Source organism: Carcharhinus amblyrhynchos, chromosome 11 (assembly GCF_965287045.1).
Source record: "Carcharhinus amblyrhynchos chromosome 11, sCarAmb.v2.hapA, whole genome shotgun sequence".
NCBI classification, from domain to species: domain Eukaryota; kingdom Metazoa; phylum Chordata; class Chondrichthyes; order Carcharhiniformes; family Carcharhinidae; genus Carcharhinus; species Carcharhinus amblyrhynchos.
In genome coordinates this window covers 79,394,549-79,926,245 of record NC_137334.1, presented here as the reverse complement: position 1 = coordinate 79,926,245, position 531,697 = coordinate 79,394,549, and the positions used below count along the sequence as shown (strand labels likewise).

Here is a 531,697-nt window from a genome sequence, read left to right as displayed (position 1 = left end):
ATAAAACAAGTGGCCTGCCCACTGTCTTCCCACCTACCCCCGATCTGTGTCCCATTTTTACAGTGCGTGGCTCAGACAGCAGTGAACTTGTCTATCCTTGGGTATAATGAGGCCCTTAAGTGGCCAATTAATGGTCAGTTAAGGGCCTCATTCCACCTTTATCACTATAATACCTACAGTGGGGATGGTAAAAGCAAGTAAAAAGTCTGACAACACCAGGTTTTAGTCCAACCGATTTATTTGATAATAGACTCACAAGCTTTCGAGGTTAGCCCCTTCGTCAGGTGAACGGAGAGTTCTGGCCTCAGACAGAGCATATAAAGCACAGACAGTTTAGAGATTACTGATTAGAATGCGAATCCTTACATCTAACCTGCTGTTCAAGACCTGAAGTGGCTGACAATGTGAGTGGAAGGAGCACTGATCACAGGTTACAGAGATGTGTATTGTCTCCAGACAGTACAGTAAGTGAGGTTTTGCAAACCCAGGCAAGTCACGGGGGTTACAGATAGTGCGACATGAACCCAAGATCCCTGTTGAGACCGTCCTCATGTGTGCGGAACTTGGCTATCAGTCTCTGTTCAGCGACTGCGCTGTCGTGTGTCGTGAAGGCCGCCTTGGAGAATGCTTACCCGAAGGTCAGAGGCTGAATGCCCATGACCACTGAAGTGTTCGCCAACAGGAAGGGAACAGTCTTGCCTGGTGATTGTCGAGCGATGTTCATTCATCCGTTGTCGTAGCGTCTGCATGGTCTCCCCAGTGTACCATGCTTCGGGACATCCTTTCTTGCAACGTATCAGGTAGACAATGTTGGCCGAGTTGCAAGAGTATTTACCATGTACCTGGTGGATGGTATTCTCACGTGTGATGATGGTATCCATGCCGATGATCCGGCATGTCTTGCAGAGGTTGCTGTGGCAGGGTTGTGTGGTATTGTGGTCACTGTTCTCCTGAAGGCTGGGTAGTTTGCTGCGAACAATGGTCTGTTTGAGGTTGTGTGGTTGTCTGAAGGCAACTCGCACTATCTGTAACCCCCGTGACTTGCCTGGGTTTGCAAAACCTCACTTACTGTACTGTCTGGAGACAATACACATCTCTGTAACCTGTGATCAGTGCTCCTCCCACTCACATTGTCAGCCACTTCAGGTCTTGAACAGGAGGTTAGATGTAAGGATTCGCATTCTAATCAGTAATCTCTAAACTGTCTGTGCTTTATATGCTCTGTCTGAGACCAGAACTCTGCATTCACCTGATGAAGGGGCTAACCCCAAAAGCTTGTGAGTCTATTATCAAATAAATCGGTTGGACTAAAACCTGGTGTTGTCAGACTTTTTACTGTGTTTACGCCAGTCCAACGCCGGCATTCCCACATCATGGTAAAAGAAAGACAGGTGTCCTCGGAAGATTTCATTTTTCATGCCGTGATGGGCAGGAGGAAAGGGGATATGCCATTTTGGAGTATCCCCTTTGTGTATTGGAGAAATTTCCCCAAGATCATATACTCCACTTTAAGCCTCTCCCTTTACACTCCACCGCTCTCTGACCCCACTTGTTCATCCAGCAGAAGGTACTCTTCAGTGGGAATGAAACGAAACAAAACTCACTACAACAGATAAATCAAAGAAAAAGGTCAGCTGACCCAGTAAATAAAGAAATTTCATTACTCCAACACTTGAGGCCTCACCCTTGCCATTCCAAGCTCCCCACAATTCCCAACAGCTTCTTATTTTGTCATTGGTGACATATTTTACTGGGTCAGCTGACCCTTACAACTTGTTGCCATTAGTCACACTAACAACAGATCCAATGTTATCATTGGTTACATTCTAACACCCTTCCCTCAAGATTTCTAGAACATGGACCCACCCTCCTGCCACCTCACTGGGGTCTGCCAGGCAGACCCCTTACAAAGTCTAGGTTCAATGACACTTCTCTGGGGACCACTTGTGGTCCCAACAATGGCCAATACTTGACCCTCATGCCGCCAGGGCAACAGAGCTGCCAGCAATTAGATTGGCTGGAAATTCTCTGGGTTAGGACCTTCCTCCAGGTGGGAGTAGAAGTCCCACTTTGGCTGCAGCCCCAGTGTATGGGCCGGCAGCCAAAGTGTATGCTGGGCAGCCAGGTTTTAGATGGGTGGACTGACCATGCACATGCAGTTGGGAAGGTGGATGGTGGGAGGTGATGGTCTAAGCTATTAGGCCATCACGAGACTATTAATCCAGAAACTCAGCAAATGTTCCGAGGACTTGGGTTCAAATCCCATCACGGCAGATGGTGGAATTTGAATTCAATAAAAAATATCTGGAATTAAGAATCTGCTGATGATCATGAAACCATTGTCAATTGTCAGAAAAACCCATCTGGTTCACGAATGACCTTCAGGGAAGGAAATCTGCCATCCTTACCCCTGGTCTGGCCTACATGTGACTCCAGAGCCACAGCAATGTGGTTGACTCTCAACTGCCTTCTGAAATGGCCTGGCAAGCCATTCAGTTCAAGGGCAACGAGGGATGGGTGATACATGCTGGTCAGCCAGTGGCACCCATGTCCCATGAATAAATTTTAAAAAATGACAGGGACTATGTTCCCACACTCTCACCCCATTAAATCCAACCCAGAATTAGTCATTGCAAACCCAGACAGACACTGCCATTATCTCCAAGAGACATTCTTTCTTTTTGGTAAAATAATCCAAACTCTCCTTCGATCTCTAACAAGCAAACCATCCAGGCTTATTGTCAGGTCGATTGCAGAGCAGATCACATGACCCCCTTTATTTACTCAAAATTTAAAGCTACATTCTCAAAACATAATAATCTTATAAGCCTCATGATTAAAACAGCTCGCTCCTAAAGTATGACAAATCATTACCCAGCGCAATGAGAGCGTTTTCCTAAATGTGACAACTTGTAACATTCTGTAGATTTTAACAACTAACTTATAGTTAATTTACTACAGGTAGTACAAATGACATTCTATGCCTATGCTGTCACATGATCCAGTAAACAGCTCAGCTTGGCAGTATCACAATGTTTTAACCTCTTTCAATTAAATACATGCAACAGTTAAGATTTAACATTTTTCTTGGGGGCGATTTTTAGGGTAGGATTTTCCAGCCCTTCCTGTCTGGTGGGATCTTCCAGTCCTGCCAAAGGCAAGACCCCTGCGGTGGGCTGAGCCACTCTAAAGGCTGCAGGCATCGATAGGACTGGAAGAGCCTGCTGGTGGCCAATGACCAGCTGTGTGTGCCAATGGGGTGGAGCGGTAGCACAGTGCTTAGCACTGCTGCCTCACAGCACCAGGAACACGGGTTCAATTCCAGCCTCAGGTCACTGTCTGTGTGGAGTTTGCACATTCTCCCTGTGTCTGTGTGGTTTTCCTCTGGGTGGTCCAGTTTCCTCTCACAGTCCAAAAATGTGCAGGTTAGATTGATGGGCCATGCTAAAATTGACCATACTGTGAGGGGGATTAGCAAGGTAAATATGTGGGGTTACTGGGATAGGGACTGGGTGGGATTGTGTTGGGTCAAACCCGATGGGTCAAATGGCCTCCTTCTGCTCTGTAGGGATTCTATGATTCTAAAATGAGCTGTTGGGGCGGGGGATGGAGGGTGGGGGGGGTGGAAACTGCATTCTCAAAATCCTTCCTCTCAAATGACAAATAAATGGTCTCGTTGCTAGTCTTACTACAATTTAAGTTCATTTTATTTCTATACTTTTGATTAAAGATGGCACAGTTGATTTAGCTTGGGAAACTTTATTAGGAACAATATTGCCCTGGTCTCTCAGGTTATTGAATACCATCAGATATAAATTGTAGACTTGGAAAAAAAAACTCTGTTTTTTACCTTCGTGATTCAGTATTTCCTCTTGTTTCTTCTCGAAAAGGTGGTGGGAGCGGAATCTTTGAATATTTTTAATGCAGAGGTGAACAGATTGTTGGTAAGCAAGGGGGTGATACGTAATAGGACACAGGCAGGATGCATGTTACTATCTGATCAGCCATGATATTAAATGACAAAGCAGGCTTGAAAGACTGAATGGCCTTCTCCTACTCCTTGTTCGTATGTTTGTATGTTCATGCGTCCCTTTGGAATCAGTCTGTGAACCACTGGGCCCAAGTTTTAACATTTGATCTCCATTTTCTTTCGTGGCTGCCAGTGTTTTAATGTCTAAATCTGTAAAATATATTTCAGCTAGGCAACCAATTGAATGTCTGCTATTTAAATGCAGGATCCTTGTTGCTTTCAGAATCAGGTTGCTTTTTTTTTGTTTGCGATAAAAGTTCTTGGTATTCGTTTGAGATTAGCTGTTGCAGATCTTTGGACTGTGGGAGGAAACCGGAGCACCCGGAGGAAACCTAGCAGAAATGGGGAGAATGTGCAAACTCCACACAGACACCCGAGGCCAGAATTGAAGCGCGTTGTGAGGCAACAGTGCTAACTACTGTGCCACTCTGCCTCTCCCATCGTTTTTCTCTTCCATATTATCTCTTTTACGCTGAGAAATATCTGTCCTTTCAATTTTGCTATCTCCCTCATAGTAGTGAGAGTTCTGTTTGCTATCAACTCGTTCACTTTTCAAGCTTCTGTGGGGTTGCAAACAAAGGCTTGCTGCCATCTATGTCTGGGATGGTTCGTAACTGATGTGGAGATGCCGGCGTTGGACTGGGGTAAACACCGTAAGAAGTCTCACAACACCAGGTTAAAGTCCAGCAGGTTTATTTGGTAGTAAACTCATAAGCTTTCGGTGTTTGCCCCTTTGCCAGGTGAATGGAGAGTTCTGGCCTCAGACAGAGCATATAAAGCACAGACAGTTTACAGATTACTGATAAGAATGCGAGTCTTTACAACTAACCTGCTGTTCAAGTCTTAAAGATGCAGACTATGTGAGTGGAAAGAGCTTTAGGCATAGGTTAAAGAGATGTGTATTGTTTCCAGACAGTACAGTAAGTGACGTTTTGCAAACCCAGGCAAGTCACAGGGGTTACAGATAGTGCGACATGAACCCAGGATCCTGGTTGAGACCGTCCTCATGTGTGCGGAACTTGGCCATCAGTCTCTGCTCAGCGACTCGGCGCTGTCGTGTGTCGTGAAGGCCGCCTTGGAGACCGCTTACCCGAAGGTCAGAGGCTGAATGCCCGTGACCGCTGAAGTGTTCGCCAACAGGAAGGGAACAGTCTTGCCTGGTGATTGTCGAGCGATGTTCATTCACCCACTGTCGTTGCGTCTGCATGGCAAAACCTCACTTAATGCTCTTTCCACTCACATTGTCTGCATCTTTAAGACTTGAATAGCAGGTTAGTTGTAAAGACTCACATTCTAATCAGTAATCTGTTAACTGTGTGTGCTGTTAATATGCTCTGTCTGAGGCCAGAACTCTCCAGTCACCTGACGAAGGGGCAAACCCCGAAAGCTTGTGAGTTTGCTAGCAAATAAATTGGTTGGACTTTAACCTGGTGTTGTCAGACTTCTTATATGGTTTGTAACGGTCAGCCAAAAGAAACTTTACCCTTATCGTAGAAACTTTACGGTCTTCTAAGTGGGACTTAAATCCTCCGGGACAGCTCTCACTCCAATGTGTTCAAAAACATGTTCCACATCAACCTATACCATCAATCAAAAACCAGTTCTTATTCTCTGCCAAATTCCACAAAATTTTGATTTTATCTGTTTGTCAGATTTCACATTTTTTCGTCTATAAGCTTCCAGAACTATCTCATTTGCATTCAGCACAACAGTCTTAACTTTCATAGTCTGCACACTATTCATCTGAGATATTGGGAAAACATCTGTTTTTCCCACCAAAACATTTTGTAATAAGATTGCCCAAGTTTACTGCGGCCACTCTAACTTTGTAGCAATTTTCTCAAATGAGACAAGATATATTTTAACTCACTCCTCACTGAATTTAGGTGCTAGGTGAATACTCATGACCAAATCAAAACCAGGAGATATATCTATCCCTTTTTCAAACCCATCTATTAAGTTTAATTTTATTTAAAGTTTAGTTATTTATTGTCACAAATAGGCTTACATTAGTACTGCAACGAAGTTACTGTGAAAATCCCTTAGTCACCACACTCCAGTGTCTGCTCAGGTACACTGAGGGCAAATTTAGCCAGACAATGCACCTAATTAGTAAATTTTTTTGGACTTTGGGAGGAAACTTGCACATCTGGAGGAAACCCATGCATACATGGGGAGAACGTGCAGACGTCGCACAGACAGTGACCCAAGTGGGAATTGAACTTGGGTCCCTGGCACTGTGAGGCAGCAGTGCTAATCACTAACCAGTGCTCACCTGCTACTCCCTATTTATAAGAACATAAGAATTAGGAGCAGAAGTAAGCAAATTTAGCCCTTCGTGGTTGCTCCGCCATTCAATCAGATCATGACTGATCTCTCCCTGCTCTCAAATCCACTGCCCACTTGTTCCCCATTTCCCTTTATCCCTTTTTTATTAGAAATATATCCATCGCCTTCTTGAAACCATTCAGCGATTCAGACTCCACCACGCTATGGGACAGTGATTTGCACAAATTCACCATCTTCTGCGAGAGGTAGTTCCTCCTCAACTCAGTTTTAAATCTACGGCCTCGCAACCTACACCTGTGACCTCTTGTTTGTGGTTGCCCCACAAGGGAAAACATTCAGTCTACATTTACTTTATCAATCCCTTTTAAAATGTTATATACCTCAATCAGATCCACTCACATCCTTCTAAACTCCAGCAAGTTCAAGTCCAAAGTGTTTAATCTCTCCTCATACGTCAACCCTTTCATCTCCAGAATCATTCTGGTGAATCTCCTTCAAACTGCCTCCAATGTCACCACATCCTTCCGCAATAAGGAGACCAATACTGGACACAATACTCCAGATGTGGTCTCACCAACACCCTGTACAATTACAACACTTCTCTACTTTTGTACTCGTTTAGTCAAAGTATTTCTTCATCCAGTTTAAATTTCCTGGTTTTGCTTTCTTGTTCCAATTCAACCCTTTAACTTTTCCTTTACATATTTTCCTTTCTTATTCTCTTTATTCTCTTCTCTTTTGAGTTTGTTTTCATTCTTTTTGATTTTTCTTTTTCCTCCCTTTCGAGTTCAAGATGCTTTCTTTTGTAATGGAATCCTAGCCAACTTAATCTGTGTTTGAAAATCCACAGTTGCTCCCAGCTTCCAATAGATTCCTGTATTCCTGTTGAGTAGCAGCTACAAGTGTTCATCTTCAAGTGCTTTCCTCAGTTTTTGGAGAGTTTCGTAAATCAAACACCAGCAGTAAAGCCTGTTCTGATCATCCTCTTTCTCCTGACCATGCCAGGATGAACCTCTGAGAATCCTTAGGTGTCCACATGATGTATGTCTTTGAATAGAAACAATCCCTTTCAAGCTTCAGCCTTTGTAACAAGCAAAGCAAAGCAGCCTCTTCTGTCTGGTGACCACACAAAACTGATGTGTCTGAGATAGTCATTTATTTGTAGGGAAGTCGGTAACCTGATCTTATCAATCACTTCCTTTGCTTTTCCCCCATGGCAACATGAGGCACATTCATTTTGCGCTCAGATAGAAATGTTAATTAGCTATTCTTGACCCCAAATCCCTTTCACCTTAAAAGTAAGTGGAGTTTTAAAATTAAGTTTGCAGCACAACTGATTATAACCTGACACCTATAATACCTTTCTGGGACTTTGTGAGACTCATAGTCTACTCATGGCGAATTCAGAGATAGCAGTCATAGTCTCCAAGAGTAAAATCCTTGCATCCTCTTCTCAGTAAAATAATCTAGATCTAGATCCCTAATAATCAAACCACACAGGGTTACTGTCAGACAAACTTCAGAACAGGCCATGTGATCTCATACTAAATTTAAAACTCCAGCTCAGAATATAATAATCTTATAAAACTCACACTTGTAACAACTGTTAGTTCTCTGTAATACATGACAGCAAAACAAACTGGTGCTGTGCAAAACCTAACAAACCAGCTAAGCTTGCCAGTGTGAATGGAAGAGGTCAATCACCATTGCAGGGAGACGAATGCTGCTGTATGGGACCAGAAAGAAGCAGAGCACTCAGAGTATTGATCAATGTAGTTTGGAGGCTCCCAATTTTCCATTAATTGCTTCTACCAAATATGGAAGGACACAACTATGGCAAACAAATGAAGTTTCACTGTAATTTTTTTAAGAAACTACTTGTGTTGGGTAAAACAAAACTGCACACATTTACATAAGGCCACATAATTTCTTGTACCGTGTATCAATAAATTTATTCCATAAGGTATTATTTTTCTAATTTATATTCTAATGCATAATTTGTACAAAAGTAATTGCCCTTCGATCAATTTTCTCATTTAAATCTATATTTTGGTCCAGTTAAGGTATATCACATTGGATTTACAAATTGTGTGAGAAAATTAAGTAAATTAATTATGTTTATACATTGGACACCGTGTCAAACTAGTGATGCTTGAGCACGAACTTACTACGCATTCACACCTCGCTCCTGCTGTACTGAAGATGGGGCAGCACAGTGCTTAATACTGCTGCTTCACAACGCCAGGGACCCGGGTTCGATTCCTGGCCTGGGTCACTGTCTGTGTGAAGCTTGCACATTCCCTCCATGTCTACGTGTGTTTCCTCCAGCTGATCTGGTTTCCTTCCATAGTTGAAAGATGTGTGGGTTAGGTGGATTGGCCATGCTAAATTGCCCCTTAGTGTCAGGGGGACTAGATAGGGTAAATGCTTGGAATTATGGGAATAGAGCCCGGACGGGATTGTGGTTGGTGCAGATTCGATGGGCCGAATGGTCTCCTTCTGCACTGTAAGCCTTCTATGACTCTATGGAAAATTTGGTGACAAGCCAAATAGCCATTCACTGAGGCGGGATGGGAAAATCCTGCTTGCATGAATAGTCGGAAAATTCCAGCCGTTGTAGTTAAGTTTGTGCATATCAGATTTTTGGTATCAGGCAAGGTAACTGGCAGCCAAATAATATTTTTAATTTGTGTGTGTGTAATTTCTGGGGTGAGCTATTTGACTAAGATATGAGTTCCTTTGATGCTGAAGGGGGCTGTGTTTCCTGTTGCATCAGTGATGATCTATCTAAATTCATAAGATATAGGAGCAGAACTAGGCCCATTGGCGCCGTTCTGCCATTCGATCATGGCTGATATGCTCCTTATCCCCATTTTCCTGCTTTCCCCCCAGAACCTTTCAACTCCTTACCAATTAAAAATCTGTCTAACTCCTCCTTAAATTTATTCATCCGTTTTCTTGTTCAACTAAGAAAACTTCCTTTATGAGTTGCAATATGTTCTTCAAAATGTCGCTCCCTGACTTCCCTCCCACGTCCAGGGTCAGCGCATGTTTCCTGAACTTGCAATTGGAAAAGGATATGCGGAATTGAGAGCGAGGTAACTTCAAACCTGAGGTGCAGATTAATCAAAATCTTTATCTTCTGCTCCTTTACTTTATTCTCTCCCCCGTAGTTCATTTCCTTAAATATACTTGTTACTTGTGTGATTTTAGAATGAAGTACAGATGTAGGATAAGTTTTTAATTTAGGGTCTATTATACTCGAATTAGTTCGCTCAAACATAGGCCACAATATTATGCTGGGAGGCACACATTGGGAACGTCAAGAATTTTATGAACAGGAGACATGGAACTCTGGTTGTGTTTTAACAAATTCCAGATGACAATGTCTAAGTGCTTGGATCCAGAATGTGCATCTTTTGGCAAAAGGTAGTCTAAATATAGCTTTTCAATCATTTGACTGCCACTTAGGAATGCAGTGACATGGACTGAAAATAGGCCATTTAAATCATCCAGATCACTTTGCTTGTTCAAGATGCCAATAGATCATTTTCATCTCCCCATCTTTGTGCCAAGTCTATAGGGCCACATTCTCTACTGCATCATTCATTTCCATGTCTAATTTTCCAATGCTTAAAATGAGTTATCATTTATTGGACCAAATAGAAATCTATCAAATATACTAACAATTTTTAAACATGAGGAGATTGATCCATTGAGCTTCTGCTTTCCTTAGCTGAGAATCATGCTCGAAAGTTTTCCATTCCTATATCCACACAAAAAAATTGAAGTGTCTCTCAATATTATAAAAATGTTGTCTTTATTTTCTTTTAAACTTTTTTTCCACTGAGACCATTTATGCTTAGAGTCATGAAGGTTTACAGCTTGGAAACAGGCCCTTCAGCCCAACTGTCCATGCCGCTCTTTTTTTAACCACTAAGCTAGTCCCAGTTGCCCACTTTTGGCCCGTATCCCTCCATACCCATCTTGCCCACGTAACTGTCTAAATGCTTTTGAAAATACAACATTGTACCCACCTCTACTACTGCCTCTGGCAGCTTGTTCCAGACTCTCACCACCCTCTGTGTGAAAAAATTGTCCCTCTGGACCTTTTTGTATTTCTCACCTCTCACCTTAAACCTATATCCTCCATTTTTAGACTCCCCTACTTTTGGGAAAAGATGTTGACTATCTACCATATCTATGCCCCTCATTATTTTACAGACCTCTGTAAGATCACTCCTAAGTCTCCTATACTCCAAGGAAAGAAAGTCCCAGTCTATCCAACCTCTCCTTATAACTCAAGCCATCAAGTCCTGGTAGTTTGAGCTTCTGCAGTGTCTCTTCACAATTCAGTAATCTAAGTGCCATTATACATTTTCCTGAATGTGGTTCCCAAAACTGGATACAATACTACATGTATACAACACAGCATAGGTATCTCATCGACTGTTGATATTCAAGCTAAATATATCCTAAATAGGACTGCCTGCATGGGCTAACAGTCTATGAACGATGGCGGTCATAATATCGTGTGATAGCATCTTCAATATTCAAACAGTTGTCGCGCTTAAATCTTCTTCCTTTTACATTTTAAAAAGATAGCCTTGCTGCATGCAAGTATAAAATTTCCAGTATGAAATTACATTAACATATTAATTTATTAACTTAAGACTGGTGCTGCAAAGTATAGGAAAGAATTCTTGAACTGATTCCTCAGTCTATTGTGTCCAGTGAAAAAGAAAATGCATTCAAAGAGAATTCAGGTCAGAGATGAGGCTATAACATTGCACTCTCAAACCACAAAATCACATTTCCATGGCTCACAGCCAAGAGAGAAGGCATTTTGAATCTTCTTCTTATTATTTTATGACATCTCGAACAAGTCGTATCGTCACAACAACAGCACCTTGTAATTGCATAGTACCTTCAATATAGAGAAACATCACTAAATGTTTCAGAAACATAAGGAAACCCAAGTGGTAGGCAAAAGGTATCATGAGAGGTTGATCAGATGGCTGGTTTTACGGAAGATATTGGAAAAAAGGAGAGAGAGTATTTAGGGAGGGATTCAATGTGTGGGGCCATGGCAGCTGAGAGCATTGTAAGAAGTCTCACAAATCCAGGTTAAAGTCCAACAAGTTTATTTGATAGTAAACCCACAAGCTTTCAGGGTCTGCCCCTTCGTCAGGTGAATGGAGAGTTCTAGTCTCAAACAGAGCATATAAAGGCACACACAGTTTACAGAATACTAATTAGAATGTGAGTCTTTCTACTTGGTGTTCTGTAAACTGTGTGTGCCTTTATATGCTCCGTTTGAGACCAGAACGCTCCACTCGCCTAACGAAGGGGCAAACCCCAAAAGCTTGTGGGTTTACTATCAAATAAACTTGTTGGACTTTAACCTGGTGTTGTGAGACTTCTTACTGTGTTTAACCCAGTCCAACACCGGCATCTCCACAGCTGAGAGCATACCCAGACCAGAACAAAGCTGTGTGTCTTTCCTCCTTGGCCTCCCCTGTCTTGAGAGACAGTGGGTGCGTTGATGGGTCACTGGAGTGACCTCTGCATGGCAGGCACCTCTATATGTTCTGGGTTGCCAAGCACTAGAATCTCCTCTTGGCCTTGTTGGTGGAGTCCAAAGGATTACAAGGCAGGACATTTGGTACCAGTCTGGCTGAAAGATCTGCTGCTATGTGCTCCATTGCAGACACAAACACACTCACTCAAAGAAACTGAGGGGCAATTTTACCATGGCCAATCCACAAAACCTGCACATCTTGGGACACTAAGAGGCAATTTTACCATGGCCAATCCACCTAACTGCCACAGCTTTGGACTGTAGGGGAAAACTGGAGTACATGGCGAAAATCCACACAGACACAGGGAGAAAGTGCAAACTCCACACAGACTGTCACCCAAAGCCAGAATTGAACCCAGGTCCCTGGAGCTGTGAGGCAGCAGCACTAACCACTGTGCCACCATGCCTTTGACACACCGATGATTTGCTAGGAATTAAAATGGTAAAACTTAATTAGTTACCTGTCTCTGCATCAAAGTCAAGCAAGCACTTCATTTACAATGGCAAGGAGCAATTATAATAGCAAACACACGTGAACTTCTGTAGAGGAAAAGGCCATTCTACCTCTCCATCATTTTGTACCGCACCTCAATTTAGCTTCCATTGTTCCATATCCCTTAAAACTCTTGCCTATCAAAAACAAATTGCTCTCAATTTGGAACGTTTCAGTTGACTCGTTGTTCACTGCCTTTTGGGAAAACAGTTCCAAATTTCAATCCCCTTCGCATGAAAAAAATGCTTCATTATTTCATTCCTAACTGGCTAGATTGTAATTTTAAGATTACAACAACAATTTGCATTTATAAAATTCAAGTTATTAGCAGTCTTTTCAAATGGGAATTATAAGACAAAATATGACACTGGACTACATAAGGAGATACTAGGACATGTGACTAAACATGTGACTATTGAGGTAAGTTTTGAGGAGCGTCTTTAAGGAGAAAAGCAGGGTAGAGAGGCAGTGAGGTTAATGGGATGCATTAGGCATCTAAGAGCATGGTGGCCAGTAATGGCGTGGTTATAATTAAAAGTCAGAACAGGAGGAACTTGCTCTCCCTGGTTGGTATGGGTGGCACGGTGGCACACTGGTTAGCACTGCTGCCTCACAGCTCCATGGACCTGGGTTTGATTCCTGGCTTGGGTCACTGTCTGTGAGGAGTTTGCACGTTCTCCCCATGCCTGCGTGGGTTTCCTCCGGGTGCTCCAGTTTCCTCCCACAGTACAAAGATGTGCTAGTTAGATTGATTGACCGTGCTAAATTGCCACTTAGTGTCCTGGGATGGGTAGGTTAGACGGAGTAGCAGGGTACATGTGTGGGGATAGGGCCTGGGTGGGATTGTTGTTGGAACAGACTTGATGGGCCAAATGACCTCCTTCTGCACTGTAGGGTTTCTATGATTCTACAGTTCTTCATTCCTTCAACAGAGGCAATAGTTTTTCCGTATCTGTCCTTTCTAATCTCCCACTTTGAGTACAACACTTCTCAACCTCCTAAACACGAAGGACACCAAATTTATACAACCTAGCTTCAAAATTTAAGCCTGTCAGTCAGTCTTCCTTCTGGGCAGGCAATCTGTCATGTACAAAAAATGCATGTCGTAAAGTTGAAAATCTGCAGGATGTGGGGAAAACGGAATCTTCAAGATTCCATCTAAAACTCCACCTGCAACGCCCACATAACCTGTTCCTGTTAGTATTGAGGCTAATATCTGCTTTAACTTGTTGCTTGAGGAAAGAAAGTCTGGAGTGAAAGAAGTCTGTGTGGCTTAATGTTAACCCAGTCAGATAGGAGAATGCCAGTTTTGAAGCCTTGTCAATAATGGTGATATTTCTCCCTGCATGCTAATTTTAGTGAAAAAGTAAATGAGAAGGTGAAGCAGGAAAATTTGCATTTACTTTATGTAATAAAAATAGCAAACAGAAGAAAATATACCTCTCTAAGTCTTCCTTTTACATGCCAAGTGATTAGATTTTGTTTGCCCTTGGAAATATACTTTGCACCTCAGTGGAGCCTTTTTTTTAATGTGAACATAATTGACATGTTGTATTTTTTGCAAGTGACTATTTTAATAATGGCTTGTTAAATGCGACACTGCTATTTAAAATTAAACTGCTGCATGATCTAGCATGTCAAACATTGAAAATAAATGCATTACAAGATGACTTGTATACTTGTAAAACTGTTTATCTATTTGAAGTAACCTTCAACGTTACTGAATAGCACCATCAGTCTTAGATTGATAACCAGCTGGGTTCCTGTACTGGGCCTTTTAAGCGTTTCCTTTTTAACATGGAACAAGTTAACTAGTAATCATTAAAAGTTGCGACTGCATGACATGTATGTACATGCTTATCGATCAAATTAAAACAATCTGCCATTATTATAACTACAAAGAAAATCTAAATATTTAGCCCTTAAGTACATCAAGGTAGAAACTTGCAAGGTAGGTCTACATTGCTGGGAGAAAACCATGGGACAAAAACATACCAACTTCATGGGGCTACGTCCTGCAGCCTAAAGATGCCTGAAATGTGTCACACCCCACATTGTTTTGAAAGGTTTTATAGGCATCTCTAGTGGCCTCCTAAAACATCCACTTGACCTTTACCATATGTCGGTCCTTGGATTAGGACCCTTATGCCAAATTCAGCTGCTTTGATTTTCCTGGTGTGGATCCATAACAGTTGCCAGCAGATCAACCAGATCGTCCAAGTGAAGCCCAAGAGCCTATTTCAGGGACCTGGAAATGGGCTGTAATCAATAGTTACTCTCATTTTGTTTCTCTAACAGATATTTGGTGCTAGGTTTAGTGAATTTTCACTGGTGCATCACCAGCCAGTCACTTCAAGATTAAGAGCTCCGAGCAATTGCGAATGGAGTATTTACACAGAGTTTTAGTTCCCTTTTATCTAACAGAGCAGTGCCTCTGGAGGCATCCTGTAAGGTAGATGTCAGAAATGCATCAGAAGTATAAAAGCAAATTACTGCAGATGCTGGAACCTGAAACCAAAAGAGAAAATGTTGGAAAATCTCAGCAGATCTGGCAGCATCTGTAAGGAGAGAAAAGAGCTGATGTTTTGAGTCCTGATGACCCTCTGTCAAAGCTTTGACAAAGAATCATCTGGAGTCGAAACATCAGAAAAATAATGCTGGTGGCCAGTAGGACCATTTCTAAAAAGTTCATAACCAAAATTAGCAGTGAAATGACATGAACTCCATTCAGTGTAGGATAACGGGAAAATTGAATTAGGTACTTCTAACACCTTGTACAGAATGAATGTTTTTTATTGAATAGAAAAAGGTTATATGGCATTTGTACATCTAAGTCTTGTGCGAGCAATTGTTGCAGAAATACTACTTTGAAATGTGTACCATTTCATATCTGTTAGTTTGGGTATTGGTTAAAGCTGTGTGCCTGAAGTAAAACATGTGCGTCCGTGAACAACTTCAATGAAAGCTATGGTGTTCCTTTAATTGGAAGTCTTTACAGTTCAAGTGTGTGCTCCGATTTTAATCTATAACACTCAGCAAGAAGTGGGCAAGTTTGTGTCAGGCGTCGAATTTATCCCACGTTCCTCTTTTGTCTCACTGAAATAGAATTGAACTGAATGTGAATTGGGCATCCGACTAGAACTCACCCAGCTCTCAGCAGGTACATCAGGTTAAAATCAGTGTAGAATATCTTTGAAGAACAGGAGAACGGCAAGATGATCTAGACATCTTGTCCTGAGGAGATACTCCTTAAAATGTATGGTAATCAAGTCATGCACTCCCCCCACCAAAGTTTATATGTCTATAAATTTATAGCAACAGAACAGTTTTTATGAATTAGTTGATCTTGCAATCAATGGAATCCAGTGATTTTTCTTCTATGAGAGTTATTACAGTAATTCACCATCTACTTGCTGTGCTTCTGAATAAATCCTGTATAACAATCATATTGGTTTGTTGATTCGGAGATTTTGCTGATAAGTAGATCAGTGGGAAAGGTATACTGCCACTCTAATTGTGATAAATGCAAAATGTACACATTGAAAAAAAACAAAGCAAAATGTATGAACACATTTACAACTAAATGTGAAAATATTTTAGACACTAAAATAAATATTTGTAGTAATGGTTAAAGGTGTCAGTAGCTCGTCTTCCATTTCTAGTTTTCAAGATACAAAATAAGTCTAGCTGCAAAAACTGCAAGCCCCCACTTGTAGTTGTCTCATAGATTGCGTTGAAAGTTCAGAATAACAAAAGCCTGTCAGAAGAAAATATATCATAGTATTTTAATTAAAAATCTCACCTTTTAGAATTTGGGATTATGAACTTAAAAAAAGTGCTATATAATAGATATTTTTTGTATCAGAATAAATCTTTACAATTGAATTATACAGTAGCACTTTACCTACCTTTAGTACTCTCATTAGCTAATTAAAAAAGATCTAATGCTGTACTACATTTAGAATACCTCAGTGTGATAAGGATATGGAAATTACTATTGTAAAATGACATAAAAATGAATACACATTGTTACTTTTTTATTAACTTTCAGTTCAAATAGTCTTTTTCAATGATGTTTTCAGAAATGTGGAATTGAATTTGCTAAGACTTGGATTGGAAGATGGGCTACAAACAGTTCCTGTGTTTGCTGTTACAGATGTTTTGTCAAATGCCTTGCCTGTCAATTTTTTTTTTGAAAGAGTTATCAAGTAGGGCTATTCCTGCCAAACTATTATAAGGAGGACTTTACTCCACTATGAGGAGACAAGTTTAGCAACATTCCTTCCTTCGACATCTTGATCGCCAGGGCTACTGGACACCCTGAGGACTTAATAGCATGTTAAAAAAAAAGTATAAGACCTTTTTTGCACATTTCTAATAAGAGTTTACAAAAAAAAGTGGAAAAAGCTTGTATATAAATAGTTGCTGCTTTAATTGGTATGAAAATTATTAATAAGAAATATATTTAGCATACTGTACAACAGAGTTACCCTGTGCAGGGCTCTATGAAAGGTATCCTTCTGTGTAAGGTCTATAGCATTGTCCCTTACAGCACACAGTTTATAGTATTTTCAGTATTCTGAAAAGCATGTCGGGTGACTTCCATTTCCTATGCAAATGTGCACAGTGTTGCATGTTATGCTGACTATTCCCTCAGCTTTTCAGTGGCATTTTGTTTTGGAGATTTCAGAGGTTGATTGCTTCGCTATTTTTTTGTGTACAGAGAATTGGAAAATGAAATGTAAATGGCGTGCATGGAATTATAACTTTCTGAAAAATATGGTTTCTGGAAATTAGATGTTAAAATCAGCTGCATTTTCAATATAGATTAGAATTTTTCTAAAGTAATAAAAAAAATGTTTCTTCAAACTGGTGGTTTTGTGTCCAGTTTTCTTCATGTTCCTTATATATACTGTAGAAGAAAGCAGAGTTGAAACATTAATTCTTGGAGCTATAGACCACCCCACAATGCCAAGAATGTTACAAATTACATCAATAAAGAAGATAATCATTGCACAGTTTAAGTTTATTTATTATTGTCATTAACAGTGCAATGAAGTGGCAAGTGTGAGGTGGTCCACTTTGGTAGGAAGAATGGTAGGAAGGACTATTACTTACGTGGCGAAAAACTGCAGCAGGCGACGGTGCAGAGGGACCTCGGGGTCCTTGTGCATGAGTCGCAAAAACCCAGCCTGCAGGTGCAGCAGGTGGTCAGGAAGGCTAATGGGATGCTGGCCTTCATAGCGAGGGGGATTGAATATAAAAGTAGGGAGGTCTTGCTGCAGCTGTATAGGGCATTGGTGAGGCCGCAGCTGGAGTACTGTGTGCAGTTTTGGGCGCCGCACCTGCGCAAGGATATTTTGGCCTTGGAGGGAGTGCAGAGGAGGTTTACTAGGCTGATACCGGAGTTGAGGGGGTTGAGCTATGAGGAGAGGCTGAATAAACTAGGCTTGTACTCGTTAGAGTTTAGAAGAATGAGGGGAGATCTCATTGAGACGTATAAGATGATGAATGGGATGGATAGGATAGAGGTGGAAAGACTCTTCCCGCTCAAAAAAGACAGTAGGACTAGGGGGCACAGCCTCAAGATAAAGGGGGGGCAGTTCAGAACGGAGTTGAGGAGGAACTTCTTCACTCAAAGGGTGGTGAATCTCTGGAATTCTCTGCCCGTTGAAGTGGTGGAGGCTGCCTCGCTAAATATTTTTAAGAAGCGGGTTGATGGGTTTTTGATAAGAGAGGGGATTAAGGGTTATGGGGAGAGGGCGGGAAAGTGGAACTGAGCCACGACAGATCAGCCATGATCTTATTGAATGGCGGGGCAGGCTCGAAGGGCCAGATGGCCTACTCCTGCTCCTATTTCTTATGTTCTTATGTTCTTATGTTCTTATGAAGTTACTGTGAAAATCCCCTAGTCACCACACTCTGGTGCCTGTTTGGGTACACTGAGGGAGAATTTAGCATGGCCAATACACCTAATCAGCATGTCTTTCGAATTGTGGGAGGAAACCGGAGCACCTGGAAGAAACCCACGCAGACACAGGGAGAACATACAGCCTCCACACAGAGAGTGACCCAAACTGGGAATCGTTCCCAGGTGCCTGGCAATGTGAGGCAGCAGTGCTAACCACTGTGCCACCATATTTTAAATGCTAGAATGGTTTAATCCAACATACTTATGCAGTTTTCTGCATTATGGAATGTTTAATGGGTGGCATCTCTGAAAAGGTCCCTGTACACCCGCCCTTTAGACCCTCTTAAAGTGCTGCAGCCTGAACTAAGGTTTACCACTACAAATGGAACTACAAATTAAGCATAATACTGTAATAAGCAGTTAACTTAGGTGACATTTAACTCATTCAATTCATCTGGATTTGGACATGTTATGAAAGCGCAATGGAGCCATTGATTACATTGATCCGCTTAATGTATTCACACTTCCTTATTTTGCTCATGTGTAAAACAAATGTGTTGTGTAAAACATAAAAAAAGGAGCAGGAATAAACAATGCAGCCCCTGAAGTTTGCACTGCCATTCGATAATTTCATGGTTGATGTTCCACGTCATTGTCACTTTGCCCAAAATTCAATGGAATTCAGCTTTGAACATGCTGAACATCTGCAATCCTCTGGCATGGAGAACTCCAAAGATTCACAACTTTCTGTGTGAAGAGATTTCAGCTCCAAATGATCAATTCCTTATCCTGAGATGATGTTCCATAGTTCTCGGCTCTCCAGGAAAAATGGCATAGCCTTTCAGCACCACCTTGTCAAGTCCTCTGAGAATTTACACAGCCCTCAAAGAATTTTGTTGTTGAATAGACCAGCATGTGGCTCAATATAAACTGTGTCCAAACTCTTCTTTCTTACCATGACGCCGGGGGGTGGGGGGTGGCTGGGGAGGGGGGCACACTGGCACAGTGGTTAGTGCTGCTGCCTCACCAGGGATCCGGGTTCGATCCCCAGCTTGGGTCACTGTCTGTGTGGAGTTTGCACGTTCTCCCCTTGTCTGCGTGGGTTTCCTCCGAGGGCTTCGGTTTCCTCCCACAGTCTGAAAGACGCGCTGGTTGGGTGCATTGACCGTGCTAAATTCTCCCTCAGTGTACCCGAACAGGTGTCAATGTGTGGCGATTAGGGATTTTCACAGTAACTTCATTGCAGTGTTAATGTAAGCCTACTTGTAGCATTAAGAAATAAATGTTATGACTGATATCATAAAGCTCTCTACCTCATGACTCAGTTATAAATGGAAATGCAGTTCAAGAGGAGAGTGAAAACCCACTTAGTTCTTTCAGGCAGAGTAGCATTCCTGCTGCCCTGACAAATGTGTTCATTTTGTATTTTGCAACATCACTTCACCATAGGCATGTAGTCAAGCCATTTTTCTCAAGTAGCCTGTTACATCTTTCAGTCCAGCTGATCTGAAAGGGGAAAGAAACCAATTGGACCAATGATGCAATAAATTGAAACTAATGTATTCTCACAGTAAATTCTCTGTTCTTTGTGGAATGTCCCTAAACTAACACAATAACATTGCCTATGATCAGCTATGAGGTTGGTCATAAATGAAGAGCCTGACAACACTCAGTGACCTCCATCGCATGTGAAGAATGGCCATTAGATTTGATTTGATTTATTATTGTCACCTGTATTGGGATACAGTGAAAAGTATTGTTTCTTGAGTGCTATACAGACAAAACATACCATTCGTGGAGTACATAGAGGAGAAGGAAAGGAGAATGTAATGTTATAGTCATAACTAGGTGTAGGGAAAGATCTGCTTAATGTATGGTAGGTTCATTCAAAAGTCTGATGGCAGCAGGGAAGAAGCTGTTCCTGAGAAATTGGTACATGAGTTCAGACTTTTGTATCATTTTCCTGACAGAAGAAGGTGGAAGAGAGTATGATCGGGGTATGTAGGGGCCTTGATAATGCTGGTTGCTTTTCCAAAGCAGCGGGAGAATGGGAGGCCGGTTTGTGTGATTGTCTTGGTCAGAGCAGGAGCCATACTAAGCTGTGATATATTCAGAAAGGATGCTTCTTGGATTGCCAACATCATAGTTTAACATCTTAAGAACATAAGAACATAAGAAATAGGAGCAGGAGTAGGCCAACTAGCCCTTCGAGCCTGCCCCGCCATTCAATATGATCATGGCTGATCTGTCGTGGCTCAGTTCCACTTTCCCGCCCTCTCCCCATAACCCTTAATCCCCTCACTTATCAAAAACCCATCAACCCACGTCTTAAAAATATTTAGCGAGGCAGCCTCCACCACTTCAACAGGCAGAGAATTCCAGAGATTCACCACCCTTTGAGTGAAGAAGTTCCTCCTCAACTCTGTTCTAAACCGCCCCCCCTTTATCTTGAGGCTGTGCCCCCTAGTCCTACTGTCCTTTCTGAGTGGGAAGAGCCTTTCCACCTCTATCCTATCCATCCCATTCATCATCTTATACGTCTCAATGAGATCTCCCCTCATTCTTCTAAACTCTTACAAGTACAAGCCTAATCTATTCAGCCTCTCCTCATAGCTCAACCCCCTCAACTCCGGCATCAGCCTAGTAAACCTCCTCTGCACTCCCTCCAAGGCTAAAATATCCTTGCGTAAGTACGGCGCCCAAAACTGCACACAGTACTCCAGCTCCGGCCTCACCAATGCCCTATACAGCCGCAGCAAGACCTCCCTACTTTTATATTCAATCCCCCTCGCGATGAAGGCCAGCATCCCATTCGCCTTCCTGACCACCTGCTGCACCTGCAAGCTGGGTTTTTGCGACTCATGCACAAGAACCCCGAGGTCCCTCTGCACCGTCGCCTGCTGCAGTTTTTCTCCACGTAAGTAATAATCCTTCCTACCATTCTTGCTACCAAAGTGGACCACCTCGCACTTGCCAACATTAAATTCCATTTGCCATTTCCTGGCCCATTCGCCCAGCCTATCTAGATCCTTCTGTAGACTCTCCCCACCCTCCGCACAATTTGCCTTTCCACCAATTTTGGTGTCATCAGCAAATTTCGACACCCTACACTCGGTTCCCTCCTCCAGATCATCTATATAAATGGTAAATAGCTGAGGCCCCAGCACCGACCCCTGGGGCACTCCACTAGTCACCATCCACCAATCCGAATAGCACCCATTGACCCCCACTCTCTGCCTCCTATTTGACAACCAGTCCTCTATCCACGCTAACACCCTACCCCCAACTCCATGCCCCCTGACCTTCTGTAATAACCTCTTGTGAGGTACTTTGTCAAACGCCTTCTGAAAATCAAGAAAGACCACATCCGCCGGCTCTCCTCTATCCACCGCCCTAGACACATCCTCATTAGAACTCCAGTAAATTTGTCAGACACGACTTCCCTTTAAGGAAACCATGCTGCGTCTGCTCTACCAAGCAGTTCCCCTTAAGATGCCTCGCTATTTCCTCCTTGATGACGGATTCTAACATTTTACCTACAACAGACGTTAAACTAACAGGCCTATAATTCCCCGCCTTTTGCCTGGCACCCTTCTTAAACAACGGCGTAACATTAGCCGTTTTCCAATCTTCCGGCACTTCCCCGGAATCCAGCGACGTCTGGAAAATAACCACCAAGGCATCCACTATCACCTCCGCCGTTTCTTTCAGGACCCTCGGATGCATTCCATCCGGTCCTGGGGACTTGTCCACAATCAGCCCCTCCAGTCTGTCGAGCACCACCTCTCTAGTAACAGTAATGTCATCGAGACCCTCCAGTCCTACCACCTTTCCATCTCTAAAATCTGGCAAATTATTCACGTCCTCCTCCGTGAAGACCGGAACAAAAAAGTTATTCAAGACCTCCGCCATATCCCCATCCCCTACCACTAAGTCCCCCTTCTCGTCCTCTAAGGGACCAACGTTCACCCTAGCCAGCCTCTTCCTTTTTATATATTTATAAAAACTCTTGCTATCCTTTTTTATATTAAGCGCTAGCCCAGCTTCATAGTTTCTCCCACCCTTCTTTATCAACTTCTTTGTCAATCTTTGTTGACATTTAAACCTCTCCCAATCCTCTTCTCGCCCACTACTCTTAGCTACTCTAAACGCCTCTGCTTTTAATTTAACACTTTCCTTCACCTCCTTCGTTATCCACGGCTTATTACCTCTCCTCCTACGGTCCTTTTTAACCATCGGAATAAATTTCTGCTGAGCACCAAGAAAGATCTCCTTAAAGATCCTCCACTGCTCCTCAGCAGACCTACCTTCCAACGCTCTCCCCCAGTCCACATTTGCCAATTCTTCTCTCATCCTACCGTACTCCCCTCTGTTCAAATGGACCCAGCACTGATCCCTTTGTCACATCATTAGTCACAGGTCTCCACTCAAGCAATCCTCCACCACCACTCACTGGCTTCTTCCATTGAAAAAGTCTGACAACACCAGGTTTCAGTCCAACCGATCCACTTGATAGTAAACGCACAAGCTCTCGAGGCCTCCCTCCCCGTCAGGCGAATGGAGAGCTCCGGCCTCAGACAGAGCATACAAAGCACAAACAGTCTAGAGACCACTGACCAGAATGTGAATCCCCACACCCAACCTGCCGTTCAAGTCCCAAAGTGGCCGACAATGTGAGTGGAAGGAGCACCGACCACAGGTCAAAGAGATGTGCACCGCCTCCAGACAGCACAGTGAGCGAGGCCCTGCAAACCCAGGCAAGTCAGAAGGATTAGAAACGTCAGGATTAGAGGTGGGGGTTGAAGAGAGTCCCAAAGCCAAATGCAAAATGCCACCCTCGTGGTTGACAAATTCTGAAATGTGCGCACTGTTGACTTGGCAAGTTGAATAAAACTTATATTTACTGGTCCTGAATGGCAACTTTTGTCCCAAACAACAAAAAAGCAGTTTGCACTTCAATATTTCATTAGCAGCAGCTCAGGTCAAATGAGCTTGTTCGTTTAATAAACCCTATTCTCAATCAACACTGACAATTTCTCCTGACATCTCATTCCTTCTTTGACAGCTGGAACTTTTGGCAAAACTGCACAATCTGCGTTATGAGAGGATATTAGCATATAATTATTACAATCTTAGAATCCAACGTATCTCATTTTGTTAGTAATAACAAGATAATTGCATCCTCAATCTTTCTGAGGCAGGTGTTTGACTGTGCAGACTTCAACAATCTGCAATAATTTATAAATTTCAACTGGGAATTCAATCATAGTTATTCTCAAGTACTTGGGATGAATGGAGTGACTGTCAAGAGATGACTCTGAGAGCTATACAGTGGTTCATAGACATTACAACTGAACCTGATTTGACTTAATATAATTACAAATCTATCTGATGAAGCTCATGGCACACAAATTTCCTTGAATGCAGTGCTGCTCATTTTTGGCAGATGTTTCTTGGCATCTCTTGTCTTAAGAGGAACATTTTGAATTGACAAAAAATTCAGCACGGTGATAAGCTAAGCAAGCTAAATTCAGATGCCATAGTTCTCCCTCTTTCTGTTTAAAGGTCAGGAGTTATAAAAATAAATTTATCGTTCTTTTTTGCTTTTTTTATGTAGATTCTACCCCCACCCCCAGCCCCCGGCACATATTGTGGGCAAGGTGGTACAGTGGGTGGCACTGCTGCCTCACAGCACCAGTGACCTGGGTCTGATTCCCACTGGGTCACTCTGTGCGGAGTCTGCACGTTCTCTCTGTGTCTGCCTGGGTTTCCTCTGGGTGCTCTGTTTTCCTCCCACGGTCCGAAAGACATGCTATTTAGGTGCATTGGCAATGTTAAATTCTTCCTCCGTGTACCCGAACAAGTGCCAGAGTGTGGTGACTAGGGGGATTTTCATTGCAGTGTTAATGTAAGTCTACTAGTGACACTAATAAATAAACTTAAACTTAATATTGCTGATGGCTTCATTGAGAAACTAGCACAGGTCAATCCAATGGATCTAGTTTTAGAAGTCTTAACAATGCACCTAAGAAGCAATTTATTATCAGACAGAGATGATGTATCAAAAGGAAATTGTGTTTGACAAATGGAATAGATTATTTTGCGGTTGTAACTGGTACAGCAAATGAAGGGGTGACAATAGCTACAGTATACTCTGATTTCCATATGGTATTCGATAAGATGTCAACAAAATAAATAAATACACAATAAGGGCAAATGAATTCAGGAGTAGTATATTAGGGGAATACTGTGCACAGTTCTGGTCTCCATATTTAAGGAAGAATTTACATTTATTCATTCACAGGGTGTGGGTGTCACTAGCTAGGCCAGCACTTATTTGCCTTGCAAGTGGGTTAGCGAAGGTTCATAGATTCTTTCCTGGGTTGTCTGATAAAGGTTGTCTTTTGATGAGTGGTTGTGTAAATTGGGCCGATACACTCTGAGTTTATAGATATGAAATGCGAATTAAGTGAAACATACTGTACAAGATTCCGACGGGGTCTGACAAAGTACTTACTTAGCATTCAAAACAAAACAGATGAACCGGTAGGGTGAGTAGAAATTAATAGGTGTGATCTGACAGAGAAATGGCTACAGGATGATATTGAATGGGACCTAAGCATTGAAAAGTATGTAACATTTAGGAAGAATAGGAAGTTAAAAATAGGTGGAGGGATGTCTCTGTTAATTAATAATGGCACTAGTACATTAGTTCAGGCAACCAGGATGTAGAAGCAATTTGAGTTGAGATGAGATATTATAAAGGCAGGAAGTGACTTGTGGAAGTGACTCTTATTGTAACCATACAGCAAGACAGAGCATAAGAGAAGATAATAGAAACTTGTCAGAAAGGTACTACAATAATCATGGGGGATTTTAATCTACATATAGATTGGAAGAACCAGATGGGCCAAGGTAGCATATATGAGGAATTCATAGACCATGTTTGGAATCATTTCTTAGAACAACACGTTCTGGAGGTAACCAGAGAGGAGTTTGGTACCTGGTATTGTGCAATGAGATAGGATTAATTGATAACCTCATTATGAAGCCAACACTAAGTAGCAACAATCATAATATTGAATTTTACATTCAGTTTGAGGGACAGAAGAGTGCATCCAAAACTAGTATTTAAAACTTAAATTAGGGCAATTATGAGGGCATGAAAATGGAACTAGATAAAGTGAACTGGAAATTATGCTTAAGGGATAGATCAATAGATATTTAATGGCAAACATTTAAAGATATATTTCAGAATACACAGAACAGACATCTTCCGATGAGAAAGAAAAAAATCCAAGGGGAGAATCACATCATCTGTGGTTAACTAAAAAATGTTAAAGACAGTATTAAAATTATTGGTGTAAAGACAAATGGCAAGTCTTTTATTGAAAAGAATATAAAGAACGTAAAATAAGATAAAGAACATAAAATAGTGACAAAAATAATGATAAGGAGGTGTTAGGAACCCTATTGATTTTCAATGCGAGGGCACCCTGAATCCCAGAAGGGAAACTTGGTTCTTAACAATTTATTGTTGCAATTTGAAACAGACTGTGAGAACAGGGATGAAATCTGGTGAGGAAAGGGATCAGTCTTGGAAATTATTCAAATAACACAATGATTAATGAACTTTAAAACTCACAAGAAAGGTAACAGTAAAGATCAATATCTACAATTAACTACAATAATCATTATCAAGACAGTATACTTGAATTATTCCACATCTAAAGCTATTTACTTTCTTAAACTCTGGAAAGGCACATTCCCTAAAACAACATCCCATAGGTTTTAATACCATGTGCCAAATTCAGTAAATAATTACCACTTATGACCTGTAGTTTTTTTTCTTGAGAACCTTTCTTCTAGTTTAGAGTACAATTTCTGAGGTTTAGCATAGACAGCTTCTCTGCTTTTGATACAACAGCTTGACTCTCTCTCAGCAAAAAACAAATTCTGTTTACAAACTGAGCATGCTATACGCTAGGCACACTAGACTGCTAGACTCCACTTTACTTAATAAAATATCAGTTTCACCCTGTTGCTAGTCCAAACTGCATTTCAGTACAGCGAACTGTCTATCTTAACAATTCTTTGCTTTTCACTTCATTCCAACTTCCTAACAGAGGGAAAAACTAGAGCACAAGAGAAAGCTAGCTAGTAAAGAAAGACAGTAAGAGTACCTATAGATATTTAAATATAAAAAGATTAGGCACTGGTCCTATAGGAAGTGCATTGGGGGAATTGGTAGTGGAAGGTAGGGCTGTGGACAATTAATTAAACAGTTATTTACCATTTATACAGCTTTTTACCATTTATATAGATGATCTGGAGGAGGGAACCGAGTGTAGGGTGTCGAAATTTGCTGATGACACCAAGATTGGGGGAACGGCAAATTGTGCGGAGGGTGTGGAGAGTCTGCAGAAGGATCTAGATAGGCTGGGCGAATGGGCTAGGAAATGGAAAATGGAATTTAATGTTGGCAAGTGTGAGGTGGTCCACTTTGGTAGGAAGAATGGTAGGAAGGACTATTACTTACGGGGCGAAAAACTGCAGCAGGCGACGGTGCAGAGGGACCTCGGGGTCCTTGTGCATGAGTCGCAAAAACCCAGCTTGCAGGTGCAGCAGGTGGTCAGGAAGACGAATGGGATGCTGGCCTTCATAGCGAAGGGGATTGAATATAAAAGTAGGGAGGTCTTGCTGCAGCTGTATAGGGCATTGGTGAGGCCGCAGCTGGAGTACTGTGTGCAGTTTTGGGCGCCGCACCTGCGCAAAGATATTTTGGCCTTGGAGGGAGTGCAGAGGAGGTTTACTAGGCTGATGCCGGAGTTGAGGGGGTTGAGCTATGAGGAGAGGCTGAATAAACTAGGCTTGTACTCGTTAGAGTTTAGAAGAATGAGGGGAGATCTCATTGAGACGTATAAGATGATGAATGGGATGGATAGGATAGAGGTGGAGAGACTCTTCCCGCTCAAAAAAGACAGTAGGACTAGGGGGCACAGCCTCAAGATAAAAGGGGGCGGTTTAGAACGGAGTTGAGGAGGAACTTCTTCACTCAAAGGGTGGTGAATCTCTGGAATTCTCTGCCCGTTGAAGTGGTGGAGGCTGCCTCGCTAAATATTTTTAAGACGCGGGTTGATGGGTTTTTGATAAGAGAGGGGATTAAGGGTTATGGGGAGAAAGCGGGAAAGTGGAACTGAGCAGCGACAGATCAGCCATGATCTTATTGAATGGCGGGGCAGGCTCGAAGGGCTAGATGGCCTACTCCTGCTCCTATTTCTTATGTTCTTATGTCCTTATTTTGCATCAGTTTTCACTGAAGAGGACAGAAGAAAAATCCCGGAAATAGCTGTAAATTAGGAGGGAGGGAGGACCTCAGGAAAATTAGTCACCAGGGAAGTAGTATTGAGCAAATTGCTGCATCTATGGGGTAACAAATCTCTTAGTCTGGATGGACTTCTCACTAAGGTCTTGAAAAAATTGACTAATGAGATAGTCAATGCATTGGTCTTAATTTTCCAGGACAATTGGCACCCAGGGAAGCCCATATACATATAGATCATCAAGTCAAAATTAGGAACAATTCAGACTGGAAGAGGACCTTAATTTTCCAACTGTTTACTCAAAGGTTCATTTTCCTATATGTTTCAGAGAAGCAGTCGACAAAGACCAGGAGGTAAATTTCTGAGTGAGTGTGCACAAAAGTGTCATCTGCAGATTGGATCTCAATGGGCAATGTTGATGTGATTTGGGATTTTAGGTTCAATGTGGCATAGGTTGAACAGTCCCATAAATTACCCCAATGCTTGTGGGTAGTTTGCTGGAGGTGTGGTGAGGACAATGTGGATTCAATGATACAGCCTTGTTTGATCCAAGCCTTGACTGACAGAGGTGATGATCCACAGTTTGCATGTCATCACGGAGTGGCCGGAGGATGGTGACCAACTTCTGATGACAGCCCAATATTTTTTAATTCATTCGTGGGACATGGGTGTCACTGGCTGGCCAGCATTTATTGCCCATCCCTAGCTGCCCTTAAAGAGCAGATGAAAATCAAATACATTGCTGTGGCTCTGGAGTCACATGTAGGCCAGACCAGGTAAGGTCAGGTGATTTCCTTCCCTAAAGGACATTAGTGAACCAGATGGGTTTTTCCAACAATTGACAGTCTGTTTCATGGTTGTCATTAGATTCTTAATTTTTACTGAATTCAAACTTCACCACCTCCTGTGGCGGGATTTGAACTCGGGTCCCCAGAATAATAGCTGAGTTTCTGGGTTAGCGATAATACCATTAGGCTATCACCTCTCTTGATGGGTATGGACAATGTAATTTTGCTCCTGCCAGATCTGGGAAAGTAAGGAAACCTGCCTGTAACCTCAGAGATGATGTGGAGACGCCGGCGTTGGATTGGGGTAAACAGTCTCACAACACCAGGTTAAAGTCCAACGGTTTTATTTGTAGCAAACGCCACTAGCTTTCGGAACTGGCTGTTCCTTCGCCAGGCTGGTGAAGGAACAGCCAGTTCCGAAAGCTGGTAGCGGGAGACTTCTTACTGTGTAACCTTAAAGCGCAGGCGTAACGTTCGCGACAGAAACGGTTGTGCGCAAGCGTATACACGGAAGGCTCCTGTTTGACGCACAAGCGCATACACGGCAGGCTTCCCTTTGCTGCGCAGGTGCCGTTATCTGCCAGCGGGGTTGGCGCGCAGGCGCGTTGCTCGCTGGGGAGCGGGTTAATGCGCAGGCGCAATTGGTTCCCTCTGGCGGAGCGAATAGGCTGGTGGGCAGTTGTCCATCTTCAGGCTCGTTGTGATGGCGTTTTCCCCGGGTTACATGTTGTTGAACTGCAGTCGCTGTTGAGGAAAGTGCCTCGGGAGAGGGAAGCTTCCTGGACTTTATTGGTTCGCTGCCCTACACCCAGGGAGTGGGGCTGAGGCCAGTATCCGGACCACCCGCCGCCGTCGCCGCTGCTGTACCCGGGTCCCTGGCAGGAGGCCCCGGCCTTGTCGCTGGCGAGACCCTTTGGCACAGGGGCCCAGCGCCTGCCTAGAGAATGGGAATCATCTTCACCAAACTCTGGAGACTCTTCAACCACCAAGGTGGGGCCCTGAGCAGCGGGTGAGGTACCTGAGAGAGAGAGAGGGTGTCTGACTGCTTACTTCAAACCGCCCTCACAACCAGCCAGCCTCGCACTCTGTGTTCACATTCACAGACTCAGCCAGCCTCACGCTCTGTATTTACAATCACAGACTCAACCAGTCCCACACGCTGTATTCACAATCACAGCCTCACAGGCTGTATTCACATTCACAGACTCAGCCAGCCTCGCACTCTGTATTCATATTCACAGTCTCAGCCAGCCTCGCACTCTGTATTTACAATCACAGACTCAGCCAGCCTCACACTCTGTATTCATAATCACAGCCTCACAGGCTGTATTCACATTCACAGACTCAGCCAGCCTCGCACTCTGTATTCATATTCACAGTCTCAGCCAGCCTCGCACTCTGTATTTACAATCACAGACTCAGCCAGCCTCACACTCTGTATTCATAATCACAGCCTCAGCCAGCCTCACACGCTGTATTCACAGTCACAGCCTCAACCAGTCCCACACTCTGTATTTACATTCACATCTCAGCCAGTTCTGCACTTTGTATTTGCAATCACAGCCTCAGTCAGTCCCGCACTGTCTATTTACAGTCACAGCCTCAGCCAGTCCCACACGCAGTATTCACAATCACAGACTCAGCCAGCCTCACTCTCTGTATTTACAATCACAGACTCACTCTCTGTATTTACAATCACAGACTCACTCTCTGTATTTACAATCACAGACTCACTCTCTGTATTTACAATCACAGACTCACTCTCTGTATTTACAATCACAGCCTCACTCAACCGCCCCCTGCTCGTTGTTTTCTTCGATTCATTCAGTGTTGCAGTTTCAGACCCATTTGTTTTCTCTCTATCTCTCTCAGCTTTACCCAATTATTTATTTTGAAAGTCAGTCCCAGTCTTATTGATGGTGTTAGGCACAGCCTGGCTATTTAATCTGTCTCTATTTAATCTGTCTCATCATCACCTGATCAATCAGGTTCAATTCGCTTATAATTTCAGATCCATTGAGCTTCACGTGTCTTATCTACCCAGTTGTGCTCTTATTTGCCCTCCATCTTATTTCAATAACAGGGTAATGGATTTACTCTGCCTAAGAATATGCATTTTCTTTCTGTTTTGGTTTTCATACGCACTTCACTACATTTCGTTGGCAATGTCTGACTCATCCACTCTCACCTGTAACGTTTCGACGTGGCCTGCTTATAATTTTGTTCAGAAAAACAATTTTTAATCATGAACCTCACTGCTGACATTTTCTTGAACCTGTTTTAAATGTTCAGTATTGTGAGTTCAAATACAATCAGAATGACAAATAGATTATTCTGCACCTAACTTGACTGGGTGCTCTACATGTCAGGTTCTTTTTATTTCATAATAAGACATATATTCAACTTGCACAGGAATAAGTTAGTGATATATTTAAAAAAGAGGGTTTGTTTTCTATCTATGTGGGCATCATCTCTGACTAATCAAGATGGATGCTGTCTTTTGGTACCAATTGTACACATCTTGGTTTCTGGTTCCAGTGGCTGTGGAATTTTACGCTTGTTTTATTTCAGTGTACCTGTTTCATGAAGTGTGTTTGAATTTTAGTTTCTCTTTTGCAGACTGAAACTGAAAATCAATGGCAACAGAGTGATAATCATGGAACCTGGTTTCATGGTGTAACTTATTTGTCATAAGTAGTTTGAAAAGAAAGCTATTTGGTCAACATTATTGCATAAATGTACAAGAAGTTAAACTACCCTTCAGAATGTTTCTTCCAGATTTAAAGATTTGGCTTATCGTTTAGCTGCCAAATTGACCCTGTGTGATATCGAAGGTATTCTGGCATTCCTTGAAGTAGACTCTTTATTTTCCTTCCCTTACCATGCAGAACTTAACTGCACATTCTGTTGAAGTTGCAAGTTAAAGTCACTGCTGTTTTCTACCTAAGTAATGTTGATGAGTTCTGTAGAAAAATGGAAAATGACCAGTTGGGAAAATAGAAATGCAGTAGTAAACTTTTTGCCTATGTGGCAAAATAGATAAGAAAAGTTCTGTTTTGCAATACAGTGCTAACGATTGCCCTTTTTAATGCTGTGAAACTTTATTATACACGAGTCACAGCCTTATTGCTGATTGCTTCAAAGTGCAGCTGGTAACACCAGAGAGACTGCAGACTGAGAATTGTATTTAACTTAAATGGAGGAATTGTTTCCCCTGACAGCTACGTTTTTAAATGGCAGAAGCCGGTTGAATTAATTAACATTTTTAAACCCACCTTCACTCATTGCCTCTAGTAATGAAGTTGTATGCCACATTCAGGTGTAATCTCAGAACTCCTCCAGGTAATTATATAACATGTTTGACTTTAGCTCAGCCATGATCAGTCTGAGGGTTAGAGGATTATGTAAAAGATCAGGGCAAGGTTCCTTCAATTTCTCAACTAATTGTAAATGAACTTTCAATTAACATGATGTTGTTTTCTGTTTCTATCAATACATTGTTCCCACAATCAGAATTTCTGAAGAAGCATCACTTTTTAAATGTGATGGGAGTTGTGATGAAAGTACCCTTTCATTCAGTGAGTTCCAGATTGCCATGACCTTCCGGGTGGGGGAAAAAAAACTCCTTCATCCATTTCCCAATTACTTCAAAAAATCCTTCTCCATAACTTTAACACATTTATAGGCCTGTCATAACTGTAGAAAGACAGGTTAATTCTGGGCACTGTTCCTTCAGATCGAAAAATCAATCTTCACTAATATTGAATATGCAAAGAGGAGAAAACAAGTTCAAGGAATTGCAGAAAGGGAGTTCATGAGCTTTATGTTGTGCAAACTGCTTGTTTGGAAAACTGAAAACTGGTCTCTCCTAGCAGACTACTATGTAAAGTTAAAGTGCATGGTATTGTGGGTAGTATCTTGAGATGGATTGAAAGCTGGTTAGCAGATAGGAAACAGAGTTGGCATAAATGGGCATTTTTCTGATTGGCAGGCAGTGACTATTAGGGTACTGCTGGGATCTGTGTCAGGACCCCAACTGTTCACATTATATATTAATCATTTGGAAGAGGGAACTGAGTGTCTTATCTCCACATTTGCAGATGGTACTAAGTTGAGTGGGAGGGTGGGCTCACTGGAGGATGTAGAGATGCTTCAGCTTCATTTTGATAGGCTGAGTGTGTGGGCATATACATGGCAGATGCAGTATAATGTGGATAAATGTAAGGTTATCCACTTCAGTAACACAAATAGGAAGATGTTATTATTTGAATGAATATAAATTGAAAGAGGTGGATACTCAAGAGACCTTGGTGTCCTAATGCAATAGTCGCTAAAAGTAAGAGTGTAGGTACAGCAGGCAGTAAAGAAGGCAAATGATATATTGGCCTTCATAGGAAGAGGATTTCAGTATGGGAATAGAGATGTTTTACCGCAATTGTACAGGATATTTGTGAGGCCACGCCTAGAGTATTGTGTGCAGTTTTGGTGTCCTTATCTGAGGAATGATGCCCTTGCTATTGAGGGAGTGCAGCAAAGGTTTACCAGGCTGATTCCTGGAATGGCAGGTCTGCCAAATGTGGAGAAGCTAAGTTGGTTAGGATTGTATTCATTGGAGAGTGAGAGGGGATCTCATAGAAACTTATAAAACCACAAGTCTGAATCCTTTCATTTTGACAATGATGTGAATTGACAATGTTAAGTGTTAATGTTGTACACAAAAGGGAACAATGGTAAATATTATAAGAGGTATCATTGCTTGGGCAAATCTTGTGACCAATGGTTTATGCTAACTAAACCACTAAGTGGCATCACTAGCATGATTTGTGAAAAATGTAACTAACTGGTTTATTATACACAAACCACGGGTTCAGTATTGTGCAATATGTTTGTTTCAATATCAAGTAAAAACACTAAAGTATTTTTTGTACTGCAAACATGCATTTTCAGTACCTGCAATTTTGGCTGTGGTATTGAATGGGATTAGCTCGCTGTTAATCTGCAACGCCCAAAGTGAATTGTTTCTAACACTAGCCGTTTGTGTTACGTGAGACTGTTGAACCCTGGGCAGTTGTGTGTTTTGGGCTGAAGTGACGTTTGCAGCTGTCAGATGTGCTGACGTTTTGCATTGACTTTAAACTGGAGTTAGAAAGACCGTTTTCACATCTGCTTCATATTTTTTAGGTGATGCACTGATCGAAGTGTTTCATTATGCTCTGGTGTCTGTTAATCCACCAAATCTAGCTAAAAGGAGAAGTAGTCATTTCTTTTAATTATTGTTTTTAACGCTTTTTGGGAATGGGGAGGATGTTAACCACCCTTTATGAAGGGGACTTTTTTTCACCTATAAAGTCTGTTACCACTACACAAATGAAGCTAAGACTCGAAAAATAAGTTTTCTTGAGAAGCAAAAATGGATTAGTAATATTTTAAGCTAAAGTTCAGAGTGCAAATAAACAGTGGCGGACAATCTGGCAAACGTACAATTAGCAAGGTGTGTCTGAAGTAGAATATTGCTGGAAGTCTGCATCACCTAGAATTACAACTCACTTCTGAGTTTTGAAGTCATTGTTGACATCTACTGAGTTTGAACCAGCGAGTCCTAATGGCAGTAACTAAAGTTTTGGTTGTTGAGTAAAAACTTTAGAAACAATAGGAATTGTGCAACTGGCAAGTTTTTGAGTAACATTCAAGCATTTGATTCAATTTCACTTAATCGTTGATGTAGAAATCCAATTCAGGTACATTGCTTGTTCAAAGATTACATATTAATTAATTACAATGACAAGAATGAAAACGATCCTATCTCAAATCTCACTTTAATCAGTATTTATTAAAACTATTCCAATACTATTAAAATAGTTAGATGTAGGGACTCACTTCATGAGAAGTGGCGGACCATCCATTCATTAAACTCCTGTTAAAAGTTCTTATAAGAAAAGGCATAAATGAGTTCAAGAGCCAATTTGACCTGCACATAAAGGATTTTCACCTTTTCTCTGAACACATCAAATAGTAACACTGAGACAAAGGGTGGTTCTGTTTATACATGACACTACTTCTGTTAAAATTCTTTGAGAGCAGATTTGAAAGATATGCTCATCAAATGTTTTTCCTCCCTGGTTCAATAATTTCTGTACTGTTGAAGAGTCTGCTTTCCTAAGACCACTGTACCAGGAGAGACATACAAAAAGAATAGCACCCTCAGTGACAGCTGTATTGAAAAGTTTCATAATAGTGGGATCGACTTGAAAGGATTTTCATTATCTGAGATGGTGTAATCGTGTGTTCTTTAGCTAGCACATCTGTACACTGTCCCCTCCGATTCAATTTACCTAATTTGAAATTGTTACCAGCTACAAGTATCTATATATCAATGTGCACATCATGAATCTTCATGAGCGCAATACAATTAACTGGCTTTTTTCCTAAAGTCTGTAACTAGTTCTTTTGTTTATGTTGAGAATTGGCATTGCACCACTTCACAGACTTCGCCACACGTTCTTATGCTTTACTTCATTATTCCTTAGAAGATCTACAAGTACCGTATCATCAGCGTACTCCAAGATCATTAAGTTGTCTGATCGACAGTCATTTGTATAGAGGATGAAAAGCAAAGTTGAAAGCACACTGCCCAGAAGAGATCCAATGTTCATTAATGTGGGCTGTCAGTAAATCCCAGAAACTAATACCTTTTGGGTTCATTTGTGAAGGAAATCTCTGAACCAAAGTAGGAGAATGGAATTGGCTTTGGGGTTTTTCAGTTTCTCAATGTGCCTGATGGTCGCATGATATTGAAGGGGAAGTGGGATCAGTGAAGGTCACATGCGCATAGTTGCCTTTTCGGTCAAAGTCAAAACAGCATCATCCGTTGATGGGCTGAATAACCTCTTTCTGTGGCATAACCTTTCTATGGTTTCTTTCTATGTTTCCTTAGGTTTCCTGCTGATCTGATCTGACAAGCATGGTTTCTGTGGACTCACTCTATTGATTTGCTTTCCCACCTGCCTTTTGTTGATAATATGAAATCTTTCTAATTCAGGAAGTGAAGCCTGCTGCCAAATTGCATGCTCTTCAAATCCTTCATTTTCAAACTGGCTAAAAAAATCCATTCAATTCTTTGCAATGTTGTGAGGATTGTCTGTGGATAAATTGGGATCAGTTTCACTGAGGGCATGCTACATTGCCAAAAGTACTGTATCACTTGCACAACTGACTTTTAAAAAAAATCCCAGTGGCAGTGTCAGTGGCCTGACAGCTATGGTGTGGAACTGTACCAATTATACAGAGCATAATGAATTGGCACTTGGCAAAATAGAGGTTGATAAATGAAAGCTAACATGGATTTGTTAAAGACAAAGCACATTTGGCTAACTTGATTGAACGCTTTGACACAATGAAGACAGTTGATATGTAGTACGGATTTTTTTTTGTTTTTATTCCAATTCAGTCAAATCAAGTCCAATCCAGAGTCTCAACAAATTGAGACATTCCTGATCCAAATTGTAAGACAGGGCTCTCACCTCCTGTCTTGGGCTTGATCTATATGATCCAAGCTGATTGTAGTAAGCATAGCTCCTCTTCCCAAGGCTTGATCTCATTTGCATCTTAGCCAAAAGGCTGAGATGCTGCTTTTAAAAATTGCTTCAAATGAAGCTAAAATGTAACCTAATGACTTCAACCAACCACAGCATGTCAATACTACACTTGGTCTTGGCCAAAAGGCCTATGTGAAGTTTGAAAATGCTTTTGGTAAAATACCACATAAGAAACATGTTAATTAACATGTAGCAAATGTGATTTAAAGGGACAGTGGCTGCATAGATACAATATTGGCTAAGGATCGCCAGCCACCTAAAGGTCATTGCTGTATGGCAGTGAAAGCTAGGCCAACTTAAACTGACTAAGAACAAAGACTCAATAACTTCTATCTCTAGTGTCGATGACTTAGACAAGGGGATCAAGAGTAGTGCAATGATTGCTGAAGATGGAAACCTAGCAGTAAAGATTCCCTAGTTGATTCCTGAAATTAGAGTGTTGTCCTAGGAGGAAAGGTGTAGGATATTGGACTGAGATGAAGAGAAATTATTCCACTCAAAGGGTTGTGAATCTTTGGAATTACTTATCTCAGAGGCTTCAAGAATGAGGGGAGATCTCATTGAGACGTATAAGATGATGAATGGGATGGATAGGATAGAGGTGGAAAGACTCTTCCCGCTCAAAAAAGACAGTAGGACTAGGGGGCACAGCCTCAAGATAAAGGGGGGGCGGTTCAGAACGGAGTTGAGGAGGAACTTCTTCACTCAAAGGGTGGTGAATCTCTGGAATTCTCTGCCCGTTGAAGTGGTGGAGGCTGCCTCGCTAAATATTTTTAAGAAGCGGGTTGATGGGTTTTTGATAAGAGAAGGGATTAAGGGTTATGGGGAGAGGGCGGGAAAGTGGAACTGAGCCACGACAGATCAGCCATGATCTTATTGAATGGCGGGGCAGGCTCGAAGGGCCAGATGGCCTACTTCTGCTCCTATTTCTTATGTTCTTATGTTCTTATGTTCTTCTGGATGATGCATTATTGAATACATTTAAGATCCCCACTTGGCGTGCTATAGTCTTGGTCTCATCCAACTCTCTGTTGCTGGTCTCCTGTGTTTGATGACTTGGCTTCCAGTCCTGCAATGCTTTGATTTTTAAAATTCACACGCTTGTTTTAAAATCCCACATTGCCTTGTTGTTTACTCTCTCTCAAGTTTCTCAATTTCTGGCTTCTTGTGCATCCTTGATTTTAACTCTACTAAGACATTCCAAAGTTTATATATGGTACGTCTAAATGAGAAATTTCCTTCTATTTTGTGGAATAGCACATTGTAAAAAAAGGTGCCACACAACAACACTTGAAAGTGAAAAGATTCCTAGCGCATTTTGATTGATATTGGTTACCAATGATGGTAATGCCTTCAGCAGTTTCAACCGTTTTAGGGAAAGGTGGTGGCGTAGTGGTAATGTCACTGGACTAGTAATCCAGACATCTAGTCTAATGCTTTAAGGACATAGGTCTAAATCCTATCATAGTAGCTGGTGGAATTTAAATTTCATTAATAAACCTGGAATATAAAGCTGGTCTCAGTAATGATGACCATAAAACTATCATCGGTTATTATAAAGACTCATTTGGTTGTCCATTAAAGGAAGGAAATCTGCATCCTTGGCACTTCTGGGTTACATGTAACTAGACCCACAGCAATGTGGTTGACACTTAGCTATTCTAGCACATTTAGTTCAATTAGTTAGGGCTGGGCAACAAATACTGGTTTTGCCAGTAATCCCTGCATCCCATTGAAAAAAATCCTTTCAAGATGCATCTTAAAACTTGCCTTGGACAAAGCTTTTGGTCACTTCTAATATCGCCTGCATTAGTTGGTGTCAGATTTTATTTGCAAACTCCCCTGTGAAGCACCTTGTGACATTTAGTTCCATTAAAGGTATTAAATACCTAGGTAATAAGCCGTGGATAACAAAGGAGGTGAAGGAAAATGTTAAACTAAAAGCGGAGGCGTTTAGAGTAGCTAAGAGTAGTGGGCGGGAAGAGGATTGGGAGAAGTTTAAATGTCAACAAAGATTGACAAAGAAGTTGATAAAGAAGGGTAGGAGAAACTATGAAGCTGGGCTAGCGCTTAATATAAAAAAGGATAGCAAGAGTTTTTATCAATATATAAAAAGGAAGAGGCTGGCTAGGGTGAACGTTGGACCCTTAGAGGATGAGAAGGGGGACTTGGTAGGGGATGGGGATATGGCTGAGGCCTTGAATAACTTTTTTGTTTCGGTCTTCACGGAGGAGGACGTGAATAATTTGCCGGGTGTTAAGAGGTGGAAAGGTGGTAGGACTGGAGGGTCTCAATGACATTACTGTTACTAGAGAGGCGGTGCTCGACAGACTGGAGGGGCTGATTGTGGACAAGTCCCCAGGACCGGATGGAATGCATCCGAGGGTTCTGAAAGAAATGGCGGAGGTGATAGTGGATGCCTTGGTGGTTATTTTCCAGACGTCACTGGATTCCGGGGAAGTGCCGTAAGATTGGAAAACGGCTAATGTTACGCCGTTGTTTAAGAAGGGTGCCAGGCAAAAGGCAGGGAATTATAGGCCGGTTAGTTTAATGTCTGTTGTAGGTAAAATGTTAGAATCCGTCATCAAGGAGGAAATAGCGAGGCATCTTGAGAGGAATTGCTTGATAGAGCAGACGCAGCACGGTTTCTTTAAGGGGAAGTTGTGTCTGACAAATTTACTGGAGTTCTATAAGAACATAAGAACATAACATAAAAACATAAGAAATAGGAGCAGGAGTAGGCCATCCAGCCCTTCGAGCCTGCCCCGCCATTCAATAAGATCATGGCTGATCTGTCGCTGCTCAGTTCCACTTTCCCGCCCTCTCCCCATAACCCTTAATCCCCTCTCCTATCAAAAACCCATCAACCCGCGTCTTAAAAATATTTAGCGAGGCAGCCTCCACCACTTCAACGGGCAGAGAATTCCAGAGATTCACCACCCTTTGAGTGAAGAAGTTCCTCCTCAACTCCGTTCTAAACCGTCCCCCTTTTATCTTGAGGCTGTGCCCCCTAGTCCTACTGTCTTTTTTGAGCGGGTAGAGTCTTTCCACCTCTATCCTATCCATCCCATTCATCATCTTATACGTCTCAATGAGATCTCCCCTCATTCTTCTAAACTCTAACGAGTACAAGCCTAGTTTATTCAGCCTCTCCTCATAGCTCAACCCCCTCAACTCCGGTATCAGCCTAGTAAACCTCCTCTGCACTCCCTCCAAGGCCAAGATATCTTTGCGCAGGTGCGGCGCCCAAAACTGCACACAGTACTCCAGCTGCGGCCTCACCAATGCCCTATACAGCTGCAGCAAGACCTCCCTACTTTTATATTCAATCCCCTTTGCTATGAAGGCCAGCATCCCATTCGCCTTCCTGACCACCTGCTGCACCTGCAAGCTGGGTTTTTGCGACTCGTGCACAAGGACCCCGAGAAGTGCCGGATGATTGGAAAACGGCTAATGTTACGCCGTTGTTTAAGAAAGGTGCCAGGCAAAAGGCGGGGAATTATAGGCCGGTTAGTTTAACGTCTGTTGTAGGTAAAATGTTAGAATCTGTCATTAAGGAGGAAATTGCGAAGCATCTTGAAGGGAATTGCTTGATAGAACAGTTTCATTAAAGGGAAGTCGTGTCTGACAAATTTACTGGAGTTCTATGAGGATGTGTCTAGGGCGGTGGATAGAGGAGAGCCGGTGGATGTGGTCTTTCTTGATTTTCAGAAGGCGTTTGACAAGGTACCTCACGAGGTTATTGCAGAAGGTCAGGGGACATGGAGTTGGGGGGAGGGTGTTAGCGTGGATAGAGGTTTGGTTGTCAAATAGGAGGCAGAGAGTGGGGGTTAATGGGTGCTATTCGGATTGGCGGTTGGTGACTAGTGGAGTGCCCCAGGGGTCGGTGCTGGGGCCTCAGCTATTTACCATTTATATAGATGAACTGGAGGAGGGAACCGAGTGTAGGGTGTCGACATTTGCTGATGACACCAAGATTGGTGGAACGGCAAATTGTGCGGAGGGTGTGGAGAGTCTGCAGAAGGATCTAGATAGGCTGGGCGAATGGGCCAGGAACTGGCAAATGGAATTTAATGTTGGCAAGTGCGAGGTGGTTCACTTTGGTAGGAATAATGGTAGGAAGGATTATTACTTACGTGGCGAAAAACTGCAGCAGGCGACGGTGCAGAGGGACCTCGGGGTCCTTGTGCATGAGTCGCAAAAACCCAGCTTGCAGGTGCAGCAGGTGGTCAGGAAGGCAAATGGGATGCTGGCCTTCATAGCGAAGGGGATTGAATATAAAAGTAGGGAGGCCTTGCTGCAGCTGTATAGGGCATTGGTGAGGCCGCAGCTGGAGTACTGTGTGCAGTTTTGGGCGCCGTACTTACGCAAAGATATTTTGGCCTTGGAGGGAGTGCAGAGGAGGTTTACTAGGCTGATGCCGGAGTTGAGGGGGTTGAGCTATGAGGAGAGGCTGAATAAACTAGGCTTATACTCGTTAGAGTTTAGAAGAATGAGGGGAGATCTCACTGAGACATATAAGATGATGAATGGGATGGATAGGATAGAGGTGGAAAGACTCTTCCTGCTCAGAGAGGACAGTAGGACTAGGGGGCACAGCCTCAAGATAAAGGGGGGGGGGGTGGTTTAGAACGGAGCTGAGGAAGAACTTCTTCACTCAAAGGGTGGTGAATCTCTGGAATTCTCTGCCCGTTGAAGTGGTGGAGGCTACCTCGCTAAATATTTTTAAGACGCAGGTTGATGGGTTTTTGATAGGAGAGGGGATTAAGGGTTATGGGGAGAGGACGGGAATGTGGAACTGAGCCACGACAGATCAGCCATGATCTTATTGAATGGCGGGGCAGGCTCGAAGGGCTGGATGGCCTACTCCTGCTCCTATTTCTTATGTTCTAAATAAATGTCGATGGACAATACTAAAAATTACAAGGATGGTCATTGTATAAATTGGACATATACTGATGCAGTTGGATGGGATTTGCTTTCCAGGAGTCAGAATGGAGAAAACATAGGCCCTCAGCTGACTTGTTTTTTAAATATACTTTTACCTTGAGCACTGAAGAATCACTACAAATAGCAAACTTAAATGTGTACTATTGGACAGGTGATTAGGGATGTTTACTGCTTTTAGGGGTTATTTAACCTACTGGGAGTGATCTTATCAAAAAATTTCTAAATCCAGGATGGGTGGCAAAACAGGAGTTTCTCACCCATTTTTTGGGTGAGTTCAAATCCAGAATTTTATGCACTTAGTGCATGGAAAAATGGGCTAAACCATTCCTTGCCTGCAGGAGCAGTGGGTGGGCCTTAAATCACCAGCCAGCCATAGCAGCAGAGGACGCAGTTGCGCATGTGCAAAAGACCAGCAGAGGCCTGACAGCTCTGAGAGAAAGATCGGTCAGGCCTCTGGTGCTGCAACTGGCCTCAGTGAACACCCCCCCCCGCGCACACGCGCGCGCGCGCGCCAAGCTGTTGTGGGAGCTCGTGACCGATTATGAGCTCCGCACCATCTGGAAATACCAATGGGCGGGGTGAGCTGGTAAAATCACCCCTTTGGGGTTTTCTTAAGGTACTGACTCTGGCCTTTGCTTTCCATGTAATTTAAAAGAAATAGTCTGTGCTATCTGTTAATCCAAAGCATTCTCTTATTTGAATTGTTATTTTCAAGAGTTTTTTTCACTTTTTCTTTCAATGGATAGTTGTTAAATTCAGCTTCAATATATATTGGGCTTTTGAGGAAATTGTTCTGCCAGTCTTTGCAAAAAATAATGTGGTTGTTTCAGATACGTGGTTGTAATAATATGCTGAAATGAGCACTGTTCCAAATGCTCTGAGAAAGAATTTACTAAACTCTTTTCATATTGAAGTAACAGACAAATTTGAAAGGTGTTACTGAAATGGTGACTTGTTAGTCAGGGTCTCCAAACAAAGGCCTGCAGGCTACATCTGACCCGCAGCGTCCACAACCAGATCGGAGTTTGGAGACTGCTGGTCTAGGGGTATGATTCTTACTTCAGGTAGTGCAAACAAAGATTTTGCGAGAGGACCCGGGTTCAAATCCCTGACGAGCCCACGTTTGGCTGTTGTTTCCTATTAGCCAAGTTGTGAGGTTTTGGGCGACGTGGTACATGGGGTTATGGGGATAGGGCTTGAGTGGGATTGTTGTAGTACAGGCCTGATGGGCAGAATGGCCTCCTTCTGAACTGTAGGGATTTCATGATTCTCTGATATATTTATGTTTAGTGATACATTTCATTAATACAAGTTAGAAGAATAGTGTGATTGTGATGGTGTGCTTTTTAAAAATTTGTTAGTGGGATGTGGGCATCTCTGGCTGGGCTAGTATTTATTGCCCATCTCTGGGGGTATTTAAAAGTCAATCACATTGCTGAATCTGGAGGCATATGTAGGCCAGATCAAAAAAGATGGAAAATTTCCTTTGCTAAAGGACATTAGTAAAGCAGAAGGGTTTCTGTGACAATTGATAATGGTTTCATGGTCACTTTTAGATTTTTAATTTCAGATTTTTATTGAATTCAAGTTTCACCATCTGCTGTTGGTGGGATTCTAACCCAGGTCCTCAAAGCATTACCTTGGACCTCTGGATTACTTGTCCAATAACAGTTCCACTACGCCACTGCCTTCTCTTTATTAAACTGTAGACTCTAAGGCAATAAAAAGATGTGAGTTGTAAGTTTGATTGTGTGCCAGGCTGAGTATGAAATGAGTAATCATTTTAAATTGGCCACACCCCTCTTTTTGTTCAACACTTTATTTTTCTCCTCGGTGGGTAGAGCAATGTTAGGAGTATACTACCCAGCAGCATCATTGACTCATTGAGGTGACTTTCAATGTTACCATAGAACCCTACAGTGCAGAAAGAGGCCCTTCGGCCCATCGAGTCTGCACCGAACACAATCTCACCCAGGCCCTACCCCCATATCCCTACGTATTATACCCACTCATCCCTCTAACCTATGCGTCCCTAGACACTAAAGGGCAATTTCTTAGCATGGCCAATCAACCTAACCCACACATCTTTGGACTGTGGGAGGAAACCGGAGGAAACCCACGCAGACACGAGGAGTATGTGCGAACTCCACACAGACAGTGACCCGAGCCGGGAATCGAACCCAGGACACTGGAGCTGTGAAGCAGCAGTGCTAATCACTGTGCTACCGTGCCGCCATAAGTTGTACAATCATCTGAACTTCAAAGTGCATAACCACTTTAAAATGCATTCCTACCTGTGCTGCATAACGTATGTGAAAGACTGCTGGCAAGTTCCAACAGTGTATGAATAATCAAAATAACATTTTCTTCCTTACATGCTATTGAATCGGCAGTGAATTCCGGCAGTTTTGATTTTTATTTGTGTTCAACACTAAGACATATTTTTGTAATTTGTCTGAAAAATTCTACCACAGTAATGTTCTCTGATCTTTGTTGCAGCAACGGTTTTTGTTCCATAGAAAACTGAAATTTTTAAGTATAATAAAGTAAGGTTTATTTATGAGTCACAAATAATGCTTACATTAACACTTGCAATAAGTTACTGTGAAATTCCACTAGTCACCACAGTCTGGCGCCTGTTCGGGTCAATGCACCTAATCAATTCTTTCAGAATGTGGTGGGAGGAAGCCGGAGCACCCGGAGGAAACCCACGGAGAGAACGTGCAGACTTTGCACAGACAGTGCGAAGCCGGGAATCGAACCCAGGTCCCTGGAGCTGTGAAGCAACAGTGCTACTGTGCTATCGTGCTTATAGTATTATTATAGTTGTACATCCAAGGATCAAAAATGCTGAATTGATCTTTTTCAAAATTAGTTATCCAAACTTCTGAAAACTCATTTGTGTTGTGCCATTTATAACGTCGGGGGCCCTTAAGATGCTTGCTGGCCAATGAAGTACAGCCATTGTAAGGTGGTGGTATAGTGGTAATGTTCCTGAATTGGTAATTTGGGGCCTGAATTAATGTTCTGAAGATGAGCATTCAAATGTCATCATGGTAGTTGGGGAATTTAAATTCATTTAATTAAACAAATATGTCCTAAAAATCTGCTATCAGTAACGGTTACCATTACAGAATTCCTGAATTACTATGGTGCAAATGGACGTCATTTGGCTCACAGTGTGTGTACTGGCTGTCTGAATGAGCAGCTCACCAAGTACCATATCCCCATAACCTTGTACATTTTTACTTTTCAGATGGCAGTTTGAAATTGCCTCCATCACACACTTGGACAGTGCAATCCTAACCACTCACGATGTTAAATAAGTTTTTTCCCTTCTCATTTGTTTCTTTACTAGTTGCTTCAAATCTGTGCCCCCCTTACTCGGCCCTTTCATGGGTGGGAACAGTTGCACGCTATCTGATCTGTCCAGACACCACCCCCCCACCCCAATCCCCATCCCCATGATTTTGCTACATCTCAAAATTTCCTCTCAACCTTATCACTAAGGAAAACAGTCCTTACTTCTGCAGTCTATTTATGTAACTGAAGTTGCTCATCCTTGGAACCATTCTTGTGAGTGTTTTTTTGCACCTTTATGGATGTCTTCACATTCTTGCGGAAATGTGGCACCCAGAACTGGACGTAACGCTCTAAACTACTGCATTGTTGCAAAGTCCTATTTTATTCATGAATCAGCTGTCCTTTGTCTTTTTGGTCTATGTGTGACTCCAGATCCCGTGTGGCTAATTTTACACTACCTGCTGAAATGGCCAGATAGGTCAACCAGTTGTATTCAAGGTGTTGGTTGATCATCACCTTCTCAAGGCCATTTGGGCAGGACAAGGAAACCTGGAAGTGCAGGTGCTGCCCTCATTGTGTGATGGAATTGAAGAGTTTTACAAGACTAGAACTTTAGACACTAATGGGATATTACTGATCCAATGCAATTATTGGTACAGTGACTATGAAATGAAAGGCTATCTTTTTCCTCAGTGGACTTTAACATGTGTATTTGAACAACTAATGGTACTTTGGGCAGAATTGGGTGCAAGAATGTAGGGTTCCCCACGGTGCTGGCTGGAAGATACCCCAAATCCTCTGGCCTGATTTCATTAATTATGTACCCATGTGTTTCACGCTGTATTCAGTGGGGGGTGTTGAAGCATTGATGTTGTGTAGTCTACTGTCGTATCCAGCTGTTATATTGAGAAGGCTTCCAACATCACTGACTGACTGTTGAAGAAAGAAGGTGAACCTCCTGAAAATATATATTTCTGGGAGGAGTCTGAGACCGGAAGATGACTTCCTGAGAATGAAGATTGAGCCTCAGAATGTTCCAGGAGATCTAAGATGGACCCCTCCATGACACCTTACCTGGAAGGTCTACCTGCTGTTGTACCCCAGATCCACTACTGTGGTGGTCCAGGGCTGTGGACGCCCTCCATCCTGAGTTCCAAAGGCTGCCCTAGGCATTGTTCAGATGATTCCCGACATTTGTGTGCTACATGTTTTCAAATGTGTTTCACGCTGGCAAATTATCCTGCTTGTATTGTGGAGAATCTGACATGGAGTTGGGCCTTTATCTGCATCTCATTAGCAAGGTGCAAATGAGGTTCTTTGAGCTTTTGACTTGCCATGGCAGACACCAACGGAAGATTCTACTGTAAATGCACACTGGCGTGAAACCGACTCCTGGGCCTACTGCCATGTGCTTCTGCTGTGTACACCATTGAACACACCAATGGCAGCTTTGAAGAATTCCATTCTTTATATCTGGTTTGCAGGACTGTTTTGAAAGCTGATGGCTGAGGAGGGTGAGTTTCTGCATCATGTATGTATAATTACAATGGGGCAGGTGAAAGAGCCATGTTAACAGAAGCAAAGTTTTTTGCTTGTTGCAAGAATTTTCTTTTAATGGGTGTTGTTGGCGAGGCCAGGATTTATTGCCCTTGAATTAAGTGACTTGTTTGACCATTTCAGACAGCAGTTAAGTCAACTATATTGCTGAAGTCACATGTAGGCTAGAGCAGGTGACGACGGTAGATTTCCTTCCCTAAATGGCATTAATGGATTAGATCGGTTTTTGCAACAATTGATAGCTTCATGGTCACCATTACTGAGACCAGCTTTCAGTTTCAAATTTTATTCATTGTATTCAGATTCCCCCAACTACCTTGGTGGGATTTGAACCCAGACTCCAAGAACACGTAGCCTGATCTTCTGGGTCACTAGTCCAATGACAGTACCCCTATGTCACCATTCTTCCCCATGCTCATTCCTTTCAGCAATGCAGAAATACTTTTTGCTCAAAAAAGCCTTTGTTATAGCTGTAAACACTACTTTTGTTGAGTTAAATTGGGGATTTAAGCATTTTATTGTTCTGGATTATTAGCATTGTGACATGTAATAATTCATGTAATAATAAGTGCTTATTTCCAATAATGCCACAGAAACACATTTGTTATTTTGGGTGTAGCTTTCTTTCTGGCTTTGGTAGTTTCACAAGAAGACTCCTTGGAATTTTGAAGCAACGTATTCGCTGCGCTCCAGCCCCCAACTGCCCTTTTGGCAGAAAAATGCTGAATTCAATCCTTATTAATATCTATTCATTATATTTAAAAAAATCCTCCACAGAAACCTGTGGACAGTGTGTCATATCAAAGCAGCAGTCTGTTATGCACTATAACCCACATCAACCTAGAAGGTTTTCGTCCATGTTGTTACCCATTTACCGTAAATTGGTGAACATGAAAAATTTTTTTTGTTTTGAAAATTTTGATGCTATTAGATGAAGTGCACTAAATAATTCTAGTAACCTATGGACTGAAAATTTGGCTTTTATCCTACTTTTGAAAAATCTCAAAGCTGTCATTCTTTTCCCTTTTACTGTAAGGATCTTCATATCTGACCCAATGATTTTATGCACTGAAAATAGTGCCCTATAAAACTAATCAGTTTATCTGTCTTCATTAGAAAATTTGCTCCCAACAACTTTTTGATGGTTATTTCCAAAAGCTAATATAATTGACTGCTGGAAATTATATAACTTTTGCTCCTTTATTCCGTTTATAAAACAAAATAGTATTTTTTATATTTCCTGAAATTCATTAATCTCACTGATTTGTCTTTCTTTCAGAACATAAAGTAATTATCGTTGGGTTAGACAATGCTGGGAAGACGACAATTCTTTATCAGTTGTAAGTATAATGAAGACCAGAGAACTTTTATCCCTTAGAATTGATGAATTGTGTTTTCAAAAGATACAACTCTTTAGTTTTCAATATAGTTTTGTGGCATTGATTTTTGCTTATACGTTGCTTTATCTGAAATTCTTTCTTATTTTAATGTTGCACAATTGTAATTTTCAGTTAAGCTTTTATCACAAAAAACTTACTACGTAAATTGTGTGTTTTAAGTAAAATGAGCTGCAAATTTAATTCTCAAACCCATTTCGAGGAGAAGTTATTCTCTGGGGTTGCCACTGGTCTAAGCTTTTAGCTTTTGCACGTTGAAATTAAAACATCAAATGTTACTACTGGACAGCCACGTCCTGAATGCAACCCTGGCCTGATAGACCGTAACTTTTTTTTAAATTTAGAGACGTGGATAAACAGAATCACAGGACTGCCAATTAACTTTTTTAACAAAAAGAATAAAATATTTGTTACACGTGAAAAGGTGGACTATAATGCAATACTCCTTCATCCACTTACACAGGTGGCACATTCGTTAGCACTGCTGCCACTCAGCACCATGGACCCAGGTTCAATTCCTGGCTTGGGTCACTGTCTGTGTGGAGTTTGCACATCCTTCTCATGTCTGCATGGATTTCCTCCAGATGTTCTGGTTTCCTCCCGAAGACGTGCTGGTTTGATGCATTGGCCATGCTAAATCCTCTCTGTGTACCCAAACAGACGCCAGAGTTTGGCGACTAGGGGATTTTCACAATAACTTTATTGCAGTGTTAATGTAAGCCTACTTTTAAGACTAATAAAAAAATGTACACAAGTTACAAAATATATCTTGCACTATAATGTTCTTGGTAAATACACAACCCATGTAAACCAACATGCCAACTGTGGTCAGGCACACCACTCTGAAACCAAGTGCCAGATGCCACCAAATACAACTTCTGTGGATTTCTCATCAAACTCCCCCCAGATGGTTACCTCACTGTAAGTCAACTGGTCTCACTGGAATCTTACTTCAACCAGAGTGATTACAAGCTCCACTTTCGAAAAATTAAGCCATGGAATCTTCTCCCAGATAATGCTTTCTCTTGGATGCCTTCACCAAGGATTCATTTTCAGGATTTCAGCCTCTTTTCAGTATTCCACTGCCTTGGATTGCCATGTGCATTCAAGTTTCCACACAACCTCTCGGTAGCCAGCCACACCTACAGAACACCACTGCTTCACAGGATGTATTAAGACGGTCGGATTACTTTAGATATTTGGCTCTCATTAACCAATTTCTCCAGGCATGCACATTTCTACTGTCTTTATCTGGGAACCTCCCTCTACTTTTAACATCAGTAAACAGAACCATGTTCGGATTTCACTTGTTTGTCCCTTTGACTTCACCCTCGTTGGGGCCTCTCCCTGGTTTCTAGAACTATCTGTCCTTTAATTCGTGGGATGTGTTTTCTGCCCCTTAATCCATTGCCTTGCCTCCACTGCTAACTTCTATGGCAGCTGCTTTCTTCTTGGGTACCTGGTTCCAACTGAACTGCGAGTGCTTAATTTTTTTCTTTACCTCTATAATGCATTTATATCGTAAACATTTAATCATAATGCAGGCGCAGTTTGAAATGAAACCAAAACCCATAGATATGCAGGTACCTTTGCTTAATGTGAAACTAAGTTTTAACGCTTTCTTATACAGAAACACAGAATTAAATTTGGAGTTGTACTTTATTTTTGTTAGGGTACTGATCAGAAATCCCAAAGTATGTTATGAAGTCAGACTAGATTCCAACAATTTTCTATTTTGGCATAAGCGTGAAGATAGGATGTTTCACTCCAGGCACAATTCTACTGACAAACAAGAAAGCTTTTATCAAAATCAAGTTTGTTTAACAACACAGTTTAGTTATTACAAATAAATTAGTTTGTCTTTTAACAATTGAACAATACTTAAATATGACAAGATACAATTCTTAACTGTTAATTTAACAGAGTTCCAATCAAGCAGAATTTCCCTTTTAGTCTTAAAGCTGTCTTTATAATTAGCAAAACACAAGCATCCTTGTTTGTGACTTGGGTGAACAGTCCTGGAGCTTTCCGGAGACCTCTGGCAGCCCAGGCAGCACCTACTTGTATTTTAAAAGGCAGCAGAAACTGGCTTTCATGCAAGATTAGTTCCTCCCATTAATCACATTACACTGCTCCTGACAATCAACCTAATCAAAATCTCACAAGAGTCTGCATACCTAGTTTAAAATCCCAGGTGAACCCAAATAAAGGGTCCAGTAACAAAGTAATACATTCGTATCTAAAATCAATTATTAGGCTGCATTCTTAGCACCTGCTGTATGTTCACTAGTCAAATTGACTCTTGTAATAAAACACTGCCTCTTAAAGCAACTCCACCTTGTTCATAAAATATATCAAAATAGCAGATACCCACAAATGCAAATACAGATTACTTAAAACTCCTTCTGTTTCCTGACATGTGCACATTAATTGTAAAGTTTCTATCGAACACCTTTCTTAACTCTAATCTTCAAAAACTGAAATACAATGAATTGAAAATTTAAGTATTTTTAAAACTACAGTTCTGCGTACCCATTTGTGTCTTTATCACACCTTGTTTTCTCATATTCATTTGCCCTTTTAATGTTGCTCCTCCATAAACTAATTCTTTTTTTTTCTTATTTTCTCTATGATTGTTATGCTGCTTTAAAGACCTAGTCTCACCTGAAGCTGACCATGTCCACTCAGATTGAAAAAAAATGGGCATGGCAAGTTTTCACTGATGGAAAGTATTTGGTCATTAAATTGAGCTGGCTTTGGAAAAACAGTGCAATTTCAGGTGTAATTTGTATCCAGTTTCCTGATTGTTTAAAGTGTGTTTTTAGTGAGAAAAACTGATAGCCAAACCTTTTTTGAAAAGTGAAGACAAAAATGTCATAAGTAATCCTGCTTCAGTTTATAATGTGAGGTCTCAAAGACTAATGAATGTGCACGATAGAAAAATGTTTCAGTGATGTACTTATACTACCAGTGCTCAGCTCCACTGTTGGTGTGAATTATATGAATAATTTTGCTGAGTTCTTGAAGTTTAAATGCGTTGGTGAGTGCTTCTGGTTTCCTTTTGCAATGGGATGGGCTAAGGAAGGAAAACTAGAACATGAGATTTTTTTTGCTTAGGGCACTAACTTAATCCAGGAGCAGGTTGATCAATTTTCCATCCAAACACTAAGTAAAAAGTGTCCCTTGAAGGGAATAGTGTAAGGAAAATGTTGTTACAGTGATTGGGGGGGTGGGGGACAGTTGTGGGAAGAGAAGCTAAGCCATGGGCACTTTATTTAAAACAAAAATCCTATTGTATTCATAGAATTGTACCAGTGTTGTTTACTTGGCTGAATAGGATCCACTGTGCTTGCACTGTAGGTTGAGCAGTTAGATTGGATTACATGATTCTTGGCAGGCTCTCTATCATTCCATGACGTTTGAGTACTATTGCCAGCATTCTCTGTGACATGTATAGAGTTGCCTGATTGGGACACTTATCTGGTACTCACCTTTCCTGTTTCTCTTTTGATCTTGAGAGCTTTGTAGTAATACTTGCCTTTCTGCTGAGTTGATTGAAGAATTTTGTATGATTTAAGAGCATGAGAAATGTTTGTCATCTGCAGCTTTCACCCATTTCTGTCTTCCGTTTTATTGTAGTTTCTACCCCAGGGGCAGCGTGGTAGCACAGTCGTTAGCACTGCTGCTTCACAGCTCCAGGGACCTGGGTTCAATTCCCGGCTTGGGTCACTGTCTGTGTGGAGTTTGCACGTTCTCGTATCTGCGTGCGTTTCCTCCGGGTGGTCCGGTTTCCTCCCATATTCCAAAGCTGTGCGTGTTAGGTTGATTGGCCGTGCTAAAAATTGCCTCTTCGTGTTCTGAGATGTGTAGGTTAAAGGGATTAGTGGGTAAATGTGTAGGGCCTGGGTGGGAATGTGGTTGGTGCAGACTCGATGGGCCAAATGGCCTCTTTCTGCACTGTAGGGTTTCTATGATTTCTACTTATGATACCCAGCCCCTAACCAATTGGAAATGTAAATGGCCTGCTGCTTGTGCTGTTCCTCATCTGTGAAAGAGCAACTATTGCATTTACTGTAATGCCTTCCCACTTTCTGTGCTTCCTCTCCCCACCCCAAAGCGCACAGATTGAAGCTGAAGTTGCACGTTTGGTCAGCTAAGCTGTAGGAGAGAAACAGAAAATGGTGGAAGTTGTCTGCAGATCTGACAGTACTGTGGAGATAGAAACATGAAGCAGGAATATGCCACTCAGCCATTCGAGCTTGCGCCACCATTTGTTACAGTAATGGCTGATCATCAAATTCAATAATCTGATCCCCACCCACCCCCCTCCCTCCGCCATCTCAGTTCTAAAAGGTTTATTCCTTATCCTCAAACTGTGACCATCTATGGGATCTCCTCTAAACTTCGATTAAGATAATCCTAACCGATTTAGTCTCTCCTCATATAACAGACCTGCCATCCCAGGAAAAAGCCTGGTAAACCACCCTGTACTCCATCTATAGCAAGACATCCTTCCTCGGATAGCAATAATTAAAATTTTAAGCGATGACTCTGTCACTTTTGATGCAATGCCATATTTGGCTATCTCCATGATGGTGCATCAGTGCAACAAGTGACTACATTGTTTTCTTTGAACGCTTGAAGTGGTGAAAAAAAGTTTTCTCATGAAAATATTGTGCTTGTATACTCTTACATTATGCATGTTTATATAAGCTAAAGCATACTGTACAATAAACATTGGTAGATCTATCTCAAATAATATGCATAAACCAAAACATAATACTCATATTGCTTGCTGACCAAGAGGTGAAGGGTCAACCTGGAATATTGGGACACATGGCCTAATTCTGTATTTTAGCGTCTAATGTGTTTTTAGATTGCTTTAATTCATGTACACAAAATGCTGGGTTTTAATACCTCTGTTTGTAATTGTGAAGTAAAGTTTATGTACATCTAACTCTGTACATTTTTTATATGCCTTAAAAGCATTGGAAACAGTTTTGGGAGTTTTTTTTGTGCAGATAAGAAGTACTACCCAGAGCCCATTATTTTCCTTTGTAGTCGTTCAGTGATGCTTCAAATGTTATAATTAGGAATCTATTCTGCACATTTCCCCTCTTCCGAGGACAGCTTCAAGATTTTTGAATTATGTAAAATTTACAATGAATAGCGCACCAGAATGTAGATGAACATTGGCGTGCCTGGTTTTGAAACTGATGTGATTTCCCTGAAGATATAGTTAGCACTGAGCTGAAGAATTTTGGTAGTATTATTGCTAAATATACAAAAATGTGTTTTCTCTCTAAGTTATTTCTTAAGTATCCACAGTACGTTGCGAGCAAATCCATTGGATCACTGTAGTGCAGAAGGAGGCCATTCAGTCCATCAAATTCACACTGACTCTCCAAAAGAGCATCTTATCCAGGTCCACTGCACCTATCTGATCCTTGTAACCTCGCACAATTACCATGGACGGTCCACTTAAGCTGCCGATCTTTCTATTGTGGGAGCAAACTGGAGGAAATCCATGAAGAGATGGGAAGAATGTGCAAACTTCACACACAGTCACCCAAGACTGGAATCAAACCCGGCTCCCTGGTGCTGTGAGGCAGCAACGTGAACCACTATGCTACTGTGCTGCCCAAATATGGTAGACTCATAAAGAAATTCTCATTATCAATGAATTGAGTAAGGGTTGGCTTTTGCTTGTTTTGATCGTCACTATTATTTAACTCCAAATTGGTGAAGCTGCAATGCAGTTCTCTTTTCCTTGGGTTCGAAGCTTTGAATCTAGTTCAGACAGACCACCTAAAAACTATTTACACTCCTTGTACCAGAGATACTTTAGTTGAGCTGGGAACCTTTTAATCCGGCTGCTGACGGATACAAAAGCACACAAGTTTACCCCTTATTTGGATGCTAGTTGCAGTAACTACAGTAACTTGCGCTTTATGCAATGCATTAACATGATGAATTGCCCCAAGATTTTTTTTGAGGCAAATGGACTGATCAGCAGTTAGAATAATTGCAAAAGGTGACTGAATTAATGGAAAGAATCATTTTGAGGAAACTTTTTAAGGTAGGAAGGCTTGGGGGAAGAGTTCCTGAGGTTATAGCCTGATTTGATAACTCTGGTTGACAGTGAGGATGAGTGTCTTGGGTACAGAAAGATAGATGAGATGGTAAATGGGCCGATAAGTGGCAGATGGACCTTAACCCTGAAAAGTGTGAGGTGATACACTTTGGAAGGAGTAATTTGACAAGGAAGTATACTATGAAAGGTCTGACACTAGGAAATTACGAAGAACAAAGGGAACTTGGCATGTTTGTCCATAGATCTCTGAAGGCGGAAAGGCAGGTTAATAGGGTGGTGAAAAGGGCATATGGCACACTCGCTTTTTTTCAATTGGGGTACAGATTGCCAAGGCAGCGGGAAATGTAGACAGAGTCAATGGGTGGGAGGCTGGTTTGCATGATGGATTGGGCCACATTCACAACCTTTTCTAGTTCCTTGCGGTCTTGGGCAGAGTAGGAGCTGTACCAAGCTGTGATACAACCAGAAAGAATGCTTTCTATGGTGCATCTGTAAAAGTTGGTGAGAGTTGTAGCTGATATGCCAAATTTCCGTAGTCTTCTTAGAAAGTAGAGGCATCTGTAGGCTTTCTTAACTACAGAGCCCACATGTGGTACCAGGGCAGGTGGTTGGTGATCTGGACACTTAAAAACCTGAAGCTCTCAACCCTTTCTATTTCGTCCCTGTTGATGTAGGCAGGGACATGTTCTCCTTTTACACTTCCTGAAGTCGATGACAAGCTCCTTTGTTTTGTCAACATGACAGAGATTGTCATTGCACCAGATCCTTCATCTCATTCCTGTACTGTTCAACTAAGAGGAACAGCTGCTCCCTCTCCATCCTGGCCATGCCCTTGAACACCTCAATCAGGTTGCCTCAGTGTTTTTTCCAGAGAAAACAACTCAAGCTTATCGAACCTCTCTTGATAACTTAAATGTTCCATCCCAGGCAACATCTGGGTGAGTCTCCTCTGCACCCCTTCCAGTGTGTTCATTTCCTTCCTCTAAATATGGTGATCAGCAGCGCATACAGTACATAGTTGTGGTCTCACCAAAGTTCTATACAACTCCACCGTGACCTCGGCAGCCTCGGTAAACTAGCCAGCATAATTAAGGACCCCATGCACCCCAGACATTCTGTCTTCCTCCTCCTTCCTTTGGGAAAAAGGTACAAATGTCTGAAGTCACGTACCAACCGACTCAAGAACAGCTTCTTCGTTATGCTGAATGGACTTACCTTGCATTAAGTTGGTCTTTCTCTATACTCTAGCTATGACTGTAACACTACATTTTGCACTCTCTCATTTCCTTCTCCATGATCAGTATGCTCTGTATAGCATGCAAGAAACAATATTTTCTCTGTTAACTAATACATGTGACAATAAAGCAAATCAAAATGATCAGTTAAGAGGGGACATGAGTTAAAAGTGAGAGATGGGAGGCTTAGGGGAGATTTGAGGAAAATCATTGTTACCCAGAGGGTGGTGATGGCCTGGAATGCACTGCATGGAAGGGTGGTGGAGGCAGGATGTCTCAATCCTTTTAAAAAGTACCTGGATGAGTACTTGGCACACCACAACATTCAAGACGATAGGCCAAGTGCGGGTACATGGGATTAGTTGGGCAGGTGAGGACCTTTTAATGCATCGGTGCGAACTCGATGCGTTGAAGGGCCTCTTCTGCACATAGGGATCTGTGATAGAAATTCTGCAATAAAAATAATTTATTTACATGTCTGCAGCAACAAGGAGATGGAGAAATAAGATGAAATGCAAGTGATGTTATTATAGAGAGGAGCAAGGAGATCTTTTTAAAAAGAAAGCAGATTATGTAGCTTTGAAATACACTGCTGCAGCTGGTGATTGAAACAGACTGTATCAACATTTAAGAATGAGTTAGATGGTTGAAGACGAAGAACAATGTAGAAACAAACTGGCATATGCAATTAGAACTTGTTGAATGGCCTTTTCCATGCTGTTCTAGATTTTTCTATTGCAATATTACGAAGGCAATATCTGTCCGATTTACTAATTTGGAATGAATGCCAAGAATTTTAATATTCACAGGCTGGTGTATAACTTTATTGTATGCTTTCTTAAAATCCAAATGAATTATTTGCACAATGTAACATCAGTTGCTAGTTAAGTTACAACCTCATAGTCAGCAGACTGAGCCATAACCTCTTGCTTAACATGGATGAAACTTAAGCTAAATGTGAAAAGCTGGTATAAGAAATAATCTGCAAACCTTTTCAGTACATCAAAACGTTGACTTCTTAGCTGTACAAGTTATTTAAACAAAATGACTCGGATAAACTAGCTTTGCCCACATATATTCTGCTCCCAATATTCTGGCTGCTTTCTCCTAAATCTCCTGAGATCTAGAGCCCCCTGCATCGCAGAGGAAGGAAGATGAGCGAAGGTAGCACAGAAGTATTTGCAAATAAGGATCACTAATTTGCCTGAGTTGAAACCGAAAACTTCAGAAAACTTCAAAATGAGAAAAAAAATTGTTCAATTGGACTGTAAAATTCAGTCTGAAATGGGAATGCTTTGGTAACTTGGAGCAGTAAACTGTGCAAAGGATCTTAACTGATAGAAAGGTGAACTTGCCACTATCAACAAACTCATTCTTACTAATAAGGCTATGATAGAATCTGCTGAAGTATGTTTTGCTGGTAATGACAAGCACAGTGAGCTATGTTCTTAAAAGCTTGTTGGTATAATAACATTTATATTTTACAGTTGTCAATTTTATGCAGTGTTACAGTTTAAAAATGAAAATTGCTCCAGTTCTTTTCAAAATTCTCAAATTAGATAGACTGGTACTTGTAGAAATCTTGTCAAATGTTTGTGATTTTATTTATTTCTCTCCAGCTCCATGAATGAAGTTGTGCACACGTCACCTACAATTGGCAGTAATGTAGAAGAGATAGTGGTGAATAACACACATTTTCTGATGTGGGATATCGGAGGTCAGGAATCACTGCGTTCATCATGGAACACCTACTATACCAATACAGAGGTAAGATTCAACTTGAAGCTCTTTACAACAATATCGCTGTGAAACAAGATGTCCTGATAATCTCCTTTCGTTACACATTCTGTGAATTTTGTTAAATTAATGTGCAAAGATTATCTCAAACCTCTTTTAAGATAACAAATGCATTGATGTTCCAACATACTCTGCTAGAAATATGGAAACTGATTTTTTCAAAATTAAACTTTTCTCTGTCTATGCACCCCAGCTTTTAATAGCTTTAGTTGCTGCATTTTTGGTTTCATTGAACTAAGCATGAAGGCCCCCAGATTGCTCTCTTGTGTTATCTCCTTTACCTAGCTTTATTATCTTGCAGTGGTCCATTTTGAAGGTTTGGTTGATTGGCTATGCTAAATTGTCCCTCAGTGTCAGGGGATTACAGGGATAGGGCCTGGTAGGATTGTTGTCAGCTCGATGGGCCAAATGGCCTCCTGCACTGTAGGGATTCTATATTAGTCACTATTTGCCACAACTTTCCAAACCATTCAGATTTCTTGGTTAATACAAAGCTAGGAGGGGAAAATGCGTCAAGCAAAACTGTCAGCTGCAAACGAATAGAGACAGGTTAAATGAATTGATCTAAAGATGTAAAATGTGGGGAACTTTGAAATCATCCGCTTTGGTAGCAAGCATAGAAGAGCAGGAAATTTTTTAAAAGAACAAAGACCTACACAGCTTGGTAGTTAGACGGACTTAGGTGTTCTTGTCCATTACAGAAATTAACATGCAGGTACAGCAAGCCATTAGAATGACAAATGGTACATTAGCCTTTATTACAAGAGGACTGTAAGAGTAAGGAAATCTTGGTTGAAATAATTAGGGTTTTGTTGAGACCACATCTGGAATATTGTAGACAGTTTTGACCTCCTTACCCAAGGGAAAGTATGTGTGGTTTGGTTTTTCACTCTTTTAAAAGCCTCTAACTAATATTTTCTTTAACCAATCTAATATTTACTTGTTTGCATCAGCATCCATTTTTTCTATGAGGGTCTTGGTTAAGGTTCTGTGCACCAAAGGCATATCAGTACAAGATTGGGTTGCTCATTGTGGGCTGAATTTTGAGGCTGCGCAGCACAAGGACTAATGTGCAGCAGATGGCTTAATAATAACAAGTGCATAAGTAGAAATCACAGGCAAAATGCATGTAATTTCCCCATATTCTGAAGTTCAGTGTTTCTATAGAAAATCCACTTTCATGCTTTTCAATTCTATCAATGTGCCAAAATTCTGAATTTGACTCATATTCCCTTAAAATGTGCCTTTCTAAAATTATATTTATGTTGTATTGATCCATTATTCTATAATGGATGTCACCTTAAACTTGACTGCATTGTTACTATAGTATTTTGATTCTGGCCTTTACATTTTCTGAACTCATTTAATATCAGATCTAATTGCTCATCTTGTCTTATCCACTGACTATCGTTCAGTGCAATAATCCCGAGTTGGATCTGGAATTATGTTTCACATCTGTAGTTAATTTAACTTGTAACAACTGAGTATGATCCTATGCATGCTTCCTTGTATTTGTCTACAAAGTTCTCCTCCTGGCTTTGTAGTCTACAATTAGTGTATGTAGCCATGTTTCTTTTCTGCTCCTTCCTTAGACCTGGACAGAAGGTTTCAACTTTATCTGTATTGGATGCCACATAGGTCCATCTTCATTCTAATCAACTGCTTTTCCACACACAAGTCACCACCAGCTGTCCCTCGCTTTTTTTCCTGTATCTAGTGTGTTGATCCATGTTGTTATTGACCTTAATATCTGCAGTACCAAACATTGCCTGTCCTGTGTTATTTCCAAGATTCCTATAATCTATCATAGAACTAGAGGCATCCGTTTTCCTGGGTGGTTTAATTTATAATTTTTACATACGGTCAAATCTTTATATTCCAACACCTACCAGCCCTGGCCCTGAACCATTGACATCAGCTTTCTGTGCTTCAACTACCTCCAGATTATTTTCCCTCTTCCTCTTTCTGTTCACTTTGAATCTTTCTCTACCTTTTTATGGCTTTAATTCCCTCCAGTTGCCTTATTGACCCTTTTCTGAAAAGACATTTTTTTTGAACTTGGGGTTCCCTGTGCCCCAGATGCTTCTGATCCTGCAGATCAAGAATTAACTGTTTGGTCCGCAATGTCATGCCAGTTACCTCAGAGACAAGCCTTCCCAAGATCTTCACCTTTGAAGAATATGCCATCATCTTTATCAGTAGCTACCTAATTCACATGAAGCTATCCTACCTGGAGAACTGAATCTGTGTCAATATCCCAGCAACCTGAAACTGTTGCTATTAAAGTGTCTTTCTAACCATATAGTGATGTGTCCAGTCTGCTTCTCACCCAAACAGGTGATGTGGGAAATGAACGACTCACATTTCCATTTGTTTAAATTCTCACCTTAGAATGTTAAAAACTGCCATCATATTTCATCCGAAAGGATTGGTGGACATTTTAATTCAGTGGAAAATTGACCAAACATGAGGCTGGATCGAGAAATTTGATTTCCTGTCCAATTGTTAATGGCACGCTTTCCTTTTAACGTATAATGACTGGCTAAGCTCTAGACAGGAACAGGAGGATTGCCCATGTTGTTAATATGTGTGTAAGTGGTGCTAACAGTTCACTCTTCCTATGATAATGGAGGCATGAACTTTAATATAATTTATGCTTCACCTGGATATGGAGTTGCCAGTGTTGGACTGGAGTAGACACAGTAAATAGTCTCACAATGCCAGATTAAAGCCCAATAAGATTTTGACCTGATGTTGTGAGACTACTTAATGATTCACATTGTCAGTTCTGGAGAATTGGCTCACTCACTTGATTTCATAGAATCATTGCAGTGCAGAAGGAGGCCATTCAGCCCATCGAGTCTGCACTGACAACAATCCCACTCGGGCCCTATCCCCTCAACCCCATGTATTTACTCTGCTATTCCTACTGACACTAAGGGACCATTTAGCATGGCCAGTCAACCTAACCTGCACATCTTTGGAGTGTGGGAGGAAACTGAGGCACCTACAGCAAATGCACGCTGACTTGGGGGTAATGTGCCAATTCCATACCACAGTGACTCGAGGAGTGAATTGAACCTGGCCCTGGCTTTGTTAGGCAGCAGTACTAACCACTTTGGGTGATTTTGTAGCTAATTAAAAATTGCACCCATCCGGTCTTAGTCGGTGCTTTGCAGCACAAGAAGCCACTTGCTAGCTTCATATACTTGCAACAGTATGCCATAACTATACAACTATTGGTTATATAAACTAGCTGTAATTATATTGTTAATAAAATCATTACATCTGTTTTGGTTCTTAATGAATGTGTTTTAGTTTGTGATCGTGGTTGTGGACAGCATGGACAGGGAGAGGATAGCTATAACCAGAGATGAGCTCTACAAAATGTTGGCACATGAGGTAAGCGTTTTGATTATTTGTTCAAATTATCCAGGTATTTGATGTTGCTTCTTCTGAATTGTACATTACTTGGAAATGAACAGAATTTAATTGGTAAATAAACCATTACTCCCCTAGTATAGACACTTGCTACATGTTGGTATACATAAAGGAATTTCTTTAGGATTATCATTTCTATGCATCTCTGCCAAAAACAGTCGATACATAATTGAAGATGTTTTAATACCACTAAAGAAAATGGATTTTTTTTAATTAAAGGAATACAAACACTTCATTAAATGTAATTTACATCATTTGATCTCCCTTTTAACTACTGAGTGGTGGATTTATTTTTTTCTGTGAAAGCAGCAAGATGTTTTGGTTTGGAACTATTCTACAGTTTGGCATGAAGGTCATAATTAGAATTGATTGTATAAATATCTCAACTACATGTCAGTAATGCATCTTCAGAAAGAGGTCTAAAGTGACTTTCCTTGAATTAAATTTACATTGACTTAAAATTTAGGTAGGAAATCTAATTTTTTTTCATTCTACCAGAGCATTTTTTCCTGCTCCCTTTTAAAGTTGTCCAATTTTTATAAAGTAGATTTGTCGTCCTCTATCTATAATTCTTTCGCTCAGCAATGCATCCATTCTGTCACATCAGAACATGCCCTCAGTGTCTCACACCGAATGTCATGTGCAAAATCTGAGTGGTTGCAATGAGGCCTTGTCAAATTATGAAATATTTAATTGACCAAGTGTGAATGAATCCAAAGTAAGATTCGATTCATAATTAGCAAGGAGAAATTAATAAGTAGCACAGAACAACAGTGAAATTATTCTGTTTCATTTCCCCCAGAGCTACCGACCATGAACTGACAAGCTGATCAAGTTGTTCCAACTGTTTGGCTTTCATCCCAACTTGTTACAGTTTACAATTTTATTTTCATCCCAAACAGGTCACCTGCCACATTAGATATTCTATGTACATTTACTTAATGTCCTTGGGTTGTCATTTTACTGTTACACGCAAGAGAGAATCTTGGCTAATTTCATGCTCAAAATCCATTTTCAGGGCAGGATTTTCATCCAGTCAAGAGCACAGAGGGGCAGCTCTAAGGAGAGTGGGTAGTTGAGGTGTTCACCATGAGTGTCAGGCATTGAGAAGCAGAAGACTACAAGGAAATTTTAAACTGAGTTTGGGCAGAAAATGGTGGTGAGGATGGATAAGCCGAGCAGTATATGGATGGGGAATGGAGGTGAGGTGGCACTGTGAGAGCTGTCCATAGTCAAGAGATTGTAAAGGTATCATTGTCTCATAATGGAATGAATAAAGCTGCATCTTCATGTAGGGGGAGATGGCAGAAAGAAGTGGTTAGTGTGAAGGGCAGGACAGAATTGTTTTGCGAAGAGAAGGGTGGGGGGGACGGGGCGTTGTAGAGGAGTGTAAGTCAAAATTAAACTTGCCAAAAAGTACAATGTCATTCAGTGTGGAAGCTGAGATTGCATAAAAGGGATACATTTCTGATTATGCTATAGGAAATAGGCTCAGTGTCGGAATGGAAATGATAGCATTAATCATAAGGAGTAGACAAATTTAGAAATGCATTATAGAAAAATGTATATCCCAAATAAGCAATGTATTTTGACCAAACTAGAAGAGCGATTCCTATTGCATTGCAGGACTACATGTCAAAAAAGAATTTATTGGCCATGTTGGGGATGACCTAAAAATTTTGATTTTAAAATAAATAATGCAGCAAATATAGTTGCAGTTTATTTTCCTTTTATTAATTGATTATCCTTCTAATGATTATGAACAGTACAAAAACAAGTTCCTCTTGATTATATTTTACTTTATCTTGTATTACTTCCTCAGGATGTGCCAAGATACTTCATGTACAGTGAGTTATATTGACTGTTTAGTCACCATTATATAGTTAAACACAGTTGTCAATTTTTACAACAAGATTTCACAAAGAGCACTTGAGATGAATGACCAGTTGAGCGAGGAATATTGGCCTGGGTTGTAGGAAAGCTGCCAGTTCCTTGTGGAATTGTGCTATTGGACCTTTTTTTACATTAATCTGAACCATTCTGATTAATTTCTCATTTTGATAGATTGCACTCTCAACAATTCCCTGAGTAATACTTTTAGAGCAACAAAGGTTATGTATGCACAGTGTTCAATTCCTGAAGCTGGATTTGAATCTACAAGTTCTTCACTCCTGTGAATTTTCTGAGTTGGCATGGCTGATTATTTCAAATTATTATTCATTGCTTTAACCGCTAAGTTTATGTGTTTATTAATTCAAATCATTGGATAGTTTTTCTTTTGCTGAGAGGTGGCAGATGGCGTTTAATGCGGAAAAGTGTGAGGTAATTCACTTTGACAGGAATAACAGATGTGTAGAGTACAGGACTAACGGTAGGACTCTGAATAGTGTTGATGAACAGAGGGATCTAGGTGTATGTGTACATAGATCCCTGAAAGTTGGGAATCAAGTAGATAAGATTGTTAGGAAGGCATACGGTGTCTTGGCGTTTGTTGGTAGGGGGATTGAATTTAGGAGCCGCAACGTCATGTTGCAACTGTACAAAACTCTGGTGCGTCCGCACTTGGAGTATTGTGTGCAGTTCTGGTCCCCACATTATAGGAAGGATGTGGAGGCATTGGAGAGGGTGCAGAGGAGGTTTACAAGGATGTTGCCTGGTATGGAGGGAAGATCCTATGAGGAGAGACTGAGGGATTTGAGGTTGTTTTCGTTAGAAAGAAGGCGGCTAAGAGGGGACCTTATTGAAACATACAAGATGATTAGAGGTTTAGATAGGGTGGACAGTGATAGCCTTTTCCCTCGGATGGAGAAAGCTAGCACGAGGGGGCATAGCTTTAAATTAAGGGGTGGTGGTTATAGGATGGATGTCAGAAGTAGGTTCTTTACCCAGAGGGTGGTGAGGGATTGGAATGCCCTGCCTGCTGCAGTTGTAGATGCGCCTAGTTTGGGGGCGTTTAAGAGATCCGTGGATAGGTTTATGGATGGAAAGGGATTGGTTTAGGTTAGAGGGTCATTGCTTTTTAATTGGTTGGCGCAACATCGTGGGCTGAAGGGCCTGTTCTGCGCTGTAATGTTCTATGTTCTATGTTTTAGGAGCAGTTATTACAAAACATCACGACTAATGGATGAAGAGAAATGTTAAATGTTGAAATTATTAATTGTAATTGAAATGTACACAAAAGTATTGCTCTGTAGTGATGTAGATTCTCTGGGTGCTAAAATACACAGTGAGCTCACTCTGGTCCTAAATAGGAGTTGGCATCGAATAAGTCTAATTTTAACATTTATTAAAAACCTAATACTATTTATTACGTTCCCCTGAAGGTTCAAAGTCACAAATAAGGCTTGGTCTGCAGTTTTGTTGTTTTGGGGGAGGGAGAAGGATAAAGAATTCAGGAAGGAAGGATCCAGACACTGTTTTGAGCCTTATTTGTTACCTGTCAAAAGTACTGAGTGCTGAGATACTTGTCTTTGCTGTAAGTTTTTTAAATTATAACATGCACATTCTTAGAGTGAAACAGCACAGAAATGAAATGCCTTTATTAATTTGACTGCTTGCACCTCAGCTCTCTTAGGAATTTAGTCCAGCATTCGTTTGGACCAGGACCAGGAGAAGGAGCAGACGATTCAGCCCCTCAGGCCTCCTCCGCCATTCAATGCAGTTGAGGCTGATCTCATCTCGACCTTCCTGCCTGGTCCCCATAACCCTTCAAATATATATATCTGGTTGAATAAATCCTGAAAATACACTGCCGCTGTAATATAGTAAAAAGTCTGACAACACCAGGTTTTAGTCCAACCTATTTATTTGATAATATACTCACAAGCTTTCGAGGGACACCCTCTTCGTCAGGTGAATGGAGAGTTCTGGCCTCAGACAGAGCATATAAAGCACAGACAGTTTAGAGATTAGAGATTACTCAATTAGAGATTAATCTCTAATCTCTAAACTGTCTGTGCTTTATATGCTCTGTCTGAGGCCAGAACTCTCCATTCACCTGACGAAGAGGGTGTCCCTCGAAAGCTTGTGAGTATATTATCAAATAAATAGGTTGGACTAAAACCTGGTGTTGTCAGACTTTTTACTGTGTTTACGCCAGTCCAACGCCGGCATACCCACATCATGGCTGTAATATAGGCCAGGGGTTTCCTCATCTGCTCCTGTTCTGCCACCATAATTTCACCAGGACTGTGATGGAAATTAATTGACATTTATGTCATCAGAGTTTCTGCTAGACTCGTGAAGTTATAGGGATAGTGGGAGAGTAATTTTGAGAGGATCCCCACTCTTTTAAATTTTGCATGCATAAATAATCCTTAAAATAATTGTACAGAATTAAATCCCGAAAGATCAAAAATGGTCATGTTTTGTTTTGTGAACCACGCGAGAAGTAAGGTATGAGCCTTCTGTAAGCAAGTTTTCTAGGTCAAAAACCTGAATTTTAAAAAAATTCTGTGTTGGTCTGGGTTGTTCAAAATGGGAGAATGTCAATTGTTCCTCATAAACCTACTGCCAAAAGAAATTTGAATTTGCATCAAGAAAGAGAATAAGGCTGACGTTATCTCTGAATTTCAGAAGAATGCCATGAGTTCACTGCTCATTGATCTGATTGTTTTTGGCATCGCTGATTTTTGTTGATTCAGATTTTTGTTGACTCAGTGAAGCCTTATTTTGTTTGGTAGAATTATTTGAAAGTCAAGAATCTTGAACAACTGCCTGCAGCTGTTTTCCTAAGTCATAAAAGCAGCACTCAGACTTTGATGGATTTTACTTCTGTTTGAATTGAGTGCAGTGCTCAAAGGCTATTTGGTGTCAGCTTGGCTGAGTTGACAGCATTCTTACCTCTGAGTCACAAGATTGTGGATTCGAGTATAAGTTAGCTGAGTGCTCATGTGCAATAAGGCGAAGTGCTGCATTTTCAGAGGTTGAGTGTTTTGGATCACAGGCATGAAGCATGGCTGCGTTGTGATTACTGTCCAGGGTTGCTTATAATGTTTGAAAAGCATCAGAGTAACTTCCTGCTGAAACAGTCATCTAGCTCCCCTAATGAAGAGGTTGAACATGAACATTCAGCAGATTGCTCCCTGAAGGATCTTGATACATGGGAAACAATTGTCATTGTCAACCTACCTAGAATTGCCACAGAATCAGATTCTTTGGCCTGAATACCAACATGTTAGTGTCCAACCTTCACATGAGCTGTCACTATCATCCCATGCTCACTCTCTTTATTCCTCTTTGCTTCAACCACCCACCTAATCTATTCCTAAATGTTTCAAGCACTAACTCGGATCATGCATACCACAGTCTAACAATGTCCTGTTTTAAAAAAAAGGTTTCTCTAGCTCTGTCATAAATCACTTTAACAGAAGATTAATGTATGTTTCTTGTTGTAGAACCCTTAGTCATTAGAAAATGTCTATTTCTATCTACTCACTCATTCATTCTTTAATAATTTTATGTTCCTATTATTTCTCCTGTTCTTACAAATTTTCTTTTGTATTTCTGTATACCCAGCAGTATCTAAGCAAACCTGTGGTGTACCCTCACTTTTGCTTCAATGTTCTTCCTGTAGTGCAATGTACAAAACCATCCACCAACTTCCAGCTGTGGTATTAATCTTTCGTCTACATTCACAATACAGCTAACATTTGTATTTTATGCCTCTGAATGACTGACTGCATTTCAAAGCGCTTGAATATTTCTGTCAGAGATAAGGGGCTATGTAAATACAAATCTTGTTGGTTATTTAATCTCGTGAATTGTATTTGACAATAATTTTTACGTGAAGTGGGGCTCTGCATGTGTACTTGGGTGAACATGCAGAAATTGATCTCCCAAGCATGTGTTATAAGTGCAGCATTATTAAAAACATGCTATGTAAAATTTGTAAATTTGTATGATCTTGTGCATATTGTGCCAAAACTGAGCAGTGTTGCAGTTGGAATATTTTAGTATTAGTCAGTGGTTGATATCGTTTACCAGCAAAAACATAAAGCATGATTTCCTTTCAGGCTTTTAAGTTTTTAATGCACCAGACAAAACATTTTGACAATGTTTAGTATGTAATATGATTTAGACCTGATATTGGGGCAGAGGTGTGCGTTTTCAGACTACGACCTTAGTCAACAAACATTTTCTTGCCACCTTATATCTGCAATTTTGCACACATGAACAGGAGTTGTATGATCAATATATAACTGCCTATAGAGAATGAAATGCAACTCTTCCCTCCCTTTCACCGTGCTGGCACCTTGAAACTACTAGCAATGAACCTGTGCTATTCTTCCAAAACTGGTTTTTGTGTGATAAACATTTCTTGTCCCACAGTTTTGAAGAAATTATTTCACAATTTTAAAGTCTGTTCTTAAAAAATTGATTTTAAAATCTCGTCCAATATGAAGACATAAAATGCATAGTGTTTTCCCAGAGTAATAACAATATTCTGTATATTGCAATTCAGGATCTGAAGAAAGCAGGACTGCTGATCTTTGCCAACAAACAAGATGTTAAAGAATGCATGACTGTAGCTGAAATCTCTCAATATCTTAAATTAACCTCTATTAAAGATCATCAGTGGCACATTCAAGCTTGCTGTGCTCTGACGGGAGAAGGGTGAGTGGTTAGAATTTTACTGTTTAGGTTTGTTTTTGGGTATGTATGTAATACAAGGAAAATAAATCTGGCAGCCTGGAGTTGGGCATTTCTTTTAATGAGACTCAGCTGCTCTAAAGTAGCCATTTATCTCATTTCTTTATTGCACTTGTTAAGGAGCTAGATGTTGCAGAAAGTAGCAGATTGTTTTGAAGTACTAATTTGCACCTAGTTTGCCTTTTTGTTCCAAATTGTGTGTGAGATGCTGATCTTTTGCACATTTGCATACAAATAGATTCCATGATGTTGAACTGTATTTGTAGTAAGTGCTCTGTCTGCCTTTGCAGGTTATGTCAGGGATTAGAATGGATGACGTCAAGACTTAAAGTCAGATGACCTCCAAGGATCAGGATGCACGGACCATTAATATCTAAACTATATATCTCTTCCAGTGGTAACAGATCCATGCTTGCTGGATTCATTGGTATTTATTTTTCAGACTGAATAAAGTTTACTACTTTCACACTTGTTTCAAGTACAAGTTTGGAAAGACTTTCCTTAAGGATCAAGATTGAGTTCAAGACTTGGAATTCAATTGATCATTTGTAGCTTTTCTTTTAAAGATGGCTGTGATTAATTGACGTTTTTTTTTGGAACCAGCACATTCTGCTCAGGGTAGAGTTTTATAGTATTTGGTAAGTATTCGGAGGGGGAAGAAGTTGATTTGTATTCCAACATTGTCATATGAATTGCTTGCCACTTTCTATGTTAAATAAAAGAAGCTATGATCTCAATGGAACACTGTTATACTGTTCACAGCTGAAAATTCCAAGTTCTGGTTGAACTATCTGTTGCTGTTATGACCTGGTTTTATCTGACATCGCTGTGCTGTGAAGAAACTTAGATATTATAGCCATTATTCTTTGATTTTAGAGTGAACAACAAAACGTTTTATATAATTTTCTCTAAACTACAAAGGAATGCTTTGGGAATGAGTTGCATGACGCAAGGCAGATTAATATTAACGTCACTGAAAATATTATCAACTTTGTACTGGGAAGTGGGCATACGAGTACTTGTATTTTAAATTCTTTACCTTGACACTATCTGTCCACAAATTGTGTCATGAGTTGTATCATGAGAAAATTAATGGGCAATTTGGAAAGTCCTTAATATAATTGCAGAGTTTCTTCACACTGAATATCAGCAGTTTAGCACAATAAGACTTTGGTCCATCAAAGTTCAAAGACGCGCTGCCGACTTCCTGATCTCATTCTGCTGTACTTTCACCAAAAATGAACCTGTTTTTAGATATATTTTTCTTTTCACCTGATCGGCTTTGAAACTTTGTTAAACATGGGCAAAATTAATTTTCGTGTGTCTTTGTACATCATTTGAATCCCCGACAAAAGTTGTTTCTACTGCAAGTTTAAAACTTTCTTTGCAATATTTTATAGTACCTGGTTAACTGGGATTAATATGGAGATCAATCAAGTCCCAATTATAGTCAAAGACGATGTGGTAAAAATTTTGCAGTGTCGGACTAGTATCGACCAACTGTGTGTTAAATCAAGACTTAAAAGTTCACTGCCTTTAGAGATTGGGATTTGTGGACGATAGGATTTTGCACAGAAGCTTCCTTCAGGCTTTGAACCATACTGAAGCCTGTGATCCTAAATTACAAAATTTTTAATGGGTGGGGTCAGAAAGTGGGAAGAGCAATCCCAATCAACTCAACCCAGAATTTTGACCTTGAGGATACTGTGATGCATAGTTATTGAATAGAAGAACTTGTGTAAAACTTCAAATGAGAAATGTCAATTCTGATGTTATATATAATATATTTGTACGTGGTTGCTCTCCTCATTGATCCAGTAGGTCTATGTTTCTTTCTGTGAAGAACCTCTAGGAAGCTGATCTTCAATGAGCATCCAAGCTGCATTCTTGCATGTTTACTGCATTATTTAAAAAAAAACTTGTGCAAATCTTCAGGTTTCAGCACCAGAAAAAAATGAAAATGGAAGGAGCATCAACCACATTTTAAAGTAAATGGTTGTATTATAGGTGTATTTATTCTTCCTCAAGTGTTCAATGCACATTTCATTAGATGCAAAATGTTCTCAATTGTATGAAGACACTAAATGTAAAATGATCAATTTCTTTGGTACCAGTACATTACTGATTAATGGTTTATGGAATAACTATTCCAATTCAAATTTGCACAGGGTGAAATTGACTTTTTAATTTTTTGCTACAATACAGTTCATGAGATCGATTATGTATATTGTAAATTTGAATTCATGAAAGCAACCTATATCATGAGTAAAATTGGATTTCACTAACCCCAATGTGCTATAATTTGTTTTGTGTAACAGAAAAAAGATAGCACACCAATGACATGAAAAAGCAAGCTAATATTACACACTTGATATCTGTATTTTGGCAACAATTAGAACTAATTCAGTTTACAAAAATGTCAGTACTGCGTTGTACTTTGATTTTTCTTTTATTTTCAAGATGTGGGTGATACAGGGAAATATTTAGTAACCAACACTCTTTTCCCCTTGGACTTGGGCATCAGCCTGAGATGTGTGTAGGCCAGACTGGGTTGGGGTGGTAAGTTCTCTTTTCTAAGGGACATTCTTGAACCAGTTATGACAATTCAGCAGCTTCCATGGTTGTAAGGCTTGCAAGGAGCCACGATCAAATTTTGATGGCCCTTGCACAGATTTGTAAGGCTGAATGTGTTACTGCTTTGAGATGCTGGAACTCTTGTCACAATTCGATTTCAGAAAATGTTCACTATTGCTTGATTCATTTTAAAATTAGACAGGACAGATTCCATGTTGTCTGATCAACTGGACTACAGAATTGCCAACTGATCTTGTACTTCATACTGTCAAGGATGGAGACTTGTTAATATGTTATTCTGTTTTATTTGGAATGCGATCAAAGTATCAAGTTTATTCAGTCTGTCTTCTGTTGGAATCTTGCCAGCCCAATCTGATATGTTCATCATGTTTATCAACACATTGGTCCTTCTTGTTGGAAGATTTGTAGTTTGAAGTTTGACAGTCTGAAACATTTTGATGCGTTCACAGTATAAATACAAATGTTTTAAAATAGATATCAGATTTATTCCACAACATCTTTCTCCAAAACCAAATAAATATTTGAAATATTTACTTCTGAAATATTACTTTTTGAGCAAGATTTATTTAGGCTACTGCCTCCTAGTGAAATGCTCAGTTAAAACCCCAAATGTTTTATTGAATACTTATATTTTTACTTGATAGTTATAGAATCAGAATGGTTCCAGGAAAGGAGGAGGCCATTTGGCACGTCAAGTCAATGCAGGCTCTGTGCGATTCAGTCAGTCCCAGTTCTTTCTCTGTAGTTTTGAGATATTCATTTTCCTCTTCAGGTGCTTAGCCAATTCCCTTGTGAAAGACGCACAGTAGAATCTTCCCCCACCACTGTTCCAGGCAATGCGTTTCAAAAGTTTTAACCACTGGCTGCATTTAAAAAAAAATCTTCCTCTTGTGGCCTTTGACTCTTTTGTCAAACCACTTTAAATTGTAACCCTTCTGCCAAAGAGAGCAGTTTTGCTCTATCTACTCAGCTGGACCCTCATGATTTTGAACATCTTTCAAATTTCGTCTTCTCTAAAGGCGAGCAATCCTAATGTCTTCAATCTAACCACGTAATTGAAGTCCCCCATCCATCGAACCGTTCTTTTAATGTTTTCCGTGCACAACCCAAAGCCTTCATATGCTTTCTAAAGTCTGGTACCCAAAATTCAGACCAATCCAGTATTTTGGTAAAAGTTCATTTATATTTTACTTGTTTTGGTACTCTTTGCCATTTTAATAATGCTTAGGATTTTGTACACTTCTTTAGTCACTTTTGAACTTGTCCTGCTGTCATCAATGATCTGTGCATGTTATTCTTCAGAATTGTATCCTGTGGCTTATGTTGCCTCTCCTTATTATTCCTATCAAAATAAATCACTTTGCACTTCTCTGTGTTAACTTAAAGGGCAGCACGGTAGCACAGTGGTTAGCACTGCTGTCTCAGAGGGCCAAGGACCCAGGTTCGATTCCTAACTTGGATCACTGTCTGGAATTTGCACATTCTCCCCATGGGTGTCCTCTGGGTGCTCTGGCTTCCCCTCTCAGCCCAAAAGACGTGCTGGCTAGGCAATGCTAAATTCTCCCTTGGTGTACCCTAACAGGCTCCAGACTGTGAGGGGCTAGGGGGTTTTTCATTGTACCTTCATTGCTGTGTGAATGTAAGCCTACTTTTGACTAATAAATAAACTTTAACTTTGCACCTGCAACATGTCCACTCATTCCACCTGCGCGCCTGTCTTGAAGTCTATCATTTGCCTCATCACAATTCACTATGCTTTCAAATTTTCTGTCATTGTGAAGTTTTGAAATTGTGCTCTGTTCATCCAAGTTTCATCCATTAGTATGAATCAGAAAAAGCAGTCTTGGTACTAAAAGGAAAGGCTGAAAGGAATATATTTTGTAAGTGTCTTGTCACAGATTCTGAAAATGGTTCAAGTTTACTTATTTTCATAGCAGTGTTACTAACATTGTCAATTTTCACAAGAAATACATTTTAATGGAGTAAGCCCTAACCTTCCAAACTTCTGCACATTGCCAATACGCAGATGATAACATTCACAATCTTTGAATCTGCAGCTGCCTGTAAGAATTACGTTACACACCTTGATGTACTCTATCCCGCGCTCAAATTCATTTTTAAGATGGACGAATCTAAAGTACTCCCCTTTCTCGATGTGCAAGTTGACAAATCCACTAATGCGTTCTCTACAGCTGTCTACCACAAACCTACCTCCACTGCGCACACGTGTGGGTTTTGTATACTATCAGCAAATTTACAAATAGGGTTATAGCCATTTCTTCACAATGCAGCTCGAAATACAGTGCATCAAAGCTGTCTTGCAGGCTAGTCGTTATCCCAATCAGATCATTTCCTGTGTCTGAGGCAAATGAGCCAAACATTTGGCCGTGTACATCACCCTATGTACTTTGAACTATTCTGGAAAGGCAAAGTATCTCAAAAAATTTGAACAGAATAATCAAGCGGCACGACTGATATTTTCAATTAAAAGGATGCTGCAGTCAGTCGAAAGGGACAGTCTGGGCACTGTATATGAATTTCCATGCTGATGCAGAGGCCATACATGCCAGCAAATATCTGATCAAATCAAAGAGCATGTTCCTTCAGCTGTTTGTGACAGGCAGGAAAGCACAGAAAACACTCAATTAGCTCACGATTACTTACCTAAAACCCAAAATGAAATGTGAACTGTTTGCTGCAATTGCTGAACCATCCCGAGTGTGCTGAAGTTGTCATAAACAAATTTAAGATCATTAGTAATGAGCTTGAAATGTGGCTCAGGTATGTTTGTTAGAAGCAACATGTTCAAGTCGCCTTGCTTTTTTTTTGAATCATGGGTGTCCTGTAGTTCTGCATTGTTTTCTCCATGGCAAGGCATTGGCCAAAGTCGACAACCAATCAATACCCTTTTCAGCTGTAGTATAAATTGTGACCATTTCATCCAATTCCTGCAGTGCAGGAGGCGGCCGTTCAGGGAGTGCAGAGGAGGTTTACTAGGCTGATACCGGAGTTGAGGGGATTGAGCTATGAGGAGAGGCTGAATAAACTAGGCTTGTACTCGTTAGAGTTTAGAAGAATGAGGGGAGATCTCATTGAGACGTATAAGATGATGAATGGGATGGATAGGATAGAGGTGGAGAGACTCTTCCCGCTCAAAAAAGACAGTAGGACTAGGGGGCACAGCCTCAAGATAAAGGGGAGGCGGTTTAGAACGGAGTTGAGGAGGAACTTCTTCACTCAAAGGGTGGTGAATCTCTGGAATTCTCTGCCCGTTGAAGTGGTGGAGGCTGCCTCGCTAAATATTTTTAAGAAGCGGGTTGATGGGTTCTTGATAAGAGAGGGGATTAAGGGTTATGGGGAGAGGGCGGGAAAGTGGAACTGAGCCACAACAGATCAGCCATGATCTTATTGAATGGCGGGGCAGGCTCGAAGGGCTAGATGGCCTACTCCTGCTCCTATTTCTTATGTTCTTATGTTCTATTGAGTCTACACCGACCCAAATCCACCCAGGCCATATCCCCACGAACCCACATATTTACTCCTCTAATGCCCCTTGCACGAGCATTAGTTTAGCATGGCCAATCAAGCTAACCCGCACACCTTTGGACAGTGAGAGGAAACCCATGCAGAAACGGGGAGAATGTGCAAATTCCACACAAACTGACCGGAGGCCGGAATTGAACCCAGGTCCCTGGCGCTGTGAGGCAGGAGTGCTAACCACTGTGCCACAATGCTGCCCATGGCAGCCTCAGCAATATTGTAAGTTGTGTACTAACAGTGATGTGTGGAATCGTTACTTGTGTATGAGCCTGTTGGGGCAGCTAAGAAAATCCATTTTGCTGTTGGCCACGATTAACTCTAAAATGACAATTGATGACCAAAATAATTTAAAGTGATCAAGGTTTTTTTGTCTGTCTTCATTTTTCTTGCCCCCACTCTTTCCCCCTATTGTATTCCTCCTTTCCTTACCTTTAATCCCTCTTTGCTTCCCCTTCCCCTGCCCCTCCCCTTTCTCAATTTTGCCCCTCTCCCACGCACCTACCTTCCCTACCCCCACATCATCTGTCACAGCTTCTCTGATTTTAACTTCTCCACCGTTTGACCATTCACACCCTTTATTCTCTCTATGGACTGCCATTTGCAGCCCTTTCTCCTGGTTTCTGTTGTTATGACTCATCTTTCATTTCCTCACCCTTCAGTATAAACATTTCCCACTTTCTATGCCTTTTCAGCTTTGACATAGGGTCATCTGGACGCGTAACATCAGCTCTTTGCTTTCCTTCCAGATGTTGCCAGACCTGCTGAGATTTTCCAGCATTTTGCAACTTGTTACAAATTAGTAATGATCATTAACTGCTATAGTCATCAACAGTCCTTCAGCCAGGTCCCACACATTTGTTGTTGGGTTGTGTTTTTCAGTTGTTCTTTACCACCACATGGTGTTGTAATTTAAAACTAAATTACCTATTGGTCCTTCCATTGCACCAATTGTTTAGTAATAGTCTTGCAATAAATGTTAAACATATTGCAGACTTCATATCTAGAACTGCAAGGAAATAGTTTACCATATTGGATTGTTAGAAACAGGAGTAGGAATATTTTTTGAAGGGGCACATTCTTATTCCAGTGCAGGGAAGAATTTTATTGGTATGCTATTATGCATTTTCCATAATCCATTTTTGACTAAGTATCTTACTTAATACAGAACATTGCCATAGCAAAAGGAGGAATTTCACCTATGAATTTATTGATAGAGTTTGCAAACTCTACACAGTGACCCAAGCCGGGAGTCAGACCCAGGTCCCTGGAGTTGTAGGGCAGCAATGTAACCACTGTGCCACCCCTTCATAGGATATACAGCATAGTAACAAGCCTTCATAGGATACGCACAGTAGCAAGCCTACGTAGGATATACACAGAAACAGTCCTATATAGAATGTACAGCATAGAAACAAGCACCCATAGGATATACAGCACAGGAACAAGCCTACATAGAAACATAGCACAGAAACAAGCCTACATAAGATGTACAGCACAGCAACAAGCTTGCATAGAATATACAGCACAGGAACAAGACTGCACAGGATACACAGCACAGTAACAAGCCTACATTAGATAAAGAGCACAGGAATAAGCGTACATGGCATATACAGACAAGAACAAGCCATTCAGTTCAAAGACTCCATGTTGGCATTTATGTTCCACCTGAACCTCCCCACATCCTTACATGTAAACGTAACAGCATAACTCTCTGCCTCCTTTGCATGCTTATTTAGCCTCCCCTTGATGTCATCCATAGTGTTAACCATTATCTATACTATTCAATCATTCCCATGGTAGAGTTTCACGTCTTTTACTCTGGGAAAAGAATTCTGAATTCTCTACCAACTGAAGGCGGTAAGGGGTCTTCCATCTGGAGGCCGTCATCCTGTTTTTTAAATATTAAGTTAACTACTTGCTAGTCTTGGATTGAGATAATATGTATGAATTTCAAATGATTTAAACTACATAGGAATTTTCTGCCTTTGTGCCATCAAATTATTGTGTATAAAAATTATAGAAGATTTGTTCCCTTAAGTGTATGTATTGTTTTTTGGGAATATTTTCAACAAATGTCAAACACCCCTGTAAAGAGCACAAAGGGCTTTTGAATAATATAGCATTCCCAGAAAGGTGGTTGTATTTCATTGAAATTATTTTCTGCTAAATCAGTTGGAAAGAAATTCCATATGCAAGATTGCAATAAAATGCCTTTGCATTGTGTAAACTATTTAATATCCTAAATCCATCATGCTTTACTAGTATATCTAGTTGACAAAGCAATCAACTAGATTAATGTCAGATCTATGTTAAATGTTGACTTTATTCAGATTTTAATTAAACAAAACACCGTTATTCTTTTGAGTTGCTGGTAACATTTTGTTGCAAGTCTTGATGGCTTATGTTTTTAGCTCAGGTACTTGCAGAGCTTAGAACACAAAGCCTCTAAAAAACCCAGAGCCATCATCCAAAATGCAATATTTTGAGGTGTCATCCAGAACAGATTTAATCAAGCTGTGCAAATTGTCTTTCTTAATATGAGCTAACGAAAAAGATATTGGATTCTTAGATGCTTTACCATCTTTCCTGGCTGTCCCAGTTTGCTTGATTTTCAAAATGTAGTCACCTTCAAAGAGCAGAATTATATACAACAAATGTAATAAATGCTCATTTTTCTTTTGATGGGGGGGGATGAGTGGAGGTGCAGGGCCTGCTTGTGCCATGGGTGGGTATCTGTTCGGGTAGAAATGTTAACCAGGATCTACCTGCAGTTTGTCATTGGAACATCAGAAATGATCCCTAGATTCAGATGTTCCTTAGGTTCAGCTGACCTCAACCACGAAGCACTCAGATGGTTCTCCATTAGATGTGGCCTCAATAGGTATGGGTCCCACAGTGGTCAGCACTGCTGCCTCATAGAGTCAGGGACCCAGTTTCAATCCTTGGCTTGGGTCATTGTGTGGAGTTTGCACGCTCTCTCCATGTCTGTACGAGTTTCCTTCGGGCACTGCGGTTTCCTCCCACAATCCAGAAAAAATGTGCTGGTCAGGTGGATCAGCCATGCTAAATTCTCCCTCAGTGTACCCGAACAGGTGCTGGAATGTGGCAACTAGGGTATTTTCTCAGTAACTTCATTGCATTGTTGATGTAAGCCAACTTGTGACTAATAAATAAAGATTTAACTTTAACTTTTAACTTTGGCTGAAAGATGGCACTTATGACAATGCAGCACTTATTCAGTATTTCACTGAAATGCCCTTGCAAATCCCAGTGAGAATATGGAACCTATTATTGACTCTGTGGCAAGTGTGCTAGTGACTCAGCTAAAGTAGGCATGAAAATGTCTAGAACGTTATAGCATAGACTGGTATGTGACATTTTGATCCTGTTCAATTTTAATATGGTCAAAGCAAAGAGGGTTTTTGCATTGAAATGCACAACTGTCATTTCAGGAGCATAGGCCATTGAATTATGGGCCTATCTGAATGGATAAGCAACTTGGCAGCTACCTCAATGGTTTATTTGGAAGATGTGCACAAGTAGTTGTATTTTTTTTATTAAAATTAATCTGAAAGGAGTTCAGATTGGAATTTGCAAGCAAAATATCTCGATTCATTACTGCGAGATGCAAGGTTTGAGCTTCAACTGTGTTTGCACCTTGCTATTGCACCTGCAATTTTTAGTCCTAAATTGGTTGCATCTCCCTAAGCTTGATATTTTGGCCCATAGAAAAGAGCCGTTCAGCCCATCTTGTCTCTGCCAGCCAAAAAAAGATAAAAAGAAACTAGACGCTCGTATTAATCCCATTTTCATATCCTGGTCTGGAGTGTTGCAGGTTACAGCATTTTCAGATGCAGATCCAGGTACCTTTTAAATGAGTTGAGCTTTTTAGCCTCAACCAGCAACTTGGGGAACTTAAATTGATGAGTTTTGTGCAATTTAAAAAAAAGTCTATATGATATGAATAGATAAGGCATTTCAAAGTGAAATAAGGAGCCAACGTTGCATGTGCTTTAAAACTCTGCAATGATGAGTGCAGATTGTCACAAGAAGTTGGGCCAAGTCATTATCAATCATGTTTTATCTTTATGGTTTTAGCCATCCCGACCACATACATATTCACATTTTAAGAGTAGCTTGTAGAAAACAAAACCTAAATCCAACTTGCAGCTAGGTTAAGCTCTTTCAGTAGTAGCCGTTACTGCAGAAATGGGTATTTAAGACCTGCTTTTATGTGGCAGCACAGATATCGATTCTGAGAGTACATCACTAATCCAAAACATCACTCCTTTCTCTCTGCACAGATACTGCTTGTCCTATTGAGTATTTTCAGCATTGTCTTTTTATTATAGAACTGCAGTTATCTGGACATATATTAGAAAGATGAAAGCCATTTGCTGCCTAGTGTTTCTATAGAACACCTGGGTTACTTATGGTTCTGGGGTCATCCGAATCTGAAGAAATGATGCAGTTTTATATGCCAGTATCACGCTTTTATAAATTCTTTCTGCCCAATGCCTTGCTTGATGAGGTCCACAGAAAAATGTTGTGCAGGTTTGTGAAACCATTATTCAGATGTTTAAACAATTTCCTGTAGATTACAAGAAATGCCCTTCACAAATGGTTTTGTATGCATGTATGATAGAAGCGTTCCATGTGGGTAATCACATGATCAAAAAGCTTTGTCTCTTCCATTTATTTCTCATGCTTTAATAGGGCACGGTGGTTAGCACTGCTGCCTCACAGCACCAGCTGCCCAGGTTCGATTTCAGCCTCAGGTGACTGTGTGCAGTTTGCACATTCTCCCCATGTCTGTGTGGGTTTTCTCTGGGTGCTCCGGTTTTCTCCCACAGTCCATAGATATGCAGGTTGGGTTGATTGGCCACGATAAATTGCCCCTTAGTGTCAGGGAGATTAGCAGGATTAATATGTGTGGTTACTGGGATAGGGCATGGGTGGGATTGTTGTCGGTGCAGGCTCGATGGACCATTTGGCCGCCTTCTGCACTGTAGTGATTCTACGAATACATGTTGGTTATTTTGGGGTATATAAATTGACAGGGACATTTTGTAATGTAGAACTATTTTCCTTAGTGTAACGTGTTTGTCAGCCTTCAAATTTTTCTGGTTATAATGCATCTCTTTTTTGCAAAAACTTAACCCTTCCAAACTGGTGGACTGGGTATTCATTGCCACAGATGGCTGTATATTGTGTGAGTGTGTTCCATTAAAGACACCCCTCATGGGAATTTAAGAAAATAGGGGAGTTAAAACTGCTTCAATGTAATGAGTATTGGAGCACGAGTCCTTACTGTTTCTCATTTCAAATTACCAATTGCACCCCATTTGATTTGTCTGCCTCTCTGCATTCTACAATAAGTATTGAAACTGTAATGTATAAAATTAAATTTAACTTGCAGCACAAATTGCCCTGAGGCAGATGGAAGTATGTATTAGCAATCAAAAATTGTTAACTGCATATTTGAAAATAAAGTGATAAAAGTATTTCAGGATGCAGTAACGGAGTCTAATTTGAACAGGAAAAATGCATCAGATATTGCTTCAGACTCATTTAAATGGAGCCGCATTCTATAGAAATTTATGAAGGGCGTTGGGGGCGGGGTGAGGTTTCGTTATCAAAAAAGCTTTTGATCTAATTGTATTCACTTTCCCTATCCATGAGTTTTTTTTGTGTCTTTTATGGGACATTTCCTAGCCCTTGAATTCCTCCCTGTGGAATATAGCAATGATGTAGTGGCATTAGTGGCAAGAATGCCAGCAATCTTAAGGGCCGGTAGAGGGCATCGTAGCTAAATCCAATTCAGCCATCAGACATGAGCACGCTTTCTAACAGATGTCACCAACTAGCAGTCAAGAAAATGTGTGACTAAAAATAGTTAAGGCCAAAATGGAGGTGGCCCTCTGCTATGTTTTAATGAGGAGCACTAAGTCTGTAATGTGAGCCAGATGGGTTGATCAGCGAGGTAAGCTAAAATTAAGCAGCTTCCTTTTAACTGTAGCTTGAATTGTGTACTCAAAATCCTAGCTGCAAGAGCTCCAGATGATTTGTGGTTAATTGCTCATTAGCAATCCGTACAATCATCCAGTATTGTGCCTTTGATAACACTGCCTGCAAAGACTTTTTCTTATAATTTTTCATTCTCGTGCAAGGGCACTAAATTCTCTGGGTGCTTGTGAGTGCACCATCTTATTTTAAAAGACTGTGACAAAACCAAAACTCATTCAGGAGAATTGTACTGCCAGTGGATGGTATTAAATGGCTTTCTGAACTATTATATTTGTTCTGTAATTATTGTGCTAAGTGTGTTGATGTGCCTTTTTGCTTCTGTATGTTATTTCCTGTCAATAAATCTGACCTGGTATTTTAGTCTTTTTTTCACTTCCTTGACTGGCAAATATGGTTTGCATCCCACATGCGTACCCTTCTGGATATAAGTTCACTACTGTTTCTGGTGCACAGTGAACCGCACTTGTATTAACTTACAATGGTTTATATCTGAGAGTGGCTTGGAGTTGGGTGGCACGGTGGTTAACATTGCTGCCCCTCAGCGCCTGGGACCCAGCTTCGGGTCAGTGTCTGGCTGGAGGTAAGTTCTTCCCCTGTCAGTACGGATTTCCTCTGGGTGCGCTAGTTTCCTCCCTTTGTCCAAAGCTGTGCGAGTTAGGTTGATTGGCCATGCAAAATTGCCCCTTGGTGTCAAGGAACATGTGGATAGGATTGCAGGGGTAGGGCCTGGGTAGGATTGTTGTCGGTATGAGTTCGATAAACCCCTCAGGGCTGCCATAGAATCATTGGTTGGAACTTCCACAAGTTCTTGGAGTGCTTAAGATTTTGGAGAACTTAATGTGGCGTGAAGCCAAAAATCAGTTTTCTCACAGCGGGTTGAAATTTTGAAATTATGGCCAGGATTTTCTGGCTTCACTGAAGGGAGTTAGATTATTTAGAATGCCTACAGTGCGGAAGGAGGCCGTTCGACCGTTCGACCCTTCGAGTCTGCACTGGCCACAATCCCACCCAGGCCCTATTCCCGTTACCTCACTTATTTACTCTGTTAGTCCCCTGACACGGTCAATTTATCATGGCCAATCAACCTACCCCGTGCATCTTTGGGCTGTAGGGGGAAGCCAGAGCATCTGGAGAAAACCCAGGCAGACACGGAGAATGTGCAAACTCCACATACACGGTGACCTGAGGCCGGAATTGAACCCAGGTCCCTGGTGCTATGAGGCAGTAGTGCTAACCACTGTACCATCCTGAGTTTGGAGCTCTTTTTTTCATTGTGACTTATTTTTGCAAAATGCTTAGAATATTCATATCTTTGGACCTTCAGCTGGAGGAAATTTATTTAGCTTTGCCCTTTTGAAATTGGATTTAAAATAACTGAATTTTCAGTGCTGAATATGAAACATGGAGGTTGCAGCAATCTGAAGACCTGTTAACAATTTTATTTGCTATATACAGATAACTTGCCATCAAGGCACGTTCCCTCAGTGTACTCAAACAGGCGCTGGAGTGTAGTGACTAGGGGATTTTCACAGTAACTTCACTGTAGTGTTAATGTAAACCTACTTGTGACACGAGCAACATTTTTATTATTATTTATTAATTTGATGTAAAATTGTAATGCCACTGTAGTTAAATGGTAACTTGAAGTGGCAATATTGCAATCAATAAGAACAATGTGGAATGAATTTAAACTCAGCCAGGTTACACATCTGTGTAATCAATTAAAAACCAAAGTTTGTATCGTGTGTCTCTTTTTTGAGTGAGTATTCTTAAATTGAGAAAGACAAACCAGTTTTCACCTGCTTAGCTTTGGCAAATCAGAAGCACAATGTGGGCAAGTGTGAGGTTTCCCACTTTGGTAGGAGGAGCAGAGTATTTCTTCAATGACGAGCATATGGGAAGTGTTGATGTCTGAAGGGACCTGGGTGTCTTTCCTCAAGTCACTGAAAGGTAACGTGCAGGTGCAGCAAGCAATTAGGAATGTAAATGGTAGGTTTACAATGGTCTAAATGGTAGAGAAAATGCTGGAGAATTTCAGCAGGTCTGGCAGCATCTGTAAGGAGAGAAAAGAGCTGATGTTTCAAGTCCAGACGACCCTTTGTCAAAGCTTTGTCCACAGTAATTTGCTTTTATATTAATGGTATGTTGGCCTCTATCTCAAAGAGGATTTGAGTGCAGGAATAAAGATGTCTTTCTTCAGTTGTATAGAATATTGGTTAAACTGCACCTGGAGTGCTGCACATCATTCCCATCCCCTTCCTTAGGAAGGACATACTTATATAGGATATGAGGTTGACCTATACCATTTCCTGGGATGGTGGGACTATCCCATGAAGAAAGATTGAAGAGACTGGGCCTGTATCCTCTGGAATTTAAAAGAATGAGGGGCAGTCTCATTGAAACTTACAAAATTTTGAGGGACCCTGAAAGGGTAAACGCAGAAAGAATGCTTCCCTGACTGGGGAATGGAGGTTGTCCTATTTTCTATGTTTCAGGAGGAATTTCTTCACTCGGAGGATGGTAAATCTTTGGAATTCTTCACCCTAGAGCGATATGGGGAAAATCCATGATGCGGTTAAATAGCAGAGTAGACCCAAGGGGGCTGAATGATCGATTCCTATGTTCCTGTAAGTCTGTATGACATCTTTCATTTGTGTTGTATTGTGTCTTCCTTCTACCTATCTTCAGTCATCTGTTTTAGTATTTAAACCATTTAGTGTCTCTACCTCCAGGGAATTTTTTTATTCACTCTTAGGACATGGGTGTTGCTGGCTGGCCAGCATTTATTGCTCATTCCTAGTTGCCCTTGAACTCAGCAGTTTGCTAGGCCATTTCAAAGGGCAGTCCAGAGTCAACCACAGTGCTGTGGCTCTGGAGTCGCATATGAGCCAGACCAGGTAAAGATGGCGGATTTCCTTTCCTAAAGGGCACTTGTGAACCAGATGGGTTTTTCTGACAATCGACAATGGTTTCATGGTCGTCGGTGGATTCTTAATTCCAGATTTTTTTTATTGAATTCAACTGCCACCATCTGCAGTGCAGGATTCGAACCCAGGTCCCCAGAAAAATTGCTGAGTTTGTGGATTAATAGTCTAGCAATACCAGTAGGCCATTGTCTCCCCAATTCAGCACAGTGTAGGCAATTTGGCTGAAGGTGAGGTGAAGTAACCTCATGTTGGGATTAGGACAAAGACCTTGCAAAGGCAAGTGCTTGGTTTGGGGATTAACGGAAGGAAAGACAAATTTGTTTAAGAACTAGGAGCAGGAGTAGGCCATCTGATCCCTTGAGCCTGCTCCTCTATTCAATAAGATCATGGCTGACCTTTTTGTGGACTCAGCTCCACTTACCCATCCGCTCATCATAACCCTTAATTCCTTTACTGTTCAATAAGTTATCCTTGTCTTAAAAACATTCAATGAAGTAGTTTCAACTGCTTCACTGGGCAGGGAATTCCACAGATTCACAACCCCTTGAATGAAGAAGTTCCTCCTCAACCCAGTCTTAAATCTCCCCGTTATTTTAAGGCCATGCCCCCTTGTTCTAGTTTCTCCTGCCAGCGGAAACAACTTCCCTGCTTCTATCTTGTAGAAACATATAAGATTATGAAGGGAATAGATAAGATCTCACCTCATTCTTCTGAATTCCAATGAGTATAGCCGCAGTCTAATCAGTCTCTCCTCATAAGCCAAATCTCTCAACTCTGGAATCAACCTCGTGAATTGCCTCTGCACCTCCTCTGTGCCACAGTAAGGAGACCAAAACTGTACACAGTACTCCAGGTGTGGTCTCACCAGCACCTTATACAGCTGCAACATAACCTCGCTGTTTGAAAAGTAAAGGCTGCTACAGAATAAAACCTTGTCTATGAAACAACCAGTATTGTTATGTTTTGTAAGGTCAGCTAGTTGGTCAATACTAAACTGCCACAAAAATGTAGCTTGCAGTGGGCTCTCAAGGAAGCCTCCAGCAAACTAATGAAATATGCTGAGCTCTCCACCAACAAGCTGCTCATAAGCTCTGGATGTCACTGAGGAAATATGATTAATATTTCTAGAAAATATGAGTCAGATCCCAAGTATTGGAAAACGAATTAGAGCACGCGTAAGCCCCTCGAGACTGTCCCGCAATTAATAGATCAAAGAGCCCCCCCTAAGATTGTGGAATGATTTGATGAGGTAGATGTGGAGAAACTAATTCCACTTTTGTCAGAGCCCAAATTAAATCACCAATGAAGCCAAGAGCGAGCTTGGGAGATTTTTACAAATCTATAGTATGGTAAGAATATGGAACTGTCAACCACTGAGAGTCACTGAAATGAACAGCAGAGATGCTTTTTAAGTGGAAGTTAGATAAACACAAAGGAGAAATGAAAAGAATGTTTGGTTAATCTCGTTAAAAGAGAGGTGGGAGAAGATTTGTGCAGTGTAAAAACTTTATGTAGACCAGTTGTGCCATCACTTGTTTTGTGTGATAAATTCTGCGTAATTCTATTTAGTAACTGTACACTAGACCACATATTGACAATGACGTTCTGTTGCTATGGCCAAGTTCCCTAGTGTGCAGTCCTTCCACTTCTGGACAATGAGTCACTGAGAGTGGGGAGGCGGTGGTCTCGTGATATTATCGCTAGACTTTTTAAATCCAGAAACTCAGTTAATGTTCTGGGAACTTGGGTTCGAATCCTGCTGTGGCAGATGGTGGAATTTGAATTCAATAAAAAAAAAATCTAGAATTAAGAATCCATGACGACCATGAAACCATTGTCAATTGTTGGAAAAACCCACCTGGGTCACTAATGTCCTTTAGGGAAGGAAATCTGCCATTCTTACCTGGTCTGGCCTACACGTGACTCCAGAGCCACGCCAATGGGGTTGACTCTCAACTGCCTCTGGGCAATAAATACTGGCCAGTCATCGATGCCTGTGTCCCACAAATGAACAAAAAGACAGTTAGTTGCACGATCCCCGTGGAACCTTTTGTTTGAGCCACTTTGCTTGGATGTCGTGCTAGGAGATCAGAAACTAGAGGGTAGGAACACCCGATCTCTTTGTAGAATAATCTGTAGATTTCCCAGTCGGCATTGCTGCAAAAACATCTACCGTAGCTTTAATCTTAGACTGAAGAGGACAGAAATGACCTTCAGCAGCAGTGGGCGGACTGCAGCCAGCTTTCCATCCTGTGAACATTTGCTTCTTTCAGCTGTCGTTTATTGTCTGGAAATGTTGTGGTTGGACGTCTACACATTCCAATCCCGCTCTTTCTTTTTCTATTTTGAAAAAGCATGATAAATAACAATACTGACATCATGGTTTCATCATGGTGAAAATAGTTTTCACGTCATGTTTATCCAGTTTTCTATGGGAGGAATTATCATGAATATTGGGAGAGATGGTGAATCAAAGCTTCATTTAAAATATGAACCTGCAGTGAATTTGTGGGTCTTAACATTTTTTTTTATGAATGGTGTTTATCTTTAAAATGGTTAATGCCTGTGATATTCTTGCATTCAATCCTACTTAAGACACATGCATCCCTCAAATTTAACATTTTATTGTTGTAAAATCTTTGTGATATCAGGATTGAGTCTGTAACTTTCAGACTGTGCTATTTCTGCATTACCTCAAAATACATGATTTTGGAGTGTAATGTTTTCCAGGGCTCTTTTGGAGTGATTTATCATATGCTTGTCTGATTTAGGAACAAATGACTGAGCCAGACCTGCAGGAGTGTACCAAAGTGTGCATTCACTTGTAGCATTTTTAATTCAGGGCAAGGACTTGCTGTTAGCGAGAGGGCAGGGAAGCCCTATACAATGGGAACATTTGAGGATTATCACTGCTGTATTTTTTTTGAGTGAAACTTAGGCACAGTGGCAGGCTCAAATGTACTTCTGAACAAAATAATGCTGATGCAAAACATAAACTGGAGAAATCTCTGTTCAACTGAGGGATTGCCGTGCTGGAGTAGAAAATAACACAGTAACAGCTAGGTCAATTCTACGGCTACGTAGGGAGAGAAAACGGGTACAAAGACCATGGGAGATAGAAGAGGGAAAAGATGATTCTGCTGGTTGAATCTGCTCTGCTATTCAGTACAATTGTGTTCAGCTTCACTATCAAGCCCACTCCCCATGTCCCTTGATTCTTTGAGGGGTCAAATATTGGTCAATTCTAGCCTCAACAATGGCGCATCCGCAGCCCTGTAGGGTAGAAAATTTCAAATATAACCCTTTGAGCCACGAAATTTCTCCCATGTCAGTCCTATATAATGACCCCTAATCCTGAGACTGTGCCCCATGACCACAATTCTCCAGCCAGCAGTATCAAACTCTGCGTCTGCCCTGTTGAACCGCTTGAGGATCTTGAATATTTCAATGGGATTGCCTCACATTCTTCATACTCCACAGAACGAAGCTGTAATTTATTTGGCTTCTCATCATAGGGCAACCTGCTGATCCCAGGGACCAGCCTAGTGAACCTTTGCAAGGGGGCATGGCTTTAAATTAAGGGGGGGTAGCTACAGGACGGATGTCAGGGGTAGGTTCTTTACCCAGCGGGTGGTGAGGGATTGGAATGCCCTGCCTGCTGCAGTTGTAAATGCGTCTAGTTTGGGGGCGTTTAAGAGATCTCTGGATAGGTTTATGGACGAAAAGGGATTGGTATAGGCTAGTGGGTCATTGTTTTTGTAACTGGTCGGCGCAACATCGTGGGCCGAAGGGCCTGTTCTGCGCTGTTATGTTCTATGTTCTAAAGTTACACATGCTACTCCAGATGTGGATGCATCAATACCCAGTACAATTGTAGCAATACCTATTCCTTGCAATTAAGGCCAATAAGTCATTTGCCTTCCTAATTATCTGCATGCTAACTTTGAATTCCTTGTACAGGCACACTTTACATAAACATATACACGTTGCATCCCTTTTTAAAAATAGTCTGCCTGTTTAATCTTAAGATCAAAGTGAATAACTTTTCACTACCCAATGTTACACTCTGTCTACCACCTTGTTCCCACTCACATAACCTTTTTTTATTCATTCGTGGGATGCCAATATCACTGGCTGGGCCAATTTTTATTGCTCATCCCTAATTGTCCCTGTACTGAGTGGCCTGGTAGGCCATTTAAGAGGGTGTTTAAGAGTCAACCATATTATTGTCTATATCTCTTTTGTAGCCTCTCTCTATCCTCACAGCTCACATTCCTACCTGACTTTGGCTTGTCAGCAAACTTGGATACATTACTTCTGTCTTTTCATCTAAGTCATTAATATAGATATTGAATATCTGATGTTTTAGCACTGATCCTTGTGTAATTCCACTGGCCACACCGTGCCAATTCGAGAATGCCTCATTTATGCCTCTCTGCCTCCTATCTATTAACAATCCCCTATCTACACTGATATATTTCCTTTGGAGTTTCATGAGCCCTTGCCTTACCTTTTAACCTATTGTGTGGAACTTTATCAAGTGCTTTTTGGAAATCCAGGTAATTTTCTTGTTCCCCCTCATCTACCCGACAAAGTACATCCTAAAAAAACTACTAAATTTGTCAAAAACTATTTCAGCTTTGTAAAACCACACTGACTTTAGTCAAATTATATTTTTTTCAACTACATTAAGACCATCTCAATAATAGATTCCAGCACTTTCCCAATGATTAATGTCAAACTAACTGTCCTATAGTTCCTGTTGTATCTCTCCCTTCTTAAAGCAGTTACATTTCTAACTTTGAACCTGCTAGAACTGTTCCAGAATTGAGGGAATTTTGGAAAACCATAGCAGTGCATCCACTATTTCTGTTAGAACCCTCGGATGTATCACGTCCTGGGCATATGTTGGATTTTAGCCCTTTAAGTTTCTCCAATAGTTCTTTTCTGCTGGCATTAATTATTTTATGTTGTTCACTCTTTGGCACATATTCCAGGTGCACAACTTGTGTTTTCTAGTGTGAAGATGGACAAAGTACTTGTTCAATATCTCTGCAATTTCCTCACTCTCCATAATTCCTTCCTGTCTCTGCTTCTAAGGGATCAATGCTTGCTTTAGCTACCATTTTATATATTTATGAAAGCTCTTACAACCCGCTTTTACAGTTTGCTCATATTCTAACATCTTTCACTTTTCACCAATATGTTCGTAGTCCTTTGCGAGTTTCTAAACTATTCCCAGTCCTCAGACTTGCTATTATTCTTTGCAACCTCAAGTCTTTCCTTTTAACTCATTATTATCATTAACTTCCTGAGTAAACCATGGATGGATGTTTCTTACTGAGTTGTTGTTTTACAATGGAATTTATTTTGTTGAACAGTTTGAATTATTTCTGTAAATATTTTCCCCAGTTTCTATATGGCTAAAATTTTAGTCCTTTTGCCCAGTCCCCTCATGCTACCCCCTCCCTCAAATATATAATTGATTTTGTTTAAGTTTCAGATTCTTGTTTGTGAGTACAGTATGTCACTTTTGAATTTAATATGGAATTCAATTGTCCAGTCCTGAGCTGATCTTTTGGTAGGATTACTAATTGACACTGCTTCATAACACAATACTAAATCTAAAAATATCATCCCTAGTTGGTTTCACAATGTATTGCTGTGAATACATTGTGAAATAATGTATTTCACAATGTTTGTGAATACAATATGGAAACATCCTACACAAATACCCTGTCTGGACCACTCTTGCCATTTGAAAGGCCTGGTCTATATGAAGATTAAACTCCCCTCAATTATTTCACTACCTTTGTTCCATACTTCAATCATTTCTTGTTCAATGACCTGTTCAACGGTACAGCTACTGTTACGGGGCCTGTGAATTATGCCCACTAGAGTTTTCTGACTCTTGTGATTTTGAATTCCCACCCATATTGATTCTACTTCAAAGAACAAACAGAAGGACAGCGCAGGAACAGGCCCTTTTGCCCTCCAGGTCTATGCCAACTACGATGCCCTAGAACATAAGAACATAAGAAATAGGAGCAGGAGTAGGCCATCCAGCCCTTCGAGCCTGCCCCGCCATTCAATAAGATCATGGCTGATCTGTCGTGGCTCAGTTCCACTTTCCCGCCCTCTCCCCATAACCCTTAATCCCCTCTCTTATCAAAAACCCATCAACCAGCTTCTTAAAAATATTTAGCGAGGCAGCCTCCACCACTTCAACGGGCAGAGAATTCCAGAGATTCACCACCCTTTGAGTGAAGAAGTTCCTCCTCAACTCCGTTCTAAACCGCCTCCCCTTTATCTTGAGGCTGTGCCCCCTCGTCCTACTGTCTTTTTTGAGCGGGAAGAGTCTCTCCACCTCTATCCTATCCATCCCATTCATCATCTTATACATCTCAATGAGATCTCCCCTCATTCTTCTAAACTCTAACGAGTACAAGCCTAGTTTATTCAGCCTCTCCTCATAACTCAACCCCCTCAACTCTGGTATCAGCCTAGTAAACCTCCTCTGCACTCCCTCCAAGGCCAAAATATCCTTGCGCAGGTGCGGCGCCCAAAACTGCACACAGTACTCCAGCTGCGGCCTCACCAATGCCCTATACAGCTGCAGCAAGACCTCCCTACTTTTATATTCAATCCCCCTTGCTATGAAGGCCAGCATCCCATTCGCCTTCCTGACCACCTGCTGCACCTGCAAGCTGGGTTTTTGCGACTCATGCACAAGGACCCCGAGGTCCCTCTGCACCGTCGCCTAAATAAAAAGAACTCCTCTGCCCTTACTCGTCCGTATCCCTCCATTCCCTCCCTATTTAGGTACTCATTCAGATGCTAATGTTACTGCTTCCACCACCTACTCTGGCATGCATTCCAAGTACCCACTACTCTTTATGTGAAAAACTTGCCCCACAAACTCCCTTAAACTTTCCCCCTCTCACCTTGAACCTATGTCCCTAGTAATTGACACTTCCACCCTAGAAAAAAGCCTCTGACTATCCACCCTGTCTATGCCTCTCATAATTTTGTAGACCTCCATCTGGTCTCCCCTCAGCCCCTGTCTTTCCAATGAAAACAATCCTAGTTTATTCAACCTCTCCCCATAGTCAAAAACCTTGAAACTAGGCAACATCCTGTGCAAAGTATTTGAAATAAAATGAACAAAGGCAATTAGGGATGAGCAATAAATGTTGGCCTAGCCAGAAAAGTCCACATCCTGTAAATGAATTTTAAAAAAGATGAACTATGAATTTGAGATAAATGGTTTAGAATTAATCGCCATTACAGAGACATGGTTACAAGGTGACCAAAGTTAGGAAAGAAATATTCTAGGATAGTAATATTTCAAAAAGACTGATCACATGGCAAAAGAGGAGAGGTGGCCCTGATAGTAAAACATTACTTCGCACTCTCTCCAAAGCTTCCACATCCTTCTGGTCGTGTGCTAACCAAAACTGCACCCAAAACTCCATTTGCGGTCAAACCAAGGTTTTAAATAGCTGCAACGTGATTTCCCAACTCTTGTACAGAATGCCCCAGCTGATGAAGGCAAGCGTGCCATATGCCTTCTTAATCACCTTGGCCATCTGTGCTGCTACTTTTAGGGAACTGTGGACCTGCATGTCTAGATTCCTCTGTATGTTAATGTTCCTAAGAGTTCTGCCATTTACAGTATTTTAGTTCCATTTCAAGAATTGACCTTGAGAACTGTGTTTGATGTAGGGGTAATGCCAGTCATCAGCATCTTTGTATCAATTACAGATTTTCAATGAAGTCTTAATGTACAATGACTGTGTATAGTTGTTGCATCAAAGGGCATTTAACCCATTTTGGTCTGATTCATTTTTTAAAAATTTTTTCTGTCATTGGCATCTGTGATTATCTTTTTAGATAATCAGCTTAATGTATTAGACAGAAGAGTATGGATGTTTCATGTGGTAATCGTTAGCCTTTCGACACATTGCCTGTTGTGACACACCCAATGATGCAGTTTCAGTTCCTATGAGTTCACTTCATTTTTTTTCTTTGCTCATTTGGGCAAAATTTCAAACTTTCAAAATTCTGCTGCATAGAATTCAGTCTCAAAACATCACCTCGTTCTGATCCTAGTTGGTAAAACTGGGCAAGTTAAATGCCAAAGTGAAACCTGGCTTGAAATTTAGTTTATTTTAAGAAAATGTGGAGGTCAGTCACTGAACACCTACTCATGTGCTTTTAATACACACAATAGAAAGTTTATTAAACAAGAAAAATAAACTATATTTATACTAGATGAAAGATTGGAAAGATTTCAATACGAATACCAGAAACTGATTCAAACTTGCACTATTCCTTTCATCCCAGTAATATCGTACAGACACACAACCCAGTGAAGATTTACCACTATCTCAGACTCAAGGCCTCTTGCTTGGGCTGGTGTAGTTGCAAATGGTTTTTTCTTCTGATAGATTTCCAAGCATTCATCAGATGTTTTTTCCTCAGCTGGTATCTCTCCCTGAGACGCCCAAAAACTGTTAATTCAACTTCAGACCACACGTACGAGTTTCCTAAACTCAGCATCCCCTAGCAGCCTTGTAGGATTCTTTACTAGACAATTTGGAACTCCTGCCTTCACAGTGGTATCTGCATACTTTATAAAGAACAAAATCAGCCTGGGAAACAGGCCCTTTGGCCCAACGAGCCCATGCTGCCATCTCAACTCCACCTCTCTACCCATGACCCCTATCTCATGTTTTATGGCCATCCAGATTGAGGGAAAACTAATTTAGGGACAATTTATTCCTGCCAATCAGCCGAACAGCACATCTTTGGGGTGTGGGAGGAAACCGGAGCACCCGGAGAAAACCCACGCAAGCACGGGGAGAATGCGCAAACTCCCACAGACACCGGCCCAAATCCATGTGTCTGCACAGCAATCAGCGATAGTCACTGAGCTGTCGTCTTGCCCAGTATCTTGTCCAGTTTAGGCACACACTAACGACATGAAGCACTACGCCAATCTCGAACAACCAAGAGCAGCCCCAGTACGACCCATCGCGTGTATGCCCCTCGTTGGACACGAGGTGGACCGACTTCAAACCCGTGAGCATCACGCTCATTGAATACGTGCAGGAATCATAAAACCCTTAAGGTGCAGGAGGCAGCCATTCGGCACATCTAACCTACACGATCAAAAATCCCACCAAGACCCCATCCCCGTAACTCTGCATATTTACCCTGATCCCCTGACACTAAGGAACAATTTAGCGTAGCCAATCCACCAAACCCATGCATCAGAGTGTGGAAGGATACTAGAGCACCCAGAGGAAACCCACACAGACACAGGGAGGACGTGTAAACTCCAGAGTCACCCAAGGCCAGAGTTGAGGACTGAACTGTTCTGCTGTCTTTTCTTGCGTGTCCCTGCACCCTAAGAAATCAAAAGCAGAGGAAATAGTCTTCAAGCAGGAAGTGGGCTGCAGTTAACAGACCAGTTGTTGAGGGCTCAGGAGAAACCCTAGCCTTTTCGGAAAGCAGAAGAGGTTTGGTGACTGCGGCCTGTCAGGGAAAGAGTACTTCTTTGGGAACAGCTTTCTGCTAGGAGAGACCAAAGAGCTGAATTGGTGCTTGAGTGCATTATTGGAAATCCCAGGGAACAGAGTCTTGGGAGACAACAGTGGCCCACCTTTCAGGGTTTCAATCTTAAGGCTGCCCAAGTTGGAGCAACACTTGGAGCAAATTCCAAATGAACAAAGCTAGCAGCCATTAGGAAGAAAGAAAGATCAGTTCAAATGTAAGTAATTGGCTATAATCCACACAGGACCATAAGCATTTCTCTCTCTCTCTCTCCATGAGAGAAATATATTTATGGTCCTGCGTGGATTATGGCCAATTACCAATTACAATTGATTTTATATATATAGCTTGAGGAGAAGCACTCTGCAAGAATGTAGTAAAGTCAGAAGGAAGAACTCCATGAATTATCGCAATTGGTAAAAATCACTAATGAATCCATTAGTGGATTATGGAACTCAGGAGAAACCTCTTTACCCAGAGACTGATTGCCATGTGGAACTTACTACCCCAAGGAATCGTTAAGATTGTTATTTTAAAAATAAACTTTGCTGTTTCAATTTTTTTCAGTTGCAAGAAAAAAAGGGGCAGGACCGGGGGTGGTGGTGGTAGGGGAGGGGGGGGGTGGTGGTGGTAGGGGAGGGGGGGGGTGGTGGTGGTAGGGGAGGGGGGGGGTGGTGGTGGTAGGGGAGGGGGGGGGTGGTGGTGGTAGGGGAGGGGGGGGGTGGTGGTGGTAGGGGAGGGGGGGGGTGGTGGTGGTAGGGGAGGGGGGGGGTGGTGGTGGTAGGGGAGGGGGGGGGTGGTGGTGGTAGGGGAGGGGGGGGGTGGCGGCGGGGGAGGGGGTGGGTGGTGGCAGGGGAGTGGGTGGGGGGCGTGCGGGGGGGTAGGGGAGGGGGGCGGTGGGTGGGCAGGAGGGGCGATGTTGGATGGTAAGCTGCCATGTCCCAGCTGAACAGTTCTCATCAGCTCCTCCTCTTTCACAGCCCCTTGTTATAGAGGCCCATTTATTACATGTGATAAGATTATGGTTTGAGCGCTCACCATTCAATGACCTCCATACCTTCTGACTGCTGCTCCAAGTAGTTATTTTTGGGAAATATCATGTAATGCAGTACCCTCCATCCACTCCCCAAGTTCTTCCTCAACATCATGAATGAAGCTCGGTTCATACACAAACCTGCCTCCCATCCATTGACTCTGTCTCCACTGCCTCGGAAAAGCAGCCAGCTTAATCAAAGACCTCATGCATCCTGGACACACTCTCTTCCACCTTCTTCCATCTGGAAAAAGATACAAAAGCCTGCGCTCACGTACCAACCGACTCAAGAATATCTTCTCTGCTGCCACCTGACTTTTGAATGGACCTACTGTGTATTAGGCTGATCTTTCTCTACACCCTAGCTATGTCTGTAACATTACATTCTACACCTTCTCCTTTCGTTCTCCCCATGTACTCAATGAATGGTATGCTTTGTATAGCACGCAAGAAACAATACTTTTTACTGCATCCCAATACGTGTGACAATAATAAATGAAATCGAGTAATTCCCAGACCAATGCTAAAGCACAAGAAATGTGACAGTCTACTGGCTCATTCTGTTCATCACTGCATTTGGAATGTGTCTGGGAGACTTCTCCATTATGTGGAGATGCCAGCATTGGACTGGGGATGACTCACCTGACGAAGGAACTGCGTTCCGAAATCTTGTGGATTTACTATCAAATAAACTCGTTGGACTTTAACCTGGTGTTGTGAGACTTCTTACTGTGGATTCCTTCATTCACAGGAGTGAGAATAAGGCAGTCTACAAGTTGCTTCGTTCAGTATTTTCTCCCAATCTCATCATAGCGAGACCTGAAAATTTCTCGGGAGGATCAACGAGAGGAAGCCAAAGATATTCTGCCGTTTTGTTGCTAATCTGCGTAGCCGTTCCTGTTCCATAATGGAATTTACATAGAGAGAGAGAGAGAGAGAGATGGCTGAAGTTATTTTGAAAGAAACTGAAGACGCTATTATTTGGCGCTGAACATATATCATCAACATTTGTGTCAAATGAACACCCAACCGATATAGTGTTGGAAAGAATTGGTGGGCAGCCCAGATGAAAGGTAATCAAACTGCATACACTGGACCTGGGATTACAAACACCCTTAGTAGTATTTAAGCCACGTTATAAACCATCACAAGGAACAACGGTCACCACTACAATAGCCACTGGTCTGGATCAGATATAAATATAGAATTTAAATGGAGCCTGGATTCTTTGCAATTGTTTGAATGTGTCTATGATAAGGCCTAAATCATCCCTGCGGGAGACATTTACATAATGATAACATCGCTCAACCAGCCATCCAGATCTCAAGCTAATTCTCTGGGGATACATGTTTAAATCCCATTATGGCAGCTGGTGAAATTTGAATTCCATTAATAAAATTTGGAATTGGTAATTGTTTTGGTAATCATAGAATCATTGACTCCCTACAGTGCAGAAGGAGGCCGTTCATCCCATGGAGTCTGCTCCCTGAAAGGGCCCTAGCAAGCTACTTAATTCAAGGGCAATTAAGATGGGCAACAAATACTGGCCTTACAAGCGCCATCCATATCCCATAAAAAGGATTAGATAAGAATATGAATATACAGGGAAGAGAGGGATATGGACAAAGGGCAGGCAGGAGGGATCCTGTTTGGCGCAACCCCATGGGCCGAAGGGCCTGTTCCTCTGCTGTACTGTTCTATGTTCTATGTAAAAATGATACATCCATCTGTGAGATGGACCATTGGGTTTGAGAAAAAAGCTCAGAATGCACATAGCTTTTTCCCTAGAATCCCCTTTGCCCTTAAGTATGTCTAAAATGGATAGCAAAGTGCAGCAGTCATCAGTCGAATGCTAGCTTCCTGGTTAAGATGCAAGAGAATCCACCCGTCTAAAACAAAATATGGCATATAGCCAATGGCTAGGCAAAGGGAATGGAAAGCAACTTGTACTTTTTAACCTATGTGGGGCACCTTGTATCATAATTTAAGATTACCCGACATTTTAATAAAACACGTGGGGAACTTCCATGGTTAATAAGCAAAAGTTGAAGATGGTGCTTCTTCAAGTTTTGAATCTTCCTTGCTTGTCGTTATTTTCATCCTTGACAGTTCTGCTGGCCTATTAACATTGCATTCAGGATATGTACCAGATGGGAGCCAATTTAAAACCATCTATAGCCGAGGTGCCAATGCATCTTTTCTGACAGTGGAAAAATCAGTGCGGCTGCCTCTGTCAATCACCGGAAATGAACACACAAGAGGTCCTTGGGTGGGGTGGGGGTGTGTGCTGAGATAATTGAGGGGGAGCCATCCTGGATTGTTTAGCATTCCAAGTACTCAATAACCTGTCAATTTGGGATCTGACTCCCAGTATTCATCAAGCATATCAAACGTGAGAATTTTTCATTTGAAACTGAGTGCAGACAGCAGGCTCCTGAACTCTTGAGCCCAAACTGAGTTATTTATAAACTTGTGCAGTAAGGAATTGTGTTATTTTTGTGTACAGGAAGGCTTTGAGTGAGCAGATTCTGTATAATTTATTTGACAAGCATCTACGAGGTAACTCTGAGTTCTAACTGGCTAGTCATGCAATGCATTGCTGCAGATTTATTCCACTATTGAGAAGGAAAAGCAACTTGAAGCAATCAATAGAATAATAACAAAAAGCTTCCAAAACCTTAACACAGAAATGTGTTAAAGAAACCAGTCATTTTTAATAATCTTAACATCTCATAGAGGGAATTTCACCATTATAACTCTTTCGCCGCTGATACATGAACATTTCAAATTGAAAATCTCTTTAAATAGTATGATAAACCTCAGGGTTATTCCAAGTCACGGTGCTTTTCAATAATGCTGGTCTCCAGATTCTGATCTTGGAATCCAACTTTAGCTAAGAGTCCAACATTTAATTAATTGTGTAACACTAACAGATCTCTCAGGGTACTGCTGAAAGTGAACTAGGATATTACCCACAATCTGTGATTAGCAAAGTGGTTCTAAATGGTCATATATAACATTTAATATATGGCTAATCAATCTCTTGTGTCATTGCATATAGAGGCATTCAATTTCTTCTAAGTCCACAACCCAGAAATTATTCCAGCGCCCATTCTGCAGGTATTAAGTTGTGCTTAAATTTCCAGCCAGTTCAATTTGAATACTTTCAAATTAAAATGGGTGTCAGTCAATATTTAATTAATGTCACAAGTAGATTAGCACATTAACATTGCAATGAAGTTACTATGAAAACCCCCTAGCCAGTTGCCCCACACTCCGGCACTTGTTTGGGTACACTGAAGGAGAATTTAGTATGGCCAATGCACCAAACACATCGGACTGTGGGAGGAAACCGGAGGAAACCCACGCAGACACGGGGAGAATGTGCAGACTCTGCATAGGCAATGACCCAAGGCGGGAATTGAACCTGGGTCCCTGGCACTGTAAGGCAGCAATGCTAACCATTGTGCCACTAATGTGAACAATTGGAGTCCCAAGTGCACCATATGTGTCTTCAGGCACAAAAGTTAGACAGCGCAGAAATGGATCCTCTGGCCCAAACTGGTCCCTGCCAACATTTTCGCTCCAGTCAATAGGATCATGGCTGCTCCAACGTTCATCATGTCCACTTTCCTGTCCTTCCCCCATCGCCCTTGATTCTGTTACTGATCAACAGTATATTTAACTGGACCTTAAATATACACAAAGGCTTTGACCCCACAGCTCTCTGTGGCAAGGAATTCTAAAGACTCCCAATCTGCTGAGAAAAGAAATTCCTCCTCTTAAATTGGTGCCCCTTTTGTCTGTTGCAATGCCCCCTGGTCCTAGGCTCTCCCATGAGGGGAAGCATCCTCTTTCATCCTGTCAGGCCCCTTAAGATTCTTTTATGTTTCAATGAGATCACCCCCTCATTCTTCTAAATTCAATCAGTATCCAAAACAGTATATCTGTTCTGTAGGGGACTGGCCACAGAGGGTTCTTGCATGCAATGGTGCATACAATAGCAGGAATTTGTCATATAAGAATCTATAAATTGGGGATCGGGCTATTATTATGGACAGTGATGCTAATGAGTAGAATGATCAGTGGATGAATGTCAATAATTGAGGAGATTCAGGAATAATGTTTATGAGATGTTTGAGATGTTTATATCTCAAATCTACCAAAATTCTTTAAATCTTTAAAAATGCACATTTGATTACATTTTGATTAAAAGTATCTCTGGATGCAATACAGGCCGAGGTGTAGGGAAATGCAAAACTGAAGCATGATGTGCTATCATTGGCAGGATGGTATAGCCACAGCGTATACAGATTGCTTCCATGATAACTTCTGGATATCAGAGACTATAATGGGAAATAGAGAAGTGACAGAGACTGTGATAAAGGGAAATAATGTTTCATAGGTGTGGATAGATAGGTAAGAACCTATCTAGTGTATTATGAGTAGTGACAATGAATTGCAATGAAGTCAGTGATTGAACACAGAATTGCATCTTCTTGTGGCTACAAGTGCTCTATCATTCTGTTACAGAGATTACGACTATTCTTTCTTAGAGTAAAGATTATGTTCTTATGTGGTTCAGATGTGCAGAAACAATATGAGAGGAAAATTCTATATATAACTCTTGTCTCGTCCAATGCATTACGTTGCTACATTACCAACAGAACTGAAAACGCCTTTTTTTATAAATAGCAAAATCACTGGGCAAATGAAAATGTAAGGCATTGCGTATTAGCTCTCTGAAGAGTGCCTTGTGCTTAATCCAGGGATAAGATAAAGAATTAAATAAAAAGTGGCAGTTCTCTGTCTCATTAGGACATGAATACTCCCATCTAGAAGTGTTTCACTGAGTTCACCAGGGTAATAACTAGGTTTTGAAGTGGAATGTTTTATTCATTTAACATCAGGTAATTGAATCATTCACCGAGGATCCAACACTGGGATACCTTAGCTGTTGCGTTCCCTGTCTGCAGAATGCTCTGTGGCACGCCACCAACTTCTTTAGCTTGGTCTTCAAAAGCCCTAGAATTTCATCACCTAGAAGGATGAAGGCAGCAAGTGCAGGGAAACAGCTCCCCCCACCCCGCCCCAAGTTCCCCACCAAATCAGGCACCACCCCAACTTGGACATATTTTGCTGTTCCTTCATTGTCTGAACCACAATCCAGAATTTCCTACCTGGGAAAACCTTCATTTTAACTGGGAATAAAACCTGGAGCTATACGAGACCCTTGAGCCGTCATTGAGGAAGTAAAGGAACTGGATTATTCTAACTCTGTGTTAGTGTTTCAGTTCGGGACTGATAAACCACCTTTAAGAATCACATTACTATGACTCTATATGTTGAGTGATAGCTCAGTGGAAGCAAATGATAATTTATGCTGTATTGAAGAGATTAGCAAAATGTGTGTAACACTGTAATCAATAGTATTTGTACTGAATATTGCTTATTGATCTGTTCTGTGTTAAATAAATCATTTGATTACTTCTGAACCTTGACTGAGTTATCCAGGGTAATAGCTAGGTTAAAAGTGTAAATGCAAGCTGCTTAGCAACAATAAGAGCGATCACATGGCAATATGTGGCACATTCCAATAGGTGAGAGTCTGTTTGGGCCTTGAGTCTCTCTTTCATTTACTTAGGCACTGGGTAGACCTAAAGAAGAGGCTCACTCATTTGTATGAGACATGATGTCTGCCTTCAGGAACAGCTGCTAATGTTGAATCGGATCAAATCACCAAACACAGGCCCTATGAGCTAAAATTCCCTCAATAAACCACTCCACCTCTCTATCTCCCTATCTCCCTTTTCTCTTTAAAACCTACTTATTTGATGAGGCTTTTGGACACCTGCCCTAATATCTCTTCATGTCCCTGCCATGGCCAATAGTGCTCCTGTATGAGATGATTTACTACGAAAACTGTTGCTCTTGCATTACACCAGTGCATTGAGGATAGGATAGTCAACTGAAGACTTAGGTCATAGTGTTGGCTAGTTGGTGAACCTAACTTCAATAGGAGAGATTGAGTAGACTGGGCCTGTAGTCATTGGAGTTTAGAAGGCTGAGGGGGGATCTTATAGAAACATTAAGATAATGAAGGGGCTAGAAGGGGAGAAGCAGTGAGGTCATTTCCACTTACAATGGAAACAAGAACTAGGGGGCATTGCCTCAAAATTCGGGGGAGCAAATTTAGAACAGAGTTGAGGAGGAACTTCTTCTCCTAGAGAATAGAGAATCTATGGAATTCTCTGCCCAATGAAGCAGTAGAGGCTACCTCGTTAAATGTATTTAAGTCACAGATAGATTGATTTTTAACCAATAAGGGAATTAAGAGTTATGGGGAGCAAGCGGGTAAGTGGAACTGAACCCAATATCAGATCAGCCACGATCTTATTGAATGACGGAGCAGGCTAGGGGGGGCTAGATGGCCTACTCCTGCTCCTATTTCTTATGTTCTTATGTTCTCAACATAAGAACTCGGAACAGGAGTAGACAATCGAGGCCTCTTCTTGTCAGCAGCATCTCCTCCTCCCCCACCACCTCCCTCCTGCCACACTCCCCATCCCACGCCATGCAGGCATGAGGGTAACGTGACCACCCCACCTCTCAGGTCCTCCCGCTGCTAAGGCAGCCTGTACACAACTGTGGCCTTTGTAAACTGTACCCAAGTGTGGCCTTACTAATGCCTTGTACAATTTCAACAAGACATTCCACCTCCTGTATCCAATGTTCTGACCAATGAAACTCAGCATGCTGAATGCCTTCTTCACCACCCTGTCCACCTGTGACTCCATTTTCAAAGAGCTATGAACCTGTACCCCTAAATCTCTTTGTTCTATAACTCTCCCAATGCTCTATCATTAACTAAGTAGGTCCTGCCCCAATTTGATCTACCAAATGCATCACTTCACATTTATCTAAATTAAACTCCATCTGCAATTCATCAGCCCACTAGCCCAATTGATCAAGATCCCATTGCAACCTTAGATAATCTTCTTCACTGTCCATTATGCCACCAAGTTTAGTGTCAACTGCAAACTTACCAACCATGTCTCCTAAATTCTCATCCAAATCATTATTATAAATGACAAATAACAGTGGACCCAGCACCAATCCCTAAGGCACATCGCTGATCACAGGCCTCTAGTTTAAAAAACAACCCTCCACAACCACCCTTTGTCATCTGTCATTCCCTTGCAAATAAAGGGAATCTTCACAGACACCGGCCTATGAGGACTTATTTTACAGACCTACAACCTTCTGACAAATGTTAACACAACCAGTTTTGGTGTCCTTATCTGTGGAAAGATGTCCTTGCTATAGAGAGAGTACAATGAAGTTTACCAGGCTGACTCCTGGGATGGCAGGTCTGTCATGTGAGGAGAGACTAAATTGATTAGGATTATATTCACTAGAGTTTAGAAGAGTGAGAGGGGATTGCATAGAAACTTATAAAATTCTAACAGGGTCAGACAGGAACAATTCAGAAAGAATGTTCATGATGGTGGGGCAGTCCAGAACTGGGGCTCAGATTTTGAGGATAAGGGGTAAACCTTTTAGAACTGAGGTGAGGAGCATTTTCTGCACCCAGAGAGTAATGAATGTGTGGATTTCACTATCACAGAATGCAGCTGAGGCCAACACATTGTCTGATTTCAAGAAGAGATTAGATCTAGCTCTTGGGGTTAAGTGGATCAAGGGACATGGGGAGAAGGGGGGGAAATCAGGATATTGAATTTGATGATCAGCCATGATCATTTGAAAGATGGAGCAGGCTCAAAGGGCTGAATGGCCTACTCCTGCTTCGAGTTGCTGTAACCAAAGGAAATAAGCAATTGCCGTCACGAAAGTTAACAGAAAACATATCCACAGCTGCTAACTCGAAAAGCAAACAGCTCGGATCGTCTTCTGGTCTGGAAGCTTCAGCTACTGAATTTGCATTGTCTGAGATCATCTAAGCCTTTGGCCAGCATCACTGGTGTCTCTCCTTGGGTTTGCTGAACAGGTGGCTATTAAAGGGCTCACTAGGTATATTTAGCATCTGAAACCCGAGTAACAGCACTTTCTGATTGGTCCGCCGGTTCACATGATTATTTAGACGCTGATGCAGCTTGAGGCTCTTACCCAGCGTTTCTTGGGAGGGGAGCGTTGGGGAGGCTCTAACTGCTGGGGGAAGTTACTTTTAAATATCACGGGTAAGATTTTGTTGTTTCTGTCTGAAATGCTGGCTGTGAGCGTGTTCTTGCAAGGTGGTGCTATCTGTAATATGTGCTTTAGCTCCTTTTTAACATTTCTGGTCAGGATAGATTCGATTGGGTCTTGAACCTTTGCTTAGAGTACAGTCAACCTTCTGAACTATGGATCCTTTGTTTGAGGACATTTCCCACATGGTATATAAATGGTAACAGTCGCTCTGGGTTTGTGTTAAGTTCAGAATCAAGTCCCGGCTATTGGTTATTTTCTCCCAATATTGGAAAAGTCTCACAGCCCGTGTTCCTAAATTTAACTGTGCTGCCGTGGGCTTTGCTTGCCTCAGAAGGAATTGCAACTCAGCTAGCTAAACTAAACCAGCCAATCGCACCGTGGTATTAACTTCTGTGACAAATTTCTCGAGGCATTGGAACAGCTGTTGAAAACCCTGGTTACTTGATCTGGACGCTTCCCTCTCCTGACTATCCCCCCCTCATTTACTGTGCCACCCATTTGCAGGACAAGCAAATCATTCCTCGAAACAAAACTATGCAAAGAAATATCCAGACTTCCATTTTATTTAATTATTTGACATCACCACTTAACCTACTTTCCGCAACCCCCCCCCTTCCCTTCCCCTTTTCTTTACAGCTGTAAGCTAAAGTGTGCAGAAACCGAAGGGAGTACATTCCTCTGGCATTTGGACAGTGCCCATTTCAGTGAGGTCGTCAGTTATACTTTATTGCTGACGTCCGAGAAGTATTTTTGTACACGGTATGTCTGCCTTACATTATATGTCTATCTAGATGTGTATATAGGGCGCCTCAAAGCTCACTCCTTTCCTGATCCCATTACAGAGCCCCTTGAAATAATTTACCTTTACAGATCCACCCCTACTTTCACCCCTTTCTCAGGCTTTTTTATGCATTTTCTTTTTCTATTCGGTCGTATTGGTTTAGATTCTGACCCCGTTGCCTTATTTTAGGACGCTCAGTCACTGAAACACAGTAAACATGGAAGACGACGAGGGGGAATATGAGGAATATGAGGAATATGAAGAGTATGAAGTGGAGGAGACTGTAACGGTAAGAAGTGTAAAACAGTTGTGGAAATTTGGAACCAAATCAGCAAATTTGCTTTCTTACTCCAGTTTTGCCTTCATATACTGAACACTTAAAAATGATTTTCCGATGATATATTCCACCAATAATTGGAGCCATACCTACACTGGTTAAATCTTCGTGATAAAGATTTTTAAATATAAATAATTTATGGATCAAACAAAGTATTATTATATGTAGTCTCTAGCTAAAATTAGAGAGGATGGGCTCATAAGCGAAGATTTTTTCCTATACAGTAGACAAATGTTACTAACAATTAACAAACGGAAATTGTGCTGCGATTTTTACACAGCGTCAACGATTTTCCTTCTTGAAGCAAACCTTTATTTTTCAGCACCTCTTAAAACGAGGTTTGCGTGTTTTATATTAAAACAATTTAATGGGGTTAAGCAGGAAAAAAAACCCCACAAATGATCCTTCAGCCTCCAGAATTTAAAAGAGAGGACACATTTGCCTCATTATGTCCCACTGGCAAATAAAACACAATGTTAACCTTCCCTTATCTTTGGCATCATTGCCCACTGCTATTTCTCCGCTTCGTACAGAAGCCTTTTGCTGTACTGAGATACTTTACCAGTCAGCACTAATAAAAGACATGCTGCGCATGCAGAAGGAATGCAGTATCCACATTCAAACAGGCTGAGCAGTCAGTTCCCAAGCAGTTGGGAGGGCAGAATCTACTCTGACAGATATGTAATAAAATCCAGTGCATTTTATTTGGGCAACTGGCCTTGGACATCTTTTTTATTTCTCTCTTAGAATATTCCTCTATGGCAGTGGTTTCCATTTCAACCAAAATCTGAAAATCAACAAGAATAGCCATTAACATAAAATCTAATTACGGGTATTGATGATTTTACATGAATAAAGCACTCATCTTTGTTGAATAGTTAGCATTCCTAGGAATAGCCCGTCAACTTATTAACTGCAGACATTTCTGATTTGTATTTGCTTTGGAGTTTTCCGAATGTATTTTTCAAAATTTGCTGTGATGACTGAAAGCTTTCTCGACATATTTTAAATCATTATTTACTGTCATTTTTGGGATTTTATTTTGCGCTACCTGTAGATCTCTAATTGACTAATGGTTAAGTAAACCAATGAATACTCATTTGATACGTCCAATCTTTTATCACAGCTGATAATTTTCTAATAATTATAATCCAATAATTATAAGGGCTGCCAATACCTGTTAACAGGAATTCTCTTGGATTACTTCAGAAAGTAGAAACATTAAGGATGAATTAACTCAGTGATGGAATATACATCATTTTTTTGATATAAAGCAAACGTTTGTGGCCATTTGTTCAGTAAAATGGCTCACTTAATTGACTCAATTATTAAGTATCCAGATTAATGTAGGATTGAGCTGTACAGACCCTAAGTGCCTTGAGGTCAATTCTCAGCTTGCGATCGGTTAACTCATCCATGTTGGACCCTAAAATTGACTACAGCAGCCCCGAGTTTAGGAAGGAAAAAGTGAAGGTTCCTTTTGCTCTTAGTCACCAGATAGTGACACCTACTGGAAAGTATACACATGTAGTCAATGTGTTGAGACTGATCAGGGTCTTTGTGATGCCTCCCAGCATTTAAAAAATATATATTTATTAATGCCACAAGTCAGCTTACATTAACACTGCAATGAAGTTACTGTGATAATCCCCTAGTTGCCACACTCTGGTGCTTGTTCGGGTACACTGAGGGAGAATTTAGCATGGCCAATGCACCTAACCACCAGGTCTTTTTGACTGTGAGAGGAAACTGGAGAATCCGAAGGAAATCCGCCCAGGCATAGGGAGAATGCGCAAGTAGGGTCCCGGGAATTGGACCTGGGTCCTTGGTGCTGTGAGGCAGGAGTGCTAACCACTGTGCTATCGTGCCACCATTCAAGTTGTGTGCTGACGTTATTGGTATTCAAGTGGGGAGTTGTGCAAGGTGCAGTTATGCCTGTGTACCTGTTATCTCAGCTTTAGATGAATCATAGAACCACAGAATCCCTACAATGCAGAAGCAGGCCATTTGGCCCACCAAGTCTGCACCGACCCTCCAAACAGAGCATCCCATCCAGATCCAAACCCTGTAACCCCACATATTTACCCTGCTAATTCCCCTAAACCTACACTTCTTGGGACAACAGGGGGCATTTTAGCATGACCAATTAATCTAATCTGAACATCATTGGACTGGAGGACGGGATGTAATTGGGACAGAATCATTAAAAATCCCTCCAGAAAGCAGTGGTTGGTGCTGGAAAACATTAGTGACTCTGGCTATTTATCCACTCAGTCTCCTTCAGGAGCTCTAAGGCAATTGCAAAACCCCAAATATTGTTGTAGGTGAAATTAGAAAGCGTACTCAGAATGGGAATTGGGAACTTGGGCCCTCCGATCCTATGCTATAATTTACAATTAATGATGCTGATGTAATGTGTTTATTCCAGTCACTGTAACTGATAAAAATTTGTTAACTGAAATGCATAAAATTCTAAGAGGGTTGACAGGCAAGAGCCTGTCTTCCCCAAACTGGAGGGTCTGGAACTGGGGATTGTAGTCTTAGGATAATTGGTCTAAAAGTGTGCAGGTTAGGTTGATTGGCCATGGTAAATTGCCCCTTAGTGTTTGGGGGCTACCAGGGTAAATATGTGGGACAATGGGATAGGAGCTGGGTAGGGTTGCGGTCAGTGCAAACTCAGTGGGTGAATGGCCTCCTTCTGCACTGTAGGGATTCTATAATTCTGTGATTCTATGATATAGTACGAGCAGCACAGTGGCACAGTGGTTAACACTGCTGCCTCACAGTGCCAGGGACCTGGGTTCAATTCCGTCCTTGGATGACCGTCTGTGTGGAATCTGCACGTACTCCCTGTGTCTGCGTGGATTTCCTTCGGGTGCTCCAGTTTCCCCCCTGTGTCCAAAGCTGTGCAGGTTAGGTGGATTGGCCATGCTAAATTGCCCCTTAGGTCGGAACTTTACTGGCATGCTGCTGATTTCAGGGGCGGGCAAGGCTCAGAGAATGGTATCTTCTGTTGGCCTTGCGCAGGATCGTATGAACCTTGGGTGGATGTGCCAGTAAAATTTCACCCTTAGTGTCCCAAGGTGTGTAGGTTCTGTGGATTAACCATGGTAAATGCATGGGGTTACGGGAATTGGGGGTGGTGGATCTGGGTAAAGATGCCCTGAGGAGAATCAGTGCAGACTCGTTGGACCTCCTTCTGCAATGTAGAGATTCTATAATATCTATGATATGGGATTGTGATGACTAGAAATATCTTCACTTGGAAATTTGTCCATCTTTGGAATTCTCCTCCCTCTAGGACTTTAAATGCTTGGTTATTATGTATTTTCATGACTGAGATTGATAGATTTTTGAGGACAAAGGATGTGGAATAGAATGATATTGTGGAATTAATGTACAAGTTCAGTCATGACCTCACTGAATCGTATGATGTGCTCCCATCCCTATTTCTTATATTCCTACTATGCTTGACTCTTATTTCTGAAGCGGCCTAGCTCCTTAATTGTATCAAAACACACTCCCCCCCTCATTACAGCAATTAAGGATGGGCACTAAATCCTGAAAATTAATTCTGAAAATGTATCTTAATGTTACTTTTGAGAGCAACTTCACCCACCAAACCATCATGGTATTTGGTTAAAAAAATTATAATTCATCTATTCCATCAAACTTTCTGCTCCCAAGAATTTCACTTGTTGTGCAGTCCTAAAATGTGAGCATATTCAAATATCGGTTATGCAAATGGCTCATGATAGATTAAGTAGTTCTGCTGTTAGTGGATTATAGTGGAGTTTCTACAACACCATGCAGAAGCCTGTCATAGTAAGACCGTTTGTACTACTGAAGGTGCATTGTTGTAAAAAATGACACATAAAATAGTGATTGACAGCCCCTTATAATGTATCTGTTTAAAATCAGAACTGACTGGACTAAATTAATTAAAATAGTGAAGTTGTAAACAAACTTCTGTTAAGTCTTCCCAAGACCAAATATAAAGTTGTGATAAAATACGTTAATAATAGTGGAAATATGTTAATATGATATGAGTTAATTTTTCTGTTGACTGTATTATTGTGCAGAGCAATCTCAACTCATTTCATTGTGCATGCATTGTTTTAGTGATTAAATTAAGGTGTCATAAAGCATGTGCTGTGTCTTTATCATGATATGTGCATTTTCTCCCTGCTCATCCAATGGTTTTCCATATCCAGGTTACTAACCTCCTGTAATCTGCTTTCCCAACTCCATCCTCCATCATCCAGACAATAACCCACAATCATCATTGACTTTTGTTGAATCATTTCACATTGCTTTCAGAGAAAATTGCGTGAAGTGCGTGAAGCGATAAGCATTGTCTTAAGTTCCAAGATTGTTTTCATGCCTTTGCCATGAAGAACGGTTTTCCATCCACAACAAATTTGTTCCATGTTGTCATTGTTTTCTTTACGATGGCCGAGATCCAGCTCTGGAGCGAGTCCATGTAGTCTTGTCCAGTTTTTGAATTGGAAATTGTGGTCAGTCATATTATTTCAGACCTGAAAGCGAGTGGGAGATTCTAGCCCAGTGTCAGAAGACTGTAGGAAATATGAGTCAGTCCTAGGCTGGTTGTAATGAACCAAATCGACTAAAATAGACTTGGACACAGAACTTCAACAGGTTCAAAATGTGTGATGTGAATCAAATAACCTACACTGTGGGGTTTACAAAAGGTCATCTGAACAGTCTTTTCAAGTATCTCAGTTTCGCTACCAACATCATGACAAAGTAATTCACAGAGAAGATGTTTTATGCAGGATTTATAATAAACCAAATGACTAAAAGAAATAGTGCTTCCTGCAGGTAAAACTCTTGTCCACTTGAATTGACTTGAACCCTTTTGTTTTCAGAAATATACCTTCATTTCATGCAAACCCAAAATATTAAATTAAAGTTGTTCAGCATTACCCTATGGGCTTTATTTGGTCACAAACTTCCCCTATTGATTATTTGCCTATAGCTGAGTCATCTCTTTTGACTTTTAATTCTAAGGTTTCCATAACTCCCATAATTTTTTAAAAATCTCTTCTTTAAGTTGTTACAAGTTTCCAACTTCAAGTTCCACCCCAGGGCTTGAGCAGAAAAATCAAGGCGAGGATTTCCTTGCAGTACTGATGGTGTGCTGCACCTTTGGAGGTGCTGTTTTTCAGATCACATGGCACAATTTTGAAGAAGAGCAGGGGAGTTATCACTGGTATTGTGGTCAATATTTGTCCCTCAGTCAACATCATTGCAAAACACTGTTTCTCTGGCCATTGTCATGTTGTTATTTATGGGATTTTGCTGTGTGCCAATTGACCCTGCCCTGGTTCCTACATTGCAATTGTGATGATACTTCAGAATTACTTCATTGGCTGTGAAGCACTTTGAAATGTCCTTTGACCATGAAGAGTATCTCAATTAATAATGGGTGCAGTATAGTAGTCATTCCTTCCACTTAAATACTATTGTTTCATTCTGAATTTTGTTGATATATAACTCACTTCTGGCAAAGCAAAGTGGATTTCCAACCTGTCTCATGTCTCACTGGGGTGCTTTGGGACATCCTGAGGCCGTCCACTGTGCTTACTTATAATTATTATTCACTTTATGAGGGGATTGCTCCTGGTAGTTCTTGGGTTTGAGGGACGTGTGGAGAGACCAGAGAAACTGGCATTGTTCTACTGAGGGCAGAGAAGATTAAGGAGTGACTCAATCAAAGTTGTGAAAATTATGAGGGGAGTTTGATAGAATAAAATAAGGAGAAACTGTTTCTACAAATGTGAAGGTTGGTAACCAGAATATGAGGGGAGGACAGCAGGATTCTAATGCAAGGAGGGTTATAATCCGGGATGTTTGGTCTGAAAAGATAGTGGAAGCACATTCGGTAATCCCAGGAGGAAGTTGCAGTGCTACTGAGCAAGGGCCAAAGATCAGAATTTTACCACCCCCCTGCCCCCCCCTCCCCCCCACCACTCCCCCCTAGCCACAGGAATCAGAGTGGGCAGGGGGAGCGGAGAATGGACATGTCTATTGATGTCAGGCAGGATTTTACAGTTTTGGGACGAGTGAGGCTGTAAAATCCTGCCCAAAGTGTCAGCAAAGGCAGAATGGGCCAAATGGCTCCATTTGGTCCTATAATGTTCTTGCGTCTATGGATTAAGTTTGGCAAAATCATAATCATGCTCTTCAAAAAATGCTTAAAATTTGTTAACCCTAGTCCAGAGAGAAAATCTTCACCCATGAGCATTAAATATAGCCAGCGCCATAACATTGTATTCTACTCTTCTTTTTATTTTGAGGGAACAGCATTCCTTCTGCTCAAAGAATACTCTGGTGGTTGCTTTTGGCTGATAGAGGAAAGATTGCTGTCAATGAGGTTAAATCAGTCCAGCAGTCAAGAGTTATTATTGCACAGAAAGAGCCTATTCAGCTTATATTCTGTGGAGCAACCCAATCAGTCCCATTCCCCTGCTAGTTTATTTCCCTCGAGTGCCCATCCAGTTTCCTTCTGAAATCATTGATTGTCTCCATTTCAGCCACCATTGTAGCTAATTCCAAATCATTACCACTCACTGTGTGAAGAATTCCTTCCTCACATCTGTGTCACTATGTCACTTACCCAAAATCTTTTATCTATGTCCTTTAGCCCTTGTACAGTCAGCTAATGGGACAACTTTTCTTTGTCTACCTTATCTAATTCTTCCACAATCTTGTAAACTTCAATCACATCGCTTTTGCTCCAAGACTGCAGCATCTCCAACCTAATCTTGCAGTTAAAATCCCTCATCCCTGGATCCATTCTGGTAAATCTCCTCTCCACCCTCTCACAGAGCCTCACATCATTCCTATATATGTGGTGACCAGGACTGGATGCCATGCTCTCACTGTGAGCTAACCAGAGTTTTGCAAAGGTTCAGTATAACTTCTCTGCTTTTTTACTCAGTATCTCCATTTACAAAGCCCCAAGTCCCAAGTGCTCTGCCAATTACTCTCACAATGTCTCCTGCAGCCTTCAAAGATCAAAGATCTACTCATATGAACCGTCATGTTCCTCTGTTGCTGTACAGAGATTAGGACTGTGCCATTAAGTCTAAGTTCCCTCGTCCTATCTCTTCCACCAAAATGCCTCATATCACACTTGCTGCATTAAATTCCATCTACCATGTGTCTGTTCATTCTGCTGGTCTACTTATGCCCTGTGGTAGTCAATTAGTACTATCTTCAACATTTGCTATACTTCCAAGTTTGGCACCATCGGCAAACTTTGGCATTTTATGTCATATTCCACTACCAAAAAGTCACAAAGACCGACACTAGTCCATTCATTGCCTACTGGGGAACACCATTGTCTACCATCCTACACAATGAAAAACAATCATTTAACATGGCCCATCTTTTACTGTCCTTAAGCTGGTTTATTATCCAAGTTGACACTGACCCTCCCATTTTTATAAGTCTCAATTTTGTTAACCAGCCTTTATGTGGCACTCAGTCAAATGTTTTCTTAAAATCCAACTTCTGTTGGATTTTGTTGCAACCTTTTGTGTTACTTCACCAAAACATTTAATTAGATCAGTCAAGCATGGTCTTCCTTTTACAAATCCATGCTGTCTCCTTAATTAGGTCAAACCTTTCCAACTATCTGATTTTCCCCTGATTATTGTTACTAAAACCTAACTCAACACTGAGGTGAAGCTAACCAGCCAATTGTTACTGAGAATGTTCTTACATCTCTTCTTGAATAAAGGTATTACATTTGCCACTCACCAAATTCTGAGTTACCTGCACAGTATCCATGAAAGATTGGAAGATTATGACAAGCCGTTTCATTATCTCCATCCCCTACTACATCCATTTAAAAACTTGAATGTATAAAAGAATTATATAAATAAAGATAACAGTAGTTGCAGTTGTATGTGTCCTACACTGTCACATGCAAAAAGATGTTTCAGAAGCTATTTTCTTCCCTTTGTATTACTGTGGATGCTGGAGTGTATTGGAATCCATTCTCTCTCCACAGATACTGTCAGACCTGCTGAGATTCTCCAGTATTTTCTGTTTTTGTTGTGGCAATGTAGTGCTATGTTACAACACTGGTAACTGAGAGATTGACAATGTAAATCACACCACAGAAACTTGTAAACCTAACTTAATAAATCCACTAGCAATAGGAGGGGAATAAGATATCCAGAAAAGCTGCTGGATTGTAAAACATTATTGTAACAAAGAAATCCTGCAGATTAAGCTCCTACACTATATGGGTGTGTTTTATAAGGTTAGTAAGCCACTCTGTTGTAAGCAAGAAAAGAGAGAAGTCGCATTTTTCTCAAAATATTCCAACGCACTTTCAGTTAAAATGTCCTTTTGCAGCGCAGAAACTTTTACAGGGAACAAGGTTGTTAATTTTGCACAGCAAGATCCAACAAACAGCATTAAGAGACATGGCTGGATAATCTATTTTTATCAAGTTGGTTGAGGGATAATGTTGGCCGGGGCACCAGGGATAATTCCACTGTTCAAACAGTGCAGTGAAATCCTTTATATTCACCTGTTGAGCAGATAATGTCTCAGTTTAAAGCCCCCTCCGAGACTACTAACATTCAAATGTCAGCTTAGCTGATCTCCTCAAGCCTTTCTGCTCAAGGAGTTTCTGAAATGGGTTTTGAACTCATAACTTCCTGAGAGAGGTATGATTATTACAACTGAACCAAAACTGACATCTCCTTAACACCACTAAGCAATAGGTAATAAATATGACCTTTAAAGCATAGGTGGCACGATGGCACAGTCGTTAACACTGCTGCTTCACAGTGCCAGGGACCTGGGTTCAATTCCGACCTCGGATCACCCTCTGTGTGAAGTTTGCACATTCTCCCCGTGTCTGCATGGGTTTCCTCTCACAGTCCAAAGATGTGCAGGTTAGGTTCTTTGGCCATGCTAAATTGACTCCTAGTGTTGGGGGATTAGCAGGGTAAATATGTGGAGTTACGGGAATAGGACTGGGTGGGATTATGGCCAGTGCAGACTTGATGGGCCAAATAGCCTCCTTCTGCACTAAAATGATTCTATGAACAACATCCCTGACAAAAATTGAAAACAACAGTTTCTTTTAATGGAAATCAGGAGACCTGAGAATCCATCAGTTGATCGCAGAATCTATTTTCTTGTAGAATTAGATAGAAATTACAAGATGTTTGCCCAAAGATTTATTATTATTCGTGTTTAACCTGCACATGAATATTACCTGTAATCCTGTGTGCTTACCCTACCTAAAATCTATTTAACCCATTTCCTTAAACCAAATATCACGGCCCATTCTAAAAACCCTTTGCTTAAATGCAATCTAAAACTCTCTCCTCTGTAAGCTGGGGAGCCTAGGTTGATTGCAAAATGCAAAACTGAGATGAATAAATTTTTATTCAACAAGGGTATCAATGGATGTGGAACAAAGATGTATAATTGGATTTTAGATATAAAATCACTACAATGCAATTGAATGATGGAACAGAATTGAGGGGTTGAATGGCCTACTCTTGTTCCTATGTTCCTAAATGTAAATCGATACAATACAAGGCAAAGGTTCCTTAGGCAACTCAAAGAATATCAAGATAAAAGCAAAATACTGCGAGTGCTGGAATCTGAAACAAAAACAGAAAATGCTGGGAAAGCTCAGCGGGTCTGACAGCATCTGTGGAGAGAGAATGTTGGTTCGAGTCTGGATGACCCTTGGTCAGAGCTAAGAGTAAAGAAAATCAGAAAAGATTTATACTATGAGGCCAGGAGGGGCTGTAATAAGACAAAGAGAATGTAAATGAGGATGAAGAAGGCTGAGAAAGGAGCTGAAAGTGTCCATTAAGCGATCAGAATGTGTGGATGGCAGAAGAGAGGTACAGGTTAAGGCAGGTGCCCTGATAGGGTGGCGGGAGAGAGTAGGGTGGCAAGAAGGAAAGCAGGAATGGAGAAGTGGAAAAATGGAAGTGAGAAAGGATGATTAAAAATGGATGAATGAGATGAAAAGAAGAAACAGAATAAAATAAACAAAAATGTCAATTATTCTAAATAAATCTCAAAAGTTTTTTGTGGACTCACTCAGAGCTGGAAAATAGTGGGGCAAGATGATAACCTTTTGTTTTTGATTCCCTGTGGGATTTGCCCCATTGTAGTACCATACATATGAAGTTGAGAAGGTGGTAAATGGAAAAGAGATTACAAAGGTTACAGAGGTAAAAGAGGTAATTTGCCTGTACCTTATGTGCTACAGGCGTGCATGGAGCAATTGTTTATGCCTGTTCCTGGCATTAGAAAGTGGCTGATGTGGGTCGCCGGGCTGACAAGCCAAATTTGCATGAGAGTTTGCTGCTAATTGCTTTATTGTCAACCTTTCTTGAGAAACATCAAGCAACACAATTATGCAGCTTGCTATTGATACTTCTAGGATCAAACTGAAATCCTGGTCCCTCTGCAAGATGGTGCTGCATGCTCGGCTGATCTTCAAAACCACCAGAGTGAAACCATAAACCAAATTTTGGCTTTTCTAAATGAATGAATTAGCCACTAAAAAGAACAGTTTGTTTACAGAATTAAGTAAGGCTTCATGTTCAAATGCACTTCCAAGTCACTTACCGATTATTATCCTCATCACATCTCTCCCATGAGGCCCCCACACTAGGACCCAATCTCAGATGAATGGAAAGTTGGCATTTAAACTAATTTTGGATCAAGATTTAGAATCTACTTGAAACAAACTTCACTCCTGTCTCACTCAGCCTCTGAAAGCCATTGCAACAAAAGGTTGAAAGCGCAATAGAAAAAGAGTTAAATCTGAGAACTTGCACAGCATAGCAAACTCTAGAGATCCTGATGCAAACTGATAGATGGCAGTCCACTCAGACATCTCAGGTAGCAAGTTACCACTATCACACACCTTAATAAGGCTTTCATACATCCCTCTTTGGTGCCACACAGTGGCGCTGGTCACACTGGGTAAGTATGATCAAGGCATAATTGATTTATTTAATGTTTTGTCAAAACTTTTTGGATGCGCTGTGTGTTTGGAATCGAAAATGTTTGCAAGCATTGGAGTATGCCTGATGAACAGTATACATGGCTTTGCGGTAAGCAGCATGGAGAGTGTCTGATGGAAAATCTTGCTAAAGTCTAAGATTCCAGGTTAGGTTGCAAATGCTTTTTATCTGAAATCTCTTTTCCTAGATTTGATAAACATGCATTGATGCTTACTTTGGCGTCAGTTTCACTCTCATACATCTGATATGTGCACGTTTGTGATGTTACCAAGTCTTAATTATCAGTTACTCCCGTTATTCAGAATCTGGTTGCGAGCAACTTTCTTCCACCTGAACAAACATTGTAAAACTGTATCAAATAATTAATGGAATCTTTAATATCAAACATTTTTATTGCCTTCTCTTTGCCTGTAAGGCAGTGATGGACAACCTAGGCTGGTGAGTGGACCACGCAAGCCCCTCTCCTTCATCCCAGTGGGCTGCAAGATTAAAATTGAAGATGTTCACTAACCATGACCCTTGGATAAGATTAAATGCATTTAATACATGCCGAATAGTTCATTAGTCATAGAAAATGCATAATCATTTCTACAGTAAGAAGTCTCACAGCACCAGGTTAAAGTCCAACAGGTTTATTTGGTAGCACAAGCTTTCGGAATGCTGCCCCTTCATCAGGGTGAGTGAGCACTCACTTGATGAAGGGGCATGACTGGTGTTGTGAGACTTCTTACTGTGCCCACCCCAGTCCGACGCCGACATCTCCACATCATAGTCATTCCTGTATTAATAGAACTACCATCAACTTCAAATTGTAAAACCAAAAGAAATATTTACTCTTCAGAAGCAGAGGGAGTGCATGGCTCTCACAGTCAATATTGTGTACAATTGTATGCACTTCACTTAACTTGCCCTTAACTGCATATCACTTCAGTCATACTGGTAGGAAAAAAAAACTACATGGACAGGAATCAGCAGAATGTGGACATTCTGTGCATGGGCAAACTGCAAACGGCAAACTGAATGGGTCTCAATGAACAAGACAGAAAATGTAGTAACATTTTATTTATTAGTGTCACATTAACACTGCAATGAAGTTACTGTGAAAATCCCTGAGTCACCACACTCCAGCAACTAGGGAGGGAGAATTTAGCATAGCCAACGCATCTAACCAGCGCGTCTTTCGGACTGTGGGAGGAAACAGGAGCACCCAAAGGAAACTCAAGCAAACACGAGGAGAATGTGCAGACTCCTCACAGCGACCCAAGCTGGGAATTGAATTTGGTCCATGGTGCTGTGAGGCAGCAGTGTTAATCAGTGCACCACTCTGTAGCCCTGGGCCACACCACTGTTGTAAGGTATTGAATTAAGGATTTAAAAAAAAAATCTCCCATCAGTTCTACCACAATTAGTTAGGAAATGGTAGCCACGTCTCAATTGCTAAAGAAAAAATTGATGTGGAAAAATGTATTTTTTAAATCTGATGGACTGCATGCAATGTCAAGAGCAGTTTTCAAAAATGAATCTTAACGCTACAATAAAGACCAGAGAAAAGCAAAAATGTGGGTTGGAAAGACAGAACAGGCCAATCAGCAGTTGAGTCATATAGATAAATTAACATATTACACATGATCTCTTTCACCAGACTTGTGACATTGAGCTTTTTTCAGTTTAACTTTATGGCTTGAAATTGTGCTGCAGGACATTGGTAATGAATACAGGAGAACCAATTTTAACTCACTCAACACCCAATCACAGATGAGGAGTTAAAATAGGATCCCATGCTGGGTTATGAAGTTACACTGGTCTCCAATTTTAACCAAAGTGTTAGCTCATGCATTCCAATCAGGATACATTATCTTCATTAGAGGAATGGACAAAGTACTGACCATTATTGCAGATATTGCACTCTCCAATCTCATCAAATTTGTTTCTCTCGCCCATTTTAATGACACAAAATTCCTTTGGATTTCAAGAGGATTAATAATATGTGAACAAAGTCTCTTGCTGTCTGTCTGGAAATGAATATCACCAAACTGGAGCAGTGAAATGCAATGATTTATTGAATGTTTTGTAACAGGCTTGATATTGCATGGCTACATTTCAGATAGACCAGTTCTGCCAACCAGCGACTGCACTCCATGTAAACTTTGCTGCAGTCAACATAATCTCACTGCTCAATTGACACGTTTCTTTCTTTCTTTCAAGGGTTCAGAACCACACACATTCATTCGAGAAGTGACAACAGTAAGTAATAAGCTTAAACAAATTGTGAAGGTGCATTATTTTAAGATGTGAAATCAATATTGTTTTGCTGCAGTGAATATGACATCTTTTATCCAGCTAATCAATCACATTTCCTTTCTTCAAGGTAACAGGACCACGAACAGTTATTCACGAGGTGAGCACAGTAACAAACCAAATAATTTCCTGCGCTTTGTATCCTGAGGTCAACTTAATAATGTGCACTATCCTAAGTGCGACACCTTTTCATCTTGAGTTCTGTGCCCCTAGTCCCACAGGTCTGCAATCTCTACCATAGGCAGGGCAAGGAGTCCGGGCCCAAATCCAACTCAGCTGGCCCTGGGATCGAACCCCCCATGAAGCTGGCTGCAATCGGAGCCACACTGGCAGTTCAGCCACCTGAGCCAACCAGCTCTCAAGGTGGCTGAGTTGCTGTCGTAACGTACCCTTTTACATACATTTGGTAGCCTGGAGCTACGGATGGTGACGATGGATGTTCCAATTAAATCCCATCACATGGCTGCACCGACTGGTTCTTCACAGTAAGAAGTCTCACAACACCAGGTTAAAGCCCAACAGGTTTATTTGGTGGCCACGCACCTGATGAAGGGGCAAAGCCCCGAAAGCTAGTGGCATTTGCTACCAAATAAACCTGTTGGACTTTAACCTTGTATTGTGAGACTTCTAACTGTGTTTACCCCAGTCCAATGCCGGCATCTCCACATCCCAAGTGGTTCTTGGCATTGAGTGGTCCGGCCTGTGGCCTCACTGCTTCCTGCTCTCACTGCCTGCCATTGGCTTATGTTGGAACGACTTACAAGCTAATAGTCAACCTGTCTGTTTGACCATGTTGTGAACGCACCTTCCTCTCCTGTTGAGTCCTAGAATGGGACACAAACCTAGATCTCCTGACTCAAAGATGAGGGTGCTATGCATTCCACCACAAATCCTCCTTTTATATGGTACTGAATGACTATTGGTCTTTCCCACAAGGTTTCAGAGCCACGCACGATCATTCACGAGGTAAGAAGCCTAAACATATGAAATAATTAACTAACGGCCTGGATTTTGCAGTGGAATTGTCAGCAGTCAACATCATGTGAACCTGACAGTGGTTTCCAAAGTCTGTAGTTAAAGGTGGGATTCCAGAAATTGCTGCCGGTGATACCCTGCTTCTCCACAGGCGCACTGGTTAGATCCCTGCACCTGGACATTTTCCAAAAGCTTGTCATGATCATTATTTCAATTTCCATCTTAAACCATGTGTGATTAACCTAACGTTATTTCGCTGTTTCTAAATGATTAACAAGGTTTACTTATTAGTGTCACAAGTAGACTTACTGCCATTAACGCTGCAATGAAGTTACCCAGTCGCCACACTCCGGCGCCTGTTTGGGTGCGCTGAGGGAGAATTTAGTATGGCCAATGCACCTAACCAGCACGTCTTTCGGACTGTGGGACGGAACCCATACAGACACAGGGAAAACATGCAAACTCCACACAGACAGTGACCCAAGCTGAGAATCGAGCCTGGGCCCCTGGCACTGTGAGGCAGCAGTGTTAACCACTGTGCCACCCCCAGTTGGAAGAATCAATGGTTTTTAACTTCCTGACTTGCTTTCTATGAGAATTCTTCAAATGTGACTGGATGCTTAACCTGCTTGTTAACATCTCAGTCGCCGGACACGGAAGACCTTCACTAGCTGATGACAAAATCAAAGTAACATTGAGAAATGGGGACTCACACCACAGAGATTTCTAGATTTTTTGAGCAAATTTATTCAAGATCACCATCGCTTTGCCACTGAAAGTGAAACTTGGCCAACATTTGGTGATGCATTTGTTGACCGGGACAGAACCAATTCTTGATGCTCTGCAAGAGATGTGAACGAATTTATTTTGTGACTAAATGACCATTTTTCTTTCCCACAGGTAACGGAGCCACACACTGTCCATGAGGTGAGTGTAAGTGATGAGATAATGAACATTTGGTAGTGTGTTTGTTCATGGGGCAGAATTAATATTGCTTTATTCATTATTTAAGGTTCATAAGTCTGCTTCGGGGCTACCTGTCAGAGAAGTGAGAAAAAAGAAGAAGGTTGACAAGTCAAAGTTCATGACTCCTTATCTTGAACACAGTCATAAGATGCAGGATCTGTTCAGTTCGGTACGAAATCTTTATTTCATGCTTTGTGCGTTGATTTGCTGGTTAAGCATTATTTTCCCCACTCTTGGGTACCTTGTTGAAGTGCTCTTCCTCCATATGAGAAGAGGTCTTCACATCTGACACCAAGTGTGTCTTCACTTGATATCCATATGGACTCTGTTTCTGGTGGGTGTTGTCTGGACTTACTATAGCCTGGTTAGACATTATTCCTACTCTGAAACACTGAGTTAATTTGGACCAAACCACACCTCTCCCAACCCAACACAATCCCCAGTGCAGTATCTCAAAGGTCAGCTACTGAAAAGCAGATTAAATTTTGAACTTGAACTTTCCAGTCTGTTACAAGTGCGCAGAATAGTACAAATACTAAATGGACCATGCTATAGTGTGATAATTCACCAGGGTTATCAGAGGATGTATTATCTCATATAATTATGTGATTAAATGTGCCTTCAGCTCCCACTTAGTTGGCACTTGTCTGTTTAAAAATCATAAACTAACTGATGGACAGATTTGTAAGATGTCCAGCAGAAGACCACCGATAGTTTGAGGTGAGAGGTGTTTAATTTGACAATGCAAACTGAGTTAATTTTCAAAGATAACAAACTAGTTGATTTCCCCATGGAGTAATGAGTGACCCATTGCAAGGCTGCACCTCCCCCTACACCCATAGCTTCAGCTGAGTTATGTTTTCCATTGTGCTGCCGCCTCATTCTCACTCAGCGGTGCAGATGAAATTCAGGTCCACTGTGTCAAGGGCTTTGGTTGATTAAAATTGTGAAGGCTGTGGCAGTTTTTATGTTGTTCATGTTTCTCCCCAACCTGCTGGGTAATGTGAACACAATAATTTTCCCTGAAGTGGCATTGTGCCTTTGGGAGAACTGAGCTGACAACGCATCAACGTGAATGATTGGGAAATCCTCAAGTGTATTTTCCCAGCGATTGTCACAGTGCCTAATTTCAGATGACAGAAATGTTTTTTTTTTGTAATTTTGACGCAAAGAAATGTTCTCAATTTTAGAACAAGTACAAGGAAGAATTTGAGAAGGAAAGAGGAAAACCATATGCTATTGTCTCAGACTCGCCAGAGCTGAAGAGAATTCGGAAGGCTCAGGAACAGCTCAGTGAGGTGAGGAACACGGAGACTAAAATTGAAAAGGTTACATCTTCTACTGAGAAACGCAATTATACGAACAACTCCATAAATTGGAAAAATATTGGATCTTAAAGTTTAATTATTGTTGTCACAAGTAGGCTTACATTAACATTGCAATTAAGTTACTGTGAGAATTCCCTAGTCGCCACACTCTGACGCCTGCTCGGGTACACTGAGGCAGAATTTAAGCACGGCCAATGCATCGAACCAGTACTTCTTTTGGACTGTGGGAGGAAACCATGCAGACATGGGGAGAATGTGCAAACTCCACACAGACAGCAACCCAAGCTGGGAATCGAACCTGGGTCCCTGGCACTGTGAGGCAGCAGTGCTAACCACTGTGCCATCATGCCACCCCTTCATCAAACAGTCCGAATTTGTTCCTGTGTTACTCCCTCTCCCAATACCACCCCCACCTCTCCATCTACTGTAAACATCTCTAGTTCATGAGGTACTCACATTAACATCCTTCCTTCCATCTATATAAGAAACGTAGGATTTAAAATTAGGTGTAAGCCATTTGATCCTTCGAGCCTATCCTGCCTTTTAATGAGATCATGGCTGATCTGCTTATGCTCCCAATTCCACTTACCTCTTTGCGCTCCCAAGAGGATGGACATGCAGTAGATCAAATCCATTGGAAATGAGATTGCTTCATACGGTAGACTTTAACTGATGGCTGAAAAGACCAATCCATGGGGGCCAGCCTCTGCGACAAGCACCATGCAAGAAGTAAAAGTTAATGCTGTATTATTGCTGCTAAATTACCATCATCAACTCAGTAATGACAATGGGGCCACATATCAACACAAAAGTAAACCTGAAATTTATTGGAAAGGGCCTCACTTAAACTGATTTTCTTAAAGCTCTCAAGTTTGAGCTTGTAGATGGAAACTCATTCAAGTAAAGGTCACATTGTTAGAATTTCAAACTTCTATTATTGTAGTTACCAGGGTATTAACCTCCCACAACCCCAACCTAAACACCCAAGTTTCCTTGTTTTGTTCTGTGGCAGTGATTACACACTTCACCAGTAATCTAGTAGAGTCTCTGCATGTAGACTGCATGTACACTGCATGTAGCCTTTACTTGCAATGCACCAACTTCAGCCATTAAAGTACACATCTAATTAAAAATCGTGGTTTACCTATGGACTTGAATAAACCTGACCTGTGCTTTTTTGCATCGCCAAAACGCACACCTGACCCATGTATGACATTGTCCAGCTTACATATGTAGTGCAGGTTGCAAGACACAGTGGAATGCATGGGTAGTGTGAGTGCAGAAGCAGGCTGGATAGTAGGCTTATCTCGGTTCTCCAACACAGCAGCCCATTTTCCAACACCATTTAAACACCGCCTTAAACACTTATCACCACCCACCCATCCCCACACCAATTCCCACCTCCCACCATCAGATCACCCTTGCTACCCATACCCCCTCATCTCCACCCACTCTCATGCCATTCTGTGTCCCCCCAGATATGTTAAGCTTCATCCATGTCCTCCATGCATCTTCCATAGCCATGCACCCATAATGTACTATGTAGTGTCCTCAGGAGCCATGCAATAACATTGTTGGAGAAAATAAACCTCTAACAATTTAATCAAACCCTGAATTCAAACACACAGGCTGGGATGTTGCAATGTTGCTCAGGCAAGGCTCATAAAATCCCGCCCACGGCCAACAGAGAATTCTGCTCTGTGATTCCGGTAAAACTCTGGTCACAATCATTGATTCTGGAAAGAAAATGAAAACAAATTCCTTGTAAAAATTATATCATTCTTTCAGTGGCAATTAGATTTGTAAAGAAAGCACAAAGAAAGAATATTCTGTTATTATAGCCTCTTTAAAATTTAATTTGTTCTTGAATCAATAGACCATTTGCTGGTGAAAAATCAATGCTAGCCTTTGAACCCCAGCCAAGCATTCATAATGGCTACCCTGGCAGTGACAGAAAGGAATGATGTCCCATTTCTATTTCAAAGCAGAGTGCCTGTCAATCAATGGAGGGGAGGAGGTGCAAAGATTTTTTTTGGCTGTCAAAAGCAGAAACTTTTAAACAGAAAATACCTTGGGCAATGCAGAATTCCCTCACTCCTGTACTGGAATAATAATGTTGATGTTTGTGCTCGAGGGTGGGATATTGCACTAGGCAGCAGTGGAGTCAGTGTAGGAGCAATATCAAGGGAGCCAAGAACGACAATTTTGCAATGGTTTTACAATGGGAAGGTGTCCCATTGCGATTGTCCCCAGCTCTGTTCACTGGTGTGAAACAGTTCCCATCGAGAAAGATGGGGAGAACCTGTTTGAATGTAAACTCCCCTGACCCTGGAATTGCCACCTCAAGCAGATGGGTTTTTTACAACAGCTTTTTAAAAGCAGGAAGTATGTGACCCCACTTCCAAAGGGGAGTTCAGAGGTAAGCAGCCAGGTAGCTGAGGCAGCGGGTCTGCAGCGAGAACTAATGAGAGCGGGCAGGTACAAATAGGGTGCAAAGGGTGAGATTTAACACAGCGAAAAAGGTGGCTTATTCCTTACCCAATGTTGACTAGCCGCAATTGCCTAGCAACACCCACTTGGTGCAACTAAAAACTTTTCTAAACCAAACTTTACATCTCAGTGTCTGTCCAAGATCCACATCAGAGGTGGAGGCAGGATTCTGTCTGCTGTGTCCTATTTCTGTGATGACTTTGCTGGGTGTCCCCTGGGGCGTTGTGCCCTAGTGGGACCCAACGTGCTTGTGGGCTGCTGCAGGGTGGCAGCATCCCCTCCTCGGTATGTGAGGCTATAGCTGGAACGGCCGGAGAAGAGAGGGAGTCAAATGGACTGGGCACCCGCAGAGAATTCCAGATGGAGACTCCTGGGCTACAAACCAGAATCTCCTCCTCCTTAAGGGTGCTCGAGGGCCCCTGGCTTCCTCTTTGGGGCAGAGGGGCAGCTGGAGTGAGGTGCAAAAAGCCCTGCTGTCATCTAATGCAGAGGCACTCACCGATGCCCACAAGGGCTTGCACCATGGATTTTGCACTGTCCACTATGGAGCTCATGTCCTGCACCAGCACAGGGCAGAGATCCCACAACCGAATCTCCACAGTGTCCGCCACCAGCCTCGCAGTGTTGACCTGGCTGCCTCGGAGTGCCAGCATGATCTCCTCAGACAGAAGGCACTGGGGCTCCTCCAGTTGGCCTTGCAATCAGACAAGTGATGAAATCATCCCTCACTGATCTTCCGTCTGGAGATTCAGCAATTGGGTGAAGGCCAGATCCAGCGGTGCGCAACCTGACTGCTGCCTTCCTGATGGCCATCTCTGCTTTGGAGTTGGAGCAGGCACTGGGGAGGCTTTTAACTGGAGCTCCCTGGTCGTTGAAGCTATCAGCCTGAAGCCGGGCCGGCGAATCAGATTCCAGAGTCTTGAGTGGAGTGTAAATACTGATAAAGATCTGTTGGGTTGAATGCTTTGTTGCTGCTTTGGACGCAATGTGATATTTTGTAAAAGCTAATTCTTTTTTAATTCTAAAGGTCAAGTATCGTTCCGATGGAGACAAATCAAAGACTATGTGCCATGTTGATGGGAAGGCCCGGGATATCGAACACGCTAAAAATGTTTCCCAGTTAGTTAGCAAGGTAACGCTACCTACAGTGCACTGCCGATACTAAGATTGAATGCAGATCACATCTTACATGATCTTCTTGTGTAATACAAATCTACTGCATGTCCCAATCAGTTTAGTGACATGCCTATTGAACTGTCTATTCCAGGTGTTGTATAAACAGAAATGGGAAGACACCAAGGATGTCTACCAGCTTCCACCAGATGCCCCTGAGCTTGTGCGAGCTGTGAAATTTGCTGAAAACTTCAGTCCGGTAAAGAGACTTATTCATCAAGTCAAGTAGCAAACACCAGGGCAATATTATACTTTAGGCATTATTTTTGTCAGAACAGTCGCATTGCTTCGACAATGACACAAAATAAATGATTCAATCGCCATGGCGGCTAAGAGACAGGCTGTACTTGGGGTTCTGTTGGTTGGGGGGGAGGAGAAGGGTGGCGTTGCAATTGGGATTTGGTGGAAGTCTCTCTGGAATGTCCACCAATGAGCTACAGGCACCTCTGAGAACTGATGTGGAGATGCCGGCTTTGGAGTGGGGTGGGCACAGTAAGAAGTCTGTTGGACTCTAACCTGGTGTTGTGAGACTTCTGACTGTACTTCTGAGAAATGCACAAGTTTTTTTTTGTTCATTCATGGGAAGTGGGTGACACTGGCAGGGCTAATATTTATTGCCCTCACCCTTTCGCCCCCAGCCCACCATGGATTTTCCAGGTCAGGTGTTTGTCACTATTTTATGAGCAGTCATTTTGCGAAGATCGAAACGAAGAATAACAGAGTATTGGGCAGTGAAAAACCTCCAGCACAAAAAGTCTGCACAATGGGCAGAATTCTCCCAAACCCCCGGCTGGTGGGTTCAATTGCGGGTTGGGGTGGGGAGTGGCAAAGTTCAAAGGGTGGGATTTTCCGGCTGCCCTCATCCCTACGATTCCTGTGGCAGGCGGGACAGAAAATTGTTTTCTTATCAGGTTACACAGTTCTGTCCTTTGTAGCCCTTTTGCAAAAGTGTACATGGCTAGACCACATCTGGCACCATTGGCTAATCCTGGTGTTCCTCTCTCTCTCTGGGGTTGTCAGGAGGGCCTGGAAAGGTGGGATGCTCTTTTGGAGAGTCAGTGCAGACCTGATGGGCTGAATAGCTTCTTTCTGCACTTTAGGTGCTCTATGGAAGGCTAGAAGATGCATAAGAATGGGATAGAGTAACTCGCTCTGTAGATAGGTCCCTGGTTTCTCTCTGATCTATCCAAATAGTGCAAGTGACATTAGAAATACATGCTGTGAAAAATTATGGGCAAAAATCTCCAGGTTTTACTTCACCATGTAGCGATTAAAGAATCAACACTGTGTCAAAGGACAGCCTTATTGACCAGTACATTCAATTCTTACTGTGTTCAGGGAAGTGTATTTTTACATTTTCAGCATCAACATCTGTTTTGTGAAAAGCAGTTATTTTTAATTGCAAGTTGTATGTCACTAAGAATTATAGGTATGATTCCAAATTGAAGTTGAACTAATGTCGATTGTTTTCCTTCCCTTGAAGAAATTGTACAAAGAAGCCTGGGAGGAAGAGAAGCCCTTCTATTATCCTTACACTGACAGCCCAGAGCTCAGACGAGTTGCCAGTGCTCAGAAAGCTCTGAGTGATGTGAGTGACTTAAACGTTCTAGTCTTTCGGGTGTTGGAGATTTTAACATAATGATTATAAGAATTAAAATTACTTTTTTGGTCATTTGATCAGTTGCCAACAAAGGAGGCAAAGCTTTAATGGGGTGAAAGAGCCATGTGGCACAAGAGGTCATTTGATCCATTGTTCCGGCATTGGTTCTTTGGGAATGAAACCCACCCTCCCAGCTCCTTCCCCCGCCATTTCCTTTTCAAGAAACTCTCCTGTTCCCTATTAAAAAGGATAGCTGAGTCAGCTTCCGCCACCCCTTTCAGGTAGTGCATTTTATCAGTAAAAATGAAGCAGATCAACATCCTTGCTGAGGTGAAGACAGATCAAAGTTTGAAACTCCTACACTCATGTCAGGGTTTCAGTTGTAGATTTGCTTTTTCTGTGCTGTACAAGTCTTCTAAATGTCCAAAGGATCCTCTCTCAATCTCTTTAAAGTTTATTTATTAGGGTCACAAGTAGGCTTTACATTAACACTGCAATGAAGTTACTATGAAAACCCCCTTATTACCACACTCTGGTGCCTGTTCAGGTAGAATGAGGGAGAATTTAGCACGGCCAATGCACCTAACCAGCATGTCTTTCAGACTGTGGGAGGGAACTGGAGAACCCAGGGGAAACCCACGCAGACACGGGAGAATGTGCAGACTCCATACAGACAGTGACCCAAGCTGGGAATCGAACTTGTGTCCCTGGTGCTGTTAGGCAACAGAGCTAACCACTGTGCCACCACTTCCTTGTGAAGCTACGAATATCCAAACTTCTTTCGCCTTTCCTCTTGGCTGGTCAAGTCTTACAGCGACTCTTTGCTTCGTCCATGATCTGGATAGCCCCCTTCTGGCTAAAACTGGTCATCGCACCCTAAGAAATACTGTATTGTTTAGGATGCCTTCCCCTGATTGGCACTGCAGTGTTTGGACAAAATTGGTTATTTAACTGGTATTTTACATTGGCTGACATGTTAATACAACAAATCAAATAACATCCCCACATTTGTTATAAATGCACAATCAGCTACCTCAACATCGTCTATTAAGCACTTATGTTGCCAAGTATTTTTGTCTTGTAGGCAGCAATTAGTTAATATTAAGTATCATTTTATTACTAGAATGATAAATATCAAATCATTACGTATTGGAAAAGGTGAATCGCCCGCAGCACAATAAATAATCTAGAGGACCAAGCTATTTATTTATTTTTTGTTTAACAGACCAATTTCCTCTTTCTACCCAGATTGAATATAAGAAAGGACATAATGAACAAATGTCAAAATACACCTCGCTGGCAGACCCACCAGATGTAGAACTCGCAAAGAAAGTCTTCAACCAGCGCAGTGATGTGAGTACCAGCAGTAACAGTGTCTGGGAGAAGATGCTCCCAGGCACATTTACAAGAGGGTGTAATCAGATAAAAATGCATTTCATGCTCCAAGAAAAGGGAACATTAGGAGGGATGACTAAAGGAGTTCCGAAAGGGATAAAAGCAAATTACTGCGGATGCTGGAATCTGAAACCAAAAGAGAAAATGCTCGGAAATCTCAGCAAGTCTGGCAGCATCCGAAGGAGAAAAAAGAGCTGGTGTTTTGAGCCCAGATGACCCTTTGATCTTCCATCATTGATCTGCTTTCCACATCAGGCACACCCTACCAAAATGCGCACCTCAACAAAACTCACCCCCCGCCCTCAAAATCACGGGGGCAAGTGGTTGATTGCGAGCCTCACACTGCCTGAAATGCTGCCTCTGCCACTGCCCAAAATGATAGTGTCCCCCCACCCCCCACCCCACAATGATCATGTTGCAGAATGGGATCCCCCCCCTCCCACCAAACAGCTGCAGAGTGGCAGTGAGCCCGCTCTCCTTCATCCAATCACAGGCAGAATGTGCAGTCCTCCCCCACTGATCTGATTGCAGATAGAGTGGCAGCGGGCCCTCGTCCCACAGTCAGGCCACCCCTTCAGGCTATACTACCTCATATGACCCAATATTCTTCTCCCCTCATAAGAAATGCCCCGCTTAGCACCACCACCATAGGCCCCATCCCCATAGGTTCCACCCCTGACAATGTCCGGTCAGCAGTGCCAAGATTCCCAGCATCATTACCGAGATGCCAGACTGGCAGTGCCAAGGTGCCAGGTTGGCACTGCCAGGGTGCCACTGCCCAAGCAGCTCCTGCCTTGCCATTGGCCTCCCCGGGAGGCTTCAATGGCCTCCAGTTTTACCAGCAAGACCAACACGACTGAACCCCGTTTGTGGGGAGCAGCGCTCCAAAAGCTCCAAAAACCAAATAAACCTGTTGGACTTTAACCTGCGTTGTGAGACTTCTTACTGTGCCCAGTCCAACGCTGGCATCTCAACATAATATCAAGTGAGTTACTTATTTTGGAAAAGAGTAGATGTGTCTCTGGCAAAACCTGAGTAGGGAAAAATTGCATTGATAAAATTAGCCTCTATATTAATTATGCTGACAATAATCAGGGAGATGGAGCTATCAGATCTGTGCCATTCAGCACTCTTGTTACTTTATCATTTTAAAGTCCAATTATTAGGGACAATTGAGTATCTTAATGATTTTCATAAATATTTGCCTACCACTGCATTTCAAGTGGCAAGTATGAGCCTTATCCATACTTAATCAATTGAACAAGAAACAAACTCGGGCAATATTAATAATTTAGAATTCCATGGTCATTTTTCTGCTCTTCAAGAAATTTATTGTAGCAGAATACCTCTAGAATTGTTTTTGGGATCAGCTAAATCTGGGTTAATTTTCTACTGAGATTTTAATCAGTGTCCTTTAAGGTTTTGCATTTAAACTATAAAAACTTACCAATATCTTGATTTGATTTGTTATTGTCACATGTGTTAGTATACGGTGAAAAGTATTGTTTCTTGCATGCTATACAGCGAAAGCATACCATTCATAGAGAAGGAAAGGAGCGAATGCAGAATATAATGTTACAGTAATAGCTAGGGTTTAGAGAAAGTTCAGCTTAATATAAGATAGGTCCGATCAAAAGGCAACAGGGAAGAAGCTGTTCTTGAGTTGGTTGGTACCTGACTTCAGACTTTTGTTTGATTTGATTTGATTTATTATTGACACATGTAATAGCATACAGTGAAAAGTATTGTTTCTTGTGCGCTACACAGATAAAATATACCATACACAGAGAAGGAAAGGAGAGGATGTAGAATGAAGTGTTACAGTCATAGCTAGGGTGTAGAGAAAGACCAGCTTAATATGAGGTAGGTCCATTCAAAAGTCTGACAGCAGCAGGGAAGAAGCTGTTCTTGAGTCGGCTGGTACATGTCCTTGGACTTTTGTATCTTTTTACCAACGGAAGAAGGTGGAAGAGAGGTGCGTGGGCGTCCTTGATTTTGCTAGCTGCTTTTCCGAGGCAGCGGGAAGTGTGGACAGAACCAATGGATGGGAGGCTGGTTTGTGTGATGGATTGGGCTATGCTCAGAACCCTTTGTAGTTTTTTGCAGTCTTAGACAGACCTCAAGACTGTCTAATTACCCAAATATAATCAAGAATGGAGCTGATGAAAAGAATATGACTGTGAATTTTCTTACAGCTTAAGTACCATGAAGACCACAAGAAGAGAGATGGCAAGTGGAGCCAGGCGCCTTGCTATGAAGTTGCAATTGCCCGCATGAATGCTGACAATCTGAGCAATGTAAGTTTTTTTTTAGAAAACCTGTCCAGTTTCTTATGTTAAGCTGACAAAACAAAGATCAAGGAGTTGGTGCGTACGCTGCCCATAAACCAAACAAATCCCAGAGTCCATCTCCTGTCTTTTTCTGATTCAATTGAGACAAATTGAGTGATGCTGCCATAACTCCCAGCCAGAAAAGGGAAGAGACACGTCAGAGTTTCCATCACAGCCACTGTTGTCGGGTTAGGGGAATGCACGCTTGTAATGTGTAACTCCGTAAATTAATACAAGACTGTGTAAAGGTAGGTTCCAGTTCTATTCATCACCCACTGGCTTTCTGGGGAAGAAAAAGTACATCGTGGTGTCGGAGTGGATGCGAGTGTTTTAGACTGGAAACCGTGAAGGTGAATAAGGTTAAAGTTGGTGGAGGGGGTGGAGGAGAGGTTGGAAATTTGCAGGGTAGAAATCTTACGAGCACAAGTTTGGAAGGGGGTAATCAAATGATTGTGGTAATGATGATAATTGGTTACATCAGTTTATTTTGTGGGTGTGTGTCCAGGAGGAGTGTTCTTGCTGCCCTGGATAACAATCTGTGGAAAGTACTTGGCTCCTGTCTCCATTTACTAGAATCCCACAGTGCAGAAGGAGGCCAATCGGCCCATTGAGTCCACACCGACCACAATCCCACCCAGGCTCTATCCCCGGAACCCCATGCATTTACCTTAGTTAGTCCCCCGACACTAAGGGACAATTTAGCATGACCAATCAACCTAACCCGCACATCTTTGGGCTGAGCGAGAAAACTGAAGCACTCAGAGGAAACCCACGCAGTCATGGGGAGAATGTGCAAACTCCACACAGCCAGTCACCCGAGCTGGGAATCAAACCTGGGTCCCTGGCGCTGTGAGGCAGCAATGCTAACCACTGGGCCACCCCATTTCACTGATAGTTTTTCTTGAGTTCTGGGGAAGCTAGCAGGAGCAGTGAAAGGTAAACCGGACCCCTAACTGCTCTCTGAATTGATCCCTCTCCAAGATGGAACAGGGGTGTACTATGCAATGCAACTGCAGTGAAAATGGCAGCAGATGTGTGTGCTGTGCTTTGTAAGGAGTCATTATCGACCCTACGTGTCCCTAAAATGAACAAAGCCACCTTTAAAGGCTATATGAATAACCTGGGAATAATCTTTGGCCTCTGTCTCTAAGTCTATTCCAAAACCTCTGAATATAATCCACCAGAAGAAGAAACAAAACTATATGCAGCAATCCAAGTGTGATCTAGCCAAGATCTTGCTCAAGGACAGAATGATGGGCTTTGCTTTATCCTGAGGAGTCCTTTTAATAAATCTGATTCCCCTTTGACTATGGCTTCTCAGCATCAACAGACAGGTTCTTGATTAATCGGGGGATCAGGAGAAAAGGCAGGAGAATGTGGATGAGAAAAATATCAGCCATGATTGGATGGCGAAGCAGACTCGATGGGCCGAGTGGCCTAATTCTGTTCCTATGTCTTATGGTCATATGAGATGTGAAGGTTTAAAAGATTATGAATTACCTAAAACAATTGCCTTGTTTGTGCTTTTTCTCCGTTTTAATCAGAAAAAATATACCGAGGACTATGAGGAAATGAAAGACCAAATTTACTTCATGCAGACTGACACTCCTGAATATGCGGCTAATAAGCGGACTAAGGATGCTACAAGTCCGGTAGGTAACTTACAATGACGCGGTTTGCTTTTTATTTAAAACTGGTATTAGCCCTGATGGAATATTGGGCAGTATTTAATGGAGGTGAGGGAGTTTGACCCAGTCACCTTTGAATCTACGGGTGAGAGTCCACATCACCTCTTTTAGGGAAGTTCCACCATATTGAATGCCACTCAGGCACTTGACTAGACGGTGGCAGGCCTTCCTCAGGTTAAAGGACCCCAAGGGTGAGAGTCCTGCCCACGGAGAGCTCCTGGCCAATCAGACGTCACCACCTCTGTTAAACAGCAGCAACACTGGAGAGGTGGTGTCTGCTGCCGGGATGACACTCACCAATTGTCATTGGATCCCAGGCCACAGTGATGGTGGTAGGAGGTCAGAGGGAAGGTGGGGTTGGGAGGGACGTTGGCTGCAAGAGCTGGGGGTGTGGTTCTCACGAGGCTCCCCCACCTCTCCCCCCTGCCCCCTGCCACCCCCACGCCCCTAATCCCCCCGTCCCACCCCATTCTTCGTTCCCAATGCCGGATCCCTCAATCAAGTATCTGACAACAAGGGACCCTCTTCTCCCCACTGATAAACTGGTTAGCAACACCGTGCAAGGTTATGCTGTACTCCCAGCATGACTTGCCCACCACAAGGTTAATACCAGTGGCGGTGGAGTGAAACCTATAAATGGACATTAATTGTCAATTTAAGGTCTCCCCTGGTGGCCAAACATGGGGGTGGAGGCAGAAAGAGGATCCCTAACTGCTTCCCTGGTACCCCCCGCCCCCCCACCTCCCAATTAAATGTTCTCTGGCACCAAACCCACCACGGGGGTGGGGGGGAGGGCATTGAATTCTGCCCAAGGGGAGGAATCTCAGTCAATCACAGGATGCCAATGGGATTGCACATGAGGTAATCCAGGACTGCAGTCTGGAAACATCATTGATCTGAAATAGAAATTGAATCAATATGGTCAGTGTTCTCGCTTCAGAACTGCAGCAAATATGAATGCTGCTGATTATGGGGAAAAATGTTTCTAAACAGGATTAATTTAATGGGCGAGCCCGCTGATAGGTTGACTGTCTTGAGAAGAGTAAATCCTGAACTATTTTGTGATTATTATTCCTGTTTAATACCTTCTGTTTCCAGGACCAGAAGGCCTGACACTGGTTTGAAATTAGTCATTAGGCCGTATATGTGTAAATTGAGTCAATTACGGTCATCTTTTGGGCCACGACATTCAGTTTGTCCATCTCCGAAACCAAATTTTGGGTTTTTGCTGCACTTAAACATATTAGCAGGAGAATTGAAGCTCCGATATTTATTTATATATTTTACTTCTTCAGGTAAAGTACAGAGCAGACTATGAGAAGACCAAAGATAAAACTGATTACAACACCCTACCGGCCACAGAAAATCCTCTGCTTCAACAATTGAAGAATGCAGCTCACATAGCGAGTGACGTAAGTATTTGCAACCACAAGGTGTCTTCACGTGGTGATAAAAAACTGAAACATTTTATAAGTGAGGAAGGAGAAAAATAGCAAGAACAAAAGAGCTAAGTTTTACTGTGAAATAAAAGCAAAAAATGTTGGAAATGCTTTGCAGGACAAGCAATTCTTAGGGAGCGGGGAACACAACTGATGATTCGGGTCGAAGACAACGGGTGCGATCTTACCAGCTGTTCACGCCATGCTCCCACTGCAGCGAGGTTGGAGGATTTGGCACTCAGCAGTGGAAAATCAGATGGAAAATCCCACCGGCGTGAACGGTGGTAATGTTCCAGCCAAACTGTGGCATTGAAGAGAGGAGCGGTGGCTGAAAGATGAATGGGGAGAGATGTGGAGCGGTAGACGAGTTTAGGGAGAGACATTCAGAAAGTGCCAACGCAGGGATTTCTATCCTAATAGTGAGCAGAAGTGATGTTGCAGGAGATGCAGGAAGGCCAGAGTGGGAGGCTAGAAGAAGGTAGGAAGGGGAGACTGCAAACATGGGTTAGGTCAATGTCATGGACTGATTTGAAGGTGAGAATGAGCATTTTGAATTCTACTAGGCAGAAATCCTGTCACTAGTTCCTTTATATTTCTTTTGGCAGAAAAAGTACAAGGAAGACTATGAAAAGGCACGCAAAACAAGCATGAACTACTGCGACACCCCAAAGTTCAAAACTGACCAAGTGCTCGCCCATCTCAGTGATGTAAGTACTACAGTGATCTCATGACCTCGGGGTTAAAGTTCAGCACTTGAACTGAGCTGACATCATTGCTGTGGCTATTGTAGGTCAAATATAAGCAGAACTATGAAGATAGGATCAAGGGCCATTATATTGGCAGCCATGAGGATCCACATATGCTTCACTGCATGAAGGTCGAAGAAATGAAAAGCGATGTAAGTAAGCAAAACTGAGTTTGATAACAACTGGTAAATTTCTTACTGCGAATCTTGCTGTTAAATAATACAATGTTCCCGTCTTCTGTAGAGAAATTACAAGGCAGATTATGAGCAAGATAAAACAAACTGTTACTTCCCGCAAACCGTCACTCCAGAGTATGAAGCTATGAAGAACTCTTACAAGTGTAAAGATGTAAGTATCTCAAAAGTATCTCTTCACAAATGTTCCCATTTGACAAGTTCACTGGGAACTCAACATTGTCCATTCACAAATCTAGGCCAAAACGCTATCCAGTTAGAGATTATTACTATGAGGTGAAGAGGGTTAAAAAAAATCGACTAACCATATGGAGAATTAACAATTGGCCAAAGGCATGTTCAACAGAATCCTGCCACTACAGCAACAACAGGCACCTATAAATATACATAAAATGTAAGAAACGGGGTCAGGAGTAGACTATCTAGCCCCTCAAGCCCGGTCAGACCTCAACTCCACTCTCCTGCCCACTCCTAATTTCCCTTTTTCCCTGAGAGGTTAAGGCTGGAATTCTCGAACAGGCCTGCAGCTGGGATTTTCCGGTCCTGATTCAATGAAGAGAGATTTGGTGGAGCGCCGAGTTCTCTGTTCCCACTGGCAGCTGTGATAGGGCAAATGAGACCAGTGAAAGATCTGACTCCCTTAACTCATCTTGAATATACTCCACAATGGAGCTTGAGGGTAGAGAACTCTAAAGATTTACAACTCTGAGTGACAAAATTTCTCTTCGCCTCAGTCCTACTCAGGGGAGGTGGTGGCCTAGTGATATTATCACCGGGATATTAAACCAGAAACTCAGCCAATGTACTGGGGACCCGGGTTTGAATTTCACCACGGCAGATGGTAAAATGTGAATTCAATAAAAAATATCTAGAATTAAGAACCCACTGATGACCATGAAACCATTGCCAACTGTTGGAAAATCCCATCTTGTTCACTAATGTACATTAGGGAAGGAAATCTGCCATACTTACCAGGTCTGGCCTGCATGTGATTCCAGAGTTAGAACAAATAGGTTGGGTAACTAGGGATGGACAATAAATGCTCATTCCCATAAATTAATTTAAAAAAATATTTATCCCTGATCCTCAGGGTGTGCCCCCACTGACCCTATGTTTTAGATTCCCCAGCCAAAGGAAACAATTGTTCCCTCTAAAGCCCTTTAATCTGAGATCAACTTAATATGAGGTACACCCATTCAAAAGTCTGACAGCAGCAGGGAAGAAACTATTCTTGAGCCGGTTAGTGCGTGTCCTTGGACCTTTGTATCTTTTTTCTGATGGAAGAAGGTGCAAGAGTGAATGTCCGGGGTGCATGTGGTCCTTTATTATGCTGGCTGCTTTTCCCAAGGCAGTGGGAAGTTTAGACAGAGTCATCAAATGGGAGGCTGGTTTGTGTGTTGTACTGGGCTTTGTTCGCTGTCCTTTATTGTCTTTTGCGGTTGTGGACAGAGCAGGAGCCATACCAAGCTGTGATACAACCAGAAAGAATGGTTTCTATGGTTTATGGGTGGTCCATGTTGCTGGCTAGACCGGCATTTATTATAAATCCTTCCTTAGATATTGAGACTAGAACTGGGCACAGATCTCCAGATGTAGTCGCACCAAAGTCCTTTGCAGTTGTAGCAAGACTTCCCTTGCAATACAAGAAAAAATGCCAGTTAAATTCCTAATTGTTTGCTGTACCTGCATGCTGACATTCTGTATTCCATGTATGTGTATACCCAAATTTCTTTTAGAACAAAAGAAACAAATTTCTTTTGTTGCTCACTCACTTAACCTCCATGGCTGGAACTTTCCCCAGGTTGGCTTTCCCCAGGGTGGGATTGGAGTGGCATTGTAGTCTCTCTTCATATCGGCGGGACAGGAAGACCCTGCCAGCGTGAGGGGCTTAAATATTCTGGTCTATATCCCTCGCTGTTTACATTCCCACCTAGCTTTGTATCTTTAGCAAACCTGGATATGTTATTCTCAGTATATAGTATTGTAATGTCCCAAATTATTTCACAGGAGCATTATAGAACAAAATTTGACATGTAAAGAAATAATACAATAGCTGGCCAAAATCTTGGTCAAAGAAGAAGATTTTAAACAGTGTCTTAATGTCACAGAAAGAGGTGGAGAGGTTCAGAGATGTAGTTCCAGATTTAAGCGCTAAGGCAGTTGAAGACATCACTGCCATTGAAATAAAGAAAATAGGAGCAGGAGGAGGCCATTCAGCCCTTCGAGCCTGCTTCACCATTTATTATGATCATGGCTGATCATCCAGCTCAATAGCCTGATCCCACCTTCCTCCTCCCCCCCATATCCTTTGATCTCCTTGTCCCAAGAGCTATATCTAACTCCTTGAAAGTGTTTTGGCTTCGACCACTATGAAAATCGGGGGTCCATTTGCAAGATGCATTGAAAACTGAGAGACATAGAATGGACAATGTGAGATTTGATTGTACTCTTTAAATAAAATGAAACTGTAATAAAGAATATTCAACTGGAGATCATAAGATTAGGAGCAGGAATAGACCAATCAGCCTTCGTGCCTACTCCGCCATTTAGTACGATCATGGCTGATCTTCTGCCACTGCCACATTTCTCTGCACTATGCCCCAATCCCTGGATTCCCTTCATATCCAAAATGCTGATATTCTCCGACTGGAGAGCCCTTTCATTTGCTATGATTTTGTAAATAGAATTGTAAAGAATAATGCCGAGTACCTCCAACCTCACCTGCAGCTGGGATTCTCCAGTGCTGCTGCAGTGAATGGAGTTTTGGTGTTAACAAATTGTCCTTAAATTAGGCGTCCCTCAATCTGATTATAATTCCTTTATTGTGGGGTCCAAAAGGCATAGACAAAGGTAGAAGAGGGCACTCACAATGTTAAAATGGCGGCGTGGGCTTGTTGGGCCGAAGGGCCTGTTTCCTGTGCTGTGTTGTTCTTTGTTCTTTGTTTGTTCTTTGAACACCAGATTTTCCATTCTAGCTGGCAGTGGGTAAGGTGTGGACAAGATTGAAGAATCCTGCCTTGTGTTTATAAATTTGATATGTGCTGTGAGCAAAGTAAATCTCCTCTAATAAAGGGGATAAAATTGGAGAATATCAATTTTTGCCATTTGATGAGGTTCCACAAAAAACAACTTTGACTCATGTCAGATGAAGTTGACACTTAGTTCAGATTTCTGTGCTGGAATAATGCAAAGTGGAGTCAGGTAACAATTCCTATTTTACATGTTTTCAAAATTTATTAAGAGTTGACCTTCTGAGGACAATCCGTCTTCAAACTTTCAAACACCTATTGACGATAAGACAGGAATATAATTTGAGAAGGTGGAAACAAAAATCTAATAATTTATTTACTTGGGTCAGAACATTAGAATTGTTAAGAATTACACCACATGATTATAGCATTTGGAGTATTAGCCCCAACACTCTGAACTTTGTATGGTTTCTCTATCCCAATTGTTACATCATTTTGGACACTCAGACAATAGCTGTGTAACACACAGACTGGAATATTAACACTGTTCACACCAGTGAGATTGTTTCTATCCCGCTGCAGTGAATGGAGATTTGGCTGGGCACCATGTTCTCCGACCTCGCTGCAGTGGGAGCGTGGCATGAATGGCGAGTAAGATCACACCCTTAACATTAGATGTTGTGAAGATCACTTGTATTGGTTAAAGCTATATGATTTATTGTGATGGACTTTTTTAGCTCAATTGGCTGGACTGCTGGTTCATGATGCAGAGCAATGCCAACAGCATGGGTTCAATTCTAGTACCAGTGAGGTTGTTCATGAAGAGCCTGCCTTCTCAACATTGTCCCTAAACTAAGGTGTGGTGACCTTCAGGTTAAATCGCCAGCTGATGGTCATCTGAGACTATGGAGACTTTGACAAATGTTGCTCCTGAAAATAAACGCAGCCCAACATTTTTAAAAAAAAGTGTATTGCTTTCTTTATAATTATTCTTTAAGTCTTGCTGATTATCACAGTTTTGTAATGTATCCAAGATAAAAATCTGTTCAGCATCATGTAGCTTCTCACGTATCCTGAAGGAATTCAATATTGCAATTCTTTTTCTCTGCCACTTCATATCAGGCCATTTATATTGGAGCACAGCACCAATAGAGTGCAGAGTGTAAACTATTCTGAGAGATAACTTCATCTTCCAATATCCAGAGAAGCTTAATTCATATTTTAAAAAATCAACTGGATTGTTTTATCAATTACATTAAAATTTGATGCATATTATTTGATTGAAATGGGGTGAATTTTCCCACTCCACCTGCCACGGGAATTGTAGTGGGCAAGGGACAGACCATGGAAAGATCTGCTGACCATTGGTGGGATTTTCCGGTTTTGGGGGGAGTGCGGGTGGAAGGTCCCACTCCACTATGGTTGGAGAGAAAACTGCTTAAGGTGAAGAATGATTTCCTTAATTAGACACCTTTCACAGTTGTATCATACTTTTATCAGTGGACTTAACAGGGGAAGATAACCCACCAAAGTATTCTCCCTGAAAGGAGTGGCATCATTAACATTAAATGGGAGAGTTGGGAGGACCCAAACTAAATGGCCTGCATTTGCTTTCAACTTTCTCCTCATCTGATCCATTCCCTAGCCAGAATGAGGCAGGAAGCCTCCACCTAGTCCTATTCAAAATAAAAGAGGCTGTAAATTTGCGTATGTATGTACATCAACGCAATGGTGATAATAGTTTGGATGATGCTTGTTCTAAACCACCCTTTAACTCTCTTTGTTTCCTTGTTTAAATTACAGCAAGTTTATAAGTTACATCCGGATAAAATCAAGTTCACTCAAGTCACTGATTCCCCAGTGATGTTGCAAGCTCAGGTCAATGCCAAACAGCTGAGTGATGTGAGTATCTCAGAATGCTTCTGCTTTCTTGCAGTTGTCATTGTTGCTATCCAATGCCCCTGGTTTTGGCCTTGTGATTGTTGCGTATTTCATTTGAAAAGCAATGCCAATACTAACGTCATTTCTGTATGTAGGTACTTGTACAATTTCACATGTAAAAATAATCTCAAAAATGTGCAAACTTATAATGTGTCGATGCTGGTGTTGGATTGGGGTGGGCGCAATTGGAAGTCTTATAACACAAGGCTAAAATCCAATTTTATCTGGAGCATTTGGAGCGCTGCTCCTTCGTCAGGTGAGTGGGAGAATCACTGGAGAATCCCACTCACCCGATGAAGGAGCAGGACTCCGAAAGCTCATGGTTCCAAATAAACCTGTTGGACTTTAGCCTGGTGTTGTGAGATTTCTCACTAAGTTTATAATGATATTCTCTGCTTTACTTTTTTCATTAGTAAGCTGAAAACAGCACATTCCACCATCTCTATTTTAAGTTAAGAAGGAGAGATTTGCATTTATATGGTTGCTTTAAATTTTGTATTATAAATAGAACCTGCAGCATACAGAATAGATTCAGTGCAATTCAACTGATATCAGCCAGCCATATCATATGTGGGTTACATTGTCCCGTCACATAGAACTATGCCTTTGTATTCAATGCTTTTCAAAAGATTTATGTCCTATTATTTGGAGATGTGTGAAGTATTTTTGTAAGTTGCAAGTATTGGTTCAATCTTACTCATTTACCATCATTGACTTCATGTTATTTTTTTTTCCTCAGCTGAACTACAAAGCAAAATATGAAAAGGAAAAGTTCAAATGTACTATCCCCCCTGATGATCCCTTTTTCATCCAGTCAAGGGTGAACGCATACAATCTGAGTGATGTAAGTACTTCATATTCATTCCTTTATACTTCTCTGTAGAAAAAAAATCAGAAACTAAAGGACCATAAGCAGAATTAGGCCACTTGGCCCATCTAGTCTGCCCTGCCATTCAATCATGGCTGATATTTTTCTCATCCCTTTTCTCCTGCTTTTTCCCCATAAACTCCGATCCCCTTATTAACCAAGAACCTGTCTATTTCTGTCTTAAAGACACTCAGTGATCTGGCCTCCACAGCCTTCTGAGGCCAAGTGTTCCACAGATTCACCACTGTCTAGCTGAAGAAATTCCTCCTCATCTTTGGATCATCCCTTTAGTCTGAGGTTGTGCCCTCTGGTTCTAGTTTTTCCTCCTAGTAGAAACTAGTAGGAAAATTCCTCTCCATGTCCACTGTATACAGGCCTTGCAGTATCCTGTAAGTTTCAATAAGATCCCCCTTCTAAACTCCAACGAGTACAGGCCCAGAGGCTTGTGAATCTTCTCTGGACCCTTTCCAAGACCAGCACATCTTACCTTAGATACGGGGCCCAAAACTGTCACAATACTCCAAATGGGGTCTGACCAGATCCTTATACAACCTTAAAAGTACATCCCTGCTCTTGTGTTCTAGCCCTCTCGGCATGAATGCTAACATTGCATTTGCCTTCCTAGCTGCCGACTGAATCTTGAACACGGACTCCCAAGTCCCTTTGTGCTTGTGCTGATTTCCTAAGCATTTCTCCATTTTGAAAATAATCTATGCCTCCATTTCTCCTTCCAAACCACCATGTGTCTCCCTTTGTATGAGTACTCTCTATGAGTATCCTCATAGAGTAAACCGTGCAATGTAAATCTACATTTCGATATTTGAAGCTTGAAGGGAATAAGCACCATTAGATACTTTTGACTGGATTTTTGATTTGTGGTTGGAATCCTGACATCCTGGTCCCAATGCCACACTGAATTGGAAATTGTTCCTGGACATCATTCTCCAAGAAATGGCCAGTTAATGCCTAGTGAGTGCATTCAGCATCTAAGTTAAGGATGGCAGGCAGTCTCCAGAAACTGGAGGGTTAACTGTAGACAGTGACACCATGGAATTTCACAGTCTGCGTGTCGGAGAGAGAGAGAAAGGCCATGTCCACCTAGAGGCGTTCCACAAACACGTTTCAAAAACGTAAACCCACGGAGAAAGGCCTTGGCTTTCAGGCCATCCTCTTAGAGAAGGGAGCATTCTATTGGGTAGCCCGTGACTGCAGCTGTGGCCATCGTGACATGGTGGATGAGGGTGTTAAAAAGCTCGCATCGGTGCTGGCTCCCCCTAGATCACCACTGGGAGGCCTCTTAATGGCTCTGTTTTGGGCATGTCAAGGGACTCATCTGACACCTGGAAAATTCCCATCAGGGTAAGAGAGAGTCTTCAATAAGCCCATCAATGACCTCAGCTGGCTACACGTTGCCTGCAGGTAGGTAGCAGCTACACCCATGACTTGACCTTTGTCAAAATGGCTCAGGGGCTGAATATGGCTGGCAAACCAGCATTAAGATGGCAGGTGGAAAATTCTGGGCCAGCCTACATCCAGTTTCTCCCCCGCCCACCTCTCCGTGTTGGACTACGAAAAGTTGGTCCATTGCATTGCTTGTCAATGTTTACATGCTTCTTTCTTTCTTGCCAGAATTGCTACAACTTTGACTGGAACAGAGATAAGGCCAAACATTGCCACATCAGAGAGGATGCAATCCCTGTAGTCGCAGCAAAGGCGAATAGAGATAATGCAAGTGACGTAAGTAATCTTGAATGATTTCTATCCTCAAGATATGTAGCAAATGAAAAATTCCTAAAAAATCAAACAGGAGCCACTACCACAAGGAGGCCATGAGGTGAAGGGCACAAATACATTTAAAGAGAAACTAGATAAACGCATAAGGAAACAATGGAATACAGGATATATTGGTGAGATGAGGTGCCATTGAATGGGAGAAAACTTGTTCGGAGTATGACCAGTAGCATTGATAAGTGGAATCAAATTACTTTATAAATTCCTTCATGAGGTGTGGGTGTCATCATCTAGGCCAGCATTTATTGCCCATCCCTAATAGTCCTTCAGAAGGTGAACTGCCACTGCAGTCCATGTGGTGTATGTAGGTACGCCAACAGGATGTGCAAACTCTATACAGACAGTGACCCAAGCCTAGGAATCGAACCTGGGTCCCTGGCACTGTAAGGCAGCAGTGCTCACCACTGTGTCACTACGCTGCCCCACTCACTGCTGACTTGTTCTTTGTAGACAGGCTTTGGGGAGTCAGGAGGTGGTTTACTCACTGTATTATTCCTAGCCTCTGACCTGCTGCTGCAGCCACAGTATTAATATGATGTGGAGATGCCAGCATTGGTCTGGGGTGGGCACACTAAGAAGTCTCACGACACTAAGTTAAAGTCCAACAGGTTTATTTGGAATCATGAGCTTTCAGAGCACTGCTCCTTCCTCAGATGAGCTCCAAAAGCTCATGATTCCAAATAAACCTGATGTGGAGTTGCCAGCATTAGACTGGGGTAGGCACAGTAAGTAGTCTCACAACACCAGGTTAAATTCCAACAGGTTTATTTGATAGCACGAGTTTTCAGAACGCTGTCCCTTCCTGATGAAGGGACAATGCTCCGAAAGGGACAACTCACCTGATGAAGGGGCAACGCTCTGAAAACTTCTGCGACCAAACCAGATAAACTTGTTGGACTTTAAGCTTGTGCTGTGAGACTTCTTACTGTAGTATTAATGTGGCTAGTCCAGTTCCTGGTCAATAGTAACCCCCGGGATGTTGGTAATTGTTTGTTTCTGTGCTGCACATTCCTTATAATTCCATGTAAGCTGCCAGAGATGTGCAGCAAGTCCATTAGCATCTGAACGGACAAAAACTGGGTTTATAAGATGGGAATGAAGGTCACTTAAGAATGGGCAACGAATAAAAACCTTACCAGCGATGCTCATACCCCATGAAAGAATTACAAACACAACATTTTGGGTGGATTCTATAATCAGAACTGGAAGCTAGAAGATGAATGAATTCATAGAATCTACAGGGCATAAGTAGGCCATTAGGCCCATCGATCCTGCACCCATAACAATCCCATTCAGGTCCTATCCCCATAACTCCACAAATATATGCTCCTGGTGCTCCTGACATGAAGTGGCAATCTATCCAGGCCAATAAACTTAACTCACACACTTTTGGACTGTGGGACTGGAGCACCTGGAGGAAACCCACACAGACACGGGGAGAATGTGCAAACTCCACACGGAGTCATCTGAGACCAGAACCGAACCTGCATCCTTAGCACTGAGAGGCTGCAGTGCTAACCACTCAGCACCATGCCGTCCCCATTTCCTTTTATGGAGTTGAGTCAAGTTTCAGTTGTGCTGCTCCTATTAGGTTGAGTAGTTTTTGAGCCATTTTGATGTCGGGAAGGAAAATCCATTGGATGATGCACAAACATCATCCCACTAATGCTGTGAAATGACATTAAAAGAACAGAAGAGCGTGTGATTAACAAAGTCAAGTTGTGGAAAATGCAATAAAAAGACCAAGTAGAGATGGATGAGGGGAAAAAAAATCATGAAGAATACTGTGGAGTCAGAAGTACAGACAAGAGATCTACAGAGTTTCCTGAGGTATGGTAGGACGCTGATCTTTTTGGAACAGTGTAGGGGGTCAAAATAAGAATAGAAATTGAGTGAAATTAATTGGCAAATTTCCTACCTAATTTACAATACACCTCATTGTAGAGGAGATCATCCTCTCAGCAGCGATGCAGTGTAATAGATTGAAGAAAGTATGTATAAATTGTTGTTGCAGATCAAAGGAGTGTTTTATGCTAGAACATTTCTGTATTTTTGCCATCACTTTAGTGCCCATTTTCAGTATCATTGTCAGTGTGGTATTAAATAAAGTTTTAATGCTTACCTTTTCTGCAGTAGAAAATGTTATACTATGCCAGTCAGGGATAGCAGCATGACATCACTGGAAGGGAAGTGTATCATGTGATGTACTCTTAGTTACACTTTTGCTTTTGAGCAGAGCACACACAGGCTGCTCTGTGGCTGATATCTTCAAGTTTTCTACCTCTGCATAAATATTCTCAATGTGCCTTAAAGTGAAGCTGAACCAGACAAGAACAGACCAGTCCATTCCAACTCCTCAACCACTGAAGAGATCCATAGATTCAAGGACAAGATCCCAAATGCAACTGTGAACAACTTCTAAGAATGATAATCCCACAGACCACTATGATCAATTAAAGAAACGTCCAGACAAGGTTACCATCATAAGCTCTGGGCATAACAGCAGATTACCTCAAAATTTTAGAGACTCATAGATTCAGCCTTTTTAAACACTTAAGTAATGATAATGAAACATGAATATGCATTGTAAATATTTTTACTTGCTTTGGAAAAAGGAAAGCACCTTTAAAAAGAAAGGGGGATGTTGTAATTTACCTTTAAGAGCTAGCAGCATGACATCACTAGAAAGGATGTGTGTCCTGTGATCTAGTCTTCATTTCACTTTTGCTTTTGAGCAGAGCACACACAGTGCTGCTGATGTCTTCAAGCTTTCTAACTATGTATAAATATTCTCATTAGCTTAGTCTCCATAAATGAACCCACAACGCGTTTACACCATCCTCATGAGCAATTTGTGTTTATGTCATTATAACAATGCAGCATAAAATAGTTCTGGAGCAAATGGAAGCCAGTCAGATGTAACTTTCTTCCATTTTGTTGCTGATGGTCGTGCAAGCAGTGCTTTATACTTTAAAAGATGGGGACTGACTTGGATTCAAACCCAATCCTAAACAATAGGCTGAATGTCTTCTCTGCTGGTTTAATGTGTAATGTTCGGCACTAATTAACCGTCTTATTCAAAGAAATATACAATGAGATTTGTCCCATAAGCCATGGGGTGAATTGTGTGGGGGAAATGGAAGTTAGTAGTAATTAATTTGAAGATAAGGGTATCTTTAAGGCAGAAGAGAAAGAATTTTACTTTGCATCAACTGTGCAGCACTGTCCAAATACTCTGGAGTTTTCATAGAATCCCTACAGTGCAGAAGGAAACTACTTGGCCCATCGAATTTGCATCAGCCTTAATCCCACCCAGGCCCTATACCCATAACCCCACATATTTGCCCTGCTATTCCCCTGACATTAGGGGCAGTTTAGCATGGCCAATCCATCTAACCTGCACATCTTTGGACTGTGGGAGGAAACTGGAGCACCTGGAGGAAACCCAAGCAGACACGGGGAGAATGTGCAAACTCCACACAGACAATGACTGAGGCCGGAATTGAACCCAGGTATCTGGAGCTGTGAGGCAACAGTGCTAACCACTGTGCCACCATGCCGACCGAATACTCTGGGATTCTTGAACCTAATGACTGGGCATGTCAAATGGGAAAATGCTTTTTTTTCATCGACCATCCTCAACTTTTTTTTTATTCATTCGTGGGACATGGGTGTCGCTGGCTGGCCAGCTTTTATTGCCCATCCCTAATTGCCCTTGAGAAGGTGGTGGTGAGTCATGTTCTTGATTGCTGCAGTCCATGTTCTGTGGGTTGACCCACAATGTGATTAGGAAGGGACTTCCACGATTTTGACCCAGCAACTGCGAAGGAATGGCGATATATTTCCAAGTCAGGATAGTGAGCGGCTTTGAAGTGAATTTGCAGCTGGTGGTGTTCCCATGTATCTACTGCCCTCGTTCTTCTAGATGGAAGTGGGTTTGCTGTCTAATGATATTCAAAAAACTGATTGTTGTTGTCTTTTGAATCAGATATGGAAATCAGATTCTCAACGTAATGATGGAAGTCTTTATTCTTCAGGTCAAATATAAACTCAGCTATGAGAAGGCTCGTGGGAAACACGTTGGAGCTCGCTGCATAGAGGACGACCCCAAGATCTTACACTCTGTGCATGTGGCCAAGATGCAGAGTGAGGTGAGCAAAAAGTGACAGAAATTCGGTTGGAGGGATTCAAATATGGCAAGACCGGCATAGGTTCGGGAGGGCTAGAATACAAAAGCAGGGATGTACTGCTTTATGAGGCTCTGGCCAAACCATGTTAGTGAGCAATTTTGGGCCCCGTATCTAAGGAACGGTGTGCTAACTGTGGAGAGGGTCCAAAGGAGCATCGTAGAATGATCCCAGGAAAGAAATGTTTGATTTAAGGGGAGTGTTTGAAGACTCTAGGTCTGTAGTCGCTGGAGTTTGGAAGGATGAGGGGGGATCCCATTGAAATTTACAGAATACTGAAAGGCTTGGGTAGAGTGGACGTGGGGAAATGTTTCCATTCGTAGTAAAGACTAGTATCTGAGGGCCTCAGAATAAAGGGACGACCTTTTGGAACCAAGATGAGGATGAATTTTTTCAGCATAGGATGATGAATCTGTGGAATTCATTGTCACAGAAGGCTGAGGAGGCCAGGTCATTGAGTATATTTAAGACAGAGATAGGTGGGTTCTTGATTGTAAGGAGATGAAGGATATGGGGTAAAGACGGGAGAATGGGATTGAGAAACTTACCAGCCGTGAGTGAATGGCCAAGCACACCCGATGGTCCAAATGGTCTAATTCTGTTCCTATATCTAATGGTCTTAACATGGTCAAGGGAAAGGGAGGTTGGAGATGCTGGGATACTTTGTAAGGACAGTGGGGCCACAAGAAACATGCAAATGTTCAGATCCATTTTCCATGGTCCTGCTTGCTGACTTGTTCAGCTGCATACAGAATTCACTGCTCTGGGTTTGTCTCAACCTTTGTGCCACCATTTGCAAATGCATGCAGGAATGTTATTGACTACCGATGGGTTGCAGATATTGTAGAATCCCTACAGTGCAGAAGGAAGCCATCTGACCCATCGAGTCTGCACCAACCACAATCCCATCCAGACCCTATTTCTGTAACCCCACATATTTACCCTGCTAGTCCCTCTGACACTAAGAGGGAATTTAGCACAGCCAGTCAACCTAAACCACATGCCTTTGGACTGTGGGAGGAAACCGGAGCATCCAGAGGAAATCCACACGGACATGGGGAGAATATGCAAGCTCCACACAGACAGTGACCCGACGCCGGAATTGAACCTGGGTCCCTGGCATTGTGAGGCAGCAGTGTTAACCATTGTGCCACTGTGCTGCTCCAAATGTACCAAATCTGAACTTCAATGTTGAGATCACCATATTATTTGAGCAAGCTTCCCATATTTCAGGTCAATGGAGTTATTTCCCACAGGATAGTAAATTTATTACCAAACATTTAACCTTTATAGGGAGATATTGAATGTGCAGCATATCTGATACTTTAAAGTCACAAGTATGATTACATTAACACTGCAGTGAAGTTAACGTGAAAATCCCCTACTCAACTGGTGAGCGTCTGGAACGAGCTGCCAGAGGTAGTAGTAGAGGCAGGTACAATTTTGTCTTTTAAAAAGCATTTAGACAGTTACAGGGTAAATGGGTATAGAGGGATATGGGCCAAATATGGGCAATTGGGACTTAGCTTAGTGGTTAAAAAAAAACAGCATGGACAAGTTGGGCCGAAGGGCCTGTTACCATGCTGTAAACCTCTGTGACTCTATTTCGAGAGCCTGACTCGATTGCTGATGCAGTCAATTGTGAGTAAAGGGCATCGACCACTCAGTAGGAGATCAACTGGCAGCCACATCACCCTCCTCCAGAAATAGCACCTACCTCGAGACAATATTTATATATTCATCGAATCCCAGCTACCAGAACAAGAAAAATTCCATTGGCGAGCTGCGCTTAATTTAAAATTCACAAAATAGCAGCCCGTGGAAAATTCATGTGAAATTTAAATTGAGATGTTACGGTTTGAAGCTGAATGGGTTCTGCTTCTGCCGAGAAGGTTGCACGCTGCGTAACTCCACGTGGCTGGTTTCAGAGCTGCTTTGGACAGATCAGCCCAGATTTGACAGTTTTAGTCGTACATCCTAACGCACCATAACTTAAACGTGACTGGACATACCAAACTGAGCTCGTCTCAAGGCCAGGCGGTGGGGGTGGCGGTGGCGGGGATGGGGAGGGGGGTGCGGTGGTGGTGGGGAGGTGATGCATTATTCCCAGATCTTACTCACGTCTCTCGCTCACCTTACTGACTTTTGCAATCCAGAATCTGTAGTTTCCGCTGCGATTTGATAATGTAGGTCCCAGGGAAACTCAAAATTGACTCGTGTATTCTTTCCTTCCAGCGTGAGTATAAAAAGGACTATGAAAAGACAAAGACGAAATACCATGTCCCACTCGATATGATCAACGTCTCCCAGGCCAAGAAAGCTCAGGAAATTGCTAGCAACTCAAACTATAAGCAGCCAATAAATCGTTACTATTTGCCCCCTGACAGTGTGTCTCTGGACCTGGCTAAGAAGGCATACAGCCTACAGAGTGATGTGAGTACCTGGTCTAACCTATTAATTTACTTCACGTTATTGTTATGTGGGCACAAGTTGAGTCCTCTCTGACTGATGGGCCACACAGGTTCAACAATGACATAGAATCCCTATAGTGCAGAAGGAGGCCATTCGGCCCATTGAGGCTGCACCAACTCCCCCAACGGAGCATCTTACTCAGGCCCTATCCCTGTAGCACCACATATTTACACAGAAACTAGAAGCAGACGTAAGCCATCTGGCCCTTTCGAGCCTGTTCCGCCATTCATTTTGATCATGGCTGATCATCGAATTCAATATCCTGACCCATCCCTCCCCGCCCATATCTCTTTATCTACCCCACTAATCTCCCTAATGGGCAATTTAACACAGCCAATCCACCAAACCTGCACATCTTTGATATCCAAATCACTGCTGGAGTCTCATTAATCACTTACCTTCCACCAATCGCAGTTTCTTTGTTGATCAATAATGTTCCTTTCTGTGTGTTTTCTTAACAGAATGAATATAAAGCAGATTTTAACAACTGGCAAAAAGGTATTGGCTGGGTTCCTTACGGCTCCCTAGATGTTGAAAAGGCTAAGAAAGCAATGGACATCCTTAACGAGGTAGGTGACCAAAGAGAAACATCTTTGGATTTGACATCAAAAACAGCCATTGAACAAATTTACCGTACAATTATTTAGTTTGCTTGTGGTGTAATCACATATGGTCAGTTTAATATCACATTATTGTCAAAAGATATGCGTCTCAGCAAATATGATTTGATATTATGCATTTGAAGCATTCTATGTTCATGTTTGGCGGGACTTTCTGTGCACCGCGCCACGTGTTTTGCTATGGTGAAGGTGATCCACCATTGGGCGGTGGCAGGAACTTCTGGTCCCTTCCTTGTCAATGGCATTTCCTGCTGGTGTGCCATTGGCAAGACTGGAAGATCCCGCCGGTGTGAATGGCTGGAAAATTCAGGCCATTGTTGTCGTTCCACTTCTTGCATTGAGGTGCACAAGGCAGACATTAGCTGAAATTCCCTGGCTGTTCACGCTCCGTGGCCTCTGCCAGCAAGTTGGAGAACTTGGCGCTCAGCCAAATCTTCATTCACTGCAGCGGAACTGGAGAATCCTAGCTGCGGTCGAGGTGGGAGAATCCAGCCCACTATCTGTTTCCATAGCAATGTTTTTCCAGGAACAAGTCACTACCAAGTCACCAGAGGTTTATAGCTTGAGGGACACCACTATGTTTCAAACATAGCTGACCGGAAGGGTGGGATTTTCTGGCCGAGCTCGCCCCAAAACCAGAAAATCCCTCCTGAGGTCAACAGGCCTTTCCACAGTCTTCCCACTGCCTACTGCGATTCCTCCCGGAGTCTCTCCCACTCTTTCCGCTTACAATCGGAAAGATTTTGCAGATTGGCACTCAACCTGTTGACTAGGTTGAGAACGCACCTTCCTTGGCAATCAAGTCCTGGGTGAGATTTGGACCCGGAGCTTCTGGCTCAGGGGAAGGGATGCTACCACAAAACAAAACAACTTAAAACTAATAAAAAAAAAATTGTTCATGGGGTGTGGGCATTGCTGGCTGGGCCATCATTTATTGCCCATTTCTAAGGGCAGTTAAGAGTCAACCACTTTGCTGTGAGTCTGGACTTCCATGTAAGCCAAGCCAGACAGATTGCCTTCCCTAAAGGGAAATTACTGAACCAGATGATTTTCTTTCTCTCTGGCAATCAACAGCAATATCATGGTCATCTTTAAATTCCAGAGATTTTTAAAAAAATCGAATTCTCATGTCACCATTTGCTGTGGTGAGAATCGAACCCAGATCTCCAGAGCATTATCCTGTTTCTAGATGGCTAGACTAGCAACAATACCACTGCACCATTGCATCCCCTTTGAATAATGGCTTCTTCTTCATTAAACATCTTAATTTCTTTATCACAGAGAAAGTATCGTCAGCCGCCAGCCACCATTAAGTTCACTTCAATAGAAGATGCCCCAGAAACTGTCTTGGCAAAGACTAACCAAGAGCAAAGGAGTGATGTAAGTCAAGTATTTAGATTACTCCCTTACCTCAGTTTATCAGGAGCAATAAGGTTTGAACCTTGTAGAAGCAAACAAGTTTTGCTTCTAATTTTAAAACTTGCTGAATCAAAATACTTGACTATTGGTCATTTATGCTGTATCTGAAAAATATTTGTCTTTCTCCTGATGTAATATGTGTTTAATACTCTTTCCTAGAATTCCCATTTATAGAAGCTCAAGGCTAACAGGTTTAAGTGACTGACACTTTTAAAAATCACATTGATTGGTATTAAATTGTGAAGTCGAGGAATGGATTGGTGAATAAAAGGAAAATTTTGAAATATTTTCTCCTTTATTCTCTTACTTGACTCATGTAGGTTTTGCCATTATTGTTAAACATTATTGTTTAAACCAGGCACGTCCAACATTTTGGTGCAAGGGACCACATTTAAATTTTTTTCTCACTGGGGGCTGATGAGCAAATTTTGAATAGACATAGGGTGGGATTTCCCCCCCTCGGTCAAGAACCACTCTGGCCCTGCCTGGCAACCATTATCCCCCTATTTGGCATTCACTGCATTTACATCTGGCAGCCATTCTGGCCCCACCTGGCAGTTACTTTTCCACCTGCTTGACAGGCATTTCCCCCCCTGCTTGGTAGACATTTCACCCCCCCCCCCCCCCCCCGCAACCAATTTGGCAGCCATTTCCTCCCCGCTGCTTGGCAGCTATTTACTCCTCCTGGCAGCCATTTCCCCCCACTTGGCAGCCATTTTCCCCCTCTGCTTAACAGCCATTCCCCTCCCCTCTTCGCAGCCATTTTCCCCCTGCTTGGCAGCCATTTTTCCCTGTTTGGTAGCCATCCTCCCCCCCCGCACCAAATTTGGCAGCCATTCCCCCCCACGCTTGGTAGCCATTTCCCCCCCGGCAACCATTTTCCCCCCTGCTTGGCAGCCACTTTTCCCTGCTTGGCAGCCATTTCTCCCCTCCCCCCCCCCACCATCCCCAGTAGCCAATTTCCCCCTCTGCTTGGCAGTCATTTTCCCCCCTGCTTTGCAGCCATTTTTCCCTTCTGCTTGACAGCCATTTTTCCCTGTTTGGCAGCCAATTTCCCACCCCCTGCTTGGTAGCCAATTTCCCCTCTACTTGCCAGCCATTCTCCCCAACTTGGCAACCCTTTCCCCCTTGCTTGGCAGGTGCTTTGGCTCTTTTCCCCACCTTGAAAACTTTCCGGTCTCCTCAGCAGACTTGCTGCTGCTATTTTCCGGCCTCAGACTGAGGAAAGTTGCTTCTCCAATTGGAGACTGTAATCCTAGCAACAGCAACTGTGGGAGAAAAATGACCCGGGATTAAAGGAGCAGTTCTCTAAAGAATCTTCAAACTCACTCATTGACATTGTGAGCATGGTATCCGCAGGCTAGATAGAGAGGCCTGGTGACCCATGGACCACATGCCAGATAAGCCTGGTTTAAACCATGAAGATGCAGATGTAAAAGTTTGCATGTTCCTTTCACAGCTGCTCTTGAGAGTTTGCTAGGAAATAGATGAGAATGTCTTACAATTTAACAGCATAAAACCCATCTCAATTCTGCTTTCATTCAGTTCCAAGGAAGAGTCATATTGGATTTGAAACAAACTCTGTTTCTCTCTCCATAGATCAAACTTGATGAGTTTTCCCAGACACTTTTTGCCTTTATTTCACATCTCCAACATGCACAGTATTTTGTTATTATCAATACGTATCTGATATGTCCCCAGTGACTCTTGAACCCCTTGTCTATCAAGAACATGTCTGACTCAATCTTGAATATAGAATCCCTGCAGTGCAGAAGGAGGCCATTCAGCCCATCAAATCTGCATGGACCACTATCCCACCCTGGCCTATTACTGTAACCCCACACATTTATCCTGCTTATCCCCTTACACTAATTTAGCATGGCCAATCCATCTAATCCACACATCTTTGGAATGTGGAAGGAAATTGCAGCACCCGGAGGAAACCCACGCAGACACAGGGAGAATGCGTAAACTCCAGACAGACAGTGACCCAAGGCCAGATTTGAACCTGGGTCCCTGGTACTGTGCGGCAGCAATGCTAACCACTGTGTCACCATGCCACCCAATGATCCAACCTCCACTGATGCTGGGGTAGAGAATTCCAAACACTGATGACCCTTTGAGAGAAGAAATTCCTCCTTAATTCCATATTAAATGGGAAACCCTTTAATTTGGAACAGTGCCCCTGCATTCTAGATTTCCCTCATGAGGTGCTCAGCATTTGCCCTTCAGTTAAAAGTGCTAATAATTTCTCCAATATCACAGTCTCAGACTCTTGTACTTTGTTTTGTGATTTTAGATAAACTACAAAGCTAAAGGAGAGAAGATCATCCACAAGTACACTTATCCTCCAGATTTGCCAGAGTTTATTCAGGCCAGAGTCAACGCTATTAATGCCAGTGATGTAAGTATCTTTGAACTGATCTGTTCAAATGCAGTAGCACCTTTGCTACCACTCAGTTGTATCGAAACCAGGGCAGCTAGAGGAAGCAGACCAGTAGATGTCGGCGTTGCCAGTGACACCCACATTTTTAGAAACACCTTGAATGATAGCCAAAGCAATTTTTTTTTATGTTTATTTATTAGTGTCACAAGTAGGCTTACATTAACACTGCAATGAAGTTACTATGAAAATCCCCTGGTCGCAACAACTCTAGTGTCTGTTCCTGTACACTGAGGGAGAATTTAGCATGATCAATTGCATCTAACCAGCACATCTTTCGGACCGTGGGGGGAAACTCAAAGGAAACCCACGCAGACACGGGGAGAATGTGCAGACTGCACAGACAGTGACCCAAGCCAGGATTCAAACCCGGATTCCTGGCACTGTGAGGCAAGAGTGCTAACCACTGTGCCACCGTGCTGCTCACAGCCATTCTAACAGCAGTCTATGGAGCCATTTCCCCTTGATATAGCAGCACCTAGTGCCACACTTCAACTGTTTTCTATTCCTTTAATATTCGGGGGATATCACTAAAAGAGCTGGACACATAATGAGGTTTGGTGGGGGGGGAGGTGAGTTGGGGATCTGGGGGGAGGGCGGTCTTGGAGGGTGTCTGTGGGGGGTGTTAGCCAGGGTCAGAAATTTCCCATTTCCATGGTACTGGAGGTTGATGAAGGCAGCAGTGCTAACCATCATGCCAATGTGCCATCCTATCCTTCCTACCAGGTGGAACTGCATCCTCCAAAGACATTTGAGGAAAATGTAAAACAACAAAGACATTCTTAAGTTTCAAAATAAATCCCTTTTACTCTTGTTGCAACACCTATTTTACACTCATCTTCACCAGCGATTCCAAATATAAAAATATGTTGCAAAATTACAACTCCCTCAAAACTGGGCAACCTGGGGTTAGTGATTTTGGAAACGGATAGGAAGATCTAAGTGATTTTTTTTTAAATCGTTCATGGAATGTGGGCATCATTGACTGGGCCAGCATTTATTGTCCATCCTTGACGGCAGCTAAGAGTCAACCACAGTGTTGTAGGTCTATAGTCACTTGTAGGCCAGACTAGGTAAGGATGGCAGATTTTCTTCCTTAAAGGACATTAATGTACAGGATGGGTTTTTTTTGCGACACTCAACAATGATTTCATGGTCATTGTTAGACTTTTAATTCCAGAATTTTATTAATTTCCAATTTCACCGTCTGGGATTTGAACCTGGGTCCCTGGAGCATTCCTCTGGGTCTCTGTTGGTGCTTAAATATCCAGTTACTTACTGCGCATGGTAAATTAGGAGATAACATGCGTCAAGTCAGAAAGTATGTTTTCACACAAAGGATAGTAGAAATTTAGAATCTTCTCTTCTGCTGATAACAGGCTAATTGGAGTTTTCAGTCTGAGAATGGCAGATGTTAGTTAGGTTATGGATTTGGAGCAAAGGGAAGGTTGAACTACAGATCCACCATGATCTGTCTGAATATTGGAGCAGGTTCGAGGGGCTTAATGGCCTACTCCTGTTTCTCTGTTCCTTGATCTCTGTAGGTACTGCTCTTGACTTTGACACTAATGGCCAGCTGAAAGTGAATGAAAAGTTTCTCTTCCTTGCTCGTAGGAAACAATTGACTTTCCATTCAGTGTCTCTCAATTGGAAGCCTGAGATGCATCTCGAAGTGGGGCAAAGGCAGGCTGAGGACCATGTCAATAAATCTGTGCAGCAGCAGATCAGTCAGGACACCAGGACAAATGATTTGATATGACAAAATTGGTGACGAATCCCTCAAATTTCTAAATTTATTGCACAAAAGTAGAGGAAATGTGTCTGAAAGAAAGTGGCTTTTGCCATCTGTGTTTGGGTCTGTGATAACCAATAATCTGCTCTACTAGCCAGCAGTGCAGCTGAAAAAGATATGTTTTCAATCAATGTACACACTGCCCACTAGATAATATGCCAGCTCTGTTTAATGGCATTTTATTTTCATATAATTTTGTGTAGTTCTAAATCTTGGCAACAAGGGTGGCATGGTGGTACAGTGGTTAGCACTGCTGCCTCACAGCACCAGGGACTTAGATTCAATTCTAGCCTTGGGTGACTGTCTGTGTGGTGTTTGTGCATTCTCCCCATGTCTGCGTGGGTTTCATCCGGCTGCTCCAATTTCCTCCCACTATCAAAGCTGTGCAAACTAGTAAGATTGGTCTTTGTAAATTTCCCATTAGTGTCCCAAGATGTGTAGGTGGATTAGGCATGGTAAATGTGCAGGGCTATGGGGATAGGGCAGATGGAAGGGCCTGGGTGGGATACTCTTTGGGTGAGCCAGTGTAGAATCTCTTTCTACGCTGTATTTTCTGACTATTTTCGGCATGATTTAATAAAATATTATTTCCATTTGCAGAATTTCTACAAACAAGACTGGAAAAAAGATTTACAAAAGGGTTATAATCTTACTTTTGATGCTATTCCAATTATTGCTGCTAAAGCTGCCCGGCATAACGTCAGTGATGTAAGTATACAATGTTCATACTTTTAATTGTACTTTATTATACGTCTTCCCCCTATCATTTTATTCTGTCAGTGTTTATTTTCCTTGTGTCATGTGGTATGGATAAATTAGAGGCACGATAGCGATAAAGTTGACATTATTAAACTTTGACAATGAGTAGAAGACAGTAGGCCAAGAACATAAAATTCACCAGCCTCATGCAAGGTTAGAGAATAAAACTGAGTAGTGTCCAGAGTATATGATCAATTTTCATTTGACGCTTATATCAAACAGGGCTATACCATAATAGGGCCAATTCTTAATGAAAGACCTGGGTCTGTATTTGTTGTGAAGGGGGATTGAGGATTATAGCAATATTAATACACCAGGTATTGGTCAGCATTGCGCCTCAGGGATTGGTGCAAGGTCCACTGTTTTTTGTCATTCATATTAATGATTTGGATGAGAATTTAGGAGGCATGGTTAATAGGTTTGTAGATGACACTAAGATTGGTGGCACAGTGGATTGTGAAGATTATTATCTAGGATTCCAGTGGGATCTTAATCAACTGGGCCGGTGAGCTGATGAATGGAGATGGAGTTTAATTTAGATAAATGCAAGGTGATTTGGTCGATCAAACCAGGGCAGGACTTACTCAGTTAATGGTGGGGTGTTGGAGAGAGTTATAGAACAAAGAGATCGAGGGATACAGATTAACAGCTCCTTAAAAGTAGAGTCACAAATGGACAGGGTGGTGAAGAAGGCATTTAGCAAGCTTGGTTTCATTGGTCAGAACATTGAATACGGGAGCTGGGACATCTTGTTGAAGCTGTATAAGACATTGGTAAGGCCACTCTTGGAATACTGTTTACAGTTCTATTATAGAAAGAAAATTATTAAACTACAAAGAGCACAGAAAAAATTACTAGGATGCTACCGGGACTTTATGGTTTGAGTTATAAGGAGAGGCTATTTCGATTGGGGCTTTTTTCCCTGGAGTGTAGCAGACTTGGGAGTGATCTTTTGAGATCTATAAGATAATGAGGGGCATAGATCAGTTAGATAGTCAATATCTTTTCCCAAAGATAGGGGAATCCAAAACTAGAAGGCATAGATTTAAAGTGAGAAGGGAGAGATACAAAAGAGTCCAGAGGGGCAATTTTTCACACAGAGTGTGGTGAGTGTCTGGAACAAGCTGCCAGAGATAATAGTAGAGGCGGGTACAATTTTGTCTTTTGAAAAGCATTTAGACAGTTACATGAGTAAGATGGGTATAGAGGGATATGGGCCAAATGTGGGTAATTGGGACTAGCATTGTGGTTTAAAAAAGTAGGATGGCATGGACAAGTTGGGTTGAAGGACCTGTTACCATGCTGTAAACCTCTATGACTAACACAGGGAATAGTGTTAGTGATCCATGAAATACAGGATCAACAGGCAGTCGTGGGAAGAAGCTGTCCAAACAAACGTATGAAATTGGAGCAGAAGTAGGCCACTCGGCCTCTCAAGCCTGTTCTGCCATTCAATAAGATCGTGGCTGATTTGTTTGTGTTTTGAATTCCACATTCCCATCCAATAACCTTTGATTTCCTTTGCCTAATAAGACTCTATCTACCACTGGCTTAAAACAATTTTCAATGAACCTGCTTCCATTGCCTTCTGAGGTAGTGTTCCAAAGTCACGCAGCTTTCTGGAGAAAATAACTTGTCCTAAAAGGGCAACTCCTAATTTTAAAATAATGACCACCCACAAGAAGATAAATGCCCTTCCCATGTCCAGTTTGTCCAGACCATTAGATAGACTGAACAGGTGTGAGCCTAGAATTTCCTTGGGGTTACTTACGATCAGTAGTTGTAACCTTTCCACAGGTGTGGCAAAATCTGAGATTATAAGGCATTTCCACTGTACTGCCGTCAAGAGTTCCAAGGAAATCCTGGGCTATGGTCTCTGGATAGAATGGACTTAATGGGCTAAGCAATCTTTACTTAATGAGTAACCTTTACTCATTCCATATCTTCTGATGTGCCATGCTCCTGATAAAAAAGGGAAAATATCCAGTTCTTTTCTAATAGAGGCACTTTGCTTTCAAATTCCTCTTCCATGTGAAGGTACACGAAGAGTAATTATGTGATCATCCAGAGCAGGGCAAGCCTATGTTGAAAGGAGGGTGATGATGGAAGTGTCCTTTCCCTTCTCCCACTTTCCACCAGAGGCCTGAGTAGGATCACTTTTCAATCTTTTCCTTTGCCCCTGAACTCTTCCCTCCAGGCAGGAAATGGTCATTGAGTGGTCATTAATTGGCCACTTAAGGGCCTCAATTAAGGCAAGGGCTGGTGAGCCAATCTAGGCCTCCCCCGTCCTACCATAAAATTGTGGAGAGTTTTACCAGTGGGAAGGTCATCTTGAGTTTTATGGCCCCACCTCACTTCCAACCAACCATCCCCCAGGCAAGGTAGTGTGAAATTCTGCCCTGTGATTTGATACTATTCCACAGAACCATCAATCCAGTATACCATCGAGGCAAAGGACAAAAGAAACACTGCCTAATATCTGTATTTTTCTGTAGTGGCACTGTTCAAATTGTTCAATAAATTATTTTAATCAAAGTGAAATTTCAAGCTGAAGAAATACCTTGCATATGACACCAGTTTAGTTAAACATTATTTTTTAAAAGGGGATTACAGCTGTAATGAAAATGTTTTATCCTCTATTCTAACTTTATTGCTAATGCTGCTTGAACACTACTGATAAGGATATTCCATATTAGCATCTTAGGCCATTATTTGAAAAGCCACCTTCAATGCAAAAGCCACAGGTGACCAAAAAATTTCTAAGTGCCGAATGATTGTGAAAACGACAGAGAATTGCGTCCATTTTTTCTGCGAGCTTTCAGACATGATCTGATGCCACTTAGTGCAAAAAAGAGGCAAAGTGTGATTCATGCCAGTAAGCAGAGTGGACAGTTGATTCTAGCCTGAAAGCTGGCTGCTCACCACTAGAGGACGCCATTGCTCAAGCACAAGTGTACACAGAACATGAGAGATCCGTCAGATGCCCACCACACCCAGATATTGCCCTGACACACCCCCCACCCCAGATATCGCCTCCGATATCCCCCCCACCCTCCATGGGCGATCACTGGCCTGATACCCCCTCACCCACTCGGCTGATCATGGCCCAATATCCACCTCTCCTCGGCCGATTGACCCTCACTCCTGGCCGATCGCCAACCTGATAACCCTCGCATCCCAGCTGATCACCATCCTGACTGATTCCTGGTTAGAGTGCGCAGCTCCCTCTGACTCTTCTTAGCCTCCGGCCCTTCAGGCCCTACTCCTCCCTTAGACCCCACTTCTTGGCACTGCCTGGTGTCCTGTTGGCAGTGCCAGGGCGCCAGGCTAATGGTAAGCAACCTCCAGAATCGCAAAACATGATGTAGAGTGTGGGGGGCGGGGGGGTGTAAAAACCCACCATTACCAACAATTGCTTACAATGACCCATGGCTCTTGGTACTTTTATCTTTTCATGTACTTATTTTCTATTGGCAGGTTTGCCCAGCTACTGTGTGTTTATGTTTTAACATTGAACAATTATTTTACAGGTGAAATATAAGAAAGCTTACGAAGAAGCAAAGGGCAAACATGTTGGCTTCCAGAGCCTCCAGGATGACCCTAAACTGGTCCATTCCATGCGTGTGGCCAAGATGCAATCTGAACGTGAATACAAAAAAGACTATGAGAAACTCAAGACCAAATATCACACACCACTGGACATGATTAACATCACTGCTGCCAAGAAGTCCCAAGAAGTGGCTAGCAACACCAACTACAGACATCCAATCCACCACTACACATACCTGCCAGACGCTATGAGCTTGGAGCTGTCCAGGAACATGATGAACATACAAAGCGATGTAAGTCATAATACTCATTCTTGTTTTCTCTCTGTGGTGGACATGGCAGGGATCAATCAATAGATGGCCATTCTTCAACACTTCAGCTTGCCTCAGTTGGCAACATGTGTTGGCAGCAGAGGTGGGGGGGGGGGGTGGCGGTTATGGATCAAATAGCAGAGAACTTGAAAACCATAGCTTCTGAAATTGCTTAAAGTTGTGAATGTGTGAAGAGGTGTTTGAGAGAAGGTTTTCTGGATTGATTCCAGGGATGCGGGACTCATTTTATAAAGAGAGGGTGAGCAGTTTAGGCCTATACTCGCTGGAGTTTAGAAGAATGAGAGGAGATCTAATTGAGGTACAGAAGATGCTTAAGGGGATCGAGAGGACAGACTTGTTTTCCCTTGTAGGACATTCTGGAATAAGAGTCCATAGTTTTAGATTAAGTGGGGGACAGATTTAAAACAGAAATGAGGAGGAATTTCTTCACTCAAAGGGTCGTGACGAGGAATTCCCTACCCCAGAGTACAGTGGATGTCAGAACTCTGAACAAAATTAAGGAGGAGATAGATCGGTTTTAATTAGTAGTGGGATGAAGGATTATGGGAAGCAAGCAAGAAGGGGGTTTGATTCTCTACTCCTGCTCCTTGTTCTTATGTTCTCATGAATATTGCTCATGAGAGTCAAATCATAATGAGGGGAATTTGTAGAGATGGGTAAATTAGTTCTTGAATAACTCTGAGCTAATCAAGATGTCAACAAAGTTCAATCGACATTACAATTTCATTTCTACACCACCTGTAGTTAGATAAAGTATCCCAAAGCATTTCATGGAAGCATTAAAAGACAACGGCCATGATTCTCCCATCCCACTGCAGGGGGTGGATCGGGACTGTGGGGGCGATGTGTTACTGTCAGAGGTGGAGGAGGCTGGAGATGGCAGCGGGCCGAGAGGCAGAGAGTTGGGGCTGGGCCTGGGAATGATTTGAGGGCCAGTGATCTGGGCATGAGAGGGGTGGGGGTTAGAGAGCCTGCATTGCAGGGGGGCGCAGGCCTGGCCAGTGATCGAGCTGGCCAGCAATTGGAAGACTGCCAGTGTGGGACCACTGCGCATGTGCTGATCTCAGCACTGACAGATCAGCGCACGCGCAATGGCCCACTCAGCACAATGGTTTCAGCCACTCCAGCAGGAATAGACCCTATCCTCTGAAATTAAATGATATTCATGCTGATGGCCTCTGCAGTGTGCTGAGTGTGGTAGATTCTCTCTGAACTTGAAAAAAAATGTACGAATTACTCCAGTTTTGAGGCAAATTTGACTCACAGAATTTTTTGGGGAGAATTCTACCCTACATTGGATACCAAACCACACATAGAAGATTAGGACGGTGATCAAAAGTTTGACCAGTCAGATAGTTTGTACTCCCTTCAAACCATCTTAAAAGACTTAAAAGGAGAAAGAGAGGTGGACAGTTGGGGAGGTTTCGGAGACAATTCCAGAGCTTAGGGATTGCCCATCTTAAGGCATGACTGAGATGATAGAAATCAGGATGTACTCTGCCAGACCTGGAGAAAGATAGAGCTCTTAGAGGTTGTAGGGCTGCAAGAGATTACAGAGATGAGGATCAAAGACTCTGGGCAGGAATTTCCAGGCTGGCATGCTTCCGGGATTGCCCACTGGGCCACTGAATCCCCCGAGGCAAGTCCCACCATGATGGAACCAGGAAACCTCAGCCACCAGCCCCTGTGGAATTTTCAGATGTTTGTTTGCAGAGTGGTGCAGTGGGTGGGAAAGATCGGAGGGAAACCTTTGGCCTCAAGGGCAGCTTCCTCCATTATATTTTTAGTCGTATAGTGCGAGAAGATATTAAGGTGCGAGTCCGCCAAGGTAACTTTGGCAGGGTGGGCTCTGATTGAGTCTGTTCCACCAACACCTTAGGTTTGCAAAAACATTGGAAGGTGCCTGGATTTAAAACATAAAAATAGGAACAATCCCTACACATGCTAACACCCTCACCCCCTCCCCCCACCCCCCCACCCACCACATGGAAATCACCCCCATCACCCATTCCTCCCAGCATCCCACCAACACCCCCCCTCCCCAACGCTGATGGCAAGCACCCCCTTTCTCCCCAGCACATCCCCCATGAAACTCTGGCACCTAACATGACTATGGAGTACCTCCTCCCCCCACATGGGAATGGAATGTTCCCCCCCCACCCCCATGCAACACCCCACCAGGCACTGGGTCGAAATGCCAGGGGTATTGTCTGACTATGACCCTCTCTCCCCCAGAGGGGCTGTGCTCAGCTGTGCAACTCCGATGGGTTCTGCCCGCAAGGTGCAAGTCGCAGAACACCAGCCGTAGTTCATGTCTGCTTTACCTGTTCCGTTGCCACGGTGAACCCACAGCAGGGGGGCTAGCTTCAGCGGGACTGGAAGATCCCGCTGGCTGGAGGGACGGGCTGGAAAATTCTGTCTGTTGTCAGGAATGGAGGATTCTAGTGATGAGGAATGAGTGGATAGGCTGAGGTTATCTATTTGGACAAAAGGGAGATTTGATCATGCTTTTAAAGTTACAAGGAACCTAGAAAGACCTATTTCCATTAGCAGAGAGGTCACTAATCAGGATGCATAAATTTAAAGTAATTGGTAAAAAATAATTGGGTGGAAATGAGGAGTAATCTTTTCACTCAGAATGGGGTCTGGAACTCACTGTCTGAAAGCAGAGACAGAACCTTCATTGCATTTTAATAATACTTAGATATATTTGAGGTCCTGTCATTCTCAGGGCTATGGACCAAGAGCTGGAAGGCAGGGACAATCTGGATATTCTTTTCTCAGATAGCACAGGCACAATGAACTGTATAGCCTCCTTCTGTGCTGTAAATTGTCATATGTTTCTATTCCACAAAAAACTTTGGCCAATTCTACAACCTAAGATTTTGTCTGGTGAAACTCTTCACTGAATTAGAGTTCGGAAGATTTACCGCATACTGCCGTGAAGAATTCCATAGCATTATAAAATGGTGGCACAGTGGCTGTGAGGCAATGGTAGCACTGTTGCCTCACAGCTCCGGTGACCCAGCTTCGATTCCTGGCTTGGGTCACTGTCTGTCCGGAGTTTGCACGTTCTCCATATGTCTGTGTGGGTTTCCTCTGTTGCCACCGTTTCTTCCCACAGTCCAAAGATGTGCAGGTTAGATGGATTGGCCATGTTAAATTGCCACTTAGTGTCAGGGGGACTAGCTAGGGTAAATGCATAGGGTTATGGGGATAGGGCCTGTGTGGGATTGTGGTTGGTGCTAAGTCAATGGGCTGACACTTCTGCACTGTAGGATTCTATGGTATTGCCTCAAAATCATCATTACTGGGAAAATTGTCACCCAAACTAGGATCTCTTTGTAAAATGCCTGTGTAATATTGTGTACTGTTCACTTGGTAGCAGTGATGGCATGAGTAATAGTTTACATTTACAATTATTTCTCCTTTTCTTTAAAGAACCTGTACAAATCTGATTACAATAACTGGTTTAAAGGCGCTGGCTGGAGTCCGCTTGGTTCTATTGATATGGAGAAAGCGAAGAAAGCTGCACAGGCACTCGATGAACACAATTACAGACAGCATCCAGACAAACTCAAGTTCACCAGTGTGCCTGACTCAGTTGAAATGGTTCTGGCTAAAACCAATGCCCTACAGTTAAATGATGTAAGTAGATTTTCACAGAATATATCAGTGTTTGCATTACGTGTCGCACTTTCCATCCAGTGAATTTGGGCCCTTGTTTATGTTGCTTCAGCTATGGGTGGTTCAGGAGCTCCTGCCCATTGTTTTTGGTACCTGTGCCACTATATGCTCAGTGAGAAGAGGGTTTACTCAGGCAAGGAAAACCTCTGCCAGTTTCTAGCTCTAGTCCTCCATAATCGTTTGATTGTTTGAGTTATAAGGAGAGGCTGGATAGACTGGAACTTTTTTCTCTGGAGCGCAGAGGGTTATAGAATTCTACAAAATAGTAAGGGGCGTAGATCAGCTAGATAGTCAACATCTTTTCCCAAAGGTAGGGAAGTCTAAATCTAGAGGACATAGATTTAAGGTAAGAGGGGAGAGAAACAAAAGGGTCCAGAGGAACAATTTTTTCATATAGAGGGTAGTGAGTGTTTGGAACAAGCTTCCAGAGGTAGTAGTAGAGGCGGGTACAATTTTGTCTTTTAAAAAGCCTTTAGACAATTACATGGGTGAGATGGGTATAGAAGGATATGGGCCAAATGCGGACAATTCAGACTAGTTTCAAGGGTTTAAAAAAAAAGGGCAACATGGACAAGTTGGACTGAAGGGCCTGTTTCCATGCTGTAAACCTCTATGACTCTATGACCCTATGACTAATGCATTGCATTTCTGCAACACATCTTAACTGCGGGAGCTGCGATAGCTGGCGATAGGCGAGTTGGAATATCAACTTGTGCTAGGCCGTGAATCAGCATGAAAGGCCAGTATTTTATCCTGAGTGGAACATATGGGTGATGCTACAGATGGCACCAAATAGATTTCCTACTCAGCGCTAACTGATTTTTACACCTCAGTCACCTACATTTTGTGTCACATGAGGTCTCAATTCAATCTTTGGTGGGAGCGACTTCAGGTACTTTGGGCCCCCCTCTTTGGAGTTCCCTTGTTGAACACGTCTGCCTTATGATGTCAGTGTCTACTTTCAAAACTCTCCTCAAGATATGTCACCTTTGTTCATGGATCTGACCTGGTTTTACTTTACAGAAACTGTACAGGTCAGGAGGAGAGAAGGTCAAGCACAAGTACACTTTGCCATTCGATGTTCCCGAGTTCATTCAAGCTAAATGGAACGCTCACAACTACAGTGAGGTAAGGATCGCATCCACTTACCGACTTGTGTTATCCCTCGGGTGTGTTACAGAATGTCCCATATTCACCTTTTGAGGACTAGGATAGCATTGGTGAATCAGGCTTGTGTTCATTGTCCTTTCGCAATCTCTGTTCCACTTCTGTTCATAGATGGAGCCCGGGGTGGGGAATAATGGATGGAGCATGGATCCTGTTTTTCCCACACTGGGAGTTCCTGCAGCAAAATGCTGTTGGGGAATAAGTCCCTTAGTGGATGCTAACCATTGTGCCACCATGCTGCGCGTGATAATAACATAGAATCGTTCTAGAATTTGGATTCCTTTTCACCCTCTTGGCTGGAGAAAGATGTACAGCCTAGGCTGGGATAACTAAGGAAATTATAAAGCAAAATGAGTTGGTAATGGAGCATTTGAAATCTATGCCTCAAAATATACCTCGTTCATGCAACTGCTGCATTTATTTATGATAGGCCCCATTGCCTATATTAAATCTTCATCACATGGTGCATTTTAATTAAAAGTTCTCTAATCTGTTACAGAACCGCTACAAATATGACTGGAAGAAGTCACTCGCTAAAGGATATCACCTTCAGCCTGATGCCATCCCAATCGTTGCAGCCAAAGCATCACGACGGATTGCTAGTGACGTAAGTGCCAACAACATTTGGTGAAATATGGTTTTTGACATAACTATAAATCCAATGACGACTCATAGAGCTACGATCGCTCACTTAGTGCGCACAGAAGTGATGTGGGGAGGCAGATGTGTTTGAAAAACATGAAACAAGAACAAAATCAAGTTAAAGTTCTCTGGGTGGATGTGTTGCATGAACCACAATACAATAAGGTTTAGCATTTAGCAGGAAATTGAAGAGAAAAATTAAAATGATTGGGTGTATTTCTATTGATGAACGACGCAGAGGAGGGAAGGTGGAAGGAGTAATTGGCACTATAGAACAATAATGGGATTTTATTTTGTTTTAACAAATGTATTACTAAAAGAAAATTGTTATCAGCGAGATGGAATCCCTCGGAGGAGAGACTGTCAATATGCACATGACACTCAAATAATGCAAGAGGTATTTAATAAGTACTGTAGGGTCCATTCATTCCTTTGAATAGGTGAGGACAGTGCTGGTACGGAGTTTAAAATGGATTTCTTTTATTGAACAGAACTTAAAGAAAATTAAATCATTCCAGAAAAGAAAGAGAAAAGTTGGAGAGCTTTTTCTGCCATCTCTGTGCTGATCACACTGAACTAAACTTGAACAAAACTGCAGAAACACACACTGAAACCAAAACATATTTCAACTCTATCTTGTTATTGTTAATGTTTTGTGCAAGCTATTTCTGTTCGGCAAACACAGGTTTTACATCTGTTGTTATCAAAACCTTTTTGCCAAGTATTTTTCAGGAATTTTTAGCTAACCCAGCATGCCTTCTGAGTTTTAAAATGTAGTCAAGTATTAGTTAATTTTTAAGCTTAGCAGAGTTAGTTACATAAACAAAAATATCTTAAAATGAAGTCTTCATAAATCAGGCAAGCAGAGCGAAGCACAGGATCTCTCTTGAGGGGAGGGGTGAAAATTCCAATGGTTGAGAGAGAGATGAGTGATATTTTGGTGGCAAAGAAAGTTCTAGTTAAAATTAACACCAATAAAGGACAAGAAAACACCAAGTTTGACAGATGGAGGTGAAGAAAAAATGGGGGAGAGGCCCCAAATAGAATATAGATCAGGAGAAAACCTTGGCTAGATTTGGAGAGATTCCAGAGGTATCACTGCCAGAGTGGGAACCCATTGCAGACGTTTCCCTGACTCTGACTAGATTAACACAAATGGAATTAGGCGAGGGCAGTGTTACCCAGTTAGGTGGTAAATGAGAGGCATTAGTGGAAGATGGTGTGGTCAAGGTGCCAAAGATTGTAGACAGGCTGAGAAAGAGGAGGAGGGACAATGTATCGCATTCACAGATGCATAGAATGTAATTTATGCCATTGTAAGGACCATTTCAGTACTGTGGCAGAGACAGGAACCCATTTAGAGGGATTCATAGGTGAAGTTGCGGGACAGAGGAGCATGGATTTTTGCAGTGATGAAATCTTCAAGCACTTTGGAGAAGAAACAAGAGATTAGAGATGAAGTGATAGCTCATAAAGATGGAGCGGTCAGGGCTGTGTTTTGGCAAAAGAGAGGTGATGACAGCAGATTTAAAGATACGAGGGGCATAGATAAGATGAACAGTTGGAAGCTTTTTCCCAGGGCAGAAATGACAATCACAAAGGTGCACAAGTTCAAAGTAAAAGGGGAAAGTATTCGGTAGAGATGTGCAGGGGGAATATTTTACACAGAGGGTAGTGGGGGCCTGGAATGCTCTGTCAAGTGAGATGGTTGAGGCAGACACATTAGCAACATTTAAGACTTATCTGGAGAGCCACATGAAAAGGTATAGATGGAAACAGACGGTTGGTTTAGATAGGCTTGGTGGACCAAAGGGTCTGTTCCTGTGCTGCACTGTTCTTTTGTCCTTGTAGTGAAAAAATACCTGTAAACAAAGAACATTTAACACTGTCGACTAACTCTGGGGCCATGAAGGGAAGTTGAGTGGTCTGCAGTTTAGTAGGAAATGTTGCGATGATTGGAGAACCAAAGGTTAGTGAGTGGGAAATTCAAAAATGAAGTTGTAAGAACAGAGGGGAGATCTTTTTCCAGAGGCAGACACAGAAGGAAATACAATTTAGAGGAAGAAGGGGCAAGTGGGAGGAGAGTGAAACAGGGGAGTGATCAATGATGACTTTCTTTGTAATTGAAACCAAGGACAGAGTGAGGCCACATGCAATGACAATTTCCAGGGTGTGACCATGAATAAATATGGGGGTTTACATGAGGGAGCAAAAGATTCAGGCAGTACGGCATAGCAATGGTCTTAGGGAGGGAAGAGAGAGTGAGAAAGAGCATTCTGCGTTGTGAGGCTCAGTGGAATTCCCAAGTTTGGGAAGTTTCCACAGATAAGAAGAGAAGGAATCTCAGTGTGAAATTTGACAAGGTATTTAGGTGGGTGATTAAAAAACTGCACGTTATAAATGAGAAAAAATAGGCTGGAACAAAGGAGGAGAAGGTGCCAAAGGAGGAAAAGGACAGCTAAAATTTGCTGATAAGAGCATACTCTCACCATGGGTGGGGCAAATAGTGCACAGAAGGAAGGTAAAGGCTTTTCAAAAGGGGAGTAAAGTCCAGGGAAGTAGCAGGAGGGTAGGAATGACTGTTAATTCTCTGCCTACCAAATTGGAGGCTTAGGCACCTGGAAAATATACATGACTTCCAAATTCTCAATCTTCATTCATGTTTGCTTGAAATGGGAAGACAGTTATATTTTTGAATAACCATATGGAAGGATGTACTCTTTCTCAGGCCCTTTCCCTTGACAATCGCAGTAACAAATCTCTATCACCAACTCCTCAAAGCGAAATCAACCATCAACTGACATTTTTTAGGATTTTTTAGGATTTTTCAGGATTTTTCAGACAGTTCCATGGGTAAGATGGGTATAGAGGGATATGGATCAAGTGCAGGCATATGGGACTAGCTTAGTGGTTAAAAAAAGGGGTGGCATGGACAAGTTGGGCCGAAGGGCCTGTTTCCATGCGTAAACTGTATGACTCTATCTACAAGGTTTGAGTGTGCATCAAATCAACATGTAAATGAATGGTGAAATATGAATAATTAATGTTATGGATTTTGATAAGGAAACCCCGGTGAATGCTCTGAAAGCTAACGCCTCTTAATCCATACTTATTGGTTCCAGTACAAATACAAAGAGGCTTACGAGAAAGAAAAGGGGAAACATGTTGGATTCCGCAGCCTACGAGATGACCCTAAGCTGGTCCATTCCATGCACGTAGCCAAGCTTCAGTCTGACCGGGAATACAAGAAAGACTACGAGAAGAGCAAGACCAAGTATCATACACCAGCAGACATGTTCCATATTACTGCTGCCAAGAAGTCACAGGATGTGGCCAGTAACACTAACTACCGGCACATGATCCACAACTACACCTATCTGCCAGATGCCATGAATGTGGAACTGTCCAAAAACATGATGAACATACAGAGTGACGTAAGCTACCACGTTAAATGAGAAATAGGGCCAAGACTTTTCAGTTGTGGGTGGGTTGGAAAATTTGACAGACCATTTAAAAGCCTGTTGACCTTGGGAAGAGTTGTGGGGTGGAATTTCTGGTCTTGAGAAAGATGCAATCTTCTTGTTTCCTCTTGGTCATGAACACAGCGTTCTTCCACTTCAAGCCCAAATTGCTGTTAGAACATAGAACATAGTGCTGTTCTTCAGCACTTTTGCCCTGGCTGAATCATATCTCTGGGCAGAAGTTCATGCCAAAGGCTTGAAATCATAACCTGACCCAATATTCCAGCCTGGCGCTTAGCCTCCCTGGTCAGAGCCCTTCCTCTTTCAGATAAGATTTCAAATTAACATCAGTTTGTCTGGGATTTGGATTTGTTTTGGATTTCACAGAATCATAGAATCCCTACAGTGCAGAAGGAGGCCATTGCGCCCATTGAATCTGCACTGACAATCCCATCCAGGCCCTGCTCTACAACCCTACATATTTACTCTGCTAATTCCTCAACCCCACTTATTTACCTCACTAATTCCTCTAACCTATATATCCTGGGACAATAAGTGATAACTTATCATGGCCAATCAATCTAACTTGCACACCTTTTGACCATGGGAGGAAACCGGAGCACCCGGAGGAAACCCACGCAGACACAGGGAGAATGTGCGAACTCCACACAGACAGTGACCCAAGCTGGGAATTGAACCTGGGTCCTTAGTGCTGTGAGGCAGCAGGACTAACCACTGTGCCACTGTGCCGCCCATCCATTTAGATGGATGTTAAAGATCTTCTGACACAATTTTAAAAGAGCAAGGAAGTAATTATTCATAAGTTTTGGACACAAATATTGGCTCACCAATGGCTAAATTTTAATCAGGTCTTTGGAGAAGGGTTGTAGGGTGGAAAGTCTGACAAAATGGCTTGGGAAGCCTGGTACTGACAGGTCGTGGGATGTGCTGACCATTGGAAATATTTCAGACGAATGCCCGCCTGGAGTTCAATTGAGCTACTTTAAGTGGTCAATTAAAGGCCACTTACCACCACAGTGGGCATTTTGTCAATGGTTGTGGGGCCTTCAGCACCATGGGGAGACTGTTCAGTGAAACCTGTGACCACCCAGTGAGCTCAGGTAGGGGCAGGGGCTCCAATTTGGGCACCCTTTAGCACATGGAGGGCCCCTCCAGTAGAAATGGCTACCTCCACGGTAGTGGCACCGAGACCACTCAAATGACATGGCTGATCTGGATTCCAAATGCATTTACCTGCCTTAGCAGTCTATCCCTAGATTCGCTTAACAACCTGTTCTTTGAAGTCTTCAAAGTTCCAACTGTTCCGGCTTTCACAGCCTTTCAGACCATAATTGCTGTACTTGCACCTTGTCTAGTTGATATTGTAAAATATGCTCATATATTTCTGCAAATCTTCATTTTGTCCAGAACCTGTATAAGCAAGACTACAATTGCTGGCAGAAGGGCATTGGCTGGATCCCTATTGGCTCGCTCGATGTGGAAAAGGCCAAGAAAGCAGGAGAAGTCCTGAGTGAACATAGGTACCGTCAGCATCCAGACACAATCAAGTTCACCAGTGTCCCTGACTCTGTTAATATGGTTCTTGCTACGAGTAACACAAAGCAGCTCAGTGATGTAAGTGCTTTAGTTTCACATTGCTCTGTAAACACTGCCTGTGCACTAAGAGTTTCCAATGACGTGGTGTAAAAATGTGGAGATGCTGGCATTGGACTGGGGTGGGCACAGTAAGAAGTCTCACAACACCAGATTAAAGTCCAACAGGTTTATTTGGAATCATGAGCTTTTGGAGTGCTGTTCCTTCATCAGGTGAGTTCACAAACATGGCATATATAGGCAAGACAGAATTGCAAGATAATTATAAATTGGAATTCTGTCCTTGCTTATATATGCCATGTATGTGAACCTACCTCCACTTATCTGATGAAGGAACAGTGCTCTGAAAGCTCATGATTCCAAATAAACCTGTTGTACTTTAACCTGGTGCTGTAAGACTTCTTACAGCGCAAGAAGAGTAAGGATGTTGAAATACAAGTGTAGAATTTCATTTTTGCATGCTCAAGGTTTGAGAATCATTCCACCCTTATAGAGGGAGCTTGCCTGCCCTTGAATTCACTGCCCTGGGCTGTTGGCATAGATAGGCTACATACCAGGATTAAATCTCAACCTGGTTAGACCTAGAGAAAACGGGCGGGTAACAAGAGTAACATAGCATGTCACTCAGACCTTCAATTATGTTCCTAGCCATATGTCTACAGGCCGCTTTGAAGTCTGGGAAAGGGGGTGGAGGGGGGCTTGGGGCAGATGGTGAAAATGCCCCAAATATAGTGGAATGGCACTGTCATCCCATCCTGGAACTATCTCCAACAACCCCCAATGTATGTGAAGCCATTGGCAGTTGTCTTTAGGCCTCCCTCTCATAAGATACCCAGTGGGCAGGTGATAGAGTGAGAAGGAATTGAAAACTCACCCCAATTGAACAACTTTGTTGGCCTCCTTCTACTCCAGAAACATATCCAATACAGCCTATTTGGTGAACCCCAGTTAACATGTTAATGGCGGAGGGTTGATGTAATTGGTCTGCATTTTGATTTCTTCTCTGCTCTTCCAGGAAACTTGGTGTTTCTCATGCCTTGTGGAGGCAGAGATCTCCACTATATTCATAGGGGCCGATAGAGGAAATCTGTGAAAAGAAAGGCCAAAATTCACATTTCAATAACCCATTTATTAGGCATATTAGGAAATTGGTGGTTGTCTTTCCCCTAGTTGGGGTCAGCATTTGAGGTTAAGGACCTTTTAGAACTGAGGTGAGGAGAAATTTCTTTACCCAGAGAGTGACAAATCGGTGGAATTCAGCACCACAGAAAGTAGTTGAGGATAAAACACTGTGATTTCAAGAGGAAATTAGAAATAGCTTTTGAGACTAAAGAGATATGGGAGTGGGTGGGTGGTGGGGGAGTTGGGGTGAGGCGGTGGGGGGGGGATATCAGGATATTGATTTTGATGATCAGTTATGATCAAGATGAACGGCAGAGCAAGCTTGAAGGGCTGAATGGCCTACTCCCACTTCTATTTTCTACATTTTTTTTCTGTTTAAAACGCCTTGTTCACATCACTTGGACACTGCAGTGAATGGAGATTTGCCTGAACGCCAAGTTCTCCATCCTTGCTGACAGCTGTGACAGGAAAGTTCGGGCCCTTTGCCCAGTTTGTGCTCCAACAAGTTTGTGAAAAATCATAAAAAGACTAACTTAAAATGAAGTTGCTCATCTTCTACGATTTGTGAACGAATGTTCAGATTAGCAACCTGACTTTCTAGTAAAAGCTCTCGGACAATATGGTTATTAATGAATGGGGACCACAAGGAGTGTATTTATTGAAAGTTCATCTGATAGCTCTTGTTAATCATGAGGGAGAATTGACAACTGCAGGGATCCCAAGCTACTTGTGGATCCTTTGATTTATTACAGAGGTGCAGCAGGCAACTCAGAAACAATAGTTTGAATTCAGCACTGAGGATTTCTCAGCTTTGATTCAAATACTAAGGATTTTCCCACTTTGCTTTCAGCTGAACTACAAGAAGTCCGGTGAAGATGTGAAACATAAGTATACGCTTCTTTCTGATTATCCACCATTCCTGCAGGCCAAGGCCAATGCTCACAATTTAAGTGAGGTAAGTACCCAGATAAGTAAAGGCTTTACTTACCAAATATAACATTGGGTAACATTGAATGGACAAGTTGGGCCAAACTACATCTGATAACTGTTGCTGATGTAGTTTCAGGAACAAAGCTGAATAAATATGTACCATGGAGTAAAAAATAAATAAAATATTAGTACCTGACAGTGAAAGGGTAAGGTTTACCACCTAATTGGAAGCCTACCTGTGAAATACAGCCTTTCTGTAACTCTGGACATCCATTACGCTCTAAGTATCTTGTCCATTTCCTTTACATGTCAAAATCGTGGCAATAATGAGAAGGCGATGGGCTGGTGGTATTATTGCTAGATCATTAATCCGGAAGCTCAGCTAATGTTATGGGGATCCAGGTCCTAATCTCACCATGGCAGATAATGGAAATTGAATTCAATAAAAAAATCTGGAATTAAGAATCTATTGATAACCATGAACCTGTTGTTGATTGTCACAAAAGCCCATCTGGTTCACTAATATTCTTTAAGGAAGGAAGTCTGTCTTCCTTACCTGGTCCAGCCTACATGTGACTTCAGAGTCACAGCAATTAGGTTGACTCTCAAATTACCTCAGGAAACTAGTGATGGCCAATAAATGCCAGCCAGCCAATGACTCCCATGTCCCACAAATAAATTTTAAGAAGTCCAAATTATAGAGATAGTGTAATTTTCCTTCAGAAATAAATCTCATAGCATGTTGACAATACAAATAAGTGACCAGGTCCATAATGGGGTTGTTAATAAGGAAAAAGTAATTATTAGAATTCATTTTATCAAAAAGTGAACTGGTTAACAATCCTAAAATTGTTGAGATTTTCATGAATTAAACTATTGTAACAAATACCAAACTTTTTAAATTTGAGAAGAAACATACAAAAATGATGGGTAGAGGGAGACCCTGTTGGTTCCTCAGGCAGAGATCATTGCGATAGACTTTGTTTTCGCTGCCTAGATGGCAATGTAGTAGGACGCATATCCACCATTCTAGAAACCACCTGATCTTCAATCCATTGGGATCAATGGTATGGAGATGAGGAAGCTTCTATTACAGGTGGGTGATTCACTCTGTTGGATTAACTGCCCAAGTAGTGAATCAAAAATCTACCCAATTAGGTCCTTTAAGAGAAATGTGGGTAACTATTAGAAAACAGAAAAGAAATAGCAAAAAGTTATATTGTGCCTTCACAATCTCGGGGGTTCTAAAGAGCCTCATAGTCAATTAAGTACCTTTGTTAGGTTATATGAAGAAAACAGAACAATAAGATTTGTTTAGGATTGCTTGAGCAATGCACCAGCACAGACATGATGGACCAAAAGGCTGTAAACCTCTCTGGTTCTCACTGGAGCAATTTGTAAAGGCTCATTACTGATCCATCATTGATGGAGCCTTGTAAGCAGCAGGCAACTTATCAGAAAAAGTGCATGCGAACTTCCATCAGCAATTCAGGATTTTGGAAAGCGCTGCCCACTGATATAGAATCATAGAATCCCTGCAGTGCAGAAGAAGGCCATTCGGCCCATCGAGCCTGCACTGACAACAATCTGACCCAGGCCCTATCCCCATAAACCCATGCATTTATCCTAGGTAGTCCCTCTGACATTAAGGGGCAACTTTGCTCTGCCAATCAACCGAACCTGCACGTCATTGGATTGTGGGGAAGAAACCGAAGCATCCAGAGGAAACCCACACAGACACAGGGAGAACATGCAGACTCCACACAGACAGCGACCTGAAGCCTGAATTGAACACAGCTCCCTGGTGCTGTGAGGCAGCAGTGCTAACCGCTGTACCACCGTGCCACCACTTATAGATTTGTAGATCTCTGTTTTGAGATAATTGAATGGTGCAAAAATATTTCCCTGACTCTTAGTTCTGGACCGTTGGAGAAACACTTGTTTCAGAAGATTCCCATTGTGATGTCGACAGATTTGCCGTTTGCATGTGTCTGGTCTCTCCAGTATCAGCTTATCCAGCTGTCCTCTGGTCTCATCTGCTTTTGACATGAAGATTACAGTACTCAATGCAGCAATTAATTCTTAATGGGGAGATGATGGCATCTTGGTGATGTCACTGGGCAGATAATCCAGAGGCCTAGCTAATACTCTGAGATTCGGGTTCAAATCCCAAAATGGCAGCTAGTGAAATTTAAATTAATAAATCGAGAATATAAAGCTGGGCTTGGGAATGGTGAGCATGACAACTACTGCCAGTTGTAAAAACCCACCTGACTCACTGGTGTTGTAAAAGCCCATCTGGTTCACTAATGAGGGAAATCTGCTGGCCGTACCTGGTCTGGCCTATGCGTAATGCATGTTACACAGCAATGTGGTTGACTCTTAATTGGCCTCTGAAATGGCCTAGCAAGACCCTCAGTACAAGGACAGTTCTGGCTCAGCAACAATTTCTGGCTGAGCTGGTGATGTCCAATTTATTGAAAAACTAGGAAAAAATCTCCATGATGTGCCTCTATTTTGGGTATGCTTTGGTAAGAGTTTTGAGTTCGTGGTTATTAAACTGATAATTTATTGTGCACCGCTGTCGTCCAATGTTGGACCTTGAACTATCTTAAAATTAAATTTCACATTTTTTTTTCAAGCAACGCTATAAGGAAGCCTGGCAAAAGACAATAGCTAAAGGCCATGATATTCGGGCTGATGCCATTCCGATTGTTGCAGCCAAAGCTTCAAGAAACATTGCAAGTGATGTGAGTAAAATCTGTTCATGGTTCTTAGATCTAATTTGTTCAATGGGATGCTTTGCTAGGGTTACTGGCATGGCAGATAGAGAGAATCAATCAGTGTTCGATACTATCCTTGGGGTCACAGATTTAGTATTTTGGGTAAAGGATGCAAGGCTGATGAGAGGAAGAAGTTTTAATGCAGCGAGTGGTAATGAACTGAAACTCGCTGCTCCCTGGGGTGGGGGATGCAAAAGCAATCAATGAGTTCAATAGGAAATATAAGGAGATAAACTTGTGTGAGTTACAGGCTTAGGACAGGAGATTAAGACTGACTGAATGGCTGGACAGATTGCTAGAATAGACTCAATGGGCTGAATGGCTGCCTTCTTTGCCTGAAATAATGCCATGACTCTATGACATTGATTTGCAAGAGGCAACTAAAATCAAGGCACGTTGAATTGAAGGCAAGGCAATGTCACACATAGAAAGTTGGAGGTATGAGGCAGAGACAAATTAAAGGGAAAGTCTTCAATTAGCAAACACTGATAAGGCAGTATTCTGCGCTGACTGGGGCTGGTGAAGTTATCTACAATGTGATTATAGAGGCAACCACACCCAAATTTGTTGATTCTTCATCGTAATGAATTGTGAAGCAACAGAAAATTGAAAAGAACAAAGGAATATTAAAGCAATGGGAGGGTTGATGGCAGATGCAGACTGTACAAATTGAATTGTTACAGTTTTAGATTTAAGAATGACAAATGCGACTGTTGGCATTTATTGTAAGGGGAATGGAATATAAAAGTCTTGAAGTTGTACTGCATCTCTACAGGGCCTAAATGAGACTACACTTGAAATATTGTACACAATTTTGGCCTCCTCGTTTGAAAAAATATATAATTGTGTTCAAAGCAGTTCAGTGAAAGTTTACTCAACTCATTTCCGGGATGAGGAGCTTATCTTTTGAAGAAAGGTTGAATAGGTTAGGCCTATACCTATTGGAGTTCAAATTGTTGAAACATATAAAATCCTCAGTGGATTAGATAGGGTAGATGGCGGGAGGATGTTTCCAATTGTGGGGAGACAGGTTGTCACAAGCGTGGACCTGGTGTATTGGACCCGAGGGTCTAGGGAGTACCACCAACCCTCAGCAATGAGATGAAGTCTCCACCCCCACACACCACACAAGTGTGAGGTTGTCCTAACCTTCCACCAACCCCTTCCCACCAGACCCACACTCAGATGTGCACTCAGTGCCAATACATGCACATGGTTTTGATTTGTAGTTTTGGAGGCTTCCTAGCAAGCTGAAACCTTTGAAACCCTCTCTGCTCCAGTGGAAAGCCTTGATCTATGTCAATTTCAAACTCAATGCTTTGAGAGAGGCCTTCATGGACAGCTGTGTTTATTTTCACTTCCCTTCACACTCGAATGCATCTCATGTACCTTCATTGTTCCTAACCACATTGACAGCCTGTGGTTTCTTCAAAAGGAATAAGTGATTTGCGAGTTCCTCCTGCTTACTTCATCTCACCCTGTCAACATTTCATTCTGTTCCTTGTCTGCAAAACATGCCCCCTTGCTTTTTTTTTCACAAGCTGCGAACCTTTCAAAATGGGACTAGGTGCCCAGGACAATGGGAGAGCCTTCTGTTTAAATTATTTTCCAAGAAATGCAGATAATTTCTCCAAGAAAGTGAAATGTTAAAGGGTATGGGGAGCCAGAAAGAGAGTGTGATTAGTCCAAGGGGCTCATTTGGGGAAAGGTAGCTATTGGATGGTATGCTAGAACACAGCAAAGCTCCTGTTTTGCTGCATGATTTTATGATTCTATATTGATGATACCAGTCCAAGTGAATTATTTACATTTCAGCTGAATTTTTGTTGCAAATGCATGTCACGGTTTATTTTCATAAACAGAACATACACTTTGCCATTTACACAGCGCAGTGTGAGAGTCAGAGAACAATTTTTAACCTAAAAGCTGTTGGAAACACAACCTAAGAATGAAGAAAGAAAGGTGATTCATGTACATTTCTCCAATGAAAAACATACATAATTAAGAAAAGTTTTAATTAACGTAGAGTAAACAATAAGAGCTCATGATTATGTACTAACACTTCTAAAATTGACACAGTTGTACTTTGTGGTAACTTTCTTCATTATCATTACAGTACAGATATAAACAAGCCTATGAGAAGGATCGGGGTAAGCATGTTGGCTTCCGCAACCTCCAAGATGACCCCAAGCTAGTCCATTCCATGCACGTGGCCAAGATTCAGTCTGACCGTGAATACAAGAAAGACTACGAGAAGAGTAAGACCAGATATCACACACCACTGGACATGATAAACATTACGGCTGCCAAGAAGTCCCAGGAAGTAGCTAGCAACATCAACTACAAGAATCTGATCCACAATTACACGTATCTACCTGATGCCATGAGCGTGATGCTGTCCAGGAACATGATGGACATACAGAGCGATGTAAGCATTCTTGTTTCACCACATGATCCATGTTAAATCTGGGAAATTCTTGGCTGTGCCTTTTCTAGGATGAAATAACTACACTATCCCCTTCCTCTCTATTAATTACCGCAACAAGAAGGTCTAGGCCTTGTAGAAAAGTTTTACTCGACTGGTACCAAAGATGAGGAACTTTAATTATATGGAGAGACACAGGAAACCAACATTATTCTGCTTGGAGCAAAAAAGGTGAAGGAGGGTTTCCCAGGGTAGAAATGTCAATTACTAAAAGACACAGGTTTAAGGTAAAAAGAGGGAAAGTTTAAAGGAGATGTAAGAGGCAAGTTTTTTTTTACAGAGAGGGTGGCAGTTTCCTGGAATGTGCTGCAGGGGAGGTGGTAGAAGCAGATGCAATAGCAAAGTTAAGAGGCATCTTGACATGACTAGGTAGGGAATAGAAGGATCTGGGCAACATGGAGGCAAAAGGTCTTTAGTTTAGTCAGCTTACACTGACACATGATGCCTTTCTAAACTAAAGACCTTTTGGTAGGCTTGGTGGGCTAAAGGGCCTGGTTCTGTGCTGTACTGTTCTTTGAGAGACCAAACAGAGACATTCAAAATTCTGAAGGGTTTTAATAGATAAATGCAAAGGGCCAGAGGCCTTTTTACATTTTTATTATCTGGAGTGCACTATCTGATTCTTAAAGTAGATTCAATAGCTCCTTTCAAATATATATTGGATAGAGCTTTGAAAAGGAAAGATTTGCATTCCCAGCGGAATAAATAAGGGAGTAGGTGTAATTAGATAACACTTTCAAAGGGCTAACAAGCCAAATCGCCTCCTTGTGTTTGTATGATTCTATGCTTCGCAAGCCAGTAAATATCAACTCAACATTAACTCAACCCCAAAAACCTTTTGTTTGAAACTTCTGCCTGCAATCCAGAGAAAAAGGGGTGATTAAATGGTGGAATGCATATTGGCTCAAGAAGGGAGTTCTCTACCACCTTCTCAAGGGCAAGTAAGGATGGGCAAAAATACTGGCCAAGCCAGGAATGCCCATGTCCCCTGTGTTTATTAAAAAAAATTACCAAGGTAAGATTGCTGGAATGGAACATCAACGTGTTCATTTCTGACAGTATTTCATTGCCCCTTTTAGCATTTCCTTAAGAACATAAGAAATAGGAGCAGGAGTAGGCCATCTAGCCCTTTGAGCCTGCCCCGCCATTCAATAAGATCATGGCTGATCTGTCGTGGCTCAGTTCCACATTCCCGCCCTCTCCCCATAACCCTTAATCAAAAACTTATCAAAAACCCATCAACCCGCGTCTTAAAAATATTTAGCGAGGCAGCCTCCACCACCTCAACGGGCAGAGAATTCCAGAGATTCACCATCCTTTGAGTGAAGAAGTTCCTCCTCAACTCCGTTCTAAACCGTCCCCCCTTTATCTTGAGGCTGTGCCCCCTAGTCCTACTGTCCTTTCTGAGCGGGAAGAGTCTCTCCACCTCTATCCTATCCATCCCATTCATCATCTTATATGTCTCAATGAGACCTCCCCTCATTCTTCTAAACTCTAACGAGTACAAGCCTAGCTTATTCAGCCTCTCCTCATAGCTCAACCCCCTCAACTCCGGTATCAGCCTAGTAAACCTCCTCTGCACTCCCTCCAAGGCCAAAATATCCTTGTGTAAGTACGGCGCCCAAAACTGCACACACTACTCCAGCTGCGGCCTCACCAATGCCCTATACAGCCGCAGCAAGACCTCCCTACTTTTATATTCAATCCCCTTCGCTATGAAGGCCAGCATCCCATTCGCCTTCCTGACCACCTGCTGCACCTGCAAGCTGGGTTTTTGCGACTCATGCACAAGGACCCCGAGGTCCCTCTGCACCGTCGCCTGCTGCAGTTTTTCGCCACGTAAGTAATAGTCCTTCCTACCATTATTCCTACCAAAGTGGACCACCTCGCACTTGCCAACATTAAATTCCATTTGCCAGTTCCTGGCCCATTCGCCCAGCCTATCTAGACCCTTCTGCAGACTCTCCACACCCTCTGCGCAATTTGCCGTTCCACCAATCTTGATGTCATTAGCAAATTTCGACACCATACACTGGGTTCCCTCCTCCAGATCATCTATATAAATGGTAAATAGCTGAGGCCGCAGCACCGACTCCTGGGGCACTCCTCTAGTCACCAACCGCCAATCCGAATAGCACCCATTAACCCCCACTCTCTGCCTCCTATTTGACAACCAATCCTCTATCCACGCTAACACCCTACCCCCAACTCCATGCCCCCTTACCTTCTGCAATAACCTCTGTGAGGTACCTTTCAAACGCCTTCTGAAAATCAAGAAAGACCACATCCACCGGCTCTCCTCTATCCACCGCCCTAGACACATCCTCATAGAACTCCAATAAATTTGTCAGACACGACTTCCCCTTAACGAAACCGTGCTGCGTCTGCTCTATCAAGCAATTCCCCTCAAGATGCCTCACTATTTCCTCCTTGATGACGGATTCTAACATTTTACCTACAACAGACGTTAAACTAACCGGCCTATAATTCCCTGCCTTTTGCCTGGCACCCTTCTTAAACAACAGTGTAACATTAGCCGCTTTCCAATCTTCCGGCACTTCCCTGGAATCCAGCGATGTTTGGAAAATAACCACCAAGGCATCCACTATCACCTCCGCCATTCCTTTCAGAACCCTCGGATGCATTCCATCCGGTCCTGGGGACTTGTCCACAATCAGCCCCTCCAGTCTGTCGAGCACCGCCTCTCTAGTAACAATAATGTCATTGAGACCCTCCCATCCTACCACCTTTCCATCGCTAACACCCGGCAAATTATTCACGTCTTCCTCCGTGAAGACCGAAACAAAAAAGTTATTCAAGACCTCAGCCATTTCCCCATCCCCTACCACTAGGTCCCCTTTCTCATCCTCTAAGGGTCCAACGTTCACCCTAGCCAGCCTCTTCCTTTTTAAATATTTATAAAAACTCTTGCTATCCTTTTTTATATTAAGCGCTAGCCCAGCTAGCCCAGCTTCCTGGTTTGCCCCAGTATAACATTTCCCTCTGTGTGTTTAGGGGTTTTGAGTATAAAACCTTTTTGCTTAAAACATCGAAGTTCCAATTTGATAATTTCTAACAATAGGGTTGCCAGTTGTACCTGACCCAACAAGCTATGAACAGCTCGTATTCATGAATCAAGTAGAACTGATTAAGCAAGATGTTGCTTATACTCAACCACAAACGGTGAAGACAAGATGGAAGAATCCTTAGCCCTCAGGGCCCAGAGATTGCCTGAGTATTGCCAGCACAGACAATGCCTTTCTTCTTCTGTCAATGAACTGACAATATGTTGAACTGTGTCTGAGAAGATTCATATCACAGAGGCCATGACAAAACTGTGCCAATGAAGAATTGAATTTTCCAACCCTTATTCCTGATTCTCCCTGCTCTTCAACTCTTATTTGGGAATAGTCTAAATTCACCTCTTTCATTAGTTAGGATGAGGGTCCTCTGCTGTCACCCCGTCTCTGTAACTCGAGTCATATAGATTGAAGACAATTATTTCCTGGACCCCCAGCGATACATTTCATTGTGAACATCCTGATAGGTGCAGAGCAGTTGCACAATGTTACGTTCTCATCGATAGTACAACTTATCATAAACATTTACATCAATATACTTACCCAAGCCTCATGGATACCCAGACAATTAAGAATAGTAACTCCTACCATAATGTCAAGAAAGAACTGACTTCCATTTAAAATACAGGTGTTCATAGATTCCCTAAAGTAGAGAAGGGGATGATTTGGCCCATCGAGCCTGCGCCAACAACAATCCCATCCAGGCTCTATCTCCACGTTTTTAGCCTGCTAGCCCCCTGATACTAAGGGGCAATTTAGCATGTCCAAACAACCTAACATGCACATCTTTGGACTATGGGAGGAAACCGGAACACCCGGAAGAAGTCCATGCAGACATAGGGAGAATGTACAAACACCATACAGTCACACGAGGCCAAAATTGAACCCAGTGCCAGCCATGCTGCCACTATAGAGATGGGTAATTCATTAAACCTAATAATACTTAGTTTTGTTCAAGGGTAAGGGCCGGAATTTTCTGGATGTTCACGTCGCCAGGATCTTCAGTGCCAATGGCGCACCCCCAATGGTCTCCAATCTCACCAATGGCGCACCCCCGCCGTGGGTTTCCTGGTGGCGAAAGGTACATTCCGTTGACAACAGTGGGACCAGAAAATCCTGCCGCCATCATGGGCCACCGTGGTGAAACATGTGGTGGATTGCGTGGAAAATCCTGTCCAAGGGGTCGTTCTAAGCTAAAGCTGCTGAGATCAACCCTTTTGTTGATTTTTCTGAAGTTGACAAAGGATCACTCACTTGGGGTAATTAAAACAAATACAATTCCTTGGACCCAGACTTCATGGTACCCTTGAAGTAATCAAGCCACAGACACAAACTCCACACTAACAATCTGTTCCCAACCTGCCTTCATTGTGAATTGCCCCACTGGCAGAAATTTAAACTGAACTGTTTAAAAAGTGGTCAAGATAAAATGTTACTTCAGACCAACATAGAGTTAGTAGTATTATCAAAATCTTACACCTAGAATGGAGTGTGGCAGACACTATTTTAGTCGCCTGTTTTAGTCATCTGAAATAACCAGCTGGTTATATAATGTGGTCAAGTGGATTTCTATCTTCAGGAGAAATAAAACTTCCAAGGTACTTTGTCACTCCGTATTTTGGACTAGACTTTATCAAATCGCCTCATACTTTAAACACTGATGAGAGTCCGGCTAAGTTTCAATTTAGCAAAATGTCTGCTGCGCAGTCAGATTTTGTGCATATTTTGTTTTTGAGTAAGCGGGTATTTCAAATTGCAGATTTGTTTTTATTTATTTGTGGGACATGGGCAAGGCTGGCTGGCCAGCGTTTATTGTCCATCGAAAAGGTGCTGGTGAGCTGCCCTCTTGAATTGCGTGATAGACTCACAAGCTTTCGGGGTTAGCCCCTTCGTCAGGTTCACCTGACGAAGGGGCTAACCCCGAAAGCTTGTGAGTCTATTATCAAATAAATAGGTTGGACTAAAACCTGGTGTTGTCAGACTTTTTACTGTGTTTACGCCAGTCCAACGCCGGCATACCCACCTCTTGAATTGCTGCAGCCCATAGTGCTGTGGGTTGACCCACAATGCTGTTAGGGAGGGAATCCCAGGATTTTGACCCATCAATTGGTCAGGATGGGGAGCGGCTTGGAGGGGAACTTGCAGGTGGCGATGTCCCCAGGTATCTCCTGCAGATCAAAGAACCTGTGTGTCTGTGAGCTTTTGCTATTTAACTCAAAATTATCCTTTTGTATTTCTGCAGAACAATTACAAATCGGATTATAACACTTGGGTCAGAGGTATTGGTTGGATTCCTCTTGGCTCCTTGGATGTGGAGAAGGCGAAGAAAGCAACTGACATAGCGAGTGAGAAGAAATACCGTCAACCTCCTGACCAGTTAACATTCACAAGCGTCCCCGATTCTCTTGAAATCGTTTTGGCCAAGAGTAATGCACAGCTAATGAATAAGGTAAAGGTTATGGGGCAAACATCTTACTGTGCAGACATGAAATTTTAAAGTTTTCGATCCCCAGTTTCAAGCCTACCTTTTTTCTCTGGAAGATATAGCTCCCCAGGTGTGAGTCACAGCTAACCTCTTTGAATTGTTCTCTAATGCTAACCATTGCGTCAAGCTCAGAACTTGCTTGCGGAGCTAACTGTGATGGTGGTGGGGGGGGCGGGGGATGCTGTTATATTGTCATTTTCTGAGTCAGAAGCTGCATCGCTAACTGTTCCATTTGAAGTGTAGAAGCTATCAGGATGAGCACTGTCCTTTCTCAGTCAGACTTTTTTGATATGTCGCTTTTAGCATCGTTCTAATCATTCCTACTTTTTGTTGACAGAAATTATACACTGAAGCATGGGAAAAAGACAAGAACAAGACCAACGTTATGCCAGACACACCAGGAATTGTGTTGGCGAAAATGAACCAATTGAATATGAGCGATGTAAGTAACAAGCGCAATGTGGCAAAAATGAAAATACCAAACGGTCTCTGTTGTAATTGGGGTGGAGCTGTGATTGTTGGTGCATCCTACTGCTGAGGGAATACTTTCCAAATTTGGAAAAGCAAATTAAATCCTTCGCAAACTCCAGTGTTGTAAATTTGAAAATCACGTCTTTGTGTGAAAGGACGCTAACAGCTAAAGATCAATGTGGGGGAGTTTGAAGTCATCTATTCAGATTTGGAAAAGACAAATCAGAAAGTTTTCTTAATGGTGAGAGACTTCTCCAGTTGTGGAGGAGCAATGGGTTTTGGTTTTCATGGACTGAAGCAATCCATGTCCAAATACAACAAGACCTGCACAATATCCAGGCTTGGGTAGACAAGCTATAAAATACATTGGCATCACACAAGGCAATGACCATCTCCAATAAGAGAGAACCTAACTTTCTCCCCTTGACATTCAATGGTATTACCATTTACCATCACTAAATCTCCCACTATCAACATACTAGGAATTACCATTGATCAGAAACTGAACTGGACTAGCCATATAAATACTGTGAGTACAAGAGCAGGTCAGAGGCTAGGAATTCTGTGATGAGTAACTCACCTCCTGATTCCCCAAAGCCTATCTAACATTTACAAGGCACAGGAGTGTGATGAATTATTCCCCACTTGCCTGGATGGATGTAGCTCCAACCACACTCAAGAAGCTCAACACCATCCAGGAAAAGCAGCCCACTTGATTTGGCACCACATCCACAAACATCCATTCCCTCCACCACTGATGTTCAGTAGCAGCGGTGTGTACCATCTATAAGATGCACTGCAGGATCTCACCAAGACTCCTGGGACAGAGTCTGCCAAACCCACAGCCACCACCACCTAGAAGGACAAAGATGTGCAGGTTAGGTGGATTGGCCATGTTAAATTGCCCCTTAGTGTCCAATGATATGTAAGTTACGTGGATTAGCCATGGTAAATGTGCAGGGATAAAGGGATAGGGTAGGGGCTGGGCATGGTTAAGAAGCTGTTTCAGAGTCAGTGCAGACTTGATAGGCCAAATGGCCTCCCTCTACACAGTAGGGATTCAATGGATTCTACGGCAGCAGCGATATGGGTACATAACCACATGGAAATACACTGCCGTTCCTTCACTGTCACTGGGTCAAAATTCTGGAACTGTCTCTCTAACAGCACTGTGGATGTACCTGCACCACATGGATTGTCTGGTTCAAGTAAGGAGTTCACCATCAGCTTCTCAAGGCCAAGTGGGGATGGACAATAAATGCTGCCTAGCCAGCAACACCTATATCCCAAGAATGATATTTTTAAAATACACAAATCACTCAAAATTATTATACAAGTAGAAAAATGATAAAATAGACTAAAGGAGTTTTGGGAGATGGAATTGAAAAATGAGGGAGTGAATTTGGAATTGAGGATTAAATGCCAGGAAGGACACATCGACTTTGGAAGGCAGATTCACTAAAATGCTATCAGGACGTAAAGGGTTAAATTATGAGGGAAGTTTGCATATATATTGCTTGCATCCCCTTGTGGGGAGAACGGTGAGGAGTAATCTTCTCCAATTGTTCTAAGACCAAAGGGGTTTGATAGGATAGAGAAATTCATTACTCCCATGCAAGAATCCAGAACAATCTTAAAATTGTCACCAACCCATTTCGGAGCGAAACGAGGAAGCCCAGAAAAAACTATGGGGGGCCAACGATAAATAAAGGTTTTTTAAAAGAATAATAATGCAGTATATGGAAATCAGCGAATATATTTTCAGATGCAGTTGGATAATGAATGGTGTTGTCAAATTCTTAACTTTCTGCTTTCTTTTAAAGAAATTGTACAGATCCGGCTGGGAGAATTCAAAAAAGAAAGGCTATCACCTGATGCCTGATGCTATTTCAATACAGGCTGCAAAGGCCACAAGGGATATCGCCAGTGATGTAAGTTTTTTTTGGTGTCACAATCTATTACACAATTCCTCCCCAGGAGACCATGATTTTCAGTGTAGTCATGTCAATGTTTAACTGCGACAGATGTTATGATGGTTATTAGGCACAGGAGGATAGATAGTTTGGAACATTGAACTTGCTGCATTAAATTAGCCATCTTTTGAAGTTGTATCATCACTAAGCACAAGCATTGGAAAATATTTTTATTGAATATACTCCTGCCAAAGTGGATCATGTGTAGAAGTTGATCCCTTGATTTCTGACCTTAAAAATAACACAGTTTTTCATATACCTCATTTGAAACCTGACCCTAGTTTTTCAGTGATAGAACATAGAACATAGAACACTACAGCACAAACAGGCCCTTCGGCCCACGAGTTGTGCCGATCACATCAACACCTACCAACCTACAGACCTATCTATAACCCTCAATCTCATTAAACCCCATATACTCATCCTGATCAAAGCCCCAAAGTTTCAGAACCTGAAGCATAATACTGGAGATGGTAATGAGTTGATTTCATTGTGCATAAATACAAATGAGAATGATTATCAGACAAATGAATGCTTACAGCATTTATACATTTAAGCCTGTTCTTATATATTCCATACCAATGAAGTGTTATTGGTTTTCTCTTTATTCCATTGCAATGGCCTTTTTTTCTGCTTAAGTCAAACAAACCCCTTGATGTTGCTACATAAAAGTCAACCCCATGATTTTTGATCTAAAAATTGTTCTCAAAAGCTTGGCTTTTACACAAGCATAGCCTTACAGTAGGTATTGCAATTAATATATTCTTTGCATAAGATCAACTTATAACCTGCAAAATTGGTCTTCGCATTTTTCACCTCCTATTCTGTTTGCTTGAATATTTCTGCTATGTCTCTCTGGTACTACCATTAGAAGTAGCAGGTTTGAAGTTTTGGATACAGAGATGTATCCTTCGCTTGATTAGCCATCATCAAAAAGCTTAGCCATCAACATAAAGCTTAGAGCTCTAATCTAAGCTTGAGCAGATTAGAGCTTTAGTCAACTGTTTTCCAAATTCCCATCACTGTTGGTGGGCTTCACCCTCTCTATCTGCTGCACATAATTGGAAGCCGATATTGAAAATCAGTGTGCAGTATATGATTTACCCTCCGTTCTTTTCAAATATAATGCATGGAAGTTCTGTGGAAGGGTGGCATTATTTCCCAATGCATGCACCAATGCATGAGCAACACTTGAGTCATCTAAAGACACAATCTTAAAATCTCCATCAATCCATTTTGGAGTGAAATTAGGAAGCACAAAAAAGACTGTGGAAGGCCAACAATAAATAAATTAAAGTTTAAAAAAAAATAAAGCAGCAGAAGGATGCCAGTTAATATATTTTCAGATTGTGTCTTAAAATGACTGAAGCGGTGACCACTTATGATTCATAAACCTTTGAAATCAACATTGTCGGTATATCCTATGTGGCTAATTTCACATTAGACCAACAGTATTGGGTTAACATGTGAATAGTAAGAGGCGACACTTACATTGATATGAATTAAATATAAAATTCACATACATTGTGCATGAAATTTAATATAAGAGTTGACTCAAGTACAAAGGACAATACATCACAGGTCCAGGCCCTTCGGCCCACCAAGCTTGTGCTGATACGCAGTTTCTATCCCTTTGTTTGCCTCTGGTCATGTGTCTATCAAGATATACCTTGGATGTTGCTAACATGCTTGCTTCCACCACCTCAACTGACAGTGCGTTCCACCACCTTCTGTGCGAAAAACTTTCCTCACATGTCTCCCTTAAACTTATCACCTCTCACCTTAAACCTGTCCCCTTTGACTCTTACACCCTGGGAAAAAGCTTCTGACTATCCATCCTATCTATGCCTTTCATGATTTTGTAGACTATTATTAGGCCACCCCCTCAGCCACCATCTTTCCAGTGAAAACAATCGGAGTTTATCCAACCTCTCCAGATACCTAATACCAGTTCTGTATTTCATTTCAGTACAAGTACAAATTGGCCTATGAAAAGGAGAAGGGAAAACATATCGGTTTCCGCAGCCTGCAAGATGACCCCAAGCTTGTCCACTTCATGGAAGTTGCTAAGCATCAGTCAGATCGTGAGTACAAGAAAAACTATGAGAAGCTCAAGACAAAGTACAACACACCAATGGACATGGTCAGTATCACAGCTGCTAAACAATCTCAGGAAGCGGCCAGCAACATTAACTACAAGCATCTCATCCATCGCTACATAACCCCTCCTGACGCTATGAGCTTGGAACTGGCCAGGAACATGATGAACATACAGAGCGATGTAAGTCCTTAAGTGAAATGGATCAGTATTTATCAATTACAATAACTGTACATTCTATAACAAGTTTCAAAAAGCGGAAATGTGAATGACTCTTCCACTAAGGCAATGAATGCATGAGCGTACATGTCAGCCTCGTCCAATGATGCAACAAGTCAAAGTAATGAGTAGCCAAATATTAGAGGTCGGGAATGTTCAGGTGTAACAGCTGCTTTAGGATTTCAGCTGGGGGAGGGGGAGGGGGGAGTGGAGGTTGTACTTTTTCCTCTGAGTCAAACCCTGTGGTTTCAAAACATTTTCAGGCCTTGCACACATAATTAAGACCATAAGACATTGGAGCAGAATTAGTCTCTTCAGCCCATTGATTCTGATCTGCCATTGTTACCAACTCGCCTTGACTAAACATTTGTTTTGAGTGTTGTTAGGCCAATCAACATATCAGAGAAAGTTTTGTTCCATCAGCCTGCCTTTACTATAATTTCCATTTTAAAATAGCTTGCTTTTCTTTAACCATACAATCGCCAAAATAAGCTCACAATGACTGGATTTCTTGCTTTTCTTTTAATCATAATTTCCAATTTTGGGAGCCTTTATAGGTATATCTGGCTTCTATAACCGCTGTTGTATTCTGGGTCATGTGGGTGCACAATGCAAGCTGTTTCAGTGATAATGATTGACAGCAGTTTGTGATATAAGAACATAAGAACATAAGAAATAGGAGCAGGAGTAGGCCATCCGGCCCTTCGAGCCTGCCCCGCCATTCAATAAGATCATGGCTGATCTGTCGTGGCTCAGTTCCACTTTCCCGCCCTCTCCCCATAACCCTTAATCCCCTCTCTTATCATCCCCTCTCTTATATGCTCCCTTAGAGGCACAAACATATTGCAAAATGCACTAATGGTTTTTACACAGTAGTTCACCATTTCCGATGTGGTGGTTGTTGTCTCTTACAGATGTAACTTGCCACTATTAACATACATATCTTCATGACCTAGAGGAGATCCCTCATTCACAGTTGATCGTGGAGGATTTTGTTAATGCCGTTAAGTTGGTGCAAACTACTATTATTGTTGCTTTAATGCATTGCAGGAGAAAAGAGTAATTAACTGGAAGCTTTATTAAACACAATGCGTATAATTTAAAAATCATAGAACCAAACAGTGCAGAAAGAGGCCCTTCGGCCCATCGAGTCTGCACTGAACACATTCCCACCCAGGCCCTACCCCCATATCCCTACATATTATACTCACTAATCCCTCTAACCTATGCATCCCTATACACTAAGGGGCAATTTTAGCATGGTCAATCAACCTAATCTGCGCATCTTTGGACTGTGGGAGGAAACCGGAGTACTCGGAGGAAAACCACACAGACATGAGAAGAATGTGCAAACTCCGCACAGACAGTGACCCAAGCTGGGAATCGAACCCAGGACCCTGCAGCTGTGAAGCAGCAGTGCTAACCACTGTGCTATCGTGCCACCCTTTTGATGGTTAAAAGTGTGCAGTAAAATAAACACTGCCATTAGCACAATGGGTGAGATTTTCTGGCCGCTCTTGCTGGTGGGATCTTCCTGTCCCGCCGATGGTGACCAGAGGTTTCCTGGTAGCGGGATGTGTGAACAATGGGAAACCCTGTTGACAGCAGCAGAAGGACTGGAAAATCCAATGGTGGGCTGCCTCCACTGCCGCAAAACATGCCATGGGGTTGGGGGAGGGGTAAATCCTGCCAGATAAATTTGTATCCATGAGAGGACTTCTGCTCTGTGCTGTGTGGTGCAGAGTGCGGGGTGGGGTTCAGATATTCTCCCAGGGAATGAGGGAGAATCAGAGGACAGCTCTCTGGACTGCCCCTACCATTCTCATTCGGAGTGTTATTGGCAGAGCCTCATCTTGCTGGCCTGGGAATTGATTGGAAAGTCTCTCCTGTTGGGAATATTAATTGGAATTGGCTCTGACGACAGTTTTCATTTTAAGGTTTGAAAATGGCGTTCCTATATCAGCATGTCTAACCTCTCTGTCTGTCATTTCAGAATCTTTACAAGTCAGAGTACACTGGTTTTATGAGAGGCATGGGTTGGATCCCCATTGGCTCACTAGAGGATGAAAAGAACAAGCGGGCTTCAAATATCCTTTGTGAGAAAAGGTATCGTCAACACCCGGAGACTTTGAAATACACCATTGACATGGAATCCATGCCGATGGAGTTGGCAAAGGTTAATGCCAAAATCATGGACACGGTAAGAAGATCTTCTCTCAAAAAAACATTGATTGTGGTGGCCCTTCATATCACTGAGCGAACCCAATATTAATCAAAATCTATTCTTTTGCAGCAAAGCTACAAGGAAGCCTGGGAAAAGGACAAGATTCAGGTCCATGTGATGCCAGACACTCCAGAAATTTCTCTTGCTAAAGTGAACCAGTACAACATAAGTGAGGTAAGTAGTGACCTCATTCTTGATGTGTCAATGGTGTAGAGTTATTATCACTGGATTAGTCATCCAGAGACCCAGGCTAATGCTCTGGGTTTGACTCTCACCACGGCAGATGGTGAAATTTGAATCTGGAAAAATCTGGGATTAAAAGTCTCAAGATTGGGTGGCATGGTAGCATAGTGGTTAGCGCTGCTGCTTCACAGCTCCAGGGACCTGAGTTTGATTCCCAGCTTGGGTCACGGTCTGTGTGGAGTTTGCACATTCTCATCGTGTCTCCATGGGTTTCCTCCGGGTGCTCCGGTTTCCTCCCACAGTCCAAAGATGTGCAGGTTAGGTTGATTGGCTATGCTAAAATTGCCCCTTAATGTCCCGAGATGCGAAGGTTAGAGGGATTAGTGGGTAAAATATGTGGGGATATGGGGGGTAGAGCCTGGGTGGGATTGTGGTTGGTGCAGACTCGATGGGCCGAATGGCCTCTTTTTGTACAGTAAGGATTCTATGATTCTATGATGACAATGAAACCATTGTTGATTGCCAAGAAAAACCTCTCTGCCATGCTTACCCAGTGTGGCTTCCCTGGGGCTCGAGACCCACAGTTCTTAAAAGATGCCCTCCGAAATGGCCTAACAAGGGCAATTAGGGAATGCTGGCCTAGCCGGGAATGCCCAGATCGCATGAATGAATTAAAAAAAAAACAATGTTGGCTACATACAACTGACTAGAAATTCTGCTTGTCAAGAATAACGACCGGGATTCTCGCAAAAAAATTCTAAGTCCCCAACAAGTTGGGGAAAATAGGATTAAGTCCCACTGGCTTTTCTCAGAGTGATTTCCAGAATAAATCTCCGACACTGTGTGAATTATAGAGTGCCCTAGTGACTCTCCCTTTGGAAATCTTTGGGTGGGGCCTATTTCCGCCCGAGAGGCCACTAGCATTGTGTTTTGCTGGCCACTGAACATGCCCCAGTCTGGCCCCGCATTGCTAGCTTCCAGATCGCTGGCCTTCTTGATTGCTAGACAGCCCCAGAACCCCCCCACCCCCCACCACCCCAGAGTCCCCCCCTCCATTACTGGCCTTCCTGACACCTCCCCCGCCCTCCCCCGAATGTCGGCCTCTTGGTCCTCCTCGGGTCAGCCCCAATGTCCCCCGCCCCTCCAATCCCCACACTCAGGCCCCCTACCACCTCAATAACAGACCCACCCCCCCAAAACCCCTCACCTGACAGCTCCGGCAACCCCCAGATGGCCATTCCTGATTGCCATCTTCCCTCTCTCTCTCAGTGATCCCCATTGCAGAGTGGCAGCGGGACCCCCCCCTCCACCGATCGTCACTCCCCAATAGGCCCCATCCCTCCATAAGGCCCTATATCTTTGGCCCTTCCCCCTTGGCACTGCCCAATGCTCAGTGGGCAGTGTCAAGATGTGGCACTGCCAGGCTGGCACTGCCCAAGGGACACCCCCCCCTTTACCTCTGACCTCCTTGAGTGGGGTGGGACGGTGTCAATGGCCTCTCCTCCCTTCAGCAGGGTCGGGCCGACTGTTCCACTCCTGGCAGGGTGGGTGAGATGCTAGCAGGCCCAGAGAATTCAACCCTGGGCCCGCAGTCAGGCGCAAATATTAATTTCAATATTGAAAACAGCTCCACCCTGATTTCCGATGCAAAGCTGGTGCTGTTGAAAATTGTAGCGCCGGAGATTTCTGGAGGCCGTGACGCCCAGTGGGTAGCCTGTGAAACGGCCATTGCTCATGTCTCCTGGCAACTCGAGAATTGCCCCCAGTATATCTATCAAGGCACCAGAATCAGTCCTTATTTCTATGATTCAAGGAATAAACTGAAATCAAATAGTGACAGCAGAAAATGTCACACAAAAGCTACCGGGCCAATAATGTGACGTTCTACCAGTCACAGAGTGGTTAAACAACAATCCCAGTGCCTGGATTCAAATTCAAGCAAGGAAGAACATTTTTTACAGGATTACCCCTATCTACTACGGGAAAAAAAGAACATTTTTAAATCAAATGCATGAATAGAATGAGTAAAAATATTGACGTTACAGTCAACTGTTACAAACTGTGAGCCCAGCACGCGGCAATAATTCAACTGAGGTGGGGGGTGCGGGTGTTACTGATAAACTTGATACAGAAGCAAAATAATTTAGTAAGGTTATCAAGGGCCTGAAGTTACATTATTGTATTGTATCTGGCAGGCAGCTTTATGCTATGAATAGTTTGGCTCAAGGCTGGATTTGAGTTATTTGCAGGTCTACAGAAGAAGATCAGTGAAGAGATCTTGATGTCCATATGCACAGAATATTAAAGGTGGCAGGCAGATTCATGAAAGGGTTAAAACACACATGGGCTACTTGAGTTTGTAAATTGAAGCACATAAAACAAAGAGATTGTGTTAAAACTCTATAAATCAAAGGGGAGGTGGTGACGTACTGGTATTGTCACTGGATGAGTAATCCAGAGACCCAGGGTAATGCTCCAGGGAGCCAATCTCACCAATGAAAATCTGGAATTTTAAAAGTCATAGAACACAGCGCAGTACAGGCCCTTCGGCCCTCGGTGTTGCGCCGACCTGTGAAACCAATCTGAAGCCCATCTAACCTACACTACTCCAATATCATCCATATGTTTATCCAATGACCACTTAAATGCCCTTAATGTTGGCGAGTCCAATACTGTTGCGGGCAGGGCGTTCCACGCCCTTACTACTCTCTGAATAAAGAACCTACCTAAAGTCTAATGACCATGAAACCATTGCCAATTGTTGCAAAAACAATTTTGTTCACTAATGCCCTTTGGAGGAGAACGCTGCCAAGCTTACCCGGGCAAGGCTGGATGTGATCCCAGACCCACAGCAATATGGTTGACTTGTAACTGCCCTCTGGAATAGCCTAGCAGGCCACTCAGTTCAGAGGAATTGAGGATGGGCAATAGCTGCTGACTCAGCCAGCGATGCCCACATCCCATGAACGAATAAAAAAAAATTGGTTGGGCCTCAGCTGGATTATTGTGAATGCAGTAAGAAGTCTCACAACACCAGGTTAAAGTTTATTTGGTAGCAAACGCCTGTAGCTTTTAGGGCCTTGCCCCTTCATCAGGTGAGTGGGGAGTTCGAGGGGCAAAGCCCCGAATCCTAATGGTGTTTGCTACCAAATAAACCTGTTGGACTTTAACCTGGTGTTGTGAGACTTCTTACTGTGTTTACCCCAGTCCAACGCTGGCATTTTCATGTCATTATTGTGGATGTACAGGCCGTGAAAAGAATACAGAGAAGGTACGTAAGGCATGAGGGACTTCAATTAGAAAGAGGGATTGCAAAAGTGAGGTCTGTTCTCCTATGATCAAGGGAGGTTATGAAATGTTCAAAATACAAAGAGTTGATAGAGAAGATCTATTCCTCTGATGTGTGGATCAATAGTAAAATTATTGGGATCTAGAGGGGAACTGAAACAATTCTGATAATTTTAAGTTGTCGGGCTCAATCTTATAAGGGCGGGGGAGGTCGAAGCTGATTCCACCAGCAATGACTTCAGAAGAGATTTGGACAAAAACTTCATGGTGAAGAATGGATAGGGTTATGGGCAAAAAGTGGAGGTGTGGGAATACGTTTTTTCAAAGAGGCAGCAGTGATATGATGAGCTAAATGGCCTCATTTGGTGCTGGAAGTTTCCATAAGTTTGCTTTAGTCGGAGTAGAGAAGAAGGTAGAAGGGGGGGTGGGGTAGCATTGCTAGTCAAGGACTGTATCACAGTGTCGGAGAGAAAGTTTGATGAGGACTTGTCAGTTGAGGTAGTATGGGCGGAGATTAGAAATAGGAGAGGAGAGGTCACCCTGTTGGGAGTCTTTTATAGACCTCCTAAAAGTTCTAGAGAGGTTGAGGAAAGGATTGCGGAGACAATCCTGGTTAGGAGTGAAAGTAATAGGGTAATTGTTATGGGGGACTTTAACTTTACGAATATTGATTGGAGTTGCTATAGTTCTAGCTCGCTAGAGGGGTCAGTGTTTGTACAAAGCGTGCAGGAAGGTTTTTTGTCTCAGTATGTAGACAGGCCAACTAGAGGTGAGGCTATATTGGATTTGGTGCTGGGAAATGAGCCAGACCAGGTTCTAGACTTGGAAGTTGGTGTGCATTTTGGTGATAGTGACCACAATTCGGTTACGTTCACCTTAGTGATGGGAAGAGATAGGCATGAACCTCGGGTCAGCAATTTTAGCTGGGGTAAGGGCGATTATGAGGCTATCAGGAGTGAATTAGGAAGCATGGATTGGATTAGGGGATTACAGGGACTGGGAACGTCAGAAATGTGGAGTTTTTTCAAGGAGCAGCTACTGCGAGTCCTTGATAGGTATGTCCCTGTCAGGCATGGTGGATTTGGTAGATCTAGGGAACCGTGGTGCACTAAAAGAGTTGAGTCGATGGTTAAAAAGAAAAAGGAGGCTTATGTTCGGATGAGATTGGAGGGCTCAGATAGTGCACTAGAAAGCTTTAGATTGGCTAGGAGGGAGTTGAAGAGTGAGTTGAGAAGGGCTAAAAGAGGACATGAGAAGACTTTGGCTGATAGGATTAAGGAGAATCCTAAGGCGTTCTATAGGTATGTCAAGAACAGAAGGTTGGTCAGGGCAAGATTAGGGCCAGTTACAGACAGCAGGGGGAAGTTGTGTGTGGAACCGGAGGAGATTGGAGAAGTATTGAACCAATATTTCTCTTCGGTGTTCACGCAGGGGGACATGAATATAGCTGAGGAGGACATTGGGTTGCAGGGGTGTAAAGTAGACAGTATTACGGTTGATAAAGAGGATGTGCTGGAAATTCTTGAGGGGCTGAAAATAGATAAGTCCCCTGGTCCGGATGGGATCTACCCTAGGATTCTCTGGGAGGCTAGAGAGGTGATTGCAGAGCCTCTGGCTCAGATCTTCAGGTCGTCATTGGTCTCTGGTGTAGTCCCGGAGGATTGGAGGATAGCGAATGTTGTCCCATTGTTTAAGAAGGGGAACAGAGACTTTGCCGGGAATTATAGACCGGTGAGTCTTACTTCTGTTGTGGGCAAGGTTTTAGAAAAAATTATTAGGGATAGGATTTATAGTTATTTGGAGTGTAATGAATTGATTAGAAATAGTCAGCATGGTTTTGTAGCGGGTAGGTCGTGCCTTACTAACCTTATTGAGTTTTTTGAGAAGGTGACCAAAGAGGTGGATGGGGGTAAGGCAGTTGACGTGGTATATATGGATTTTAGTAAGGCGTTCGATAAGGTTCACCATGGTAGGCTTCTGCAGAAAATGCAGATGTATGGGATTGTGGGTAATCTAGGAAGTTGGATCAGGAATTGGCTATCAGATAGGAGACAGAGGGTGGTGGTGGATGGTAAATATTCATCATGGAGTGCAGTTACGAGTGGTGTGCCTCAGGGATCTGTTTTGGGGCCACTGTTGTTTGTAATTTTTATTAATGATCTGGATGAGGGTATAGTTGGGTGGATTAGTAAATTTGCTGATGACACCAAAGTTGGAGGTGTGGTAGATTGTGAGGAAGGGTGTCATAGTCTGCAGGGAGACTTAGATAGGTTGCAGAGCTGGGCCGAGAGGTGGCGGATGGAATTTAATGCGGAGAAGTGTGAGGTAATTCACTTTGGTAGGAGCAACAGATGTGTCGAGTATAGGGCTAACGGGAGGACTTTGAATAGTGTGGATGAACAGAGGGATCTAGGTGTGTGTGTACATAGATCCCTGAAAGTTGGGAATCAAGTAGATAAGGTTGTCAAGAAGGCGTACGGTGTCTTGGCGTTTATTGGTAGGGGGATTGAATTTAGGAGTCGCAGTGTAATGTTGCAACTGTACACTACTCTGGTGCGGCCGCACTTGGAGTACTGTGTGCAGTTCTGGTCCCCGCATTACAAGAAGGATGTGGAGGCGTTGGAGAGGGTGCAGAGGAGGTTTACTAGGATGTTGCCTGGTATGGTGGGGAGGTCCTATGAGGAGAGACTGAGGGATCTAGGGTTGTTTTCGTTGGAAAGAAGGCGGCTAAGAGGGGATCTTATTGAAACATATAAGATGATTAGTGGTTTAGATAGGGTGGATAGTGATAGCCTTTTTCCTAGGATGGAGAAAGCTAGCACGAGGGGGCATGGCTTTAAATTAAGGGGGGGTAGCTACAGGACGGATGTCAGGGGTAGGTTCTTTACCCAGCGGGTGGTGAGGGATTGGAATGCCCTGCCTGCTGCAGTTGTAAATGCGTCTAGTTTGGGGGCGTTTAAGAGATCTCTGGATAGGTTTATGGACGAAAAGGGATTGGTATAGGCTAGTGGGTCATTGTTTTTGTAACTGGTCGGCGCAACATCGTGGGCCGAAGGGCCTGTTCTGCGCTGTAATGTTCTATGTTCTATAATTATCTGAAATTGCCCTTGAAGATTTGCAGCAATGCATGATTGGAATTGGAGTCAATGGTCCTATTTGGTAAGGGAATGTAAAAGGAAAAGCAAGTAATGATATGTCACTTGTTGGTACATTTATCTCTGTCTTACCTCTTTTAATTCATATTGTGGGGACAAAATGAAGAATTTTATTTCATATTTACTCTTTTTATAGAAAATGTACAGGCAAAGCATGGAAGAATCGAAGAAGAAAGGATATGATCTCCGCGCTGATGCCATTCCAATCAAAGCTGCCAAAGCTTCAACTCATATTGCCAGTGATGTAAGTGTCGGGAGGTAGCCGCAGCAATCTATTATTTCCCTTTGAATTATTCTGTGCCAAGTTCCCCCTCTCCTGAAAAGGTCTGCCCTCCTCACTCATCATATTGTGAATGTTTTCAGCAGCCTATTTAAAATGTTGCACCTAACCAGCAAAGGGGGATGCTCCAGTCATCAGTGGGTATGACGGACTGAATGGCCTCTGTCTGTGCTGGATCATTCTGTGCTTTAAATCGCAGGAACTTTGATCAAATTTTCCCTCCCAAAATCAGAATTCTGAGGCTAGCTGTAGCCATTACCCTAGTTGAGAGCAAAATCATGAATGATTTGACCTGAATGTTGTTCCTTACAACCTTGAATCAGTTTAAATGGTGGAGGCAATGCTATTATTCCATTTGCACAGTTGTAAGCATTAATTGGAAAGCAGGTTAAGCATCTGCCTGCCTGCCTACCTGCACAAATAAGGGATTAAACATCATGGTGTGTGGATTGTGTGGCTATTTTTAGATTTATCAGAATTCTCCAGTCATTCATATGGAGTTGCAAAGTGGCGTAGTGGTTAGCACTGCTGCCTCATGGATGCATGTCCTCGTGCCCGGGACATGGATCTGCCTCCTGGTTTGGGTCACTGTCTGTACGGAGTCTGCACGTTCTCCCCACGTCTGCATGGATTTCCTCCGGGTACTCTGGTTTCCTCCCACAGGCTGAAAGATCTGCTGGTTAGATGCGTTGGCCATGCTAAATTCTCCCTCAGTGTACCCAAACAGGTGCCAGAGTGTGGTGACTAAAAGATTTTCACAGTAACTTCATTACATAAGAACATAAGAACATAAGAAATAGGAGCAGGAGTAGGCCATCTGGCCCTTCGAGCCTGCCCCGCCATTCAATAAGATCATGGCTGATCTGTCGTGGCTCAGTTCCACTTTCCCGCCCTCTCCCCATAACCCTTAATTCCCTCTCTTATCAAAAACCCATCAACCCGCGTCTTAAAATTATTTAGCAAGGTAGCCTCCACCACTTCAACGGGTAGAGAATTCCAGAGATTCACCACCCTTTGAGTGAAGAAGTTCCTCCTCAACTCCGTTCTAAACTGCCCCCCCTTTATCTTGAGGCTGTGCCCCCTAGTCCTACTGTCCTTTCTGAGCGGGAAGAGTCTCTCCACCTCTATCCTATCCATCCCATTCATCTTATACGTCTCAATGAGATCTCCCCTCATTCTTCTAAACTCTAACGAGTACAAGCCTAGTTTATTCAGCTTCTCCTCATAGCTCAACCCCCTCAACTCCGGCATCAGCCTAGTAAACCTCTTCTGCACTCCCTCCAAGGCCAAAATATCCTTGTGTAAGTACGGCGACCAAAACTGCACACAGTACTCCAGCTGCGGCCTCACCAATGCCCTATATAGCCACAGCAAGACCTCCCTACTTTTATATTCAATCCCCCTCGCTATGAAGGCCAGCATCCCATTCGCCTTCCTGACCACCTGCTGCACCTGCAAGCTGGGTTTTTGCAACTCATGCACAAGGACCCCGAGGTCCCTCTGCACCGTCGCCTGCTGCAGTTTTTCTCCACATAAGTAATAATCCTTCCTACCATTATTCCTACCAAAGTGGACCACCTCGCACTTGCCAACATTAAATTCCATTTACCAGTTCCTGGCCCATTCGCCCAGCCTATCTAGATCCTTCTGCAGACTCTCCACACCCTCTGCGCAATTTGCCGTTCCACCAATCTTGGTGTCATCAGCAAATTTCTACACCATACACTTGGTTCCCTCCTCCAGATCATCTATATAAATGGTAAATAGCTGAGGCCCCAGCACCGACCCCTGAGGCACTCCATTAGTCACCAACCGCCAATCCGAATAGCACCCATTGACCCCCGCTCTCTGCCTCCTATTTGACAACCAGTCCTCTATCCACACTAACACCCTACCCCCAACTCCATGTCCCGTGACCTTCTGCAATAACCTCTTGTGAGGTACCTTGTCAAACGCCTTCTGAAAATCAAGAAAGACCACATCCACCGGCTCTCCTCTATCCACCGCCCTAGACACATCCTCATAGAACTCCAGTAAATTCGTCAGACACGACTTCCCCTTAACGAAACCGTGCTGCGTCTGCTCTATCAAGCAATTCCCCTCAAGATGCCTTGCTATTTCCTCCTTGATGACGGATTCTAACATTTTACCTACAACAGACGTTAAACTAATCGGCCTATAATTCCCCGCCTTTTGCCTGGCACCCTTCTTAAACAACGGCGTAACATTAGCCGCTTTCCAATCTTCCAGCACTTCCCCGGAATCCAGCGATGTCTGGAAAATAACCACCAAGGCATCCACTATCACCTCCGCCATTTCTTTCAGAACCCTCGGATGCATTCCATCCGGTCCTGGGGACTTGTCCACAATCAGCCCCTCCAGTCTGTCAAGCACCGCCTCTCTAGTAACAGTAATGTCATTGAGACCCTCCAGTCCTACCACCTTTCCATCTCTAACACCCGGCAAATTATTCACGTCCTCCTCCGTGAAGACCAAAACAAAAAAGTTATTCAAGACCTCAGCCATTTCCCCATCCCCTACCACTAAGTCCCCCTTCTCATCCTCTAAGGGTCCAACGTTCACCCTAGCCAGCCTCTTCCTTTTTATATACTTATAAAAACTCTTGCTATCCTTTTTTATATTAAGCGCTAGCCCAGCTTCATAGTTTCTCCTACCTTTATCAATTTCTTTGTCAATCTTTGTTGACATTTAAACCTCTCCCAATCCTCTTCTCGCCCACTACTCTTAGCTACTCTAAACGCCTCCGCTTTTAGTTTAACACTTTCCTTCACCTCCTTCGTTATCCACAGCTTATTACCTCTCCTCCTACGGTCCTTTTTGACCATTGGAATAAATTTCTGCTGAGCACCAAGAAAGATCTCCTTAAAAATCCTCCACTGCTCCTCAGCAGACCTACCTTCCAACGCGCCCCCCCAGTCCACATTCGCCAATTCTTCTCTCATCCTACCGTACTCCCCTCTATTCAAACAAAGAACACGTGTCCGGGAACCCACTTTGTCCTCCACCATCTGCACCAGAAACTCCACCATACAATGATCACTCTCCCCAAGAGGATCCTTCACCGCAAGGTCCCTGATTCTACCCGCCTCATTACATAGCACCAGATCCAAGGTAGCTCGCTCCCTCGTCGGCTCCAACACACACTGTTCAAGGAAACTATCCCGGCAGCATTCCAAGAACTCCTCCTCGAGCCCACCGCGTCCAACATGGGTCGACCAATCAATATGCAGATTTAAATCCCCATAACTACGGCCGTCCCATTCCTGCACGCTCATTGTTAACGTAAGCCTACTTATGACACTAATAAATAAACAGTAAAAAAAAAAGTCACATCGCCATTGCCAGTGAAAACAGAGAATTCGGTGCTCAGACAAATCTCCAGTCACTGCAGCGGGACTGGAGAATCCCAACTGTAGGAATCCAGTCCCTTGTGTTTGGAACTCTTCACCACAGAGAGTGGGTGCTCCCTAATTGAGTACATTCAAGATAGAGATCAAAGGATTTTTTGACAGTAAAGGATTTGGCAATAATGTGGGAAAGTGTGGCCAAGGCAGAAGGGTCATCCAGACTGAAAACGTTGGCCCTATTCTCTCTCCACAGCTGCCGTCAGACTTGCTGAGATTTTTCAGCATTTTCTAGTTTTGTTTCAGAAGGCCAGCTATGATCTCCTCGATGGTAGAGCAGGCTTGAGGACATAAGTGGCTTATACTCCCATTTCTGTTCTTTATGATCTTATAGTGCATTTTAGAGGACTATCTTCAATAAAGACTGTAATCTTATTACCACTGTTTGAGCACAGTCTGGATAGGAATCACCCAAGCTGCTTAAAAGTTCGTTCAAATTACATCTTCACCATCTGTGTCATTGCAAAATTCCGCTGTTTTTATTAGTGAAATACGTGAGGACTGTTTTGCACTCAGAGATGGAATGGAATTGTTCCAAAATGCATCTTCCTGCCCTGATTCAGTGTATTGAGATTTGTTATAGTTCAGAAGATTCTTTTTGCATAACCAAAATTGGAGCAATATGGTTCTATTTGGTAACAGAATGTTTGACCTTTCTTTTCTCACAGTACAAATATAAGCATGCTTACGAGAAGGATAGAGGAAGGCACATTGGTTTCCGCAATGTGCACGATGACCCTAAGCTGGTCCATTCCATGCGCGTGGCCAAGATGCAATCCGAACGTGAATATAAAAAGGATTACGAAAAGACCAAGACCCGGTATCACATGCCATTGGACATGCTGAGCATCGTGGCTGCTAAGAAGTCTCAGGAGGTTGCTACCAATGCCAATTACAAACAGGAGTTCCACCACTTCACCTATTTGCCTGATGCCATGAGCCTGGATCTTTCCAGAAAGATGATGGATATACAGAGTGATGTGAGACCACTTCTTTGTTTTGCTATTTTAAAATCCTAAACTGAATTTAATATTTGGCTGACAACTCATTCATGGAAATGGCTATCAGAGTTTGAAACCAAGCTTTTCTCATTGTTATAATTTCTCACTGGTTGCTGAACATAGGATTTACAGAAAGGGAACAAGGTAATGGTCCTTTGGGGCCTGAAGTTCCTATCAATATTATGGCAAGACCTCACTATCAATTTTATTTTCGATTTTCCTACTGACAGCCGGTCTGATTGACGGGCTTACATGAATGAGAGCCAGGAGAATACATCCTCATGGAGAGACAAGAATAGCCCCCAACAATGGGGCGGCATAGTGGTTTGCACTGCTGCCTCACAACACCAATGACCCAGGTTCAATTCCGGCTTTGGGTCATTGTCTATGTGGAGTTTGCACTTTCTCCCTATGTCTGTGTGGGTTTCCTCCTGGTACTCTGGTTTCATCCCACAGTCCTGAGATGTGCGAGTTAGTTTGATTAGCCAGGCTAAATTGATGCTAATATCAGGGGGATTAGCAGGATAAATATGTGGGGTTATGGGAATAGGGTGCGATTGTGCTTGGTGCAGACTGAATGAGCCATATGGCCTCCTCCTGTATAGTAGAGATTCTATAATTCCATGAACCAGGCTGATGGCAGGCCGGGAGTCTTGAGATTGGCAGTTAGATGGATGGGTATCGCAATTATGGAAGTGAGGAGACATTGCTATTGGCAGGTGAGAGGCTGAAGGTTTACTTGAGGGGACATGAGGAAGACTGCCATGTCTCTGATTCACAAGGAGAGGTCCAGGGGCACTTGTAGCTGTTCCTCTTTCTGCTTTGCTGTCAGGTTTGCGGAGCCCTGGGAAGTCTGTGAGGCAATACTGCAATTAAATTAGGCTCCCAGCTCTACTGTATTTCTCCAAGACAGGATATAAGAACATAAGAAATAGGAGCAGGAGTAGGCCATCTAGCCCTTCGAGCCTGCCCCGCCATTCAATAAGATCATGGCTGATCTGTCGTGCACAAATACAAATGAAATGTCATATACAAATGAAATCGTCCTCCTGACTATAAAAATGTAGCAGGCAGATTCATGACAAGTTATGGTCATATCCCCTGATTTTTACTTTTTAACCTAAGTTCCTGCTGCACCTTGTAAATCCACCAAAAATATTTCACTTCACATTGTGACCAATTATTTCCCAATAAATTACATAATTATAATCAAATCCATCTGTATCTGCAATCATCCATAATCAGTTATCACCATTAAATAGGAGCTTGATTTATGTTTGTTTTAGTAACCATAGAATTTCATTTTAACTTATCTCACTTCCTCCAAAGAGAAAGTTGGTTGTGAGTACTTGTATGGGCACTAGTTATATCTGTTTTTTCTGTAGGGTATGTGGAATATTTCTTGCTCTAGTCTCACCCTGATTCTTTCCCACAACTTTTTCTCTCATACTTTATATTGGTGCCATTCCCTGCTCTTGTCTGAAACTGAAACTAATCATCAATTTTGCACCCAATTTCCATCTTTATCTCACTTCACAGGGTCCATCTCCAACACTTCTCTTCCCTTCCTTGAAGTCTCTGTCTCAGTTTCTGACAATAAACTGTCTATCGGTATTCATTACAAACTCGGCAACTCCCACAGCTACTTGGATAACGATTCTTCATACCCTGTTTCTGATAAGGACTCCATTCCATTCTCCCACTTTCCGTATCTCCGTTTCATCTGTTCTGATGATATTATCTTCCACAGTGGTGCTTCCAACATGTAATTTCCTAACCAAGGTTTCCTTCTCAACTGTGACAGACCCATTCCCTGCACTTATCCCTTCCCCTTCCTCCCAGAACCACGGTAGGGTTCTCCTTGTCCTGACATTCACCCCACCAGTATTCAAAGGATCATAGAGTCATAGAATCCCTACAGTGCAGAAGGAGTCTGTTCTGCACCGACAACAAACCCACTCTGGCCCAACCCTTGTAACCCCAGACCTGTTCCCCACAACCCCAACTATTTACCCTGCTAATCCCTCTAACCTACACATCTTGGGGCACTAAGGAGCAATAAAGCAAAGCCAATCCACCTAACCTGAGCATCTTTGGAGTGTGGGAGAAAACTGGAGAACCCAGAGGCAACCCACGCAGACAAGGGAGAATGTGCAAACCCCACACAGACAGTCACCCGAGGCTGGAATTGAACCTTGGTCCTTGGCACTGTCAGGCAGCAGTGCTAACCACTGTGCCACCGTACCGCTCTCTACCACTTCTGCCACCATCAAACACATCTTTCCCTCCTCTCCCCATCAGTATTCAGAAGGGACTGTTCCCTCCGTGACCTCCTGTCCACTCCGCTATGAACCCCCCAGCGCACCATTCCCTTCCCGCAGCACCTTTCACTGCAATCACTGGAGTTGTAACAGCTGGCTCTATGCCATCTTCCTGATCACCGTCCAAAGCCCCAAACACTCTTTCTGGATGAAGCAGCATTTCACTTGCATTTCATTCAATTTAGTCTACTGCATTCATTGCTCACAACATGGCCTCCTCTACACTGAGGAGATCAAATACAGACTGGATGGCTACTTTGCAGAACACTTTTGCTCAGTCCTCAAGCATGACCCCATTTATAATCACCATCTTCACTCAATCCTTGGTCTATTGCAATGTTGTGGAGCCTAACATACACTGGAGTAGCAACACCTCATCTTCAGATTAGACACTTTACATCTTTCTGGACTCAACATTGAGTTAAACAACTTCAGACTGTGAATTCTGTCCTCCTTTTTCATTTCATTTTGACAATTGCCGGTCTGTATCTTGTTTTTGCTTTCAGACTGAGCTGACCTTAATTCTGCTATTAACACCTACATTGGATCTATGTTTCATTTCATTCCTATAAGTATTACTACTCTCTTTGCCTTTCGTTCTATGACATTTTTGGTATTTAATTACCCCCACTCTCTAACCCATCCCCGAGCCTTCTCTTTTGTTCCACTCCACCCTCCCTCCTTTTCAACACATCGTATTTCTCACTCTCTTCAGTTCCAAAGGAGAGTCTCAAAATTTTCCAGAACACCCTCCAACCCCTGCAGCTGGTTTTCCTGCAGCAAGGATGGTTTGATATTGGCTGCCAGTGCTACATTCCAGTCCTACTGGCAATTTGACTGGCTTGCCAGTCCTGCTGCCCTCGACTTCACCTAGAATGGAATATTCCATTGGCAGGAAGGGCTGGAAAATCCTGCCTATTAACTCTGTTCCTCTCACCACAGATGTTGCCAGAATGTTTCCAGCACTGTTGAATATATTTACGTCTACATCAATGTTATTTGTACATTATTTTTCATGTGTATTTGTAAGACATACTAAAAAAAAATGAGTTACAAATGTATTCAACTATATATGGTAATCAAGTCTCCATATAATTGCATATTTATTTTGCATTTGTTGTTAGATTAATTGCTAATCAAAATTGAGAGTTGCATTTCAAAAGATAGAATGAACTCTACAGTGGCATAGGGTCAATATCTATGATGTTATATAATAAATCTCCCTGCATCTCTGTATTATAATTAATGGATAAAATACGTACTAGTTAAACTTGATTATGGCACATACTTTGGCTTGCCAATTCTATGATGTTGTTTCATCTTAGTTTTATGGAACACGTGTAGAATTTGTAATTGTTTAAGTGTTGTTGTTTCTGAATTGCTAGAACAATTATAAGGCAGACCTCCAGTGGCTGAAGGGAATTGGTTGGAGTCCCATTGGATCACTGGATGTTGAAAAAGCTAAGAAAGCAACAGAGATTGCAAGTGACTGGAAGTACCGCCAGCATCCGGAGACCTTAAAATTCAGCAGCTTGTCTGACTCGATGAACATGGTCCTGGCTAAGGCTAATACACAAGCAATGAAAAAGGTAAATATTTGCAGAAGGAATATTTCAAGGCGATAGTGACTATTCCCCCCTTTTCTTGACTTAATATTCTTATAATCAATATTCTTCCCAACTTCCGTGAAGGTGTTCCCTCCTCATTTGTGTATAGTTCCACAAGAACACTTTATGCCCCAAGCAAATGCCTGTCACTTGTGTGACTCTAGTTGGTGAGTCTGAACACACTATTTAATTAAGGGATGGGAGGTGGAGCGAGATCCCATTTGAACCCAACCTTTTGTTCACCTGAAACGTGCTTCCAGTGGGGATTAGTAAATAAGGATCTGGAGTCGAAACTCAGATCTTACCTCCGCTCTCTAAAATGCCCTAAATTGTACCACCCGTAAAACTGCCATCACTAGCTTAACATACTCAGGGAGGTAATGGTGTAGTGATATTATCGCTCGATTATTAATCCTGAAACTTAGCTAATGTTCTGGGGACCTGAGTTCGAATCCCACCAGGCAGGTGCTGGAATTTGAATTCAATAGAAAACATCAGGAATTAAGAATCTACTGATGACCATGAAACTATTGTCCATTGTCGGACAAAGGAGTTTGGTTCATTAATGTTCTTTAGGGAAGGAAATCTGCCATCCATACCTGGTCTGGCCGATGTGACTGCAGCGCCACACAATGTGGTTGACTCACAACTGCCCCTGGGCATTTAGGGAGGGGCAATAAATATTGGCCAGCCAGCAATGTCCTGAACTTCAAATTGGCTGGAAAGCTGACATCTCCTGTTCCAAATGGCTCAGGTATTGTAAGTGTTAGGGGTGGGTGGGCAGCAACAAAGGTTATCCTTATAGCTTTCCAGAAATATAGATTTAATTGTATTTAGTTGCACACTTTGCTTAAAAATAAGTTGCATATTTTAGGTTGGAAACTAAGAACCATAGGGATATCTTTGCAGGACGTTGATAATGGCTGAATCAGTCCTAAAACTTTTTCAGAGTTTTTTCAACATTTTCAAAAGAAACTCAGTTACCCTCTTATTTCACAGCATCTGTATACAGAAGCCTGGGAGAAAGACAAAAACAAGGTCCACGTGACAATAGATCATCCAGATATCGTACAAGCCAAGGTCAACTCTCATATGTTCAGTGAGGTAAGGTATTTATAAATGATTCCCATTTAAAGGAAATGAAGAATTTGGGTTTACGTTTTATTTATTGGTGTCACAAGTAGTTTACCTTAACACTGCAATGAAGTCACTATGAAAAGATTGATGCGCTGAATAAGCGGCAGTAAATATCTTCCCCTCTTTGTAGAACAAGTATAAACTGGACTGGCAACAATCCAAAAAGAAAGGTCACGACCTCAGAGCTGATGCCATACCAATAACGGCTGCTAAAGCTTCCACAAATATTGCGAGTGATGTAAGTAAGAATAGTTTTGTGATTGTTTTGCCACTGTTAAGCCATTCAATAGGATTTGATCTAACTCTAATAATAAGAAATGTATTTTTTTAATGACTTCACTTAATGCCTTTAATGTAAGTAAAATAGTTTTTCAAAACAAGAATGAGCCATTAATTCCAGCATACACAACCCTTTTAAATAGAAATCAGCCGTATCTACTCGTAACCAAATTCTTTGCTCTCTTTTTTCTAACAAAATGCCTCATGAGCTTATCTATGCCCACTTCAACTTTCCCTGATACCTTTTTCTACACATCTATTAAGTTTAAATTTATTTATTAGTCACAAGTAGGCTTATATTCACACTGTAATGAAGTTACTGTGAAAATCTCCCAGTCGCCACATTCCGGTGCCTGTTCGAGTACACTGACAGAGAATTTAGCATGGCCAATGCACCTAACGTGTACATCTTTGGACAGTGGGAGGAAACTGGAGCATCCGGAGGAAACCCACGCAGACACGTGAAGAATGTGCAAATTGCACACAGACAGTGAGCCAAGCCGGGAATCGCACCCTGGTGCTTTGAGGCAGCAGTGCTAACCATTGTGCCACCTGTTATTGACTGACTCTACTTTGCCCAAATGCTCATTCTTAACTTGTGAACTTACATTGAAAGGGGCACAGGGGTCTGTGACCTGGAGTATCCTTGCTGCTTGCTGCTCCCCACACCCCACTCCCACCTCCCATGTGTGTTTTCCCAGCAGATAAATTATTTCTTGTTAATATGATATTCATCCTGCTTTGAAGGATGTGATTTGTTATCTGTTGTTCCTAAGAGGGCTGACACTCGAAGGAAATGCATCTCATGAAATCACAGCAACACAATCCATGGTTATCCCCCCATTCTTATTAGAAGCATTTGCTGTATTCCTGCATTGTCCTGCGATGTGGTCCCTGTGACTACTCTTCCCCATAGGCAGCCCCAGTGGACAGATTCAGACCTTTAATTCCAATCTGTACCAGTTCTATAGATCAACTGTTCACCCTCAACAATATCCATCAGCTCTGTGTCCCTGTGTTGTGCCCTCCCCTCATCTGAGATAGGATTATACCTCAGTCCCTGCAAACCCAACCACACCATTGTTCTCTCTTCTCTGACACTTCCTTCTAAAATCAACACCCTTAGCAATCTCTTTGCCTACTTTCAAAGTCTTTCTTTTGGACTTTGTTTTTATCTCCAGCCTCTGTTCCTTCCTATCACCCACCCAATTTTCTTCCTGCAGTAACCACTTTTCTTGCAAAACACTCTGAGACACTGTCCTTTACATGGAGAACAACACTGATGTTTAAGCCATGTTTTTGCAAATATGCATGCTTATCAAACTATTACTATGGATATAGGAGTAGAATTGGTTCTAATGCAAACTAAGCCATTTTAAATTCCAAAGTTGTTTTTCCTGAACCTTGGAAATTATCGCTAAATATGTGGAACTACTTTACAGTACAAATACAAAACAGCCTACCGTAAGCAGCTCGGTCACCATGTTGGATGCCGCAACATTCAGGATGACCCTAAGATGGTTTGGTCCATGCATGTAGCCAAGATTCAGAGTGACAGGGAGTACAAGAAGGACTTTGAGAAAACTAAGACCAAGTTCAACATGCCAGTCGACATGCTGGACATCCTGTTGGCCAAGAAATGCCAGACCCTGGTCAGCGACATTGACTATAGACATCGCTTGCACCGATGGACCTGTCTGCCAGACCAGACTGATGTGATCCAGGCACAAAAGGCCTATGATCTGCAGAGTGACGTGAGTACTATGCCTACATTTAGACATTCGGTTCTGTTTAAAATTCCCAATAATAGCTACAAACTGAATGTTGATCATCCTAGACAAGGTCCCACATTGTCTAGGATGATCAACTAGGTATACATGGAGAGTAGTAAATTGGATTAGACATTGGCTCAATGGAAGAATCCAGAGAGTGGTAGTGGAGGGTTACTTCTATGAGTGGAAGCCTATGACTAGTGGTGTGCCACAGAGATCAGTGCTGGGTCCATTGTTGTTTGTCATCTATATCAATGATCTGGATGATAATGTGGTAAATTGGATCAGTAAATTTGCTGATGATACAAAGACTGGAGGTGTAGTGGACAATGAGGAAGGTTTTCAAAGCTTGCAGAGGGATTTGAAAGCTAGAAAAATGGGCTGAAAAATGGCAGATGGAGTTTAATGCAGACAAGTGTGAGGTATTGCACTTTGGAAGGACAAACCAATGTAGGACATACAAGGTAAATGGTAGGACAGGGATCTGGGAATACAGATACATAATTCCCTAAAAGTGGTGTCACAAGTTGATAGGGTCGTAAAGAGTGATTTTGGTACATTGACCTTTATAAATCAAAGTATTGAGTATAAGAGTTGGAATGTTATGATGAGGTTGTGTAAGACATTGGTGAGGCCGAATTTAGAGTATTGTGTGCAGTTTTGGTCACCTAATTACAGGAAGGATATTAATAAGGTTGAAAGAATGCAGAGAACGTTTGCAAGGATGTTACTGGGACCTGAGAAACTGAGTTACGGAGAAAGGTTGAATAGGTTAGGACTTTATTCCCTGGAGCATAGAAGAATGAGGGGAGATTTGATAGAGGTGTATAAAATTATGATGGGTATAGATAGAGTGAATGCAAGCAAGCTTTTTCCACTGATGCTATGGGAGAAAAAAAGTAGAGGGTTAAGGGTGAAGGGGGAAAAGTTTAAAGGGAATATTGGAGGGGCTTCTTCACACAGATAGTGGTGGGAGTGTGGAATGAGCTGCCAGATGAAGTGGTAAATGTGGGCTCACTTTTAACATTTAAGAAAAACTTGGACAGGTATATGGATGAGAGGGGTGTGGAGGGATATGGTCCAGCTGCAAGTCAGTGGGACCAGGCAGAAAAATGGTTCGGCACAGCCAAGAAGAGCCAAAAGGCCTGTTTCTGTGCTATAACGTTCTATGGTTCTAGACCATTAACAAAGCTTGCCAAATTTTCAAATATTTTCTATTGCACCAAGTCTTCCTACCTTGATCTAACCAGCTTCTCTTCCACTCTTAAACATTTTTCCTTACTTCTGCTTAGTCAGGTTGGTTTATGAATACAGGGATAAAAAAGCTGAAGGAAGCCATTCAAAACTGCTATTCAATTAGGGTATCCTTGATGCACATTTTAACTCCATCAGCTTTCCTTAGTTCTGTAGCCTTAATAGAACTCAAAATGAAAATTTATCAATCTCAGGTTTGAAATTTCCAACTGATTTAAACTAACAGCTTATCTAGGGCTTGTAGTTCCAGATTTTCATTACTCTTTACTCTATGAAACAAGGTGTTCTGTGATATCACCTAACTCTAATAGACTCCTGTGCCAGAGAAAATACTTCACCTTAGCAAACTCTCAGGTGTTTTAACACCTCCAAAAGGTACTTAACTGACTCAGCCAACAGCCCTTGGATGGGAAACAAGTGAGGAGTTATTCTGCCTTCAAATTAAAATCTTCTGTATTCTAAGTTTGTTCTTTTATTCTTGGGTTTTTGCAAGGCAGTGTACTCTGACTGTTGCCTCAGGAGTTGAGGGGGTTGAGCTATGAGGAGAGGCTGAATAAACTGGGCTTGTACTCGTTAGAGTTTAGAAGAATGAGAGGAGATCTCATTGAGACGTATAAGATGATGAATGGGATGGATAGGATAGAGGTGGAGAGACTCTTCCCGCTCAAAAAAGACAATAGGACTAGGGGGCACAGCCTCAAGATAAAAGGGGGGCGGTTTAGAACGGAGTTGAGGAGGAACTTCTTCACTCAAAGGGTGGTGAATCTCTGGAATTCTCTGCCCGTTGAAGTGGTGGAGGCTGCCTCGCTAAATATTTTTAAGACGCGGGTTGATGGGTTTTTGATAGGAGAGGGGATTAAGGGTTATGGGGAGAGGGCGGGAAAGTGGAACTGAGCAGCGACAGATCAGCCATGATCTTATTGAATGGCGGGGCAGGCTCGAAGGGCTGGATGGCCTACTCCTGCTCCTATTTCTTATGTTCTTATGTTCTTATGTTCTTTGGATGCCAAAAAGATTTCTATTTCTTCTTCTGTCTATTGCATCCAAGGTTTCAACAATGCAAATACTGAAAACACCAGTGGAGGTTATAATTTGTTCCTTCACTAAGCCCAAGCATATCTAGGCATCCATCTGGTATCTCAGTAGAATTAAGACCTTGGAGAGGAAGGTGGAGCGCAAAGGTGTGTCCTCCATCCAACTCCTTCAGAACCAGCAGAAAAGCAGTAGCGAGGAATGGTGGATATTTTAGATCACTATTTTTCTGCTGTTATGGAAACAATAAATGATTTTTATTTTTGCCTTGCAGAATTTGTACAAAGCAGATCTTCAGTGGCTAAAGGGTATTGGATGGTCTCCTTTGGAATCACTGGATGTGGTCAAAGCCAAAAAAGCTGGAGAGATTCTGAGTGAGAGCAGGTACCGACAGCACCCAGCAAAATTCAAGTTCACCAGCTTGTATGACTCCATGGATATGACCCTGGCAAAGAATAATGCGCACTTAATGAACAAGGCAAGGCCACCTTACGAATAGACACTGCAGTCAATATGGCAATCATAGTCCTGTGTAACTGTTACTCTAATTTCCTCTCTCTCATTTATAACAGAAAGTATACACAGAAGCCTGGGAAAAGGACAAGATAAAGATTCACATCATGCCTGACATTCCTGAGATTGAACTTGCCAAAACAAACTCGATTAATCTTAGTGAGGTAACCATCCTTCTGGACCAATATACTTTTAACATTTGATGGGGTTTCAATGCAATTTATTCTCTGTTGTGCAAATTACTTCAGTAAGCCACTCATCACATATAATAAAGGAAACTATCCCAAGGCATTTCCTAGGAGCTTATATTATGCAACATTTGACATAGTCTTTAATAAGAGGAGTTTGACCAGTGACTAAAAGCTTTCTTGAAAAGATGGGTTGTAAGCTGCATTATAGAGGGGGGGAGAAAGATAATGAGATAGGGAGACTTCAACCAGGAGTTCCCAGCTCCACTGTGGCATGTTTTCCTGCAATGGATGTGGTGAGCCATTGGCTGCAGGTGCAATCTTCCAGTCCTGCCAAAGTCTCTTGGGCTTTTGCATACCTCATCTACCCTGCCTATAATGAACCTGCCACGAGATGCCAACTTCAGCAGGACTGGAAGATCCTGCTGGTGGAAGGGGCTGGAAAATCTTGCCCTTACAATGGAAATACCAGAGCTTATGCCCAGATGGCTTATGGCACATATGTTCTTATGAATTAGGAGCAAGAGTAGGCCATTTGGTCCCTCGAGCCTACTCCATAATTCAATAAAATTATGGCTAATCTAACTTTAAGGCCAACTTCACATTCCTCTCTGAGTTTGATAGCCTTCACCCCCTTGCTTATCAAGAATCATATCTATTTAGAATCATAGAATCCTTACAATGCAGAAGAGGTCATTCAGCCCTTTGAGTCTGCACCAACTCCCTGACAAAGCATCTTACCCAGGCCCTCATCGCCACACTATTCCTGTAACCTCACACATAACTAACTCCCCTATGCTGCACATCTTGGGACACCAAGGGACAACTTATCATGACCAATCCAGTTACCTTGGAATCTCTGGGCTGTGGGCAGAAACCGGAGCACATGGAGGAAACCCACACAGACACGGGGAGAATGTGTAAACTCCTCACAGACAGTCACCCAAGACTGGAATTGAACTCCCGTCCCTAAAGCTGTGAGGCAGCAGTGTTAACCATTGTGCCACAATGCCGCCTACTTCTGCCTTGAAGAAATTCAAAAGACTCTACCTTAGCCACCTTTTGAGGAAGAGAATTCCAGTCTTACATCCCTCTGAGGGAAAACATTTTTCCTTATCTCTGCCTTAAAGGGTCAACTTTTTATTTTTAAAGGGTGACTCCTAGTTCTAGATTCTTCCACAAGAAGAAACAACCTTTCCACATCCACCCTGTCAAATCCCCTCAGGATCTTATGTTTATCAATCAAGTTCCCTCCTACTCTTCTGAACTCCAACAGAGATGAGTCTAGCCTGTCTAAACATTTTTTGGAAGACAACCCACCAATTTCAAGTATTGGTCCAGTGAACCTTCTCTGAACTTGTCAAATGCATTTGCACCTTTCTTTAAATGAGGAAAATACTCCAATTTATCAAGGAGACCACACCATCTTATTGAGGTGTGATCAGACTAAATTAGATGCAGAGATAAAGAAGGAGATATGAGGAGGTCAAGGCTCTTGGGAACAGTCTCACTGACATTGCAACAGAAACATTTCTCTAAACCGGGGTTTTGAAAACTTCCGTTTGTCGATAAATCCCATGGAAAGAAGCGTTCTTTTTGCTGTGAATGACAAATAATTATAAATATATCAGCTAGAATTATGCCACCTGCTTCAACTTGTCCATTTATTTCACAGAAAATGTACAAACTCGGATATGAAGAGTTAAAGAAGAAAGGCTATGATCTAAGGAATGATGCCATTTCCATCAAGGCTGCACAGGCCTCCAGAGACATTGCCAGTGACGTATGTAGAATGGAATTTTGCCTATTTTGCTGACTCAATGTTTGTGGAAATGGAAATAACTCTGCAATTTTTTTTAAACACCCCATGCAGTACAAATACAAAACAGCCTACCGCAAGCAGCTCGGCCACCATATTGGATGCCGCAACCTTCAGGATGACCCCAAGATGGTTTGGTCCATGCATGTAGCCAAGATTCAGAGTGACAGGGAGTACAAGAAGGACTTTGAGAAAACAAAGACCAAGTTCAACATGCCAGTCGACATGCTGGACATCCTGTTGGCCAAGAAATGCCAGACCCTGGTCAGCGATATTGACTACAGACATTATCTACACCAGTGGACCTGTCTGCCAGACCAGACTGATGTGATCCAGGCAAGGAAGTCCTATGATCTGCAGAGCGATGTGAGTATCCGAGGCCAGAAGAACTATTTTTCCCATTTTAACCTCCTAGATTCTATTTTAATGTTCAAAAGTTAAAATATGTACTCCATGTAGGTGGTTGCTATTAGCCAACATCTTCGAAACAACCCTGTATTGAAAATGAAGCTTAAGGTCAATCTGTTCCATGGGTCCTCACTTTCAAAGTTAACTGTGCATTGAAAATATGCTTGGAATGTCATTAATTTTAAAATTGGAGCAGTAATTAAGTGACTGCAAGGTTCAACTTTTTCAAAGGTAACTGTTTACAAATTTAAGAATACCCACTGACACCGATATATACACGAGTTATACAGATACTTGGTTAATGTTTGCAGGGCAGAGTTTATTTTCTTCAATTTGTATCGCAATTTGTGACATGTATTGATGCTCTGGTGGTAGTATTGCTTTGCATTGGGTTAGTGTATGGAATTGTTGATGTAAATATCCTGCAAATATAAAAAAGTACTACGGAACATTAAAATGTTGAGTTTTGCTATCCATCTCCATAATTCACTATTCATAGCACAACCTAACCACTTTTTGAGGACATCACTAGACTAGTAACCTCGGCTAATTGGCTTGGAGCATGGGTTCAAATCCCACCATGGCAGCTGGTGGAACTTGAATTAACTTACTTTTTTAATCAATTCATTAATTTAAAAATAATTCTGGAATATAAAGGAAGTGTTGGTAAAGGTAACCATGGAACTATCATTGATTTTTGTAAGAACCCATTTGGTTCACTAATGTCGTTTAGAGAAGGAAATCTGCTGTCCTTACCCAATCTGGCCTACATGTGACTACAATTCCCCAACAATGTGGTTGACTTTTATCTGCCCCTGAAGCACATTTAGTTAAAGAGCAATTAAGAATGGGCAATAAATGCTGGTCCTGACATCAACACCCACATCCCAGAAGAGAATTCTCCTTCTTTAACAGCATACCTCCGCATTGTTTTTATAGATTCCCTACAGTGCTGAAGGAGGCCATTCAGCCCATTAAGTCTGAGCAAATTTTTCGACAGATCATCAAACCCAGGCCCTATCCCCATTGTCCTGTTAATCCTTCTAACCTACACATCTTGGGACACTAAGGGGCAATGTGTGATGGCCAATCCATCTAACCTGCACATATTGGGGATATGGGAAGAAACCAAAGCTCTCACAAAGACACAGGGAGAATTTGCAGACTCCACACAGGCAGTGATCCGAGACCAAGATTGAATTCATTCCCTGGCACTGTGGGGCAGCAGTGTTAACCATTGTGCCACCATGCTGCCCTACTATTGTTGGCTTTATTTGCTGTGCAATGTTGCCAAAACTTGAGCTCAGTAGGACTCCCCCTGGATATGGCCAATATTATTAAAACATCAGGTCACCCTCCAAACAGCCCAAAGTAGTTGACTCATTGCGAATCAGCAGCACACTCTGTTGGAAGCCAGAAACTTTAATGCATCTTGCATCTCACAAATAAAGCATTGCCCAACATTAAATAGTTGGTGAGAAAAGCTTGCAATAAGGTAATAGATCACTGGCCCTTACCTTGATCTGAACAATTAACTTCAGCTAACGATCCAGCACAGCACTGAGCAAGTGTTAAGTTTTTTGATGAGAAGTTAAATCGAGGCTTTTTCTGACAGTTCATTTGGGTATTGATGATCCCATTGTCGTTAGCAAAGACAGCAAGAGAATCTCAAATTGTGCTGGCCAACATTGCTTCTTCAACTAACAGCAATTTGCCTTGTTGTTATTTCTGAAATTTTGCTTTGTGCCACATTATTAATGATCTCAGTTGTACTCATACTGGACGCATGGGAATTACCTTAGAACATCTTCTATATCAAATGGTAAGCGTCACATTAGCACTAAGAACTTTTCATTGTCTTTCAGATTCTATACAAGTCAGACCTTGGGTGGCTAAAGGGTATCGGATGGTCCCCCTTGGATTCACTAGATGTGGTGAAAGCGAAAAAAGCCGGAGAGATCCTGAGTGACAGCAATTACCGTCAGCACCCATCCAAGTTTAAGTTCACCAGGCAGATTGACTCCATGGACATGGCCCTGGCAAAGAATAATGCACATATAATGAACAAGGTTGAACTGCTTTACTCTGTTTATTGCTTTGAAATTACAGATGTTTTCAGTCAGTCTATTTGACCCATTGACATACTAACATGAGTGTACCTATTTTTCAGCATGCATATATTGAAGCCTGGGAAGCAGACAAGACCAAAATCCACGTTTTGCCAGACATGCCAGAGATAATATTGGCAAAACAAAACCAGGTGGCCTGTAGTGATGTAAGTGTGTGAAGCTATTTTGAAGAGATACTTGATTGTAATGTTTTACCACAGAAAGGAAATGGAATTAAAGGACATTCCAGGCTGTCACCACTTTCTGAGGAAAAATCTCTTACCTAGCGGGTGGTGATGATCTGCAATGCACTGCCTGGTAGGGCTGTGGAGATGGGTTGCCTCATATCTTTTAAAAAGTATCTGGATCAGCATTTGGCACATCACAACATTCAAGGCTATAGGCCAAGTGCTGGTAAATGGGACTAGACAGGAGGTCACTTGTTTCTCACATGTCGTGCACACTCAATGGGCCAAAGGGCTTCTTCTGCACCGTCTGATTCTATGACTAGTCACCATACATTGATTTATATATCAGGACAGCTTTCTTCTGTGCATGGTGTTGAAACAGTAACCTGTAAATCGTGAATTCAAGTACCATCGGGTCAGGTTTTCCGACCTCACCCGTAGCTGGCATTCACCAATCCCGCTGCAGGGAAGGGAGATTCGGCTGAGCGCCAAACTCTCCATTCTCGCTGGCAATAGTGGCGAGCCATGATCAGCCGGGGAATTCCAGCCATCATTTCAAACTGCGAAGTAAAATGTCACAATCTGCTCAATAGTGTCGGGAAAATAACCATGAAAACTTTCAGATCGTCATAAAAAACAGAACGTTATATATCGAAGTATACAGAAGCTCCGATTCACAAAACCTGCGTAGAGAAAATGAAAAAAACAAGGGAATTGATGAAAGATTGGCAATTCTGGACTGGAACTGAACATGTTACTATTGTCCCTACAGAAACTGTACAGACTTGGTTTGGAGGAGTCAAAGAAGAAGGGCCATCACTTACATGCTGACGCCATCCCTATCCAGGCAGCTAAAGCATCTCGAGATATTGCCAGTGATGTAAGTGGGTCTGTTCATTTTACTATGGAATGCCAAGTTAGGAATAGCAATACATAGCATTTTCCAAGTATAGTTATATCAAATTAAATTTGATAAATGAGCATAACTTAATTCGTTTGATTCCGGCTTTAGTACAAATATAAAACGGCCTACCGCAAGCAGCTAGGCCACCATATTGGATGCCGCAACCTTCAGGATGACCCCAAGATGGTTTGGTCCATGCATGTAGCCAAGATTCAGAGCGACAGGGAATACAAGAAGGACTTTGAGAAAACAAAGACCAAGTTCAACATGCCAGTCGACATGCTGGACATCCTGTTGGCCAAGAAATGCCAGATCCTGGTCAGCGATATTGACTACAGACATTATCTACACCAATGGACCTGTCTGCCGGACCAGACTGATGTGATCCAGGCAAGGAAGGCCTATGATCTGCAGAGCGATGTGAGTACATGATAATAAATGAAATGTATGGCACTTGCAATGAAATGTCTCCCTGGATAGTGAGCCCATTGTAGCAACTACTCTTCACTTACTTTCTTTCGTTCATTTACGGGACTATTCTCCGGGGGATAGAAAGTAACAGTTACTTATCAGCATCATTTACTGTTTGAATGTACAAATACTAATGTCCTACTTCTAGGCTAAAAATATTCAGTTGGAGGCATTCGCTCTGTAGCCAAGTGCTTAACTGTCTAATTGTCTTTACTCACAAAATAGTCACAAAAACTTGATCGTCTCCTTCCTGCCATGAAACCTTTGTCCAATATTTGTGCAGTCATTAAGATGTGGCACAATGTTGGTCAATGAAAGATTTTTCCAACTTGCTTGAGTTGCCCATGTCAAGCTAACTTGAGTAAAGTTGCACACTGCAATATCATCACTCTCCCACAATCAGTGAGTGCAAGATGTCAGAATTGTGCTAGTGAACCTACTTTTAACTATACAATCCCCATTGCTTACTACATGCATTGTCTTCTCCCACCGCAAGGACATTTTTTAATGGTGGTCTGAAATGAAATTCTTGTTCCTTTGATAATTGGGTATCAGGGTTATCTGTATTTTAGACTTGGCCATTTGTATTCCTGGATTCAGACCTGAGATTCCTTTAACTTGGTCCCTTCAGTCAGTAATGTCCATCAGCTGTTAATTAGCAAAACTACTTTCTCATTTCAACTTTAAAAGTCTGTTACCTAGCTCTTCTGTGTGGAAGAGAATGTTTTTTCCCGTGTTCCATAAATTTAAGAGGGGAATTTTCCTTCCCTATTTTCAGTGGCTGGGAATGCTGGAGGGTGCGGAGAATAAAATGAGAGTCCCCAAACTGGCTTTTATAGTGGCGAGATTTCCCAATGTGGCCCTGATTTTACCAGCACGGCTGCCCAAGGCTCGTAAGATCGCGCCCAAGGCCAAAGAGGAATGCCATTCTGCGAGGCTTGCCCGCCCCAATTTTGGGGTGGTCGTTCTGGTAAAATCAGGGCCGGTGTGTGTCCTCCCCCACCCACCCACCCACCCTCCAGTGACACAATAGGATTCCGCCATGAAAAATTGGGAACCCCATGACCATACATTTTAATGTCATCAGCGGGCTTCTGCACTCTATCATCCCCCCCATGTAGGGAGATCCGTGCACACACAAACATGGAAAATGCTGGGAAATCTCAGCAGGTCTGACAGCACCTGTGGGGAGAGCTACTATTTGAAATTGGAATCGTAGCGGGTGGGACATGGACCATTGCAAAGGTCCGTTGACCTCGGGCAGGATTTTTCAGCTTTGGGGTGAGCCCAAAGAGTCTGGATGACTCTCCATCAAAGCTGGACATCAGAGGGAACAGGGCTAACATTGCTAGTCTGGATGATTCTTCATCAGAGCAAGACATCAGAGCTCTGGCGAAGAGTCATCCAGACTTGAAACGTTAATTCTGTTCTCTCTCCACAGATGCTGTCAGGCCTGCTGAGATTTTCCAGCATTTTCTTTTTTTTTCAGATTCCAGCATCTGTAATAATTTGCTTCTATTTTAGGGAAATCGCCCCCTTAGTTTTTTGTATTATAATTCTTTATGTGAAATGCATGAAACTCCATAGTATACAATTAAGTAGATGGCAAAGAAAAGAATGGCCTATAACTTACAGGCCCTGGGGCATTGTAACTGAGAGATACCCTAAAGATACACGGGATAAGCAACACCACTCCCCTGCCCCGGAGGCCTCCAGGTAAGGATTGCCTGGAAATTAACCAAAACTTCAAACTTCCATCGGGCAATCAGAACCATCCAAAAGTATGATTTAAACTTTGGATTGTTCCGACTGCCTTTGACAAAGCTAGAAAAATTAAATCCAACAGCCATTCCTGGGTAACCACAGAACAGACTGACCCCTTACCTGCACCTCCTCCACAAGATCCCCCTGTGTACCTGAACCCCACCCCCCCCACCATTGAACACCCCACCACTGAACTCCCCACCCTACCTCCCCACTGATAATCCAATAACAATGGATAGGCTTATTTGGACATGGCCTAGTTGAAAGCAGAGGATACATTGCTTTTAGGGCTAAGGCATTTTGTTGGGAAAATAAATGTATTCCATGAATCGACTACTTGTTATGCCTGTTTTTGAACCATTTCATATCGTTGTAGTTGGATACATTTCATAAAGTAAGACCTTCAGAACAGAAACTCATTAAATGAGGACATAGTTCCCATGATTGGCCCAAATATTTTAATCCTATCTGTGCTCCCATGTAGCAGGGATCTGTGCCAAGGGCAGATTTTGCAAAAATGAACCGACAGATATCAAACAAAACACTTAAATGCTCCATAAAATTGTCAAGCTTACTTCAGCTAAAAATTCCTGCCCAATATTGTGGGATTGATATCTTTCTCATACTTCCTCAGAGTTACCAATGAAGTGTTAAATAATACCATTAAATTTTTCAATCGCTTGTTACAGAACAACATGCGGACAATGATTCTGAGAAAAGATACAAATGTATTTGTTTGGAACCTCATCTCTTTCTCACAATGCTACTCAGTAGATTACAAAATCAGTGTCAAATGAAAGCTTCTAATGTTACAAAAATAATCTTGGAATAAATCATATGAGTTACTTCCGTAGACTAGGCAGTAAAACCATCTTAGACCGCAATTATTAATGTCACTAGGAAATGTTTTACAATGCGATCTTAAATGATCTTGTTTGTGTAACACAGCTCCAATACAAGTCTGATCTTCAGTGGCTGAAAGGCATTGGCTGGGCCCCGACTGGATCCCTGGATGTTGAAAAGGCCAAAAAAGCCGGCGAAATCCTAAGCGAGAAAAATTACCGTCAGCCTCCGAGCAATTTCAAGTTCACCAGTTTGGGTGACTCCATACCCCTGGAGCTGGCAAAGCATAATTCAAAAACTCTTAACCAGGTAAAGTGTGCAAATGAACAAGTATGATCTGGATAGTCATTACATAGACATGGCTGCAGGATGGCAAAGATTGGTACCTGAATATTGAAGGATACAAGATATTCAGGAAGTAGGGAAAAGGTGGAGGGGTGGCTCTGTTAATTAATGATGGCATTAGCACATTAGAGAGGAGTGATCTACGTTTAGGAAACCAGGATGTGAAAGCAGTTTGGGTTGATGAGAAATGATAGAGGCAATAAGTCACTTCGGGGAGTGTTGTACAGCCCCTTAAATGTAACTACACAGTACGTCAGAGTATAGAAGAAGAGATAATGGGACCTCTTCAGATAGACAATGCGATAATAATGGGTGGTTTTAATCTGCGTATAGATTGGCTAAATCAGATGGATAAAGGTAAAGTAGACGAGGAGTTCAGGATAGTTTCTGAGTACAGAACGTTTTGAAATGAATTAGAAGGCAGGCTGTACTAGACCTGAAATTGTGCAATGAGATAGGATTAATTGATAACCTCTCCTTGGTAGAAGCAATCATAATATGATTGACTTTTGCATTCAGTTTGAGGGAGCGAAGAGTGCGTCCAAGACTATTTTTTTAACTTATAAGGGCAACCATGAGGGCATGAAAGTGGAGTTAGGTAGAGCGAACTAGAAAATTTGCTTAAGTGATAGATCAACAGATGTCCTGTGGCAGATACTTAAAGGAATAATTCAGAATAGACGCATTGCAGTGAAAAAGAGAAATTGCAAGGAAAGGATGCTTCTTCTGTGGTCACATTAAATTTGAGGAGAAAGCATATATTCGTGCAAAGACAAGTTATAGGTCAGAAGGTTGAAAAATTATAATGAACATCAAAGAATGACAAAAAGATTGATAAGGAAGGAAAAGCTAGAGTACGATAGAAAGAAGATAATAATATAAAAGTGGACAGTAAGAGTTTCTATAGATATTTAAACAAAGTGGAGTTAACAAGGGAGCACTGGTCTTATACAAAGTGTAACTTGGTAACGGAAAGTAGGGCTATGCCAGTTGAATTAAACAGGTATTTTACATCTCATGAGAGAGGACACCAATAACTTGCAAAAATAGCGATAAATCAGGAAATGGAAGGGAGATTACAATTTCCACAGAAGTGGGATTGAGTAAACAGTCGGGTCTGTCTGCTTAATACCTTTTGCTTAACCAAAAATTATCTATCTCAGATTCAAAGATAGCAACTGATCAAGCATCAGCTGCCATTTGTGGAAGAGAGTTCCAAACCTCTACCACCCTTTGTGTGTAGAAGTGCTTCCTGACATCTCTCCTGAAAGGTCCAGTCCTAGTTTTTAGACTAAGCCTGTATGAACGTAACATGTCAGTGGGGTGGCTGGAGTAGGGAGAGATGTGTTCGCCTCCGATTCTTTGTAGAGCTCTCGCCATCCTAAACAATTCAGGCCGTTAAATGTGTGGTGTGCAAAGAGTGTCACGTGAATAAGTTAATTGGCAAGTTATTTATAAATGTTTTCTTGGGATCATTGCATTAAGCCTTTTTCATTAATAAAATCTTTTTGCAGCGATTATACACCGAAGCATGGGAGAAGGACAAGCTGAATATTCACATCATGCCAGACACACCGGAGATTTTGTTAGCAAACCAGAACAAAATAAATTACAGTGACGTAAGTGTGGAAAATTCATTTTTAATGACCCAGCTTTTTAATCGATTCCAATGTAACCCCCGTACTTACTGATAATTGTGACATCTAGAACCAATATCGACATGCGATGGAAGAATCAAAGAAGAAAGGATACGATCTACGCCCTGATGCTATCTCCATTAAAGCTGCTAAAGCCTCAAGAGATATTGCCAGTGATGTAAGTTTTCTTTTGTTATAACTTTATTTTGAATAGATAGGAATAATTTTTGGGATATTAGTGCAGATTTTTCCTTTTCCTGTATTGTAGTAATTTTGAAAGACTTGGGCTTCTCCCATCTTGCCCGTCACTGGAATTTTAGCGGGTGGGTTGCGGACAATGTGAAACCCCCATTAACGGTTGGGCGGGAATTTCCAGCTTTTAGGCCAGTGTGACTAGATAATTCCACCCTTGACGTACAAACTGGTCATGACATTTTTTTCGACAGTACAAATACAAAACAGCCTACCGCAAGCAGCTCGGTCACCATGTTGGATGCCGCAACCTTCAGGATGATCCCAAGATGGTTTGGTCCATGCATGTAGCCAAGATTCAGAGTGACAGGGAGTACAAGAAGGACTTTGAGAAAACAAAGACCAAGTTCAACATGCCAGTTGACATGCTGGACATCCTGTTGGCCAAGAAATGCCAGACCCTGGTCAGTGACATTGACTACAGACATTATCTACACCAGTGGACCTGTCTACCAGACCAGACTGATGTGATCCAGGCAAGGAAGTCCTATGATCTGCAGAGCGATGTGAGTACATGATAATAAATGGTATGCATGGAACTTGCATATTACCGAAAGAAAATTAGTTAGCTTCCTGGGTTGTGACCGCATCACTCTTCACTTGTATTCTTTTTTGTTAACGGGAATATTCGACAAGGGATATTCTACAATGTGATCCTGCCAAAGAAGGATTCTGATTTGCAGAGTAATGGGGTGCCTACCTAAAAATATAAAAATACATTTGAAACTTGCAGTGAAGTTGATCAGAAGATCCTAACATTGGGGAATGCTAGTTTCAATCATGAATTTACAAGGGTGTCCATTTGGTTTGGTTGACCATCGCATCAAATATATAAATGTGCATGGTGAATATTTATTCTAAGTTATGTTTTCGTTGGCTTCCTACTGCTCAAGAAATACCAGACCCTGTTCAGAAAAATAGGCTAGATTTCATTACCCAGACAGTGGCCATGTTTGCCAGACCAAGACAATGTGATCCAGACCACGAGGCCTGTGACTTGCAGAATAATCAGAGAATCTCATCAAAATATGAAATCTTGAGAGATTGGCCAGCAAAGGCGGACAATAGCCCTCCTTCTAATCAAGTTCCATTAGCAAAATGGAAGCACAATGGTTAGCACTGCTGCCTCACAGCACTAGGGACCCAGGTTCGATTCCCAGCTTGGGTCACCGTCTGTGGAGTTTGCACATTCTCCTTGTGTCTGGATGGGTTTCCTCTGGGTGCTCCAGTTTCCTCCCACAGTCCAAAAATGTGTGGGTTAGGTTGAGTGGCCATGATAAATTGCCCCTGAGTGTCGGGGGACCAGCAGGGTAAATACGTGGGGCTACGGAGATTTGGACTGGGTGGAAATGTGGTAGGTGCAGACTCAATGGGCTGAATGGCCTCCTTCTGCACTATAGATATTCTATGACTATCGTAATAAAGATGGATAAACTGAAGTTTTGGCCAAATAGTTTTTTTTAATGGGAGTGAGTTCAACATTCTGCTTCAGTAATCCTGGAACATCACTCAGTTTAATATTAACATATGAATTTACAGACAAAGAAAGCTTATAGTATAACCAAAACCCTACTTAGACTTCTGTCTGCTAAGAACAGAACATTCTTAGAATAAAGTGAAGGAGACATTTTTCAACAATTTCAGAATGGAAGAGATGTAAATTAACCTATTTTAAGCAACAATATGAGGTGGAAGTACCTGGTTGTTGTTGTTTTTTCCCTTCCCACACCTAGTGGTACAGAAGGCAGACTTTCATCTGTTTTCAAAGCTGGGTTTTCCTGGAACAGGTCACTAGTCTGTCACCAGGCGTTAATAGCTTGAGGGGTGCCACCCTACATGGGCGGCACAGTAGCACAGTGGTTAGCACTGCTGCTTCACAGTTCCAGGGTCCTGGATTCGATTCTCAGCTCGGGTCACTGTCTGTGTGGAGTTTGCACATTCTCCTCATGTCTGCATGGGTTTCCTCCGGGTACTCCGGTTTCCTCCCACAATCCAAAGATGTGTGGGTTAGGTTGATTGGCCATGCTAAGAAATTGCCCCTTTGTGTCCAGGATAGCGGACGTTAGAGGGATTAGTGGGTATAATAAGTAGGGATATGGGGGTAGGGCCTGTGTGGGATTGTGTGCGGTGCAGACTCAATGGGCCGAAGGACCTCTTTCTGCACTGTATGGTTCTATGATCTATGATCTACATCAGGCACGGCTGACCCGGAGTCCCTCTGGCTCTTACCACTTGCCACTGGCATGCCCGAGGAGTTTTACTAGTTGATATTCAACTTGTTGACCGTATTTTGAACACACCTTCTTCAGCCATCATGATTTCGGGTGGGTCACAAACTCAGAGTTTGTAGCTCACAGGCAGGGACACTACACACTGCACCACAAGACCTCCTCAAAGTGGTTGGTGCTTTAAGCCTGTTTTCTCAATAGCCTGTGACCAAATCATATTGCATTGCCTTTCTTATTACCAAACTGCGACCATGATCCTAAAACTAGTGCTACAGTATTTCATACTATAGGTACATTTCCCTCTAATCACCAAGAGTAAATGAACAAATTTTTTCCCCCAAATTGGTATTTAATTTTACCTACAAGGAAAGCATCTTCTTTTGAATTTCACTTGAAAATTTTATTTTGTTTGTTTTGGATAAAAAAGATTATTTCTGATTTAAAAAAATAATTTTAAAAGAAAAAGAAAGAGCTAACTCGTGAAAAACACCATGGCTGTGTAAGACATTACAATATTAAAACAAGTTGACTTAGCATCCATAGATTAATGCCCCCTAGGGCTCAGTTACACACTTCTCTCTAAAGCAGAAAATGGTGTTGTTTGAGCAATTTACCATGACCTGAGCGATTAACCTGGGCTCTCAGACCAGTGCAGTACTGAGGAAGAGTCATCTTTCTGATGAGGCATTAAGCCGAGGCTCATTCTGACAGTTTAGCTGACAATCCTATCATTATTGTCAAAGGACAACAGGAAGTTCTCAAATCTGTTCCTCAAACACATTTTAGCTTTCCACTCTTACTGCGCTCTTGCTCTGTCCAAAATTGGCTATCACACTCGCTCACAAAACAATAGTCATCATTTAGCAAAGTATATTCAAAAATGTAATCAGCTGTTATACAAATGCAGCTCTTTCATTGTCATTTCAAAAGGTTTATGATAATTGGTTTTTAATAACATTCTATTCTATGGCCAGATTATCAATCATCTCAGTTGCTCTCATACTGGATGAATGGGAAATACATTGGAGCATCTTCTATATCAATGGTAAACGTCATATTAGCAGTAAGAACTTTTCATTCTCTTCCAGAATCTATACAAATCAGACCTTGGGTGGCTGAAGGGTATTGGATGGTCTCCCTTGGACTCACTAGATGTGTTGAAAGTGAAAAAAGCTGGAGAGATCCTGAGCGACAGCAATTACCGTCAGCACCCATCCAAGTTTAAGTTCACCAGCCAGATTGACTCCATGGATATGGCCCTGGCAAAGAATAACGCACATATAATGAACAAGGTAGGATTGCTTATTTGGTTAATGAGGAGTATTCTTTGAATGTTAACCCATCAAAGCGCTAATCTTTATATCGGTTTTATTTTCCCACTAGCGTGCATACGTCGAAGCTTGGGAAGCAGACAAGACTACAATTCACGTCATGCCAGATACGCCAGAGATAATATTAGCAAAACAGAACCAGATCACCTGCAGTGATGTAAGTATTTGAAGGCATTTTGAAATGGTACGTACTTGCTGTGTGAGGCTTTATTGCACAAACAGGACCAACCCTCTCAATGGAAGCTTGCTGAAAACACAGTAGACAGCCAGGTTGTTGAAGATAAGAATGCCAGAGCCTAGTCTTTAGTCACTTCCATGTTTTGTTGCACAGATTTGCATACCATGCGCCTCTGACAAAGAAGAACCCACTTTTCAACCCACTCTTGTATATATGCATGTGCCATAGGTGACTCTCCAGTTGATGCACACTACCTCTACACAATTAACACTCAATTGGTATATAGTTTACGACAGGAGGACTGAAAGATCTGAAACGTGAAAACTTGTGTTAAAAGTGGAGCACAAGTGCCTTACTTGCTTTGCCTTACTTTGGAACGATCTCTTCTGCTCAGTAACAAAGCTGAACCATCCAAATTTTAGTGCAAGTTCTGTTGCTAGAACAGTGGTGGAGTGGACTTTCTATAAACCTGTCAAATTAATACCGCAGGCTTCAAAAGCCTGTTTAGCAAGTCTCAGTTGCGTTTCTGGTAGTGTTTCTATCTCCGTCAAGAGGCAGTCTTGCTAATGTGTGGTGGGGATGTGGAAATTTTCTCCACGTGGCTTTGGGCATCAGCAACAGTCAGGCATCACACAGGGCTGTATAAATTTAATGAACAGAGGGAACAAATCAATCTATCTCTCTCAATCCTGCTCCATTTAAACTCCTAGATGGTTTACTCCATATCCTTAGACTGTAACCTCTGGTTCTGGACTCCCCTATCACTGGGAACATCCTTCTTGTATCTACCCTGTTTAATCCTATTAGAATTTTATGGGTTTCTGTGAGATTCCTCCTTCATTCTTCTAAACTCCAGTCAGATCTTCAAGTGTTGAGGCTACGTCTCTGCCTGCCATTGTTCTTCCTAGCGATGCTTTGCTAGTTTCTTCTTTTATTTTAGTTGATGATGAGCATGATTGCTGGGGGGAGCAGTCTTTGTTGACTTTGAGTCCGAAGAGCGGGTGAACGCAGGCACCACTGTTCGGGAGCTATTAGTGCTTATTCGAACCATGGCAGTGCCTTGTTACCTGTGATTTAGAATGGGATCCCGAGCTAGAATCACCAGTACGCTTCTGTACCTCACACTTTGCTGAAATGACGAAATCACTGGAAATCCCATTTTGTTTCGAACTTGGTGCTATGAATATTATTTCTTCCCCATAGAAACTGTACAGACTTGGTATGGAAGAGGATAAGAAGAAGGGCTACAACTTACGTCCTGATGCCATCTCAATCAAGGCAGCGAAAGCATCCCGAGATATTGCCAGTGATGTAAGTGGACCTTTTTACCTTATTATATTCACCGTAATATAGAGGATTCTATATTGGCATTTTTGATACCTGTACTCTTAGAATTTAAACTTGACGATAAACGAAGCATAATTTGATCTCTGCTTTAGTACAAATATAAAACGGCCTACCGCAAGCAGCTAGGCCACCACGTTGGATGCCGCAACCTTCAGGATGACCCCAAGATGGTTTGGTCCATGCATGTAGCCAAGATTCAGAGTGACAGGGAATACAAGAAGGACTTTGAGAAAACAAAGACCAAGTTCAACATGCCAGTCGACATGCTGGACATCCTGTTGGCCAAGAAATGCCAGACCCTGGTCAGTGACATTGATTACAGACATTATCTGCACCAATGGACCTGTCTGCCGGACCAGACTGATGTGATCCAGGCAAGGAAGGCCTATGATCTACAGAGCGATGTGAGTACCTTACCAAAAATGTAAAAAAGTACTTCTGAAAATTCTTGAGATGTTTGTCAGAAAATTTGTGGAGTACTATTCTCTTTAACCCTGAACTTAGAAGGATGTGGATTTGGTCAGTCGACCATTGTATCAAAGACATGAATGTGAATGGTGAATATTTCATCTACTTTGTTGGTGGTTTGCTGCTGCCTTCCAACCCTAGGGGCAAGTCTACCTCAGCCAGAGAGGCAATCAAACCATTGTCCACATTTTGGCCACCTAGCAAACTGAGCTAACTCTTTTTGTTATATGTGTTTAAAATACAACAAAATTCCAATTACTAGTGTTATAATATTTCATTCTGCGAGTACGTTACCCTCTGGTCACTATGTAAGTGAAAGAAACATTTACAAAGATGAACCCAGATCCCTTTTTTTATATTCTATACCCAATTTGATATTTCATTTTATTTAAGAGAGAACTTTATACCTTATGAACTTTGTTTGAAAACGTGACCTTGTTTACAGGATGGATAGGATTAGTTATGATTATACACTTTCAATTTTAAGGAAGGGGCTAAATCATGACACGTTCGTGTAGTTGTGCTCTCCACTTGCCTGAATGAGTGTACCTCCAACAACACTGAAGAACTCAGCACCATCCAGGACAAATCAGCCTGTTTGATCCCTTCCGCGTACGTTCAATCTCGCTGCCACTGATGCACAATGGGAGCCATGTGTACCATCTACAATATGCAGTGCAATAACTCATCAAGGTTCTTTAGGCATCACCTTCTAAACCCACGTCTGTTGCCATCTAGAACGACAACCACAGTAGATACCTGGGAAGACCACCACCTGGAGGTTCCCCTCCGTTACACACCATACTGACTTGGAAATGTATTGACATTCCTTCACTGTTGCTGGGTCAAAATCCTGAAACTACCTCCCTAACAACTCTGTGGGTGTACTATGGCAGGTGAAACTAAAACTAGGGGGCATGGCCTCAAAATAAGGGGAAGCAGATTTAGGACTGAGTTGAGGAGGAACTTCTTTACACAAAGGGTTGTGAATCTGTAGAATTCCCTGCCCAGTGAAGCAGTTGAGGCTATCTCATTGAATGTTTTTAAGGCAACAATAGATACATTTTTGAACAGTAAAAGAATTAAGGCTTATGTTGAGCAGTTGGGTAAATGGAAACGAGTCCACAAAAAGATCAGCCATGATCTTTTCATGAGCAGGCTTGAGGGACTGCAACGTTTCAAGAAGGCAGTTCATCACCACCTTCTCAAGAGCAACGAGGGATGGGCAAAAATGCTAGCTGAGCCAGTGACACTTATATCCCCTAAGTGAATAAAAGGTTGTATAAGATGTTACAATGTAAAAAGATTAACATCTGGATCCCCTAACACAGTTGCACCATACTCTCTAAATCAGGAGTTCATTTTGATGAAGAACTTTCTGTGATCTGAGTATCAACTTGGGCTGACAATCCAGCACAGCACTGAGCGAGTATTACGTTTTTTAATGAGAAGTTAAATTGAGGCTTCTTCTGACATAAGATCTTAAGAACTAGGAGCAGAAGTAGGCCATCTGGCTCCTCAAGCCTGCTCCGCCATTCAGTAAGATCATGGCTGATCTTTTCGTGGACTCATTAGACTTTAGGTAGGTTCTCTACTCAGAGAGTAGTAAGAGCATGGGATGCCCTGCCTGCCTGCAACAGAAGGGGATTCACCAACATTAAGGGCATTTAAATGATCAATGGATAAACATATGGATGATATTGGAATAATGTAGGTTAGATGGGCTTTAGATTGGTTTCACAGGTCGGTGCAACATTGAGGACCAAAGGGCCTGTACTGCGCTGTAATGTTCTATGTTCTAAATTAGTCAAACATGACCTTCTCTTCATGAACCCATGCTGCATCTTACTAATGGGACAATTTATATTCAGATGTCTTGCTATTTCTTCTTTAATGATCGATTTAAGCATTTTCCCTACTACACAAGTTAAACTAACCGGCCTATAGTAACCAGCTCTTGGTCAACCTCCTTTTTTAAACAGTAGCATCACATTTGCTGTTTTCTAATCTGCGGGAACCACCCCAGAGTCCAGCGAATTTTGGTAAATTACCACTAGTGCATTTGCTATTTCTCCCGTCATCACTTTTAGTACCCTGGGATGCATTCCATCAGAACCAGGAGACTTGTCTACTTTTAGCCCAGTTCAGATGGTATTGATGATCCTATTGTCATTACCAAAGACAGCAAGAGAATCTCAAATTGTGCTGGCCAACATTGCTTCTTCAACTAACAGCAATTTGTCTTGCTGTTATTTCTGAAATTCTGCTTTATGCCAGATTATTAATCATCTCAGTTGCACTCATACTGGATGAATGGGAAATACATTGGAGCATCTTCTATATCAATGGTAAACGTCATATTAGCAGTAAGAACTTTTCATTCTCTTCCAGAATCTATACAAATCAGACCTTGGGTGGCTGAAGGGTATTGGATGGTCTCCCTTGGACTCACTAGATGTGTTGAAAGTGAAAAAAGCTGGAGAGATCCTGAGTGACAGCAATTACCGTCAGCACCCATCCAAGTTTAAGTTCACCAGCCAGATTGACTCCATGGATATGGCCCTGGCAAAGAATAACGCACATATAATGAACAAGGTAGGATTGCTTATTTGGTTAATGAGAAGTATTCTTTGAATGTTAACCCATCAAAGCGCTAATCTTTATATCGGTTTTATTTTCCCACTAGCGTGCATACGTCGAAGCTTGGGAAGCAGACAAGACTACAATTCACGTCATGCCAGATACGCCAGAGATAATATTAGCAAAACAGAACCAGATCACCTGCAGTGATGTAAGTGTTTGAGGGCATTTTGAAATGGCACATACTTGCTGTGTTAGGTTTTATTGCACTTACAGGACCAATCACAATTCAATGGACAGCCAAGTAGTGAAGGATAGAATTTGCAAAAGGAGGGATAAATGATCTGGAAAAGTCTCAGGCCAAGAATGCAAATGAGGCATGATCAGTGCTTTATGAATTTTAGTCATAACTCCCTAACCCTTGAATTCTATGCCTCTATTTTTAAAATCCAGGGAAACACAAGTGTTAGGAACCAGTTTCTCATCTTGTCTTGCCACATTTAGCAATTTATGTACAAAAGCTCCCAAGTCAACTATTCTTGCACATCCTTTAGTCCGCTCATCCTTTACTCACTCCTTGTACCAAAATGTGTCATGTCTTTCTGACATGTTATGATCCAGGGGTGAGCTTGGTGGAGGAGAGGTGTGTGTGTGTGTGTGCATGTGAGTGCATGTGTGCATGCAGTGGGGGACACCTATGACGAAAGCAGCGTTGGTCATAGGGTGAATCAAGTTGGGGACCCCAGAAGCACCTGAACCATTCTAACTCTTCCTGCCTTTTAACAAGGGATGAGATCGCTACCTTCAGCCATCAGTAAGTTGATGGATCTCTCTCCACCACACTTTGACTAATGATGAAAATAGGAACACATTAGGAATCCATTTTTGTTTTGAACCAGGTGCTATGAATATTGTTCCTTTCCTCATAGAAACTGTACAGACTTGGTATGGAGGAAGATAAGAAGAAGGGCTACAACTTACTTCCTGATGCCATCTCAATTAAGGCAGCGAAAGCATCCCGAGATATTGCCAGTGATGTAAGTGAACCTCTATTTTGAGTTAGAAAATGCCAGATGGCGATGCCTGTACCCATTCTTAAAATTGTCAAAAAGTAATTTCACAAAGTTAAATTGACTCATTGTGACATGATTTGTTCGATCTTGGCTTTAGTACAAATACAAAACAGCCTACCGCAAGCAGCTCGGCCATCATGTTGGATGTCGCAACCTTCAGGATGACCCCAAGATGGTTTGGTCCATGCATGTAGCCAAGATTCAGAGTGACAGGGAATACAAGAAGGACTTTGAGAAAACAAAGACCAAGTTCAACATGCCAGTCGACATGCTGGACATCCTGTTGGCCAAGAAATGCCAGACCCTGGTCAGCGACATTGATTACAGACAATACCTACACCAGTGGACCTGTCTGCCAGACCAGAACGACGTGATCCAGGCAAAGAAGGCCTATGACCTGCAGAGCAATGTGAGTACCTACCTAAAATTTAACTTAGAATTCTTGAGAAGTTGTCAAATTTCATAAATAACCATCATTATAATCAAAGATTTAAAAGTGTGGGAATGTAGTTAAATTGGCCATTGAATGAATAGATCGAATTATAAAGATTTGAGTCAAATTCTAAATTCACGGAACTGATTCCGTAATCAATTTGTATCAATTTGTTTACATTAATTTAGTAAATCATTAAAATACATTGGCCAGAATTTTAACATTCCCACCTGCCGTGGGAATCTGAGTGAGTGAGAGGCGGACAATGAGAATGTCCGTAGGGCGGGATTTTATAGTTTCAGGACGAGTGAGGCTGAAAAATCCTGCCTATGATCTTTTATTCATATCTTTGGGTTGATAAATTTTATCTTTTTTTATTCCTTCACGGGATGTGAGCTTTGCGAGAAAGGCCAGCATTTGTTGCCTGTCCCTCATTCCAAGTTGTGCAATGGCCACAATCCCTTCAAAGTGAGAGCTGGACCTGTTTATGGCAGGGCAGGGATAACCTCCAAAGAAAGTTAGATGCTGCGCAGAATTATCGGGGCAAAGTCACCTCCTGGTGAAGGTTGAAGTTTCGGTGAGCCAACTTCTTAAACTGCTGCAGACCATGAAGTGGAGGCATAGACACAGTGCTGCTAGGAGTGGAGATCCCGGCTTTCAAACCAGTGACAGTGAAGGGATGGTGATGTAGTTCCATGGTGTGCAGTTTGGAATGGAACTTGGCTCCATCAGTATCAACAATAGGAGAGAAGTGGAAGTTACAGTTTTTGTGTTCAAAGACATCTATTCCTTCCTGATCAAGTGTCTGATTACCAGATTGACATCAATCAAGATCAGCATTTATAGCTCATTATTCAAAATTCATGGCACTTTTTGCCATAAGATTTTAAGAAATAGAAGGAAGAGTTGGCCTTTCAGCCTCTTGAGCCAACTCTGCCGTTCAAGATGATCATGGCTGATCTACTTTGATTGACATCCTAGTTTGTTTCATTATCTCAGTTGAAGTTGATTCCTAGCATTTGGTTCAGCACAAAAGAAGCTTCAATCTTCATCAGAAGATCACTCCAAGCCTGATAATTCTATGCAACATCTAACTTACCTTTGAGTTGATCTCAGCCCTTCTGGAAACAGATTCAGTTCTCAATTTGAAGGGATTCCAGTGAGTTGGTGTCCATTGCAGAAGGTGGCACGGTGGTTAGCACTGCTGCCTCATTGCACCAGAGATTTGGGTTCGATTCTAGCCTTGGGTGACTGCGTGGAGTTTGCATGTTCTCCCCCGGTCTGTGTGGGTTTCCTCTGGGTGCTCCAGTTTCCTCCCATCATCTAAAGATGTGCGGGTTAGATGGATTGGCCACGCTAAATTGTCCTTTAGTGTTCCAAAATGTGTAGATTAGGGGGATTGGTGGGATAATTATATGGGGTTGTGGAATGGCCCTCAGTAAGATCCCCTGTCATGGAGTTAGTGCAGATGCAATGGGCCAAATGGCTTCCTACTGCACTGCAGGGATTATATAAAGTTAACAATTTATTCCAGAGTTTTGTTATTCTTTGGGAAAAGATGCAGATTCTGACACCTAACCTGATGCACCAGTGCTGTCACTGCTCAGGTGGGCAGCAGGGTGCTGAGCCAACAATCTGCCAGCAGTGAATGGTTAACAGGCTGCTGCCAGGGCTACTGTCCCACTGTGGATTCTGGCTCACCCCTCCAAACCCCTCCTCCAATAGCAACCAGCCCAATCAGAGGACTAGTAACTCAGCAACACTGCTGTCGCTGGTCAGGCTGCAGTAGTGCAAGAGGATGCCTGAGGCCTCCTCAAAGGCTGGTACATTCCCATGTGGTGTCTGTGGGGCAGGCCTTGGTGATTGGCTGGTGGGGCTGAGGGCACTTATTGTGGCTGCGGTGAGCTAGGTGGAACTGCCACAGCGCCCCTCTGTGAGGAGGACCCCTGGGGACATCTGGTGTTTATTTGGCAGTTTCATTTGGCCCTGCAAATGTGGACAAAATGCCCACAGGGGACTTCAAGTGGGCCTTAATTGAGGTGCTCAGTTGTCCACTCATTGCAGTATGCCATGGTGGTGGGAGGACATTGGGCTCCCCTCTCCATACCATCCACTACAATACAGAATCATAGAATCCTTACAGTGCAGAAGGAGGCCATTCAGCCGATTGAGTCTGCATCGACCACAATCCCACCCAGGCCTAATTCCCATAACCCTCTGTACTTACGCCAACCAGTCCCCCTGACACTAAGGGGCAATTTTACCATGGCCAATCCACCTAACCCGCACATCTTTGGACTTTGGGAGGAAACTGGAGAACCTGGGGGAAACCCACGCAGTCACGAGAAGAAGGTGCAAACTCCACACAGACGGTGACCCAGGCCATGAACCGAACCCAAGTCGCTGGCGCTGTGAGGCAGCAGTGCTAACCACTGTGCCACCGTGCTGCTCTATTACCTGCTGTTTCACCCTCCAGCCCCTATATAAAGGGCAATGAGGTGCAAATTTTGGTTTGCCAGACACAGATTCAAATGGTTTTGTACTCCATTAAAAAAACAATGGACAGAGAAATGGTTACATCTGCTAACACTGCCAGCTGTGATGTTTTAACCTTTTGTGATGTATCAGCGTGAAAATTAAATACAAAAAGTTGCTTGCATAGTTAGGTGCCAAATATGTTACCTGATTGTGGCCAGACTGACACATAACACTTGGTGCAGCTGAGACATCTTTAGACTGAGCACCCAGCATGTGAACCTTGAGCTCCTTCAACTTGAAACTTGTGCGTCGTTCTCCTGCCTGCGTAATGTGCTTCTCCTCATCATCCTAAACAAAACAACTCTTGTGCCCCCAGTTGTTGTACAAATCTGATTTGGAATGGCTTCGTGGCATTGGATGGAGTCCCTCTGGCTCTCTGGATGTTCAGAAGGCTAAGCATGCTGGAGATATCCTGAGTGAAAAAAGTTATCGCCAACACCCAAGCAACTTCAAGTTTAAAAGCATTCTTGATTCCCTTGACCTGGTTTTAGCCAAGAACAATGCTCAAAATCTCAATAAAGTAAGTAACATCAAGATTATTGATAAAAGCAGATCCTTTTATTCCCATTTCAGGGCATGTTGACCTGAAAAAAATCTTTTAGGTAATAATGAAAGAACAAATAGCACTTGAATGTCTTTGGAATTGTGGGATGAATTGTACAAAAGGCTCAATACATTCTTCTGAAATCACATTGCCTGCTGTTTTACTGGAGACATTCGACTTGAGAGATCTTTAAGACATGCCCTATTTTACTATCTGGCAATGTCTTTTCAATGCCAGCAAAATTCCAGGAAATCTAACATCAATATTTCTGGGCAAGAAATGAAGATCGATAGCCCCTCTGGCACATGCTTTGATGAGGTTACAGCAGAATGACTAAACTAGAACCCAGATTTATTTGGTTCCAACTTTCTCATTGAAATGGCAGTGAGATAAAGACGTGAATGTGAGGGCAAAGGACACCGAAGGATTTGCTGACAGCATTAGATGGAATAGGATGGGAGGAAGCTGGCATGGAGAATAAAGGATGTTGCTTTTGTGTCACAAGTTCTGTGTAAATTGATGAAATAGAATAGGCTTTGTACAAGAATCACCCTTTAAATGCCTGTTACAAGGACCGTGCTTCATGAAGGGGTAGAGTCAATGGTTAGAACTTTCAACATAAGAAGGCCCCTTGTTCACAACCTCACAGGCACTCAGTGTATTCTCTGGTATGTAGATATCCCAGCCGGTATTGTACCATCTCGCGCGCCACAGGATTGGAGCAGGCGAGGGCCGGACCATGGAAAGGCCCATTGACCTCGGGAGGGATTTTACGGTTTCGAGATGAGCGAGGCTGTGAAATCCCACTCCCAATGGAAGTTGGCAAACTGCCACAAAGTTGGCAGGGGTGGGAACCCCTTTGGGGGGAGGTCTGGGCTTGAGTTTCTTTTATTGTTAGCCACTCTTTCAGGGGGCCAAAGGGGACTAAGAACAATCATCTTTCAGGTGGCCCTTCCCATATGAGGCAAGCAGTACCGCAATATTTATCTTCCTTAATGGATGAATCCGTGAACTGTGACCAAGTGCCCACCAATTATCTCCCTCGGCCTAACAATAATGAATAGGCTCAGCTGTAAAGGTCTCACTTGGGAGTATCATGATATTTATGCCTCAATGTAAATTCAGTCATGGCTATGTTTAAATTGACAGGCCAGACAACTGATCAGGGATAGCCAAATAATTTGGAGTGGCCACAGTAGCCAAAGAAAGAAAGAAAACAGAGCATCAGGATGGGAGCAGAAGGGGCTTAGAAGAGGTAGGATTTTTTTAAAAAAAGGAAATCCTGACCTAGAATGGAGCTGCAGCTAGGTGAAAGCAACTGATGGGATAGAGCAGGGCTTTAAGACATTTTTCAGAGGCTACACAGAGTGTGAGTCAGGGCACAAAATGGGGGGTTAGCAGAGAAATGGGCCTAAAGGCCCTGGTAATTTTGTTAAACATGGACTAGCCCAAATGTGGCTCAGGGTCCGATTCCTGGCTTCATTCACTGTCTGTGTGCAGTTTGCATGTTCTCCCCGTGTCTGCTTTGGTTTCCTTTGGGTGCTCCGGTTTCCTCCCACAGTCCAAAGATGGGACGGTGAAGTGGATTGGCCGTGCTAAATTGCCCTTAGTGTCAGGGGGACTAGCTTGGGTAAATGCATGGGGTTACGGGGATAGAGCGTGGATGGGATTGTGTTTGGTGCAAACTTGATGGGCCGAATGGCCTCCTTCCGCACTCTAGGATTCTACGAGGGACAAGAAAGTCCAAAAATGTGCAGCTTAAGTGGGTTGGCCAATCTAAATTGCCCCTTAATGTCCAAAGAGGTTTAGGGGGACTAACTGGGTAAATATGTGGGGTTGCAAGAAAAGGGACCTGGGTGGGATTCTCTGTCAGAGTGTGGGTGCAGACTTGATGGGCTGAATGGCCTCCTTCTGTACTGTAGGGATTTATGTTTCTATGAACGCTGCGGGTGGGGAAGAGTGAGACAGGGTTTGAGAGAGAGACAGCATCAGGGGGACCAACAGGCAATAGTAAGTTATAGAGGTTGCAGCAACTAAGGAAGTGGGACTGCCGGGCGGATTGACAAGGCTGAGAAGGAAGAAGGATGTTGAGACTTGTGTTGAGGCCAGGTCAGCGAGATGATGGAAAAGCAAAGTGAAGCAACACCACTTACCTTCGGGAGGCTTGCAATGGCATCCAAGGAGATGAGTATTCCAAAGTAAGTCATTTAGACATTGCTTTGTGTAATTTAGCGTTGGACGGGCATAACAAAATTGTGACTTGGCAAGAGGCTATCACAAGAGGAATTCTTATCGTCCCGTGACTTTTTGTATCTTAAAAATATTTTATGTATTTTAAGAAGGGGGGGGCTTCTTCGCACAGAGAGTGGTGGGAGTGTAGAATGAGCTGCCAAATGAAGTGGTAAACACGGACTCACTTTTAACATTTAAGAAAAACTTGGACAGGTACATGGATGAGAGGGGTGTGGAGGGATTATGGTCCAGGTGCAGGTTAGTGGGACTAGGCAGATAAATGGTTCGGCACAGCCAAGAAGGGCCAAAAGACCTGTTTGTGCTGTAATGTTCTATGGTTCTAAGCACCTCATGTAGATATTGCCCCACATCTCAGCTCAAATCTTTGACTTTTGAACATTTGGCTGCGGATTGCAATTTGGAAGCATATAGGTGAAATTTCTCCCCTGTCAGTCAAAAAGGAGACAGTTTGGCCCTGAATAGTTTGCCAAACATCTGCAGAAACCTCTGATGAAAACTAAAGCTGTTGTACTGATGCTAGGAATATATAATCATCCGTCTCATTCCTTTTTTTTTTAACAGCAATTGTACACTAAAGCTTGGGATAAGGATAAAATCAATATTCACGTCATGCCAGATACTCCCGAAATTATTCTGGCTAAGACCAACTCTGCCAATGTCAGCCAGGTATGAAATCTCTGTGACGGAAATGATTGAGATACGATTTTACTAAGTGGTCAGAAGCAAAGACCGACGTAAACCCACTTTCCTTTGTCCGTTTTAGAAACTGTATCACCAAGATTGGGAGGACTACAAACGAAAAGGTTATGACTTGCGGGCTGATGCTATTCCCATCAAGGCTGCAAAGGCTTCCCGAGACATTGCAAGTATGGTAAGTGAAGTGTATCAGCCAACGTACACATTGTTTATTCTATTTGCAAGCCAGGCATTAAAATAACTGCTGCCAGTTCCACAAAAACTGCTAAAGATAAAATTATCGTCTTTCTTCGCAATCAGTACAAGTACACGGCAGCCTACCGCAAGCAGCTTGGCCACCATATTGGATGCCGCGATGTTCAGGATGACCCCAAGATGGTTTGGTCCATGCATGTAGCCAAGATTCAGAGTGACAGGGAGTACAAGAAGGACTTTGAGAAAACAAAGACCAAGTTCAACATGCCAGTTGACATGCTGGACATCCTGTTGGCCAAGAAATGCCAGACCCTGGTCAGCGATATTGACTACAGACATTATCTGCACCAGTGGACCTGTCTGCCGGACCAGACTGATGTGATCCAGGCAAGGAAGGCCTATGATTTGCAGAGTGACGTGAGTACCTCTCATTCTTTTTTCTTCATTCTATTAAACACTAAATTATACAGTAGTTTTAAAGCATGTAACAAAAAGCATTGCAAATGGAACTAAAAGAAAAGCCAACATTATTACACCTGAATGATACAATAGAATTAAAGAAGCTGACTGAAGAGGCTATTTGGTCCAACCTATCTATCTTTACTAGATCAATCCAAAGAGTCCCATATTCTCTCCCTCTAGCTCTTTCCTCAACTTCAAATATTTACCAAATTGCTTTTAAAAGATCCATTGATCTTCACCCCAACCATTCTATGGGTAGGATGTTACGGCTTCACTCATCCCTAAACCTAAAATCCTGTCCAAGATTGATGGATCTTCCCATTGTCTGCCCCTTGCCCACTCCAATTCCCGTGCTGGGTGGGCCGGCCCTTGTGTCAAAGTGCTCCCCATGCTCAATAACTCGCTTAAGTAATGACATTTCCCTAATCTGTCTCCTCACTTTCTTAGTGGCAATTTTAAATTGACCCATCATCATGGACTCAACACCAGTGGAAATAGTCTACCCTTATTTTCCATATCAAAACCAATATCGCATCCTAGCCTCCTTTTGTTACAATAGAAATAGTCTCAACCTTTTATACTGTCCTTTTAATTGGCATTATCCTGATGAATCTTAATGTATGCTTACATGCATTGTTTCATAGCTGTCTATTAAATTGCACCTGCCATCTCATTGGTCTTCCCATTTATTCCTAAAATTATGTTTGCCAAATCCATTGCAGTTTTATCATGGCACTTTGGCTCTCATGCACCTTATGGCCAAGTCCAAATCATTTATCGATGTGGATTATAAAGATGAGCCCAACACTGACCCCTGTCGAACACGACTTCCAAATTCTTCCCGATCCATTCAACATCCATTTATTTCATTCCATTATGCTATTCAGTTTACAATGTCACTTAAATTTGTCAAATGTTGCTTGCCTTTAATAAACTCATGTCTGTGGCCGACCTGTACATTTCTGAATACTCGTTAATTTTACTACAAATTATTATGGATTCTGAGAGTTTGTCCAATGTTGATATCAGCCTAACTGGTCTTTGGCTCTCTGGTTTAAGCTTCTCTTCCTTTGTGAACAATAGTGTCAAATTAATTATGGTTCAATCCCACAGAACAACTTACATATCTGAAGAGATTTGAAAGATTGGTGACGGAGCTATTATTACTAATTTTGGGTTTGTTACTTTTTCAGAAACAAATCCTTTTCCATAGCTATATTTGACTATTCATCCACACCGTTCTCTGGCACATCTACATTTTTACTTCCATCATTGTTAAAACCAGCGCATTTAGTCTGATTTTAAGGCTGAGCCAGTTTTTGGTCAGGTGGTTTTAAAATTCCAAAAATCAGACCTGTGATATTTTAACTCATGGGCCTGTGTTTTTTAACTCATGGGCCTGTGATATTTTAACTCATGGGCCTGTGTTTTTTAACTCATGGGCCTGTGATATTTTAACTCATGGGCCTGTGGTTTTTTAACTCATGGGCCTGTGATATTTTAACTCATGGGCCTGTGGTTTTTTAACTCATGGGCCTGAGATATTTTAACTCATGGGCCTAAGTTTTTTAACTCATGGGCCTGTGGGTTTTTAACTCATGGGCCTGTGTTTTTTAATTCATGGGCCTGTGGGTTTTTAACTCCCGGGGCTGTGATATTTTAACTCCCGGGGCTGGGGTACTTTAACTCACGGGCCTGTGGTATTTTAACTCACGGGCCTGTGGTATTTTAACTCACGGGCCTGTGGGTTTATAACTAATGGGCCTGTGGGTTTTTAACTCACGGGCCTCTGGTATTTTAACTCGCGGGCCTGTGACATTTTAACTCACGGGTCCGTGTGTTTATAACTCATGGGCCTGTGGTATTTTAACTCATGGTCCTGAAGCAGTGGCATAGTGGTATTGTCACCTGGCTCGTACTCCGAAGACCCAGGGCAAGATCTGGAGCCTGGGTTTAAATCCCACCAAGGCAGGTGGTGAAATTTGAATTTAATAAAAATCTGGATTTAAATGTCTAATGATGACCATTAAACCATTGTCGTTTGTCAGAAAAACCAATCTGGTTCACTAATGCTCTTTAGGGAGGGCAATCTGCCGTCCTTTGCTCAGTCTAGCCTACATGTGACTCCAGACCCATGGCAATGTGGACAATTCTTTAATATTCCCATGAATGGGCAATGAATGCTGGCCCAGCCAGTGAAGTCCACATCCTATAAATGAATAATTAATAATTCTGTGTTTGTCATTTACCATGTTAATAAAGGCAATCCAGCTTGATCAGAATGGACTGTGGTTTGATGGTTTGCTCCTGTCCTTTGCAGTTGCTGTACAAGTCTGATTTGGAATGGATCCGTGGCTGTGGCTGGATGCCCAATGATTCTCTGGATGTTAAGAAAGTGCAGAAAGCCCAGGAGATCCTCAGTGAGCGTCACTACCGTCAGCCACCAGATACGATCAAGTTCACCAGCATTGTCGACCTGCCCGTCCTGGTCCAGGCTAAAATCAACTCCGACCTACTGAGTGATGTAAGCATCACTGTGGATTTGTCTTTCATGTGGGATGACAAAACGGACATAAAACTATAATAACGTTCGAACAAAATGTTATCAATTAAACATCCATTGCTGCTTTGATGCTTAAATATGAATCTTTTCAGGACATTCGTATCCCAATTGTAGAATATTTTACTTTGAGGCAAAGAAATATGTTCTATTGCAAAACTGTTGACAGATTCTTGAAGGGGATCATTCTTATATGATTATCATTGAATCATAGACCCCCAACAGTACAGAAGGAGGCCATTTGGCCCATCGAGCCTTGTCCGACAAGAATCCCATCGTATCCCTGGAACCCTACATATTTACCCTGCTAATCCCCCAAAACTAGGGTAAATTTATCATGGTCAATCAATCTAATCTACACATCTTTGGACTGTAGGAGGAAACTGGAGCACCCGGATAATACCCATGCAGACACGGGGAAAACGTGCAAAATTCCACACAGGCAGTGACCCAAGCCGGGATTCAAACCCGGGTCCCCAGTGCTTTGAGGCAGAATGATTAGAAGACACAAATTGTGCAATCCTAACAATGACTATAATTATTGGATAAATCCTTTGAACGGACATGAGTCAGCTCTCAGATATTAGAGTAATTTTCTTTAGAATTACAGGCACACTCATTTGTATAAATTCCACCAATTTGAGTTTAGGTCCCCAGAATTGCATAGGGAGTTGGTAACACTTTTGCCTTTGAATCTTCCAGGGACTTGAGCACAACAATCTTGGCTGACACTTTAGTCTCAGTACTGAAGTAATCTTTAAGTGCTCTTTCTCAGATGAAATGTTGGACAGAGTCCCCACCCTCTCTCAGTCAGATGTGAAAGTTCACATGGCATTATTTCAAAGGAGAGCAGGGGGAGATTCCCTGGAGCTTTGGGCCAACATTCAACCTTCGGCCAACAGGACAGATTATCTGGTCTATATCACATTACTGTTTGTGTGACCTCACTGTGCGCCAATAGGTTGTCACATTTCCTACATTACAACAGTGATCAATACATCAAAAGTATTCAATAGGTGTTAAGGTTCATGGGGTGTCATGCAGTCATTAAAGATAATGGCCTGAACTTTACCAGCATGTGCACCCCGATTCCGGGGACGGACAAGGCTCAAAGAACAGCATTTTCCGCTGGCCTTGGTCAGGATCATATGAACCTTGGGCGGACATGCCCATTCCACTCATTATCTAAATTCATATGTAGTATATACATTAGGGCATTTAAGGGACTTCTAGATATGCACATGAATATGCAAGGAATAGAGGGATATGGACTGAAGGCAGGCAAAAGGGATTAGTTGAATTTGGCGTCATAATTGGCACAACATCGTGGGCCAAAGGGCCTGTTCCTGTGCTGTACTTTTCTATATGTTCTATTAGATAGACACATTTGATATTATATATGTATAATATAAATATTTAGGAACATAGATCAAAGTATCTTTCTACTCTCCAACACCTTGGTTTACCTTTTCCCTTCCTGTATGGGAAATCCATTCTAAAAGATTGCATTTGGGATAAGGTTAAGACATTGGCAAGCACCATCTTCATGATTTTGCTGCCTCTTCTCTTGCAGCGTCATTCAAAACTGGTTAAAGAGATGAGTACATTTCAGCTGTTCTGTGAAGAGCTAATTTGAAATATTGATAGGATATGAAAGCTATGACATTCACTATAATATTCATTTGGACTTCTTGTTAAATATTCTTTGTTTCCTTTACAATTGCACCTGCCGCATGTTTGATATGGGGTAGTGCTCCAATTGCCTCTCTCTCTAACAGAGAGATTTGCCTATAATCCCTTGTGAATGATGGCACATTACTGATCTGCCTACTTCAATTGGTAAACGGTTAGAAAGAGTGGCTGCAATAATATTGTTTAGGTTGAGGCTGACAGTGATTTTCCATTGGAAATAATGGCGTATAAGAACTTGCTGCATGTGTTAAAACAAGCATTAGATTTTGTCAGCTCATTATTGGAAGAATAAACGTTCTTTCCCCATTCCTCAGCGTCTCTACCATAGCGCCTGGGAGAATGACAAGCTCAACATTCATCTTCCAAATGATACGCCGGAGATGGTGTTGTCCAAACAGAACTCTGCCAACATCAGTTCGGTAAGAAATATACAGTATTCCTTTCTCAGTTAGTGAGTGACGCGCAACGATCGTGGTTTCCATTTTCTTCTTCACTTTTATCTGCGTCTTGATTTGTAACTCAAAGGCTAGACACAGGCTCCTGTGTAACTGTAGAGACTGAGGTCAGAACAGAAATACTTTTTACATCTGGGAGCCTCCTGCGAGGTGTTTTTAATTCATTTGAAGAACAGAGTGGTCAGTGTCCCTTGTTAATTTGTGGACGAGGAAATGTATTTCACCAGTATTTGTCAGTGTTGCTGAGAACGTTACCTAAGAAGTGACACAATCCTCAGTGATGTTATTGGATAGTAATCAAGCAGGAAACACTGGCTTATTTCCCTTCTCTGGATATTTCGAGGCCTTCCTAACAGCTTAGTAAACACCTCTTAAGTAAAGTTTATTTATTAGTCAAATGTAAGGCTTACATTAACACTGCAATGAAGTTACTGTGAAATTCCCCTAGTTGCCACACTCTGGTGCCTGTTCAGGTACACTGAGGGAGAATTTAGCATGGCCAGTGCACCTAATCAACACGTCTTTTGGACAGTGGGACGAAACCCATGCAGGCACAAGGAGAGCATGGAGACTTCGCACAGACAGTGACCCAAGTCAGGAATCGAACTGTGAGGCAGCAGTGCTCACCACTGTGCCACCATACCACCCCTGGGATGGGGTTTCCAAAAGGCATTTCATAGAATCCCTAGAATGCAGAAGTGGCCATTTTTTTTGCTCCAATGTAAATTACAATGAAAAACACAAAACTGGCTTGTTAAACTTAGGCTAAAGTTTGCTTTTTCTAAAGTTTTAGGATGTTTGATCCTCTGGAAATTCAGAAATATGGAAAATAATGTTTTGGTGTCCAAATGGTTAAGTGATATTAAATGGAGGGTCCTGGGGAGTGTTGATTTGATTTGATTTATTATTGTCACATGTACTGGATAGAGTGAAAAGTATTGTTTCTTGCGGACTATACAGGCAAAACATATCATTCATAAAGTACATAGGGGAGAAGGAAAGTATAAGGTGCAGAATATGGCGACAGGGGAGACTATTATCTTGGTGGAAGTGGTGGTGGGATAAATGTTTTTTGAGTTCACAATAGCTTTCTACCTGTGCCTAACTTTTAACCGATGTTTCCTCATTCCTCTTCCATGCTGCATAGAAATTATATAAACTCAACTGGGAAGAGTCTAAGAAAGAAGGATATGATCTAAGGAATGATGCCATCTCAATCAAGGCTGCAAAAGCTTCCAGAGACATCGCTAGTGATGTAAGTGGGCGCTTGCAGTTATCTGATGCAATTAATTTCTGAAAATGTTGCTTAAGTAACTTTTCCATTCATAAATTAAAGGCCAAATCCTACTGTTGCAGAGCATTAGACTGTATACACTGTTAGACTTGCTCCAGATCATTTAGCTCAAAAAATGCCCTTTAGTTTATCAAAGGTGAAAGCTGATATTGGGAGGTTTCCAGTGAAGGGAACAGGACATCTGGTAAGTGAGTGAACAGTGCAAGCAACAGGGTATCTCCCCAACCAATAAGATTTAAGTACTAGGAAATAAACAGAGGAAGGACTGAGAAGGATGGTGAATGAGAGCAGATGGGCGGAATTTTCTCAAAAATTTCTAAGTGTAAAATAAGCAAGAAAACATGAAGTTTTCTCACCTGTTTTCTTCAGCAAGGTAAGTCATGGTAATTTATGACACTCTGAGCAATACAGAGGCCGGAATGTGAATCTCGCCAGTAGGGGGAGTGGGTGGAGCCTCAGCATACCTTGAGACTGGCTGCTGAACTGAGGGTTGCCATTGCACAGGCACAGTGTACATCTGTCACAGGGTGACAGATCACCTAGTGTACTAGGTGATCTGTCACCCTGCCCCCAGATTGCCACCTTGGCCAATTGCCCCCCGATCACCATCCTGGCCAATAGCCCCGCTGGCCGATCACCCCCTCCCTGCTCCAATGCCACCCCTGCTGATCATCCTCCTAATCGCAGCCCCGAACAGAGTCCCCCCTCTCCACTCTACCCCCCGACACGATCATAGCCCCGGCTGATCATGGCCCTGGTCAACCACCCCTTCTTCCCACCCGCCTATGGAGCAGCACCCCCCCCACCCACCCTCCCTGCCACATCACCTCATCATGGCTGGCGTGATAAGCCAGTAAGATCCTGCCCAACATGTTGAATATCAAGTTGGGTACGGAAAGAGAAATAAAGAGAAGGAAATTGAGATTGGATTAAGAGAGACAGAAATGAGGCAGCAAAGGGAATTAAGGAAAAAGAGGTAAGAATTATAATTTTACATTTTGTAAATCTCCCTAGGAGATTCAAAACGGAGACTCTGCTGTTGTAGTCATTTATTTCTGCTGCTGGACAGGTTGCAAACATTCACCTTTATCATGTTATTAAAAAGCCACTTATGCATGTAATGACAAGACTTAAATTTCTGTGGCAAGTTTAATTGTTAATTGAAAATACACCAAGTTCCTGAAGGAAACTGAGAAACCTAAAGGTGAGATGCTGTTTTTGTGAAGGTAATGGCAAAGTCATACAATTCAAGGGCCCTGGATATCTCAGTCAGTAGCACATTAGACTTGCAATGCTGAGAGTTCAGGGTTCAAGTCCTTGCCCTTATGTCACTTCTGGCCAAAGAGTTTGGCTCCCCAAAGAATGCTTCAAGGAAAGTAGGAGCACAGCTCGGATATTCACATTTAACTGTGCATTTTCTCCTGGCCTGGAATTACTGTATTATTTACTATGTCCATGTTATTAGTCTGAATAGCAAATTCTTGCTTAATATTGCATATCCAAGTTACTTACAAATGATAGCTTCAAAAATGATTTATGAATATATATGATTAAAATGAATCGATTAACCAATAAACTAATTGTACATCAGTAGAAGTAAGTCCCATTTAAGAATTGAAGAGTTACAAAGTTGGTTAAACATAAAAACATTTGATTCTGTGTATTGATGATGTTCTTAATACCTAGTGTCAACGAAGATAATGTTAAATGTGTAGCGTCACCAGTGCCTAATTTTAATATCCATGGAATAACATTTGTAATGTACATAAAAATGATTTTTTCCTCTTGTAACCAGTACAAATACAAAGAAGCCTACCGCAAGCAGCTTGGCCACCATATTGGATGCCGTGACGTTCAGGATGACCCCAAGATGGTTTGGTCTATGCATGTAGCCAAGATTCAGAGTGACAGAGAATACAAGAAAGACTTTGAGAAGACAAAGACCAAGTTCAACATGCCAGTCGACATGCTGGACATCCTGTTGGCCAAGAAATGCCAGACCCTGGTCAGCGACATTGACTACAGACATTATCTGCACCAGTGGACTTGTCTACCAGACCAGACTGATGTGATCCAGGCAAGGAAGGCCTATGATCTGCAGAGCGATGTGAGTATTCTTATATTTCCACTTCAGTAAAAAATATTTATGCAGCTAATACTTATTAAAATTCACAGCTTCAAATAGTAAATTCAAGCCAGTCATTGAGATATTAGCAGCATTAAATAATTTGGGTGGAATTGTCCCCAAAAAAATTCAAAGTACTAAATTCATGTAAAAAGTGAGGTAAATCCCACTGCTTTTTTCAGTGGAACTTTCAAACTGAATCTCCCACACTCTGTGCATTGCATAGTGCCCTAGTGTGAATCACGATGTAAAGCTGAGGGGACGGCCTATTCCTGCTGGAGAAGCTGGCAGCATGGTGCTAAGGAGGCCATTGTGCATACGCTAATCTGTCAGTGCTGGGATCGGTGCGTGCGCAATAGCCTTCACTACCAGCCTCCTGATTGCCGGCCAATACAGCAAAATCCATTGCCCCTCCCCCCCCACCAGCAGGCAGACCATCCCCCAATGGCCAGCCCCGATTGCTGTCCACCCTTCCTCTTTGACTAATCCTGAGCGCAGAGTGGCAGCGGAGAACCCCATCCCCCACTGATCACTCCCAAAGATCCCCTCCCAATAGGCTCAGGCTCCAGCCCCCCTTGGCATTGCCTGATGCCTGCTGGGCATTGCTGGGAGGCACACCACCCTTTACTCCTGACCTCCTGGGGGGGCCTCCACGGCCTCCCTTCACTCTAGCAGGTTTTGGGCCACCAGCTCCCGTTAATGGGGAGCTGTTATAAACCCTGCTGGAGTGAAACATTCCTGGTCAGAGGAGTGGGGAAGGGGAGGAGAGGTGTGAGGGGAGAAGGTAGCGAGCCTGGAGACTTCAGTCCTGGGCCTGCTAATAAGATATAAGATTTAAATGCTGATCCCAATATTTCAATCAGCTCCGTGCTGATTTCTGGTGTGGAGTTGACAATGCCAGGAATCCGATGGCCGGGGACATACAGAAGCCATGACACACAGCAGGAAGTCGCTAGACTGCCTCCACTTGTGTCTCCTAGTCCACTGCGCTGCTGGAGCAGTGCAGCCGGCTGGGAGAATCACTCTCCTCTGTCTTTCTGAAGGAAGAAAATTATACCAAGGCATATTAGCACAGAGATGCTTAATGAATTCCCCTCTTGGTGATGTTTTATTAAAGATAGCAACCTGTGAAAGATAAATTAGCTGAATTCTATTGAGGGTTATCTCAGATAAACCATCAAAACAATCTCATGCATTCATAATTTCAGAGCCGTTGAGTTTCTTGAGGCTAGGGCATCAACAGGCAATATTGAGGGTGGCTTGGGAAATGGCTATAATGGACTTAAAATTATGTAAGAAGTCTCACAGCACCAGGTTAAAGTCCAACAGGTTTATTTGTAGCAAACGACACTAGTTTTCAGAATTGGCTGTTCCTTCGTCAGGTGGATGGGAGAGTTCGAAGAATGGAGAGGGCGTAAGGTTGGAGGAGGTCACATTACACGGATGGACACTCATGCACTTTACCGAAAAAGATCCAATTGAGTGCTCTAACTGCGCATATATTCCCACTAACATATATAAGACTGTGACCAATGCTCCTCTGACATTTCCCCCCAGTTGCTGTACAAGTCTGATTTGGAATGGATCCGTGGCTGTGGCTGGATGCCCAATGGTTCTCTGGATGTTAAGAAAGCGCAGAAAGCCCAGGAGATCCTCAGTGAGCGTCACTACCGTCAGCCACCAGACACGATCAAGTTCACCAGCGTTGTCGACCTGCCCGTCCTGGTCCAGGCTAAAATCAACTCCGACCTGCTGAATGATGTAAGGCACTTCAAGATCTCTTCACAGGGCTTGTGCATTCATCTTCACTCATTTTTACATCAATTGTGTGTGATCTTTTTCTTTGCTTGAAATACCACAGAGAAAATACAAAGAAGCTTGGGAGAAAGACAAAGTCCAGATTCACGTCCTTCCTGATACTCCAGAGATTTTGTTAGCTAAATCCAATGCTGCTAATGTTAGTCAGGTGAGTAAGCACAACATGATTTACTGCTGAATTGGCCAGTAGGTGTAACACATTTTAAGCACAATCCATTTAATCACTGTACATGTCATTTTTTAAATCTTAAAGGAGGAATTTGCCTTTGGTTAAATTGTATTAAGGACACAATTTCAAAAATATCGCGACAAAACAATGTGAATATAGCTGTCCAATTCAAATAATAGCATGATATGCTATTACAATCTTAACACAAGTATGAGCTTATTTTTTACGAATGGGTTAAAATTTCAATGTGAATTTAATATGAATAGACTGAATACTCATTAAAGATAAAGTCCCAGATGTCCACTGGCTGCTCTCATAACATAAGAACATAAGAAATAGGAGCAGGAGTAGGCCATCTAGCCCTTCGAGCCTGCCCCGCCATTCAATAAGATCATGGCTGATCTGAAGTGGATCAGTTCCACTTTCCTGCTTTCTCCCCATAACACTTAATTCCCTTGTCTATCAGAAACCTATCTACCCGTGACTTAAATATATTCGGCGAGGTAGCCTCCACCACTTCAACGGGCAGAGAATTCCAGAGACTCACCACCCTTTGAGTGAAGAAGTTCCTCCTCAACTCCGATCTGAACTGTCCCCCCACCCTTATTTTGAAGCTGTGCCCTCTAGTCCTGCTGTCATTTCGAAGTGGGAAGAATCTCTCTACCTCTACCCTATCTAGCCCCTTCATTATCTTATACGTCTCTATAAGATCCCCCCCTCAGCCTTCTAAACTCCAATGAGCACAGACCCAGTCTATTCAATCTCGCCTCATAGTCCAACCCCCTCATCTCCGGTATCAGCCTAGTGAACCTTCTCTGCACTCCCTCCAAGGCCAAAATATCCTTTCGCAAATGCAGCGACCAAAACTGCACACAGTACTCCAGCTGCGGTGTCACCAGTGCCCTGTACAGTTGCAGCAAGACCTCCCTGCTTTTATATTCTATCCCCCTCGCTATGAAGGCCAGCATTCCATTCGCCTTCTTGATCACCTGCTGCACCTGCAGACTGGGTTTTTGCGATTCGTGCTCTCCCCCTTTGAGGGGGGGAGTTGACTGGTAGTGATTTAACCATTCCCCAGGCGAGGGGCAGGATAGAGAAGGTGGAGCCTTCAGGAATAACCTCAGCCAGTATGAGACCTGAACCCGTGCTGTTGGCATCACTCTGCATCACGAACAGGCTGTCCAGCCAACTGAGCCAAACCGACTGAGAGTCATCCTCAATCACCCTATTTGACCCCAAAATTCTGCTGCAGCAGGCATTGGCTGTTAGAAACACCCTTGTGAATTTGTATCTTTATATATTAGACGTAATGGCACGATAATGTTCTGCCGTCACTGCCAGTGAGGACTGAAAATTTGAAGCTCAGCCAAATCTCTGTTCACTGCAGCAGAATGGTTGAAGAATCACACCCATTATCAATTTGGGTGACTCTTAAAATCATGTAGCAGTACTTTGGTGGTAAAAAACATGTTACTGCTCTTTCATTACAGAAACTTTATAAGGAGGACTGGGAAAATGCAAAGAAGTCCATTGACTATCGTGCTGATGCTATTAGTGTCCAAAATGCTAAAGCTTCCAGAAATATCGCAAGTGATGTAAGTATAAACACTTAGACCAAACACTGACATTTTTATCTACGTAACTTCCTAAAGCATCGATGTGAACTGTGCAGTAAACTGCATCATTCTGAGTAGATCTATAAAGAGTTGAAGGTTAAAAAAAAATTGTTATTTTTTTCAGAAATACGTATTATTTAAAGACTCAAATTCTATAGACAAAGTTAATCATTGCAACTTGATGGGAATTAGTTATGCTATTCTATCCATCAGGCTTGACTAAAGTGAACTTTGTACTAAAGCAGACGTTTAGCGAGAGTTTGTTATTACAGTGTTTGACTGTAGTGTTGACAACCTTCAACTGTTATAGTAAATTGAATCTATCTGACTGATGTACATTATCCTTAGACTGGTAAATAAGTTGCAGCTTACTCTGAAGCCTCAATACTCTAATATTATAATTGAGAATTATTAAATTATAACATGGGACAAGTGGAGGAAAATGGGATTAACGTGCTTTTAATGGTAGTTATTGTCAGTGCAGACTCAATGGGCCAAAGGGCCTTTTCTGTACTGTATGCTTCTATGTCTGTATGACTATTTGCTGAAATAGAGGACTGTTACGAACTACTGTACTTGTATGATATATAAATGGAGTTCACTATTAGCCTTTATCTTCATGTTTAATATCATACTATTTTCTGCATCTTACTCTCCTGTAAGACTCCAGATCCACAGCAATGGGATTGACTCTTCAATATCCTTTGAAATGGCCTAGCGAGCTACTCAGTTCAAGGGCAATTAGGAATGGGCAGTGAGGTTTAAAGGTTTATTTATGAGTGTCACAAGTAGGCTTATATTAACACTGCAATGAAGTCACTGTGAAAGTCCCCTAGTCGCCACACTCTGGCATCTGTTTGGGTACACCGAAAGAGAATTTAGCACGGCCAATGCACTTGACCAACATGTCTTTCGAAGGGTGGGAGGAAACTGGAGCACCAGAGGAAACCCATGCAGACGCTGGGAGAACATGCAGACTCCACACAGAAAGTGACCCAAGCCAGGAATCAAACCTGGATCATTGGCACAGCGAGGCAACAGTTCTAACCACTGTACCATCGTGACCCCCAATAATGAATAGAGGACAAAAAAAGCTGAATTCATAGAAGAATATGTTTCTACATTTTGGTGAGGCTACACAATAGGACAGAGTTTAAAAATAAAGGGTTTCCTACTTAAAATTGAGTTGAGAAGAAATTATTTCCCTGAGTCGTGAGTCTGTGGAGTTCTCTTCCTGAGAGAATGATGGAAGTGGAGAGTCACTGAATATTTTTAAGGCTGAACTGGATAAATATTTGACTAACGAGGGAGTCAAAGAGTGTCGTGGGTAAGCAGGAAAGTGGAATTGAGGCCACTGTTGGATTAACCATAATCATATCAACTGATGTAATAGACTTCTATTCCTAATTTGCACTTTCATAAGCACCTTGTGGTCAAGTAAGAGTGCTTCCTCCAGACCCAAGAAACTATCTAGTATACCTCTCCCCACATTCTTCTGCTCCTATTGACTACCATCAGACCTCCTTGTCTGAGCCTCTCAGTTGCTATAGAGTGAAGGAGACATGAGTTATCCTTCTTCATAAAACACCTTTACTTCTTTGAGCGAACGCCACAAACAATCCTCCGCCAACAAATAGTGCCACCTTTATGTATCAGTGACTGCTATTGAATAATTGACATCAAATTAGGACTTAATTGGAGGATCTGTTAACCCATTCCTAACACTCCTAACCATCTTTTGCACCCCCTAACCACAGCTTCTCTACCCTGATCGCCCTCTGACTCCTCCATCAGAATTTTCTCACTCACCCACTCACCACCTCCCTTCCCCTAGTGGTCAGGATTCCCCCACTGGCAATTGAGCCTCAATTCCACATTCCTGCCTGCCATTTTGACTCCCTTTTTAGTACAGACACTACCTACCTCTTTGGACTAATCCTCACACCACAAGCAGGACCCCAGCCTCACTCCCTCCCCATGATCAGCTTCTCTAATGCTCAAACAACCTCTCACTCTCCCCATTCCACCCCATCCAGCACACTTTCCTTTCCTGCTCGGCTGTGGCTTTGTGAAGCTGCTTTCCCAACCGATGTTCTGGCTTTTTGTGGATTACCCTATTTCACTTTGGTGCCGTATAGGATTCATCTCCAGGCCGCAATAACATTTCCATTGTAGTTTAATGCCAATTGAGAATTGATATGTCTGTCCCTTTCTCCCCAGTATCTGTACAAAGAAATCTATCGCAAGCAACTCGGCCATCATATTGGATGCCGTGACATCCATGATGACCCCAAAATGGTTTGGTCTATGCACGTCGCCAAGATTCAGAGTGACAGGGAATACAAGAAAGACTTTGAGAAAACTAAGGCCAAGGTCAAAATTCCAGTCGACATGCTGGACATCCTGTCAGCCAAGAAATGCCAGACCCTGGTCAGCGACATTGACTACAGACACTATCTACACCAGTGGACCTGTCTGCCAGACCAGACTGATGTGATCCAGGCAAGGAAGGCCTATGACCTGCAGAGCGATGTAAGTAAAAATAGGCTGGTTCTTTGCCATGAGATTTTATCTTGAATTACCTCTTTTCTTTCAATTTTTTTTATTGTCACAAGTAGGCTAACATTAATACTGCAGTGAAGTTACTGTGAAAATTCCCCAGTCGCCACACTCCGGCACTTGTTCGGATACCCTGAGGGAGAATTTAGCATGGCCAATGCATCGAACCAGCACGCCTTTTGAACTGTGGACAGAAACCAGATCAACTGGAGGAAACCCATGCAGACAGTGGGAGGATGTGTAGATGCCACGCAGATAGTGACACAGGCAGGGGACTAAACCTGGTCCCTGGTGCTGAGAGGCAGCAGTGCGAACCACTGTGTCACTGTATTGCCTTGTACTGAATCGTACTGCTTGGTACTGAATAGTATTACCTAACTTTAACAAACCTTGCGAGATTATTTAGAATACAACTTTAATTTCCATGCTGAAAAATATTTCAATGTAGCAACAGTCTTTCTTTAGTGTCTATATGGAATGATTATCATACAATTCCTGGTGAATTCTAAAATTGTATCCCCAGTCTGACTTGGGATCTATACATGAGGAATTGTATGAATCGTGCTCAGCCAGTATCTCAGTGTTAATCAGGGGAATGTCAGCTCTGTGCCTGGATCATAAGGTCGTAAGGCACTGGTGTACAATTGGGTCAGTGGACTTCCTGAACATCGCTATCAAGCTGCAGTGAGGGTCAGAAGCTCGCATTGTCTGAGAATCATAGAATCATCATTGAATCCCAACAGTGCAGAAGGAGGCCATTCAGCTGATTGAGCCTACACCAACAACAATCCCACCCATGCGCTATCCCTGTAATTCCCCTGACATTAAGGGGCAAATTAGCATGGCCAATCCACCAAACCTACACATCTTTGGAATGTGAGAGGAGACCAGAGCACCTGGAGGAAACCCACGCAGACACGGGGAGAATGTGTAAACACCACACAGTCACCTGAGACTGGAATTGAACTTGGGTCACTGGCGCTGTGAGGTTTGGCAAAGTACTACACTGGTTTGCCATTCTCTTCTGCAGCATGGCTCACCAGAAAGCTCTCACATTCCTTTTGACATATTGAAAGGACTTACAAGCTGATAATGAACCGGTTTGGCTGTGTTATTAAAGCATCTTCCATGGCTATCAAGTCCCAGAGCAATACTTGAATTGGAACATCTGGCCCAGAGATAGGGACGTTTCCCACTGAGACATGAGACTACCCTACTGAAATGATGTTAATAAATCTCTACTAACACATAACCTGAACTGAGTAATTCAGAACTGGAAAAGATAAGAATGAATAATTTTCCTATTGTTTGATGCAGATTAATTACAAGTCAGATTTGGAATGGTTGCGTGGAATTGGATGGATTCCAACAGATTCTATAGATGTCAAGAAAGTGAAGCATGCCCAGGATATTTTAAGTGAAGTAAGTATGAGAGATCCTTTCCATCACATGATCAGCAATAGTAGCTAATGCACAAAAAAAGGCAGTGTAGCAGTGATCACTTTGTTAAAATGATTACATGCCCATGATTCAAATTGACACATCCATGTACATTTTACATTGATGTTCCATGGATGTCTTCGTATGTGTCTAAAATATACAGACATAATCTTCAGCCCCACCTCTTGGATGGTAGACTGGCAGAGGTTCCTGACCATTATAGATCCCATGGAAATATCATTCTGATTGAGCTCAATGGCAGGGTCTTTATGCTACCCAAACAACAAACATGGAAGTTATACCCCCTTTTGGGAGTTCAATGATACACACTTCATGGACATCAGGGATATTAGAAGTAGGAAGAGAAACAACTGAAAGTGATGCAACAGCTATGGTTTGATAGATAGGCATGGAACCAGGTGAGAGCACTCTGCACAGAGAAGGATGGTGCAGTCAACTATGTTAACTATGGGAATCAAGTAGATAGGGTTGTTAGGAAGGCATACGGTGTCTTGGCGTTTATTGGTAGGGGGATTGAATTTAGGAGCCGCAGCGTCATGTTGCAACTGTACAAAACTCTGGTGCGGCCGCACTTGGAGTATTGTGTGCAGTTCTGGTCCCCACATTATAGGAAGGATGTGGAGGCTTTGGAGAGGGTGCAGAGGAGGTTTACCAGGATGTTGCCTGGTATGGAGGGGAGGTCCTATGAGGAGAGACTGAGGGATTTGAGGTTGTTTTCGTTAGAAAGAAGGTGGCTACGAGGGGACCTTATTGAAACATATAAGATGATTAGAGGTTTAGATAGGGTGGACAGTGATAGCCTTTTTCCTTGGATGGAGAAAGCTAGCACGAGGGGGCATAGCTTTAAATTAAGGGGTGGTAGTTATAGGACGGATGTCAGGGGTAGGTTCTTTACCCAGAGGGTGGTGAGGGATTGGAATGCCCTGCCTGCTGCAGTTGTAAATGCGCCTAGTTTGGGGGCGTTTAAGAGATCCGTGGATAGGTTTATGGATGGTAAGGGTTTGGTTTAGGTTAGAGGGTCATTGTTTTTTAACTGGTCGGCGCAACATCGTGGGCCGAAGGGCCTGTTCTGCGCTGTAATGTTCTATGTTCTATGTTAAAGGCTGTAGAAAGATATAGAAGGATGAGGAGGGATAGTTTACCTAAAGTCATGGTCACATTGGATATAATGTGTGACTTTGATTAGAACATATTAACTAGGAGCAGGAGTAGGCCTTCTGGCCCATCGAGCCTGCTCCTCCATTGAATAAGATCATAGCTGATCTTTTCAATGTCTCAGCTCCACTTACCTGCCCGTTCACCATAATCCTTAATTCCTTTATTGTTCAAAAACTTATCTTTTCTTGCCTTAAAAACATTCAGTGAGGTAGCCTCAACTGCTTCACTGGACAGGGATTTCCATAGATTCACAACCCTTTGTGTGAAGAAGTTCCTCCTCAACTCAGTCCTAAATCTCTCCCCCTTATTTTGAGGATTTGTTCCCTAGTTCTAGTTTCATCAGCAGTGGAAACAATTTCCCTGTTTCTATCTTACCCATTCCTTTCATAATTTTATATGTTTCTACAAGATCCCCCCTCATTCTTCTAAATTCCAATGAATGTAGTCCCAGTCTACTCAGCCTCTCCTCTTAAGCCAACCATCTCAACTCTGAAATCAGCCTAGTGAATCTCCTCTGTATCCCCTCTAGTGCCAGTGCATCTTTTCTCAAGTAAGGAGACCAAAACCGGACCCAGATAAAACTGTTTCATTACTGTGGCAGAAGCAGGAATCTGGTTGGAGGGAGTCAAAAACCTTTATGATGACCAGATAGATGGTGCAGGAAGGATGAGTATGAATTTATACTCAATGTAATGCAACATGCCCTGATGTAGGTGTACACACCTGCAGATGTCAACAAGACGAGCTTCTTTTCTCAGGGAATTGAAGAATTAATGTAGGAATTAATCAAACAAATGCCAAGCATTTACCACAGGGAAGCATAAAGGAGTGGTGGGGGAATTCACATAGGTCATGCTCGCATACCTGCATAATACCATTTAGAGAGATCTAGTAACGGGCCAAGTTCTAAATGAAGAAAGAGGACAATTGAAAAATGTGGTGTAAATAGGTTTTATTATCCAAGTTCATTATCCAAGTAGCTAATTGAAACAAACTGTTTGATGGAAGAACCCTTGACCTTGGGAGTATATTTGAACCTGTTCACCAACATTGGATAAACGGTGCTATGAGTGTACAGATGGTTCAGTCCATTGTGTTTTGCACTAATTTTGTATCAACTGAGGAAAAAAAAATCATGCTCTGTCTTTCAGTTAATAATTTCCATTGTCTTCAACAGAGAAATTACCGCACAAAAGTGGAAAGCCTCCCGTTTACACAGGCGACTGACCGAATTGATTACGTTGCAGCTAAACAGAGTGGAGACATTCTGAATGATGTGAGCACGTGTTCGACTACCTCTGATTATATTACCTTTCTACTATTGTCCACTTTTTGCTGCTGTTTTCTCATCCATACTTCCAATATTTAGATCAAGTACCGTGAAGCATGGCATGCCTGTAAGACAAATTTCACGCTGGTTGACACGCCAACGATGGTTACAGCACGTGATGCAGCTCGAAACCGGAATGAAGTTAGTACCAAATGGAAATGTCAAAATCTTATTTTGGGCCCCAACCCATTGTGTTCATCTATCAAACTGATTAAGACACTTGCTTGGTTTACAGACTTTTTAAAGCCCACATTACTAGCATCCATAAATCCAGATTTCAGAATTCAGTTAAGATTAACATCTTAGTCAAACCCTGTCAGAATTTTTAAAGTTAGAGATGCCTTAAGAAAATTTAAATTTTGATACAAGGTCCACTTGTTGCATAAACCAACAATCAAGGAAATTAGCATTGACTATCAGCTGAGGAAACCTAGAGCTAAATGTTACTTTAAGATGTAACCACCATGTATTTAGCTGTAAAACATGTAAACTAGGTTTCTATCAACAACATGTGTGTGGCATGTGGAATACACTTTAGAAGCGCGAGAGAGAGAGCGACAGGCATAGGAGCAATGCAAAAGGAAATTGAAGTTTACGTGTTGGGGTCTGAACTTTCATCTAAATGACAGGAGAGGTAAAATGAGAGGGCTGCCCATTTTACTTTGTAAATGTTACTTTCCATCAATGTAATTTTGTTACTGGAAATTAATCAAAGTAGCCATTCATAGTCTCTAAGAATTTGCACCAAAAACAGGCCATTTGGCTTAAAGGACCTCTACCAGTATTTATACTCCTCATAAGCCTCCTCCAACCCAACTTCATATAGCCCTATTTGCATGTCCTCAGTGTCTCCTTACTGTAGTTAGTTAGTTTAGTCTTAAATGTATCAATATTAATCACCTCAACTGTTCCTTATGGAAGTAAGAGCCATATTCTAGACATTCTCTGGTAAAAAGGAAACCTCTCCTGATTTCCTTGTTGCATTTGTTCATGACTATCTCTTCATCATCCCTAGTTTTGGTTGTTCCCACACGATGCACCCGAAATAATTTCTAAAAGTTTCTCAAGCCCCAGAGGTCAAAAGTTATTCATCAGTATGTACGTCATCTGCTCAATAGAAATTGACCAAATCCTGTTGCACCCGCTGGTCTTTGTGCATCATGAACAAAAACAAATGACACTGGCCATCCTGCAACATTGATAGAAAATGGGTTTTATTCCTTTCCTTTTAACAAAATTAGGAATCACACACCTCACATCATTGGCTGCAGGATCAAAGACCCCGAGGTAAACCAATTCAGAAATGTTGTAGATATGTTTTCTGCTGTTTAATACTTTATGTCAGGTAACGTGAACATTTCATTTTCATTTGGTCCTAGTGCTTGACGCCTTTTTGTTGACTCCAACATGCTGATAAAAAAAACTGTCCTAATTCATACCCCTTCTGTAGAACACCATTAGACATAGGAACAAAATTTGGCCATTTGGCCCATCAAGTCCACTCTGCCATTCGTTCATGGCTGATATTTTTCTCATCCCCATTCTCCTGCCTTTTCCCCATAACCCTTGATCCCCTTAAGAACACAAATTCTAAGAATAATCCTGACCCACGTATTCAACCTTTGGCATGTTAGTTATGTATTAATCAGTACTCATTTATGTTATTCGAAGGAAAATAAAACACACCGTGTTTCCTCCATTTAGCAATTGTACAAGGATGATTGGGAGAAGACAAAAGCCACTGGTTACAAGATGCCAGTCGATGCAGTATCAATCTGTCATGCCAAGGCATCCCAAGACAAACAAAGTGAGGTGAGTCTTGTTCAGAACAGTAACCACTAACTAATTACCTAACTGTACCAGTACCTCAATGACAAGTTTGATTTGATTTACTATTGTCACATGTATTGGGATGCAGTAAAAAGTATTGTTTTTTGCGTGCTATGCAGACAAAGCATACTGTTCATAGAGTACATAGGGGAGCAGGAAAGGAGAGGGTGCAGAATATAGTGTTGCAGTTATACATAGGGTGAAGAGAAAAAACAGCTGAATATATGATAGGTCCATTCAAAAGGCTGATGGCAGCAGGGAAGAAGCAGTTCTTGAGTTGGTTGGTACATGATCTCAGATTTTTTTCTTGACGGGAGCAGGTGGAAGAGAGTATGCACTGGATGCATGGGGTCCTTGATTATGCTGGCTGCTTTTCCAAGGCAACAGGAAGTGTAGACAGAGTCAATAGATGGGAGGCTGGTTTCCGTGATGGACTGGGCTTCGATCACAACCCTTTGTAGTTTACTGTGGTCTTGGACAGAGCAGGAGCCATCCCAAGCTGTGATACAACTGGAAAGGATGCTTTCTATGGCGCATCTATAAAAATTGGTGTAAGCTGTAGCAGACATGCCGAATTCCCTTAGCCTTCTGAGAAAATAGAGGAGTTGGTGGCTTTCTTCAGTTGTATGATTTCTGTTGAAAAGATGTAATCATGAGAGCGTCAACCTGTACTGTGGAGTGATGGTTTCTGATTAAGGTTACAATCTTGTTCAGATCACTGAGAGCCATGTCCAATAGAATTGGCTCTTTTTGTTATTGTAATCCCCAAGCTGTGACAGTTTATGTATTAATAAGTATTAAATAATGTAAACCTATGAAACCTGCTTTATAAATTATTTGTGATTACTGATTATTCCATTATTGCAGGTTGGTTTCCACTACTTCACTTGTTCTTTTCCTCATCTGATTGCCCTGCAACTATTTGGTTAAACCTCATTGTCCTCTTTTGTTTTGCTAGCTGAAATATAAAGCTGAGCACGTCAAGCAGCGAGGTCATCTCATTGGTTGCAATGATATCAATGACGACCCCAAAATGGTTTGGTGTATGCACGTCGGCAAGATGCAGAGTGACAGGGAATACAAGAAGGAATTTCAGAAAACTAAGGCCAAGGTCAAAATTCCAGTCGACATGCTGGACATCCTGTCAGCCAAGAAATGCCAGACCCTGGTCAGCGACATTGACTACAGACATTACCTACATGAGTGGACCTGTCTACCAGACCAGCATGATGTGATTCAGGCAAGGAAGGCGTATGATTTGCAGAGCGATGTGAGTATTAGTTCTTTCAGTGTTTTACCCTGCCAATTTTAATGATTCATGCTGGACATTAGTATTCCTCAGGGACCTTGCCCATTCACTCTGGGCATCTATGCAATCTGTTATCCTTATCCTGTTGGAATGTTATTTGGGGTAATATAAGGTGACTCTATCTGATACCCCTACATACCTGATACCTAGGATGGCAGGACTGTCGTGTGAAGAGCGATTGAGAAGACTGGGCCTTTATCCACTGGCGTTCTGAAGAATGAGAGGGGATCTCATTGAAGCATTCTGACAGGACTGGACAGACTGGATGCAAGAATGGTTCCCTTGGCTGGGGATTGTAGAACAAGGGGTCACAGTTTCATGATAGGGGAAAGGCCATTTAGAACTGAGATGGGGTGGGACCTTTTCAGCCAAAGGGTGGCAAGCCTGTGGAATTCTCTACAACAGAAGATTGTGGTGGAAAAGTCACTGAATATATTTAGGAAAGAAATAATTAGACACTAAGGGTGTCGGCGGTTTGGGAAGAGGGTGGGAGAATGGTGTTGAAATAAAGGATCAGCCATGATCATATTGAATGGCGGAGCAGACCCGATGGGGTGAATGGCCTCCTCCTGCTGTGGAGAAGTGTGAGGTAATTCATTTCGGTAGGAATAACAGATGTGTTGAGTATAGGGCTAACGGGAGGACTTTGAATAGTGTGGAGGAGCAGAGGGATCTAGGTGTATGTGTACATAGATCCCTGAAAGTTGGGAATCAAGTAGATAAGGTTGTTAAGAAGGCATACGGTGTCTTGGCGTTTATTGGTAGGGGGATTGAATTTAGGAGTCGCAGTGTCATGATGCAACTGTACACAACTCTGGTGCGGCCGCACTTGGAGTATTGTGTGCAGTTCTGGTCCCCACATTACAGGAAGGATGTAGAGGCTTTGGAGAGGGTGCAGAGGAGGTTTACCAGGATGTTGCCTGGTATGGAGGGGAGATCCTATGAGGAGAGACTGAGAGATTTGGGGTTGTTTTCGCTGGAAAGAAGGCGGCTAAGAGGGGACCTTATTGAAACATATAAAATGATTAGAGGTTTAGACAGGGTAGATAGTGATAGCCTTTTTCCTAGGATGGAGAAAGCTAGCACGAGGGGGCACGACTTTAAATTAAGGGGGGGTAGTTATAGGACTGATGTCAGGGGTAGGTTCTTTACCCAGAGGGTGGTGAGGGACTGGAATGCCCTGCCAGCTGCAGTTGTAAATGCGCCTAGTTTGGGGGCGTTTAAGAGATCTGTGGATAGGTTTATGGACGAAATGGGATTGGTTTAGATTAGTGGGTTAGTGTTTTTTTTTAAAAAAGCTGGTCGGCGCAACATCGTGGGCCGAAGGGCCTGTTCTGCGCTGTAATGTTCTATGTTCTATGTTCTATGTTATTTTCTATGTTTCTCTGTCACCATCAATCGATGTACCATTAGTTAGTTTAATAGCCAATCTGAGAACCTGTCGAATAGGGGAATTGGGAAGGTTTCAAAACCAAAAAGTGTCTCACTTCATTTTTGCCATTTTTAACTTTATCACTGTTCTCATATATCATTCTTTTCTTTTCAGTACATATATAAGTCAGATCTCGAATGGGTGCGTGGTTGTGGTTGGATTCCCCTGGATTCAGTTGACCACAGAAAGGTGAAAAATGCACAGGCGATATTAAGTGAGGTCAGTATATTTTACCCTGTACATTTTGGTGGTTCATTCTTTTCTGAATTGTTTTTCAATCATTTCATTGGCATTACATGTTTGGTATCTTCTGCCTTTTTGATCATTTTCAGAAAGCATATAAAGAAAATGCAGTCTCCAACTTTGCAAATTTTACCCCAATCACTGACCCTCCAGAGGTGGTGCAGTCCAAAATAAACACAAACAACTTGAGTGATGTGAGTATTTATTTACATTTTCTAACAAATACAGGATGCATTTTTGAACTGCAGCTCAGAAGAGTGGCCAACATGATAGGAATAGGATTGTCAATGGGGTGATTCTGTGCCCGTGGTAGCCATCAGCATAAACGGCGACATGGGTCCAGTGATGGGAGGGCATTCCCATTATGTGTGGTTTGGAGTGTGTGTATGTGTGTGTGTGTGTGTGTGTGTGTGTGTGTGTGTGGGGGGGGGGGTGCTGGGGGTGGGGGGGTGGGGGTGGCGGGGGGGGGTGGGGTGGGAGGAAGAATGCCAAGTCCTTTGTAGGGGGGGAGGGAGTAGTATGTCGGTGATGGATAATGGACAGTGAGAGGGGCACATGTCAATGAGAGTCCAGAGTGCTGGCAGTACTGTTGCGATGAGAACCTCCGATGATTGCACCATGGGGGATTGGGGGCTGGAGATTACTCCATTGATTTCATGTGGGGGGTGAGGTTGGGGGGATTGTTAGAATTTTAACTCTCTGCTAATCGGGTCACCCCTTGAATCTGGTGCCCCGATCTCTGTGGAGCCGACCTTCCCGGCTTTATCAGGCCGCACATTGCCAGAGTGATGGCCCCCATGACTTTTGTCAGAAAATATGATCTGAAAACTTGGCCAGAGTTGGTTTTCAGTCAGAACCTGACACTGTCAGACAATGAGAAAATTTCACCCGTAGTGTCATATATTTTGACAAAGACTTGAGGAGACAGTTGCAAGCAATGTAGACTACATGCCTCCAGTTCTCCATGGATGCATGGGATTGAGGGTGATTTAGCAATTTGGATCAGGAATTGACTAGCTGATAGAAGACAGAGAGTGGTGATTGATGGGAAATATTCAACCTGGAGTTCAGTTACTAGTGGTGTACCTTCGGGATCTTTTTTGGGGCCACTGCTGTTTGTCATTTTTATAAATGACCTAGATGAGGGTGTAGAAGGATGGGTTAGTAAATTTGCAGACAACACTAAAGTCGGAGGAGTTGTAGATAGTGAGGATGGATGTTACAGTTTGCAGAGGGACATAGATAAGCTGCAGAGCTGGGCTGAGAGGTGGCAAATGGAGTTTAATGCGGAAAAGTGTGAGGTGATTCACTTTGGAAAGAGTAACAGGATTACAGAAAATAGGGCTAATGGTAGGACTCTTGATAGTGTCGATGAGCAGAGAGACCTTGGTGTACATGTGCATAGATCCCTGAAAGTTGGCACCCAGGTTGGTAAGGTTGTTAAGAAGGCGTACAGTGTGTTAGCTTTTATTGGTAGAGGGATTGAATTTCGGAGCCGTGAGACCATGTTGCAACTGTACAAAACTCTGGTGCGGCCGCACTTGGAGTATTGCGTACAGTTCTGGTCGCTGCATTATGAGAAAGATGTGGAAGCATTGGAAAGTTTGCAGAGGAGGTTTACCAGGATGTTGCCTGGTATGGTTTGACTTGTAAATGTACTCTCTCAAGCTGATTTGGAGTCTTGAGCAGTTTGAGGATAGTCTAATGTTGATTAATTACATAGTGAGTTAGTGAAGTGAATGGATGAGTGATGTTGCTGGTACTTCACGGAATCAACTTCATATTCGGAGCTTTGGCTTACATTTTCTACACTGGTGATTTTACTCTGTGCCTCGCCGGGATCTCACGAGATTGTTGCTGGAGCTGTTGTTTTAATGCCTTGATTTTAATAAGGTTGCCGATCTTTATTTTTTTTTAATCAGTTGAAATACAAAGAGACATTTAACCTTGACAAGGGCAAGTACATTGGTTCTGCTGACACGCCCCAGCTGGCTCACTCAAGGGAAATGGCAAAGCATGTCAGCGAGGTGAGTTTTCACACGTTTCATTCTGAAAATAAAGCTCAATTATTGCAAATCTTGTTGCTGTTTGTTAAAAATTCCTTTTGCACGTGAAAGTAGCATTATCAAGGACTAAAGATTTAACTTATTGGAGGAAGCCAAATAAGTTGATATGGTTGTTATCTAACTATATTGTTTGTGACATTGTACCTGACAGAAATTTTATAAGGATAACTGGGAGAGTAGTAAAGCTTTGGGATACAGCTTGCCTCCAGACTACCTGCCTCTGGTCGTTGCTAAGCACGCTGTGAACATAAACAGTAATGTAAGTAGAGATGAAATCTATCTTCCTTAACATTTTTTTCTGACTGTGGCATCCGTTCAGTGGGCATGGTTACTAATTTAAACATCAATTTGATTCCTAGCTGAAGTACAAGGAACTGTATGAAAAACTCAAGGGGCATTACCTGGCAGGAGGTGATATCAAGGACTTCCCTGCAATAATCCAAGCAATGGCAATGGATAAAATGAGGAACATGGTATGTGCCACTTTGACATTGTCACCCTCTTTAATGTTCAAAGACATATTATCATTTGGTTATGTTCTCTTGCCTGGTATTTCACTGTTACAAATCACAAATTCTAACCTTCTTTGCAAGGTTATTATAAACATTAGGGATGGGGTTTTCCATGTATGCACTTCAACACTTTTATAGAATCATAGAGTCATACAGTGCAAAAGAAGCGCTTTGGCCCATTGAGTCTGCACCTCTACGTGAGAAACACCTGAATTCCCATATAATCCCATTTCCCAGTACTTGGCCCATGGCCTTGAATCTTATGATGTGCCAAATGCTCATCCAGGTACTTTCTAAAGGATGTGAAGCAAACTGCCTCTACCACCTTCTCTGGTAGCACATTCCAGACTGACACCACTTGGGCAAGGATTTTCCTAATCTGACCAGCAACGGGCATTGTCACAGGCGGGACTGGCAAATTTGGAACAAGCCAAAAGTCCATTGACTTTGGGTGGGAATTTGGACTGGAAAATCCTATCCTTGATTTTTGCTCAGTCAGGATATTAGAGAACAGGGAACAGGGAATGAATGACTTATGCATCGAAATTGCTAGTCGAGGTAGTTTGACAACAAGCTAACACCAGTGTAACACTACATAGTGGAATGATGTTCACTCCATGGCCACATCTTATTGAGTTTCCAAGTTCAATTACAATGGTACAGGGTGGCCCTGGAATGTACCAGGGAATGGGAAGGTGGTGGCTTCGTGGTATTGTCACCAGAGTAATAATTCCAATGCTCTGGGGACCCAGGTTCAAACAGCAGATGATGGAATTTGAATTCAATAAAAATCTGGAATTAAAACCCTAATGATGCTCATGAAACCATTGTCAGTTGTCATCAAAACACATCTTAGAATCATATAGTGCAAACAGAGGCCATTCGGCCCATCGAGTCTGCACAATCCCACCCAGGCCCTATCCTCATAACTTCATGCATTTACCCTAGCTAGTTTCCCTGACAATAAGGGGCAATTTAGCATGGCCAATCACCTAACGTGTTTATCTTTGGAATCTGGTTCGCTATTAGGGAAAGAAATCTGCCATCCTTACCTGGTCTGGCCTACATGAGACTATGTGTGGGTCAGTGATTCCAGACCCACAGCAATGTACCATTCACTTCAAGGTCAATTAGAGATGGGCAATAAATGCTGGTCACATTCTATGAAAGGTTATGAAGTTTTCATTCAGTACATCCATCCTCATGTAACTGCTGATCAACTTCAGGCTGTCCATCTGTAAGCTCCTAACCCTTCCCTCTTGGTCATGTGTTATGAATGTACGTTCCGAATGTTAACTGGAGCAACATATCACATGTTATGGGTAACAACCATAACTTCACTGCACATGTTCTCCAGGATGGCTTCACACCATCATCGGCTGAATGTGTACTATCAAGATCCTTGAACACTATTAAGCAAAGTGAGCCGATTATATTGTAGGATGGTTAGAAAGACTGCTTGGTCAAAATAACACTTTATACATTTTAGGAAGTCTCCTTTTTCAAATGTTATGGATTTTTAAAAAAATCTCAACATGATGGCTAGCTCTTTTTGGAGCTTAAAGTGTAGCTCCCTTTATAAATCTCAGCCACATATTACTTAGCAATGGAATGCGCAATGTATTAATGTCAGCAGCACAGTCCTTTCATTGAGACTATGATATCTCTAAATGGATTCAGATTTTCAGCTGGATAGGGTCACTCCAGGATTGGTAATATTTTACAAGATGATACTGAGAATAGTGCAAAATGGCAGTCAATGACTCGGCAAGTTTATTTAACTGGCACATACAAATCAGGAATGAGCCAGCCCATGCTGAGTTGGGTGGCGCAGGGGTTATCACTGCTTTCTCATAGTGACAAGAACCCGGATTCAATTGCAGCCTTGGGTGACTGTGTGGAGTTTGCGCATCCTCCCCTACACACACACACCGCGCCCCCCCGCCCCACCCCCCCCAGGGCGCCATGGCTGTGTGGGTTTCCTCCAGGTGCTCCGGTTTCCTCCCACAGTCCAAAGATTCACGGGTTAGATGTTAAATTACCCCTTAGTGTCAAGGGGGACTAGCAGGGTAAATATGTGGGGTTACAGGGATAGGGCCTAGATAGGATTGTTGTCGGTGCAGGCCTGATGGGCTGAATAGCCTCCTTCTGAACTGTAGAGATTCTATGATTATAATTTCCAAGCTCAACCAGACAGTTTGTCTCGGTGCATCCATGATACAGTTGGAGAAATACAATTCATTTTAAGTAAGGGTGATGAAGTGAAATAAGTCTGCGGAGGCATAAGTCCTTTCACCAAAATCCCTTTGTTTATAACTCTAACAGCAGAACACAGAGTGCTAGCAGTTAGCAGTCTACCTCTGGGGGTGTCAGAGGAACTGACACTGCCAATTAAGTACAAGGCAAAGACTCCCTAATTGGCCCATCAATTGGATCGTAAATCAGGAAGTTCATACTCCAATAGACCAAGCTCAATGGCCTGATTGAAGTCATTACATATAGTTTGTATCAATCGTTCTGGTTAGGAAGGAGAAATATAGTCAAGAATCTTGGGGACGAGTCTCCCAAAAGTGCTGAATTGGCAAGAAAACTGGCCTAGATCACAACTGTTTTTTCAGTGCAATTTCATACTTGAATCTCCCCACTCTGTGCAATGCAGAGGTCACAGTCGTGAATATCATTAAAAACCTGGGGTGGGGGGAGCCTATTCACGCCAGAGGCTGAGAGCTCTGGAACTCTGCGAATGTGCAGTGGCCCCAATCTGTCAGTCTCCCTATTTGCTGGCCAGCTCGATCGCAGATTTAAATCACTCACCTGTCTTCCCACCGGTTTCCAGCGCAGACCCAACTGGAACCGTTCTCTGGCTCTGGGAGACACCCACGCATAAGGGACATATGTGTGAATTCTGCAAAATGGCCGGCATGCACATCTCCCAACCCGATCCGCCAGAAAATTTGCAGGCTGCGATGGGAGAATCACCCCTCCTTGTTTCTGACTGGTGTCCAACAGTCTCTGTTAGTAGTATGTGTAAGTAGATATTGGTAGAAAATAGAACTGAGCTTTGTTTTAACATTCACTCTAATCAAATAACTTGCCCTGTCAATGATCACACAAGCATTCAAAGCACGGAAGAATGCTCAACCATGATTGTATTAGAGGAAGGATGTTAGTGATTATTGAGCATTATATTCTGTGTCCATATTTTACATTACTATTGTTTCATTTCTTAGATGGATTACAGGAGGGATTACGAAAATACCAAGTGCGCAGTTCACATCCCTGGTGACATGATTAGCAACGTTGTGGCGAAGAAGTGCCAGCATATCCTCAGCGACATTGAATATCGCAGCTACCTTCATCACTGGACCTGCCTGCCTGATAAGCATGATGTAATTCATGCTAAGAATGCTCAAGAGATCTTAAGTGACGTACGTATGGATTTAGTATGTGGTCTTATCTGTAAATGGTAGGGTACTTAAGGAGAGACATAGCTTACTGTTTACCAGTGGAGGACCTGTGCTGGAGCCTCTGGCTGTCACTAACATTGTAAATATCCACTTTGGGCCAACAGAAATCCTGAGAAGTGATGTGAATAAACATTGGAAGCTAAGCAAAGCTATATTCTATCATAAAAGGGGAGCAGATTAATCACTGTACCTAGATATTTGGCGTTGAGCAATGTGGATTATACACCATGATGAACAATATTACAGCTATTACCTGTGGTGGAATTCAGACAGCCCTTGTGAGAGAGAACTACGTTTTTTCCACGGAACTTTCAAACCCCAGCTGGGTTTTTTTTGCCGTTTGGGAGTCTTGCCCCTGCTGCTTTGCTTATTAGTACCGTTCAATGTTGGGACGTCCAATTAGAATGAAGTAGATTAAAGCTACCTTTGTTAATAGAAACAGGAACTTCCGGATTCATACACAGAATTGAGAAGCTCATGATATCAATACGTTGCTACCATTCACCTTTATCTCTGAGTAACTATGAGAATGCTTGCTACAGTTTGGACGTGGCATTTGCGTTCACGGATATTTCAGAAGAGTTCAACGTCCTTGGAAATTCCCTTTTCAGGATAACTTGTATCTGGCCATGCTCTATGACTCTTTTAATGACTGGTATCAGGACAATTGGAAATAGCTGATAGAAGGAGACTTCAACTAATGCTGACTTGATTTTTCCATGTTACAGTATGTGTACAAGGATGACCTGAACTGGCTGAAGGGCTTGGGCTGTTACGTCTGGGACACTCCAGAAATACTACGAGCCAAACAGTCCTACGATATACAGAGCGAAGTAAGGCATATTTAGCTTCTTAGCAACAATTCTTTCACATTTGATAAAGTGAATGCCAGAATATGGGTTAAATCTGTGGCAGCATAAGTCAAATTCAGTCCAGCCAAATTACAACAAGGAAACTATATACATGTGTGCAGATTAGTCTGTCTGTTATTAAAGAACTTCATGTAGAATGTCATTCTTAATTAGCATTTTATCTTTTTGAATTAGATTTTTGAATTCAGGTTTTAAAGAAGCCTCTTTTCTATTCAGTCACAGGATGTGGGCGTCACTAGCTGGGCCGACTCCTAATTGCCCATTTCTAATTGCCCTTGAACTGATGGCTTGCTCAGGCATTTCAGAATCAACCACACATTTCTTATTCTTTTGTGGGACAAGGGTGTCACTGGCAGGGCCAGCATTAATTGCTCATCTCTGAGGATATTTAGCAGTCAACCACATTACTGTGGCTCTGGAGTCACACGTAGGCCAGACTAGCTAAGGACAGCGGATTTGCTTCCCTAAAGGATGGCACGGTGACACAGTGATTAGCATTGCTGCCTCACACTTCCAGGGACCTGGGTTCGATTCTGGACTTGGGTCACTGTCTGTGTGGAGTTTGCACGCCTTCCCTGTGTCTGCGTGGATTTTCTCTGGGTGCTTCGGTTTCCTCCCACAGTCCAAAGATGTGCGGGTTAAGTTGATTGGCCGTGATAAATTGCCCCTTTGTGTCCCGGGATTTGTAGATTAGAGGGGTAAATATGTGGGGTTACAAGGATAGGGCCTGGGTGGGATTGTTGTCGGTGCAGACTCGATGGGCTGAATGGCTTCCTTCTGCACTATAGGGATTCCATGATTCAATGATATTAGCGAACCAGATGGGCTTTTCCGACAATGGTTTCATGATCATGAGTGGATTCTTAAATCCAGACTTTTTTTGTTAAATTCAAATTCCACCATCTCTCATGGTGGGATTTGAAGCCAGGTCTCCAGAACATTAGCTGAGTTTCTGGATTAATAGTCTAGCGATAATACCATTAGGCCATCGCCTCCCCTAAACAACATTGTTTTGGGTCTGGAGTCACTTGCAGGCAGATTTCCTTCCCCTAGAGAGCATTAATGAACCAGATGGAGTTTTTTTCAACGATGCTTTCATGATCATCCTTAGATTTTCAATTCCTGTTTTTTATTGAATTCTCAGTTTGTTGGAAGTAATGTCCAGGAAGATGTCTGAAATGATATGTTTTGAGATTGCAAATCTGCATTTGGTAACTCTGGACATCTGGATTATTACAGATCAAATACAGAACTGATGGAAAGAAGAATTTTGAGAATTACAGTGTGGTCACAGATACTCCAGTCTACGTCACAGCTGTCCAGAGTGGTCTTCAGTTAAGTGATGTAAGTACTTAACAGCTACCATTCCGAGAACTCAGAATAGCTTTGACTTCAGTTGACCAAATCACAAATATCTGAGAACTCTTTCAATGTGTCCTCCTGTGTGAGCTTTTGATGTCCTTCAGGATAATCAGGACCTAGAACAGTAGTAAGCAACCTCGGCTAGTGAGTGAGCCGCATGAGTGGCCCTCTTTCATCTCAGTGATCGAAACCTTCACTAACCCTGACCGCTCCCCATGAATGAGATTAAATATATGCCGAATACTTCATAACGAGTTATAGAACATGCTTAATCCCTTATATATTAATTGAAATATAATCAACTTCAAATGGTAAAAACAAAAGAAAAATTACACTTTGGACACAGAGGGAGCGCACGGCTCTCACAGTCAATGTTGTGGTCAATCAGTATGACACGGAATCACAGAATACTATGTGCAGAAGATGCCCTTTGGCCCATCGAGTCTGCACCAATGCATGAAAAGCCCTGACTTGCCCACCTAACTCCACTTGCACTTGGCCCATAGCCTTGAATGTTACGGTGTGCCAAGTACTCATAAAGGCATTTTTTAAAGGATGTGGGTCATCCCAGCTCCACCATTCTCCCAGGCATCGCATTCCAGATTGTCACCACTTTCTCCTCAAATCCCCCCTAAACCTCCCAACCCTCACTTTTAACTTATGCCTCTTGTAACTGACCCTTCAACTCAGGAGAACAGCTGTTCCTTATCCACCCTGTCCATGCCCCTCATAATCTTGAACACTTCAATCAGGTCACCCCTCAGTTTTCTCTGCTCCAGACAAAACAACACAAGCCTATCCAATCTCTCTTTACAACTTAAATATTCCATTCCAGGCAACATCCTGGTAAATTCTCTCTGCACCCCTTCCAGTGCATTCACTTCCTTCCTATAATGTGGCGACCAGAACTGCACACAGTACTCCAGCTGTGGCCTCATCAATGTTCTATACAGCTCCATCATGATCTCTCTGCTTTTGTAATCTAATCTCGATTGATAAAGGCTAGTGTGCCATATGCCTTTCTCGCCACCTATTAACATGCCTTTCTACCTGCAGAGATCTATGGACAAACACACCTTGTTCTTCAGAGCTTCCCAGTGTCAGACCTTTCATAGTATACTTCCTTGCTAAATTACTCCTTCCCAAGTGCATCACCTCACACTTTCAATGTTTAAATTCTATCTGGCACTTATCGGCCCATTTGACCATCTTGTCTATATCTTCCTGTAACCCAAGACACTTAGTCTCACTGTTAACCACCCGGCCAATCTTTGCATGCTCCTCTCTTCATTTGCCCTTACTTTATTTGTGTATCACTTCAGACATAGCGGTACAAAAAGAACTATGCGGACGGAAACCAGTGGAATATGGCAACGCAGTGCAGGGGCAACAGTCAACAAAACATCTGTGAGCCACACTCAGAACCCAGAAAGGCCGCATGTGCCCTCCCGCCCCCCCAGGCCTCAGGTTGCCCACCACTCACCGAAACGTAGTGGATAAACATTAAAATTATAGGGTGTTGCTCCTCTTGCTACTTTAGCATGGGTTAAAATGAATCTATTTAACTTAAGCTTTCAGTGCAAGCACGAGATCCTTCCAGTTACCCTGCCATAAAAGTATTGGAACCGAAATTGGCTCTTGTCGTGCTTTTTGTTTGGGTGATAAAGTAGAGTCGGGATCTAATTTTGGTGCACAATCTTTTATGTCTGGAGTCTGCTGGCTTCCGAATTGGAAGTCAGTGATATTCCTCATGTACAGGCTGTTTGATAGAAAGAAGCCTGACAAAGAAACATAGGAAATGAATGGTACAGAAGGAGGCCATTCAGCCTATTAAGTCTGTACCAGCTGAAAAAAAGAGAAATTGAGCCTAATCCCGCTTTCCTTGGTCCATGGCTCTGTAAATTACGACGCTTTAAATGCTTATACAAGTATTTTTAAGTAGGACAAGATAATATTCAGGTGGATGCCTTGTGTATGAAAGTTGGGTTTCTCCCAATTCTACATTAACTAGTCAAGTTTACCCTATACATTGGCTGGTTCAGAATAGCTGTCCTCGAAGGAGCAATTGGTGGTTACTCACGAAAAGGGACATGAACCTTTTTTACAGTACTGGTTCTTTGGAACCAAGAGGAGTTTGCTCCTCCGCCGGCTCAGCTTTCACCTCATCTGCCTCGCCTGTCGGGTAGCAGTTAATGTCCTGCCCTTGCTATTATTTTTTATCCGGCTGGTTTCTGTGGTTCAGCTCACAAGTTACATCATCTTTAATTAACAAAAGGCTGATGGTTCTTCTTCTTACAGGTTAAATACAAAGAAAACTATGAACAAACCAAGGACAAATACACAACTGTTTTGGACACTGTGGATTACAACAGGACCAACGAGCTTAAATCTATCTATAGCAGTGTAAGTTCTTTACACAGGTACTTCCAAGGAAGTATTAAAGGGTTAATGTCACTACAGGGCAAATGCCAACTTTTCATTGACTCCCATGGAGGTGTAATGAATAAATACACTGCATGTATTTAGTATCCGTTGTCCAGACAAATGCATGTAAATGGTTACTTGTTACAATATGGAGACTAGTGCCTGTAAAGCTGTAAACTAACATGAATCGCCATCTCCAGGATAATCATGTCACCCCATGCTTCACATGTGAAGTGATTGGAACAATATAATTGCTGTGTTGGTGCTAGCGTGAGACCAACCATCATATCTCACACTAATAATTACTGCTAACCACATGGATGGATATTAAGACATACCTCTATCTATGGGCACCCCATGTCTTTTATCCCTCATATGTGTTACCATATCATATGTTAACCTACTCAAGTGCCGTAACTGTCAGGTGTTTGTCCTTCCACCACTTCATCTGTCCCAGTTCCATGCCCCCTCTCTCCTCGTCACCCCTCTTCTGCAGCATATCACTGGGATAGTTTACTGAAAGCAATCAGAAGATTAAGCTGCAGGAGTGGTGTCGGAAACCCTTTTAGGGATCATTATTTCATGTATTTTGAGAAACCTGGCGGAAAGGCAAAGCTGATAGGACTGGACACCACGAACTCAAGTAATAAAGGACATACACAGTAAATTAGGCAGCTGCAATCAGATTAATCCACACTGGGAATTGCAAGTTTCATAGAATCATAGAATCCCTCCAGTGCAGAAAGAGGCCATTTGACCCATCAAGTCTGCTGCGACTCTCACAGACCATCTCATTCAGGCCCTATCCTCATAATTACCTCACTAATCACCCAAATCTACACATCTTTAGAAACTAAGGGGCAATTTAGCATGGCCAATCCACCTAACCTGTGCAACTTTGGACTGTGGGAGGAAACTGGATCACCCGCAGGAAACCCACGCAGACAACTGGACAATGTGCAAACTCCACACAGACAGTTACTCAAGACCGGAATCGAACCCGGGTCCCTGGCGCTATGAGGCAGCGGTGCTGACCACTGTGCCACCATGCTGCCCAAGTTTGTAAATTGAAGGAGAAACTGAAAACCCAGGTTGATTAAGAGGGTCTCAATTTGAAGGTCATGGGAAAGAATTAGAGGGGAAAGACTTGAACACAATGAGAGAGTAGGAAGGAGTAGGAGGAATGTGTAAAGATGACAAATTAAATGCAACACCTTTCTGAGTTTGATAAATTATTGTTATGTTTTTATATCTCATGGCATCATCCAAATCTTTTGCATGTGATAAAGACTTAGTTTACCGTAAATTTACTTGCTCCCAGCCTCTCGTTCTTTGTTCAGTGGTGGATTTAGATTTGCATTCTTATGATATCAACACAACTCTCAACATCATGCAACAATATGTAATGTGTATGCTGGCATTTGCCTTGTTGAATTACTTGTTAGATTATCAACATTCAATTTTATGGAAATCATAATCATTTGTACGTTTGCAACTTGGGTTTGAAATAATGCTAATTCATTTCTACATAATCATGCATGTTTTCTTTTCCTAGAATGCTTACAAACTGGCCTGGGATAAGGTGAAGGCCACAAGCTACACGATGCCTGGAGATGCTTTTTCGATAGAGTTGGCCAAGAATCAGAAAGACATTCTTAGCCCAGTAAGTAGAGAATCATAATCGAATGTGGCTAAGGCCAGATAGTTGAAGGTACGCTTCTACTTGCCTGGCACTGGCAGTAATAAGAAAGCATCATGTCTACATTTTCAGCTATTTGTTTTTCTTTTGGCATGAGGAGGTCAAACTGTGAGCATTCAATCTTTCAGATAAAGTACCGCGAAGAATACGAGAAGTTCAAGGCGCTCTACACTGTGCCACGCTCTGTGGAGGATGATCCTTATACTTTGCACTGTCTGAAAACCGGAAAATTAAACCTTGATGTAAGTAGTGTTTGGATTGCACTATAAACCCTGAGTTAGTCAGCCTGAATAATTTACACTCTTCTCCAAGCATTGATTGTAGTTCTTCCTCTGACCAATGTAACCCTGTCTCTGGTCGCGTTATTCGCAAGAGGTTGTCCTTGGCCCTCCCAAGGATTGAGTGCACCTGAGCATCGTTGCCTCAGGTTTTCAAAATAAAATAGGAGAATAGGAGCAGGAGGAGGCCATTTGGTCCTTTGGGCCTGCTCCACTATTCATTATAATCATTGCTGATCATCCATCTCAGTAACCTGATCCCTTCAGCTCCAAGAGCTATAGAGAAGTGAGAAATTTATACAAATGGGATGCCTTGCATCCTTTAAAAAGTACCTGATGAGTACTTGGCACGCCATAACATTCAAGGCTGTGGGCCAAGTACTGGCCAGTGAGATTAGGGAGAAGGTCAGAGCCTTTCATGCGTTAGTGCAGACTCGATGGGCTGAAGAGCCTCTTCTGCACAAGAGTATTCTGTTGGCAGAGGAAGGTTGCCTGGTTTGTAACAGGCTGTGATGTTTGTTTAGTTGGATTGAGAGAATTATCCATTAACCTTTTTGATCTTTTTCATGCATTTTATTTAATTTAATGAGAATCAATTAACGAAATGTCATTTCACTGGTCGTAATCTGTTTGGCTTGTGTTTTATACAGCGTCTGTATCGGGAAGCATATGAACATAACAAAATGAAGGTACACATCATGCCAGACATGTTGGAGGTGGTTGCTGCCAGAGAAACTCAGGACAAGGTCAGCGACATTGACTATCGCAAGTACCTCCACGAATGGACATGTCTGCCAGACCTGCAGATTAACATTCATGCCAGGAAAGTCGGTGAGCAGCTAAGCGATGTAAGTGTTGATTTTCACAGCATGTTTACTTTCACTGAATGGACAGTTATTGTAGTTTTCTGTTACTGAAAGACACACAATGTTATGCAGTTGAATCTTGTGATGCCAAAAAAAAACTTACTGGAATTTTACCAAAAAGGACAGTGGAAGCAAATTTGGCAGCAACTTCCAAAAGGAAATTGGATATATACTTGAAAAGAAAATGACATTGAAAGGCTATGAAGAAAGAGCCTGGGGGTTGGGTGTGGGTGTGGTGGAGGTTGGGTGGGTGTGATGGGGGTTGGGTGGGGGGGAGGGGGCGTTGACCCAATTGAATAGTTCTTTCAAAGTACCGACGCAGGCACAATGGGCCAGGATGCTTACGTCTTTGCAGCTTGATGTATAGTTCAATGGATATAACTAATATGCAGTTGGGTACTGATTCCGTAAAGAAGGTACTAGGTTTGATCCCTGATCTATATTGACTTCAGCCATTCTCGCAAACTTCAAAGCAGTATCGTGGACTATGAAGGGGTTAGCTGCTAGCGATCTGCCCACTGCTCTGCTACAGAGTGTGTGTGTGTGTGTGTTTGTGTATGTTTGCATGTGTTAATGTTTGTATGTGTATGTTGATGTGAGTGTGTGTGTGTTTGTTTTGAGTGTATGTGTTTGCATGTGTGCATGTTTGTGTGTGTCTCTGTGTGCGTGTGTTTATGTGGGCATGTTTGTGTGCATGTGCATGTTTATGTGTGAATGTATTTGTGTGTGTGTGTGTGTGTGTGTGTGTGTGTGTGTTGATGTCCAGTGAGGGCAGGTTTAGGGTGAGATGTGACAACCTATGACTGAATACTGTCACTCACCAGGGTCACACATCACGGGATAAATGGGGCTGAGGAAGCTCATTTACCCACCATCTCCTCCCACTTTCTTATTTAGCCATCCAGAAAGACCTTAGACAAGCCGTTCCAACGCTGTTGCAGCACTTCCCCAGACGATTGCTGATGTTTTAACTCCATTGCTTTATTTTTATCCTGGCACTTTAGTCCCATTTCCTATTCTGTACTCCTCCATAACCTAGCATCCTCTGAAAAAAGTTATCTCATGGAGTACAGAGTCGGAAAGGAAGCCGGAAATCTCTCTATCACCAAATTGCACACATTGCTGCATTTCCATTGGCTCATTCAAGGTCTTCCCAAAAATAGAGCAGACACTTTGCCTCTTTTCGTGTGGATGTCACAGAAAGAGAGGGAGATGGGATTGTTGCAGATGGGATTGTTGCTGCCTACCTGCACCCCCAACTTGGGAGAAAAACCTACCTCTGGAACGATATGCCCTATGGTGAGAAGTGCATGCTAGCAGCAGGGGAGCAGTTTGAGACTGCCCTTTGTTTCTGAGGTTCATGAGCCAATGTACTAAAGTGATTCTCAACTTTTGCTCAGAGCAGGCATTAAGTTGATCAAATGTCTGCATCAACCCACCCAAAGCCAGCATCATGACTATGGGGCATTGTTAGGTGTTGCTCTCATCCGCCTAAACTGACTGTTCCATGAGTGATAAATCATCAAATTGACAAGCAGGGATGAGTCTATAATCCAATGGTACCATTAAGGGCTGAATCAGAAGTTGAGACTGAATGGGGAATAAAACAGAAATTACTGGGAGGAAACTCAGCATCTGTGGTGAGAGAGAAAGAGAGAGAGAGACAGAGTTAATGTTTCGCATCCAATTCTTTGGAACTGAAGTGTTCTGAATTACCAGCAGTCCTGGAGAAGAGCTATACAAGACTCGCAGTGTTGTGTGAGATTCTCTGACCGCTTCTCGGCGTTTTTCTCAGCGGTGAGAGGCGCTGTGCCACTCGCTGACACCGGGATCTTCTGGTCTAGCCGCTGTCAACAGGAATTCCCATTGAAGCCACCACCCCACACCGCCGGGAAACTTGAAACAGGGGGCACGTCCCTGGCGGTCCCAGTGAACCCTGCCGGCATGAATGGCCAGGACATGTTTCTCCCTCTACAGATGCTGCCAGACCTGCTGAGGTTTTCCAGCACTTCCTGTTTTTATTCCAGACCTCCAGCATCTGCAGTATTTTGATTTGATTGCACTAAGTGGGGGAAGGTGACATGTAAAGTAATGGCACCTGCTTAGTTACGACAGAAAGTTGAGCAATTATATTTTGGGGCATTTCTGCTCCTCCTCCGCCCAACAAATTTGTGCAGAGGTCTCCAACAGTTGTTACTCATGCGATGGTTCAAATGTTTGAGTGGTTAGTGCTTAGTTAAGTTCCCCTCTCATGATTTTTCTACTGCCAGTTTCCTATTTTTCAGCCAGAAATGGATTGGTTGGGTGGCAGCTAACAATCCAGTCCAGGTGAGGCTGCAACTGGAGTATAGTACACAGTTTTGGACCCCTTATTTGAGGAAAGATCTAGTGATATTGGAGGCAGTTCAGAGGAAGTTCACTAGATTGATTCCAGAGATGAGGGATTTATTGTATGAAGAGAGATCGAACAGTTTAGGCCTATACTCTCTGGAATTTAGAAGAATGAGGGGAGATGGGGCATTCTAGGATGAGAGGTCATAAGGGTTAGCAAATTTAAAGCAGAGTTGAGGAGAAACTACTTCTCCCAAAGGGTTGTGAATCTGTGGCATTCACTATCGCAAAGTGCAATGGATGCTGGAACAGTGAATAAATTTAAGGAGGAGTTAGACAGATTTTTAATTGGTGATGGTTGAAGGGTTATGGGAAGAAGGCAGGAAAATGGGGAAGAGGAGCATATCAGCCATGATCAAATGGAGGAGTGGACTTGATGGGCTGAATGGCCTAATTCTGTTCCTATTTCTTATGAACTTATGAATCCAGTATTAATTTTTTTTTCTTTATTTCTTTTCAGATTGTGTACAAAGATGACCTCAACTGGCTTAAAGGTATTGGATGCAATGTCTGGGACACTCCACAGATACTTCATGCCAAGAAATCCTACAATCTTCAAAGTGCTGTATGTTGGGAGGATTTGTTCCTTCAATATAATCCAGCAATTGCCCATCTAAGCTTTCCTTCTTGTTACTTCATTTTGAACTGTCACCACTCATTTGATGTATTTCCCACTTCTATTTACTCTGCAGATTCAGTACAAAATGAAGGCTGAAGCAGCAAAGAACGAGTTCTCAGTGGTCTTGGATACCCCACTCTATCGGCAATCTGTTACCAATGCTCACCAACAGAGCGATGTAAGTATTTTGTGAAATGACTTATGAAAGGATGAATATACCCCTATTAGTCTGGATATAGAACACTGCTATCAGCAGCCTGGCACAACATGAAGGGAAAGGAATCAAGGGTTATGGGGATAAGGCAGGGAAAGTGGAGTAAAGTATTATCGCATCAGATCAGTCATGATAAGAACATAAGAAATAGGAGCAGGAGTAGGCCATCTAGCCCTTCGAGCCTGCCCCGCCATTCAATAAGATCATGGCTGATCTGTCGTGTCTCAGTTCCACATTCCCACCCTCTCCCCATAACCCTTAATCCCCTCTCTTATCAAAAACCTATCAACCCGCGTCTTAAATATATTTAACGAGGCAGCCTCCCCCACTTCAACGGGCAGAGAATTCCAGAGATTCACCACCCTTTGAGTGAAGAAGTTCCTCCTCAACTCTGTTCTAAACCGCCCCCCCTTTATCTTGAGGCTGTGTCCTCTAGTCCTACTGTCCTTTCTGAGCAGGAAGAGCCTCTCCACCTCTATCCTATCCATTCCATTCATCATCTTATATGTCTCAATGAGATCTCCCCTCATTCTTCTAAACTCTAACGAGTACAAGCCTAGTTTATTCAGCCTCTCCTCATAGTTTGACCCCCTCAACGCCGGTATCAACCTAGTAAACCTCCTCTGCACTCCCTCCAAGGCCAAAATATCCTTGCGTAAGTGCGGCGACCAAAACTGCACACAGTACTCCAGCTGCGGCCTCACCAGTGCCCTGTACAGTTGCAGCAAGACCTCCCTACTTTTATATTCAATCCCCCTCACTATGAAGGCCAGCATCCCATTCACCTTCCTGACCACCTGCTGCACCTGCAAGCTGGGTTTTGCGACTCATGCACAAGGATCCCGAGGTCCCTCTGCACCGTCGCCTGCTGCAGTTTTTCGCCATGTAAGTAATAGTCCTTCCTACCATTATTCCTACCAAAGTGGACAACTTCACACTTGCCAACATTAAATTCCATTTGCCATTTCCTGGCCCATTCGCCCAGCCTATCTAGATCCTTCTGCAGACTTTCCACACCCTCCGCACAATTTGCCGTTCCACCAATCTTGGTGTCATCAGCAAATTTCGACACCATACACTCGGTTCCCTCCTCCAGATCATCTATATAAATGGTAAATAGCTGAGGCCCCAGCACCGACCCCTGGGGCACTCCTCTAGTCACCAACCGCCAATCCGAATAGCACCCATTGACCCCCACTCTCTACCTCCTATTTGACAGCCAATCCCCTATCCACGCTAACACCCTACCCCCAACTCCATGCCCCCTGACCTTCTGTAATAACCTCTTGTGCAGCACCTTATCAAATGCCTTCTGAAAATCAAGAAACACCACATCCATCGGCTCTCCTCTATCCACCGCCCTAGACACATCCTCATAGAACTCCAATAAATTCGTCAGACACGACTTCCCCTTAACGAAACCATGCTGCGTCTGCTCTATCAAACAATTCTCCTCAAGATGCCTCACTATTTTCTCCTTGATCACGGATTCTAACATTTTACCTACAACAGACGTTAAACTAACCGGCCTATAATTCCCTGCCTTTTGCCTGTCACCCTTCTTAAACAACGGCGTAACATTAGCCGTTATCCAATCTTCTGGCACTTCCTCGGAATCCAGCGAGGTTTGGAAAATAATCACCAAGGCATCCACTATCACCTCCGATCTTATTGAATAGCAGAGCAGATTCAATGGCTGAATGGCCTACTTCTGTTCCTGTCTTATAGTATTATGATATATGATGACACTTCTACATAGAGCATCAATAATTTGATAACAATTTATAGCCCTTCAAAAGACAATGTTGTTGAGAGTAAACTTTCCTATAGTTGAATATTTATATGTATACATTATTCACAAATCTTGTGTATATGTTAAATACATACATTTCATTCCTGTATATTCACATTTGTATCTGGAAATATAGATATTCATATATTCATCAACATAATTATATTTCATGGGAGATATTTGTGTGCACCTCAACCATTTTTGTTTTCAATATTTTGTCAATAATTTGAAAAAGTATGTTCCATTAATTCTCCTCTCTCTGTTTTTCAGATTGTGTATCGCAATGTTTATGAGACAAGTATTAAAGGGACAGTTGCTCCAACGACAAAGACCGTAGAGCTGGATAGAGCTCAAGAAGCCTATAAGTTACAGAGTGAGGTAAGCATGTGTTTCAGTTAAGAATTTTTAATAAATCACGAGAGGTTTCTCCTTTTAATTGTGCTCTGTGACATTCCTTTTGTAGAATCTATATCGTGATGTCGGCCGGAGCCTCCTCCCCACTGGATACACGCTTCCAGCGGATATCCCATCCTTAAAACATGCCAGAAAAGTCGACTATAACCGCAGCGATGTAAGTGTTGCCAAAATGGCACTCACTCTTGTGAACTCCCTGAGCTCCACGTTAGAATCCCTTCAACCAGGCTTCTGTCCTTGTCCAACCAAAACAGATCTTATCAAAATCAGGATTAAATAGAATCCATGCGACAAAGGTTAACTTTCTCTCCTTGTCCTTCTATAGAATCCCTACAGTGCAGAAGGAGGCCATTCAGCCCATTGAGTCTGCACTGACAACAATCCCAACAGGCCCTATCCCACATATTTACCTCGCTAATCCCTCTAACCTACACATCCTGGGACTCTGAGGGACAATTTAGCAATTCTGGACCTGTCTGCAGCCTTTGATATGTTTGATTGGAATCCCTGGTCTGCTGCAGTGAATGGAGTTTTGGCTGAGCGTCGGAATCTCCATTCTCACCGGCAGTAGGGAGCCATGGACGAGCTTGGAGATTCATGCCCATTCTCTGGTGTAGCAAGATTCACATCACTGAATGCTTCACTGCTGATGAAGCACATTTGAAATGTTGTCATTGTTTTAATGCAGAGAATTGCTGTTTGCACTCTTTCTCTAAGGTTTCTACTAATCTGCTGCTGCTGCTAAGACACATGGAAACTGCAGGTGATGATGTTAGAGCCAGAGATCACAATAGCTCAGAAGGATTTCAGCACTATATACAAGCATACAAAATCAAAGAGAATCCATGACTACAAATAATTGTGTTATTGAATTTGCCCTGTTTAAAAGCCTTAAGATTTTGTTCTTAATCTGGGGATCATTGCTAAAAGCATTCCTCATTTTTTTTCTAGCTGAAGTACAAAGAAGCTTATGAACATATGAAAGCTAGAGGTTACAATTTGACCCCAGAAACCATCAGCATCACTGCAGCCAAGAGGGCAGATAATATTTTGAACCAGGTAATGCAAGTGAACACCACTGACAATATCACTGGGAGAAATATGAATGTTTTGATTTGATTTATTATTGTCAGATTTGTTAGTATGCATTGAAAAGTATTGCTTCTTGTGTGCTATACAGACATAGAAAAGAAAAGGAGAGGGTGCAGGCTGTAATGTTACAGTCACAGCTAGGATGTAGAAAAAGATCAACTTAATGCAAGGTAGGTCCATTCCAAAGTCTGATGGCAGCAGGAAAGAAGCTGTAACCAAAAGAGAAAATGCTGGAAAATCTCAGGTCTGGCAGCATCTGTAAGGAGAGAAAAGAGAGATGTTTTGAGTCCAGATGACCCTTTGTCAAGGGAAGAAACTGTTCTTGAGTTGGTTAGTATGTGACCTCAGACTCCTGTATCTTTTTCCTGACAGAAGAAGGTGGAAGAGAGAATGTCCGGGGTGCATGGGGTCCTTAATTATGCTGGCTGCTTTTCCAACGCAGTGGGGAGTGTTAACAGAGTGAATGGACGGGAGTCTGGTTTGTGTAAGGATCGGCCTTTGTAGTTTCTTGTGGTCTTGGACAGAGCAGAAGCCATACCAAACTGTGATACAACCAGAAAGACTGCTTTCAATGGTGTATCTGTAAAAGTTGGTGAGAGTCATAGCGGACATACCAAATTTCCTTAAACTCCTGAAAAAGCAGAGACGTTGGTAGGCTCTCTTAACTATAGTGTCAGTGTGGAGGGACCAGGACAGATTGTTACTGATCTGGACATCTAGAAACTTGTATGATGCAATGTATGACACATTTAACAATTTTCTCTTCTACAGCGACTGTATCGATTGGAGTATGACACCCACAAAGACAAGATTCACCCTGCCCATGACACTCCTGAAATTCGTCAAGTCAAAGCCACGCAGGAGGCAATCAGTGACGTAAGTTTCGATAATGAAAATATTTAAACCAAGCATGTTTTCTTTACCAAAAAAGGATTAAATGATTTGACTTGTTGTTTTCCTTTAGCTATGTTACAAGTCGGACTACTTCAGGTTCAAAGGCCAGAAGATTTCTCTTCCCATCACCCCGGAGCTACTTCATCACCGTTATGTTGGCGAAATCACCAGTGATGTAATTATCAAATCTGCTCTTGCTTATTTGTGCACTTTTGGTTCAATTTTTGCTCCATGTTTTCTGCACAGTGCTAAGTTTGTGACTTTTCCTTATACAGAATAAGTACAAGGAAGATCTTCAGTGGCTGAAAGGCGCTAGCTGCTTCCTGTACGGAACTCCTGAAATGATCCGAGTGCGCGACTTGCACACATTCTGGGTCAGTCTTTCTTTCTTTAACCTGGGGATACCATAGATTCTTACGAAGTGAAAATAAAATGCATTGTCTTGTGATGTTCTAAGTTACTACTGTAACGTATTAATGTAAAAAAGCAGGGGTGGGTCATTGGTACTTGATTATATAGCAACTAATATTTTATTTAATTTATTGTTATCACATGTATTGGGATACAGTGAAAAGTATTGTTTCCTGAGGGCTATACAGACAAAATATACTGTTCACAGAATACGTAGGGGAGAAGTAAAGGAAAGGGTGCAGAATGTAGTCTTACAGTCATAGCTAGTGTGCAGTAGAGAAAGGTCAGCTTAATATATGGTAGGTCCATTCAAAAGTCTGATGGCAGCAGGGAAAAAGCTGTTCTTGAGTAGGTAATAGAATTGTGGACAGTGGAAAGAAGAAGAACCCAAAGTCTGAGCCAGTCTAGCCTTTGTGATATAAACTTTTGCTGTAAAAGTAAGTTTTCAACACTGTGTGACCACCATGACCTGGGACAGGGAGTTCCTGAGACCTGCCAAACTTGGTTGTTCTGAGAGAAGCAAGTTCTGCATGGCAAACAGCAACACTAGACGGGATTTTCTGACCATTCTGGCAGCGGGATCTTCTGGTTCCGCACACAGCGATCCCCTGTCACGGGTTTCCTGGAATGCAGGTTGCAAATAACGGGAAACCCCGTTGACAGCAGTGGGACCGGAAGATCCGCCACCAGCCAAGGACGGGCTTGCTCCATCACCACAGAACACAGCACGGGATTGAGACAGGGGAGAATTTCCATTCACTGTTTCATGGCTTGGCCACTGCATCAGGAACAATAATCCCGTTGCATATTGACAGCCCTTATATTGAAACATAAATAAAAGACACTACGAAGGCTGAAGTACTGAAATGAGAATGGAAAATGTGGTTACTTAGTCTGGCAGCATCTTTAAGTTTAAGTTAGTGTCACAAGTTGGCTTACATTAACACTGCAATGAAGTTACTGTGAAAATCCCCTAGTCGCCACACTCCGGCGCCTGTTGGGTACGCTGAGGGAGAATTTAGCATGGCCAACGCACCTAACCAGCACATCTTTCAGACTGTGGGAGGGAACCCACGCAAACACGGAGAGAATGTGCAGATTCCGCACAGACAGTGACCCAAGCCGGGAATTGAACCCCAGCCTTGGCTCTGTGAAGCAGCAGTGCTAACCACTGTACCACCCATCTGTTGAGCAAGAGAAGTAGAATGAATGTTTCAGGTCGATGGTCTGGTTTGGGGAGGGGGGTAAAGGTTTAACTCCTGAGTGACATTTCTGAAATCATTGTGGCTCTCAATCCAGTAAAGATTTGAAAAGATGTTTTAACATTGCTTTTTATGTGTTCCTTTCAGACTGGCTACGACAAAGCTGCCAAGAAGATTCGTGACAAGCATACATCGGTTCTTGATACTCCTGAATACAGACGTGTGACAGAACTGAAAACTCACTTGAGCAATGTACGTACATAATCACAAATATACCACTTAATGATGTTCAAATGAGAATTCTATCGTAACTTCCCCTTTATCACAAATAGGAAGGTGGCTTTCCTTTGCATGAAGTTGTTAGGTAACATCAGGAAAATGTTTCAAACATTCTTCTGAATTCTAGGGATGAAACAGAAATGTTCCTTCAGGTCAGGACCAAACTTTGATGTGGATTCTTAGCCAAGTGGGAGAGCTCTAGTATAGACCTACCTGCCTCTCAGAGCCCAAGAAGGATGATTTCCCTTATAAAAACACCTTCCTTGACCATCAAGTCCTGGAGCAGGACTTGAACCTGGAGCTCAGAGGCTAGCCACTGCGCCACAGGACTTCCTATGTGCTGTCCCCTAGGCATGGCCTTTAATTCGAAGTTGTAAACCTCACAATGATCAACTAGTGCATGTTCTTTCTGAAGAAGATCACTTATCTCAGGGTTAACTTAGCTCCGATGTGACATGTTTGCTGAAGCAAGATTGGAAACAAGTCACGTTTCTGTCTCGGACTTGACAATCCAGTATGTGAGTCAGAAAACTCCACAGCAATGCCACCTAGCCTTGATGGGTGATCATCTAGCCTTGCTCCCTAATTGACCATGCCGGCACAGACCTGACACTGGGACTGCGATTCTCCCCAATTAGGCTCCAGATAACCCTGAATTGCTCATACACTAATCTGTAGGCTGATCCTAACTGGATAGGCAGTGAGAGTATCTTGCACATGATGGTAAATTGCAATTTTAGCTGGTTAAACTCCAGCACTTAGCACATTTAGAAATTAGGGATCACTATCTTAGAATTGCCCTTATTTGACAGAGGAGTTGTTGTAGTGCAGAGGGTAGTGTCCCAGACTCTGAGCCAGAAGCTCTGGGTTCGAATCCCACCCCAGGACTTGATGGCCAAAGAAGGTGTATTCACAGCCTGGTCAAACATGTTGAGTGTGTCAACCTGCAATTCTTTCCAAACACACTGATGGTAAGAGCAGGAGTAGTTCCTGGTCAGCCTAAGCCTGATGTGGAGTGGTGCCCTCCTCTAGCTATAAGCCCCTGGTAACAGGCTAGTAATCTGTTCCAGGAATTACTAGCTACGGAAATGGACTGAAGTCTGCCTTAGTGCACTATAGGTGCACAAAGAGAATTGGAATTTAGGACAGATATAAGGAGTTTTTTTTCTCTGAGGATAGAGTGAGTTTGGAACTTTACCTCAGAAGGTTATTTCGACAGGGGCATTGAATATTTTTAAGTCTGAGTTTGATAGATTCTGAGGTGGATGGTAATGTGGTACTGAACCACACTTCAGCCATGATCTCAGTGAATAACAGAACAGGCTGGAGGGGCTGAATGATCTACTTCTGCTCCTTTTTCATATGTTTGCATATTCATATATAATTCCTAAAGATTATCTGCAGCCAGCCTGCCCCAGAGCTTCTTGAACTTAAATAAATGGAGTATGTCACTATGACAGTTGTTTTGTGGAGTTGCAGTAGTGCCAGGAACCCGTGTGCCAGGAACTTCATGTACCCGCTTGCCAATGTCATCTTAGACCACTCTACATGAAAGTAGAGGAGGATTTCCTGAGAGTAACATAATAACTGCTGGAAAGCATTTGGCTCCAGCAAGCTACCCTTCCATTTAATTAGATTTTGCCATTTCTACACCTCAGTTCCAGGTACCTCTCTTAACTCCATAGAAACATAAAGCCATTAAATCCCTCCTTCTGCACTGACTGTCCAAAAGAGCATCTTACACAGGCTAGCCATCCCTGCACCCTATCCGTGTGACCCCATGCATTTGCCATGGCTAATCCACTAACATACACATCTCTAGACACTAAGAGATAATTTAACATGGCCAATCCACCTAATCTGCACATTTTTGGACCAGAGCACCTGAAGGAAAGCCACACAGACATGAGGAGAATGTGCAAACTTCACACAAACAGTGACCCAGGGCTGGAATTGAACCCTGGTCCCCTGTGAAGCAGCAGTGCTAACCACTGTGGCACCATGCGCCTCCGCATCCCTTTATTGTGTTCCCAACAAAATTCCACCATTCTCTGTCTTGAAAGGTCCAATCGTCACAACAATGACATAAATTTGACCTTGAGTGTAAATAAACTCTTAAAGGATTATGTTAATCTTGGAGACTCTTGAAGCATAATGATGGGTTTCAGTTCTTAATAGACATTCGGGCCAGCCATATATCTGATCATGGATAAAACATAACCAATGGCACATTTTAGCAAGCTATTTGTGCATTCATTCATTTCTTGTCAATTTTAGCTGGTGTATCGGGCTGATGGGAATGAAGCAAAGACAAAGTACACACCAAGGCTCGACACTGTGGATCTTAACCGAGCCAAACATGGTCAGAAGATACAGAGCCAGGTGAGATCAGATATGTAGTCCAATTCAAATGATGGCTTCTTACTTTAATAATGTTTTAATAATTAGTAATTGTCTCAAAACCTCAAAGGGGAAATTAAATCTACCGCTTATACAACACCAACACAGAGTACTGTGGATGCTAGAAATCAAAATTAAGAAACTGTTAGAAATTCTCAACAGGCCAGGCAGCATCAGCGCAGAGACAAACTCATGTTTCAAGATGATGACCTTATCAATCATCTGATTAGCCAATTTGGAGGAACATTACAGCTGAATAGCTCATCCTGAAATAGGGTGGAATTTAATGCCCTCCCTTGAAGTGAATTTAGAGGTAGGTGGCATTTAATTGTGTGCGAAGATGACAGGTTGGCACAATAGCATCTTCCCGTCTCTGTCCCTTTAAGGCCAGGACAGGAAGACTCATGGTCAATCTTCCTGCCCTGATGTCTACTGGGGCCTTTAGGTGGGCAATTAATCCCTCCGCTGTTGGTATTCAACCTGTATTGGCGGGACAATTGCCACGTGGGGAAGTCAACAAACAAACTCTGTTGTGCTTGCTTGTCAACCCCCTAATCAGGCACTCGGTGTCTATTTGAGGGACACAACCTTGGGAAATTAGGGGGTCTCACTGGGAGACAACCCTTCCCCATGTCTCTGATTCCCGCCCCCACTCCCAACTTTCCTCCTGTCCCATGACTTGCATCCTACCCCAGCCACCTGTGGCCTGGGTCCCTTGTTGATTGGGAGCCTTTGGTAGGTGCATTGACTACAGCTATCACTGCTCCCCCTGGTGGTACTGCGTGCAATCAGAAGCTGCTGACTTCTAACTGGCTGTCAGGCAAGGGAGAGGGGAGGGAACTTCTTATGTCCTTTACTGACACTTCATATGGTGGTCCTTCGCCAGACGTGGCACGTGGGGCTCTGCCAGTAAGTCCTCATTGCTTGGAATAGAGTTCGGGCATCTGATGGCAGAGTCCTGAAGCCCAGAAGGAAAATCCTGCCTTGGATGTTTAATTATCAGTTTTAAGAGATTTGATTTGAGCTTTACTTGTTGCCTGGATGTGCATGTGGTCATCTATTCAAAATATCCAGCTGTGGGAACCAAAGCATACTTTTTGTTTACCAGCCATAGTAGTTTTATTTAAGGAGTTGAAAAATGCACAGTTTTGAAATTTATTACATTCTAACCCTTAAATCTTATAATTCAAGAGTAAGAGAGTTGGCTCCACCAAGTCAAAATAAGAAGCCAAAATGCTTTGTAGAGCTGTTTCTAGTTCACAGATTGAATATCATTGGTTATTTTAGATCTAGTCAGAAATCAATTTAAAAAATTGTCAATTTGAAGAAGTTAGTACATCATTAACAGGGCTGATGGAAAATTCAAGAGCGGCAGTGTTTTTCAACATGGATATGTTTTGCTGTGCTGATTTAATAGTATAGTGAGACCTGTCAAGAACTGTCGATTACCACATTCCTTACTACTCCTGATTTCTTCTTCCTTCCTCAGTACTTGTACGTCGAGTTAGCTACCAAGGATAGACCACATTACATACCTCATGAACATACAACAAGTCTGGATCATGCCAAGCACGTCAAACACTTTGCCAGTGAGGTGAGTGCTCAGGAAGCAGGTAAGCAGTTATCTGGAAAGCTTGTTAGAAAAGTAATATAAAGAGGTATATTGTTATGGCTCTTATTGTTATAGCTGGGGATAGGTTGGGATTGTTGTCAGTGTGGGCTCAATGGGCTGAATGGCCTCCTTCTGCACTGCAGTGATTCTATATTCCATTTTAAGAAAATAAGTTATTTCCATTAGAAAATTGAGTAAATGTGCAGAAGAATTAAAGAAACAAAAAAATTGGGCCTGGATTTTCACTCCCAGAATGAAAGCATGGAGTCAGGACATTTCCCGCAAAACTGACAAAGAAAAAGTGTCCTGGAAGGTCAAATTTTCACTCCAGAGTTCTGGGATCCTTGGGAGTTAAGCTGGATGACTCCAGAATAAGTGTGGGGGATTCCAGGTGTGGAGGTGGGCTAGTTGGAAGGCCTACCTCTGTCAATGCTGTATCAAATAACTTTTTTAAACAAAAATTAGCTCTCCAACCTTCACACCCCCATACATTTCCCATATGCCATCCATGCCAACCCATGTCAACTGATGCCACCTCCCCATGGTGACCCACATCCTCCATGCCAGCCTATGCTCTGCCCGACCCTCTGACCCTTTACAGCCACAATGCCAACTTATGGCAACTCATGCCAACTGATTGTTTCCAAGTATCTATTGCAGGCTTCATTTTTAATAAACACATTCACTCATAAAAGCCCAGTTATTGCATTTGCATTGTTTCAACTATATTATCCTTTATAACTACAAACATTTCAATGGGATTGCCTCATCCCTTATAAAAACAAGCATTGGAATTCATAATCCCACTTCAAAAAGCCCATAGCCACTTGAGACTGTCGATCCAACTGTGAAATGGTAGGCCACCTACTGTGATAATGGACAGTTATGAAATAAGTCATGCAGCATTAAACCCTAAGGCTTATATCACTAGGCAGAGTGAAATAGCAAACAATCTTTTTAACACTCCAATTTTTTTTCGAATAGTTAAAGGGTAGGAGTTTTAAATGACTTAACAGCTTAACATTTCCCTTTGACAGTTCTGCTTGACACTTCTGATAGTTGGTTTTGACAAGTTATCTTGACACATTTGACAATTGTTTGTTACTATTCCTCTTAACACTTCAGACAGTTCCAATGAACTTTGCAATTCCCATGAATTTATGAACTTTTTATGCATGTTCATGCCTAATTTCAGAAATCATAAAGGTCAGCTGTCCTCTTCCAAAGATAACAAACTCTCCCAAATGTGCACCTACCCTCCCCCAGAAGGCACCTGACCTTCCCCAAAAGATTCAGACTTCTCCAACAACCTCTCAGAAATCTCTCATAACAAAATCGTACCTGAGAGGCAGCAGTTGTTGATTTCTGTGGGCAGTTGCTTCTCCTAAATATGCATGCAGTAATCCCAACTGGGCCCATTCCCATCAAACTGTAGGTGGCAGATTCAGGGATAGAATTTCTCACCCTCTGTCGTTGCAAAGATCCAGGCCCCAATGTGTTTGTGTAAAATTCTTTTGTTGCTATTTTAACAGGATTGTTACTGAATTTAAAAAAACAAATTAAGTTGACACTTTCACTAGAACAGCTCACGGAATTTTAATGCTTCACATGCAGTGAATATCACAAATGCAACTTTGTCTTCCAGGGTGCTGGATATTAATTGTATGAATGGTTAGGATTGAAAGACTTACATTATAGAATTCCTTTCATGACTACTGAACACGCCAAAGAGCTTTAATTCTAATGCATCTTTTTCTTTCCTGTGTTAGAAAAAATACAAGGAACAGTATGAAAATATGAAGAGTAAATACACTCCAATCCCAGACACTCCAATGCTGTTGGGGTCTAAGAAAGCTTATATAATCGCCAGTGACGTATGTACTGAATTTTCATTTTTTTTAAGTGTAAAGGGAGTATCATATTCATCTGTTGACTTTTCATATTTTGAATACATCTTTTCTTTTAATAGTTAAGGTATAAGGAAGCCTTTGAACACGCAAAGGGTCACTATCGCACAGTTAAGGATGCCCTGAACATTACCTATCACCGCAAAGTCACAGATGATATCAGTGAGGTATGTAGTACCTACTTTTAAGCGGTTGAATTCTTTTGCACCCTTCAAGGGTTTCCCAATGGATGGGGTCACCTCCATCCATGGGGTCCTGACACGACACGTATAATCTGGAGCACTGCTGATGGAAAATCAGTGACTTAAAGTTTTAAAGTTTAAAGTTAATTTATTAAATTCATAAGTAGGCTTACTTTAAAACTGCAATGACGCTAAAGTGAAAATTCCCTAGTCGCCACACTGCAGTGCCTGTTCAGATGAACTGAGGGGGAATTTAGCACAGCCAATGCACCTAACCCAGACGTCTTTCCGATTGTGGGAAGAACAGCAAGTGCCCAACGTAGTGAAGAGCAAGCTTTTATTTCATTGAGGGTAAGCAATTGCCCATCATTACGTACTTTAACTAATTTTCCATTTTGTTGACATGATTGTAAGAGAGTATTTCTGGCCAATTTTCATTCCCCCATGACAAACATTTGGGCAAAACTGAGACTTATGACCGTTATGAATGAATTTTAATATATTGAAGACAATCAATTTTAAACATTTTCTTTTGTTTCCTTTCACTTTGCCTTCTGTTGATGGCACACACCTTCAGTATCCTGAGCTCAAGTCTCAGGAACTCTGTCTTCTAACATGGCCATTTCTGCCTCTGCTTTTAAAAAGACTACCCTTTGATGAAGATTTCTCCTGGATTTCCACTCCATGGCTTGGAACCTATCCTTTCATTTATTTAATCTATTTTCTGTCTTTCTGGCTTCTATGGGAAAAGCGTTCAGGGTGTTAATAGCTGGCACGCTGTAAAGCTTAAGCAAAGTCTTCATATTGGGACAAATGTTCTTAACCCTTCTCCCCAAATAGCCCTCAAAAAACACTATGGTCAGCATCTGGTGGCCCCATTAGCCATGGGTGGGAATCCCGTAATAGTTGCTATATCTCACGAGTGGCCAAAAAAGGGGATTTGCATAACCAAGATCTCAGTTTGAGATCTTTCCCACCTGCATCAGGGCATGAATCTGATTTCAATATATTATATAAGTTATTATTAAAGGGCATATAACCATGGCATCTGACTACAGCGCATCCTCCGCCACCTCACCCTGCCCTACCCCCCTTCCTCCCTCCCCTCCCACCCCCACCCTGGAGCACAGCCCAGTAGCATGACGTATGCCAGCGCATATCAGTATCAGTTTTCAAAAACAATAACCACTCGTAATGACCACACCAGAGCTGCCAGTAAGCCCCGGAAGTTGAGGGTCAAGGTTGGGTATTGTCTCCTGGCACCCTGAGCTTGGAGGGAGATGAATTAGCAGAGAATGGTTCAGCTTGAGCCATTGCCATTAGAATGACCATTGAAACCCCTTTAGACTGGCAATTTATAATGTATCATTATAAATGACAACTGGCTACATCAGAAAAATGAAGTGGCCATTTTGAACTGAGCGCTATTTTATCTGTTTATAAATTGATACCACGTATGCTACTTCATATTATTCAGGCTGCACCAATACACACTGCTTTCCTGTTGTTACCCAGTCCAAAAATGCCAGGTAATATCTGTGAGAAATTTAATTGGTAAAGTTTTTCTCACCATATCCTGTGATGGGATAGGCTGATTTTGTATCTTGCGATCCACATCATGAGGCACTTTTTTCAGTCCCCACCCGGTTCACCAGTTCAATAAGGTCCTCATCACTATTAATCGTTCATGCAGTTTCTTGTTTCACTTCAATTTCCTGCCATTTTCTTTTTAAAGTTCCCAGCATGTCACATTCCTCTGTGACACATGATGTACCATCCATTAGGTTTAAACCCGTTCACTCAAGGGAGACAGAGAAGACCTTATACTTGTAGCCATCATGCAAGTGACCTGACTGTGCATTTCAGCACAGGAACAGGCCTTCAGCCCTCCAAGCCCATGTTGATCATATCGTCCTATCTAAACCAACTGCTTTAATGTCTCTTTTCCCCATTTGTTCATATGTCTATCAAGATAAGTCTTAAATGTGGCTAACGTACCAGCCTCACTTGGCAGTACATCCCAACACCCTCTGTGTAAAAAAAATTTCTCCCACACATCTCCACTGAACCTTCCCCCCCTTATATTGAACTCGTGCCCCGTTGTAATTGTCATTTCTGCCCTATCTATACCTCACATAATTTTATAAACTTCTATCAGGTTGCCCCTTCTTCTTTCCAGGGAGAACAATTCCAGTTTATTCAATCTCCTTATAGCCAGTACCCTCCGTACCAAGCATCATCTTGGTAAACCTTTTTTTTGCATTCTCTCTAAAGCTCTATGTCCTGCTGCAGTGGCCTTGTGCCTTTTTACTTTGACACAGTAGCCCCCTGTTGCCCATTGCAATTTGTGCACAGATGACAGGCCATCTTATCACAGGTTGCGCAGGAGAAGGGTCACTTGCACTCAGTTTGAATTTCAGCGCTGTATCCAGTTTGATGCGGCTATAGTATCTGTTGAAAGAAATCACATCTTACCAATGGGATCATTAAAGTAGGGTTATTGCTATAATCAAATGCTCATTAGAGTCAAGTTATATTGTCGTTTCCCAAATCTTGCTCCTACGTGTTATTTGTTCTAAACATACTCATGGAGAAATGTTCTCAAAATATTGTGTGGGATTCTTCAGGTGACATAGGCATTCCAGGCATTCATGGACAATGGGAAAGCAGATCAGCTTAGGAGCATTGGAAATTCTTCCCTATCTTGTTTCCTATTAATTTTCTCTTTTCTGGTCAGTAACATTTTCTTGACATTCTGGTCCTAGGTCAAATACAAGAAGAAGTACATCCAACAGTTGGGAATCTGGAGATCAATCCCTGATCCACCTGAGCACATCCACCACCGCATGGTGTCGGATGCTGTCAGCACTGTGAGTTTTCCAGTTTGTCATCTTTCAATTGCGTTTCATCGAAAAATATAATGACTACTGCAATCTTCAACTGGCAGTTACGTAATGGCTGCTTTTCCCAAACATTTCAAGTTATGTTTATTCAACACGCGTTTGAATACAAAGACCGGGATTCTCCGATGTTGCCCCCACTGCCAGGGAGAACAGAGAATTTGGCGTTCAGCCAAATCTCCATTCACAGCAGCGAGACTGGAGAATCCCAGCTGTGAGTGAGGTCAGAGGATCCAGTCCAAAGTGCTTTCAATGACAATCTAAATCTAAAATTGAGCAAGATAATAACTGCAAATTTCATACAATGTCTCTAATTAGGTACTTGTTTAGACTTTCCACCTGATATAACCACAAGGTTGTCAATGGCCTTTAAGTGATTCTTAATGATGGGACAAAATGATTATTTTCTATAAATTGTCAAAAATAGAAATCTTGTGGTTCAATTTTTAACATTTATTGTGTGCAGAATTTCTTCTTTCCCTCTTGTTCTGAAAGATTTCTTGCTGGCGTGTTTTTTTTTGAGTGCCTGGCTAATTTTGGTGTCTCATTCAAGATATATACATCAATGTTCACAGCATATAGGAGCAGAGTGAGGCCATTTGGCCCATTGAGTCCGCTCCAACATTCGATCATGGCTGAGCACCTATGTGTGAGCCTAGGCAGGAAGTGTCTTGATTTTTAACTATCCAGGTCTCTCTCACACACACTTGTATTTGTAGACCAACCCATGCCTGGGAAATAGGTATTATACTGTCAAATTTCTAAGCCTCCCAAGGAAGTTTGAGATCTTTAGGGAACAGCTGTTTGGATGTTGATGATTTTTTTTCCCCCTGGTCTTTTGCAATCCAGTCCCCTTTTTGATCGGTACTTAAGGTACCCAATCTGTCCAAGGTTTTTATTTGCCACTTTCAGAAAATGTGAATGTTTGTTCAGCGTGCCATTTTGGTGGCACCCACAGTAAAAATGGATCTTTCTTAACCAGGTTAAATACAAAGAGGACTTGTCATGGTTGAGAGGAATCGGGTGCTATGCGTGGGACACTCCCGATTTGCAGCTGGCAGGGCAGAACAAGCAACTCTACAGCCAGGTATGACGCAACCCCCTTTTCTGTATTACCCGATTTATTTACATGAACAAGTTAGCAACTTGATGAAGTTGTGATAAAACAGACATCTGTTTATTTTTATTTAGAGTTGTACATTTCAGCATATGCTGCTGTGAACCACAGACACACGGAAAGTATATTTCTCAGCCTTCAGACTTATTGATATTCGGCTTCTGTTTAATGCATAAAAACTTTTTCTTACCTTTCGTTCCATTTTCTCTTCTCTTCCTCTCCTGAAGATGCTGATTTATGTTGATTGTATTTAGTCATACAGATAGCTACCACCCTTCAGTTTCATGCCCATGTTCTTGCATGCTGGAGAATTCCAGCCATTATGTTCTACACGTGGTCTCAGTTCAGGCATTACAGCAAATTAACTATCTGACCAGGAGAACCTAGAGTAACACTAAACACTATAAACCTCTACACATGTGCCAGGTTACACATTTCACTGGACAGGCCCTATTATCTGTTTAATTCATGAGCTGTGATGTAGTGAAGTATTGTTAGTTGTGGTCAATACCAAAGGTAGTATCAGAAATCTAACACATGCTCAAAAGGAGCATACATTCTTTGATGATTCTGGACATACAGTAATTGCTAATTTATGAAATGTAATTAAAAGATAAAATAGATAATTTGTTCTATTATTCAGCTTTTGGGGATGTTTTTATTGTCACTTATCTGTAATTCCTTTCTCTTACAGTACAAGTATCGAGAATCGGTTGCCAAATTGAGAAACAACTTCAAGTACACTGCAGATACTCCGCATATCAGGCATGCTAAGGCAGCAACTGCAATATTGGATGAGGTTTGTACAACTGGGTTACAGCTAATAAGACCATACTTATCTATGCAATGGGTGATCACCACATGACCCTAGGGTCACCTTCAGTCTTCAAACCCTCATGACCCACCCTGGAAACCCAGGCAATTCAGTCCTACTTACATCCCATCTCTTATTTGCTGATGTGTCCTGTTTTGAGTTGTATAACACCTGTTTGGTGGATTAATCCTACAGGTTTAGGTACAATCGCCATAGTCCCAGATGGCTAAAGGTTGCCCTCCCCTTTGTGGCTGGTGATGATTTTAACCTGAGGATCACCACACACCTCCAGCGAGGAGCAAGGGCTGAGAAGGTGGGCCTTCATGAATAAGCTCAGCTAATACGGGAATTGAACCCGTGCTCTCGGCAACGCTCCACAACACAAACCAACCGTCCAGCCAACTGAGCTAAACGATTCCCCAGAGCTAGCCAGTTCCCCATAATGCTATATCAGAAAACCAAAATCTGTTACAAAGAACAAAAAATAGTACAACACAGGAACAGGCCCTTCAGCCCTCCAAGCCTGCACCGATCACATTAACCTATCTAGATCAACCGCTTGTATTCCTCTATTCCCCGTTTGTTCATATGTCAATGAAGATAAGTCTTAAATGTGGCTAATGTAACTGCCTCAAACACCTCACTTGGCAGTGCATTCCATGCCTCCTCCACCATCAGTATAAAAAACTTCCTCCACAAATCTCCACTGAACCTTTTACCCCCTTATCTTGAACTTGTGCCCCTTGTGCACCACCCCCCCCCTTCCCCCTGTTAGTTCAGTAACAACTTGAGACCACGGGTTTAATTTATTATACATAATTTGTGGTTCTCCTACAGCCACGAAAACATAAAACTTGGCCACTCCTGGTCCACACATATGTCCTCAAAATATACAGAAAGTTAACCCGTAATCCGCGTTACATCACTTTGAATTCTCTCATTGAGAAACAAAATGGAAAATGATAACATTAGATTGCGGAAATTCTATCCCAACATTTATTTTCAGTGCTGCTAATAATGTTAGGGTGTGGCGACTGATGTTGGATCAAGATTTTCTTTAATGATGTGGAGCCTGAGCTCTTCTCTGTAGTGTAGCTGCGATTAAAACGCCTTCTGTTTTAGCCTTTCCGGATCAGCTGACTCAAAAACTAGTGGGACGTACCTTTTAGTTTTTAACAATGTTCATGTTTATTTCCGTACTTATCATGTTCTTCTTTCTTTGCGACTTTCTTAAACTGCTACCCAGAGGGCCAAGAGGTTATTGTAAGGTGAAAACTGAGGTAAAAATATTTGGGACTTTTCTTTCGCCACAAATGTGTTTCCTGCACGCAGTTGATTCTTTTTTTTTATTAAGTCACTTGCTCCTGAATTTTGGTGCCCTCTGTGCAAAAATAAACTGAAATAGGCGAGGGGATTGGAGTCTATATGATCTGCAAGGTGGCTGGAATTCTCCGGCCTTTCATGTCAACGGGATTTTCCAGTCCCACTGGTGGAGTATCCCTGCTCGCTGGTTTCCCTCCGACGTGGGAGTGACGTCCCACTGACAGCGGCGGGACCAGGGAATTCTGTCGCTAGAAAACAATGCGCCAAACAACGTGCCACCAAAACACACAGCTAGGAGGCTGGAGAATATCGCCTTTAGCTCTTAGTTCTCCATGCATCCAATGAAATAAGGCAGTTTCAAAATTTATCCGATCAAACAATGCCGGAATCCTTAATTGACAAAAGAATTTTAATATTGATCATTAGCTTTTCCTGACCTACCAGGCAGCTCAATCATTGGTATGATCCTCACTTCCCATATGTTTAAGGCTAAAAATAATTGGAATTCAGAAGTCCGAGGCAACGACAATGTAAAGAAAACATGTTTAGATTTATGGTTAGGAATGCTATCATTAAATTCCATCAGCTGAAGTAATATGTCTTCGATCCCCATCTCTGAATGCTTACAATCATAGACCCTCTACAGTGCAGAAGGAGGCCATTTGGTCCATCAAGTCTGCATCGACCACAATCCTGCCCAGGCCCTATCTCCGTAACCCCACATGCTAACCCCCCCTCACACGAGGGTCAATTTAGCATGGCCAATCCACCTAACCTGCACATCTTTGGGCTTGTGGGAGGAAACCGGAGGACCCGGAGCAAACCCGCACAGACACGAGGAGAATGTGCAAACTCCACATAGTGATCGGAGGCCGGAATTGAAGCAGGGTCCTTGGCGCTGTGGGGCAACAGTGCTAACCACTGTGCCACCATGCCGCTTACTTCTGCTGTGCTATTTAGGGATGGATTTTGCAGCAAAGCCAATGTGGGCAATCAAATTACTGATGGAAGCTCACTTCTGAAGATCCTGCTGCTCAGAATTTCAGGGCTCAGCTGCAGCACTGGTTAAACTGTTGTGCAGTCGGCCAATTGTTGGAAATAGGGTCAACGTTTTGATTCTTTGGCTTTGGGTGACCAAAGTAAGTTTTTCTGGGTTCCTTTTATTTTGCTTCAGTCGTTATGACGGAACAGACAATATTTTGGAAGATTGAGCCTGCCCAGAGTCTCTGAATACACTGACCCTGACACTGAAGGCAGATATTGAAATACTTCAGCCCCACGCACTTTTCCATTCGCCTCCCCCCACCCCACGCCCTTTACTGAAATAAGGCGATCATTGAAAATAATGCACTGTTTTAACTAAAATCTAATGTTCTGAGCAGAGAGCATACAAAGCTTTCTATGAGAAGCAGAAGATCAAGTATACCTCAGTTTTGGATGATCCCAGAAACCTTCTGGCCAAAAGGGCGGGTCAGCTGAGCAGTCAGGTAATTCTGTGGAGCTTGAACTTGAATGCTCGGCCTTGTCTAGGCTGGCCATTTGCAACATCACCAGCAGCATCGATCTTCGTCCTGTTGGCCTGTTTGATGTGGATGTCATCTACCCAAATAAATGCTGCATTGGGTAGGCCTCTTGTTGTAGCCTGTGAGAACACTGTTCACTGATAGAGTGATAGAGTTCTAGGATGATGAACACTGGTGTCTTTATCTGGCTTAAATGAAGTTCCATCATCCTTTGCGTGCATGTGCATCTTTATTGACAGCAATCATATAAGTCTGAAGCCAAGATCAGGTTGAGGCGAGGATGCAATGAAATGCAACGTCCTGATATGCTGACTGCCATTTACAACTCAATCTCAGGGAGCCAGGTAAAATTGCCTCAGTCTTCGAACTATTTTACCTCCTTGTGATTTTTGGTTTGTCTAAAACTGATATATCGAATACCCTCCTTGAAGGTATTAAACATTAATCATTAATTTAGTCACTTAAAAGGTTGTTTGTATTGCTTAATTAATATTTTAGTGGAGCATCTCTCAACTTCAGTTACAAACCAAATCAGCATTAATTTTAAAAGGTCCTCTGCTAATTCGAGCATTGGAAGTCTTGCTGCTGTTAACTGTCCTCTGTCTGTATTTTCTGCATGTGTTTTTTTTTTGTTGGTTTTCTACTGATTTCCTTCACTTCTGTTAACACTGGGCCAGATGTTGGTGAAGTGGGGCATCTCATTTAGCGTTGTTAGATGTACAATGGCAGCTTTAGCTTCTAAAAACTTTTGTCCATAAATTTACTCAAAGTGTGAGTTGGGAATCACCAACGCCACAGGTTGTTTATATCTCTGACCGATGGGATTTGGGGATTGTGAAAGAAACAGAGAAATGGCAACAGAAAGTAGAATCATACAATCCCTACAGTGCAGAAGAAGGCCATTTGGCCCGTCAAACCTGCACCGACGACAATCCCACCCAGGCCTTATCCTCATAACCCCACACATTTATCCTGCCAATTCCCCTGACGCTAGGGTGAATTTAGTGTGACCACTCAACCTAGCCCTGGACTGTGGGAGGAAATAGGAGCACCCGGAGGAAACCCACGCAGACATGGGGGGGGGAAGTGAGATTTTATAGCCTCGCTCGACCCAAGAAAATCCCACCCAAGGTCAACGGATCTTCCCATTGTCCGCCTCTCACCCGCTTCGATTCCCGTGGTAGGCGGGGTGGTAGAATTCCGGCGGGGGAGAATGTGCAATCTCTATGTAGACAGTGACCCGAGGCTGGAATTGAACCCGGGTCCCTGGTACTGTGAGGCAGCAGCGCTAACCAAAGTACCACCGTGCCACTCCGAAAGTAGATCAGAACAAGAGATTGTTGGTGGGGGGGCGGTGGAAAGAAGCAGAATGGAAAAATGAGAATTAAAAAATATACATTTTAAAAATCTGCTAAAGCAACATGCAACCTGAAGAACTGAGACCCACTTTGCTGACTATCTGGACAAGAAAGTTTTTGTAGCACTAATTCCTAGACTGCACTTTGCATGCCAACTTCAATGAGCAGTTAATGTGCAAATACAGTGATTTAGTGGAGACCAAGGAGAGGGTAAGGGTGAAGTGCTGTTTTCGCCAAGCTAATGGCAGAGAATGCAAACCGGCCAGTAAGCTGTGGGGCAGTCTCCAATCCATAGGATATCTCCTTCTCACCAGGAGATGTTGCTGATTTGGCGATTGATAATAGTGTCCAGCAAGATCTGGCCTATTGGCTTGTGATGATTGCTCTAAATTAACTATTCACTTGCTTGTGTACAGTGGAATTACAGGAAGAACTATGAGAAGGTGAAGGACAAATTCACATCCATTTTTGAGACCCCTGAGAACATCCGAACCAAGAAAGTGACGAAGCTCATCAGTGATGTGAGTAACTTTTTAATGCAGTAAAAATGTATTCACACATAAAATTATTCTTGTTCAAATACAGATAGCCTAAAGAGAGAAGTTAGCTATACTTATTATCCATGCATAGAGTTGTTCAGATTGCGGTCCTTTAGTTGAAGGGGAATAAGGACAGCTGTTAGTGTGTACACTCAGTGCGACTCTCATGTGTTCCTACTCTATTCTCTGTATAAATACATTTCATAGAATCATACTGTGCCGAAGAGGACTTTCGCCCCATCGAGACTGCACCGATACGCAGGAAACACCTGACCTCTCACCTAATCCCATCTACCAGCATTTGGCCCATAGCCTTGAATGTTATGACGTGCTAACTTCTCATCTAGGTACTTTTTAAAGGATGTGAGACAACCCACCACTACATCCTCCCAAGGCAGCACATTCCAGGCTGTCGTCACCCTCTGGGCAAAAGGGTTTTTCCTCACATCCTCTACTAAACTTCCTGCCCTTCACCTTGAACCCATGTCCCCTCGTGACCTCGGATGACCCCAGGTGCGGGAGGTGTAACCCGCTGTAGAAATTCGAGCTCTGGGTTTCACAACTTGAGTGGCAGCTGGAGTCACTGTGATGCATCTGCAAGGCTGAGTGGATAGCACACTCAGAAAGGTGGTTACCCCGCAGTTTAGGACCATAGAAGCAGAAAGGGAATATGACCAGCCAGGCAAGAGAACCAGGCAGCTAACTCAGGAGACCCTGAAGTTAATCGTTTATCCATTTTAGATACAAGAGAAGCACCGTCAGAGCCAAGTTAATGGCTCAGCTGTACAGGAATGGAGGAGAAAGAGTTGAAGAGCACTCATGATTGGGATTCATTAGTTAGAGGAACAGATAAGCATTTATGTAGCCGTACTTATGACTCCAGGATAATTTGTTGCTTCCCTGGTCGAGGGGCAGCTGCAGAGCATTCTTCGGGGGGAGGGTGAATAGCCAAAGGTTGTGGCCATGTCAATACCCATGACTTAGGCAGGAAAGTAGAAGAAACATCATTAAAAGATTCAACAAGTTTGTCAAACATAATCTTCCTTTCATAGACCCATGCGGACACTGCCCAATTTTAACATTTTTTCCTAAATGTCAATTCTCATATCCTTTGTAATAGATTCAAACATTTTTATTATTACTGATATCAAACTAACAGGTCTGCAGTTCTTCATTCCCCTCCACCTCTTTAGATTTAGAGTTATTTAATGAGAAAGGACTAATTTAATAACTTTGCTGTAAAGGAGCCTTTGGGAAATAGTAATCATAATGAGATACAAGTTTGCATTAAGTTTAAATGCAATATCATTCATTCTGAAACTAGGGTCTCCAATCTGAAGAAAGGAAGTTATGAGAGTATGAGGGGCAAGTTGGCTGTGTTGAATTGGGAAAATACACTAAAAGATTTGATGGTAGACAGGCAATGGCAATTATTTAATGAAAGACTACATATAGGCACCAATACCCTCAGGGAAATTAACTGTGGTGAATGAAATAAATTAAAGACTGCACTAAATTCAAGGAAATGGTTTATAACGATGCCAGAAAATGTGGTAAACCTGATTTTTGGGAACAATTTAGAACGAAACAAAGGACCAAGAAACTAGTTAAGAAAGGGAAAAGAGTGTAAACTAGAAATGAACATAAAGCCAGACTGTAAAAGGTTCTTTAGATACATAAAAAGGAAGAGATTATCTAGGACAAATGTGGGCTCATTACAGATGGGATAGGAGACTTTCTAGTGGAGAACAGGAAAATGGCGGAGAAACTAAGGAGGTACTTTGCGTCTGTCATTATTAAAAAAGATACAGTGGTGGGGGGTGGATCTTACCAAAAACATTCAAAATTTGAAAATGGGAGAGGATTGCACCCATTTTATTTCTGCAAACTTTCAGAGACAATCTTACGCCACAGTGCAAAAAAAAAAGGCTAAGTGTGATTCATACCATTAGGAGGGGTGGACGGGGTCTATTTTTGTCAGAAAACTGGCTGCTCAATGCTTGAGGGTGCCATTGTATATGCGCCAACCCCAGTGTTCTGTGTATAAGTGTACATAAAACACTGAAAGTCTGCCACTACCCCCCCACCACCACTCCCCCCCCCACCTCCCAGATATCACTTGCCACCCCCCATCCATCCAAACCCTCCACTCACCCTGGACACTGCCCCTACACCCGATCACTGGCTTCCCTGGCCCATTTCTGGGTCTGATTATATCCCCCCCCACCACCCCGCTGATCGCTGGCCCAATGCCCTGCTAACCGAGTGCCACTCCGATAACCCCTGCCCAGCCAGTCCCTGATTGAAGAGTGTGCAGTTCCCCCACCCGCCACGTTGCCCCTCCCCCCTCACCCTGTCCCTGACCACCCTGGGGGTCTCAATGACCTCTAATCCCATTGGCGAGGCCATCATGTCTGGTTCCCATTGCTGGGCCTCCTCACCGGTGAGAACCTTCACCAGCAATGTCTTGTACAACTTCAACAAGAAGTTGATGGAATTGTCTTATGCACACAGATTGAGGAAACTCTTTTCCCTATAATATTGGAGAAGTTGGTGAGCTAAAATTCTGACGGGTTGAATGTAGACCACATGTTTCCTTTAGCTTGTGAATCTAAACCTAGAGGACATCATCTCAATATCTTCCATTGATTCAGTCAGAAAAATTCCAGCACTGAGTTCATGGGAGCCTATCAGCAATGTGGGGATTATGAGTTTATACCTGTTGGATTTGTCCAATTTTTCAGTTTGTGTCAAGCTGTTGAATTGAATAATTGAAAATAATTCGTACTTCAAATTTTACTAAGCAAAAGGGGTAGGTAATTTAAGATTGAAATGAGGAGAATTTTTTTCACTCAGAATGTGACGGATCTTTGGAATTATCTATCACTGAGCATGTTCAAGAAAGAAATGAATGATGTCAAGGAATTTGGAGATAGTGTGGGGAAGTGACATTGTGATAGGTGATCAACTATGATTAAATTGGTGAAGCAAGCTCGATGGGCTGAATGGCCTCTTCCTTTCCTATGTTCCAAAGTAAGAATGAAGCATCCTGTACTTCAGAGAAAATGACTTGTACGATAATTACATTGCCTATTTTAAAACTTTCCTTTATTGTGTGTTTACAGATAAAATATAAACTGGAGCATAACCGTGATAAATCCAAAGGCTACACTTCTATCCATGACACACCGCTGCTTCTGCACATGCAAAGTGTGAAGGACAAAATTAGTGCTGTAAGTATCCACCACACTCAACATTAAAAGTCAAAACACATGCACTATATTGATGTGCTGTGTACTAACCTCTTCATTATTTACAACACTGCTTTAGAGCTGCATAGCTTTGGCATCATTATGCCATCCTGCCAATTGTCCTTGTCAGACAAAGAGGGTCCAAACTCAGAGGAAGGCATCTCATGGGGTATCCCATTACTTGGAACTTTTCCCGCACCCTTTGGCTCAAAGTGTTTTCTTTTGCCCTAAGTTGTTCGAACTGTGAGTTGGTAATGGGGCGTCTAGGATCTTCGTGAATGGCAAAACAGTGCATTTCCTCAAAGAATGAGATTTATGGATTGAGAATGAAAGAAACAGGGGGAATTTTTGGCGAAGGACGCTGAATTCAAGTCAGATCAGATACCGAAAGAGAGGGAAAGTGTGCATTAAGAGAGAGAGAAAAATCCAGAAATGAGACAGAGAGAAAAAGTAAAAAAAAAACCTGATGCTTTTAAAATCTCTGAACACCAATTTACTGCATTTAGGAATGAGACTGATTGGCATTGCATTAACAAGTATTATTATAAGGGTACTAACTTTCTACAGTGAGTTTAATGAATCATTAATATGCAAACATGCAAGTTCAGGATGAGTTGTCATTGTTCAAAGAAATAAGCAGGGCAGCATAAGTTGATCACAGATCTTTTGTGATTCACAATTCTTAGTGTATAATTTTATCCCTGAACGTGCTTTTTGAGCAGCAATAATAACACACATCCTTAACCACTCTTACTATTCCAACAAGATTTAGACAAAAACAGACAAAGGCTAAATACTGCAGATGCTGGAATCTGAAACAAAAACAGAAAATGCGGGAGAAACACAGAAATTCTGACAGCATCTGTGGAGTGGGAATAGAACCAAAATTTCGAGACTGGATGATCCTTCGTCAGAGCTGAAAGCAAAGGAAACTGGACAGGATTTATACTATGGGGGTGGGGGCAGGGGCTGTAATTGGACAAAGGAAATGTAAATAGTGATGGGTAAAGGTCGAGTAGCTTAGGTAGATTTAACTTTTGCAACATGAATTATTCAAAATTCAAACCATTTTCCCCCATTAGGTTTGCCTTATATTGAACATGTGTCCTTTCCTCATGTTACTGTCTCACCCTGCGTATAATGAACTTACAATTTTTGTTCAGAAAACCATGTGCTGATTTTTTTATTTGCCATGTTGTCTGCAGTGGATTCAGCAGATAATGATTCTAGCATGAAACCAGACTTGAGATCCAGTTATTAAATGATGTTACATAGATAAAAGCAAAGTACTGCAGATGCTGGGAATCTGCAATCAATATAGAAAATGCTGGAAAATCTCAGCAGATCTGGCAGCGTCTGTAGAGAGAGAAGTGGAGTTAATGGGTGTGATTTTACTGGCTGTTTACGCCATGCTCCTGTGGCAGCAAGGTTGGAGAGTTTGGCGGCCAGCCAAATCTCCATTCACTGCAGCAGGATGGAAAAATCCTGCTGGCATGAACAGTGGTAAGATTTGGCCAATGTTTCAAGTCCAATTAGGGTTACAAGTCCAAGAAATCATATTGGACTTGAAATGTTAACACTATCTCTCTGTCTCCACAGATGCTGCCAGACCTAATGAGTTTTCCCAGCATTTTCTAAGATACCATGGAATTACTTGGAATTAACAATACATAAATTGGCCGTTTGGTTAATGGTTAACACTGCTCCACAGAAGACACTAATCTCCCTAATTCATCCAACCTTATCAGAATGATCTTCTATCCTTTTCTGCACATTTCTATATGTCCCCTTAAATTATTTATACCAAATGACTCCACTTTAGCTGTATTAGGAATCTCAATGGCAGTAAGCTTCGACATTCAGCTGCCAGTTATACTAAAGTTATAGGAGGCATTCAGTTGTTAATCACTAATGATATTTCATAGAAATCATAGAATCTCTACAGTGCAGGAGAAGGTCACTTGGTCCATTGAGTCTGCACCAACAACAATCCCACCAAGACCCTATCCCCGTAACCCTAGATATTTAGTCCCTTAATCCCTCTAACCTATGCACCCCGGAACACTAAAGGGCAATTTAGTATGGCCAATGCACCTAACCTGCACATCTTTGGATGATTTAGTTAATCAATTTATTAAAGTAAGTTAAAAATGAAATTTTAGCTGATGGAAGATCTCTTAAAAGTATGATATCAAAGTGCCTGTGCTTTAACAGGATTTCAATCATTTCTCTTTGTTGACAGTTGAAATACAGGGAGAACTATGAGCGGAACAAAGCTAATTGCAACATTGCTGGTGATGCCTTTTCAATCAGGGCTGCAAAGAGTGCGTACAAGAACACGACCAATGTAAGTGTTGACAACATGACTTTGACTTGGAAGAATGAAAGGAAAGACTTGTGTTTAAACAATGTCTTTCATAACCTCACTTTGCCCCAGAAAGCTTTATAACAATGAAATCTAGTCACTGAGCATAGCATCAGTCAGGTGAAAAATATATTGCTCAGTAGCTGATTCATATGAAAGCTTAGCTGACCTACTGTTCTACAGAAGCATTTGGATTTTGTAAAGACTGCTCCATTTTCGGATTTATTGGTTTGGATTTTATTTAGTCAATCGTGACAGGAAACATGGCAACTTGGCCCACTTAATCGTGGGGAAGGGCCCATGTCAGTCTCCCAAAGGCGAGAAGTCCTCCCCCAATTAAGTTGGAGGGTGAGAGGGACTGACATGGGACTCCCACTCGCTGGCATGGAATTCGGTTCATTAATGAGCCAATTGGCACCCAGTTAGAGATTCACTGGGGGCAGCACGGGTCTTCCGTGCCTCAGAAGACCCACCCAACCAACCAAACCTGTTAGGCAGGTGCCCTCCCCCTCCCCCAAAACCCAAATTCTGTCTTCACTCACTGGGACTTGAGGTCCCTCCACAATCGTGGGCCTTGAGTGTAACAAGCAGTGCCATAAGTGGCACAAGCACCCACAGGTCTCTTTGGCAGTGGCAGCAATGGGAGCTGTAGCCATTGATTGGCTGGCAGATCTCAGCAAGTGGAATTTCCACTGCCCAGGGACCTCGATCACAGGGAGGGCCCAATGATGTCTAAATAAGTGCCTGAAGAGTAGTTGATTCCATTGGGCCTCTCCCACAGAATTGACAGGGGAATTAATGGGTGAGACTCCCATTCGCCCCACAAAATCACAACCATTGTGTTATTTAAATGTAAATTGTTACAGTTTAGGGTCACTTTAACTAACCTAAGTGTTTGAGTTTTGTCTGAGTGAAAATTGGGTGCAGCATGTGTCTGGCTGGATTGGGATGCTCTTTCATAACTAAATATCATGACAAACATTTGATTTTGGGTAAATGTGCAACATTGTCTCAGTCGCCCATTGAATACATCTCTCAGTTATCATTTCCAACCAGTAACCAATGTCAAAACCATCCCACTGCCTATAAACATGAATCAGCATTCAGTAACGTGCGCCATGACCTGCTCTTGGAGCTGTATCCCATCATAAGTCACCGCTTTGATAAGAATTGTGAGAGAAAAGGAAGTTGACTTCAGGTCAGCTTGATCTAAAAAAGAACAATGGTAGTGATAGCTTGTGACTGGAGAACAGGCAGGTCAGGCAGGGGATGAGGCTAGCCCATTGCACTGGTGGTGTGCCGATGCCTACAATGGTGGTTTTCCCTGGGTAGAGTAAGGGATCAGGGATCCGTCGAGGTAAAACCAAGGCTTTACCTGATGCAATTTTTCAAAACCATCTCGGCCTTTTGGCTAATATGAAGTGTTAGATCAAGCCCGAAAGGAGGTGCAATACCTCACCCTGTCACCTTGGATCTTGTCTGATGGGGCCCAAGATGGGATGTATATCTTTGCCTTGTCAGTTTGGTTCTTGCTTATCGCTCATGTGGGGGCCATGATTGGACTTAATAGAATTGGGTTTTTTTGACTAGAATAAAAGTACCGAAAGGTCCAAAAAGTAACGGGCACATTTACAAAATGTGGAAGTCAAGTGGGGAGCTCACATATTGCAATGCACTCAGGTTTCAATTTTATTTTCATTGCTTGATCCATAGCTTGATTACAAGAAGAAGTACGAGGCCACCAAAGCCAAGTGGAAGTGGACTGCAGACCGACCTGACTTTCTGCAGGCGTCCAAGGCCTCACAGCAGCAGAGCGAGGTAACTAGAACATTGAGTGGTTCTGTAGTAATGCCTAAGTCCCTGTGGTTTGTGTGCATTGGTGCAATATGTAGACATGAAGTGGAGATGCCAGGTTTGGACTGGGGTAGACACAGTAAGAAGTCTCACCACACCAGGTCAAAACTCAAAAGGTTTATTTGGTAGCAAAAGCCGCTAGCTTTCGGAATGCTTGCTGATCCTTTGTCACTTACCTGATGAAGGAGCAGCGCTCTGAAAGCTAGTAACTTTTGCTACCAAATAAACCTGTTGGACTTTAACCTGGTGTTGTGAGACTTCTTACTGCAATATATAGAGCCAAGCCTTGTCAAACAAACCTCAGATTCATAAGCTACCAATGAGATGATTGCCCCTTGATTCAGATGAAGATATGGCCAGTCAATGTCAGAATTTTTTTTAGTTTATTTATTAGTGTCACAAGTAAGTACATTAGCACTGCAATGAAGTTATTGTGAAAATACCCTAGTCGCCATATTCTGGTGCTTGTTCAGGTACACTGAGGAAGACCCTAGCTCTCTACACCCTAGTTGTGACTGTAACACTACATTCTGCAGTCTCTCCTTTCCTTCTCTACAAACGGTATGCTTTGTTTGTATTGAGTGCAAGGAATAATACTTTTCACAGTATATACATGTGACAGTAATAAATCAAATCAAATAGTTTAGCATGGCCAATGCACCTAAATAGCACATCTTTCAGATTGTGGGAGGAAACCAGAGCACTGGGAGGGATCCCACAGGGAGAACTCTGCATGGACAGTGACCCAAGCCGGGAATCGAATCCGACTCCCTGTACCGTGAGGCAGCAGTGCTAACCACTGTGCCATCATGCCACCCTTCAATAAATCTCAATAAGAAATTGTCCTTCAGGACCAACAAATTAGTTTTTATGATTTTGTGCCAACAAGGTATAACTTTCAAGTTCATAAATGCATCATGCTAAACAATGGTAATAGGCAATACCAATAACTTATGATTAGGTGCTCACTTTAAACTTTGAGGTGCTTAAGATTGAAGCAAGATTACTAAAGCAAGAATACTAAAGGCAAAGCATTCTTATTTTCTCAATTCTTTGTTGGGATGTGGGTGTGGGTGGCCAGCATTTGTTGTCCATCCCTGATTGCCCTTGAACTGAATGGCTTACTAGGCCATATCAGAGAGCAGTTGAATGTCAACCACAGTGCTGCAGGTCTGGAGTCACATGTAGGCCAGACCAGGTGACAATGGCAGATTTCCATCTGAATGCCTATAGCATTTATAAAAAGTTAAATGAATTGTCTGCTCAAATAGAAATAAAAATATATGTGATCTGATAGTCATTATAGAGACATGGCTACAAGGACCTGAATCCTAGGACCTGAATATTCAAGAGTACTTGACATTTTGGAAGGACAGGAATTTAGGAAAAAGTGGTGGGGAGGTTTTGTTGATTAAAGATGACATTAGCACACAAGTGAGCGATGATCCTAGTTCTAAAGATTGAAATGTAGAATCAGTTTGTAGAGATAAGAAATAGCAAAGTGATTAAATCATTTGTGAGATAAAAACAGAAAATGCTGAAAAACTCAGCAGGTCTGGTAGCATCTGTGGAGAAACGAACAGAGTTAAAGTTCTGAGCCCAATATGACTCATCTTCAGAAGTCATTTACAAGCCTAGGAGCAGTAATGATGCTATAGGATAAGGTATGCAGGAAGAAATAATGCGGGCTTGTAAGAAAGGCATAGCAGTATTCATGGATGATTGTAATCTACATGTAAATTGGATAGTTTTGTCAGGGAGAGAGGAGGAATTGGGCCTGCTGGTTGGTTTTGGGAGTAGTAGGGGGATCCCATGGGAGGGGATGTAGGGAGTTCCATGGCCTGGGGTTGGTTGGGGAGGGTGGGGGGAGATGGAAGCACCAGCGTCTAAGTGTTCCTACTGACTGTATTGTACAACAAATGTCACACCTAGCAATTCTCTTAACATTGTAATTACCACATACTGTAAGTAGCAGTATATTTACAAGGGAGTTCCTTGGGGGAATCACACAACTGAAACCATCCAAAGTTTACGATTTAAGTTGCATTTTTGGATAGTTCCCAGAGCAGGGACATCTGTGAAATTTCTGCGCTAACGTTTATTTGGGAAATTCTGAGAGCACATCTTTGGGCAACCCCCAAATTCAACACAGGGGAGTTCGGAGGTTATGGTCCCATTTACATTAGAAGCAGTTCAGAGAAGGCTCATTTGATGGGTTATTGTATGAGAAAAGGTCGGATAGGTTGGGCCCATTTCCAGTGGAGTTTAGAAGACTGAGAGGTGATCTTATTGAAACATATAAGATCCTGAGGGGACTTTTTTAAATATATATTTGTTTAAGAATAGTGGGCAACACTGGCTAGGCCAGCATTTATTGCCCATTGTAAATATCCTTGAGAAGATATAAGGTGCTGAAATAAAGAAAAATAAAATGGATACAAGGATTGATAAAGAAGGGTAGGAGAAACTATGAAGCTGGGCTAGTGCTTAATATAAAAAAGGATAGCAAGAGTTTTTATAAGTATATAAAAAGGAAGAGGCTGGCTAGGGTGAACGTTGGACCCTTAGAGGATGAGAAGGGGGACTTAGTGGTAGAGGATGGGGAAATGGCTGAGGTCTTGAATAACTTTTTTGTTTCGGTCTTCACGGAGGAGGACGTGAATAATTTGCCGGGTGTTAGAGATGGAAAGGTGGTAGGACTGGAGGGTCTCAATGATATTACTGTTACTAGAGAGGCGGTGCTCGACAGACTGGAGGGGCTGATTGTGGACAAGTCCCCAGGACCGGATGGAATGCATCCGAGGGTTCTGAAAGAAATGGCGGAGGTGATAGTGGATGCCTTGGTGGTTATTTTCCAGACGTCGCTGGATTCCAGGGAAGTGCCGGAAGATTGGAAAGCGGCTAATGTTACGCCGTTGTTTAAGAAGGGTGCCAGGCAAAAGGCGGGGAATTATAGGCCGATTAGTTTAACGTCTGTTGTAGGTAAAATGTTAGAATCCGTCATCAAGGAGGAAATAACGAGGCATCTTGAGGGGAATTACTTGATAGAGCAGACGCAGCACGGTTTCGTTAAGGGGAAGTCGTGTCTGACAAATTTACTGGAATTCTATGAGGATGTGTCTAGGGCGGTGGATAGAGGAGAGCCGGTGGATGTGGTCTTTCTTGATTTTCAGAAGGCATTTGACAAGGTACCTCACAAGAGGTTATTGCAGAAGGTCAGGGGACATGGAGTTGGGGGTAGGGTGTTAGCGTGAATAGAGGACTGGTTGGCAAAGAGGAGGCAGAGAATGGGGGTCAATGGGTGCTATTCGGATTGGCGGTTGGTGACTAGTGGAGTGCCCCCGGGGTCAGTGCTGGGGCCTCAGCTATTTACCATTTATATAGATGATCTGGAGGAGGGAGCCGAGTGTATGGTGTCGAAATTTGCTGATGACACCAAGATTGGTGGAACGGCAAATTGCGCGGAGGGTGTGGAGAGTCTACAGAAGGATCTAGATAGGCTGGGCGAATGGGCCAGGAACTGGCAAATGGAATTTAATGTTGGCAAGTGCGAGGTGGTCCACTCTGGTAGGAATAATGGTAGGAAGGATTATTATTTATGTGGAGAAAAACTGCAGCAGGTGACGGTGCAGAGGGACCTCGGGGTCCTTGTGCATGAGTGGCAAAAACCCAGCTTACAGGTGCAGCAGGTGGTCAGGAAGGCGAATGGGATGCTGGCCTTCATAGCGAGGGGATTGAATATAAAAGTAGGGAGGTCTTGCTGCGGCTATATAGGGCATTGGTGAGGCTGCAGCTGGGGTATTGTGTGCAGTTTCGGGCGCCGTACTTACGCAAGGATATTTTGGCCTTGGAGGGAGTGCAGAGGAGGTTTACTAGGCTGATGCCGGAGTTGAGGGGGTTGAGCTATGAGGAGAGGCTGAATAAACTAGGCTTGTACTTGTTAGAGTTTAGAAGAATGTGGGGAGATCTCATTGAGACGTATAAGATGATGAATGGGATGGATAGGATAGAGGTGGAGAGACTTTTCCTGCTCAGAAAGGACAGTAGGACTAGGGGGCACAGCCTCAAGATAAAGGGGGGGGGGGGCGGTTTAGAACGGAGTTGAGGAAGAATTTCTTCACTCAAAGGGTGGTGAATCTCTGGAATTCTCTGCCCGTTGAAGTGGTGGAGGCTACCTCGCTAAATATTTTTAAGACGCGGGTTGATGGGTTTTTGATAAGAGAGGGGATTAAGGGTTATGGGGAGAGGGCGGGAATGTGGAACTGAGCCACGACAGATCAGCCATGATCTTATTGAATGGCGGGGCAGGCTCGAAGGGCCAGATGGCCTACTCCTGCTCCTATTTCTTATGTTCTTATGTTCTTATGTCTGAATAATGGAGGCAAAAAGATATAGGAGAGGGCCATTTAGTTCTTAAATTCAAACGCTCAGTGCTCTGAAACTACATGTTTCTGATTATATTACTAATTCAATCTCTTTGTTACTTGTCATAGGTGGATTACAAATTGGACAGGGAATATCTGAAAGGTTGCAAGATCTCAGTGCCTGTCCATGGAGACAAGAACATGATACTAGCTGTAGAAAATACCGACTTGGCCAGTGGGGTAAGTACTAGTATCCAGAAATTTAGTATGCGACCCTAACACTGTCGAAACCTGAGTGCAGGCTAGCCCATGCTGACAGGATTAAGATCTCTTGTCCTGCTAATGATCAGGCCACTATCTCTCAGTTTAGTACCTCGTGGATGTGAGTCCACAACATGACTGTAATTTTAACATTTCACAGGGAGATTGATGTAAGGACCAGGGGATAGAGATGATTTATTGAGACTCTGCATCCTTCTTATGTTGTACTGATGGAACAATGCCTGATCCTGATAGTTAATGTCAACATTGGAGACATTTTCTATCCTGACCTTTTATGAACCAAAAGAAATGATTATGAAGAAAAATCTTGGCATTTTCATCATATTTTATCCCTCTCACATAAAGGACAGGGCAAACTGGGATCTAAATCAGCTTCAACACTATCCACCCTGTTTAACAACAGCTTAACTTATTACTCCAATATTGCTTCCAAATTTTGCCCATGTAGTTTGCAATTGCCTATCAAGAATTTAAGGCAAAAGTACAAGCAGGGCTATTTTCCATGTTACTTAACTCCCATGCCACTCTCTCCAATCTCATCCACTCTACAACGCAGACACCAAATTTCTCAAAGGCATCTTTCTTTAAGCTTTTCAGACGAAGCACATTGTGTCAGGCAAGTGTTCTTTTTGATGGGGGTGGGGGTGAGAGGAGAGAATTGCCCCTTTAAGAGCGAAAGAATGTAAGAAAAGAAGGTGCCTGTGATTTCAGTACAGATGCTGAACAGAAAATCATTGTGAATCCATTTCCAAAACCATGCGAGGGAAACCCAAACTCTGTTATCACTAAGTTTAATGGCCATGATGTGGAGTTGCCAGCGTTGCACTGGGATAGGCACCGTAAGTAGTCCCACAACACCAGGTTAAAGTCCAACAGGTTTATTTAGTAGCACTAGCTTTCGGAGTGCCGCACCTTCATCAGGTGAGTTCAATCTGGTGTTGTGAGACTACTTACTAAGTTTAATAGAGGGATGAAAACATTTGTAGGATTGTGGGGAGAAAGCGGGGAAGTGGGACTAATTGGAAATCTCTTTCAGAGATAGCACAGACACATGGAGGCCTTTGATTGCAAGATACTAATTGTTGTATACCATTTGTAGATAAAATACAAACAGAAGCACGAGAAAGAAAGAGGCATCTACCAGCCAGTTCCAGACACACCACAGATGCTGCACGCCAAGTCTGTCTCCACCCTAATGTCTGAGGTACTGCATTATTTCCCATAACATGCTCATAACTACTGAATAGAACAGGATTTGAGAAATATCGTAAAGCTGCTTCTCATATAATTTTAATAGTGAATTCACTGAGGATATGTAATCTGATGCACACTATATTACCATAATTCTAAAACATTAACTTGCCATCTGCCATTTTAGACCATGACTTGCAATAGCTGTACCTTCTGAGGCCAAGTAGATAGAATAGGATGTTCATGCTCCAGAGGATGATTTGCCTTTTCTCATTCTGTCCTAGTTTTTTTGGGGAAGAATCATTCCCTCCTGCCTGTGATGGGAATCGTGGTGGGTGGGGAAATAAGGGGTGATAGATACTCCCAGCCCACTGCACTGCTCTGGCAGCACAATGGGCCAGGAGATATCAGCAGGGGCCCCACTGGGCACCCAGGCCTCTGTGCATGTCTGAGGTTGAGATAGCACGGAGCTAAGTACAATATTTAGTGAACAGAAAAATCATCGTGAATCCAATTCGATGCATCCGATTAGCAGGCCCTGGACTGAAGCCCCCCCACCGCCTTGCCTATTGGACAAGGTCTATACAGGGCCGATTAGTGGGGTTGGGAGGTTCACTCTGAAAATCCCGCTGAAGTAACCAGCAGGAGTTACTGCCGTTTTCATGCGAAGTGGGGACTTCGATTTTTTTTGGGAGAATCCCAGCCAAGGTTTGGTGTGAGTCGAAAAATCAGTTTCCCATTCTCGGGAAATGAGTTTGGAATCTTGTCCTCCTGGCTTTCATGGCAGGTTAATGGTGGGTTGACAACGCAGAATCACATCGGGAAATCGGTTTGCATCTCATGAATGTTCATTAAAAGACTAACATATTTGTTCCTTCATTCCTTGGCTTTGCAGAAAAAATACAAAGAAGCTGTTAAGAAGGAACTTCCCCACGCTGCTTACATGAAACTGCCTGAAACCCGTGGAACTTCACATGTTAAAGAGATATCCAAGTTACTCAGTGGGGTGAGTATTCAACATGTGGCATGTTCCATGTGAGGTGACGAGACCAGCGACTGCTTTTTTATAAGGAATTATACAAAACTGCCTTTTCTCTGTGCCCTGGCTGAAATTAGGCAGCTAGATCAGTTCAGGTCTACTTTGCCCACAACATCCCAACCAGAATTTTGATCCCACTCCATGACCATCGGTGACCATCCCTTCCTCACCCGTTGCTTGCAAATAGTGGATTTGCTCTCTTTCTCTCCTTGTTCCTGCCACTTCCCAATGTTGCCATTAGAAAGTTAATGGTGGGCCTCAGGAAATGGAAGTTGGTGCCCGCAGAGCAGGCAAGTACCTTGTATTAATCTCTGCTCCCTCCGATCTGTCCCCAGTGAAGAGGCCCCATCTCTGCCAATTTGGGCAGTGGGTCTTGGTTCCCAATCTTGAGGAAGCCTTCATTACCCCACACTCAATTCAGCTCCACTAGGATAAGTCACTCTCTTCTTTACTCTTAACTCACATGCCACACATTCGCAGGGACCTCACTCCCAGTTCAAAGGACATCACCATGCACTCTCTCAGACACAACTTCACCTACTCTGCGGAGCATGTCCTCAATCCATCCGTGGCACTATTCGCCACCCTCCCAGCTGTGGAGTTTCCTCCTTTGGCACACAGATTGACAATATTCCCATCCAGCTACAATGTGCTATAATGATCAGGACAAGAAGGAAAGAAAAGGAGCAAATCCAACACTCTGGTCCCACTACTTTGTGGGACATTCTGCCCCATGTGTCCAAAGATCTGCGTGCAGGTTGAGAATTGACCTGGCCTGTCACATAAAGACCCATGGTAGAAATTTGTGACCCTGAGAAGATGATGGAAACATAATGACAATGGCAAAGTAATCTCAGTTAGTTAATAAATCATGAAATAATAAATAATGAAATAAATCATTATCTCTTTAATACCACATGATGATGGACAAAAGTCCCAATCCTGTCCTGGACCTGTGCCAGTCACTGTTCTTAAACCTGGAATGAACATTTTAATAGTAGTAGTGTTCACCTTTTGGTTTTCAATCCCCTTTGAAGGATTTATAGCTCCCGGTTCCTCACTCCCACCTGCTCTCACTCAAGTAGAATGTGGACTTTAGAAGTCAGAATCATGGATCAATATTTAATTAAGGCTGAGAGGTGCAGCAGGTTTGTATATGGTGAGCTGCACTACCTCAGTAATACTGTAATATAAAAGACACTCTTGACAATAGACCAGATTCAATGACCTACTTCACATTCCTACATTTCCATCATCTTCTTGCATTTCTCGTGGAGTTCTGAAAAAATCGGAAGTAATATGGTCTCAGGAGACATTATTTGATTGCTAATGTGAATTTCTTTGACTGCAGAAACTGTACAAGGAGCAGTTTGAGAAAGATAAAGGCAAGTCTTCATATTCCATTATGATGGAACCCCCAGAAGTGAAACATGCCATGAATGTGGCCAAGAGTCAGAGCAATGTAAGCATACAAATAAATTTGCTTTTTTTTCGTCACGTGCATTCATAATTTTTCTATTGAATGAAGAGTAGAGCAGGATGATTTTCCCCACAGTCTTCTGGACCCCGATGCCAAGGTCAAATAAGGGCCAAAAGCCCCACAGTGTATGATGAACAACTTGTCTGTGATTTTCACAAATTGGCCTATTTACGATCACCTGGAGCAACTTAGAAAAAGAGCATTAGCCAGCTGTTCCTGCAGTTTCAATATGCTTCATTGTTGAAAATTCCCAAAGATTGTTATTACAGCAGAGCCCATTGTGAATGTTTGGCTAAGTTTCAAAAACTCAAAAATCATTTACCTCAGCGTAGGGGAAGGGATGGTGGGTGATGACCGCGTTTTTTGATTGACAGTTTTAAGAGACTATTAAAGGATTAGTTGTCTTTGTTGTGGTCCGTGAATAGGAGTTCATTTGTTTTTATAACTGATTGACCACTTGAGGGGATTTAACGTCTTTGAATGGGTCTCATGAATGAGTGCTTTTTTCAATAACAAGGCTGTAGGAGTGAGAGCTTGCTTAGATTGTTAGAAGTTTATTTATTTTATCACCACCACATGACTCCTGTGGTCTGTCCATAATGGAAATTGGGTGAGGTGCTTTGTGATTATGAGGAAGCATGGACATGAGGGCTAGAACTAACAGCTTTTACAACTGGGCTAAAGTCTCAGGGAATCAAGGCAGGTTCTAATTAGTTCACCTCAGCACTTGGCATTGCTTCCTTCAGAGGTGGCCAGCCCATCTCCATCCCACCCCCTGCCTTCCCGGAATGAAAACATGGTTTTCGGAGGAAGCCCTTTTTAAGGAGATAGATCTGCTGAGTTGGGAAATTTCCTAATCAAGCTTTTCCGTCCAACTTTTTAACTTCAAAATAAGAATCCTCTCAAGGGCTGCCCCATCCAGGGTGGCTTGCAACTACAGCTGGAGCCAAGCAAGGGAGGGGGAGGGGGAGGGTGGGAACGTGTCAAAGCTTGCCCAGAGTGCTAACTGCCCAGTTTGTTACTGGTGGATACCTCCAGAGAGCTGGGCTATTCCCTGACTCCTCCAGGAACCAGGAGACCAACTGAAAACTTCTATTCAGCCATTGACAATAGACATTTTTGGGCAGTATGATGGCACAGTGGTTAGTACTGCTGCCTCACAGCATCAGGAACCAGGGTTCAATTTCCAGCTTGGGTCACTGTCTGTGTGGAGTTTGCACATTCTCCCTGTGTCTGCATGGGTTTCGCCCGGGGGCTCCAGCTTCCTCTCACAGTCCAAAGATGTGGGAGTTAGGTGGCTTGGCCATGCTAAATTCTCCTTCCGTATACCCAAACAGACGCCGAAGTGTGGCAACTAGGGGATTTTCACAGTGGCTTCATTGTGGTGTAAATGTAAGCCTACTTGTGACTAATAAATAAACTTTTACATTTTAAAGGCCTTTAACATCCTTAATTGGCTGCCTTCCACTTGAGGGCAGCATCCTCCACTTAATACAATTTAAGCTGGCTAGTGAAGGAAAACACAGGAAGAAGTCTCACAACACCAGGTTAAAATCCAACAGATTTATTTGGTAGTAAAAGCCACTAGCTTTCGGAGTGTTGCTCCTTCGTCAGGTGATGCTCATTCTCAAGTGCCCAAACTAATCTTTCTCGCCAGGTTTTCAGACAGCTAGTTCCCCGTTTCAGTATATTTTTTCTCTCCCACACACTCTGTGAAGTGTCTTGAACTATTTTCTACATTGAAGATGTTATATAATTCCAAATGGCTGATACATGTGGACAACAGAAGCTTTAAAATATAGGGAATGAGCAGTTTGTTTGGAAGATATTCATCAAGCATGACTCTCTAGTTAAAGAGTCTGGTACTGACAAACAAATGTTCTCCAACATTCAGATTGAATACAAGAAAGATGCCAGATCCAAACTATCTTACACGACTGTGGCAGATCGGCCAGACATTATCAAGGCTACTGAAGCTGCCAAGTTAATCAGTGATGTGAGTATGCTTCATTGTGCTAATCAGTACAGTATTGTACAAACCTTTACCCAGGTTTATGTACAGCCCATCAAGCGAGTTCTGCCTGTTCCTACAGATTGGCTACAGAACAAAAGCACGTGAGGAGGCGAGTCGCGGTGTCATCAGCATTGGACGCCCAGACATTGAACTTGCCAAAGAGGTTTCCAAGCTTACCAGCCAGGTAACCAAAAGCTGACACACAGATACCTTAATAGCATCAAAAAGACAGGACAGCTTGTGAGATTGCCGAAGACTCCAGACTGTCAAACTGTTTAGGCCTAGACTGAGTCATCTAAGGTTGCAGCAAATATGTTAAAATCTGTAATGCTGTGTTAGGCTGTATCAAAAATCATATCGTCATTATGTGACAAACTACATGAAGGGTAAAAGTAACCCAATAAGATTGAGAGAAAGCAGTTTCACTGACTAATCAGGGTAAGTCTTATGAATCATGCAAGACACCAACTCTTCGAGACTTTAATGTTTTTGCTCCTTGTGGTTTTAAATCAGTAACTACATTCTCATGTCTAGACTGTGATTTCTATCGCCTTTCTGCAGTGGTGCTAATATTTACTTTTGCGGGAAATTTGTCATCATTCCTGTATTTTACTTCCAGGGATTAATTCCGATACTGTGAGTAACCAGGGACATTGTTACTCTTGACCGGATGTGCTTCTCAGCAGCAGCGAACACAGTAAACTCAATGAATACCTGGGTCCCCTTTCTCTGAAGGGAAGGGTACCAGGTGGCCTCATACAGTTCTTTAAAAATCCTGAAAGGTTTTGACTGAATGTTTCTATTTGTGGGAGCAAAGCAAAAATGAAGGCCACCTAATATAAGATAGTGACTAAAAAAAATCAAACTGCGAATTCAGAAGAAACTTCTTTGATTTTAATTGATTTGATTTGATTTATTGTTGTCAATGTATTAACGTACAGTGAAAAGTATTGTTTCTTGCGTGCTATACAGACAAAACATACCATTCATAGAGAAGGAAGCGAGAAATTGTAGAACGTAGTGTTACAGTCATAGCTAGGGTATAGAGAAAGAGCAACTTAATGCAAGGTAAGTCCATTCAAAAGTCTGACAGCAGCAGGGAAGAAGCTGTTCTTGAGTCGCGTTGGTACGTGACCTTAGACTTTTGTATCATTTTCCCGAAGGAAGAAGGTGGAAGAGAGAATGTCCAGTGATTGGGGTCCTTAATTATGTTGGCTGCTTTGCCAAGGCAGCAGGAAGCGTAGACAGAGTCAATGGATGGGAGGCTGGTTTGCATGACAGATTGGGCTACGTTCACCCAGAAAGTAGTGAGAGTGTGGAAGTCGCTACTATAGAGAATAGTTGGAGCAAATAGTGTAGCTGCAATTAAAGGGAGCTGGATAAACATATAGAAAGAGAAGGAAATAGAGGTTTAAGCTGATAGAAATATATGGCCAATCTAATCTGGGCCGATAAGATTGCAAGAGGTAAGAAACTGGGCGTGAAGCCAGTTTTTTGCTTCTTGTTGATTTTATCTGCTCATCACGCTGACTTACCGGCATGATGAGCTGGTAAAATCACCCCCTTTAGAGCAGTACTGGAGAGGATGCTCCAGGACAGACTAGTCTGTGGCATTATTGAGGACAGTATGCAGCATCGTTTGTAGGGACTTTCCAGAAGGCTCTATAAATTTCTTAGGACTTGGAAATAGCTGCAAGCAGTGTCAAAGATATTCAAAAGACCAATGGTCGTACACAGGTGGGTGCAGAGGCAGTAATAGAGGCAGGTATAATTTTGTCTTTTAAAAAGCATTTAGCCTGTTACATGGGTAAGATGGGTGTAGAGGGATATGGGCCAAACACAGGCAATTGGGACTCACTTAATGGTTAAAAGCTGGGTGGCATGGCCAAAAGGCCTGTTTCCAGGCTGTTAATCTCTATGACTCTAAGTAAAGAAAAAGGTTGCAAGCAAAAAAGGTGAAAGCACTGGAGTGTTTCAGGTGTGGAGGGACAGACTATGTGAATCATTGCAAATTCATGGATGCTGCTTGTCACCGCTGCAATAAAAAGGATCATTTAGCTAAGAAATATGGGAATGTGAAGAGCAAGTTGAAGACCGAGCAGGAAGATTCAAATGTGGAAAAGCCTCACTCAGCTGCGTATTGCCTGGAAAGCTCAAGGCAGGCAGAGTTGCACTCTTACGACATGTTTAATGTGAGTAAGCACCGTGCGGAGCCTATCAATGTTACAATGAAGGGCGATGGAAAACAAATCAAGGCGGAGTGGACATAGGACTCTCTGCATCTGTAATTAGTGAGAAGACCTACAGGAAGACTTGGGGCCTTGAGCAGCACCACCTCTTCCTCAGGCAGGGATCCAACTTTGGGTGCACATCAGAGAGGCTTTACCATTGGTTGGGTGTTGGAGGTGAACATTGCATACAACAACCGAAAAGCAAGAGCACTGCTCCTAGTGGTATAAGGGTAAGGGCCTACCTTACTAGGGTGTGACTGGCTCAGAAAGATTCCATTAAACTGGGTGAGATTAAGCATACACGAACAGAAGATGAAATCCAGAAAAATGGTGAGGTTAAACTGCGTACATTGCATAATGCCATAGGTAAGTTGTCCGTAGATCCTCAGGCAATTCCTCGCTTTTTCAGGCCCAGGACAGTCCCCTGCATCACGAAAGGCAAAGTGGGAGAGGAGTTGGAGAGGCTGCAGAGGCTTGGGATCATTGAGCATTTATTATGGGGCATCTCCAATTGTTCCTGTTCTTAGAAATAATGATACTGTGGGCACATGCAGAGATTACAATAAACTTACCATGAATCAGGCTTCCAAAGCTCACCCATTGCCTTGAGTGGAAAATCTGTTTTCAATCCTTGCAGAGGCAAGGCATTCTCAAAACTTGACATGAGCCGCGCATACCAGTAGCATTGTTAGAAGCGGACTTAAAACAACATGTCACATTCAACACTTACAAAGGTTATTCAGATACAACCACTTTGTTTTTGGGGTGTCTTCCAGTCCGTCGATTTTTCAGAGGACGATGGACAATCTGTTGCAAGAGATTCCTCAGATATTTGGACAACATTCTGATCATAAAGAAAACTACAGCCTGCTGGATCTAGAGATTTTCAAAGGCAGGGCTGCAACTGAAGCCTAACAAGAGAATCTTCCAGGCACAAAAGTGTGGACTATTTAGGTCATAAGATCACAAGACAGTGTCTGTCCCTGCTGGAAGACGAAGTCAGAGATAACAAGAAAGCTGCAAACTCTGGAGTGTGTCTGAGCTCAGGTCAGTAAGTTACTATGGGAGGCTTCTGCCAGACTTTCTACAATGTGGGCACCACCCTATCTCCAACTTCACCAAGATACAAATTGGAAATCGGGGGTCAGCATGAAAGAAAGCTTTCCAGGATGTCTTTATGGTTTTATGGTCTTACGGGATTGAGCAGACTAAATGGTTCATGTTGGCAAGAAGATAAGCGAGAGTTACCCACATGGAGCAGGCTGCGCACTGTGACTGACAAACAGAAAAGTTTGCACCAAACAGGTGGTTCATGTTTTAAACTAGGCATTATAATTCAACCTCCACTTTTCGAAGGCTTTTTTCGTAGTTCAAAGTGGACTTGTACATGATGATCTACAGAGTTCAAAAACAGCTAAAATCCATCGAGCAGAAAATTGCCCTTGGGCTACATCAGTTGTCTTTTTTTGTTTGTAATATTCAATTTTAACCAGTCTCATTTTAAGAATGTTTTCTTGGCAAATTTGGGAAGCCTAACAATAGCTTCAATATTGAGGTTGTTCTGTTCTAAATGCTGTCTTTATAAGTGATTGTTTCTGTGGTAGAACTCTGCTGTATCCTACTTCTATGGCAATGATTACTGACTGGAGTGGAACCCATATCTGCTGCTGCTCTCCACCTCTTAATATGTTTGTTCCAAGCTCTTCAATCTCATGCTTGCAATTACATCCGGGCTACCCATTAATTGCTACTGACCACTGCTCTGATCATACCATCTTGCTACACTTCATAGGTGGAATATACCAAACAGAAACTAAGAGGTCACGGAGCTGCTTCATATGACACTCCTACGATGAGGCTCGCAAAGAAAGCCAACATCCTCTCCAGCGACGTAAGATAAACTTAAGTATCAAGAGCCCCTGTACTGCATCCCTGCATTATTATACCCTTCCCATTTATACAAAATGATCTTTTTTAGTGGGGGGGGTTGCCCCAGTGTAGATGGTACTCTAATGCCAATTAGAAAGTGCCTTGATAGAATAATAAGTGGCAATAAACAGGACCAAACAGCCCACAACTGAGCCATCATCCATGTTTTGTTCTGCAATCATGTTTAGTGGGCACAATTTTCCCAATATATAATTCCACACCTGCAATTCTGATGTACATTTTTCCCAGTGTCCAACAAAGGGACAACAGAGGTCCTATCCAACATTTTTTCTTGTTTGAGCCCTACAAATTTACGTGCCACTATTATGTCTCAATGGAATTATCAATCACACAAGAACACTTTCCTCTTTCTTTAAAAAACTGTCAAAGCATCCGAATCCTCTTCAGCCCCAAACTTGTCAGTCATGCTAATCCATTTCTCACCACTTCCTTCCTTTTAACATTTCATCTCGCTTTTCTTCATGATGACACTTGAAACATATGTACTTTTTTTTTTAAGTTCTGTGCTGTCTTCGGAAAGGATCTGTATATGCATTGGAACTCACAGATACTTTATCTGTAACTCTAATTTTTTTTTAATTTTTGACTTTGCTCTTTTTCTGATCCAGTGAGACATACCTTGAGAGAAGAATTTTTTCACCGGCTTGCCTGTATTTTTTACAAGTGGAAATAAACTCTTTTGACTGACCTTTTTTTCCCTCCCCCTTCTCTCTCTCTTGAAATTTTTCACCCACTTTTGCAGGATTCCAGGATTTTCAAAGGTAAACATGCACATGGAGTCAGGAATGGACAATACTTACTTGATATTTAATCTGCCCATGCATTAAGACTTAGAAAATAGAGCTAAATATGAACAAACACACCCTGTTTGAGCAATTCAGGTCCACAAACAACATTGCCACTCGAACACTGCATTTATGAAGCAGTGCCCAGATATTTCCAGGAACCTGGCAACTGGAACAGCTTTACTGGTGATGTATTTTCACCAAATTATCAGTATTCTTTTGACTGCTCATTTGCAGCACAATCACACAGTGCAGAACGAGTTCATTTGGCCCGTCAAGTCTGCACTGACCCTGGAAGCGCGTCTTACCCAAGCCCTTCCCTATGCTCTATCCCAGTAACTCCATACCTCCCATGCATTGATCATGGCCAACCCACCTAACCTGTACGCCTTTGGACTGTGGGAGGAAACCGGAGCACCACGCAGACACGGGGAGCATGTGCCAACTCCACACATTCACCCAAGCTCCACACAGACAGTCAACCCTGGCGCTGTGAAGCAGCAGTGTGAGGGTCTATGCCACTGCACTGCCCCAAAATCAACTTTTTTTTTGCTGCATGCCCATTGTTATTCCTGTTAAACACCATCTCCCCAATATATATCCGCACTCATTTGTCCCTTTGTTCTATGCATTACGAGGCATCTATATTGCCTTTTTTTGTCACTATTGTAGTTTAATGCTATCAGAATACTTCCTCCACTTTTCTGATCCATATTCTTCGTCCGAAAGTGTTCAACGGATTTGATATTGATTCCTTTTATTGTACTGAGTTAAAGAGACTGACATTTCTATGTTGGGAATGCTATAGTAACATTGGTCTCAATTCATGTGTAGCTTAAGTACAAGGAGAAGTTCGATAAAGAGTTCAAGGGAATACGGCCAAAGTTTGACCTGAAGGAGAGCTCGGGGTACAAGTCAATGAAGGATGCAAACATTTTTGCAAGTGAAGTGAGTATCAAGATACATCCACCAACAATGACCAAATTGTCTCTTTCAGTCTGGTTGAAGCTGCCAGGTCTTATAGGCAAAAAAAGTATTCGCTTATGGAAATAATTGGATAAGAATTCACTGTTCAGAGTTTCTCTGGGCATTAATGCTGTTCACACACATACAGGCTGATTTTTGCTAAGATGGCAGGGTCTGAAAAGCCACCAGTGAAGGTGATGTAGACCTAGTTATGCCAGGTTTCTACAAACTTAGTTTCTAACTAGAAGCAGGAGTAGGCCATTTGGCCCTTTGAGCCTGTTCTGCCATTCATTTTGATCATGGCTGCTCATCGAATTCAATATCCTGATTCCATCCCCCCATCCTCCCTTATCCCTTGATCTCTTTAGCCCCAAGAGCTATATCTAATTTCTTCTTGAAATAGACTATGTTTCAGCCTCAGAACATCAGTTGAGTTTCTAGATTTGTATTCTAGTGATAAAACCACTATGCCATCGCCTCCCTGATAATAATTCACAGTTTCTGGGAGTTTTTGACATACTCTATAAAAGTTAGAATTTCCACTTGAGTCAAGTATGGGATTGAGCTCCTCACACACCAGAAATTTCCATTTCCCTGGCTGATTTGGGACCCAGGGTATTTCAAGAGGCTGAAATGCCACATGAGTTGAGATAAATTAGCCTCCAGGGCATTGGCTTGTAATCTTAAAGAAGGCCGCACCAATTGCCAGCCTTAGATGAGTAGGGGGGGGTTGGTGAAGAGTAAGTTGAGGAGAATGTGTCTCGGGGACTCAGCAATCCCCCATGGCAGGTAGGCAGTGGACTTTTCCAGCACATGAACAAACTGTCGCTAAGTTAACATGCATAGTAACATTCTTACCTGCCCCCTTCAAATTCAGCACTCTTTTGCTGATTCTTCAGATTCCAACAGGATTGTAACTGGAGAAAAATAGCCGGGGACAGCTCCAAAATCAGCTGTGGCATTACGTCCCTTAGGATTTCCAGGACACAGTATAAGAAGATCCAGGCCCAGATTTTCATTCTGTTCTGTGCAGTTGGGAACAGCAGAATTTTTAACTGAGTTTTTTTTGTTCATTCACGGCATCGCTGGCTGAGCCAGCATTTGTTGCCCATCCCTAACTGCCCTCCATTTCAGAGGGTATTTTTAAGAGTCAACCACATTGCTGTGGATTTGGAGTCACATGTCCAGACCGGGTTAGGACAGCCCTTCCCTAAAGGGCATTAGTGAAGCAGGTGGGTTTTTACGGCAATGGTTTTGTGGTTAGCATTCCATGTTTAATTCCAGGTTTTTTATTCAATTCAAATTTCACCATCTGCCGTGGTGGGATTGGAACCCAGATCCCCAGATCTTGCCTTGGTCTCTGGATTACTAGTCCATTGACAAAACTACTCTGCCACTGCTTCCCCTGCATCCTGTGTCACCCTGCAAGCTAAACGTATATTCTGCAACTAAAATTCATTCATATCAGTCAAAAGAATAATAATGTCAACAAAGGGTTATCCTCACTCGATACGTTGGCTCCATTCTTTCTCCTCAGATGCTGTCAGACCTATCATAGAATCCCCACAGTACAGAAGGAGGCCATTCTGCCTGCACCAACAACAATCCCAGCCAAGCTCTACCCCATATTTACCTTGCCAGTCCCCCTGATACGAAGGAGCAATTTAGCATGGCCAATCAACCTAACCTGCACATCTTTGGAGTGTAGGAGGAAACCAGAGCACCCCAGAGGAAACACACACAGTCACGGGGAGAACATGCAGACTCCACACAGACAGTCACCCAAGGCTGGATTCAAACCCAGGCCCCTGGTGCTGTGAGGCAGCAGTGCTAACCACTGTGCCACCATGCCTCCCTGCTGAGATTTTCCAGCATTTTCTGTTTATTTTGTTTCCAATTCCAGCCTCCGCGGTATTTTGTTTTTATATTGGAAAGACAGTGTTACTCATCCATTTTCCATTCCAGGTTATATACAAACAAGACCTGAAGAAGATGCACAAACCTGTGACAGATATGTCTGAATCCTTACAAATGCAGCATAACCTCTCCACTAGCAAGCTGTCAAGTCAAGTAAGCAGTTGAACTAACATATCCACATTTATGCTCATAACCCTCCTGTCTCACTGTAATCTGAATGTATGAAGTTTTAACAATGTCCCTCCTCTCCTCACTGAGGGATATTCCTGGTAGTGACCTACTTATCTCTTACTCACAGTAGCTAGCTCTCATCATCCACAAATAACCATTTTATGTGATAAAAATAACGCCTCACTTTTTTTTCTGTTTCAAGACCTTTGTCTTGTAATAAAGTTACTAATTAATTAGCCATTTCATTGGAAAATCATTAGCTTTCTTCGTGCCTTGAAAATATTTTTTTTACCACTAACAAGTGAGCATCTTTAAAAAAAAGATACAATTTCATTATCCTCACACTTGTTCAGGGAGTGAATGAAATTTTCTTTTGGGTGCGTGAAGTAATATTTTCAGATGGTTGGATGTTTGTATTTTTATCATTGAAAGCACAGCGTTGACAAGAAGTCAAAATGGCGCCATGCCTTTTGGTGGGCCAACCATTAACAAACCAGAGTTTCCCATCAATCAGACACTAAAAAGATGTTCAAGATTAACAGGTTATGCAGAATTATCATTACCCATTACATATCCGGGAATGTTGTTGTGGCAACAAATTAGCATCTGAGGGGAAAAAGTAAATCACTACTAATACTTCTCAGTTCTCAATATCGATTCTTCTGCGGAGTAATTCTCAGCAACAGCCATAATCTTGCATTTTTATAGTGCCTTTAATATCCCAAGGCACTTCACAGAAGCATTATCAAATAAACATGATCTTAACTGCATAAAGGGACATTAGGACTTGTGGCTAAAACTTAGTCAATAGGTATGTTTTAAAAAGTATCTTGAAGAGGAGAGACAGATGGAGAGGTAGAGGGGTTTAGGAAGAACATTTCAGAGCTTAGGGCCTGGACTATCAATGGTGGAGACCATAGACCATAAGATACAGGAGCAGAATTAGGCCATTTGGCCCATCTAGTCTGGTCCGCCATTTAGTCATGGTTGACGTGTTTCTCAACCTCATTTTCCCACCTCTTCCCCATAACCTTAGATCTTCTTACCAATCAAAAACCTACCCATCTCTATTTTAAATATACTCAATGACCTGACCTCCACAGCCTCTGGTGGCAATGAATTCCACAGATTCACCACCCTCTGGATGAAGAAATTCCTCCTCATCTTGGTTCTAAAGGATCGTCCTTTATTCTAAAGCTGTGCCCTTGGATCCTTGTGTCTCCTACTGGAAACACCTTCCCCATGTTCGCTCTATCCAGGCCTTTCAGTATTCAATGAATAGCAATGAAAAGCAATGATAATCAGGATGTTTCTGGATAGGCAGGTCAGATGGAAGAGAATCAAGGTATAAAAGCCATTTTTCCCTGGAACGTCTCCTACTGGTTGGTCACTAATGTGTACTCATTGATAGAGAGTAGGGTTGAACACTTTTGAACCTTTGCTAAAGGGAGAAAATGACTTCAGAGAAAGAAGGCCAAACAGGAACTAAGAAATGAAGCAAAGCTTAAATATTTGTAGAATTTGTGGGACTTTTGTCGAACACTCCGGATGAAATTTCCTGGTTGCGCCCGCACCGAGACTGGAAACTCCCACCGTTTGACCTTTTAAATGGTCCTCCAAATTTTCGGTCCTGCCCGTGATGATTCCTGTGGTGGATAGGACTGGAAAATCATCCCCTCTGTGTCAGTTATGTTTCAGTTAATAGTACTCCTGCCTCTGAGGCAGTGAGTTCAAGTTTCACTCCAGAGACTTGAGCACAAAAATCTAAGCCAACTCTCCCACTGACAGAGAGCTTCAGTGTCAGAGGGGCCATGTTCCGGGTATGAAGTTAAAATAAAGTACCCCGTTTCGCTCCCCCCTCCCCACCCACACCCCTTCACTCTGTCAGGTGATTTTGAAGCAGAACAGAGCAGATATCCCTGATGTCCTGGCCAATATTTACCCCTCAAATACCATCACAAGAACAGATTACTTGGTTGTTATTACATTGCTGTTTGTGGGAATATGCTGTGTCCAAATGGGCTGACATGTTTTCCACATTATAACAGCGACTACATTTCAAAAATACCTTGCTGGCTGACAAGATCTTTGGGATATCCTGGGTCATGCAAAATATCCTCCAAATGCAGTCTTTTTCGTTTTTTTTTAAAAATCTCTGCAAGTTAGTTCCCAACTACAGCTACTTATGGAACCCTGCCAGATTGAAACATTTTTGTATCAAATATCTTAAAAAGATGTAATCACAGGCAATGTAAAGTATTGCAGTCCATAAAAATTAGTCTTTACGCAATAGAATTGTTTTTCTGACTATTTTGAAGTACATTAGTTTTGCTTTCTACGCAATGGGCCAGATTCTCCAGCCTTGTCCGCAGCTGGGAATCTCCAATCTCGCTGCAGTGAATGGACATTTTGCTGAGTGCCGAATTCTCTATTCTCACTTGCAGCAACAGAGGGGCACGGACAGCCAGAGAATTGTGGCCAATGTTAGGCTTTGCAATTTGGTTTATTTTGAAAAATCTCTTCTTCATGGCTCTTAACAAACCAGCACAGTTGACATCAATGGGTGGCATGGTTGTACAGTGGTTCGCATTGCTGCCTCACAGTGCCAGGGACCTGGGTTTGATTCCCAGCTTGGGTCACTGCCTATGTGGAGTTTGCACTTTCTCCCCTTGTCTGCATGGGTTTCCTCCGGGTGCTCCGGTTTCCTCCCATAATCCAAAGATGTGCGGATTAGGTGAATTGGTCATGTTAAATTAGCCCTTAGTGTCAGGAGAACTAGCTAGGGTAAATACATAGGGTTATGGGGATAGGACCTGGGTGGGATTGTGGTCAGAACAGACTCAATGGGCCTAATGGACCCCTTCTGAACTGTAGGGTTCTATTGTTTGTATAGCTATGGTATCAATGGTGAAATGAGTTCAAATGAAACTAGTTTGTTAATGGTTGCCACATTAGCTACTCCAATAAAATGGCGCATCTCAAACACTGCTTTCATTTTTATTTAGAAATATCCATTACCATTGTGTGTAATCCCACGTGCCATAATTCATCATCCACATCCCGTCATTTTTTTGATTGGATTTCTTTTCTTGCCTCTCACATTTTGCTGTTTAACAGACTACTTTTTTGTGAGCACCTTTTTTGTAGATGGGTCACACTATTCAGACTCTGTAGTCTCTCTGTTATTGAGGTGGTTTTTGACCCTCCTGTAGTACCAGTACAAGAAGGCGTTTGAGAAGAGTAAAGGTCACTACCAACTGGTGTCCGATTCACCTGAACAAATTCATCTAAAGGAAGCAACTGAGTTACAGAGTCAAGTAAGTCAGCTGAAGAAGACAATGTGTTTTCATGTCTACACATGACTTAATACACTACACAACATGCAATAAGTCATCCAACTTGCAGAGGAGAAAAATTTTCCAATATGAACCAAGAAGAAACCTTTTTATTTTAAAACGGTGTAACTAAACTAGAATTAGAATACCCTTTTTTCCTTTGTGGTGTCTCATGTGTTTAACATAATCACTGTGTTGTTTCAAATTGTGCCTTCTTCCCTCCTCCCATTTTGTACAATGTTGCCTGAGTACCTCTATGTCATCCCTGACTGAAGCATGACCAGGTGAAGGAAGTGTGGGGAAGCTTTTCAATGTCAGTTTATTCCAATTTTATCCTCCTTATTCTGAGAGCTGGTCTATAGTTTCCAATTTCCGGTTTGTCTATCTGAAATGGAGGTCATTGGGTGACTCTAAATATTACTAATCGATGTAACAGAATCATAGAGGGCTAATGAATTGAACCATTATATTGCCCATGGGAGTGATAGTTCTAACACACAAATCTAATCTGGACAAGTGATTACGGGGATTTCCCAAACAACCTTTCCATTCTTTTGGGTTCATTTGTATCTATGTGAAGTATAGGTGCTGCCGATTTAGACACATCGTATTGATTAGAAAATATTATCGTTTACAAAAGAAAAATTATATCAATTCCTATTATTTTGTTTGCAGCCCTTTATTTCATATCTCTTCCAAAATGTATTTTAGGCTTTCACATTTCACTTTGTTCACTATTCCTATTACCAAGTTAGAGTTCAATGAAACACATACCCTTTGTAATAAATGTATTTTCCTTCTTGATTGTTTGTATTGGTGGGATGGGGAAGAGGACACATCATGCCTCATTTCAAGAGTTAGTACCGTGAACTTCAACGTATAAAGCTTACTCAATTGCGGAGAGTAACCATGACGTACATTTCAGGTCAAGTACAAGGAGAAGTATGAGAAAGAAAGAGGCAAGGCAATGTTGGACTTTGAAACACCCGTTTATCTCACTGCCAAGGAGACGCAACACATGCAGAGTGAGGTAAGGTCAGGGAGTGAGAGCATTACCCCTGGAGAATGTATCTAGGGTCCTCGTGTTGGTAGTAATACTGGTCAGTGGTGTCTGAAGGCAAGTACATAGGATTCTGAATGCCAGTTTTTCTGGATTCTTCAGTCCAATGCTATGGCCTTCATGTTTGTTCAGAAATGAAAAGGAAACTTACATACAGGTTGTGCCAAACTTGTATTAAGTTTTAAAACTGTACACTGTCACTGTTGTAAATATTTAAGGGTGATTTGCTCCCAGCTTCAGCTATTTTGATTGCCCAATATTTTCCACCCATGTGATCAAGGCATGCCCTGGTTCAATATCCACAAGTCCCTTAGCCACTCAGCGAGGTGCAGACTTCCTGTGCGATGTTGCAGCGAACAGTTCGTTCTTCCTCTAAGATCCGGCAGTCTGCAAAATGCTCAAGGTTACATTAATGGAGGCGGGTGCTGGGTCTGTTTCTTACACACAAAATGTAAATCAGTACATTTATAGCAAACCGTACATGTCTCCCAGGGACATCAGCCAGCCTCCCATCTGGCTGCTTGAACAAAGAGGGATTCTACTGTCAGGTGTCGGGCTGGTTGTCCAGACATGTTATACACACTTACCACAGAATTATTGTAAGGGGAGAACAGCGAATCCTAAAGGAAAAGCTTGAATGAGATTTGCACTGATTCATTAATGGGTCAGCTGGGAGAATTGGTAATGGCACTGTTAGGATCTTCCTGATATGGAACAGATCTGAGCATGGAGCCCTGCATTTAACTGGAAAGAGTAAGCTGGCAACATGTTAAGGAGCCATTCACTCCTCCTCTCACTCACCCCAGCATGGACCCACTGGGATGCAACAGGTCACAAGCCACCCTGCGGAAGGGATTCCTCCCACCCAATGATGGGCTGACAGCTGTGGCGCTATCATTTGGAGGGATCCTCACAGCCTCCGACCTGAGTCACCATTTCTGAATATCAGTCCCTGAGATTAAGGTCAGCAAGTTTAACCGGTGATATATAACTAGCTCTATAAGAAGTCTCACAACACCAGGTTAAAGTCCACCAAGTTTATTTGGTATCACGAGCTTTCAGAGCACTGCTCCTTCATCAGGTGAGTGGAGAATTGGGTTCACAAACACGGCATATATACACACAGACTCAATTGCAAGAAAATGGTTGGAATGTGAATCTTAACAGGTAATCAAGTCTTACAGGTACAGACAATGTGAGTGGAGAGAGGGTTAAGCACAGGTTAAAAAGATGTGAGTTGTTTCAAGCTAGGACAGTTAGTAGGATTTTGCAAACCCAGGCAAATCATGGGGGTTACAGATAGTGTGACATGAACCCAAGATCCTGGTTGAGGCCGTCCTCATGTGTGCAGAGCTTGGCAATCAGTTTCTGCTCGGCGATTCTGCGTTGTCATGTGTCTTGAAGGCCGCCTTGGAGAATGCTTACCTGAAGATCGGAGGCTGAATGCCCATGACTGCTGAAGTGTTCCCCGACAAGAAGGGAGCAGTCATATAACCAGTTCTGGTAGCTCTGTAAGAATGACCATCTGTGCCAGGGACTATTTTAAGATTTGGCGATTATCTGTTGTACATCTTCTGAACCATATTCCTTTCATTCTGTTACAAAGTTCTTGTCTACATTATTTCTTCTCCCTGTCACTAATAGAAAGAATATAAGAAGGATTTGGAAGAGCACATAAAGGGCAGAAACCTTTCTGGTTTGGAGATTACGCCATCAATGTTGCATGCCAAATATGCAACTAAAATAGTTTGTGAGGTAGCCAGCGTATTTCTTTTCATCCAATTAACAATTTGAAAATTAACCAAGCTAATTTTTTTTTATTGTTGTGTTCAAACACACAAAACTTGAACTTCTTTCTTTCTGAGTAAATTTAGAGTGATGATTTAATTAACAATGAAAGATTATTTCACATTTTAATGTTGTTTTTGCATTTTGAAGAATAATACTTCCTAATAATATAAGAAATACTACTATTCATTGGATTGTACACTTCGTTTTGTTGCTTCTCTTTATATATGTAAGCAAATGATTAATGCCCTTTATTATTTAATGATAATGCATCAAATCCATCTAGTGCAGTGTCTGCTTCATTGTTATAATATGAATGTCCAAGAAACCCATGTAGTATCTTATCCATCTTAACACAATGAAAGGTTTGTGTATGTCTTTCTGTTGTCCAATGTTTGTTTTTCTGTCTGGGTTTATTTTTGTGGTGTGGTGCATGAAGACGGCAGAAATGCCTTGTCCTCAGTATTTCTGCAGCTCTCCTGTTCTTTCTGCATTTCTTTAGAAAGATTATCGGAAGGATCTTGAGGAAGGAGTCAAGGGCAGGGGCTTAACAGTGGTTGAGGAGACTCCCGAGATGATGCGAGCAAGGAATGCGACGTACATTCTGAATGAGGTAGGCATGCCACAGTTCAAGGCAGTGAGCAGTCAGCAGTGTGTGCCCTGTGCTTTGGAAAATGAAAGGTTGGGTTACATCTGTTGATCAACATATTGTGAGGTTTCGCTTCCTTATTCTAGCAAAGCTTAGTTTGCGTATGTCCTCCCACCTTGCCTATTAGAAGGTGATTGAGTACAAGTTATCTCAGAAGCCTCGGAAAGACCTAACATGATTGTACTGTTTACCTGCAGTAGCATATCATTTATATTTACAAGTATTCATTTTTCTCATTTAGTTTCCATAATATGGAAAGTTATATTGAAATTGACCAGGAAGTAGGAACGTTTAGTTTTTTTCTCTGCTCCATAGCCTACCTAGAAATGTTGAAGTCAATTGTAGTGTCATTATTGCTATCCATCAGATTCTAGTAATTTGCAGACTTGGAACTTACCTCTCCTCAACAAATAAAAATGATAAAGCCCTTTTCTCCCTGTAGACTCCTTGGGATAACTTACACGTGGAGTTTTGTCAAACCCAAAAAGCCTCTTTTCCTGTCTTGATTGTCTCAAAGAATTGCTGAATTGTAGCAAAGAGTTATCTCAAATATTAATGCTCCCTAGTATGGAGCTGTCAATCTATCCTCCTGCCATGATTGGAACATAAGAACAAGGAGGAATGTTTACTGAATAACTGGAGTTCAGGCCACTTGTGTATTTCCAGTATTTAACGAGCCAAGGAGGGGTTGCTGAGAGAGCCTTTAGCTTTATCTTAGCATTCCCACCAATGACTCAGCAGATGCAGGATTTAAACTTCACTGTAAACAGCTCCAGCTGGCTCTGATCTCTGTGTTAACATCTGCTAAAATTCTCATATCTACATCTCATGCCTTTCCAAATGAAGTCCAAGAGATTTCTGGTCAGCCATGCGATGAAAAGTCCATTGGAAACACATTTGACTACAAAATGCATGTAATAGTGCATGTTGCCATAGCAACTGGGTAACTCACCCCCACCATGACCTTTCATACAAGGGCTTCAAATTTGCAGTTAGCAAAGTGTGAGGTAAGCAAGCAGCCCTCATAAATAGATGGCCAAATATATTGCCTTTCTTTTGATGCAAATTGAAATGATATTTATCACAGCTTTTGAAATAACTATCTGAGTGCAGAGAGAGAAAAATAATTGTTTAAACTCAAGAAAGAAAGGCTTGCATTTGTATCACACTTTTTATGACCACCAGTGGAGTACGTTTTTAAGTATGTTCAGTGATGTAAGAGAGGAAATGAGACAGGACAGTCAACATTTCCTCAGCAAAAACTTCCACAAGAAACTAATTTTTTTTTCTGTTGATTGGAGGAGAAGTATTGGCCAGACACCAGGGCTAACTGCCCTGGTCTTCTTTGAAATAGTGCCTTGGGCTCCTTTACATCCAACCAAGTAGGCAGAATGGGACCATCCCATTTGAAAGGTGGCATCTCCAACTGAGTAGTGTTCCCTCAGCACTGCGCTGAAGTGTCAGATTTGATTTTTGTGCACGAGCCCTAAAGTGGGACTTGAACACAGAATGTTGTGATTCAGAAGCAAGCATGCTACCAACTGAGCCACAGCTGACACACACAACGCAATCCATTAACTCATACTATTCTGCTCGATTTCCTTCAACATTCTGGTTTGGTTGCAGCAATTTCCAACTGTATCACCACTGGATTTTCAGCAGGGATTCTCACCCGAATAACTATGTGCCTCTTTCTCTATCTCAGAAAGAGTACAAGAGATCACTGGAGGAAGAAATCAAGGGTAAAGGACTTGTGGCATTCGCTAATGAAACACCAGACTTTGCCAGAGCCAAGAACGCCACAGAAATTTTAAGCCAGGTGAGAGGCAATTTTCTTCTGTCCAATGGCAGGGATTCTGTCAGCCTTGTTTATGCAACAATAAAATTGTTTGTTTATTTATTCATGGGACGTGGGCAAAGTCAGCATTTATTGCACATCTCTAATTGCCCTCGAGAAGGTAGCGGTGAGCAGACTTGTTGAACCACTGCAGTCTGTGCAGTGTAGGCACAACGTGCTCCTAAATGCACCTACTCAGAGCTGTGAAGTTCCAGAACCTCAACCCAGAGATGATGAAGGAACAATGTATTTCCAAATTAGGATGGTTTGTAATTTGCAGGGAAAATTATGTGTGATGGTGTTCCCAGGTGTCTTGCTCTCTTTGTTCAACTAGGTGGTAGAGGTCATGAATTTGGAAGGTGCTGTTGAAGCAGCCTTCGCAAGTAGCTGCAGATATCTTGTGGATGGTGCACATGGCAGCCACTGGCTGTTGGTGGTGGAAGGAGTTAATATTTAAGGTGATGGATGGGTTGCCAATTAAAGCTGCCTAATCCTCAGTGGTGTTGAGCTATTTGAGTTGAGCTACTTGCCTGAATGAATCAGGCAAGTAGCTCAACTGAATGAATCAGGCAAGTAGAGAATATTAGAACACAAGAACTAGGAGCAGGAATACACCATCTGGCCCCTCGAGCACGCTCCGCCATTCAATAAGACCATGGCTTATTCCATCACACCCTTGACCTGTGGAAGGTGGACAGACTTTGGAGAGTAAGGAATTGTATTACTCACTGCAAAATTCCTAACCTTTGACCTACTCTTTAAGCCACAGAATTTATATAGCTGAAATAAAAACAGAAAATGCTGGATAAACTCAGCAGGTCTGGCAGCATCTATGGAGAGTGAAACAGAGTTAAAGTTTTGAATCCTTATGCCCCTGCTACAACTGTAAAGGAGTCACATGGACTTGATACATTAACTCTGTTTCTCTCTCCACAGATACTGCCAGACCTGCTGAGTTTTTCCAGCATTTTCTGCTTTTAGTTCAGATTTTCAGAATCCACGTTTTTGTTTCTATTTACATGGCTAGTCCAGTTACATTTCTGTCAATGATAACTCCTAGCAGTGGGGGTTCCAGCAATGGTAATGTATTGAATATGGGGAGATGATTAAACTGTATCTTGTTGGAGATGGTCATTTCCGATGGGACGAATGGTGCTTATCAATCCAAGCCTCAGTGTTGGCCAAGTCATACCGTGTGCAGGCCTGGATGGCTTCAATATCTCAGAAGTAATGTATGGTAATGAACATTGTGCAATCACCAGCAAACATCCTCACTGTTTTATGATGGAAGGAAGAATATTGATGAAGCAGTTGAAGATGGTTGGGCTTAAGATGATTGGGCTCCAACTACCACAACCAACTTCCTTTGTGTCTATTATGATTTTAACCTGTGGAGACTTTAACCTGATTTCCATTAACATCAGTTCTACTCAATCCTTGGTGCCATACAGTCAAATGCAACCTGATATTAAGGTCAATCACTCTCATGTCCCTCTGGAGTTCAGCTCTGTTGTCCACTGTTGAACAAAAGAGCCAAATGGTCTCGACAGAATCGAAACTGAGCATCAGTGAGTACTTGATAGCACTATCAATGATACCTTTCTTTCTCATTATTGTGAGTAGGCTGATGGAGCAGCAATTGGCAGGATCAGATTGTCCTACTTTTAGTGGACAGGACATATCTGAGAAATTTTCTATTTACCACATAGATTCCAGTCCAGTAGCTTTACTGGGATAGCTTGGCTAGGGGGATTGCTAATTCAGAAATACAAGTCTTCAGCAGTAGAACTTGGATGTCGTTGTGGCCCATAAGTTTTGCTGTATTCAGTACTCTTGGCCATTTATTTTGGGAGTGAAGACTGACATAGGGGGGGCGATGCAGTAATATTATAACTAGACTAGTAATCCAGAAACCCAAAGTAATGCTCTTTGGACCCTGATTCAAACCTTGATAAATAGTAAAATTTGTATTCATAAAAACTATAATTAAATGTCAAAATGATGACCATGAAACCATTGTCGGTTGTAAAATTCCATCTGATCCTTTAGGGAAGGAAATCTATCGTTCCTACCTGGTCTGGCCTACATGTGATCCCATACCCACAGCAATGTGGCTGACTCTTAAAAGGCCTAGCAAGCCACTCATTTCAAGAACGCCCACATCCCATGAATGATTTTTTAAAAACTCTTTGATGTTGCGTATTTCAGGAGGAGGTCAAATAGGATCATCAGACTGAAGATGGTTTCAAATGTCTTGTCTGCTTCAGAGCTTTTGCGCTCACAGAATAGTTCTCCTCCTGATATTTCTTGAATACTGCACCATCATTTATGAATGTGACAGGACTGCAGAGTTCTGATCTGATGCATTGGTTGTGAGATTGTTCAGTTCTGTCTATAACATACTGCTTCCACTGACCAGCACTTGCGTGTTCCCCTGTGGCATTTTATCCTGGAATAATGAATGATTTTAGCGGACAAGAGAATGGGACTTGATGATGCTGTATGTGGACCAGCCAAATCTGGACATTAATGGCTATAACCGAGTTCTCTGCCATAACCTGTAAATTATAATTCCCTCCAAGTCAATAAAGTTAGTTGCTTCATGAACTGGCTGAAATGATATCTATATGGTTAACATTCACTTATCCTTCTTTTAGGTGAAATACAAGCAATTGGCTGAAATGGACAAAGCTAACTACACCACAGTCACAGATACACCTGATATAATTCACGCTCAGAATGTGAAGAATTTGAGCAGCCAGGTAAAACATACCTTCTCTCCCTACCTATCTTCAGCTATGCAGCCCATTCACACATTAGCTATAGAATCCCTACAGTGCAGAAGGAGGCAATCGGCCTATCGAGTCCACACCGATCACAATCTCAACCAGGCCCCATTCCCGCAACGCCACATACCTATCCCACTAATCCCCCGACACCAAGGTCAATTTAGCATGGCCAATTAACCTGACCCGCATATCTTTGCATGATGGGAGGAAACCAGAGCACCCGGAGGAAACCCACGCAGACACAGGGACACTGTCTCCGCTCAGCCAGTGACCCAAGGCCAGAATTGAAGCTGGGTCCCTGGCACTATGAGTTCTAACCATTGTGCCACCATGCTGCCCTATGAGCTGTTGACTTTGGAATTTCTGCAGGTTTTGAGGATGTGGCGCAGAACAGTATGTATCGGCTATAAGGGAGGCAAACCAGAAGAACAACTGCCCTAAGCCCCAAGCAGTAGATTCCTTCGGGAAGGTCTTGTTGCACAGTGGGTAGTGTCCCTGCCTCTAAACCAAAAGCTTCGGGTTCAAGTCCCGCCCCAGGATGGCCAAGGAAGTTGCGTTCATAACATAGTCAAGCAGGTTGAGTGTGTCAACCTGCTAATCCTCCCAACACGCCAATGACAGTAAGAGTTGGAGAGACTCCTGGTCAACCATGCTTGATGTGGAGTGGTGCCCCTCAGGCTATAAGCCCCTGGCAACAGACCGGTTCCAGGAATTACTAGCTATGGAAATAGATGAAAGTCTGCCTTAATGCGCCACTAGGTGTGGGAAGAGAATTGAAAATGAAATAGATTTCTTAATTCTGTAGGTGGGAGTATGGAAGGCAAGCAAGTGCCCTCCAGCAACCAGCCAGAAAGTGGGAGCAAAAATGGAAATGGCAACAGTTTGGCCTGATTGAGCATCCAGAGAAAATGCTATTCATCTCACCTTCAGTCCCCATTGCTTCCTAATGGATTGGTTGCCTTGGTAATGGTTTGAGGCCCAGTGTGGGACTCAAAACACCTCTCATTTCCCAAGCGGTGTTACTCCCACTAAACCAAATGACATAAGAACATAAGAACAAGTGCAGGAATCAGTCATCAGGCCCCTTGAGCCTGCTGCGCCATTCATTAAGGTCATGGCTGATCTTTTCATGGACTCAGCTCCACTTACCCACCCACTCACCATAATCCTTAATTCCTTTACTGTTCAAAAATGTGTCTATCTTTGCCTTAAAAACATTCAACGAGGTAACCTCAACTGCTTCACTGGGCAGGGAATTCCACAGATTCACAACCCTTAGGGTAAAGTTCCTCCTCAACTCAATCCTAAATCTGCTCCCTCTTATTTTGAGACCAGGCTCCCTAGCTCTAGTTTCACTCACCAGTGGAAACAACCTCCCTACTTCTATCTTATCTATTCCCTTCATCATCTTATATGTTTCTATAAGATTTCCCCTCATTCATCTGAATTCCAATGAGTATGACCATATTCCTGCAGTTAGCCACAGTTGGAAGTCCATCTTGCTGTTATTCAAATGCAGTTGAATCCTGCATAACTGGGCTATGCCCCAATCCTCACCCGATGAACACACATTGAGATATCTCCCCCCTCTTCAGCCTCAGGAATATCTGGATCTTTAATTTTGACGAAGCTGCCTTTTCCATCTTGCTGTTGGTCAGCAGTTGCTGTGGTCCCCCAGACAATGAAATTATATTACAGCACCAGTCATTTCATCCAGCTTTCTCCTTAAAAAAACTCACAATTAAAAGTTATTCTTAAAAATATTAAATGTTCACCAACAGTTCCTCTGTGAATCAATCCTTAGCAAATGTTCATATTATTCAGTAATTTAAAAGGAAAAATAAATTATTTACCCTTCAGTTTATTCCAGTCTGACGTGCCCAGGTATGATTCCCCAGGCACCTGTAAACTTGCAGGGTTTTCCTATTGCATTAAACTGGGGGTGGTCACATTATAGCCTCAATTCTCCAACAAATGCTCCCTGTAATTACTGCTCTGCTTTGGTACTGCAAAGCATTGCACAATGCTGCCTCGCAGTGCCAGGGACCCAGGTTCGATTCCCAACCTGTCTACGCAGAGTCTACACATTCACCCAGTGTCTGCATGGGTTTCCTCCCACAGTTAGAAAGACGTGCTGGTTAGGAGCATTAGCCATGCTAAATTCTCCCTCAGTGTACCCAAACAGACAGTGAAGTGTGGTGACTAGGGGATTTTCACAGTAACTTCATTGCGGTGTTAATGTCAGCCTACTAGTGACACTAATAAATAAACTTTAAAAAGAGGGTGGGTGAGTCGTTGCTGCTGCCATACATTTGAAGTAACACTGTTTTGCCAGACTTGAAGCTGTGCTTCGATTTTCCACCTGATCTCCTTTACATCATCCCAGGTGTAATGTTCAAGGAGTTAGTGCAACGGAGTAGCTTCAGCTGGTGTAATCACTGGTTAATAGGTTAAAATCTTATACTGCATTACTGGAAATGAATGCTTCCCTGTTCTCCTCCCAAGTTCCTCTGTCACTATCCAAATAAAGAAGCCAACCCAAAATAATACATGGTTTCATTAAAATGAAATGCACTGGCATCTCCACAGTCCAGTTCAGCCCCTGTTGAGTTTTTGCCTATTTAACATGGGGCAGCACAGTGGCACAGTAACTAGCGCTGCTGCCTCACAGCATTAGGGACCAGCGTTCATTTTCAGCTTTGGATGTCTGTCTGTGGAGTTTGCACTTTCTCCCCATGCCCGCAGCTGTATGGGTTTCCTCCGGGTGTTCTGGTTTCCTCCCACAGTCCAAAGATGGTGCAGGCTAAGTGGATTGGCCATGTTAAATTGCCCCTTGGTGTCCCATGATGTGTAGGTTAGATAGATTGCCAATGGGAAATGATGGGTGGGAGGGGGAGTGGGGGGTGAGGGGGTGGGGGGGGGGGGGGTGCAGCTGTGAATCAGGCAGGAGGGAGGGCCTGGATAAGATGCTCTGCAGGAGAGTTGATGTAGATTTGATGGACTGAATGGCCTCTTCTGGAGGGATTCTAGGCTTTTATGACATCTGTTGTTAGTCTAACTTGTGGACAACTTTGCTGCAGCAAAATTTACCATTCTGTTATCACCCGCTGTGTAGACCCAATACAAGGCAGAAGCCGTGAAGACCATGTCTCAATATGTCTCCGTGACAGACACACCCGAGATGCACAGAGTCCGTGAGAACCAGAAGAACATCAGTGCAGTAAGTCACAAAGTTTCTCCCACAGGAATCGCTGGCGCCCCACTTTCAATCACATGGGAACCCAGGGGGGTTTCTTTGGTTCCTGACTTTGAGGCGTTGACCAAGTTTGCCATGCACCTTGTCTGTCCTCTGTGGCTGCTCTGCAGCTAAACCAATCCCGTGATATGTGTAGACAACAAACAGGAACATCAAATGGCGGTGCTGCCAACACGTTCTCCATTCAATGTAATACATGTTTGACGAAAGGTAAAATTCAACCTTGTTTTGGGACACGGAGCAGAAATGCTGCTGCTGTCTTCAAAAAGGGCTAAGTACTGTGTCACTGTTCCCTGTCTGGACTATCAAAGTCCAACATGTTTGCTGGAGACAGTAAACATCAAAATTGTCGTGTACTTTCTTTGCTTTGTATGTTTTTTTTTTACAGAATTCAACAGGGCTGTAACAAAATATTACTTTCATTCCAGAGGGAGGGAAGGCCCTTTTTCCTCTTCTTCCAGATTAAAATTTATACCTGTATTTGTCTCTTCCCTTTCATGCTGTACACTGTCTGGTGATCACGAGGGAAGCCAGTTCGCAAGCTTTTGTCCAAAGCTGTTCAGAGACTTGTCAGGCCCAGGGCTTGGTTCTCCATCTCCCTGGGTTGTCTGGTGTGTCTGAGATGGTGGTGCAGTGCATTAGGGGAGGAGGGTTGGATTAAAACCCCCTGGCTCAGCAGGAATGCCGCATAGGATGGGGGGATGCAGGCTAAAATCAGGCAGAGATTCCACTTGCCATCCCATTACCGCACCCTTTCGAACTGGCAACATCTTAGTTTCACAAGTTAAAACGGGCTGAGGCTCCCACTGTGGCCAAGCAGAGACTTAACTTAGTTGCAAGAGTCAAGACCCCATGGCACCATGCCACTGAGAAGAACTTTTTTAATGAGGTTTAGGCGTTTTATTCAGTTGGATCACCAAGTGGATTCTTCTGAAGCATTCCCAATTCCGGGCTGTGTAACCCCTCCCCAGTATTAAAATTGGGAGTAGACAATCTGACACGTGGCACATCTCGAAGAAGGCTTGTGGTGCAATGGGTAGTGCCACTGTCTGTGCATCAGCAGCACCGGGTGCGAGTCCCAGTTCCAAGGCCTGATGGTCATGGAAGGTGCATTCATAACATGGCCAAATAGGTTGATTATTACTACCTTCCAATGTGCCTACAGAAGTAATAACGGAGGGGGGGGGGGCATGCAAAGGTCAATTGACCTCAGGTGGGATTTTCCAGCATTGGGGTGAGCGTGGCCAGAAAATCCCACCCAAAAAGCATAACCAAGGAATTGAGAATCTTGTGACGCTTCAAGTCAAAAATGCAAATGCACAGATAAACCTTTGGGGGTATTTTGTTAGAGCCCTGGAATTTGTGAGCTTTACCTGGCCTTATCAATGTTCCTTCGCTTGTTGTTCTTGTTTTCTTACTGTTGATTTTCACTCTGTTTTATAGCTTCAGTACACTTCAGAGCTTAAACACATTAAAGGAAAGGTTACCACAGTAAAAGACACACCTGAAATCCTGAGAGCTAAAGAAAACCAAAAGAATTTCAGCTCGGTACTTTTTACCTAAATATTTTTCCAATGCTAATCTACTCACCATTCTTAAAACCATTTTTTTATTTTCTCCTTAACTTTTTATCTATACAAACATTTTAACAAAATTCACCACTTTACAGTAAGCTAACAATACTCAAAGTTTAGTTTGATTCTACAATTATGCAGATATTTTCTAATAATAGACATATTCATTATTACACGTGATGTCTTTTAAATGTTTTTCTTGCCTTTATTTATTTTGTGGTTTTTCATTAGTTCACAGTTAACTCTCGTGGTTGTTTTTATCAGTCTCGTACAGGTTTCTAGTTTAATTGGTCTTTTACTTGCAATCTCTGCTGACTTGTTACTGAATCATGCCTGTTTTAGATAGTCTCAATTTGGCTACAGAACTATCTCCGTTCTTCCCTTCATTTTAATGCCTTGCTTTTGTGTGTGTCAAGATCGCATATAAAGAAGAGATTGGTACAGGGACATCAATTAAAGAAACACCAGAGATGGAGAGAGTCAAAAGAACACAGGAGGCCATTAGTTCGGTACAATTCACGACAGCCCCAACCCTAATTTGCTAATCCCTCAATTTACACAATTCTCAACCTCTTAATCTTGTTTTCACCTGTGTGAAATTTGTCCTAATAATAGCAGTTACATAATCAGCTAAATTCTCAGATAACCCAGATTATGATACTTTTAGGATTTGCAATGCAGTGTGGAAAACCCTCAGAAAAAATATTTGCAAGTGTCTGTGTTTTTAGTTCAAATTTTCTGAAGATATAAGGACTGTAATTAAGACAATGTGCGCAAGATGGTTTCGGTAGTGGTTATACTACATGAGCATAATCCAAAGGTCCAAGACTAATAATCCAGGAAACACGCATTCAACTTCCCCCAGGGGAATTCCAGCTGATCATTTAATAAAAAGCTCTGGAAATAAAAGCTGATATCAGTAAAAGTGATTGTTGGATTATCAATAAAACCCAACTGGCCTTTATGGAAGGAAAACAGCTATTCTTGCCTGTCCGCTGTTTATGTTACTCTAAACACTGAAATGGCCCAGCTGCTCAGAATCTCAGAATTGTTACTGTGCAGAAGAAGGCTATTTGACCCATCATGTTGTGTGCACCGGCTGTCCAAATGAACATCACAACTTATTGCCGTTTTCCCATACCCCTGCACATTATTCCTGTTCAAATAATCACCTTATGCCCCCTCAAAAGCCTCAGTTGAACCTGCCTCCCCCACACTTCCAGGCAGTGCATTCCTGACCCAAACCACACATTGCATCAAAAAGTTTCAGTTCTAATTTGCTTCTTTTGTAAATCGCTTTAAATATGTGCCCTCTCGTTCTCGATCCTTCTATGAGCAGGAACAATTTCTCCATATCTATCCTGCCCAGCACCCTCATGATCTGTATCAAATCTACACCTAACCTACTTCTCTCCAAGGAGAACAATCCCATCCTCTCCAATCTATCTTTATAACTGAAGAGTCTCATCCCTGAAACCATTCTTGTAAACCTCCTATGCACTCTCTCCAATGCATCCACATCCTTCCTATGATGTGGTACCCAGAATTGTACCTAGTACTCCAGTTGAGGTCAAATGAGTATCTTGTATAAGTTTAGCTTCAATCCTTGCTCATGTAACTCAAGAAGAAGACCCTCTTGATCAACTGTATCCTGGTTGATGTGAGTGTGGCAAGAATACGGAACTTGCTAACACAGGGAATCGTTGAGGCAAATAATAGTCAAAGAGAAATTACATTAGTGATGGGGGAGGAAGGGAATAGAGTGTTATGCTGATTGATTTAGATGGGAAAAGTCTCAAGTGAAGCATTAACGGCAGCATGCTTTAGATGGGTAGAATGGCCTGTTTCTGCATATTAAGGAAGTGCAAAAAAATTGGACTTCCCAGTGTCATCCTGAGAAAAAATATTTATCAGATTTACATTACCATTCAGCCTCAGGCCCTCAGCTGAGTTCAATTATTGACAAATTTCAAGACTGTAGATTTATCCTGGTGTATATTTAAACAACTCAGGAAAAAACGATCAGGAGTATGTGATTAATTAATGTTGCATTTGTGTTGCTGCGTTGTGTCAGTGTAAGATACGTCAAATTGTAGCACTCCTGGTAACATTCATTCATCAAGGGGACTTGGGTAGCTTTCTCTGGTGGTGGTGAATGCCAGTAGGCTACTGAGGCCCCCACGTGTTTTTTCTGGCCTTGGGCTTTGCATACAGTTCAAGATCAGAAACTTAAAGCTACTTGGAAACTATGCATGCATGCTTGCCTTAAACATCACAGCCTGAGAGTTCTTTTTTAAAGGTAGCTTCCAAGTTTTTTCAGTGTTGCTACTTACAAACGGTGTGAATTCAGAGCTACAGTGGTCCTCGTGTTTTGCAAAACCTTTTGGGCACAGCTGAGATAAAGTGAGTTGTATGCTGCAATGTACACAAAGGTGTGTTATAACTCAGTCAGAAACATTGGATTGCTCCATTCCTCTAAGCAGAAAGACATAGACAATTGCCCTTGTAATCCAATCTTTATCAGATCCAATTCACAGTAATTAGACGCTCTGGTGGATTGTGTCATCTGAAAAATGAGTCATTTTCAAGCTCCAAAAGCAGGAATGATCAGTGAAAAATATCTTCTGAACGCACTCATGTTAACCTGAGCTGAGAGAAGCACCCCATATCATTGAGATCAGGAATCTGGTTCATCCTAAATGAAGTCCAAGGCACATTAAATAAGTGGAAAAGCCTTTGATACTGATGTGTTACAATGTTGAATATAGGTTCAAATCTTCAAGTATAGTTATTTTATGGTAGTCAACAAGGCTGATTTGGGGGATCCCAAACTCTCAAATCTTTATGAACATGCTAAAGCCATAGCCTGGGTTACTCTATCAATGATGGAAGTCATGAATCTGTGTTCTGGTTCATTTTGAAAGTTAACCTAACCTGACTTACCTTGTGTTTTTTTGAGATTTAACACCAGTCACTTTCACAAGGTTTGCTGGAGGTGAATTTTGACAAAATTCTCCACGTCCATTGTCATCTTTGTCAGAAGTTCTGTGGAAAACCAAAACTAACAGGGTCAGCACCCTCCCACCAGGAGAATCCCTGTGGAAATTCACCCCCTTCCTTTAAAACCAATGCAACAAAGCTAATTGTAACGCTGAGTTTAATTTTTCTAACTTGGAGCTGGTGCTGTGACTAAATCCTTTGGTTTGTATCCTTTCCTCTTCTTCAAAGAATTAAGCTAAATTCTAATTCACCAGCAACCTTTAACTAAATAATTCCTGATGTGGAGATGCCAGCGTTGGACTGGGGGAAGCACAGTAAGTAGTCTCACAATACTAGGTTAAAGTCCAACAGGTTTATTTGGTAGCACGAACAGGATTTTAACCTAGTGTTGTGAAACTACTTACTGTAAATAATTCCAGATAGTTTGAAATAATAAGTGTTAATAAAACAAAGATTACTCAGTGCGTTAAGAGCAGTTAACAAATTAGTTAATACACAGTTGGAGGCAGATCACCTTTGTTACATGTGCTGCAGTACACTGTTTACTGCCATCTGCAATCTGATGCGGCGTGTAATTTAATGTGGATTACAGTTTGACCAAAATATGTGCTGACTGTTTGTCCTTTCCTTCCCGATCTGCACATTTCTGTAGATCAAATACAAGGAAGGTGTTGGTCAAGGAACTGCAATCTCTGACCTCCCTGAGGTCCAGCGCGTGAAGGAGACGCAGAAGAACATCAGCTCGGTAGCTGCTGCTTTCATTCCCTCCCCTCATCCCATCATCCATCCAGACCACCTAACCCATTATCATCACTAAAGTTCATTCTCTCCGTCATTTCTACCTTATTTTTCAAATCATCCTAACTCATTTACATTTTTGAAATGGGAACGATTTTGGTGAGGATTTTTTTAGGACAAAAAGTGACTAAGAGCTCCATGTGGGAATTAAACGAAAGAAAGACAATGGATGGGACTTTCCAGCCCCAAAACCGGAAAATCCCACCCGGGGTCAAAGGACCTTTCCGTGATCCACCCCCCCTGCCTGCTACAATTCCTGTGGTGGGTGGGATGGGAAAACTCCCCCCTCCATGTGCATCAGAAAGCTTTGTTATAGACACATACGCCTGCATTAAATATTGGCCGGAATTCACCCGCCGTTCGTTCTGGCCAAATTCTCTTTACCCATCGGCAGTGCATTCCCTGCTGTGGGTTTCCTGGCAATGCATGGTGGTTTCATTGGGAATCCCCATTGACAGCGGCTGCCGCCCGCCACCAAGAAAAATGCTGAGGAGAGGCCAGAATCTCACCCCTTGCTAGACGGAGATACTCAAACAGTCAAGGCTTAATGGGAAAATTTAAGATGGATGAATCTAAGCTTCAGGTTCAAATATAGATCACCACTTTTGAAATCTTGAAGTCAAGATGTACATTTAGGATCTCCAAATCTGGATTCACTTTGGAACTAACCAAAAATGAATGGGGGTTTGGAAACTAATGCTTTTTTTGAATTTTGAAATCAGATTTTTATTTGTGGATTTTAAATTTGTTTCATTTGTAGTTTGATCAAAAAAAATTGATTGCAAGTAATTTTTTTTACATCACTTGGCCATCCATATGTCTCCAACCTAACTACTTTTGAACACACTTGTAAAAACTATTAAAACAAAATTGTTGTGCATATTGGACATAATCCTGGAACTTTGGGCATTTCAGTTGACTAAGCCTTTAAATGACATTGATTCTAAGATTAAAACTAATTGGTTATCTGCGTAAGAAAACCAAGCTCATGATTAAATATGTTTTTCCTAATGCCACACACATACAAAGTTCATATAATTGCAAATAATATATCAAATTGTGTTAAAGTCGTAGATCAAAGTTAATTTTAGTTCGTTGGTTGTGTGTTGGTCGGTGTAATACAAGAGTTCCGTTCTTCATTTATTCTGTGTAGCTTGATGTTTGCAGTTTGTCTCAGTGTCTAAAACACGGTGATTTGTAGCTTGTCTCAATCTATTTGTTAGTGTTCGTCATCCATTTATACTTTGTCCTTTCCTTCCCGATCTGCACACTTTGTAGATCAAATACAAGGAAAGTGTTGGTCAAGGAACCGCAATCTCTGACCTGCCTGAGGTGCAGCGTGTGAAGGAGACGCAGAAGAACATCAGCTCGGTAGCGGCCAATTATGATTCCCTTCTGTGTTACAACATAATCCTCCTTTACTACCCAAACCTTCCTTGCACTAAACATAATTCACAAAATTTCTCAATCTAATTTATTTCGATTTCACTAGAACTTATATTCTAATTTTTCTTTTTCTTTTTGGAATTAACTGAAGGGTTTGTCAAGTTCAAAATGAATGCGGAAACAAAACCCTGGCCCACCTAATCACCTGTCCTAACAAAAAGCGAAACAAAAGTAGATTACCTACTTAACCTGAAGTTGCCTTTTTATGCTTGCAGTGTGTAATTTGATGTAGTGTATGTTTTTTTTCTATTCTGCTCACTGCCTTCTGGTGAAGGAGAGTCAATTTATGTTGATATGTGAATACATATAGTACATTAGTGCGTTTCCACCCTGGCCATTATGCCCTGTGTGGATTAGGCTTTCCATCGTGGGAAATAAGTATCTGGAGAGCGGAAATATTGGCTGTTTTTTTTTCCTCCTTTCTAGCCTAAGGAAGTTGAGGCCTGCTCAATGTCGTTCTGTCTACTATAGGAGTTTAAATGAGAATGAAGCAGAGGTCTCAATTTTAACTCAGAGCAGGATGATGATTGAGAAGGTATCAGGGCGAGTCACAAATTCATCTGCCAACACCTGGATAGATTTTAGCAAGGGATAGAAGACTATCTGTAATGGCTGCTGTTCCACCTGGTTTGGGTTCATTGGGATTCTGTCAACACTACCCACTCAAGCCTCTTATTAGGTTCAACTGAGATGATAAGAGCCTGATTTGGACATTTTAAGAGGACCTTATAGGTTTTGGGCCAAGTATCCTGGCCACTGGCAATTTGAAATTACAGTTGGCCAGATTGGAGCGGGCAAGCCGTGGGTAAGTCCCTGTCACCATTCTAGAAATGCCCTCCTGCCACCTCCATTTGCATTCTAATGAATGGCAAGGGGCAATAGTATTGATCAGGGACTTGCTCGTTTGTCCAGTGTACGAGTGGGTACGTTGTTTTATCCACTAAACCAATGCAGGAGGACCCAATGTGTAGTTTGGCGCAGTGTGTGTCTTGATGATGTTGGCAGAAAGTGTGTGTGCGTTGCTGTTTGTTTGTCAGATGCTTACAGTTTGTCCTTTCCTTCCCGATCTGCAAACATTGTAGATCAAATACAAGGAAAATGTTGGTCACGGAACCGCAATCTCTGACCTTCCTGAGGTGAAGCGTGTGAAGGAGACACAGAAGAACATCAGCTCGGTAGCTACCAAAACCAATTTGATTCCCCCCTTTTTATAACCACAGCACCAGAACTTACTACCCTACATTTCCGATACCCCTAAACACAATTAACAGTATTCCTCGATCCTCTTTTTTTTTCCAGTTATATTTTAACATTTTCTAATTCTTCACACTTTTTTTTGAAGAATTCACTCACATTTTTTTAAATCGACTTTGATATTGTAGATTTGAGGATGGGGGAGATAATGTGCCAGAAATTTTGGTCAGACTTTATAATGCTGTGAGAAAGTAGATGAAAAGAAACATAATAAAATCATGATGGCAATATGAATACACCACATCCAAAAAAAATCAGATAAACAGGCTTTAGAACCATGATGGAATTTGAATAAGAACCTCCAAGTTAACATGTAGCCCTAAACTTTAATTACCTGTGATTCAGAACTTAGTGTCTAAGATTTTAAATCCAGATTAGTTGTTGAGATCCCCAAACTGAAATTTCATTGGAGAATTCAGAATTTTCCCCTTTAGCTTGCAGTGTGTTGTCTGATTTGAGATGCACGTTATTCTGCCCCACCTTCTGCCCTCCTTTGCTGAAGGACTGACAAAGATCATGGTACACTTGTGCTCCAGCACCCTGACACCATGCAAGTGCTTCTGGAAGCTTAGATGATGAGTAGGCTATTCAACTGTTGCAGCATCTTTATGAAGATTCCCCCTCACGCTTCTGCAGCTGAAGTTCCAAGATACGCATCAACATTTGCCTTCCCGCCTGAGCTTTCCATCCTTTATCAAAGCCTCTGAAGCCAGTATATAGTTTCTTTGTGTGTTGCCTAACTCAACATGGACTGGGAATCGAGCTTGGGCCTCAAAAGTTTGCATGTATTAGTGCCAGACTGGTTTATTCTCTTACCCACCAGGCCATTGATGGAGCTCATAGAATTATAGAATCCCTGTAGTCCAGAAAGAGGCTATTTAGCCTATCAAATCTGTGCCGATTTTCTGACCGAGAATGTTACTCAGGCCTCCTACTCTTCCCTACCCCACCCCCCGACCCCACCTCCTCCCGCCTCCCCCCAAACCCCATACATGTACCATGGTCAATCCATCTAAACTAGGCATCTTTGGACTGTGGATAGAAACTCATGCAAACTCCACACGGACAATCACTTAAGGCCAGAATTGAACTCAGATCCCTGCTGCTGTGAGCAGCAGTGCCAACCACTGTGCCACCATAGCACCCTCCAATGTCTAGTTTGGTGTAGTCTGTGGCTCGACATTATTTGTATAAAGTCTATCATCTTATTGTAGCACTGGGATTACCTCCCTGATCTTCCCTGCTTCTATAACTCTGTCTTCTCACCTAAGACCCCTCTTACAAACTGCCTCTTCTTTCTTCATACTGTCTCGTGTGCTTTAGTATCAAATTTTGTTCAATAATGGCACCTCTGAAGTATTTTGGGATGTTTTACTACGATAAAGGTGTCATCTCAATGCCAGTTGGTTTTTTGTTGTTTGTTTGTCTTGTGCTGACAGTTTGTCCTTTCCCTCCCGATCTGCACATTTTTGTAGATCAAATACAAGGAAAATGTTGGTCACGGAACTGCAATCTCTGACCTCCCTGAGGTGAAGCGTGTGAAGGAGTCGCAGAAGAACATCAGCTCGGTAGCTGCCAATTTGATTCCCCCTTTTTTTAACCCATAATCCTTCTACTGGACAATTTTTTTTTACCAACAATTACAATTACTGACCTTTTTTTCTCATTTTTTAAAAAAATTTATTTCATCAGTTTTTAATTCACGAAATTTTTTGTGGAATTTATGATATTTGACATTTATAATGAATCACCTATTTTTGACAGGCTGTTCAACGCATTGCAGTGAAAAAGTAAAAAGCAACATAAGCTTGGGGAGACATTGTCTAATGGTACTATCACCGGATTAATAATCTACAGACCTCTGGGTAATGTTCTGGAGGCCTGGGTTCAAATCCCACCACAGGAGATGGTGAAATTTGAATTCTAATTATGACCATGAAACGTTGTTGATTGTTCACTAATGTCCCCTTCGGGAAGGAAATCTGTTGTCCTTACCTGGCCTGGCCTATATGTGACTCCAAACCCACAGCAATGTGGTTGATTCATAACTGACCCCTCAAGTGCAATTAGGGAAAGGCAATAAATGCTGGCCTAGCCACCAATGTCCACATACACAAAAGGATTTTAAAAAAGGAAACTGTGTGATTGCAATACTATTTATAACATAAAAAACAAAGCAAGAATTTAAATCAAGAATCATTAATTTGAAGTTAATGTTTCTCCCCCTACTTTTATTACTTCAGAATCAGAACTTAGCATAGATCAGCTAGATAGTCAATATCTTTTCCCAAAGGAGACTAAAATTAGAGGGCGTTGGTTTAAGGTGAGAGGGGAGAGATACAAAAGGGGCTAGAGGGGCAATTCTTTTCACATGGAGGGTGGTGAGTATCAGGAACAAGCTGCCAGAGATAGTAGTAGTGGTGGATACTATAAGACAATATAAAATATTGTCTTTTAAAAAGTGTTTAGACAGTTACATAGGTAAGGTGGGTATAGAGGGATATGGGCTAAATGTGGGGAATTGGGACTAGTTTAGGGATTAAGAGGCAGCATGGACAAGTTGGGCCAAAAGGCCAGTTTCCATGCTGTAAATCTCTGACTCTATGATTCTATTAGTATTTAAGGTTTGGGAATCTGGATTAATTTTGAGATCTATAAATCAGAATGTTATCAATGAAATCTGAGTTTCCCCCTTTGGTCTGTATTGTGTAGTTTGACATTACATATACTTTCAGTCCTCATTTGCTGAAGGGGCTGACTAATGTTGTGGCATAGATACATATACTGACAACCCTCCATCATCTCATCCAAGTGGCCCTTCTTCGCTAAGCTTAGATAATGTGTAGCCTATTCAGCCATGCATCATTACTATAAAGCTTCATCCTGACTGCTGAACCAGAAATTGCTGGATAGATGTCGACATTGGTATCTCTGGTTGACTTTTCCCTTCCAAACTGCTGAAGTCAGATTTTATTTTTTGTTCATTCATGAGATATGGGTACCACTGGTTGGCCAGCATTTGACCATCCCTAGTTGTCCTTGGAGAGCAGTTGCAGTCAACCACATTGCTGTGGCTCTGGAGGCCAGACCAGGTATGGATGACAGATTTCCTTCCCCAGTGGTCATTAGTAAACCAGATGGGTTTTTCCGACAATTGACAATAGTTTCATGGTCATCATAGATTCTTAATAGGTATTTTTTATTGAATTCAAATTCCACCATCTGTTTCGAACCGGGTCCCCAGAACATTAGCTGAACTTCTGGATTAATAGTCTAGCGATAACGCCACTAGGCAATCACCTCCCCCATTGTATTTATGTTCTCATGGTGATGGCCTCAAAACTGACCAAGGGCACTTATGGGTTTTTGAGAGTCAAAACAAGACTGGCTGCTGCCTTTCCAGTTGGTCAATGGGAGAGAATTCCATGTGTGGGTTTATGTAGTCTGTGACTTGATATTGTTTGTAAAATGTCTATGTTTTGCTACAGTTCTGCCATTCCCTCCCTCAACCTCTTAACCTCAGGGCTTCACTTGCCTCACTTAAGTCACTCATTAAAATCCACCAATTCTGTCCTGATGTCTCCCTGCAGTCAAATTTTGTTTGATGATAGTTGTTATGGGTGTTTTCACCCTGTACAATAACTGTCACTGCTTGTGTGTGAGATGTGCTGACAGCCTGCCCTTTCCTTCCTGATCTGCACAGTTTGTAGACCAAATACAAGGAAAGTATTGGGTCAAGGAACTGCAATCTCTGACCTTTCTGAGGCACAGCGCACTAAGGAGATGCAGAAGAACATCAACCCAGTAGCTGACTGTTTGTTTCCTGATTTTTTTCACTTGTATTGTGCATTGTGACAAATGGGTCCAAGGCTGTCACTTTCAGACATGAGAAGTCTACCTCAGATTTACCCTGAAAAGTATCCCAAATATTTGAGTAACAGGTGAAGTTAGCTGCTTCATGCAGATATTGTGCAGCGGCAAAGTGAGTGGATACTGCTGTCAAGCCAAAAAGATGTTTTATTTACCAAGTGAATAATACAATGTATGTATATCCATGCCGGTGTGATGCCATATGCCTAAACGATATGTCCCTTGACTGTTGGATTATATCAAACAGCATGTCCCCTTTAGCTGTTTGCAATATGGCAGAGTACTAACTGTGCTCAATCAAAACTCAAAATACTGTCTGACATTAGATATGGTTCCGTGATTGGGCAGCACCTACTCAACACTCCTGAGTATGCTAAGAATTACACAAACAACCAATTTAGGGGCACCGTGTGGCTCACTGACACAGGCTAGAAGCTACATAGATTCAATGTAGAGACTTGCCTTCTGCAGGCAAAAGGAATGTGCCCAAACATTGCACCTTTCATAAATAAATAAAAGTATGGGGGATAATAACTCCCTGTTGCACTTGCCATGGCAACATCACAACCAATCAGAGAACCCACTTGTCACCCCTTTTTTCATGCAGTATAAATAGTTGTTCTCGTTGAAATTTGGCATTCTTGCATCTGTCCTGGTGAGTGCAAGATGAAAAGCTTCAACAGTATGATTTTTTTGAACAACACTTGATTCCCCTCTTTCTGCCCTCCTTTGCTGAAGGGGCTGACAGATATTGTGGGAGAGATACACGCTCCAGCAATCCAACAATATTTCTGCCAAGTGGAGTCTCTCCTGGAAGCTAGGATAATGGTTAGGCTATTTAATGATGGAAGCATCACTGTGAAGTTTCACTCTGACTTTGCAGGAGAAGAAATTGCTGGATAGATATCAACATTAGCAACCATAGCCAGGTTTCCCTTCCCAGGGATGCTGAGGCCTATTCCCACTCATCACATTTTGGGGTGGCTGTGTCCTAAAAATGTTAAAGCTTATAAAAAAGTTTATTAGTCACAAGTAGGCTTACATTAACACTGCGATGAAGTTACTGTGAAAATCCCCTAATTGCCACACTCCGGCACCTGTTTGGGTTCACTGAGGAAGAATTTAGCATGGCCAATGCACCTAACCAGCACCTAACCAGCCTGTCAGCCGTGGGAGGAAACTGGAGCACTCGGAGGAAACCCACGCAGACACGGGGAGAATGTGCAGATTCCTGACAGGCAGTGACCTAAGCCAGGAATCAAACCCAAGTCCTGAGCACTGTGAGGCAGCAGTGCTAACCACTGTGCTTAAAACCCACCTGGAACTGAGCCAACAGTGTTTTACCGCTTTGTGCAATTTAGTGCTGAACTGGCTGATCCCTTTGCCCAGTAGGTCAATGAGGCAGATTCCAATGCGTAGAATGATGCAGTCTGTGGCTTGACATCTTATGCATAAAATCTACTATAGCTACTATAGCTATGGAAGTCCCTCCCAAATCTTCTCCACTTCTCTACCTCTTCTTAAAGCTTTACACCCCCCCTTAAAACCCACGTCTCTATGTTAGTGTTGCTTTTATGTGCAATGGTGTCAAAGTCTGCTGCTGTAAAGTGCCGTGGGACATTTTACTATGTTGAAGGTGCTATGTTGTTACTGTTTGCTTGTCATGTGCTGACAGTTTGTCCTTTCCTTCCCGATCTGCACACTTTGTAGATCAAATACAAGGAAAATGTCGGTCACGGAACTGCAATCTCTGACCTCCCTGAAGTGCAGCGTGTGAAGGAGACTCAGAAGAACATCAGCTCGGTAGCAGCCCATTTGACTCCCCCTTTTTTTAACCTATGATTCACCCAGGCTCTTATTGCCCGCTGTCTCTGATCACTAAACACCAATTAATGCAAATTCTTTCCTCGCCTCTTTTTTCCAATTTTAACTTTCTCTAAATTTTGAAACAATTTTCTGAAACGTGAGAGTTTCTTTAATCAATTTTGACATGTGTGAAGGGGAAGAATTAATGATTAAGGTTTTTTTTTGATCAACCATTTTAACATAGTGCATTGCTCACCAAAAGCAATATAACAAAAGCTTGATTGTAATATCAATACAACATCAATAGCATACATTACTGTTCCCAACAAAACCACAGCAAAACAGTCTTTAGCATAAGGCACAAGTCAGGAGTGTGATGGAATATTGTCCACTTTCCTGGATGGGTGCAGCTGCAAAAATACTCAAGAGCTTGACAGCATCCAGGACAAAGCAGCCCCTGCTTGATTGGAATCTCACCCACCACATCCGATCCCTCCACCACTAGCGCTCTGTAGCAGCAGTGTGTATTATCTACAAGATGCACTGCATCAATTCACCAAAGATCCTTAGACAGCAACTTCCAAACTCACGATCACTTCCATCTAGAAGGACAAGGGCAGCAGATACATGGGCACACTAGCACCTGCAAGTTCCCCACCAAGCCACTATCCTGACTTGGAAACATAGTGCCGTTCCTTCGCAGTTGCTGGGTAAAAATGCTGGAATTCCCTCCCTAATGGCATTGTGGATCAACCCATAGAACATGGACTGCAGCGATTCAAGAAGGCAGCTCACCACCATCTTCTCAAGGGTAACTAGGGATGGGCAATAAATACTGGCCAGCCAGCGACACCCATGTCCCACAAATAAATAAAAACAAAAAGATGGAATTTGATTTTGAACCTCAGTGTTAAAGTTTAGCCCCATATTTTTATCATCTTGAAATCAGATCTTCACGTTTAACATTTTTGAATCTGGGTGCACTTTTTGAGATTGCCAATCAGAATTCCTTTGGAAATCTAGAACTCAGTCCTTCACTTCTAACATCTTGAAAATTTGGAAGAATCCATATTGAGCCATATGGTTTTAATAAGTTAATCTTTTTGAAACTATTGGAATCCATTTAGTGATAAAGTTATATTGAATGTAAATGGTATTGCCTGGTACATTTATCTTAAACATAAGATATCATATTTAATTTCTCTACTAAGGTTCAAACTATCCATTCCCCATCTCCATTAGGTCCATAAATTACTCGAAGACAAAGTAGTAAAACAAAGTGATTAGATTGAAAGGGATATGGTATGAAGTTTTTTTTATTTAACTACTTAGTATGAAGCCACTCTATGATTTGAGGCCATTTACTTGAAAACATTAATTGCATTTCTAACCTGCTGTTACCCTTTATGATCTCCAGTGTATATTTTGATGTAATACGCACAGTGCCTTCACTGTTACTGGGTCAAAATTCTGGAACACCCTCCCTAACAGCACTGTGGGTGTACCTACACTGAATGGACTGCAGCGCACCACACTGTCAGGGGCAATTAGAGATTGACAATACATTTTGGCCCAGCAGTGCTGAAGATTGGCAATATAGTTCGAGTCAGGATGGTGTGTGGCTGGGAGGGGAACTTGCAACTGGTGGTTTTCCCATGTGACTGCTGCCCTTGTCTTTCTAGGTGGTAGAGGTTGGAAGGTTTGAAAGGTGCAGTATAAGGAGCCTTGGTGAGTTGCTGCAGTGCATCTTGTATATAGTACACACTGCTGCTCCTGTGGCAGTAATCAAGGGAGTGAATGTGGTGGATGGGGTGCTGATTAAGTGGATTGCTTTTTCCTGAATGTATTGTTGATGCTGCTTTCCTCTAGGCAAATGGAAGGTATTCCATCACACTCCTGACTTGTGAATTGTAAATTGTGGACAAGCTTTGGACAGTCAGCAGGCAAGTTACTCGCCTTAGAACCCCACACTCTGACCTGCTCTGGTAGCCATAACATTTATGTGGCTAGCCCATGTCAGTTTCTGAGACGTCAATGCCATTGAATGTCAAGGGAGATGGCCAAATTCTCTCATGTTGGAGTTGGTCATTGCTCAGTACTTGTGTGACCTGATTGTTACTTGCCACTCATTATCCCAAACCTGAATGCTGTCCAGTTCTTGTTGCATCTGGACACAGATGGGTTCAGTATTTGAGAAGTTGCAACTGGTCAAATGATACTGAACGTTATGTAATCATCAATGGACATCCCAACTTCGAATCGTATGACGGAGGGAAGATCATTGATGAAGCAGCCGATGATGGTTGAGCCTAGGACGCTACCCTGAGGAACTCCTGAAATGATGTCCAAGGACAAATGATTGATCTCCAATAACCACAACCATCTTAATTTGTGCTAGGCGTGGCTCTACCAAGAAAGACCTTTCCCTCGATTCCCAGTGACACCAGTTTTTCCACAGTTCCTTAATGCCACACTCAGCCAAATTCTGCATCGGGGCATGATTTTACCACCTCACTCAAACGAGACTGGAAATTCACGCCCAAAGTCAACGGACATTTCCATTGTCCAACCCTCAACTACTCCAATTTTGTGGAGGGCAAGGTGGTAGAGTTCTGGTGTTGATGTCAAGACTAGCCATTTACCTTTGAATTCAGCTCTTCTTCATGAGTTGTCATGGTTACTATGTTAACACAGATGGGGAATTAAACCAAGGCCACTTGCTGGTTTGTGTAAGTGCTAGACTGGCTGATGCTTTTACCCACTAGGCCTATGAGAGAGATGTGGTGTGACTTGATGTTATTGCATAAAGTTTACACATTACTGTAGATCTGAAAGTCCTTTCATAAATCTCTCTGCTTCTCTACTCGTCTTTGCTCCATTAAGCCCAATCCCTAAATCCTACTCTTGTGTCCTAATATTGACTTACATGTTTTATTGTCAGACTGTTTAATAATGGTTCTTGTGAAGTGTCCGAGGATTTTTCATTATGTCAAAGTGTTGGGTAAATGTCAGTTGTTGCTGTTTGTTTGTCTTGTGCTGATAGTCTGTCCTTTCCCTCCCAAACTGCACACTTTGTAGATCAAATACAAGGAAGGTGTTGGTCAAGGAACTGCAATCTCTGACCTCCCTGAGGTGCAGCGCGTGAAGGAGACACAGAAGAACATCAGCTCGGTAGCTGCGGGTTTGATTTCCCTCCTGTGGTTTTTTTTATCTCATGGTCACACTGAGCTTGCCCCTCACCCCTACCTTACTACCCCTTACCTCTATTTTCTCATCTTATTTTTTAATTCTTGAATTTTTTGTGGAATTTACCTAAGGTTTTTTTTAGTAAATTTTGAAATCTTCATGTGAACATACGAATGAGGAGCAGGAGCAGGCCATTCAGCCCCTCAAGTTTGTTATGGCATTCATTAAGATCATGGCTAATAAGATTTTAACCTAGATTTCACATTATATTATTAATGATGCCATATGCCTAAACGATTTGTCCCTTGACTGTTGGATCATATCAAACAGCATGTCCCCTTTAGCTGTTTGCAATATGGCAGAGTACTAACTGTGCTCAATCAAAACTCAAAATACTGTCTGACATTAGATATGGTTCTGTGATTGGGCAGCACCTACTCAACACTCCTGAGTATGCTAAGAATTACACAAACAACCAATTTAGGGGCACTGTGTGGCTCACTAACACAGGCTAGAAGCTACATAGATTCAATGTAGAGACTTGCCTTCTGCAGGCAAAAGGAATGTGCCCAAACATTGCACCTTTCATAAATAAACAAAAGTATGGGGGATAATAACTCCCTGTTGCACTTGCCATGGCAACATCACAACCAATCAGAGAACCCACTTGTCACCCCTTTTTTCATGCAGTATAAATAGTTGTTCTCTTTGAAATTTGGCATTCTTGCATCTGTCCTGGTGAGTGCAAGATGAAAAGCTTCAACAGCATGATTTTTTTGAACAACACTTGATTCCCTTCTTTCTGCCCTCCTTTGCTGAAGGGGCTGACAGATATTGTGGGAGAGATACACGCTCCAGCAATCCAACAATATTTCTGCCAAGTGGAGTCTCTCCTGGAAGCTAGGATAATGGTTAGGCTATTTAATGATGGAAGCATCACTGTGAAGTTTCACTCTGACTTTGCAGGAGAAGAAATTGCTGGATAGATATCAACATTAGCAACCATAGCCAGGTTTCCCTTCCCAGGGATGCTGAGGCCTATTCCCACTCATCACATTTTGGGGTGGCTGTGTCCTAAAAATGTTAAAGCTTATAAAAAAGTTTATTAGTCACAAGTAGGCTTACATTAACACTGCGATGAAGTTACTGTGAAAATCCCCTAATTGCCACACTCCGGCACCTGTTCGTGTTCACTGAGGAAGAATTTAGCATGGCCAATGCACCTAACCAGTCTGTCAGCCGTGGGAGGAAACCGGACCACCCGGAGGAAACCCACACAGACATGGGGAGAATGTGCAGATTCCTGACAGGCAGTGACCTAAGCCAGGAATCAAACCCAAGTCCTGAGCACTGTGAGGCAGCAGTGCTAACCACTGTGCTTAAAACCCACCTGGAACTGAGCCAACAGTGTTTTACCGCTTTGTGCAATTTAGTGCTGAACTGGCTGATCCCTTTGCCCAGTAGGTCAATGAGGCAGATTCCAATGCATAGAGTGATGCAATCTGTGGCTTGACATCCTTTGCATAATATCTACTATAGCTACTATAGCTATGGAAGTCCCTCCCAAATCTTCTCCACTTCTCTACCTCTTCTTTAAGCTTTACGCCACCCCTTAAAACCCATGTCTCTATGTTAGTGTTGCCTTCATGTGCAATGGTGTCAAAGTCTGCTGCTGTAAAGTGCCGTAGGACATTTTGCTATGTTGAAGGTGCTATGTTGTTACTGTTTGCTTGTCATGTGCTGACAGTTTGTCCTTTCCTTCCCGATCTGCACACTTTGTAGATCAAATACAAGGAAAATGTCGGTCACGGAACTGCAATCTCTGACCTCCCTGAAGTGCAGCGTGTGAAGGAGACTCAGAAGAACATCAGCTCGGTAGCAGCCCATTTGACTCCCCCTTTTTTTAACCTATGATTCACCCAGGCTCTTATTGCCCGCTGTCTCTGATCACTAAACACCAATTAATGCAAATTCTTTCCTCGCCTCTTTTTTCCAATTTTAACTTTCTCTAAATTTTGAAACAATTTTCTGAAATGTAAGAGTTTCTTTAATCAATTTTGACATGTGTGAAGGGGAAGAATTAATGATTAAGGTTTTTTTTTGATCAACCATTTTAACATAGTGCATTGCTCACCAAAAGCAATATAACAAAAGCTTGATTGTAATATCAATACAACATCAATAGCATACATTACTGTTCCCAACAAAACCACAGCAAAACAGTCTTTAGCATAAGGCACAAGTCAGGAGTGTGATGGAATATTGTCCACTTTCCTGGATGGGTGCAGCTACAAAAATACTCAAGAGCTTGACAGCATCCAGGACAAAGCAGCCCCTGCTGGATTGGAATCTCATCCACCACATCCGATCCCTCCAGCACTAGCGGTCTGTAGCAGCAGACTGCTATTCAGTTACGTTCACCTTAGTGATGGAAAGGGATAGGCAGGAACCTCGGGTCAGTAGTTTTAGCTGGGGGAAGGGTAATTATGAGGCTATTAGGAGAGAATTAGGAAGCATAGGTTGGACTAGGAGACTACAGGGTCTCGGAACGTCCGAAATGTGGAGTTTTTTCAAGGAGCAGCTACTGCGAGTCCTTGATATGTATGTCCCTGTCAGGCAAGGAGGTATTGGTCGAGCGAAGGAACCGTGGTGCACTAGGAAAGTTGATTCGCTGGTTAAAAAGAAAAAGGAGGCTTATGTCCGGATGAGACTTGAAGGCTCAGATAGTGCACTAGAGAGCTTTAGATTGGCTAGGAGGGAGTTAAAGAGAGAGTTAAGAAGGGCTAAAAGAGGACATGAGAAGACTTTGGCTGATAGGATTAAGGAGAATCCTAAGGCGTTCTATAGATATGTTAAGAACAAAAGGTTGGTTAGGGCAAGATTAGGGCCAGTTAGAGACAGCAGTGGGAATTTATGCGTGGAACCGGAAGAGATTGGAGAGGCATTGAACCAATATTTCTCTTCGGTGTTCACGCAGGGGGACATAAATGTAGCTGTGGAGAACACTGGGTTACAGGGTTGTAAACTGGACAGTATTGCAGTTGACAAGGAGGATGTGCTAGTTATTCTTGAGGGTTTGAAAATAGATAAGTCCCCTGGGCCAGACGGGATCTACCCTAGGATTCTCTGGGAGGCAAGGGAGGAGATTGCAGAGCCTCTGGCTCTGATCTTCAGGTCGTCGTTGGTCACTGGTATAGTGCCAGAAGATTGGAGGTTAGCGAATGTCGTCCCATTGTTTAAGAAGGGGAACAGAGACATCCCCGGGAATTATAGACCGGTGAGTCTTACTTCTGTTGTGGGTAAGGTTTTAGAAAAAATTATTAGGGATAGGAATTACAGTTATTTGGAGAGTAATGAAATGATTAGAGATAGTCAGCATGGTTTTGTGGAGGGTAGATCGTGCCTTACTAACCTTATCGAGTTTTTTGAGAAAGTGACCAAAGAGGTGGATGGGGGTAAGGCAGTTGACGTGGTGTATTTGGACTTTAGTAAGGCGTTTGATAATGTTCACCATGGAAGCCTTCTGCAGAAATTGCAGATGTATGGGATTGAGGGTGATTTAGGAAATTGGATTAGGAATTGGCTGGCGGATAGGAGACAGAGGGTAGTGGTTGATGGTAAGTATTCGACATGGAGTTCAGTTACAAGTGGTGTGCCTCAGGGATCTGTTTTGGGGCCACTGCTGTTTGTAATTTTTATAAATGATCTGGATGAGGGTATAGCTGGGTGGATTAGTAAATTTGCTGATGACACCAAAGTCAGAGGTGTGGTAGATAGTGAGGAAGGGTGTCTTAGTCTACAGGGAGACTTGGTCAAGTTGCAGAGCTGGGCCGAGAGGTGGAGGATGGAGTTTAATGCGGAAAAGTGTGAGGTAATTCACTTTGGCAGGAATAATGGATGTGTAGAGTTTAGGGCTAACGGTAGGACTCTGAATAGTGTGGATGAACAGAGGGATCTAGGTGTATGTGTACATAGATCCCTGAAAGTTGGGAATCAAGTAGATAGGGTTGTTAGGAAGGCATACGGTGTCTTGGCGTTTATTGTTAGGGGGATTGAATTTAAGAGCCGCAGCGTCATGTTGCAACTGTACAAAACTCTGGTGCGTCTGCACTTGGAGTATTGTGTGCAGTTCTGGTCCTCACATTATAGGAAGGATGTGGAGGCTTTGGAGAGGGTGCAGAGGAGGTTTACCAGGATGTTGCCTGGTATGGAGGAGAGGTCCTATGAGGAGAGACTGAGGGATTTGAGGTTGTTTTCATTAGAAAGAAGGCGGCTGCGAGGGGACCTTATTGAAACATATAAGATGATCAGAGGTTTGGATAGGGTGGACAGTGATAGCCTTTTTCCTCAGATGGAGAAAGCTAGCACGAGGGGGCATAGCTTTAAATTAAGGGGGGGTAGTTATAGGACGGATGTCAGAGGTAGGTTCTTTACCCAGAGGGTGGTGAGGGATTGGAATGCCCTGCCTGCTGCAGTTGTGGATGCGCCTAGTTTGGGGGCGTTTAAGAGATCCGTGGATAGGTTTATGGATGGAAAGGGATTGGTTTAGGTTAGAGGGTCATTGTTTTTTAACTGGTCGGCGCAACATCGTGGGCTGAAGGGCCTGTTCTGCGCTGTAATGTTCTATGTTCTATGATGATAATGCATGTGAAGAATTTTTTTTGAATTACAAAGTATTCACACTGGAAATCAAACCATGACTGTAATTTAAATATAGCATCAATAGCATAAATTACAGTTTACAAAGAAATAGCAGCTAAGCAGATTTCAGTGCCATAATGCAACTGAATCACATTGTCAATGTCACCCTTATATCATCTCTCAATCAGAGGTTAGGGTTTAAGATTTTTTTTAATGCAGATAATATCGGGATCACCGAAACATTGGTGGGATTTCTGTTCCTGGATCATGCCCTGACTCCGCGAGCCCAGCCGAGGAAAAAGATCACCCAGGAAATTGGGATTTTTATAATGAGGTGGTAGTGTTCTCTGGGAGTCAGGCAATGCAGCCCTGGATTAAGGACAGAGATTGCCAGGTGCAGTGACAGGCTGGACAGAAGTACTGCCTCCATGCTCCATGCCAATAGTTTTCTTTTAAAAAGCATAAACAGCCCTTGAATTCTCACCCCTCATGCTCACTCAACCTCTACAAGCTCCCTATGCCCCATTCATGCCAATTCATGCCCCCACCCACCCCCATGACCCCTCGCGGGCTCTATGCCAACCTAATCCCATTTATTCACTCATACCCTCCATTTCAAATTGTGTCCCCCATGGTGCTTAATGGATCCTGTGCCAATCTAACCCATGCACCACCCACCACCTTTTTCCCTTACATTTATCATGCCAAATCACCCAGAATCCACCATGGGCAGACCTCAGGAGTCATGCCAAGATGAAGAAAATATAGTTGTATATATGAAATGCAAACGGTATTTTAAAGAAATTCTTAAATAACCATTTACTACATTTACTTTCTTTCAACAACATAATCCCATATATGATAAAAACAAACATTGGAATTCATAGTCCCACTTCAGAATCTATAACCACTTGAAGCTATCGATCAACCTTCAGAATGCTAGGAACACTACTATGATAAAAGACTTTGTGCATCTTTAACCTAGTAATGTAGCCCTCAGGCTTGTGTCGAGACAGAGAGTGAAATAGCAAATAATAATTTAGACAGGAACATTGCAGATAATTTTTCTGAAGGGTAGGACTTATATATGTCTTGATGGCTTGACAGTTGTCCTTGACAGTTCATTTTGGTACTTCCAACAGTTCCAATGAGTTTGACAGGTGGTAAGTTTGCGCAGTTTTTCTGCACATTCATGTTTGCTTTTAACAATACTGAGGAACATCTTACCTCTCCAGAAGAGCACCTGACCTCCCCAAAGGGCACGTGACTTCCCCCAAAAATGTCCCAAGACCGTATTCAAAGGAATACCCTACAGTCTCCTTAACACCTGTCTCTGCTGTTCTAATGTTGCCTTAGGTGTTCAGTTTTATTTGTTAATGGTTCCTGTCAAATGTCATAGGATGTTTGCTATGTTAAAGGTCTGAGATAAATGTTAGCTGTTTTTATTGTTTGTCACGTGTTGACAGTTTGTCCTTTCCTTCCCGATCTGCACACTTCGTAGATCAAATACAAGGAAAATGTTGGTCAAGGAACTGCAATCTCTGACCTGCCTGAGGTGCAGCGTGTGAAGAAATCGCAGAAGAACGTCAGCTCGGTAGTTGCCAATTTGATTCCTGCTTTTTTTAAACTTATGATTCCGCGCACTCTCCCCCGTCCAAAATTTTCTGCCATTAAGGACAACTGATGTAATTTTTATAAATCTTTATCAATTTTGACAGTCTTTAGAACGTGAAATTTGAATCAGAAATACAAAGTTAACATTTTGCCCGAACTTATATTATCATCAAAACAGAACTTACAAGATTTTTTTAAAGAGATTTTTGATTCCAGATTGATCTTTAAGATTTTCAAATTCTGCAGGTAAGTTCATGCTCTGGCAACCCACCACCATCTCACCCAGGTGTGAGTTTGGCTCCTAAGTTGGCAGTTCAACTGTGGAAGCATCACTATAGAGATTCATCCTGATATTGCAGAAGCAGATATCACTGGATGAAATGAGCATTGGCATCCCTGGTTAATTCTCCCTTCTTAGTCCCCGTGGTGCTGAGGTCAATTGTAGCTCTTCAATTGTTGCCATAGTTACCACTCATTACATATTGGGAATTAAACCAAGGCTGCTTTCTTGTTTGTGTGTGAACTAGTGCCAAATTGGCTGATGCTTTCATCCACTGGGCCAATCCCAATCTCTTGTGACTTGACATTGTTTGTATGAAGTCTTATGTGTTGATGTAGCTCTCAGAGCCCTCCCTAAACCCCTCTGTCTCTTGACTTCTGCTTCCAATATTAAGTCAATCCTTAATCAAAACTTGTTCTCATTGTCCAATCTTTTGTGTAACTCCGTGTCAAACTATGTTTGAAATTGCTCCTCTGAAAGGCAATGGGACCTCTTACTATGTTCACGTTCCGTGCAAATGCGAGTTGCTGTTGTTTGTCTTGTGCTGACTGTTTGTCCTTTCCCTCCCGATCTGCACAATTTGTAGATCAAATACAAGGAAAATGTTGGCCAAGGAACCGCAATCTCTGACCTGCCTGAGGTGCAGCGTGTGAAGGAGACGCAGAAGAACATCAGCTCGGTAGCTGTTGGTTTGATTCCTCTGTTAACCCATGATCCAAGCCCCTTACTACCCAACCTTTCCTCACACTAAATCACGATTTACACGACTCCTCCTTTACACAGTTTACTCTCCAATATCACTTTAACAAATTTCCCCTGACTGTTGAAACATAATTAATAGCAATTTTTTTTTCCCACAAGATATCTGAAATTTGTTATAACTTTTTTTTGATATTTGTGTAACTAACCCAGGGTTGTGGCTCTTTGAGGATGATTCCACTGAAAGCTAACTAAGAATGCTAGGCTTGAAGTGGGTATGTTGGCAGTCCTGGTCTCCCTTGTAATAAACCATAATGAATAAGCTAAATCAATGGCAATGCAGCTTTATTGCATATCACATCTGAAATATATGCCAAAAAGGCTTTTACAGACAAAATCTGTCATGTTTTGGAATCTAAATCTGAACTTAGAATTCCAACAGGGTCGAGAGAGGCCATTTGGCCCATCGAGTCTGCACCAATCACAATCCCTCCCAGGCCTGATCCCCATAACCCCACTTATTTACCCTGCTAACCCCCTGACACTATGGGCAATTTAGTTTGGCCAATCCACCTAACCTGCACATCTTTGGACTGTGGGAGGAAACTGGAGCACCCGGAGGAAACCCACTCTGACATGGGGAGAATGTGCAGACTCCACACAGACAGTGACCTGAGCCAGGAAACGAACCTGGGCCCCTGGCGCTGTGAGGAAGCAGTGTTAGTTGCTGTGCCACCCTTCAGAATCAGAGCAATCTGATTTTCAATGAGTTGAATTTGAAGTTTGGTTCCTGCATGACTTTCTGAATTGTAATTTCAAATTTTTCAATGTGGTTCACCATCAACTTGAATTGCAAGAAGCTGTGTTTAGTTGTCGTTTAGACCAGGGTTTTGTACAGTGAATATTTGCTAAAACAACAAAGTACAATTTCATGTTTTTTTTTAGCAATCATTGCAGTATACCTGGGCAGAGGTGCAGGAGGATATTCCGTACATGGTTTTCACAATCTCCTTCTGCATCTCTGGCAGAACCGGCTGTAAAGTGGGCAAATCTTGGTTTCGTTGGTTGCTCACTATTTCAGGAGCTTCCCGGCTCTTTTTTAAAGAGTGGGTCCTCTGTTTGTCCCTTATCAGCCATGCAGACACTGCAACCAGAGGTGAGGACTCAATGTAGCAAGAGTTTCCATTCCTGAGCCTGGAGGGGTGACGTTGTAAATTATGAGTAGATTGAATGAGTGTAGGCATTCTGGTCTTTACAAACCCAACCATGGGCCCAACCATTGAAATCGTTACTGGTCCAGCAGCTTAGAAGAGTAAAATTATTGCAGTTCTACTTCTTTCTCATGAGCATGGATGGGCTGAGGGCTGAGGGCAATCTCCGTCTGCCCCATGACCAAATAATCACTGGAGTCTCGAGTAGCCATGGGACAGGTCAGTGGCAGGGATGTGTCTGAAGTGGGGCTTGCCCTGTACTAATGAGGTGCGATTAACCCGAGATTCGACGCCAAGATTAATGCTGGAGGGCATTTCTGGGCATGATCGCGGCATTATTTACAGGGATGAAAGCGTGAGGAATTCTGCCGCGACCACCTGCGTTCCTTTACAGTGACCATTTTGCTGAACTTGTAACTGGTACGCTGGAGCTTAATTTGATTTTAACTAATGAATTTTCCATTTTCTAACTAACAATCATTCATTTCTAAACCTGCTTCATTTCATACGGACATCACATGGAACTTCAGAAGGTTGGATTTCATCCTCGGTGTTTTTTTGATAACTTGTGACTACTTTGAGAATAGTTAAATGGTGTTTTGATAACATAATCTAATCCACCAGTTTAATCCTCCTCTTTATCAGAACTGTGTAAATTGCTGCGGTTTGTGTAGCTCTATGTGTTGCTGTGTGTCGTGTGCTGACAGTTTGTCCTTTTCTTTCCTGATCTACGCACTCTGTAGATCAAGTACAAGGAATGTATTGGGAAAGGAACTGCAATTTCTGATCTCCCGGAGGTGAAGCGTGTAAAAGAGACGCAGAAGAACATCAGCTCGGTAGCTGCTGGTTTTGACTCCCTGCGCTAACCTGTGATTTCACCCTCCCACAGCACTAAACACAAGTCATACAACTACAGTGTTTTTCTCACTTGCTTTATTTATCATCCCGTGTGTTCATATTTACATTATTTTTTCTGATTTTGTTTTTTGAAATGTGTAATTTTTGTGGAACTTACACCAGGGCAGGACTGTGCCAATTTTAAAGGATTTTATAATGAGGCTGCCTTAGGATATGTGGTTTATTGGGGCAGCCTGGTGGCACAGTGGTTATCACTGCTGCCTCACAGCACCACGGACCCAGGTTCAATTTCCAGCTTGGATCACTGTTTGTGCAGAGTCTGCACATTCTCCCCGTGTTTGCATGGGTTTCCTCCAGATGCTCCAGTTTCTCCCGCGATCCCGAAAGATGTGCTGGTTAGGTGCATTGGCCATGCTAAATTTTCCCTCAGTGTACCCGAACAGGCACCTGAGTGTGGTGACTAGGGGATTTTCACAGTAACTTAATGGCAGTGTTAATATAAGCCTACCTGTGACAGTAATAGATAAACTTTAAACTTATTTTCAAGTTACTTAAAAAAGAAATCAGCTTGAAAGGTTACGCAAAGACCAAAGATAGCACACAGCAATGTTGCCCATTTTCGAATTAGCATGCTACTGGGTTTGTAGCCTTTGAATTCCACACAGGATTGATTCCAGAGCTTTACTGAATTCAACTCCCTGTTAGATTCAGTTCTTCAGTTGCAGGCTGCTTTCACTTACTTTATATTGCACAACATTGGACCTTTGGTGCTGTCTCATCAGCATAAAGAGGTTCTGAAACTGCTGTGACCTTCACTGACTCAAAAGTATCTGCCAAGTTTGCGATTGTCCCATTTCACATCAGTTTGGGTTTGAAATGCTCTGAAGCACGCTTGATAACGCAAGCAGACAGAACACGATGAGGAGAATCAGTAGTCAAATTTTGTAACGTCAGAAGATGAACGAACCCTGTATTTAACCCAACTGCATTCAGGGAATGATAAACCCCCGTTCATTAAAAATATCTACATGTTGTTGTTCCATCTGCAGTCTTCCCCTGAGGCCAATGCAAATGCTGTTTCTTAACCTCCCGCATGATCGTGATCCAAGATATCAATGATTCAGTGATCTATTAATTTAAGAAAGAGTGCAGATACTCAATAATGAGTGAAGAGCATTTGCACTAATGTTAAAAAAAAACAATTTTTAATGTTTTCTGGCACAGCAATTGAGATAAAAATCTGGTAATTCAATTATCTGAAACGTAATATTGGCATAGTCCTGGCTTTTCTCATGCACTACCTCGTCACTAAAGCCATCTCCTTTTATCTTAATGGAAGCTAATTTTTTTTAACATCTTACTTTTTTTAACACCTGAACCTTCACTTTTAATCACCTTTTGAGTTTTATTTCTGTTGAGTTGTGAATGTGATCTTGAAAGACTGTTGACTTTTTACCTTTTCACTCTGGGTGCTTTGCTTCTGCAGGTCCTTTACAAAGAAAACCTGGGTAGAGGGACCGCAGTGGTGTACACACCAGAGATGCAGCGTGTTAAACGCAATCAAGAAAACATTAGCTCGGTATTTTCTTCAGCTTTAAGAAAAAATACCATATTCAGTGTTTTCCTTTGCGCTGTAACCATTTTCCCTGATTTTTTTCCTAATGCTTTTTACTCCTCTCTCATTCCTAATACCCATATTGATTGCTATGTTATAACTGCTGGTATTCCAAAGGCCCACTGACAAAAACTAAAATCGTAACGGTGGAGCAAACGTGGGGCTAATAATCGGTGCCCCTTGAATTCAGCCATTTTGTTAGTGTGAGAGGGAAAACACAGGAAGACATCTTTGATGGCTGTGGTGTCATTTGGTCGCTTGTCAGCTATTTTAGCTTCATAAAGTTAAAGAATTTTGGAAAATTGTGACACATAGAAACTATCAACATGCAGAACAGAGAACAATATGTTCATGAAAACTTTCTGGTTGATTCATGGTCCCATTTCATAGTGTTTTGTTTAGTCTCTTGCTGGGAGGTTTCTGCTCAGGCATCTCTCGGTCTGCAAACATCGGTGGATAAAAAAAATGAAAATGTATTAGGAAAGTGAAGGATGGGTAAATTTTTTTTCACCTCACCCCCCACGTTCAAATGCTCTCAGTATCTAATTGTATTTTGAAGGTCCTCAAATCCCTTGTCTCTGCAACCATACCTGTTGCAGACATTGATCACCCTTTAGTACGAGGTTCTATCCAATATCTGTTCACGGAGAAAGGACACTAGTCCTTCAGTCCATCAATTGTTGTTGGCTACTCTAACCTCATTTCCGCACTCTCTTTTTCGTATCTTTCATAATGTGCCTTTTCAATTAGTTCCCTAATTTTCTCCGGATGCTCCTCTAATTCAGTTGCATCTCTTGGATTTCCTGTCCTGATAATCCCATGTCAGAAGAGATCCCCTGACAAACCACTCAGTAATACATTTTACTCTAATTCTCCTCGAACATTCCTTAGATAAAAATAATATATACAGTTCTTTGGTGGACTATCATAATGTTACTATGATCATTGTGCTGTGCAATGTCAATCTTATAAAGTGTGGCAGCACCAGACTGGGAGATGGTGCTTTCTGTAAAGGATGATGGGATAATCAGACAATTTATGACAAAGAGTAACATTGGCAGAGGCCAGGGGACAATTTGTGTCTCCATTTTGTGAAAAATAAGTTTGACATGGGGTAAGGGAATGACTTTGGACTTTTCCTTTCATTTACAGTTTTAAAGAAAAGGATTCTTAACATGCAAAAATGGCATCTAATAGATATAGAAACATAATTTAAAAAATTTCCACCACAAATGTGAGTGATATTTGGATATTCACAGCCTGCATGTCTATTGAGAAGACACAATGCAAAACAGACACAAATTGTTGTTTTTTCCCTCTTATAGCTAAAGGCCAAAGGTTGAATATCAAACTCATTAACTCGCTTCAGTCTTATTCCTAACACTGAGTCAGCTAACCCCCACCACCTCCACAGCAGTGTACCTAGGTAAAGTGAACATGGAGAAATGCAAGTCCTGCTCGAGGGGATTCCATTCACTGTTTTTCGCCTTGCTTTTCCAGGTCCTATACTCTGACAGTTTCCGTAAACAAGTGCAAGGGAGGGCAGCCTATGTGCTGGACACACCAGAGATGAGACGTGTACGGGATTCTCAACGGAACATATCAACGGTATTGACTATCACCATCTTGTGTTCCTTTCTAATTGTTAACAATAAATGCTCCAAAGCTTTTATGTTATTCTTTCCATTAAGCATGTGCATTAGTTGCTGTTCTTGGATAAACATATTGCCAATAAATATCATGAAGCATATTTAGTTCTGTAAATCAGTAATAAAATCTATTCCATACAAAGTAGTATCATTATCATCTCTGTAGAGATCTTTATAATTTAAAGGGAAATCGGACTACCCAGTGATTGTCTAAAATAAATTATACTACAAGAATTTATGATTCTATTCTATGTAAGATTTCAAATTTTTAAATAAACACAAGTATCATCCTAGAATGCAGAAGGAGGCCATTCGGCCCATCGAGTCTGCATCAAACACAATCCCAGGCCCTATCCCCATAACCCCATGCATTTACCTTAGCTAGTCCCCCTGATACTAAGGGGCACTTTAGTATGATCAATCCACCCAATCTGCACATCATTGGACTGTGGGAGGAAACCCAAGCAGACACAGAATGTGCAAACTTCACACAGACAGTGACCAAGCTGGGAATCAAACCTAGGTCCTTGACACTATGAGGCAGCAATGTCACTGTACCACTGTGTGTCAAATGTTCCAACCTCATTTTTCTCCTCACAAGGTCTAACAACAAACTGAACTTGAACTCCCAATCAATGACCAATAAAGTTAGTACTTTCACTGCATAAAGTGTAGGCATCGCTAGTATTTATTGCTCTGGCTCCTTCTACTCAGTGAGCTGCAACTGTCTCTGTTCCTAAACTGAATTGGTGACCGACTATTTCTTTGAGTAAAACACATACACATGTACACACACACACACACATAAGTTAAACCAAATAAACATACCTAACCCCACAACCCACCTGCATGCCAACATGGCATCCCAAGGATGTTCCAAACAGAAATGTAAATCTTTTACCTTCAGAATCTTTTACCTTGATTTTATGACCCTCATCACTCATTTATATCTCTAATGGATATAATGGCCCTCCCTCTACACACTCTCTGGTTCCACAAAGCAGCTCCATTATTCACAAAAGCACTCTTAACTTCTTTGGCCTGGGAACTACATGAATAAGTTAAATTACTTGTGAAGACAAATGTCGACATCTCTTCCCAAACAAAAAAACTCAGAAAAATAGCCAAATTGTTCATGTTTTCTCCCTTCTAATTTCAACCTCTATAAATAAACAAAAAGTCCCCTTGAATTGTCATGAACGCAGGTCTGCTTACCAGTTCCTCCACCATGTATCTACGTTTAACATTTCAATTCCCAAAACTAAAAAGTCATAACAGTGGAATGAAATGTGAAAATATATAATAAGTAGAAAAATGAACTATAGTAGAAAATTAATATTTTTATGTTTTCCTTATTTTTTGTAGTTGGAAATGTTTTGAAATTCTCTTTTTTTGTCCATTTGGCTTATATCTGCAACTATAAGAGTTAGGGTGCATGGCTAACTCCCAACATCAGTTTCAGTGCTGCTGTAGCGGCCTGTCCAGAAGTTATTAGTGAAAGCCTTGCAATGCGTATTGCTTGAGATTTCCCTTATCATCCATTTAATTTAGTTTAGATCAAAAATCATTCACTGTGATGCCTGAACATGCAACTTTCCCTGTCTCCGTTGCACCGAAATTAGTTGCAATAGCTTTTGGGATTGCAACTAACATTTTAATTCTTTTTAATTGTCACCTGGTCTTGGTAGTCTTCTTTCCCATTAGATCAAATATTTTGTGGAATCCAGCACTGTGTTACACTAGATTATCTTTCAGATTAACCCTTCCCTTACGATATTGAGGGAATGGTGTCTCTTCTTGGAGATGCTGGTTTTCATCGGCTAGTTTTGATGGCTGATGTATTTGAAGACGGTCAAATATTCATTGCTTTCCAATTTTAAGGTGAAATACCATGAAGACTTTGAGAAGACTAAGGGAAGCTTCACGCCTGTAGTTACCGACCCTATCACGGAGCGTGTGAAGAAGAACATGCAAGATTTCAGTGACATCAGCTACCGGGGCATTCAAAGACGGGTTGTGGAGATGCAGAGACGCCGAGTGGAAAATGAAGGAGAGAGTCTCACAGGTCTGTAATTGGTTTAAACACTCCTGTAGCCAATTCTATACCTATCAGAAGTATGATTCAAGAATCAAAACAGATTGTGTAAACTTGCCTTGAGCAGATGATTGAGAGTGTGGTCTGACCAAAATGTTTAAAATGTTAAAAGGATTTGATTGGGTAGATAGGGATTTTCACTGATGGGGAGTGAAGAGCAAGAGTACATCATATTAAAATTGAAGGAGTCCACGCCCATATGTGGCAAGATCGGGACAATGTTTAGGCTTGGGCTGGTCAGTGGCAATTAACATTCTCACCACACAGTGCCCTGCAATGACAGTCTCCAATAACAGAGAATCTAACCATCTCCCCATGATGTTCAATGCCATTGCTATCACTGAATCCCCCACTCTTAACATCTCTCAGGTTACCATTGGGCAGAAACTGAACTGGACAAGCCATATAAATACAATCGCCACAAATGGAGAGCAGGGTATCACAGTGGTTGGCACTGCTGTCTCACAACACCAGGGACCTGGCCTCAATTCTGGCCTTGGGTGACTGTCTGTTTAGAGTTTGTAAGTTCTCCCTGTGGATTTCCTCAGGGCGCTCCAGTTTCCTCCCACAGTCCAAAAATGTTCAGGTTAGGTGGATTGGCTGTGCTAAATTGCCCCTTAGTGTCCAAAGGTGTTTAGGTTAAGTGGATCAGCCATGGTAACTGTGCAGGATTACAGGAATAGGGCCAGGGTTTTGACCTGGTTAAGACGCTATTTTGGAGAATCGGTGCTGACTCGACGGGCCGAATTACCTCCTTCTGTACTGTCGGTATTTTATGGTTAAACAGCAGGTCAGAGGCTGAAAATTCAGCAGTGGAGTAATTCACCTCCTGACTCTCCAAAGTCTTCCACCATTTACAAGGCATAAGTCAGGAGTGTGACGGAATACTCCCCACCTGCCTGGATGAATTCTGCATTAACAACACTCAAGAAGCTCAATACCATCCAGGACAAAATGCTCCACTTGATTGACAGCCCATCCACAAACATTCAATCCCTCCACCATCAATGCACAGTGGCAGCCATGTTTGCCATCTACAGGATGAACTGCAGCAACTCAGAAAGGCTCTTTTAACAGCACCTTCCAAACCTGTGACCTTTACCACCATGTGGGTATGCCGGCGTTGGACTGGCATAAACACAGTAAAAAGTCTGACAACACCAGGTTTTAGTCCAACCGATTTATTTGATAATACTCACAAGCTTTCGAGGTTTCCCTCTTCATCAGGTGAATGGAGAGTTCTGGCCTCAGACAGAGCATATAAAGCACAGACAGTTTAGAGATTACTGATTAGAATCTAATCAGTAATATAAAGCACAGACAGTTTAGAGATTACTGATTAGAATCTAATCAGTAATCTCTAAACTGTCTGTGCTTTATATGCTCTGTCTGAGGCCAGAACTCTCCATTCACCTAACGAAGAGGGAAGCCTCGAAAGCTTGTGAGTATTATCAAATAAATCGTTTGGACTAAAACCTGGTGTTGTCAGACTTTTTATTACCTTTACCACCAAGCAGGACAAGGGTGGCTGATGCCTGGGGAACACCACCACTTGGAGGTTCCTCTCTAAGCCAAAACACCATCCTGACTTGGAGCTATACCACCATTCTTTTATTGTCTCAAATTCCTGGCACTCTCTCCTAACAGTACTGTGGGTGTCCCTACACCACAGGGATTACATCAGCTCAAGAGGGTGACCATCACTACCTTCTCAAGGGCAATTAGGAATGGACACAGATGATTAAGGGAGTGGTTTAATCAAAATGTTTCAAATGTTAAAAGGGTTAGGATTAGGATTTGATAAGGATCTTCTCTGGTGCGGAACCAAGACCAAGGGAACATCATCATGGCCACATCCCTTGAATGAAATTACAGCTAGGTCATTTAGGAGGCAATCGGGAAAGACTTATTTCACAAGAAGAGTAGTGGAAATTTGGAATTATCTCTGCAAAATGCTATGCGGATATAATGATTTCAGTCAGGCCATTGAGGTTGGCCTATTGGAATATGAACTCCCTGTTTAAGGAGTCAACTGATGGGCCAATCAGGGAGTCTTTTCCTTGTGGTTAACTGGGAATGTCAGTTCCTCTGGCACTCCTGAAGGCAGACTGCTGACTGATAGCACTCTGTGTACTGCTGTTGCACTCTGTGTACTGCTGTTGGAATTGTAAATAAAGGTATTTTGGTGAAGGGAATTCTGCCTCCAAAGACTTATTACAGTGGATGTCTCAGCTTTCAGAATCTATGCAGCCTTAGTAGCTAATAGTGTGAAGGGACACTCTGCCCATTGAAGTGGTGGAGGCTATCTCGTTGAATATATTTAAGTCACGGGTAGATAGATTTCTGATAGACAAGGGAATTAAGGGTTATCAGGAGAAGGCGGGAAAGAGGAACTGATCCACTTCAGATCAGCCATGATCTTATTGAATGGCGGGGCAGGCTCGAAGGGCTAGATGGTCTACTCCTGCTCCTATTTCTTATGTTCTTATGACATCCAAATCAAGCAGATAAATGGAGTTGAGAGATAGATCTAATTGAAAGGAGGAGCAGCCTAGACTGGCTAGGCTATTAGGTTCATAACTATTTTCTTTTTATTCAAGCCCATAAATAATACAATACTGTCTTCCATTTAGTAGATGCTGACTGTACTTCAAAGCTAGTAATGTTTAATTAATTCCTTTCAGGATAGCATTCATATCATGTTTGTCTGTCACCCTGAAAGTGATGTATTTTTACCCCAACTTCTTCTCCTTATCTATGACTTGCTGTGACTTATGCATTTCATCTAAAGACCAAGACCCGCTCATAAACACAACTATGTTATTTTACTGCTATTGTATTTATTAATGTCAATATTATCATTCATCTTATTTTTCTCATTTTTACTTGTACCTATTGCAGGACAAAAAAAAATCAAATGACAAACACAGAAGGAAACAAATTAATTAAGATTCTACCACTAGCAAGTCATTGCTGACTTCTAAATATTTTTAAAAAACTGCATGAGATGCACATTCTTCCAGAAAAATATGAATTTAAATATGTAGCCTTGCAGAGCTGGCACAGATGTGATGGGCTGAATAACCTCCTCTTCCTTATTGCTACTTCATTCCAGCATTAGCAGTCATGATTTTAGAATAAAAGATGAAATGCATGAAAGATGGAGATCTATAAATAATAAATTATCCTGACCTTGCTGTTCAAATAATTAATGAATTCTCCTGACTAGTAAATAATTCATAAACTGTACCCAACCCAGATCTGTGGTTGACAGATTAATTCTACCTCCTTACATATTAATGAATCACATGAACTACATGCACTGCAAGAGGAATATCAGATGAATTTGGAGGGGGCAGGGTGAGAAAGCAGAGTGAGACAGCAGGGAACAAGAGGAGGAGGCATAGGGTGGAGAATGGAGTGAGGGGAGGACCAAGAGCAAGTGAGGCTTGGCTGGCCAACACTTTTGGGATGGGGTGGTGGTGAATAGATAACCGTCGTGATGTTAGAATAGCTGAACGGGGGAAGAAGGAGGGCAGAAGATGGCCACAGAGAGGTGGACTGACTCAGTGAGGTGGGGATGCTGGCGTTGGACTGGGGTGGAGTCTCACAACACCAGATTTAAGTCCAACAGGCTTATTTAGACTTACGAGCTTTTAGGGTGCTGCTCCTTTATCACTCACTTGATGAAGGAGCAATGCGCCGAAAGCTCATGACCCAAATAAACTTGTTGGATTTTAAGCTGGTGTTCTGAGACTTCCCCTCAATGGAGGAAGTCCAAGAAAACGAATTTGCTGTCTCTCGGTATCTCCCAAGGATCTCCCATCCTTGGGAGATGGTTTGAACTCCTTATTGGAGGAGGGCGAGGTTGAGAGTTTTAGACACAGTACACTCTGTTATTAAAGTGACCAGGTATTCAAAGGCTGACTGAAGATAGATGGCTGGTGAGCTTGGAATGTGGGGAAATGGGGTAACAATCAACATTAGAGAGTAAAATGAGCTAAGAATTAGGGAACCACTTTGAGAGGGGTTTGCTAACAGGGCTCTTATAGTGAGAAAGAGAGATGTTGAGGGGGCTGTGAGCTTCTCTGGCTGTCAGGGAAAAAGGTGTAGAACGTCCCTGATGTTTTATAGGCCTTTGCCCAGAACATTAGTGTAATGACCTCAATGAGGCCCATGAGGTGGGCCTCCTGGAGTATAAACTCCCTGATTGAGGTAATATTTGCCTGCCCAATCAGGGAGTCTTATCTGTACATATATTGAGGAGCGTCAGCTGACACTCTGGACTGTGACCTTGTATCTGAATTACTCTTAGGAATGAAATTGAGTTGTAAATAAAGGGATTCTGGTGAAGGGACGCCAATCTCTGAGGAATTATTTCAGTTAGGATTACAGCCTACTTATTAATGTTTAAAACACTTACTTCCTCCTGCTTATAGTGTGTTTTTAGCTCAAATTGATTGCTTCACTGGCACCCAATGGCTTCATGTAGGAATTACAGACTGAAACAAAAACAAACTGAGTCAGTGTTGGGATGTTGTGATCTTTACACCCTTCCCTTGGAGAATGGAATGAAACATGGAAAGATTTCCAGGTGGAATAACGCTATACCAGGTCACTACATGTACACTGACTCCAAAGTCATAGCCATCTTCACTTCAGCCCATCAGCTAACCGGTTCCTTATGACAGGGGAGTTTTATGGGCTTTGTCAGCCAAGCCAGAGTTAAGACTTCAGCTCTGACCCTCAGTCAGCAGGACAGTCTGGAGAATGGACCAAACATTTTGTCCTTGAGTTTCTCACATTGCATCTTGTGACTCAGAGGCAGGGATGCTAACATAAAGCAAAAACTTACTCTATTACTGGCATCTTATTTCTACACACATCCAATACAGTGCCATCTACGTAATAGGAATGCGGAAAAGTTTTGCACTTATTTTAAATGATGTTGTCAGACATAAAACTCCCGAATGCATTTTAAAATATATGTTGTCACCCACTTGGCAATTATAATATTTATTAGCTAATGCACACTGACACTAGTTTGTTTTATACTGAGGTATGTGGAGAATTGTACAAGTCCAACACATTGATAAAAATCCCTTGCAATTCAATAAAAATTTCATTTCATTTTTTCAATCATGATAAAGGGTACCCCAATAATTTGTTTACTGTGTTTCACAGCTGATAAATCAGCTTATCCTTGGACTTTCACAATTCTCGATGTAATTATAATAAGGAGCTAGTCTAATTTCCTTTAAACCTTCAGTGATATTTCATTTCTTCCTTTGTAAACAGTTATTAAAACATGGCTACTTCAGGCTGTCCATGAAATCCCTGAGGGAGGTTAGAGATATTATTATCCCTTTAAAGTTGTTCTTAAAATTAATTGCTCCAAACAGTGGGAGTTAAGAATCAGTAGGCACTGGCACTGTTGACCAGGTTCACATTTTAACCAACTAACCTGAAAGCCAAGATACTGAGAAGATAAGAAAACTGGAATGCTAATGCCAACTGGCCATGTCTTCCCTCTGTCTCCTTCAGATTTACATTCTTATATGGATACATGTGTACCCAACTCTTATTGTAGGTTGCACCTACGCTCATAATCACTCTGCCCGATATACAGCAATGGCTCCCTGCTTCCCCCTGCCCTTGGTGATTGAAACAGAGGCCTTGCCAACGGTTAGGAATAGAATACAGGTTAAAGGTTTAAGGTGCTGGGGAATAGGTACAGAGGAGATGTCAGGGGTAAGTTCCTCACTCAAAGAGTGGTGGGTGCGTGGAATGGGCTGCCAGCAACGGTAGTGGAAGTGGATTCGATAGGGTCTTTTAAGAGACTTTTAGAAAAGTACATGGAACTTCGTAAGATAGAGGGTTATCTCTAGTAATCTCTAAGGTAGGGACATATTCGGCACAACGTTATGGGCTGAAAGGCCTGTATTGTGCTGTAGTTTTTCAATGTTTCTAATAAATCAGTGGCTGAGGGAAGGAGAATGAAGGGATTTGATAACAAAGTAACTGCAGCTTGTGCGGAGGATTCACAGCAACCAGACAGCCCGTGTTGTGATTGCTGCATAATTTCTTTGCAACGCGAGTCAGTCAGCCATTTACTTGCCTCATGGATTAATTCCAGAAAATAATGCAGAAACCTACCGATTGCAGGAACAACCAACTTGATGTACGCAACAGGTGATACACGGATGGCCACCAACTTTGCGTTTGTTTGAGCTATGTGAATTTTATATTTTCCTCATTAATTCACATATCACGGCTAAGTGGTCTAAGGTTACGGAAATTAATTCTATCAGGCAAGTAGTTGGAATTCACAGCAGACATGATAAAGCAGGAGTTGTGAGATAATGTAAACTAAAATCTTCATTTTCATTTGCCTGGGGAAAAAATTCCGGACAGTTCAGCTAACTTACTCAGTTGCACTGTGTTCTTATCTGCTACCAATTGTGCGATTAACCCCCTAAATCTTTGCTTGCAGACCTGCGTGTATGGCGTACCAACCCTGGTTCCGTCTTTGACTATGACCCAGCTGAAGACAACATTCAGTCCAGGAGTTTGCACATGTTAAGCAGTAAGTCTGCACAAGTTCTCTTCTTGTGACGGGTTATTTGGTAGGATCCATTTTGAAGCAGTTCTTCTTGGCTCAAAGATTGCTAATTTCCTTGGAATAATCTTCAGATCAGGGTGGATTTACTTTAAATTAATAAGTAAATATTTGCTGGTAAAATTGGATTAAATTTCTGAAGCATGATTGTACAATTGTAATTAGTCACTGTACTGGAATAGAGGTTTTCGAGGGAAAAGAAACAGTCTTGTTCCTGCTTTAAGGTACTCTGCAGCCTGAATCTTTGCTTTCATTGTAACTGGTTGTCCACTTGTCCCAATGCGCTTGTTTCTAGTTCAAGCCCAGCGTCGCAGCCGGGAGCACTCGCGCTCTGCTAGTGCTCTGAGCCTGAGCGGTGGAGATGAGAAATCGGAACTTTCTGAACTTGATCATACCGTTAGTTACGACAACGGAAACAGCTTCTTCCAGACAGCATCCGGCAGTAAGTGACCCACGTTTAATATTGACTATAGTACTACAAAATGGGAAAGTATGGCGGGTTGCAGGAGTGTACATATCCTCTCATGGCCCATCCTTTCCTCCTCTCAGCCAGTGCTTTTAATAGCTGATCAGGAGATACTATCAGGAAACACTTCCACTATAGGACATCATAAATTCTCCAATCGCCTTCACCCTGCCAGTAAGCATGGAGAATACAGCGCTTAGTCAAATGTCCACTCACTTCAGTGGGACTGGAGAATCCCAGCCACTGGGCAAGGTCGGAGAATTCTGGCTTTAGACTAAATGGGACAAGAGATGATAGGAAAGGTACGGTTTAGCTGGTTCAATGATACATCTGCCCACCATTTAATAGGGCTGGCATGGTGGTATGGTGGCACAGCAGTTAGCACTGCTGCCTCACAGTGCACCAGGGGCCTGGGGTCAATTCCTGGCTTGGGTCACTGTCTGTACAGGGTTTGCATGTTCTCCCCATGTCTGCATGGGTTTCCTATTAGTTCTTCTGAAATCTAGATTTTAATAATCAATTGACTGTATTTATAGGGCTAAGACTTTACCTGTGGAAAGTTCACCAGCCCAGGGAACTGGAAAGGTTTACTATTGCACATCTCTTACCTGTTTTATCTACATAGAAAGGGACATGTCTTGAGCTGCAGCTAGTTTTCTTCAATTAATTTCTTTGATAAGTGGCTTTTCAATGATTTATGCACTCGTTGGTACCTGCTCACTAACGTACGATCTGTTCCCGGTTTACTTTAGGCTACCAACACACCAAAACCACTGTCCTGCCACAGCAGAGATCATCCTCCGTTGCTACACAGCAGACAAACGTGTCATCTGTTCCCTCTCACCCATCAACAACTGGCGTAAGTGACTGATGTGACGAATCAAAATTTACATACAAACAAGGAGCAGATGTAGGCCATTTGGCCCCTCTAACCTGCTCCACTATTTAATAAGATTATGGTTGACCTGAGTGTAACCTCAAATCTATCTCCGGTCTATCCCCAACAACATTGCTTACCACCACTGCCCTTAAAAATATTCATAAACTCTGATTTCAGCACCTTTTCAGGAAGCGAGTTCCAAAGTCTGATGATTCTCTGAGCAGAACAAATTCCCCTCATCTCCCTTTTAAATGGGCAGCCCTTATTTTTATCGAGTGGATCCTACTTCTAGATTCTTCTATAAGAGGAAACATCCTCTCTACATCTACTCTGGCAAAACCTCTCAGGATCTTATATGTTTCGATCAAGTTACAGCTGGCAGATACCAGTTGGACCAGCAGACGGGCGCCGCAACAGCTCAGTGACTATCACTGCTAGCTCTGCAGATACATGGATTTGGGCCTGTGTCTGTGGGAGTTTGTGCATTCTCCCTGTGGTTGCGTGGGTTTCCTCCGGGCGCTCCGGTTTCCTCCCACACCCCAAAGATGTGCTCTTAGGCTGATTGGTGTACCAAATTGACACTATTCTCCCCTGAATCTGGCTACATTAGGGGTTCCACTCACACACACACAGGGCAGGGTAGGTGTAGGAAGATGCAGCGGTGCGGGCTCGTTGGGCCGAAGGGCCTGTTTCCCGTGCTGGGTTGTTCTCTGTTGTTGTAGATACAAGCCTAGCATATCATTAAGCGATCTCCGGGTGCTCCGGTTTCCTCCCACACCCCAAAAACGTGCTTTTAGGCTGATTGGTGTTAACAAATTGTCCCTAAATTAGACCTCCCTCAATCTGGCACAAATCTAATCCTCTAAATTTGCACACCTTTATTGTGGAATCCAAGAGGCGTGGGCAAAAGTCATAGGTAGAAGAAGGATTGGAATGAGGCGCTCACTGAACATTAAAATGGCAGCGTGGGCTTGTTGGGCTGAAGGGCCTGTTTCCTGTGCTGTGTTGTTCTTTGTTTTTTGTTCTTTGTTCTTTGACCTGCCCATTCCTGGTACTAATCTTGATAAACCTTCTCTGAACTGCATCCAATGCATTTATATCATCACATAAACAAGGCAACCAGTCTAATACACAGTATTCCGGATGTGATCTCACTAGTGTTATGTACAGCAGAAGCACATTTTATATTCAATTCCCCTTGCAACAAATGATAACATTCTATTAGCTTTCCCAATCACACTGTACTTGGCCTTTTGCAATTCATGATCCCGCTGTTTCTCAGAGCTCTGAAATCATTCACCCCATTTAGATCATTTGCTTCTTTTTTAATTCTTCCTGCCAAAAACGGATAATTTCGCATTTGCCCACATTATTCTCCATTTGGCAGATCGTTGCCCAGTCATTTAACCTTTCATTGGGGCATAACTTCCTGGCAGCGGCAATCAGCAGCAGATTGCCAATCCATACTGACTTACCCTTACCAAAATTCGAAAGCGCCTGAATTGCTTGACCTTCCTGACTCAGGCAGGGTGAGACTCAGGCAGCGCAGTGCATCCCGGTTCCAGTGCCAAAGTGTAAAAGAAGTAGTGTGAAGGAGGTCACATCACATCCCCCTTTTTTTTAAAGACACTAGTTGTCGTAAAGCAGGTGAGTTTTAAGGGAAGGATTTTCCAGCCCCGCTCGCCCCAGGACTGGAAAATTCCACCTGAGGTCCATATCCCACCTGCTATGATTCCCATGGCAGGCGGGACAGGAAAATTCTGCTCTCAATGTCCCACTGATAATAAGAGGACAGGGAGAGGGTGTCAAAGATTAGTGAATGGTATGTGGGGGGGGCATGGGAGTTTGGACATGGGTTGGGAGTTGGATGCTGGGGGATGTATTGGGCATTGGGATGGGTGGGGACCCGGACATCAGGGGAAGTTTGGACATGGAGGTCGGTTCGGATACTTGGACACTGGTGGGGTTGCAAGTGGCAGAAGTAATAGTGGGTGCGTTAGTTGTAATTTACCAAAATTCGCTGGACTCTGGGGAGGTGCCAGTTGATTGGAAAACAGCTAATGTGATACCACTGTTTAAAAAAGGAGGTAGACAAAAGGCGGGTAACTACAGGCCGGTTAGCTTAACGTCCGTAGTTGGGAAAATGCTGGAATCCATCATTAAAGAAGAAATAGCAGGACAACTGGAAAAGAATGGTTCAATCAAGCAGGCGCAGCATTTATTCATGAAGGGAAAGTCATGTTTGACGAATTTACTGGATTTTTATGAAGATGTAATGAGTGCGGTTGACAGAGGGGAACTGGTGGATGTGATGTAAATCATGTCTGTGGGCAGTGGAGAATACTGATGGGGGGAGGGACTGGGTGGGTTGCTGTGACGCATACAAGACTCAGTCTGGGTATTTAAGATATTACACTGAAGTTAAAAGTGATTTCTTCCAACTCTTTGAGAGTAACAATTAGCATATCACTGGTAGAACCATCCAAAGTTAGCAATTTAAAAGGCTTTGTTAAATGGTTTCCAATGCAATATAATTGCCCGGGGAAATTAGTGCTTTAGGGCAATTGCTGGGTAAATCCTTACTTGGAAACCTCTGAGAGGGATTCTCCAATGTATTTTTGGGATATCCCCCACATCTGACACTGGGGAGCCAGGAAGTATTTTTTTTAATAGCTTCTTTGAGTTCTCTTTACCATTTACTTTCCTATGTTTGTGTCATCAGCCAATTTGACAGACATCCCGTTCATTTCTTCATCGAAATCGCTCATATGAATTGTAAACAGTTGAGGTCCCAACACTCATCCTTGTGGCACACCACTTGTGACATCTTGCCAACCTGGAAAACACAGGAAATGAAGTAGTTGCCAAAGCAATCCAATAAGGCAAACTTGAGGGAGGTTTCAACGTCCATCAGTGATCGGGTTGGCACGTGGGCTGCTGATTCCATGGTGACCGCACTATCATCTATCCCTGTGATCACCATGTGTTCTTTTCACAGAATAGCTGATCATTTCAGCATTTTCCCCTGCAGTCAAACAAGTGTTCTTTTTTTCTAGTCTTCACCATAGGGAATGGCAGTGCCCTGCTTTGTACTTTGTACTTGCTTAGAAAATGCATTATTTAATGCAGAAGTGCTCAGTCTTTTTTTTAAAGATGGTACTAGTAGATATTATTTGGTTTGGGTGAAGTAGTTTGCTTGAGTTAACAATTGTATTGAGAATGAATGTACATGAACACATCACTGTACAAAATGTTCACTCCCTAATGATGACCATACCATTTCCTGGTTGAGGTGGATCAATGACCTGGATTACAAGAAGGATGTCCTTGCTATAGAGGGAGTACAGTGAAGGTTTAACAGGCTGTATATTGGGAAGGCAAGTCTGTCATATGAGGAGAGACTAAGTTAGGATTATATTCACTGGAGTGTAGAAGAGTGAGAGGAGATCTCATAGAAACTTATAAAATTCTAACAGAGTTAGACAGGGTAGATTCAGAAAGAATGTTCCTGATGATGGGGGGAGTCCAGAACTAGGGGGTCATAGTTTGAGGATAAGGGGTAAATCTTTTAGGACTGAGGTGAAGAGAAATTTATTCACCCAGAGGGTGGTGAATGTGTGGAATTCACTATCACAGGAAGTAGTCGAGGCTAAAATGTTATCTGATTGTTCTATGAGGATGTGTCTAGGGCAGTGGATAGAGGCGAGCCGGTGGATGTGGTGTTTCTTGATTTTCAGAAGGCGTTTGACAAGGTGCCTCACAAGAGGTTATTGCAGAAGGTCAGGGGGCATGGAGTTGGGGGTAGGGTGTTAGCGTGGATAGAGGATTGGCTGTCAAATAGGAGGTAGAGAGTGGGGGTCAATGGGTGCTATTCGGATTGGTGGTTGGTGACTAGTGGAGTACCCCAGGGGTCGGTGCTGGGGCCTCAGCTATTTACCATTTATATAGATGATCTGGAGGAGGGAACCGAGTGTATGGTGTCGAAATTTGCTGATGACACCAAGATTGGTGGAACGGCAAATTGTGCAGAGGGTGTGGAGAGTCTGCAGAAGGAACTAGATAGGCTGGGCAAATGGGCCAGGAACTGGCAAATGGAATTTAATGTTGGCAAATGTGATGTTGTCCACTTTGGTAGGAATAATGGTAGGAAGGACTATTACTTACGTGGCGAAAAACTGCAGCATGCGACGGTGCAAAGGGACCTTGGGGTCCTTGTGCATGAGTCGCAAAAACCCAGCCTGCAGGTGCAGCAGGTGGTCAGGAAGGCGAATGGGATGTTGGCCTTTATAGCGAGGGGGATTGAATATAAAAGTAGGGAGGTCTTGCTGCAGCTGTATAGGGCACTGGTGAGGCCGCAGCTGGAGTACTGTGTGCAGTTTTGGTCGCCACACTTACGCAAGGATATTTTGGCCTTGGAGGGAGTGCAGAGGAGGTTTACTAGGCTGATTCCGGAGTTGAGGGGGTTGAACTATGAGGAGAAGCTGAATAAACTCGGCTTGTACGCGTTAGAGTTTAAAAGAATGAGGGGAGATCTCATTGAGACGTATAAGATGTTGAATGGGATGGGTAGGATAGAGGTGGAGAGGCTCTTCCTGCTCAGAAAGGACAGTAGGACTAGAGGGCACAGCCTCAAGATAAAGGGGGGACGGTTTAGAACGGAGTTGAGGAAGAACTTCTTCACTCAAAGGGTGGTGAATCTCTGGAATTCTCTGCCCATTGAAGTGGTGGAGGCTGCGTCGTCCAATATTTTTAAGACGTGGGTTGATAGGTTTTTGATAGGCGAGGGGATTAAGGGTTATGGGGAGAGGGCGGGAATGTGGAACTGAGCACGACAGATCAGCCATGATCTTATTGAATGGCAGGGCAGGCTCGAGGGGGCTAGATGGCCCCTGCTCCTATTTCTCATGTTCTTATGTAGAAGTTAGATATAGCTCTTGGGGCTAAAGGGATCAAGTGATATGGGGTGAAGAGGGATCAGGATATTGGTTTTGATGATCAGCTATGATCATAATGATTTGGCCGCCTCCTGCTTCTAGTTTCTATATTTCTTTGTTGTGTCCCCCTGCACCCCATCAGCCAAATGTTCTGAACTTTTCAGGTGCTTAGTACTGGATATGATACAAGGCTCAGTACTTGATTGTGCACTATTTACACATCAAGAGGTGGAGGGATCTACATAATCCATTACCGCAAAGCTTCTGAGTTGCGAGACACTAAATTCTCTTTTTAGTTAATTTCACGTTTTGCCACAGCAATCAAAAAAAATAATCTTCCCAACTTGTTTGATAATTCTAGTCACACTGCTGCAATCTACTAGTCAGCCGCACAGGTACACTCACTCACTGCACCTCATGCTTCTCTCCCTACGCTAACATATCAGGCTGGTTATTGATCTGATGTCAATAATTTGTGCAGCTCAGGGACACATCAGCATGCACTGTACAGTAAAACCTCTTACAGGTGCCAACCAGATAACAATCTAAACATGCGGCACGGTGGCACAAAGGTTAGACAACCGCCTCACACTAAGGGCCCAGGTTCGATTCCCGGCTTGGGTTACTGTCTATGTGGTGTTTGCACATTCTCCCCACATCTGCGTGGGTTTCCTCCTGGCTCTCTGATTTCCTCCTACAATGCAAAGATGTGCGGGTTAGGTTGATTGGCCATGCTGAATTGCCCCTTGGTAGTGTAAGTAAGTGGGGTTATCGGGATAGGTCCTGGATGGGATTATGATTGGGGCAGACTCAATGGGCCAAATGGCCTCTTTCTGCACTGTAGAGATTCAATGAATTCTTTTTTCCCCACAGAAAACCTACCGTGCCATATACGATTATTCAGCAGCTGATGCCGATGAAGTCTCTTTCAAAGATGGTGATGTCCTCATGAATGTTCAGTCCATTGATGAAGGATGGATGTATGGTACTGTACAAAGGACTGGGATGACAGGCATGCTGCCTGCTAACTATGTGGATGCCATCTAAGCTAGGTTGATTTTTCCTTGCAGATATCCCCCTCGTCCCCCATTCCCCCCTCCCCCCACTTTAAAACAAAAATGCAAATTACAACACAACCTATCATTCAATTTTCTCAAATAGGATTCAATTTCTTAGGGGAGATAAAAGGATAAGTACAATAACCTTCCATTTCCTTCCCATTGTACATCCAAGTCTATTATTAGCCCAAATTACAGAATTTACGACAAATCCTAGGCACATTTAAAAAAAAATGCTGCCTATGTTGTTCTCCTGGTGCACCTGTATTTCTGATGTAAAGAAGCCATTTAGTAATTAGGGTGTTCAGTGTATTTTAACCAACGTTTAACTCGTCAGAACAGTTAACTTGTATTCAGAGATGCGCTCCATAATGTTATACCCAAAACAAACTGGGGATGGTCTCATTTTGAAGAATGCAAGATGTGTTAAATAGCATCACTTTTGGTCATGGTTGAAAGAGGTTGCAGTAGTACAACCGGATTTAATCAACCCCGTAATGTGGTTTCTGTATCCTGACGTGTAGTTAGTTTGCAAATTCCGTACAACAGCTTTAAAACCATGTTGTCACTGGAATATTTAGTTTCCATAATTTGAGACCCTTTTGAAAGAGGTGATTTAAGGAACATGTTAAGAGCCTCCCTACTTCACTTACTCAAGGCTGACTTGTACATGTATTGTCTGTTTTTTCAACACCTGATAACTAAACTGTGGGGTCAAATAAAGCTCAGTTTCTGCACAACGTCTTTGCCGTAGTCATTTTAAAATGAATGCACTGCAGGGTCCCAGAATTTATTGTTAATTTCTAGTTTTAATCTCTTCATCACATCCAATACTCAGCAACAAAGGAGTGTTACGATGTGGAGGTGATTTTTTTTCCTTTCGATTTTGGAATCACTCAAAGGTATATACCTCACCTCGTAATCTTATACCAGTGTCTGAGAGGTTGTAGGAAGTTATTGATTTAGGTAAATTAAAGCAGGATCTGACTCTATCATGAATAATTAACAGGTCTTTATTTTTAAACTGGTGACAAACTTATTAAAACAATTAACAAACTGAATAAAATTCCAATAGAATGCTGTCCAAATATTACAAGACTCATTCAGGAATAATGAATCATTACAGAATTCAGTCACTCTTTACTATTACACAACCAGGTGCTTTTTGGAAGTATGAACTTTCTCCAGTGATGCTCTCTTTGGAATATTTTTGGTCTCTCTACTTTGATGGTGGTTTTATGATCATACATGAAACTGCAGGATTTACCTGAGACCCTCACCTACCCTCCTTCCAACGCAAGAGGTGGCAACCATACTCTGACAGTTATCCCACCTTTTCCAGGTTTAGATACCTGGATTAACCTCTCAGTATTCCTGCAACTTGAGTGGCTTGAGGCTATCATCAACCCTCACGTTTGAATTCCATTGTTTGCTGTAAGTTCATTGGTCCAATTCAAAAGCCTGTTTTGGTTGAATTGTAACAGACTGCTTACCTGTTTCTGGAGCCTGCTCTTTGCCATTTAAAATCCATGCACACAGACTTGCTTTTTAAAGAGACAGTGCTACAGTTCTTCTTTGTTTTAGCATTGCTTTTCACTATTTACATTTATCAAACACATTTTTTATATATGCAACTTCACAACAGGAGTCAAGGATTTGGCTATGGGGTGGGGATGGGTGAAGCAGGAATGGGGACTTGAGGCCATAATTTTAATAAATAGCAGAGTAGGATCAAGAGGCCGAATAGCCTATACCTTTAGTGTACGTGCAAATTTTGAATTCCCACATCAAGCTCTATCTGTAAAACAGTGGTTCAACATGTGCAAAAAAAAAAGTTACCACCCCCCCCCCCCCTCCAAAGTCTCTATTGTAACAGATTTCCTAATTATCTTTTCCCATCCTTTCTATTTGCATCTGAAGATGCTACAGCTCAGTTAAGCGGAGGATCAAGAAAACCCAGCATCTCAGCTTTCCCTGTCTAGCAGAGAGAAACACAAATACAGCAGAGCTAATTTGTGACCAAAATGTTTGATACTGAAGGCATTAAACATTAACATAGCAGTTACTTATTACTAGCATTTTCTAGCTTAATTTGCAAAGTCAGTGTTGAGGAATGCAATTTTCCAAAAAAAAACCCTCCATAAATGGCACCATGGTTAGAACTATTGCTTCAAGGACCTACATTCAATTCTGACCTCAGGTTAGTTAGTGGAATTTGCACACACTCGCCCTATTTGTTTGGGTTTCCTCCAACACTCCAAAAGATGTGATTAGGTTGATTTATGAAGCTAAATCAACTATTGAATTATTATGCTAAATTACCCCTTATCTTCAGAATTAGCAAGGTAAATAGATGGGGTTACAGGGATAGCTGGTTCTTGCTGTCAGTGTAGCCTTCATAGGCCAAATGATCTCCTACACTATAGGGATTCTGATTTTCTAAAGAAGTTAGAACATCCAGTTGCTTAGGTCACAGAAAGGACTAGATTGCTTTCACTTCTTTAATGCTCAACACTGTACCAAAATAAGTCTAGATTTTGTACGAAATGGCTTTCGAATTCACAGCTTTCTATCTCTGGGAGTAAGATAACCATTTGATGCACACTATTTATTCATTGCCTTCTGGGTATAGTGCAGATACGTTTTCTCCATATTGTTAATCAATCATTTTCATGATATAGGTGTGGAGTTTACTACCCAGCCCTGGTGGCTTTTGAGTGGTGTAAAGCTTTAATGAACTGCTGCACTGCTTATGGTAATAGTACGTCCAAACTATTTGATAAGGATTTCCTGGAGGCTGACCTAGCAACAATGAAAGAACTGTAATTAATATGTAATAAGTCTAAGTCCGAGTGGTGAAAGACTTGGTGTTGACATCCCATGCAGTCCTTTGCTGATGGAGCAATGCTAATTTGCTGCAGTAATAGTGCTGAAGTTTGCTCCATCTAATGTCCAAGCTGAGGTGAATGATATCCAACTTTTTTTTTCCTGATCTTTGTTGAGTTTTACTAGGCTCCTTGGCATTAGATTGTTGAATGCTGTTATACATTATTGTAGTCATGCTTACCTCCGTACTAGAATTCAACTCTAATGTTCATGTTTGGAGTAAGACATGCACTGAAGGCTGGAGCAAAGGCGCGCTAGTAAAACCAAAACAGATCAGTGACAAATAAAAAGCCCGCTAAACACACAAAAAAATTGCAATTTATTTTATTTGTACAAGAGTGAGCCGAAGCACAAATTTAATAAAAAGTGCAGCTCTGATTCCATTTCTGTGCACTGATTTACTCTGGCAACTATAAACATCACTACAAAAGTCAAGTAATGGCCAGAGGTACAGAAATAGCAGCAACATTCCACTGCGATATTCTGCTAACAGGAAAGCAAAAATACATTTGGCAAAACAATATAATTTATCACAAAATTATTTACCCGACAGAAAATCTCCACTTCTTAAAAAACTACTTTTACCAATTTACATAGCAGTACTGGGTCTCTCAAATGAAAGCTCCATGTATGGTCCTCTTCCTGCATGAGAGTTCTGCCCCTACTGCTTATAAAAAAGATAATTTTTTTTTCATTTGAGGTCCTTTCCAGTTGCCAGCATCTTGCGTTTGGTTTGTCTTTTTGTAAAGCAGTCCACTGGATTGAGTAAGGTCAACACTTACTTTAGGAAATGAATTCCTAATTGCTTTAAACAATACACCCATCAACCCCATTCTTTAAATATCAAGAGCCCCTTTCATTGTCCTTCAGGGGAAGGCACCCTCCTGTGGTAATGGCACAGCTGGTGATGTCACTCTGGATCAGCCAGAAGGGATGAGCTACTCTAGAACAAGAGGTGCTCACTGCTGGATTGTATCCCCCACTCTGACCAGGCCACTTATTGCTGTATTTTACTAGAACACCTCCACAAGAGGACAGGTGGGTTTGAAAAGCAGGAAAGGCTGAGATTCAAGCTCTCAACCCTCTAAGGTGGAGGCAAAGGCTCAACTGCTGGAGCAGCAGAAGAAAATTACACCGATCTAAAGGGTGTGGGGAAATCATCAAAAGTAAGGAAAAGTTAAGCCTCTTGGGGAGAGTGAAGTCAGGGTAAGGCAGTCAATGCTCTCCATTCTTCTGGTTGAACTTTGCCAGTTCACATCACTTGTAAGATCAGTCAGCAGCTTCACGTGGTGGTGACCTCCAGCGAGACCGTAGATTCCCCATGATACAGTTCATCATGCTGCTCAGCTGCTGGTGCATTGCAAACAGCTGACTCCCAGAGTGCTCGTTCAAGTCCTCCGAGAAAAAGCGAGCAGAAAGGGCGTTAACCTCAGAAGCCAGGGCTGTGGAAGGAGTAACAGCAGGTGGCACATTCTCGACTAAATCTGAAAGAATGTAAAACAGACAGGTCAATGTAGCTTTCATATTAAAATGAGCAGCACACAGATAGGTTAACAGTAAAGCTGATTCGCTGTTAACCAGTTTTAAACAGATGTGTCTGCTCATGTTTAAGGAAGAATCAAAGAACTGGAGGCGGGGGGGACATCTACAAAAATGGCTTCTGGGATGGAGCGCTTTAGTAATGTAGAGACTGAAGTTAGTCTGTTTACAATGGAAAAGGTTAAGAGAAGCATTTTTTAAATTAGTGTGACATGCAGGCTTGAAGTTACTATGAGAATCCCCTAGCTGCTACACTCCAGTGCCTGTTCGGGTACACTGAGGGAGAATTTAGCATAGCCAATGCACCTAACCAGCACGTCTTTTGGACTGTGGGAGGAAACTGGAGCACCCAGAGGAAACCCATGCAGATACAGGGAGAATGTACAGTCTCCACAGAGACAGTGACCCAAGCCGGAAATCGAACCCGGGTCCCTGGCACTATGAGGCAGCAGTGCGAACCACTGTGTCGCTGTGTTCCAATTTTGAATTTTAGCACAGGGATCCGAGTCACCATGAGCTTCACCAACTATCCGTCTATGGCACAAGAGGAACTAAAAAACTCAGCGATACTGCCCCCCATCCCAGCATCTTCTGTTTCTCTCCATGTAAACCTGACTAGAAAGTCGTAGATCACTAATGCTTGTGGGTTTTCAGTGACAGCTAACTTAATTCCAAAATACAATTAGTTTGGTCGTGCAAGATTAGTAATAGGGTTGAGACAGTTTACAGTCTTGATTTAGAAGCAAAGAAAATTCTTTAAACATGATTGGATCCAAATTCAGACATAAGAAATGAAAATCAGTTGCAAACCCACTCTGTCACCGAGTCCCCATAATGAATGGCTCTGGGCGTCGATACTTAGCCAATGTTCCACAGGTTAGAATACCTGCACCTGAGCTTCAAATGAGTTAAAATGACTGAAGGTATCCGATTGAGATAGCTTCAATTTTACCTGTTGCTAGCTTCTCGTCATCACCATTCGAGTAACTGCTATCCTCTGTTCCATTTACCAGCTTCTCGTTTTCAAATACACAATCTTCATCTAAACCAAGGGATTTCCTCTGAAACAGTAAATACAAGTACAATACTAAAAATGATTTTTTAAACATATTACAACAATAAAACATCAGGAGGGCAAATGAGAACTAGAAAATAGTGAAACTGAGAATGATTTTTAAAAAAATCTTCTCTGGAAATATTCATCAACTAGATTGCTTCAGCCATATGGCTAACTAGGCGGAAGACATTACTTCCCTGGGTACAGGTTCATTGGAAAGTATTTCTCAATCACCCATGCCATCATTCAGAAAAATCACACCTGCCCATCAGCCCTGACCTTTCTAACCTACACTGACTACCAGTCCTCACAGCTTCAATTTGGAATTCTCATCATTCGTTCACGGGATGTGGACATTGCTGTCAAGGCCTGCACTTGTTGCCCATTCCAAACTGCCCTTGAGTTGAGTAGCTTGCTAGGCCATTTCAGAGGGTATTTAAGAGTCAACCATACTATTTTGGACCTGAAGTTGCAGGTGGGCCAGACTAGCTATGGATGGCAGATTCCCTTTCCTGAAGGAAATCAGAGAACCAGCGGGATTTTTATGAGTCTTAACAAGAGCTTTGGGGTCACCATGACTGAGACTAGCTTTCAATTCCAGATTTCATGAATAGAATTGAAATTCTATCAGCTGTCATGGTGAGATTTGAGCCCATTTCCCCAGAACATCAGCCTGGGCCACCAGGTTACCAATCCACTGACATTACCACCACCACCTCTTGAAATTTCCTCACACATCTCCCCATTTCTCTAACCCACTTCTCCTACCCAATAAACTCTCTACATTCACCTGAATCCAGCATCTTTTGCATCATGCTCTTAGCCTACCATTAACAAATTGCCTTCAGTTACCAAATGGTTTATTGGTCTTTCCTCCTTTATAAAGCCCTCCTGATGTCCATGGCCCAGATTTTGCAGTCAGCAGTGAAGCAAAGAAATATGATCAGAGACCTGGCAATCTCTGTGGCATGGTATGCATCTTTTCCGATGACAATTTAAAATCAGGCACCAAGTCAAAGTGTCAGTACTAGCAGTCGGAACTGACGAGTGTCAATCTACAGAAGTTACTCTGAACTTTTATTATACACTGCTCAGGCATGGAGTGGTGAGTTCAGTTCTGGTCACCATAAACACATATGCACAATGGAAGGGCTCTCTTTTCAAGTAGAGGGGATAAACTATACAGAAAGTACAACAGAGCTGCAGATCTGCAATCTTGAAAAGGTGGCGATTAATGGAAAAGCCCTAATTGCTGTTTTTAAAATGATGGATACATAACCTTTGATCAAAGTAAGTGGACCAATGGGAATACATTTAAATGAAAATTGAATTTAAAAGCACACACTGGCAAGAAATAATTTACTTGGATTTATAATTTTTGGCACAACCTGCTGGCTGGTCATGCCCAAGAGTTTGATGGTAAAATGAAAGTTAAGTCGAGCCTCAACATGACCAACTGGCCATTTATATTCTGCATTTTAACCATCCCAAGAATCATTGCTCATCTGCTCATTCCATACATCCACCTGCAATCATATGGCAAGCCATCGACAGAAGAATATATTCAAAATAATGAGGGATCAAAGCAGAGTAAATAGAAATAAACTGCTCCCTTTGGTAGGAGGGTCAAGAAGCAGAAGGCATTTGATTTAAAGTGATTGGCAATAGAATCAGAGAAATGATGAAAAGAAATACATACATCTGTATTACACAGCATGTGGTTAGGATCGGGAATACATTGCCTCAGTGAGTGGTGGAGGCAGATTCAATTAGGCAGCTGAAGGGAAAAGAACTGCAGGGCTACAGGGAAAGGGCCGGAGAGTGGAACCAGGTAAACTCCCTTCACAGAGACTTGGCATGGATTCCATAGAAAAAATGGCCTCCTTCTTTACGATAACCATTTGGTTATCCTAAAGTAGAATACAATTCAATCATGGAGACAAAGAAAATTCAAGCATTTAAAACAGTTCAGCATGACAATATAACTAATCGTTAGCAAACGGCAACTTCAGGCAGGGCATGTCAGTTTACAAGAAACCACTCACCTGCTGTTCATAGAAGGCTTTGAGGGCCTTTTTCACAACAAAGACTTTTGGAGAACGGATTGGAAGCAACTTAATTTCAGTGACTGTGAGTGAGCTCAGGTCACCAATGGTCTTGATGTTTTTGGCTCTTACAAGCTGGCCTAGACCTCGGGCCCTAGGAGGAGCAAACCAGAACATTCAGTACAGGTGTAGGGGGAGGCTAATTACATTGCAACACCTTGATTAATTTAATATTGAACAGAAGTTTGAATACAGGCCATCCCCCTGTACAACTAGAATTCAAGAGCATCATTTTAAAATGACATTACATATTGCAACTAAATGCATGCCAAGGTTTACTGACCACATGTTGGAGGCAAGCTGGGGTAAAATAATCTCTACTGGTAAAGAGCAGCTGATCAAAGCTGGATACACGGCAGTTGTAGACAAAGCGTCAGAATCTTTGCTCATCTCGGAGATCTTGAGGGGTTTAAAACAAAAGCACTTGCATTAAAAATAATTTCAGTGCCATATTTCAATTCGATATTTTGTAGATTGTATTATTCAAAACTGCATACTGTTTAATTATACTGTCCTGTATACCCTCATAAACGTTGAAATTACCTTATCCTGAAATCACTTCTCCCGTTCATTTTCAGTTTTGTTAACACAAATCAAATCCAAATCTAACACTGTGGTTTTCAGTTGCATGCTACATCAGTGACCCAAGTGATATTTTGTGGCCTTTATTTTTCAAACACTCCTACCAAGTGAAACACCAATTTGTGTGTGGTCCTTTCAATCTGGTATCATGCAATCATTGTTTACAATGTGTTGTTATTCAGTGTGGAGACCAAACATAGATTGGATGATTGTTCAGTCCACAAGAGTGACCCTGAACCTCTGGTTGCCTGCCACTTTAATTCGCTATTTTTCTCTCATGCCTTCTGCCTCCTATAGTGTTCCATCGAAGCTGAATGCAAACTTGAGGAACAGTGCTTCATTTTTCAACTAGGTGGGAAAGCGAAAAAATTTCAGAATTTATCCTTCCTCCATATTGTTTCCTTTATCTTTACAGGTTTTGGTTTTACTCTCAGTCTGCTTTCTGAAGGCAGATGCAGCATGCCAGTCACACCACCTCTGGCCACAAGTTTTGTTTCTTTACTTGCCCCACTATCACTCCCTTTGACTTTGCATACCAACATCTTTTGTCATTTAATCTCTTTTGTCATCTACCCTATTAGACCTTCCCCCTTTTGTTCTTTTTCAAGTGTTCCTCACCATTCACTTGCTTAAAATCTATTAAGTCTAACTTTTCCCAGTTTTAATGGGCAAGTCACCAACCTGTTTAATTGTACTACCCAGTATACCACTACAAATGTTGGAATTACCTTATCTAGAAATCACTTCTTCCATTCATTGCCTAGATTTTTGTTACAATACCCCTCTCTTCACAGATGCTGCCTGTACTGCTGATTATTTCCCCCTATATCGCTTAAAAAAAAGACATGGCACCACTTAATCACAAGACAAACCTGAACGTCTTCAACTTACCAAACATTTCTTTGAACTTTTATAGCCAGAGCTGCGAGCACTTGGAGACAGGAAACCTTTAGTTGGAGTGGTGTTGTACTGCGTAAATTAAAATACATGAAACTGAGAATTAAGATAACTATAGTAACTCCAATGTTCTGATATACATTAATGAAATAATAACACCCAATCCACTTAGTGACATACTAAATTCCATACAGGCCAAACATTTACAAAGATAAAAAGAAATGCATGCAACATAAAGAACAGCAAGAAAAGTTGCACAATGATTATACTGTCGTTAAGATGTCAGGATATCACTAAGTCTGTAACACCAAATAATTTTGAAGGGCAAAAACTGTTATAATGTTCATGGCATTTTTTTTGGGACGAAATACACATATTGAGCAGGCACAGGGAGGAACAACACTGCTCCTCTTTGGATGCAAAGGACGATGCAACACAAACAAAATTTATACAGCCCTGATATAATATTTAATCTGAAAGGTAACGTCTCCTGTTATGATCCCAGCTGATGTTAATACTGGACAAGTCAAATCCCAAAATGAAATCTGGCTTGGTCAATGCTTACTTTGATTTTCATTTAAGAAAATCAAAAGTCAGTTACTGAATAAAAAAAAAATCTGCCAGTGTAGCTTTAACATATATGTTTATTCATCACAAAAAATGTACTATACTACATTAAGCAAAAGGTTGGAAAGCTGTCAATACAGATATTAGTAAAAGATTCAATCTCCTTTCCTTTCATCCCAGCAACACCCCTACTGACGCAGAACCCCAATCTCAACAGCAAATTTTGGGCTAATTCTGGTTCGAACCATTTTCTTTTGGCTGATTTCTAAACGTTCAGTGGATGCTTTTCCTCCATTTCATCTCTGAGACACTCAAAAACCTCTAGATTCACTAACTTCAAAGCAAACACGAGCTCCCTAAACTCAGCAGTCTGCAGAATTTCCTCTTAGAGAGTTTTAGACCTTTGGATTAGAGTTTTAGTCCAAAAGATGTGTGGGTTAGGTTGACTGATGATGCTAAATTGCCCCTTAGTGTCAGGGGGATTAAGAGGGTAAATAAGTGGGGTTATGGGGATAGGGTATGGGTAAGATCGTTGTTAGTGCAGGCTCAAATGGGCCTCCTTCTGCACTATAGAGATTCTATGATTCTGCTGCCTGCATTCTTTGACATCAACACACTAACTGACTGCTTTTGTGTTTTTCTGTCTCTCTGGACCTTGTTGCCAAATAACAGCTGTTTTCTATTTTGTATTTTTTTAAAACTTCACTAAATAATCAATCTCACCATGTCAAGATTGCAAACAATTAAAAATTTATGCATACCAACACTGGCTGACGCCAAACTCAAAAAAACTAAGTGAAACTAGACGCATGTTTCACTTTTCTTAATGTAAAAATACAAAATATAAATTCAATTTAAAGTTATACATTGTTCTTAACACTCAAACAGTGCAGCATTCCCTCAGCACTACAATTAAATTTTGTAAAGTGTCTACAGTGAGATTTCATTCCACAAACTCTGCTTTATAAGCATGATTACTACCATAACCAGGTCTAACACCTTAACTCAGATTTCTCCATTTGAATGCAAAACCCACGCTTTTTTCTGAATTGTTTTAATGGTGTTGTTAGTGGTCCAGATACTGGCCAGGGCACCAGAACATTCTTGTATTCTTCAAATGGTATCATGTATCTTTTATGTCCACATGAATAGCAGATATACCTTAGTTTATCTTCTCATCCCAAAAACAGCACTTAAAAATATAGCACTCCCTCAACTCTTTATTGAAATATTAGCAAAAGTAGAACTTGAATGTGTGATCAATCTAACTCCAAGTGGACCACAGAGACAGAGCAAATTGAGGATTCACAAACTGAAACTTGTTTTGTTGTTCAGAGAAATTCTTTGAATTAAAAAAAAACCATTGTACAAATAATTCCAAACTAGGAATGAAGGTGGAACCAAAGAGGGCAATTCAGAATTAATGGAAAAAAATATTCTTGTAGACAATGTCAGATGAAATTTAGGTAAGGCAAGTACTACAAATAATTAGTGGCAGAGAGATTATTATGCTTTTTTGTATACATAAATTAAGATAAGATATAGTGACTTCATTATATAGCTGCAGATGGAGTTGTAATTTGAATGAGAAAGGACCTTACCTTGGAGTGAACACTGGACCGATTGCAGCCATTTGTGGCAGAGTGATTTAATCCAGGAGAGCTTCCAGAAGAAGAATGGGTTCTCACCACAGGGCTACGGCGATCAATGTCATCTGCTAACCCTTCCCGCTGAATTGGATCTGCAAACGAAACGCGACGGATCTACAGAGAACAAATGATGTCGAACAGAAAGGAATATTTAGACTCTCATCTCACAAGCAGTGCAAACAAAAGCAACATTTTCAAAGATTCCACATTTGAAGATACCCAGGTGTTGCTGAGATCTTTAAAAAGTTGCGTAATCTCGTGTAAAAGGCTGATTAAACAGAATTATTGATTTAGGTAGACGCATCTTTTAAAAAAGGTTAAATACATCAAGTCCAAAGTACAAACTGGGATCATAGAATGCCAATCTCTCAGTCTTTATTCAAGTTCATTGAGCAAACACATAGGCCTCCAAATGTTGAAGGCTTTGGGGGAGTGGGGGGAGGGGGAGTGGGGGGAGGGGGAGTGGGGGGAGGGGGAGTGGGGGGAGTGGTGAAGAAGGCATTCGGCATCCTTGGTTTTATTGGTGAGAACATTGAATACAGGAGTTAGGATGTCTTCTTGAAGTTGTACAAGACGTTGGTAAGGCCAGACTTGGAATATTGTGTGCAATTCTGGTCATCCTATTATAGAAAGGATATTATTAAACTAGAAAGAATGCAGAAAAGATATACTAGGATGCTACCGGGACTTGATGGATTGAATTATAAGGAGAGGCTGAATAACTGGGACATTTTTCTCTGAAGCGTAGGAGGCTGAGGAGTGACCTTATAGAGGTTTATAAAATAATGAGGGACATAGACAAGGTAGATTGTCAATATCTTTTCCCAAAGGTAGGGGAGTCTAAAACTAGAGGGTCTAGGTTTAAGGTGAGAGGGGAGAGATACAAAAGTATCCAGAGGGGCAATTTTTTCATTCAGAGAGTGATGAGCCTCTGGAACAAGCTGCCAGAGGTTGTAGTAGAGGCCGGTACAAATTTATCTTTTAAAGAGCATTTTGATAGTTACATGGGTACGATGGGTATAGAGGGATATGGGCCAAATGCAGGCAATTGGGATTAGCTTAGGGGGTTTTAAAAAAAAAGGGCATAATGGACAAGTTGGGCCGAAGGGCCTGTTTCCATGCTGTAAACCTCTATGATTCTCCACCTGCATTGCCACTTTGAGTGACCTGTGCACCTGTACACCCAGATTTCTTTGCCTAAGGATACTCTTAAGAGTTCTGCCATTTACTGTATAAAGAAATGTTATGATTGGGAATGTACAAAGGGCTAGTATCAGATGAGCACAGATATGTCGAAGAGTTGTAGATTTGGAGGAGATTACAGAGATACTGAGGGGCAAGGCTTTGAAGAGATTTGAAAACAAGGGTAAGGATCTTAAAATCAGGACATTACTTGATCAGGAACCAATGTAAGTCAGTGAGCACAGAAATGATGTGGAATGGGTCTCGCTACATGACGTGTTTTGGATGACCTCAAGTTTAGAGCATAATGGTGGAAGGCCAGCCAGAAGTGCATTGGAATAGCTGAATCCAGAGGCAGCAAAAGCACAGGGGGTTACAACAGCAGATCAACTGCCACTGTGGGGGAGTGGGGGTAAAAAAAATCTTTTTGAAATAAAAAGAGTGATAAATGTCAAGAAGCATACTGCATGGCCACAGTACACAATATTGATATTTAAGAGGATGCTGACAAAGTATTAGAAGCAGGGAACATACAGCTAATGGATTGGATGAAGATTGATAGGCAGGACATCCAGTAAGGCTTGTTAAGATTAAGATTCAACTGGCTTGTATCTCAAAGGGAAGTGGCAAAAGGGACTGCCATAATCGTCCAATCTTCCTTCAATATAGAAACGCCAGGACTCAAGAGTGGCACTCTTAGGTCCTCTGGAAGATTGCAAGGGCATTTCTAATTGCCAGTCAGTTCAATATCAGTGATGGATGTTTATAAACAATGATCAGGGTGGAAAAAAAAAATCAGACACATGGGAGAGGTTTGAGTTACAGTAATTAAGAACATCACAGATTTATAACAGGTGACAACTAACCCAATTAATTTAGTTGATGAAGGAATGCAACAGATGATGCTTAGAGAGTTTTGACAAGGTAACACAAAAGTTTGATTAACAAAACTGAGGATCAGTATGAGATTGGAGATGAAGGCGTGGCAAACAGCGAGGATGATGGCTATCAATTTTAATAGGACGGACTGGCTAGCAGAATGGTCAGACAAGTGGAAGACAGAATTTAAACACGGAGAAGTATGAGTTCATGCCTTGTGGCAGAAAGAGTAAGCAGAGGTAAAACTGTGTGTAGAAACAGGAGGAACCTGGAAGTTTATGTGCACTGATTCTAGAGGGCGATGGAATATATTTGAGGGCGCAGTTGGGAAAACATTATGGGCTTTATAAATAGAGCTATTGAATACAAAGCAGGGAGATTGTGCAGAGCCACTACCTGAAACTGACTGAGCTTTGTAATGTCTTAGGATCGTGACTAAAGTTTTGTCAAGAAAGTTACAGTTAAGAAAGTTTGGACAAATATTGCTTGCCAATACCATAAAAAGTTCTAATCTTTCTTCAAAAAACTACTGAGCAGAAGCATTGTCCTCCATTCATTTGACTGCATCATTCCAGGCTGAAATGCAGCTCTTCAATCAATGCAGTCTCAGTAATATAGTACAAAAAAAAGGACAATCAAGACAAGCAAACCCTAGAAAATATAGGGAACGAACTGAATCTAGATTCAGCTACCTCAGTTTACCAAGATGTACCGTCTACTGCAGTTCCCCAGACTGGGCGTCAATGACTGCTAAGTGTGCTAACCACTTGACTCATCCAAAACTTTAGAAGTTGTAGAAAACATGCAGGAAGTTGTAACTGGATCTGATATCTACAATTCCATGAGAAGGAGGCATTTCATTTCCCAATTGTAAAAGGGGCATAGAGACAGGAATTCAAACCCAATGTGACAGATTGTTAAAACAGATAAATCCAATAGCTGAACTAAACAAGAGACTCAGTAGTGCAAGCTGCCATCACTAACTGACTGACCAACCAGGCTGTTTCACTAATGGAAGCAGGACAGGTACAGTCACTGCCGACTGGAAATTTTTCCTCAGTTTGAGAGAACACTTATTATTAGTTTGCAATATTGCTGAAGAAGCACCAGAGGGCAGAACAGTGCGGGGTGATTTACATGGTTTAACTTTTCAGGTGCTAGAATTAAGTCTCAACACTGCAACATGAATCTAACCTCTTCACACTTGCACTCGGGACTGGGGAAGAACACGTGCAATCAAAGCTGGGCAAATAAATTCAGTCACATGGTTTAGAGAATCAAACATGATGGTGGTTCAAAATGAAGCATCTGCCTGTTTTATTCTCTATAAGAATTAAACTAAAATGCTTTTTCAGAATGTCAGCAAACACTGAATGCAACATATTCAATCCACTGCTCAATGCCCTTGTCCATAAGTTGACACTTCAGGCACAGTTCAGTGGGGTGACATTATTTATATCCTGATCTAGCCAAAGGAGTTGACGTTGTCTGTAACAACATTACCAGCACTATGATCAAGACCCACCAATTCAGCAATGACCAGAACTTCTGGTCTTCATGATCCACATGGCTCAGTTACTGTTGAGAAAGATATATCTGTAAATTTTTCCAAACTAAAATATGCTGGACTCTTTCACGTACCTTATTCATTGGAGATGGAGAATCATTGTCAGACGATCGTTTAATTCCTTTCTTGAGTATGCTTGTAGAAGGTGACGCTGTGGGTGACCACACACAGCATGCCTGCATTTCAGAAGGACTGTGCATTGATCCAACCAGAAATGGGGCATCGCTTTTAGTCTTTTGGGGCGATTCCATGAGGTGCCCTGACACTTGCTCAACTATGTTACAGTCTGATATCATAGGTTTAGGGAGATCAATTTCTGCAACTGATTTCACCTCAGGGGAAGTTCCTTCATTTTCATCAGACTCTTTTTTACAATGCTCTGCAGTTATTTGTTCATCCTGTACAATTTCCTGGTCAAATTCTGGTAAAACATTCGTCCTGTCTATCTGATCTGGTTCAGGCTGTACTATGACCGCTTTGTCAACTGGAGCAGTAACACCCATCTCACTCATTTGATCTTGGTCCAACTCGCAGCCTACTAGTGCTTCTTTGCTTTTTAATGCTTCACCTTCTATCAAGGCAACATCACTGGACACTAGTTCAGGTTCTGACATTGACATAACAGTGCCATCAGCCTCCTCTGTTAATTCCATAAGTTCACTCCCTTGATAATTTGAAGAATCTTCTGCTTTCTTCTTAGTGGAAGAGTCAGTCATCACTTTCCTCTCTGCAGAAGATTCCGCTACCATCTTCAGCTCTGTAGAATCATCCATCACTTTTTGTTCTGCAGAGGACTCTTCCACCACTTTCTGCTTTGTGGAAGAGACGTCCATCACTTTCTGCTCTTTAGAGGATTGCTCCAACATGTTCTGCTTCGTGGAAGAGTCATTCATCATTTTCTGCTCTGCAGAAGACTCTTCCACCACCTTCTGCTTCGTGGAAGAGTCATCCATGACTTTGCATTCTGTAGAGGAATCCTCGACCACTTCCTGATTTGTGTAAGAGTTATCCACCACTTTCTGCTCTGTAGAGGACCCTTCCACCACTTTCTGCTTCGTGGAAGAGCTGTCCATAACTTTTTGCTCTGTACAAGACTCGATCACCATTTTTTGCTCAGTGGAAGATTCGATCCTTGGGATGAGCTCTTTCTCTTCAGCCAAGTCCACCTCCGATGTAACAGTACTAACAGAAATACCAAAAAATTGTATTTTGCTATTTCCCGAAAGGGGTGTGCTGAATGCACAGGGCCCCCCATTTACAATGCCATTAAGCTTGGGACTTTCCAATAGCTCTTCTGTAGAAGTACAAATTGAAGAGCTCAGGTGTGGAACTTGGTCTTTTTGATCATCAGATTGTGCCTCTTGTTTGGTGAAATTTTCTTTGCTTTCCAACCGCAACTTCCCATGCTGCTCCGAAGAATCTTTGCAACAATCACAGTTTTTAGTTTTCCTGGCCCTTTTACTTCTCACATGACACTCATTCAATTGCTGGCTCTTCTTAACTGAAAGCTGTACGTCTGAAAGATTTGAATAATCGTCAGTTGACAGTTCAGCTGTTGAAACCCCTGTCTCACGAGGTGAGGATTCATCGTGGACAATTGTGCAGGCTTCTTCTGTTTTGCCCTGTTCTAAACCAGGTTCGGTTTTTGTACTTTCAACAGTTTCAGGCACTTCTCTTCTGTGATGTGCTTTGCTGTGTATTTTGAGGTCCTTTTCTACATTTGGCTTTTCAACTAAAGCGAGAGCCACCGGAGGTATTTGTGAAGTATTTATTTCATCCAGATTTTCTATGGCCGCCACTTGGGTTATCACTGCATCTTCTTGTTTATTTTCAATCTGCAATTCGTTTTCAGAACAGTTCACTTCTACAATTTCATTTTTTGAGTGCAGTTGACTGTCCATAGACATTGGTTCATGGTCCAGCACTTCTTTAGTCTTGCTGTCCTCGAGGGACAGTTCTTTGGCCTTTGTTTTCCCCTTAAACGTTCTCCGTTTCTTTTGACTATCCTGAAGTTTAGAGTTTCCTTCAGAATTCTCCAAGTCAGTCAAGCTGTTGTCTGCTTCAGACAAGCCTTGGGATGCTCTACGAGTCTGGTAGCGAGGGCGTACTTTGCCAGAAACTGGGGTAGCTTTGTTAAAATCAGAGTCCTGAGAATCAGTTTTCAAAGTCCTGCTTTTCTCAGTTGCTGACCTGCCTTTAGAATCATTCTCTTTTCCCTTCGAGAGCTCACTGTGCTGAGACGCTTTGCTCTGAAGAGGTTCCTCCCCCTCGTTTTGTGACCTTTTCCCAAGTTTATTGTCCTCACTCTTTTCCTTGCTATCTGTCTGAGCCGTCACTGCCACATCCAGGAGTTTCCTAGAAGAACGCCTTAGTGTTATATTTGTCAGAATTTTAGAAGAATATGCACTACTCTCATCTGGTGTGCTCGAAGCACTTTCTGTTGAAGCTTTCTCTTTCAAAACCATAGGACTAGATACAGAATTATAATTGTTACCTTCAGTAGAGACGTTGGCTTTTGTCTTACTTGCCTGATGTGCAGAATCTTGGCCACAGGCAACTTTGTTTTTATTCAGAGTGTCTCTATCTGTAGTTGAAGAATTTTCTTTTGCATCAGATGATTCACCTTCAGAACTCTTAATCCTTTTGGGCACTTTGATGTCATTGTTTGGCTTTTCTACAGTTAAATGTTCACTTTTATTTTGCCTGCGCCTACCGCGTTTCCCCTCAGAGACCAAAACATTAATTGATCCAGTTTTTGTGGTATTTAAACTGACATCCTGGCAAACTTTGTCCACCTCGAGCTGTGATGCAACTTCCACCTCCATTGCTTCATCCCGCTGAGGAACAAAAACCTCAGCAGCTGCTTGTGCAAATTTTATCAAAGGGGAGTTACTGAAGTAGCACGTAGTGGACGGATCAAACTTCTCCAGAGTAATAAATGACTGCCGTCTGCTGCTGGATTTTTGTGGTGTCCCAGAGATAACATCAGAGGAGGTAGAACTACCACTGACCTCTGCACTGCTGACCCCCGATTCAGAAGCACTTCCAGCACAATTTGACGCAGATTCAATTACCATATCCCTCACTTCCTCCTGCTTGTCATTGCAAGCAAGGTCTACAGAATCTTCAACAACTTGTTCAGTCGTACTTTCTTCGCGACCAGCAGGTTCTTGGTCAGTTCCTTGATTGAGTAATTTACTTTCACTGCTTTCCTCCATCACAACCTGGGTATCAAGATCACGTCCTGTTTCCATATCTTCACCCTGAAAAAAAAATTTGAATGTGACAACTGTAATCCAGACCTTACTTTCCAGAAAAGAGGTGCCCATTAAAGTTCAAAGTGTTTCTGAATACTCTCTATCCACTGCCAACATTAAAGACTACAAAATTGTAGGACCAAATATTAGCATTCTTTTCTCTGTGACATCCCTTGAATTCAGGATTCCCCTTATCGTGTTAGCATTCTAGGCCGAAAAACAGGTCTGGTAAGGTTAACAAACCTTGCATGAGCATATTGCAAATTTAATTCAGAGACTCAGCCACTTAAAAACTTCCAGAGGTCAACCATTATCTAGGTTGTGCAAGACCATTCATTTGAAAAAATGTACATGGGAAGGCAGTGGCATCGTGGTATTGTCTCTGCACTAGCATTCTAGGGTAATGCTCTGAGGTCCCAGGTTCAAATACTGCCATGGCAGATGGTGAAATTTGAATTCAATATAAATCTGAAATTAAAAGTCTAATGAAAACCACAAAACCATTGTCAATTGCTGCCAAAACTCACCTGGTCCACTAATATCCTTTAAAGGTATCTAAAGGGATCCTTTAAGGAAACTGTCATCCTTGCCTACACGTGACTCCAGATCTACAGCAATGTGGTTGATTCTTACCCGCCCCTTCAAGGGTAATTAGAAATGGGCAATAAATGCTGGTGCAGCCAGTGATGTCCACATAAGATTTCACAACATAAATAACTTCTCAATAAATTCACTAAACTGTATTTTAATAATTGTTGAAAAAATAAGTTTTGTCAAAGCTTTTTATCTTGTACACATCAGGAAGTCGCAAGAATACCAAGGTCAGGGGAACAACCACTTTATATTGTATGAAAAGGTGGTACTGATCAATTGGCAAGTGGACTCTGATTGGCAAAGGTGCTGCAATGGATAACGTGACTGACAGTTAACTGCTGAGCATTGTTCGACATTTTAAACCAGGCAGCTTGACTGATTGGTCAAAATATTACCCTGTGAAATGAATCAGAAAATTGCTATCTATTTTGTTTAGCCTAAACAGGCGCAGTGTGCGTACATGTTTTGTCTGAATTAACATATGTAGCTTTCAGTAGACACAAATGTGCCAAACTTCGAGCCCAACTAACAATCTTAAATGGGTTGTCAGGATAATGTTTAACACACTGAGGATTATTTAGCAAAGTTTGTCTATGAATGCGTACAAGGCTGTCACCTTTATTCCTGAAAAGTACCCAGTCTAAGATTACTCTGCAGATGCTTGGTATCTCAAAAGATTTGAGCAATGGATGAAGCAAGCTTTTTCATATTGCTACCATGCAGTAGCAACACAACTGATATTCGCCATTAACAAGCTGCTGCCATCAAACCAAAGACAGCCTACAAATGAATAAGATGGGATATGAACTGCAGTGCGAGTGTGATACTGGGTACGTAGGCCGTAAATCCCAACGACCGTATCATATCCAACAGCATGTCTCTTCTGCTCTTTGCAACTGGCAAATTGCAGACCGTACTCAACCAGCCTTTGTTTGCAAATTACAAGACACAATGTCTAAAATTGGATGGGATTTTGCAATTGGACAACTTTTGATAAATAATCCTCCTCAGTATGCTAAAACCTATGCTGGCAACCAATTTATTATCATCAGTTGGCTTTGTCATGTGGCACATCTGCGTGTATTGGAGACAATATATACTGATACATAGGGCCATGTTCTTTGCAGACAGAAAAAATACATACATTCATTGTGGTTACTGCAGATAAACAAATAAATGATAGCCATTTATTGATTCATTCCACAGAGCAAAGCCTTGACCAAGGGGTGCCAAGCTGCCTGGTTTAAATGTCAAACAATGATTAGCAGTTGTCAGTCAACATCAACTGCTGCATTCTCCATGACAATGCCTCTTCCAGAGTCCACCTGCCAACCAATCAGCACCCTTTCCTCAGGCATAATGAATTTGTTTATTGTCCTGAATTAGAATCAGGAGAATTTGTTTATTGTCCTGAATTCGCAATCTTGTAACTGTCCTGATGAGCACAAGACAAAAAGATTTGACAGAATTTTTTTCCAGCAATACTCAAGTTCTGTAATACCAAACTACTATTTAATAATAGTAACTTTCAGGGCAGCTTATCTGTGCACTAATTAAGCAACACTTGAGCAGTCGGATGTAAATCTGCATCCCCATTTACGATGATATAAGACAGATAAGTTGAGAAAACAGGGAAGAGTTCTCTTTAGAGCCTTTCTGGATATCTCTTGGCAACCAGTTCGTGTCTCAGAGCAAGCTGCCTGTCAGATGTTAAGGTTGAACTCCAATGTGATGAAAGCAGATGAAAATGAGGTGTTAAGACCCTGACAGGTCTTTCAGTGACACATTCCCCTCCAGACCAAAGTAGAACCAAATCAGGAAATCCATTAAAAGTGCCATTTTTATAATTACCAACATACACCTTGCATTTCCTTGTGGCTGGATCATTCTTGCAGCTAATCGGTTAATATAAACAATTCTGTTAAAAGCTAACAGGCAACAGCTCACCTGTGGAGGTTTTCCAGAAGACTTTTCTGCTTCTTCTTCTTCTATTGCAGGGTTATCCCTGGAACAAAGCAAGCAAAATCTGGTAACAAAATTAGACCAATTGCACGAAATGGGGATTTTAGCCACATGAAGTCTCATTATCTAGAATCTCTGAAATGAGAGATTTAAAAATGAGTATTGCTGAAAAAAAGACATCTTGTTGAAGCTTTCTGTCTTGCACTCATCAGGACAATCGCAAGAATACCAATGTCAGGGGAAGCAATAACTTTGTACAGTATGACAGTGTGCTGATTGAACGACAATTGGACTCGAATCAGTTGATGCACTGCCGTAAATCATACAGCTGTAGATGTTGATTGACAGTTCACTGACAAAGTGTATATGTTCTTTCTATATATAAGCTTCCAGTACAAGCAAATGTAGTACACTGCGAACCCAACTAACAATCTATGTCAGCATATTTTCAGCATGCAGAGGAATATTTAGCAAATGGCACCAAAATAGCAACTCTAGTTTTGTGTCAGCCATTTTGCAAGCATAAGCTAGTGGATATGGTCTGTACTTTACCAGCTGCAAACAGCAGAAGGGCTATGTTATTGGAAACAGTCTTTGAGATGTATGGCCTACATATCTAGCATCATATTTCCACTGATACTTGTATATAAAGATTACTCATTTGTGTAATAGGCAGAATGCCTTTTTGGCTTGACTTCATCACCCAGTTAGCAGTGAGTACCACTCAGGTTGCTACTGCATAGCAACAGCGTGAATCAGCAGATCAAGCAATGCTTGGCATTTAACTTATCAGTTGCCATTGATGGTGCCCCTACCAAAGTCCACATACACATATCTTAAAACCTGTTTTATATTCCAATATTTTCTTCACTAAGATAAAACCCAAAGCTCAAGATGAATGTGGTAAGCTTAGATAAAATATCAATTTTAAAATTATTGAACAGCTAAAAGGCATTGAGTAGTTGAGGCAAATAGCATGGACGAGAGCGCCAGGGACTTGAGTTCAATTTCTGGCTTGGGTCACAGTCTGTGCAGAGTCTGCATATTCTCTCCAAGCCTGCATGGATTAGCCTCTGGGTGTCTGGCCTTTTCTCACAGTCCGAAAGATGTGCTGGTTAGGTGCCTCAGTGTATCCGTGCAGGCGCCTGAATGTAGAGACTCAGGGATTTTCACAGTAATTTCACTGCAGTGTTAATGTAAGCCTACTTGTGACACTTGGGCAATGGTTTGTGACAGGATTGCAAATTCTAACATTGAGTAGAAGTGGAGATCTTATTAGACTGAGGCAAAGCAGAAATCTTGTTAAGACTGTCAGTTCTGGTAAACTCCTGGGCTGCAGTACAAATTTATTGCTACAATTAATATCTCACACAGCTCTACCCACACAATCTTAACAAATTGCAGCAAATTTCTCTAAAATAACCCAAGAAAGGACCATGATTTGATCAAAACTCTTGACATATTCTTCTTCACTCAAAGTGGGATTACTCAAAATAAAACAGCATTTGAAATATTCATTGTTTATGCAATTACATTAGACAAAACAAAGCTTGGGCATTAATGAATTCTGTTAACATATAAACTGAATGGGGTAGTGACAGCAAGTTAAAATGATCTACTTACGAACTGCCCTCCTGAGATTGTGTATACTGGGAAAACAAGTGAGAATCCTGAGATGCATCCAAGTTATTGTACATTGCAGGAATATCAGTCCTGTTTTGGGGGAAAATAAATTTTAAAATGAACAAGTCCTTTTAAATGATCACATTGAGAAGGTGGATAAATTACACTGTTCAAAGTTTGTCACAAAAAACTGTTTAAATACTTAATGTACTTGTTCTACAGTAATCAAATTGCATTCTTAAAGCATTTTATAAATTTATTTGTTAGTGTCACAAATAGATTTACATTAACACTACAATGAAGTTACTGTGAAAATCCCTGAGTCACCACACTCCAATGCCTGTTAGGCTACACTGAGGAAGAATTTAGCATGGCCGGTGCACCTAACCATCATGTCTCTTGGACTGTGGAGGAAACTGGGGCACCCAGAGGAAACCCATACAAGAGCATGTGCAGATTCAGCACGGACAGTGAACCAAGCCTGGAACTGAACTCAGTTCTCTGGCAATGTGAGACAGTAGTGCTCACCACTGTGCCACTGAATGTCAAAATCCCCAGTTGGTCAAACAATAGATAAAAATTCTTAGTACAAAAAAAATTAAAGTAAATATGACATCCATCTTCATACCGATAACGTCAGGATCAGAGGTGAACACAGATGCAGTTGCAGACCAACAGGACATGTTCTCCCCACTTCATTCCGATCAGCTTACTTGCACGTACAGGTGTGTTGCAAAACCATTTCTCACCTAACACTCTCTCAAAGTCCAAAGGGGATGAAGATTTTGTGTATCCCCTTTGTACATCAAATTTTCCTCTGAAGTCCTTGAGAAATAAGTACATCTCCCTAGACAATTATCACACTTGTTTCTTCAACTACCTTTTTGTCTGCAACACCTCTTTCTGATGCTCTGTCAATATCCGCTCCTTAGGTTCAGGTGGTATAAACACAAAATCAATCGATTTCTCCTCCTCTAGAAGTAGCTCTCGTCGAGGCATTTTCGGGGAAGAAAAATCTAGCTTCAACTGAAAAAGAGAGAGCAAGAGGAGTGGAAAAAAATATTTTGTGTTATCCAAACCTTAAATATATAGCAGAAAGCCATAAAAGTTCACAACAAGTGCAGTGTTAACAAACCTGCTCTAAATACATTCTTACTGCAAAACTCAAATTCTAAATCATAAACTTTTGTTTTAATTAAAGAACTTTGGCATCCAAGTTCAACAATACAAGACACCTTTATATCAATGCTAAATTACTGAATTAAGCTTCACACCTATTTATTAAGCTTGCAATAACTCTCCATAGAGATATTCACAGAAAACAACATTTGACACGGGACAGTAGGATCTTAACTGTTAAATACTAAAATTTTTACAACTCTGAAGATGTACTTTCACATGCTCACACCTGTGTGATGTTAGAAAACAAAAACAGAAAATGCTGGAGAAACTCAGCAGGTCAGACAGCATCTGTAAAGAAAGAATAGAGCCAATGTTTTGACTCAGGATGACCCTTCGTCAGATTTGATGTTACCAACGTTCTGAAATCACTGTCACTATTTTATACACCTAGCTTCATTGACATAATTAAGAAAGCCCACCAATGCCTCTATTTTCTCAGAAGACTAATTTGGCAGGTCAGCTATGACTCTCACCAACTTTTACAGATGCACCATGGAAAGCATTCTTTCTGATTGTATCACAGCTTGGTATGGCTCCTGCTCTGCCGAAGACCACAAGAAAGTACAAAAGGTTGTGAATGTAGCCCAGTCATCACGCAAACCAGCCTCCCATCCATTGACTGTCTACAATTCCCACTGTCTCAGCAAAGTAGCCAGCATAATTAAGGACCCCATGCACCTCGGACATTCTCTCTTCCACCTTCTTCCTTTGGGAAAAAGATACAAAAGTCTGAGGTCACATACCAACCGACTCAAGAACAGCTTCTTCTATGCTGCTGTCAGACATTTGAATGGACCTATCTTACATTAAGTTGGTCTTTCTCTACACCCTAACTATGACTGTAACATTACATTCTGCACTCTCTTGTTTTCTTCTCTATGAACAGTATGTTTTGTCTGTAGAGCACGCAAGAAGCTATACTTTTCGCTATGTTAGATATGTGACAATAATAAATCGAATCAAAAAATCAAATGCAGAACATTTGTACTCAACTTACTTTTGCTGGAGTCTGATGCAAACTCTTCTCTTTTAGCTCTTCAGCTCTAGCAAGTAACGATTCTCTTTTTCCAACTGAATTAACTTGCACGCCACTGATTTTAGTATCTAACTGGGAATTTTCTGACTGTAATAAAGAATACATAAAAAGCATACAGGTGCAGCCAATCACAGGATATTTAGTAGTCAACACATGTATTCTTTACTTACAAAGAATCAAGGGGGTAACAGAGGGGTTAGGGTGGGTTCAGCTCTTGGGAATGGGTAGCTCAGAAAACTGAAAAATATTGCCATGTCTTTTCCAGGTTAAGATGCCTTATCATAACACCCCATTAAATAGCCACTTTCAAAGTGTTGTACTGTTTAAATTTCAGCCTAAAAAGGCGGAAAATAATGATTAGGCCACTGGGATGTGCTCACAACTAATATCTTCAAAATCCAAAAAAAGCATGAACAGCATTTCAGATTGGCAAAATAAAATGCAATTAAAAATGGTTTACTCTAGGAATGTGGATCCCACTAACAAAGCTTCTTAACCATTCCTAGCTTCCCAGAAAAGGTGACAGTGGGCTTCATTCTTGAACCAATGCAGTCTTTATGGTGAAGGTGCTTAAAAATGGTTGTTAATGATTTCGATACAAGTAAGCAGGTTGCTAAGTTACTTCAGAAAGCAGTGAAGAGTCATAGTGGCATTGTCAAATATAGATCAGTCCACATAGCAGGATTCCTGACCTAAAAATAATATTCGTAAAGTAGTTATGTTCATATAACAGAAAGATTCATGGTCACTTTTACTGACATCAGCATCATTTATTTAAAAAATAAATTTAATTTGCCAAATGCCGTGCTGACAATTGAATAAATATTCTCTGATTACTAATCTAACAACAACTACATGATTCTGCCACTGCTCTTTTGTTGAAAGTGTAGAGCGATAAACGCCATTACTTTCTCAGAAAACTAAGTCAATTTGGCATGTCAGCTCGACTCTCACCAACTTTTACACATGCACCATAGAAAGCATCCTTTCTGGTTGTATCACAGTTTAGGATGGCTCCTGCTCAGTCCAAAACCGCAAGGAACTACAAAAGATCGCGAACATAGCCCAATCATCACGCAAATCAGCCTCCCATCCACTGACTTTGTTTACATTTCCCATTGCCTCAGCAAAGCAGCCTGCATTAACAAGGACCATATGCATCCTGGACATTCTCTCTTCAACCTTCTTCCATCAGGAAAAAGATACAAAAGTCTGAGGTCACGTACCAACCAACTCAAGAACAGTTTCTTCCCTGCTATCATCAGATTGTTGAATGGATCTACCTCACACTAAGTTGAACTTTCTTTCCCCCCCAGTATGACTGTAACACTGCATTCTGCACTCTCTCCTCTCCTTCTCTATGAAAAGTATGCTTTGTCTGTAAAGTGCACCAAAAACAATACTTTTCACTGTGCGTTAATACACATGACAATAATAAATCAAATCAAATATTTTGCTCTTTGTAAAATTTGAAAAGTAAGCAGTATAATGCTTTGATGGCTAGGAATGTTATAATTTGTTCTCATAGCTAATGACGAAACATTCTCAGATAGATCTGAAATACTAAAGTTTTACCATAGGGCATTCAAATCTTATGAGTCTAAAATATTCATTTTGGATCCTTGCCTCAGCGCATGCTAGCATGTTGTCAGAGCAGAAAACTCAAAAGAATACTTTAACAACTTACCAAATCAGAGTAAGGCCCACTTGACTCTTCAACCAACTCTAATGCCTCAAAGCCAGGCAATATTATGGGTGTTTTCTGCTTGACCTGACTTAATACTGGCCTACAGCAAAGCAAAAGCTCAACATGTCACATAAGCTTTAAAACACTTTGAGAGAAAGCCTATCAAACAACTATAACGCATTACGAATTCAGAAGGAATATCATATTAAATGTTAAACAGTGTTGAAATTTGAAGTCAAAAATCACACTATTAAGAAAGTTAAAAACCAGTAATCCTTTGATTTTTAAATAAACACAGCAATTGTCTTTAAACAGTCAGGGCAATGCATCCTATACCATAAACCCCGTTTACGCTGCCCCATTTTAAACTGTTCCACTTTAATGATCGTCATCTAACAGGGCTGGTATTCACGTACAACACTGGAAGTGCTGGTTTAATGCATTTCACTCTGGGTCTGACTTGGGATCCCATGACATGATTGGTGCCATTTTGAAGTGAACCATCCCTTGGTGTCAACCCTTCCTAAAGCTGATTCTCGAGGATATGGCTTGCCCGGAATCTGAAGCTGTGCTCACTCTAAAGATGCCCTTCATCTCCTAAGTGGGAGAGGGAAGTGACAAGAAGGTGGTAAGCAGCAAGTAGGAGGTAAGCAAAAAGAATGACCATATTACATTTTTTAAAAAATTATTTAATTTTAAATGTTATACCAATGTAATGTACTTCAACTTACAGGCTATTTTCATTTTATTCTGAGGGCCAATGTCCTACAACTACAGCTTTGACATCGGTTGTAATGGGAAAAAATCTTCCATTTAAATTTGTTTCAATTAAATTGCATTTTCCAGGAATCCAATTATAATGCTAAGCGTGGACTCAGTGTAGTTATCTGGGCTGCACGGTGGCATAGTGGTTACCACAGCTGCCTTACAGCTCTAGGGACCTGGGTTTGATTCCTGACTTGGTCAGTGTGGAATTTCACATTCTTTTCATGTCTACATGGGTTTCCTCCAGTTGCCTCCCAAAGATGTGCAGGTTAAGTTGACTGGCCATGCTAAATTTCCCCTTGGTGTCCCAGAATGTGTAGATTAGGATTAGCAGGGTAAATGTGTGGGGATAGGGCCTGTGGTGGGATTGTTGTTGATACAGACTCAATGGGCAGAATGGCCTCCTTCTGCACTGTAGGGTTTCTATGATCTAGGAGAATAAATAACCGAAGGAATATACACTAAAGTCTGGCCAATCGATGCCATGAAACAGTTTAAAAATAAATTTAAGCAAATCTCGATCAGAACGGTAAGCGGTTTGACAGATCCAATTTATACCATTATATCCAAAACATGTTTAGAACAAAGTTACACCCACTTCATTTGTTGTGGATAGTTTAGCGCCGTACTATTGGCAAACGTAGCATTCCAAAACTGTGTGGTCTGGTTCCTGATTTGTCGGTTCTTGTGTAGGAAAGTGATGCTGAGCAGTGACGACAGTTGTTCCAGCAAGTCGCTGTCATAGGATGATGTGTAACGGGATTGTAAGCAAAGAAGAATATCCGCGTATAGCTTCTCCAGCTGCAGGGAACAGCAACAAGTGGATCACAAAACCAGTCAGGCATTTGATATTTTGAACACTATGCAAATGGTTTAATGAAAACTGCCACCTTCTTGTTTGAAGAGTGCCAGTTCAAACCCAACAGGTCGAGAACACACAATTCCCATTACGAACATTATTCCACCTCCAATATACTAGTACATACAGTGGACAGGGAGAAACATGAGAGATACAACTCCCTATTTTACATTCTGATAGTTTCTGATTATAATCTTGGAAATACATTATATAAACCAAATAGAGCCATGTACATATTATCCCTAGCATGGAGATGTAATTTTAAAAAAATCTTTGCAGTACATAAAATTGTCACAAAAAATAATCAGCAGGATGCAATTTGTCAGTGCCATGATTGGATTCGAGTTTATACCAGAAATCACCTCAAAAGCATCATCAACTAACAGTCTACAATCCTTGTGCATTGTGAAATAAGCATCAAAGGCCTAATAAATAGCAAGGGCTGGGAGTGCACTGGACGATGCAGTTGAAAAAGGTAAGATTTTGAGGAAGGTTTTGAAGAGTTGATAGATGTGGCAAGAACAACGCTAAAAGATTTATAGGAAAGCTTTAGCAAGGATGACATGTAATTGGATGTGAACAATATAACTGAAGGGGAAGCAGTCAGAAATGAACTTTGAATTTCAAAATGAAATACAACAAATGTTTCAAACTTTCTAATTCAACCCAGTTAGAGAATGGAATCCAGCATTCGGATGTAGAGTTGTTTATGGGAGCTGAACAGGCTAGATTCAGGGCTGCTAACGTGAAGTCGAAGAAAGTACTGTCACTATAACTTGATGACAAGAAAAACAAGCCAGACAGCATATAAACCAATTGTAAAGTTCAGGACAGTGTAGCATCACAGTTGGGTAAGTATTAAGAATGTCAAAGTTGGTGACATTACTTCTGAGGGTGGGGAAAAATAAAGTAATTCCACGCAGTCATTATACTGCCAGTCCATCTCCCCCATACAAGAGTATGACCAGTCTATCTGATCAAGTATCTTTTAGTGTTCTCAGCCAGAAATTGACACAAGGGGCCCTATTTGACCATTTTGCTTCTAAGTGATGGGTGGACTTGAAGCTGGGAGTGTTTTAGATTCAGCTTTTAAACCCGTTCTCAGATGCCCCCATACACACTCTGCCTGCAAAAATATCAGTGATTCCAAATCGCACTGCACAAGCCTGTGCTGGGGCTTAACACGCCCGGAACCCTGCAGCTCCAACTGGTGCCTCCAATTGCATATGCACAGAAAAAAAATTGATACAAAAGTGCTCCCCTGCCACATCCCTCCCAGGCTGGATAATGCCTCCCCCTGGCCCCCAGAGATACTGCCCCACCTCCACATTACTGACATCCCCTTGTCCCCCACCCTCCAGCCAGCCAGACCTATCACGGGCCCCTCCCCCTACCAACCTCAGACAGAATGGCAATGGACCCCCCCCTTTCCCCCCACTGATCTCAGGCAGCGTGGCAGCGGATACCCCTCCAAATCTCAAGCAAACAGCCATCAGACACTCGGCACCTACTCCTCACTAACTGCAGCGCCCGATTCGGACCTAAATGGAGCACGTTTGTTTCGCGCCAATTCTGGAAGGGCAAATGCGGTGGTAAAGGGGCAAGTGCCAATAAAGTTGATGTGCAGTCCATTAAGTCAACTCAAATGCACTTAAATGACCATTGCACTCGTTTTGGGTGTGGTTCCAATTGCGGCCATTTTTGAGCATCGGTAAAAGGGAACCAGCGCGGAAGCAGGAATGGATCGCGCTACTCGTCCGACTTTACCAGGTTTCCACACTCAAAATGGGCACGACATGGTGGCAAAATCGGGCCCATGGTTTTATCAGAGGATGGAAAAGGAAAAAGTATAAAACAAAACAGCAAGTATTACATAATTAATAAGTTTACCTTGTTGCACAGATGAGTGGTGTACACCTTTGAAGTCCCATTCACTGGGCTAAAGAAAGACAAATATAAATAGAGAGAATTGAAATGCAGTGGCATATACAACAGTGACAATAAAATATGGTACTGGCCAACCACTGAAATTAAACACCTTCCATTATAATAAACATCATTATGCAACCACGTAAAAAGGACACAGCAATAAATGCAGAACTACTCAGAGGTAAAAAGTACTCGCGTGGGCAGCATCGGTCTGAGCTCAGGGTGCTTGACCACTTCAGAACATCCATCCCATTTCAAACAAGAAACAACCTTTGGTCCACTCTGTTTTCACGCTCATCACCCATAATTTATTTTGTCCCCTTCCCCTTTAAACCATCTGCCCAGTTTGCTCTTAAAATATTGACAGACTTTATTTCAAGCACAAACTCCAAAGGTGCATTCCACAATCTGCACCCTCAGTGTAAAGCAGCTTCTTCTGTGGTTTGTCTTAAATCTGTAAGATTAATTTTGTATCGATACCCCTCGTTCTACACCTCAGTCACAAAAAGGTCTTTTTTCTGCCCCATTTATTCACGTTAATTTTAAGCAGTTATTTCAAATCGTCATAATTTCCTGTTCACACAAAAATGTCCCAATTCTTGATGCCTGTGTATTTCTTCATAGCACCTTATTTCTTTCATAATGTGCAATCCAAAACTACATAGTATTATAACACTTCATATATTTACAAGTGAAGCTCAATCTTTAAATGCTATACCTCTTGCCATAAATCATATTTTATTAGTTTGTAAACAAAAATTTAGCACTTCCAATGCTGCTCTTGCTGTCATGTCACAAGAATCCCCAAATTCTTCTGTTCATCAACATTACCCATCTTCCCTTAGTGTCAAAATAAGTCTACACATATTCACTACATTTCATTTGATACTTCCTTCCTCACACCATTAATAGCTCCATGCAGATCTCTTTCATCCTCAATAATTAATCACAATGCTTTTTTATTGTCCTTAGGCAACAATAGGTTAATAGTAAAATAGCTACTGCACTCTCAACTCAATGTTTTTCTTCTCTTAGCAGTTTTAAAGTAAAATTTGTTATCTTCCTATAATCGTACACCATTTAATCTCCTCTCAGTCTGTGTGGTAATTTACCACAAGGCTTTTAGAAGGTTCATGTATAGCTCTACAATGTTTCCACCTTATCTGTTATCTCTTGAACTTTACTAACTTTGTGGGCTGCTCATAGTTATTTTATCTTCAACAAAACTTTTATCTTTAATTGAAGATTCCAAAATTTACTCCACCACACCCATGCAATTATCCAGGTTAGCTTGACTTTCTTCTGTTATACAATGCTTGTGGTATGCATCATAGAACTTATTGCAGATTCTTGAATCAAAGAAAATGACAGCTTTTCCAATCAGAGAAACTCCCAAAAATACAAAACCATCTAACTGAACTGAACAAATGAGTAATTAATCTCTAATTCACCTTGGTTAGGTTTTGTGGCAAAACAGATAAGATTACACACAGTTGCACCTTAGCAGCAGATAAATACATAGCACATTAAGTGCTATAAGAGCTACTGAGCACTGATTTGCTGTGAGAAATGACACTATCTTTTGCTATCTCATTGAACAGATAAGCAGAACTGTAAAGCACAAAATGATAACACATACTTTGAAGTCCTTTCATAGAAGGTTGATATGGAGCCTGTCAAGTTTGTTAAAACTGCTTGAATTGCCGAAGCCAGAGACAAGTGATTGAAGATACTGGACAGGATGGCAACAATGCCAACTCCAATGGATACCATTCCTGCTGTTGGCATTTCAAGTTGTGATTCTTTGGAACTTAGTTCATGAAAAGCGTCTGTGATTTTCACTAAAAGTTTAAGCAGTGAAGTTAGATTTCCTAGAGGTTCCTGTCTTTTTGTTAGCCAGTGGGTAGGGGTATGGGGTGCTGGAGAAGGGAAAAAAAATGGAAAGGCTGAGTTATTCGTGTTCACAATAATTGCAAATAATAGAAGTAAGCCTTCTCAACATTTAGATATTTGAAAACATTTTCTGTGAATCTTTCTAACAAAGCAGGTTAATGTTAGCCGGAGGAAATAGATTGTCAATCAAAAAGACATTGCATTACGTAGAGAATCAATGCCCAACAATATTGTCTTAAACAATTTTAGAACTTTTACAATTTAAAAGAATATAAGTCTATATTAACCATTTACTATCCAGTAAAAGGCAGCATCTTGCTCTGAAGCTATGCTAGCTAGGATCTGGGTTGTGACTACCTAAACACTGTCTGGATTCAATGGGCAGGGAAAAAAGGACAGCATGCTAATCCATTCTAGCAATGTCAAATTAAATACAGTGCTTTGTTCTGACATTATGATTCTCAGCCACTAACTGTCCTGGAAGCAATGAGCAAATCACTTCAGATTTCATGACAATTTCCAATAAATTGTCAAGTTTAAAAAATGGAAAGCAAACAAGACTGGTCATCAGAATTCTCAGCAACGATTTAATTGTCTTCTCTTGGTGAGAAGACCGTTCAAAAAAATTATAAATAGCCAAAACAGGAGTTTTGATTTACTGCTGCTTCTAGCCCCTCAAGTTTTATTTGGATCAGATGGATAAGTAAATAATTTATTGCCCCATAGTCGGTAGGAATAAAGTAAATCGGTGGTTAAAAATTGCTTAGGTAACATCTAACATTTAAAGCTACTAAGCTGCAATTTTTTCAGCTTGCAATGAATATTTAAGCTGAGATTGGGGGTGAGGAGGAGGGTACTTACTGTTTGATTTTTGCTGAAATTTTGAGAATGGAGAGAAGTCAACACACTCGACCATCACATTCAGCACATGAACAATAGCATCCAACGCGGATAAGTTCTGGAGAAAAGGGAGATGAAACCATAATAAAAGTATCCTTTTATTCAGTTGTGAAGTCTTTAATATCCAGTAGCAAGGTTAATAGAGGATCCATTCATCCATCAAACTCCCCCAGCCTCCCATCAAGCCGCCTCAGACAATTCCAGAGTTTTTCACCTCCAAAATTAACCCAAAGTGCATTTTATGAGCTGCTAATATTCAAGAACTTCCCCAATATTACTCCTAAGTTGTATTAAAACGTCACAGATTAGCAAAATTAGAAACCCAGATTCACTTTTCTATACTAGTTGCCACTTCATATGTCTCTCCAATGTGACCTCTCAACTAGCTTCTCTTCCCCCCAGGTTTCCTTTGTAAGTCATATTAGGGATAACGTTAATCATTTTCTGAACTGCCTTGAACGTGTTTCCTTGGATCATGATGACAGTACTGAACTGAGCACATAAGCAGCCACTTGAATCTAAGTAGCACAGTGGTTAGCACTGCTGCTTCAGAGCGCCAAAGACCCAGGTTCGATTTCCAGCTTGGGTCATTGTGTGGAATTTGCGCATTTTCTCTGAATCTGCACGAGTTTCCTCCCACAGTTCAACGATGTGCAGGTTAGGTGAATTGGCTGCGCTAAATTCTCCTTTAGTGTACCCAAACAGGCGCCGGAGTGTGGCAACTAGGAGGTTTTCACAGTAGCTTCTTACAGTGTGAACATAAGCCTACTTCTGACTAATAAATACACTTTATCTTTAACACAGTTAAAGCATGACATCCTTCAACTTGCATGCTGTATAGTTGTATAGTCCCATCCCCTGATTTGCTGTATGTCTGATGGACCTAAAAGGACGTCTATGAAAGGTGTATTATTTTCCTATCTTGTCCCAACTACAGCTTGTGGACAACTGAATTACTGAATACCAAATAATCTTAAATTTTATGATAAAGTTCCTGTACACTTAGTGTTCCTTGTTCTAGGGATCCATGGTTTCAAATCATCAGTTAACTTAACAGGTAACAGTTAAGTTACAATTTAGGTGTTATGTTTCATTAAATTCAATGCTTTCAGATGAGAGACAATTTAGCAGTATGTACAGTTAAAGCATGCAACTGACAGATCAGATCTATTCAGCTGCACACATAGATAACTTACAGCTAAGGTCACAACATCCAATGTTGATAAGATTTTGGCACTTAGTTCCTCACAGCATACGTTGGCTTCTGCTGTTGCCACCAGAGCTGCACAACGTGCAAATGTTTTATACAACTCGGCCCATGTTCTCAGCAGTGATTTCATTGTAGGCTGAAGGAAAACATTTATCATTTTATGTTTATAAAAATACGTATCCATTCAATATAAATAGCATCCATGACATTCTTCATACAATGCTTTTAACCATTAAACAAAATTTTAAATACATTCTTTAACATATATACAACCGACCAATTCTAGTGACTATAGTCATAACCATTCCTGCTTAAATGGATCAACAAAGCAAGAATGTTATTGCCACCTAGCCCTACAGCAGAAATTTCATTCCTGCCTATAAGCAATGCCAGCTTTAAGCAATACCTTCCTTCAGCCCCATCCCAAGTATCCACAATTTGTCTTGATCACCAGCTTCCCATCCCCCTGATCAAGAATTTACAAAATAGGAAAAGAGGTAGGCCATTTGGCCCCTCTAACCTGCTCCAGGATTTAATAAGGTCATGGCTGAACTGTTTGTGTTGAATTTCACATTCCCACTTAACCATGATAACCTTTGATTCCCTTGCCCAACAAGAATCTATCAATCTGTCATTCCTCTTGACTCTGTAACCTCCAAAACTCTGAAGCAGTGAGTTCCTAAGTCACACAACCCTGAGAGAAAAAAACCTTTCCCATCTCTGTCCTATGGGAACAATGTCCATAACCAATATCATCACTATCAACTCATTATTGTATGATGAGTTGGAGAGGAGATCTTTAAAATTATGGATTATTTTCAAAATTATGCAAGTAGAAGTGAGCAAGTTACTTAATATGAGCATAGCACCAGAGGAAACAGATTAAAAAAACCTGCAGAGTTTAAAGTTTATTAAAACATAAATAACTTCTCAATGTCTGTCCTATCAAGCCCTTTCACAATTTTAACAACGTCTTAGCGGGTTACCCCTCAGCCTCCTCTTTTCTTAAACCCTATGTCTGCCCAGCCTTTCCCAAGAAGTATGACCTCTCAGTTCTGGTTTCAACCTTGTAAATCCAATGCCTCCATATCCATTTCTAACTGGAGGCCAGAACTGTGCACTGTCTCTCTATATTACATAACTCTTCTACACAGCCAAGAACATGGTTACCTGTGGAAAATCCTGCTTTGAAAACAAGTGATTGATGGGTAGTGTCAAAGCACTGTACATTGCACGAAAATTATGCTCGAGTGCATCCCCTTGATTTACTTCATTTGTCTGAAAAATCAAAGAACAAATGTTAAAGAAAGCAATCTACACAATACCTTAGGTTTAAATAAATGCAGACTTTCAGGAGATGTACTGAATACATAAAAAAAATCCTGGAGAACGTTCACTTTGTAAATCGATTGTGAACAAAAACTACAAGGATGGAATAAGACAAGATGACAGCATTCCATCCTATAACCTTGATACCTGGGTCACCCGTTCAGTCAATGGGTTGACAACAATGCTCCACATTCGCCAAAGGTGCTCCTTATCCATAACCAATGCCGCAGACTGCTTAATAACATTTAAAACTGACTCGCTGAATGCCAATGAGCACGTTGGACCAGACAGTCCATATCCAACAAGCGTCTCAAGGATCATGAAAAACCTGAATTGTAGATTAAAAATAAAAAAAATCAGTAACAGCAGGTGCTTGCCACAAATATTCCAAAAATAATATGGGTTGCAAGATTCCAAGTGATCAATTTCAATTAATTTAGGAGAATTTGTTTCAACTATTGCTAAAATTTCTAAGCCCACATCTTAACTATACAACTGATTCTCTAGCAAGTTCTATCAAAACATTTCAAAAGTACAAAGATCCACCTAAGTTACATGCATGATAAAGAAAAAAAAAGGCATCGGAAGAATTCAATTTAAAAAGTCTACGGCACTTAAAATCAAAACTTTGCTCTTTCAAGTATAAATTAGATCACTCCATTAGATTTTGCTTTATAACATTTCTCTGTAAAATTATAATAGGAGTAGGCCATCTGTCCCCTTAAGACTGCTTTGCCATTCAATACAGTGAAAGCAATGTACATAGCACTGAAATTATCTTTCAGTGCATCCCCTTGATTTACTTCATTAGTCTGAAAATGAAATTGGTCTGAAAAAACAAATACTGTAAATGAAAGCAATCTATACAATTTAAACAAATGTAGACTTTCAGAGATATACTGAGTACATAAAAAAAATTCTGGAGGATGTTCATTTTACTTCGTCCCCATAATTGTTGGCTCCTTTCTAGATCAAAAGTCTGTCTAATTTAGCTTTGAATATATTCAATGACCCAGCCTCTTCTCATCTCTGTGGAAGAGAAGTTTATTGACCAACAACCTTCTGACAAGAAATTGAAATTTAAAGTTTTAGATTCTCTCATAAGGGGAAATATCTTGCATCTACCCAGTCAGAACCTTGCAAAACATGAAGATCAACTTCTCCCAAATTCCAACGTGTACAGGCCCATCCAGTTCATCCTTTCTTCACAAGGCAACCCTCTCATTCAGAAATCAGTCTACAACATATTCTCTGGACTGCTTTTAATGCAAGTATCATCTCCTTAAATAAAGGAGATTAAAAATGTACTCAACACTCTAGGTGCGATCTCACCAATGCCCTCTATAGTTGTAACATTTCCTTACTTTTACACTACACTTGCCCATGCAACAGAAGTTTCCATTGCACTCTGTATACAAGCTTGCTTTTAGCAGGATTTCGAAGTCTTAATGCCCCGCAAATAAGAACATAAGAAATAGGAGCAGGAGTAGGCCATCTAGCCCCTCGAGCTTGCCCCGCCATTCAATAAGATCATGGCTGATCTGAAGTGGCTCAGTTCTACTTTCCCGCTTTCTCCCCATAACCCTTAATATCCCCTTGCCTACCAAAAACCTATCTACCCGTGTCTTAAATATATTTAGCGAGGTAGCCTCCACCACTTCAACGGGCAGAGAATTCCAGAGATTCACCACCCTTTGAGTGAAGAAGTTCCTCCTCAACTCCGTTCTAAACTGCCCTCCCCCCCCTTATCTTGAGGCTGTGCCCTCTAGTCCTGCTGTCCTTTCTGAGGGGGAAGAACCTCTCAACCTCTACCCTATCCATCCCGTTCATCATTTTATATGTCTCTATAAGATCCCCCCTCATCCTTCTAAACTCCAACGAGTACAAGCCCAGTCTATTCAGCCTCTCTTCATAGTTCAACCCCCTCAACTCTGGTATCAGCCTAATGAACCTCCTTTGCACTCCCTCCAAGGCCAAAATAACCTTGTGCAAGTGCGGCGACCAAAACTGCACACAGTACTCCAGCTGCGGCCTCATCAGTGCCCTGTACAGTTGCAGCAAGACCTCCCTACTTTTATATTCAATCCCCCTCGCTATGAAGGCCTTCCTGATCACCTGCTGCACCTGTAGGCTGGGTTTTTGCGACTCATGCACAAGGACCCCCAGGTCTCTCTGCACTGTAGCATGCTGCAGCTTTTCGCCCTTTAAATAGTAATCCCTCCTACTATTATTCCTGCTAAAGTGGATTACCTCACACTTGGTAACATTGTATTCCATTTGCCAGGTCCCCGCCCACTCGCTTAGCCTGTCTAGATCCCTCCACAGACTTTCTACACCCTCCGCACAATTTGCTTTTCCACTTATCTTTGTGTCATCAGCAAATTTCGACACCCTACACTCAGCTCCCTCCTCCAGATCATCTATATAAACGGTAAATAGCTGAGGCCCCAGCACTGATCCCTGGGGCACTCCACTAGTCACCAACTGCCAATCCGAATAGCACCCATTGACACCTACTCTCTGCCTCCTATTTGACAGCCAATCCTCTATCCACGCTAACACCTTACCCCCAACTCCATGCCCCCTAACCTTCTGTAACAACCTTTTGTGCGGCACCTTATCAAACGCCTTCTGAAAATCGAGAAACACGACATCCACCGGTTTCCCTCCACCCACCGCACTAGTCACATCCTCATAGAATTCCAATAAATTCATCAGACACGACTTCCCCTTAACGAATCCGTGCTGCGTCTGCTCTATCAAACAATTCTTCTCAAGGTGCCTCGCTATTTCTTCTTTGATGACGGATTCAAGCATTTTTCCTACAACGTTAAACTAACCGGCCTATAATTCCCTGCCTTTTGCCTGCTACCCTTTTTAAACAGCGGCATAACATTAGCCATTTTCCAATCTTCTGGCACTTCCCCGGAATCCAGCGAGGTTTGGAAAATAATCACTAAGGCATCCACTATCAGCTCTGCCATTTCCTTCAGAACCCTGGAATGCATTCCATCCGGTCCTGGGGACTTGAGCTGTCACTTGGCCCATCATGTCTGCACCGACTTTCTGAAAGAACAATCTAATTTAGTCCCAGTTTTGCTCGTTCCCTGTAAGCCCCACATTTTGTTGTTATTAAGTAGATTCAATTTCTTCTTGGAAGTTACTATTGAAGTTGCTTCCATCACTCCCTCAGACAGTGCATTCCAGATCATGCTATCATGCTGCATAAGGACTGCTCATCTCCCTGTGGCGTTTTTTAAAAATCAATTTTATATCTGCATCCTCCTGTTCCTAATCTTTCTGGTAGCAAAAGCAACTTCTCCCTAACCATTCCATGTTCAATGTTTTCACATATTTCCACTGCTTTGAATCTGTGGGAAGGGGAAAAATGAGATTTTATTTTAAATCATAGTTGCTATAAGTGAAAAAAACCCACCAGAATCAAACAAATGCTTTAGATTGACTTAAATCCTGAAGATCATAAAAGTTTTGCTCCATTGTGCCCTAAATCTTCCCTCAATTGCAACACAAAACCTACAATCCTTTATGCTACCAGCTCCCTACTTAAACTAACATAACCCACAACAACTATTACATTTTTTAAGTAGAACATCAGATGGTGAACAATCAACTAAACATTGTCAGATTCAAGACAATGTATGTTCAGAATTTGAGCACGGCCAATGTTTTTTTTAAAGAAAACTGCGGCAGAACTCAATATTGAGAAAATGAATAAAAATCCCCATAATCTAAATCAAAGCCAATATGAAAGGTAACATTATCCACAAACACATGTAGAAATTAATGCAGTAAGTTCAGCACAAATCCTTAGTGCCGAAGATAAATTGCACTGACGCACCTTTCTTCAACCACACAGCCTTCCAGTAAACTGTTGTGAAAGAGGAGGAGAATCAGGAAAAGTGCAGGGGTGCCCTGAAAGTACAATACAATGCTAATTAACTAAATACAGACCACACACCAGCAACACAAGATCCTGATTTCTAATAACATTAAACAAAATAATAGAGGAGCTTTGGCATGAAACTGCAATATTGGAAACAGAAATCTGGTTAGTCAATATACTTAAATGCTGTATATATTCACACTAATCACCTTGCACATAAACTACAGGTATATTCAACCAGGAATATGTTTAACAGAAACTCCAATATGCACAATGAGTCACAATGATAATCCAGTGAATGTACAGTTACTAATTTTTGCATGTTTCATTACAGCACAATCCACAGATATCTTTCTCAGTCTTCAGTTTAGTGTAAGGAAGAAATCTTATTTTACCTTCTACAGGAATCTTTTTCACTAACAAAAATTAAGGAAAGTCGACATGAAATGTTCTTGAATATTATTAGGTTGCAACTATATTTTGGCAATATTTGTCATCTTTAAACTAATCGGTCTCTACAGATTGATTTCTTATTGGCACCATTGTGATCAGAAAATATTTATAAGTGACAAGTTTTGTGAAAAATAATTAGCCTATATATTTATCTTAAGTAGTCAACAGACTATGATATAACGAGGGGACGGGGATGGAAAATAACATACTTGAAATTCACAACATTGGACGAAGACACAGCAAAGGCTGTGGTTTTATTATGAAACGGCTTGTAACTGAAATTGAAATTTAGTGAGTCAAAGGTGATTAACTGTTCTTGACGATAACTATTTTTTCAAAGGAGTTTAGATTTTATTACAACAGGTTAGTGGTACAGGGCACTTGAAATTATTGCAACACATCACACAATGGTAGATTCTACATGTAAAGACATAATTATTCTTGGCTCCCATATGCTTATGATCATGAAGCCACCTCAAATAAATCAAAAGATGAAAAAGAGAGTCAGGATATTGGAAATAAAGGAATAGGAGCAGACTAGGGTTCCAAAAAGCTCACCAGGAGATGGGGGTGGGAACAGAATGAATCAAACATGGGAGAAATTAAAAAAGTGAGATCAGGCTAACATCACATCAACAAAGGAAGGAACAGCAGAAATAGGGGGCGATTCTTCCAGCCTGCTGCGCTTATCGAGTAGCATAGCGGGCCATTTCACTATCTTCCCGCTGGGGAGCACCAAGATTTGCAGTATAATAAAGCTTGCTGGAAACTGGCGCGGTGCTGATTAGAATATGGAAATCACCATTTACATCAGATTAGCAGACCCAGGATGGTGCTCTGGCACTGCTCACTGAGCAATGCCAAGGAGGTGGGGCGATCAGTAGGGGTTGTTTGGGGAGGGGGGGGGGGGGGGGGGGGGGGCGGGGGAGGTAGTGTGCTGTCACTCTGAATTGAGATTCATGGCGCAGAGGGAGGGATGGAACAGGTAGATTGGGGAAATTAGGGCTAGCCTGGGGAAGTTTGGGAGGCCAGTGATCGGGTGGTTGTGGGACTGGCCAGCAACTGGTGGTGGTGGTGGTGGTGGTTTGGCCCCTCAAACAGGAATACGCTCCACCCACAGATTTCCAGAGTGAATCCCACTGAGTCACTCCGTGATGCACAGAATGTCAGAGATTCATTCTGGAAATCACGCTAAAAAAGCCAATGGGATTGAGTCCCATTTTCCTCACACATTGGGAACTTTTTTGGGAGAATCCCAGTCAAAGGCTTTTAAGTCTCTTTTCAATTTTTGTTTAATACTTTTAACATCTGGTTGAGTGTAAAGGAGTACAAACATCAGGGAGAGGGGCAAAAACAATAAAGGTGATGGTAACGTAAAGGAAGGAGTTGAATAGTTGGTCAAGTGCTTTTCTTAGTCTTGAGTTTATTTCTGTAAATCAGTTAACAGCTAACAAATACATGTGTAGTAGAGGCATTGTACCCCATGGAATGCACATCCTGCATATTTGGGATCTCCAGAGTGCTTTTCCTGACCTGGGCAACTACACGTGAAGAAACAACCACATCGTCATAGAACTGGAATTCTATGAGGATGTGACTAGTGCGGTGGATGGAGGGGAACCAGTGGCTGTGGTGTTTCTCGATTTTCAGAAGGCGTTTGATAAGGTGCCGCACAAAAGGTTGCTACAGAAGGTTAGGTGGCATGGAGTTGGGGGTAAGGTGTTAGCATGGATAGAGGATTGGCTGTCTAATAGGAGGCAGAGAGTAGGTGTCAATGGGTGCTATTCGGATTAGCGGTTGATGACTAGTGGAGTGCCCCAGGGATCGGTGCTGGGGCCTCAGCTATTTACCATTTATATAGATGATCTGGAGGAGGGAGCTGAGTGTAGGGTGTCGAAATTTGCTGATGACACCAAGATAAGTGGAAAAGCAAATTGTGCGGAGGGATCTAGATAGGCTAAGCGAGTAGGCGAGGACCTGGCAGATGGAGTACAATGTTACCAAGTGTGAGGTAATCCACTTTGGCAGGAATAATAGTAGGAGGGATTACCATTTAAAGGGCGAAAAGCTGCAGCATGCTACGGTGCAGAGGGACCTGGGGGTCCTTGTGCATGAGTCGCAAAAACCCAGCCTACAGGTGCAGCATGTGATCAGGAAGGCAAATGGGATGCTGGCCTTCATAGCGAGGGGGGTCGAATATAAAAGTAGGGAGGTCTTGCTGCAACTGTACAGGGCACTGGTGAGGCCGCAGCTGGAATACTGTGTGCAGTTTTGGGCGCCGCACTTGCGCAAAGATATTTTGGCTTTGGAGGGAGTGCAGAGGAGGTTCACTAGGCTGATAACGAAGCTGAGGGGGTTGAACTATGAAGAGAGGCTGAATAGACTGGGCTTATACTCGTTGGAGTTTAGAAGGATGAGGGGGGATCTTACAGAGATGTACAAAATGATGAAGGGGATGTATAGGGTAGAGTTAGAGAGATTCTTCCCATGCAAAGGACAGCAGGACTAGAGGGCACAGCCTCAAAGGGGGGGGGGGGGGGGCGCACTTTAGAATGGAGTTGAGGAGGAACTTCTTCACTCAAAGGGTGGTGAATCTCTGGAATTCTCTGCCTGTTGAAGTGGTGGAGGCTACCTCGCTAAATATATTTAAGACACGGGTAGATAGGTTTTTGCTAGGCAAGGGGATTAAGGGTTATGGGGAGAAAGCGGGAAAGTGGAACTGAGCCACTTCAGATCAGCCATGATCTTACTGAATGGCGGGGCAGGCTCGAGGGGCTAGATGGTCTACTCCTGCTCCTATCTCTTATGTCCTTATGTAATATTGTTAGCTGAAGGCACATGGGCCACAACTGGCAGTGCATCCATGACACTGAGCGCCACACGGATAAGCATATTTCTGGATTTGGTCTCTCTATAGCTCAAGGGTGTCCAGACAGAGAAGCACTGGGCGACCATCAGCAGGACCCTGATTGCATGTCACTGTCCAACTGGTATTCAATCCTGAGTACCGGAGAGGGTAATGGTTCACCTGGGGTACACAAACAGAACTAAGCCCGAGGAAGAATAGTGGTAGAAAATTCAACAATTAGGGAACAGACACTGCAGTTCCGGGTGTGACTTCAGGATAGCACACTGCCCTCCTGATACCAAGCTCAAGAGCTTCACGAACTTTCATACACATCCAGGTAACAACAGTATAACACAAGGTACATGCATACGTTCAGAATGTCCATGTTGGCGACCTGGTATGCTGGTGATCCCAAGACCTTTGGAGGGAGTCCTTTGACGGTCGCCTCTATAAGAGCCTGGAAAGAAAAGCACAACAATTAAATAAGTGTCAATTATATTCATGAATTATTTACCCTTTCACTACAACAGGGGCATAATTTTTTTTTAATTTATTTGTGATGCACATACATTTAGCAGTTATCCATTTATTGCTTTTCATCAAACTAAACCAACCTTATAAGAAATGTATTCCAAATAAATTCCTGCACAAGGACAGGTGAAATTAGTTGAACTGATAGAAGGGCTCGCGAAGCAACGGCAGTGTGAGAGATCAAATCACACTGAACTTCAGCTTCCAGATTTCAGTTTTCCAATCTGTATCAAGTTAGGGGGATAGCAGGGGTACTACAACCGGTCTCAGTATCTCAACGGCACGTGGGAGTTGAGTGAGGAGAGAGCATCAACAGTTTAATTGTGTTATCAAGTGTCAAGCATGAATGATACTTTGGGCAAACAATCAGAGGATAACTGATGTCTAAGGACCAAGAGGGAGATGAAGCAGACAAAGGAGTGAAAATTGGCAAGGAAAAATTAAAAATCTGATAGTGTTTCCCTCCCTCCTCTGACGAGAAGAGTTTGTTTTTTTAAAAAAATCTGTTCACATCAGCAATGAAGTGCACGTTAGAATTTATTTTTAAACCAAGAATTGTACTAATAATGGTAACTTACAGCTCCTGCAAAATATTATTTTTGTTTAAGTAGCTTCACTATTTTTGTTCCAGACTGAACAATCAGTTTATTTTGAGACCAATTCTCTTAACTGCTCCATCTTCCCATTGCTCATTGAGCGCTAAAATCACGCAAGTTACAGACAGGCGGCAGCAACTGTCTCAGACGGAATAAAAGCATCATTGGAAAATGGATCTTCCACTTCTTAATCGTAAATTGTGATCGGGGAAGGCAGGTGGATTCTCACACATTTAACCTTGATTGCACAATAGAAATACAGAAGATAGCAGCAGGAGGCAACCATTTGGCCCTTTGGGCCTGCTCCACCATTTGTTACGATCATGGCAGATTGTCAACTCAATAGCCTAATCCTGCATTCTCCCTGTATAAAACGGTTATAAATCAGTTTAGCGCAATCGTGTGGTTGAACATTTAAGAGAGATAAAACAGAACAATTTTTATTCCCAAAATGCCAATTGAGGCAAAAATTGCATTCTAAGGTTAGTGGTACACCAGCACTGAGCAGTAATAAATGGCTATTACTCCAAAGGCAAATTCTACTTCTGATGGCAGTAACATAGAATAGACAGAGTTATTTAGAAACACAGTATGGTCTACCCTTTGCTGCTAAAGGGATACCAGCAAAAATGTTTAAAGGTATGGCTGGCTAAGTATTTCAAAAACAAAAGGTTTAATGCACTTACCAAAGCTTTGTGAGCAGAGATAGCATCTGTATCGACTATCTGCTGCAATGCTTGCAACAGCAACGTCAATACTTCTGATGCTTGTCGCTCCTTCTTTGATCCTTAAGTTAAAAGGACATCTTAAAATTAGAAATGAATGTTTTTGCATAGTCAAAGTTTGCAACGCAATTCTGCTCAAGATAATAAATATTAAAACTGGAGAATCGCCTCCAGATTCATTTCTTACAGATACCAACAGCCAAGTTAGAGCAGTGATAGCCTGGGTAGCAAGGTGCCCACACTCTCATCTGCAGTTAGTGAGCTGTGGAAAGAAATATAAATGGGTGACTATCTTCAGTATAAATATGTCAAACTAACCTGACTCAATGGCATTTTTCACATAGCTGATCAGATGCTTCCAAATAAGATTAAGCATGGCATCTACAGAAGAGAAGATAACTCATTACGATTGACATACATTTCAGTTGTTAACAATGTAACAGTGGAACTACTTACTAGGTCTGACAGCATTTGTGGGGGGGCATAACAGAGTTAACATTTCAGGTTGATAGCTTTTCATTGAACTGGCATTAACTGCCCCTCTCTACAGAAGCAGAGTTCATATATCATAATTAATTTGGTCAACTTACTATTACTAATGTTTATCTCAAACACAGCCAAAATAGTTCTATTGTGCATCAGTTAGTGAATATTTTACTTTATTATAGAAGTACAAAGGTAGGACTTAACTTCTATCAACTTTGTCATTGTCACTGTTACACTGTACTGCTTCAAATGATTTACCTTCGCCCAGTTTGCCAACAGAAACAAAGGCATCTCTGACTGCAGTTATCAGGGTTCCGGCATTTTTGCAAAAGAACGAAGGACTATTAATTAATGGGTGCTGCAGAGGGTCTGTAGGAAACAATAATAATATTTATTACTAAGAGCAGGAAGCAAGCAGCATTAAGGCTAAAATTACATATGCAAAGACACATCACTATAAGTAGTGTCAGGAATTTCTGTGTTAAATACACTTGAAGGCAAATCCTTAAACCGCAATTTACGGGTTAATTTCATATTAAATTGGAAGGAGCCGGTTTCAAATTGGTGCCTTAGCTATGGCTTTTATCGTTATTTGCTTCAGTCTTACTTTTCTTAATCTGATCTGCAGTGAGCTATAGTTGCATCAACTTTGCAACATCTACAATTTTGAATTTGAAGTGACTGCTGAGTGCACTTATAAGTTAGAACCATAGAACATAGAATATCACAGCATAGAAACTGGCCTTTTGGCCCTTCTTGGCTGTGCTGAACCATTCTTCCGCCTAGTCCCACTGACTTGCACCTGGACCATATCCCTTCACACTCCTCTCATCCATGTCCAAGTTTTTCTTAAATGTTAAAAGTGAGCCCGCATTCACCATTTCATCTGGCAGCTCATTCCACACTCTGTGTGAAGAAGCCCCCCCCAACAGTCCCTTTAAAAACTTCCCCCCCTTCAACCTTAACCCACGTCCTCTAATTTTTTTCTCCCCTAGCCTCAGTGGAAAAAGCCTGCTTGCATTCACTCTATCTATACCCATCATAATTTTATACGCCTCTATCAAATCGCCCCTCATTCTTCTATGCTCCAGGGAGTAAAGTCCTAACCTATTCAACCTTTCTCTGTTTCTCAAGTCCTGGCAACATCCTTGTAAACCTTCTCTCACTCTTTCAACCTTGTTAATATCCTTCCTATAATTAGGTGACCAAAACTGCAAACAATACTCTAAATTCAGCCTCACCAATGTCTCATACAACCTCACCATAACATTCCAACTCTCATACTCAATACTTTGATTTATAAAGGCCAATGTGCCAAAAGTACTCTTTACGACCCTATCTACCTGTAACGCCACTTTTAGGGAATTATGTATCTGTATTCCCAGATCTCTGTCCTGCCATTTACCTTGTATGTTCTACCTTGGTTTGTCCTTCCAAAGTGCAATACCTCACACTTGTCTGCATTAAACTCCATTTGCCATTTTTCAGCCCATTTTTCTAGCTGGTCCAAATCCCTCTGCAAGCTTTGAAAACTTTCCTCACTGTCCACTACACCTCCAGTCTTCGTATCATCAGCAAATTTGCTGATCCAATTTACATCATCATCCAGATCATTGATATATATGACAAACAACAATGGACCCAGCATTGATCCCTGTGGCACACCATTAGTTACAGGCCTCCACTCAGAGAAGCAATCCTCCACTAGCACTCTCTGGCTTTTTCCATTGATGTGGGTATGCCGGCGTTGGACTGGCGTAAACACAGTAAAAAGTCTGACAACACCAGGTTTTAGTCCAACCTATTTATTTGATAATATACTCACTAGCTTTCGGGGTTACCCCCTTCGTCAGGTGAATGGAGAGTTCTGGCCTCAGACAGAGCATATAAAGCACAGACAGTTTAGAGATTACTGATTAAAATGCGAATCCTTACACCTAACCTGCTGTTCAAGACCTGAAGTGGCTGATAATGTGAGTGGAAGGAGCACTGATCACAGTTTAAAGAGATGTGTATTGTCTCCAGACAGTACAGTAAGTGAGGTTTTGCAAACCCAGGCAAGTCATGGGGGTTACAGATAGTGCGACATGAACCCAAGATCCCTGTTGAGACCGTCCTCATGTGTGCGGAACTTGGCTATCAGTCTCTGCTCAGCGACTCTGCGCTGTCGTGTGTCGTGAAGGCCGCCTTGGAGAATGCTTACCTGAAGGTCAGAGGCTGAATGCCCGTGACCACTGAAGTGTTCGCCAACAGGAAGGGAACAGTCTTGCCTGGTGACTGTCGAGCGATGTTCATTCATCCGTTGTCGTAGCGTCTACATGGTCTCCCCAATGTACCATGCTTCGGGACATCCTTTCTTGCAACGTATCAACATTGTCTACCTGATACGTTGCAAGAAAGGATGTCCCGAAGCATGGTACATTGGGGAGACCATGCAGACGCTACGACAACGGATGAATGAACATCGCTCGACAGTCACCAGGCAAGACTGTTCCCTTCCTGTTGGCGAACACTTCAGTGGTCACGGGCATTCAGCCTCTGACCTTCAGGTAAGCATTCTCCAAGGCGGCCTTCACGACACACGACAGCGCAGAGTCGCTGAGCAGAGACTGATAGCCAAGTTCCGCACACATGAGGACGGTCTCAACAGGGATCTTGGGTTCATGTCGCACTATCTGTAACCCCCATGACTTGCCTGGGTTTGCAAAACCTCACTTACTGTACTGTCTGGAGACAATACACATCTCTTTAAACTGTGATCAGTGCTCCTTCCACTCACATTATCAGCCACTTCAGGTCTTGAACAGCAGGTTAGGTGTAAGGATTCGCATTTTAATCAGTAATCTCTAAACTGTCTGTGCTTTATATGCTCTGTCTGAGGCCAGAACTCTCCATTCACCTGACGAAGGGGGTAACCCCGAAAGCTAGTGAGTATATTATCAAATAAATAGGTTGGACTAAAACCTGGTGTTGTCAGACTTTTTACTGTTTTTCCATTGAGCCAATGTCTAATCCAATTTACCACTAAGTTAGATCCAGACAGTTTCTACATTCAATCCATGTCCAGTAACCAATCCTTTAAGACTCCCGCATCCTTGAAAGCATCAAAAAGAGAGCCCAATTCAGATCCCCAATGGCAGCAGAATTGGCACCTGCACTAAGATCACCTGAAACACCCCAGTGAAACTGGTGAATGGGAGATCAGCAGCAAACTTGACTCTCTTCCCTGAAGGTTCAACCAGAGCCCAACTGTAGTCCCAAGATTTTACTGGGACACCAGGGACATGCCTCTGGTGAGAGAGAATGCAATAGAGAATTTACGTACAGTCAGGCCCAAAATCTCCAAAGGAATTGCAACCAACTGCTCCAAGCAGATGTTGACACCAACACACTCACTTCATTACAGTACAAGTCAACCAAATCATCACAAAACAATAGAAGTAAAATAAATGCAATTCAATGGTTAGTAAATACCAGCCATACCTAAACTAAGCTGAAGCTTGTTCTGTTTAACCAAATCGGTGACCTCAGGACCCACCAGAAAATGAAGTAAAACTTCAACTCCTACAAGCTGGACTGCCTGTATCACTGGCAATGGTGAGAGGCTAGAATTCAACTGCAATCTTGGCACCGTCAGACTTGGCGAAGGAAAAGCCACTGAAAGAAAGTTACATTCATGAACAATGCTGTAGGGCAATAAAAAGTATATTTCCAGTATATTGCTGCAGTATTGTACACTCGCTCAAATATTTTACAAATCTTACCAGGTCTCTGTGTAGAGACAGGGGTTGTATTAGGAGGGGTCATTGCAGTTCTGCTGGGTGTTCCTAGTGGAAGCACAGATCCCTCAATACCAAATGCATTCTGCAGCAGTGGAAGACACACCTACAATAGCATAACGGAAAGTTGCATCAAACCATAACATAATGGAATGTTGCATCAAACATTTTAAGCTGACAAAATCTAGCCAACAATTTCAGATGTCACTGATTTTGAGGGATATCTCAAAACATGTTTGGTATCTACTTAGGTCATGTTTTTCCTCAAATATCTAACAGCAGTTAAAATGGACAAATCTCGAAATAGTGAGGATCTTTTTCACTTGAGGGCAACCTAAAAAAAATTTAAAAATTAAACAATCCAATGTTAATGAACCAAAAAGAAATATGTGGTTTCACTTTCAAACAGGATTGGTTATCAATGCATTAGTTTCTGCTAAACAATCTCTTGCAAAGATAAATGGACATCATGAATACAGTGCGACTCTTCTTGTAATCAAAGTAATTGAAATCAAAATGGAGAATTTGACAGGGTGAGTATGATGTAGCACATCACAATTCGCACCGGATAAAGATTTGACAATAAGCCACACCATCTTGGCTCACCCATCGTAAGGTTACAATGCTCCCTTTCTTACTGACCCTTTAGGCAGAAAACAGCTGTGAATAAACTGAGGCTTAGTCAAATTTTCCCAAACCTTGAGTAAATATTATCAAAGCCAAGACTAGTATTAAAGTTGGAAAACCCCTGGGTAATATTAACCTATAAGCTTTCGCAGTAAATTAACATTAAGCAGTATTTTGTTCCAATTCTCAACAGCACAAAGGGGCGGCACGGTAACACAGTGGTTAGCACTGCTGCCTCTCAGCGCCAGGGACCCGAGTTTGATTCCCAGCTTGGGTCACTGTGTGCAGTTTGCACATTCTCCCTGTGTCTGCTTGGGTTTCCTCCGGATGCTCCAGTTTGCTCCCACAGTCCAAAAATCTGCAGATTAGATTCACTGGCTATGTTAAATTCTCCCTCAGTGTACCCAAACAGGCACCGGAGTGGCAACGAGGAGATTTTCACAGTAACTTCATTACAGTGTGAATGTAAGCCTTCTTGTGACTAATAAATAAATTTTACTTTTATGACAAATTAACCAGTCAACAAAAACAAATGTCTAGAAAAGGTGGCATATAAATATAGCAGTACATGTCAAAAACTGGAAATTGGCTTTTCTTACCTGTTCAAAGTTAGCAGAAAGCTGTGGGCCTAACCGAAGAGCCAAATACCACCAAACCTCTAGTTTGGCAAGGCCCAAAACCTCCGTTCTTACGTGAATAGAACTGAGTGGCTGCATAAGCAATCGGAGCCGTTTTGCACTGCAAAGTATATCTGCACAGTAAAAGAAAAAATTATATAAAACTTAAAGAATGGAAAAAAGTCAAGAAATTATTTGAATCGTCTCCCATCAGGAGAGAGACTCTGGGATAACTTTCGTTTCCTACTTCTTTTTCCTGTGCTGCAAAACCTGTCTAAATGAAGGGAAGCTGGAGTTATGCAAAGGATTGTCAAAACTGCTCTGTAGAGTTGTTTGAAGAAGCAACTCTGATTCCCATTGGCAGTTTCTACTAAAGGAGGACTGAGGATCAGGGACTGCAGGTGAGGAAGGACAATGTCAAGAAGTTTTCATAAAATTGCCAAATCTTTACAGTATGGAGGGCACTTGGCCCACTGAGTTTGCACTGGCTCTCTGAAAGAACACTCTTATTTAAAGCCACTTCCCTGCCTTATCCCCATAACTTGTAAATTCCTTTAGATTGCAATCCAATTCCCTTTTGAATACCTCGATTGAACCAGTCTCCACCACCCTCTCCAAGAAATTTGTCCCCATCTGCAACCACCCGCTGGCTCAAAAAGTTTCCTGGCAGTGCTTTTATTGCTTTTGAAAATTATTTTGAATCTATGCCCTCTGCTTCTTGATGCACTCTTGAGTGGGAACAGCTTTGCACTATTTACCCTGTCCATAACCCTCAGGATCTTAAGTACTTCTTATCAAGTCTCTGCTCAGCCTTCTTTTCTCCAAGAAAAACAGTACTTACCTCACCAATCTATCCTCATAGTTACAGTCCTTATTTTCCTCAAATCATTCTAGTAAACCTCCTTTGTACAATGCCTAATGTCTCGACATCCTTCAAGAACTGGACACAATACTCCAAAAGGCCTAACTAGTGTTTCATAAAAGTTCAACATGTCCTCCTTACTCTTGTACTCGATGCTGCTATTAATAAAGTCTAAAATATTATATGCTTTATGAACTGCTCTCTTGGGCAGTATGGTGGCACAGTGATTAGCACTGTTGCCTCACAGCCCCAGGATTTCTCTGCATCTGCCACTTGTCTTCCCAATCTATTAACATTTCCATGTCGGAGGGAAGTTCACCAAAGTAACATTTGTGTCCCACAAATATCAAGCAATGGCTACTGGCAATTGCAAGAGGAAACGTAATCTTCTTCCCATGACATACAATGGCGTTACCATGCTGAATGCCAGAATCTCACACTTTCAACTTCCTGTGGACTACCCAAGGCCAGAAACTGAACTGGGCTAGCCATATAAATGTAGCAGCTAAAAAGACCAGGTCAGAGGTTTGAAGTCCTGCAAAGAGTGACGCACCTCCTCTCCAAAGTTTGTCCACCATTTACAAGGCACAAGTTAGAATTGTGATGGAGTGCCCTCCACTTGCCTGGATGAGTGCAGCTCCAACAACAAGAAGTTTGACACCATCCAGGACAAAACAGCCCACTTGACAGGCACCCCATACACAATCTTAAATACACACACTGATGCACCATATGCAAGATGCACTGCAGCAATTCACCAATGCTTCTTTGACAGAATCTTCTACCTCTAGTACCTAGAAGGACAAGGAGCAAAAGATGCACAAGTACACTGCCACCTGCAAGGTCCCCTCCAAGTCACACACTTGCTGGGTCAAAATCCTGGAAGTCCCTTTGTAATATGTGGATGAACTTCACCACATGGACAGCAGTGGTTCAAGGCAGTGGCTCACCACCAAATTCTCAGGAGCTATTTGTGATAGGCATTAAATGCTTGCATTACCAGTGACATCAAGACCCCAGGAAAAACAAAAAGAAATATTCCATCAACTTGTGTAGCAAACAAAACACTGAACCAGCAAAGCAATAAAGTTAGAGGAAGTTAGGCTTAAACTATACCAGGGCTCGAGTCAGATTACTCAACAGCTGTGCCCAGTTCTGGTCACACATGGAAGAGGGATACTCAAAACAGTCAAAGTACTCGCAGCCAGCATCAGAGTGAATTATGAAAAAAGAAACTCAGACTTGAAAGGGACAGATGGATAGGGGGTACATAAACAGCAGTAAAGCAGCACAGAAATCCAATAGTGACAGAAGGGCTAAAGGGCTGAGAATTAAGCTAATGAAACACAGGACCATCAGAAAGCTCTTCACCTGAAGAGTTACCACATGCAACGTACATCACACATCAACGCAGAATAATCCAAGACACAACTGAATGCTGTAATGGAAGTCTGACGCATTTTTCCAAATTAAGGTGGATCAAATGTTCTCTCATCCATGAGTAGTTTGCCCTCTCCTCAAAGAAAACTTTTGATCCCCATCAACTTGCAAACCACAGTCCCATTGGCAATTTCCCTTTCCTCTCCAGAGATTTGGAGCCTTTTATCACCTCTCCCAATCTGCTTCTTGGAACTCCCATGATTGAATACCTCCAATCAGGTTTTTGCCCCTGCTGCAATTCAAATAGAAGTCTCACAACACCAGGTTAAAGTCCAACAGGTTTATTTAATAGCAAAAGCCACTAGCAGAGTGCTGCCCTTTCGTCAGGTGAGTAGGAGTTCTATTCAAACAGGGCATATAAAAACACAAACTCAATTTACAAAAATAATGATTGGAATGTGAGTCTTTACAGGTGATTAAGTCTTAAAGGTAGTCTGTACTGGACCAGCATTTATTGCCTACTCATCTGATGAAGGGGCAGTGCTCTGAAAGCTAGTGGCTTTTGCTACCAAATAAATCTGTTGGACCTTAACCTGGTGTTGTGAGACTTCTTACTGTGTTTACTCCAGTCCAATGCTGGCATCTCCACATCAGCAATACAGATGCCATTGTTATCAAAGTCAAAATTGACACCCTACATGATGGTGAAAAGGTAAACTTCCCCTCCTTGTCTTTCTTGGCCTGGCTGCAACCTTTGACATGACTGATCACATCATCCTCCTCCAATACCCCTTCACAGTCCTCTCATAAGTACCATTCATCTAATCATAGCCAGATAATCACTCAAAATGACTTCTCTGCCTGCTTCCATATCATTAGTCCCACTTTTGTTTTTATTTGTTCACAAGTATCAAAGGCTAGGCCAGCATTTATTGCCCAACCCCTATCACTCTTGAGTAGGTTGTGGTGAGCCAACTTCTTGAACCACCAAAGTCCACATGTTGCAGGTATGCGCACAGTGCTGTTAAGCAGGGAGTTCCAGAATTTTGATCTAGCAGTAAAGGACTGGATGTAGTTCCAAGTTAGGATGGTGTGGCTTGGAGAGGAACTTGCAGGTGGTTGTGTTTCCATTTACCTGCTGCTCATCCTTGTAGGTGGGTTTGGAAGATGCTGTCGAAGGAGCCTTGGTAAGTTGTTGCAGTGTGTTTGGTAGATAGTACACACTGCTGCCACTGTGCATCAGTGGACAGTGTGAATGTTTAAAGGTGGCAGATGGAGTGCCAATCAAGCAGGCTGCTTTGTCTTGGACAGCATACAGCTTCTGAACGTTCAAGCTGCACACATCCAGGCAAGTGCAGAGTATCCCATTACATGTGTGGCTTGTGCCTTATGGATGGCAGACAAGCTTGGAGAATCAGGAAGGGAAATATTTGCCATAGAATTCCCAGCCTCATATCTGCTCATGTTGTTTTTATATGGCTGGTCCAGATCAGTTTCAGGTCAATAATAAACCCAGGATGCTGACAGTGGGGAATTCAACAATGGCAAAGCCACTGAATGTCACAGGGTGATAAACAAATTCCATCTTGCTGGGAGATGTTCATTGTCTATCACTCGTGTAGCATAAATGTTACTTGTCATTTATCAGCCCAAGATGGAATACATTATGGTACTCGCTGCATATGAACACATTTTTTCAGTATTGGAGAAGTCACAAATGGTGAACAACTGCCAATGAGGAACCCCACTTCTGATCTTATAATGGCGGGAAGTTCATTGACAAAGCAACTGAAGGTGGTTGCGCGTTGAACACTAGTTTGAGTCACTCTCCTGCTTAGGCTCTTTGATACTACACTTGATCATGGCCACCCTAATGTCAGGGCAGTCACTCTCACCTCAAGTTCAGCTCTTTGACCATGTTTGAACCAAACCTGTAATGAGGTGTGAGGTGCAAGGAGCTGCATACCCTTGGCAGAACCCAAACTGATGGTCAGTGAGCAGGTTATTGTTGACTAAATGAAGACACCTTCATTCACTTTGCTGACGATCAAGAATAGACTGATGGAAATTGGCTGATCGGATTTTTCCTGCTTCTTCCTGCACATTTTTCACGTAAATGCTGCCTGACAACATCCTCCAAAATGACATGTATATCTACATGCCAATGACACCTAAATCTGAGTTATCGCCCCATTACTAAATTGTCTTCCCCGACATATAGTGAAAAAAGTTCCTCCTTTTAAATATTGGGAAGACAAGCATTTTTGGCCCTCATACTAAATTCCATTCCCTAGATACTGATTCATCTCTCCCCTAGCAACAATTGGAAATTAAACCATCTTGTTTGCAACATTGATGTTGCATGCAATCGCATGGTAAACTTCCAACTTTATATTCGCCCCACTTCTAAGACTGTCTATTTCCAGCTCCAAACATGGCCAAACCTCACACATCTCAGTTCATCTACTGTCAAAATGCTGACTCGTGCTTTTGAAACATCTCACATTGACTATTCCAACATACTTCTGGCTGGTCTCCCACAAACTTAAGCTCATCTAAAATACTGCTTGCTGCCTATGTCTTAACTCACAGCAAATCCCATTCAAACATCACCCATGTGCTTGCTGATCCACACATCCTGGTTTTCAAATCTCTCAATATCCTTATCCCTCTTTGCCTTTTAATCTCCGCTCCAGCTCAATAACTTTCTTTGTGATTTTAGTTCCTCTAATTCTGGCCTCTTGTGCAATACCAATTTTAATCATTTGGTAAACGTGTCTTTGGATTCCTGGGCCTCTGGAATGCCTTCTCGACGACCCTCTGCCACTGAACTTTCCTCCTTTAAGACACTTAAAACCCCTCTCTTTGACCAAACTCTTGGTCACTTGACCTAATATCTGCTTGTGTGGCTCAGTGTCACGCTTTGTTTTTATAATGCTCTTGTGAAGTGCCTTGCCTTGCGATGTTTCCTTACAACCAAGATGCTACACAAATACAAGTTGCTGGCGTGCTCAGGGAACAGAGATCGTCAACCAGGTTGAAAGGAAAAGAATCGAAAGCCACTTAGTTCCTCTAAGTGCTGCCAGAAATGCAAATGTGTGGTACTTGCTCTTTTCCTCCCCCCCTTACGTAAAAATTGATATTAGCCAGGGAATAATGAGCCGAATCTGATGCTCGGAGATGGGAAAAGATGAGAAATAAAGTTATGGAAAAACCTATCATTTCATATTTTCTAATAATTAAATTATAAAAAGGTTAAAAACATCCAAGCAATAGATTTCAAAAACACTAATCCTGATCTATTTCTCAAAATAATAAATAAAATAGATAAAGTCTTTACATACCAGGATTCAATGCAAAATTATCAATCAAGCTTTTCCAAGCAATGAAAGCTATTTTCTTCACAACTGGAGAACCACTACGAAAGCCCAACTCTTCCAAATGCAGTAGAGAATTAATGAAACTTCCTCCACGGTGCAATGACTTGTATAGGAGAGAGATTAATTTGATAAATTAAGAGGAAATAAGTTTAACTGTGGTTTAATCTGTGCTTTAGGTTTGACCATTGTCTAAACAAAATAGATACAGTTTTGTAATCCCAATTTGCAAGCACCATCTGCATTTTGTTTTACGTCAGACCAAAATAATTGAAGTAAAAGCCAAGGAATGTGTATTCTTCTTGACTGCCTGGAACAAATAAGAACATAAGAACATAAGAACATAAGAAATAGGAGCAGGAGTAGGCCATCTAGCCCTTCGAGCCTGCCCCGCCATTCAATAAGATCATGGCTGATCTGTCGTGGCTCAGTTCCACTTTCCCGCCCTCTCCCCATAACCCTCAATCCCTTCTCTTATCAAAAACCCATCAACCCGCTTCTTAAAAATATTTAGCGAGGCAGCCTCCACCACTTCAACGGGCAGAGAATTCCAGAGATTCACCACCCTTTGAGTGAAGAAGTTCCTCCTCAACTCCGTTCTAAACCGCCTCCCCTTTATCTTGAGGCTGTGCCCCCTAGTCCTACTGTCTTTTTTGAGCGGGAAGAGTCTTTCCACCTCTATCCTATCCATCCCATTCATCATCTTATACGTCTCAATGAGATCTCCCCTCATTCTTCTAAACTCTAACGAGTACAAGCCTAGTTTATTCAGCCTCTCCTCATAGCTCAATCCCCTCAACTCCGGTATCAGCCTAGTAAACCTCCTCTGCACATTCCAAGTTCCAGAGGTAAAAAAGGCATTAAACCGTCTATCAATATAGAAATCCGACACTGCAGGAGGAGACCAGTAGGCCCACTTACAAAAAGCCCACCCAGAGCCCATCTCCGTAACACCACATATTTACCATGCTAATCTCACTGAAATTATGGGGCAATTTAGCATGGCAAATCCACCTAAACTAGACATCTTTGGATACTAAGAGGAAATTTAGCATGACCAATCCACCTAACCAGCACATTATTTGGGCTGTGAGAGGACACCCACGCAGACATGGGAAGAATTTGCAAGCTCCACACAATCACCTGAGACCAAAATTAAACTCTGGTCCCTGGTGCTGTGAAGCAGTACTGCTAACAATTGTGCTGCCAATTAACAACTCGGGGGTAGAGGTATCCAGGATTCTTTGATATCAAGCTCTCATGTGTCACCTATTTAAGAGGACTGTAGCGTAATATAATGTCGCTGGACTAGTAATCAAGAGGTCCAGATTAATCATCTGGAGGCTTGGGTTCAAATCTCAAAATAGCAGTTGGTGCAACTTAAAAAACAATGAATAAGTGTGGAATAAAATGCCAATTTCATTAATAATGGTCATGAACCCACCAGATTGTCACAAAAACCAGTCTGGCTCCCTAATGCCCTGCAAGGATGGAAATCCACCAACTGTGCTGAGATTCCAGATCCACAGCAACATGGTTGACTCTTAGGTGTACTCTTGAAATGGCATAGCAAGCCACTTAGTTTCATGTAAGTCTACTTCAAAAAAACACCCCCTTAGGTGTTAAACAACCTGAACTGCAGCAGTTCAAGGTGGTGGTAGCACCTTCTCAAGGGCTCTTGGAGACAGGTAATAAATACTGGCCTTACCTACAAAGCCCATATCTCAACAACAAATTAAAACAAAACTATCTTCAAGGGAGATATTTAATGGTTTGGTACTTAACACTAACTCATAACGGATGGACAAATATATCCCATCCTCAGCTTTCAATTAAAAGACTAAAATGGTACACCACCAGAGAAAAATAAAATACAACACTGAAATGATGTTATTTACAGATTTAACCCACTTTTCCCTTTCAAGATGGATTTATTGTACATTTCTAGGTTCAGTATTTTTCTTGAATGTCTTGGCTTTCACTGCCAAGGGGGTTGGAGTGCAAGAATAAGGAATTCTTGCTACAATTGTACAGGGCCTTTCTGAAACCATACTAATTGCGTGCAGTTTTATATTTAAAGGGTACACGTGCATTACAGACAGTGCAGCAAAGGTTTACTAGATTGAATCCTGGGATGAGGCAGTTGTCCTATAATGAGTAGGAAATTGGGCCTATACTCTTCGGAGTTCAGAAGAATGAAGAGTGATCTCATTGAAATATTCAAGATTTTCCAGGGGCTTAAAAGGGTAGATAGAGATTATTTTCCATGGCTGTTGAATCTAGAACAAGGAGGCTGGGTTTCTGGATTATGGACTGCCTATTTAAGACCAAGATGAGAAACTTTCACTCAGAGCATTGTGATTCGTGAAATTCTCTACCTGAGGGTTGTGGATACCTCATTGTGTACTTATTTAAAGTTGAAGTATGAAGGGGTAAGGGGAGCGGGAAAGGAATTGTATAGAATAGTGAAGCAGGTTAGAAGGGCCCCATGGTCTACTCATGCCCCTATTTATGTTCTTAACTTCAAATATTCTATGGAAATATATTCTCATGGACTCCAGTATTAACAGCTTTAAACAACATAATCTACTTTGCAACTAATTTAAACTATAAAGGCTATATTTCTTTCCTATCATTTCATCATCTATTTGGAGGCAGTGCCTAGGATAATCTTACCTTTCCCAACAATTTCACAAAGAGGGGCCACAATTTCAACACATAAGTTTCATTTTTTGTCGTGAAGAGTTTCTGGAGTTCTGGAATCATTTTCTGAAACAAAATGAAATATTGGAACATTTAAGATTACATTCCTTTGCCTTTTTAATAAAGGTACAGAAGATGGATTTGTTGCATCAACTTGCTAACCCACAATAAAAGGCACAGGCATTGACCTGTACCTTGTTTCCCCAACAGCGAGTCTTATAGCTCAGGAGACAATATCTGATCTGTAGATGTAATTTCCTATAGTTAAAAAAACCAATACGCCCACAATAATGTTCCTCAAACAGCAATATAATGACTTTTTACATATAAAAATAAATTTGATGTTGAGTGAGGGGTAAATATTGATCAATTTACCAGACAGAACTCTCATGCTCTTTTGAAATATTGGCACAGAATTAGGTACATCAACCCTGCAGACAAGGGCTCAGATTAAACACCTCATCTGAAAAGTGGCATCTTTCAAGTGTGCACCATGTTCCGAAGTAAGGTGGAATACCTAAAAGAAGCCAATTAAGGTGGAGTGTTTATGTTGACTTAAGCCCAGGTCTCTGGATTGGGACTTGAACCCACAACCTTCTGTCTCAAAAGGCATGAAGGTCATCAGTGAGTCACAGTTGACAGAATCATTTATGGATGCCAAAATATGCCGGCTAAAATAGCAACAAAGGGAAAAAACAACAGGTTCACACCTTTTGGCTGTGGGTTAACATGTTAACTAAAGCAGGTGTGAGATAATCACAAAAAAAGAAAAATTAACTAAAAAGGCTTTGAAATTCCAGTACATTAAAAAAGAGACAAAATGACAAATATTAGTATTCTCATACTTACTGAGATCATTAGGGGCTCAATTATGGCTGCTACTTCTGGTTGCTTTTGAAGTAGAAGTGGTAGTCCCATTTCCAGAGCTGTTGCTGCCCGTAACCGAACTTTGGGGGCTGAATGAACTACAAGAGGAAGTACTAGTTTGGCCCATTGAACAGCATTTTCTCCCATCTGAACCGGTGTCTGCTCTACCAGCCTTAAAACAGGAGAAATAAAAGTTAAGAACTACTCACAAAGTTTTCCTCATTTACAAATACATCTCACTGCGCTTGAAGATCTCTATCTTTTATCGCCACAAATATTATATAGGTATTAAAACTTTGCCTGGCTGAGCCACTTACTATGAACCACCAACAGAACTTCCAACTTTTAAATATATTTTTTAAAATCCCAACAAGAATATTCACTGCTGAACACATTTTGATTTAAAACATACATCATAATGTCTTACTGCTGCTGCTCAGGCATGCTTAATTTGAGAACAATTATTATATATAATGTTTCTTTTGTGACTTGCGTTAAATCTTTCAGAAGACCAGATGTCCTAAAAAGAAAATCTTTAATTTATGGTGTCCTCATCAGGTTTAAAGTTTATTTGGTAAGCATCATTAAGTTAGTGCAATGATGAACTTCTAATTATGTGAATTTTACAAGGCTGAGAGTGTACCTTTACAAAATCTTGCACCATTTAAGATATTCCATGCTACTTCTCTTTTTGAATTTGTTAACTGGCCTCATTTCCTTCAAAACAAATTCGACCTGGACTCCTCTTTCCTTGCAAACTGCCATTCCATCTCCAACATTCCTTTTCACCTTAAAGTCATCACCCAAACCTGCCCCCCTTTTCTCCACAATTCAATGGTTGAGTCTCTTCAATCTGGTTTCCAGTCCCATCACTTTGCTGAAACTGCCTTGATCATAGTCACAAGCAACATTCTCTGATCAATCATCCTCCATTGTCCTTCTCAACTTACCTGCAATCTTCAAGACAAGTTGACCATACCACTGTTCTGTAACACCTCTCTTCCATCGTCTAGTTGGGTGGAACAGCATTTGGCTTGGTTCCATTCTTCTTTATTGAATGGTTGCAACAGAATTATTTGCAAAGTCTTCTCTTACAACAGCTGCACTATTTTCTCTGGAGTCCCCCAAAAATCTATCATTGGCCCCCTTTATGTTCTCATCTCCATGCCATCCTATCGCAATATAATTAGAAAACATCAGTTTCCTCATACGTGCCAACAACACTCTATTGTGCAATTCCTCTCTAGGCCTTTTCACTTGTCCCTCTTCACCGTCCTCTATGCCACACTGCTAGTGCGCAATCCAATTTCAGAGGAGCTGAACTTTTCTCCAATTAAATATTGGAAAGACTAAAGTTATTGATTTTGTTCTGTGTCACAACCTCTGTTTTCAGCCTTGACAAACTGCCTGAAGTCCATTCAAAACCTTGGTATTGTGTTGATCCAAGACACAAACTCCCAACCACATACCTGCCAAATCACAAACATTACCTACTTAGTGTCCATAACATCGCTAGATTTCCACAGTGCCTCAGATTCTTCCCACTTAGAAAGGATAGCAGAAATAGAGGGCACAGCCTCAAAATAAGGAGAGGGCAGTTTAGATCAGAGTTGAGGAGGAACTTCTTCACTCAAAGGGTGGTGAATCACCGGAATTCTCTGCCCATTGAAGCGGTGGAGGCTATCTTGCTGAATATATTTAAGTCACGGGTAGATAGGTTTGAAAGACACAGGAATTAAGGGTTATGGGGAGAAAGCGGGAAAGTGGAACTGATCCACTTAAGATCAGCCATGATCCTGTTGAATGGCAGGGCAGGCTCGAAGGGCTAGATGGCCTACTCCTGCTCCTATTTCTTATGTTCTTACGTAGGTGGTCTGGTGCTGAAACCCTTGTCCTTGTTAACTCGAGACTTGATTATTTTATCACTCGCATGACTGGCCTTCTGTCTTCCATAAACTGGAGCCATCCAAAACTTAGCTTCCAATATCTGGACACATTACAAGTCTTATTCATCTATCACCTTATGCTTACTGACCAACAGTAACTCCCATTCTGACAATTTCAATTTTAAAATTTGCATCTTTTGCTTTCCAATTCCTCCATGGTACCATTTCTATAATTTCCTTGAAGCCCTCAAAACATACGAAATCACTGCACTTCTCCAATTCTCTTGTGCACCTCAATTTCAATCATTACATCACCAGTAGGAAGGCTTTAGATCGCCTTCATCCCGAGCTTTGGATTTTCCATTCTGCCTCAGTTTTATCATTCTCCTTAAAATCTATTTATTTGATTAGTCAAAGGGTGATGAGGGATGATTGCCATCGCTTGAACATCTGTGGCTAGGTGTCAAAAATGATTCCATTGAGATCACTTGTTTGATGCCTTGAAACATTTTGCCACATCAAGTGCTTTATAATTGTAAGCTAGTGGAGTAATTTTCAATTAAAAAATGTTACATTTTCATACCTTTGGCTAATCTCTTCCAAGACAATGCTTCAGGTTCTCATCAGCCAAAGTGCACATGTTGTAGGCCTGGATACGTGGAAATGTCTGTTCTCAATGCTTCTCTTACTTACGAACTTAGAAATTCTCAAACACAAGAGGAAGTCATGGTCAGAATAGACCATGCTAACACAGTCAAACCTATTACATCCTAAGCTGGCAAAAATCAGTAGCTGATGTAGTGTGCATGCGCATGCAGGCACCTAATGTTTCCCTACAGTCCCAAGAACATTCTTGTAAATCTCCTCTATATCCTCTCCAAATCAATCACATCTTTTCAGCAATGAGGACACCAGAACTGCACACAATACTCAAGCTGCACCCTACATAATGTTTTACATAGTTCCTGCATGACCCCCTGTTCTGATATTATGTGCCTCAACTAAAACAAGAAAAGATGACATATACTTTCTTCACCACCTTAATGACCTGGCATGCTACCTTTGGGAATCTGTGGAGATTCGCTCCAACCTCTACACCTTTCCAGTATGCTTCAATTTATTGTGCAATCCTTTACCTTGTTTGAACTTCAAGTGCATCACCTCACTTTTCCAGGTTGAATTCAATTTGCCATTTTCTGTGCATCTGACTAATCTATTTATAGCAATAGTTTGCAAACTATAAAACTGAGACATTAATTGCCAGCCTTGTTTTCAAAATAGAAAAATGCGCACAACATGGTTAAATGCAAACAAGTCTTTATTTAATGCAAGACACAAATATTGCGCTGTTTTCAGAAGATAACGTTTAATCTTTAAAGTTAACTATGAAGCCACTGCAGATAGCAAGCCAATTAACTTAAGGGATTTCTCATGATCATGTTCATTCGCAACATCATGGTTTTAACAAATAAAAATCTCGAATAAGGGACATCTTCCCATTTAGTAGAACACATTTCAAATGAACATGGGTCTGATGGAACTAATAATCCAGTAAATCACAGAACCAACGCAAAGCTCTTGCTCTCCAGAATGCACATAACAGTATCTCCTTACTTTACAATGAAGTTACTTTTTAAATGTATAAATTTATGAATAATTTCACTTTGATTCACACTTACCTTACAATAAGATTTAGGGCTTCATGTTCAATGACCATTGACTGTTGGTCTCGAGTTAATATTGTTTCCATTGCTGTAAGTACATTTTGAACCTAATACGAAAACAAAACTCATGAGCAGTTTGGTCAACTTGTCAACATTTAATGCACTGAGACAAAAAAATCCAGAAAAAGTACAGAAAAAGTAAGATAAAATTGGTATATTTTAAATTGTGCAAACTGAAGTTTGAAGTTGTGTTCATGCTATATTTGTAGGCATTGAAACAACTTTGTTCACAACTGATCAATAATTAAAGCAGCTAACAATGAGCTCTAATACATTACCAATGAGCTCACAAGGCACTAATTTAATAGAAATATTTCAGGATTTTGAATGATGAATCACAGTACAGAAGGAAGCCATTTGTCGCACTGAGCCTGCACAGACAATTCCACCCAAGCCCCATCCCCGCAACCCCATGCATTCACCCTGCTGTTCCCCCTGACACTAAGGGACAATTTAGCATGGGTAATCCACCTAACCTGCACACCTTTGGAGTATGGGAGGAAACTGGAGCACTCAGAGGAAATCCATGCAGACACAGAGAGCACATGCAAACTCCACACACAGTGACCTGAGGCCAGATCTGAACCCAGGTCCCTGGAGCTGTGAGGCAACAGTGCTACAGTGCAACAGTGTTTTTGATAAGAGAGGGGATTAAGGGTTATGGGGAGAGGGCGGGAAAGTGGAACTGAGCCACGACAGATCAGCCATGATCTTACTGAATGGCGGGGCAGGCTCGAAGGGCTAGATGGCCTACTCCTGCTCCTATTTCTTATGTTCTTATGTTCTAATCACTGTGCCACCCTAACATCATTATAATATTTCTCTCAGTGAAAAGCTCAGCATCACTTTCCTATGGCATACAACCAACTATGGAACCCAGTCCCTCCTTTAATCTTTCTCTATACAACTGTGAATATTCAAAATGAGATAGTGGGAAGGGACTGAGCAAGTTATAAGAGCACTATTTAAGGCAGACTGCAGAGGTCCATACTCGACATTGCCAGTTAACGTTACAATTGAGACTGATCTAATTTTTGGTGGCACAAAGTATGTTCATGTCTTAGAACTTGCATTTATATACTGCATTGTATTGCAACTGGGAATGCCCTAAATCAAAGGATTACTTTGAAATGTAGTCACTTGTTTTAATAAGCACGGTAGCCAGTTTGTACATAAGTTACAAACAGCAACTAAGGTAAAATTCCAGTTTGTTTCTACTGGTGTTTGTGGAGAAAAACACTGGCCAGACTCGTTATAGGGCTTTGGTTTACCACTTCATCCAAAAGGTCAGGACCTGCTGACAATACAACAGTGCTACACTGAACTGTCAACTTAATGTGCTCATTGCACATTAAGTTGACATCACTTGGCAAGACTTCCTGGGAGATGAGATGAGTCATTGGACTGGAGATCATTCTTGATGGGGGATCCAATTCCATGCATCCTCGGCTGATCCTTGGGGTTAGCCCTTTAAAAGTAGGTGCAATCACTGTCATTGTCACTCAGTTGCCCCTTGTCCGCTCTTCAGATCCCTTGGAGGTTGTTGCCATCAAAGCTGATAGGCAACAAGGGCAGTTCTCCATTCCGGTCAATTATTTTGCTCTTTATCAATGAGGATTTATACATTCCAAGTTCTGAAATTAAATTTAACTTTGATTTTCTTACTACAGGTAGATGAGCCTACTGGATGCCACTTTCCAATCAGGTTAGTGATGGAACAAACTATTTTTAAGGCATCTTTTCTAATGCTTTGCCGAAGCAGGGGGAGCACAGTAGATCCTGAAGGGGGGCTGCTCAGTAACAGAGAAAACTGCCAAAATGCTCTTCTGTTCCTCTTCCAAGAGCTCGGCAGCTGAATCAAACTCCAGTGTCTAAGCGCCTGTCCAAAGCTGGGGACTTCCCGAACCCACAATACTGCCTCCATCACCCCTCACAGCAGGGCTTGTCTGCGTGGGGAGTGTGCTGGTTTCCCCCAGGTGCCTGTTGCGGGACATCTTTTAATGTGGGTATGCTGTTGCATATCAGCAGACGGTAGTTACGAACACACAGCAATATTTGCAGCAAAAAAACTCACCTCCTTCTCAACCACGTCTGCACAAAAGCTTTGCTTTGATATAACCCAAAGTGCTCTGGTACATGTGTTCTTATCAGATGATTTGACTGCAATATCACAGAGTTTTGTAATCAACTGTCTGACTTCAAATTCTGCAAGGGAAATGCAAAAAAAATCATTGGAGCATAACGCTAAAAGCAAATTATAGTATTACGTACTGTCATTGTACAAGATCATTTACACCAGGGAACTGAAAATTTCACAGCAGGATTTGAAGATAGTTAATCACTTTGACATCAGGTTACAACAACATATATTTACATAGTGCCTTTAACACAATAAAACATCAAGGCAATTCACATAGCAACGTAAGAAATAAGGGGAGTAAGCCATTCAGCCTCTTGGAGCCTTGTCTGCCATCCAACTAAATCATGGCTGACACCAAAGATTTGGAGGGTGGAATTTGAGTGACCAGATAGGAATAGTCAAGTCTACAAGCAATGAAAGAATGAATGTGGGTTGTAGCAGCAGCAGATGATCTGAGGCAAGGGCAAATTCAGATGACATTATCGAAATTTTGGGATATAGAATCTTCAGATGAGACAGAGGATAGGGTAAAAGAGGAGGAGGCATTGTATTATCAGTTAAGGAGTCAGTTACTGTAGCAAGGATATTATACCATGTAGAGAGGGCCATTAACAATCAATATTGGTTAAAACAAGACCAGGGTGGGTGGCTTTGGGCGTACAATTGTTTAATGCAACTAGGATTGAGGGAGCAAGAAGTGAGTCTCAATGACAAAGATATGGTCAGAAGGGCAGGAGGAAAGATTATGAAAAATTAGGAAAATACAAAATTAGAGGTTTGAGCAGAGTGAACGTTAGAGGAAAAGTTGGCCAGATTGGCTCACGGAAAGGAAGGAGAAGGATGAGGCAGCTCATCAGAAGTTTTCTATAGAACATAAGAGAATATTACCTGCACATTTGGTACATAATATATTGCTACAATGACTTAAATAAAGCGCATGAAGACGATTTCTGTTGAACTGTACCTGACAATCCAGCGATAATATTACTGTGAAAAACACAGAATCCCAAGGCCTGTAGTGCTGCGTTACAAAGTTCGGAATCCGAGCTTGAAAGATGAGTCTTGATTGAAAGAAAAGGGCATTTAGTAAAAATGATGAACATTTCATGACAAACCAGAAAGCTTTTAATTGCAAGGTGTAAGTAATTGGTGAAAAGCTAAAAATTCTTAGACACATGTAGAATTATAGATTGTATTGATATCATTCATAAAAATCTCCTGCAAGATTGGGGGAAAATGTAATGAGCGAGAGAGATGGGGAATGACAAAAAAAAAGCTATTCCATATTTAGGATTATACAGCACTTTGATAAAGGCACAGAGATTCAGATTCATAAAGGACAAGTACATTGGGCATTGCCCCTCAAAATTCTCCAATTCCATTTTTGAATAAAACTGCAGCAATTCTTATGTTTAACACTGCATCAAATTGCTAACAAATGTTAATTACGTCAGCTGACAGAAAAAAAGGGTGAAAAAAAGACGACGTGAAGAAAATTAAGATACTTCAAAAATGTTATTTATAAACAGCTGCATCACCTCTTCAAGAACATCGCAGTATTCAGAAGTTTCAAAAATCTTTGTGTGTTATGCAGAAGAATTTTACAACAAAGAAAAAAGTATTTATCAAACTGAACCGAGAGAACAAATGCAATATACAAATAGTAACAGGCCAGGCATTACAGTAATAAAACAAGCATCACAGTACATCCGATTTGAATCTCACAATCCTTCCAAAGATATTATTCAAAAGTTAGGATTCCAATGCAAAAAAAGTGATTAACTATATTGCAAATTTGAAAATATACCACCCTGAAATATTTTTAAAATGCAACTGATTCAGGAAGAATATTTTCAATGATCAGCACACAAGGTAATATAAATATTGCATAACAAAAATGGAAAATGCTGGATAAACTCAGCACAGTTAATGTTATCTGGACTCAAAACGTTAATTGTGTTTCTCTCTCCACAGATGCTGGCAGGCCTGGGCTTATCTGGTATTTTCTGTTTATATTTCAGCATCCACAGAATTTTGCTTTTATTGAAATATCTCAAATGCCTGGTTGTATTGTTGTATATACGTTACTATTTGTTAAGATCCATTCAAAATTGGAACACTTAAAAAGCACGTGGGAATATAACGTATTGGAAAAACAATTGCATGCCATCAAGGCAATCTCAAAGACCCAAACCTACAACACTCAATCAATTTTGCTCTCAATACTCTTTTTTCTGTCCAGAACTTATTACGGATTTAAAGAGCAATGCGCACTCATTTTCTTTAATTAAAAAGTTACAATTTCATATTACTGTCCTCACCTAATGACAGACCCCAGTAACAGCAGCTGGAAACCACCTTTTTTTTCAACCCTGAGCCCTATATAAATAAAGCAGGCAAAATCTCTGTGGTATTTTCCAAAGCTTTTCCAAACATAACTTCGAATTTATGTTAGCGAGAGGGAAACAATTTTTTCTGATGTCCCAATCAAGCGGCTTTTACATCAATCTACCAGAAAGCAATTAAATGTAGTTCAGTGATCTTCTCCCCACAAAGTTCCTTTCTATGATAAGACATCTGTGCTTCTACTCGAGAAACTGCAATGAATCAATAGTTAACTGATTGGAAACAGATATACTGTAATTATGCTCTATGACACAAGCTACAAATCACAACTTTAACAAGATAGCAAGAGGGATATTTGGCAAATAAAAATTTAATATACATTTGACCAAAACAATTTCAGCAATTCTACCATGAAAGGCAATGAAAAACTATGGATGGCACAGCAACCAGCATTGCTGCCCACAGAGGTTTGATCCCCAGCGTGGATCACTGTTTGTGTGGAGTCTGCACATTCTCCCTGTGTCTGAGTGGGTTTCCTGAGTGTTCTGGTTTCCTCCCACAGTCTGAAAGACATGCCGGTTAGGTGCATTGGCCATGCTGAATTCTCCCTCAGTGTACCCAAACAGATGCCAGAGTGTGGCAGCTAGGGAATTTTCACATTAACTTCATTGCAATGTTAATGTAAGCCTACTTGTGACACTAATAACTTTAGCATTGCTTTGATCATAGTATTTCACCTCTGAATCAGCAAAAATAAACTTACCTTAAATACTTCACAGAGCCGAGTAAACTGTTTGCCAACTGCTGCAGCAAATTCTTTGCCATCTTCTCCACTCAGGCGGCTAAAACACAGGATAAATTCAACCAGTTTGCTTAAATCAATAAACAATGACTGGAATGGTTTAGACTTTGAAATGAAAATGTTTAGATATTTCAATCAGACCAGCAACCATGTACTATTTGCGTATCCAGCACTATCTTTGTGGTTTAAATGAAACTTTACAGGATCACTCTTTTGCTAGTTTTACATTGCAGTCACTAAGCCACCAGCCCCCCAAACTCATTTGCTTTACAAGTGTTGTGACAGCAGTACTTAAGCACTTCAGGCGGATGTAAACCCTGGACTGCAATGTTCCACTTTCTAAAAAAAAGAGACACTTTTCAGAGAATATAGTTTCCTTTGGAGGAGACCTTAAACACGTCTTCCAACATAATGCACTTGTCATTGCAGAAACAATTTTAGTGAACTACATTGATTATCATCATCGATTAGGCATGCATATATCATTTGTATTTTACTCATGCGTGAGACATTGCTGTCGTGATCTCACCAGCATTTATTGTCCATCCCCAGTTGCCCTTGGAGGGCAGTTGCAAGTCAACCACATTGCTATTGCACTAGAGTCACATACAGGCCTGACCAGGTAAGGATGGCAGATTTCCTTCTCTAGAAGGATATTAGTGAACTAGATGGGTTTTTCTGGCAATGGTTTCACGGTCATCAGCAGATTCTTAATTCCAGATATTATTTACTGAATTCAAATTCCACCATCTGCCGTGGTGGGGTTTGAACCAAGATTTCCAGAATATAGCTGAGTTTCTGAATTAACAGTCTAGCGATAAGACCACTAGGCCATCGCCGATCGCCGCCCCCCCACATAACAACATTCAGCTATTTCAGTAATGACACAATTAATCCAAGATTCTTGACTTCTGTTAAAACTGCCATTAAATCCTTTAAACTTTGGAAACAAACTGATGACAACACAGCATACCAACCACATGGAAGCATTATACAATACCTTTTGACACAATGATGTAGACATGAGGGAGAGAGTGGCCGCAGGAAAACTCAATACTGACTCTGGACTCTGAGGTTTCATGGCATTGGTTCAAACACGGGCAAGGAAACCTGCTGATTACCACATACCGGCCCTGTCAACTGATGAATTAGCACTCCTCCACGTTGAACATCATTTGAAGGAAGCAGAGGGTGCCAAAGGTGGAGAATATGTTCCTGGTGATGGACAGTGAAGTTTCCCACCCAGAGTGGCTTGGTAACACTCCACAGATTGACCTGGCCAAGTCTTAAAGGATACTAGTTGCTGGACTGGGTCTGCAGCAGATGGCAAGGGAACCAATAAGAAGGAAAAAACAGACATGACCTCATTCTCCCTAACCTGTCTACTCCAGACGAATCTGTCCGTGGCAGGAGTGACCACTGCACAGTCCTTGTGGAGACAAAGTCCCTTCTTCACTCTGAGGATACCCTCCACCGTGTTGTGTGGCACTACCACCATGCTAAATGGGTTAGACTTTCAACAGATCTAGCAACTCAAGGTTGAGCATCCGTGAGACGCTGTGGGCCATCAGGAGCAGCAGAATTGTACTCAGCCCCGATGTGTAATCTCATGACCTAGCATGTTCCCTCACTCTGCCATTACAACTGAGCAGGGAATCAACTCTGGTTAAATGAAGTGTGCAGAAGAGCTTTTTAGGAGCAACACTAGACAAAATCAAAAATGAGGTGTCAACTTGGTGAAACTACAACGAAGGACTACTTTAATGGCAAGTAACATAAACAGTAAGCAATAGAAGAGCTCAGTGACTCCACAACAAACAGGTCAGATTTTAGGATCGAGGTGAGGAGAATTTCTCCATCAGAATGGTGAATCTGTGGAATTCATCAACCACCATCATAATGAATGGCAGAACAGGCTGAATGGGCTACTCATGCATCTATTTTCTATTATGCTCCTATGTAGATCTAAACTCCTGCCAAATCCAGCTATGAACAGTGGTGCATAATTAAAAGGCTCACTGGAGGCTCCACAAATACCTCCATCCTCAATGACAAGGGAGCCCAGCGTTCAAGTGGAAAAGATAAGGCTGATGCATTTACAACAATCTTCAGCCAGAAGTGCCAAGTGAATAATCCAACTTAGCCTCCTCTGGAGGTCTCCAATATCAGTCTACAGCGATCAATTCACGCCACGTGATACCAAGAAACAGCTGAAGGCACTGGATTCTACAGAGACTATGGGCACTGTTAATATTCCAGTAACAGTAGTGAAGGTTTCTGCTCCAGAGCTTGCTGCATCCCGAGCCAAGCCGTTTAGTACAGCTACACATAGATAACGACCTGGCAATGTGGTAAACTGCCCAGGTATGTCTGGTCCACAAAAAGCAGAACAAATCCACCCCAGTCAATTGCCGCCCCATCAATCCATTCTCAATCAGTTAAAGTGATGAAAGAGATCATTCACAGTGCAAACAAGTAGTGCTTGCTTAGCAATAAACTGCTCATTCCACCATGGTCACTTATTACAGCCTTGGTTCAAGCATGGACAAAAGAACCGAACTTCAAAAGTGAGGGGAAGAGTTACTGCCTTTGACATCATGGCAACATTTGACTGAGTGCTACATCAAAGAGCCTCAGCAAAACTGGAATCAATGGGAATCTGGGAAAACTCTACATTGGATGCAGTCATATCTAACATAAAGGATGATGGTTGTCTTTATTGGAGGTCTGATATCTCAGTTTTGGGACATCACTGCAGAAGTTCTTCAGGGTTGTGTCATGGGCCCAACCATTTTCAGCTGCTTCATCGGTGTCCATCTCCCATCATAAGGCCAAAAATGGGGATGTTCATTAACGATTGCACAATGTTCAGCAGCATTCATAACTCCACAGATACTGAAGCAGTCCATGTCCAAATGCAGCAGAACCTGGATAATACCCAAGCTTGCACTGAGAAGTAACAAGTAACATTTGTGCCACACAGATCTGACAGATAATGAACATGAGAATGCAACAATCACCTCTTGGCATTCACTGACAATACTATCACTATATCCTTCACTATCAACATCCTGGGGATTACTATTGACCAGAAATCCAACTTGACTAGTCATAAATACTGTAGCTACAAGAGCAGGTCAGAGGCTAGAAATCTTGTGGTGAGCAACTCATCTGCTGACTCCCCAAAGCCTGTGTCCCGTAGATGATGGACAAGTCAGAAGTGTGATGGAACACTCTCCTTTTTCCTGGATGACTGTAGCTCCAACAGCCCTCAAGAAGCGTGACACCATCCTGGACAAAGCAGCCTGCTTGATTGGCACCTCACCTGTAAACAGTCACTCCTCCATCACCAACATATAATGACAGCACCATCTACAAGATGCGCTGCAGGAACTCAACGAGGCTCTTAGACAGCACCTTTAAAATCCACCATCTACAAGGACAGGGATGGTAGGCATTCCATCATCATCCAAACCCCACACCACCCTGACATGGAAATACATATCGCTGTTCCTTCTTGCCGAGTCAAAATCTTGACACTCCTTCCCTTGAAAGTACTGTGGGTGTACCTACACCATATGGATCGCAGAGGTCAAGAAGCAGCTCACTAATACCCTCCCGGGGCAATAAATGCTGGCCTAGTCAGCAATGCCCATATCGCACAAATGAATTTTAAAAAATGAATCGACAGATCAGTAGGTCAACCAAGTCATACTGGTGAAATGCTTTATATACCAACCTGGAAATGGTAAGATAGGCATCCACTTGCTCTGTGGACGAAATCGATGAGTCTTCCAAGGTTTCTAACAGTGGCAGCAAACCAGTAACTGCTGGGTGAGCAGCAGCCATCATTCTTCTGCTGGCAATTCTGTAATAGAAGAGGAAAAAAAGGGTGTTTATCTACCTTCCCATTTTAAATATTTGTAGCATTTTCATTTTGCTTCTGTATTTATAGATTCCCATTCCCAATCTAACAAAGTTATAAACCTAAACGATTTCAATACACCCTGATAAATTTATTCTTATAATTTAAATTCCTACACTACATAATTATACACAATTGACAAATCAATGCAAGTACATTTTAAAGTTAAAACATGTTTGTGTTATGACAGCAAGAACAAAATTTTGTGGCCAGGAAATAGACATTCAACCATGAAGACCGAGTGTAAGGAAGTTGAAAAACTAAAAATCACCACGTTGGCCAAGTACTTACTAACTTTGCCTACTGTTAAATTATACAAACTCAGATTTGGCCAATTAAGATTCTCCTCTCATTTTAAATATTAGGATCCTAGATTTAGCAGTTAGCTGAAACCCCAAGCTATATGTAAACACAGAATTCCACAAAGGTGGGAGTATTGGTAGCAATAAAAAGACTAACGTTTTGGTTTTTGGTAACATATCTAGGAAATAAGAGCAAAGAAGTTTGCTATAGATGTGTACAAAACAATGATGAAACTACTAACTACTACTCAAATACTGTTTTTTTCAATTGTAGAAAGGCCAGAGAAGCTTAGATTCAGATACCTGGGCTCTTAAAATATGGTGATGAGATACTTCAGACCATTTCAACTGTCACAAAGACCACCAAGATAAAGTTATTAGTTATCTATTTTGGGCCTTTATTCTCTGTAATTTGGAAAAACGATAGGTGTCATTCACACATACAAAATTCTTAGCGGGCTCGACAAGGTAGATGTAGGAAGGATCTTTCCCATGGTTGTGGGGAGGCGGGTATAGAATCACAGGTCAGAGTCTCAGAATAAGAAGCAGGCCATTTATAAGGAGGAATTTCTTCATTCGGAGAGTGGTGAATATTTGGAAATCTCAGAGCTGAGGCAGCTCAACCATTGAATATATTCAAGGCTGAGATTCATAGGTTTCTACATATTAAAAATCAAGGGATACGGAGATAGTGCAGAAAAACTGTTTTAAGTAGATCAGCCATGATCTACTGAATGGTATAGTGAGCTCAATGACATACTCCAGCTCTTATTTCTTATGTACCTAAAATTACAAAGAGCTTGAAGTAAACAGGAAAAGACAATTTCCTTTGATTTAGGAAGAGCTAATGACAATGGCCACTCTGATGGAGGGAGTTGGGGTGGGGTGGGGGACACAGTAAAAGTTATTTCCAGCAAATGGTTCGTGGAGAGAATAACTGAGCAAAGACCATTTCGCTTTCTTAAAGAAAATGGATAAGTTTTTTAAGTTTCCTAATGTCTTACGCCCTTCTGACATAAAAACAAAGTTTTAAAAATTACCACCTCACGTGGAAATAACTATTGCTCCATTTAAAGGACAAGCTTGTAACAAAGCAAAAACTCAAAATACTACATTCTGTCTGCTTTCCTGGATGCTTCTGAAACCCAGCCAATAAGTAAAGCTTTCTGTAAGAAAATGCTGGTAGTGTGCTAAAAATTTCATTTTCAGACAATAAGACAGGTGAAGTGGTTTTGAAAACAGCAAAAAACTCAAAAGAGTGAGATACAGAAAATAAGTTGTTATTTCAGTCATTTGATCAAAGTTGAACAATTAGGGATCTTTCCTAGAGGGGGCAAAGTGGAGGGGTCCACTTGGGTGTAGTTACAGATGTCATCGAGTGGCTGCAGACATCAGATGCTGTCATGGCATGTCATGTTCTTTGTTGGAGTAGTTCAAGCAGCAGACAAATCAGTAAAGAGGAAGATAAATGACAAGAGGAGTTGGGGGATTTGGACTGTTCCACTGAAGAACCAGCATGATTAGCACAAACAGGTTCCTACTCTGCTGTGAATTCTCAATTAATTTGATAAGGACTGTAAGGACAGTCAGACTAAGAGCTTTCAAATTTAATGAGGTATCCGGATGGGCCTTTTCCTTAAACCACGATAGTCCCTGTGATGCTGTTCCTCAACAATGATGGAACATACATCTGAGTCTGGATAATTTGAGACTTGGAGGGGAGCTTCAAGGCAGTGATATTCCCATAATATTGTCCTCAGTTGTCATGGTTGCAGGTAAGAATCAGACGCATCATGGCTTAGAAGAAAATAACTTCGGTAACAAATTGAGGAGTGATAGATATAGGACAGGATGTCAGAGGTAGGTTCTTTACTTGGAGTAGTGAGCATGGAATCCCCTGCCTGTAACTGTAGTGAATTCGCCAACATTAAGGGCATGTGAATGATCATTGGATAAAAATATGGATGACATTGGAATAGTATAGGTTAGATGAGTTTTAGATTGGTTTCACAGGTGGGTGCAACATTGAGAGCCGAAGGGCCTGTACTGCGCTGTAATGTTCTATGTTCTAATCTGCTTCAGACCATCCTCTATATCAGCGAACCGGAGATGGACACTTATTGCAAACGGTAAGGGTGCTGATCAAGGTAATTGTTTGGTGCAGGATGTGGAAGTACAAAGTATTGTTGCAGTTTGCACCAGCCCACGTAAGTGGCAAATATTCCAATACACTCCTGAATATAGCTCTGCAGATGGTGGACTCTTATCATGCTGACATGTTCCTTCCAGTCGATTGTGTACAAAAAGGCCACCAAACACAAAAGAGAGCTGCGATAAAAAATGTGGCACTCTAATTTACATAAATACAAGCAGCAGTAAACCTATGGAGTCCTTCAAACCTGCTCCACAGTCAACAAGACCATGACTGATCATTAGCTTCACTTTCCCACATCAATGTAAACTTTGTTAAAACTGGGCCCAATAATCCACCTTGAATATACTCAAGACTATGCACAGTTCTTGGAGATAGGCAATTCTGAAGTTGCATCAAGTGTAGAAATTTCTCATCAGTCCCAAATAGCCAACTTTATCCCAAGACTCTTCCCTCTAGCGCACAAGCTAGGGGAAACTGCTTCTCAATGGCTATCCTATCAGCTTCTCAAGTTTTATATACAGCAATGAGATCACCTTGCATTATTCCAAATTCTACAAATTAAATTTCTATGCCTTCATCAATCTCACACAACAACCCTCACTTCCCAGGAATCAATCTAATGAACCTTCACTGCACCTCAAGAAAAGCTGCCCATCCTCTCTAGATAACGGTCAAGAACTCTAGTTTCTCCCCTGATCTTTCAGAAACTCCTTGGTTTGAGCCATCTAAACTGCACATATAATTAAGTCAAAAGCGGACAAGATTAATCCAGTTAAGAACAGATAATGAAAACATACGAAGAATTTAAATGAAACTCCTATCTTCACTACTGTTTTAGAACATATGTATTTTAGTTTAATACAATTTACTCAAGTAATCTCAGTGATTGCTCAAGATGTTACACTGGTGGAGGAAGTGCAAATTATAAGGCCATGGATATAAAATCAATAATAAATCCAATAGGGAATTCAGGAGAAACTTCTTTCTTCAGAATGAGGAACTCACTGCTCAATGGAACTAAAACAGAAAATGCTAGAAAATCTCAGCAGGTCTGACAGCAACTATGCAGAGAGAACAGAGTTAATACTTTCGAGGCTGGACGACACTTCGTCAGGAGCTCTCTTTCTAGAATGCTTCGTGGATAAAGAGAGTCAGTTAACTGCACAGAAATGAACTATGGAGTGTTAGTAAATTGTTTCTATGATGCCTCTCTCAGACCAGTCATGTTTACACTGACTGGAATGTCAGCATTCCTTACAAGACCATTACTTACATACACGCACTGATTTCACTACATAGCAAAACTCTTAGTGCCTTTGACTTAACTTGAAACAAGTCCTGTTGCCCCATCACGTCTGTGCTGAGTGACCTACAATGACAACCATGCCATCAACATTTTGATTTTAAAATTCTTACCCTGGTTTTCAAATTCCTTCATGTCCTTGCCCCTCCCTATAACTCCAATTTAGTCAAACTGTCACTCAATTGGAAGATGATGTCTACTCAGGGTCGCAAATTTCTGCCATGGATAGTCACATGACTGAACAGCCGATTCTCAATTCAGAGATCTTTGGCACAATGTCCCACGACATAGTAGGATCCAGGATGCAGGATTTGCTTCCTGTTCTCTTGCCATTGCTCTATCTGATCATTAAGGCGTTTGGACTCGAAGCTTAATAGTCTGAGGGAAAAGTTGTTGTCATTATGAGCACTCAGTACAAACATCTCAGTCATTAATGTCAATGCTGCCACATTTCAAAGAGAGTGTCAGAGTGACTGCTTTGTCCTCCCCTGGAATGCTGGCCATTTGATTGTTGAGAAAACAGGACCTGCTGGGGAGATGCATTTCAACCAATCCACTGGTCTTGATTTTGGAGTTTTGCCTGAATGTTTCTGGAGCTGGTTTCAAGAAGGACACAAGTGTTTATTTGGAGATCTGCAATTAAACCCAGAAGGTGCTGATGGAATTTCTCTAGCACTACGCATCAGTGATACACAGTCCAGGTCTCACAGCATTCCAGGAATGTGGTGATAACAACTGCTCTACACACTAGGACCATTGTTGACTTGTGAAGGGTTGTGAAATTTTTGAACCACAGAATCCCTACAATGCAAAAAGGGGGCCATTCGAGCCATCAAACTTGCATAAACCCTCTGAAACAGCACTTGGGCCCAACCTCTGCCCCCATGCATACCATAGTTTGTAGAAGGCTGAGATGGTGCAGTGCTAGATCTTCTCAGTAATGGTGGCCTTTGAGAAGTAGCTGCCAAGGTATGTGAAATTTTCAACCTATTTCAGAGTCTCTCTTTCAACATTAATGGGAGGTGGAATATTTGGCAGACCAGATTTGGAGTTTTTGCTTTGGCAACATTCAAGGACCGGTCTCCAAACTCCCAATCCTGAGGTATCTGGACTCTAATACTGGCCTCTTGCTCATTCCGTATGAAAACTGCATTGTTTTCTGTGCTTTCAGTTGCTCTGGAGCTCCCTCCCATCTTGTTTTTCTCTTTTGAGATTCTACTTAAACCTTATCTCTTTGACCAAGCTTTCAGTCATTGGATCTAATTTTGCCTTACTGTTGGTTTTGCGATACTCACATGAAAGGTCTTGGGACATAACATTGCAATAAAGGTGCAATATAAATACAAACTGCTGTTAAATTGTCAACATTTAAGCATTCAGATTATTTGTTTGGCTTATCAAACTTCAATGTCATGCACTTCTGTCATTATACCCCTAAAACTGCAAAGTGGATAGGAAATACTAGTACTGCACCACAAATCATATTAGCTCAAAACAGTCTCCAAGACCCAACCCAAGTCTGTAAATTCAAACCTACATTTCTCCCACTGTGTACTGTTCACAGATTCATTTACACCAGAGAGGCACATTAAAAGCCCAATGCAGTGCTCTTCCTTATTTACCTCTTTCGGACTGCTGAGATTTTAATCACCACATTTAAAAAGAGGAATCCCAGCTATGTGTTCTATGCCGCAAATAGTAATGCACAATTCGGCCATTTGTGCAAACTAGAATCACTTAATAGCGACACTAAATATGGGATGTGGATTGGGTACAAAGGACCAAAATAACTCCAATGCAAAATGGAGCCACAATCCTCCAGAAAGTCTCTCACTGTTTTAAGTGTCAACTTCCCCCAGACACTGGATTCAGGCTGCAATGACAGCACACCATGATCAAAGTAAAACCATTTCACACCAACAGTACAATTCAAATGAACTGCAGTGTGCAAAATCCATGATATTTAACTGGGTTATTGAACAAGGAGATATTTCAGGTCTTCAGTATTTCATTAGAGTAAATTGCATGAAGTAACTTCTATTATCCATTTTAATTAAACTTACAAGCCTCCATACTGATCAATATTTCAGTTACTTCATTTTTAAAACTATGTCACTAAATCATGGCACTAATCTTTTGGACCTGTTCAAATGAAGCAAGTATCTTGCACCTGATTATCCAGACCTTTAATTTAGCACTGCATGAGTATCAATGGGAGAAGACTTACGCATGATACATCTTTGCTAAAAGAAATACCTCAGTTTGTGTGAAAAAAAAAGTGCACAATAAGTTACATTTTGCCCCACTCCCATCTACCAGAAATTCATAGATTCCAAACAATTCATTTGGTAAACATATAATGATATAAATCTATTGAATGACTAATTCAGCTCCTGCAGTTATGTTCCCCAAAAAGAATGGTGTCTTCTGTAACTGGCACTGCTTCTATTCCACATCTTTCTGCTTCTTCCGTGCAATTTTTTTGTCGTACAACACTTTATGGCAAGTTCTTTCTTGTTTCCCCTTTCTTCTGGATACCTTCCAATCACACAATACAGCTCTCACGTTTCTTTGGCTGGAAGAGTTCATACATGCAACAATACGATGCCTCTGCCCTTGCATATGGATTGGGGGAGATAACACAAATATGGAGAAAAGGGGGACAGAGCCCATGTGGATCAATGAGGACACAGTGGAATTTTGACACAACTGAATGTTGATTAAATTAGAACTATGAATGCTTCTGGATGCTGGAAAAATCAAGTGTACATTGAAAAAACACTAAGATTTCAGCGGGCACATAGTAAAGAAAAAGTGCAGAGTGTGATGTTTTGAAAATGGCAGTTAGTAGTGTGGGTGATGGATTGAAAAGGATATTATCCTGATACCTGGATTGTTTCAAACTGAATGTACAAGTGGTGAGAGGTCTGCTGTTGGAAAGTGCGCAAGTTTTACACAATTACAAGAATGGAACAATAGCTTCCCATCATTCAATTGGAGGGATTTCTCACTCATCCATGGCTTGACGTTGGAGACAATTTGACATCACATGATTGCAGTGAAGCTTAATGCAACACTGTACATCATATGTGGAAGTTAACTTCATTGTTATGAATAATGCTGTGAAGGATAGCGTGCCAGTGAGCAAATGGAGGATACCCCAAAGGCAACCAAGCAGGAGGGGGGTCTGCAAGGTCGCTGAAATAACCAGGTCAGCAGGCCAAATGCAGTAAGCACCCGACTTAAATCTTACTTTTACTCCAAAATTGCAGTCCAAGTTCAGGCAGAGAGCAGTCAAATTAGAGTAGGAGGATTTGGCAGCCAGCACACAAGGTCAAAGCCAGAAGAACAGCATTTGAACAAATGGGAAGAAAGAAATAGGAGTCTGATAAACAAAGGACTAAAAAGCAGCACTGATAGCAGCCGACAAAGTCATTAATATGAAACATAAACTGTGTTTCCCTCTTCACAGGTGCTGCCTGACCTGCTCAGTATATATAGCATTTACCGTTCTAATTTCGGGTACCCAACATTTGATAAATTTTGCTTTTGTACTCATGGTGGGTAGTGCAAAAGCAGTTGCCCAGTAATACCACATACCTCTGCTTTCACAACTGTTTGATTGTTCTGGCACCTCATCATTTTTTTCTGTATTCACTCATGGGATGTGGGCACTCCCTGTAGGCACTTAAGAGTCAACCACATTGCTGTGGAGAGTCACATAAAGGCCAGGTAAGGATGGCAGATTTCCTTCCCCAAAGAATATTCATAAACCATAAAGGTTTGTATGAGAATCAGCAATGACATCATAGATATCTTTAGGCTTGTAATTCCAGATTTTTTTTATTGAATTCAAATTTCACCATCTGCCATAGTGGGATCCAAGCCTGGGCCTTTGGATTACTAGTCCAGTGACAATACCACTACATCACTGCATCCCTTTGTAAGTAATATGCCTTTCAATGTACAAAACTGTAAAGTGATATGAGCAGATGATTACATCTGTCAAGTTGGCAATGAGACTTCTAGAAAATACAAATAGGATGCTCATGAGAAATAACAAAAGTAGACTTTACAGCCCCTTGTCTCAGTTCCACTTTCCTACCTGTTCCCCATATCTCCAAATCCCCAAGATCAAAATCTAACTCAGCCTTAAGTATACTCAATAAAGTAGCAGCCAACGTTCCATGGAATAGACAATTCCAAAAATTCAGGACTGTCAAAAAACTCACCCCAGTCTTAAATAATGAAGAACTTACCCTGAAGCTGCACCAGTTCTAGGTTCCCCAGCCAGCAGAAACAACCTCCTAGTATTCACCCTATCAAACCCCTACAGAGTCTTATAGGCTTCAATAAAATTTCATTTTTTTAAACTTTATGATTTATGATTCTTGGGATTGAAGGGTTGTCCAATCTAGTGAATCTTCGCTGTCCACTAGGCAAGTATATGCTTCCTTAGATATGGAGTATTGTGCACAGTTTTAATCTCCAAATTTGGTTTCAAAGCCCTATACATTTTTATTAAGACTTTTCCATGTATCCCAGCTTTTGTTTACAAGCACATTATCTGCCTGCCTACTTGTTTGCTGTACCTGAAAAGTAACTGTTCATTGTGCGAGTACACTCAAGTCCCTCTGAAAAATCAACAATTACAAGATATACACCTTTGAAAAACATATTTTGCTTTTCTATTCTTATCACCATCTCACACTTCCCTACAGTGTTCTTCATTCTGATTATCTACTCACTTCAACATGCCAATATCTCTTGGCAACATTTGTGCTCTCCTCAAAATGGTCAAGCGCTTCAAGTTTCTAGGTGTCCAGATCATCAACAACCCGTCCTGGTCCCTCTACACTGACGCTATAGTTTAGAAGCCGAGTAACATTTCTACTTTCTTAGGGGGCTAAGAAAATTCAGCATTTCCACTATGACTCTCATCAATTTTTACGTATGTACCATAGAAAACATCCTTTCCAGATGCATCCAGCTTGGTATGGCTACTGCTCTGACCAAGACTGTGCGAGTTTTGAACTTAGCCCAATCCATCACGCAAACCCATCTCCCATCCACACTCCCAGCTGTCTTGGAAAAGCAGCCAACATAATCCAGAACCATGCACCCCAGACATATTCTTTCCCACCTTCCTCTGGTCGGGAAAAAGTCTGAGATCACATATCAGCCAATTCAAGAACAGCTTCTTCCTAACTGCTGTCAGACTTTTGAATGGACCCATCTTCTATTAAGCTGATCTTTCTCTGCACCCTAGCTGTAACACTACATTCTGCACCTTCCAAAAACAGTATTTTTCACTGTATCCCCATACGTGACAATAATAAATCAAATGTTCCCACGTCCTGTTATCACCAGAAAACTTGGATACGTTGCTCTTTGTCTCATCTAAACCATTAATATAAATTATAAATAGCTGATCCTCACAGCACTCCACAAGCCATAGCCTGACAACTTGGGGGCAATAGGCTGGCACAATAGTTAGCACTGCTACCACAGTGCCAGGGACCTGGGTTCGATTCCCAGCTTGGGTCACTGTCTACACATTCTCCCTGTGTCTGTGTGGGTTCCCACTGGCTGCTCTGGTTTCTTCCCACAGTCCAAAAAACATGCTGATTGGGTGGATTCACCATACTAAATTCTCCCTCAGTGTACTCGAACAGCTGTCAAAATGTGCTGATGAGGGAATTTTCACAGCAACTTCACTGCAACGTTAATGTAAGCCTACTTGTGAGATTAAAATAAACAAACTTGAAAATGCCCTGTTCATCTTTCTGTCTGCTTCCTATCAATTAATCAAACTTCTACCCATTCACTCATTTACCATTGGTCAGTTGCTGGAAAAACTCACAAACCAGTTATTGTGTAGACATTACAGCAAGTATGGTGAAGTACTGGTTTCTTTGCCATTTCATTTAGAAAGGAATTTATTTAACTACACCATCCCACCTTAATTTTCTTGCTGCCCTCATCCCATTTGTTGCTATTCTCAGAAACTTCCCAACCCATGTCATCTATGATGTGGAAATACTGGCGTCGGACTGGGGTGGGCATAGTAATAAGTCTCACAATACCAGATTAAAGTCCAACAAGTTTATTTGGCATCACAAGCACTGCTTCTTCGTCTGATGAACTCCACTCACCTGATGAAGGAGCAGCACTCCGAAAGTTCATGATTCCAAATAAACCTTTAACCTGGTGTTGAGAGATTTCTTACCATGTCATCTACAGCCTTCAAGTAAAGATGGGCCACTGGTCCTTGATATTTCCTATCACTCACATGAAAGCAGATACAAAAATTATATTTCAAACACAACGCAAAACAAAAAAAAACCTAGAGGGAAAGGGTTCAAAAATCTTTGATTACAACGTTAACTTCTGAGAAACTGGTCTGTGGCTTATTTGATTGCTGTCCTTGTTGAAATTTCTGAAATTGGGGATACCAGATCATAATCTTCCAGGTAAGAGTTTCGAAAGGACAACTTTCCAGAAAAATCCAAAACAAATAAATGAAATTAACGAAAAGTGCAAGTTTCTCAGTGCAAAAATATTGAGTTCCCACACCAACTTGGGGGAGGGGTGCAATTTCAAACATGTTTTCAAAACAAGAGATAGTATTGCAAATCGGTAATGATTTAGAAAGCACCTATTTCTGATGTAGGGATATTGATAAGATTTCAATCCCTTCAGGGAATAGGAGATGGGGTGAATTTTTTCCACTGAAATATTGACTCGGCTCACAGGGTGGCAACTTTACAAACGCGCGGAAGGAATTGCCCCGCAGGCCCCGGGAGACTGCGAACTGGGTTCCTCCTCTGGAGGACGAGGCCACAGAGAGACGGAGATAGAGAGAGGGGCCGGGGGGAGGGTGGGTCAGGGCTGCCATCCTGTCCCAGAGTGAGAGAGGGAAGAAGGGGGGGGCGGGTGAGATCACCCGACACAAACGCACGCCGCTTACCTGACCTCCTCTTATCCGCACATTAGTCTGGCTCCACTGCGAGCGGGGCAATCGGTCGACTCTCTCCCCCCCTCCCACTACCTCCACCTCCCAGCTGAAGGAATGTTCAGGAAGAGGGACCCGCTGTATGGATATGTCTGCCTTATTCACTCGCCCGCCCTCCGCTCCGACTGCCGCTGGCGCGAGCGAGCTCCCGCGAAGCTGCTTGGAGGAGGAGGAGGAGGGGGGGCGGGAGGTGGAGAGAAAATCCTCGCGCCAAAGGGGCCAGGCAGCCTGGGTAACGACCTTTCACCCCAGCAACCAGCTCCCTGCCCTCCAACACAAATTTTTAAAATTTATTTTATTTTTCTGTCCCTTTCTGTCCTAAAAAAAAGACGATCGAAGGAAGGCCGGGTTAACTTTTTTAAAAAAACACACACACACACTCACATTCAATATGAGAGTTGGGAAGCCTAGCATCTCCTCCCCCCCCCCCCCCGGAAAGTTGACCGTTTGTGAGCGCGCATGCGCTTGGGTGGCCGGTGGGTCTCGAGCGCTCTGTTGTGGGAGTTTGTGGTGTGAAGATAGCGGCGTTAGACTGGGGTAAACATTGTAAGCAGTCTCACAACACCAGGTCGAAGTCCAACTGGTTTATTTAGTAGCAAACGCCACCCGCTAGTGGCGTTTGCTACAAGTGGAAGTTTGTGTCCGGGAGCGATGGACGGCAGCAGCAGGTGAAGCAGAAAGGTTCCCTCTCCTCCATCTCCACACGCACCTCCTACCGTAGAACATTACAGCACAGAAACAGGCCTTTTGGCCCTTCTTGTCTGTGCCAAACCTTTTTTCTGCCTAGTCCCATTGATCTGCACTTAGACCACACCCTTCTCACCCATGTAAATGTCCAAATTTTTCTTAAATGTTAAACGTGAGCTCCTTGTGAATCCTTCCTGGTGGAGGTGGTGACCCCACCCTCCCCACCAAGTATTTTGTTCTCTTGGCACCCATGTAGTGAGTTATAAGAACATAAGAAATAGGAGCAGGAGTAGGCCATCTGGCCCTTCGAGCCTGCCCCGCCATTCAATAAGATCATGGCTGATCTGTCGTGGCTCAGTTCCACTTTCCCGCCCTCTCCCCATAACCCTTAATCCCCTCTCTTATCAAAAACCCATCAACCCGCTTCTTAAAAATATTTAGCGAGGCAGCCTCCACCACTTCAATGGGCAGAGAATTCCAGAGATTCACCACCCTTTGAGTGAAGAAGTTCCTCCTCAACTCCGTTCTGAACTGCCCCCCCTTTACCTTGAGGCTGTGCCCCCTAGTCCTACTGTCTTTTTTGAGCGGGAAGAGTCTTTCCACCTCTATCCTATCCATCCCATTCATCATCTTATACGTCTCAATGAGATCTCCCCTCATTCTTCTAAACTCTAACGAGTACAAGCCTAGTTTATTCAGCCTCTCCTCATAGCTCAACCCCCTCAACTCCGGTATCAGCCTAGTAAACCTCCTCTGCACTCCCTCCAAGGCCAAAATATCCTTGCGCAGGTGCGCGTTACCGGCTAAGAACTCTTGTTAAGATGCCCTGCTGTGAGGCAGTTTTAAAGTTTTATTTATCAGCCTCATAAGTGGGCATACATTAACGCTGCGATGAAATTACTGTGAAAACCCCCTAGTCTCTAGCAGGCACCTGTTCGGGTACACCGAGGGAGCATTTGGCCCAGCTGATATGCCTAACCAGCACGTCTTTCGGACTGTGGGAGGAAATCCATGCAGACGTGGAGAGAATGTGCAACCTCCACACAGACAGTTACTCAAGCCAGGAATTGAATCCAGGTCCCTGGTGCTGTGAGGCAGTAGTGTTAACCACTGTGCCACCATACTGTCCCAACTGCTGCCTCATTGGGGAGCGGCATGGTGGTACAATGGTTAGCACTGCTGCTTCACAGCGCCAGGGATCTGTGTTCAATTCCAGTCTCGGGCCACTGTCTGTGTGGAGTTTGCACGTTCTCCCTGTGTCTGTGTGGGTTTCCTCTGGGTGCTCCGGTTTCCTCCCATAGTCCAGAAATGTGCGGGTTTGGTGGGTTGGACATGCTAAATTGTACCTTAGTGTCAGGGAAACTAGCTGGGTAAATACATGAGGATAGGGCCTGGTTGGGACTATGGTGAGTGCAGACTTAATGTGCTGAATAGCTTCCTCTACTGTAGGGATTCTATGATTTTGGATCAGTGTGCTGAGTCTGCACGTTCTCCACGTGTCTGTGTGGGTTTCTTCCCCCACTCCAAAAGATGTACTGGTTAGGTGCGTTGGCTTAATTCTCCCTCAGTGAACAGGCGCCACAGTGTGGCCACTAGAGGATTTTCACAGTAACTTCACTGCAGTGTTAATGTAAGCCTACTTGTGACACTAATAAATTAACTTAAAACACCATCAGCAGCCACGGTCAGAATATTTTCTACTAGGGCTTCCAGTAGCCATTTGATAATACTTCCTCCTCACAGGTACCTGTCAGTTAACGGTTAAAGCTCACGGAATTGAAGGCAATGCTGTTGACCGCCCAATGAGGAAGTTGGCCGATTAGCATCAGACAGAAAGTAGGGATAGGGTGCAGGTACTATAATTTAGCAGTGTGTGACTTAAGTGGTGTCCCTGAAGGATCTGTGTAGAGACCTCAACTATCCACTGAATTCATCAACTTGGATGATGGGGTAGAGTTCTACATATCTAAGTTTGCCATGTGGCAGAGCGATAGGTGAAATGGGCAAAAGTGGCAAATGGATTTCATGTAGAAAAGATGAGCTCATTCACCGAACTAGATATTTTCTGAATGGTCAAAATCTAGAAACAGTGGAAGGCCAAAGAGACTTGGGGGTCCAAGTGCACTAATCATTAAACCATCGTGAACAAAAGTAATTTTGTTATTACTAGACTATTAATCCATGAATTCAGCCAATATTCTGGGGAGCTGGTTCAAATCCTAGCGTGGCAGGTGGTAGAATTTGAATTCAATAAAAAATATCTGGAATTAAGAATCTACTGATGACCATGAAATCATTGTCAATTGTTGGAAAATCCCATCTGATTTACTAAAATCCTTTAGGGAAGGAATTCTGCTGTTCTAGCCTTGTCTGGACTACATGTGACTCCAGAGTCACAACAATGTGGTTGAATCTTAACTGCCCTTGGGCAACTAGCGATGGGCAATAAATGCTGGCCAGCCAGCGATGCCCATGATTTAAAAACAATAAACAAGCTAATGGATTGCTGGCTTTTATATTCAGAGGAAAATCCAACTACAGGTAGAGACAGGAGAATTTATAATTGGGAAGAAGGATATGGCAGAAAAACTAAACAAGTTCTTTTTGTCTGCTTTCACAGAGGAAGATACAAAGAAAGCCTCCCAAAAATACCAGAAAACCAAAGGATAGTGAATGCGTTGGTAGTCATCTTCCGAAATTCTATAGGTTCCTGCAGATTGGAAGGTGACACCCCACGCTTTAAGAAAGAAGGGAGAGAGGAAACAGGGAACTGCAGATCTGGTAGCTGTCATCACTGGTAGGGAAATACTAGAATCTTTTATAAAAGATGTGATAACCGGATACTCAGAAAATAATGGTAGAATTGGGTAAAGTTAACATGGATTTATGAAAGGGAAACCACATATGACAAACCTGTTGAGAGTTGTTTTGCGATATAACTAGTAGGATAGATGAGGGTGAACCAGTGGAGGTAATGTATTTGGATTTTCAGAAGGCTTTTCATGAGATCCAACACCAAAGGTGACCTGATCCCAGCTGATGTTACTCCTGGACAAACCAGATCCTAACTTTTTTTTAAGAAACGTGGAGGGCGGTTACTGAACAGAGTCACAGGAGTCAGCTGATGAAGCTTTAGCAAAAGAATAAAACATTTATCAAACATGAAAAAGTGAACCATATTATACTACTTCACCCCAGCTATACTGATGCAGATATACACAGGTTTGTAAGGATTACACAAGTATAAATTCTAACTTATGCTCTTAATTTTCTCTGTAAATATGCAGTGCAGGTACTAATCAGTGAACTTTAGTCGAACATACTGAAACCAAGTAACAGATGCAGCCAAAGCAACTTCTGTGGATGTCTCAACAACTCCCTCAGATGCTCATCACATTATGGGCCAACATGTTTCACTAAACTCTGTCTTTCTCCTGACGGTTTCCAATCTCAATACTCAAGGTACTTGCATTGGTATCTTCTCACAAATTATGTCTGCAACGAGGATCTACCGAGAGGGTTTTAATCTCTCCTGATGTTCCTCTCCCCGGACCACCACATGCATTCAAGCTTTGACATCCGTGCACTATCTCAGATAATCAGTCGTGCCAGCAGAATATCACTGCTTCACAGGACCATAGTGAGGAGTCATAGACCTTTGACTGTCTCCTCAGCTCTTCTGGTTTCTCACAGGCCCACTTTGTTCCAAGTTTGCTCTCTGAAGCTCTTACCTCTTTAATTTGAAGTCTTTTTGCTCCTTGCTTTCAATTCCACTGAACAGAATCTTTTTTCAGATTCCTTCTCTATTCCTTTGACTGGAAGGGCTTCTTGAGGCCCTTTGTCCTGATTTCTGGGACTTTTATTTCTTTTGGAAAATCTGCTCTTTATGGTTCTCATCCTGCCTCTTCTGGTACCCTGGAATGGTGTTTTTCTTCTGGTTCACCTTGTTTCTTTCTGGGTCTTGCTATTAACCCCTAAGCAGCAGCACAGTTTTTTTTTCTCTTTATTTAAAAATTCCCCTAAACGACTAACACCCGTTGGTAACACAATTCTTCACTTCCAAGAGTTGTAAAACCTCATTAAAATGCAGATATACGAACAGGGCTGAGAGGCTTTTTTACTTCTGAAATGAAACCAAATACAGCATTCACCTTTCATAACACACAGAAAAATATAAATTAAACTTAAAGCTATTTCATGTTCTTAACATCTGCAAAATGCAGTTGTAACTTAAAACTATATCTAGTTCCTAACAGGAGGTTAGCAAGCAAAATTAGAACGTATGGATTGCAGGGCAATGTACTGACATGCATTGAGAATTGGTTAATGAATGGAAAACAGAGTAGGAATAAACATTCTGATGAAGAATCATATTGGACTCAAAATGTTAACTCTGATTCACTCTTTGTGGATGCTGCCAGACCTGTTGAGTTTTTTCTGCATTTTCTATATTTATTTCAGATCTCCAGCATGTGCAGTATTTTGCTTTTATTGTAGTAGGAATGAATGGATCATCCTCAGCTTGGCAGGCTGCAATTAATGGGGTACCTCAAACATCAGAGCTTGGGCCCCAGCCACACACAATCTGTGTCAACGATTTGGATGTGGAGACCAAATGAAATCTTTCCAAATTTGCTGATGCCACAAAACTAGGTGGAAATTGAGTTGTGGGGAGGGTACAAAGAGGCTTCAAGGGAGTTTTGAATGGGCAAGAACATGGCAGATGGGATGTAATGTGGAAAAAAAACAGAAACAAGGAGTATTTCTTAAATGCTGAGAAATTGGAAAACATTAATCCAAAGGAACCCGGATGTCCTTATTCATGAGTCATTGCAAGTTAATGTGTAGGTGCAGCAAGCAATTAGGAAGGCAAATGGTATGTTGAAAGAGGATTTGAATACAGGACTGGAGAAATCTTGCTGAAGTTCTCTAGAGCTTTGGTGTGACTGCACCTAGAGTGTTGTGTATGGTTTGGTTTCCTTACCAAAGGAAGGATACCCTTATGATAGACGAATTGCAATGAAAGTTCGCCAAACTGATCCCTGGGTGGTGTGATTGAGAGATTGAAGACACTGGGTATATGTAGGAGAGGAGCCAGGAACATGAAAGACCATGAAAAAGAGTACGCCTGGCAGCAGAGATAAAGAGCTCAAGAAAGAGTGAGCCTCAGAGCAGAGTCCGGAGATGAAAAAGTGCAAAAAACAGCAGGATTGAGAGCAGAACGGGGCAATAAAACAGCATGAGAATGAGCAAGATTGAAATGATCCCAGGAAATAAAAGAACAGAAGGAAGCATGAGACTCAAGAGTGGAACTGGGAGATAAAAGTATATAAGAAAGAGTGAAACCGGGAGCAGAGCCAGGGAGATAAAAGAACTAACTGCTGGAGTTGATGCTGCTGGATCTTAGAGGATGATCAGATTTGGGAAAATATCAAGTGTAATCTCATAGTGAACTAGGTATGTGATTAGTTGGTGAGTATTTTATTTGTTTTGCTTGTTTATCTTTAAGTATTGGTATAATTTATTGATAACTGTTAGGTTTTCTTCATAAGGTTTTTGTAATAGCAGTAGTAAAGCTTATTGTAAGCAGTAGGGTTTACTACTTAAAATAAATAAATATGCATGTTTTAAATAAGTACCAGGAACATTTATCGGTGTAATTAAGAAATGTATAGCTTTTAGTTGTGTGCGGTATTACCTTTAAAAATCGCAGTAAATTGGAGCACATGTAGGAATTATTCTAAACTAATTAAGAAAATAATTAAACTAAATTAACTAAATAACATAAGTAATAATGGCCGGAGTGTGGGCGCTAAAGCAATCCAGGTTGGTAGAATATGTAAGCAGCTGGAAGAATTCTGGATCAGGATTTTTGATCTGGAAGCTGAACTGCAGACACTGTGTAACAGAAGGGAGGGGGAGAAATACCTACTCACTTTGTTCAAGGAGACAGTCACACCACTTCGAATAAGGTTGTCTGTTTTGGACAGAAGTGAGGGACAGGAGGATGTAACCATGAGAACAGCAGATAAAGGGGTTGAGCAGTAAATAGTGGAGGAGCCTTAGACTTTGCAATTGGCAAACAGGTTAGAGGTGCTCTGTGGGTGAAAGCAAGGTCTGCAAGATGCATCAACAGGCTGGCCATGGCACCATGGTACAGGAAGCCTTCCAAACTATGGGAACAAAAAGGAATGCAGTGGTGGTGGAGGCAGTATAGTGAGAGGATTGACACTTCTCTGCAGCAAAGAGTGATGTCCAGACCACTGTGTTGTCTGTCCGGTGCCAAGGTTTGGGACATTTGCTCAGGGCTGGCGAGGAACTTTGTGCTGGGGGGTAGGATCCAGTTGTTATGGTATCTGTAGGTACTAATGACATAGCAGGACAAGGAAAGAGGTTCTGAATAGTCAACATGAAGAGCTAGGCACCAAATTAAGACAGCCTCAAACGTAATAATCTCTGGATTATTACCAGAGCTGCATGCAAATTGGCATAGGGCAAATAAGATTAGGGGAATGAATGCAAGGCTCAAAGACTCATGTGGGAAAATGAGTTCCAGTTCATGGGTCACTGGCATCAGTACAGGGAAAGTAGGGACTGAACCGTTGGGGTGGTCTACAACTGAACCATGCAGGGACCAGTTCGGAAAGCTACATTACTAAAGACATACAGAGGGCTTTAAATGAAACATGAGGGTTGAGGGATCAAGCTTGGGTAGATGTAGCAAATCAAGAGGTGGAGTCAAAGCAGGTGTGCAAAATAATAACATGGGAAATGAGAGTCAGGGAATGGCCAGAAGAGACAGAAAAAAATCCAAAGAATACACCAACAGTCAAGACTAGATGTAAAAAAGATAACAAAAAGACAAAACTTAAGGCTCTGTATCTGAATGTGCGTAGCATTTATGACAAAGTAAATGGTTTGATAGCACACATGAAGTAAATAATTATGACCTGACAGCCATTACAGAGACATGGTTTCAGGATGACCAGGATTGGGTCCTGAATTGCCAGTTATCTCATTCAAGAAGAATAGGAAACTAGATACATGTGGAGGGATAGCACTGTTTTTAAAGGGTGGTGTTAATGCAATAGTTAGAAATGGCCTTGGTTCAGGAGTACAGGATGTAGAATTGGTTTGGGTGGAAATGAGGAATAATTAGGGAAAGAATCCATGAGTGAAAGTGGTCTACAGGCTCACCTTCCCCCCACCCTACTCCCCAACAGGTAGGATAAAGTGTACAAGAAAAAAAATGGGGCTTGTGATAAAGGAATGACAATAATCTTGGGTGATTTTAATCCATACATAAACTGGAAAGTTAAGGAAAAAATGTGTAACTGCACAAAGATGAGTGGCAGGTTAGATGATTGGTCAGAATATAAAGAATGGCAGAGAATGACTAAAAGGTTAATCAGGAGAAAGAAATTGAAGCATGAGAGGAAGTTAGCTGGAAATGTAAAAAGTAACAGTAAGATTTTCTACAGGTATTTTAGAAAGAAAAAGTGTAAGTAAAGTGAGTGTTGGTCCTCTAGAGCAGTGACTACTAGATCATCATCAAAAGATTTAGTGGACCACAACGTATGCAAGCCATTTTAAACTTTCTTCACATAGCCTATGGCTGATGGGAGTCAAACTAATATGTCAATAGCTATGATGCACACCCACAAATACATTGCACTTTTCACAGCACATTGGCCTGCAGTAGGCCCACCAGTGGAAACAGGTAATGCTTATCTAATGAGAAGGCTGATATTGTTTTACAGACATCAAACACTGAATGGTAGAGACTGGGGATGACAGTCTCAATTGGTGATGTGGTTCAACAATAAGTTTATTCCGATATTTGGCTTTCAATGCTACATGCCTGAAAATCTACTTCTGCAAAAGCAGGTTGTAGGAAAAGGCATCATAAATTTTATTGCCTTGTCAGACAGTTTGGATATTCCAAAGCAACTTGAAGCCAAAAGCCAGGTAGTTCTGAGAAAAGTCCAGCTTTAAAGCACTGTCACAGGATTCAGATTTGTGAAGATGTCATCGTCAACGCGTACAAAGGGGTTTCATAACCAGTTAAACTTTGTGCTCTCTTGGTGTCATGTTTCATATTGTTTGGAAACTGCATTTCTGATGTAGCCAAAAAATTTGAAGTGGAGATGCTGGCATTGGACTGGGGTGGGCACAGTAAGATGTCTCACAACATCGGTTAAAGCCCAACAGGTTTATTCGGAATCACGAGCTTTTGGAGCACTGCTCCTTCATCAGGTGAGTGGTGGTTAGCCTTTAACATGTCATCAATGATGGACATCTCATCAAGGCCTTCCCCACATCCCCACTACTTGCCTTTAAACAACTGCCCAATGTCACACCATTGTTCACAGTGAACTACCCAGCCTTCAGGAGAACAGTGACCATGACACCACACAATCCTGCCATGGCAGCCTCTGCAAGACGTGCTGGATCATCAACATGGATACCGCCATCACACATGAGAACACCACCCACCAGGTACACAGTACATACTCATGTGAGTCAGCCAGTGTTGTCTACCTCATACGCTTCAAGAAAGGATGTCCCAAAGCGTGGTACATTGGCAAGACCATGCAGACGCTGTGACAGTGGACACTGTGCAACAATCGTTAGACAGGAATGTTCCCTTCCAGTCAGGGAGCACTTCAGCAGTCAAGAGCATTCAGCCTCCAATGTTAGGGTAAGCATTGTCCAAAGCGGTCTTCAAGACACATGACAATGCAGAATTGTGGAGCAGAAACTGATAGCCAAGTTCCACATGCATGAGGACGTCTCAAAACGAAACTTGCGTTCATGTCACACTACATGTAACCCCCACCATACTGCCTGGCTTTGCAAAATCCAATGATCTGTCCTGTCTTGAGACAATTCACACCTCTCTAACTTGCGATTATCCCTTGCTCCATGCGTAATGTATCTATAAAGACTTGATTACCTGTAAAGACTCACTTTCCAACCATTCTTCATATGCCAATCTGTAAGTATCTCGCAGTTGTGTTTTTGCCTAAATATACCGTGTTTTATATATGCTGCTGTTTAAAAAAGATAGCAGACAAAAGGTGGGTAACTACAGGCCGGTTAGCTTAACGTCCGTAGTTGGGAAAATGCTAGAATCCATCATTAAAGAAGAAATAGCAGGACACCTAGAAAAGAACGTTTTGATCAAGTAGCCGCAGCATGGATTCGTGAAGGGGAAGCCGTGTTTGACGAATTTACTGGATTTTTATGAAGATATGACTAGTGCGGTAAACAGAGGGGAACGGGTGGATGTGGTGTTTTTGGATTTCCAGAAGGTGTTCGATAAGGTGCCTCACAAAAGGTTGTTGCAGAAGGTTAGGGTACACGGAGTTGGGGATAAAGTGTTAGCGTGGATTGAGGATTGGCTAGCTAACAGGAAGCAGAGAGTTGGAATGAATGGGTGCTTTTCTGGTTGGCATTTGGTGACTAGTGGCGTGCCACAGGGATTGGTGCTGGGGCCTCAACTGTTTACCATGTACATAGATGATCTGGAGGAGGGGGCTGAGTGTAGGGTAATGAAATTTGCTGATGACATGAAGATGAGTGGAAAAGCGAATTGCATGGAGGACGCGGAAAGTCTGCAGAGAGATCTGGATAGGCTGAGTGAGTGGGCGAGGACCTGGCACATTGAGTATAATGTTAGCAAATGTGAGGTTATCCACTTTGGAAGAAATAATAGTAGGATGGATTATTATTTAAATGGTGAAAAGTGCAGCATGCTACTGTGCATAGGAACCTGGGGGTCCTTGTGCATGAATCGCAAAAACTCAGTCTGCAGGTGCAGCAGGTGATCAAGAAGGCAAATGGAATGTTGGCCTTTATCGCGAGGGGGATAGAATATAAAAGCAGGGAGGTCTCGCTGCAACTGTACAAGGCACTGGTGAGGCCGTAACTGGAGTACTGTGTGCAGTTTTGATCCACTTATTTGCGAAAGGAGGGAGTATAGAGAAGGTTCACCAGGCTGATACTGGAGATGAGGGGGTTAGTTTATGAGGAGAGATTAAATAGACTGGGCTTGTACTTGGTGGAGTTTAGAAGGCTGAGGGGGGATCTTATAGAGACTTACAAGATAGGGTAAAGGTAGAGAGATTCTTTCCACTTAGAAAGGAAACCAGAACTAGAGGGCACAGCCTCAAAATAAGTGGGGGGGGGGGGGGGGGGGGGGGCTGCAGTTTACATAGAACATAGAACACTACAGGACAAACAGGCCCTTCGGCCCACAAGTTGCGCCGATCATATCCATACCTACCAGGCCATAGAACTATCTGTAACTCCCAATCCCATTAAATCCCATGTACTCATCCAGAAGTCTTCTAAAAAACCCCAGCGAGTTCGACTCTACCACCACCGACGGCAGCCGATTCCACTCACTCACCACCCTCTGAGTGAAAAACGTACCCCTAACATCTCCTCTGTACTTGCTCCCCAGCACCTTAAACCTGTGTTCTCTCGTAGCGACCATTTCAGTCGGGGGAAATAGCCTCCGAGAATCCACCCTATCTATTCCTCTCAACATTTTATAAACCTCTATCAGGTCGCCTCTCAATCTTCGTCTCTCCAGGGAAAAGAGACCTAGCTCCCTCAACCTATCTTCATAAGGCATGCCTCCCAATCCAGGCAACATCCTTGTAAATCTCCTCTGCACCCTCTCAATAGCTTCCACGTCCTTCCTGTACTGAGGCGACCAGAACTGCGCACAGTACTCCAAGTGGGGTCTGACAAGGGTCTTATAAAGTTGCAGCATTACCTCATGACTCCTAAACTCAATCCCTCGATTAATGAAGGCCAGTTCACCATACACCTTCTTGACCACATCCTCCACCTGCGAGGCCGATTTAAGAGTCCTATGGACCTGGATCCCAAGATCCTTCTGCTCCTCAACACTGCTAAGACACCTACCATTTAGAACAGAGTTGAGGAGGGACTTCTTCTCTCAGAGTGTGGTGAATCTCTGGAATTCTCTGCCCATTGAAGTGGTGGAGGCTACCTTGTTGAATATGTTTAAGTCACGGGTAGATAGATTTCTGACAGATAAGGGAGTTAAGGGTTATGGGGAGCAGGCGAGAAAGTGGAACTGATCCACTTCAGATCAGCCGTGATCTTACTGAATGGCAGGGCAGGCTCGAAGGGCTCAATGGCCTACTCCTGCTCCTATTTCTTATGTTCTTTTGTGTTTGTGAACTAATCTCCACTCCTCCACTCACCTGATGAAGGAGCACAGCTCCAAAAGCTCGTGATTCCAAATAAACCTGTTGGACTTTAACCTGGTGTTGTGACACTTCCTACAAAAAATCTGACACATTCGCATATGAGTTGCAGTTTCACTATTCAAATCGCATGGCCCACATCTTTATTTTCATGATCATTGGTTTCATTTTGTCCCGCACATGAAAAACTGGCTTTGCAAAATCCAATGATCTGTCCTGACTTGAGACAGTTCACGCCTCTCTAACTTGCGATTATCCCTTGCGCCATGATTTTCCCTGAAGACTCAGATTAAGACCATTTAAGAGATCAAAATTATATGCCAATTTGGCAAGCCACTGAAATCACAGTAGTGTTGTGAGACTTCACACTCTGAGTCAAATTGAAAATTTCTCCATCATGCAACTTGAAAAGACGTGCGAGTACCCTTCCCTGGAGAGCCAGCAGACCTCAGTGTGCAGAAGTAGTTGATGGTGATTGTAATGACTTCAGCCAGGCCATTGAGGTTGACCTATTGGATTATGAACTCTCTGATTAAGGATAAAATTGACAGGCCAATCAGGGAGTCTTTGCCTTGTACTTACCCACGAGTGTCAGTTCCTCTGACACCCCAGGAAATAGACCGCTAACTACTAGCACTCTGTGTACTGCTGTTAGAGTTTGTAAATAAAGGGATTTTGGTGAAGAGGCTTCTGTCTCCAAAGAATTATTACAGTGATCACTGCCCCTCTTACCACATAGAGCTGCGAATATTTCCGACAGTCCTTGAGAAAATTAACTGTTCTAAGTGCTTGCTCCAAACAGTCACGAGATCAGCAGGCATTTTCTTTGTAGCTAAAACCTCCCTGTGGATGCTGCTGTGATTGGATGCTAGAGTAGGCACTGCTCTTAAACGTGTGACAACCCCATTGCGTTGGCTGAACATTGCATCTGTTGTAACTCCCACCCAATTTTGACCAGTCAATCCCATTGCAAATAATGATGTAATATTGATTATGATGCAGACAAGGTACTCACGATTGTGTTATTTTATTTCCATAGAACACTTGCAGTACCGTCATGAACCTCCAGTGGTCAGTGGACCACCAGTGGGGGAGCATTGCTTTAGAGAGTGACAATGGGGATTTAATAGTTGGTTGTAAGGAAATGGCAGATGAAATGAACACATGTTTTGCTTGTGCCTTCAAAACAGAAGATACAAAAATCATTCCAGTAATAGCTGTAAATCAGGAGGTGGAAGGAGAGAGGAACTTGGGGAAATTACAATCAGTAGAGAAGTGGCACCGAACTGCAGGCTGACAGTTCCTGATGGATCCTAATGGACTTCATTCTTGGGTCTTAAAACAGGTGGCTAATGAGCAAAAATGTGCAGTGGTGTTAATTTTCCAAATTTTGTAAGATTTTGTAAAGGTTCCATCAAACTATAAAGTAGCAAACGTGGCCTCTCTTCAAGAAGGGAGGGAGAGAGAAATCAGGAAACTGTAGGCTAGTTAATTTGTCGTCAGTTGGGAAGATGCTAGAATCAATTATTAAAAAGATCATAGCTGGGCACTTAGAAAAACTCAAAGTTTTATGGAAGAATCAGCACTGTTTGACAGCACGAAAGGGAAATAATGTTTTGCCAATTTATTGGAGTTTGATGGAATAACATGCGTCATGGTCAATGGGAAGTTTGTAGATGTACTGTACTTGAATTTCCAGAAGGCATTTGATAAGTTGCTGTATCAAAGATTATTGTGGAAAATTACAGGTCATGGTGAAGAGGGTAACATTTTAAAATGGATAGAACATTGGCTGGCTGGAGTATGCATAAATGGATCTTTTTCTGATTGGCAGGATGCGAGAGCCTCAACTTTTTGCAATATATATCAATGACTTAGATGAGGGGAATGAAGGCCTGGTAGCTAAACTTTCAGGTTAAATAATTGGTAGGAAAGTGTGTTGCAAAGAGGTCACACGGAGGTTGCAAATGGATATAGACAGGTTGAGTGAGTAGCAAACATCTGATAGATGGAGTATAGTGTCATAAAATGTTAAGCTCTTCACTTTGGCAGGAAGAATAAAAAAAGAGTTTTACTTAAGTGGAAGACCTGCTGGGCACCACAGGGGCTAAGGTACATTAAAGACCCTTACAATCACATATTGATTTAATGTTTAAATTTCCTTTGGACTTTGGTTTCTGTTTGGGCAGTCCCCCCTTCCTTTTTGGAGGGCTGCCCCTCTTAATTTGTCCCTAAGTTAATTTGAGTTTGTTTTACTTGTTGGGTACATGAAAGAACTACCTGATGATTCTTATTGATGGTGCCTTAAAAGAAATACTTAAGTGGAAGATGCAGAATTAGCGAGGAGGCAATGGACTAGTGGTGTTATTGCTTTGTCTATTAATCCAGAAACTCAGCTAATGTTCCAGACACCTGGGTTTAAATCACGTCATGGCAGGTGGTGGAATTTGAATTCAATAAAAAATATCTGGAATGAAGAATTCACTGATGACCCCAAAATTGTTACTGATTGTCGGAAAAACCCATCTGGTTCACTAATATCCTTTAGGGAAGGAAATCTGCCGTCTTTATCTGGTCTGGCCTACGTGTGACTCCAGAGCCACAGCAATGTGGTTGACTCTCAAGTGCCTTCCAAGGGCAACTAGGGATAGGCGGTAAATGCTGGCCAACCAGTGCCATCCATGTCCTATGAATGAATAAAAAAAAGGCTAATGGAATGCTATCCTTTATTACAAGAGGAATTGAACATAACATTGCTTCAGTTATATAGGGCATTGCTGAGATAACATCTTAAATATTGTGTGCAGATTTGGTCTCCTTATTTAAAGAAGTAAGAAAATGTTTTGGAGGAGTTTTATTAGCTTGATATCTGGAATGAGCAGATTGTCTTACAAGGAAAGGTTGGACAGATAGGGCTTGTTTCTACTTGAGTTTAGAAGAGTGAGCGGTGACTTGATTGAAGTATATAAGATCCTGAATAGTCTTGAAAAGGTGGACACAAAAAAGGATGTTTCCTCTTGTAGGTGAGTGCAGAACTAGCAGGCACTGTTTTAAAATTAAAAGTCACCCTTTTACAACAGAAATGAGAATTATTTTCTCTCAATGGATTGCAAGACTAAATCTCTGCCTCAGAAGGCCGTGGAGGCAGACCACAGAGTATTTTTAAAGCAAAGTTTCGTGTAGGGCAAGGGAATCGAAGACTATTGGTGGTAGATAAGAGTGGAATTCAAAATATAAGCTGATCAGCCATGATCTTATTGAATGGCAGTGCAGGCTTTTCTAGAGTTTAGAACAGTGAGAGGTGATGTAATTAAAACATACAAAATTGAGCTTGCATTTGGAATCAAATCAAGATTAAGAATTGAAGGAGGTTTTTGAAAAGGAGAGAAAGCAAGGCAGCTGAACCACAGCTGAGTATCAAGACAAGAAGGAAGAGAGAAGGTGATGACCGATGCTTTATTATTACTTTAATGAAAGAAGAAAAGTTGAGTGATGGAAAAAAGGACTGAAATGGATTATACTACTGTTATGTTTGCATGCTTAGATTTAATAAAATGTGTATATACATATAAATTACATACATATATAAAGAAGTAGAATACTAATAGTGCAAAACTAGAGGTTTTGAAAAATGATGCCATCTTTGTATATTGATGGTTATTTTTTACAGGGAGGTGTAATGATACTGTGCCTTTAGGAACTGTATTTGTGTTGTTCCTTCTGAAGGAACTGTTTTATGCTTCAACTCTGATAACAATATTGAATTGTCTCCAATTGGTAGCCCACCCACGGATTTGACAGAAAGTTAATTGCTCCTAATTATCAGAGTGTTTGTTTTAATTTGGGCCCCTGACGTTTTCAGAGTAGGCTTTGATTGAGTTAATTGATAAGAGAATTGAGTGTGTGGGCAGGGCCTGGTTTACAGCGAGAAAAAGCAAGCAGTTGCTGTTTGAATTTGACAAGAGCTGTGGCTCTCTCTTTCTCCCATTCTCTTCTAGAAATTGAAGTCTGGGGACTGGCTAGGAGACAGGTATCTATCTCCAGAGGTCTGCAAAAGGCAAGAGTTGTTTTCTCACTCTCTCATTGGAGTTCTGCTGTGTGAAAGCAGGTTTTCCTCCGGAGGCTGCTGCCTGAGAATAAGAAGACAGATGTCTCTCTGCATCTTTTCAGAGGGGTTAAAAGGCTAGAGGACTGGGAATTCATGTAAACCTGTCTTGCTAACAGATTCTTTAGAGGGATTTACATCTATGTGAATATTGCTTAAATTGAAACTAATAGCAACAGTTAAGAATTATACCTTGTTATGTTTAAGTATTTCAACTGCTAAAAGTTAGGTTAATTATTTTTGTTATATTTTAGCTGTGCTGTTAAATAAAGTTTGTTTTAATAAAAGGTTCCTAGTGGATTAATAGAATCACACCTGGAGCAGAACACCTTATTCTCTCATTAATGCCAAAATCAACAAAAGTTGGGTTCTAGAATAATTTCACAATATACCTTGGAGAATCTGATCTGGTCCCTAAGACTCTTCATGCTGTGCCTTCTAGTCTGCCTTCTAGTTAAAACTAGAAGCTCAAAAGGTCATTCCCTAAAAGTGGTCCCTGGTTGCTAAGCAACATCTCATTCTTCCCCAAACTCTTATTTACTTTTCCTGTCATGAATTCTGTCAGCAGAATAAAAACACAGTTTTTGTCAGTCCCCCAATGCTCATGTAATGCTCTATCCACCAATACCCAATTCCAATCCAACTGGGGTAGATACCTCTTCAACTCATTGACATTATCTTTCCTTCAAATAAGTATCTCCATCTTTGCTTTTTATTAATTTCCATAACTAAACCTAATTGGTTGCAATGTTGACTTTTGTCAAAACTCTGACCTGACATTCAAAATGTTGAGCAGTTTACATGTAATACAGTCACTTTGTGTTACAACTGAGGTTTTCCTGTTGGTTAGATACAATTTTGATAGACAAGATTTTTTTTTACTTAATAATGTTTAAGAGCAAAAAGTAGTTACATGAACATTTTATTAGGATCTTAACAGTAAATTTGTAACTGAGTTATGTTTCTGCATAAATAACTTCATTGATGGCATCTCTCAAAAGCGAAACATGCAAAAATATGAATAAATCATGTTTTTGTACTTTTAAGGCTCATTTGTAATTAGAAATAATAACAAATTAGTTGAAGTACTCAACATCAAGTAGCATTCAGAATAACATTTAGTAAAAGCAAGAATAATTAAAAGAATGCTCAGTATTTCTGACTTTCCAGGTGTTAAGTAGTATTTTGACGGTGCTTGTTCATTGATATCTATTGTATTAGATAGGTTACCTTTTTAAATAGGATAACGAAATATCAAATACAAGTGCATTGAACAATTGTAGACTATGGGCCGAACCAAGAAATGGCAATAACTGTTAGATTGCCACTCCATTCCTACTAACTTACCTTGCATTGGAGCTTCACATTTCTCCTCTGAACCAGGCCTCCTGAGGAAATGGGGAGTGTACCTGCTCCTGGAGTCCTTCCTTCGTAGTTCAGGAGCATTGGGGAAACAAGCCATACCATTTTTGGGGCATCAGTTGCCATATTCTGATAAGTTTAAATATCCCAATGCCACTTTGACAAGCACAGTAAAAAGTCTGACAACACCAGGTTTTAGTCCAACCGATTTATTTGATAGTAAACTCACTAGCTTTCGAGGGGATTCCCTCTTCTCCAGGTGAATGGAGATTTCTGGCCTCAGACAGAGCATAAATATAAAATATATGCTCTGTCTGAGGCCAGAACTCTCCATTCACCTGAAGAAGAGGGAATCCCTTCGAAAGCTAGTGAGTTTACTATCAAATAAATCGGTTGGACTAAAACCTGGTGTTGTCAGACATTTTACTGTGTTTACCCGAGTCCAACGCCGGCATATCCACATCATGACTTTGACAAGCTACAGAGAGAAGGTGACAATGTAAGGCAAGTGGGTGAGGGGGGTAAGTTGTGCCAGGCATCCCGTGATCAGGGGCAATTACAGATGAGGGGATATTTGATGCGTTGAAAATTTAGTTGATGGGTGGTGTTGTCAGTCCAGGGCTCTAGTAGAAGGTTGGGAGATCAGTAGTATTGTTACCCTGGAGCTTAGAAGTGGTTTTAATCCTTCTAACTTTTCCTGGGCAACTATTCTGATAAATAAGTTGGAACCATCTGAAGTTTCCAACTTTAAGTTGGAGTTTCAGATTGTTCTGTACACAGGGTAATTACCTAATCGAAGTTGACACTTTGCATCAGGACTTTTGAAGGCAGCCAACACATATTCCAGGGTACCTTAGTTGTTTGACCATCCAGAGAGCAGAAAATCTGGGCCTATGTTTCCTCAAACCAGATAACAACTTGTGTGTGCGCTTTATGTCAATAGTTAGTCTTGGTAGATTATAACTTGAGTGTAGGGACCATGTAGGAATTAAAAGGAATTCTACTATTCAGAAAGTCCAAATCAAGGTTGTGTTTGATGCATCAATCTGAAAATCCAAAGTAAAAGAATAGTTATTGGAGATGAGAGATTCCAAACCCATCTTTCAGCATTTTCGATACAATTAAGTGAACTCATTGAACAGTGAGATTGATTTGGATGCCTTGGGAGCAGTGTGATTTCATTGACCAAGGGTGTCTTCTATCTCTTCAGTTGAGTCTGGAGCATATGGAATGATGGCCTTGTAAACAAGTTGGAAACCTTTTGCTGTTATTGAAGAGTCTGACAAGAATTTCAGAGTCATAACATTGCCTACAGTAGGAAGGAAATGCAATTGATGAGTTTCATTTAATTTGCCATCCTCAATATCAATAAAGCCAACAACTTGCCATTAATTTTTATTTCTGTTGCAGAATCAAAAGTAAAACAGCTATTGGCACAAGCGATTCAAAAATGTTGAAGATCCACAGAAGGGTTTGTCTTCTGTGGATAGCTATACAGTTGAAGAGACTTAAACTTCAATGAAGATATCTGACAGAGGAGTGAAAAGTTATTGATATTTGGGGGAGGCAATGGCCTAGTGGCTTTTCCGCTGGACTATTAATACGGAAACTCAATTAATGTCCTGGGGACCCAGGTTTGAATCCCGTCATGGCAGGTGGTGGAATTTGAATTCAATAAAATCTGGAATTAAGAATATACCGATGGCCATGAAATCATCGTCAATTGTTAGGAAAAACCCATTTTGTTTACTAACATCCTATAGGGAAGGAAATCTGTCAGCCTTATCTTGCCTACATGTGACTCCACAGCCACAGAAATGTGGTTGAGTCTCAGCTGCTTTATTCTGCCAAACCTGTTTTTCTCCAGTCCTGGCCAATGCTACCATTTCTACCATTTCCTTCTAACGGGCACACCCAACTGTGCCAGTGTAACACACACATTTGTACCTGATCCTAATAATACTAATGTAGTTGGTTGAGTACTCTGGAAGTTCCACTTTGACACTGATACTCCCACTAGGATTGTAGATTTTTGACCCTGATAATTTCATTCAGTGAGTTATCACCAGCACAGATGTGTTGCCCAAAACGTCATAAGACCATAAGACATAGGAGCAGAATTAGGAGCAGAATTAGGCCACTCTGCCCATTGAGTCTGCTCAGCCATTCAATCATGATTGATTTTTTTCTCATCCCCATTCTCCTGCCTTTTCCCCATAACTCTTGACCCTCTTATTAATCAAGAACCTATCTACCTCTGAGTTAAAGACCACTCAATGACCTGACTCCCACATCCTCCTGCGGCAAAGAGTTCCACAGATCCATCAGTCTCTGGCTAAAGAAATTCCTCCTCATCTGTTTTAAAGAATCGTCCCTTTAGCCTGAGGTTGTGCCCTCTGGTTTTAGTTTTTCCTACTAGTGGAAACATCCTCTCCACATCCATTCTATCCAGGCCTCGGTGTACCCTGTAAGTTTTAATAAGATCCCACCTCATCCTTCCAAAGTCCAACAAGTCCTCAACCATTCCTCATATGACAACCTCTTCATTCCAGGGATCATTCTTATGAATCTCCTCTGGACTCTTCCTTAGATATGCTCACAGATTTGGCCTTATACAGCTTCAGAAGTATATCCCTGTTCTTGTATTCTAGCACTCTTGACATAAATGCTGACATTGCATTTAACTTCCTAACTGCTGACTGAACCTGCCTGTTAATCTTAAGAGAATCTTGAACAATGACTCCCAAGTCCCTTGGTGTTTCTGATCTCCTAAGTATTTTCCCATTTAGAAAATAGTCTATGCCTCCATTCCTCCTTCCAAAGTGCATAAGCTCACACTTTTCCACATTGTATTCCATCTGCCACTTCTTTGCCCACTCTCCTAACCTGTCCAAGTTCTTCTCTAGCCACCATGCTTCCTCAATACTCTCTGTCTCTCTACATATCTTAGCAACATTGTCTTCAGTTCCTTCCTCCAAATCGTTAATGTATACTGCAAAAAGTTGTTGTCCCAGCACTGATCCCTGAGGCACAAAACTAATCACCAGCTGCCATCCTGAAAAAGACCCCTTTATCCCCACTCTCTGCCTTCTGCCAGTCAGCCAATCCTCTATCCATGCCAGGATCTTACCTTAACACCAAGGGCACTCAACTTATTCAACAGTCTCTTATGCTGCACCTTGTCAAAGGCCTTCTGGAAATCTAAATAAATCACGTCCACTGGTTCTCCTTTATCTAACTACCTTGTTACTCCTCATTGAACTCTAACAGATTCGTCAGACAAAGCCATGCTGACTAAGTCCTACTTTATCATGCACTTGCAAATATTCTGCCATCTCATCTTTAATAATGGACTCTCAAATCTTGCCAATGACTGAAGTCTGGTTAACCAGCCTATAATTTCCTGTCTGCTGCCTTCCTCCCTTAATGTAACAAGCGTTACATTAGCTACTTTCCAGTCCTCTGGTACCCTCCCTGTCTCCAGTGGTTCCTGAAAGACCACCACCAATGCTTCTACGGTTTCCTCAGCTATCTCTTTTAGAACTTGTGGTGTAGTCCATCCGGTCCTGGTGATTTATCCAACTTCAGATCTTTCAGTACCTTCTTCTTAGTGATGGCTACTATATTCACCTGTGCCTCCTGACTCTCTTGGAGATCTGGTATCCCATTGGTGCCTTCCGCCGTGAAGACTGATGCAAAGTAACTATTCAACTTCTTTGCCATTGCTTTCTTTCTTATTATTACTTCTCCAGCCTCATTTCCCAGTGGTTCAGTGGCTATTTTTGCCTCTCTCTTACCTTTCATATATTGAAAAAACTCTTCCTATCTTTTACATTACTTGCTAGCTTACACTCATATTTCACCTTCTCCCCCCTTTATTGTTTTGTTTTACTTGTCCTCTGTTTCCTTCTAAAGGCTTCCCAATCCTCTGGCTTTCCACTAATCCTTGCCACTTTGTATGCTTTTTCTTTTGCTCTTATGCTGTCCTTGACTTCCTTCGTCAGCCATGGATGCCTCGTCCTCCTCTTAGCATGTTTCCTCCTCCTTGGGATGAATTTTTGTTGTGCCTCTGGAGTAACTCTCAAAAACTCCTGCCATTGCTGTCCAACTCACTGTCTTCCCTGCTAAACATCCTTTCCAATCAACTCTGGCCAGCTCCTCCTCCATGTCTTTGTAGTTACCTTTATTTAATTGTAATACTGTTACATCCGATTCCAACTTCTGCCTCTCAAAGTGCAAGGTAAATTCTATCATATTGTGGTTACTGCTCCCTAAGGGTTCCTTCACCTTAAGTTCCATAATCAAGACTGCCTCATTACAGATCATCAAATCCAAAATTGCCTGTTTCCTAGCAGGCTGTGTCACAAGGTGCTCCAAAAAACTACCTCTTAGACATTCCACAAATTCCTTTTCTTGGAATCCACTATTTAGCTGATTTTCCCAATCCAGCTGCATATTGAAGTCCCCCATTATTATTGTAATATTGCCTTTTTTATATGCCTTTTCTATCTCCTGATTTATTTTCTGCCCCACATCCTGACTACTGCTGGGGTGTCTGTACATAACTCCCATCAGGCCTTTTTACCTTTGCAATTCCTCAACTTTACCCACAGATTCTGTGTCGTCTGATCCTATATCACTTCTTGCTATCAATTTAATTTCATTCCTTACTAACAATGCAACTCTGCCCTCTTTGCCCATCTGCCTGCCCTTCCGAAAGGACACATATCCTTGGATATTTACATCCCAGCCCTGATCCCCTTACAGCCACGCCTCTGTGATGCCCATAACATTGTACCGGCCAATTTCAGTGTATGCAACAAGCTCATTTACCTTGTTCCATATACTGCATGTATTTAGGCACAACACCCAGAGTCCTCATTGACCATCTCCCTCCCCATACTTGTCAACTTTTTTGTTCTGCCTGAAGTTAGATTCCTGCCACCTCCTGTACTCTGTTCTATTACATGATCTGGAAACTTTACTAACCTTTCATGAGCCCTCAGCTCCATTAACCTGTACTTCTACCCTCTCCTTTAATTTTGATTTTATAATTTTCTATACAGCTGAACCCTTCCCCCATTATTTAGTTTAAAGCCCTATCTACAGCCCTGGTTAAACGATGTGTCAATCATTCTTTTGTGGTGTAATTTCTATTACGTTATGATATTTATTTGCACGTGACCATTAGATAAGCCTCAAGCCCAACATTTACATTACATCCAAGTTGGGACTGACCTCTGATTGTGACATTTGGAAATTTATTGGACTCTCAGCTGAGTCTAATGTCATTTTAATTTTCCCTTTGCCAACATTACCAATTATAATTCAAAAATCAAAGGGATTAATGCTAATTGTGGTGTTATCATCAATTACTTTCTTCCTTGCATCTAAATTATTGATTTGAGATTATTTTGGCATGGAGGCTATATTGCTGCAGTTGTATTGGACTAGAATGGCTATTAATAACTGTGGCCCTATCGTTCTTAATGAAAGTGAAGTACGTGTAGTAATGAGAGGTTTCAGCAGTCACTAAATTACAAATAACTTGAGCGTTTGTTTAATATACAATGAAGGATGTGTTATAAAAAAGTTTGAAAATTATTTTCAAAATTTCCTAAAATGGGTTGATCTCAGAAAACTCTAACACATCTTTTGTTCAGCATATTGTTTTATGAGGAGTTGTATTAAGTTGCATAGTTACCTGTGCTAACGATGTCATTTGGTAATTTATTTCCACAGAATCTGAAAACATACAAAATAAGACATTTGAGATTGTACATTAAACATGCAAGATTCACTAGCAAATATTTAACTTTGAAACTGAGCAGTGGATTGAAGTCTGCAAAGTGAGAGACACATTTTGACCTGAACCATATTTACCAGTGCAACCTGAGGGCTATTTTGGGAAACAACAGGAAATCCTGTTTATGAACCATGGGATCCTGAAACTTGCCTTTCCTGCATAGACCTGGAGCAAGTACATGCATGAGCGGCTCTCCCTTTGTATTGTTTTGAAAGTATACTTCAAAACAAATTATAGAAGAGTATGCCTCTTGGCACCTAGTGCCATTCCATGAGTAAATCATTTTTGATGCTGTTACAGGTAGGAAATATATCTCTTTTTCGATGTGTGATTGCCGGATGTTCACGCAAAAAATTCCAATAAAGAAAAGTGAGCATCTGTTACACTAGATATAGACTATGAAGGACTAAGAGCAAAGGATGGCTACACGATATTCATGACTCAGACATAAGTAAACATTTCAAGTGCTGAATTTTCAAGAAGTCAGGGAGACAAAGTATAAAAATGGTGACTAGACCCCCTTTCCACAATCCCAACCTCATTCCCTTGGTTTTCAATTTTCAGGAATGCTATTTAAGGTCTGGTTCATGTTATGAACTTGCATTTCTGATGGCTCCACTGCAGGGATAGGCATCTCCTTCTCTTCCATAATTTCCATGGTGTCAGGATAACTTTTCAAAGTGTTATGGTTTGCATCGCCCCCAAGTTGTCCTGAACCACATTCTATATGAGAGTAGCTCAGCTTCATTATGCATTCTTAGCTGAAAGCTCAAACATCCATCAGAATACTAAAACATCTGAGTCCCAGGGAACACATTGTTTAAATAATAGCTCTGGTTCTTTGATCTCGTCTGCCAATTGCACAATGCTTAGTTACACAAGATAAAGAGGTTTCAAGCACTTATCTTTTCAGCTATTGATACTTTACAAGATTTAGATGATTGACACTTTTGTTGGGCTGTAGTATGTGGTACAAGCATTGCTCCCTTCCCCAATCAGCATTCAGCAACTTGCTGTTTACATAGTCTCCCAGCCTATTGACTTTTCAGAACAGGCTACCAAGATGTTTGAGCCTTGCTTGATTCATATAAAAGAAGGGGAGCCAATTCATTTTTGCGGCCATTGGAGAGTTGAAGATGGGTGCTGCACACAGGTGGGAAGCTAATATTTTTTAGATGTTCTATTCACTCAACAAAGTGCCCTAGGCAAGACCAGAACATTGAACTAAGCTTTCATGACAAAGAAATACGTAGGGAAAGTAGATACATTACAATACAGAAACATGTTTCACCACACTAGTCCTTGGCAGTGTTATCTTGGCAAGTGTGAGGTGGTCCACTTTGGCAAGTGTTGGCAAGTGTGAGGTGGTCCACTTTGGTAGGAAGAATGGTAGGAAGGACTATTACTTACGTGGAGAAAAACTGCAGCAGGCGACGGTGCAGAGGGACCTCGGGGTCCTTGTGCATGAGTCGCAAAAACCCAGCCTGCAGGTGCAGCAGGTGGTCAGGAAGGCGAATGGGATGCTGGCCTTCATAGCGAGGGGGATTGAATATAAAAGTAGGGAGGTCTTGCTGCAGCTGTATAGGGCATTGGTGAGGCCGCAGCTGGAGTACTGTGTGCAGTTTTGGGCGCCGCACCTGCGCAAGGATATTTTGGCCTTGGAGGGAGTGCAGAGGAGGTTTACTAGGCTGATACCGGAGTTGAGGGGGTTGAGCTATGAGGAGAGGCTGAATAAACTAGGCTTGTACTCGTTAGAGTTTAGAAGAATGAGGGGAGATCTCATTGAGACGTATAAGATGATGAATGGGATGGATAGGATAGAGGTGGAGAGACTCTTCCCGCTCAAAAAAGACAGTAGGACTAGGGGGCACAGCCTCAAGATAAAGGGGGGGCGGTTTAGAACGGAGTTGAGGAGGAACTTCTTCACTCAAAGGGTGGTGAATATCTGGAATTCTCTGCCCGTTGAAGTGGTGGAGGCTGCCTCGCTAAATATTTTTAAGAAGCGGGTTGATGGGTTTTTGATAAGAGAGGGGATTAAGGGTTATGGGGAGAGGGCGGGAAAGTGGAACTGAGCCACGACAGATCAGCCATGATCTTATTGAATGGCGGGGCAGGCTCGAAGGGCCAGATGGCCTACTCCTGCTCCTATTTCTTATGTTCTTATCTTCCATACAACAGTAATTCTAATTTCACGGTGATCCCATATCCGTTTATTCTTTCTTTCAATGACCCATCTAGCGTATTTTGAAGTGCTGACGTGGTCTATATTCAAAGCACCAACTCTGGTGGTGCATTCCATAAACAGCAATCTTCTATATAAAGAAAACAGATCAGCCATAATATTATTGAATGGCAAAGCAGGCTTGGTGGGCAGTGGCCTACTCCTGCTCTTAATTTGTGTGATGTGTATAAAAACTAACCACACTTTGCCCTTGGACTGTTCAAAACAGGTACTGATGAATTGGCTGCCCGTTTTACACCTAATTTTGTATGAAGAAATATGGAAGAATTACCATATAAATTTTGCAGTTGATAAATAAGAAAACTAAATGACAATTTCATTTTGTGAGAAAATATGGTTGAGACGTCAGTTAAATCCAAAGTATTAAAAACCAGATTAATCGGACACAATAATAAAAAAACAAATGGAAAATAATTACTGAAGGATCTTAATAACAAAAGATACTTCATAGCTGATAAACCTGTGCTAACGTAAGACTACTTATTACAACAATAAAATTATTCAATATTTGATACCATATGTTCTATGACATCGCTTACATGAATGGACTATCTTCAAATTTATCTGTTCTTGTAGTTCTGGGATCTGATTGCCTACCATCACATGCTTCACAGAAACCAATCAAAAAAGCCAAGAAGAAATACAAATAGGCACAAAATACTTGGTGAGTTTTATTTTCAGCATCACAGTGTGTGAGGTAAATATTTTCATGTACAAAAACAAAATCAACAATGCACTTTTGTAACATTGTGGTTGATAAAATATTTTATTACATCATAACTTATTTATTAGTGTCACAAGTAGGCCGACATCAACACTGCAAAGAAGTTACTGTGAAAATTCCCCCAGTCACCACTCTCCGGCTCCTGTTCAGGTACACTGAGGGAGAATTTAGCATGACCGATGCACCTAACCAATTCTTCTTTCAGATTGTGGGAGGAAACAAGAGCACCCGAAGGCAGCCCATGCAGACACGGGAAGAACATGCAGACTCTGCACAGAGAGTGACCCAAGTTGGGAATCTAAGCTGGGTCCCTGGATTGTGAGGCAGCAGTGCTAATCACTGTGCTGCCCACACATAGCTTCACTTGGTTAAAAACAAGACTATAGGATATAAGTGTTTTGACTTGAGTCAGAACAGGTAATATCTTTTATGTGGATACAATCCCAATTGGCCAGAATAAGTGAGGCAGGAGCAAAACATTATCTGAAATTGAAGACTGTTGAATTCTTGCTTGTTTTCCAATTTCAATTAATCACCTCCAATATGTTTGATACTAAAACAATCGCATGTACATTGGGTTCTGACACTTCAAAAGTTGTCATTTAAAGTAACATTTATTTCCCAACAATTTCCTTGTAATTAGATATTTAATTGATGGTGATTTCATTATTTAATCACTGGATGCAAAAGGACAAATGTAATTTTTCACATAGTAATCAATTAAAATATCATATTTAAGTGTCATCCTCATCTATTCTATGAATTTTACATTAGTATTAAAAATAAGTGCATGACCATAGTCTTTTACAGGGAATGGGCCAACCATTTATTGAATTCCTAGACGTTTCAATGTGTCTCTGGCATGAAAATTGGATTTTGAAACCAATTCTGAATTTTAGCCAATTGTGAACAGAGATGATGGGTGGAATCTTCTCAGTGCACACCGGCATATAGCTTTCCAGTTACACAGCCATGTTTTCTTTTCAGATAATTCAGCACTCTGTGCAAAAGAAATCTGGGGTGTTGTTTCTACCATCGCTCTGGTGGGGTGGGTCTACTAGAGTTGGTAACCCCAGCTCCACAAAGATCTGGGTGCCGTCTTTAAAGGGCACCCCAAAGGGTACCCTGATCTGTCAGGTAAATAAACTCCCTCACTCACTCCACAGGTGGGGATGATCCCCCCCCGCCCTCCATGAGCATTGGGGGTGAACCTCCATCTACAAAACACAAGCATTGGGATGCTTCCGTCCTACGGATGAATCAAGACCTCCCACAAGAATTACACACTCCACACATGCATCAGGGGGCCTCCCAGTGCACAAGCATCGGGGTGAGCCACGTGACCACCACACATGAGGGAAACCTCTCCCCACTGGGGCACCCCAGAGGGCCCATCCTGGCACTGCTAGGTTGCCACTGCCAAGGGCTGTGTTAGGGGACCATTGAGGCGTGTCTCTCTCCCTCCCAGGGACTACACTTAGCTTTGCACCCAAGTGGGTACCCCTTGACCACTTCAAGTTTTTCAACAGGTGTTGTGAACTTGCTGGCAGTCACGTCAGTGAGATTTCAGTAGAGGGGAACATATTGTGGGGAAGCCAAAAAACAAGATGTAAATTTATTAAAATGTTTTGAAATGAGGTGGGGGGGGTGGTGAGGGGAAACCTTATAATGTCATGGGCGAAGGGCAGGGAAAATCGGGAAACGCGATCCTATGGAAGAGAATCTAGTTTCCCGACTCTTGCAGCATTTTGGGCTTGCATCACTAATTACGCAAATGGCTAATGCTGGCTCAAAATCTCTCCCAATAGGGTGCAAATCTGAAATCTATGTGATACTCACCTGATGAAGGGGCAGTGCTCCGAGAGCCCATGCTACCAAATAAACCTGTTGGACTTTAACCTGGTGCTGTGCGACTTCTTACAATGTGAAATTGGTGTTTGCTCCAAATTACTGTATTACCATAACATAGGTCTATCAGATCATTATTTCTCTGTACCAATAAACACTTACCTGCCAACAAAGCCGAGCATGTCATCATAGCTGTCGTACACGTCTAGGTAGTCAGACAAGCAGGATGGGTCATCTTCTACATCAAATTCCAGAAACCGTAAATGGATGCGATGCTTGTACTTCAGTCGAATGTGCCAGTAACAGATCTGTTGATGCTCGTACTCATCTGGGTAATTTGGGGACTTGATAATCCGCTCAGGATCTGTTAGAACACCACCGCATTGTTTGGCTGAGGAGCAGAAAATATATATACTTTGTAATAAACTTGTGAAAAAGCTTATCCATGCTAGTTATACATGGGGGTGGCAGGGGTGTGGGGAAGAAAAAACAGGGACAAAATTCTGTCTTTATTTCATCACGTTGAGATGTCTATCTAAATTACAAGTTTCGCTGTAGAGCGGTATTTATTACGTTAAACCGTGCCCTTTATTATTGAGAGTTTACAGTTGTCTCACTGGGTGGGATTTTCTGGCAATGCCACCACCATTGGGATCGTCCGAAGGTCAATGGGAAAATCCTGGCCTACTGAAGTTGTGTTTCTAGTTGAGTGGAAGCGCTTTGTTGTTTTGACCTATCCCTAATAATTTTTATACCTTAAGGAAGGAACAAAGAACAAAGGAAATTGCAGCACTGGAACAGGCACTTCGGCCCTCCAAGCCTGCACTGACAATGCTGCCTAACTTAACTAATACCTCCTAAGCTTCTGGCGACCATATCCCACTATTCCCATCTCATTCATGTACTTGTTAAGACGCCCTTTAAAAGTCACTATCGTATCCGCTTCCACTACCTGCCCAGCAATGAGTTCCTGGCACCCATCACTCTGTGTAAAAAATCTGCCTCAAATATCTCTTTTAAAATTTGCCCCTCACACCATAAACCTATGCCCTCTAGTAATTGATTCTTCCACCCTGGGAAAAAGCTTCTGACTATCAACAAAGCTCAATCTGACACTGGCTGTTGAATTCAGAATGGACATGTCACTTCATAGCATTGTATCTACTGGATTAACCTCAACATTCACTTTAAATATAATTATTGCAACTAAATAACTGTTAAAATTGAGAAAATGAAAGATGTATTGAACAAACCATGTGGATTGTAGCAGTAAGCATCCCATAGTTCTGATTTATTGACTCGATATCCGTAATCAATGACACCAGTTTTTCCATGTCCACAGTTGGGTCCAGGTTTTACGATTGGATACCCAACCTTTCCTCCATCAAGCCACCCAGCTGCGCATACATGAAATCCTGCAAAATAAGAAATAGCAGAGTTAATCTAATTGATGTGGAATACTCGAAAATCTATTTAAAGCAGATGTCCTGAAGGTGTCCTGCCACACACGTTGATTATTTCCAGCATTTTCCATTTTTATTTAGGATTCATTATAGTTTTTGAATAAGTACAGAGATAGGGAAAGGAAGAACCAAACCAAACCGACTGCAATGGCTCAAGAAGGCCACCTTCTGAAGGGCAACCAGGAATAGGCAATAATTGCTAGCCTAGTCAGCAACACCTACATCCCATAATTCTTTTTAAAAGGATGGGATTTTCCATACAACCCGCCATGTGTTTCATGGCAATGGAAGTAGTCCAACATTGGCCAGCAGTGGAATCTTCTGGTCCCGCTGTTGTCAATAGGTTTTCCCTTTGAATGTACCCCTTGTCATCTGGAAATCTGTAGTGGGGGTGCGGCATCGGCCAAGAAACATGATCCCACTTCTGTGAATGGCTAGAAAGATTGTGAGGAAGGCAGCGGTGATTAAATGACAAAAGAAATGATAGTGCCAGGCAAAAGGGTGTGCTAAAGGAGCAAAGAAATGGAAGTTACATCTAGAGAAGCTGTAAATGACAACAACAGACTTTTTGCGAGCAGCCTTTGACAGAAAGATTATGAACTGTGGTCATGATCCCCAATTGTTGAAATCAGTGTTGAATCTGAAATGCTATAAGGTGCCTCATTGAAAGATAAGGTACTACTCTGAGCTTCACTGGAACAGAGTAGGAAACTGTGGACAGAGAGGAATGAGCAGGAGAACTACATGAAAAGCAACTGAAAGCTCAATTCACGCTTGTGGACTGAACGGCAATGTTCTGCAAAGCAGTCACACAATCTCCAATGTGGAGCAGACCACACTGTGAGCAGTGTGCATAGTGTACTAAATTGAAGCATGGTGTACTAAATTGAATAAAAATGAGGACCATTGCTTTTTATGATGCGCTTTAATGAGTTGGACTTGGGGGCGGCCGGGGTATAATTTCAAAAGTTGGAGAGAGCACGAAATTTGCAAGTATAGTAAACAGACAGAGCTAGTAACAGACCTCAAAATGTCGGTGAAATTGGCGGACATCTGGCAGGTGAAATTCAATATTGCTAAATAATATATTTGAGCAGAAAGAGGGGTGATGATACAGCTAGATGGTACAATTGTGAAGGCATGAAGGAGCAGAGAGACCTGGGATATTTTTGGACAAATTTTTGAAGATGGCAGTACATGTTAACAAAGTAGTTAATAAAGTATATGGGACCCTGGGCTTTATAACAGGAATAAACTACAGGAAGTTAAGCTAAACCTAGATAAAAAGTAGTTCAGCCCCAACCGGAAGACTGTGTCCAATTCTGGGCACCATACTTCAGGGAAGACATTAGGATTTTGGAAAGGGTTCGGAAGAGATTTACTAGAATGGTTCAGGGATGAGGGATTACAGTTATGCGAAAGATGGCAAAAGCTGATGTTGTCTTCAAAGAGCAGAGAAGGTTAGGAACAAATGCTGGAACTCCATGGTGAAAGGTCATTGATCTGAAATGTTAACCCGTTTTATCTCTCCACAGATGCTGCTTGATCTGCTGAGTGTTTCCAGCAGTTTGTTTTTATGTCAGACAAGCTGGGCTATCCATCCTATGTCTCAAAAATAATTGAATGAAAGTTTAAAAAAATGTTTTAAAAATTTAAGATAAAGAAAACATTTTTATAATGTAATAAACTAAGATATTAACATGAATATTCAGTTAATTTCATTCAACAGTTCACATTCAATGCTACCTTCTTCCATACAAATAATTTTAATTAACAATTTTCATTCCACAAATACAAAATACAGATTGCTAAATTCACACAAAATAATTAGCTGCCAAAACATTATTTGACAAGAAATATTTATTTTCACAATGAATTTACTTTCATTCACTTGGCATGACCCTAGTTTAATTTGATTTGCAATTTTTACTGTATAGTTTCTCTGAATCATTCTCCATATCCTCAGTGCATTTGCAAAAATCCTCAAAATTAAAATCTGAATCAATATTTGTTAATATTCTCAATTTTTCAATATCACATCAGTGGTATTGCTTTCTACATTGTTCGGGGTCACTGTCTGTATTTTCAGTGTTTGTTGAAACATTAAATATTTCATGATAGATTATGTTCGAAGTTCTTGAGCCAAAACAAAGATATTTCTTGGCAATCGTGCTTAGCTGTTATATTTCCTGATATTTTCTCAAGTAGCGTTTTGATTTTGTTGTTGTTCCCATAAGAAGAACATTTGGTGAGTCAGGAGGTTCTCGTAACTTTGGCAATCTCACTTTACAATTTGCACAATACTTACCTCTTCCTCCCCACTTTTCTATCCCACAACATGCATACATGTCTTAACTACTGTTAATATATTATATCCTGGATCATACTCATTATGATGAGGATCAAGGATGAATGCCTCTTTAAAGAATTTTGGTCTTTTACTTGCAGCACTAATCCTTCTTCAATTCTGTTGCACTCTGTCAACTTTTTGCCCTCTTTCTCTAGCCTGTTTATCTTCCCTTTCTCTAATTGCTGCCTGTCACTTTCTGTCAAATATTTTGCCTTTTTGCTCTAGCCTTTTTGTGTTCCCTGGCTCTGTGTGCCACGTGTTTCTTTCCCCCAAGTAGCGTCTCAGAACTTAACTGATATCAGAAATAAAAGCAAATGATATATAAAAGAAAGTCAGGGATTTATGATGTAAATTTGTTACATTCTTTTTTGGAATGTATGGTTATGATTGGTTAAAACAGCCATGTTACAATGCCCACAGGGAAATAGCATAGGCAGGGATAGAAGGCCATAGTACCCTCCCATCCACCCCATGGAGGTGGTTAGGCTCCTTGACAACATGTTCCTCTGTTCAAGGTATCATCCAACCAAGTTTAATTGAGATTGGCCCAAAGACCTCAGAGCAGTTTGCCAACCTACAAAAAGACAGAGGGCAGAATTAGTCTTTTCCGTGGCGTGCTTTTGCAGCAGTGGGAGGCAGTGAGTATTTTGCTGGCAACGGAATCTTATGGTCCCATTATTGTCAATGGGGTTTCCTGTTGAACACACCCCTGGCCACCGGGAAGCCCGCAGGAGGGGTGCACCATCAACGGGACTGTAAGATTCCACCAGTGTGAACAACAGCAAGATTTCAGTGAGAGAAACTGACATTTTGCTTTATATGTAAATGTCCAGCATCCATAGTATTTTGCTTTTGCATTAAAGTTAAAAGCAGACATGATAGACATGTCATGACTGCTTTTGATAGAAAAAATAAGGAGGAATGTTTCCAGTGACTGAAGGGTCAATAACTAATGGGAACAGATTTAAAGTGAGGTGAAAAGCCTTGATACAAGAGTGGTTAGGATTTGGAACGCATCACCTTTTTTACTGTATGATTTCTAAGAATCATTCTCCACATCCTCTGTGTCATTCTCAAAACCCTCAAGATCAAAATCTGCATCAATATTTGTTAATACTCACAATGTTTCAACACCAATGTGAAACACAACATCTGTGGTATTGCTCTCTACATTGTTCAGGGTCACTGACTGCCTTTTCAGTATTTGTTGAAATCTTAAATATTTCATGATAGGCTGCTTTAGAAGTTCTTGAGCCAAAACTTAAAATCATTTGTTCCTAGGATATGAACATTGCTGGCAAGGCCAGCATTTCCTCAGCAAGATCCTAAATGTACAAAGTAGACATATTCTGTCCAAAAATCAGAGTGGTGTTGCCAAATCTAGTCCCCCGTGGTTATCTGGAAGAATAGAGGGGAAGGTCAAACAGAAAATAAAATGTACGATAGGTGGCACAAAGAACTAAGGATTGCAGATACCCTAGGTGAATATAAGAAGTGCAGGGATGAAGTAAAAATAGAAATTAGGAAATCAAAGAGAGGGCATGAGAAAAGATGAGCAAGGAACATTAAAGAAAACTGTAACAAGTCTTTAGAGACGGCAGTCCCTTCACCAAAATCCCTTTATTTACTTTTACAACAGCAGTACACAGAGTGCTATCAGTCAGCAGTCTACTTTCAGGAGTGCCAGAGGAACTGATATTCTCAGTTAAATACAAGGAAAAAGACTCCCTGATTGGCCAATTACTTGACTCCTTAATTAGGGAGTTCATATTCCAATAGCCAACCTCAATGGCCCGATTGAAATCATTACAAAAACCCAAAGATGTTTTACCAATATATTAATGGTAAAAGGCTAGTTAGGGAAAAAGTGGGACCTTTCAAAGATAAAGAAGGGAACTTGTGTGTAGACGCAGAGGTTGTGGGAAGGGTTTTAAATGGATATTTTATCTCCGTGCTCACAAAGAAAAGGGAAGATGAAGGTTTTGTAGTTGGGATACTGTGAGATGTTCTTATGTTCTTATTGATAAGTCACCAGGGCCAGATGGAGTGTTTCCGAGGCTGGTGAAAGAGGTCAGGGAGGAGATAGCAGATGCTCTGAGAATAATTTTCCAATCCTCACTAGATACAGGGGAGCCACTGGAGGAATGTAAAAGCAGTTCCTTGTTTAAAAAGGGATCTAAGGAGATGCCAAACAATTGTAGGCCAGTTAGTCATACATTGGCAGTAGGCAAATTAGTTGAATCAATCCTGAGAGAAAGGATTAACTGTCACATAAAAAGGAATAGACTTGTCAGGAATGGTCAGTGAGGATTTGTCAAAAGAAGGTTCTTGCCTCATATGCTTGATTGGTCTCATTCACAAAGTGACAAGAAGGGTTGTTGAAAGTAGTGCCATGAATACACGTGTACACGGATTTTAACAAGGCATTTGACAAGGTCCCACAAGGCAGATTGGTCAAAAAACTAAAAGCTTGTGGGATACAGGGTAATATGGCAAACTGGGTCAATGGTTGACTTAGTAACAGGAGACAAATGGTCAATGGATACCCTTACAAATGGAAAGTTGTTTCAAGTGGCATTCCACAGGGCTTAGTGTTGGGACCCTTGCTGTTGGGTTATAGATTCATGATTTGGACGTGAACATGGGGGGCATGATTGGAAAATTTGCAGACAGAAAAAGATTGGCCAAGTAGTGGATGGTGTAGGGGATAGCTATAATCTACAAAACGATATCAATGGGTTGGTGGAGTGGGCTGTAAAGTGGCAGATGGATTTTAACGTAGAGAAGTATGAGGTAATATATTTAGGGAGGTCAGATAGTTATAGGAATACACAATAAATGGGAATATACTAAGAAAGGTAGATGAAGTGAGAGATCTTAGCATATAAGTACACAGGTCCCGAAAGACAGCAGTTCAAGTAGACAAGGTTGTAAGGAAAGCATATGGAATGCTCTGTCATTGGCAGAGGAATAGAATATAAAAGTAAGGATATAAAGTTGGGATTGTGTATAAAACACTGATGAGGCTACAACTGGAGTATTGTGTGCAGTTCTGGTGAGACATTACAGGAAGGACATAATTGCTCTGGAGAAAGTGCTGAGGAGGTTTACAAGAATGTTGCCAGGACTAGAGAAGTGTTGCTATGAGAAAAGATTGGATAAATTGTGTTTATTTTCCTTGGAACAAAGAAGGCTGAGGGGTGAGTTAATAGAGGAGTACATAATTATAAGGGGAAGAGATAGAGTGGACTAAATTGTTTCCCTTGGTGGAGAATTCTAAAACCAGGGGACATTGATTCAAGATAAGGGGCAGTAGGTACAGAGTGGGCATGAGGAAGAACTTGTTTTACGCAAAGGGTGGTGGACCCTAAACTCTTACAAAAGGTAATTGGATCTGTACCTTAAGTGCTGTAAGCTATAGAGCTATGGGCCAGGTGCAGGAAAATGGGATTAGAAAGAGCAGCTGGGTGTCCATGGGCTGACGTGGACAAGATGGGTCAAATGCCCTCCTTCTGTGCGGTAACTCTTCTATGGTTCTTGCGTATCCTTATTTGTCCAGAGAAGGTGGAGTGTGAGTTGTCTTCTTATACTGTTTCAGTCTCTGTGATTTAGGTACTTTCAGAGTGCTGTTATGAAGAGGTTCTGCTTTCTTGACCCAGTCACAGTTAAGGGATGGTGATATAGGGCTGGAATCTCCAACGTCATTAGCAGCTGGGATTCTCTGGTCCCGTTGCAGTGAATGGAGTTTTGGCTGTGTGCCAAATTCTCTGTTCCCACTGGCAGCGGTGTTGGGACATGAACGACTGGAGAATTCTGCCCATAGTTTCTAGTCAGGATCATATGTTGTGTAGGGGAAGATTATAAGTGATGGTGTTTCCATTCTTCAAACTGGTAGACCTGCTGGTAAGTGAGCCTTGGCAAGTTGTTGTAGTGAACCTATTTAGAATCATTGAATTATGGAATCCCTATAGTGCAGAAGGAGGCCAATCGATCCATTGAGCTTGCACTGACCACAATCCCACCCAGGCCCCATCCCCGTAGCCCCACACATATTTACCCTGCTAATCCCCTGATACTAGGGTCAATTTAGCATAGCCAATCCGCTTATATTGCACATCTTTGGACTGTGGGAGGAAACCAGAGCACCCAAAGGAAACCCACGCAGATACGGCGAGAATGTGCAAACTCCACACAGATATTGACCCAAGCTGGGATTGAACCTGGGTTCCTAGCACTGTGAGGCAGCAGTAATAACTACTGTGCCACCGTGCTGCCCCATGATGATACACATTGTTGTAGATGGTACACACTGCTGCGACTGTGTGCCAGTGATGACTGAGTGAATGTTTAAGTTGTTGGATGGAGTGTCAGCCAGAAGGGTTGCTTTGACGTGGATGGCTTCAAGCTTCTGGAGTTTTATTGGACCATCCAGGTAAGTGGAGGGCATTCCTCCGTATTCTTGACTTACACCTAATAGATGGTGGTCAGTGCTTGGACAAATAGGCAGTCAGTTACTCAGTGCCGAACACCCAGCCTCTGACTTGCTCTTGTAGCCATGGTTGTTCAGCTGGTCAGTGGGAATCCGCAGGTTGTTGATACTGGGCAATTTAGGAATGGTAATACCTTGAATGACAAGTGAAGATGGTTGGATTCTCTCATTTGAGATGATAGAACAAAGAACAACACAGCACGGGAAACAGGCCCTTCGGCCCAACGAGCCCACGCCGCCATCTTAACAATGTTTTTTTCCCACTCCACCCTTGACCCATGTCTATGCTTATGGTACCCCCATTGGAAACCAGATTCAGGGGAGAATAATTTAAGGATAATTTGTTACACCAATCAGCCTAAGAGCACATCTTTGGGATGTGGGAGGAAACCGGAGCACCCAGTCATCTGAGACATGGTGACACGTACATTTTATTTTTATTTTGCTGGACATGGTGGGTACTGCAACTGTTTCCCCACAAGGATAATCTAGAACTAGGGGGCACAGATTTATGACAAAGAGGAAATTCTTCTCTGATGGTCACTTGGAATACTTTTCTCGAGAGCAGTGGGAGATTGAGTCATTGAATATATTTAGCATTGTGAATCAAAATCTGTCTGGCTCAAAGGAGTCAAGGGTTATAGGGGGTGGGGGGGGGGGGAGGAAAATAGGTAAGAGTGTTCATGGGCTAATGATGGTTACAGATTCAATATTACCAATGAAAAGAAAATCAGATAAGTTCTCGAAGGAGAAAAAAATCCAAGGACATGAGGAAGGAAGTAGGAAGTTGGACCAAGATCAAGGCCAAATACTGTGGATGCTGGAATCTGAAACAAAAACAGAAAATGCTGGAGAAACTCAGCAGGTCTGACAGCATCTGTGGAGAGAGAATTAGGGCCAGCATTTCGAGTCTGGGTGACTCTGGAGATCTGAACAAAGGGTCAGCCAGCCTCGAAATGTTGACTCTATTCTATCTCCATGGATGCTGTCAGACCTGCTGAGTTTCTCCAGCATTTTCTGTTTCTATGTGAGCGAGTGGGACTAATTGGATTCTACAGTAATTGAGACTCTACAATGTTAGCCGTCAATGTCAACTTGGTTATCATTCATAAACTCTGTAGCGCTTCAGCAATCAATGTCAAAAATATCCATCAATTTTCATTCTTACTCTGTTTCCCATGTTTTAAAGGAAAGTCTCTGATAATCTAACCTCTGGGAGTAGGATGCTTGTTTTTGACGGAATCATGATGGGAAATTGGAAGATGGAATTATTCCATTGCAATGAGAAAGGGATCAACCACAAACCATTCTTTATAAAACACTTTTTTAAAAATAAAATGCAACTTTGCTCACATCAGTTAATAGAAGGCTTTAATAAAATCAGATTAACTTTTTCAGGAGGGTTCAACTTTAAACTTTGAGAAAAGTGATACCATAGTAATTAAAGATGACAGGAAGTCAACAGAATTAATTCCTGAGAATTACCAAGAATTGCTTGTTCCCCCAGGGAGAAATTCAGTAAGTGTAATCTGATTTTGTAATTTTGACTCATAAGAGCATAAAACTAAGAACTAGGAGTTGGAGTAGACCATCTGGCCCCTCGAGCCTGCTGCGCCATTCAGTAAGATCATGGTGACCTTTTCGTGGGCTCAGCTCCACTTACCCAACCGCTCACCATAACCCTTAATTTCTTTATTGTTCAAGAATGTATCCTTGCCTTAAAAACATTCAATGATGTAGCCTCAGCTGCTTCACTGAGCAGGGAATTCCACAGATTCGCAACCCTTTGAGTGAAGAAGTTTCTCCTTAGCTCAGTCCTAAAACTGCTTTCCCTTATTTTGAGGCTATGCCCTTTAGTTCTAGTTTCACCTGCCACTGGAAACAACCTCTTTACTTCTACCTTATTTACCCCTAAACAATCTTATATGTTTCTATAAGATCTTCCTTCACTCTTCTGAATTCCAGTGAGTGTAGTTCCAATCTACTGTTTCTCCTCTTAAGCCAACCCCCTCAACTCCAGAATCAACCTAGTGAATCTCCTCTGCATCCCCTCCAGTGTCAGTAAATCCTTTCTCAAGTATACTTCTCAGTGTACTGTGTCCTCTGTGTACAGCCAGTGATATTTATGATAAGTTGAAAAAGTTAGGGAAAATGTTTGTGTTAAATTTATTACTTCAACATCCTCAAAAACATGAAGCAAGTATAAGTTTTGCAGCTTTATGCAAAACCATTCTTTAATCCCATTTGGAGCATTGTGCATTTCTGGCCACTCGAGGTTATCAAGAATGTCATTGCTTTCAACAGTCAACAGCAAAGGTGGTCTTTCAAGAAGGTAGCATGGGTACGGTTAATCAAACGGCCTCCATTTGTATGTACAATTCGATGTGCTGTACGATTGTATAACAAAATTTACCTAGGGTTAGAGATGGCACAGAAACAGGTCATCCAACCCAACTAGTCCATGCTGGTGTTTATGCTCCAACCAAGCCTCCTCCCATCTTCTCTCGTCTAAATCTACATTGTAATCATCTATTCCCTTCTGCTTCAAATGCTTGTCTAGCTTCCCCTAAATTCCATTCATTCTATTCATATCAACCATTACCTGTGGTTACAAGTTCCACATTCTCACTACTCTTTGAGTAAAGAGGTTTCTAATGCATTCCCCATTGGATTTCTTGCTGACTGTCTTATATTTTTGGCCTCCAGACATATTCTTCCTCTGAAGAGGAAATATTCCAGGCTAGACTTTCATCAATGGCTTGAAAATCACTAACTGGACTATTTCCTGATATCACCTTCCTGAGTTCTGAATGAAGGCACACACTCACACATGTTATATCAACCCTGGTACTCGGGACAGGCCCGCATAAGATTACTGCCTTCTAATGTGGGCCTTAAATGGGTGCAAACCAAAGCTGGCAGGTTAGCATGGCACCTCCATTCATTAGGACGTTGATCTGGTTTTGATTTGATTTGATTTATTATTATCACGTGTATTAGTATACAGTGAAACGTATACAAAACAAAGTGCACCATTCATAGAGAAGGAAAGGAGAGAGTGCAGAATGTAGTGTTACAGTCATAGCTAGGATGTAGAGAAAGAACTTAATGCGAGGTAGGTCCGTTCAAAAGTCTGATGGCAACAGGGAAGAAGCTGTTCTTGAGTTAGTTGGTACATATTCTCAGACTTTTGAGTCTTTTTCTCCATGGAAGAAGGTGGACGAGAATGTGCCTGCAGTGTGTGGGGTCTTTAATCATGCTGGCTGCTTTTCTGAGGCAGCGGGAAGTGTAAACAGTGTCAATAGGTGGGAGGCTGGTTTAAGTGATGGACTGGGCTTCGTTCACAACCCTTTGTAGTTTCTTGCGATCTTAGACAGAGCAGGAACCATACCAAGCTGTGATACAGCCAGAAAGAATGCTTTCGATGGTACATCTGTAAAAGTTGGTGACAGTCATAGTGGACAGAGTTTAGAGATGAGTTTCATAGGAATAATGGTGTTGAAGGTTGAGCTGTAGTTGATAAGAAGGAGTCTGACATAGTTGTCTTTGTAATCTAGGTGTTCCAGGGTTGAGTGCAGGGCTAGGAAGATAACATCGGCTGTGGACCTGTTGCCGCAGTAGGCGAACTATAGTGGATCTAGGCAATCCAGGAGGTGAGAATTGATTCCTGCCATGACGAACACTTCAAAGTATTTCATAATGATGGATGTAGAACCATCGGACGATAGTCATTAAGGCGCAATGCTTGGCTTTTCTTTGGCACCGACCTCTTGAAGCAGATAGGGATCTCAGATTGTTGTTATGGGAGTTTGAAGATGTCTATGAATATCCACACCAGCAAATCCATTTAGGATCTGAGTGCTCACTTGGGTACCATCCAGGCACTCCATCCAGGCCAGTCACTTTCTGTGGGTTGACCTTCAAGAAGGCTACTCTGGCATCTGCAATGGTAACCTCAGATATAATTTCATCTGGGGCTGTTAGGCTCCCCAGTCACCACCCCTCATCCAACTCTCTCACCCATGATCTCAGTATGCCTCTTCATGTATCCCATGCCCCTTCGTGCCCCTAATTTCCTCCTCAAAGTCCACTCACTCCTGAGCAGAATTCAGAAGCCCTGTTATCCTCTTGATTTTTTGAAATGCTTGTGAAATTTAAACAAATCCATTCAATAAAATCACTCCTCTTAAAAGTTAATAAAACTATCATTAAACACAAAGCCATTGAAACCTCCCTTGAAGAACATTTTCCTCAGTTGCTCATTAATCTGTCAAAATAAACAACAATATTTCAAAAGCTGTTTCATTTATAATGAGATTCCAACTAAATGAACAAATCCTTCTGAGCTCAATAAACAGAGTCCCAAAAACCATATATTTCAAAGGCTCAACAGATGGATTTCAATCAAAGAAATCTGACTTTTGTGCAACTATTGCAATGATTCAGTAATGTTTGATTTTGTAAAAATAAAAGCACTACAGTTTCTCAATACTGTTGAATACTGAAGAGTACTGTATCCACTTTATTGAACAGCATTGTGTAAATGTTCACAAACTTTAGAGCACTTTGTCCACTGGAGCTCAGCATTAGGATGACAAAATCCATCTCTTTGGGTGGGATTTTCTAGCTGTGCCCGTCCCAAGGCCAGAAATTCCTGCCTGAAGTCAACAGGCCTTTGCATTGTCCAATTCCCCCGGTGGGCAGGACGGGTAAATTCTGCTCCCTGTCTGTAGCCACTCAATCAAACCTTTCCAGAATTATGTCAACCATCAGCCTTTTTTCAAGGGAAAAGAAACAGTGCATGTCAATCTTTCCTAATATGTATACCTGTGCATTTCTGGTATAATTCTTATGAATCTTTTCTGCACCCTCTCCAGTGCCTCTGTATCCAATTCATAATATGCCAAGCAGAACTGCACACAGTATCCTAAGTGTGATCTCACCAAAGCTTGATAAAGATTTAGCATACTTCCCTACTTTTCAATCCTATTCCTTTAGAAAAGAATCCAAGTGTGTTTTTATTATAGCCTTGCAATCTTTAATGGTTGATTGTATTTGTACTCCAAAATCCTTTATTCTTGTATCCCTATTACTACCCACGTCTTTTCCAGTGTAGGAAAGAAAAGGAATCAACTCTTGCACACTAGGTTGTACTGGGACACTGGGATGGTGTGGTGGCACAGTGGTTAGCACTGCTGCCTCACAGCCCTGGGAGCCTGGGTTTGATTCCCGGTTTGGGTCACTGTCTGTGTGGAATCTGTGCGTTCTCCCTGTGTCAGCGTGGGTTTCCTCCAGATGTTTTGGTTTCCTCCCACAGTCCAAAAGATGTGTGGGTTAGGTGGATTGGCCATGCCAAATTGTCCCTTAGTGTCAGGGGACTAGTGAGGGTAAATGCATGGGGTTGTGGAGATAGGGCCTGGGTGGGATGTGGTCGGTGCAGACATGATGGGCCATTCAGCCGCCTTCTGCACTGCAGAATTCTATGATTCTATACTACTTCATGGGATGTCATTCCCTTTGTTCCTAAAGATGTACAGGTCAAGAATTTGTCTGTTCAGACGCATGAGAACCCAGGCCAAAAACATGGAATCTTGAGTAGATGTCATTCTCCAAGTGAGGGTCAGATAATAACCTCTCCCCAACCCCCCCCCACATTAATTTGGCAGAGCTGGTCACTGTGGTGGAGCAGCAAAGACCAAGGAGCTTTAGTTACCTGCTTTGCTGTAGAAATGAGAGTAGTACAAACCTGGATGGTCAAATCCTTATATGCCATGATAATTCTCAAGCTGCTGGGACTAGTAGAAAAGTAAAGCTAAAAAAAAATAGTTATGGAAGGAATAATGCTGAAAATAAATTTAGGCAAATATTCCAGAGCTTTTCTACATTCAATTTCTTTACCTACTGAAAAGTTGAATGTCGGAAAATATGAGGAACTTTTAGTCAGGAAATCAGTTGCCAGCAGTAGAGCTCAGTTTGAATGAGATTACACATAACCCGTGAGGTTAGTAGAATGAATGAATGATCCCCATTATTCTGTGTTCCCTTATAGTGTTACTGAGAGGTCTCTTTCAGATATCATTGGCATGATCCCAAGCAGCCAGTTGAACATGCTCTAGTACATGGACAATTGAAATTCATCTAACAAACTCCCTAGGGAGCTTTACATTATTCTCTAATTGATAGCATATGGGGTTGGCAATAGCAATTCTGCTGTGGAAAGTTCCATGTCAGTTTTTCCGCCAGTCATACTGAGTTTGGTGCTTATCTCTTCCTTGTGAAAACTGTAGTTCAGTAGGTTTTTTTTGGGGGGTGGGGGCAGTATTATTGTTTCTTGTTCCTCTCTGAAAGATCTTGTTCATACTGTATGATTTTACAGTTGATCAACTTCATTCAGTACCGAGTGGCCACTTGTCTAAATAGCCATTGTGTAGGTGTCATCAGAGGCTGGGAGCCTTATCAAGACTCAGGGTTAGTAAGGATTTAGACATGTGTTGGTTAAAGGACAGTTGGTATGGATTTGTTAACGGCAAGTTATATTTGATACATTGCATTACTATTTCAAGAAATGAGTGGTGAATGGATAGTGGAATTGGAGTGCAGTGCAATGGACTTTAGGGCGGGATTCTCCAAACCTCATCCGTTCCTGCTCTGCTGCAAACGGGGAGACTGGAGAATTTGGCATTCTATCCAAAACTCCATTCACTTACGTGGTACCAGAGCATCTCAGCTGCGGACGAAGTCAGAGGTTTTTGATGCTAGATTGCGTTTTATAAGGTATCTGACAAAATTCAGTTGTGTGGTATGGGAGGAAATAAAGCAATACAAATACTGAGTTAGGAAGCAAAGAGGTAAATTTACTCAGGGTGTTAGGGTGTTGTGCCCCAGAAGTGTGTGCTGAAAAGGGTTGGATTCAGTTTTATTTGCATTTTATATTATTTGGACTTGGGTACAGGGAAAAAAAGTTCAAAATTTGCTATGACACAGAAGAGGGAGATTTGGCCAACAAAGAGGTTGATTGTAAAAGACAGAAAAATAAGGTTCTGCCTGACCCTCCCAACTTTTCAACAACATGAAACTTGGTATATTTCTACCTAGAAGAAGAGTCATATTGGACTTGAGTTTCTCTTTCTCAACAGATTCTGACAGACCTGTTGAATTTTTCCAGCACTTAGTGCTTTTATTTCAGATTTCCAGCATCATTCACAGTATTTGCCTTCAGTGACAGTGCAGACGTGATGAGCTGAATTGCTTCCTTCTCTGTTATAAACTTCCATGGTATTCTCATGGTTTCAGAGATCAGGAAACATGCCACAGTCTATTTGATCTAAGAGTTGCAAACCAAAGGGTGTAAACATCACAAATGATGCATGCTATTGCCCTTAATACCCACATGCATACAATTATCAACAAGTGTCTTCATATTGTGATCATCAGCGAGTCTGCTTATCCTCACCCAAACCCAGATGCCCTGAGATTTATTGTCGTGCTCCCCTGTCAGTCCACCTGAATTTAACCAATTCAAGAGGAAGTGATGGCCTAACAGTATTATCGCTAATCCAGAAACTCAGCTAACGTTCCAGAGACCCTGGTTCAAACCCTGCCACTCGGCTGGTGGTATTTGAATTCAATAAAAAAATCTAGAATTAAGAATCTACTGATGACAATTAAATCATTGTCAATTGTCGGAAAAACCCATCTGGCTCACTAATGTCATTTAGGGAAGGAAATCTGCCATCCTTACCTGGTCTGGCCTACATGTGACTCTAACTCTCAACTGCCCTCCAAGGGTAACTAGGGATGGGCAATAAATGCTGGCCGGCCAGCGATGCCCATGTCCCATGAATGAGTAATTAAAAGTAACTAATTCAGGACAGACCAGGAATGGAGCCTGTGGCCACATGGATTGCATGGTTCAACTGCAAACACCTTTGCCAACTAATCCACCAGAATAGGTTATCATTGTTTCTCTGAAAAGATTCTTACACCTTTTTTTTCCAAAAAAAAGATATGTGGCGGTACTGGAGAATCTAGGGTTGCTTTCCTGAGACCAGAGAAGGTTAGGGAGAGATTTGGTAATGAGCCTCCAAATCATGAATGGCTTTGACAGTGAATTCTTTTCAGTGGTAGAAGATCTGTTCATTAGACCACGCAGATTTAAGCCACTTGGCAAACAAACCAGTAGGGTGACATGGCAAAAACATTTCCACGACAGTGAGCTGTTGGGAATGGGCTGTGTGAATCACAGGTGGAAGTAGGTTCATTGGTAATAATCGATACAGAATTGGAAAATACTTGAAGGGACAAACATTTACAGAGCTCTGCAGAATGAGGAGTAGTGGAATTAATTGGATAACTCGACCAACGAGCTGACACAGTCACAATCAACCAAATGACCTCCTTCTGTCATGTATCATTCTACTCAGCATTTTGTCATGTATCATTCTATTTGTACTCAGAATGGAGTCCAAAATACCATGTTTAAACTTTTAGCAAGGTTTGTTGTTTTTATTTCCCATTAGATTTTCAGAAACTCAACTCCAAAACAACCACAATCCAGAATTATTGATGAAATGTTAAGTATGTTGATTCCTTGAAAATGTTTGTCTCAAATTCGAATAAGAAGCACAAAACCACTTATTAAAACTGGACATCTGTGGGTTTTTTTTCACAAAAGGAAATCATAAGAACATAAGAAATAGGAGCAGGAGTAGGCCATCTAGCCCTTCGAGCCTGCCCCGCCATTCAATAAGATCATGGCTGATCTGTCGTGGCTCAGTTCCACATTCCCGCCCTCTCCCCATAAATCCAATTCATAACTTAACACAACAGGCACTTTGGAAGAAAATCAAAAGGAAGATTTTGAAATAATAATGTGTTTCTTCAGATTATTTCAACAAATGTCTGAATAGGAGTCTGTGCCTAGTCTGATTTTTTACAGTCATTTTGGGCCATATCTTGTTGGTGTCAAATTTTGTTAACACTCTAGTGAGTTGGCTTGAGATGCATTCCTGGGTCATAGCGTTCTATGTGACCGTGACAAAGCTAAACTTCCCCTCCTTGTCCTTTTCAACCTAGCTTCAGCCTTTTCAACAGTTGACCACACCAACCCCCTCCAACACCTCTTCACCTATTGTCCACTGGATGGAGCTCCTCTCACCTGGTTCCACTCTCATCTAAAGCATCTGGGATGTCACTTACAATGGCTTCCTTTTCTGGTCCCACATTATTCTCACCAGATAAATGTTGATCGCCGACAAGAGAGGATTTAACAATCTACCCTTGACATTCAACTGCTGAATGCCGTTACGATTGCTGAAATATCCACCATCAATATGCTGGGGGTTACTACTGACCAGAAGCTTAACTGCATTAACCATATGAATACAGTGACTACAAGAGCTGATCAGAAACTGGGGATTCCATGATAGGCAGTTTACCTCCTATCTTCTCAAAGCCTCTCCACCATCTGTCAGATGTGTGATGTAATATTCTCCATTTGCTCCATTTGCACTCAAGAAGCTTAACACTATCCAGGACAAAGCAGCCTGCTTGATTGCCACCCCTTCCACAAATGTTCACTCCCTTTGCTATCAATGAACAATGGCAGCACAGAGTAACTTCTACGAAATACACTGTAGCAACTCACCAAAGATCCTTGGGCAGCACCTTCTAAACCCACAATCGTTACCATCAAGAAGGACAAGATATGCGACCACCTGGAAGTTCCCCTCTAAGTCACTCATCATCTCAATTTAGAAATATATTGCTATTTCTTCACAGTTGCTGGGTCAAAATCCTGGAACATCCTCCCTGACAGCACTGTGTATATACTTACACCATAGGGATTGCAATGGTTCCAGAAGGCAACTCACTGCTAGCTTCTCAAGGGCAATTAAGGATGGGCAATAAATGCTGGTCTAGCCAGCGATGCCCACATCCCATAAATTAATTTTTAAAAACTTAGTGCCACCTACAACGTTCACTGCAGTAACTTACCAAAGATCTTTCGGCAGCAACTCCCAGACCTGCAACCCCTATACCTAAAAAAGACAAGTTCAGCAGATGCATGGGAACGTCATCCCTGCAAGTTCCCCTACAACCCCAGACCATCGTGACTTTGAATAGTAATATAATTCTTTCACTTTCATTATATAAAAAACAAGGGGACAGTTCCCCCAACTACCTGCCAGCCTCACTGCCCTGTCTTCCCTACACTAGAACTTTTTGTGTAGTAAAGTAAGTAAAGTTTATTTTATTAGTCACAAGTAAGGCTTACATTAACATGGCAATGAAGTTACTATGAAATTCCCCTTGTCATCACATTCCATCACCTATTTGAGTCAATGCACCTGACCAGCACATCTTCCAGAATGTGGGAGGAAACCAACACATATGCAGGGAAAACGTGCAATGGATAGTAACCCAATCAGGGAATTGAACCTGGGTCCCTGGTGCTGTGGGGCAGCAATGCTAGCCACTGTGCCAGATAGGACTCATTAGCCACCAAGATGCACAAAGATAGGACTCATCAGCCAACTTTGCACCCACACAAACCAATACCTGGATAATTATTGAAGCTGGTCTTCTTCAATACTGAAGGATGAACGATGACTGGATGAGTGAAATTTCCTCCAATTAAATCTTGGGTTACATGAAGCCATTGTTTTTAGTCCCCATTCTGAACTTTGTCCTCTAGCTTTGTTCCTCTACCTGACAACAGTTTGTGATTAAACCAGTCTATACACAAACTCTGCTGTATTCCGTGATGCAGAGATGAGCTTCCAACAACATAATTGCACCGATTGCCTTGTCTCATTAAATCTGCTGCTGAAACTCTCAATTATGCCCTTTATACTCCTAGTCTTGACTATTCTAATGCAGTTCTGGCTGGTCTCGCATTCTACTCTATGTAAACTTGAGGTCATCCACAACTCTACAGCCTGTGTCATGGCACTCACCAAGTCCCATTCACCCGTCACCTCTGTGCTCACTGACCGACTTTGATTCCCAGTCAAGCAATCTCTCGGTTTTCAACATCCTTGTTTTCAAATCTGTCAAGGCCCATAGGAAGATGCCCCCTCCTCCCATTTCTGTAATTCCCCCCCAGCCCTGCAACTCTGAGATATCTGTGCTCTTCCAATTCTGGCCTTTTCAACATTCCTAATTTTAATCACCTTTCCACTGGCAGCCATGCCTTCAGCTGCAAAGGTCATAATCTCTGGAATTCCCTCCCTAAAGCACTCTGCCACTCAACCTCTCTTTCCGCTGATAAAATGCTCCTTAAAAACAAATTCTTTGACCAGACTTTTGGTTATCTGCCCTAATATCATCTTACGTGGCTTAGTGCCAGATTCTGTTTGTTAACAGCCCTGAGCAATGCCTTGGCACATTTTGCTATGTTGAAAGTGCTATTTAAATACAAGCCACTGTTTCTATGAAAGAATTATTGCAACTCATCCACATCCATGTAATAGACTTTTCAAAGTGAAAATTAAACCTTTCAAAATATTGAATAGCATTTGCAACAGTTGAATAGCAAATGTTAAATAGCAACCATTTTATGGTGACGTAATATCCATATATAACTTATGGTATTCCTGATATTGTTCTACTCCACAATTGCTGTATAGATATGCCTTTTAAGTTCCTAGAGGCCTGTACATAGTAACTTTGTCAGCAATTTGTCAACAAACTACTCTAGATAGTTATAAATCTCCTCTATTATTTACATCCAAGTCAATTACAAAAATAATTTCAAAACTATCATATGAAGATGTGACTAGATCATGAAGAAACCATTTGTCAGTTGTACAGAAGAGTTATTACAGCTTTCCCAAACAAAAGAACAAAGAATAGCACAGCACAGGAAACAGGCCCTTCAGCCCTACAAGCCGGTGCCACCCATTTTGACACTCAGTGAGTGCCAAAGTCTTACTCAAGTCTTTCGTCGATCGTCGACGTTTTTGTCTACCTCTAGTCTCCACAGTAAAGGGGGTGTAAATTTAGGGAATTATATGTACGTCAGATTAAGGGACATCTAATTCGGGGAGAATTTATTGACACCAATCAGCCTAAAAAGCACATTTTTGGGATGTGGGAGGAAACCGGACCACTCCGGACAAAATCCACACAAGCACGGGGAGAATGTGCAAACTCCCACAGACATTGATTCAAGCTGGACGCCCGACTTGGGTCCCCGTAACTGCACAGCCGACAGTGATAGTCACTGAGCTGAAGTGTTGCCTGTCAATTGGTCCAGATTAAGCGTACACTAACGGACGTGAAGCACTAGGCAATTCTTGAAGCAACACCCAAGAGCAACCCTCACATAACCCACCGTGTGTATGCCCCTTGTTGGCCAACAAGGCGGACTGAATCACCTGTGGATGCAAAAGGAGACACCAATAAACATAAATAGACTATACAGGCTATACAGACGGTACTGGAAGATCCCCAGTAGCTCCAACGTAAGTGACAACGTGAGCCTTAAAATTTGTTGGACAACTGATAGGAATCTATTAATTCCCAGGAACGTCTTGAGGCTCTTGATCTTCAAGTAGAACATTCTTTTGTATCCCTCCATCTCCAGTCTGCTCATGTGACTATCCAGGTAAATCTTAAACAACCCTAATGTGTCTGCCTCCACCACCCTACTTGGCAATGCATTCCAGGCCCCCATCACCCTCTGTGTAAAAAACGTCCCTCTGACATCTGAGTTATACCTCGCCCCTCTCACCTTGAGCCCCTGACCCCTCGTGATCATCGCCTCCAACCTGGGAAAAAGCTTCCCACAGTTCACTCTATCTATACTCTTCATAATCTTGTACACCTCTATTAGGTCTCCCCTCATTCTCCGTCTTTCCAGGGAAAGCAACCCCAGTTTGCCCAATCTCTCCTCATAACTAAGACCTTCCATACCAGGCAACATCCTGGTAAACCTCCTCTGCACTCTCTCTAAGGCCTCCACGTCCTTCCGGTAGTGCGGCAACCAGAACTGGATGCAGTACTCTAAATGTGGTCTAACCAACGTTCTATACAACTGCAACATCAGATTTCAGCTTTTATACTCTATACCCCTTCCTATAAAGGCAAGCATACCATATGCTTTCTTCACCACCTTCTCCACCTGTGCTGCCACCTTCAAGGATTTGTGAACTTGCACACCTAGGTCCCTCTGTGTCTCTATATTCTTAATGGTCCTACCATTTATTGTATAACTCCCCCCAACATTAGTTCTTCCAAAATGCATCACTTCGCATTTATCTGGATTAAATTCCATCTGCCATTTCTCCGCCCAATTTACCAGCCTATCTATATCATGCTGTATTATCGGTTATCTGCCCTTATATCATCTTAAGTGGCTTAGTGCCAGATTCTGTTTGTTAACAGCCCTGAGCAATGCCTTGGCACATTTCACTACGTTGAAAGTGCTGTTTATATACAAGCAGCTGTTTCTATGAAAGAATTATTGCAACTCATCCACATCCATGTAATAGACTTTTCAAAGTGATAATTAAACCTTTCAACGTATTGAATAGCATTAGGTATTTGCAACAGTTGAATAGCGTATGTTAAATAGCAACCATTTTATAGTGACATATTATAATATCCATATATAACTTATGATATTCCTGATATTGTTCTACTCCATAATTGCTGTATAGATATGCCTTTTAAGTTCCTAGAGGCCTGTACATAGTAACTTTGACTTTTCTGTAGATGTCAGACAGAGTGAAAAGAGAGCAGCATAAAACTATGCCGGCATCATTCCGTTGCTGGCGAGCTATCTGGTGGGATCTGAATGCAAGGCTGTTAGTGAATTTGCTGGCATCTTTTCAAACATGTCACATGGTGGCACAGTGGTTAGCACTGCTACCTCACAGCGCCAGGGAACTGGGTTCAATTCCCGCCTTGGGTCACTCTCTGTGTGGAGTCTGCATGCTCTCCCTATGTCTGCATGGGTTTCCTCTGGGTGCTCCAGTTTCCTCCTGCAGTCTGAAAGATGGGTTGATTAGGTGCATTGGTCATGCTAAATTCTCCCTCAGTGACTCCGAGTTTGACGACTAGGGAATTTTCATAGCAATTTCATTGCGGTGTTAATGTAAGCCTACTTGTGACACTAATAAATAAACTAAACTTAAACAGATGATCAGTTGCCTTGACTTGTCGGATTCATCCTGTGTACAAATAAATACTTGCTTCTCTGTGCAAACTTCTCCACAAAGCTATCTTTAACTTTTGTGCAAGGGCAGCAAAAATAGCCTGGCAAGGAAATACTGTGCTAATTACACATAATCGTGTTATATTGTGCAGAATAATGTGTTCCCAATGCTTACTAATGAGATACATGGATAGGATCTAAAAGAGGTGTGAGAAATAACTGCACCATTCCTATAATTGGGCCTTTACCTCTGTCAGGAATCACTGGAGGCAGGGAGGGTACCAGAAGTCTGGAAAGTAGCAAATGTAACACCACTGTTTAAGAAGGGAGGGAGAAAGCAGATGGGAAATTATAGGGCTATTAGCCTGACTTCGGTCATTGGCAAGATTTTAGAATCCGTTATTAAAGATGAGATCGCAGAGAACTTGGAAGTACATGATAAAGTAGGAGTGAGTCAACAGGGATTTTTCAAGGGGAGGTCATGTCTGACAAATCTGTTAGAGTTCTTTGAGGAGGTAACAAGGAACTAGATAAAGGAGAACCAGTAGATGTGATTTATTTAGATTTTGAGAAGGCCTTTGATGAGGTGCCGCATAGGAAACTGTTAAATAAGTTAAGCGCCCATGGTGTTAAAGGTAAGATCCTGGCATGGATAGAGGATTGGCTGACTAGCAGAAGGCAGAGAGTGGGGATAAAGAGTTTTTTCAGGATGGCAGCCGGTGATTAGTGACGTGCCTCAGGGGTCAGTGTTTGGGCCACAATTTTTCATAATATACATTAACGATGTGGAGGAAGGAACTGAAGGCACTGTTGCTAAGTTTGTAGATGATGCAAAGACATGTAGAGGGACAGGTAATATTGAGGAAAGTGTGTGGGGGGGAGTGGTTTGGTGCTATGGAAGGATGTGGACAGGTTAGGAGAGTGGGCAAAGAAGTGGCAGGTGGACTACAATGCGGAAAAATGTCAGGTTATGCACTTTGAAAGGTGGAATGAAGGCATAGACTATTTTCTAAATGGGAAAATGCTTAGGAAATCAGAAACACAAAGAACATAAGAACATAAGAACATAAGAAATAGGAGCAGGAGTAGGCCATCTAGCCCTTCGAGCCTGCCCCGCCATTCAATAAGATCATGGCTGATCTGTCGTGGCTCAGTTCCACTTTCCCGCCCTCTCCCCATAACCCTTAATCCCCTCTCTTATCAAGAACCCATCAACCCGCTTCTTAAAAATATTTAGCGAGGCAGCCTCCACCACTTCAACGGGCAGAGAATTCCAGAGATTCACCACCCTTTGAGTGAAGAAGTTCCTCCTCAACTCCGTTCTAAACCGCCTCCCCTTTATCTTGAGGCTGTGCCCCCTAGTCCTACTGTCTTTTTTGAGCGGGAAGAGTCTCTCCACCTCTATCCTATCCATCCCATTCATCATCTTATACGTCTCAATGAGATCTCCCCTCATTCTTCTAAACTCTAACGAGTACAAGCCTAGTTTATTCAGCCTCTCCTCATAGCTCAATCCCCTCAACTCCGGTATCAGCCTAGTAAACCTCCTCTGCACTCCCTCCAGGGCCAAAATATCCTTGCGCAGGTGCGGCGCCCAAAACTGCACACAGTACTCCAGCTGCGGCCTCACCAATGCTCTATACAGCTGCAGCAAGACCTCCCTACTTTTATATTCAATCCCCCTCGCTATGAAGGCCAGCATCCCATTTGCCTTCCTGACCACCTGCTGCACCTGCAAGCTGGGTTTTTGCGACTCATGCACAAGGACCCCGAGGTCCCTCTGCACCGTCGCCTGCTGCAGTTTTTCGCCACGTAAGTAATAGTCCTTCCTACCATTCTTCCTACCAAAGTGGACCACCTCACACTTGCCAACATTAAATTCCATTTGCCATTTCCTGGCCCATTCGCCCAGCCTATCTAGATCCTTCTGCAGACTCTCCACACCCTCCGCACAATTTGCCTTTCCCCCAATCTTGGTGTCATCAGCAAATTTCGACACCCTGCACTCGGTTCCCTCCTCCAGATCATCTATATAAATGGTAAATAGCTGAGGCCCCAGCACCGACCCCTGGGGCACCCCACTAGTCACCAACCGCCAATCCGAATAGCACCCATTGACCCCCACTCTCTGCCTCCTATTTGACAACCAAATAGGGACCGGGGAGTCCTTGTTCAAGATTCTCTTAAGGTTAACATGCAGGTTCAGTTGGCAGCGAGGAAGACAGATGCAATGTTAGCATTCGTGTGAAGAGAGCTAGAATACAAGAGCAGGGATCTAATTCTGAGTCTGTATCAGGCTCTGGACAGACCCCATTTGGATTATTGTGAGCTGTTTTAGGCTCCTTTTCTAAGGAAGGATGTGCTGACCTTGGAAAGGGTCCAGAGGAGTTTCAAAAGAATGATCCCTGGAATGAAGAGCTTGTCATATCAGGAACAGTTGAGGACTCTGGGTCGATACTCGTTTGAGTTTAGAAGGATGAGGGGGATCTTATTGAAACTTACAGGATACTGGGAGGCCTGGATGGAGTGGACATGGAGAGAATGTTTCCACTAGTAGGGAAAACTAGAACCAGAGGGCACAACCTCAGGCTAAAGGGATGATCCTTTAAGATAGAGATGAGGTGGAATTTCTTCATCCAGAGAGTGGTGAATCTGTGGAACTCTGCCACAGAAGGCTGTGGAGACCAGGTCACTGAATGTCTTTAACACACAGATAGAAAGGTTCTTGATTAATAAGGGATCAGGGGTTATGGGGAAAAGGCAGGAGAATGGGGACGAGAAAAATATCAACCATGATTGAATTGCGGAGCAGATTCGATGGGCCAAATGGTCTATACACTGCTGACCACCAGTTCCTATACCAGTTCCCCTACTTTACTTTGCATTCACTGGCTTTTCTACATTTAGTGTCACCCAAGCTATCCTACGATATCACAGACTATCCCAACTGGTGTTATAACTGGACGGGGAGATCCCAGAATAGAACCCTGGCTCAAAAGACTGAAACTTTAACTTTTTTTATGTAACACATGGAGGAACAGAGTCCCAAATCATTAGTTAGTTTTAACAACAAGAAAAAAACATTAACTAAACATGGAAAACTAGGATTGTATTACAATACTTCTTTACTCTCCCTTAGCTTAACAAACACACACATTTTAAGGTTCATACAGATGACTCAGTACATTTGCAGCTACAATGGTCTCTTTGGTACTCAAAATACTTTTTTAAAAACACACACTGGCTGTGGTCAAACACACACTCCACTCTGAACCCAAGTTAGTGTCTATGGATTTATTATCAGAATCCCCCCATGATTGTCTTATGAGAGTTTCCAAACTTCACTTCCAAAAATATGCTTTAAAACTTCAATAATCATAATCAATGGCCAGTTGCATCTGAAATCCAGTCCAGGTGTTTCAATTGACACTTTTCACAAGTGCCACCTCAATTTTAACAGCGAATTTTAAAGATTTTGCACCAACCCCTTTAGGATTTCTTTGTCTTAAAGAGATTTTACACATTAATGATTCATCATTGATTCCCACAGATATTTCAATTCACATTCCACAGGCTGTAATAAAATCTCTCATACCTGAAAATCACTTCAGATGTCCTTCTGGCATCTCAGCTTTCCTCTGAGCTCTGTCCGTCTTTATTGAACAGTCCTCTGTTCTCATATTTTAACACAGTAAGAAGTCTCATAACATGAGGTTAAATCCAACAGGTTTATTTGCTAGCAAACACCACTAGCTTTCAGAGCACTGCTCCCTTGTCAGATGAGAAGGAGCAGTGCTCTGAAAGCTAGTGGTGTTTGCTTCCAAATAAACCTGTTGGACTTTAACCTGGTGTTGTGAGACTTCTTACTGTGTTTACCCCAGTCCAATGCCGGCATCTCTACCTCATATTTTAACCTCAGATTGCCTAGAACTTTCTCTTCATTTCCCTAGTTTCCTTAACCAGGTGCTCCTTAGATAACCATTACTGCATTGTGTGTGTTTTTTTTTCTTATAGCAAAGTGTCAAGAGAGCTGCTTTTGTAGCCATAGTATTTGTATCCACAATTCTGGTTAATGGTAACCCACAGGATGTTAACAGTAAGGGATTCAGCAATGGTAATGCCACTGAATGTCACAGGAGATATTTAGATTCTTCCTTGTTGGAGATGGTCATTAATGACACTTGTGTGATGTGAATGTTACTTGCCAACGTGTGAAGGTCAAATAATATGGAATTAATACGGGGATATTAGCTGATAAGTTAAACACATTTTAACAGGGGTCAAAACTTGCTTGCAAGAAAGCAAGGTTAATTCCCTTCACGACAATGTGAATCCATTGATAAGTAATACACATACCTCAAAAACAGCATTAACTGTGTCATGACACTAGCACGCAAGCATTAAATGCCACCCCTGATAATTAAAGCCACAATCAGATAAAATAATGCTAGGCCTCAAGTCCTGTTATCTTACTGGCCACTTTTCCTTGACAAAGCAACATTGACCAACATGTCCAGTTTGCAACAATAATTTCAAAATAACATTGCTTAGAAATTGAATGGGCATCCTCATTATAATGGGCTGTTCTATCACCAAAACTAGGATATTAATTCGGGGTGGCCTATTATTGATCAAATTACCATCTTCCACATTAATTTTACAACCCCACAGTTCATGATAAATATTTCATTCCAAACCTGTATTTTCAGATTCATTAGATTCTCATGGATTGAATTCAGACCTAGTCTGAAACCAGCAAATCTCTCGTATTGGGGGATTAAGGTAATATTACTTTAATATTTGATGGATTTTGAAATCAATGGGTGGGATTTTCCAGTCGCACCTGCCCTGAGACTGGAAATTATCACCCAAGGTCAACCGACCTTCAAATGGTCTGTCAAATTTCCTGTCCAGTCCATGACAAATCGTAGAATCATAGGATCCCTAGTGCAAAAAGAGGCCATTCAGTCCATCAAACCCACATTGACAGGAATCCCACCCATGCGCTGCCAAGTGAGGTGGTTGGGGCAGATACGTTAAGACTTATCTGGATAGACACATGAATAGATGGAGAGTATAGGAATACAGATCGTTGGTCTAGACAGGACAACGTGATCGGCACAGGCTTGGAGGGCTGAAGGGTTAGGGTTAGGGTTCCTGTGCTGTACTGTTGTTTGTTCTTTGTTCTAACCCTGTACCCCCACTATCTCCTTGACATTAAGGATCAATTTAGCATGGCCAATCCACCTAACTCACACATCTTTCGGCTGTAGGAGAAAACCAGAGCAACCGGTAGAAATTTAAGCAGATACAAGGAGAATATGCAAATTCCACTTAGTTACCCGAGGCTGGAATTGAACCCAGATCCTTGGCGCTGTGAGGCAGCAGTGCTAACCACTGTGCCACTGTGTCACTCCACGCTAGTTCTCTTGTGGTGAGAGAACATTTGCTGAGGGAACATAGAATCATAGAAAATAGGAGCAAAAGTAAGCCATTCAGTCCTTTGAGCTTGCTCCACCATTCATTATAATCATGATGATCATCCAACTCAATAGCTTGATCTCATCTTCTCGCCCTCTGTAGCCTTTGATCCCCTTCACCCCAAGAACTATAATCAATTCCTCCTTGAAAATATATAATGTTTGGCCTCAACTGCTTCCTATGATAGTGAATTCCACACTCTGATCATTCGCCGGGTGAAGAGATTTCTCCTTATCCTAGTCCTAACAGGTTTACCCTGTACCTTTAGATTATGACCCCTGGTTCTGGACACTCCCACCATCATGCCTAATGCTCTATCACCCACCCACACTTTGGCAAATCAGACGGCAGGGCTGTGCTGTTGGTCCCAGCTTACACGCAAAAACTGAAGCCGGAGAATCCATCAAAGTCGTGCAATGTTGGTCTGAGGAATCTGATGATTTCCTATGGGACTGTTTGGAGTCAGTGGACTGGTCAATATTTAAAAACTCTGCGACCAGCCTGAACTAGTATGCCACTACAATAACTGACTTTGTTAGTAAGTGTGTAGAAGACTGTGTGCCAAAGAAGCAAATCCGCATGTTCCCCAACTGGAAATCATGGATGAATATGGATATCCACTGTTTGCTGAAGTCCAGGCCTGACGCATTCAAGTCAGGCGACCCTGACCTATACAAGAAAGCCAGATACACCTAAGGAGATACATCAAAGATGAAAAAGTCAGTACCGGACTAAGGTCGGGTCCCAGGCTAGCCACACAGACCCCCGCAGGCTATGGCAAGGTCTGTAAGACATATCAGGCTACCAGATGAAGACATGTAAAATCACTGGCTCCAACACACCCCTACCTGATGAGCTCAGTGCATTCTATGCCCATTTTCAGCAAGAGGTAAGCAAGAGCATGCCCTCCACCCTGGAAGCCCTGGATGAACCTGTATCTGGGGTCACCATTGCAGAGGTCAGAGCAGCTTTCTCGAAAGTCAATCCACAGAAAGCAACTGGCCCTGATCAGTTATCCAGATAGGCACTCAGATCCTGCATGGATCAGCTGGCTGAGGTATTTGCAGACATCTTCAACCTCTGTTACAACAATCTGAGGTCCCTATCTGCTTTAAGAAGACGACTATCATCCCGGTACCTAAGAAAAACAAGCAGCATGCCTTAATGACAATCGGCTAGTGGCTCTGACATCCATCATTATGAAATGCTTCAAAAGACTAGTCATGGCACAAATCAATTCCAGCCTCCCGGACTACCTGGAGCCATTACAGCTTGCCTATCATCACAACAGGTCCACCACAGATGCCATCTTCCTGGACCTGCACTCAACCCTGGAACACATAGATAATAAAGACACCTATGTCAGACTCCTATTATTGACTACAGCTCAGCCTTCAACACCATTATTCCCATGAAATTCATCTCCAAACTCCATGGCCTGGGCCTTGGCTCCTCCTTGTGTGACTGGACCATGAATTTCCTCACTCACAGATCACAATCAGTAAGGATAGGCAACAACACCTTCTCCACGCTCATCTACAACACCTGTATCCTATAAAGCTGTGTTCCCAGCTGCCTACTATACTCCTTATACACCTATGACTGTGTAGCCAAATTTCCCTCCAATTCGATTTTCAAGTTTGCTGACAACACCACCACAGTGGGTCAGATCTCAAACAATTGACAAGAGAGAGTACAGGAATGAAATAGAGAATCTGTTGAAGTGGTGCGGCGTCAGTAATATCCTCCTCAATATCAACAAAATGAACAGGACTGTCATCGACTTCAGGAAGCGGAGACCAGAACAAGCCCCTGTCTATATTGACAGAAATGAAATAGAAAGGGTTGAGAGCTTTTCATTGTATGCTAATACATGTGACAATAATAAATCAAATCAAATCAAATCATTGGGAACATTCTTCTTGCATCTAAGCTGTCCAACCCTTTAAGAATTTTTTAGGTTTCTATGAAGTCCCCCCTTCATTCTTCTAAACTCTAGCGAATATAATCCTAACCAACTCAACCTCTCTACATCAGTCTTGCCATCCCAGGAATCACTCTGGTAAGCCTTCTCTGCACTCCCTCTGCAACAAGAACATCCTTTCTCAGATAAAGAAACAAAAACTGCAAACAATATTTTAGGTGTGGCCTCACCTGTATAATTGCAGCAAAATATCCCTTCTCCTGTATTCAAATCCTCTTGCTATGAAGGCAAAAATACCATTTGCCTTCTTTACCAGTTGCTGTACCTGCATGCTTACCTTCTACGGCTAGGCACAAGAACACCCAGGATATTCCCTTCTCTTAATTTATAGCCACTCAGAAAATAATCTGTCTTCCTGTTTTTGAGTGGATAACCTCATATTTATCCACATAATATACTTCTACCATGCACTCAACCTGTCCAAATCACACTGAAGCATCTCTGCAACATCTTCACAGCTCACTCTCCCACCATGTGTCATCTTCAAATTTGAAAATACTATATTTAGTTCCCTAAATCGTTAAAATTGTGAATAGCTGGGGTCCTAGCATCACTCCCTATGGTACCCCACTAGTCATTGCCTGCCATTTGGAAAATTACCCATTTATTTCTTTGTTCCTATTTGCCAACCAGTCCTCTATCCATCTCAATACACTACCCCAATCCTAAGCACTTTAATTTTATACGTTAATCTCTGACGTGGGACTTTGTTAAAAATCCAAATAAACCACATCAGCTCGCTTTCCCTCATCAACTCTATTAGCTGGTTAGGTGCATTAACTCGAACACACGCTGGAGTGGGACGACTTGGGGAATTTCACAGTAACTTCATTGAAGTGTTTATTAAGTCTTATTTGTGACCAATAAAATAAATTTTAACTAGTTACATCCTTGAAAAATTCCAGTATGTTTATCAAGCATGATTTCCCTTTCATAAGTGCATGATGACTCTGTCTTATTTTACCACTATTTACCAAGTGATCTGCTATAAAATCTTTGATAATGGACTCTAAAATTTTGCCCACTACTAATGTCAGGCTGACTGGTCTATATTTCCCTGTTTTCTCCCTCCCTCCCTTTTTAAATAATGTTATATTAGCTACCCTCCAATCTGTGGGAACTGTCAGAATGTACAGAACCTTGGAAGATGACCATCAATGCATCCACTATTTCTAGGGCCACTTCCTTAAGTACTCCAGGATGTAGATTATCAGATCTTGTAGATTTATTGGCCTTCACTTGCATCAATTTCTCCAATACCATTTCTCTACCAATACTGATTCCCTTCAGTTCTTCCCTCTCACTGAACACTGTGTTCCCCAATATTTCTGATACGTAATTTGTGTCCTCCTTTGTGAAGACAAAACAAAATTATATATTTAGTTAGTCAGCCATTTCTTTGTTCCCCAATATAATTTCCCCTGTTTCTGGCTTTAAGAGATCACTATTTGTCCTCACCAAACGTTTTCTCTCCACCTATCTATGGAATCTCATACAGTTAGTTTTTATGTTCCCTGCTAGCTTCTGTTATACTTTATTTTCCCCTTCTTAATCAATCCCTTAGTCCTCCTTTGCTGAATTCTGAACTGTTTAAAATCCTCAGGTCTGTTGTTCCTTTTCTGGCCAAGTTTCATGCCTCTTCCTTGGATCTAATACTAGCACCCACATCCTTATAATCTCCTGGAAACTACAATCTATCTAAGGAACAGTTGTCAAATCAAGGAGAAGGTAATAATCCTGATTGATTTCAATCTTTCATTTGGAGGTCAAGTAGGGTTCATACATGATCACATTACCTTGGGTGATCAGCAGGAGATTTCCTTGTCCATGTTTGACTTGGTACCATGAGACTTAATGGGGTTGATGCCGAGGACTCGCAGGGAAAGTCCCTCTCCACTAAATACAATTGTGCTGCCACCCCTAGTGGGTCTGTCCTGCCATTGGGACAGAATATACCCAGGGATAGTGATGGTGGCATTAGGGACATTGGGTGAGATTTTATGCTCTTGCTTGCCCCAAAACCATAAAATCCCATCTGAGGTCAACAGACCTTTCCATAGGCCACCCCTCACCTGCTCCAATTAGATGGCATGGCACAGTAGCACAGTGGTTAGCACTGCTGCTTCACAGTGTCAGTGACCTGGGTTCGATTCCCAGCTTGGGTCACTGTCTGCGTAGAGTTTGCACGTTCCCCCTGAGTCTGTGTGAGTTTTCTCTGGGTGCTCCGGTTTCCTCCCACATTCTGAAAGATGTGCCGGTTAGGTGCATTGACCCAAACAGGCACCAGACTGTGGTGACTAGGGGAATTTCATTGTAACTTCATTGCAGTGTTAATGTAAGCCTTACTTGTGACTAATGAATAAAATTTTACTTTTCGAGTGGCAGATGGGACAGTAAAGTTTCGGTCATTGTCTGTGTGGAATGATTCAGTGACTATGTCAGGCTGTTGTTTTCCCAGTTGTGGGACAGCTTTCCCAGTTTTAGGACAAGCCCACATGTAGAAATGGTCAAGAGCTTCACCAACAACCTGAACTGGTCCCCCCATGGGGACACTATAGTTAAGAAAGCCCACCAACACTTCTACTTTCTCAGAAGACGAAGGAAATTTGGCATGTCCGCTATGACTCTCACCAACTTTTACAGATACACCATAAAAAGCATTCTTTCTGGTTATATCACAGCTTGGTGTGGCTCCTGCTTTGCCCAAGACTGCAAGAAATTACAAAAGGTCATGAATATAGCCCAATCCATCACGCAAACCAGCCTCCCATCCATTGACTCTGTCTACACTTCCTGCTGTGTTGGAAAAGCAACCAGCATAATTAAGAACCCCACGCACATTGGACATACTCTCTTCCACCTTCCTTTGAGATAAAGATACAAGTCTGAGATCATATACCCACCAATTCAAGAACAGCTTCCTTCCTGCTGTCATCAGACTTTTGAAAGGATCTGCCTCGCACTAAGTTGATCTTTCTCTGCACCCTAACTATGACTGTAACGTTACATTCTGCACTTTCTCATTTCCTTCTCGAGGAACGGTATGTTTTGTCTGTATAGCACGCAAGAAACAATACTTTTCACTCTGTGTTAATACATGTGACAAATATAAATCAAATCAAATCAAAATCAAGTTGTTTAAAATAGTTTGTTTAATCAATTGGTTGCTGTGTGTTGTTGAGCTTTAATAAGGTCATTTAGAGCAGTAAAATTGCTCTTGGATATTGGACTGTTTCTTAACTATAAGTCAAATATTGTTTCAGCTCAAGTGTTAGTTTTAATATAAAAATAGTTTATTTGGTAACAGTGTAATTCCTAAGAACTGCTGCCAAGTTCAGAGCCAATCTACAGCTTTGCAAACGTAGAAAGTTGTTCCTCTACTTTCCTTGCGGAAACAATGGACAAGATTTTTCTGGGAAACTAACACACATTAATGACACATACTCTTACTAATGCACCACTCAATAGTACAACGGGAATCTGATATCGTCTCCAAAGTTGAAGTCCTTTAGTTCTGCCCTGTCACTTTCATCTCCATGTCCTCTTAAGAATTAATTCAAGGAAAATCTGTTGACTATTTTTAATTACTGCAACCATTGACAGCACTCATTGTACACTCCTATGAAAATACCCTGGTGGAGAAATCCGGGGGGGAGGGATACCTTGCCAAGTAACAGGCCTCAGAAAGAAAAATAATGTAATTGTACATCTGGAAATATCATTGCTTACTCAATCAATAAAATACAAAGTGGCTCATTTAAGTTAAAATTAGCACCGTATGTGCCAAGCGCACTTTTAATTTTATGACACTCCATTCCATGTGGTAAATGCAGTAAACTCTTTCCTACCTATTTTCTGAGCTGACTCTAACTGCGCGAATGTCGCGAGAGTGCCTCCCTCATAGTTACAAACCACTTTAGCTTCTTTCAAGGTGAGCTGGTATTTTCCTTTGCGTGACTCTCTGTGGTAAACGCCGGCAGCTTGCTCTGTAATTGAATGACAGGACAACATGACAGTTTTGAATAACTCTAATACAATCCTTCAGTTTAATTTTTAGTTCACATGTGAATAAAGACTAAGATGTTTTCTGTTACCTACTTTTGTTTTATTATTAGTGCCGTGGAAGTGAAGCAGCAAACGCTTTCACAAAATGTACAGAGTGAAATATAAAGAAACTGTAGAAATACAAGGCAAAATCTCACTACAAACTGTGGAGTCACTTTTTTTTAATTAGATACTACAATATGGAAGGATATGAATATTATAACAGCTAAAATAGATAAGGGCAATTGACTTACTTTATACAACTTTATACAATTACATTTTCAGAACTCTTTTAAATGCAAATAGCCATTTGATGGTATGGAACTTGAATATTGTATAAAAAATAGATGCTGCCAGAGCTTTTCATTTTTCACTCATCAGGACAGTTTGCAAGAATACCAATTGTAAAGAGGACAACAGTTATACAGCATGAGAATAGAGTGCTGATTCATTTACACGTGGCATCTGTTTGATAGAGCATTGTCATGAAGTGTGCATCAGGGAACAGTTAACTGTTAAGCTTCTGTTTAAATTTAAACTGACTTACCTCGAAATTAACTATTCCCCATGCATTCTTCATGGCAATGCCTCATACAACCAACGTGCAGTTGCCAACTAATCAGCACTCACCAACAATCAAATGGACTGCACACATTAGGTAATGATATGATTTATCTCAAAATCCTATGTATATAAAATATATTTCTGGCCGTATTATTTCTCTGGTGTCTTTATTGGAACAGAAGTGTTAAACTTTTATCTCCTAAACATTTTTTAGTAATGCCCAGATGGGGGAAAAAACCCAATTGTATTTCAAAACCTTGGTCCTGACTTTCTGGATATAGAAATTGTTACTACACAGGAGGCCATTCAGTCCATCATTCTCCATGTTGGTTCGCTGTAAGAACTACTCAGCAAGTCCCATGCCCTTGTGTTTTCTCCAGGGCGGCACGGCGGCACAGTGGTTATCACTGCTGCCTCACAGCTCCAGGGACCTGGGTTCAACTCCCAGCTTGGGTCACTGTCTGTGTGGAGCATAAGAACATAAGAAATAGGAGCCATCTAGGTAAGGCCATCTAGTCCTTCGAGCCTGCCCCGCCATTCAATAAGATCATGGCTGATCTGAAGTGGATCAGTTCCACTTACCCGCCTGCTCCCCATAACCCTTAATTGCCTTATTGATCGGGAGTTTGCACATTCTCCCTGTATCTGTGTGGGTTTCCTCTGGGTACTCCAGTTTCCTCCCATAGTCCAAAGATGTGCGGGTTAGGTTGATTGGCCATGCTAAATTGCCCCTTAGTGTCCCAGGATGCGTAGATTAGAGAGGTAAATTTGTGGGGTAATGGGGATAGGGCCTGGGTGGGATTGTTGTCAGTGCAGACCTGATGGGCCAAATGGCCTTCTTCTGCACTGTAGGGATTTTACGATATTAGTGTGAGTTAAGGCAAGGAGATAAGCTGCAGAAACTACCTCAACCAGTATAAAGTTAATTTATTCATCACAAGGAAGGATTACATTAACATTGCAATGAAGTTACTGTGAAAATCCCCGAGTTACCATACTCTGGCACTTGTTCGGGTCAATGCACCTAACCAGCTTTCACTGTGGGAGGAAACCAGAGCACCCGGAGTAAACCCACACAGACGTGGGGAGAATGTGCAAACGTGACCCAAACCAGGAATTGAATCCAGCTCTGTGAGGCAGCAGTGCTAACCACTGTGCCACTATGCCATCATAGGGAATGAACCTACATTTTTGGTGTTTTTCTCATCCACACTCTGAGATTACAGGCCCAGAAGATACAATTCCAAAAGAGGTGCAAAAGATAGACTTGGGGATGTATGGGTATAAATCATTGAAGGCCAGCTTTGGAAAATTATTGGGAAGGCATACGGGCCCCTGAGCTTTATAAATACAGGCACAGAGTACAAAATAAATTTACTTATAATGAATCATTATAATACATTTGTTCAGCCTGATCTGGAGTATTGTGTCCAATTTTGGCAACATACTTCAGGTGGAATGTGAGGGCTTCAGAGATGGTGCAGAAAAGATTGAGGAGAATGGTTCCAGGCATGAGGGACTTCAGTTACATGCATAGCCTGGACAAACTGGGCTTCTCCTCAACGAATAGAAGGGTCAGAGGAGATTTGCTAGAGATGTGCAAAATCATGAAGGGACTAGAAAGAATCAATGGAGGGAAATGATTACCGTTAACTGCTTTGGGGTGATCAGCCTGATCTGGAGTACTGTGTCCAATTTTGGCAACATACCTCAGGTGGAATGTGAGGGCTTCAGAGATGGTGCAGAAAAGATTGAGGAGAATGGTTCCAGGCATGAGGGACTTCAGTTACATGCATAGCCTGGACAAACTGGGCTTCTCCTCAACGAATAGAAGGGTCAGAGGAGATTTGCTAGAGATGTACAATATCATGAAGGGACTAGAAAGAATCAATGGAAGGAAATGATTACCGTTAACTGCTTTGGGGTGATTGTCAAAAGAACTAATGGCAGTGAAATGAAAAAAAAACCTTATTCGCACACTGATTTGAAATGCTGTACCTGAGATTGTGGTGGAGGCAGATTCAATCATGGCTTTGAAAAGGGCACTAAATAAGCACCTGTAAAGAAAACATTTGCAGGGCTATGGGGAAAGGGTGTGGCGGTGTAGCTAGCTAAACTGCTCTTGCAGTGATTTGACACATTTAAAGCAGGCAGAATGGTCTCTTTCTGTGCTGTAACCATTCTCTGATTCTATAACCTGAAGACAGAATTCTATCAATGTTGGAAGTCTCCTCAGCTGAGAAACTATTCTTTGCATGAACCTAAATAGCGAATGCAATAGCTATTTAATGGTGACTTACATCAGAGCTGTGCTGGATGCTATCCTTACTCACTGACTACTCATGCACAATTTCTAACTGGCTTTTGAAGATGACAGAATTTTACAACAGCTCAGGAAGCCATTTGCCAATGTATCAATCAATTAACAACCCCTTTTGGTATTTCTTGTTAATGTATTTGCTTACTTCCCTTTTAAATCAGGACCTTTTCTTTAAACCCTTCCTTGAGCCAAAGGACTTTGAGATCAATTCCTCTAATTCTGTTCACACATTGGTACGGCAGCATGCTTTATGAAATGGTGTAATTCCTGGTCTATTTATTTTCATATAATGCATATTAATGTCTTACATTAGCTTTAAAAATGAAATATATCCTTCATGCAATTAATGAGTCATTCAGAAATGGGCTGATAATCTGGAAGATAACAGGTAATAAGAAGAATGTTCGCTAAGAAGAATGTTCGCTTTGAAGAATGACAGGATTTTAAAATATCGAAACATTTGCTGGAAGGCTACAGATTCTCAACAACTTGAACACTGATGACAAATGAGCCAAAAGGTTGATGTTATCCAGTTAAAACCTAGTTTTTGAGCACAAACTTTTGTAAGGAAATAAGTTGGTCATTTTTTGAAACAAAAGAATAATAGCACAAAGAACTGCAGTCTTACCTAACCATATTGAGTTGTGCAGTATTCCATTTTTCAGCCCCCAGGCGTCTACCTCATGCCATAGTACAGTAAGGAGAAAGAAGGACAGAAGCATAGCGGCGGTCGTTCTTCGAGGTTGAAGAGTTTTCCAGTAAGTGGTTTTGCTGTTAACAGCTACGAGTTGATGTAGTTTCCAGTAAATTACGTTGTGCTCCCAACATCTGGTCTCCAGACTTTCTCTCCTTCCTAACTGCTTAATTGCTTTGAGGTCATTGTGGTTGCTGAGGTTACAGTCACTGCTCTACAACAGTATAGCAATTATAAAGTAAATGACTATTACTTGAAATGGTTCAAAGAAATATCAACTGTATTATTATTAACAGCTTTTTAAATTAAAATGGATGTGGTTTTCCAAGTAACAATTCTGAATCCTATTTCTCCTTTATTCTAGTTAATTCTCTTGGGAAGGCACGTAGACAGTGTTGGCAGCTGATCTGCCATTGCACAACTGAGACAATGCAATCACTGTCTAGGGCATTAGAAGTACAAACACATCTACTGCAATTCAATGCTTCTCACTCCCCAAAGGTGCAAGTGCAAAGATTTTGTTCTTGGATTGTGTAAGAGCATGCCAGTTGCAAACCCAGTATGCAGTGGAGGGGACCTAATTGTGTTTGGAGATTTGGCTTCATCAGCACTCTTTTTTGATATCATCCCAAATAATGCCACGAGAGCTACTATGTTTTACAAAATTGAAATCACCTCCAAGGACGTGTGTCCCTGTGACCATTTCTCCCAGCCATTGAAGTCAAAACTAGCTACATTCG

The 531,697-nt window shown here is 42.0% G+C and overlaps 4 protein-coding genes across 42 annotated transcripts; 2 read left to right on the top strand and 2 right to left on the bottom strand.

Moving 5' to 3' along the window:
- Positions 1 to 29,066: 29,066 nt before the first annotated feature.
- Positions 29,067 to 70,708, top strand: arl5a (ADP-ribosylation factor-like 5A). Its single transcript, XM_080199454.1, has 6 exons — positions 29,067 to 29,405; positions 47,100 to 47,160; positions 56,166 to 56,313; positions 59,662 to 59,745; positions 66,248 to 66,399; positions 66,726 to 70,708. Exons 1-6 carry the CDS (start codon positions 29,360 to 29,362, stop codon positions 66,772 to 66,774), a joined length of 540 nt encoding a protein of 179 aa, XP_080055580.1. The 5' UTR covers positions 29,067 to 29,359; the 3' UTR covers positions 66,775 to 70,708.
- Positions 70,709 to 100,221: 29,513 nt separating this feature from the next.
- Positions 100,222 to 383,638, top strand: neb (nebulin). 39 transcript variants are annotated; one of them, XM_080199413.1, is made up of 154 exons: positions 100,222 to 100,313; positions 101,294 to 101,393; positions 111,626 to 111,694; positions 114,692 to 114,730; positions 114,855 to 114,884; positions 115,721 to 115,750; positions 116,660 to 116,686; positions 116,772 to 116,894; positions 117,916 to 118,023; positions 121,571 to 121,675; positions 121,811 to 121,915; positions 123,200 to 123,304; positions 124,565 to 124,669; positions 126,907 to 127,008; positions 128,586 to 128,693; positions 130,025 to 130,141; positions 130,774 to 130,875; positions 130,959 to 131,066; positions 131,158 to 131,262; positions 135,881 to 135,979; positions 136,758 to 136,862; positions 138,516 to 138,623; positions 142,715 to 142,828; positions 145,100 to 145,297; positions 145,798 to 145,905; positions 147,238 to 147,336; positions 149,675 to 149,779; positions 152,211 to 152,318; positions 155,900 to 156,211; positions 159,692 to 159,898; positions 160,961 to 161,065; positions 161,604 to 161,711; positions 164,869 to 165,180; positions 166,636 to 166,842; positions 168,794 to 168,898; positions 171,516 to 171,623; positions 173,773 to 174,084; positions 179,464 to 179,670; positions 180,044 to 180,148; positions 182,001 to 182,108; positions 184,120 to 184,431; positions 186,461 to 186,667; positions 186,761 to 186,865; positions 193,454 to 193,561; positions 197,691 to 198,002; positions 201,730 to 201,933; positions 202,951 to 203,055; positions 203,219 to 203,326; positions 204,810 to 205,121; positions 207,700 to 207,903; positions 207,998 to 208,102; positions 209,802 to 209,909; positions 210,000 to 210,311; positions 212,219 to 212,422; positions 212,524 to 212,628; positions 213,422 to 213,529; positions 213,662 to 213,973; positions 216,737 to 216,940; positions 218,491 to 218,595; positions 218,684 to 218,791; positions 219,060 to 219,371; positions 222,182 to 222,385; positions 222,477 to 222,581; positions 223,806 to 223,913; positions 224,042 to 224,353; positions 226,809 to 227,012; positions 227,104 to 227,208; positions 227,927 to 228,034; positions 228,168 to 228,479; positions 231,358 to 231,561; positions 234,400 to 234,504; positions 234,602 to 234,709; positions 234,835 to 235,146; positions 237,512 to 237,715; positions 239,758 to 239,862; positions 241,046 to 241,153; positions 242,988 to 243,299; positions 244,875 to 245,078; positions 245,179 to 245,283; positions 246,795 to 246,899; positions 249,141 to 249,452; positions 250,797 to 250,901; positions 253,276 to 253,374; positions 253,468 to 253,569; positions 255,133 to 255,240; positions 256,217 to 256,528; positions 258,114 to 258,218; positions 258,332 to 258,436; positions 260,165 to 260,269; positions 260,460 to 260,567; positions 260,668 to 260,781; positions 264,051 to 264,248; positions 265,016 to 265,120; positions 266,399 to 266,503; positions 268,820 to 268,924; positions 270,501 to 270,608; positions 270,773 to 270,886; positions 271,573 to 271,770; positions 274,640 to 274,744; positions 274,872 to 274,976; positions 277,075 to 277,182; positions 277,268 to 277,375; positions 278,170 to 278,277; positions 279,082 to 279,186; positions 279,275 to 279,379; positions 279,480 to 279,578; positions 280,965 to 281,069; positions 283,374 to 283,478; positions 284,986 to 285,090; positions 286,878 to 286,982; positions 287,078 to 287,182; positions 289,963 to 290,067; positions 291,080 to 291,184; positions 291,909 to 292,013; positions 295,114 to 295,218; positions 296,649 to 296,753; positions 299,897 to 300,004; positions 302,265 to 302,369; positions 304,101 to 304,205; positions 308,735 to 308,845; positions 309,987 to 310,091; positions 310,974 to 311,084; positions 312,469 to 312,579; positions 314,492 to 314,593; positions 314,691 to 314,795; positions 318,635 to 318,733; positions 320,412 to 320,525; positions 322,509 to 322,613; positions 325,844 to 325,948; positions 326,892 to 326,996; positions 328,671 to 328,781; positions 329,317 to 329,427; positions 331,169 to 331,282; positions 333,958 to 334,062; positions 337,205 to 337,309; positions 338,789 to 338,893; positions 339,336 to 339,428; positions 342,572 to 342,664; positions 343,996 to 344,088; positions 345,246 to 345,338; positions 346,893 to 346,985; positions 350,998 to 351,090; positions 354,172 to 354,264; positions 356,062 to 356,154; positions 360,422 to 360,514; positions 361,401 to 361,493; positions 363,468 to 363,560; positions 365,069 to 365,161; positions 366,698 to 366,805; positions 368,728 to 368,911; positions 375,435 to 375,527; positions 375,856 to 376,002; positions 376,779 to 376,885; positions 382,714 to 383,638. In XM_080199413.1, exons 2-154 carry the CDS (start codon positions 101,322 to 101,324, stop codon positions 382,885 to 382,887), a joined length of 20,562 nt encoding a protein of 6,853 aa, XP_080055539.1. In that variant the 5' UTR covers positions 100,222 to 100,313; positions 101,294 to 101,321; the 3' UTR covers positions 382,888 to 383,638. The 39 variants fall into 39 exon arrangements, with proteins under 39 accessions (XP_080055539.1, XP_080055540.1, XP_080055542.1 ...); XM_080199414.1 differs by lacking the exon at positions 295,114 to 295,218 and adding an exon at positions 294,734 to 294,838; XM_080199416.1 differs by lacking the exon at positions 111,626 to 111,694.
- Positions 383,639 to 386,092: 2,454 nt separating this feature from the next.
- rif1 (replication timing regulatory factor 1) lies at positions 386,093 to 465,580 on the bottom strand. Its single transcript, XM_080199412.1, has 36 exons — positions 465,343 to 465,580; positions 454,427 to 454,555; positions 450,649 to 450,727; positions 448,504 to 448,600; positions 447,474 to 447,604; positions 445,355 to 445,446; positions 441,772 to 441,961; positions 440,896 to 440,988; positions 438,187 to 438,325; positions 432,583 to 432,734; positions 431,342 to 431,462; positions 431,061 to 431,234; positions 427,836 to 427,946; positions 427,410 to 427,472; positions 427,053 to 427,153; positions 425,610 to 425,696; positions 421,894 to 421,967; positions 418,182 to 418,362; positions 417,876 to 417,983; positions 416,692 to 416,841; positions 415,457 to 415,553; positions 414,342 to 414,621; positions 412,664 to 412,712; positions 410,513 to 410,715; positions 409,150 to 409,249; positions 407,424 to 407,549; positions 406,125 to 406,270; positions 405,245 to 405,334; positions 403,607 to 403,664; positions 397,883 to 401,071; positions 394,133 to 394,294; positions 391,959 to 392,036; positions 390,769 to 390,884; positions 390,426 to 390,579; positions 388,276 to 388,384; positions 386,093 to 387,268 (listed from the first exon to the last, which is right to left on the bottom strand). Exons 2-36 carry the CDS (start codon positions 454,537 to 454,539, stop codon positions 387,054 to 387,056), a joined length of 7,428 nt encoding a protein of 2,475 aa, XP_080055538.1. The 5' UTR covers positions 454,540 to 454,555; positions 465,343 to 465,580; the 3' UTR covers positions 386,093 to 387,053.
- A 17,648-nt stretch (positions 465,581 to 483,228) lies between these two features.
- Positions 483,229 to 531,170, bottom strand: tnfaip6 (tumor necrosis factor, alpha-induced protein 6). Its single transcript, XM_080199410.1, has 6 exons — positions 530,892 to 531,170; positions 527,184 to 527,321; positions 494,661 to 494,822; positions 493,570 to 493,798; positions 488,492 to 488,532; positions 483,229 to 484,096 (listed from the first exon to the last, which is right to left on the bottom strand). The coding sequence occupies exons 1-6, from the start codon at positions 530,983 to 530,985 to the stop codon at positions 483,966 to 483,968; spliced, it is 795 nt and encodes a 264-aa protein (XP_080055536.1). The 5' UTR covers positions 530,986 to 531,170; the 3' UTR covers positions 483,229 to 483,965.
- Between the last annotated feature and the right edge of the window lie 527 nt (positions 531,171 to 531,697).

Excerpts from the sequence above, each read along its gene's own strand:
- rif1 (XM_080199412.1), bottom strand. The coding sequence starts at position 454,539 with ATGATGGCTGCTGCTCACCCAGCAGTTACTGGTTTGCTGCCACTGTTA. Across the intron at positions 447,605-448,503 it reads TATTATCGCTGGATTGTCAG|AATTTGAAGTCAGACAGTTG; the intron begins GTACAGTTCAAC and ends TTTCCCTTGCAG. Across the intron at positions 415,554-416,691 it reads TGGATGTTGTGACCTTAGCT|AACTTATCCGCGTTGGATGC; the intron begins GTAAGTTATCTA and ends CCTTTTCTCCAG.
- tnfaip6 (XM_080199410.1), bottom strand. The coding sequence starts at position 530,985 with ATGCTTCTGTCCTTCTTTCTCCTTACTGTACTATGGCATGAGGTAGAC. Across the intron at positions 527,322-530,891 it reads GCACAACTCAATATGGTTAG|AGCAAGCTGCCGGCGTTTAC; the intron begins GTAAGACTGCAG and ends ATTCAATTACAG. Across the intron at positions 493,799-494,660 it reads TTACTGCTACAATCCACATG|CCAAACAATGCGGTGGTGTT; the intron begins GTTTGTTCAATA and ends TCTGCTCCTCAG.
- arl5a (XM_080199454.1), top strand. The coding sequence starts at position 29,360 with ATGGGAATCATCTTCACCAAACTCTGGAGACTCTTCAACCACCAAG. Across the intron at positions 56,314-59,661 it reads CCTACTATACCAATACAGAG|TTTGTGATCGTGGTTGTGGA; the intron begins GTAAGATTCAAC and ends AATGTGTTTTAG. Across the intron at positions 66,400-66,725 it reads TGTGCTCTGACGGGAGAAGG|GTTATGTCAGGGATTAGAAT; the intron begins GTGAGTGGTTAG and ends CTGCCTTTGCAG.
- neb (XM_080199413.1), top strand. The coding sequence starts at position 101,322 with ATGGAAGACGACGAGGGGGAATATGAGGAATATGAGGAATATGAAGAG. Across the intron at positions 180,149-182,000 it reads ACCAATTGAATATGAGCGAT|AAATTGTACAGATCCGGCTG; the intron begins GTAAGTAACAAG and ends TTTCTTTTAAAG. Across the intron at positions 223,914-224,041 it reads CCCGAGATATTGCCAGTGAT|TACAAATATAAAACGGCCTA; the intron begins GTAAGTGGACCT and ends TCTCTGCTTTAG.